The sequence below is a fragment of the Lutra lutra genome, chromosome 4 (genome assembly GCF_902655055.1).
Source record: "Lutra lutra chromosome 4, mLutLut1.2, whole genome shotgun sequence".
In the NCBI taxonomy this organism is placed as follows: domain Eukaryota; kingdom Metazoa; phylum Chordata; class Mammalia; order Carnivora; family Mustelidae; genus Lutra; species Lutra lutra.
This window is the reverse complement of record NC_062281.1, coordinates 100,538,890-101,115,605: the sequence shown is the minus strand read 5'-3', so window position 1 is coordinate 101,115,605 and position 576,716 is coordinate 100,538,890. Positions and strand designations below refer to the sequence as shown.

At 44.4% G+C, this 576,716-nt stretch overlaps 9 protein-coding genes and 1 long non-coding RNA gene across 26 annotated transcripts; 6 read left to right on the top strand and 4 right to left on the bottom strand.

The window, feature by feature from the left end:
- The first annotated feature begins 218,995 nt into the window (after positions 1-218,995).
- On the top strand, positions 218,996-270,269 carry CTTNBP2NL (CTTNBP2 N-terminal like). Its single transcript, XM_047726676.1, has 6 exons — positions 218,996-219,099; positions 231,546-231,669; positions 234,563-234,670; positions 260,589-260,819; positions 264,662-264,769; positions 266,118-270,269. The coding sequence occupies exons 3-6, from the start codon at positions 234,572-234,574 to the stop codon at positions 267,606-267,608; spliced, it is 1,929 nt and encodes a 642-aa protein (XP_047582632.1). The 5' UTR covers positions 218,996-219,099; positions 231,546-231,669; positions 234,563-234,571; the 3' UTR covers positions 267,609-270,269.
- ST7L (suppression of tumorigenicity 7 like) lies at positions 260,890-380,695 on the bottom strand. 9 transcript variants are annotated; one of them, XR_007126750.1, is made up of 16 exons: positions 380,195-380,499; positions 378,322-378,404; positions 374,881-375,043; positions 372,776-372,830; positions 369,228-369,343; positions 363,327-363,405; positions 352,421-352,575; positions 350,844-350,941; positions 350,396-350,510; positions 348,066-348,138; positions 346,648-346,750; positions 330,199-330,349; positions 325,649-325,741; positions 319,465-319,604; positions 316,019-316,157; positions 311,190-314,158 (listed from the first exon to the last, which is right to left on the bottom strand). XR_007126750.1 is itself a non-coding variant. In XM_047726682.1 (15 exons), exons 1-15 carry the CDS (start codon positions 380,400-380,402, stop codon positions 260,905-260,907), a joined length of 1,644 nt encoding a protein of 547 aa, XP_047582638.1. In that variant the 5' UTR covers positions 380,403-380,496; the 3' UTR covers positions 260,890-260,904. The 9 variants fall into 9 exon arrangements, 8 of the variants coding, with proteins under 8 accessions (XP_047582638.1, XP_047582640.1, XP_047582636.1 ...); XM_047726682.1 differs by lacking the exons at positions 311,190-314,158; positions 316,019-316,157 and adding an exon at positions 260,890-260,916 and having other exon boundaries at positions 380,195-380,496; XM_047726684.1 differs by lacking the exons at positions 311,190-314,158; positions 316,019-316,157 and adding an exon at positions 268,377-268,436 and having other exon boundaries at positions 380,195-380,496.
- WNT2B (Wnt family member 2B) lies at positions 272,980-300,055 on the top strand. 3 transcript variants are annotated; one of them, XM_047726687.1, is made up of 7 exons: positions 272,980-273,506; positions 278,171-278,175; positions 280,248-280,672; positions 293,718-293,938; positions 294,987-295,264; positions 295,717-295,981; positions 299,194-300,055. In XM_047726687.1, exons 3-7 carry the CDS (start codon positions 280,593-280,595, stop codon positions 299,421-299,423), a joined length of 1,074 nt encoding a protein of 357 aa, XP_047582643.1. In that variant the 5' UTR covers positions 272,980-273,506; positions 278,171-278,175; positions 280,248-280,592; the 3' UTR covers positions 299,424-300,055. The 3 variants fall into 3 exon arrangements, with proteins under 3 accessions (XP_047582643.1, XP_047582642.1, XP_047582644.1); XM_047726686.1 differs by lacking the exons at positions 272,980-273,506; positions 278,171-278,175; positions 280,248-280,672 and adding an exon at positions 286,804-287,441; XM_047726688.1 differs by lacking the exons at positions 272,980-273,506; positions 278,171-278,175; positions 280,248-280,672 and adding an exon at positions 287,530-287,616.
- Positions 380,696-380,974: 279 nt separating the features above from the next.
- On the top strand, positions 380,975-429,075 carry CAPZA1 (capping actin protein of muscle Z-line subunit alpha 1). Its single transcript, XM_047726689.1, has 10 exons — positions 380,975-381,166; positions 405,708-405,771; positions 408,489-408,540; positions 411,754-411,817; positions 416,049-416,255; positions 419,123-419,202; positions 419,817-419,895; positions 425,426-425,497; positions 427,070-427,132; positions 427,517-429,075. The coding sequence occupies exons 1-10, from the start codon at positions 381,128-381,130 to the stop codon at positions 427,655-427,657; spliced, it is 861 nt and encodes a 286-aa protein (XP_047582645.1). The 5' UTR covers positions 380,975-381,127; the 3' UTR covers positions 427,658-429,075.
- A 4,044-nt stretch (positions 429,076-433,119) lies between these two features.
- MOV10 (Mov10 RISC complex RNA helicase) lies at positions 433,120-457,044 on the top strand. Of its 2 annotated transcripts, none has more exons than XM_047724493.1 (21): positions 433,120-433,240; positions 433,467-433,649; positions 446,467-446,670; positions 446,897-447,132; positions 447,318-447,576; positions 448,420-448,554; positions 449,208-449,376; positions 450,300-450,454; positions 450,725-450,901; positions 451,015-451,162; positions 451,586-451,744; positions 452,010-452,113; positions 452,291-452,388; positions 452,486-452,702; positions 453,462-453,579; positions 453,788-453,979; positions 454,240-454,314; positions 455,144-455,269; positions 455,351-455,439; positions 455,707-455,828; positions 455,904-457,044. In XM_047724493.1, the coding sequence occupies exons 2-21, from the start codon at positions 433,513-433,515 to the stop codon at positions 455,993-455,995; spliced, it is 3,012 nt and encodes a 1,003-aa protein (XP_047580449.1). In that variant the 5' UTR covers positions 433,120-433,240; positions 433,467-433,512; the 3' UTR covers positions 455,996-457,044. The 2 variants fall into 2 exon arrangements, with proteins under 2 accessions (XP_047580449.1, XP_047580450.1); XM_047724494.1 differs by lacking the exon at positions 433,120-433,240 and adding an exon at positions 444,502-444,650 and having other exon boundaries at positions 445,851-446,670.
- RHOC (ras homolog family member C) lies at positions 456,635-462,816 on the bottom strand. Its single transcript, XM_047724500.1, has 5 exons — positions 462,591-462,816; positions 459,170-459,333; positions 458,513-458,633; positions 458,035-458,165; positions 456,635-457,246 (listed from the first exon to the last, which is right to left on the bottom strand). The coding sequence occupies exons 2-5, from the start codon at positions 459,323-459,325 to the stop codon at positions 457,073-457,075; spliced, it is 582 nt and encodes a 193-aa protein (XP_047580456.1). The 5' UTR covers positions 459,326-459,333; positions 462,591-462,816; the 3' UTR covers positions 456,635-457,072.
- A 2,124-nt stretch (positions 462,817-464,940) lies between these two features.
- On the bottom strand, positions 464,941-470,290 carry PPM1J (protein phosphatase, Mg2+/Mn2+ dependent 1J). Of its 5 annotated transcripts, XM_047724496.1 has the most exons (11): positions 469,921-470,289; positions 468,456-468,570; positions 467,894-468,004; positions 467,717-467,794; positions 467,318-467,430; positions 466,943-467,027; positions 466,217-466,335; positions 465,950-466,013; positions 465,693-465,800; positions 465,413-465,564; positions 464,942-465,268 (listed from the first exon to the last, which is right to left on the bottom strand). In XM_047724496.1, the coding sequence occupies exons 1-11, from the start codon at positions 470,244-470,246 to the stop codon at positions 465,121-465,123; spliced, it is 1,419 nt and encodes a 472-aa protein (XP_047580452.1). In that variant the 5' UTR covers positions 470,247-470,289; the 3' UTR covers positions 464,942-465,120. The 5 variants fall into 5 exon arrangements, with proteins under 5 accessions (XP_047580453.1, XP_047580454.1, XP_047580452.1 ...); XM_047724497.1 differs by having other exon boundaries at positions 464,941-465,268; positions 465,469-465,564; positions 467,717-468,004; positions 469,921-470,290; XM_047724499.1 differs by lacking the exon at positions 467,894-468,004.
- Positions 470,291-471,349: 1,059 nt separating this feature from the next.
- TAFA3 (TAFA chemokine like family member 3) lies at positions 471,350-481,115 on the top strand. Its single transcript, XM_047728622.1, has 7 exons — positions 471,350-471,772; positions 473,495-473,968; positions 475,162-475,219; positions 476,506-476,723; positions 477,290-477,439; positions 478,203-478,327; positions 479,403-481,115. The coding sequence occupies exons 4-7, from the start codon at positions 476,507-476,509 to the stop codon at positions 479,412-479,414; spliced, it is 504 nt and encodes a 167-aa protein (XP_047584578.1). The 5' UTR covers positions 471,350-471,772; positions 473,495-473,968; positions 475,162-475,219; position 476,506; the 3' UTR covers positions 479,415-481,115.
- An 8,063-nt stretch (positions 481,116-489,178) lies between these two features.
- On the top strand, positions 489,179-509,151 carry LOC125096727 (uncharacterized). Its single transcript, XR_007126363.1, has 4 exons — positions 489,179-489,436; positions 493,404-493,410; positions 494,959-494,971; positions 509,140-509,151. It is a non-coding gene; the product is annotated as an uncharacterized LOC125096727 (long non-coding RNA).
- Positions 509,152-551,476: 42,325 nt separating this feature from the next.
- LOC125099112 (monocarboxylate transporter 1-like) lies at positions 551,477-567,296 on the bottom strand. 2 transcript variants are annotated; one of them, XM_047728487.1, is made up of 5 exons: positions 567,058-567,150; positions 566,580-566,592; positions 565,834-565,977; positions 553,608-554,474; positions 551,478-552,122 (listed from the first exon to the last, which is right to left on the bottom strand). In XM_047728487.1, exons 1-5 carry the CDS (start codon positions 567,118-567,120, stop codon positions 551,911-551,913), a joined length of 1,299 nt encoding a protein of 432 aa, XP_047584443.1. In that variant the 5' UTR covers positions 567,121-567,150; the 3' UTR covers positions 551,478-551,910. The 2 variants fall into 2 exon arrangements, with proteins under 2 accessions (XP_047584442.1, XP_047584443.1); XM_047728486.1 differs by lacking the exon at positions 566,580-566,592 and having other exon boundaries at positions 551,477-552,122; positions 567,058-567,296.
- Between the last annotated feature and the right edge of the window lie 9,420 nt (positions 567,297-576,716).

Sequence of the window (576,716 nt, the reverse complement as noted above, 5' to 3'; positions counted from 1 at the left end):
ACTCATTATCCAGAGCCTAGAAGAGTGAGAACCACAGTCTTTCCTAGCTAAGCAGAAATGACGAAGTACTCTCAGCAACTTGACCTCAAAGCAGGCAGGGGTAGGAAGAAGGAGGAAGGAGGGACACAGGCTGGTCTTTAATGGCACAGTGACTGGTATTCCCATACCTCTTTCCTTGTCTGGGTTTCATTCTCTCTCCGCAGTCTTCTAGCAATGTCACCAAGCAAACAAATGAACCATGCCAGAGAGGGCAGTGGCTGGTTGAGTTGTAGGATGAGGAGCTATGAAAAATATTCTGGTCAACCTGTCACCAAATCATACAAGAGAAAACAACCCTCTCCACCTCTCTCACTCACCTCCATCTGCCCCAAAAAGAATGATCTGGGTTATATGAGCAGCAACCTCCTGGAGAAACTCCAACGCTATCCTTGGGGATAGTATTGGGATACAAAGAAATCTTTACAGGTTCAAATGATGGTCTCACTGTAACAAAATGAACCTTAAGGGAAATAAATGTGCAGTCCTTCATGGAGGTCCAAAACAAAACAACATAAAATAAAACATCTATCAGGAAGTATTCAAGGAAACCTTCCACTTTAAAATTGTGCCTGACTAACATTTCCCAGTGAAGTCTTTATCAACATGCCCACTAAAATACCCACAGAGGGGTGCCCGGGTGGGAGGCACAGTCAGTTGAGTGTCTGACTCTCAGTTTTGGCTCAGGTTGTGATCTCAGGGTCTTGAGGTTGAGCCCCAAGTTGGGCTCTGAGCTCAGGGCAGTGTCTGCTTAAGACTCTCTCCCTCTCCCTCTGCCCCTCCCACCTGCTTTCTCTAAAATAAATACATAAATCTGTAAAATAGAATAAAATACATAGATGAGAATCAAAATTCACAACATTGAAAACAAAACTTGTTGGATAACTGAATGCCGGGGTCTGAAGAGAGTTTCTGCTTTCTAAGAGACAAGCAGAATGGGAATGAAAAACCCTTCCTGGGTTTAATCTCACAACACATAGGGGCTTTTCCTCATGTGGCAGAGCCTGCTGGTGCTCCTTACTTCTTCCTGCACCCACAGATAGACTGTGTTTTACAGTCATCCTTACCATTGGGTGCACCCACATGCCTGAGTTCTGGTGAGTGGAGTATAAGCAGAGTGACAGGGCCACCTCCAGGACTGGCTCGTAGAAACCTCCCAAGCACAATCCTCCATGCTCTTCCTCCATCCTCTGATTGAATAGAGGGGTCCCAAAGGCATAGAGGACGGAGACATGAGAAGGGAGGAGCCCAGGTCCCTCTGTGAGCAGGAGAGCCGTCTTTGCCCCACTTCTCTAACATCAATACACATTGTACTGGGATAGCAGTTGAAAATTATTTTTACGATGTTGAACTGATACTTGAAAGTTGTTCATTATAGAATATAGTCTACCCTGATTCAACTACAAAGTGGAGATGATCGAAACAGTTTGGAAGACCTTGCTTTGCTCGAGGTGAACAAGAGCACATGCCTAATAGGAAGCCCAAGGTACAAGAGAAGAGAAGAATCATCCAGAAGACAGCGAGAGGCAGGCTGAACACATGCAGAGCTATGAGGCCCAGGTGCAGGGCGGGAAGGACAAGGGGAAAGCAGATCAATTATTTTTTTTGCTAGAAATGTGATAAAATGGGCACCTGGGTGGCTCAGTGGGTTAAGCTTCTGCCTTTGGCTCAGGTCATGATCTCAGGGTCCTAGGATCGAGCCCCACATCGGGCTCTCTGCTCAGCGGGGAGCCTGCTTCCCCTCTCTCTCTGCCTGCCTCTCTGCCTACTTGTGATCTCTGTCTGTCAAATAAATAAATAAAATATTAAAAAAAGAAATGCGATAAGACTATCAAAGGTACATTCAAACATTTGTCAAAGAAAACTCATGATTTATGATTCTATTTAATTTGTAATCATATAAGACTTAATGATCTTTTCAATGGGACAGAAAATTAAAAGCTACCATGGCCATATCCAAGTATTTGTGCCACAACCAAACATTTAGTCACTCTGCTTCTACACCACTGAAAGTGATATTCTACAGGACTCAGAAGGAAATTTCCAGAAATGATCTGACTTTTTGCACAGGGGGCAAGAATACAATGCCTCTAGGGAACACTGACAGGACTCAGTACACAGTGAAATAAATGTGAAATAATAGATTTAAAGAAGAGTTGAGTGATATGTGGAAGAATTTGAAGGAAAGTAAAACTGTAATAGAAGAATTAGAGTCGGGACGCCTCCATGGCTCAGTTGGTTAAACATCTGTTTTCCCCTCAGATTATGATCCCAGGGTCCTGGGATGGAGTCCCACATCAGGCTTCTTGCTCAACAGAGAGCCTGCTTCTCCCTCTGCCTGCTGCTCTCTCTGCTTGTGGTCTTCCTCTCTTTCTCTGACAAATAAAATAAAATAAAATGAATCTTTAAAAAAAAGAAGAAGAAGAATTAGAGTCTACCTTGGAAGTAGTAAAAAAATGAGAATTTTTTTTTCCTAGTAGAAAGTGGAATCAGTGATTAGAAGGATAAATTTGAGAAACTCCCAGAATTTAGAGGCAAGGGCAAAGAGATGATAGCAAGAGGAAGAGAGAACGTCACGGCCGGCAAGGTGAAATGAATGGGGGAAAGAGTAAGATCGTCAGAACTTTAGTCTTTTTTTTTTTTTTTAAGATTTTACTTATTTATTTGACAGAGAGAGATATCACAAGTAGGCAGAGAGAGAGATAGAGGAGGAGGAAGCAGGCTTCCTGCCGAGCAGAGAGCCCGATGCGGGACTTGATCCTAGGACTCTGGGATCATGACCTGAGCCGAAGGCAGAGGCTTAACCCACTGAGCCACCCAGGCGCCCCTAGAACTTTAGTCTTAAACGGGGCACCTAACAATAAAGTTTCGCTGTTGACTTAAAACATTCAGTGAAGGGGCACCTGGATGGCTCAGAGGGTTAAAGCCTCTGCCTTCGGCTCAGGTCATGATCCCAGGGTTCTGGGATCGAGCCCCACATCGGGCTCTCTCCTTGGTAGGGAACCTGCTTCCTCCTCTCTCTCTCTCTCCACCTGCCTCTCTGCCTACTTGTGATCTCTCTCTGTTGAATAAATAAATAAAATCTTTAAAAAAAAACATTCAGTGAAATACAAAAATAAAAGTTTCAAAAAGTAAAAGAAATAAAAGATAGCTTTCAGATATTTAAACGTATTCAATGCAGTACCTATGCTCTCAAACACTGGTGATGATTTCTTTTTTTAAAAAGCAAAGGGAAAAATAAAGAATAAAAATGAAAAGAGAGGAAAAGAAGTCATAAACAACCAATGTATATGTGGTGGGTGTCTATTTTTCCTGTCTGCTCAGTATCTGGCCAGGCTCTGGCTCCTGGGTTAGAAGCTAAGGGTAGGATCCTTCTGCCCCTGATGCCCGGCCAGGCTTGAATCTTGGGCTCAGCCAGTCTGATCCTCCCACCTGTGGTTCTGAAAGCAGAGGAGTGGCATAAAGTGCAGGTGCATTCAGAGATTCTAGGGGGATGGCGGCTCTGGAGTCAAGAGTCCAGCAGGGCAAAGTGACCAGATACTGTGCAGCTCAGGGGTGGCACTTAGAAAAGTCAGCTGCAGTGTCCTTGGCACGTCCCCGGGACATGACCTCATGATCGCAGCTCTGTCTTGCCTTCCATAGTTCCTGCTTATTTTCCAAGCCTGTTCTTCTATCTTCCCAGCCAGGACAATATGTACCTTTTCTGCTGTGTTCATTAGATTCTATTTCTGTTGTGTACAAACAGGAACCCAAGTGGTGTGGCATAAAACAAAATGATAGATATCATGAGACTAAAAATATACAGATTCAAAAACCCTTTTAAAGGACAAGAAAATCTCATGTGGAATTTAAAATATTGAAACTCGGGGTGCCCAAGTGGCTTAGTCGTTAAAGTGCTGATGCTTGGTTTGGTTTCGGCTGTGGTCATGATCAAGGTCAGCCTCTGTACTCAGCAGGCACTCTGCTTGAGGATTCTCTCTCTCCCCTCTGCCCCTCCCCCTGCCTACTCACCTCTCTCGCTCTCTCTCAAATAAACAAATAAATAAATCTTTAAACTATTTAAACTCCAGAAAGATACCTCAAACCAAAATAGCTCAGAAAGGCTAAAAGTAAAAGGGTAGGTGAAGCTACGTCAGGTAAGTACACATTTGAAAAAGCAAAGATGGGATGTTAATTCAAGTCGAAGCTGAATTTAAGAAAAAGGATTTAAGGGGCCTCTGTTTATATTTATTTTATTTAAGTTTATATTTATTTATTTAAATATTTATATTTAAATATTATACTTATATTAAATTTATATTATATATTATATATTATATACACATATATTATATAAATATTAAATTTATAAGTTTATATTTATTTATTTTATTATATATATTATTTTATTTAAGTTTATATTTATTTTTAGTCACACAAATTATTATTATGGGGTTAAATTATTATAAAAATTAAATCAAGACAGAAATATATGGAATAAAATGCGACAGTGTTTCCTTCAAATCTCCCACTATTACTCTATTCCTGAGAGTTAACTTCTCTTGTGTACCTCGTGCCATATTTGTAGATTTTTTTTTTAGTTTTTATTTATTTATCTTATTTTAGAGAGGGAGCACGTGAGAGCAGGGAAAGGGCAGAGTGAGAGGGAGAGAGAATCTCAAGCTGACTCCCTGCTGAGCACTGAGCCCAGTCAGGGATAGGGTGCCAGGGTTGATCTCACGACCCTAGGATCATGACCTGAGCCAAAACCCAAATGGATGTCTTAACTGACTGAGCCACCCGGGCACTCCCTATTTATAGATCTTAATGCACATTTATGCTCAGATATTCCCAGACACAGGACTTGGGGATTTTGTTAAGTTATAGTTGTGGCAGCAGAGGGGCCTCTCTGAGAGCAGGTGATGGCCTCCAGCCACAGTACCCTCAGGTGGCTGCCGTGTCTGACCAAGGTCATGATCTCCCCAGGCAGCAAGCAGCCAGTCACTCAGCACAGAGGGAATCGCCAGGCCTGGCCATTTCTGCCCAGCATGGGACTCCTTTAAGAGCAATGAGCACTAGACCTCCCGCTGTCCTGGCTAAGAGTCTGTCAGAGCTGGCCCGAGGTCTCAGGCTCCTCTCAGCCAGTCTTCGTCCCTCCACCCTGTTTTATGGTGTCAGCTCTACATCTGGGTATGAAGGATTTTTGTGCTGAGTTTAGGTCTCTCATCCCTGTCTTTCACGAACATACCTCCAACAAATCTCTTGCACTTATTTAAGCCCATTTTGGCACCCAAATGATGAGGCTGATTCCAGAAGTGGCCCAAGGAAACTGGGGCAGAGATGGGGCTGGGGGACTGGCTCACTCTCTACTCATCAGGAAGGGGGGACCCTGTTGGCTGGTATGGGGGGCCATGGGTAGTCCCTGGCACATGTCATTGGTTTTATTGCTAAAAATTTCATGGTGGTGACTTGGGAAAACGTTCTGGGGGAGGGAATATCCTGGCATTTAAAGAGTACGGGGAACAAAACCTACAAGGACTATGGGTTTGGCCAGTTATTACAAAGTTGCATTGATGTCCTACAGTGTCCTACAGAGCATCTGGGCAATTTACAACGAAATCTGAGAACCAGGAACTTCTTTGTAGTGGCCCTTATCTCTTGCAATGGGATAATGGATACAACTCGGAATCTATAGTTAGAGTCATGGAGCTTTCCCCAAGAATGATCTAATGGTTCAGCCAATGGGATTCTGTTCTGCTGAAGTTAAGGCCCTTTTTGGGAAAAGCTGGGACCCTGAAAAATAAGATGGGGCATCTGGGTAGAGACCTAAGAAGACTGTGTCCTTCAACCTTCCCTGGACCCTCAAAGCCAACAGATGGCCAACCTCCCCTATTAAGAGCTGGGACTTCCTCCATGTGGAAAGATACTGCAGAGGCCTCCCACGCAAGGAAACAGAACTACTATCCCTGCGTCCCTCTCACTGCCATTCTGATAACTAGGGGCAAATCTCTCATGACCAACTATAGAAAAGTTGGATCTGATAAAGGAGGAAGGGGATTGCAATCTTTTTAAGATTTAATTTTTTATTTACTTGACAGAGAGAGCGCGAGCACGCATGCGCACAAGCAGGGGGAGCAGCAGGCAGAGGGAGATCAGTCTCCCCACTAAGCAGGGAATCTGAGGTGGAACTCAATCCCAGGATCCTGGGATCATGACCTGAGCCAAAGGCAGACGCTCAACCAACTGAGCCACCCAGGCATCCCAAGAGATGACATTCTAAAGAAGCTGTGAGAATTAGATGAAGTGTTCAGTCAGGAGCCAAGGAGGTACCCACAGGACTGAATTTGTAGGTTGCATGTTCAAGGGAACATCAGGCTTGATAAACCAGGGTCCATTGACTTTGGGACACTCACACAATAAAATTTAACACCCTAGTAAGGACTCCAGAAATAGAGGTACTATATACTAGGGTGGCTCTTAGGAGCTTAGAAAAAACTGAAGGCCCATACTGAGCAAAGCTGAAATGCATAAATTGCTGTGGCAGATGGGGGCAAGGATAAAAGGCTTAGGGAAGTGAGGCCAGAAGACCTAGTTAAGGATTATGTGACTTGGGAGGCTCAGGCCATGGGGAGGGGACTGGTGAGTGGGTGCCTGAATCCCTGTAAAGTTCAGCTGTGGCTTCCCTCTGCAGCCCACGGCTAAGGCTAGGAGAGATGGTCACAGAGCTTGGCTGATCAGCAATGAGCATGTTGCCTTCCAAGTCTCATTCCAAGCAACAGAAGTCAGGTGACAGTATCTGACCCAGAAGCCAGAAAGCTGCAATTACTGTAATGACTGGCAAAGTCAGGGTGACAACCAAGGGATCCTGACCTGTAGAGAGTTATGGAGATGGTTAACAGAACATGGTGTTCCTAGGAGCAAAATAGATGGGCAACGAGCAAGGGCTCTGCTTAAAATATGCAGTCAGAAGAAGGTAAGAAGGTAGGAGGTCAGTTGCTTCAATAAAAAGTCATGATCCCTTGCAGAGCCCATTTGCAGATCTGGAAATCATCTGATGATGGCTGGGTCCCCAGGACGAAGGGACCTGCATCAGTATGGCAAGTATATGCTGTCAAGTCTCTCCAAAGGGATCCACAGTCATGTATGTACTTGAGTATCTGCACACTGGAAAAAGAAATACCCATTTTGAGGACTATGGGACACTAAGTCCAAGTTAATATCGACACCAAGACCTACACCTTTATCATGCCCCTCGTCAGAGTGGGTGCACTGAGGAGCTAGTTAATAAATGCAATCCAATCAAAGTCAGTTTCTTGCTAGACCCACTGGGTAGACGGATCCAACTAGTGGTCATTTCCCTGCTCTGTCATGTATCATCAGGATTCATGCAACCGGCAGTTGGAGTAAATGCCACAGTGGGTCCTTGGCCTGTGGGGCAAAAGCTAACGTCAAGGAGAGACCACGTGGAAGTCTCGGATTGTCCCCTTTTTGGCGGACCTAGCAAATAAAAAACAGGAGATCATTCCTGGAGGGATGGCAAAGATTTAATTCTAGCTTTAAAGGGGGCGTGGGAGGAAGTCCCTTTCCTATCTCTATTTAATTCTCCAGCCTGACTCCAGTAGAAACTGGATGGACTCTGGAGAGTGACTATGGAGTCCCACAGGCTCAACCAAGTGGGAGTCCTAGCCCCAGTGGCTCTGTCAAATGCAGCGCCTCAGGCACACAGTGTTCCCCCCAACCCCCGATTTGACAAACGCCTTATTTTCGGCCCCAACCAAGAGAGAGGATCAGGAAGGGTTCATGTTCACATGGAACTGATTATATTCATTTCCAGTTTTGCCCCTGGGCTATTCTACTCTAGTACCTTCTGTCACCATCTAGCGTAGAGAGATCTGGAACATCCCGTCATCCCACGGAACATCACATCGACCCATTACGTGGACGTTGTCATGCTGACTAGTCCATATGAGCAGGAGATGGTGAGGACACAGGAGGACTTGGTTTGTCACATGTGCTCCAGAGAATGGAAGATGCAGCCGAGGGAGGGTCAGTAATAGATTCACTCATGCTAAGAGTCAACATCCTACTTGATGGACGAGATAGAGCCCCGCTGAGTTTCCGAAATGACGTAGAAATTCCTGTTACCCTTACCACTATCAGATGCCGCTGTCTTGAAAGCCCTAGCTGATTAAATAAGACAGGATGTACAGATAATAATAAAAAAAAATCATAACTGTACTGTATGCTCATTCCACTCCGGGAACTGCTTCCAGTACTTTTCGGTTTTTCACTCAATTCACACAACAACCCTGTGGTGGCTGGCACTACCCAGGGTGGTAGCATGATTTTTCCCATTCTACAGATAAGGGAACAGTCCTTGAAAGGTTAAAAACTTTACCAAGGTAGGTAAAAGGAGTAAATATTGAAAAGCAAGAAGGTGATCATCACCCTTTGTAGATGCCCTGATTTGCTTCCTTAAAAAAGCCCAGCGAATTCACTGGAAACCGTTAGAAAAGTACTATTAATAACAAAGCATCCCCTCGCCAGCCCGCTGGGCTCCATCCTCTCTGGGACACCACAAGAGTCATCGGGCAAGGCAGATGTTTAATTTAGTCCTGGCAAGAGGGGACAGTGTCTGTCTTCCCCATTTACTCATCTTAATCTTTAATTGCCACCCGTCCTCCCCAAGCACTTGGGCTCGTTTTTTACTTTGCTCCCACTTATAATCAAGGGCTGAGCCCCAAGGACATCTGGAGTCTTAAAACCCAGTAATGATAAGCAGAAACAAACACGAAGTAATAAAAATCCTTTAGAAATCTCTGACCAGAGAGGATGTGCATCTCTCAGGCCCCGGAACCTTCAGTCTCAAGGCTTAATGGCAGTGGAGGGGGAGGCAGGGAGGGCAGAATCGCAACCCTCTTTGAGACCCACACTCAGATTTCAGGAGGGACTGCTGCTGTCCCGGGGGTCCAGCCCTGGATCACAGTGCCAGCGTCCCTGAGTTCTCAGGAGCCTGCCTGGGAGGGACTCCTGCTGGGTGGGGCAACCTAGAAGGGGCTCGAGGCAAAGTGGAGCATCACCGAGGACCCTGGGTGCCTGTGGGGGCAGCTGCAATGGGTGAGGGGACAAAGGAATACAGAAACAAGCACAGCACCTAAACTGGCCTTATAAAGGTAAAGGTCACTATCCAAAAGATATTAGGCCTTGTCCAGTAAAATGGCCCCTGACCGTTCAGGGAGCAGGGTGGCACCAAGTTCCGAAAGACTGTCACTACTCAGGTCCTCGCGCAGCCACTGCTGGACGGGCTAGCTCCGGTGACATGCTTTATCGTTCGAGTCTCCGCGCGACCTCAGGTAGTGATAGGAGGCACTGCGAAAGGCTAGTGTCGAGGCTGCTGAAACAAATGTGAGGGGCCCATTTCCACGCCTTCTTTTCAGTATACTACCTGCTTTAAGTTCCCGGGCTTTCTTGTGGACGTGAGGCCCCAGCAGCGATCTGAGGTTTCAGACACTGTGCTCTCTGAATCTTTGCTGTTGGATTTACCCCGGAAAATGCCATCTAAACCACGGACTCCCAGAGGAGCAAATACTCCTCTGTGTTCAAACATTCTCTCCACATTCAAGAAAGGCACGTGAAGTCTGGGAAATGGGCATGGCCACTCCTTTCTTGTTTGCCATGAAGGTCATGAGTATGAAAAAAAAAAAAACAGAAATGAAAGTGCTCTGTGAACTGCAAAGCGTGCACCCAGGTGAGAGTCTTGTTTTCATTAGGATATTTCTTTCCTTTTTCTTTTTCTTTTTTTAAAGATTTTCATTTATTTGACAGAGAGAGACACAGTGAGAGAGGGAACACAAGCAGGGGGAGTGGGTGAGGGAGAAGTAGGCTCCCAACCAAGCAGGGAGTCCGATGCAGGGGTCCATCTCAGGACCCTGGGATCAAGACCAGGGCTGAAGGCAGATGCTTAACCGACTGAGCCACCAGTCTGGAGCAGAAGGCAGCCACGAGGGGCTGAGCTGAAACAGGAGGGAACAGGTACAGGGAGGGCACTGTCTCTGACAGTCAGCCCAGAGGATGGGGAACAAGGCTGAAGGCTGACTGTGGGGGAGCTCCCACCACAGCCATCTCCCTGTATATGGCCGGCATAAGGTTTAAGTCACCAGGAATGCCTCCTTCTGGGACAAACTCAGCACACATTATGTACAGAGTAACACCGGAATTATGACTTGAATGTGATTCACCTCTCAGGAGACCGGGGAGCCGGGCAACCACTGAGTTTCACGGAGGTGGGGGGCGGAGATGGGGGCAGGGAAGTTATTCTCGACCAGTCTGTCTTTACCTTACAGCCAGTCTCTGAGGAACCTGTGCCAGCCTGAAAGTACAAGGGTAATGTTCCATATCATTCCCTTCGTTTTGGATGACCGACACATGGCTTTGTCTTGTGTTCTCCTCACTCCCTTGCAGATTCCGTTTCTGCCTGGCACCCTCCAAACAGAGCTGAGCATTTGAACTTTCTTGCCTGGGGGTCCCTGGGCCCTGAACTCTGCTTCCTCCAGGAAGGCCCTCAGCGCAGCCTCCTGTTCCTTGTTGACAGGGAACCAGGGGACAAACAGGACTACAGCTGCCTCCGGTGACTAAGAGGGAAGCAGCCCCAGGCCGTAATCAAAAGCTCAGAAGCCTGCCTTGAAGATCCAAGGAGCCACTTCATAAATATTCTGTCAGTGTGAGAGATTTCTGGCATCGTGGTTCCATAGGGGGGCAGTTTATTTATGCTCGGTGCCCTTGAGAGATCTGAGGTACAGCCTAGATTAAATAAGTGTGGGATTTCATCTGCAGCCCAGCTTCTCCATAAGCCTGTCGGAGGACAGATGTAACCTTTGACTTCTGCTCTCCTTTACTCCATTCATCCTTCTTGCCCCCACCCTTGTCAGTCTTCCAATGTGTTCCTAACCTTGAGACCTAGCATGTGGCCAGTGCCTCGGGACTACCCAGAATTTTTCTCAGGTTGGACTGACGCTACACAGAGTTGGAGAAGACAGTTGCCTATACTGTGTGGTTTCACAGTTGCTAATGACCCCCAGTCATTTCTTGGTGGTATTTCCTGTGCCAGTTGCTAGCGTGTCTGAAATCTTACCAACAAAGATGGGTTCCAGTAGGATAAGGCAGAGCATCTCCAGGAAAACTCCATTAGGGTGGGGACAAGATTGCCAGAGATAAGCTCAGTGATTTGTCATTTACATCCTGGTATAAATTCACCTCCTTTATCCAAAATGATGCCTGAGCATTCCCAGAAAACCCAAAGCCACAAATACATTCGGTCTAGACGTTACAGACATAGGAAGGCAGTGCTGCTATTGGTGGAAATGATGGACTAGAAAGTCAAGTTAGAATTGAATCCCAGCTGAGAAAGCTAGCCTCAGTTTCCTTCTCAAAATTCTCTCTCCTAACTCTCAGGGAAATCGTTAGGACTTAGTAGAAATGCTCTGAGAACACACACACACACACACACACACACATGCTTCAAATATCATTTATTGTACGTTGACCATATGCCAGGTCCTAGGATAGCAGCCATCAATTCTCTGATAACTAATACTTGATCTTTCCACTCAAGATACGTTGAGTCTAGTCGGACAAGTGATTAGCATCAGTGTACTAAGTGATTTGCTAATAGATTATGCTCAGGAGTCTAGGAGAGCTCAGAAGGGGCCTCTAACTAGTCCTAGATGCAAGCTGTGGAACAAAGGAGCAGACCCCTGTTCTGGAACACTGAAAAGCATAGACAAGGCAAAGGGGGCAGGAAGAGGGGAAGGCATCCCTTCCACAAAGAACAGCATGAGTAAAAGTATGGCAGCAGAATATTGAGATACACACTGGTAAGTATGACTAATTAAGGATTTCCAGAGCTTAAATTATGAAGAATGGGGTGTCAGGAAAAAAGGCCAAGAAATACACAAGAGTTAAACCATGGAGAGCCTCTGTACTGTGTTCAGGAGCTTGAAGTTCATGTTTCAGGCAACCCGCCCCAGAAGGATTTGAAACAGGTAAGTGATGTAGCCTATTAAATTACTGACCCCTCCAGCAGCAGGGTGGCAAGGGGATCAGAAGAAGAAGAGTTGAGAGAGCTTTGCAAGTTAATGGGGACGAAGTGTCACATGTCTGGCCCTTTTGACTCGTGGCATAACCAGGGTGTTGATTACTTAGAAGGAGTTACGGCTTCTTGGCCCCACACCAGGCTGGGGGCCCCCGAAGTGAGTTCTGGCAGCATTCCTAGAGTTTTATTCCAGGAGCTTTACCAATGTCCAGATAACCTAGGCACAGAGGAACCCCCTGGAGGGAAGTCACTAGTGGACTGTCACAGGTGTCTCCCTTACGCCATCCCGGGCAATGTGTTTATCAATGTATTTGAGGAGGCGCCAGACATTTAGGTGGTGCAAAGCTGAATACAATAGATAATGTATTGTATGCTAGAATAAAGCCTGGAACGATGCTTAAAACCAATTCGATCAATTTAACCAGATAAATGTGAAAGCCCCACTTTTGGATTTCTTCCAAATTAATTGTGTAAAGATAAGATTTGGTATATTCAGCTTGATGGAAGAAATACTTATGTGTTCATCAGATGCTTACTGAGAAATTACTATATGTCAAACCCACAATTCCCTTCTTCTTCTATTGCTGTATGGAGTACCTTTTTAAAAAAAAAAAAAAAATCAGGCCTGGGCACCTGGGTGGCTCAGTGGGTTAAGCCTCTGCCTTCAGCTCAGGTCATGATTTCAGGGTCCTGGGATCCAGCCCCACATCTGGCTCTCTGCTCAGCAGGTAGCTTGCTTCCCCCTCTCTCTCTGCCTGCCTCTCTGCCTACTTGTGATCTCTCTTTCTCTCGCTCTGTCAAATAAATACAATCTTTAAAAAAAAAAATCAGGCCTGCTTCACTCATCTTTGTATCCCAGAGCCCAGGGCAAAGTACAGAGAAAGACAAAGACTTCCTGAATGCCTACATGTGCCAGACATTTTCCATCCATAACCTGTTTCATTCTTACAACAATCCTCCTGTATTTATTTCACAGATGGCAAAGCTAAGGTGCAAAGACATTACCTGAATTGCCTATGGTTTTGTTGCCAGCAGATTTCAAAGCCAACATTAGGACCCAGATCCAGCTTGTTCCAAGGCTGATTCCTTTTCTACTCTGCCACACTGAGACTCCACACTTAAATCCCAACCAATACTATGTGACCCAGAACTAAACAAGACTGAGCCTCCTCTCCTCAAGACCTGGCAGTTTGGTGGGTTCAATGAGCAAGACGTGGGGGCGAGGGTTGGAAGGTTGAGGAGACCATGAGACTCGACCACAAAGTCCGCGTGTTCCTCCAGTTAGACGTGGCCGCTCAGAAGGTGGTAGTAGCTGAGGCTGCTTGGATGGGATTATGGGACCCGGAACACAGGCCGTAACAGCCCCGCTGGGCTCTGTGCCGCTCAGATTACTTCCAGCCCTTGGTTATAGTTCTGGAATGACGATTCCGTCTGGTCAATTACCATCTAGAAATTATTCAGAAGACACTCAGTGTAGCAAGGGTCTAGAAAGCCTGTCCTGTAAAGAAGGATTGTCTTCAAATATTTGAAGATATGATTGTACAGTTTTCCTGTTGTGTATATAGACAATTATTGGTATTTACATCATGTGATTTCTGAATGGTGGAGGGTTATGGAGCAGAAAACGAACACCAACTGGGCTTCTTGCCACAGGTCAGGCACTTATATACATCTAATCTAGCTCTCCTAATAGTTCTGCCCGGCCTCCTATTTTACAGATAAGGAAGAGCTTAAGAAATTGGCCCAATAGTACAGTCTGGAAATAGAAGACCAAGACTTGCCCAATGTGTGCATGTTGTTCTCATCCAGAAGGGCCTTGTCTTTCCCTACACCTTCCCTATGAGTGCGTTTGCTCATCCAGCCCCGACCACAGGTGGGCATCCTGAAGACCATTTCCCTACATGAAGAAGAAGGCCCACAAATTCTGGAAGAATTCCTCTACTCATTGTGCTGACTTCAAGATCCTGCCAACCAACTACAACGGTTAGTCCAGAATCCAGAACTGAGCTACGGGCCTGCAGGCCCTTTGGTGAAGGTGCACAAACATGTGTGTGTCCCACCCTTGACCAAGACTTTCAAGGCCCGTTTATAACCAATTCTCTGCTTACCTCTGAACTCTCTCCTCTCAATATGCGACCCTCCCTTCCTCCACTTCCCTCCCTGCTCTCAACCAGACCACATGCTGGTTTTCCCATGCAGGCTATGTTACAAGCTGGTTCTTATACCTAAAACCCACTTACCGTGCCCTCTTTGCCTGCATGATGCCTTCTCATTCTTTGTATCTGCCCTTGTGCGTCATCGCCTCTGGGTGACCCTATGTTGACTGGATTTACTATCCTTTCCATGTGCCCATATGGACCAACAGCCTTTCTCTACCCTGGCCCTCTCCTCATCACTGAGCTGTTCATTAAACCTTTGAAGGTGGGGACAGGCCATGCTCTTCTGCATCTCCAGAGTCTGGCCCCTTGTTATTTCACAGGATCCCTCAGAAGGTCCCACGGAGAGGGGGCTATGCCCACAGCAGAAACCTGCTCGTTATGGCATTTTCATAGGCTCCATGCCTTCTCTGTGTCACCCTCCTACCCTCACGCTGCTCCTTGGGACCACCCTCAATACATTCTGTCATGCTCTTCCCCTCTAAAATAATCCCCTAAGAGGAAAACAGGGGAAAAAGGACACGGGGAAGAGGCCCCCAGTCAAACATTAATTGACTTCCCCAATCTCCATTTCCAAATTTCCATGCAGACCGCCACTCTCATTGCTGCCTGGCTGGTGACTTTAAGAACTTCTAAGTATGTAAATATATTTTTGTTAAGTCATTAAGCTTGTAAGAAATAAGAAATTAATTAACATTAGCATGTTGGATAACTGGGGTGTCAGTAGTTAATATGGCTAATTGACATTTAATAAGTCTTGCTATCTAATTTGCTGTGAATTGCATTAAATGTTAATTAATTGCTTAGTTATTCTATGCACAATTATTGTGTGTTAATGTGCATTTAATAGCTTATTATTTGGGTGATTGTCCCAATAATAAACAAGTTACCTGTTAATTCTGGTTTCAATAGATTCCACACATTCCTAAAATCATCCTCTTAAAATAATCAATTAATGAATTAATTAATATTATTTAAAATCACTGAAAATAATAATCCTCAGTTTACTGTGCCACAATCCCCTCGTTAAATTGGCAGAGCTTTCTGGGGTTTGTTGATCTGCCATCAGTATCTGTGACGTCCAATACCATCCTTACCAATGTCATTAAACTATCTCCTGGCTCTGATAAACTGGCACATTTTACAGTGTATTATTATTATTGGCCCACATATAAATCTCGGAAGGCTCATTAGCCAAGTAGTGCAGCTGACATAAAGCCGATGTGATTATTAGAAGCATGATGTCTAAAGCGAGGGAGGTGATAGTCCTGCCCCACTTTGGGCTTGCAGTATTTTGTCAATTCTGGGAGTGACAGATTTAAGGAGACATAACTCACATCATCTGAAGAATTGGTGAAGGAGTTGAGGATGTTTAGGCAGACTTAGGAGAAAATTCCAGGGTGGGGCTCCTGGGTGGCTCAGTGGGTTAAGCCGCTGCCTTCGGCTCAGGTCATGATCTCAGGGTCCTGGGATCGAGCCCCGCATCGGGCTCTCTGCTCGGCAGGGAGCCTGCTTCCTCCTCTCTCTCTGCCTGCCTGCCTCTCTGCCTGCTTGTGATCTCTCTCTGTCAAATAAATAAATAAAATCTTTAAAAAAAAAAAAAGGAGAAAATTCCAGGGAAAAACAGAATCTCTCTCTTCAAATATACAATGAGGTTTGTGGAAGATAAGTCAGTTTTTGTCTTTTTAACTTATTGACTCAGTCGAGAGTACGAGGACTGTAAGTTTGAAGTTAGAGGGAAGAGATTTTGGACTCAGTCAGAGCCTTCTGAGGATGGAATGAGCTGCCTCTGGGGTAATGAGTTCCCTGTCACTGAAGGAGTTCAAGCGTAGTCTTGGCAATTTCTTGTGCAGAAGGGACTCGAGCTGGATGGGTGGCTGGAGGAAGTGAACTTTCTGCTCCTTTCCAAAACTAAGCATGATCGTTATGATAAATTGCTTGCTCAGCCATCTCCCTGGCCTAGAGACAGTCCCGAGCCCACATTATCTGGTTCCTTTCGGATTTAAGGAAAAACCTCACGGGCGTGTGTAAGCACCTTAAATTCAATTCTGACTGGCAGCCTGGTTTTTGAATGCCCTCTCCCTGTGTTGGTGGGAAAAGGCAGATGGGAAGGACCCTTTGGCTTGGTCTTTCCTGTTGGTTCCACTGGGGCCAGACCACAGCTACCATTCAGGTGTCCTCCACCAGCCCTCTGTTTGAGCCAGTGGTTAGGAGGGAGGGACCAGCTGAGCCACTGGAGTCATTTATCTTTGACAGGACGGGACAGGAGAAAGGGCAGGCACCTGGCAGGCAAATAAACTTAATGAAGTTTGTAATAGACTGCGGAAACATCAACCTCGTGATCACATCAGGAATAAGCCACAAGAAACTATTAATTACGATTCCCTCACTAGCTCCCTCCTTCCACCTCCTTCTTTATGGTGGCTGTGGCGGTAACCACTCTAATTGTACCAGCCTTTCAAGGATCCAGAGGCTGCTTTTCTTTCTCGGATTTCATAAGGCCCTTGAGGGTCAAGTGTCTGGCCCGGTCACTGTCACAGGCAGGCCCCAAGGGTCCCAATGTTCTGAGCTTTGTCCTATGAGAGTGGGGGGAGGGGTGTCCTGTGCCAAGTGCCTGCTGCCTCGTGCCCCATGCACACAGTGTTCTGCCCCAGAATGTTCCTGCTGACCTTCCAAGGCCTCTGCCTGCCTCCCCACCCCTTTGCCTGTGGCTGTGCTTTCTGCCTGCTGTTTGTCCTGCTCAGGGTACTGGGTCTGTGTTGGCTGCTTTGACCTTGGAACTATTCTTGGACTTGGCATGTATGTATCTGGGCAAGGATAACCTTCAGAACATTTAATAATGAGTATAGTCATAGAAATCAACGCAGAAGTCAGTATATAAATTCAGAAATTTATATTGTTCTAACTAAAACTGCCTACCATGTGATGTCAGTTGTACTGAAAATCACCCATCAAGCCATTTTGATGAGACCCTATTCATTTCTTTATCTTTAAAAACTGTGGTGTGATCTTCTGTTTGAGGCATCCTCCCCAGCTAAATGGTGGCCCTCTCTGACCATGATCAAATGTAGGAGCTGGATCAAACTCTTCCAAGGATTTTCCTATTTGATTGCTCATCAGGAGGTCCCCGGTAGGGAACTCTCTGCAGAAGTCACACCCTGGCTGGGTGTGCCGCTGATGCCAATGCTTCCGCATGGCCCAGGTTCAGACACCTGTCCCCGGTCCCCCTCACAGGGCTGCCACCAACCTACCCACCCTGCATCTGTTCCAGGGGCCCATTAATGCTGGGCCACTCGGAGGAGGGACCAAGTTCATCCCCACAATCTCAGCCTGCTCAGCAGCTGCGGAGAGTCCCCTATATTTGCTCCCCAGGGTTCCCAGACCTCATGACCCACCACACTGGCCACACCTTCAGGCAACATCAGACAGACGCTTCTGGGCTCAAGCTCTTGTACTAGTTACCAACCAACTAGTATGGAAGTGATTTGCTATTTCAATAACTGGTTTGCTGTGCCAATGAACTCGCATGTCCTGCCTCTCCACGTACCCTGTCACATCCCTAACGGCTGGTGCTCTAGAAGACATCCACCCCTTTCCATAGGGACAGCAAACCTGCGAAAGGCCCCACCGTAGCAATAAGTGATGTGGCTGTTTTGCCAGCCCGATGGACCTCACAAATGATCCTCACGTCCCCCCTTTCACAACACACCTCCAAATCAGTGGACCGTCAGCTCTCCTTTGTCTGCCTCCCTGATGACAGTGTACCATGAAGCAGCAACCTGACTATCCATACCTTCTGATTTAGGAATATGATATGGCGATATGATATGATATGATATATGATATAATAATTCCAGTGATTCTCTTCCTGAAGGTGTCAGAGGTAGTCAGGGACCACCCAGACAGGGGTAGCCACAGCTCCTGTGTAAACCTCTACCTGCTCAGGAGATTTATGGGGACAGACGGGTACATAGGAGTGGGAGGGGCAGGGAGTGGGAGCAGGAGGAGTGACTTATGATTGCTGTCTCCACAGGCAGGCCCTTGTTGTTGGAAATGGCTTCCTTGTTGCCTCTGTTGGTTGAAGGTACGACAAATGTAGAAAGATGAACTGGGTCTCCACAGGGGGCTGAGGTTTTCTGAGGTGGAGATCATTAACAAGAATAATATCTCTCCACCCACAGCATTTGTCATCTGTACCCTCGTCAGGGGCCGAGGGATCTCACGGTTCCAGAGAAGAGCAGTGGGCAGTGTTAGGTCGGGAGGTGAATGACAACAGGCCAATCCAAAATGATAACATCCTGCTGCCCTTGGCCCCCACTTCCATCTTCAGGCAAGTTGACCTGTTCAATTAGCTTAATGACATGGTGGGCAATGGTATGTCCAAACAGCGGAACAGCTGGGCTGCGATCACTCTGACGGGAAGCATGCCAGGCGGCCTCAGCAGTGGCACAGGGACCCTATCAGCGTGACACGCATTTGAGAGAAGTGCTATAACTCAGTCCTGACACCTGGATCAATAGCACCCATTTCAGACAGCCGTCTTCCAGGGAAACAGATAAGTATTGGCCTCCAGGTGCTCAGCGGACCGCAGTGGTGATGTGTGTCTCACCCCGGGCCCTCTGTCCTGTGTCTGTCCACACCCCTTCCACCCACTGAATGCACAGACTGGGTTGGGCTCTAAAGTCAGGCACAGGCTTGGATCCTGGCCACACTGCTCATTCCGGGTCATCCGGGCAAGTTGTTTAACCTTTCAGTCCCCCTCTGAGACATGGTCATGACATTCCCTGTATTGTGGGCGTAAACATTTAGAGAGAGAATGCACGTAATGGCTTCAAATCAGCACCCAACAATCAATAAGTCAGAGCTGTTGGGGCTGTGTCATCTGCCTTCGTCTGTCTCTTTTTCTGTTACCATCTTTCGGCCTATGTCTCTGGCCCCACATAGCCACCACTAACCCTCCTCTACTTTGATCTGTGTCCATTTGTCTCTGCTTTTAGCTCTCTCTCTCTCCTCCGGGTTCTCTGAGTCTCTTTCTGTCAGGGTCTCTATTTCCTCCTCTGTCGCTCTTCTTGGCTCTTCAGTATTTCCTGCCAGCCTTGCCTCCTTTTTCATTCTTCAGACTTGGAGCCTAATGTCATCAGAGGGTTTCAAACTCCGGGGCAGGGAAAACGAACTCTCCTGAATGGCGATCACCACCACCTTGGCTGAAGCTTGAGCTGCAAAATCCAGAATTTACTACTGTAATCATCCCACCTGAAGCTGAGCCAACTTGGCTGGGCCGGCAAAGCAGCATGCCGGTCAGGAGCCAACTGCCAGCCCTCCCACTGAGCATAGCCAAGCTGCCCAGCCCTTGGCTGGGTGCTAAAAATAGGCATGGGGGCTAGGGCAGCTAAAAATACACTTCTCACAATGCAGCCTTGCTATGCCACATAGTTTGCAAGCCAGCGGGGCACGGGCTTCGAGAACCCTGGGGTCTGCAGCTGCGTGGCCCCAGCCAGGCAGGAGGTGGGGGACGAAGAAGCACAGGCAGACACCAGGGGCCTATAGGCCCATCAGCAACTTGGGAGCATGCAGCAGGCCACAGAGTCGGTCACAGAAGCCATGGGGCTGGAGAGCGCACACAGGCAGTGAGCTGGCTCGTGGCTCCCACCCCCAGAGCCAGTGGGCCGGGAGGTCAGCAGTGGGTGCCCGGCGACACTCAAGGCTTCTTTAGCTTGTAGCTCCCCACTCTGATCTCTGCTGCTCCCCCAGGACTACGGCTACCCTCAGTCTTCTTATTAACTCTTCTGTTCCTCCACCTGTTATCTCCTTGTCCCCAGAAAGGAGAGATTTCCGGCCCCCGAGCCCGGCCCCCAAACTTGCAGCCATGGAGAGCTGCTGTCCCCTCCGGGAGGGAAAATAAAAAGTATCTTTGCTGAGCACTCACCTGGGCAATCCCAGCAGTCCTCTAAGGCCAGAATTGTTATTTCCTCGCCTTACAGAGAAGGAACCGGAAGCTCAGAGAAGCAACGTAATTGGCCCTAAGTGTCTCAGCTGGCCCGTGGCAGAGCCCAGTGCGAATCTCCAGCTGCAGCACCTCTGCTCCATCCTCTCGATCCTCTCAATCGGTGGCTCTCAACTGGGGATGACGTTGCCCCACGGGGGATACTCAGCAATATCTAGGAAAATCTCTAGTGGCCGCAATGATGCGAGGGGCTGCTGCTGGCCTCTCATAGGTAGAGGCCAGGGGTGCTGCTAAGTGTCCTACACTGCATGGGACTGCCTCCGTATCAAAAATTAACCAGAACGAAATGTCAAGAGCGCCAAGGTTGGGAGCCCCACTCTACACGCTGCAGCACTATCTTGATCCAAGTGACTGTCCAACGTCGTTTGCATCAGAACGACCTGGGCGTTTTTTACACTCAAGAGACTTGGGCCCCACTCCAGGCACTCGCATGGTCTGAGTTGGTGGAGGCCAGGGAATCTGTATTTTGGCAAGCACAGCCCCACCATCACCGTCCCTCTCCCCAGTCCCCACAGCTCCCAGGACATTCCAATTTCAGTATTCCAGGAACCCGCTGAAAAACACTTTTCAAGAGAAAAGTTGCAAAGAGCGGGTGTGAGATTCTTGTCCTCTCTGAATAGCCCCCTGGCACAAGGTAAGCACCTGGAAAACATTCCCAAATAAGAAAATGCACACACACACACACACACACACCCCTTAGGGTAACCAAGGAGCCATGTAGCCACAAAAGGTAAAAGTCTCATGACCCATAGCACCAATTTGGTGGCCTCCCTCACCTGCATATCAATTACCTAACAAATCGCTCACTGTGACCAGTGGTCAATGGAAGTGTGAATCAGTGTGCCTTACTCCAGACCCTTCTTTTGATATAAACAAGACAAAACATCGCACAGATGGCACCATTTGGATTAGCAGCTGAAGTAAGAATGAGTGAAACCACAGGTGCATTGTCAAGATTAATATGGAGGCAGGTTCAGAATTGGAATCGGACCAGGTAACATCACGCCTGGATAGGGAGGCAGAGTAATATGAATTGACTAAAGACAAAGGGAAAACAAATGGAAAGTGACAGGCACAAAGGGGAGCGGCCACAGCTAATGGGCTGAGTAACTAAGAATTCCACCCAGCCCATCACCCAGCCTATCCACCTGGCTCTTACCTCCCCATCATCCAGGAAATAGCCCTGGATAAAGGTCCCACACGTCTGGATGGTTGATGCACCCCTGCACCATGTCCGTAACAGCTCCTTATTATCAATTTGGATCAACAGATACTCACTTCAGACAGCGAAGACAAGTGAAACACCATCATAGAAACGAAAATTAAGTGCTCTGAGCACCTTCACGCCATGGAAAATATTATAGGAATCACAATTAAGAGAGTGAAGAGAGATCTAGGGACAGCCCAGCCTGGGTCAGGAATGAAAATGTCTGTCCTTCCTTCCTTCCCTTCTCCCTCCCTTCCTTTCCGCCCTCTCTCCCTCCTTCCTTCACGCCTTCGCCTTCGGAGAGGATGCAAATCTGGTGATTCTGGTGGAAAGCACTCATCACCCAGCCTACTAGACAACCCCTGAACAAGGGCTTAAAGGGGATGGGTTTTCAGTCTGGAGGTTTTAGTTGGTGGCAGCTTTGCTCTTCTCTCTGCTGCTCAGAAAGCAGGCCTTGGAGGTGGAGTAAGGGTCCATTTATGGGATTGGGTGTGTCACTGGGCAGAGAAAAGTACCCTCTGAATTGAGAAGAAATGAGTTTATACCCACAGGAAGAAGATATTCTTAACCGTCAGGCTGACAAATTAGGGAATGCTGACAGATCCAGAATTATCACGTGAATGGGATTTTATAATAGCTCTTATACGCATCCTGCTCTCTGCCAGGATGCAGTAGGGGCTCAGTTAATATCTGGTCGATGAATGAATGAACCTCTGTCGTAACCATGGACATGAAGGATGAAGAGTCCTCTTCTTATAGTCCAACCCCTATCGTGTTCTCTTTATTTTCATACTATTTTATACATCTTGAAAATCTGGAGGAATATCCCGACACCAGGGGTGAGCAAGCCAAGGGCCGGAGGCAGGAAGCCCACTGGCCAGAGCGGGGGTAGCACAGACAAACAACCAGTGGACTGACAGGAAGACAGGTCCTGGGGCATCACATGCTTGGTACTTTCACATACATTCTCTCAACCCTCAACAACAAGAGTTATGACCCTCCAATTTAGGTGAAAACACCCAGACTTCCCAAGGTCACAGAGCTAGCACACAGGAGAGGAGGGTAACAGCTAGTCCTCTGATAGTCAGTACAGGAGAGTGGTTAGATGGGACAGAGGGAAGAGTGACTGTTTAGTAATCCGTGGAGGGACATCTGTAGGACCCAGTATGGATTTTTTTAGTTGGTAATTAATGGACCAAAAATAGCACCCAGGAAGCAGATTAGAATTGATAGAAGAAGCATGGATTAAAGCAGGAAGCTGGAGGCAGGGAAACTGATTCCCCAGGTGGCAATGTCTCCTGTCCTTAACAGGGGGTGGAGAAGACAGAGAGCGGGTATCCAGGCCCTTCATAGTCTCAGGCTGAAATAAAGCATTAGAAATGAGCTGGAGAGCTCTCCATGAGGAATGAGCTGATTTGCTTGGACTTATTTTAATTTTCGCTGACCATATAGCTCCTTGCAAACTACTCTATGGTTCTCACTCACCCAGGAGGAAATGAGGCAAGGGGTCCAGGAGACTGGCTTGGGAGAGGAGGTCGTGGTTACCAGGAAATTCATCAAAGTCCCTATAAACAAGGACTCCTCTCCAGATGGACAAAGAACAGGGATAGTGGCTTGGGAATTCTGTGCTTTGCTCGTTGAGTTGGTTTCTAGATTCTAAGGATGAACGGCTGTCCTGAAAATGGGAGCCTGAGTTAAGAATGGGAGAAATGGGTCAGGGATATGGGATGATCCAGAAATGGAAGGTGATCCAAGGAATGGGCTGTGGTTGATTATTGAATGTTCTAGAATGCCGGGACTTGCTGGGAATGAGGACTCCTCTGGGAATGTGGAGACTAGGTAGGATATAGGAACCAGAAAGAGGAGATGTTCTGGGAACAGGGTCATGCTGGAATAGGACCTTAGTGCTAGGAGATGGGAAGCCTAGTGCATCTAGGAGGCCTAGCCATGACATGCTGTGCTTTTCTGAGCTGACTTGGCAGGGGCATCCCTTTTCCAAAAGATTTTCTCTCTGGTGAACATGAAGAAAGGACCTGCAGAGAGGGTCTACACCCGCTGAGGCAGGTGATGAATGGGTAGCAATCAGACCAATGGCTTTCAAACGTTTTTGGTCAGATAGAAAAACCCTGTCATTTCATTCCCAATTTTATTTCGTTCTGTCTCACCTCATATTTCACTAAATGGGAGCTGTCAAGGAGATTCTTTGATTTTTCCCCCTCCTTCTCTGGCAGCTTATGCAGTCTGACAGCCTTAGAGACATGGGTTTTGGAAGACCCATGATGAAATACATTGTTACAGCCTCCCATTTAGGGTCTCTGTTTCTGTGTGCCCTTCTGTGAGCCCAAGCTTGTGTGTGCTCCTCTGGGCACCTGCGAAGTGCATATGTGTCAGGAGTGTGTGTGTTAAAGCTGAAACATCCCGGAATGAGAAGTTTAAAGCATGAGTTTGAGTTCTGACTCTGAAATTTAGTATCCCTCTGTCAACTGAGTCTCAGAGGACTCAATGCAGACTGGGGGTAATAACACAAGTCCTTCACACTTCAGAGGATTGTCATTGGGCTCATAGCACAAGAAGTAAAAATACTCCCTTGCGATGAATAAATGCTACTGATAATTACAACTATCATTTATCTGTAAGGTGTACCTCTTGATCCATCCTGAGTTCTATGGAGTCCATTTTTTTATTGAAGCGTAATTGACATTCATTATATTAGTTTCCGGCATACAACATAATGATTGGACATTTGTATACACCACTAAGTGATCACTTAGTTGCCATCTGTCACCATACAAAGTTACAAAAAAATGTTCTTCCTGGGATGAGAAATTTTAAGATTTACTTTCTTAGCAACTTCCAAATTTGCAACGCAGTATTACTGACTATAGTCCTCATGCTGTACATTACAACCCTATGACTTATTTTATAACTGGAAGTTTGTACCTCTTATTCCCCTTCACCCATTCCTCCTACCCTCTCCCCTCTGGCAACCACCAATCTATTCTCTGTATCTATAAGTTTTGCTTTGGTTAGTTGTTTGTTTTGTCTTTTAGAATACATATATAAGTGAACTCATACTGCATTTGTTTCTCTCTCTGCCTTATTCCATTTAGCATAATACCCCCCAAGTTCCATCCATATTGTTACAAATAGCAAAATTTCATTCTTTTTTATGGCTAAGTAGTATTCCTAGTATACACTGTCCACATTTTCTTTATCATTCATCCACTGATGGACACTTAGGTTTTTTCACATGTCTTTGCTATTGTTTAATAAGGGTATGTATATGTTTTCGAATTAGTGTTTTCATTTTCTTTGGATAAATACCCAGAAGTGGAATTGCTGACTCATACAGTATTTCTATTTTTTATTTTTTTGAGGAACTTCCATCCTGTTTTCCACAGTAGCTGCACCAGTTTGCATTCCCACCAATAGTTGAGGGTTCTCAAATGAGGGTTCTCTTTTCTCCACATCCTCACCAACGCTTGTTATTTCTTGTCCTTTTGATATGAACCATCATGACAGTAGTGAGATGATACCTCGTGGAGCATATTTTGAGGCTCTCTTCCCCAACATCCCAGACATGTGAGGCCTTACTATTCTCAGAACCACAATACCAGTTCCTGATCTTAGCCTAGCTCCTCTATCTTCTTCCTCTGCTTCTCCTCACAGGCTTCCAACTATTGCCAGAGAAAGTCAGCAAACACAATTTTGCAGGACACTCCTAGACTTACTCATTAATAAAACAAGCATTTATTGAGCATTTGCTACAGGCAAGACTCTGTGCTGATCTCTGGGAACCCACAGTTGAATAAAACAGAGGCCCTGGGCACAAAGAGATTTCAGACAAATTAAATTCCTAACAACATAACATAAGAAGTGTTATGGTGGATCCAAGCCCAAGGACCATGGCAGTGCCAAAGAGGGACCCCTGACTCAGCCCAGGGAGGGGTACAATGAAGGCACCCTGGAATATGTGACCCTGGAAATGACTTCTGAAAGATGAGAAAGAGTTGGCCATATGAAGGGAGCCTGTGCCATCTGGCCTGGAGCCTTAGCATTGCTTGGCAAAACTTGAAGGCCTCTTTGGGGATCTTCCAAGTCTGTCCCCCAATTTCTCTTCCAAATCTTCACTACATTTCTCAAGCTGTGTACAGCTTCTGGATCTTCCTCCTCCAGCATCCCAGCCCAATGATTGGATTAATCCTCCCAAGGCACTGATAGGATTGGATCACTCACTGCTCAAACACTCACACTGCATATAGAACCAAGTCCCAACTCCTTAACTTGCCATCCAAGGGCCTCTGCAAGCAAACTTACCAACTCCATACCCTATAAAACCCCAAACACCAGTCAACCAAAGCTGTTTGCTGGTCTCTGAACACATTGTGCTCCTTCCCACTTCTCCATCTTTCCTCTTACTTTTCATTATGTCTGGAAAGTCTTACCTGCCCCCACATCCCATTTTCCTCCATGGAAATCGTATGGGCCCCTGAGTTAGCTAAGGTTCCACTGTCTCAGAATGCCTTCTAGAATCCTCTCCCATATATCTGAAAGAGATCCTCCTTCTATAAGGGAGCTGGTGACCAAGGAAGCTCATGGACAAAAGGGATTACTTTCATACCAGGGACAAAAAGAAACAATTATGGAACTTTAAGTATCAGAGTGAATGTAGGAATAGGCAGAGGTGACCAAGGTGCCCATACAAATCATTCCACATAGGTAACTATGGACATTGATTCTTGACAGAATAAACAAACATTTGTTTCTTTTCAAAGCTCAAAATTTCTAAAACAACTAAAAATTAATTTTTCAAGTATAAATTCCAAGCAACTCAGAACAACAGAAAAGCTAATTTCCTGTGGGGTGAACTTGTGGCCAGTAGGAGGAAGGCAGTAGTGGATAAATTATTATCTTTCCTTAGCCTCAGATAGATTGTACCAAAGCACATTCATTCATATTTGGAAGTCAGTCCTGTACAAGTAAGGAATCAGTTGCTCTTGAACCAAGTGGAGACCAGCACAGTAATATAGTTTTTCATTGGCTCCCCCTCCTTCCCTGCCTTACCCTCATTTCCCCTCATTCCTGTATCCCTGGGATTGTATTGCTTGATAAAATGCAGCACATAAAGGCTATGTTTCTGAGGAAATGAAGCTGACCATAGAAACACCCAAGAACAGGCAGCCTCCAGATAGCTCAGGAGGCAAGTATGAGAGCTGGGGTAAGCCAGGAAGACATTTAAAAGTCTATATAAGTGATCCAGAACCCCAGAACCACTGCCAGTCCAAGATGCTGTGAAACTATACCTCTACCACCCTCTGGAAGCCTTGAGCCAAGTCTCTTCACCGAAGAAGTTCAAACAAGACTTTGGATTTGGGGATACAGGCACGCCTGAAGGCAGGACTGAGTCATCTTAAAAGAGATTAACTGAGAACTTTAAATACTAGGAAGACAGAATCCAAAAAACAAATAGAAACAATGAATTTAAAGGAAACAGGGCAATGCAAAAGATATGGAAAAAAAGTTCTTAACTATAATTTCCTGAAAGAGAAGATATTTCATCTATGATACAAAAGCAGAGTACTATAAAAAAATGAAAGAGTACAAAAGAATTTTTATAAATTAAAAATATAAAAGCAGAAACAAAAATTTTAATTGACTGCTGTAAGGATAAAAAAAAATAATGAAGATATTTTCCAGATGGTAAAACAAGAAATGGAGATGGAAAATTTTTAAAAAGCATGGGATGGGGGGAGAGGGGAAAGATCAATTAGAGGTCCAATATCCAGCTAATAAAAATACCACAAAAGAATGAGAGGACATACAGCATACCTGGCATAATGAACTTTAAAAGAACCTTATGTGGACATGAAATGAATACAGTGTTATATGTAAATTCTACCTCAATTTAAAATAAAAATTAAAAATAATTTAAAAATAAAAGAACCGTATCAAGACACATGATTGTGAAATTTCAGAATAACAAAGATAAAGAGAAGAACCACAGTAGAAAAATTAGATATGAAAATAACGTTAGATTTATCATTGAAAACGTTGGAAGCTAGGAGACAACAAACCAACAAACTAAATCTTTAAAGTTCTGAGAGGAAAAAAAAATGTCTTCTAACCTACAGTTCAATACCCAGGCAAACTTTTTCTTACTCTGTCTGACATTTCCAACAAGGTCTGAAAAAATGTATCTACCACAAACTTTTCTCAAGAAGCTTCTGAAGATACACTCCACCAAGATGAAAAGAAAATATCAACCAAGAAAGAGAAAGATATCAAATCGAGATCTAGCAGAGCTGAAAGGCATGATTTCCTTGGTTGATAGTGAAGGGAAATCCCAAGATGGTGGCACAGTAGTGGGTCCCAGAGGGCAGCCAGAGCAGAGAGAACAGGATGGCGGAAGCCTCCTGTGGGTGATTTTCCCCAAACCCAGAACAGACAGACGATCTCATGGGTTCCACTTTATGGAGAAGAGTGTGATGGTTTTGTCAAGGAGTCTGAAATATTTATGTGTTACATACTAAGCAAACAACTAAAATGAGCAGAGATTGATTCTAAGGGGGAAAAAAAGTTATTCAAGAGCAGAAGTATAATCAGTACAATATACGACTTAACTGTTAACATTTACATAATGGCAACAGACACTATTCAATCAAAAAATGTTAGAGAACTCTATCAAGAAGGTGGAGGAGGGACGCCTGGGTGGCTCAGTTGGTTGGACGACTGCCTTCGGCTCAGGTCATGATCCTGGAGTCCCAGGATCGAGTCCCACGTCGGGCTCCCGGCTCCGCGGGGAGTCCGCTTCTCTCTCTGACCTTCTCCTCGCTCATGCTCTCTCTCACTGTTTCTCTCTCAAATAAATAAATAAAATCTTAAAAAAAAAAAAAAAGAAGGTGGAGGAAAGGGGCGCCTGGGTGGTTCAGTGGGTTAAAGCCTCTGCCTTCGGCTCAGGTCATGATTCCAGAGTCCTGGGATCCAGCCCCGCATTGGGCTCTCTGGGCAGCAGAGAGCCCACTTCCCCCTCTCTCTCTGCCTGCCTCTCTGCCTACTTGTCTGTCAAATAAATAAATAAAATCTTAAAAAAAAAAGAAGAAGAAGAAGAAGGTGGAGGAAAGGAACTATTTGTGGTGGGGAGGGCAGGTAGTGAAAGATTTAAATTCCCCTCCCTGGCATCTGTGGTCCGGAAAACAATAGATAATCTCTGAAATTTAGAAATCAACACATGATTATAAATGTGTGTCATTTAGAAGTAAGGACATGATTACCAAAATAAATAGTAGAGAAAGTTGGAAATGGTTGCTTTTGGGAAAAGGGACAAAGAGGATGGATAAGGAAGGCAAATGCTCTTTTCTGTTATTTCCCTTGTGATACCATTTGACTTTGAAAACTATGTGCACTGCACATAGAAGAGAGAGAGAATTGAAACAGTACACTATTGAATTTTTTTTTTTTATCATCTTGGAGTTTGGGCTGAGCTTCCAAAGCTGAGAAAAATGACAATTAGCAGTGTAGACATTCTAAAGAGGGTGATTCGACGTATCTTATCGGCAAGGCTCACTGGGAAATAAGGAAATTAAATCTGGGACCTTCACCCCACCATCCACCTCAATCTCATCCAAGAGAGAGGGCTGGAGGTTAATCAACGGGATTCACTGGAAGCAGCTGGACTAAGGGGCTCTGATCACTGCCCCTCCGTGAGAGTGGAGCAAAGAAGGGCATGAGTTTCTGGAGAATCAGAACTGTATCCTGGGGAGCTAGAGGCGCATGGAGACTGGAGATTTGCTTCTGACCATCACCTGGCAGTCAGGTCAGGGGCAGGCTGACTCCCTGTGCGGAGAGCCTGAACATCCTGTGTCTGGTGGCATTTCCCTGGGATAAGTGACTGTCACAGCAGGAGAGCTGTCCTGAGGGGGACCCGCCCTAGAGGACTGCCTGCTGGGTAAAGTGACTGCAAAAGAGAAACTGGGGGGTGACGCTGGAGAAGGAGCTTAGAGGAAGTCACTGGAGGTAATCAGAGACCCTAGTTGTTGGAGGACCACGAGGGAAACCTTTTAAAGGACCCATAGAAGCACGATAGGAGGGAAAGAGCCAGCATTTGGGCATGCAATGAGCATACAGAGGACTCTCCTACCAAATTACATCGAGGCTGGTGTGCCCTTCCCTCTACGCCTCCTTTCGTCCAGCCCCGGAGGAGCCCCAGGGAAGGCCAGTTGGTGGGATGGGACAGAACAGGTAGCTTAAAGATAAAAACAACCACCCTCACCCTACTGCTGGCTAACAAGCACAGGGAGGTCCCGAGTTGGGAAGAAAGAGAAAAGCTTAAATTGGATGTGAAATGAAAGTATTGATTTAGATCCACCTGGCCTTTTTAATATCTGAAAATAAAACTTCTAATATATGAAAGTGACTGGGAAAGCTATAGAATCTGGCCAGGGGCAGGGAACAGTGATTCAACAGGGCCAGTCTGAAGGACAAGTGCTTTGCTGATCCATTTTTAGAGTCACCTTATTTTTAAAAAGAAGAGGACTAACATGCATTGACACTATGCGACACTCCGTGACAGGCATGTACATATATTATCTCACTGAATCCTTAAAACAATCTTCTGAGGTAGTGGTAGTATTTGTGCTTTGCAAAGGAGGGAATTGTAGCTCAGAGAGCCTGAGCTTCCCAAGATCACACAGCTACAAAGTGACGGGCCAGGAATCAGACACAGAATGTGTCCCCAGAGCCCTTACGCATCCCAGGCAAAGCGATTAGAAGTCCAGATACTGATGTCAAACAGATGGGATTCAAGCCCCAAGAGAGCCAGTAACTAACACCATGTCTCTTGGACATGTTGTTTACTCCCCATTGCCCTCAGTTTCCACTAAAATAGAAAAATAATATCCTAGTTATAGGCTTGTTGTGGGGATTAAATGAGATCATTCACACACAGATCTAAGCATATTGCCTGGCACAAAGCAACTCTGGAAAAACAAAATCTACTATTATCATTAAGCTATATTGGGCTGAATAAGAGTGTCGTCAAGATCAAGTGAGACAGTAATTCAGAAGTGAATGGAATACCATTGGACAAATAGCAGATACTGAATCGTGGGTTGAATCTGAAGCTGAGTTTCTTCCCTGTGATAATAAACATATGGAATGTGTGACATTCTGCATGATATCGTAGATATTTCATAAAAACCAGAATCGCAAAATTGGAAGGGATCTTGGAAGTCTTTTATTTAAGTATTTTCTCCCTTAATAGACTGTCTACTCCTTAAAGGTTGAAGTCTTACCTTGCATTTCATTCCTTAATTAACTTAGTTACTTGTTCAAGAAATGTGTGTGTAAGACCTATGGGTAAAGTATTGCACAAGACATTTGGAGAGAGGCTGAGATGATTAGAATCTAGATCCTGCCCTCAGAAGCTTATAACTCAAGCAAAGCTGAGAACACTATCAGAAAGGGAGAAGCCAATGAGGTCCTGGAGGGATTCAGCACCATTGACCCCAGGTAGCATCCTGCCCCGTGCCTGGAGTGAGGAGGTGCGTACCAAATGGTTGTTGAACCAACGATGAAGAAATGTGCCTGTGATTCAGAGAGTATGACCTCTGAATGAGTGACCTGAGCACTCATTTGTGGGTATTAAAATTTCATGGTGTTTTGGAGAGCGGGCGAATGGCATGCTGTCTTCTCTGCCCTTGAGTCCCATCCTCCAGCCTGCTCCGTGCCCATGTTGCCCTCTATACTGTACAAGTTTACTAAACCCATCCAAGAGCCCAACTATGATCTGATTTAGGCATTACTAAATTCCAGACAGACCCAAGGGCTGGCCAGAGTCTTCCCAAATGTATCAGAAGGGAGAAGGGACAGAGGACGGGGAGGTAGAAGAAGGTGGAAGAAGCTTCAACTATATCAGTCTTCTTCTGTCTCAAGCCCTCCCTTTGCTGGCTTTTTCTCTGGGGAAAAATAGACTGTATATGTTTCATTCTCTCTTTTTCTTTTGTTCTAGGAGCTCAAGGGTATATACATGCATGCACATACACACACATCATGTTCTTTTTTTTTTTTTTTAAGATTCATTTATTTATTTATTTGACAGACGGAGATCACAAGTAGGCAGAGAGGCAGGCAGAGAGAGAGAAGGAAGCAGGCTTCCCGCTGAGCAGAGAGCTGATGAGGGTCTCGATCCCAGGATCCTGGGATCATGACCTGAGCCGAAGGCAGAGGCTTTAACCCACTGAGGCACCCAGGTGTCCCCACACATCATGTTCTGATAGATGCACTTACAGATTTAAGACCAATGGTCCAAGAGACAGACCCCTCTCCCTTTACTCAGCCACTTTGCATTGCAGTGGTACATCAGGGAATAGCAGCCTTCTTTCAACACACACCACCATCACCACCGCCGCAACAATGAAACATACCACCGGGATTTCCCATGCTGGAAATTCTACAATGGCAGTACCAGTTGATTGTTAAAATGCAGACACCGCAAGGAAGGATTCCACATCAGACTCTCAAGAACTCATATCTCAGGGTGAGTGAGAGCATAAGATCCTTTTCTGGGCGTAGGGAGTGGAAGACATGAAAAGGGGAAAGGAGAAGCACTAACTCCATGCAGGGACAAAGCACTCAGACAAAGGCATTCGGCTCAAGTTGTATTGCCCACCAACTGTATTCTAGGCACCTGGAGAGCCAGTGAATAAGAGCCGGATCCAAAGGAGCTCACAGCTTAGCAGCTGAGACCAAGTAAGCAAATAAGTGATAAGTAAACAAAAAAGGAGCAAATGCTATCATTGACATAAAGGTTAGGTGAAACCCTAGTGGAAAGTCACCTAAACCCAAGCTGAGAGCTTGAAGTCAAGAGGAAGAGCTTCTGGAAATGGTGACACCAGAGCTGGGTCTTCAAGCTTAGAACTAAGGGTGCTCCCTACCAATGTTTTACATAGAAATGGTCATGAGGGTTGAAGTTGTACAAGAGTGCTCTCTGAGTTGGAAAATTTCCATTTCTTAGAGAGCAGGATGGTTTAGCTAAAACACTCTGCCTCTGGTCTTAGGTGCTCTGAGGTCATGTAGCAACCCCAATGTTCTCCATTCAGGTAACTTCTGGAGAAGCACTTTGTTCTTCTCCGCCTGTGTCTTCACAGTGCTCTCTGCCCTGCTTGCCTCCCCAGGTTGTCCTGAAGACTTAGTAAGATAACAGGGCACAGACACTATCAACTACATTACTGTGTAAGTAAGTTACTATTTCTCTCTATGTTGGCAGATACCCCCTCTCTGCCTCCCATTAGTCTAACAAAGGGACTTCTTTCCTGCCTCACCAACTCCAAGCTACCAGACATCTCCCTTGGGGGTTCAGTGAGGTCCCCAAGCATCTGTTTCTAGTTCCAGGTTCCAGGCTTAGGAAGCGAGAGTCTCTGTGGGAAAATGAGTAAAGTGGAAACTCAGTAGGAATTAGTTCCCAAGGTTTGGAGGTGATGAGCATATCCATTATGCAGTATTAAAAATGGCACAATATGGACTGGCAGTCATTTGGCTCAGAGTCCTCTCCCTGCAAGTGCTGGCAACATGTCTAGGCAATAATTGTAATGTGTCAAGTGACACATATTTTAATAAAAAAGTAATACTCTTTAAACCTACGTAACCACTCATATTCCTTCTTTCTACTCCATTTATTCTAAAAATCCACCAACAAATAGAACATAGACAGAAGTTCAAAGATGGAAGGTCGAGAGTAGGACTAGCTGCGCTGCCTTGATTTTTGTCATTCACAGATCTGTCAATGTTCATGGCTTCAAGAGTCACAGTCTCAAAATCACGATAGCATTTAACAGAAGAACCAAAGTTTTAAATCCCTGAGGGACTGGCCTCTGGCAAGAGTGTGAAATAGGTGAGTTTTGCAGAGTGACAAAAAGAATGTTTGCTCTGGGTTTCTGGCAGAGACTTAGTGACCTTCAGGGCATGAAAGTCTGAGATGTTCAGTGTGTTTGTAGATAAAAGTAATCACCATCTCATCTCCCTCTTGAAGCCAATATGAGAGTAAAATGGAATAATGGAGGTGAAATTGATTTATGAACTGTAAGTTAGTTAACATCATCGATATATATTATCTCATGGCTGCCTCCTGTGTTGCTACCATTTTTTTGGCTATAGTCTGTTGCCCCACGTATCATATACTGGAGAATGCTCTTAAAGCTTGCCTTCCACGGACTGTGCCTCCTTTTATAAATTTAGCCCCAAATGCCTCATTTTCTTGGGTTATTACAAGGAACATGGTCATGTCCCTAGTAAACTAATTTAGTTTACACTAATTTACTCATGTACAATAGGTAACTAGTTCACACTAATTTACTAGTTTGCACTACCTAGGTTACTAATTTATAAGAGGTTATTATGTTACAATGACTAGGTTGTAAGTTTATGCTAGGTTACTAGGTTACACTAAACTAGGTTACTGGTTTATGCTGTAATACCAGGTTATATTAAACTAGGTTGCTATTTTATACTGGTTACAAGTTTACACTGGCTCACTATTTTATGCTAAACTAATTTGAGGAATCTTAATTAGTCAGATTCATAGAGAGAGACTGGAATGGTGTTTGCCAGGGGGTGAAAGGAGGGGGAAATGGGAAGTTATTTAGTAGTATTTTACACTAGTTTAGTGTAAACTAGCTTAGACTAAAGTGTAAATAAATGCTTATATTCAGGGGCTGCCCAACCCTTAGGACCTGTTACCATGAATGTGCTCATCTCTAACGGGAAACTCAAATTAAATGCTAATGGACCAAAGGGAAAGATAGTATAGGTGAGTGGGACCCCAACATTTCTTTTCAACTTTATCTTCCATTACCTACATGAATTCTTCCCTTTAGTCAATGGAGATTCTTACTGTTCCATATTACATTAAAAAAAACATTTTATTAAGGTATGATTAACATGCAGTAAGTTATACATATTTAATGTTTACAACTAGATGAGCTTGGAGATAAGCATAAACTCATGAAATTATCACACAATCTATGCCATAAACATATCCACCACCTTCAAAAGTTTCCTCCAGCCCTCTTTATTTATTTTGTGAAAAGAACATGTATTATAAGGTCTACTCTCTTACCAAATTTTTAAGAATATAGTATTGTTAACTGTAGGCACTGTACAATACATTTCTAGAACTCACTAGTCTTGGGTAACTGAACTTTGGTATCCTCTACTAAGTAACTTCCCATTTCCCCCTGCTTTCACCCCCTGGCAACCACTATTCCAGTCTCTCTTCTATGAATCTGACTATTTAAGATTCCTCCAATTAGTGGTATCATGTAGTATTTGTCCTTCTTTGTTTGGCTTATTTCACTTAGCATAATATCCCCTATTCATGTGATCATAATTGACAAGCTTTGCTTCTTTTTTAAAGCTGAATAGTAGCCCATTATATGTATCTATCTATATATAGATAGATAGATATATACACAAATATATATACATATATATCACATTTTCTTTATTGATTCATCTGTTGATTATTGTCAATAGTACTACAAGGACTATGGGAATTCAGATATCTCTTCAAGATTCTGATTTCAGTTTTTTATATAGATAAGCTACGGCTGAAAAAGACGTTTCCTTGAATGAAATACTGACTTTCCAGAAATTCCTCTTCAGACACACACATACTCCTGAGAGTGAGTAGTTCAGTATGCTTCCAACACTCTGTTATAAATTAGTTTATTATATGGTTTTTCTGGTGATAAGCTATGGAAGAAACTTGCAGGCACTACTATGTAAATGCTAGGTGTTTAAAGTGGGTGAGTGATGCTTCCTTAAATTTTTTACCCTAGGCATCATGCTTGCCTCACCTAGGCCTGGTCCTGGGATGGAGGATACAAAAAGGGACCAAAAATCATGGAATAAGGACAGTGGTAGCAAGGACAATGTCTTTTGTCACAGCGATGCCAAGAGCCAACCTTGGATATGAAGTACACTTCCCCTATCACATTCCTCCCATTGCATTTTGTCGTAGTGCAGAGAAAATTATTATACTACCAAACTAACATCTAACCTCTCCTAGAGTGATCCAAAGCCTACAGGATTAAATGATCTGAAATCTCTCCCAATCTGAATGATGCCTGAAGGAGCTCAACTTGCCTTTCTAACTCAGGCACAGCTCCCATAATGGGTTGGGTAAATACCTTCCCAAACCCAGCTCCCACCCCATGCCCTGTATTTGCCTGGCTAATGCTATTTTGGGTGTTCATCATGCCCTGTAAATAATGCAGAGGAATAACATGGAGACTCTAGAAGTGATGTTGAGAGGGAGTCTCAATGTCTCCCTAAATAGCCTTGCTCTAGAACAAAGAGATACATTTTGGCATCTGTTCAAAGTGAAATGAAGTGAATTTACTTAAAAATTTTTCTAACATCACTCCTGCCATGATGAAAATCTTAACTTCTTCAAATGACAACCAGTTTCCAAAACACTGATTAAAAGTGTCTCTGGGAGTTAAGGGAAAAACAAATGAGACAGATGAAAGGCATTTCAGCTGTATTGCCCCCCAAATGGCCCCAACCTGTCCTCATTCCTTCTAAGATACCATTTCACGGTGTCCTTAAAAACAGATGTAATCTGATAGGATCTTACAGGGCCGCAGATCTGGGTCATTTTATAAAACTCAGAGAGGAGACTAGGAGGTAAAGCCCTGGCTCACCTCACACAGTAAACCACCGACAGAGTCCACAGCTCCCCAAAACGATAATTTAGTAGAGACGCGGTTAAGATGCTTCGTTCAGTATACGGTATTTAGAATCCTCTAGAATCAGACCACACTGCACTGATGCCCACCCACACAATTATTAACTTAAGAAGAAAAACATAATCCTGTCTTGAATGTCTAGAATACTTCACAGTTGATAAGCCACAGCTGTACATGCTTCTTTTCCCTTTCAGCCTGCCCCCCTGTCTCCGGGGACCATCAGAGAGGCAGGGAGGTAATGGATTGAGAGCTCCTCATTTTCACTCCTCAAGATGGCTTAGAATAGTTTCTACACATTTTGTTTTCATGACTTCTACTCCACATGACTGTCTCCCTGTCCACCCAGAGGCAGAGGATCAAGGAGGACAGTATGGGGGAATCAGAGACTAATCAAAATGTGACGACCTCATCAAAGGACTATAATATGACAGTGTTAATCTGTACAATGCCATGAATTAGGCCTAATAATCAATGGTGGTAAAACTCCACCTTTGTATCAATTTTATGCAAATGTGCTCAGTATCCTCCTACTTCGTATCAGTGAGATGTCTTTGTGTGGCTATAATGCGCCAGTCTGTCTTCAAGGAACCCCAGCAAGGCTTTAGGGCCCTAGAAACCCAAGGCTGATAGCTAGAAATCATGGTATTGGGAGTTGCCACTCCCTGTTGACTCAGTGGCCATGTGTTCTCTAAACTTTTAAGACAATGATTCAACACTGCTGCAGATTAGAGTTACCTGCGCAAATTTTAATTTTTTATTTTGATTATTATTTTTTTTAAGTTGGTTCCGTGCCCAACGTGGGGCTTGAACTCATGACCCTGAGATTGAGAGTTGCATGCTTTACTGACTGGGCCAGACAGGTGCCCCATGTGCAAAAATTTTAAAACACAACAAAGCCTGAACGTCATTCTCATGAACTCTGATTCAATTTTTGGGTGGTGGGGGTGGGACCTGGCTTCAATATTTTATAAAGCTCCAGGTGATTCTAATGTAGCCAACTTTGAAAAGCATTGCTCTGGATGTGGAGGTTCTAAAACTTTAGCAAGCACCAAAATTACCAGGAGGGTTTAAAACACAGATCTGGGGGGCCTACTCCCAGAGTTTCTGATTCATTTGGTCTGGGGTAGGGATTGAGAATTTGCATTTGTAATTGGTTCCCAGGAGATGTTAATCCTAGGCCTAATTATTTGCTTGACTCACTGCGAAGCAACAGAGAAGCACAATGAAACTCACTTTTGGCTCTCACTCTCTCATTCCCTCCTTCTTTCCCTTTCCTTCTTTGTATCGATGGAATATGGAGAGCGGTTTCTTTTTTGAAAAGCCCAGGAAGGTCATTTCTGAGATTTTGCCTAGGAGCCCCAAATGTCTATGCAGCAGTTAGGGTTGCTGCATGCTGGGTCAGTCCTTGGCAGAGACAGATAAGATCTGGCTTCAGTACCCTGGAGAGAAGCCTCTGTGCCACACACAGTGATACAAGGACAATGTAACTGCAGGAATCATTCCCCGTGAAAAGGAGGAAGAATAAAAGATGCATGGCAGTTCTTCATCTGCAACAAATTCCTAAATCCTACTGGGCAAACACTGTGAAATCCCTGAGTAGTTCTAGTCCTTCCAAAACTTGAGGAGCTTCTGTTCTATATGCTTCTTGTCAGTTGCTTGTCAGTTACATGTGCCAATATAATCACATGAAAAAGTTTCAGCTCCGCTTTGCTTACTTACCTTCCTGCTCAGATGTCTCTCTCTCTCTCTCTCTCTCTCTCTCCCCCCTCCCTTTTTTTCTTCCCTTCAGCCTTCTGCCGCTGTCAACTTAATGACAGTTATCCTGAGTCTATCAGGCTTGAGAAACTATGTCCCTAGATTCAGAAGAGTGCCTTGTACCTGGTAAGTGCTCAATAAATATTTATTGAATAAAGTATTTAAGGGGAAGTGTACCAATATCTCCAATTTATTTTGAAATGCATCAAAAAGTTTAAGTGTTTCTTAAATTTAAGCAAGCATCAGAACCACCAGGTTTGTTAAAATGCCGATTGTTGGACCCACATTTGGAGTTTCTGATTCATGTGGTCTGGGGTCTGGGGTGGGAGCTGAGAAGGTTTGATGGACAGCTGAAAGAACAGAGAAATGGATGATGTGATAAGACAAGTATAGTACAGTGCTAAAGATAGAACATGGCAGTGCATATATAGGTGTTCACTGCAAAATTCTTTCAATTTTAATGTATGTTTAAAATTTTCCACAGTAAAATGACAAAATATTGAAAAATAATTACAATGTAGTTCCCAATGTCTGAGTACCTTATTTTAAATAGCACAAAGCAATTTATAGTTCAGATCTGTTCTCTAACTCTCTCTCTCTCTCTATCAAGAGACCACCAAGAGAGCTGGGGATTTTGAGTCTTGGACTCACCAGACTTTAACTAATCAGTCTGTCATGCTGGGAGCAGTTCTCCTCTGACAGTCTGGCTTGCAGAGGCCTGGAGAAAGTATGAGCTCCTCCATGGGTAAAGAAGCACTCTAGACACTGCCTCCTTCAGTGCCCAAACACTGGGTAGTTGCTGCTCTAAGGGCATGTGGGAGGGAAAGGTTGGAATTCAAGTAGTGGTCACTCTTTCCCAGGAGGAGCTGGGAAGAGAGAAAATACATGAGTGTCCTCAGCCATCAAGAGACAGGATGCAGTCTCTGGGTTGGCCCTGAGCCCACACTCTCCCTGCCTCCAACTGTCCCAGGACAAGAATGTAGGACCCAGTACAGAGTTCTGCATTTATATGGGGTTGTGTCATAAGCTGTCAACTACAAGAGACAGTCTAAGTCCTATCAGGAATGGAGGATATTCTCAGGCTGGAGAAGCCCCCGTGAGCTGTCTCCAAGCAAGATCAATTATCATGATGCCAAATATCTCTTCCATTCTTCCCTTCCAAGAGATCTATGGATTTGGGCAACAACAAGAAGGATTTGAACCAGATAGAAGAGAAACCTATCCCAATGCCAAGGTGTACCCCATATTCCTCAAGGAATCTGTGCCATCCTCTTTTAGAAAAGTCCTGAAGCAGCAGCTATACATGTGCGTGCTTCTCCAAAAGCATACGGGCAATTGAGACTGCCTGTCTTGTGACTTACTAGAATATGGTGTGAGTGGAAGAACGAGGAGGAGGATGAATAGGGGTGTGGCGACTGCCTTAGGGCAGGGCAGCCTGGGCTTTAGCTCAGCTGCTTAAGAAAAGTCTTCATTCTCCTTTCTGCCTCTCTACCACCCCAATCTCCACCCCATAGTCACAGGACCAGAGGAAGCTCAGACTGTGGGAAAGGAAAGCAGAGCCAGAGCTCCCTCAATGTCACCCAGGAAAGCCCAAGTGATTTTCTGTCGTGCTTTTTCCCTGGTGCCTTTTTAATTAGCTTAATGAACTAATGAAAAACAACAACAACAACAGATGAGGAGCAGGAGACAGAAGAAAATACTGTTGAGACTAAACAACCCAGGTGACTCAAGCTTCTGGCACGGTCGCTCTGTGTATCCCAGGAATGGGTAGGGAGCTGGTTTTAGAGTAGCAACCTATCCCTGTTATCCAGAAAAGATCATCCTCCCACAATCACCTCCCACATCACCAAGTCAGCTGGTGAAGGAGGGAGCTCCACACTCCTGCTCTACCAGTGCCCATGGCAGCTAGGGTCTCCCTCAGAGCCCACTCCATAGGCAAAGCAAACCCAAAAGCTTGTCCCCTAAGGACAGTTTTGGTGTCCCATCAGTCTTGAAACTCTATAGTCCACCGTGCAGCCTGGCACACCATAGGAGTTCGATATATGCTGGATCCTTTTGTGTGTGAATGTATGACAGCCTCCTACTTGTTCACTCTCCACTCATACCACTTGCCCCATCTGGAGGGCAGGGGCAAGCTCCTGCCAGGGAGATGACATGGGCATCGGTTCCTGAGTGCTCAATACTCTCATCACAGAGCTATCACTCTGGCATCAACGTGCTCTCCCTATAGAAGAGGCCCCACATAGATTTTTCTCCCCTGAATTCTCTGGGAAGATATATTGATCCAGTCCAAGTGACATCAATAGACCCAGGTAACTGAATAAAGCTTCTGGAATTTGCCTTAAAATATGTATGATTTAGGTTCAAGACACCACCTGGTAGCTTCACCACCCTCCCCTCCCTGACTCTTTTCCATTGTGACTGTTGGACACCATCCTCATCTCCCCTCTCCCCTCCCCCTCCCAACCCAGGCACTTCCTGTTCCGTTCCAGCATGACATGAGGAAGCTGTGGGTAGAAATGAAAGGTGAGGGTGACAGGAAATGGAGGAAACCTTGCAATTCCATCCCATGTCCCAAAGCAGACCTTGTCAACTCCCTGACACAAGGGTTTCCAGGGTTCTGGCCATGGCTGCTCTATTTCTCAAAATGAAATTACCCAGAAGCCCATTTCCTCCACAGGTTGAGGGTTGCCCTCTGCCCTCACCCCCTGAGAAACACCTCTGTACCTACTCAGGAAACATCTTCCCAGTTTCATCCTGGAGCTGGGACTGAGGCTGGCAAAAGCTGAAGGCGTGGTTTGGCTCTCCCTAACCCCTAACTGCCTCCACAGCTACTTCACCATTTTGCTTCCTGAGGGATCCATGGGATGTAGGTTCACATCGACTACTTTGCCATCCATGAGTCCTGTGACCCAAAGCAACATTCTGTGCTACAGATCCCTCCTTACAAATCCCAGTAGACATGACAGTACCTACCTCATAGGAAAGGTACAGTGATTAACTGAGCCAGTGTACATGACGTGTTTAGCCTACTGCCTGGAGCACAGGATCAGTACTAAAAATAACAGCTTCTCTCTATGGAATATGTATTTTGCATTAGGCAGTGCTTACATTAATCACCCAGGTCCTCGTAACTACCCTATGAGATAAGTACAATTGTCAGAGCCATTTCGCAGATGTGGAATCTGAGACACATGCCTCCAACCCACAGCTAGTAAGTGACAGAACTGGGATTTGAACCCAGGTCTGTTTGATTCCAGGGCTTGTGTGCTGAACTACTACACCCAATGTCCCACTCAACACTCATCACTTCCCTTCTCCCCCTCCTTCCCACCTCCCCTCAACTTTCATCTACTGTGAAGTTCTTTTTCAGAATATAAAACTTGAGAGCAGGAAGGACAAACATTTCTGTAAAAGGCAAAATTGTAATTATTTTCACTTCTGCAGAACATACAGTCTCTGCCACACTACTCAACTCTGCCAGGGCAAGAAAGCAGGCACAAACAATACACAAATGAATGGGCATGACTGTATTCCAATAAAACTTTATTAACAAAACAGGTTGCTGGATTTAGTCCAAGGGCCATCGTTTGCCGATCACATTCTAGAGGAACACCACAACCCTGCGGAGGAGAAACTTAGGGTGGAGAGTACTTGGCAAACAGTAGGTGCTCAATAAGTATGTGTGGGTTAATTTTGAAGTCATTGCTTTGAATCGGGGCAATAACATCAATAAATAAACAGGTCTCCGATTACAGTTTCACAGGAAAGCTGATTCTATTCTTAGACAAATTGTCTCCTTTTATGTCCAATTTATGTCAGGAAAATTCCCTCCTACCTTGGTTCATCTGTGACTTGAGATTTCCTCTACCGAGAGCTAAGAGTTCATTCATTAAACCCAAACCTGCCCCCTCCCTGCTCCCTGCACAACAACACTCACCAAGAACAAGGCCAGTGCATCTACAATAGAAGGTTCTGTTCTGCTCAAGATGGATCTGATACTTCCTCCCCAGCCAATCCAGCCACATGCTACTGGAAGGGCAAACTCTCTATAGCACTCTTGAGGTACACTTCAGTCCCTGATATGGCAGCAAAAACTGCAGCTCTCTGGCCTCCTACCAGAAGTGAGAAAGCCACTCTGGGTGGAGGAGCTGCCTTTAAAGGAAGTGCCAGTGTAATTAAAGGATGCCACTGTGTGAGAGGCTTGGGAGACAGCCAGTTGGACAGCAGCGTGAGGCCCCTCACCTCCTCTGCAGCTGTTGCCGCCAGTGCTCAGCCTGCCGGAGATGGAGAGAGCATATTTTGAGCTGATTTATTTTCATTTGTATTTATTGGTTTGGGGGCATGGGATGTTTGAAATGCCCATATGGTTCCCAACATAGGTTACAGCAAAAAATCCAGTCTCGGAGTTGAAATGAAGACGGGATTAAACAACCAGGCCCATGGGGGCGCCTGGGCGGCTCAGCGGGTTAAGCCTCTACCTTTGGCTCAGGTCATGATCTCAGGGTCCTGGGATCGAGCCCCATATTGGGCTCTCTGCTCTGTGGGGAGCCTGCTTCCCCCTCTCTCTCTGCCTATGTGTGATCTCTTTGTCAAATAAATAAAATCTTAAAAATAAAATAAAATAAAATAAACAACCAGGTCTGTGAACCATGTTATCAACAGTCTGAGAGTTTCAGGGAGGGCAGGAGGCAGCAGAGAGCTTGGGTTCTAATGACCAAGGCTCTGACCAATTGAGCCCACTCCTATTTACTTGGGGTTCCATTGGCCCCCTTGATTCTTCTCTTTCTCCCAGTCTCTGCTTTCCCATACTCCACAAGGGCTCTTGGGGAGGCCAGTGGCTCTGCGGGGAAACCAAACCATTGCAACAACATGACCTTTCCATTAGGTTTAACAACAGAGGAAGGTGGGGTTGCAGGTTACAGCTCAGCACCTGTGGTTTCCACCATTTGGGGCAACTCTAGCCCAGATCACACTCACCATTTGGTGTATCTAAACCCATGACAAACAGGAGGTACTATCCCTTCCTACACTGACCTCCCCACCACCCCCCCATCCTCCACAGCACATTCTTTCTCAGTCTCCTCACTTGGCACTTTGCTATCCACCATCTTATGTTCTCTAAAGATTCTAAATATTCCCTCCATAGTTTTTTGTTTTTTTTTTTTTAAAGATTTTATTTATTTATTTGACAGAGAGAGATCACAAGTAGACAGAGAGGCAGGCAGAGAGAGAGAGAGGGAAGCAGGCTCCCCGCTGAGCAGAGAGCCCGATGCGGGACTCGATCCCAGGACCCTGAGATCATGACCTGAGCGGAAGGCAGCGGCTTAACCCACTGAGCCACCCAGGCGCCCCCTCCCTCCATAGTTTTAAAGGAAGATCATTGAGGTAAGGATTGAAATTCAGAATAATAACCATATCTAAAAATGTTGAGGACAAAACCATAATAAATCACTCTGGTATCAGCAGTTCATAGTACTCTGCCTGTGAGTAGGATAGGATAGGGTTGTGCTCATTCCTAGCTCATGGCCTTTGTAAGCACATTCCCTTCCTCTGAAATACCTCCCCCAACTGCCAAGCTCCACAGGACCGATACTTTTGCATCAGTCAGGCATCAGCTTAAACGCCATCTCCAGCAAGGTCTTCTCTTGTCATTCTAGCTGAAGTAATTCTAGAACTGTTCGATAAATATGTATGGCACGAATGAATGATCTTCATTTTGCAGATGAAGAAACTAAAGCTCACTGTGATTAAAAATTACTTGCCTGAGGTCAAAGTGCTGCATAAGGGCACAAACCGAGGTCTGATGCCAGAATGTTGGAATACTTATGTATCTCTTATACTACAAGTGCATTTACAAGTTCTTACTTCTTATTCGATATCTATCTACCCCAGTACTCTGCAAGTCTTATGAGGACAGGATCTGTATCTGTCACTTTCATCTGTACAGCTCTGTTATTGAATACAGGGTGTGGTACATTAATAACAATTGTACTAATGATTATACAATAGACTAAACAATAAATTGCCATCTAGTTGGGTTTCAATAAATACTTGTTAATAGACTGTGTACAGTGAACCCAGGGCATAGATGCAGAAGATATGAGCCTTTAATTATTCCAGTCCTCTTTCTTTGAATAGTAAAACAACCTTTTCCTAGAATGTTCTCTGGGATCCAGGAGCCATAAGGATAGTAGTGGAATTTCTTAGAAAACGTGGACCAAGAGCAGGGAAAATGAATATCTAATATAAGCAGTTTTTGTGCCAAGTTATAAATCTCAGCTAATTACAGGGCGGCTCTTCTCCTTTGGGGTCTTTCATCCAGAATGAATTTCCTTCACTCAGGAATCAAGGTTCATACAGCTCTCCTCTGCAATACCTCCATTCCCAGGGTGGGCTTTGGTATGGGTCAGGGAAGTCAGGGGCTGATCTCAAGATAGAGTTTCATGGCTGGGAGCAGAAACAGCAATAAAGGCAGAAGTTATGAGCCTACAGCCAGCAGGGAAATAGAGTGGGAGGCTGCTAACACACTGTCTCCATCTCTAGAAATTTCATAAGATTTGATGCACTCTCATGTCATATACTAATCTACTTTTTTCCTTCAGGTTAGATTCTCCTTCGTTTTAGTCAGCTACTTTTTTGCAAGATCAAGTGCATTTGTTCTTCTCAGTTCTTACTCCCTCTCTCCATCTGCCCCTCCTCTGCCTTCCACCTAGTCTCTCTCTGTTTGAAGGCCATGTAGTTAGTCCTCACAGGCTTTGCAGTCACACTAATCTGGGTTTAAATCCTTGCTCTATCTGCTATTTGTTATTTGTCTGTAAGCAAGTTGCCTAAACTTCCTTGAGTCTTAGATTTTTAATCTGTAAAATCGCAGAGCTGATTGTGAGGGTTAAATAGTACAAATTGCCTGAGGGGCTTAGCAGGTTACACAACAAACAGTAAGACTGTAGGAAATGGTGGCCGCTGTTAGTCCCATTACCAGCCTCATTTCTCCCCACCCCGCTCCATCTCACCCTTCCTCTTTGGCTCTGGGTCTACACACAAACACTGCTTGGCTTAATGGAACATGGGTCATCTCTTCTAGCCCAGTATCTCAAACTGGTCAATACGCTTGATTGGCAGTCCTGATATTTCAGACTTTGTCTCTCTCTCCCTCCTCCTTTCCCCATACCCTTTTATCCTTGAGACACTGGAATTTCCCCAACTTTCCTGAAAATACTTGCGGAGACAGTAGCCATCAACATTAGCTTTCCGTCAAGAGCCCCACCTTGATTCTTCTCAGGACACTTGGCTAAGAGAGCAGGGATGTCTGCCACTTAGAGTTTCTCTCACTTTGCCCACCATGTTTAATTCATGTGTGTTGCAGACCATTTAAAGAGGTTCGGTGAGCTGTGAAGATCAAGATATGAGCCATGCAGATTGTACATTATTGAATTAAGATGCTAAATATGGAGTCTAAGTGATGTCAAGGAGGGAAGAATAAAAGCCTTAATGGTTTATAATGATGAAAATCAGGGTGGGTCAAGTGAGTAGCAAATTGAAAAGATGCATGACTTCAAAGAAAAGGCCATTTGTCATAGTAAAATCATCCTCAATTTCTCCCTCTCCCTCATCCTTTACATTTAGTTCATCACTGAGATCTGTCAATTCTACCTCCAAATAAATCTCAAGTGTCCACTTCTCTTCATTCCCACTGCCATCACCCAAGGTCAAGCTCCCATCTCTGCTTTAACTACGGTAATAGGCTCACTTGTCTTTTTGGCTCTATCTTACCCTTCTCTAATCCAATCTTCACTCTTTCTAAAATATAAACCAACTCATGCCACTTCTCAGTTTAAAATCTTCCAACAGCTTCCTGTTGCTCTTATAATAAAATCTAAACCTGTTATCGTGGTTTTGGATCTCTTTGTGGCCAGTCTTATGTCAGTCCATGCTCCCCCTTGCTTACTCTCTCCGGTCATCCTTCTCTCTCTTTCTGGGCCTCCAACAGGCTAAGCTTATCCCTACCTTCAGGCTCCAGCATTTGCTGTTCCCTCTGTGTGTTGCATGGCTGATGTATTCTCAATGAGGCCTTGGTATAGAGCAACCTTTTTCAGCCTCCTCTCAAAGTAGTTTCTGCGACTTATACTCCAGCTCACCATCCTGCTTATGCTCTCAACAAGATTGCTGGTTTTTCCTGACTTTTTTCTATCGGCTCCATTAAGGCAGAGACCATCTCTAGTTCATTCATGCTGTATCCCTTGTACTTTCACAGTGCAAATAATGTAATACTTGATCAATAAGCCTTTGCTGAAAGAGTAAATGAATGAATGTCATGGAAAGTCCCATTCAAAGATTTGCTCTTTCATTGGACAAGTACAGACTAAAATAATTTCTCATACTCCTTCATTTTCTTGGCTTTAGGCTGAAAATCCATAGCTACCAAGATTACTGAATGTAACATAAAGACACAGGCAGCTGGTCCTCAACAAAACAAGATAAAACAATAAAACTTCTACATTAATAGAAATAAACCACTTGCCCATTCAATAAATATTCACTGAGTGCCTATGATGTGCCAGATACTGATCAAGCGCCCGTAATATACTGGTGTTTATCACAGCCCGAGTGGAGCTTTGAGTCTGGGAAAGTCAAGCGCCAAACATATAAATATATAATTATACCCTGGGTTAAGTGCTTTGAAGGAGAGGAGAAGCTTCATGTTGAGAATAATAATGGGGGAGACAAGATGGTCAGGAAATGTCTTTCTGTGAAGATAAAAACATTTAAGCTATGACCTGAAGGATGATGAGTGAATAATAAAAGGGATATGGTCCAAGGGAAAGCATCTGGCCATCTGGATGGCGTGTATCTTAAAGTAGCAGCAAGCAGCTTTGGCTGATACATCTTTGTGGATGAAGGAAAGTGAAGGGCCTTTACTCCAGGGACCAAGAGGGACCATGCATGGAGCTCTCTGCCACCTTCTCAGACTCCCCTTTAGCCACAAGGAAAATAGATTTTTTTAAATCAATTCTTTTTCTACAAAAATGACTTTTGCATCCCAAGCCTGGGCATTCTGAGCTCAGAAGAAGCCCCAGAGAGGTTGTTCCTTTGCTTCAACAGCTTTGATCTTTGTCTTATTATGTGTCTTTGGCTCCTTGAAGGATTAGAGCTGATCTGACAAACTTCAGTACATCAATCTCTCCCTACATGGCAAGGATTAGTCTCTCCCATCTCCAGAGAGGAGACCATTTACCTCCTCTGATTGTTCTGGATGGCTGACAAATGGCAAATTAGAGCAACACTTACACCTTTAAAGCAAAAAATTTCTGGACATACTTGCTTAGGAAAAACATCTAAATTATTTGATAGTCTATAATTCCTGTCAACTCATTATATAAACTTGGGCATGCAGACCAAGTAGGGAAGGAAGAAGAGATAAAAGGCCAGTACCCTCTGGAGTTGGAAGGCACTAGTTCCTCTTGTGGACAAGATCCTCAGTAAGCAGTTACTCATACCAAGAACAACCACTCTATACTGTTAGTCATGCCTACAGTGGAGATATCCATGGCCTCCCCTCTTGAACCTGAAGGAATCTATGACAGACAGGGACAAAACGCTGGACAAGGAGTCCATGCACAGGATTCTAGTTGTGCTCACTGGATACTAGAACTTGTCTGTTATCTCGTTGCATGACTAGGAGCAAATCTCTTTATCTTTCTGAATCTCAGGATCCTCTCTTCCCCTGGTAAAATGAAGTCAGCAGACTAGGTCAAGTGTTTTCTAATATTTTTTTTTTAGCAGCATAACCTTTTCTTTAGAGGAAATCCTATCTGGAGGCCCAATATATAAAATAGGACGCGTCCACTTATATTTTGTCCCTTGAGAGGGGTCCCCAGAAGGTACTATTTGAAATACATAGTGCACCTTGAAACATTACTAGAAAATCACTGAATTAGAAGACTGCAGGGTCTTTCACTCAAAAGGATGTGAAGGCAAATTTGTTCACACTATGGACTGAATTATGTACCCCCAAACTAACATTCTGGAGCCCTAATTCCCCGTATGACTATATTTGGAAATTGAGCTTTTAGGAGGTATTTAAACTTAGATGAGATCATAAAATTGGGGTCCTAATCCAATAGGATTGGTGGCCTTATAAGAGGAAGAAGAGAGACATCTTTCTTCCTCCATGTACATATATATACCAAGGAAAGACTGAGTACACCACAAGAAGTCGCTATCTGCAAGCTGAAATGATCACCAGGAAGCAATCAGGCAGCACCTTGAACTTGAATTTCTCAGTCTCCAGAATTAGGAAAAAGTACATTTCTGTTGTTTAAGCCACCCAGTCAGTGGTATTTTGTTAAGGCAGCCTGAGCTGTGGAGTCAGTGACCCCTCGGTCTAAGGATGGAGTGACCATTTGAGTTTGATTTCTTAAATGTCCATGAATCAGTGTCCCAGGTGGAAGGCAAAGGGATGTCCCACTTACTCCACAAAGACTTCCCCATCCACTCCAACCACACAGAAAGCTTTCTTCCCTGAACTCGTCCTGCCTTCATGTTTTGTTGAATAAAGAAAATCAACCTAACTTAAGATCACACAGGCAGGGTGCACTTGGGTAGCTCAGTTGGTTAAGCATTTGCCTTCAGCTTAGGTCATGATTCCAGGGTCCTGGGATTGAGCTCTGCATTGGGCTCTCTGTTTAGTGGGGACCTTACTTCTTCTTCTCCCTCTGCCCTGCCCCCTGCCAACTCTCACTGTTTCTCTCTCTCTCTCAAATAAATAAATAAAATCTTTTTTAAAAAATCCCATGGGCAATTAGGTCTTTCCAGTGCTCCCACCAAATGCTTATTTTATTTTTCTGTCCAACAATCTTTGCTGACTGCCCAGTGGGTATCAATAAGGAACAAAATGTCACACACCCCATCTTTACCTTCCATAGCATCCCTACAAGTAACCTAGGCAATGGACCCCTTGTGGGACCCATAACATGCCTGTGTTTCTCTATTTCTGCAAGTTGTTTACTCTATGTACAGTAAGTTTACTTCATCTGGGATGCCTCTTCTACCACCTCTGGCTATCTAATCCTGCCTATCCTTCAAGATCCAACTCATACGCTACCTTCTCCATGAAAGCTTTCCTGAAGTCTCTAGTTGGAAGAATTATCTACCTTTCTTGCACCTCTGTCACCACTGACTATGCTGACCATGGCACATAGCACCTATCTTCCCACTAGGACTATTGGGCAACTTCTTAAATCCTCTTCTCGGTTGCAAATGTCTTGAGGACAAGGGCCATGTCTTACTCATCTTTCAATCTTATATACTGCCTGGCACAGTGCCTTGCAATTAGAAGGTGCTCAATAAATAATGGGTAATGGTTGAATGGATGGATGGATAGATGAATTTGAGAATAACTGCATCTGATTAGTTTGGGAATAATTTAAGTATAGATAGAGCTTTTAATATGTCTGTGCATAAAGGAAGAAGTATGAACCTGGAATATGTGATGAGTTTGGGGGCAGGTGTCAGAGATGAAGATATAGTAACTCATAACTCATTCAACGGTTACACATTTGTTAAGCACTAACAATATGCCAGGAACTATCATGCAGCTGGTGAGCAAAACACAAAATTCTTGCCTTCTTGGAACTTGCAATGTAGTGGAAGGAACAGATATCAAATAGACACTTGGATATTATATAAAATAATACAATGAGTAGCTTGTTATATAAAGGAAAAGAAGCTGCTCTAAGGGAGAATGAGAGAGGGACCTAATTTAGATTGAGGGGTTAGGAAAGGGCTCTCTAAGGAGGTGGCATTTTGGATAACGATGAACTAGGTTAAGATCCAAAGGGTGATTAGGAGCCAGCCAGGCTTAAAACCAGGCAAAGGTCCTAAGGGAAAAGACGGATGCCTGCAATGAACAACAAACCCAGGAGGGTCAAAGAGAACCAGTGGAGAATTGGTAGGAAAGGTCGGCAGTAGTCGACAGTGGATAGCCTGATCACACAGGACCCTCCAGGTGAGGAGTCTGATTTATTTTAAGCATGGTGGGAAGTCACTGAAGGGTTTCAGCAGTGGAAGGATATGACCCTCTCCTCACCCTGGCTGCTGGACAGAGAAAAGATTGGACAAGAACAGGTCTGGCACAGACTATAGTTAGAGTTATAGAAGTTATAGAGTTATAGAAGACTATAAGACTATAGACCATAAGACTATAAGAAGACTATAAGACAGGGCGCCTGGGTGGCTCAGTGGGTTAAAGCCTCTGCCTTCAGCTCAGGTCATGATCCCAGGGTCCTGGGATCAAGCCCTACATTGGGCTCTCTGCTCAGTGGGGAACCTGCTTCCTCCTCTCTCTCTCTCTCTTTCTCTCTCTCTCTCTCTCTCTCTGCCTGCCTCTCTGCCTGCTTGTGATCTCTGTCAAATAAATAAATAAAATCTTAAAAAAAAAGAGGACTATAAGAATACTCAAAGAGTCTTGGTTAGAAAACCAAACAGTCTAAAGTGGCCCCGGCTGAAGGGATAGCGGTGGATATGGAATGAAGTAGCAGGACTGAAGAAACATTTTGGAGGGACAATATCTTAGAGGCACTTATTGATACTCAACCTGTCTTTTATATATATATATATACAGAATACCCTGTATTCTCTTATTTATTGTCAATGCTTCACAACAATGTCTCATAAGTCCATGATACCAAGAACTCATCTTTTTTTTTTAAAGATTTTATTTATTTATTTGACAGAGAGAGATCACAAGTAGATGGAGAGGCAGGCAGAGAGAGAGAGGGGGGGAAGCAGGTTTCTTGCTGAGCAGAGAGCCCGATGTGGGACTCGATCCCAGGACCCTGAGGTCATGACCTGAGCCGAAGGCAGCGGCTTAACCCACTGAGCCACCCAGGCGCCCCCCAAGAACTCATCTTATACGCTGCTGGATCCCAATGCCCCTAACGCTGCTTGACATAAAGCAAGTGCTGACTAAATATTTGGTGAATCTGTTTTTATGCCAGTACCAGGCTGTCTTGGTGATCATAGCTTTGTAGTAAAGCTTGAAATCAGGTAACGTGATGCCCCCAGTTTTATTTTTGTTTTTCAACATTTCCTTAGCAATTCGGGGTCTCTTCTGGTTCCATACAAATTTTTGGATTATTTGCTCCAGCTCTCTGAAGAATACCAGTGGAATTTTGATTGGAATGGCATTAAAAGTATAGATTGCTCTAGGCAGTATAGACATTTTAACAATGTTTATTCTTCTGATCCAAGAGCATGGAATGGTCTTCCATCTTTTTGTGTCTTCTTCAATTTCTTTCATGAGTGTTCTGTAGTTCCTCGAGTACAGATCCTTTACCTCTTTGGTTAGGTTTATTCCCAGTTATCTTATGGTTCTTGGTGCTATAGTAAATGGAATCGATTCTCTAATTTCCCTTTCTGTATTTTCATTGTTAGTGTATAAGAAAGCCACTGATTTCTGTACATTGACTTTGTATCCTGCCACGTTACTGAATTGCTGTATGAGTTCTAGTAGTTTGGGGGTGGAGTCTTTTGGGTTTTCCATATAAAGAATCATGTCATCTGCGAAGAGAGAGAGTTTGACTTCTTCGTGGCCAATTTGGATACATTTTATTTCTCTTTATTGTCTGATTGCTGTTGCTAGGACTTCTAATACTATGTTGAACAAGAGTGGTAAGAGTGGGCATTCTTGTCGTGTTCCTGATCTCAATGGGAAGGCTGCAAGCCTTTTCCCATTGAGGATGATATTTGCTGTGGGTTTTTCATAGATAGATTTGAAGAAGTTCAGGAATGTTCCCTCTATCCCTATATTTTGAAGTGTTTTAATCAGGAACGGATGCTGGATTTTGTCAAATGCTTTTGCTGCATCAATTGAGAGGACCATGTGGTTCTTCTCTCTTCTCTTATTAATTTGTTCTATCACATTGATTGATTTGCAAATGTTGAACCATCCTTGTAGCCCAGGAATGAATCCCACCTGGTCATGGTGGATAATCTTTTTAATGTGCTTACTACAAAGCTGTGATCACCAAGACAGCATGGTACTGGCATAAAAACAGACACATAGACCAGTGGAACAGAGTAGAGAGCCCAGATATGGACCCTCAACTCTATGGTCAGTTAATCTTCGATAAAACAGGAAAAAATATACAGTGGAAAAAAGACAGTATCTTCAATAAATGGTGCTGGGAAAACTGGGCAGCTATATGTAGAAGACTGAAACTCGACCATTCTCTTACACCGTACACAAAGATAAACTCAAAATGGATAAAAGACCTCAACGTGAGAAAGGAATCCATCAGAATCCTAGAGGAGAACATAGACAGTAATCTCTTCGATATCAGCCACAGCAACTTCTTTCAAGATATGTCTCCAAAGGCAAAGGAAACAAAAGCCAAAATAAACTTTGGGACTTCATCAAAATCAAAAGCTTCTGCACAACAAAGGAAACAGTCAAGAAAACAAAGAGGCAACCGACGGAATGGGAGAAGATATTTGCAAATGACAGTACAGACAAAAGATTGATATCCAGGATCTATAAAGAACTCCTCAAACTCAACACACACAAAACAGATAATCATATCAAAAAATGGGCAGAAGATATGAACAGACACTTCTCCAATGAAGACATACAAATGGCTATCAGACACATGAAAAAATGTTCATCATCCCTAGCCATCAGGGAGATTCAAATTAAAACCACATTGAGATATCACCTTACACCAGTTAGAATGGCCAAAATTAGCAAGACAGGAAACAACATGTGTTGGAGGGGATGCAGAGAAAGGGGAACCCTCTTACACTGTTGGTAGAAATGCAAGTTGGTGCAGCCTTTTTGGAGAACAGTGTGGAGATTCCTCGAGAAATTAAAAATAGAACTCCCCTATGACCCTGCAATTGCACTATTGGGTATTTACCCCAAAGATACAGATGTAGTGAAAAGAAGGGCCATATGTACCCCAATGTTTATAGCAGCAATGGCCACGGTCGCCAAACTGTGGGAAGAACCAAGATGCCCTTCAACGGACGAATGGATAAGGAAGATGTGGTCCATATACACTATGGAGTATTATGCCTCCATCAGAAAGGATGAATACCTAACTTTTGTGGCAACATGGACGGGACTGGAAGAGATTATGCTGAGTGAAATAAGTCAAGCAGAGAGGGTCAATTATCATATGGTTTCACTTATCTGTGGAACATAACAAATAGCATGGAGGACATGGGGAGTTAGGAGAAGGGAGTTGGGGGAAATTGGAAGGGGAGGTGAACAATGAGAGACTATGGACGCGAAAAACAATCTGAAGGGTTTGAAGAGGTGGGGGGGATGGGAAGTTGGGGGAACCAGGTGGTGGGTATTAGAGAGGGCATGGATTGCATGGAGCACTGGGTGTGGTACAAAAACAATGAATACTGTTATGCTGAAAATAAATTTTAAAAAAATGATTAAAAAAATAAATAAATAAAAAATATTTGGTGAGTAAACTTATGATGGAATGATTTATAAATGAGAGGTAAAAGTGAAAAAGAAGGTGTAGAGAAGGAGTTCCAGGAGGACTGAGGTGATATTTATAGAGAAAAGAAAAAAATAAGGAGAAGCTGTTCTGGGGGATAAGAGCACAAATTTAATTTTTGACATGTGGCATTTTATAGGTGTCTATGAGACATCCCAAGGAATATTGTGGTCTGGGGATAGAAGTTTAGGTAATACCTACACAGATACAACATTGCAAGTTGGTGGGATCATCTAGGACAGGATTTCTTTTTTTTTTTTTATAAACATATAATATATTTTTATCCCCAGGGGTACAGGTCTGTAAATCGCTAGGTTTACACACTTCACAGCACTCACCATAGCACATACCCTCCCCAATGTCCATAACCCCCCTCCCCCCATCAACCCTCAGTTTGTTTTGTGAAATTGAGAGTCACTTATGGTTTGTCTCCCTCCCAATCCCATCTTGTTTCATTTACTCTTCTCCTACCCCCTTAGCCCCCCATGTTGCATCTCCTCTCCCTCATATCAGGGAGATCATATGATAGTTGTCTTTCTCCAATTGACTTATTTTGCTAAGCATGATACCCTCTAGTTCCATCCACGTTGTCGCAAATGGCAAGATTTCATTTCTTTTGATGGCTGCATAGTATTCCATTGTGTATATATACCACATCTTCTTTATCCATTCGTCTGTTGATGGACATCTAGGTTCTTTCCATAGTTTGGCTATTGTAGACATTGCTGCTATAAACATTCAGGTGCATGTGCCCCTTCAGATCACTACGTTTGTATCTTTAGGGTAAATACCCAGCAGTGCAATTTCTGGGTCATAGGGTAGTTCTATTTTCAACATTTTGAGGAACCTCCATGCTGTTTTCCAGAGTGGTTGCACCAGCTTGCATTCCCACCAACAGTGTAGGAGGGTTCCCCTTTCTCCGCATCCTCGCCAACATCTGTCATTCCCTGACTTGTTAATTTTAGCCATTCTGACTGGTGTGAGGTGATATCTCATTGTGGTTTTGATTTGTATTTCCCTGATGCCGAGTGATATGGAGCACTTTTTCATGTGTCTGTTGGCCATCTGGATGTCTTCTTTGCAGAAATGTCTGTTCATGTCTTCTGCCCATTTCTTGATTGGATTATTTGTTCTTTGGGTGTTGAGTTTGCTAAGTTCTTTATAGATTTTGGATACTAACCCTTTATCTGATATGTCATTTGCAAATATCTTCTCCCATTCTGTCAGTTGTCTTTTGGTTTTGTTAACTGTTTCCTTTGCTGTGCAAAAGCTTTTGATCTTGATAAAATCCCAATAGTTAATTTTTGCCCTTGCTTCCCTTGCCTTTGGCGATGTTCCTAGGAAGATGTTGCTGCAGCTGAGGTCAAAGAGGTTGCTGCCTGTGTTCTCCTCAAGGATTTTGATAGATTCCTTTCTCACATTGAGGTCCTTCATCCATTTTGAGTCTATTTTCATGTGTGGTGCAAGGAATGATCCAATTTCGTTTTTCTGCATGTGGCTGTCCAATTTTCACAACACCATTTATTGAAGAGGCTATCTTTTTTCCATTGGACATTCTTTCTTGCTTTGTCGAAGATGAGTTGACCATAGAGTTGAGGGTCTATTTCTGGGCTCTCTATTCTGTTCCATTGATCTATGTGTCTGTTTTTGTGCCAGTACCATGCTGTCTTGATGATGACAGCTTTGTAATAGAGCTTGAAGTCTGGAATTGAGATGCCACCACTTTGGCTTTCTTTTTCAATATTAGGACAGGATTTCTTGACCTGAAGTCTACAATGGCCAAGGGTTTTGTGCATCATACTACGGGGATCCATGAACTTGTATGAGTAAAACATAATGTCTTCATTTTTGCTAAATTCTAGATGAAATTTAGCATTCAATTATGAATGAGGCAACAAACTACAACAGTATATGTGACTTTGTCCATAATGAAGAGCACAGATTTCATATCACATTACAACTCTTACAGACATCTTGCAATATCATTTGTGCTTATCACTACTTCAACATTATGGAAGTCATCGGGCTCACCACTAGATCTTACAATTTAACACATGGGCCAAAAAACCACATATATTCCTATATGACAAATTTGAGTTTTTTAATGTTTGATAAATGTTTTTCAAAAATAATGGGTTTCCTTTCTTGTTCTGTGTATTTCAGTTAATATGTTTAAAAGCACTGGGGCTAGAGCTGGGGTTCCGTCCTGGGTGGGCTGATGCAATGGAACAGCACCAAGTGCCTCCAGGAGAAACTTCAGTGGGACCTGGAGGCAGTACCCGTGGAAGTGGAGGACACGACTCCCAACTGTTGCATGTTCCACTCCCAAGTTCTCATGGTGTCAGCCAAGTTCAAGGTGAAGACGCTGCTTCAGAGACACAGGCTGGTGAACATGTACCTAGCAGAAGAGCTTTTGCATATCATGCCTTTGAGCAGAAAACCCTGACCCCAGAGCAATGAGCCCATAAGCTACAGGAATGGGGGACCAGGGACCAAGACAAGCACAGCCATTAATTGGGAATAATGGCAAATATAAAAAATAAAATAAAGTAACATCATTGTGAGGAAGGATACATAGGCTTGACCAGCCAGCCAGAGGCTCTGTATCACAGAACAAGTCCAGAGTACCCAGGAGGAGCTAGAGACCATGTCTGGGGAAGAGGCAGCTACTGGGAATGCAGGGACTGACTGTCCAAGAAATGGGAGGTTGGAGGGGAAGCTGGGGTGAGGGAGGCTGGCCAGAGAAACTATATCATACCAAGGAGGACATAGTCAAGATAAGAGGACATAGTCAAGATAACAGTCAAGAGAAGCAGGAAACTATGGAAAGCTTATGAGTTGGAGAACAAAGAAGAACAAGAGCTCCAGGAGCTTACTAGGGGACTTGACACCCAGAGGAGACTAGAAAGAGAAGTCTGGAACTAAAAGACCAGAGACCACTACTATGGCCTGTGAAGAGCCTATATTTACCTGGAGACCCCAGGACGTGTCTTCCAGAGAGCTACTGGGGATTCCCAAGCTGGATGTAAGGCTGCCTGGGGCAGGCACATCAGTGAGGGGGTGGCTGGGCTGGGAGCCCAGGGATCGAGGTCCTGCCCTTGCCAGCTCTGTGACTTTGATCTAGTCATTCCTTGAGTAGTCCTGTTTCCCTATCCTGTAGCTGAAGGGGTTGAACTAGAAGATCTTTAAGAACTCCCCCAATACAGACAATGCAGAATTTGGTTAATGTTCTGTTCTGAGCCTGCCATGATACTGGCTGGCTGGTCATACTGGACAAATGCCTTTCCCCCCTTGGGCCTCTAACTCCTAAAATGCAGAGATTAGCCAGATGTCTTCTCAGACCCTTCCAGCACTAATGACCTATTATCAAGGGGTGTTTGTTAACCATAAAAAAACAAACGAACAAAAAAAAGGGCCGGAGAGCCCAGCCAAAAGGGCCTTGCTTTCTCTAATTGACTGACAAACTCAAAAGAGACTTACCTAGGCCAGAGATGAACAGGAAAGGGGGAACCAGGATGTGTACCCAGCTTCTCTGAGCCTCCCTCTTCTGTTCTCTCCTTGTACACTTGTTCAGACTTCCTCACAAACACCTCATGGCACTTACCTGTTTCTAAATCTGTTGTTTCTCACCCCCTACTCAAGCTCATAAATTGTGACCTCTTTAGACTAGGGATCTTGCCTTAAAGATTCACTTTTTACCTCTACTGCCTGGCTCAGTAAATATTTGCTGAATGAATGAAGAGTATAACAACTTTGTGAATTAATGGCATAACAATTATATGCCAAACTACTTTGAGAATAATTATTTGGGACAAGAGAAGTGAAATGCAAATAAAGGCCTAGATATATCTGTGTGCTCACTGAAAGTGGGCTAAGGTTAATAGGTAGTGAGCATCAAGTTTTGCTAAGGGATTATGTTCCTCCACATAATAATGTTACCTACCAGTATGTCTCTACATCCTAAAGAAAGATAATTTTTATAAGCAATTCACTCTGATGACTCTATGAGGAGTGAGGTCTTCCAGGGGAGAATGAATTAAATGCTGATCTCACTGTTAGATTTCAAGCCTCTGATTGATCTTCTCTTCTGTTTTCTGTTTCAGGAGTAGTAACTGAGCCACTGCTACTCAAAAGCTTGAAGACAGGCTGCAGAGAGATCCTCCTTGGGCTGGACTTAAGCTGCACATTCCAACTGATTTGACCAAAAATCCGTGTGGTAAGGTATTAAGCCTTAGACCAACCAATAACACAAGTGTTCATGGATTTCCATTTGCTGTGTATGCACAGCCACTTCAAGAACATCAATTGAGCTGTGGCCAAGACAAGGCAAGATCTGGGTTTTCCTAGGTCCCTTTGGTCTTCGCCAGAGAAATCTCCAGTGCCTTGGATGCTTGATGGAAAGACAGCCCGAATCCGACTATACTCGTCATGTAGAGGTCAGAGAGGTGAACTGAGGAAATGAGGATGTCTTGGAAATTGTTCACTTACAAGGAACTGAAAGTCACTTCAGCTAACTTAAGAAGAAAGGCATTTGTTGTAATGATGCAGGGAAATTCAGAGAACCAAACTGTATCTTGGGGAAAGCAGAAGATAGATGACACAGAGATATGGAGTTAGTGAAAGGTTAAAGAAGTAGAGACAGCAACTGGATAGTTCTTTGGGAAAGTTCAGCAATAAAACAGAGAAATGAGTCAGGAACCCAAGGGAGTATTGGAGAAGAAAAGGTTCTTGAAATGTAAATTAAGGAATTGCAGCCAGAAGAGGAGCAATAGGGAACAGAGAAACGAGATAATTGATGCGCAGTAGATACTCAGTAAATACGTGCAAATTAATGGGAACCACCTGGGCTAAAGAGAATTCAAGTTAAATCAGACTCAAGGGACGCTGAGCATATTTTGTACATGTCTACCCCCATGTTAGGTGACTACTCTCTGACTCCTCAGCCACTGCTGTGAGATTTAGGCATTACCCTTGAGGAAATCAACAGCCCTTCCAGGACTACAACCAGGAAGCAAGGAGACATTGCTGCAATTCTCAAAGCCATGGGCAATTCCTAATGCCAGCTGTCTTGGTTCCAGCATATTTCGAGACCAGAGAGACGTGAGGAGACCAGAAAGTAAGCAGCAACAGCCAAAATCACACTTCCTAATTGACGCCATGAATCATTATCAACCAAATACCAGTCCCAATAGAAGCTGGTCTTTCTCTCAACGGGGACTCTTGTTTCCTAGCCAGGACAACAGGGTTTCTGGAGAAGGGGCCAGTAGTTCAGGCTAACTACTTTAGCCATCATACTGGAGTTAGAGGTGGACTGAGTAAATGAGATGTTTTAGGGGCAGTTTGGTTGCAAGGAAGAGATGATCACTTGAGCTAACTGGAATAAAATGGAATTTATTTTTGAGGACCCGGGGGAATGTCACGGTACAGAATCATAAACAATAAAATAAATAAATAAAAATTTACAAGGGGCCTTTTAGGAAATAGGGAGTTGACATGCTCTCTTTATCCCTCTATCTTTCTTCCACCCCAAACTGCATGTCCTTCCAATCTTCCATGTTCTTTTCTTTAACTTTCTCTCTCCCCAGACCAGTTTCTGTACTCTTTCACACACTTTTGCATGGTCGGTCATGAATGCCCTGAAATGGTGGCCTCACCCCACCACTAATGAAATCTTGGAGCTCAGCAACTCTGCATTATTGGTTCCATCTCTAGTCCCATTCCACGTTCCCTACAAAAAGCCATTTATTAGCTCGCCTAGGGCCAGGTGTCTACATTAGCACAACCAGATTATCTCAGAGATAGAGATACAGGTAACTAGAACCATCCCTTCCAGGCTGTGGATGGACAGATTTTCTGACAATGAGGTGGCATGGGGAGAAAATGACTGGCGTATTTAGTTCAGAGGTTCTGGCTGAATGCCACACCCTGGGCTAAACTTGATTTGCCGAGGGCTATGGAAAAAGTTGACTTAGTCTCTCACCTCTAAGGGAAACGTTTTGCTCAATCAGGAGCAAGGGGAGGAAAATGCCTAGAGATTTGTTTATCAGATCATAGGATCTCCCTGTTGCTTCATGCCTTCACCTCAAGACACGCTGGGTCCAACACCTTTTCCCTATGGGGTTCTGCTTTTCTGAGTACAATGATGAGTTTTTTAGTGGCTCCTGCCCAGGCACCGAGGTTGCTGACTAGTTCACTCCTCGGGCAGGGTGAAGAACTGAAATGGATTAAAATCATCCAGAGAATGTTCTCTTCCCACGATGGGAATTAAAGTGACATCAACCACAGAAAGATTTATGGAAAATAGCCAAATACTTTGAAACTAAACAACTCATTTCTAAATAACCCATTAGCCAAGGGAAATCAGAAAATATTTTCACTGAGAAAAATGAAAACACAACATATCAAATTTCTTCTTTTTTCAAAGCTAAAGCAGAGAGAGCATAAAGGGTAATCCTTAGCCTTGAAAACCTGGGGATTTTTTTTAGATTTTTAAAAATTTATTTATTTGACCGAGAGACACAGCAAGAGAAGGAACACAAGCAAGGGGAGTAGGAGAGGGAGAAGCAGGCTTGCCGATGATCAGGGAGCCCCACACGGGACTCAATCCTAGGACTCTGGGATCATGACCTGAGCCGAAGGCAGACACTTAACAACTAAGCCACCCAGGTGCCCCAAAAACATTGTATTAAAAAATAGAATGGTTTAAAATCAATGACCTAAGCTTCCACCTTAAGAAACTAGAAAAATAAAAATAGAATCTAAAGAAATCACTAAGAGGTAAACAATAAAGATGAGAACAGAAATCAATGAAATGCAAAACAGAAAAATAATGGAGAAAGGGGCACACAGGTGGTGCAGTTGGTTCAGTGTCCAACTCTTGATTTTGCCCCAGGTCATGATCTTAGGGTCATGAGATTGAGCCCCATGATGTGTTCCATGCTCAGTGTGGAGTCGGCCTGAGACTTTCTCTCCTTTTCCCTCTGCCCTGCCCCTCCCTCCTCTCTCTCAAATAAATCTTTTTAAAAAATAATGGAGAAAAACAACAAAACCAAATGTTTCTTTTCAAATAGCAATTAAAGTGGGCACCTGGGTGGGTCTGTCCATTAACTATCTGCCTTTGGTTCAGGTCATGATCCCGGGGTTCTGGGATTGAGCCCCGTGTTGGGCTCCCTGTTCAGCAGGGAGTCTGCTTCTCTCTCTCTCTCTCAAATAAATAAGTAAAATTTTTTAAAGATTATTTTATAATAAAGATTATTTTATAGTAATTTTTATTTTATTTTATATAATTATTTTATAATAATTAAAGATTATTTTAATCTCTCTCTCTGCCCCTCCCACTGCTTATGCACTCTCTCTCTCTCTCAAATAAATAAAATCTTTTTAAAAATTAAAATAAAATAAAATATCAATAAAAGTGACAACATTCTAAGCAGACTGATGGTCTTCTTAGGGGAGCTAGAGAAAGAAAAGGAAAAAATTACAAATATCAGGAATGAGAGAAGGAAAATAACTACAGATCTTACAGACATTAAAAGGAGAATAAGCAAATATTATGAAAAAATTCATGCCAATAACTACAACTTAAATAAAATGGACAAATTTCTTTTAAGACACATGTTATCAAAACCCGCTGAGGAAGAAATAGCTTGACTAGTCTGGTATATATCAAAAAAATTTGTTTGTAAAACACTCTACATAAAGAAAACTCTGGGCATGAACAATTTTACTGGTGGATTCTGCCAAAGGAAAAAAAAAGTCATAAGGCCTATTTCACATAAACGCTTCCACAAAATAAATGTTGAGGGGACACTCCCAACTCAGTCTGACTCCAGCCTTACCCTGATCCCAAAACCAATTGGTTATTCTAAGAAAACAAAAGTACAAACTACTTTCCAAGATGAACATAGAAACAAAAATCCTTCAAAATTTAAGCTAATTGAATCCAGCAATACATAAAAAGGCCACACGTCATGACCAAGTGGAGTTTATCCCCAGAATGCAAGATCAATTTAACATTAAAAAATCAATCAGTAATTAAAACCACATTGAGATACTGCCTTACACCAGTTAGAATGACCAAAATTAGCAAGACAGGAAACAACATGTGTTGGAGGGGATGCGGAGAAAGGGGAACCCTTACACTGTTGGTGGGAATGCAAGTTGGTGCAGCCACTTTGGAGAACAGTGTGGAGATTCCTCAAGAAATTAAAAATAGAGCTTCCCTATGACCCTGCCATTGCACTACTGGGTATTTACCCCAAAGATACAGATGTAGTGAAAAGAAGGGCCATATGTACCCCAATGTTTATAGCAGCAATGGCCACGGTCGCCAAACTGTGGGAAGAACCAAGATGCCCTTCAACGGACGAATGGATAAGGAAGATGTGGTCCATATACACTATGGAGTATTATGCCTCCATCAGAAAGGATGAATACCCAACTTTTGTGGCAACATGGACGGGACTGGAAGAGATTATGCTGAGTGAAATAAGTCAAGCAGAGAGAGTCAATTATCATATGGTTTCACTTATTTGTGGAGCATAACAAATAGCATGGAGGACAAGGGGAGATGGAGAGGAGAAGGGAGTTGAGGGAAATTGGAAGGGGAGGTGAACCATGAGAGACTATGGACTCTGAAAAACAATCTGAGGGTTTTGAAGGGGTGGGGAGTGGGAGGTTGGGGGAACCAGGTGGTGGGTATTGGAGAGGGCATGGATTGCATGGAACACTGGGTGTGGTGCAAAAACAATGAATACTGTTAAACGCTGAAAATAAATTTTAAAAATTATAAAAAAATCAATCAGTAAAACCACATTAACAGTCTAAAAAAGAAAAATCATAGAATTATCTCAAAAGTTATAAAAAAACCATTTGCCAAAATTCAAAATACCCGTTCATGATAAAAAAAATTAATGCAAAATTAGAATAGAAGGGAACTTTCTCCGTCTCATAAAGGACCAAAGAATATATGGGAATATACAGGAAACCTATAACTAACATAATACCAAATAGTGAAAAACTGAATGTTTTTCTCCTAAGATCAGGAACAAGGCAAGAATGTCCATTCTCCCCACTCCTATTCAACATTGTAATGGAGCTACTCTCTAGGTGCAATTAGGAAAAACAAACCAAAAAAGCATCCAGACTAGAAAGAAAGAAATAAAACTTTTTACCCTAAAATTTACTTTCTCTAATTTTATAAGCTCATCATTTTGGCATGATGAAATTCGGAAAAGTCCCACCCATCTAGTGGGTACCAGGTAATGCATCCTGTCCCTATATCTACCATCTCTCTTTTTAACACCAGAGGGAGGACTACTTGGGACTGCTCAAGTCAAGGACTTCCATTCTGATGTCATAGTGCTAAGGTTCTGATCAACCTTCTCTCTCCTCTTCCCTCTCTTCTGTTCTTTTTCCTCCTCCTCCTTTTCCTCCTGCTCCCTTTCTCTCTCTCTATCTCTCCTTCTCTCCATCCCTTCCTCCATCACTACCATCTTCTCTTCTCAGGAGACCACATAGTTAAGGAGGTCAGTGCTAAGCTCCTGCATGAAAATGCTCATCCATTTCTCCCCTTTTTTCATACCTTCTCTCATTTCCAATAGTTCAGATTAATAAAATGGCCTCAGAATATCCTTGGGCCTAAGAGTTCCCACATCTTGAAAGGACAGAAGAGAGAAAAGTTGTAGGCATGAGATCAATATCACATCAAGCTACTTTTTGCTGGCTAATATGCTCTCGATGTCCTGGTGGGGATAGATGTTATTTGAGTATGATTTAGGGAGGAAAAGGCTCAGAAGTTCAACATGTCTTGATTCTTGGTACTAAGCTGCCTCCAGCCTAGACAAAAGAAGTTGTCCATGGTGGAATTGCATATGACTAGAGGACCATACAGAGGTTTAATGCCAAAGCCTTATAGTAATAAAACTGGGACATTTGCTTAATCCTGCCTTCTGCATAGCTTGCTTTCAGGAACACTGCAGAGTTTTGAGCAGCTGGCACAGACAGCCAAGCATCCAGAAACCTAGGTCCTTGTCATTTTTTTGCTCAGTCTTCCCCTTCCCGACTACTACAGAGAATAAACCACCTCTACCTAAAATTCAGTTCTGTGTGTCAAGATCAATGATTTTATATACACACAGGCAAAGAGAACATGAAAAGTTTAATTGCTTACATAGAGGGACTCTCTGGGAAGAGCAGGATAGGCTCCCAAGGGACCAAAAATGGTTTGAAAGAGAGCAATGAAGGACAAGTGTGTTGGGGTTTTATGGTGATTATGGAATGGGGCTAGGGTGAGGGCCTGAGCTTGGGTGGTTTGAACCTCCCACTGATGCCAAAATGAGAAGCACCTTGGTTTTCTTAAAAGCTTGCCCAGATAAGGGACAGAAAGAGAAAGGGAAGTGGGCTTTAAGAAGTTGTTAGCAGTCAAGTATCAGAAATGAAGTCAGACTCTTTACTGCAATAACACGGTCAGTAATTCTTCAAAGGGCTGCTTCTCAACTCTCTGCCCTCAGTGTGAGGAGCATCCATCAAGCCCCTACCCAACAACATCTGTCTTTGGGAAGAGCAGTTGTTGGGCTGGGAGTATCACTCCCACACAAGGAGCAGACGTACGCGTGGATGTGACAGGACCTAATGAGCTTGCCGAGAATATTTAAATTGCTAAACAGGATAGCATATTTACTACCATGTTTATCCCTAAGTATTTGCAGTAAAAATCAAAGTGATGCCATTATGTGATCCCCTAGTGGCATATACTTGGAAGCTCTTCTTTTTTAGCAAAATTGATTTGGGGGTTGTATATAATTCTCCCTTTCAAACAGCAATTGAAAATCTGAATGGTGGGGAATTAAGCAGAAAAATATGGACAAGCTTAAAGCAAGAGCAGGAAAGAATTTGCACAACTACCCCTGGGAGGTATGGCTATTCTTATCCCTCTCTACTGTCCTATTGCGGGAGCCATCCATGACAGGACATAGAGGAAAACACCTTGGCTTTGAAACCATCTGACTCAAAATTTAACTCTGGCCGAGTCACTTAACATGTGACTTTAGGAAGTTAATTTTCTTACAACCTCACTTTTCCAATCTGTACATTAGGGATAATAATACCTACCACAATAAGATTGTTATAAGGAAAGAAAGGAGACCATTCATTTATGTTTCCAGCACAATGTATGCCACATATACAATGGGTACTCGTTACCACGGCCCTTATCCATTATCTACCACCATTAGCCCTACCAACAGTATCAAAGAATTAAGAGTTTTAAGAATTTTTATCTCACCATTCTTCTGTCTGTGGTGCATCAATTGCTCTCCAAAATTACCTATTAAAGTATCATGTCTGGACCTTAAAACCTCCAGAGAACTCACAACCTCCTTGGCGTACTCCCATCTTCTGGACACTCTAACAATAAGTTCATCCTTAAACTGAACTAAAATCTAGCTTGCCACGGCACAGCATCTGTCAACGAGAAGTATTCTGGAGGCTATTAGTAGTTGGGTAGAAAATAAAATGAAGACTTTGGTTTCCGTTTATAACAATATTTCAGATGAGCTAGCTGGAGAAACCATTAGCTACAAAGAAACCAAAAAGACTGTATGAAATATTTCTAAATATCTTTTTAAATGTCTAGTGCATAGCAGAAATGGCATGACAATACCAAAAAAAAAAAATACTCATAAACCACAAAGGAGACAAAAACACCAACTCAGAGAGATGAGAGCTAAGGAGCCAGCTGTCCTGAGGACAACTGCTTATCCCTGGTAAACTGGAGCTTCTTTTTTAATGGAGTTTCCCTGGAGAAAGGCCTGGTCCTGCATAAGGTGTGAAGGTAAATCTGATACGTTTGCTTGAATCTGAGCCCCTGACAAGCTGATCCCCTCTATGAAATGATGAGCCAGGAAAAACGACCCCACAAAGGAAGACAAAATCAAGTTTGCCTGTCAGAGTCTTGAGATTAACCAAGAAATTTTTAAAAAGGTTTCTCTTGACACACCAACTTATAGAGAATATGCAAAATTCACTCTATCTGAAAAGTTTTTAAAAATCCAAGAGTAAGTTAAAGAGGTCTCAGGTCAATCATAATCCCAGACTCTGTATACCAAATGCAAATTATCTCCAGAGTAATACACGTTAAACCTAGGTTTAGAGAATTCTCACAATCAGGCTCCAATGGACATGATCTCGCAATCTAAGTACATAAATTAGACCCACAAAGACTTCAGATATTGGAGAGAATATAAAATAAGTGTGTTTATTAAAAAAAATGAAAACAATGTTAATAAAAATAATTTAAAAAATAAATAAATTCACATAGATTAAAAAAAGAAAAAATAAGAAAGGATAAAGTTACTAACATTGTGTCTTGACAAAGTAAGGACATATATTATAATTTTAAGGGTGATCACTCAAAGAATAGAAATAGAATGTATAATGTCCAAATTCATGGAGATTGAAAATACAAAATTTTTGAAAACCCACTCCAAAAGAAAGCAAAAATGGAGAGGGGGAAAAAAATGAAACTGGAGGAAAATAGGAAGCACAAAATAAATAGTAAGTTTGAATTAACATGTGTCAGTGATAACATTAAGTGTTAATAAACTATATTGTCCAGTAAAAAAAGAAATATAAAGACTATTAGACTAGATGAAGAAATAAAATCTAACTAATATAAGAAGAAAGATTGAAAGTGGTGAAAACATCAACCAAAACAGAGCTAGTGGATTTCCTCTCCCAATCAAGATGGAGTAACAGGGACAGGATTTCCCATCTCACCAAACACAACCGAAAATGACAAGCTATAGGGAAAACTATGTTGCCAATGTAACAAAGGACAGTGATCCTGAGAAATGGAAAACAAAGGAGAGGAAACCTATACTCACCCAAGCTCACTGACTTGCAGTTTCTAGACCACACATGGCACAGTGAGAGAGAATGCATGGCAGCCCAAAGAATTTCCCTGAGGTCAGGAGGTAAAGCTGGGTGGCCAGGCAGGTCAATGTGGGTAGAGTTCGCAGGACAGGAGACCCAAGAAAAGAGAGCTACACAAGGAGAGAACTCCAGAGATCTGCAGGCATCTCTCCAGCATTCAAAAGAGTACTGATCAGTGTACACAGTGAGGAAACTATCCAAACCAGGGAAAGAACCACCCGGAAGCTAGCTATTTCTGACACTACTGGAGAGCTTACACAAAGAAAATGATAAATTTAAAGATTTAAACTTTCAGCATAAGCCATGGTCAGAGAACTAGAGAGTATCTATGGCGGTTGTAAAATTATCTCCTAATCCTTAGAGCCACAGAGCAGATATGGCTGAAAATAAGATTCTAAATGTCATTGTGCCTGTTGCAGAATTACAGCACAAGTTTAATTTATAGCTTTACCAGCTCTTCTGTGTGAAACTTCGGACTTGACTCTACAAAGGAGTAGAACGTGAGACTTTGAACAGAAATATTTTGGTGGACTTGGAAGAATGGAAGAAATTAAACCAGTTACATCCCCTGAGCCTCCCTTGATTACTTCTCTCCTGCCCAAGGAGTTGAGTCAAACTTCACAATAATCTCACCTGACACAGTTGCCTTTCAAGGGATTCCTCTGTTCCTTAAAACTCACCCCACACGTACCTCTTGTCTCCAGATTCATAACTATGAGTAGATCTCAGTAAAAATCCCAGACAAGAGGTCATATCTTCCATACCAGAGACTTGCTTATCTCTGTTCAGCTATTAGAAACAGAGGAAATAATGTGTGGGGGTGGATTCTGAGGATGGTATATAACTCGAAATAAGGCAGCATTTATCAATACAAGCACACTTAGCTGAGAATCTGTATTTAATGCATTTGCTTTAGTAGTCAGGAGTGCCTCTAACAATTTGCTTGATTGACTGAAATCTGAACTCAACAATGGTTTATAATAAATGAAACTGATATGCCAAAATTCACTGGTATAAAATAGAGAAGAAATTGAGTTGTTGGAACTCCAGGGACAGCTTTCGGTGGCGTTATCTTTGCATGTCCCTGCGCAGCAGTGGCTCATGTAAACAGCAGTGATTCATAACCAGACAGGTCCTGTGGGGGTGAATCATTCTGTGCTTCCTGCTGGTCTTCCTGGCTTCTGGCCCTTTCTCTGAGCTTGGTCCTCCAGCCTTCCTCTAAGCACTATATTTATTTTAATATTCCACCTCCAAATTCCTTTTCTATTAAAGTTAGCCAGAGTTGTCTGTACCGAAGAACTACAAATTATATAATTTGTATCTTTATCTTTCAGTTATAAAGGCTATGTAATAACTCAACCTACCGACTGTAATTGTGATGGTAACCTGTTTCCCAGGCCATGCATGCATGTGAGAGAAGGCTGGAAGAGAGGGTGTCAGTGTGGCCAGTAGGGAAAATGCAAATAAAATTAAAATGAGGTATTTTCCCCCCCACCAGGTTGTAAACAAATAAAACTTCTGAAAATATAAATGCTGGTTAAATATGTGAATAGCAGTCAGAGGGTAAGTTGGTACAACCACTCTGGAAAACAGTTTCTAATAAAGTCTATGGCATGCATCCTTCCTTTGACCCAGTAATAACCACACTGAGAGATGTATCAGAGAGAAATTTGCTCATACCCACAGGAGAAAGTAAGATAAAGGTCACAATGGTGTTATTTCTAATAACAAAAAAGGAAAAAAAATGGAAATACCCCCCAAATGTTCAATAGGAAATAAATACTTAGCCTATGAAATACTGCATGACTTTGAGAATGAATTAATTATAGAATGCATCAACACAGATTACAGAAGATTACAAAAAGAATGATTCCAAATGGGTGCAATATTTAGAGCAGGTGAGACTAAAGGATATATTATTTGGGAATACATGCAAAAGTGATCAGATTCTGGTTGGAATTACTGCTGGTTAAAGGAGAGGAGTGTGAACTGAGAGGGGCACACAGCCAGGCTTCGGAAGGATGGGTAATATTCTGTTTTGTAATGTGTTTTACTACTATTTTAAAGCCACTTGTATGCATTATGCATACTCTTTTAGAATAAGATAATCAGAATTTTAAAAAAAAATTTATAACTTAGCTGACTGCCTCTTTAAGTACTCATGAAGATGAAAAAGGTAATTAAAGAAAAGAAAATGTCTTCTGCTTAAATTATCTTATTTATTCTCCTGCTAACCAGATTTTGGGAGGGTTTTTTTGTGTGTTTTTTCAGATTTTTGTTTTGTTTGTAATTACAGGACTCAGAGCCTTTAATATAGTAAAATGAATCATAAATCTCTAAGAGAGGGCTTTAGAATGCCATAATTCCCAAACTTTCTTAACCATGGACGATTTAGATTCAGAATACCTAGAATACAGATATGGTTTGAGAAAAAAAAAACTATCTGTCCTAGTTCCATGCCACACCTCCCACCCCCAACCCACAACTATTCATTTCTGCACTCTTGGCTGCAAACCTTTGCTGAGTGTTGAGGACACTGCTTTTCTCTCTGCCTCCCTGGACTCTGTTCTTTGCTAGCTCTTGGGATCCTAGAGATCTTGTTAGACCCACGAGCTTTGAAAAAAATATCTTCTTGCTCCCACTCTGGCCTGAGGCAGGATCTTTCTGGGCGCCTCATCCTCAACATGGACTGGCTTTTCTGCCAGCACTTATGTGGTTCTCTCTGCTTAGCTCCTGCTCCAAGCAGCAGACAGATGCTGCTCTCGATCACAGCCTTTTCTCTCCACTGCACTTTGCCAGATCGTATGGGGTATGACCTGAGAGAAGATCATGAGACTGGAAAATAATTCCCCTGAGGATGGGCAGACCTGGAGGGACAGAAACGAAACAACCGAGGCTCCAGGAAGGGATTGTGGCACTTGCACATGCACCCTGAGTGCATGGCCATTCCTGAGGCCCCAATTATAGCTCAGGACAATAGCAGAAATAGCTAAGTTTCTTCAAAGAGAAGAACTAGTCTGTATAGTTGGTTAGTGAATATGGTTTAGAGGAAGTTAAGCAGCTCACAGACAGATGGGGATGGAAGCAAAAAGACTTGCAGGAGTCACCCCCAGAAACCTCTGGGATGGACCAGGAGGAGATGCAGGGCTATGTTCCAGGCAGTTAGGAGCCCAGATACATTGTGGACCTTCTGGAAGGAATGATTGGAGTGCCCTACTATTACACCTAAGGGTAGAGCTGGGGGAACCCTAATACAATGCTCTTTTTGTTCTCTCTATCCCTCTTCCTCTCTTCCCTACTCATGTGGCCTGGGGAAGCAGAGGTAACAAATAACAGAGATTCAAATTAGTATGTTGAAGGTACTAAGTAGCATTTAAATCTTTAAGACAAAAATCCAATGGTATGTATAAGTCAGGGCTCTTTGTTATAAGCAGTCTAGCTAATGTTCGGAGAAAATGAATTTTAGAAGATATTCTTTTAGAAGAATATCATAACTCGCAGAATCAACAGAAGAGTGGAGAACCAGGCTCTGACATAGGTCCAGAACCCAGGATGGCCAGCAGAAACAACCCAGGTCACTCCTTAGACCTGGCTGGGAGAACAGCAGCTCTGCCACCACAGGCCACTGCCACCAAAGGTTATTCAAAACTGACATGGCTAAGTGCCAAATCTCCAGGGCTCTGCCCTCACTGTGAAGAATGTCTGTGCTGTTCCTGAATTCTTGCTGTGGTTCCCTCAAGAGTCAATTCGTGAGAGAGTGGAGCCTGAGCCAGCGAAGCAATGTCATAGACAAGCCCCCAGCTGGCCGTTGGGCTGGGGAAGAGAGAGACTCTCCTCTGCTTTCCATTGTGAGGAAAAAAGGGGTCTGCCTCCAAGGGGAGAGGGGTTCCCCAAACTAGGATGTGGGTCTTGCTTGCTAACCAGTCAAAGAAATTGTAAATATCCACTATAGCCTTACAATCGTGTATGCTGTTTTCAATCAATATTGGGGAATAAAATGAGTGTGAAATGACTTTACATTACTAAATGAAGAAATGTTGTATGTGTGTGAAGATTGCCAACTGTGAGCAAGAAAAAGCATTTCAAAAGAAAATCGAAGGACACAGCTCCAGAGGCCAGAAGAACAAGACCACGCACATGCCAGACCACGCACATCCCACCGAGCGAGAGACCGTGGCTTCCTCTGGGCTGGGACAGTGCTTGGACCAGAACAGTAAACCTCCCAGGTCCAGGGAGGGCCAGTGCCCCAGGGGCCTCCAGTAAAAGCCTGAATGTGCAGTGCAAGCAAGCCCTAGCAAATAGAACTTCTGAGACCACAGCTGGCAGGTGGACAATGGTCGTCTCCGGTGATGGGGGTCCCAGGAAGTAGTTTTTTCTACCTGGAATGTTCATTTCCTCAACTTTCTATAGTAAGTGCATGTGGCTTTCAGAATCAGAAAAGAAAGGGCCATAGAAATAACAAGAAACTCTGGCGGAAGCTGTCCCTTCCTTTTCTCTTCCTGCCAGATAACAATTAGGAACTAAGTGAGCAAGAGGAAATATGTGTCCGGTGTGTGTAAGAGAGTAAACTGCAGATCGGGGAGAAACTAGAACCTGGTCCCCGTGGCTTGGGCTTGGTGTGGAGTGGGTTGAGTGGGTTGTAAGCATAATTGCTCCTAACTGGGCTCTCATTTGGCAAACAAACCAAACAAAAACGAAGAAACACCATCTTACTTCATTTGGCAAGGATTTCTCCCTTTAGGTTCGACTTCCCTTCTCCAGCCTCACCACATGGCTATTTTTCTGGGAGACTCCTCCAGGCCTTGCCAGAGCAGCTCATTCAGCAACTAGAGAAGATGCACAGTTATTCCACTGCCGTCAAGAGTGTTTCCTTGGAAAAAGACACCCTGAAGCAACACCATCATGTAGAAGGCTGGGCACCGAGGAGACCAAGCCTGCAGATGGGGGGCATCATGTGGGATGTGCAGGTCACCCAGAAGGTTCTTGAGACCAGGACAGGGTGGAGAGGAAATCCAATCTAAAGAAGGGTGGTGGGTGGTGTGACCTGAGGAGTGCAGAGCAGGTCATTTCTAAGAAATCCATCTGAAATGTACCGAAGGAAAATCTCTAGGGACAGTCCCAAGTGCCAAGGATATGAGAAATCAAAACTGAGATGCACTTGGGCTCTGTTGTCAGGCACCACAAGTCCAGCCTGACTGGCCTGCAGGGAGCCATCCTCACCCTGCCCACAGGCCACCTGTTTAGGACTCGCCTTCCTAAGGCAACCACCCAGCCCATTCCACACGTCACTCCATACTCCAGTCTCTCCATTTTATTTTCCCTGTTTCCTTGGTGCCACTCCAGCCCACCACTGTCGCCCAACCCCCTTGTTAAAAGGATGACTCAGAGTCACTCTTCACTCTTCTTTACCTGACGCCAATCAGTGCTACAAGGTAGTAACAAAAGAGTTAACACCTTGGCGAGATTCTCTCCCTCTGTAGTCAGAGAAATTGAAAGAACACCGAGACAATTTTACAGCTAACCAGTGGAGTACCAAAGAGGGGTACGTGGTGGGAGTGGTCCGCCCCGGTGAGGGGGAGTATTGTATCAGTGACATTGCTTGGAATTGTCAGTGCATGGCAACCACAAAAATTAGACTGACTTCTCCTTGGTTTCATTATTGCTTTAAAATCCTCTGTAGATTGGGGCACCTGGGTGGCTCAGTCAGTTAAGGGACTGCCTGCAGCTCAGGTCATGATCCATGGTCCTGTGACAGAGCCCCCCCATTGGGCTCCATGCTCACTGGGGAGCCTGCTTCTCCCTCTCCCTTTGCCTGCTACTCCTGCCTGTGCTCTGTCTCTTTGTCAAATAAGAAGAATACCTCCATAAACAATATGCCTCCTTATTCCTTGCACCCAGGGCAGGCCACCCTAAACTCCTTGGCACCCCAGCTCTCTGAAAATCTGTATTGTGAGCAAATCTGCACTTTTGTGGCCTTTATCAATAGTCTTTGAGTTTTCTATCCATAAAATGGCATCCCCAAGTGAGAGACAATTGTGACTGGGGGAGGATGAGATGTCATTCAGCCCGACCCCCTCATTTCACAGTGAAGGAAACAGGTACAGAGAAACGAAGTGATTTCCTAAATTCGCAGCAGAGCTGGGTCCCCACCTCACGTGGTCTGGGCCTCTGCATCCAGGGCTGTACCTAAGCACAGAAGGAGGCCCGGCTAGTCAGGATTTTACAGTTATTTATAGGTCCCTTTCTCAATTCAACCAAGAACTTTCTCTTAACTACGGAAGGTTCTAATGCAGTAACGTGCTCTCTGCCGGCCCCAAGGTAGGTATCTCAGAGCAGGATCAAAACCCCTTCCTTTACAGCCACCTGAACATAGACTTGATGGCCCCCTGGATTCTACTCACAGAATACCTCCATATTATCACAATAAAAAGTGCGGGGGTGGGGAATCTCCCCCTCCAGGCATGTGGTCTCAGGGTCAATGCTTCCTGTGCCGCTCTGACTTTTATAGCTTTATCAATTGGCTGTTCCAGGCAGTTTGCAGCATTAATCACTCAGCACCCTTCCTTCCAAAGCCAGAGCTTTTCTAAAACCTCCAAGTTTCTCTCTGCTCCAGCCATCTCAGCAATCTCAGCCCCTGGGGGTACAGTGAACTCATTTCCATCCTTCCAAATCCAATGGATGTCCTTAGCGAGGGGCTGGCAATAAACACCAGCATAGGCAGGACCCTATCCTGCTACTGTTAGCCCAACAGAGGGTCTTCTCCCAGCCCCCTGTGATACTGAGGCTGGTGTGATGGCCACAGGCGCTCTCCAGAACAAGCAGATTTAATATGGGCCAGAGGCAGAGCTTTAAGGAACCAAGCAAATCAGCTGCTTCCCCCAGAGCAGCAAATCGTGACCTGGTACCCTCCTTGAGCATGCTGGGGCTCGTTCCCGTTGTCCACTATTTTTAGATCATCCCCCCCATTCTTCAGCTCATTAGCCCAAGTCACTGAGAGTTCACGGTTGGTGTGGCTGAATCATTCCCGAAGTGACTCAGCCTCCCGATTAACAAGAGAACGAAGAAGCTTGTTAGTTCATTGCTTATAGAATGAAGTCTCAGCTCCCTAGCAGGGTTTCAAGGACTTTTCATAAACTGACTCCAACCAGCCTCGCCAGCTCTATCATCCGTTGTCATAGAGTCCCGCTCTTCCCCACACCTCCATGTTCCGTGTCTACTGCCTATGCATCTTCCAGGGGTCAGGAAGTCCTTTCTCCAAAAAGTCTTCCTTGACTGCTTCTAGAACTCTCCTCTGAGCTCCCCTACTTCTATCCAAGACTTACCACCCTACTTTGTAATCATCCCTCTTTGTTTCTTCTGCTAGACTGTAAGAACCAGTAGCTCCACTGCATGATCAATGTTGACCATGGACAAGTCCTTGAAACTCTCTCAGTTTCAATTTCCTCAATTGTAAAGGAAACAAGGGTGGTGCCCACTCATAAAACTGTTAGGGAGAATACCTAAGTTCATGCATGTAAATCACTCAAAAAATATCTTCTGTTATTACGATCGGTATTCGAGGTAGAGCCAAAGTTGGCAATCTTGGTCTTGCCAATATCTAGCCCAGTGTTTGAGACACAAAACATACTCAATAATTACTTGTTGAATAAATTGATAAATGAATGTGTTCCATATTAAACCTAACTATTTGCATTTGCTAAACATACCATGCTTTTATAGGTCTTTGTCCTTAGGCATTCTGTTTAGAATGCCTGTTCCTCCCCAATCTATCTTACACCCCCATCCATTTTCTACCCAGTGAACTCCTACTTATACTTCAAGACCAAGGTCAAATGTCATTTCCTCTTTTCTACCTTCCCAGATTCCCTTGAAGCAAATTTACCTGAGCTTACATAGAACTTTGTTCATACCCTTATTATCATGCTCACGTCATTGTCTTACAATTATTGGAATGTTCGTTCTTATGTCAATTTCTCCCTCCTTACCGTGAGCGCCTGCAGGGCAATGGCTGATTTATATATCCCCAGACCTGTAGTAACATTGTGATGGCATACATTAGGCACTTAATAGGCAAAGAAGAGGTTCTCCTACAAGTGCCGAGGTTGATCCCAGTGTCACAGAAGTGGTAAAAGAAAAAAAAAAAAGCCTAAGGAACTCTCCCAGAGAGGCAGGGGATCTGGATGTGTGCTTGGAGCAACATGACCATTACTTGTTTCTGTTACAATAAAGAAATAATTCAACAACAATAACAACAACAAGCAATAATTCTGCAACAATAAAGAAATAATTCAAAAAGAAGCATCATCCACTATCTTATTAAACTAACGCATCCACTGCTTTCATTTTTCTCTGGTCCCCTATGGTGTTTTATTTATATGCATGCATAATTTTGCATAGTTCCACTCATAATGTAGACACAAGTTGGCATTCTGCCTTTTTTTTTTTTACTTAATTGTCTTTCCTAGGCCTTTTTCCGAGTAACTATACTCTCTACAAAATCATCTATTCTGGCTGTGTAATATTCCATTTGGTTGCTTCTAAATTACAACTATTAAATATAATACTATGCCAAACATCTTCTTCTAATTGGTGGTATTTCTCAAACATTGTTGCCTACGACTTTAGAATTCAGGCTGGGGGGGTGGGGGGGGGTGTTGACGAAAGAGCTGATTTTTTAAGTTCCAGCAAACAAAGAGTTAAGTCCAGGGGCTCCATTAAAGCAGGAGCATAGAATGAGAATAATAGTTCTCAACCTCCAGATGTACTTTAGAATCCTCTGAGGATCTTTTTTTTTTTTTTTTTTAATTTTTTTATTTTTTTCAGCATAACAGTATTCATTATTTTTGCACCACACCCAGTGCTCCATGCAATCCGTGCCCTCTACAATACCCACCACCTGGTGCCCCCAACCTCCCACCCCCCACCCCTTCAAAATTCTCAGATCGTTTTTCAGAGTTCATAGTCTCTCATGGTTCACCTCCCCTTCCAATTTCCCTCAACTCCCTTCTCCTCTCCATCTCCCCTTGTCCTCCATGCTATTTGTTATGCTCCACAAATAAGTGAAACCATATGATAATTGACTCTCTCTGCTTGACTTATTTCACTCAGCATAATCTCTTCCAGTCCCGTCCATGTTGCTACAAAACTTGGGTATTCATCCTTTCTTTCTTTTTTTTTTTTTTTTTTACAGCTTTATAAACATATATTTTTATCCCCTGGGGTACAGGTCTGCGAATCGCCAGGTTTACACACTTCACAACACTCACCATAGCACATACCCTCCCCGATATCCATAACGCCACCCCCTCTCCCAACCCCATCCCCCCATCAACCCTCAGTTTGTTTTGTGAGATTAAGAGTCACTTATGGTTTGTCTCCCTCCCAATCCCATCTTGTTTCATTTACTCTTCTCCTACCCCCTCAACCCCCCATGTTTCATCTCCTCTCCCTCATATCAGGGAGATCATATGATAGTTGTCTTTCTCTGATTGACTTATTTCGCTAAGCATGATACCCTCTAGTTCCATCCACGTCGTCGCAAATGGCAAGATTTCATTTCTTTTGATGGCTGCATAGTATTCCATTGTGTATATATACCACATCTTCTTTATCCATTCGTCTGTAGATGGACATCTAGGTTCTTTCCATAGTTTGGCTATTGTAGACATTGCTGCTATAAACATTCGGGTGCACGTGCCCCTTCGGATCACTATGTTTGTATCTTTAGGGTAAATACCCAGCAGTGCAATTGCTGGGTCATAGGGTAGTTCTATTTTCAACATTTTGAGGAACCTCCATGCTGTTTTCCAGAGTGGTGGCACCAGCTTGCATTCCCACCAACAGTGTAGGAGGGTTCCCCTTTCTCCGCATCCTCGCCAGCATCTGTCATTTCCTGACTTGTTAGTTTTAGCCATTCTGACTGGTGTGAGGTGATATCTCATGGTGGTTTTGATTTGTATTTCCCTGATGCCGAGTGATATGGAGCACTTTTTCATGTGTCTGTTGGCCATCTGGATGTCTTCTTTGCAGAAATGTCTGTTCATGTCCTCTGCCCATTTCTTGATTGGATTATTTGTTCTTTGGGTGTTGAGTTTGCTAAGTTCTTTATAGATTTTGGACACTAGCCCTTTATCTGATATGTCATTTGCAAATATCTTCTCCCATTCTGTCAGTTGTCTTTTGGTTTTTTTTAACTGTTTCCTTTGCTGTGCAAAAGCTTTTGATCTTGATAAAATCCCAAAAGTTCATTTTTGCCCTTGCTTCCCTTGCCTTTGGTGATGTTCCTAGGAAGATGTTGCTGCGGCTGACGTCGAAGAGGTTGCTGCCTGTGTTCTCCTCGAGGATTTTGATGGATTCCTTTCTCACATTGAGATCCTTCATCCATTTTGAGTCTATTTTCGTGTGTGGTGTAAGGAAATGATCCAATTTCATTTTTCTGCATGTGGCTGTCCAATTTTCCCAACACCATTTATTGAAGAGGCTGTCTTTGTTCCATTGGACATTCTTTCCTGCTTTGTCGAAGATGAGTTGACCATAGAGTTGAGGGTCCATTTCTGGGCTCTCTATTCTGTTCCATTGATCTATGTGTCTGTTTTTGTGCCAGTACCATGCTGTCTTGATGATGACAGCTTTGTAATAGAGCTTGAAGTCCGGAATTGTGATGCCACCAACTTTGGCTTTCTTTTTCAATATTCCTTTGGCTATTCGAGGTCTTTTCTGGTTCCATATAAATTTTAGGATTATTTGTTCCATTTCTTTGAAAAAAATGGATGGTACTTTGATAGGAATTGCATTAAATGTGTAGATTGCTTTAGGTAGCATAGACATTTTCACAATATTTATTCTTCCAATCCAGGAGCATGGAACATTTTTCCATTTCTTTGTGTCTTCCTCAATTTCTTTCATGAGTACTTTATAGTTTTCTGAGTATAGATTCTTAGTCTCTTTGGTTAGGTTTATTCCTAGGTATCTTATAGTTTTGGGTGCAATTGTAAATGGGATGGACTCCTTAATTTCTCTTTCTTCTGTCTTGTTGTTGGTGTAGAGAAGTGCAACTGATTTCTGTGCATTGATTTTATATCCTGACACTTTACTGAATTCCTGTACAAGTTCTAGCAGTTTTGGGGTGGAGTCTTTTGGGTTTTCCACATAGAGTATCATATCATCTGCGAAGAGTGATAGTTTGACTTCTTCTTTGCCGATTTGGATGCCTTTAATTTCCTTTTGTTGTCTGATTGCTGAGGCTAGGACTTCTAGTACTATGTTGAATAGCAGTGGTGATAACGGACATCCCTGCCGTGTTCCTGACCTTAGCGGAAAAGCTTTCAGTTTTTCTCCATTGAGAATGATATTTGCGGTGGGTTTTTCATAGATGGCTTTGATAATATTGAGGTATGTGCCGTCTATCCCTACACTTTGAAGAGTTTTGATCAGGAAGGGATGCTGTACTTTGTCAAATGCTTTTTCAGCATCTATGGAGAGTATCATATGGTTCTTGGTCTTTCTTTTATTAATGTGTTGTATCACATTGATTGATTTGCGGATGTTGAACCAGCCTTGCAGCCCTGGAATAAATCCCACTTGGTCGTGGTGAATAATCCTTTTAACGTACTGTTGAATCCTATTGGCTAGTATTTTGGTGAGAATTTTTGCATCTGTGTTCATCAAGGATATTGGTCTGTAGTTCTCTTTTTTGTTGGGATCCTTGTCTGGTTTTGGGATCAAGGTGATGCTGGCCTCATAAAATGAGTTTGGAAGTTTTCCTTCTATTGCTATTTTTTGGAACAGTTTCAGGAGAATAGGAATTAGTTCTTCTTTAAATGTTTGGTAGAATTCCCCCGGGAAGCCGTCTGGCCCTGGGCTTTTGTTTGTTTGGAGATTTTTGATGACTGTTTCAATCTCCTTACTGGTTATGGGTCTGTTCAGGCTTTCTATTTCTTCCTGGTTCAGTTGTGGTAGTTTATATGTCTCTAGGAATGCATCCATTTCTTCCAGATTGTCAAATTTGTTGGCGTAGAGTTGCTCATAGTATGTTCTTATAATTGTCTGTATTTCTTTGGTGTTCGTTGTGATCTCTCCTCTTTCATTCATGATTTTATTTATTTGGGTCCTCTCTCTTTTCTTTTTGATAAGTCTGGCCAGGGGTTTATCAATCTTATTAATTCTTTCAAAGAACCAGATCCTAGTTTCGTTGATTTGTTCTATTGTTTTTTTGGTTTTTATTTCATTGATTTCTGCTCTGATCTTTATGATTTCTCTTCTCCTGCTGGGTTTAGGGTTTCTTTCTTGTTCTTTCTCCAGCTCCTTTAGGTGTAGGGTTAGGTTGTGTACCTGAGACCTTTCTTGTTTCTTGAGAAAGGCTTGTACCGCTATATATTTTCCTCTCAGGACTGCCTTTGTTGTGTCCCACAGATTCTGAACTGTTGTGTTTTCATTATCATTTGTTTCCATAAATTTTTTCAATTCTTCTTTGATTTCCTGGTTGACCCATTCATTCTTTAGAAGGATGCTGTTTAGTCTCCATGTATTTGGGTTCTTTCCAAATTTCCTCTTGTGATTGAGTTCTAGCTTTAGAACATTGTGGTCTGAAAATATGCAGGGAATGATCCCAATCTTTTGATACCGGTTGAGACTTGATTTAGGACCAAGAATGTGATCTATTCTGGAGAATGTTCCATGTGCACTAGAGAAGAATGTGTATTCTGTTGCTTTGGGATGAAATGTTCTGAATATATCTGTGATGTCCATCTGGTCCAGTGTGTCATTTAAGGCCTTGATTTCCTTGTTGATCTTTTGCTTGGATGATCTGTCCATTTCAGTGAGGGGAGTATTAAAATCCCCTAGTATTATTGTATTATTGTCGATGTGTTTCTTTGATTTTGTTATTAATTGGTTTATATAGTTGGCTGCTCCCACGTTAGGGGCATAGATATTTAAAATTGTTAGATCTTCTTGTTGGACAGTTCCTTTGAGTATGATATAGTGTCCTTCCTCATCTCTTATTATAATCTTTGGCTTAAAATCTAATTGATCTGATATAAGGATTGCCACTCCTGCTTTCTTCTGATGTCCATTAGCATGGTAAATTCTTTTCCACCCCCTCACTTTAAACCTGGAGGTGTCTTCGGGTGTAAGATGAGTTTCTTGTAGGCAACATATAGATGGTTTTTGTTTTTTTATCCATTCTGATACCCTGTGTCTTTTGATTGGGGCATTTAGCCCATTAACATTCAGGGTAAGTATTGAGAGATATGAATTTAGTGCCATTGTATTGCCTGTAAGGTGACTGTTATTGTATATTGTCTCTGTTTCTTTCTGATCTACTACTTTGAGGGTCTCTCTTTGCTTAGAGGACCCCTTTCAATATTTCCTGTAGAGCTGGTTTGGTATTTGCAAATTCTTTCAGTTTTTGTTTGTCCTGGAAGCTTTTAATCTCTCCTTCTATTTTCAATGATAGCCTAGCTGGATATAGTATTCTTGGCTGCATGTTTTTCTCGTTTAGTACTCTGAATATATCATGCCAGCTCTTTCTGGCCTGCCAGGTCTCTGTGGATAAGTCTGCTGCCAATCTAATATTTTTACCATTGTACGTTACAGACTTCTTTTCCCGGGCTGCTTTCAGGATCTTTTCTTTGTCACTAAGACTTGTCAATTTTACTATTAGGTGACGGGGTGTGGACCTATTCTTATTGATTTTGAGGGGGGTTCTCTGAACCTCCTGGATTTTGATGCTTGTTCCCTTTGCCATATTGGGGAAATTCTCTCCAATAATTCTCTCCAATATACCTTCTGCTCCCCTCTCTGTTTCCTCTTCTTCTGGAATCCCAATTATTCTAATGTTGTTTCGTCTTATGGTGTCACTTATCTCTCGAATTCTCCCCTCGTGGTCCAGTAGCTCTTTGTCCCTCTTTTGCTCAGCTTCTTTATTCTCTGTCATTTGGTCTTCTATATCGCTAATTCTTTCTTCTGCCTCATTTATCCTAGCAGTGAGAGCCTCCATTTTTGATTGCACCTCATTAATAGCCTTTTTGATTTCAACTTGGTTAGATTTTAGTTCTTTTATTTCTCCAGAAAGGGCTTTTATATCTCCCGAGAGGGTTGCTTTAATATCTTCCATGCCTTTTTCAAGCCCGGCTAGAACCTTGAGAATCATCATTCTGAACTCTATATCTGACATATTACCAATGTCTGTATTGATTAGGTCCCTAGCCTTTGGTATTGCCTCTTGTTCTTTTTTTTGTTGTGAATTTTTCCGCCTTGTCATTTTGTCCAGATAAGAGTTTATGAAGGAGCAAGTAAAATACTAAAAGGGTGGCAACAACCCCAGGAAAATATGCTTTAGCCAAATCAGAAGAGATCCTGAATTGTGAGGGGGGAGAAAGGGGATAAAAAGGGGTTCAGAAAGAAAGAAAAAAAAAACTATTAAAAAAAAGAAAGCCGATAAAGAAAAAATATAAAAAGAGGAAAAAATATATATATATTAGATAAACTATTTAAAAAACGTTAAAAAAAGAAAACGGTAAAAGTTAAAAAAAATTTAGCAGAAGAAGAGAAAAAGAAAAAAAAATTGAAAAAGAAAAAAAAATTAAATTAACTGCAAGGCTAAAAAATCATGGGGAGAAAGCCATGAGTTCCGTGCTTTGCTTTCTTCTCCTCTGGAATTCCGCCGTTCTCCTTGGTAGGTGAACTTGGTCCTGGCTGGGTTTCCCGTAGATCTTCTGGGGGAGGGGCCCGTTGTAGTGATTCTCAAGCGTCTTTGCCCCAGGCGGAGTTGCACCGCCCTTACCCGGGGCCGCGCTGAGTCATCCGCTCGGGTTCGCTTTCGGGAGCTTTTGTTCCCTGAGCGCTTTCCGTAGAGTCCGGAGGACGGGAATGAAGATGGCGGCCTCCCGGTCTCCGGCCCGGAGGAGCCGAGAGCCCGGGGCCCCACTCCTCAGTGCGCCCTCAGAGAACAGCGCCAAATGACTCCCGTCACCCTGGCCTCTGGCCGCGCTCCGAGCTGACCGAGCCTGCGACCAGTTCAAGGCAACCCTGAGCTGAGAGTCACTCCTCGGCTCTGTCTCTGCAGCCGGCTTCCCCGTTCTAATACCGGTAAGCTCTTGCGACACTCAGACACCCCCGATCCTTCTGCGACCCTGCGGGACCTGAGGCCGCGCTTACCCGGTCTGGGCTTCACCCCAGTTAAGCCTCTGGAGCGATGTCCCTCAGCGGAACAGACTTTTAAAAGTCCTGATTTTGCTCCGTTGCTCTGCCGCTCGCCGGGAGCCGGCCCCTCCCCCCGCGGTCTATCTTCCCGTCGCTTTGGATTCACTTCTCCGCCAGTCCTACCTTGCAGAAAGTGGTTGATTTTCTGTTTCTGGAATTGCTGTTCTTCTTCTCTTCAATCTCCCGTTGGATTTGTAGGTGTTTGCGATCTTTAGATAAGCTCTTTAGCTGATCTCCCGCTACCCGAAGTAGTCTCAGCCTGCTACTTCTCCGCCATCTTGACTCCTCCCCTCTCCTCTGAGGATCTTTTAAAACTACCAGTGTCCCAGGCATACCCCACACCGACTGAATCCAGAATCTGGGAGTAGAGTGATAGAATGTCTTAAAAGGTCTCCAGGAGATAGCAATTTCGGTGAGAATCTCTGATTCTACTAACTCAGAGAAGTCCCAAGAGCTTCATGGCAAATGGCTTGATGGGTCCTTATTCTAGAACAGAGACTCCGAAGTCACCTGATGGGGGTGGTGTCTCTAGACCACGGAAATTAGTGAGATCGAAAAGGCTAATAGAGGCTCTTGAGAGAATGAGTGACTGACTGACTGATCATACATTGTCCATTCAACAAGCATTTATTGAACACCAAACTGAACAAAACTGCACCCATCACTGTTCTTTATTCGGGTAAAAGCCAACAGTGTCTTTCTGCGGGTGCCTACCGCTCTCACCTGAAGGCTTCTCTTGGCCGGCACAAAGGGCGGGCCAGCTGCACTAGAGTTGTTGCCTCTGGGGACAGCTCTCAGCCAAGGCCAGCAGGGAGTTGGTATATCAGGACCCTTGCTCCCTCCCCCTTTGGTGGGACAAGTCTGAGGCATGTTCAAAACCACCTCCAGCGGGCTCAGTGGACTGAGCCCACTGGCCTACGGGGTTAACCTTCCCAATAACACTTAGCATCAGCTTCTTTCCTCTGTATCTGCTGGTGCTTTCCATGCTCACCATCCCCGCCCCCCGGGGTCTCACTCCCACTGACTTCTTATCTCAGGATGCAGCCTCAGATAGAAAAGTGGTTCCTGGTGGCCCCTAATCCTTCAGATGGAGGGTCTGTGGGAGCAGGACACGGGGAAGGAGGCCTCTGCTGGGGGAAGCTATATGCCAGGCCAGCTGCAGACACAGACGGTGAGGTGCTCGGCTGCCTAGGGGTGGCTTGTGACCCAAGCATGTCCCACCCCCCCCCCCACAACTGAGTGAGATATTCAAATCAGGTTGGCCCTGGAAGGAGAGGGTTAGGCTCAGGCCTGATGGTGAATTTACAGAAACAGATTAACCCAATCTGCATACTAAACAGCATGTAAATTATGTTATTTCAACCCATAAGTTTAGACACGTCCATAGGAATAAAAATTTATGACAGTGGTAAGATATACAGTTGGCGTAAATAAGCTAGCCCAAGCAAAATATGGTAAAAGTGCCGTGGAAATGCTCCAAATTAAGTGAGTGATGTCAGCGCCAGCCTTCAGTCAGAAGGGGAAGCTGACTCCTGGCCCCAGGGGCCGCTCTTCGCTGCCTCCAGTCCCTGCAGAAGGAGACAACGGCCATTGTGCATGTACAAGCAAGGCAGCGGCAAACCTGGGGGAGGGCCTTGCCTTTGAAGGGGGTCAAGCTTAAAGATGGGTGCAAATCACTCCAGAATCCAGGAAAAATCTTTTCAAGAACAGTGAAATGCTAAATAATAATAATATGAAAGCTGGTATTTTTGAGGACTTAGTGTGTGCCTAGAACTATATGTTGTACTCACTTAATTCTTACAGCCACCCCATGACGTAGGTAGTATGATGATTCCCACTTTCAATTTATTTTTAAAGATTTTTTTTGTTTGTCTATTTATTTATTTAGAGAGAGAGTGTGTGTGTGCACACATGCAGTGTAGGGGGAAGGGTAGGGCGGAGGGAGAGGGAGAAAGAGTCTCAAGCAGACTCCAAGCAGAGCACTAGCCCGATGCAGGGTTAGATTCCATGCCCTGAGATCGTGACCTGAGCCAAATCAAGAGTCAGATGCTCAACCAACTGAGCCACCCAGGCACCCCTATTCCCATTTTATATGAGACTCAGAGGTTAGGCTTATATACATAAGTAGAACTGACCTCAGGCCATCTGAACCTAGAACCTTCACACTCAACCATAATGCTCTGCTGCCCCCACTGAAGTTCATGCTGAAAGGAACTTTAAGAGTAATTTATTTCAACCTTCTCATTTTACAGATGGAAGGTGAGGCCACAGGGGACAGGGGGACTTGCCCAAGGTAAATGGCAGAGCCAACATTCTGGCCTAGGGTTTCAGATTCCATGGTCAAAGCTATTTCAAGTGCCCAGGACACCCCTTTCCTGATGCCGCTTGCAGTGATCTGAGAAGGGCTGGAATCAGGTGGGACTACCAGTCTGAATTGTTTGTCCCATGGGGCCCTGAGCCCCAGGTGGAGGTCTGCCTTCAGTAGATCTGCAAGGGCAGGCAGGGAAAACTCAGCTCCTGCTCTCAGATTCTCTCATAGTTAAAATACTGTGCCCTGCCTACCTGGGAACCCAGCAGAACAAATACCAGCCCTCACCTCTATGGCTCGCTCCCCCTTCCCAGTGTCTCTGCTCACTTGGCCAAATTAGCACAGGCCCCAAGGAGCCAGCCAGTGTTCATTCTGTTGCAAGTGATCTCCTATCTCAAACCAGCCAAGCCAAAGAGGAGGTTCCAGGGCTCTGGAATGCCCAACCAGGAGTGGGCTGCTTCCGGTAGAGACATGGCTGGTCCAGGGACTCAAACCGTGTCTTCAGAACTTGGCGTCTTCACCTCTGGCCTTTCTGCATCTGGGCCACACTCTCATGGAGATTCTGTCCATGTGGCAGGAGAGGGCACAGCACCAATTCTGAGGGCTGACCATGCAAAGTGGGGAGAGGCCATCCTCCCAGGGCCAATCCATCAGGTCCATGGATTCATTCAACAAGGATTTAGGCTGCACCTACCACAGTCAGGCTCAAGGACATAGCCATGAACAAAACAAATGTAAATCTCACGTGCTTTGAATAGACACTCTACAGCAGGTAGGGTGGGGGGAATTTAAAAAATGATGAAATAAGTAGATGAAGGATATAGCATGTTATATGGCAATAATTGCAGAGAAAATGTGAGGGCGATGGGAGTGCCGGTGGTCTGTCATTAATCTGGAGGGAGGGGCAGAGAAGGCCTCACTGAGAAAGTGGCACTTGATCTGAAAGGCGCAGGACAGTGAGCAAGGCAGGTACCCAAAGGAAGAGCATGTCAGCTAAGGTCCTAAAGAGGGGTGTACCTGGTACAGAGGAGGAAGGGACCAGCATCACATCACCACAGCAGACGAGAAAGGGGACAGTAGAGATAACCAGGTCCGAGAAATCACAGGAAGGAGGGACATATCATGTAAGTCCTTGTAGAGAGAGAGAAATGGGTTGTCACTGAAGAGTTGGAGGGATATTTTATGTACAGCTTTATAGAGCGAGAAAAGGGTTGTCACCGACAGGCTTGGGGCAGAGAAATGACATGCTCCGACTTAAGGTTTTCAAAGCCTCATTCTGGCTGCTGTGTTGCCTCCTGACTGCCGGAGGCGTGAATTGGGACCTTGAGACCAATGAGGAAACTCTTACGGTGAGACAGGGCAGAGACCATGGTGATTTCAACTAGACTGGAAGCAGTGGTAAGATTCAAGACATAGTTTGAAATGGAGCCATGGTGACTTCCTGATGGGTCATATGTGGATTGGGAGAAAGACAAGTGTCAAGAGGGACTCCAAGATTTCTTCCCAGAGCAACAGGAGGGATGGAATTGTCACTGAGATGGAGAAAGCTAAGAAAGGCAGGGGAAGGAAGGAGGAGCAGTCAGGGAAAATCCACAGACAATCGTAGGGTTCCACGCCCACACCTAGATGAATCATCACACAGGATGGATGGGGCGCACTGATTGGCCAGCCTAGGACATGTGCCAGTGGTAGGAGGCAGGGCATCATGACTGATCGCCCCATTAGGACCCGAAGTGATGGGAAAGCTAAGGGTTGTGAGGTGTATCTTCCACCAGCATAGAAAGACCAGGGAGAGAAGCTGGGTGACTTGTCCAAAGTCACACAATTCCAGGAAATAGGCCCCTCCTCTTATCTGTCCACATACACAAAATCTGGCAAGCTGCAAGCCCAATCCCCCCACCCAGGAACAGAAGAGACTGCCTGGAACACACTGGACTGAAGCCAGGAGGGCAGACTGCGTAGCAGGTACCAGACGGTGGTACTGAGGATCAGAAACCATAGTCATCTCTGAATCCTAGCACAGTGCCAGGCACCTAGAAGGGACCCCCAAAGCCTTTACTGAATGAGCAGACAAAGCAGTTGACAGCCCACTGCACTGGCCATTGGAAAACAGGGGTCAGGAGCAACCATTGGTTCTGGACAGGCCCAGCTGTTAAGGTTCTTCCAGTGGGTTGGACGGAAAGAGTAAAGGACTGAGAAGGAGAAGAGAAGCAGCAGTGGGTGCCTACAACCAGGCAAGGACAAATGGGGCCTCTAGATGGAAAGAGAGAGAGAAAAGGAGGAGGGGGAGGCAGAGGAAAGTAGGGAGAGAAAGCAAGAACAAGAGCACAGCGGCCCACATCAGGCTGAGCCCCAGCTTGGGCTCGACCTTCTACACTAGCATCCTGCTTCTGCTGAGAAGCTAAAGGCCCCTTGCGGGTAGAGGTGGGCAGGAGGGACAGGAAGGACCATGCTCCGCTCATGTTACTCCTACCTCTTCTCCTCATTGTTCCCCTCTCCTCTGTGCCCCAGGAGGTTGGCCCCAGGGGCCTTCATCAGCCAGGCTCCCTCAAGGTTCCCAGCAGGATATGCCAACGGGAGGCACTGGCAGAGTTCAGGAGGAAGGAGGGAGCAGAGAAATGTGGGGCACTTCCTCCCCATGACTGCCTGCTTTGGGGCCACAAGCCTGGCTCTAACCCTCCCTGCTGAAGCTCCAGCAGGGTGGTCTCCTTTACACAGTTCCCCTGGGGGCACGGCTCGGCCCACCTGGTCTCTCCAGCCTTCTGTGGCTCACCGTTCCACGTTTCTGCCCTTAACCCTGCCCATACCTCTAGAAATCATCCCCTCACTAAGGCCTCTTCTTTGGAACCACCTGGGATAAATTAATTTTCTTTGGGGACTCTGGCTGACACCACAAGCCCCAAGCCTCCCTGGTGAAATCCTGAACATTCCTCCTTGTAACCAGCACCAAACAATGCCCAAGGGGCAGCTTCCCCCACCCCAAATGAAATTACTTCTCTGTATGGTGACAGATGCCAACTACACTCATCTCGGCGAGCATTTCATCATGTATAGAATTGTCAAAACACTATGTGGAACATCTGAAACTAACAAAATATTATATGTCAATTATACTCCAAATACAATGAAAAACCACCACCAACACCATCACCAAAACACAGTTACTCAAGATCCACTTTGTGCCCAATGCAATGGGGGAACAAGAAATGATTCCACTTGGGAGACCACTGTCTAGGAGCACAAGATCTAGCCACAGCTGAGGCTGAGGAGGACTAAGGGTCATTATCTGGAATCCCCTGCTTTCGATTTCCTACACCCTTCTTCGGCTGCCCTGGTGTGATGGCTTTTCCATTCAAGGATGCCCTGGATCTTCAGTCATCCTTGCATTCTGGGTAAGGATGGAGTTGGGGAGTGGGTGGAACAGAGAAAGAGTTCCCCCAGTGGGCTTTGTGTTGCTCCCACACCCCTCAGCACTTAGGCCAATGCCAGCACAGAATGTACAGCCAAGATGCATTTACCAAATAAGCCACATGCAAGGGAGCAAGGTTCTTGCAAGGCAGGGTGCTGGGCTCCATGCAGGGAGAAGGAAAAACCAAGTCCCCTGGTGCTACGGAGCTCCATTATCAAGGCAAGAGCTGTCCCAGGAGAGAAACACGAAGTACAGACATAGCATGATTCTCAGAGGCCCAGAGAACCATGCAAGAGATCATGGCTGAAGTTATCATACCCAGCAGAGTATATGCCCAAAGGAGAGCAAGAAATGTGTCTGCTGAGTGACGCAGAGCTGTGGAAGTGTCAAAGGGTATGATTAAGAGCACAATGCCCAAGTTCAAATCCCACTTCTGCCTTTTACTTGTTGTATGACCCTGAACGAGTTACTTGACCACTCTGGGCTTCACGTTCCTCATCTGTAAATTGGGGATAATAGCAGCTACCTCATATGTTTATTGTACAGACTAAACAAGCTATGAAGCCAAGGTGTTTGGAGCACTTCCCAACACACACTGCAAGTGTTAGATACGTTTGCTCCTCTGATGCTTTGCTATTATGAAAGAACAAGATCACACGGGCAGAAGGGCAGAAGGCCAACTGGGTAGACGTGCTAGTATTGAAGGTTATCAGCCAACTGACATCAAAGTGCTCTTTCTTCTTTGGATTTTCTAATGTGATGGAAGTTTTGTGACTTTTTTGTACTATTGCAAAACAATAGAACCATAACGCAATGCTTCAAAGTCACACGGCTGATTTCATCTTCTTTTGAAGATGGTTCTGTAACATTTCTGATGTGATTTCCTTCCCTTCTAGGAAGTGAAGGGACACCTGTGATGTGGGACTTCATGTGGGAGTCCAATCCAGGAAAGGAGGAATTACAATTTTGCCTGGACTAGATCTAAAGGGAGCCCTCGCCTTCCAAATGGAGACCAAATGGCAGGTGCAGACCAAACAGAATAAATGAAAGAACAAAGATTCTGGCATAGGGTCAGAGTTCCGATCCCCAAAAGACCACTTATGAGCCGTGCGACCCCAGAAAAGGAGCAACCTCCCTCCCCGCGCCTCAGTCTCCCCAAGGTAAGACAGGTGTACCCTCTTCCAGGAATTGTAACAGAGATGATTAAATAAGACCAGGTCCACAGAGCACTAACACTGGGCCTGCCTTTTTGTGTGTGCCTTTGGACCTCCCACTTTATTTTCTTTTTCTATTTTTTCATTGTTTTAATGTTGAGAAGTCTTTTTAAAATTGTAGTTGATAGACAATGTTACATTATTTCCAAGTATGCAACCTCATGACTCCATTCTGTACATTAGACTGTGTTCACAAGTGTCGCTGCAGGCGGAGGTGGGGGGAGGGGGGAGAGGGTGTACAGGGAGACCGCAGCAGGCAGCCACGCCCTCTGGGCGGGGTCTCCTGTCAGGGAGCTTGGCCCAGGGGACAAGCTGCAGGTTCCATCCCAGCTGCTCCAAGACCCCTCGGAGTTGGCCCTATTTCTAGAATTGGCTGAGGGCTTGTCAAAGGAGCAAAGGCCTCCAGCAGAGTGGAAGGAAAGCTCGAGCAAAGCTTTGATGCCCGCCCTAACACGGGGCCCGCTCCTCCTCCCTGCTCGGGACGTCCCCTGAAGGGGAAGATACAGAGAGAATCTGTGATGAGGAAATGAGGGACAGAGGAGAGCTAGGATTTGTATCAACAGCTTAATTCTCTGCTTTCTTGTCAGCCCTGATGGCTGGCAGCGAGGATAATTTGAAATGAAGAATGTTTTTCAAGGAGGAGCAAGAGTCCTTCATCTGAAACTAATTTGTTGTCCGAAATTGTACTGCAGTCGTTGCTGGGACGCTGCAGATTCAACTGCGCATAAAAATACATCCAACTCGTGATTATCCACACTCCTGGATAATCCGAGAACAACAGATACCTTGAATGATTTCTATTTGGTTTCATAATGCAGGATTCTTTTTCCCTCCACATTTTTCGTTTTCTGCATGTAATGGTCTGCAGGGGATAGCCCAAGAGCTAGGGGACCTATAACCGTCTGTTAATTGCGAAGCAACCAAGATTTCAGTGCCATGCCCTGCAATGCGGGAGCTGCCTGGTTCTTGAGAAATAAAAATGCAAAGCCGGAGAATGGAGACGGAGGTGGGAAAGAAGGAAAACTGTGTGTCCTTTCCAGACACAAACCAGGGAGAGGTCATGAAGAGCCTAGGCTCTGGACTCAGATTGTCTGAATTCAAGTCCTGGCTCTGTCTCCTCCTCAGTGTGACTTTGAGCACTTTATCAAACCCTCTCGAAGCCTCGGTTTTCTCATCTGTAAATCAGGCTTAATAAGAGTAGCAATGTTGTAAGGCCATTGGGAGGATTAAATGTTGTGTATTTAGCGCCGAGCCTGGCACCCGGGAAGCATGCAGTGATGCCACGTGAATCCCAGTAAATGTTAGCGACAACCAGCTCTCAGCAACCTGGGTAGCAGGTCTCCTGCAACCGGAGGGCAAAAAACATCCTATGGAATTCACTGAAGGACCCACCCCGGGGTTGTGGACCTTTTGCTGCTCTTCGAGCCCCCAGAGTGAGGATGACCTGGGTGTCAGGGGTAGAGGCAGCCAACGCCGTGGATGGGCACTGGGGGAGAGCCCAGGACAGCTGTCAGCGCTTCTGTACTGAGCAAACAGGCCCACCATCCAATCTTCATTATCCTGCCTAATGGGGTAAAGCGATTAAGATTCATGGAAAATTAGCCATTAGCAGCTGGGCTTGGGAAAGCAAACAGCCCTCGATGGTGTAGTCCAAACACCAGGTCAGGAGAGAGGACCGTTGTGCTGGGAGAGAAGCGCCGGGGCCCCGGACTCCTCCCCTGGAGTGGCCCCTTTGGGACAAGGGAGGTCAGAAGACAAAGCCTTCCTCCCCCTCAGATATGGGTCTGAGAAACGGAAGTGGGGAGTCCAGGACCACCAACGCAGACAGGTGAAAACGGATAACCACCGAGCTGTTCTAGAACCCAAAGCTCCATGAGTTCATGTTAGCCAACTCCCTGCCTCTGAAGAACCCCAAACGGGCCAAGGAACCAAAAGCAACTCCAGCTGGTTAAGGCAAAGTTTCAGGATGACACTTGTCCTACAGTCCAGGTGAACTAGATTCTAGGCCTGGCTCTGTCAGGAACTTTAAAAACAATAACAATCATAATGTAGTAATAGTAACTGCTTCTTTTAAAAAAAAAAAAAAAAGATTTTATTTATTTATTTGAGAGAGAAAACCCACGAGCAAGCCGGTGGAGGGGCAGAGGGAGAGGGAGAAACAGACTCACTGCTGAGCAAGGAGCCCGATGCAGGGCTCGATCCAAGGATCCTGGGATCATGATCTGAGCCGAAGGCAGATCCTTAACCTACTGAGCCACACAGGCGCCCCATAGTAACAGCTTCTTATGAACTAGGTACTGTGTAAAGATCTTCACAAGCATGACCCCTTTAATCTTCATGGGCTTTATGAGGAAGATTTACTCTTGCCCCCATCATATAGATGAGGAAATGAGTCTCCAGCTTGAAGTCACTCAGCTAATAAGGAAGTGATCTGGGATTCAAACCAAAGTCCTTATGATAACAAAGTGGCTCCTCTGGGCCAGTCACTCCAGCTGGACGTGCCCAGCCGCTTGACCTGTGAAGGGAAGAGTTTCTAGGCCAAAATTTTGTGGGAAAGAGAACTATCAGAGGTGGGGGCTGCTGTCTCTGTGTCCTGTCTGGTGGAGGCCAGGCTGGAAATGACAGCATGAAGGTAAAAATCATGATTTTCTTTCTACATTTTTATAGCAAAGGCTTGAAAATGTCTCCAGGTGCTTTCTCACCGTGCTCAGTGCCCCTGGCTTCCCTCCCAGTTCCCAGGCCCTGGAGAACAGGCCTTTCACTCACAGGCAGAGGCTGACACTGGCCCCAGGGTCACCTCCGACCCAGGCCTTCCCTGGCCTTGGGCTGCCCTGTTGCTGCCCATTCACAGGCTCTCAGGGGGCCATGGGTCTGGAGCCCACATGGAGGGAAGGACCCTGAGACAGGTCCTTCAGAAAGAGTTTCTGGCTCTTCCTACTCTCACCCCTTCAGCATGCCAGGGTCTATGGCCTCAGCTGGCCAGCTGGTTGTCTAGTTTGGGAGGGTCCCCATCCAGCTGATTGGGAGAAACCCAGTGAGGCTGAATCAGCCTCTCCCCCACGGTCCTCGAAGCCCTCCACGATTCTCAGGGGCAAGGCCAGATCACTTGGTCAGCAGACTCTTTTCTGAGTCTGTGCCCCACCCTCAACCCGCCATTCATCATCCCTTTTGCATGTAAACTACCTCCTTGAGCTCCATCTCACCCACAAACTGCCCCCCCTCCCCTTCCATGCAGCAGGGAATCAGGGAGATGTGGTCCAAGCTGGGGGGGCCTGACAGATTGCGCTGTCCAATTCTACAGGTGCCAAATGGAGGCCAGAGGGCCTGCTGCTGCAATCACGGGACTGGTGAGAGGCAGAACTCTGGCCGGGCCCCAGGGCTCCTGACTTCCAGTTCGGTGTCACCTCCTTCCATTGGGAAACCCATCAACACCCCGGGGGAGCAAGCACCAGGCCCGGTGCCCAGGACAGCGCTGAGAAGCCTGGAGCCTCTGTGCAGGGGTGGCGAACCAGCAGGTGTCCCATCTTCCCACTTGTTCCCACTGTGCTCGGCAGTAAGAAAATGGCCTAAGCAGCTACTGGTAGCCTCATGGAATCCTGGGACGCAGTCACCTTTTCTGCTCAGCTTCCCCCAGTATGAAGAGAAGCTTCTGAGACTCAAGTGCAGATCAGGAGGTGGACTTTATGCCAATGGAGAACTTCAGCCCAAGGAAACAGGTCATGTGTAATTAGCCGAAGCTCCCAGAAGCTGCCTCTCACCCCTACCGCTCTCTGGCCCCCAGCTCCCTGGCCCTGGCTCTCCGAGCCCTTGGATCTCTGAGTGAAGAAATTCCCTCATCAGAGAGTAATTGCCCCTGGCTCCCCTCACTTCTAATCAACAAGCCAAGGTATTAGTTCCTGGGAGCATGATTGATTTCCAGGGACTTGGAACTTAATTACATTTTTACAAAGTCTGTTTGGAATCCTCAGAGAAGTGAGACACTTTCTGTTCTTTGAACTCACCATGCAAGAGGGCTTCCAGCATCTCAAATATTCCATTCATACTTCCTCGGGCCAAGGGAGGGGCACCCCACAGCTGTCAGTTTTAATCTTGCCTTACCCCAGAGACCAAAGCCCTGGAGTTTCGCCAGAGGAACTCGGTTTCTCATGCAGAAGAATCCCTCACACAGTCCTCCCCAGGCCAGCACCCCCCACCCCGATGATGCCCAGGGAAGCATGAGTCCCGCCTGGGCTGCAGGGGAACTTGCTCCCTCCCTGCCGCTTCGGCCCCCGACCTGCCGTCCTCACCTGTGGAGTCCAGCTGGGCCTCTGGCTTCAAACCTCAAACCTCAGGAGATATTCTTCTTTCTCGAATCATCATCATCATTGTGACTATTAAAAATTGCCAGTATGTACCAGGTCCTGTAAAATGCGTTTCACCCGAAAGCTCTTCCATCCTCACGAGAAACCTGCTGAAAGAGACTTGAAACTCCCCACTTGCCAAGGATGCTCATCGGGGCTCAGCAGTCGACCCAAAATGACACAGCAGAAGTGGCTAAACTGGATTTTAGCCCCGTCCCTCTGGAAAATCTCCTCAGGGGCCACTCTGGCATGTTCTCTGAGGCTCTGTTGACCGGCTCTGTCCCCTGTCTCTCCAGGGCCACCCTACCTGTGGTGGCATATCCCCTTGAGCCTGGCACCCCCTCCCCAAGCTTGATGGCTACAGTGTTGCCTCTGGCTTTCCAAAGTACCTGATTGCATAATAAGGCAAATGGGGCAAAAAGATAACAACTACTCCGTAAGTGTGAAATTATATCAAAATTAAAAGCGCAGGCAAGGAGACTTCTGATTCAGTGTATCTATTTATAGGAATTTTGCAGCCTGACTCTATATTGTTCATTTCATATATTTTACATCAGTGATTGAAAGCTCAAGAAGCAGTTTAGCAACATCTATACGTCTATACCTGAGATCGCCTTTGAGATAATATTATAAATACATACATACATAAATACTATTTAAAAAAACAGCATGGAGAAAACGGTCTTAATGACAATGGCATGCTTGTCTGGCCTCCAAAAATCACATGAGCTGGATTTCTTATCTGTCTGCCAAGCCCACCTGCCAGGATGCCTCTCATCAGACCTGCCTCTTCCCTGGCCCCGCATCCTTCCCCATGCTGACTGCTCACCTGGGCCATGGCTCACTACTACTCAGGAACTTAGTCTCAGCAGCTTTGACTATCCCTTGGCTAGGTCTAGCCTAGGTCTGCCCAAGCCTGCAGGGTCACACTGTGTCCCAGAATGTGACTTAAGCGTAGCCCAGACTATTAAGAGTATTAAGAGTAGCCCAGACTGAAGAGAGTCTGGGCCTGGGGGAATCCACTCTTTGGCCCTATTGCCCTCTGCCTTCCTTCATGGGCCCAGACCTTCTAGATTACCAGACAAGATGCAAGTTGAATGAATTCCAGAACACTGAAAAGAAATTTAAAAAATAAATAAAAATTAAAAAAAAAAAAAAAGATGCACATTCATTGGAGGGTTGTGCTCACAGACTCAGATTTTGTAATCCTGGGTGGATTTTAGTGGAATTCAAATTTCAAGTTGAATTTTAGTGGAAGCTGCCTATGGGCTATGGTTCTAGTTAGAATAACACAAATTTTTAAAGCGTGATGAAGAAGGGTGTCCAATATTTTAGCAACAGATTTATAAACTTGGATCTTTCTAGGGTGGATGGGGCAACACGTTAGCTCTAGTCTCTTGCTGAACATCCGGGTCAGTGAAATAGGCTGCGTTATAAACAGACAGAGGGTGTTAGTATAACTGAGCAGCATGACGTTGGGGGACTGTGGACACTGCTGTGGAATGGGCCAGCCTATGACTTACCCATGCATCTCCATTGCCAATATACATACAGCCCCTAACCTGAAACCTCTGTCTTCAGACATTCCCGGAGGACCAGCATACCAGCTCCCTGGAACATCATCCCTCAGCTTGCAAATACGTGGCTCCACCCAGCCCTTCTTGTGGCAACCCTGCCATGTCCCCTCACCCTGGCTGGCATCTGGGTCAAAGCACCAGGTCAGATGTACCCTGGTTCATCAACATCTGCCGTAACCTGCAAGGGCACAGTCCAGAGCTCCTAAGAAGCAAGTCTCCAGCTGCAGGCATCCCGGAAGACGCTTGTTATTTTGAGAGCCACCCAGTTGTTGCCGGAAGTGGAAGAGGAAAGAGGAAATGACCGCAAGAAAGGGAAGTTGAGGATCGGAGAGGGAAAGGAGGAGAATCCGTGTCTGCAGAAATTTCCAAACTCTTCAGTGAGGGCAAGATGGCCCTCTGTCTCCTCCCCACCCTCCCCGCCAACTGTTTGCCACCCCCCATTTACATGGACCCATTCATCAAATGGCCTGGAAATGTCTGGAAGAAGCCAGATCCAATCTTCCCAGACAGTGGTGAAAGCCAGCCCTGCTCAGCAGCAAAGCTCAGCTCCAACCACCCCAGGAGCAAAAGCAAAGAGGGCGTATTGAGACAAAGGTTGTGTGACAGAGACGTGAGCCTCCAGCTCAATCCAAGAGTCCTGCCCAGGAAACTGCATGAAGGGAGAGCAACCAGAGCCAACCCTGAAGCCCCCACCATGAGCTAGCGACCATGGGCCCGTGTCTGGGATCCTTCCACAAGCCAGACACTTGGCAAGGCAAGTACTCTTGAAAATACTAGAGTGTGGTGTAGGTTCCTACCAAGACATAAGTGAGGGAATTCGTGACTCTAGGAGCAGAACCGATTGGCACAGTCCCGGGTGAAGGTGACATATGGAGGAAAGACTCTGATATCAGGCCCTCTGCTTCATGCTGGGCAGAAAGATAGTACATGACCAAGTTTTATTTAAATTCCAGTATAGTTAACATACAATATAATAGTTTCAGGAGTACAATATTGTGACGACACCCCGTGCTCATCACAGCAAGTGCCCTCCTTATTCCCCATCACCTGTTTCACCCACCCCTACCCACCTCCCTTCTGGTAACTATCAGTGTGATTTCGAGAGTTCAGAGTCTGTTTCTTGGTTTGTCTCTCTCTTTCCTTTCCCACTGCTCATTTGTTTTGTTTCTTTAATTCCACATATGGGTGAAATCACAGGCATTTGTCCTTCTATGACCAGCTGGTTTCACTTACTCTCTAGCTCCATCCACATTGTTGCAAAAGGCAAGCTTTCCTTCTTTTTGATGGTTGAGTAATATCTCATTGTGTTATTGTATACATCCATGTACCACATCATCTTTACCCATTCACCGGTCGTTGGACACTTAGGCTGTTTCTATAATTGGCTATTGTTTTTTTTAAGAGTTTATTCATTTATTTTGACAAAGAGAGAGAGAGAGAGAGATCATAAGTAGGCAGGGAGGCAGGAGGTAGGGTGGGGGGTGGGGGGGTGGGAAGCAGTCTCCCTGACAAGCAGAGAGCCCGAAGTGGGGCTTGATCCCAGGACCCTGAGATCGTGACCTGAGCCGAAGGCAGAGGCTTAACCCACTGAGGCACCCAGGTGCCCCCATGATCGGCTATTGTTGATAATGCTGCTAGAAACATCGGGGTGCATGCATCCCTTTGAATTAGCATTTTTTGTGCTCTTTGTCTATATGTCTAGTAGTGCAACTGCTGGATCCAAGTTAACTGGGAAATACCATGTAGCATCTTCACCACCGCCCGCCTCACTCCCTACCCCATACACACAGTGATTTCCAAAGAGCGATCCTCCCTCCAGCCCTTGTCCCTCACTTGCCATTGTTCACAGCGCCCATCTGTTTCCCCCTCACCTCCGAGACCTCCTCCTTCTGACCTCTTTTCAGGGGATCTCCTTGCACGTGGCAACACATGAGAGAGAAAACACAGGAAGAAACGTGTGGGTTTGGGCTCAGAGGCTGCAGGCTTTCTATAGCTGGAGCCTATCCTTCCTCTGAGAGGCCCAGGATGACCAAGAGGACTGCCCAGCCCTAAAGCTGAGGGCCTGTAAGAAGGAGTGAGTCCATGTAATAAAAATCTCTGTAGTCATAAATACTCTCAGTTGCGTATCTGCTATGTGCCAGGCACATGGCTAAACTCTCCATCTCATTTAATCCTCAAGACAGCCTTTAGGCAGAAATTTTTTCCGTTTACAGGTGAGAAATCCAACTTGTAGATAGATTCAGTAATTGGCTTGAGGCCACAAAAACAAATGAGACCAAGATTCAGAGAAATCCTGCTGTTGGTCCCAAGGCAAATGTTCACTTCGCTGCTCATCTCCATCTCTCACAGGCAGGCAAGAGGAAGTGCCGGGGGCAGGGGTAACGGGAGTGTCTGAGCAGAAACTCCAAAGGGACCCTAGTCCCCACTGTCACCAGCTGACATAACCTCACCAGTCTCGTGTCTAGGCCCCAGCTTCTCATCTGATAGTGCCTGAGACCACCCTGTCTACGTTTTTATCTCCTCCGCACACTTCAAGTGGCATCCAGGGCTGGGACCCAAGACCCCCAGCTCAACTTCTGGTTTTTCTCACTGCCTCCAACTATGATTTGTGTCTCTCCTGGCCTCATTTTACCCACCATAAAGGAGTTGATGGTTACCTTCTAGTCTGCAGAACTACCTGGGAAAATATCAAAGATGAAAAAGAAAACAAAAAGATTGGCACATCTAAGAGGAAGGATATTAGCTCTTGCTGATATTATCATTTTTACCTGAACAACAGGAAGTTCCTATCCAGACCCACTGCCCTCTTAGTCATGGAAGCCATGGAGTAGCCTGAGAGTCGATCCATCAGCTCAAAAAAAATGGGAAGTAAGCGAAGAAAGAGGGTCAGGGGCCCTGAAAGAGACAACCTGATAGTGTTTTGTTTTGTTTTTTCCCCTAGACCAGGCAAAGACCTCAAAGGTCTAGACATGGGTAGGGGCAGGGGAGAGGTCTTTCACTTGGCAGAAGAAAGGGAAGGATAAAATATGAAGGAGAAAGGGAAAAAAGATCCTGTTTTCTACATCTAGAAATTCACTCAAATGATCAAGCTGTAAAAGCTGTCTGAGTTGTTCAAAACAGACAAGATCACTGCCTAGTCATGTTGGGCTGGGCTAGGCTGAGAAGACACATTTATAAAACATCAAAAAATAAAAGTACCAGTAGCTTCTCACAGTCCTCAGACTCAACTCGTCTAGGGATTTCTTTCCAAAGGGATATCTATGGTCTCATGCATGGGAAAGCCAGGGCTGGAGATTCAGTTGGCCCACTACCCCAGCCACTTCAATAACTGATAACTATCACCCCTGGGGGAGGTGCAGGAGGTTGAGGATTTCAGAGAACAGATGTTTATTTATCTACTTATATGCTTTTGGACATATGCAATAACACATTCAATCTCTCAACTAGTGTTTATTGATGACCTTGTGCCAGAGGCTGTGCTGTACTTGTATGTGGACAGGAGTAATTAAGGTGTGGCCCCTGTACCCCATGAACTGTTGACTAATGGAAGACACAGACATATGAATAACTAACCACCAATACACATTACGCTGGGTGCAATAATGGAGATATGAAGGAACTGCTGGGTGGGGGGGCAGTGCGGAGAGGCAGGATACAGGGTGTCTTCACAGAAGATGTGACATTTGAGCTGGTTATTAAAGGAGGAATAAGAATTCTCCAAGCAGAAAAGAGGGACAAGAACTCTTCAGGCAGAGGGAACAGCTCTAGCCAAGGCAAAATGGTGTGAAAGAGCATGACTAATTTGGTTTGATTGGAATGGGGAATGCATGGAGCCTGGTGATCAAGCATCATAAACAGCTATTCACCGGTCAAAGAGGCACCATGATGTTGTACTTAACATTCAACCCAAAAGTCCCTAATCACAGTTAGCCTTTCTAGAGAGAAGTCATGTTGGGAAAACTATCAGTCTTTTCTTAGATTCCTGAAACGATCCTCAGGATATTTTACCAAAGTTCCAGTTTCCTTCCCAAAGCCATTCTAAAATCAGAGATTTTACTAGGGTCTCAGTGAATTAGATCCTGGACTCCCCTTCCCTACCCCCAGTTCTGGGGCTGTGTTGGTACTACACCTGTTTACCCTCAGATTCATATTTTACCCTTCCTTTGCTCTAATCTGGATTGTGGTGAGGACAGGAAAATTGGCCCCTGCCGGGTGCATCTCCCAGGCTTCTAGCTGAGTTCAGCCAATGGAGGGTAGAGGACAGGAGAAAGGGAGAAGCCAGGGGATTTCTCCCTCTTCCTCTTCATCTCAGGTTGTATCTCTGCCACAACTGTTACTCGCCCATGACTCTAGCTCCCACTAGATACATCCACCCTGGTTCAAGCTCCCACTGAACATATCAACCATGGTTCCAGCATCCTACTGGTGTCCCAACTCCTAGGCTCTGGTAACATCTCACACACCTTTGTTTTCCCAGTCTATGGGCAGTAGTATCTTCTAAGCATTGCTAACTTCTGGGTTGTCATACCATCTCCTGTATGGCTTTCCAATTTTACTATCATCAGTTTCTTATACTAAATTCTCTCTATTGTAGATATTTAAGGTGGCCTTTCTCTTTTTTTGGCTTGGACTTTAACTAATACAGAGACTGTATTTTATTTGTCTTTGGGTATCCCACAGTACTTGATACAGTGATATTCTGAGTGCTGAGTGTTTGTTGACTAGAAAGATGAATAGACACTTACTTAGATAGATGAATGGTTGTATGATTGTGTAGATGAAAGGATGGATGTATGTTCATGATTTAATGAGCATATTTTAATTTTGTGAAATTCAAGGAGTGCATTTCAAGAGAACTACTAAAAAGATGATTCCAAGAGACTCATAAGAATGACCAGTGGTTTAGAATAGCTGTACGGCCACAAGGCAAGCCAAAAGAGAACCAGCAGCTGGAAAAGCACACACAAACAGAGGGAGACTTTGTCAAGTCTTTATCTGAATTAAGTCACCCACTCCTTCACTTTATTTTTGGATCTCTTCTTATATTGGCAGAGGTTAAGGGAAGACAGTGTATTAGCGGCAAACAGTCCTAATTTTCATCTGGCAGACATTTCCACCACATTTATTATGCCTGAGGCTCTGCAAAGTGAGGGAGATATAATGGTAGGAACCTCATCACCATTGATTCTCAGTGATGTACATTTGAAGAAGTTGCCAAATGGCTACAGTTCTGAACTGGAAAGAACCTAAGTGGCCAAACAACTATAATCTGTGGGGTTCTTGGGGATTTTCAACAATTACATTCTCTGAATCCTGCATCCTCCTGAGTATATTGCCTTGAATAATCAACACAGAGACTGAGCCCTTCCAAAACCAAAGCCACTTTGTTCATCCCCCTGATAAGCAAGATTATACTGAAAGATGCTCACTAAGAGAGATTTCCATCCCAACTATTAAACTGTGATATAGAAGAGCACTGAGTATCCAAGTTCCTGGCTCTGCCACTGATGCGCTGAATGTCCACAGGACATTTGGCACCCTTCCATGAGTCTAAGATTCCTGGTCCTCTCCTGTCTTCTTCACAGATTTTTGTGAAAACCATAAAGCTCAATACCACAATGTCATTTTATGGTCTGTAACCTAAAACCCTCTAACTGTCTAACCCCAACCCCATTACTATATCATACAGGATGAGCCTACCTACTGACAAATCAGAATGCAGTAGGTCATAAGATGAGTAAAAGAGCAACCAGAGTTCACTTAAGGAAAAGGGTCTACCACTGACCAGATCTAGAATTATGAAGTTTCCTCACCTCCTGGCACTCTTCTCCTTACCCTCAAGGGAAAACAAAACAAAACCTCCTCTTCTAAGATTTCCTCCAAAGACAGGACTCCAGGGCTAACAAATTTTGTCCATCCTTCCCACATCCCCATATCAGCTTCTTCCTCTTCCAATGCTGCTGATCTCACCTCATTGTCAGAATTTTAGAACACTGATTGGATCAACTTACACCAAGGTATAGAATCACCTGGTAATCATCTAACCATGAAGAGCTAACTTCCTAAAGCTGCACATTGGCCCTAATGTCTTCAGATGTTATTTCAGGTGGAATAAAGGAAGAGACATTTCCAGAATGGAAGCAGAAGCCTTCCTAAGGTATACTTTTAGGAACACATTATTCAGACTCAAACTAAGGCCAAAATGCTCATGACAAGAGTCTTTCCTTCATTGTATTCTTCTTTCTTCCAGCCCAATTCCAAGTTGGAGGCCAGAGGCAAATCCGCCTGGAGGATTTTTATCCCTTCATATCTCTGGAGGGATACAGAAATAAGTTCTTTGTGTGGCTAGCTCTTGGAATGAGAGATTCTCTCTCTATCCAGAACAAGTTTGCAGCCAACTCTCAGGCATGCTCAAGGACTAACCATTTTATAAAACTGTTCTGGCAATGTTTCATACCAGGCTGGCCTCCTCTGCCACACTGACTATTCCCTTGATTCCTCTCTGCACCATCGGTAGGTGAATGCTCAGGGCACGAAATCTCCTTTCCAGATAAGCCTCAACAAAGCATAAGGAAGTGAGGAAGTCTGCTGGCACTGACTCATTGCAAAACCAATTTAAATGCTCAAGTTGATCAAAAGTTATTTATTGACCATCCATCAGCTTTGGTTATGCTCTGCTCAAAATACCCACCCCTCACTTCCTCTTCACAGCCTCCTTTGTGACCCCACTTACTGACCCCACCACCACCACCATCACTTTCACCAATAATCAAGTTGACAGCCGCCCCCCACAACCCGCCCCGGGGGAGCTGTCCAGAATTTCAGCACTGCACGTCAAACCAGGGAGGCGGTTAACTGGCTTCCTTTTCCTCTCTTTGCCAGAAGCAGATGGGAAAGGTGGGAGGAAGGGGATTATTTATTTTCTAGTCTTGCCCAAAGCGATCTCTATTTTGAGGGTCAGTTCCCTCCACCCCCATCCCAAGCCCAACATTAGCTTGACTGACAGTGGCCCCCACCTCAGCCCAGCTCCAAGAGGCCCTAACTGACCCTGTTTACACTGCATGGGAATGCCTCTGCACTGCAGAACTTTCAGTTTCAGGATTTTGCAAATTTTATGAGAATTTTCAGTCAAGCTGATTTTTAGCTCCCCCTTTCCCCTCCAGCTAAAATCAGGATCTTTCATCCAGCTCTGATCTCAGAGGGACTTTTTTTCTCAGCACTTGGGACATGATTAAATAACAGGCACACGTGCACACACCAGCCCCAAACCCTTTTATTTCCCAGATCTTTCTCCAGTAATGAAGCCTGAAGTGGAAAACTACTGTGCAAAGAAACTACAGCAGCCAGAGGAAGACGAATAGACAATGTGCCAGCCTGACTCCTTCTGGAGAGAGAGGTGAGGAAGTTTGCTCACGAAACAAGGACAAACTAAATATGTATATCAAATGGACGCCTTTCCAAGGAGAACTTAGGAGGTTCAGTGATCACCAGTCAGGGGTCCATTAGCTGTGGATAGAGGGGAGTCAGGAAACATCTATCTTTCTATACACTCTAGAGAGCCTGAGAGGATAAGAAGGGGATTGGCTGAAAGGAACATTCTTTTCCTCGTCCAGTTGACGTGATCATTAACTCTACCAATTATGGCAATATAAAGAAATCATTAAAATGCAATTATTACAGCTGTATAAGTTTATAGCTGCATAACTACATCAAAAGGCTGCCTTTGTAGGTCTTTATGTGCTCCATAAACCTGAATAAATTGCAGCAAAAAAAAAAAAGATTACTTCAATATGAATCAAGAACAAATTCGAAACTTCCATCCTACTCTGTGGCGACAGCAGCACTGAAAGGCCTGGGTCCTTCCATGACCCCTGGCCCACTGGGTGTACCTGCCAGAGCCTTCTCTTTGCTCGGAGCATGTATCCCTCATGGCCTATCTTTGGTCAGATTGATCCATACAAATGAAAGAAAAGCCAGCGGGGTGCCTGGGTGGCTCAGTGGGTTAAAGCCTCTGCCTTCGGTTCAGGTCATGATCCCAGGGTCCTGGGATCGAGCCCCGCATCGGGCTCTCTGCTCAGTGGGGAGCCTGCTTCCTCCTCTCTCTCTGCCTAGTTGTGATCTCTGTCTGTCAAATAAATAAATAAAATCTTTTAAAAAAAAAAAAAGAAAAGAAAAGAAAAGCCAGCTAAGCAAGTTCAAAAAAATTATTACAACCCCATTCATTTGTATAATGTCTCATAGTTCTTACATTCAAGAACCCTAAGGCTAGGTAAGATAATTATCCTTATTTGCAAATTAGAAACTGAGAGTCAAAGAAATTTAAGGAATTTGTCTAAGGTTGCATGGTAGACTAGATCGTGTCCCTTTGTTTTCCCACTCGCCCCAGATCCACTCTTCACCTGGGGACTGCATCAGAAGGCTCCCTGACCCTTTGGCTTTCTATTAGTTTGGGCCAATGAGAAGAAACAGCAAGAAAACAAGAGATGAGAGAAGAAAGAAACTGGGATTTTTATTTTCCTGTCTGGCCATGGGTTGGCTGTGGCTATGTGTCTCTGTCTTACAGCCACTGGCCCTGCCAGGTGGCCCTCCCCTCAGTAGTGGGAGCCACCCCAGGTGCTGAGGGGGGTAGCAACTTCCCTTCTGCTGCTAGGTTCACGGTGCTTCACCCTTCTTGGTTGGTTTCCCTTAAACCTGAATATACCCGTCTTTAAAACCCTATTCATCGACTTTTGAATGTGCCCACTGTTTCTTGCCAGGACCCTGACGACACACACAACTAATGAGTCTGGGATCTGAACAAGAACCCAGATCATCAGAAGCCTTAGGATTCCAGGCCTGAATAATTTAGAAAATTTAATTTGCTCCAGACACAGACATGCTAATTGGCATCACCATCAAAACTTTAAGTTCCATACTTCACTTGGCACTGTGCTGGGCCACTTATGGAAAGAATTACAGGAATACGGGCTCTGCATTCCAGGAACTTCCATGTTGCATCAAGCACACTGACATAAGCCACTCTGTGGGGTACAGGCACCTGGCAGGGACATCCCAGATCAACACCTGGTGGGGGAAGGGCATTCTTGAAGGCAAAAGTAAATGCATTTGGGAGTTGAGGGCTGAATGCCTAGAAAAGCATTTCCAGATTAGGTGGGGGGAAAGAATGGGTCACATCATCCAAAATTGCTAATGATTCCATAACATTTCTATTTGGCTTTGACATGCATGATTAGGCGATCCATCATTGTTCTGTTTGGGGATTTCCACAGTAGATATGCTTCCTAATTAATTTTCATTGGACTCCTAGAGAAGACTGTGAGTGTTCCCGGAGTTTATGCCTTCTTTTGCCACCTGGGAGGAAGGAACAGGAAATCTGGCCTCTGGTGTTCCTGGCAGTGAGCTGAAAAGTGGATTGGCCACACATACCTCACCATGGTTCCCTACCCACATTCGTCTGGGCTGAACGTTTTTACTCTGTAAGATATGAGATCATGGGTCTGTTTATGTAATGTGGTGAGGGTTCTCCGCACATAGCAGGCCCTTGCTGACCTTGGCCGCAGCTCTATAATCCTTCTCTGGGGATCCAAATGTCTCAGACTTAGTGACGTAGGTCTTCTTAATAAATCAGAGATTGAGGGCAGCAGTAAAGACGAGATGTGGTTGGAAGTCAGAAGGCTCTGGTTCCAGTCCATTTAAGCTGAGCTTCCCTGAGGATGGCCTTGAACCTCTCTGAATTTCAGTATTTCATGCTTGAAGATGGAGGACATAACAGTCATGTCAAGAGGTAAAATGAGACACTGTGCCTGGTATAAAAGTGAATTTTGGTGGGAATGTTAACTTCTATAAGTCTCCATTGTTACTATAGACTTTTAGAGTCAGAAACAGTCTTGCCTCATTCGTAGGTAATTTTTACAGAATTCCAAGTCATTGTAAAATAATATTTTTTTTTGCAAATAATGACAGCTAATATTTCTGTGGTACTTACTATCTACCAGACCATATTTTAGGCACTTTATCTAAATTAAGTCATTTAATCTTTGCAGTTATCCACAAAAGAAATATTAAAATTCTCCCCACTTTAGATATGAAGAAATTGAGACTCAGAGAGTTCGCATAGGTGGTAAGGAGCAAAGCTGGGATTTGAATTCTGGGTCTGTTCTCCTCACCTCCCTACTGCCTCATGAATTGCTGGATGATAAGGTAAAAATGGAGGTGCCAGAAAAGAGGTAAAGTAAAGAACTGTCAGAGTGTGGGGGTGGGGGAGACTCTTTGTAGCTGAGGTAACCATTCAGCTGGACTGGGAAGAATGAGAAGAAACTGGACACACAGACATGAGGTGGAAAAGGGGCAGAGGAAGCAAAGGTACAGAGATGAGAACAGCGAGTAGTTCCATTTGGGGTCACGACGAGGCTTATGGGAGACAAATTAAAGCTCTGACAATGGATGAAAGTGCAGGTACCGCGGAATGGGAGGCTAAGCTTCATGGATTTATTGTTATCCCTGGAAGAAACGGGAGCCACCAAGAGTGTTTGAACAAGAGTTCAACAGGATCAGGACTGTGTCTGAGAAAGAGTTAATGAGACAGTTGTGTGTAGGATGGTGTGAGGGGGAGAAACTGCAGGCAGGGAGACCACGTGTCCCAGCCACCTAATAGGCAGCTCTGTACCCACTGAGATAAATAAAGACTTGTTGACTGACTGACTGACAGACTGGCTGATTGACACAGTGCCTCCAAACCACAGACCCATCTCTACCCAAGGGCCCCTCCTTCAGAATGAACCACAATGGCAGCTCTGCCTGAAAGTGGGGACAGGCTCTGAGACACACACCATGGGGGAGAGCCATAACCCTACATTTGTAAGTGGGGAAAGGCTGGAAACCAGAAAGCCCCCCTGCCAACAGAGAACAAACCCCCAAGGGGGGATGCCAATGGAGAGAGAAACACCCCCTGTGAGCTGAATATACCCCTGATTCTTTTCTCCTTTTTTCTTGTAACCCTCGATCATGAAGGGAAAATGCATGGCAGCTGCATTAAAATGATGGTTTTATTTCCACATGTGAGGTTGTCAAGGAATTTGGCTATAACCTTTTATTAGACGTTAATAATTTAGAAAAGGGAGAAGCATTCCCCAGTCAAATCTAATCTCGTACAAATAAATACTTTGCAGAGGAACGAGAGCCTCGCATTTATCCTGGGATGTACAGACGATTATCAAGCCTTCACACGTTGCTGGCATCCATCAGCCGGGCCATTCGCTCTGGTTAATGGCAATTATATTACTTTCCTTGGGTCTGTTTTCAGCAGTTAGATTCGTAGTTCTGGGTGCCTCTCTCCTATACTGACTCTCCAGGGCTTCCCTCTATGCGTCTGTGAGGATCTATGTTCTCTCCCTGTGCTTGAGTATGCACTATAACAGCTATACACAGAAAAGAGTCAGCAGTGCTAGATCGCAATACCCAGTGTTAACTCAAGAGACCCCCTACGACTTAATGTTCAATTAAAGCCAAGACACTCACTTGATGGTGCAGAAGTCACTTTCACTACATGCTCGAGGAGGGGCCTCAGCCTGTAAAAGGCCCGAGCTAACCAGATGCATTTGAGTATTTGCTTCATGCATTAGAGATTTTCTTATCCTGGTTCACGCTGATAACTGGACATGAGTCAGCCCTCTGCAGCACTGTGCTCATTGGTAGGACCTATACAGCTGTCAACCTGCTATTAAAAGGTAGTCAAAATATGTTTAGATATCTATATATTCAGTTTTGTGATTACAAAGCCACTCTTTGCCTTTGCAAAGAAAATGAGCATTAAAGAAGCAAAGATGTTAGTAGATAAGATAACCAAGGGAGAAATATGCTTACTGCAAAGCATAACTGAGCTAATTTTTTCCACTGTAAGGAAACAGAGTCACTGTGATGCATCTGTCTGCTGTCCTGGGTTCTGGACCGGGTAAGAAACTCAGTCACAGTTCTACCTCCCTTGGCACAGTGAAGTTTATTTTAATTGACTTTCTACTCCTCTTCCATTACCAGCCTCCCACCCCCCAGGGGAGCAATTCTCCCCAACCAGATCAGAAATCCCTCCGATCTGCCCAGAACCCTGGAAAAACCTCAAGAATCTTACACAGCTGCCACCCTCCCCACAAGGTGTCCCAAGTGAGGGTGAGCCAGTGGAGTGCTGGTAAACCGGTTCTCCCCCAGGGGAGGACCTACAACCCTGATTCACAGTGTTTGCCCATTTTCATGGTGTAAATACTCCCTTCGTGGCCAGTTTGAAGCTAGCAACAGCATAACAAGTAGCTTGTAATATTCCTGGACATTAAATCAATGTGAGCGAACTTTAGCACAGCACTGTAAGGACCCCAACCCCAGCTGCCCCTGACTGCCTCTAGGCTTAGGCAGGTCATAGGTATCCCAACCCATGCAGGGTTTTCACACTCACTGCTTAGCCTCTGGAGCTCGTGGAACAGTAAGAACCCAACATGCTCCTTAATCAACATCTTGTTCAGAAAGTGTCACTTGCCATAAATACAGGTTTTTAACCTGTCTCCTTGGCAGCTACCTCTGGGAGTAGGGACAAGGAATTCATCATAAATTTCAGAGCCGGTAGATTTCAAGGGAGCAGGACAGCCTGTTAGTCCACAGGAGCTGTGGCGGGAGCATGTCTCCCAAGCCCCATCGCAGAGGAGGGGGGCAACTATCCAGCTTTTTCCATGACTGCCAACATCTTGGGTGCCCAGGCCAGGGAAAAACCAGCCTGGACTCTGCTTTCATAAAGCAGAGGAGGTAGGCTAAGGGCACACCAACTTCAGAGATATGGAGATTGGAGACTGTTTGGGTTCAGAGTAGGAAACCCATCAGTGATTATTAAGGGGATCATGGGAAATATTTTGTATGCATTAAAGCTGCTGCCAGAGGCTAGAGAGGAAATAAACTAGACATAGAAACACGGAGAAGGAAACTGAGACAGGGGCAGAGGCAGAAATGAAGGGGAGAGAAGCAGAGACAGATGAATAGAGATGGCACTGAACCAGGTTCTGCTAACCCTAAAAATCCTGAAATGGCCATATTTCTTCAGTGATCCCAAGCTCTAGGCTACAGTTCAAAGTCCATCCAGCCAATGCTTGGCTATCTTCTACCTCAAGTCACCATTTAATTTTTCATGGTAGCTGACACCATGCCTTTAAACTCACAGGCTCAGGGTGTCTGGGGCTGCTCAGTCAGTTAAGGGTCTGCCTTCACCTCATGTCATGATCCCAGGATCCTGGGGTCAAGTCCCACACTGGGGTCCTTGCTCAGCGGGGAGCCTGCTTCTCCCTCAGTCACTCTCCCTGCTTGTGCTCATGCTCTCTCTCTCTCTCTCAAATAAATAAATAAAATCTTTATGTTAAAAAAACTCACAGGCTCTAACAAAATGCTCTAACTCAACTTTTTGGTTTTATCTATAGGCCATTTCCTCTTGGTAACGTTCTCTTCTCTTCTAGATGATTTTCTCTTTCTCCAAACTCATTCCAGTCCTCATCTCACCCGGAAGACATCCTTGGTTAAGTGAGTTGGCCCTGAACACCTTTATTTCTGTCCCACTCCCTCAGCACTTAGGTGCTCAGTTAGAACAAATGTTGATCCTGGCAATCTGATAACGATTCTGCAACTATTCAGCCATGTGACTGACCTTAGACAAGTCATATTCCTTCCCGCACCTTCCTTTCTTCAACTGTATGAGGAGATCTTCAACTGTATGAGAAAACTTTTAGTTTTCTCACAGCTCAGACTTCATTGATTCTGAGTGATGGTTACCACGTAGAAGAAGATGAATGGATGGAGAAAAGTGTCAATGACAGAAAGACAGACGAAGTGGCCAAATGTGGACCTGAGAGCAATGCATGGTGACAGTGTAGTCATGATCTCTAGTTGTCCCAATATCGCCTCTTCCATAGTAACAACTGGCGACTTAGAATAAATGTTATAGATACCAGTGTACTTTGCACTTGACTAAGTTTTAGCCTATTAGACAGAAACAAAAGTGACATATAGCAGCTTCTGGAAACCTCCTTTACAAGATGGCTTGTGATCCTCCTTTGCTCCTCTTTCTTTTTATTCTATTCTCCACACCACTGCCTAGAATGTGGATGTGATGGCTGGAGCACTAACTTCCCTATTGGTCCCCTGGGAAAAGAACCACAATGATCTGGAAAGAACCTGCATTGTTGAGGACTTCATAGAGCAGAATCTCCTGGCCAGTCTCAATCTATACTCCTATGGACTCTGCTGAGAGAGAAGTAACTCTTATGTTTCAACCAAAGTTATTTTGAATCTCTGCTACTTATGGCTGAGCCTAATCCCAAAGGAGACAAAGTTTTAAGGTTGAGGAGGAATGACTATGAGGCCCGCACAGTCCAATGGCAGAGGTGACTGGTGGAAGTGAAAAGTGGTAGAGGAAGAGTTGAAAAGAGCAGGGCTTTCCTCAAACCAACTCCCACAGAACTGGCCTTGGACATCTATGGGCTGTTTTCCAGGCCCCTCCTTAAAACCTGACTCCAGGAAGCCTTTTCCTTTTTGACCAGTCCCACACATCCAGGATCTCCTTTACTCGAAGTTACTGGGGGATTTCCTATCACTTATTTGACCATGACCAAAATGCTTGGTATTGTCTTTGGAAGTGTTTCCATTTTCCCAACCCAGCTGGACCAAAGATCCCTGGATAAAAAAGGTTTTCCTCACTTTTTCCCCCCAGATACAATGTTGACATCCGAGATTGTCTGGGGCAAATCAGATTTCAATTATTCTCTCCTACGGCTCCCTGAATGTTGAAAATTCTTGTGTTTAAATTACATCAGCCAAACAATCTTTGGGATGTGGGACCATAATAAAAATTCCAATTTGGGACTCAGAAAATCTGATTCCCATACCCATAGAGCCTACCTAGTGCTCAGTTTAAAAAAAAAAAAAAAAAAGAAATCCATTGATTTTTTTTTTTCCTCTCTTTTCTTGATGGATGGAAAGTATCTTGACAAGGGCCCAAGGGCATCTAAATGGAAAGAGTGATGCAGAGGAATCGGGAAGATGATGAAATACGACAAGTGGAAGTAGAGTGATTGGCAGGGGTAGGATCAGGACAGGGAGAAGATGCTGGGCCTAGAACAGTGACCAATGGACCCTCAAGACAGGGACTAGAGCAGCTTTTCTCTGCTAGCGCACGCAGCCCACCCCAGGTATCTGAAGCCTTGCCACCACAGGAGACAGAAAAGGTCTTTCTTTAAATAATAAAAGTAAATAGTCAGATTTCCTGGTAAAAGTGGTAAAGTGAGCATCTACTTTCCCTCTCTCCCCACACCACACTAAAAGTACAGCAACGGGATTGTTTACAAAGGCATAAACCCACAAGGACAAGGCAGGATGGGAAAGGAGAAAACAGCCATAAAATTTTGGAAGCTGCAAAGTGGATGGGCAAAGGATAATGAACTTGACAGACTCAAGACATCCACATCACTGCAAGGAGTGAGGGAAGCTGAAAATCAACCTGATTTATATCACAGAATCCTCAAAATGCCCTAGAATTGGCAGCACCGGGGATTTCTGGAGGTGGAGGTAGTGGAGATTTAGGGGTGGCTAAAATAAGAAGAGGAAGAAAATGGTGGGAGCAGCAGCAGCTCCCGGAGCCCTCCCTCTCAGGGCATCTGCGTGGCACCCGTGCCCACCAAGGCGGCAGCTCGCTGGAGGCGTGAGGTCTGCAGCAGATGACCCGGAGCTTCCAGGAGCCAGGGAGGGCAGTTAACCTTCCCCAAACAGGGAGGCCCGAGGCGGGCTCCCCCAACACTGCCAGATATCTGACAAGAGCCTTCGGAGTGCAAAACAGAAATTAAAAGAAACAAAGTCAACTACAAAGAGTACCAGAAGAACGCGCTATGACCAGATCCTGTTGGAAGGTGCCAGAAATGCATCTCCTCAGCTCCCCGGGCCCTCGGCTTGCCTGCCTGTCCCTAAGGCGACCAGCTGCACGGCTCCTAAGAGGGCTTACACAGCATGAGCCCAGAGGTTCTCAAACCCTGCACTGAGGAACCCCGGCGGCCACCAGCCCTCCAGGGGTCAACGACAGGGGAGGAGAGGGGCTGAGCAGGCAAGTCTCCAGCCCCTGCCCGGCTTCAACCAAAATAGCTCAGCTTCTTAAAGCTGTTTTTAAGACTGAGGTTCCTTGTAAAATTTTGTTTAAAAAGTAGCTTGTTCTCTCAGTGGGTTAAAACCTCTGCCTTCTGCTCAGGTCATGATCCCAGGGTCCTGGGATCAAGCCCCGCCCCCGGCTCTCTGCTCAGCAGGGAGTCAGCTTCCTCCTCTCTCTCTCTCTCTCTCTCTCTCTCTCTCTCTCTCTAGCTGCCTCTCTGCCTACTTGTGATCTCTGCCTGTCAGATAAATAAATAAAATCTTTAAAAAAAAAAAAAAAGTAGCTTGTTCTCCTCTTTAAGAAAGGGGGCGGGGAAGGGCTGCAGATCACAGATCACATCCAGGCCCTATTTTTGGAGAGGAGGAGCCCTAGGAGGTTGTGGGGACGCTCCTGCCCAGAGCTGAGAAGCCGCAGCTGTCAGACTGCCAGGCGGAGGTCCCTGGGGCGCAGGCCAGGAGTGCTCTCTCCCTGGGGACCCCCGACCTGCAGCCTTCTCCCTCTGCTGGTCACTCTGGGGCCCTCCCTCGGGCCCTGCGGCCTGGCGAATCGCCGCTTTGCTCACTCCGTCTGGGAAGTGTTCGGAACCCCTGCAGCCACCGCCAACCTCCTGACCTCCTTTCTTCTCCCCACCGTTTCCTGGTGGCTCTCTCGACCGCCCCCTAGAGGCTGGCTGGATACTGATCCTTGGCTCTCTCTAAGGGAGAACGCAAACGCGGCCACTCGTGTCTAGAAACTGTCTCAGAACTCACTCGGCGGGGGATACCACTTCTCTCAGCCAACCAAAATCTTCCACGTCTACTGGGAGGCTCAGACCAGAGAAAACACGTGCTAAAATAAAAAGCTTCACATTGCTTTGAATGGTCTGTCCCTGTTACAAAGATAAAGCACACACACACACACACTCTCTCTCTCTCTCTCTCTCTCTCTCTCACACACACACACACACACACACTCTCTCTCTCTCTCTCTCACACTCACATTTCCCTCCAGCCCTGGGTCCCCTTCCAGGATATATGGTTCCCCTATGAGCCGCCTTCAGAGGCGGGTGTAATTCGTCAAGCTGCCATCCAGCCTCATCCTCACGCAGCTGACTCTAAGCAGAGGAAATAGTAACCTGTTCGGTAAAGTGATGGGTGTTTAACAACATCTCCCAAGCCCCCCGGGGGCCACCCCTCTGAGAAATAGGGGTGTCTGGTAGTAAGGACTCTTGTGTATGGATACCTGGCTTGCATCCATCCCTCTGTCTCGCTTTCTGCCTCTGTTCAGCAGCGAGAAACAGCACTGTTGGAGTCTGACTGGAACTGGATCCTAAGCACCCTGAGGGCAGATTTTTGTGTGTTTTGCTCATGGCTATATTCCCAGATAGACAGAGCCGGGCACAAGGTAAGTCCTCAATAGGGAATGAATAAACGAATGAATGAGGGAGTGATCCATTTAGTCTCTCAGTCTCTCTCCCCTCCCAAAAGCCTTCTCCACACAAGGCTTGGTCCCCTGTCAGAGTGAAATCCAAATCGTGGGAAGAGGACACGTCAAGGACAAGACAAGCTCCAGGAAAGTGGAGCAGGGAAGGCGAGGAGAGCACCCCACGAGACCCTGCCAGGCTTCTGTGATTAATGGCTCCAGGAGAGCGGCTCCCTTTAAGTCCCAGGACCATTGGCTCAGGGTGAAGAACAATCTGGTGATTTAGAAACGAAATAAAATGACCAGAACCTTCCAGAGAGTCCAGAGGGAGTTGAAGTCAGGGAATCCAAGACTCCCTCATAAATCATCCTCAGCCTCAGACTATGTGGCCTCTGAAGTGGAATCCGCCATGGTCCCCGCAGATCACCACAACACTCAGCCTCCTCCCCATGCGTCTGACGGTGGCAAGGGTCCTCTCAGGTGTGCTGGTGGAGAGCAGCCCACAGCCTGTGGGGGACTCTGCAAGGACACACGGCCTCCATCCCTGGAGAGACACATTGGCTCCCTAACTGCCTTCTCCCAGGACCCATCACGCGCCAGCCACGCTGGCCAAACTCACCATGGGCCCACCTGAGGCCTTGGGTCCACACAGCAAGGAAGGCCTACAGCATCCCAGGGGTCAGTTCGGCTCACGCAGGTGCTGCTGCTCTCCCCACCTCTGTTGTGTGCCCGTGCCCAGGATATTGTCTGAACATAACCTCTCTCCTTCCCTTTCTTTCTTTTGTTTAAAAATGTAAAGAACGTAAAATAGTTTAATTCCATCAGATGTCTGGGGTTTTGTCTTGTAGTAACAACAACAATAAAATACAAACTAGCCTAATGAGGACAAAGAGTTTTCCTTATACCCAGTGATCCAGATCATTTGGTGGTTGGTAGGAATGGAGTTGAGGTGGGGGGAGCAGGGGAAGGGAGGGCACAACACAGAGGGACATCCAGCCAGCACAGACCGTTTCCCCCAGGGGTGGCCTGTGTGCTCCTTCCTATCTTCCACCCCTCTGTCCTTGGTTGACCCTGTAGGTCACTCTCTCATTCCTCCCCACACACACCAGTCCTTCAGCGTGAGGCTTATCTACCTTTGAGTCTGGATGGGCCCACGTAGAGCCTTGCCTTAAACTGGGAGAAGCCCACAGCAAGATTAGCCATTAACACATAGATCCAAATGTGTTCATAGTAGGCAGCTAAGTACAGAGGATAGAGATGACATCAGAAGGGCAGAAGAGCATTCAGGAGAGGGAGAGAATGATCCTGCTCCTCTCCAGAAGGCTAGCAACACTGAGAGGAAGACCTTTGGAGGATGCTCTTGTTCTGTTCCCTCCATTCTCCATGTGCATTTACTACTGTCTAGGATGTGCCAGGCACTTTACCAGGTGCTGGAAAGATAGAGATAAGGAGATCCGCCCCTGCCCTCGGGAAGCCAGCCGTCAAGGAGGGAGGAACATGCTGGGACAACTACTAAACCCAGAGAGAAGAGTCAGGGCTGAGGCTGTGGAAGCACAGCAGGAAATGGTTAATTTTTAATGAAGATTCAGGGAAGTTCATTGAGGATGTGACGTTGGAGCTGAAATGGAGGGAGGAGAAAATTTTGCAGGACATTATGGGCCGAGAGCAAGATGGCAAGGGATGTTCAATAGGTTGTATAGTAGTTTCCTAAGGCTGCCAGAACAAATCAGCTCCAACTTAGTGGCTTAAAACAACAGAAACTTCTTCACTCACAGTTGGGGAAGGCTGAGGTCCAAAATCAAGATGCCAGCAGGGCTGGTTCCTTCTGGAGGCTCTGAGGGAGCCTCTCATCCAGATACTGAGGGCTGCTGGCAACACTTGATATACTGATGGCTGCTGGCAACCCTTGACATCCCCTGGCTTACAGACTCATCACTCCAATCACTACTTCCATCTTCACATGGACTTTTTCTGTCTCTCTGTGTCTCCCCCACCCCGCTTCTTATAAGGACAGCAGTCATTGGATTTCGTGCCCACCCTAACTCCAGCATGATTTAATCTGAAATGATTAGATCCTTAATCTTTAATTACATCTGCAAAGATTCTATTTCCAAATAAGATTAGATTATGAGGTTCTGGGTGAATATTAATTTTGGTTGGGGGGGACACAATTTAACTTACTATAGGTGATAAACAGATGTAAGGGAAAATGGTTTGGTTTCTGATTTCAGTTATGAAAATCTTTGCCCCACCCATTTAGGGGGCCCAGATGTGCACCTGCATTCCAGCTGGATGTGAGCACAAAGGCGGGGGCAATTCAGACCCTGTGTCCCAGTGCCCAGCTTTTGGGAAGTGACTCATGGATGTGACCACCCTCGGGCGTAGGTTCAGCCAAAATCAAAGCCCTAGGCCAGCCAGAGAATTAAAATTCCTCCTCAAGTCTTCAGGTTTCTGTTCATTCAAAGCGTAAACTTCAATTTCAACACTTCTCAGAGTTTGCTAAGAAAACAAGGGATGCTCTCTCAAGTCCCCCTCCCCGTCCCGGCCCCCCTTCTCTCCTCACAACTGGGTACAGCGCGTTCTGAACAGAGAGGAGGCTTCAGTGAGGTATGAAATGAAACAAATCCGCAGGCAAACAGCAAAGAAAGCTGGTGTATTTTTAATATGCAGGCACCATTTCGGAGATTGTGGAGAAAGTTTTGCCTCTTCGTGTTGAGAAACCAGTGCGCTGGAAAGGCAGCCAGGGGGTGGGGGGAGGAATATATAGCTCCTTGCCTTCATACAGCCGCTTCTTAAAGAAGCAATTGATTAAAGAGAAAATGCGGGGAACCAACTGTTCACACTTGCCAAATATTTCTAGAGGCTTCAAAATCACTCAAGATAGTGGATTTTTTTCCCCATAACGTGTCTACAGAATCTGTCACCTCGACAGCCAGTGCTCAAAGAGGGCAGCGTCTTGAAAAATGACTTTGTTCTCCGGATCACTCACAGCACTGGCCTGACACTGCTTCTATTTTCTGCATCAGTGTAAACCTGGTGCAGACACAGCTCCACCAGGGCTCGGCCTCACAGCGGCTGCCTGCCAGAACTGGAGCCAGGGAGGGTGGCCTTCACCCCCTCAGACCAGCAGGTCTCAGGCCAACTCTCCTCTGCCCCACCCCCTCCTACCTGTGACTAGAGCAGCACAAGGACTCGTTGCTTTTCCTGGCTCAGTGTGACCTGGGATTGCCCACCCCGCAGAAGACAAAGGCGAGAGGCAAGGCCACAGAATGATAGATCCAGGAGCAAACTTTGTGATCATCGACACCAGACCCTTCTCTCTATAGTGCAGGAAACTGACAAACACAGGAAGGAGTGACTCCAATGGGAGCTAATGGATGTCTACCATTTGTTTTGATTGTTGAGCGATCCAGCATCTTCTTTCATTGCGGGGGAGCCCTGGTCCTCTGAGTCCAAGCAGGGCGTGGAGCCCATCTCCCACTACCAAAGCTAAACATGCCAGATAATTACTTCCTGTGCTTCTCTTGGAGCCAGGACAAAGGTACTTGACCTAGTCTTTTCCCAACCAGACTCTCCTGCTCCGTATCATAGTACCATGATTGAGAGACAGTGATTCAATGGAAAGGGGACAGAGGAAGATCTTACCTCTAAAGACATGGTTCTGGATGTTGTTCCTGCCTATAAAACTCCAGATTCAGTGAACTGCCCGATATCCTTTTCATCAGCCCTTTTTTTCCCTCCCCAGCTTAGCCATGGTATCTTTCTGTTGTTTGCAAATAAAAACCTTGGCTAATGCCAAAAAGGTACCAAGAGTTGGGCAGACAAACACCCTCCAGAAATTAGCAGGAATCGGGGAAGATCTGGGGCATGGTTAGGGTTGACCACAGGGAAAATTTATCTAAGATCAAGAGGTGTGACTCTCCCCAAACGTGGTAAACAACAGCAAAAACCATTAAGTTTTTATCTGTAGTCACCTAAACCTATTGAAGTCAAGGTTTAGGGTATAAAAAGAACAACGTAAAGGGCATGAGAAATTCAAGGTCTGAGGATAAAATGCTTCCTTCTAATAGTATTCGGTGGATTTCTTTGAAAAGGGAATGAAAAAATACAAATTCCTAAGTTCTTAACTCGAGACAAAAAAACAAGGATTTTCTATAACTGTACCAAAAGAATCTCTTTTGTCTACAGCTACAATATGGAAATAGACAAAAATCAAGCTCAGAGTTTTATCCTGCAGGTTGCTGAATTACAAGATTAATTGAATTTGCAGCCTTGCACTATTGCTTAGGTGTAAATTAGAGCATTGATTAGAAAACAGGGAGACTTGGGAATTGAAACCGAGATTTATGGGAAGATTCAGATAACTCAGAAAGCAATGAATTTCTAAACTTCATTGATTCCTATCTCTCTTGTCAGCCAAAGCATCCCATCCTTTTCTCTTCATCTGTCTGTTCCCACCTTACTTAAAAATCCCAATGATCTAACATGAGGGTGTTACTTTGCAAAGGAAAGCCAGTTCTACTCCTCAACCTCTATCCTCAACCCCCTCTGTCCCTTCTTCAACCTCTTCCTCTGTCCTCAACCCCCTCTTCCCCTCATTGTCTCCACAGCTACAATTAGAGTTAGATCTCAACATGTCCCTGGAACAGCGTGGGGGGAAGGCATGGGGAAGGGATGAACTGCATATCCAATATCTGAAAGGAAAACATTATAGACAACAGTGTGTGACTTTGATCATTGACATTAGCAGAGAACTGGGGAGTAGATTCTGAAAGTGCTAGACCAACAAGGGAAAACCATAATTTTAAGAGTTTACTGATACGGTGGTATCTGCCAGTGACTCTGCATTTGATGTACCAGCTTCAGCATCTAGGAGTCATTTTAATTGTTTGCTGGGTAGGTTGACAGAAACCTGGACTCATTTGTGTTCCATACTAAATGCAGTTGAGATGTCGGAAATTACAAGGCATAATTTAGAGGAAGTAAATTTGAAGACCAAGGGAGATAGGAATGTTGGAGTGGATTTATCATGACTATTTACTTATCTCCTAACTATATCTCCCAAGAGGACCAAAAACACTCTTCTTTTGTCAAGGCAATGGTGAATACATTGTTAAGGGAGTGCCAACATCTTAATGAAAAGCCAGAGTGGTTGTTATCTATCAGCTAAGGATGTTGATGGAGCAAAGCTGTAGTTGGAAATGAGATGCACAATCTCAATTGGATTGGATGTCATAAGCAACACCGGCTTGGGAACAACACTAATTGCCAGGCATAGTGAGCTTGGCTATTACATAGGCCAGCCCAGTAATCAGAACGGTCTGACCCACAGGGATCACTGATATGACAGCTCATCATATCCCAAAAGAAACAGAGATGTGGACATATCAGTAAGGTCCCTATTTTGACTTGACAGACTTAATGAATAGAGACCTGACTTATGCCATTGTGAATGAGAATTGCAGTCTATTGCAGAACTTGTTCTCATTTCCCACCTAGCAACCATTCATGAATCACCCCCTCCCCAACCCTTCCTCCTTGCTAACAAAAGTCCTTTGAGATTTCTGGGAGCAGATTCATTACTCCAATAAACAAACTCCAAGGAAGGAAGAGTCCCTCTTCTCTTGGACATTATGTGATGTACATGGTTCTGGCAGCCAAGATGGCAGCCAACTTGCAACCACAGAGGGAAACAAACCAATATGTTGAGAAGGGCAGAGCAAGAAATGTAAAGAGCTGTTGAATTAACCAACTGCCTTCAGACTTCTCATTATATGAGATATATTTTCTTATTGTTCAACCCAGTCAAGACTTTGTGTTACTGAAGCATAAAATATCCTAATGCTGTATGGTCCCCCTTTCAATCCTCAAACTTCGGCAGTTCACCGACTCCGTTCTCCACATATGAAGGGGGAGCTGAGAACCCTTGGGTAAGAAACCTTCAGTTACATGGTAACTATACCCTGAATCTTTCCCCAAGAAATCCCCAAACTGCCCTGCAAACAGTTACCAGAGGATCTGTAGACTAGGGAAAAGAAAACACCTAGAGTCCCTCTCAAGATTACTAGACACTGGCCAAGCTCTACAAAATAGCAAAATCTGAAGACACAGAACACTATTGCAGTATCAGAGCAGGTACTAATGGGTTCCAGGCAATCAATGAAGTTTTCCCTAAGTCTACCTCACGGCAGGCCCAGTGGGACCTCAAGCCCAAACCTCTGGTCATTTACCCAGTTCCTGAGCAGATAGCTGGAATAGACATATTGAGTGACCAGCAGCATCCTCGCACAGCACATCCTCTCACTACCAAGACGGTCAATAAAATGCAAGCTTCCCCCCGCAAAAGATTCACAGATATTTAGCATCACCTTTAAATATCTGAAAGATGCCGAGCTAGTGATTTCTCCTACGTTCCAATTTAACTGGCCAGTTTGGCCAATTCAGAAGATGGTTGCACCTTCACAAATGGCCATGGATAATTATAAACAGAATCAAATGGTAGTCCTACTTATAATCAGAGCTTCAGATGGTCTTTCTACGGGAACAAATTAACATACTCCCTGGTACCTGGAACGCAACTAACCAGCAAATAGTTTTTCTCTCTTCCTAAGCAGAGAACACCTGAAGATTTCATCTTGTGAGGACAAGAATACCTTAACACAATCTGGCTGTAAGTGTGTGTCTACCCTCAGATATGGACCAAATTCGTTTTCTGAGACCTTGATCATCACACATCCACCAAGAATATGCTCGTTTACAGGGATGTTGACATGACAGGATACGAACAGCAAGAAGTAATGGTTCACTAGATGTCTTCATGAGAACATATATACCAGAAATGTGAGGGGAAAAAAATCTGAAAATATAGGTGCCTTCTACAATAGGGGAGAAGGCCAGAGGTGGACTATGTCTGATTATTTCCTCTAAAATAAAAGACAAAGTTAATCAGAAAAAGACAATTATCATATGGTTTCATTCATATGTGGACTTTAAGAAACAAAACAGAGGATCATAGAGGAAGGAAGGGAAAAATAAAATAAGACAAATCAGAGAGGGATACAAACCATAAGAGACTCTGAACTCGAGGAAACAAACTGAGGGTTGTTGGAGGGGAGAATAGTGGAAGAGTGGGGTAACTGGGTGGTGGGCATTAAGGAGAGCACACGATGTGATGAGCACTGGGTGTTAAATGCAATGGATGAATGACTGAGCTTTACATCTGAAACTATTGATGCACTATATGTTAACTAATTGAATTATTTTTTTAAAATAAAAGACAATTTTCCTTACCGGGTACCTCTTAAAATGAAGAAAACTGGCATGACATTTCAAGGTTCTCTTTGCATTTTAGAAGCAACATATACCATATTTTGGTTACTGCTCCAATCCATTTTCCAGGAGACCAAGAAGGCTGCTAACTTCTAGAGGAGTTCAGAGGAAGAAAAATTTCTCGATCTAGTTCAGGCTTTAATGTAAGCATCTCTTCAGTTGGTCCTTATGATTCACAAGATTTAATGCTACTTGAGGTGTCTTTGGCAGAACAGAATGTTGTATGGAGTTTGAAGCAAGGTTGGATAGAATTGTAGAACAGGTCCTTGAGGTTTTGGATAAAGCTAAGTCCTTTTGAGCAAGTTACTATCATCCCTTTAAGAAACAGCTCTTAGCTTACTTGGCCTTGGCTGAATTCATGGCCATTAGACTCCAGATAATCATGCAACCTGAGCTACCTACCCTGAACTGCATGTTATTTAATCCACCTAACTATAAATCAGGCAGGCTCAGCAACACACCATTATATATGGAGGTGATATAAGCAGAACCAGGCTCCAGAAAGTCTTAATGGTACAAATGAGTTTCACGAAGTTATATTCCCAGTATGCTACTCCTCACGTGTTGCTACTCCTCACTCAACTCACTTGCATGGCTGAGGCGCCATGAAGTCTACAGAATGAAGTAATATACTTCTTACATACCTAAAAATCATGAGTCTAGAAACCAAGGGGTGGACACAAAGATGGCACTTTTCACTATCCCACTATCTATGCTAGCAAAGTTGGTGCCTCCAACCTTTATGACTCCACGCATGGAAGACTTAGAAATTTTAGCATCCGAGGAAAAACATGCCTACCAGGAAACAGTATAATTAGCTCACTGAATTGAAAGTTGAGGCTCTAACTTAGCCATTTGTGGTTCCCATTCCCTCTGAATGAACAGGCTAAAAAATGGGATTACCATGTTGCTTAGAGTACTTGCTGTAGATCTCAAAGGGAAATCATATTGCCGCAACACACTGAGTCTGGAAGGAGAATGAATTGAGCAAAAGGGATACCATAAAGCGACTTATGATAACTCCTATTTCCAATAGTCATATTGATTGATGGAAAATCATTGCAACTTCATGCAGATAAAAACTACTTTAGGATAAAATCTCTTGAAAATGGATGTTTGCATCCCTCACCAATATTTAAGAACATTGACTGACTGAGTACTGAGTGAAAACAAAGAGAAACATGGGCAAGTTAATGGAGGAGGAAAACTTAAATGCCATCCATACAGAAACTGCATTTCAACTATAGTACACACAAAGATAGAAGTACCTAAGTGAATCATCTTCCGTGTTGTATTATGCACATATTTATATATTTTAACAAATGTGACTCTCCTTTCTTCTCTCTTTCCCTCCCTTTCTCATATAGAGTATGTTTGTTGTGATCAGGTTCACAATTTATTCCTTAAGTTACATAATAATAATGCAAATTCATGCCAGAGCTAGAGGAGCAATTGATATCATCCACAGATCCTTGGCTTGAATCTAGATATAATATCTGATGAGACATTAGGGGGTGAAATGAGCTTTTTGGGATTAAGAGATAGCTGAACTGCTTTAGGGTCTTTTTCTTTCAGAAGTACAAATATAGAAAGAAGAGTGTACATTGATGTTGATCTGGAAAAGTGGTGAACTGTGAAGGACACTGGTCATTCTTTTTGGACCACTTCCTACATTTGGAAAAATCCACAATCTTATGAGTCTGCCTCCCATTATAATAGCTGAAATGACAAACATTTAGTTTCCCAGACCCCCCCACAATGATAGTCAGCATGTTGATGCATGGCCCAGAGATGATCTATCAGAGGCACCCACCCTGGACTTTGAATCAGGAGCTGGTAATACAAAGAAACCAGCAGGTAGTAAGGGATGTTCGCTCTGGTATCATTGAGAATTCTAGTCCAGTTGAATTCCTGGCACAGCCATGGGAGGGATCCTGGTGAAAAGTATCTAATTTGAGAGTATGTTTCTGGCTGAGTAGCTTTGATCGTGGAACTTCAGCCCTCCTGATGGCCCAGGATCTTTTGGATAAATTTTTATACATGTCAAATTAGCAAAAGCTGACTTTGCTTTACTTTAAATAAAAAACTATGATTGATACGCAGATCACAGAATGAGCTGATGACTGTAATTTCATGAATCAGATATCTATTGATGTATAACAAACCACCCTCCAAACTAGTGACTTAACACAATGACAATTTATTATTTCTCATAATTGTGTGAGTTAGTGGGGTGGTTCTTCTGCCACTCACTGTAGCTTCACTCAGCAGGCAGGCTGGCTTGAGTTCTGCTAAGAGGGCTAGGTTGGTTGGGCCTCTCTCTTCAGGTGTTCTCCCATTTTCAAGGGACTAGACCAGACTTATTCACAGCACAGTGGTCTCAAGGTTTCAGGCAGATGAGAGCCGAAGTGCAGGGCCTCTTAAGACCAGAGCTTAAAAGGCATACCTGTCAGTTCTGCCACATTCTATTGGCCCAATCAAGTCACAAAGCCAAGGAGAGGGAAAATAGACTCTATTTGTCTGTAAGAGGAGACAGCATCACATTGCAAAGAAACACACACAGAAAGATGGGAGAAGTTGCTGGGGCTGTCTTTGTAGACAAGCTGGTATTCGTAGGCTTGCATGACTGAAATGTGCAGAATCCAGCACAGCGGGATTCAGGTGCCCAAGCACTGTCAAAATTTTATGTATTTTTTTTTTATTTATTTGAGAGAGAGAGAACACAAGCAGGTTGGAGAGGCAGAGGGAGAAGCAGGCTCTCCGCGGAGCAGGGGCTCAATCCCAGGACTCCAGGATCATGACCTAGGCCAAAGGCAGACGCCCAACTGACTGAGCCACCCAGGCATCCCTGTCAGAATTCTGCCTCTCTCTTCTTCTCTACACTTGATTGGAAAGACAGTCAGCAGCCACTCCAAATTATAAGGACCCTTACAGACAATGACCATAAAACAGCTCCATAAAAACGCACAGTAAGAGTACCCACAAATCCCTGAAAGAGAGGGATTCTTTCAACCAGAAGAGAGAGGAAAAGGTGCAGGAGAGACAGTAGCAGAGGCAAGCCTCAAGTTCAGACGTCATGTCTCCTGGACCCAGAGTCTTTCCGCTACAGTAATTGCCTATAATGGCTTCACATTCCAGAAGGAAGGAAAGGAAGGCAAGTGGAATACCAATACCCTGGAAACCCTGTCCCAGTCCTTCAGTTTTGGGAGGATTTGTCCTGACTATTTAGAAGCATCTCCCATCTCAGGGTAATCCTGGAAGGGAAGACTTTCAAAAGAAATTCATACCTGCAAATAGCTCACTGTCTCCTGATAGTAGTTTCTACATAGATCGGGCAATTATAAGGAAGACATTACTTCTATCACTTGTATCAATTTATTACTTAACATCAGTTAAACTGTATTACTTGTATCCATATAAACTAAGCTTCTTTAAATATTGAGATCTGAATATTTTAAGGTTATTGATTGATTGATTTGTCAGAGGGAGAGAGAACACAAGCAGGGGGAGCAGCAGGCACAGGGGTAAGCAGGCTTCCCACTGAGCAGGGACCCTGATACAGGACTCGATCCCAAGACCCTGGGATCATGACCTGAGCTGAAGGCAGACACTTAACTGACTGAGCCACCCAGCTGTCCCTAAACATTGAGATTTCAATTTTGAGCCCTCCCCATCCATCTGTGTTTCTCCTCTCTGAACTCAAGCTTCTGGGACAGGCAAATTTAGGTGTGATCCAACTCTCCACTTACTTGGTTTGGTGACTTCAGGAAAGTCACTGAATCTCTCTGAGCCTCAGTGTCCTCATGAATAAAGTAGGGTTGACACTCTCTACCTTTTAGGAGAATTGTGAGGATTAAATGAGACAATGTATACATTATCAGTTCCCCTTCCTGTTACCAGAAGAAAGCTCTGAACCTTCCATCTTGCCTACTTTGAACACATATTCAAGTCCTCTCTATCTACACATGTCTCTTCCTGTCTTGATCGTATTTCCACAATGCTTCCCCATCAGAATGCTGCTTCTTACCAGAGTCTTCCTAGTCCGTGACTCCTATACCCCAGGCCTCTATCACACTCATGTTCTCAGTTGAGGTTTCTTCGTCTCCTAATCAGTGTCCATCCCTCCACATGGGTTCTCTCCCCCGGAACCTCTATATGCTCACACTGAAATTAAGGTGGGAGGGAAGGGGGGGGATGGGTTCCTCAGGTCTCCATGGAGGCAGAATCCTGGATGCAGTGAGAACCACAGACCCTCAGGCACAGCTGCTACCTAACGGCAAGCCCTCTCCGTGCCTCTCAGAGTTCACTTGTCTCAAATGCCTCACAAAATTCTCCAGCCAGTGAAACAAGCTCTTTTGCCCGATTCTTCTCAATAAGGCCTTATTCCGTGTCCCCAGATGCTTCCTTTGATCTGAGCTGACCCTTTCCCCAGTCTGTGGATAATCTTAGCCTCCATTAAATTCTGCTCCAGATCCCTCTAGAGCCACGTTAATTAAACACAAAGTTGTCACCATGTTCTCAACCCAGCCTCCTTCACAGGAGCGTGGTGACCCAAGAGCCCTTCCCATGTGCCAGCAAGCTTTGTTCTGTCCTACTTAGATAATTTTAACTGCGTGTTAGCCAGGAACCAGACTCATCGAACTCCATCCCTCCCTGTCAGAGGCAGAGAGAGTCTCTCAATACCCTTCAATCATCACTTTATCAGGGACAACTGATGAAGGGATAAGCAAACGCTCAGAAACGTGCAGAGGATTCATTCATTGATCAACGAATGTTTCCTGAGCAAGATCTCCTATGTGCCAGGCGCCTGAGCTGTTGCTGGGAATACAGCAGGAAACCAGAGAGACCAAGGCCCTGCTCTCACAAAAATTACATTCCAGCTTGGTCTTAGTAAGACCAGGTTTTCAGTCTTGACCATACACTAGAAATACCCAGAGAATTGTTAAAATCCTAATACCTAAGCAGCATATCAGACCAATTAAGTAGGAGTTTCTGGTATTTTTAAAAGATCTTCAAATGATTCCTATGTGAAGAAGCTGAAAACACTTCCTCTGATGTCTGAGATTATCAACCATAAGCCCTTTAAGAAGCCTGGGATGAGGTTTGTCTCGAGTGAGGCTCGCCTGAAGCTTCATTAATAGAATCACTGCACGGAGGGAAGGGACTGCCCTGCTATGCTTTGTTCTCACCAGGCCACATCTCAGTGACTCATTAACAGGAATGTGGACAAGCGTTTGAGAGGCCAGGTTGGTCCTGAAGCTCTGTTGTAGGAGAAACAGAGAAAGTGTCACCAGGGAAAGAGAAGATTCTGGGTATTGGTAAAGGTTTTCTCCAAATTTTTAAAAGGTTGCTTGTGGTTGAGGACCCAGATCTGTTCCACCAGTGGACAAGAGGTTAAGGAAGGCAGACTTCAGGGGCGCCTGGGTGGCTCAGAGGGTTAAAGCCTCTGCCTTCGGCTCAGGTCATGATCCCGGGGTCCTGGGATCGAGCCCCGCGTCGGGCTCTTTCCTTGGTGGGAAGCCTGCTTCCTTCTCTCTCTCTGCCTGCCTCTCTGCCTACTTGTGATCTCTCTCTGTCCAATGAACAAATAAAATCTTTAAAAAAAAAAAAAAAAAGAAAGGCAGACTTCATCCCCAACTCTCAATGATCACTATTGTCCAAAGATACGAAGAGCTGCTATGTGGGACAGTAAGGTCCCCATCACTGGAGGCTGTTCAGCATTGCCCGGACAACTGCGCAGTGGTTGGGGCAGGGCGGGTGGGTGGGTAGAGGGAAATTAGTACTGAATTAGCCATGACCGATCTGCCAATAAGAATGGCCTGTATTTTACAGACTTTAGGGTGGCCAGCAATAGTGGTCAAATCTCCTAGAAACTGCATAGTTGGATGGTGGTTTGAGGATGTATCTAGGGCACTCTTCTCCCTGACACAGCCATCCCCGGGGGATACTGAGTGAACCCCACAGCTTTCAGATTCTATACAGTAGGTGTCAGAGCAATCATTCAGACATGGATCTTAAAAAGAAGTATTAAAAAAGAAGAAGAACGAGAACGAGAAAGGAAAGAAGAAAGAAACAGTAGTAGTAGTAGTAGTAGTAGTAGTAGTAGTAGTAAGTGGTGGTAAGTGGTAGTAGGTACCACATGGCAGCTAAGAGCCAGGAAGGACCTGGAACCAAACAGCAGAGGTGTTTTTTTTTCTTAGTTTTGTTTTTAATTTTATTTTATTGTGTGTGTGTGTGTGTGTGTGTTCCAAGATTCATTGTTTATGAACCACACCCAGTGCTCCATGCTGTACTTGCCCTCCTTAATACCCACCACCAGCCTCACCCAACCCCCTACCCCTCTCCCCTCCAAAACCGTCAGTTAGTTCCTCAGAGTCCACAGTCTCTCCTGGTTTGTCCCCCCTCCAGTTTCCCCCAACTGCTCTCTCCTCTCCATCTCCCCATGTCCTCGTGTTATTCCTTATGCTCCACAAGTAAGCGAAACCCTATGATAATTGATTCTCTCTGCTTGACTTATTTCAGTCAGCATAATCTCCTCCAGTCCTATCCATGTTGATACAAAAGTTGGGTATTCATCCTTTCTGATGGAGGCATAATACTCCATAGTATATATGGACCACATCTTCTTTATCCATTCGTCCCAAACAGCAGAGTTTAATTCCTGCCTCCACCTCTTGCCACCAGTGTGATTTGGGCAAGTTACTTAACCCCTCAGGGCTTCGGTTTCTTCACGTTTCATCCTAATGAGTAAAACAGAATTACCTACACAGAGTTAAAAGAAGGATTAAATGAGTCAATCCTCAGTGTGCAAAGACCTTTTAAGAGTGCCCACCATTGAGTACTTGTCCAGTAACTGTGAGCTATCATCATTTTCAGGAAGGATTGGAATTTGTCATTTTTCCCTCTAGTAAATCATTGTCATGTTTGTTACTACAGTAAAGAGACACCCGGGGCACATCGGTGGCTCAATGGGTTGAAGTCTCTGCCTTCGGCTCAGGTCAAGATCTCAGGGTCCTGGGATCCAGTCCTGCATTGGGCTCTCTGCTCAGCGGGGAGCCCGCTTCCCCCTCTCTCTCTCTCTGCCTGCCTCTTTGCCTACTTGTGATCTCTGTCTGTCAAGTAAATAAATAAAATCTTTTTTTTTAATGTTAAAAAAAAAAAAGAGAGAGAGAGAGACACCCAGGTTGGCCCTGAAGTGGAGCTTATCACCATGCCTGAGAGGTGTTCTATCTACCAAATACTCAGAGTCTACCAGTGAAGATTATACAAGGTATAGCTCTGGATATTTAAAGTTGCTGTTCATCATGAGTTGTCTTAGAGTAAGCACACACACACACACACACACACACACACACACACACGCACAGACATGCAAAATCCACCACCTAAAAAAGTTTTCAAAACTCTTCTCTCTCCCCTTTTGATCATTCCCCATTTCCTCCTACCAAAAACAAAAACAAAAACAAAAAAAAAAAAAGAAAAGAAAAGAAAAATAGCGTACTACTCTCTAAAGAAATGGTAAAAACCATTGTCCCCAGAGTTGTGACACCAATGTCACCAATTTCAAGTCCTGAAGAAGCTCTCCCTGAAAGGAAAGGGAAAAGCTGATAGGCTCACATCTTCTCTCATCTGAAGAAGCTGTTGGCTCTGAAAGGCAGGCAAAGCTGCTGGCCTTGAACAGACTGCAGCAACCCTTGATGACTGGGATATCTCTAGGAGGCATGGGTTACTGTTGTCACCTCCCTGTCCACACAAAATAGCCTAGAGCACAAAGTCCACAAGCTGACAGGTGGTCAAACAGCTCCCGCCCACCCAGTTCAGTTCCTCTTGCTCTCTTTTGTAGTTCAGACATGGTGAGGGCCTTTCTGCTAACAGGATACTTGTCCTCAGGGCCAATCAGAGCGGGGACTAGTGATAAATTGGTGATAAAGGTCTAAGAAGCATGTCCTTGAATCAAGTGACTCCTTCTTAGCAAAGCCTGGGTCTGACTCTTGGACCCAGGATCTCCTTATCCAAGGAAAAATGCTTAATAGAAGAGAGGGAAGTTCAGGAGTTATTCCTTACCCCTGGAGCTGGGTTGAGAACAACACTGATCCTTAGGGAAGGTGGCAGCAAGAGGAAAAGTTGGCTGTAGGGTCTCAGCACATTCAGTCCTCCCACAGAAAGGTGAGGAGTGAGAAGCAATGTTAAGTGATGGCTCACCTGGTTGAGAGGTCTTAGTTCTGGAGTCAGTTCTGTTACAGATTAGCTGATTGACCTCAGACAAATCTCATCCCCTCTCTGGGCACAACTTCCTTTTCTATAAAATAAAAGGATGCACTAACAGGTATCTGAGAAGACTTCTAGATTGTGTTGTCTAAGATCTTAAGAGGCTAAGAACAATTGTCTACCCAACTGACCAAGTGCTCTTGGGAAGTATGGCAGTTAGCCAGGAGAAGAGGTGGTGGAGAGGGGTAGGTGAGACTGGTCCATAGCCCAGGACACAAGGGAAAAGGGCCCAAGGGTGTCTTCTCCTAGCAAAGGTATCGGTTCAGAGCCTGATTCCTTCTCACTCTCTAGGCCAGGAGCTATCAAGCCATTTGCCTGGTAAGCAAGTGAAGACGGTTGAGTGGCCAAATACTCATCTGGCCCTTCCTTACATGAATCCACAAAGACACAGCACAGCAGTGTTCTCACCCTCTGGGAATTGTGCCCTGGGCCTGGAGGACACAGTGAAGCAAGTGAAGGACCTCACAGGCCCCAGTGCTAAGCCGGATTCCAATTTGAAGCTGTCAGAACTGCAGCTTGAATTCTGAGCAGCCCCAATCTCGTGGGGCTTACAGCTCCTCCTGGTTGCCTGAGAAATTATTCACTTGGATAAACCCAAATTAGACTCGGGAAAGTAGCACACTTCTCTATAACCCCTCTCCTAGATGTCTACAGAGGTTCTCCACTGCCCCCCATTTCCAAAATCCTTTCTGTCTCCCCACAAGCCTCTAAGTCATAGCCCTGAAAAATTCTCAAGACTCCAGATTCCCCGAATTTGTCAGAGACAGTGAAGGACATACTGAAGTCTAGCTGTTCTAGACCTGGGTGTGTGAGAGCCATTGATGGGCAGAAATGGCTGGCATGGGAAAAGAGAAATCCATGGTCCTTGCAAATAAGTACCAAACCTTTCCAGCTCAATAAAGTGAAGATATTAGGAAACCTTCCTAACTTCCTACCTCCCTACTGCACTTTCTCTTAGTGAAATGCCCTCCTTCCCTATTTGCACTCTAAAAACAAAGGAAAACAAAAAATATAGAACTGAATGTAGGCTTCACAGGGTCAAGGTAGGACTGACCAGAGGCCCCTTCCCTGCCTATGCCTGATTGGTCCAAAGGTAGAGACACCTGACCCAATAGGGCCAATCAGGGTTTTCCTCCCAGGGAGTTGAAGGCTTGAGCACACAGAGATGGGGCAGCTGGAGCTCATGTCATTCATTGTCAGGCCAGGTCAAGGAGACTCTACTGGTGACTCCCTAGAACGACCCTGGTTGTTCAGGTTTGCCTTTAACTGTGTGCGAAACCATAATGGCCATCATCTTGAGTTGCCTGGAGTCAGTTCAGTTGTTTGTCTCCAGAAACACTTAATTGGTAAAAGTTCCCTTAAATACTGTCTTTCCCCCAATCCCATGACTTCTGCACTATTCCAGTTACCTTTCCTCTTTGGCCAACTCTTCCTCTAGACCAGGACCTGCTCCATAGTGCCCTGGGCCATGGACTGGTTTCACTTGTACCTCTCCACCAACTGTCACGTGGCTAACTCCCACACTTCCCTCAGCTCCCAGGTGAGATATCAACACCCCTGATAAGCCTTCCTGGACCACCACCCCCTGCACCCTTTGTCTGGGTCAAGTGCCCAGAATGTGTTCTCAGTACAAGGCACTTCCCCTAAGGTGATGTGTTGAGTATCTATCTATCTCCCATGAAACCATAGCTCCTTGCAGCAGGAGCTGCAGCTTGTCTGCTGCTCTATCTCCTGCACAAAGTACAGTGCCTAGACATGGTAAGCACTCGATAAATATCTGTGGGTTGGATGAGTAAATAAATGAAGACATATACTAGCCTTCCCTCCTCCTTCCCATAATAAAATAATAGAAATTAAATTACCTGGTCCAAATTATTATTCATCTCAGAACGCAATCAGTCAACAAATTAATACTAATTGACATGCCAAAAACTGTATTAGGCACTGTGCAACTGGGATGAAGATACGAATATAGGCAAATGAGAGGGAAAAAAAAAATGAGAGGGGGCGGATCTCTCATGAGAAATATAATCTATAATAAGGGACGCTGAGTTCCATTTTCCCTGATCTGAAGCAATCTCTGCCTCTGTCTTCTGTATCTTGCAAATGGATGTGTGAGAAGGACCATTAATGATTTATTGGGTCTGCAACCATCTTCTGAATCAATGGGCAGAGATTTCAGAGCAGGGCTAGGTCCAAATGAGGTAGAAACCTTTGGGCAAAATGCCACATCCGGGCTGGCTAATGCTTTGAGGCCCTAATGCCTTCATCTCTGGCGCCTGCCTGGCATGGAAGGGCCAAGACACAAGACTGTGGCTTGAGGCCCCAGGCAGATGGCTAGGAGAGGACACTCTGAGTCTCTTTGTCCAAAAGGGCCTATTGATGCCTATGCCTTTTACTTTGGCAGGTGTTGAGAGGAGAAAGGGACCTCTCTCCCTGCCTCCGGGCTAACAATTACAGGGCCCAAACTGTCTTCCGCAAGAGGTGGTGTTGTCCCGATGTCATTTCAGCTTAAAATAAATTGCACTGCCCATCAGCCTGCTGGAGGCCAGTACTTGCTGGCAGCTCCCACCAGCTCCCAGAAAGCGCCTACTCAGATGTGAAGACAAGTCAGCCAGCTGCAGCCAGTGCTGGGAGTGACCCTTCAGGCCCAGGAAGCAGGATTCTCTCATGCAAGGTGCCGTGCATGCCTGAAAGGGCCTAGCTTCAGGCTGGCACCGGCGACAGCTCTGCCAGTCCGGTCTCCTATTTGTTGAGCCCCTGCAGAGAGCAGGATAAATAATACAGAGAGATTCGGGCTAACCATGCCATCAGCATGGAACCTGTTATTCTCGAAGTGCGTTCATGTGCCAATGAGGCTGTGTGCCTGTACGTGGGAACCTCCGACCCTGCCTGGTTCTGTCCTCCACCTCCTGCCAACCAGTCTCACACCCCCCGCATCCTCCCCACCCAGTCGTCCTCTCCCATGGCCCAGAGCTTGGGCTTCAGAATCCTAGATCTGATCATGTCAGATCATGGGAAATAAAGCTTAGATGGCCCTTCTCAGCCCCAAACTACCTTGTTAAACTCATAGCAAACTTTCTGGCCAAACTAGACATGTCTCCACGGTCATGTGCCTCCCCATTTCAAATATTCTGGTCCTAGCACTTTTTTTTTTAAACATTTTTTATTTATTTGACAGAGAGATAGAGAGAGTAGAAGTAAGCAGAGCAGCAGGCAGAGGGAAAGAGGGAAGAAGGCTTTCTGTTGAGCAGGGAGCCTGATGTAGGGCTCGATCCCAGGATCCTGTAATCATGACCTGAGCCAAAGGTGGAGGCTTAACTACTGAGCCACCCAGGCGCCCCTGGTCCTAGAACTTTAAGGGCTAGGTCAAATGTCCCTCCTTTAGGGGACTCTCCCCACCACCCTCACTCTGTCCACCCCAGGAGCAGGAAGGTATGTCTCCTCCCTCTGAAAAATAAAAAACAGATGGCAGTGATCAATTGCTATTACTACCTTTCCTGCATTGTCACCTTTATCCAGAATGTCAATTCTATTAGGAACCCCTTTTTACAGATGAGAAAGCTGAGGTGTAGGCAGTTTGTCTGGGATCACAGAACTCCTAAACTGCAGAGCCAATACTTGAACCCAAAACCACCAACTCCAGAATGTATACCCTTCATTACTGTGCAACACTCTCTCTCTTCAGCCCTAAGGGGTAAGTGGGAAAAGGTCATCTCTCTAACAGTTTCCATCACCTTCCCAAATAAGTTTATAATCAAAGCAGTAGTAACTTTATGATAAAACCGTACAGCCTGAGGTGCATGGGTGGCTCAGTCTTTACATGTCTGCCTTCAGCTCAGGTCATGATCCCAGGGTCCTGGGATTGAGCCCCGCATCAGGCTCCCTGCTTCTCTCTCCCTCTCCCCCTGCTTGTGTTTCCTCTCTCACTGTCTCTCTCTGTCAAATAAATAAATAAAATCTTTAAAAACAAAAACAAAAAAACAAAAAAACCACACAGCCTTACGCATTGGAGGTTCCAGGAGAGGTCCTGGCGATATATTTACAAAATCTTATGTTTTTGTAAAACTTTCTAAAGTAATCTGTTTTAACACCAATTAGTGAAAGCTACTATCTCTTCCATCCCAGCCTCCCTCCATCACGCTTCCCTTCGACAGCATGGTGCCAGAGTGACCGTGGGACCCAGCACAGGCTGAGTTGAACTGGGAAAGCTTTTAGTTGGGTTAGTTACATATAACTAGTTCTCAGTTTTACATTTAGTTAAGTTACTGCTTAGAAATGACTCAGGGAGTAGGCCTTCCACCCACTGTGACAAATCACAGCACCATGACCTTGGTGCTGGAGGGCGGGGGGGCAGGCGGAGCACATGGTGAATGTGTCCGTGGCTCCTCCCACAGAACTGATCACAATTCCTAAGTTGCAGGACACAAACCTGTGGCGTTAACCCAGAAAAGGGGCCGTGTGTGTATGTGTCTGTGTGTCTGTGTAGTCTCATGTTTTATGAATCCCAACTATGATTTCCAAAAAAACAAATTTTGATCAGCTCTGTCAGAAGAAAGACAGAATTCTCTTTTTATTCTCTCTTTGGACCATGACACGCCAAAACTGTTGTCATATGAAGAAGCATCAAAGAATATGCAACTGAAGAAACCGAGGGAGAAAATGCTGTAAGACGGGTGCTCGTCAGCTGATTCTTTTTTTTTAAGTCCATTCTTTTTCTGGGTCATGTGGTGTTTGTGGTGTTGTCAGCTTTTAAAATATATAATTTATTATGGTTTATTTTCTATTTGAAATAAATATTTGATTTTATGCCTAATTCCTTATTCACAATTTGGGCGGGGGGGGTTCTTAAATAACCTCTCTATCAATTAAAAAGCTTCACACCCCCCCCAAAACCTGGATGCACCCCCGGAATCTCAGGAAAAACAGCACTCTTGCCATCCAAACCCCTCTTCAAGTGCCCTAGCTTCTGCTTCTGTCCAGCTCTGTACCACAAGCCACCACACTGTGCCATGTAGCCCTTCTGGGGGACCACTGCCCTCTCTCGTACCTCTCTCATCATACCCCCTCTGTTTACTGATACTTATTCATTCTCCCGTCTTATCTCTTTCCAGCGACCACCTCGGGGCCTTGCATGTACACACTCCATACATGTTCCAAGATGTGGGTCAGGAGGTGAAGAGCAGACCGGGGTGGGGGCAGGCAGGACCCTTAGGGCCGAGTGCAAGTGATGGCCGAATATGTCTCTGATGTTTATCTTTCATACATTCAAGTTGTGTGGGCAAGATGTCCCTCTCTCTTCTCCTGTATTTCAGCCCCTGATTCTCTTTTTGTCTCTTTGATTCTCTCTCTCTCTCTCTCTGGCCCCGATGCTACCAGGGCTAATGCGGCAGTCTTTGGTTGGAGCAGGAATGAGAACAACAGAGACAATCACAGCCCTAATTCTTCCTATCCCAGGCAGAAATTCTGGGAGAGGCACCTGCGAGGAGGGAGCTTTCCAGGGAGAGGGTAACTCTGACCCAATGTGTTTCTCCATCGGGACCGCTCAAACCAGAAGTAATCCACTGGGCCCAAGTTTCCAGAAAGCAAGGACCAGTCTCATCGGGTGAGGGGTGGTGACAGGTGACAGGTGAGGGGCGAGGTCCTCTGTAGAGGGAAGCAGAGCAATAAAATCCATTTCAAAGATCACGAGGTTTGGACCCCACCCAGGAAATGAGTCTTCCCACCAACTAGATGGGAATGAAAAGGACAAGTATTCAAATCATGCAATTATGGTCTGGCTAAGTTAATTGTTGCATTCATTTAAATGGATTAGACATTTTAATTAGCAGGGTCTGGTTGTTTGCCGAAATTGAATTTTTGGCATGTGGGTGTTAATATGCACATGTGTGTTTGTTCTAGCGGAGCCCAGGCTGGAGTGAGTCTACAATGATTGCTTTCTCCCTAGACGAAAGGATCTGGCAGCTTGGAAGGAACCAGCCTGCTCTCCACAGGCTCCGACCCTGAGTTGGAAGGAAAGCCATGACACTCTCACCTGGCTTCTGCAGGGGGCTCGTGCAGCTGGAGAAAACATCTGTGGGCTTAGAAGCAGCAGCAGGCGAAAGAGGGGCATACGGAGGGAGAAAAGGGAAGCGTATAAAGAAGAATGCCAACTTCAGAGCTTTCCTTTGGTTTATACTAGATGTGCAAAACTACATGTCCAAACTGGCCTGTAGAATATGCGCCCCCAGGGGGCAGCAGAGCACCAACCCTCCGTCATGGCCAGAGATAGTCTCTGGATAAACAGGGTACTTAGTGGCAAGGAGAAAGGCAATCTGGATAAGAGAACAAAGTTTGAACCACCCAGGGACCTTGGGAGGCCAGTGCCAAGAGAGCAGGAAAAAGATGGCTTTTCTTGGGTGCAGGGGTCTAGGAAGAGGAGAGCAGGAACAAACTAGAGCTAGAAACAGGTTGGCATCAATCCCAGGAGAGAAAACGGAAGTCAGGGTCCATAATGCACAGATCAGAATTCCTAAGCAGAGCCAGCAAGGTGAAAAATTTGTAGTCTGAACAGAATCAAGGGCAGACCAGCGAGGCCACTCCCCCAGATGCCGACCAGTGAGAATCAAAATATCTCTGGAGATGTAAGCTAGAGAGAATGTGTTTGCCAGAAGTCCCCCAGGGAGAGGACTGTAAGGGTTGTTGAAGGACTTTGCTTAGCCTCATTGGGATGGGGTTTGGGGGTGGGAGGGAGATGGGTACTCAGAGATAAAGGAGGCAGAGGTAGGGCTTGTCCCAGTTATAGAGAGTCACTAGACTCCCCTCCTTAAATATAGGGTTTTTTATTTCATACTTGGGGTAGGCAAGTGTGGAGCCAGTCCTGAGTTACCGGGGACAACAGGGGAGAGGCAAAACCTGCCACCAACAGTCCCTGTTGTACCCCCCCCCCACCCAAAGCTCTCAGTTTTGCCTATATAAGTGAGGCAACCAGAAAGGAGTCCTACAGCAATCTCTGCTCACACAGCCCCAGCGCAGTGGGACCCTCCTTGTGTGCTCGCCCAAGTGACCCACTTGCCGTCTGGGGTAGTAGGGGCCACAACAGGACCCGAGCCTTTTTTCAAAAAGATGAAGAAAACTTCTTCTGCCTTCCCCATACCAGCTAGGGAAACAGCCTCTAACCTGCAGGCAGTGAGAGAGAAGGCTTTGATTCTGGGATGTGTTTCACTGTCAAGTTTGCAACTGAGATGAACAGCAAACTCTTCACTCCTCCAGTACGGTTGGTCTCCCATCTGTTTTGGAGAGATGGCATTAACACCGCTCGCAGCTAGATGGTCGATGGAGCGGAGGCGATGAGATTGTCTCTGGGCAAGGAGGAGATCATCTCATTTGCTTTGTCTTTTTGATCACGGAAGCAGGTAGGAGAATGGATTGTCATGCAGCTTACTCCTTTATGCTACAACTGACGATAATGATTCTTTCACATTTCCTGAGTGCCAAAAAGCTGCTAGGAACCTCTCTCCCGGCTTAGAAACTGGATTCAGCAGAGAAGCACAAAACAGTTTCAGGGAAAGGCAAACTCCCAAGATCATTTTATCCCGGCCTCGTGCCTCCGGATAGTCTTGAACATAGAATATTCTAGAAAGAGAGGTGTATGGCTAAGTCTTCCATGTCTCCCGCTGGTCCTTTCGGATGGTGGCTTGCAGTCAGTGAACCTGACCGTGTCAAACGAGACGGATCTGAACACCCTCGGCTACCACCACATCACACCAAGATCCTCCTGAGGAGGAAGGGGGCTAACACTCCAAGAGCCCTTGAGTAAGAATACTGTCTGCTCTGCTTTCCGTTTCTCCTCCATGGAACGAGAAGGTTGGACGAGATCATGTTTATAGGCTTCTACAGCTGTGCTGCCAGAAGGAGCCCCAATGGGAAACAGTCCAATTAGAATGCTTAGGTGAGCTCCCAGCTACTGGTGGGAACGGGGGTGTGCAAAGGGGGGAGGTCTGTTTCTCAGGTTAAGGAGGGCAAGGGAGGCAAGAAGAGAAAGCAAAAAGGCTACAGGAACCGAGTTTAAAAGGAGTCGTTAACACACATGGGAGGTAGTTTCTTCTGAGCCCTCAATAGAAAGCAAATGGAAATGGAAAGTCTGAGTGCCTTGGGCTGGGGAAGTTACTTGACTAGAGTCATCCAGCCAGGGGCAGGGGTCTTTGGGGATCTCAGAGGTGCTACATGAGGTCCCTGCAGATCCCCGGCCTGGGAAGGGGTTTGCAGGCCCGAGAGAGAGGGCAGAGGTCCCCCAGACACAGCCCCCATCAGCTGGGGAGACCTGGGGGTCTCATTCCACCATGCTCTGTGTCTGGTTCAAGCCTCTGCCATCCAGCACGCTCTGAGAGTCTGTAGGGAGGCACTGGGAATGCAGAGGCAGGAGACACAGGAAGCCGGTCTGGGCAGACTCTCAAAGCGCTAGAGCTGGGTGTCAGCATCAGGAGGGAGACGGAAGATGTGCTGCGCGTGGGAGGTTTTATGGAGTGAAGGTAGTAACCCCTCCAAGTTCACAGAACTTTCCAGTTTATAAAGCCCTCTCACATCCATTACCCCGTCTGAGCCTCCTGGCAGCTCCCAGAAGCAGACAGGGCGGCTGTCATCATCTGGTTTATAGGTTAAGAAGCTGCAGTATAAATGAGTTAAGTGACCTGCCCAAGATTGCATAGGCACTTCCCAGCAGAGCAGGGCAATGCCAGCCACTCAGGAGGGAGCACCAGGCTGGCAGGCAGACAGACCCAACCCCGTGCCTGCTCTGCCATCGGCCAGAGCTGAGCTTCTCATCTTATCTGCAAACTTGGGAACTAACAACTCAGGCAGTGGAGGCAGATGATATGGGTGTAGGGCCCAAGCCCGAACAGACAAATCAATATAGCTACTTTTCTGGTTTCTTCTGCTGGCATGTAAGCAGCTCAGCGCTTCCACTCACTGCTTCCTGGCCCCATGTGATCCTGGCGCAAGCTACCAGTGTCTGTGGCAGTTTCCTTCTCTGAGATGGGGGGACTGAAATGCCTAATGTCTAATGGTGTTTACAAGTTAAATGAGAAAGCTTAGAATGCACCTGACCCTGTGTCTGTCTTAATAAGTGCAGCTTTCCCTCCCTCTCTCCCTCCCTTCCTTCCCTTCCTCCTTCCTTACTTTCTTCCCTTCCCCCACCCTCCTTCTCTTTCTTTCCCTCCCTTTCTTCCTCCCTCCTTCCCTTCCTTCCTTCTTTCCTTCCTTCTTCCTTCCTTCCTTCCTTCCTTCCTCCTTCCTTCCCTCCACTGAAGCATAAGGCGCCTACCTTCATGGAACCCGTCAACAAACTGCAAGACACTAGATGGAATTCGCAGGCCCCAACTGCCTCATCCCCCTTGAAAACAATAATTGTTGTTGCTGTTTCTATTTACTGAGTGCTTACTCTCTCTGGCTCAAACACTGTTTTTCACGGCTTTCCCTGCATTACCTCCTTTCATTCTTGCAACAGTTTAGAACTATTAGCCCCATTTTATGGATGAGACAAGTGAGACAGCAAGAATTCAGGGAACTTGCCCCAGACTTTACACTTGGTAAGGGCAGAGCTGGGACTGAGCTGCAAAACGAGAGCTCTCCACCCACTAACCTGCCAACCTCGAACCACCCCATGCCCACTGCCTGAAGGCTTGGGGGGCAAAGGCTCTGCTCTCCCCTGTGCCACAGAGCCATGCCCCATGAGGAGGGGGCACGGAGCACGCTGGGAAGCACCCTGACCCAATTTAAAAGGCCAGATTTAATCATTTATGCAAATTCCAGGATTCTATTTGCCCAGGACGGCCCAGGTCGAGTTTCATTTGAGAAGCTAGAGAATGTGGATGATCCCGGAAAGCCGATTAGCACACAAAGGGATATTATCGTCTGTCTGAAAAGCCAGGCAGGCATTGAAATATGAAGAAAATTTACTCTGTGTGCAAACCATTCAATTAGAGAATCAGCCAGTGGGTTTAGGAGCAACAATGAGTATGAGGTATGGGAACCCCTGCCTTGCTATCCAGGGAGGAAAGATTTCAGCATTAGACCTCCTTCCCTGGCAGCCTGATGGGTCAGGGGCAAATTCAATGTCTCACAAAAGCCCAGATGCCCATTACTCCACACAGAGCCCAGTCCTTGGTAAATGTTCAAGAATACCTGGATGGATGGATGGATGGATGGATGGATGGATGGATGGATAGATGAATGAATGAATCAATCAAACAATTCTCTTACCAAGAGGTAGCAAAGACTCTGGAATGTTTTCCAATACCCCATAATCTCAGGAGACTCAGAGAGAACCGCAGTCCTTAGGTGAGATTTGAGAAATAACCTCTTTGACAGTGTAAAATAAGAACCAAATGATGATGAATGAGGGAGAAAATTCCAACTCCAAGAAAGAGATTCCTAAATCTCAGGCCAGTGCTCGAGGCCCACAGGGGAATGGATAGAATGACTTGTACCATCTGAATCCTAAAACAAGGAGAGAAATTGAATAGGAAAGGTTCAATCAAATGGGGATATAAGATGTTAGCGTTTGATTGTTTGCCTACTTTTTTAGATGCTGAAGTATTGAGGAACTACTCCAGCAGGATGTATAATAAATAAAAAGAAACAAAAGAAAAAGCAGGATGCCCCCTCCTCCTCCTGCTTCTGCTGCCCTAGCCTGGCTCCACCCCAAATCTCAGGTAGTGCCCCCTGAAGGAATCATTCTCATCAGGATATGACTGTTTGCCAGCTTGAGGCCCACATTTTTAAAAGTACTTTTCTCATCAGAGTCAATGGTCACTTTATGAAGCAATGACAGTAACGACAAGTGTTTTATTTTTATTTGTTTTTTAGTTTTTATTCTAATTCCAGTTAGTTCACATACAGTGTAAGATTAGTTTCAGGAGTACAATGCAGTGAGTCCACATTTCCATACATTACTCAGTGCTCATCACAAGGGCCCGCCTTAATCCCCATCCCTGTTTCACCCATCCCCCACCAACCTCCCCCCTGATCAGGTTGTTCTTTATGGTTGAGAGTCACTGTCTTGGCTTGCCTTGCTCTCTCTTTTTTTTTTCCATTGCTTGTTTCTTTTGTTTCTTAAATTCCACATATGAGTGAAATCATATGGTATTTGTCTTTCTCTGGCTTACTGCACTTAGCATAATACTTTCTAGCTCCATCCATGTTGTTGCAAACGGCAAGATTTCCCCCTTTCATGGCTGAGTAATATGCCATTGTGGTATATTCCAATATACCACATCATAGCTACAATTTACACGGTGCTTATTATATGCCAAGAGCTCGGCTAGGGGCTCCCATGGATTATTCCATTCTATCCTCAGAATAACCACATGGGATTGGCATACAATTAGTCTATTTACTTATTTGACCCAGGTAACATGTAATAAATGAAAGACCCAGAATTTAAAGGCCCAAGGCACTGAAAAGATTATGACATTCCCTCAAAATATAATGCAAAAGAAAAACAAAACCAGACTGTAAAATAAATGTAAAGAATCCACATGGTTCTTAAGTTTCCCATGATTTATTTTGTTTTATTTTGGTTTTTTGTTTGTTTGTTTTTAAAGATTTTATTTATTTATTTGAGAGCGAAAGAGAGAAGTGGGGAGAGAAGCAGAGGCAGAGAGAGAAGCAGACTCCCCACTGAGCAGAGAGCCCAATGCAGGGCACGATCCCAGGACGCTGGGATCATGACATGAGCCAAAGGCAGACGCTTAACCGACTGAGCCACCCCGGCAACCCACCCATTATTTTTTTAAATATAAATTTTTTAAAAATCATAAAAATACTTTAACAACTACTGGGCAACCAGCCAGGATGCAAACCTGGCTCTGTCTAGGCCAGGCCTGAATTCTTTTTTTTTTTTTTTAAGATTATTTATTTATTTATTAGAGATCACAGTAGGCAGAGAGGCAGGCAGAGAGAGAGGAAGGGAATCAGGCTCCCCTCTGAGCAGAGAGCCTGATGCGGGGCTTGATCCCAGGACCCCAAGATCATGACCTGAACCGAAGGCAGAGGCTTTAACCTACTGAGCCAGCCAGGCGCCCCCAGGCCTGAATTCTCAACCACAGAACTCCATTGCTAGGTGGACTTTGCTTTTTCCTGGCATCTGCATGCTTCCAGAACACCCAGACCTACCAAGGGCCCCAAACATTTGTTTCTTCTCAGAGGATATCATAAAGAAGATACTGCAAGAGGTGGGGGGCGGAGGTGGGGGTGAAGGGGAGAGTGACTGAAGTTGTTTAAGCTCAAATCTTAGGAAAGAGATTATAGGAATCTGCTGGTTTGCCAGCCACTTGGGCTCCTTATCTGAACCAAAGTAATCGTTTGCAGAAGGGCAAACTCATCCATCGCTGCAGCCAGTGTGGGAAGATGCTTCTCTTTATCTTCTCCAGGAGCTGAAGAGCTTTTGCCTGTGTAATCAGCTTCTGTGAAGGGGCTGCCACTCAGGCTTGGTTTGGTTTATAAATCTCCCTTCCTGGGAGCAGACAGGAAATGAGTAGAGGGCAGACCTGGACCTAAAGGACCTTCCTGCCGGGGGAAGCATCTAGATGTGTTCTTCCTTGCCCTGGACAAGCTGAGTCCCACCCTGATTAGGGGGCCTGGCTTCACGGAGTGGCCCCCAAATGAGATGCACAAGTCCCAGGTAGCTGGCTGTGAGAGTTCAAGCCGACCGACAGGGCTCTATCAGCTCTGGTGGACTTCATTCTTTCTGCTCTATTTCATGCAAGAGGCACTCACCGCTGTATCTGCCCCATCCTGACCACCGTCACCACCCTCCACCAACACACACCATCCCTTTGAGAATTGCTTCTGTCACTCTGGAGGGGAGTGCTTCCATGCCTGTTTGGGGAACGTGATCCTTTTCCCATCCACAGCCAAGCGGCCAAAGGGGCTTAACCTCAGTGGGGTCAATCACATATCTCTTTAACAAATATGGACATGAAGAACTGGAACACAGGTTGGTGGCCCCAGAGTTTAGAGAGATGACTAAGGTCAGGACAGGGTGTCCCTATCCTTCCAGGTGCACAGAGGAGTGGAAGAAACTTGTCTCAGAGAAAGAGAAGAACAGGGCAGTGTTGACAACTTGACTTGACAACTTCCTACTTCTTGCGTCCAGACCCCAGTACCACCCGATGTATGGCCCACCCTTGGGTCCAGGCTCATCTACACCCCATAGAGTCTCCTTCTACCTTAAGCTCCTCTGAGTCTGTTTCCATTATTTGCATTCACAAAAGGAGTTTGAAAAGCAATTAACGATATCATTCAGATTAAGAGTCTACTAATGGTTATTGAATACCTATTATGTGCCAGGCATGGTTCCAGAAACATTGCCAGGACTCATCTTACTTATCATCACCTTCATCAGCGACATCATGAACATTAGTATCAAAAAGTGTTTATGAAGAGCCCACTTTTGTATAACACCGGGCGAGACTGAAATATAGTGACACCAGCCGGGGCTGTGTCCCCTGACAGTTTTCTAGACAGGCATTCTGATGTGAAGACAAATGTACAGGACATTAAATTAAGGCACAAAGAGACAGTGAGATATTTGCCTCATGATCAGGTTAAGGAGGAAGGAGGGAAGCCAGACCCCAGCAGAGCAGATAAGGGGACACGCGCATTCTTGGTTGGGGGTTGGGGGGAGCTGAGTCTCAAGGGTAAGAAATCCTCAGGTTTGCTTCTTTTGGACAAGGGAGAACATAGAAAGGGATATAAAAGAGGCCAAAAGTTTGTTGGTCCCGAGACCTGCTTCACCAATCAGCGGGTGTCCACTTGGTCTCGGAATTCAGGCAGGAAGAACTGAGAGGAGACCAAATCAGGCAGTGGGTGGAAGGGCTGAGAGAAAAACCATGAGAAATCCACAGTGCTGCTGTTGACCCACCTGGCAGGTCCCCAGAAGTTTCCAGGGTGCAACGGAAGACGGCTGGCAGAAAGGCAGGCTGGAAGAGAGAAACATCCAAAGGGGAAAGCACCAAGTAGAGAGTGGGAGTGAAGACAGGGTGGCCAAAGGGATCTAAAGGCAAAGGAAAGAAGCAGAGGAAGAAAAATTCGATGAGAGTAGAAGGTGCAGGCTGGGGGCGCCTGGGTGGCTGAGTCGGTTGAGCATCCAGCTCTTGGTTTCCGTTCAGGTCATGATCTCACGGTCTTGAGATCAAGTCCCGCATCAGGCTCCATGCTCAGTGGGGAGTCTGCCTGAGATTCTCTCTCCCTCTGCCTCTCCCCCGCCTCTCTAAAATAAATCCATAAATCTTCAAAAAGAAGAAGAAGAGGAAGAGGAGGAAAAAGAGAAAGAAGGTGCAGGCTGGGGGTCTGAGGCAGTGAGGGGCCAAAGACTAAAAATGGAGACAAATGGAGACAAAGAAACAAAGAAACACCCAAGGAGAGAATTACAAAGAACCAGAGATAGTGCAGGAAGGAAAGACAGACAAAACTCTGGAGGGGGTGGTGTGGGAGACCAACAAGGGCGTGGGGGCTCTCCTGGCCCACCTCGCAATTGTCCCAGAGGACATTTTCCAGTCCCTGAATCTCTCTGGCTGGGAACTTTGAGACTTCTTTTCTCTTCTTCATTCTATAGATGGATTGCTGGGCGCTGTGCTTCGTCATTCTTCCTCCCATATGTCCCTGCCATTCTCAACCCCTCTCCCCCTGACCTCACCCTGGATGACTGACACTGGAGTCTGTCCCTGCCCTGACTCTCAGCGCAGTCTTCATCCAGGTCCCAGTGACAATAATCTCCCCCTTATCTACTTATCTACTGCTTTACAAAGAATTTGTAAATGAGACGACCTCTGACCCCCCTAATTGCTCTGTGAGGTAATATTACTACCCCCTTTTGACAAATCCATTCATTCATTAAGCCAGCATTTCTTAAGAACTGTTCCCAGTTCCACGCTCAGAGCTAGGGATCCAACACTGAACATGACAGGTAGAGTCCCTGTCCTGGACCCACAGATATTGGACAACTAATTATAACTGTGACAAGTGCCACAAGGGACAAATAGAGGTTGCCGTGAAGATCTGATGGAGGGCCTGACTTTGTCAGAGTATCAGGGAAGTAACGTTTCAGCTGAGCTCGGAGAGAGGAGAGCAGCTGAAGTTCGGAGAGGTTATCAAAACTGTTCCGGGCCCAGAAGCTGCAGATCTGAGCCCAGAGCTGTCATCTTGTAATTCCGCGTGGGACTCTGCCCTCCAGCTGCCGCACCCTTGGGTAGGCCATGCTTCGAGGCATGGAATATGCGGAGGTGGGCAAAACCCTCTTGCCTTCAGGGGAGATGCCCTTGTTCCAGAAAGCAGTGGCTTTCTCTGGGCCTCTCACGAAAAGCCAAACTCCTCTGCCTGCATCCCCAGCCCTCCATCCATAACCTAGCCCCCTCCCCAACCCGGCTCACCTACCCTTCTCGCTCATGGCTCTGTGGCTAGTGTTACACACTCGTGAAGACTTCCTCCAGCCCTGCCATCGTAGCACTAGATTTCCATTGAACCATGACTGATGACTCTGCTGCTCCCCTCTCCATCTCCTCACTGTCCCAGGTCGAGGGGCATTCTTGAATTCATTTGTGTATTTATTCATTCCTGTAACGCTCCAAAGCCTCTTTCATGCGCCAAGTGTACAACCCTCTCACCCTAGTTCTCCTCCTTGAACTCTCCTTTCCTTTGCTCTGCACTAAAACTAAGTCTTACTCGCCTTGACCCTCATCTCCCCCTTCTTTAAGGAGGAGAGAACCCAAAACCAGAACACTGGAGTCCAAATCAAGCCATAGCTTGAATTTCCTCAGGCCTTGTGACCCTACCTTTCAAATGGTGAAAGACTGACTGCCCACTGCAGAAATGTTGGCGGAAGAGTTAACATGCCAAAAGAAGATGAGATTTTGTACACTTATAAATTATTGTACCTGATTAAGGTAAACAGTTGACTGCTTGACCCCTAGCTCACCCGGAGCTCTCTCTCTCCTCAACACCCCTCTCTGTTCGTACATACTCAATACGAACCCCTAATCATTGTGCTGGTCTTATCTCTTCCACGAGTTGACAAGCAGTTTACGGCGCGGGAACGCACCATTCTATTTCGCATCGTCCTCAGTATTGAAGGAAGAGCTAGGTGCTCAGGATACCAGGTTTGTGAGCTGAGCTCAGTGTAAGTACGGTGTCTGGGGAGTGTCGGCCCCAGCCTCACGGAAAAGGAAGAAGACAGGCAGAAGAACTTCCATTTGCACCCCTGGCCAGCAACTGGCCAAAGCAGACACCTGCGGGGCTGTCAAAGGGGGCGGGCAGCCTTGTTCTCCATACCATCTGACCTCAGGATACCTGGGCCCCAAAGCCACCATACCTTGAAAATAAGAACCAACAGCCAATAGATTGGTTGGAGGATGTAGCTTGTTTTTCTAGCAATTGTTAAAGTTCCTATTCCCTTTGCCAGCCTTACTGATGCTTTTTCTCTAGCCCTGGGATTATAGCAATAAATTTCCATTTAGCCATGACAAATGACTCTGCTGTTCCCCTCTCCCTCTGCCCGTCCCCACCTCCTGGTTCTGACTGCTCCCTCCCAGAGGCTGTGCAAGGGCGTTTTCCTCAAGTGACACCCGCAGGTCCTGGCATTTCCAGTCCTCAGAAGCTGGGATGGGCCCAGAAGAGGCTGATTGTGCCCCAGAGTGGGGAGAGACTAGGATGGGGGACGAAGGAAGAACAGAGGGAAAGAAGGGCTGGCTTACAATGTGAACCAGCCCTCCCTAGTTAGAGTTGTTGAGGACGTAGACAAAAGCAAGAAGAGGAAATAAATGTGAATAATAAGAGGCTGATGGCGGAGGGGAAAGGAGGAAGAGGCAAAGATGTTCATTAGTTGCATTGATTCAAGGGGAAAGACGAGTGATTAAATAATTCACCCCCAAGGAAGAGCTCCTGCTCCTGCCTTCCTTCCTTGGCAGGAAGCAGAGATAATTTCTTAGCCCAGTAGCTCTGCCTTGCTCCATCTAAGCTGGGGTTTGTAAGAGGAGGGGGTGCTGAAGAACGGGACGCCACAGCCAACTCTCAGCAATGCATATTAATGGGGGGTAATGGCTGCACAGGCAACATCCCAGGGGTGGATGATCTCCTTCTCTCTCTCCACTTTAGAATTTATACATGGAGTGCAGGTGTGCTCAGCTCAGGTAGCCCCTACCATAATAGTCCCCTATTCCTGAACACAGTCCAGGAGACTGAGGGGGCCAGGAGGGGTAGGTGGAAGCTGGCACATACTGGAAAGATTCCCATTATCAAAGTGAGCAATCTGGGATGCCTGGGTGGGCCAATCTCTTAAGCAGCTGGCTGCCTTCTGCCCAGGTCATGATCCCAAGGTCCTGGGATTGAGCCCCACCTCAGCCCCCTGCTCAGCACAAAGTCTGCTTCTCCCTCTCCCTGCCATTTTTCCTCCTTGCGCGATTGCGCTCTCTCTCTTTCTCTCTCTCTCCCTCTCAAACAAATAAATAAATAAAATCTTTTAAAAAAAAAAAAAGCAAAATTTAAAAAAACACCAAGTGCCTGGGTGGCTCAATTGGTTAAGTGTCTGCCTTTAGCTCAGATCATGATCCCAGAGTCCTGGGATCGAGTCCTGCATTGGGCTCCCTGCTCGTCAGGGAGTCTGGTTCTCCCTCTGATCCTCTCCCCTCTCATGCTCTCTCTCTCACTCTCTCTCTCTTAAATAAATAAATAAATAAAATCTTCTAAAAAATACAAACCGAAGTGAGCCATCTTCATGCTCAGGTCAAAAGCTGACATGTGCAGGAAGGAAGGAAGCTAGCGTTTGTGTTGTGCCGCCTCTGCAGGTACTTTTAGTTTGATTAACTAAGCAACATTTACTGTCCCCCCGAGACCTGCTAGGCACAGAAGTACAGAAGGGAGAAGGGAGGGAGACAGGAATGGAGACAGGATGCCTCAAGGGTGCCTCAAGGATGCCTCAGTCTAGACACGGAGGCAGGTTGTCAACAAATCATTTCCGCATAACATGGTAAGGGCTGAGATTGGGTTGGGGGTGGTGTGGATGTCGGGAGGTGGGGGTGGGGGGGGGTGAGGAGGAGCCAGGACTGAGGGCTTTTGGAGGGTTTACCAGAGAAGGTGGAGGCTGTGGTCGAGCCTAGGAGCTGACCGTTCATCTGGTTGGCTCAGAAGGCGGCCCTAGGTCTGGGGCTCTAGATGCCTCGGCCCAGGCTCCCTTTGCCCGCTCACAAATTTCTCAGATTTTGCTGTCGTCCCCTAACTTCTGCAGCTCTGGGGTCCCTGCAAAGGGAAGGAAGGCTCACAGCCCAGACCCGATCTACTGGGACAAGATGGACTCCAGGCATTTGACAGAACATCAGGATCCCAAGTAGAGTCCTCCCCCATGCAGACTGCTACTATGGGAATTCGCCCCGCCAACTTGTTACCATGTTTCTAGCAAGCACAAGGCAACTCGGAAAAGCATTCCCTTTCAGTCACTCTCTAGGATATACACTCTTAGAAGGAAGTGCAAATCTCTTCCCACATTCTTCTCTGATTCTTGGCCAGGTACATCCATTTCCTTTTCAACCTACGAGTTAGTAGCAGCTAGTTCAAAGAGTAAGAGCAGATCTTTTCTCTGTAAGAAGGGTCCCCAAGAGAACTGAAAATCAATACCTCCCAAGGGAGCTGAAGGAGAAATCCGGTCACGCAGTGTATCCCAAGTTTCCAGGAAAGACTTGGGATGCCCTCCCTTTTCCTGTCATAGCATTCCAATGCCTGCTTTCTGGGTAAGGATGCCCCCTGTAGGGTCTCATGACTAATTCCTGCAGAGCTTTGCTCTAGCTCTGCTTCCTCTCTCCACCACAACACAGCTGAGGGGAAAGCCTCAACTGCCTAGGACGAAGAGACCCCCCCCTTCCCTCTCACCGCACCAGTGACCCTTTCTGCCCTGATTTTTCCAGCCAACTTCCAGCACTGAGCCAGGCTGCATTTCTCCATTTCCTTAGACAAAGCATAGGGTTTGAGGGCTCCCTCCACCACAACACACACACATACACATAGCAGGGTCCAAGGAAAGCAGCCCAACAAACTGATCAATTCAGCCAACTTCCGCAAAGTTCAAATAAGAGGCCCTGAACAAATTGGAAGTCTCTTCCCTTCCAGTAGTTGTAGCCAGAGGTCTGCGGTCAGCTCAGAAACAAGACCTGCCCAGAAGCAGCGACCTCACACATGTGTACACATGTATTCACAGAATCCTGCCTTGACTTCAGCTGGGGTTACAACAGTAAAGGGGGCATGCTGAGTGCTGCTTGCGCAGGGGCAGCCGTGGTTAAGAGTGGAGACGTGACCCATATGATGAGCAGTTTCTTATATCCACCACTTCTACCTCTTCGCTGAAAATAATTTGAAATAGAAGGGGCGCCTGAGTGGCTCAGTCGTTAAGCGTCTGCCTTCGGCTCAGGTCATGATCCCAGGGTCCTGGGATCGAGCCCCACATTGGGCTCCCTGCTCAGCAGGGAGCCTGCTTCTCCCTCTCCCACATCCCCTGCTTGTGTTCTCTCTCTCTCTGTCAAATAAATAAATAAAATCTTAAAGAAAGAAAGAAAGAAAGAAAGAAAGAAAGAAAGAAAGAAAGAAAGAAAGAAAGAGAGAGAAAGAAAAGAAGCTGAGTTCTAAAGTTGAGATCCAAGTGCTAGGAGTTCAGGAGGATTGCCAAGTCTCCCCTAAGTTCTGCCACTCACCTCCCCTAAGAATCCAAGCAGGCAAGAGACCTGAGATAGGTTCTAAGCCAACTTTCTGGGGCCCAATAGTAGAAGTAACCTCATCAGGTCAAGGTTAATGTAGAACCTAAAGCAGACCCTAAGATCACCTGGTTCTCAGAAGCAAGTTTTTGACCCATCATGTAGCCACTGGTTCTTCCAAAATCAGGTGCAGCAGAGAGGAAAAGAAAGACTGACAGAAGGAGACATTCACATTGGAGAGCTCTTAGGGACCCGCTCCCAACCTATATTGCAGAAATCAATCAGAAAGCGTTACTGATCAGCTCCTTTATGCTTAACACCTTTCAAGGCACTGTGGAGAGTGCAGAAGAGGAATAAAGGAGGGAAGCAGCTAACACAGCATCTGGTCCGGAGTCACATCATCGGGGCTCATTACACATTTGCTGCACTGCCCTGCGTTGAGCCATGATGATAATACTCAGCACTTTCTGGGGGCCTACTGGGTGCCAGGAGCCCTGTTCCAAGCTCCTCTCATGCATCATCTCATTCGATGAGATCCTCCCCGGCACTTTAGAAGTCGGTGCTTCTACCTACCCTTTCTCAGATAATAAGACTAAAGGGCAGGAAGGTTAGGACCCAAGTCTCCTACCTTCTAAGCAGTGGCCGGACTGTTTATCCAAACACCAGGTTACAGAAGCCATAGAAACACCCATATTCTCATAAGCTGCATGACTTGAGCTCAGCCCACGAATCACTTACCCTCTCTGAACTCATAGAAGGAATGGTGAAGCCCTGACCAGCTCGTGTTGCTGGTTGCTGGAGGATTAGTCAGCTCTTGCCTCACAGAGCCCTGAACACTTGCTGTCCACACCCCATTCCCTCAGGAGCTCGGTGTAGGAAAGACAGACACATACATGAAACCAAAATGAACAGTGCCCCCCACTTCCTCACCGGTGAACACGGGACATGGCTGGGACCTGCCTCACGAGGCCGTGTGTTGTGAGGATAGACGGAGTTCATACAAGTGAGCACGCAGGAGAGAACCTGGCCCAGAGCAGGCGCTTAGTGAATGGTCGCTCGGACCACGGTTACTGGACTTTATCCTCGCCGTTATTATTACCGGTTACCAAGAGGGACTATGACTGGACTTCAGGAAACTGGGCCAGAGGGCTGAAGAAAGCTTTACGCAGAGTCTGGGCTGGGCTTGGAGGCTGGCTAACATCGTAGGGGCAGTGGGACAAGCCAGGGAAATGGGATTCCAGCCTCCTTGTGGACAGTGGGAGCATTTGTCCAGGTCTAGAAGAACTCACGCTGCTTCCAAAGGTCCTCAGTGGCCTGGCCTTGGACCACCAGTCCTGGGGAAGTATCTGGCCTTCCTGAGAAGTGATCAAATCAGCTGGTCCTGGGTTCTCAGAGAATTAAGAAAGCTGCTTCCCAGAAGCCATGCAAGTCCACACACCGCCCAACACTTCATGCAAAAAGCATGCCACCGTTCCCCCAAGAAGTCCCCACACGGGTCTGGAGCCCCACTTTCTCTTCTCCCCTCTACCTCCCCAGAGCCCTGGCCAAGCTGGCAACTATCTCTGGCTGAATGTGGGATTTGTGTGCTGTTTATGGTGCTGGCTTATTATTCTTGAAACTGAAAGCTTTACTGGGTATTAAATTCCAGCGTCAGGCCGCCGTTTTGGCTCCCTAGTGAAGGAAGGAGAGAGAGAGGCTTTAATGCTCTGCAAAAAGTGGGACCTGAATCATTTATGAACGGGCATCACAGGAAGCCCAGAGCCAATGTTAGGACAAGGGCTGTTTCCAGAAGGAAAATGTTTGTTGTGGAAGGTCTGGCCCTGCCCTCACCCCATCAATCCATAAGCCCTTGCTAGCAGGATCACGTGACTTGTCCCCTTTATCGTTTAAGGGCATGCTGGAGATGGGGGAAGGTTCTGAGGGGCGGCTGCCCACTGTATCAGGACAAAGCCAGAGCAGGCAAGGATTGTTCTGCGAAAAGAGAGAAGCTGCATCCCAGCTGCTATGGCTTATTTAGCTTTAGCTTTTTTCTTGTTGCAGTGTTTTAAATCGGCATGTGACACTCTGGGGGCTGCCCCACCAGGCCCGAGGGGAAGCCTGCTGGCAGGTGGGCTGTTTCAGTTGAACAGACCCAAGTGGATCGTGGATTCCGGCCACTCTCCTCCAGCTTCGGTGTCAGATGCAGAGTCAAACAGCTTCTCTGATTTATTTTTTGCTTGTGGCCACTAGGTCAACCCCTTCATTAGAAAGTTTATTGGAAAAGAGAATGTTTCATTTTAGAATCATGGAATTACAATGCCAAAAGGAACAGAGGAGAAACAGAACCAGATGAGTATCAGGAACATCTGGGGGCAGGCACTCCTCCCTTCCACACCGCCCCTTTCCCTCCCTCATGCCCAAGCAACTTTATAGGCATGTAAAAGAAAAGGCAACTTTCCTTTTCAAAAGTGAAAGATCTTTGTAATTTCCAGCCACCACAAACTAACTGTCTACTTCTGACTCATGCCCTTGTGGTAGCAGAGCTCCAGAAATAAAGAAAGGGACAGAGAGCTACCCCAGAAAGGTCATGGCAGGGCTGGTCTAGAGCCCAGGTCGATGTCTGCCGGCTCCTTCAGCACCACTCCAAACAATACAGCAACCCAAGTAGGACTGAGAAGTCTGCTGGCAGAGCACTAGACAGGACTCTCAGCACCCAGGAAAATGAGGCCATCTCCCTGTTCCGCTGACCTCACAGAGATGCTGGGGGAAAAAACATGGAGGGAGTGCTGGCAATGACCTCTTATATATCCTAGAAAGCAGGGGCCCTCACTTGTGCTCTGACCCTATCACCAACCATCTGCAGAACTTGGGGTGACTTCCCCTTCCTGCCCTTCAGTTTTCTTATCCTAGCCATGAAGCAGCTGATGAATGCCTAAGCCTCCGTAACTCTGCGACTCTGGGCTGGTCCCAATCCCGGGCTAGGTGGACTTCGGAAGGACCTGACGTTGAAGGGGTAGGGAAAGGGTGGGCATCAGGGTGTCTGTCTAGCCTGCCCCAAGGGAGACATTCCCACCCTCAGTATGAGTCTCGTGCCAGCATCTGAGGGCTAAGGACAGTTACCCACAGACTCCTCCCAGTTTGGGCCCAAGCAATCTCTCCAACAGCAAATGGAACATCCCAGCAGCAAGAATTGCCATAGTTTTCCCTCGGGCTCAGGGCTTAGGCTCAGGGGACAGTTAGGTGGACCTCCCCCCCCACTGCCAGAGATGAGTAGCATCACCTCCTTTCTACTCTTTAAAACTTGAAGCTCCCACCCCCAAAACTCCCAAGGAATAGTCACCAAATGCCAAATCCAAGTCAGTCTGGAGCTCTGGTAGAGCTTGAGTGGTGGCTCAGGCAGGTCAAGGGAGTAGGGAGAGAGGAGGGGGTCCCAGGGGCGGGGAGGGGCACGTACACAGAGCCCTCAGCCTAAGGGAGAGAGCAGGATTCTAGAGTAGGTCCTAGACAGTGTGTCTCAGAGATGGCCCGAGAGCTGAAGCCAAGAGAACTCTTGAAGCACAGAGAGCTGAGAGTCAGGGCAGGAAAATGAGGCTTGGGCAGGCAGCTGCCTTCAGGAGAGAGCACAGTGACACACGGGAAACGCTGTCACAGGAACCAGAACGGATGACCCTCCACCACCTGGCCCCCACCCCGGGGCCTCAGTTCATCATCTGAGAATGAGCCGGTCAGGAGAATCCCCAGGAAGCCAGGCCATGGGCAGCACGGTCACCAGTGCCTCCCAGCCCATAAGCCCAGAAGGCAGTTCTTTGCCACTTTGGGGAAAACATCTACTCACATCCCCTTTCTGGGCCTGGATTTTCTGCTCTGCCACAAAAGGGACTGGACAAGGTAGTTCCCAAAGCCTCTTCCTGCTCTGACATTTTGGGCTTCTATGATCAAGTAAATACATACATACATACACATACAATAAGAAAAGACAAAGAGTAGAAGAGGAAGGGGGGAGAGATAAGCTTGAAAAAGAAGAAAGAAGACCAGCCAGGCCAGCACAGGACGGGAAGGGCTGTCTACCTCTTGGAGCAGCTGAGCTTTGGAGAGTGGGCTAGAACCATTGGAGCTGGTGCCCTTGGTTGCATTAAGAGGAAGGAACTTGTCGAGGACCAGGACTCCTCTATAAATTTTCAGCCCAGTCACAGGAGGCCAGGGATCCACTGGAGCACTTTGCCTTTAAACCTAGAGATTGCTCTGAAGGCCCCCGGCAGACCCAAGCCCCTCCTCTGGAGAGCTCAGACTCAAAAGTACAGAGGACACTCACTCCTCTAATTACGTTTTCCACACAAGAGAAACCTAAGAGGTTCCTAGGCCTGTGGCCACAGCCAAAGTCAGCCGAAGCTGCATTGAAGTGGGGCTGGACCAGCCCAGCCGGGAGGATTAATGACAGTGACTGAATATTTTATAAGTGGAATATTGTGTATTTTCCAAAACCAAATGGAATGTCATTTTTTTTTTCCCAAGAGAGATGGGGAATGTCACTGTCTTCGTTTCCCATTCAAACCACATACACCATGGCAAGCAAGATGAATGGGACTGGGAGCTTCCTGGGGAGAAGGGGAGAGACAGAAAGGGAAAGAGAAGATCCTTCTTCGCTTCATCCTGTCCCTGCTGGACTGGCCCCACATTGCTGCCTCCCTCATCTCCTGGCTCTTGAATCCACTATCGCCTGGACCACTCCAGCAGCCAAATGGGGATACGACCCCTTCCCTGACCCCCGTGGGGTCTCTGTGCCACATGAAGATTAAACCACAAGGCCACCTAATCCATCCCTCTGTTTCCAAGAAACACAGCATCAAGCATGAAAACTTTGCTCCCAGATCTCCCTTTATGTTCTTAGTCCAAGGTCTTGTTTCCTTTCCGAATGTCTCCTTTGGTCTAACTGAAGTCCGTCTTGCTGCGGATGAAGGGCATGTCCTCTAAATGTTGACTTTTGTGCAGAATGAACTCTCACTGGCCTCTCTCCTTGGGCAAAAGCTCCACATGTTCTTGCTGTGAAAGTCTTTGGGACCAAAGTGCTTTAAAAACCCCAGATCTAGCATTGCCTCCTAACTCATCCCTTTAAATGCATTATTGGCCTGTGCGAATGGAACTATTTAGTTAGCACTGGAACGGTGAGAGGCCCCTTCCTTTCTCAATACCCTATTACATGCTCCAAGGCCACCCACATGCTCTGCTACTTTGCATTTGCCCTGCAATCTTTCATGCCAGTTGACTTTTCATCTCCAAATCCCTTTTCACATTAAACACAAACCCACACACTCTGTCCCATTTTCCTTTGAAATAAATCATAAGCCCATGCCAGAAACGACTCAGGGTGTTCTCTGGAATTTGTAAACAGCATTAAAGTCTTGTGGGAAATGTCACAGAGTGTTGGTCTGAATTTATTAAGTAATTTCTCAGCTTTAAATATATCTTTCCAGCCTGCTGTCTGACAACATTTACTTCTAATGGAATTTTATCCACTCTTGATCACTAAGCACACTCCCATCCCAGAGTGCAGATTCCCAAGCTCCCCCTGTTTGGTTCTCCAGCCAGGTAGATTCCAGACCTGCTAGCCATGGCCCGGCTCCTCAGAAGGCAAGCACCAGGACTCCGGCCGTGCCGTGCTTCTGAGAACACGAGGACGCCATCACTCCGCTCACACAGGCATGTGGCTGTACTTACATATTCAGAACAGCCACTTGCAGCTCGCACCAGCATCCCACCAGGGAATGGCTTGAGGGAAGAAATTTAGTGTCCCCAAATCTCCATCAACCCTCAAGCGACCCCACACAGAGTATCTGAAGTAAAGCCAGGACTTTCTGCACAAAACAGCTTTGAGATGAATCCCCTAGTCTCCCTCCTCCTCTTCTACCAATTGTCACCCATCAGTCCCTGCCTTATACGCATTTTGGCATTCTCCCTGGGATTTCGATCTTTGGTTTCAATCAATCAAATTACACAGCTGTAAGAAGCAGCTGTTAGGTACAAAGTGAAAGCGAAGTGAGGGAACGAAGAGGCCGCCAGCTTGTGTCGATCCTCGATCGGCCGCAGGCACTGTTCTCCAGCGGTGGCCTCAGCCCTCCTTGGTTCCGGGACCCAACTTGCCCAGACTGGGAGTGTGTGAGGAACAGGACAAAGGGAGCTGAAGGTCTTCAGAGATACTGAAGCTCTGTTTCTGAGCGCACCAGCCTTATTGAGGTGCAATTAACAAATAAAATTGTAACGTATTTGAAGTGTACAAAATGATGATTTGATATGTATATGTAGTGAAAGGATTCCCACAATCAAGTTAATTAACACATCCACCACCTCACATCGTTCCTTTTTTTTTTTTTTTCTCCCTTTTTCTGGTGAGAATGTAGAAAGATCTACCCACACAGCAAATTTCAAGTACCCAGCACGGTATTAACTGTAGTCACCATGCTGTATCTTAGGTCCTCTGGACTTACTGATCTTCCAATGGGTAGTGGATACCCTTTGACCAACCTCTCCCTGTTTCCCCCACCTCCCTGCCCCTGGCAAGCACCACTGTACTCCCTGTTTCTATGAACTCAACTTTTTAAGTTGAAACTAGTTTCAAAGGCCAATCTCAGAACAGAAATCTCAGACCAGATATTAACCTACTAAACCCCACTGGGCCAGGTTAAGAAACCAAGCATAGAATGTGAAATTTGAAATTTTCGATTAGAAATGTTGTCCTGTTCTAGAACATACACTCTATTTGAATATATCCCTTCTCTATTCTAAGAACATGCCGACAAAGGAGATGAAATAGCAGGTGTGTGTGCTGAAAAATGTTTTATTTGGGGTTCCTTTTTATCTGGACTCAAGACAGTACCCAACCTCCTGTTTGACAACATCGTCTTAAACATGTTACAATTGATTATACTACTTTTCTTCACATCACGTTTTAATTCGGGAAGACGTGGGAGATTTTCAAATTGGTCTAAAATCACTGGAAATACATTGACACACTCAGAGCGGGTTAGTTATGTGTATTCTAAACTCATCCTCTTTTTTTCCATTTCAGAGGATGGCTTTCTAATCTTGTCTCCAACATCGAAAGGCTATTTTAAACCAATTGGAAGGCGGAATAAGCCATACAGTATTGGTTTACTTTATATTTTGGATTTTTAAATAAGTGTAAGGAATTATGAGACTATTTACAATGTTTAATTCTGCCTCTTATGACCTCAAAAAAACAGAGGGAACAGTCCCACATGTCAAGACAAGCGCTTGGACAGCAGGTGGGAAGCAGGACAGGGTCCTGGGAGCCCAGAATGAGGAAGTCTGACCCAGGCAGTCCGAGTTTCTTCCTCAGGACCATAAAATCCAAGGGGATGAGCCAAGCCACAGAAACAAAAGAGAGCTAGAAGACAGGTAGGAAGGTCAAATGCAAACAGGCCAGAGCTGAAGATAAACCCAGGATTAATTATAAATCGATTAAACCTACTAGCTCAAATGAAACAGCCAATTTTGCATTCGACACTTAACGAGTATTTTTATTAGTTACAATTGTTATTGGTATGTGTGAGTCTGTCTATGTTCTCAGAATATATTTCATTTGTATTTTCTCATTTGGAAACTTTATCTTAAAAAAAAAAAAAACGAAAAAAAGAAAAGAAACTTTAAAAAAAAAATTCATGTGGTATTTCCTGTCTGTGGAGTTGGTTTTGCAAGTCATGGCCCTGGGGAAAGTTGTTCTTCATCTGTGGTCTGCATCAGAATCCCTGGGAGAGGGGCACCTGGGTGGCTCAGTGGGTTAAGCCTCTGCCTTTGGCTCAGGTCAGGATCTCAAGGTCCTGAGATTGAGCCCCGCATCGGGCTCTCTGCTCGGCGGGGAGCCTGCTTCCTCCTCTCTCTCTCTGCCTACCTCTCTGCTTACTTGTGATCTGTCTCTCTCTCTCTCTGTCAAGTAAATAAATAAAATATTAAAAAAAAAAAAAGAAGAATCCCTTGGAGATCCTGAAGTAATATGGCTGGGCACCTGTGCTTCCTACAAGCTGCTGGGTGAGTCTGAGGATCGCTAAAGCTTGAGAACCATCACCCCCGAGACCAGCTCCCTCCGTACCACGTAAGTGATGTGAGTAACCGCTACTTCGCACTCTACTTCTTGCGTCTCTCCTTCGTTCATACCTGGGAAGCAAGTCACAGGGTAAGGGAAGCCTGAATGTGGGGGTACCAGACAATTATCAGGGTTCCTGTCCTGGCGGTAGTACGATGCTAATTAAAAGTTGCCTTTGGCTCCCACAGGCACTATCTAGTTAAACTCAAAGAGGAGGAATTTTTTTTTTAAAGAGTCCATAAAATTTAGTACCAACTTAATTTTTATTCACTGTGAATCAATGCAGAAACCAGAATAGACCTAACACATTGTTGCTGAGTGTGTTTTGGAAACAAGACACATTCTTGGCTGGAATCAGAAAGGTGATAAAACTAAAGGAAAGGTTGCAGGCCTCCAATCCCACTTTGGTTATGGTTCTGCCCCTGCCCCCTCACAATAGGAACGTCTCCAAGGAGGAGACAGCAAACCCCAGAGTGATAGATGTAGGGTCAATCAAATTTGGGGGCTCAGTAGGAGGTATATACAGACCCAGCCCTAAACCAGGGTAACTGGGCCTCTGCCGTTGGCTAGTTTAGAGAACCCTGATGCCCACTCCTCCTCCTGGTGATGCCCCCCCCACAGGGTGACGAGTCCACAGGACTAAGACACATGCCCACCAGGAGTCCACGCCCTCCCTTCCAGAAAACACTCTGAGTATCTATTCTCCACTGCGGCTCAAAGCCATCCTAGCCACACAGTGACATAGGCCAATCCAGAATGCCAATTCTGAGATGAACCCCAGGGGGCTTGATGGATAGGACAATAGGAAGTTAAAAAAGGAGGAGGAGAAAGGACATTTCTTGGAAAAGAAATCTAGGACAATGAATGAGGAAGCATAGAGAACAAATTGCAATGGGCAACCAGGAAGATAACAACTGAACAGAACAGCTCTGTCTGAGAGAATCTAAGAAAGAAAGGAATGACAAGGCTGATGGGGGTAGGGAGCAGGGCCCTGGGGGAATTTAATAGAGACCACGGACATAGGAGAAAATGTTCAAGAGAACACAAAAGGATTCCAGAAGGGCAGATAACCTGTTTACAAGGAAGGACTTGAAATCCAGAAGGACCCAGTGATTCCAAGGACCAAGGTTGACCACGGGGTATAAAAGTATATCTTGTATAGACTTTTCTATACAAGCTGCATTTGATGACTCAGCTGAGTGCTTGTGGATTACCTCTTTCTTCCTGCATATACCTTGAAACCTGGAACTCCTCTCTCTGGAAGGAGAGTTTGTACAAAGAAGAGCTGGTTCAACACAACTTGTGCATTTGAACCATGAAGGAACCACAGGAGGGAGCGGGCCACAATCCTAAAGTTAAAGTCTAAAAAACTGAAAACAAGTGTCCCAGCTCCAGGAGGTAGAGGCGATGGGCGTGGCCAGAGGAAAATGCCCTTCGCTGACAGACCCCCGTGCTTTTAGGCATACTTTTATTAGTCTAAGTTAAATGATGGTTGGGGGAAAGCAATAGGTTCATTTTGTTCTAGAATCCCCTGCCTTCGCCTTGGATTAAGTGCAGACACCTTGGATATCATAAAACTAACCCTGGAATTCATAAAACTGTACATCTGGGATGCTATGTACCCAAAGCTAGAGAGCGGAATTAATGTACAAATCATAGACGATGTGAACAAATGAGGAACAAGGAGAAATAGTTAAGAGTGTCCTTGTGGAGAAGAAAATTTAGATGAAAAAAAGACACAGACACAAAAGCAGTTAGATGTTTTTTAATGGAAGGAAAAAGCGAAGAAGGAGGGAGAGAGGAAGGAAGGGAGAGAGGACGGGAGGGAGGGAAAAAGGAAGGGAGGAAAGGGGCAAAGAAGGCAAGAACAGAGCAGGGAGGAAGAAAGGAGGCAGGACGGTAAGGAAGAAAGAAAAGGTAGGAGGGAGGGAAATGCGCAGGTAGGTACACAGAAGAGAGGAAGGCAGAGGGAAAATAAATGTTTTCTAAGTAAAAATATCCTCATCCACATGAAAAGAAGGGTATTTTCTGCATTTCATTCAACCTCTTTGTTGGTTGTTTGGTTTGAAAAAGCAGCAGGGAATGTCAAACAGCTGTTTTCACAGCTTCTGTCACTCGGTCCAAGCCAGCCTGTGCAGTGTGACTGCCGGGCACACCCAGACAGCAGCAGACGCCGCGCGGGTGGCGGAAGGCGCACGGGGAGCTGATGTGTCTCGTCTGCAGGCATCGTGGCAAGAGCGGGCACCTGGCTGCCACCGCGCTCCTCCGAGCGCCCGGGACCCCTGGGAGCACTGTTGGAGAGAGATAAGCAAACACTGGAGGCAGCATTTCTCTTTCTTGATTGAGAGGGGGGTGAATAAAACCAACATAGTTTCAGACTGGGAGGAAAAAAAACACCTAGGAATAATCTTCCTTCCGTGGAAACAGCACAAAAACATAAAAGGCAAAAATCGGATGCGTGGACTTAGAGCCCAGCCCTACCATGTGTGAGCTACATGACCTTAGGCTGGTTGTTTCACATGGGAAAGCCTCAGTTTTCCCCACTGATAAAATGGGGATAATGCTTCGCAGTGTGCTCTGGAGGAAGAAAGAAGGTACCCACGTGGCCTACAGCCTAAAATACAGTAGGCAGTCGATGGGTATATTAAAATCCCATGTTTGGCTCAAAAGAGAGGGAAATGATATAGACACAGAGACAGATCAGGAGTGAGATAGAGGGTAGAGATACAGAGACTGCCATCCAGGAAAGTTCTCCAAAGGAATGTTTGGTTTCTGATAAAAGCAGGAAGGGCCTTCTCATGCTCCCTCCTCTCTACTCACTTTCTGCCAATAGCAACTTCATTTAGAAATCGCAGATGTGGACTCTCCTGTCTACCCCCACACTGTGCCAAATAAATCCTCCAGCAGCACCATCTAAACCCTGCCAAGTCCCATAGAGGTCTCCAGCATGGCAGGGGACCTCCAGGATGGCGGCATCTTCCCTCCTAAGAGTCACCATACAATGTGAGTGCTGGGGTGGGGGGGGCATACAGGGGAGAACCACCAGAAAGGGGAAGAGACAAAAGCACCAGATTATAAGGGAGGAGAGCAGTGGGTCAAAGGTGAGGTCAATGTCACAGTCAAAGTTCAAGGGGTAGGGGTTATCTGAGCAGCCCTTCACAGGGCTCCAGCCAGCTAGTCAGCAGCCTTATCTTCATCATTCTTACCCCAGAGGACAATGAACACTCCCCCGGGAGCTTGGAGCAGTACCCGGGTCTCCCCTCCTCGCTGACGCCGTGCCTGGTGGGCTGAAAGCACGAGCGTGGCATGCTTTTGGGAGGTCTTTGAAGCCTACTCCCATCACCACCTTCCCTTGGGCCCACCCTTAACACTCCCAGGGCCAAGAGCAAGAGAGTTAAACGTCATAAATCGAGCCAGCAAACTGTGAGATAAAATACACTCTATCCTTGATAAATGCACCATCATAAGCCTGGAAAGTTTCCATTGAGATTCCCAGTCTCCTTGGAGCTCTGCTCTGGCACACGGAGCTACAGGGTGAGATGACTTCCAGCCCCCAGCCTGATCCCCACCTCTTCCCACACCTGCTTCTATCACCTCTTAGGGACCGCACGCACATACATGTGGACTTCCAGGCCACATGTCCAAGCTCTGACCACACTCCCCAGTGATACAGGCCATCTATAAAGGGTGTGCTGGGGTGGAAACCCACACAGACCACTAGACCAACTGGACGCCATTCGAGTAGGGAATTCCCGGTTACCCTGTTACTCCAGTCTAGAGAGACCATCACAGGCCTTGGATGGGCATATCCTCTCAGCATCAGGGATTCCTTGCCCCTTGGTGAGGGTTATGGCAAGAAGAGGGCCACAGTGGGACCCTCTGAAGTGCAAGGTCTAAAGCAGAGGCCTGTTGCTCAGAGCACCCCACATCTTCATCAAGATCAATGAGATACCACCTCACCCCGGTCAGAATGGCTAAAATGAACAAGTCAGGAAACAACAGGTGTTGGTGAGAATGCAGAGAAAGAGAAACCCTCTTACACTGTTGGTGGGAATGCAAGCTGGTGCAGCCACTCTGGAAAACAGTATGAAGGTTCCTCAGAAAGTTGAAAACAGAACTACCCTATAATCCAGCAATTGCACCACTGGGTATTTACCCTAAAGATACAAATGTAGTCATCTGAAGTGGCACATACACCCCAATGCTTACAGCAACAATGTCCACAATAGCCAAACTATGGGAAGAGCCTAGATGTCCAGTGACAGATGAATGGATAAAGAAGATGTGGTACATACATGCAATGGAATAATCTGCAGCCATCCGAAAGGATGAATACTTACCATTTACATCAACGTGAATAGAATTGGAGGGAATTATGCTAAGCGAAATCAGTCAATCAGAGAAAGACAATCATCATAAGATCTCACTCACACGTGGAATTTAAGGAACAAAACAGAGGATCATAGGGGAAGAAAGGAAAAAATAGAACAAGACGAAATTAGAGAAGGAGACAAACCGTAAGAGACTCTTAGTCATGGGAAACAAACAGTACTGCTGGAGGGGAGGTGGGTGGGGCTTCGGTAACTGGGTGATGGATAGTAAGGAGGGCACGTGATGTAATGAGCACTGGGTGTTATGTGCAACTGATGAATCACTGACCTCTACCTCTGAAACCAATAATACATTATATGTTAATTAATTGAATTTAAATTTAAAAAAGAATTTTTTAAAGATGATGAGCCACACCAAACAGCAAGGCTGATCCCACCCTAGATGGTGCAGAGAACATCTCCACAGGGGTTTGCTCCCCACCTGGGCTCTCCCCACAGCCTCCCAGCCACACTCCTGCCAGCTCCAGCCGGAACCTCGGAGTCACTCAGGCCCACCTAAAGCCCCTTGGGAGAGGGCACTGCAGGGGCGAAGAGGGAGAGAGCTGGGCTGGAGACAGAGGCAGCACAGAGCAGAGCTAGGACTCCTGGGGCAGGTCACATTGTTAAGCAGGCCTCCCACCAGATTTAATGGAGCGTTTCTGCTGTGCTTTTCACAGTGTTGTGGCTCTTAATAGGCTCCCCCAGTCAGCGGCTCTGGGCCCTGCTGTGCTGAGCAAGGGAGTGGGAGGCTCTCGCTCAAAGACCACGTGCCTGTCGCCTTCTCAGGAAGCCATCACAGCCCATCCTGGAACCGGCTTCCAAGGAGGCCTCACAGTTTAGTGTAATTCGTCAACTTCACAGCTGCTGCTCGGGAAGGTGGGGGCCTGGGGAAGCGAGTGCCAAGCTGCTCAGGACTCAGGAGTCTCAGGAGCTGGGAGCATTCTCAGGCCCCAAGGAGAGTGGGCGTGGCTCCAGCAAACCTCAGGTTTCACCTCCAGCCCTGTCAAAGGTCACGGGCTCCCACCTCCGGGGGAGGCTGTCCATCTCTTGCCCAGCCCTCTGCTGGCCCCAAGGACACTGGGAGCCTGGAAACCTGGGGAAAGAGCCCGCTCTCTGAAGTCAGGTGCACTGGTTTTTGGGCTGCCTGCGTCATCCACAGTGTTACATCACACTTCTGTGCCTCTGTTTACCTATCTGTAAAATGGAGGTGAAAGTAATTCTTACTCCCAGGCCTGAGAGTCAACTATGGCTGTGCCAGTTATTAAAATACTGAAATATTTGGTAAAGAGCAGTGGTTCTCAAAGTGTGGTTTCTAGACCAGCAGCATTAGTGTGGCCTGGGCCTGGTAATCTATAGTTTAACAAGACTTCTGGGTGATTCTACAGAAGGCTAAAGTTTAAGGACCTCTTGTCAAGCCTCCCCCACCCCTGCCCCAGTGTTCTCCCCACCCTGACCTCTGCCCCTTTCCAAGAGTACCCAGACTTCCTCCCAATCCAGCAACCAAAGAGTCAGCACCTCGGACACAGGGGCCTCCTGTCCGCATTCCAGCTGCTTCCAATCTGTTTGGGCAATGCCCGTGTCATACCAGCGGTTGAATATTTTTCATATCAGCCCTGACTACCATAAAGTTGTTGTAAGGACTAGATACGTGATGTATGTACAGCACTGAGCAGAGCACCTGTCATGAAGAAAGCCCTGGGCTGACAGAAGGACCCCCTGATGTTATTCTGGGGTCCCCTTGCTAGTGATTGCAACCTTGGTACACAGTTCGGTCCCGGGCCTACCCCCCTTCCACATCTTTCTTCTCTCCCTCTGCAATGAAGAACCAGCCCACTGCTGACTTCCAGTGGTCACCAGAGCAGCCCCGGGACCCCAACCCACCTGAGAACAACACGGAACCTCTGATTCCCACCCCACACACCCCATTTCTAAGGAAAATATGCAGCCTTGAAAAGCCGCTCCCCTAACTCCTGGCAACCACTGATCATTTTACCGTCTCTATAGCTTTGCCTTTTCCAGAATGTCATATAGTTGGAATCCTACAGTATGCATGCAGCCTTCTCAGACTGGCTTCTTTCACTTAGTAATGTGCATTTCAGTTTCCTCCATGTCTTCTCGTGGCTTGATAGCTCATTTCTTTTCAGCGCCGAATAACATTCCATTGTCTGAATGTGCCCCAGCTTATGTCTCCATTCACCTCCTGAAGGACGTCTTGATTCCTTCCAAGGCTTTGGCAACTGTCAACAGAGCTGCTATATACATCTGGTTTTCGTGAGGACACGAGTTTTCAGCTCTCCTGGGCAAAGACCGAAGAGCATGGCGGCTGGATCGAATGGTAAGAGTACATACAATTTTCTAAGAAACTGTCAAATTGTCTTCCAAAGTGGCTGCAGCACTTTGCCTTCCCACCAGCAACAAGCGAGGTTGTTGCTGCTCCTCATCCTCACCAGCGTTTGGCGTTGTCAGTGTTCTGGATTTTGAACATTCGAATAGGTGCGAAGTTGTATCTTATTCTCATTTTCCTTTGCATTTCCCTGAAGACATCTGATGAGGGGCATCTTTCATTTGCTTGTTTTCCATCTGTACATAGTCTCTGGTAATTTGTCTGTTCAGGTCTTTTACCTGTTTTTTTAATCAGTTTGCTCATTTTCTGATTGTTGAATTTTCAGAGTTCTGTATCTACGCTGAATAACAATCCTTATCAAATGTATCCGGCAAATATTCCCTCCCCCCAAGTCTGTGGCTTGTTTTCTCATTCTCTTGTTGTGGGTTGATGTTTTTTTGTTTTGTTTTGTTTTAGTAACAAAGAGATGAAGGATAAAACTAATAAACATTTAGGGAAATGTGAGTATTACAAGAACTCTCATATACCCCACAGGGAAATTTCTCCTGAGGCCCAGGGGTGTAGGCCAGATGGCTCTAACAAGTCCCGTGGCTCCTGTCCCTTATGTCCACTCATGTCCAATGACAAAGCTCTGTCCTTAGATAAGGAACTCCCCGGCCAGATTTCCCCAGAATAGTTTTCTGCTTCAACAGACAAATCATCAGTGCTTCTTAACCCCTTTAGTACCACTGACCTCTCTGAGAATCGGACCATAGTTCAGGCCTCTCCCCAAGAAAAGGCACAAACACATAAGCACACACTCCGTGCCAACCCAAGTGTTCACTGACTTCTAAAGCCTGTACAATGTTCCGCGACCTCGTACTGAGAGGCTCTGCTGGCAGAGGGGGACAGAAGCACCTCAGCAGCTAGTCGTCAAGCTCTCAGGGCACCAAGGAGCAAAACAAAGTCTTTTTTTTTCCCAAGCAAACCCCAAACTCATAGTCCCTATCTTCAAAGCTCCCCCCTAGGTTCTTGCCTTGCCAGTGCCTTGCTCTTTTGAGATGTGGGGAAGAACTGAAGAAGTAATAGCGGCCAGAGCTTGGAGAGGTCATCTGGCTCTGGTCACACTGATCTCACGCAGCCACGCATCAAAGTGGTCAGCCCCATGCCCACCTCTGCTGGCCACCCTGCCCCAGCAGCAGCCACGTTGCCCCCATGGCCTTCCAGCTGCTCAGCTGGTGATCCTGCTGCCTGGGGCCTTCGTGGTTTACACTGGAGAAGGGCTGGGCCCATGGTGAGGCAAGTGAGGCACTGAGGAAACAAAGTTTAAGGGCCTACTCACTCTCAGAAGCCTGAAAAGAAGTTCACGCTGGAGACATTGGGCCAGTAGCCCTTCCCGGATGGAGAAACCATTGGCTGCCAGGAGAATGGAAAAATTATAGCCCAGCTCAATGGGTTGATTTGCTTTCTGGCCCACTTTTGGTGACCTTTGCAAGTGAGGGAAGGTCAGCTCCCCCTCCCCCAAGAGAGAGAGAGCAGGGACCTTGTCAACCCCTGACACAGATGCTGGCGGAGCCTGGAACTGCAAGGAGGGGGTCCTTCTCTGAGCCCCTACCCAGGCGAGTATGCAGTCACATCTGTAGTGGAGAGATGCAGGGACCATGCTTCGTGGGAGCTGAGTAGGCGCTAGGGCCTGCCCCTCACCTAGGGGAGTCCTCCCTGGGAGAGTTTCTCCCAGCACCGTTCTTGTGCAGCTGCCATGAGCTCACCCAAACCCTTCCCTTGGTTGCTGAGCATTCACACATTTTTGCCTCTAGAAATAGATCCCACTGCCCTGTAGTCTTCCCTTGCCTCACCCTTCCCCAGTCTGTCAGCCAGCTGCCTGAGGCTTTCCCAGTCTGCTCAGGCCTAGGAAATGCCAGCACATGAGGAGGGGAGACCCCCCCCCCAACACACACACCTCACCTTCCTCTCTCTGGCTGTGGTGGCTGAGGAGAGGGTGGGGTGTTGAACAGACAGTAACTGAGAATGGCAGGAGGTGGGGAGACCATCAACAGCTACTCTCAAGTGTGAAGCTGGTGAGCCCCTGAAAGCTAAATAGGGTGTGAAATTCATCCTTAATCTCTTTTCAGAAGTGGAAGTCCTCACCACTGGTGGGTCCCCCCCGCCGCCGCCCCCGTCCAGGCAATCTGGGGGCAGAACAGGTGAGGCAGCAAGCCCTCAACATAGTGTGAGGCTCCCCCTTCCTGTACCACCGTCACCCCCATTACTCAGACTTCATCCCACTTTCCTGTCACTGCAACTGTGTCAGACCTTAGAAAAGCAAAGACACACACACACACACACACACACACAGAGAACATCCTAGAATTTGAAGGTTTTTTCCTAGCCCTCGTCACTCAGAGAAGACGGTTGCCAGGGTTAAGAGAGTGAAGGCAATGAGCCTATTAAAAAAAATTGTCCTAGAGAGAATGGTGAGACTATAAATAATTTGAAGTCTTCGTAACTAGAACGTGTTGTGCCACTGAAGATTTCCGGAAAACAGGACAGAGTCTGGAAGTCAGCCATGTGTCTCCATGACACAGTGCCACTCCCACGTCACTCTGAGACATCACATGAGACGTATTTTTTTTTCCTTCCTGGGCCTCAGGTTCATGATATAAATACTTATTGAGCATCTTCATTGTGCCAGGCCCGGGGATAACAGGTATAAGTATCGGAGATCCAACTAATAACAGCTAACATTCATTATGTGTTTTTCATGGACAGGCACTATGCTAAGCACTTTGCATATATTATCTCATTTAATTCTCACAATAACCCAGTGAGACAGACACTATTATTAGCTTCCTTCTACAGATGAGGACACTAAGGTACCAACAAATTAGGCAACTTGCTCATGGTCACTCAGCTAGGAGGTAATAGAACAGAATTTGAACTCAGACTGCCCGATCCCAGACCATCCTCTTAGCCGCTACTGTCTACTCCCTCTCAAGACAAAACATTCACTCCCTGATTCATAGACCCTGCTGTCTAATGTGAAGTATGGCTCATGGGCATTTCTGGCCCTCTGCCTGTTTTTATAAATAAAGTTTTATTAGAATACAACCACACCCATTTGTTTACTTATTATGTCCGCTTTCACCCTACAATGGCACTGCAATGGCAGAACTGAGTGGTTGTAACAGAAACCATGGCCCACAAAACTTAAAATGTTTGCTAAACGGTCCTTTACAGAAAAAGGTTGCCAACTCTTGGTCTCATGAAACAATTTCCTTGCCTTTCTCTGGGATATCAGGAAGACATGTGGAGGTGATGACAGGGATAATACTCTAAGACCCTCAGTCTAAGAAATGACCAATACAGCACAGCCAGTGGATAAGCAGCCTGTCATCCAGCTGCTACTCCAGCTTCAGAATGAACAGCCAGGATGATGTGGGAGCAGCCTGCTCCTAATGGTCCCACTGTCACTCAGTGTCCTGGGTTCAGAGCACACAGGTGGGGCACCAACTGGCAACAGTCATAGGTAGTTACTATTAGACAATCCGCATGAAAGGGGCAAGAGATATATTCTCTGGGGCCCAGACAATGCAGGCAGTGTGGGAGATGGAAGTTCTGCCTCCACCCAGAGGGGTTACCTACTGACCCATGCAATCATTTGATATTTATTAAGCACCTACTATGTACTGGGCTCTAATGGGAGTGCTGTGCTCATAGGGAGTCCCACGATGGATATGGTTCAGACAAAATCACACATTGGACAAGGATCAGACAAAAACCACCATTCTGTCCCTTCTAATTCTAGGACACTACACTTCCATGGTCTCCAGGCCTCTATATTCATAAGATCTCAGGTGGTACACAGGAGAGAATCAACTCTGAAGACAGCTATCCCACTACTTTTCTTCTTTCCAGTTTTTTTTTTCCAACTGCGCCCCATTCAAAGGCAGTGTAGCTTTCTCAACAAATAGCAGTAAATATGGGAAATATATATACATGTATATATGTATATATATACATATATATATATAAAATAAGCCAAAATTCCTTTATTTAGCCTTGATTAAATGGCACCTAATGAAAAAAAAAAAAACATTAAGCAAAGAAGCTATTGAATGTAAGTGCTTTGTGGACACAAGTGCTTTGTGGACGCAAAACCAGGGTTAGTTAGTATGGGCCTGGGCTTACATGAAAAAGGTTAGAAGATGTTTATATATCAGATACAAAATTTAGGTTAAATCCATACTTCTTCTGTACCTTGTCATTACAAAGTTGAGTCTCCATCTCAGTCTCTGTATGAAAAAAGGCAAAGCACTTTCCTATAATATTGAATGGTTTAAGAGTTTCAAGGACGGTTGCCTTAAAATCAGGAGCCCATTAAGGTTTGCTAAAGGAGACAACATGTGTTGAAATGTTTGCTGTAGAAAATTGTTCACTTAAAGTCGCTAAGCTGTGTTTATCAAAGGAGAGGGTATTTTCTCACCAGCCTCACTATAATTAATCCATGGACTATGACCTCACTGGTCTTGTTATAATTCAACCAGTGAAAAAGACTCGGCAGAGCCTCTCAAAATTAGGGATACAACTAAAGGCATTACTTTCTGCATACAAAAAAGGGGGGGAGAGATGGTATTTTGAAAGTAAAATAAACAAGTGGTTCTAACAGATTAACTTCAAAACACCATGAAGAATCTTAATTTTCCACAACAGGGGAATTCTCGTGTAAAGAGGCTTAATGAGACTTTCTGCCTGAAGATTTTTTTCCGTCTCTGACGCCAGCACGTGAGTTCATCTTCAGGTCACCACCTGAGTCTGGGGAAAATACAGAAAGTGCATCTTCTCCACCAGCCACTAGTCAGAGCCCTCACGACCTTCCCTGGAGCTCAGGCCCGCGGAGAGGGCTCTGGGAAAGCTGGCAGGGAGGCTGCTGCTTGGGGAGCCGGGGATGACTCCAGCTGCTCCCCCCACCCCACCCAGTCCAAAGCCGCCCTGAGCCAGAGGCCTGCCACTGGAGAAGTAACTTGCTTTTAATGGATCTTTCCCCTATAGTCGGAATCAGAGAAATGGTGCTGGCTGTTGATGAGAGTTTTGGGGGTTAGACATGAACATTAATGGAATGACAGGTGGAAAAAGACAAACACAGCCTTATGCAGGGTGTCTCTCCAGGCAGTTGGCTAGATGGCCCCGGCAGAGCAGCCAGAAAACCACATGGTGGTATCCATCCGGGTCTCCCAGGCCAGGTCCATCCAGCCTGAAAGAGATCCTGTTCTCCATACATCCTAAGAAGCAAGTTAGAACCAAAGGTATGGTTTGTGCAGCTCCTGAAGGAGAGTCACAGTAGGGCTAGGTTTTCAGTGATCAATTGCTCAATGGAAAATAGCTGAAAATGTTCTAAGTGTCTGGGCTAGGCTAAACTGAGAGCCAGGTAAGTATCAAAGCAGGATAAAATCCTCACAGACTCCAGAGCACTGAAGGACACCCAGATACCCCTTGGGGTACTCTGCCACCCTTCCTTCCCACAGTGAGAACATCCCACTCAAGTTGAAAACCTCCAGGGAGGCAACTTCTACCTCCTTCCCCTTGCCCTTCCCTTCCTTTCCATGTTTGGCTCTCTCAGCTTCTTCTTCCCCCTCCCCCTCCTTTTTCTCCCCTCCCCTCACCCCTCCTCCCCTTCCTTCTCCCCAGGACCTGCCTTTCCCATCCCCATTCCTTTGGCCTGGCAACCTCTTCCTCTTGACATGGGGCCTCACATGCTCACAGAAAGGAATTTCTCCCAAACTCTTGTCCCAGCCTGACCTGGAAGACAGGACTATACTCTACCTTGTGGGGAAGGCTCCAAGGGGCAGTGTCAAGGACACAGTTTCTCAGCCAGAGAATGCTGGCTCTAACAGTTACTAGCTATGTGATCCTGGGCAGGTTACTCTACCTCCCCTTGCCTCAGTTTCTTCATCTATAAGAGTGGGAACAACAGTACCTATCTGAGAGCTGTGGTAAGGATCCAAAGAGATCATGCAGATAAACTATCTGTCCCATGACTGGTTAGCAATAAAGTGAGTCTCCTCCCTTTTCCTTGACTCTCCTTTCTGTAAGTCAGGAGTGTGGCTCCTTGATTATTCATGGCTTTCTTGGAGAAACAGCCCCGGAGATGGTCTGGCCCCATCCATATTCTATCTCACTACACCTGCCCAGAATATAGGACAAGTCAACACCCACAGAGTATTCTGAATCTTCTATCAGCCCTCTGCTGGCGCAGGTAAGAAGATCATGGTTAAGAGTCAAGTGGAGTCAACCCCTGGGAGAGGACACGTATGCAGGGAACAGAGTTCTGGGTGACTCACATGGTCAACAAGGTCTTCAGGAGCCTGTTGACAACAGATTCAATTTCACCTCCCTTTTTTAGCCCTGGAGTGAGTGCTCAGCCCTCAGGCAGCTGATGCTAAGACAGCTGGCCCCAGGCTCACATGATGGTCCCCTGTGCTGGCTACTGCTGCCCAGAGTCTATTCTGAGATGAACTGCTCCTCCAAGTATGATAGTTCTTGGGCCCCAGGCATGCACACCCCTGCATAGTTAGACCACAGAGTATTTTCCAAGGGTCTCCCCCAGTCCCCTGTCTATCCTGAAGAAGAGACAGTGCCCATATAAAGCCTGGGGTGAAATCCAAGCTGTGCATTCAAAAGGTTTTCTAGACTAAAAGCCATGATAATAGCCAGAGACATTAGTATAACCCTTGGAAGTTTCCGCAGAACTTTTCTGTTTCCACCCTGTCAAAGTATATGCTACCTGCTCTAACGGAGGATGCTAAAATTTCAGTGGCTTTGAAATCATGGAAGTATTTCTTGTTCTCATTACCATTCCATACAGATGACAGAAAGAAGGGAAAACTCTATCCTGCCTAGGCATTGGGAACCCAGGCCTCTTTCATCCTGTCAGAGGCATTGCTGGCCCCTAGAACCTCCAAGTCTTTCACTTCTAGAGCTCAGAGAGGGAGAGAGTATGCGAGATCCTGCAGGAGGTTTCTGTGGGCCCGACCTGCACGTGGGAACATCAGGTCCACTCACACCCAGGTTCAGAACTCAGTCAACTCGGTGCATATACTTCCAAAGGAAAAGGAAAGGGAAAGGAGAAAGAAAGAATTTGGTAAACAGCACACCGTCTTTGGTATGAAGCCATGAGACAAAAAGATTTTTTTTCCCCAGAGCAGGACACTCAGAATGACTGACACGGTCAATACCAGTGTCAGTAAATGGACAGAAGCAGGATCTGACTCCAAGTCTTCTAGCTCCAGTACATTCTTCATCTCATGAAGAGCCTATCCCTCCTGCTAAGCAAGTTACAGAGCCTTAAGTATGACCCAGGGGGCTCTCATGCCACCTCCTCTTCTCTTCACCTCCAGGTATTTGAAAAGCCAAAGAGACATTACTGCATACCTCCTTCCTACTCTCTCCCACCCAACCCTTCCTCCTTCTGCACCATGGGAGTGGGATTAAGCTCTCCGCCTTGAGCCCTTTCAAATTCCGCCATGAAAATGAGGATATGGAAGCACACCTACAGTTTTTACTAAGTCAGAAAACACAGCCCTTGACTTGGAAGAGCTCATGGTCTAATGAGAAAGATAGAGGGGGGTCTGGGTGGCTCAGTTGGTTAAGCATCTGCCTTCAGTTCAGGTCACCATCCCAGGGTCTTGGGGATCAAGTTCCACATCAGGCTCCCTGCTCAGTGGGAAGCCTGCTTCTCCCTCTCCCTCTGTCTGCCACTCCCCCTGCTTGTGCTTTATCTCTCTTGCTATCTCTCTCTGTCAAATAAATAAATAAAATCTAAAAAGAAAGAAAGAAAGACAGGAATGCAGAAACAGCTGTAATCAGACAACAGCAGAGGCCTGTACAAAGTGCTACAGGAACACAGAGGAACAAGAGATTGTTTTTCTCAGACACTCAGAGCAAGTCACAGAGTACGAGCCCATACTTGGCCATGAGTCAGGAATATCCTAGCAGACCAGGCAGACAAGGCACTGAAGCCAGAGAGGAGCACCTCCACAGACATAAACAGGGAAAGGAGGTGTCTGGGCAAGTCCCCCACAGAAGAGAGGAAGAATCCCATCATGGTCCAGAAGGTCTCCCCACACCTCTTCTAGGGCCCCAGGGAAGATGGGACACCCTGAACAATGTTACCATCTAGACTGGGTCCCAAGGTTTTTATGCTACCAGAGCAAAAGGCAGGGTTCCCGACCCTGCTACTAACCATCAGTTGCAGGACACTTGGCTGTTCAGAGGCACTGTTTACAAGTTACTCTTATGCAGATGAGGAAAAGTTGGACCCTCAGCTGTTAAGCAGGAGGCCTAAAACGCAAGCCCAGATCCCGGGCTCTAAACCCAGGTATTTCCACCAGGGCTTATGAAAGTAGATGGGGCAGGGGTGCCGCAGGAGAGGCAATGCAGGGCCTTTTCAGTGTCCAGGATAAGTTATTGCCAATTCTTTTCCTTCCCATCCTCACACATGGAGTTAAGAAGGGAATCTTTAGAATCCATTCCTAGGGAACCCTTGTTCAGCACCCCAATCTAAGGAATAAAGGCGATTTGCCCAGACTATGGGGAGCACCTACCTTCCCTACCCCTCAAGTCAGCTATAGTTCCTCCGGGAAGCCATCAGAAGACAGAATAAGGGGGCACCTGGGTGGCTCAGTCAGTTGAACATCTGCTTTTGGCTCAAGTCATGATCCCAGGGTCTTGGGATCGAGCCTTGTGTCGGGCTCCCTGCTCAGCAGGGAGTCTGCTTCTCCCTCTGCTTCTGCCCCTCCTCCAACTCAAGCTCGAGTGCTCTCTATCTCTCTCTCAAATAAATAAATAATATCCTTTAAAAATGAAAAAGAAGACAGAGGAGACAGAAGTAGCAGAATCAGAGACGGATAATGCCAGAATCCAACACAGAAGAGAACACAACATTGCTTTGTGCTCTATGACCCTCACAAACCCACCTGGGACTTACACAGGAAAGCACTGGGGCAGCAGCCACGTTCTCTGCACATCATCCCACCTTTGCCGCCCCTCCACCCCCTTGCACAGTGCCCTTTGTTTCTCTTTCTCCCTGTTCCTTCCTTTAGCCCAGAATCGGGTTGAGAGAGCAAAGACTGATGTTTTCAGTGAGGTTCTCTGAAGGGAGGTGTGCCTTCTGGAGCCCGCGGGGACTCCTTCCTTCTCCTGTAGGAGGAATGCTTTTGAATGAGAGAAGCCAGGACTCCTCCCAGGGGACCTGCAGGCTGGCATCTCAGGGACTGCGAGTTATAGCTTAGGGCACTGACTCTTCAGAATCGAGCCAAAACCCAGGGTAGGGGCTACTTTCCAACTGTTGTTCACTTAAAGAAGCAGCCATATTTTCCAAATCGGAAAGTGGGCTCTAGTCTACTCAAGTCATTTTTTTTTCTGAGTTATTATATCACATGAAGTTGTGCATTTACCGAATCATATTTATTTAAAAGGATAATACATAAATGTAGGACTGTCCCTAAAATCCAGTGTGTAAGGCTGCCTTCGGTTCCTTGTGCAATCTTTTCTCCCTTGCAATGGGTGGGAAAGGAGGAACCAAGAAAATGTGGCGCCCCAAAACCGAAAAGAGAGATCTGGGGGCAGTTGTCCTCAGACAGCCCCTAGTAGAGGAAGGAATCTGGCACCTCCTTAACTATGTTGAAAAATTCCACCTGCTATGTGCCTCCATTATTGCATTTATCACACCGCACTGTAAAACATTTGTCTTTTGCATATACTGGGAGCTCTTTGAGGCCAAAGGCTGCACGCTCTTCACCTTGATGAGTGCTTCATGCCCAGTGCAGTGCTTCACAGGAGCTCAATATATACATGTCAGGTGATTCGTCTATCAACTGACAGATGGTAAGCGGTGCCCACCAGGAAACCAATACTCTCTAAACTTGATGGTGTACGTTCTTAAGTTTACTTGTTTCCTTAATGTCAAAGTAAAATTTCTACAAAACAAAAAACAAGAAAACACAAAAAAACCAATATAATCACTCTGGATTGAACTACAGAGGCAAGGATTTGTCCATGCCTACGTGTAGTAGTAGTACTAGTAGTAGTAGTAGTAGTAGTAGTAGTAGTGAAGGCAAGGTTAAGCCCCATTGTAAGGGAGACTCTGCACAAAGCAACTTGTCAAACCTCATGCCAAAACTCTTCAAGGAAACTGAGTTTAAGAGTGTGCAACGAGCCTCAGGCTATGGACATCCCAAAGGTCTTTCAACACAGAAAGATCAGGGAACCAGACCGAAAACAGAGGCCCCTGTCAAAAACACAGCCAGTTCATCCAGGAAAATCTAGCAGCAATGTGCTGAGAGTTTTCCTCGCAAGTCCCTGGAATTTCAACACGGGCATCTTCCACGGTGCAGCCAACTATGCTGCAGCAAGTCCCTCTGGGGTGTCTTCAGGGCAAGGCAGATGGAGTGGGAGACCATGAGAGCTGCCTTCACATGACTTTAGGGACCCTAGCAAATCCTTTTTCACCTGTGCTTCAAAGGACAGCACTTCACATGTCTGCCCCCTGCTCAGCCCAGACAGAGGGAGTTTGATGACCCCTCGGACATGAGCCCCATCTGCCCAAATAAGGGAAACCAGCTGGATCTGTTCTGTTAGTTAGCACAATTCTGTTCCACCTGCAGGAATAAAGATCTCCCTCACCAGGGAACTCAACAACAAGAGATGTATCTGGCGCTTTCTATACAGTAGACACAGTGGATGCATCCATGTGTCAATTAGCAAGGCAACACTTCGGTTACAACCCCCAAAATTCAGGGTTTGAAAACATGAGAAGCTATGGCTTCTTTCTCACATGACAGCCCAGGGAGGATGATCGGGTCCTCCACCACAATTCGGGGACTTGGACCACCAGCTTCCACAGCAGCCCCCAAAGTCACCAGGATATCACTGTCCCTTTGAGCCTTGTCACCCTCTGCAGCAAGTGGCAAAGGGAGAAAGGGAGCAGCATGGAGGAGACACTCTCTTCTCTGGGCCTGAAGGAGACATTCCAGTGAGAAGGAGATGGTCTGTCCTAATTGCCACTGAGGCCAAGAGAAGCAGGGAGCTAAGAAGCCATTTCTAGACTTCCTCACCCCCATCAGTTGGGCTAATCAAACACAAGCGGTCATGGGGGCGGGCGGTATACTCCAGCTTCCTGGTGGAGACCCGCTCCATGCTGATCCCTAGGCTCATCATTCCCCTCTCTGCAGTTCCCAGTGTTCCTGCAAGATGGGGTATATTGTCCTCTCCGACGTCACTGCTTCACTCACTCAGTCAACGTCTATTTATTGTTCATATTTTAGGCCAGGCACGGGGCTAGGTGTTGGGGACGCAGTGGTAGAGTAGTCACACATGGCTGATGTCTCCGCAAAGCTGACATTCTTATGTTCAGGAGACACAAGACAAAAGCCAACCAAACATTCAACACATGATTTCCTAGAGCAGTAAGAGACTTAAAGGAAACAAAACACAGTCGTGGGAATGAAAGTATAGGATAGAGGGCTCCTTAGGATGGAGAGGTCAGGGAAGTCTTCTATGAGTCCTAAGTGGACAGGAGCACCAGCCCTCCAGACAACAAAGAAGGCTTGGGCCCGGCAGCAAGTCCCGAGGCCTGAGGCAAGAATGGGCTTGGCAAGTCTGAGGACCAAGGGGAAAGCCAGCATGGCCAGCGACCCATGGGGATGGGAGTGGCCTAAAATGAGATCGGAGAGGTCAACAGGGCCATATTGCAAAGGGTGAGCTGTGGTAAGAGGGCACTAGATCACTCAGCAAGTGTTTATGGAGCCCCAGTGAGCCAAGAGACCAAAGATACTCTGGTGAAGACATAAATCCCTGCTTTTGTGGAGCCTGCTTGTGCCTGGGAGATGCAAAGTCAACAAACGAATGAATAAATAAACTATCACATCACAATAAATAACTAAGAGTGGTCAGAGCTCTGAGGGAGATGAAGCAGGACACGAGAGTAGATTGATGGGGTTGCTATGGCCCATGGGACAGAGAGGCAAGGCCTCTGATGAATCCAGCAGGCTTGAAGGAAGCTTCTGAGGGCACGGCATTGCTGAGAGCTCCTAGGATTGCCCGATAAAGCACAGGATTTCCAGTTACGTTTGAAATTCAGACAAACACATTTTGCACCAGACATACTTATACTAAAAATGATTCATTGTTTAACTGAAAGTCAACGTTAACTGGGTATCCTGCATTCTTAGTGGCTAAATCTGGTAACTGTAAGACAGAGGGAACACAAAGTGTGAAGACCCTGGGGTAGGAGCCCTGTTGGCATGTTCACAGCATGGCACCGAGGCTGCTGTGAGCAGTGAGGCTGGAGAGGGGTTGAGGCCAGAGCATGCAGGACCCTGGGGTCCATGGTGAGGACTTTGGGTTTTCTTCTAAGTGGAACGAAAGACCTGGAGTATTTTGAGCAACTACGTTAACGACAGAAAATAGAAGACACAGGGCTGGTACCCTATTTGTCCCAACTCCAGAAGGTTCAAATGGAGGAGGTGGAAGATCAAGGTCATTTCAGGTCCAAACATTCCGCTGTACTATGCCTGCCTCTGTGTAGCCACAGAGATGGGAATGGGGGAGTTTGGGGATAACTCCAGATAGGATCCTCATTCCCTCGTGAAGAATCAGGAGTACCCTCTCCCAACTCCCCTTCTCTCATTCTTCTGGAGGTCTCTCCAATCCATGTGGACCAGAGTGTTCATCAGGGTGTCCAGGGCTTAGGCCATACTATTTCCTCATTCCTATTGCCTAGAGAAAAGCGCCATTCCTGCCACAGCCTCCAGACCCCCGGAATAGAGGTCCGGAGCCCATGGGCTCAGCCTCCATGCCACCACCTACTCCGCAGCTTCTTTCTACCCAAAATGGAGCAGACACCATCCTGGGAGAACTTTGCATTAGACAAATCCCCCTCCTCTTCTCTTGACCTGACTGTTCTCCTGTCAAGTCTACATTTGAATGGGGGAAGAAGGGGTCAGTTTCTTTGGGTCTGGCCACTGTTATCGATTCTCTTCCCTCTTATCAGCCATCCTGTAACTATAGTTGGGCTCCTGGTGCTTCAGCTTCCAGCTTTAATCAATAGCAAGAGTATAGATAGATAAAGACAGACACTTGTTTCCAAAATGCTCTGGAAAGCTTCTCACACTGAGCTTGAAAAGGAACGTGTTCTGGGATTGATTTGGGACCCATGACTCTGTAAGTATCCAAACTCTGGCTGAAAGGGGACAAGGAAATTGCCAGAGAATGAGGGTCCTTCCCTTAAAGATGCAATGGAAGGAGATTTCCTTATGACTTCTTTAGAAGCTCTAGACCTCAGTTTTCAATAGCAGCAACTGATTTCAATTTCAGTGATCGAATGATCCTATACAAAGAGTATTGATTCCAGAACTGATGTGAGAGTTATCGATCTACCCAGAAAAGATTCTCCAGTGATTTGTGTCTGCCCTTGCCTTTGTCCTATAAACATCTACTTCAACAGCTTGAATAGAAACATGTTGTTTCAGTTTATAGAGGACCCCAAACACTGATGATCTAGGGGAAAAACCTGAACCAGCTGGGTAAACTTGGACAATCTCCTTAACCATTCTGAGCTGCATTTTCTCTATCTGTTAAAATGAGTAATAAATCCTGCCTCTGTAGATTGTTCTGGGAATTAACTGAGATCCTCTCAGCAAAGTGCTTATCCCAATGTCTGGCACAAAGGACACACTCAGTAAGTCGTAATTCCCTTCCCTCAGTTTTGTCATCTATAAAATGGAGATGCCAAAATTATAAATGTCATTAGAACCAGAAACCCAATTCACTTTGGAAAGGATGACGTAGTTGTTGGATAACACCACAGCATAAAACAATGGACCAGAATCAAGAAAATGAACATTAATAATCCATGCAATTAAAAACTAATAACAGCACAGAGAATATAAGCTTGATAACAATTCCAAAGGAAAAGACCCAAGAGTTTTAATTAGCCACAAGCTCAATTTGAAACCAGAGTGGGACACATTTACCATGAGAAGCTTATGCAATCAGAGATGACACAATAATAATAATTAACATGTATTGAACACTTACTCTGTCCCAAGTGATATTCAAAGTATCGAGCTTTACCCATTTAATGCCCTCGACAACCCTATGAGCTTCTACTTTTATCACAAGTTCATGGCTGATAAAACTGAAGCAGAGAGAGGTTAAGGAGATTGTCTATGGTCACATTAATTTGCTAATAGCAGAGCTGGGGTAGAAATAAAAGAGCTGTGCACAGTTCAGACCACATCTGAAATTGCTGGGTCAATTCTGAGGACCATGTTACATACAGCCACATTGTCCCTACCCTGATGCACCTCAGCCTTCGACTATTCTATGCCATCAGGTCAGGAGGGGTCGCGTAGATTGGAACTAAGACACCCACTGGGACTAGGCTCTAGAGTTCAAGCCATGACACGAACTTACCCACATTGCTAAGATCATCTCACTTCCTATCAGGCAAGGGGTTTTGTGCTCAGGGAAGGGCCTTGGGTGCCCTCCTGCCCCTGAACTATCACATTGCTTCACCCCGCCTCTTCCTCAGCCCATTCAACTGATCCCCACAATTTAATCCTGTCTGCCACAAAAAAAATGTTGGCACAGAAGAATGAGGTGAGCAGGATAATTCTTTGAAGTCTCACAGCTTCTAAAAATTCATGCAAATTTTGTACTCTCCTCCATACTATATCTGGGTTTGTTTTAATGTAAAAATAATATTTTAAGTGACTTACCACTGAGTGAAATTGATGCTAGAGTGATGAACCACGGTTTTCCTTCAGCTTTGCAGAACCCCTGATGAATGACTACATGTTCCCAGTTTGAAAAGCTCAGAACTGCAGATGCATGTTTCCTAACATGGAAAGCAGTCCAGGGCACATCATTAGACGATAAAAGCAGGTTACCAAACAGAAAGCACAGTACGGCTCTACTTCTATATGCGTCCAGAAGGCTATGTGCACACCAAGACGCTCCCCGAGGTTATCTCTGGGCTATAGGAATGGGGGCAATTTTTGTTTTGCTCTTCTTGCTTCTTATATCATAGAATTTTTCTACAACTAGCATCTGTATTCTTTGCAGAGATGCAGTATGGGGCTCGGTGATGGTGGGCTTTTCGTGGGTGGGTGGAGGAGGTTAGTTTTGCTTCTAAAGATTTAAGAGTTTGTGGCTGCCTGAATCTTTAGATACTTGTTCCAGCAGGCTGTACCTTTCTTGAATATCTGGAATGCTCCCATAAACCATAAACCCCTGTTGCCTCGGAGGTTTGTTGTGGTCAAACAGCTCTGCTCAGTCGCTCGGGGAAAAAAAACCAGCTCCAGGTGGCACCAAGGTCTTGGCTCTCACATCTGGTCTTAATGCTGCTGTTTCACACACACCATGCATGCCCAGGAGGAAAGCCTCCCACATTGGGCGGTGCGGGGGGAGGGGGGCTAGGGTGTCCTTCACCCTACACACTGCCTGCATCTTGTCACAACTCACTGCTCACTTGGAACCTATGGCTTGACTCCTTCCCTTCTTCCCCAGAGGTTGCCCCAGTACAAACTCGGTTCCCCAATCTTCTCTCTCTACCTGGTTCTAAGGTTTCAGTCAGGTCCTCTCCCAACCTCACTAATTCTTTGAAGTCGTTAATCATAAGTCGTCATTAATCATAAGTCATTACCTGTTGCACAATTATTATGCAGCAAGCATGTGCTAAATATTTTATATCCATTGTCTTTCAATTCTCATAATAATCCTCTAAGGTAGATTTCATAGTCTCCATCTCACAGATGAAGAAACTAAGGCTGAGAGAGATTGAGCGAAACTTAAGATCACAGTTCTGCTTGTGGCTACATAATGAGTCACCCCTAAACTTAGTGTCTTCAAACAGTAATTTTATTCTGGGGTTTGACTGGGCTCCATTGGGTAATGTTTGCTTGAGGTCACTCGTGAAGCTGCGGTCAGATGGTGGTTAGGGATAGACTCCTCTCAAAGACTCCTCCTGACATGTACATGTCCAGTGGTCGATGTTGGCTGTGGTCTTGGACTTCAACTGGGCTAGCAGCCAAAACACCTGCAAGTGGCCTCTTCCACCTGGTCTCTCCAGTTGGGTCAGTTGGAGCTTCTTCAGAGAAGGACCCTGAATTCCAAAAAGAACAAGATGAAAGCACATGGCATTTTTATTTCCTAGCCTCCGAAGCCTCATAGCACCACTTCTGCCGTCTTGTATTGGTCATGGCGGTCCCAAAGTTCTGCCCAGGTTCACGGGGAAAGAATACAGACCCACCACTCAGTGGGCAAAGTGTCATCTCTCTGCAAGAAGATGTGGATGGCACAACACCTTTGGAAACTGTAATCTGCCCCAATCACGAAGCTAGGGAAATGGGGTGGAACCAGTATTTGAACCAGGGGCAACCCCACTGCAAATCATGTGCTCTTAAACCACGGCAGTACACTGCCAAGAGAGATTATGAGTCTGGGACACAGAATACAACACACCATGAAGACATTAACCAACAAGCATCTCCAGAAGTGGAAGGCCAAGGTGTTGAGATGCCCAGAAATAGTGTCGTATGATTTAACAAATGGTCGAGGCTATTTAGCCAGAAGAGGACAAAAGTTAAAAGTGAAATGACAGTTTTCTCAACTACATTAAAGACAAACATGTGCAAGAGGGAAGACAGATTGTGTATTGCCTCCTCCAGCGGTGGAGGAGACAGGCAGGGGCAGCTCATGGCAACGGTGTGGTGCAGGCCGCACAGCACTGACTTTGGATGGGAGCAAAGCAGGTTTACCTCCCTGCTGCACTTCTAGGCAATCACTTCTCTGCTCTAGGCCTCATTTTCCACATCTGTAAAATGGAGATAATAAAGCCTATACTTCCAGGTTTCTGTAAAAATCAAAGATGAGGGACGCCTGGGTGGCTCAGTGGGTTAAGCCGCTGCCTTCGGCTCAGGTCATGATCCCAGCGTCCTGGGATCGAGTCCCACATCGGGCTCCTTGTTCTGTAGGGAGCCTGCTTCTCCCTCTGCCTCTGCCTGCCACTATGTCTGCCTGTGCTCGCTCTCTCTCTCTCTGACAAGTAAATAAATAAAATCTTTATAAAAAAAAATCAAAGATGATATATGTATAGCAACCTGACATTTAGTAAGCACTCAATAAATGATAGCTGCTATTATTATTATTCTTACTAAGTGCTTTGTTGTTGTTCAATAGAGCTAGTCAGCAATGAGGTAGGCTGCCTTACAAAAACCTGAGGTCCCCAGAAAGGATTCCTATACCTAGGAGGGAGAAGTGTCTGGATGAAATGACAGACTGAAAACCAGGAAGCTCTTGGTCCTTGTCTACCCCTGGGCCATAAGAGATGCAAGCCAACCCAGGGAGACACTGCTGTGCCTTGGATGGACTTTGCCTTGGGGCCTGCTGGAAGCCTGGCAGCTCTGGCTAGGAAAGAAGGAAAGGAAACCAGGAAAGCACGGAGCAGAGGGCAGCACTGGAGCTCTGAGGGAGGCATGGGTAGGCAGCAAAGGTCTTTGGGAAAAGACAGTGATTAGAATCATAAAGATGTCAGCAGGGTCCTGGAAGCATCCATCAGGGCCGGGCTTTTGGTGGCAGCCTGTAATCCCAGGTAGAAGGACACGGTGAGGCTGAGTTAAGAGCTGGGGCCCCAGACAAGAAGGGTGACTCCAAGAAGCACCAATTACAAATCAGGAAATCAAGACCCAAACCAGATCTTATAGCCTAGCAAACAACACATAGGGGCAGGAGGGAAGGGAGGCGGGGGAAGAAGGGGGAGGGGCCTTGACCAAAACAAACAATTTGTATAGTACTCATAATGTGCCAGGGGTAACTTAACATTTTATAACTGTTAACTCATTTAATTATGACAATGATCCTATAAAATGTGTGTTACTGTTATCCTCCTCCTACAGGGGAAGGAACCAAGATAGAGAGAGCCTTAGGTATTTGTTCAAGGCTCTCAATAGGCACTCCTCTGGAGGACCAGAGAGGCTCCTAGGGAGACACACTTCACCAGTATCAAACAGCTCATACAGAAGAACTGAGGCAGGACTTCGACCCAGGTCTGTTGGCTCTTGTATTTATATCAAGTCTGCTTTAACGGGCACCAAGAACTTAGGACCCACAGAGGATGCTAGCTACCAGCTTGGAGCCGTAGGACACAGTGATTCCATTTGCTACAGCCAGAGGCCAGGAGCCTAAGGTGTCCTCGCCTGCCTTGGGTTGAGTGGGCCCTGGGGATGGAATTGGTCAAATCTCAGGGTCATGGCGGGTCTCCAAGCTTGAACAGGGACATAAGTCCCCAGGGCAGGACAACAGTTCCCTACCCACAGCCTGCTACTTCTCCCCCTACCTCACCCCAAATGCAGCCTGGCCTGGGCTTGGTGTCACAGTGATAAATTCCAGTTTCTGATGGTAAAACTCCTGGGTCTCATCTCTGTCTGCCTGGTAAGCTGCAAGACCTTTCCCTCTCTCACCAGGGAAAACCTCCGAGAAAAGGAAAAAGACAGGGTTTCCAGAACATTAAACTCCTATTGCCACTAGGCCTGCCAATCTTCCCGCTAATCCCTTGGAGCCAATGCATCTGGGAGGGAGCAGGCCTCCACACGGCCTGCACAAGACAATCCTTGTCTTTCCAGTAGGAAGGGACTTGGAAGGTCAATTCGTCCCTTCTCCTGCCCTGGCTCAGACTCACTTCATGCAGAGAAAGAAAGATGGCTGAGCCAGAAGGACAGGTCTCCCTCCACATTTTATGACAAAAATATCAACTAGCATTTATTCAAGAGCCAACAAATATTTAGTGAGCATTTTTCATGTGGCAGACACTGGGTTGGTTAAATAGGCCTCCAGCCCTCTGTCTCCAAAGTTTAGAATTTGGGGCTTAAGGAACAAGGACCAAGGAAGGCAGTGGGTCTCAGATTTGAGGATAGAAATGCTGACAGTTTCTCTCCCTCAGCCCTACTCCACTGTGTCCATGAGCAAGCACCCCACAAAGCGCATGCTCTCCCTGCCTTCTTTTCTGGCTTGACTGAACCAGACTGCTCCAACACAAAGGTTCCATGGAGTTTGACCACCAGTGGGATGTAGTAAAAAGACCACTGAACTAAGCGTGCAGTCAGGAGCCTGGGTCATGGGATGAGGCTGGGCCAGTCACACAATCTCAGCGATTCTCAGTTGGATTGGCTATAAAATGGGGTTTAAAGTTACCACCTCCACCATAAACTGTTCATAACATCCCTACCTCATCACATACACTCAGCTCACCATGCTGACAGAGATAAGAGTACATTTTAGAGAAAAGGTACAGAACGCAGTGACCCTACAGCATGGGGAAATGGGCCCTTTTATGCACTGCTGGTAGAAGTAGAAGTGGGGGCACCCTTTTGCAGGGGGGGACAGGAGGAGAAATTGGCAGTAATTTTCAAAGAAAACTTGCTGTCCTCAACTTTTTTCTCAACACCTTCTTTCCAGGAATTTACCTGAAGGTGTATGAAAAGAGACATGTTAGAACAATGGTCATCACAACATCATTTATATTTATTCCAAAAACTATGTATAATAGAGATTTACATTTTAAGGATCATAAAAAATACACAGCCAAATATCCAGCCCTATCAGATTCATGCTGTATGCCTGAAACTGTTACAACACTGTGTGTCAACAATACTAAAAAAAAAAAAATGTTTGTTGAAATAAATATACATAATATTCTTAACTGCCCCACAAGAAAAGAAAAAAAAATAGAATATTCACAACATCTTCAGAGCCTCCCACGTGCCCGCTTGCTGGAACCAATCCTACTCCAGTAAACCACCACCCCAAATTTTGTACTAATCATTCCTTTCCTCTCCTCTATCATTTTATCACACATCTATGCATCTCTTTTTTTTAATTAACATATAATGTATTATTTGCCCCAGGGGTACACGTCCATGAATCATCAGGCTTACACATTCCCCAGCCCTCACCATAGCCCATCATCTATGTATCTCTTAAAAAAAGGAAAGGCGCCTGGGTGGGTCAGCCAGTTAAACACCTGCCTTCGGCTCAGGTCATAATCCCAGGGTCCTGGGATTGAGCTCTGCATCAGGTTCCCTGCTTAGTGGGGAGCCCGCTTCTCCCTCTCTTTCTGTCCCTCCCCCTACTCATGCTCTCTATCTCCCTCTCTCTCAAATAAATAAAATCTTTTTAAAAAAATTGAGGTTTCATTTTTCCTATTTTCAATCTCTATCCACATATGGTTAATTTTTGTTCATCTTTCCAAGATTTTAGTTCTTACTTGATTTTTCGCCTCACAAGTTAGATAACTATTATTATTACGTATAATCAATATTTATTTATATATTCACCGTTTTTTGTTTCCACCATTCCTTCTTGTATTTCAAACCTGCAGCAATCGTCTTCTTCTTCCTGGCATATATTTGTATAAGTTCCTTCAGTAAGTATGTCTTGACAGTTAATTGTATCACTTCTGTTTTTAAAACATTTTTAAACTGCCTTTATTTTGCCTTCATGTTTAAGAGGTCATTTTAGTGGTGGTAGAATTCTAGCACATTTCTACTTAGCACTTCAAAGTTATCATTCCATAGTCTTCTGGCTTCTGTAGATACTGTTGAAAAATAAACTGTGGGCCAAGTGCTCATTACTTTGTAGGTAATCTAGCTTTCTATTTGTAGGATCCTCTATTTGTCTTCACTGTTCTGTTTTTCTACAAAACGAGGGCTTCTTTTCCTTCATCCTGTTTTGGATTCACTGGGCTTGTTGAAACTGAGGACTGGTATTTCTCATCAGGACTGGAAATTTGTCAGTCATTATCTTTTTTAATACTTCCATTTTCTCTGCCATCTTTTGGGAGTTCAATTATAAGTATGTTGTATTTCCTCTGTCCTTTATATCTCCTATCTCTTTCATCTCTTTGTCTTTTTCTTGTATTCTAGGCCATGCTTCAGAGAAACTTCCAGATCACTAATTTTTTCTTTTGCTGTGTCTAATTTGTTATCACATCCATTAGTTGGTCATTTTAATGATTACTATTTTTATTTTCTAAAAGTTGTATTTCGTTCTCTTTTACATCTGATTAGGGCATTCTAATAGCTTTCTGTTCCCTCATACTTCCAAGACTCTTTTATTTCATAAAGAAATTAAACATATGTATTTCATATTGTATATTGAATAAGTGCAGGTCATTATAATCTTCAAGGAATTTGTAGATTTATACTGAATCTCATTCAGGATAGTTTATTTCCTCATGTGTCTGTTGAATGTTGATTGTGAAGTCCATGTCCCTTGGAACTTTTTCTATAGAATTCTCTGAGGCCAAGCTTTAACATATGTTCTTTCCAAGTCCTGGATATCTCACCAATCCAGGACACTTCAAGTTTTCAGGATGGGATTTTGGATGAATTCAGGTTTCTCCCAGAAAACACTTATCTTTATGTTTTTTTCTTCTTTCCCATTAGAGTCAAGGATGACAAACAATTTCTTCATCAACTATCTTTTTCTGTAGACTGTGTTTTTTCTAATTCACCAACTGGGAGTTTCACCTATCTGGATTCCCAACTTTGTGTAAGAATCCAGCCTGCTTAGGCTCTGTGCTCTAACCGCCATCTGTCATGTATATGGCCCACATTACCTATTAAACCCCAAATAAGCTCCAAGACAAAGACTAATTCTAGATTCACAGATTTTGGGGTTTTGGTTTTTTTGGGTTTTGGTGTTTTTTTGGTTTGGGTTTTTTGGTTTTTATCTCTAAGAAATTCCCTTTATTTTGTGCCAACTCAGTTATGCCCTCATACGTTTTTAAAGGGGGAGGAAATATATATATATTCCATCACTTGGGGCATATTGTCCCTGGAGGAGTTTCATGGAACATCTAGTCCATTATATTTGATGAAAAGATAAGTATATTTATTGGCAAGGGAAAATGTCAACATAAGGAGTGAGTGTGAAAAATTAAGTTATAGGGGCGCCTGGGTGGCTCAGTGGGTTGAGCCACTGCCTTCGGCTCAGGTCATGATCTCAGAGTCCTGGGATCGAGCCCCGCATCGGGCTCTCTGCTCAGCAGGGAGCCTGCTTCCTCCTCTCTCTCTGCCTGCCTCTCTGCCTGCTTGTGATCTCTCTGTCAAATAAATAAATAAAATCTTTTAAAAAAATTAAGTTATATAACAGTGTTCTCTCTGGATCATGGATTGTTGGGTGATGTTTGCTTTGTCCTTTGTGCATTTTCCACATTGTTTTAAAATTTTTGCAATAGGAATTTATTATTTTAACAAAAACAGTTGTCTCCATTCTATTCATGCTATCATGCAGATATGGAAAACATTTGTGGCTTCTTTATTTTTCTGTAACATGCTTAATTGTGCTTCTGGAGACTCTGAGTGGGAAGTGTAGAACAAGGAATAGGAACCCAGTGCATCAGACCCCGTATATGGTCTCCCTAGATTTGCTTGGCTCTACTTGCCTCTCCCAACCAGCCATATGCTCAGTGGATCGTCCCAGCCACTGCTCCCTCTACCTCATCTCCTAACACTGCTAGCTACCTCAGCCTTCTCCAAAGTAAGGGCTTCAGCGGATGCTCCAGTTGACTACCATGGCAGGAGTTACAGCAGCTCTGGTGTTCAGATCTGATTCCATAAGAGTGATGAAGATTCTGGTTCCTCTTCCCACTTCCAGACTCTGATAAAAGGTCTATTTTTACTATTGCTTTGTAACAAATTACTTCAAAACTAGGGGCTCAAAGTAACAAATATATATTATCTCACAGTTTCTGTGGGTCAACAATCTAAAGTGGCTTAATTGGGAGGTCTGGCCAATGGTCTCTCAGAAATGAGAGTCAAGATGTTGACAGGAACTGCAGTCACTGAACGCTTGACTACACTTCAGTTTCAAGTTGTAAACTGGAGATCCACTTCCAAGATGGCTCACTTTCATGACTATTGGCAGGAGGCTTTAGATCCTCACTGTGTAGGCCTCTCCATAGGCTACTTGAGTATCCTCACAACATGGAAGCTGGCTTCTCTCAGAGCAAGTAATTTAAGAACAAGGAGGAAGATACAATGTCTTTTATGACCTACTCTCTGAAAAATCATGCATTGCTATTTTCACTTTTTTTCATTTGTTAGAAATAAGACACCAAGACCAGCCCTCACTTACATGGAAAGGAATTGGGCTCTACTTCCTGAGTAGAGTATGAAAGCAACTGTAGACATATTTTTAAACTACCACAAAGAGCCACATCATAGGCATGGAATCTCCTCCTTCTTCAAAATCTTCTCAGAGGGACCAGAGAGCACAATCTCATAGTGCAGTAGAGGCAAATGTTGACCATTAAAAGATAGGAAAGAGTTAAAAACAGTAAATAAATCCAAACCATCCACTGACTACTCTGAGGTGTAGTGAGGTGTGATGGTTGCCACACAAAGGGCCCATCTGGAAGAGGGCCCTTTTGTCTAAACAGTCTAAACAGTCAACAGGGTTTTCTTGTGAAGCTGTGGCTAGCTCAGTAATGCCTTCTCTCCTTCCCCACCTCATTTCCTTTTTCCCCTTATTCTTGCTACACTAGGGCTGCACTATTCAATAAAGCTTTAGCATATAAACTTTGCTCAAGTTCTGTATTCTAAAAACTTAGGTTAAAACAAGGAGCTAATCTTGGAAATTATTGGTACTGACATAAACATCTCTTTGGATGGCTCCGTCTCTTCAGATCAAGTGGTTCAGGCTTCCAGATTTTCTCCTCCAACACACCACCACCACCCTGACTCTTCCTTAATGGTAGCTAGGTAGATGGTGGAGTTGACTTGGTCTTGTAAAGGGAGAGGAGATCTAACCTCTGGTCAAAGCTGACCTCTGCATTGGGTTGGTCATCTGGTCCAGTTCCTCCGTTTGCTCACAACTAACCCTGACTGACTTGTCATCCAAGATGACACACTAACACACACAACTAAAGGATGTCGAAACTGGAATGTTCGGACAGTGTCCAATATCTTGGCCCGTGAGAGTAGAAAATGAAAATACTGGATTCTGACTCTGCTATCCAACCTCCATTTTTCTCTTCTTCCTTCACATCCCCTCAGCTTCTCAAGAGACTTCCTCACACCATGGTCTAAATTACCTCTACCCTATTGTTCATAAGGAAATTCTATGATCATATTATTGGAAGCATAATGAACTTAAAAATTTATTTTCTTTGTATATGAAACCTTACTTTCAAGACTGTTGGGTCCTAATGGACTCAAAGACAGGAAATTGCCTCTAAGATTTAAAGCTAAGAAATGACCTCTTTGTTCTAGGTGGTTCCTTCCCTTCCTGGAGCACTAAATCTCATTGCTTTCATGGGTGGAGAGCTTCAGAAAAACAAAACTTTCAGGATATGGATATACATTCGAAATACATTGTAAACATGTTATCTATCCCCTTGAAGCAATTATTTCCTTAAAAAGTGCCATCACTGTCCTTGACTCATTACTGAGCCCACCTCCCAGCTTGCCTATGAAGGATCCTCCTATTTTTTCCTCCAGATCCCAGTCCCCAGTACTCAATCTCTCCTTTGTACAGACAGCTCAGTTTGGCCCCATTTTCCTGGATTTTAACTTAGCAGTCCTACCAGGGTGGGAGCTCCTTTACTTACCCTCCTGACCCAAAGTAAGAAAGAGCTCTCTTCAGCCCCATTCCCTAACCTCCCAGTTAGGAAAGAGAGGTAAAAACACAGGGATGTGTTAACATGTGAAAACAAAAGATGCACATGAGGTCGCTTTGCAAACTGCAAAGCTCTGTACAATTATCAAGTATTATCTCACGAAAGAACCCTTCCCAAACAGCTTAGAAATGTACTTCTCTTAATGTTGCCTTTATAGAAGACTGCCTTTTGAATGATAACCCTTGTCCCCAGGGGTCAGGAAGGAGAAAGTCAGTATCAGGAGGGAGGTTTCTTTAAGTCTCTGAAGAAAAAAGGATGGAAAAAGAGAGCGCCTGTGGGAAGTCATCTGCAAATCCATCTTGTCTGCTTGGAAAGTCACAGGCTTCAGGCGTCTGCTGGCAGGGTGGTATAGAGAACACAGGTCAGGGAAGGTATTCAGGGACATCGAATCATGATATTGAGATGGTGGTAAATGAGAAGCCCAAATCTTCAGGCAAGCCACTTCTGTGGCCATGGACAGAGATCCACACAGACCGCTGTCCAAATTCACTCTGCTGGGTAGAAGGAGCTGATTTATGTCTCCAGCAGGTATGCCAGAGAAAATTCAAATTGATCAAAAATTAAATATTCATAGGACATTATTCATTAAGATTCATCTCACCGAGTGGATGAAATGAGGCAAGGGAAGAAATTAGCTTGCTTGAGAGTGTCAAAGTGATTATGTGATTAAATTGCAATTTATAATTTCTCCTTCAAAAAAGCATTACTTCTTGATTTGTGTTTTCTCCTCCTAACTGTGCCCCCTTGTTGTCTAGGCCTGAGCCAAGGGCATTCAGGGTTAATCAGAGATGGGAAAGCTCCAAACACAGTGCCTGATCTCTCTGCCTCCATCCTTCTCCCCCACCAACCACTGACTCCAAGAGAGGCCCGTCCACCTGGCCTCCGGGTTTTTCCCATCTTAATGCTGAGAATAGGGCCTCCAGAAGCCAAGTGGCAACCTCCCAGAGAATACCAAACAACCCCCCCACCCCAGAGAAACACAACTGAATGGTTCCAGCCTCAGGCCACTGCCTCACCTTCCTGGATGAGGGGAAAAAACACAGGTAGGCCGACTTCCCTGTAGATGAGCAGTCATCTATAGGGCATACCTGGATGGTCTCTTGGAAAGTCCCCTTCTGGCCACCTTCCACATTCTTCCAGAGAAAGGAGGTGTCCTCCTCATACTCCCAGTTCCCCCTCCTAAACTTCATGTAGTGCTATACAGAGCCTCTCTGAAGCCAAGTCAGAGTCAGATAATGACTCATGAAGTTTGCCCACTGAGACTCCATCACTGAAGTTCAACAAGCCAGTTGCCCAGCTCCTGCCAACGAAGGTCCTCTGGGAAAGTAAACATCGGAATTCAAGAACCCAACGGGTTCAAGGGCGAGAGAGTAGAGGTACCCTTGGGGAACCCACCTCCTTCAGCAGGTGGCTCCTTCCTACCCTACTATCCCTTCAGGTGCCTCCCAAATTAGGCTCAGCCTGAATCCTGTGAAGAGCCAGGGGCATTCCAGAGCCCGGCCACACAGAGGCCAAGGCGGCTTCAGTCCCACAGCGGAACTCTCCGGAGCCCCGAGAGTCCTCAGGATGCCGCCTGCCCTGCAGAGAGGAGGGGCGGGAACAGCTAGAAGCCACATGCTCCGATGGCGTGCTCCGATGACGTGTTATGATGACGTGCCCTGATGACGTGCTCTGATGACGTGCCCCGATGAAGTGTCCCGACGGCGTGCTCCAAAAGCATGCTCTGCGTGGAGCCACTGTACAGATGGCACTTCTGTGGGCGCCTTTATTTCCAAAAAAGTTTTTGCTGCTAAAAATAACTTTAAAACCACTGACTTTTCATCAGCCCCTTCTAGCCCAGAAGCTTCTGATTTCTGACTTCAGTGGTCTAGAAACAAGATGTTCTCTGAGCTAGACAAAGGCTCTGTTTTCTCCCCTTGCTTCTCACTGTAAGGAGAAACGCAGTCTGTCTGACTTCCTCGCATCCCAGGTCTAGCTAAGATGATGTATCTGGGCATGAAGGCAGATGGATAACTGTATTTATCTTGCTCCGTTTCTCTGTCTACACTTCCATCTTGGCCTCTCTCTGTCTCTCTGACTCTCTGGGTCTCTCTCTCTCTTGCTGCTGCCCAATAAAGATTTAGAGGCTGGCTCCAGCAGCTGAGAAGGGCAGTATTAATTCCAAGCTTGTTTCCAAACACCACGGAGTCCTGCCCGGGTTAATTAGTTGTGCAGGCTTTTCTTCAAGTGAGCGAGCCCGCAGGGTTTTTTACGGCTCTGTCACTGCGGTTATTTGTTCATTTTCTGTTTTATTTGGAAATACATTTATCTGACAATAAATAACATCCGCTGTGACTAGAGCTGATAGAGGCAGCAAGCAGCCCCTCTAGGGGTGTGGGGGTGTCAGTCAGAGGCTTCAAGACCCTGTCCCCCTACCCGGAGAGGCACTGCCAGGCCCTGGGAGAGGCAGGGAGGCTGTGGGGGAGGCCAGTGAGAGGAGGCCAGATGAGACAGGAGCAAGGGGCATGGACATGACTAACAGGGAGGGAAGGCAACACCCATGGCGATCAGAGAACCCACAGCAAGGGATCAGGAGCTTGAGGATCTCTGGTGAAGGGCACTGAGGATCAGCCAGCCCTCAGCAAGACAGAATGGACACAGGAGATTCAGGTCCAGGTCCCCATTCCAGCACATATAAGCCGCAAAACCTCAGGCAAGCCTCCCACCTCTGTGCCTGTTTCCTTACCCATTAGATGAGAGTGACAGTAATACCTTTCTACTCAGAGTGGTTCCAAGCCTCCAGGAGACAGCAGAAGTAAATGTACTACACAGGTAATAGAGTCTCATTTTCTAGGAGGAGAGAAGTGCTCAGGTTGACTATTCTGGATATGTGGCCAAGACCCCGGGCCTCCCCAGGAAGAAATTAATCTAAAGGTATGAGAAGAGGGCTTCAATGAAGAGCTTCATCTTCTGACCAAAGGCTCCGCGCTGATGCCTTCAACAGGACCACTTGCCTACAAGTAAGTCACGACCTTCCCATGGCTGGTTCAGCTCTTGCCCGGCCCCAGCTGGACGGATGCTGTTAGTCCAAACAAACTTATTCTGGGAAGTACTTCGCACTGATCTGCAAGTACTCACTTAGGACTTTGGGGGTGAGGAAGGCGGAGGGGGCCACAGCACCACGTTATCAAACCAAGCAGGCAAAACAGAATATTGATAGAGGGTGGTGCTTGGGATTTAGATTGCTTGTTGGCATCACTTTCGGGCTATAAATCTTAGCAAAGCTATAAACATGTTTCTTCCTGCTGAGTTTTCTCATCTGTAAAGTGGGCATAAAAATAGCACTGAGCTCCTTGGCTTGGAGCGCAAGGACCGAATGAGATGAAGTCTGTGATGAACCTGGGACAGGAGATGGTCCCTGGCAAGAGTGCAGCGAATACCAGCTACCCCTGGAACACACAAAAACTGGTCAAGACATGAATTCAACGGGCTACCCACTGAGAACCTGAGAGCTGAGGCAGGACACAGTAGAGGACAATTTCAGTCTGATGGGATTTTAAAAAGGAATCCTTCCTGGAAGAAGAACAGCTTCAACACAGTTTAGAGGAGAAGAGACAAGATATTCTGGTATACTGCTGGGCAAATTCTCACATGTTTTCTCACCATGGGCTTGAAGCCCAGGCCTGAAGACCAGGCACCCCCGGAGAGCTACCAGCAAGCTACCAGCAGATGGCGCCAACCACCTCCACACAGGGTTGATGGAGGCACAAATCCCTCAAATCAACCCCTGGCTAAGCCTTCCTCCCCTTTTGGAGAAGAGGTGGGGTGCCTTCCTGCCCTGATGTAAAGGGAAAAAGGATGCATAAATCCCCCAATGCCTCCCAGGCATAGAGCACAAAGATCCTAGAAGCCTAGGGCTGCAGCTGAATGCCCTTTGGTTTCCACACCCCCATGGTAGAAAAGAAAAGCAGAGCTTTGACATCTGTACCTGAGGTCTAGGATCATACTTGTAAAGACTAGGACCCTCTGCAGGCCTGGAGATTATAAAAGCAGGAGGTCCAGAGCCATAGCCCACCCAGCAGGGCTTAAGGAGAGTTGGTACAACCTAACTGGGAAGATGGATAGGGGCAGCTCTCCCATCCCAGGTCTGTCTGACCCTTGAAGGCCACGGTTACTCCAGCAGACCCTGTGTCTCCACGTGGAGATGCACAGAAGTCAATTCAAGGGCAAGGGCCAAAGCTTTGCCCAGGTTACTGCCGAATTCAGAGTCGGATGCCTAAGCCAGAGAATGGAGTCCCTGGAGGCCTGTACCAGTGGTGAGGCCAAAGGGAGGTACAGCTGGGGGGTGTAGAGTCAAGGGGAAGGTTGGTCCTCAGTAATGGAGGGAGTTAGGTGAACTCTCCAGCATCTAACAGAACCAGAAAGAATCAGGAAGAGGTAAAGGATATGAGACACGTCCCTAGCCCTGTAAGTCCTATAAAGAGGCCTCTTACTCCCCATCCCTCCTCTCAGCCTCCACCTGAGATGCTAAGCCTACCAAGAAGAGGTAGATGAAGTGCCTTCAAGCCAGCCCCCACGTCCCCATGTCACCACGGCCCCACGGCCCCCGTCCCCTGCACTGTCCCACACGGCCTGGGCCCTGCAGTAGCTAATGCTGGAGGGGAAGAAGGAAGACAATCTCTGAAGCAAGTCTGCAGTGGAAGTTTTAAAACTGTAAAAGCTTGAGTCTTAATTACCGGAACGAGACTGTTGTAGTAACAGAAAGTGGCTGGAAAGTTATGGAAGCAGACCAAGACGTCGTTAAGGGAGCTGCTCCCCAGCAGGAAAGAGCGATCTGGCACAGCGTAGCCAGGGCCAGTTACTGGAAGAAATAAAACTGCTGTGTGTTTATACTCCAAAGGGGGGAGACTCCCCAGTAAACTGAGCCGGGTGACAGGCACACAGAAAGTGACCAGACCGTGGAGACCTGTGTCCCTCTGGTTAGAGCTCCCAGATGAAGGCTAGTGCCCCGCCCAGAACTAGTCTGTCTCTTCCTCTCACCACCCAGGCAGAGGCCTTAAGGGAAGGAGGGGGAGTCTGTCCTTGGGCTTTTAACGAGGCACTTAGAAAGAGGAACATGATGGTTTCCTCTTACAGGAATCCTCAGTGAAACACACCACTCGAGGGCAGGGCGAGGGCGGGCGAGGGCTGGCGAGGGCGGCTGGAAGAGATGGTGCAATGCGCTCACTTCTGGTGCATTCCAGGAAGCATTACCCCACCTCATGCTATCATCATCCAGCGATCCCCGCAGCCATGGAGGTCTTTGAGTTTCCAGGCTGAAAAGGGGAGGAGAGGAATGAGGGAGGCCCTGGACACGGAGGCAAATCCAGAGAGTCTGGAAACTGCCACCGGGGCTTGATTCCCTAGCAAAAAGTGAGAAAAAATAAGTTTATCAAGAGTGGGGTGCAGGGGAGAAGGGGGCCCCTGGGTGGCTCAGTTGGTCAAGCATCTGCCTTTGGCTCAGGTCATGATCCCAGGGTCCTAGGATGGAGCCCCACATTGGGCTCCTTGTTCAGCGGGATCCTGCTTCTCCCCTGCCTACTCCTCCCCCTGTTGTGCTCTCTCCCTCTTTCTCTCTCTCTCTCTGTCAAATAAGTAAAATCTTTAAAAAGAAAAAAAAAAAAGTATAGGGTGGGAACGGGCCCATGGAACAGGATTTTCCCTTGGCTAGTTACCATCTGGGGGAAAGGGAGAAACCTTACTGAGTTCCCATACTGTATCAGGCACTGTGTTCACCCTCGTCTTATGTAAACTTCCCACAACCCCGCAAGGAAGTCCTTTTCCCCATCTTTCAGATGAGGCAACTGAGTCAGAGTGCTTGCCTATGAGCACACGTTGCTGGGATTTGAACCTCAGATCTGTGTATATGGCGTGCATGGATATTTACTGCTGCCCAGAGCGTCGGTTCTGGTGGCCTCCGGCAATTAGTGCCTTCCAGACCCATGAGATTTTGAGTCATGGTTATGCTCTTCTCAAGAGTGGCCCCAACCTGCCTGCCTCTCTGCCTACTTATGATCTCTCTCTGTCCAATAAATAAATTAATTAATTAAAAAAAAAAAAAAACAAAAAACAAAAAAGAGTGGCCCCAGCCAATGGTTGAGCAAGATGGTGGTACAAAGGCCCTATCCTTTCCTACTAACACGAAACTCCTCCAATGGGAGCTTTTGCTCCAGAGCCCCCCCTGGGACTGGTAGAGGCCTCATCAGTCTATATCATGGGCTGAGACCTCCTCCTGGTTAGCCCTGCTTCCTGCCTTTTCCTCTCACAGATGTTAGTCCCCTTTCATACTCCCAATTTCATTCAGCATCCGGTTCCCCAAAAACCCACTTAGGATGCTCAATAATCTGACTCCAAAGGTCCTGCTCATCCTGATCCTTTATCCTCACTCTCACCCACCCCTGAGGCAACGCTGCTGCCCAGAGAGTAACATCCTATTGGCAGCTGAGGTAGCTGTGTCTTTACCCCTTCTGGATGAGAGCTACTAAAAGCTCAAGGGTTAGAGGAATTCCCGAACAGTTAGTTATCCTTGACTAGTAGGCGCTCGATGTTCAACCATACTCTGAAATCTAATGTCCAAGTAAAAGGTCGCCCTCACTGTCTCAGGTCAATTCCATGTCAATTCCATGTCAATTCCACCCCTTAAACAGCCACAAAGGGAAATTGAGATGCAGAGTTTTAATATATGTTGTCCTTAATGAGAATACTTGATGATTCATGTGTTTTGTTTTAAAAGTAGATGAATATAAGCAAAGAAAGAAAAAATATATAAATTGTAATTCATCAAAATTTAAAACTTTGAACCATATCCTCAGCAAAATATTAGCAAATCAAATCCAACAATGTATAAAAAATTTATATACCATGACCAAGTGGGATTTATCCCAAGTATACAAGCTTGGTTCAACATTTAAAAATCAATTAATGTAATCCATTACATCAACAGGCTAAAAAAGAAAATTCCCATGATCATATCAATAGATACAGAAAAAGCATTTGACAACATCCAACACCAATTCATAATGAAAATTCTTAGTAAGCTAGGAATAGAGGGGAACTTCCTGAACTTGATAAAGAATATCCTACAAAAACCTACAGCTATTATCATATACATACTTAATGGTGAAAAACTCAACCTCCCCCACTAAGTTAAAAGACAGTCCACAAAAGGGGATATTCACAAATCAAATATCTGATAAGAGACTAGTATCGAGAAAAATAAAGAACTCTTACAATTCAACAATAAAAAACAATAACCCAATTAAAAATGGGCAAGGAACCTTGATAGACATTTCTCCAAAGAAAATATGTAGTTAATATATACATGAAAACATGTTCAACATCATTAGTCATTAAGAAATTACAAATTGGGGGGCGCCTGGGTGGCTCAGTGGGTTAAGCCGCTGCCTTCGGCTCAGGTCATGATCTCAGAGTCCTGGGATCGAGCCCCGCATCGGGCTCTCTGCTCGGCAGGGAGCCTGCTTCCTCCTCTCTCTCTGCCTGCCTCTCTGCCTACCTGTGATCTCTCTGTCAAATAAATAAATAAAATCTTTAAAAAAAAAAAAGAAAGAAATTACAAGTTGGGTGCCTGGGTGGCTTATTCAGTTAAGCATCTGCCTTCAGCTCAGGTCATGATCTCAGAGTCCTAGGATCGAGCCCTGCATCGGGCTCCCTGCAGAGAGGAGTGGCTTCTCTGTCTCCCTCTGCCTGCTGCTCCCCCTGCTTGTAATTTCAAATCAAAACCAAAATGACATACTACTTCACACCCACTAGGATAATCATACTAAAAAAAGAACAGATGAATGGATAAAGAAGATGTGGTATATATACACAATGGAATACTATGCAGCCATCAAAAGAAATGAAATCTTGCCATTTACGACGACGTGGATGGAACTAGAGGGTATCATGCTTAGCAAAATAAGTCAATCGGAGAAAGACAACTATCATATGATCTCCCTGATATGAGGAAGTGGAGATGCAACATGGGGGGTTAAGGGGGTAAGAGAAGAATAAATGAAACAAGATGGGATTGGGAGGGAGACAAACCATAAGTGACTCTTAATCTCACAAAACAAACTGAGGGTTGCTGGGGGGAGGGGGTTTGGGAGAGGGAGCTGCGGTTATGGACATTGGGGAGGGTATGTGCTATGGTGAGTGCTGTGAAGTGTGTAAACCTGGCGATTCACAGACCTGTACTCTTGGGGATAAAAATATATTATATGTTTATAAAAAATAAAAAAATTAAAAAAAAAAAAAACAAGAACAGGGGCACCTGGGTGGCTCAGTTGGTTAAGTGACTGCCTTCAGCTTGGGTCATGATCATGGAGTCCCAGGATCCAGTCCCACATCAGTCTCCCTGCTGGGCAGGAAGTCTGCTTCTCCCTCTGACCTTCCCCCTTCTCATGCTCTCTCATTCTCTCTATCTCTCTCAAATAAATAAGTAAAAATCTTTAAAAAAAAAAAAAAGAACAATAACAAGTATTGGAGAGGATGCGGAGAAATTGGAGCTCTCATGCGTTGTTGCTAAGAGTGTACAATACTGCAGCTGCCTTGGAAAACCCCCTGGCAGTTCTTCAGAAAGCTTAAACGTAGAGTTACCATACGATTCAGCAATTCCACCCCTAGGTTGTATATCCAAGAGACCTGAAAACATATGTCCATATAAAACCTCATACGCAAATGTTCATACCAGCATTATTCATAAGAGCCAAAAAATGGAAAGAGTCCAAACGTCCATCAGTTGATGAATAGACAAACCAAAGATAACATATCCCTACCATGGAGTATTATGCAGCCATAAAATAGATTGGATTAGTAATGTATGCTACCACCTGGATGAACCTTGAAGACATTATGCTAAGTGAACAAGTCATACACAGAAGGCCACGTATTATATGACTGGATTTATGTGAAATGTCCAGAATAGCCAAATCCACACAGACAGAGGTCTGGGAGACAGGGTCTGGGAGGAGGGAGAAATGGGGAATGACTGCTTCATGGGTACAGGGTTTTTCCAGGAGGTGATGAAAATGTTCCAGAATTAGATACTGGTGATGGTTGCATAAATTTGTGAGGATAATGGAACCACTGAAATGTGCACTTTTAAAGAGTAGTCAAGCTATATCCCAATTTAAAAAAAAAAAAAAACCTAAAACTTCTAAAAGAAAACATAGAAGACTTTTGTGAACTTGAGTTAAGCAAATGTTTCTGAGACTTGGCACTGAATCACAATCCAGACAAGAAAACAAGTTGATACACTGAACTTTGTCAAAAGTAGCATTTTCACTCTGAGAGAAGTTGCTAAGAGAATAAAATAACACGCCGTACCCTTGGAGAGACTCTTTGTAAAACGTGTATCTGATAAAAAGACTTGTGTCCAGAATACATAACAGACTCTAGAACTCAACATTGCAGACAACTGATTCTTTAAATGGACTAATGATTTGAGCAGACACTTCAACAAAGAAAGCAGACAGAAAATAAAGAGTACGGGAGAAGATCTCAACATCATTAGTCATTAGAGAAATGCAAATTTAAAACCACAGTGAGGTACCACTACATGTCTCTCGGAATTTCTAAAATTCAAAAGATGGCCACACAATTGTTGGTAAGGGTGTAGAACAACTAAAACTTGCATGGGTCAACCATTTAGGAAAACTGGCAGGTTTGTTTTGTTTTTTGTGTTTTTTTTTTAAATAAACATATTCCTACCCTATAGCACTATATTTACCCAAAAGAAAAGACAGAACAAGCCCATAAAAGACCCACATAAGAATGCTTATAGCCGGGGCGCCTGGGTGGCTCAGTGGGTTAAGCCTCTGCCTTCAGCTCAGGTCATGATCTCAGGGTCCTGAGATCGAGTCCTGCATTGGGCTCTCTGCTCAGCAGGGAGCCTGCTTCCCCCTCTCTCTCTCTGCCTGCCTCTCTGCCTACTTGTGATCTGTCTCTCTGTCAAATAAAATAAAATTAAATTAAAATCTTTAAAAGAATGCTTATAGCCATTTAACTTGTAATAGTCCAAAACTGGAAGCAACCCACACTCCCATTATTAACAGAATGGAGAAATAAATGGTGGGACATCCATACAATGGAGTATTTTTTTTAAGAATTTATTTATGTATTTGAGAGACAGAAAGAGAAAGCACGAGTGAGGAGAGGGGCAGAGGGAAAGAGAGAAGCAGCCTCCTCGCTGAGCAGGGAGCCTGACACAGGTCTCGATCCCAGGACCCTGGGATCATGACCTGAGCCAAAGGCAGACGCTTAACCCACTGAGCCACCCAGGTGCCCCCCACAATGGAGTCTTTTTCTGCAACAAAAAGAAATGAACTCCTGTTACACACAATATGGATGAATCTCAAAGTAATCATGCTAAGTGAAAGAATTATGTGTAAAAAAAAAAAAGTACATTTTGTACAATTTCATTCATATAAAATTTTAGAAAATGAAAACTGATCTATAGTGACTGCGGTTGCTAGAGGCAGGGAGTAGAAAAAGCAAGAAAGAGTGGGAAGGACGGATATAAAGGATCACAAGGAAACTTCTGGGGGTGATAGATAGGTTCACTATCTTGATTGTGGCAACAGTTTCATGAATACGTTTAAAACTTTAAAAAATTGTAGACTTTAATTATGTGCAGTTTACTGTATGCCAAGTATACCTCCATAAAGCTTCAGAGAGAAAGAGAGAACACTCATGAGAGAAGATATAACTTCTTATTACAATTTTCTACAAAGTAGGAAAAGTCCCATTTTGATTCCACCCACAAGACTTTAAGTGTTTTAGGATGGACCGATCCAAGAAAGCCCAGACAGCAGACCCTCCCCCGAGATCGTTGAAACTAACTCTCCCTTTACCAGAACACCCTTCCTTCACCTTACTGCACCTTACTGCCTGACGAACGCAGTGCATCTTTCAAGCCCCGCTCCTCTCTAACCTACCCCCTTGAAGCTTCCCTTGTCTTTTCCAAGCAGGGTTAGGCGAACTAACTCTCCTAGCCCCCAGGACTCCAGTAATATATTTGCTGAGCATTCTGGAATGTAAGATCTGCGGTTTCAGAAGTTCTCAAAGGATCCCAAGGATCCACAACTTGCAATGATTTGTCATTTCCCCTAAGCACAAACTTGACTCCAGCCAACTGGGAGGTCCCCACAGAAGAGGAGTAGCTGAGACAGGAAGTGAGCCGAGCCTCCGGGTAACTCCAGGCCTTCCTAGCACAACCCAGCTTGATTGGCCTCTACTTGTCATAAAAACTTTTTTTTTTCCTTTATCAAGGATGGAGTGCCCCAAGAAAAGCTATCAGCTTGTGATAGAAATGATGACTGAGTGAAGCCATCCAAGAGAGGCATGGTTCTTAGCCAGAAAATAGCTTTATAAATTACTTTAATCTTTTATTAAGAATCTGGAAGCATCACTTAAAAATCTTAGTTGTACTTTACAGCATTTAATGGGGAGAAGTTACATACCACAGTGGCATTAGCAGGATTGGAAATTTGAAAAGGCTCTGGGCTTGTCCCTCTGTGGTGTCAAATGCTCCCAGTACTTCTAGTGAGTACTCGTCACACTGCATCATAAGTATGTGTTTGGCTATCTCTCCTCTAGTCTGAGAAGTACAGTGGTGTAGACCTTAAAGCTAGGTTGTCTGGGCTCAGCTCTCACTTCACTTCATAGCTGGGTGACCTTGAACAGGTTACTTAACCTCTGGGTGCCTCAATTTCCTCATCTTTGAAGTGACAAGTAAAATAGGACCTGCCTAACAGAGTTAATTCAAATGATTAAATATGGTAATACATAAAAAGCACTTAAATCAGTGTCTGACCCATCAGAAGTGCTTGATAAATGCTAGTAATTAGTTTGAGAGTTTCCGCTAAGGCAGTGTTTATGTATTTAGGGACCTTTGCAAAAACTTCTAGTTCTCCAGTGGCTCCCCCGGTGCTTGGCATATGGAATGTGCACTAGAGAGGTTCAGAGAAGAAGTGAGCGAGTCAGTGAGTAAAGGAGTTACGGCTCTGCAGTTGAAGGAGCTTTACGTCTGGTAGAATGGGGGCATTTGGGCTTGGCTTCTCGAGACACCACTGATGTGCTCGGTATCCCCACCACCACCATGGACGCCGCCATTATCAGTATGAAACTATTGGAAATAGGGCGTACAAGTAGGAGGGACAGGAGGAGCCGAGAGGATGATGGTAGAGGATCAGTCGGTCTGTGTTCCTGCTCTGGCCAACATGGTACAGACAGATGACGACTGGAATCAGATAAAACACTCAAGAGAGAAGCAGAACGGCCTTGGGATACAGTTAGTGCCCTTGCCCCCGTAGAGTTAATTCCCAACCCAACACCCAGAGTGATCCTGTTACAACAAGCTGAATCTGGTCACTCTGCCCTGCACAAAACCCTCCAATGCCTTCTCATCTTGCACAGAACAAAACCCACAATTCTCACAACAGCCTGCAAGGTCCCACATGTTCCAAGCTGTGCTACCTCTCCCACCTCCTCTTCTACCTCGCTCCTCTTTACACACTCCACTCCAGCCTTCTTGCTGGATACTGGCCTTCTTGCAGCTCCTCCAACACACCCAAGGGACCCCTGCTGATAGTCTTTGCACACACTGTTCCCTCTGCCTGGTGTGCTTTCCCCCAGCAATTCGTGGTGCATTCTGTCACTCTGTCAGGTCTCAGCTCAAATGCCCTCATCAGACAGGCCTTCTGCGCCCACCTCGGTAAACCCCCATGAGAGCAGAGACTTTGTCTGTCTTCTGCATTGCTCCAGCCCCAACATCTCACCCACTACCTGCCACGTAGTACCCAGTAAGTACTTACCAAATGATTAGGTGAATAAAACCCCAGGAGTCCACTGATTTCTGATTCTGTTTCCCTCCCAGGGCCAAGTCCTCCCCAGATGGAGACCTCTCCCGGCAATGAACTGTGTCCAAAAGAGGGCTCCTGCACCCCCAACAGAATATGGTGGATAAGAATGTGTTCCTAGTGGGGCACCTGGGTGGCTCAGTGGGTTAAGCCACTGCCTTCAGCTCTGGTCATGATCTCAGGGTCCTGGGATCAAGTCCCGCATCGGGCTCTCTGCTCGGCAGGGAGCCTGCTTCCTCCTCTCTCTGCCTGCCTCTCTGCCTACTTGTGATCTGTCTCTGCCAAAGAAATAAATAAAATCTTTAGGGAAAAAAAAAAAAAAAAAAAAGAATGTGTTCCTGGAACAAGAGGGAGCTCTTGAGTACAGAACAGTCTGTTGGGGAATCTTAGGAGTCTCTGGCTTAACAAAAGGAATATACATTTGCCAGCATTTTCAAGAAAATTATAATAAGATATAAGATATTCAAAAGACAAAAATATTGGCCACTGTAGCCTCTGAAACAGCTGAAATAATGGATGACGATGTGGAATGAAAAGCAAGAAAGAGAAAGGAAGAAACTAAATCTTTGATGACATTCTTCCTGGGGCTGGGCTTAAGAATATGCATTTTGGGGCACCTGGGTAGCACAGGCAGTTAAGTGGCCGGCTCTTGGTTTTGGCTCGTGATCCCAGGGTGGTGAGATCAAGACCCTTGTCAGGTTCCATGCTCAGCGCAGAGTCTGTTTAAGACTCTTTCTCCCTCTCGGGGCACCTGGGTGGCTCAGTCGGTTAGTGTCTGCCTTTGGCTCAGGTTATGTTCCTAGAGTCCCAGGATGGAGTCCCACATGGGGGGGGGGTCCCTGCTCAGCTGGGGGTCTGCTTCTCCTTCTGACCCTCCTCGCTTCATGCTCGCTCATTCTCTCTCTCTCTCTCTCTTTCTCTCTCTCTCTCATTCTCTCTCTCAAATAAAATCTTTTTTAAAAAATTGACTTTCTCCCTCTCCTCCTGCCCCCCCACTTCTCTAAAATAAAAAAAATCTTTCATTTTTAAAGAAAAGGGAATATGCATTTTAACACGTTCCCTGAGCGATTCCTAAGTGAGCAGCTTGAGAAAGGTCCTTAGAAAGGTTTTTGGAGATGTAGCCAAGTATAAATGCCACACACTACAGCAGGAAAGTCCTGGGCTGTTCGAGCCAAACAGGCCTAAATTCAAATCCTACCATCACTACTTTTTATCAGGGTAACCCACCGCTAGTATTTAACCTCTCAGATTCTAAGATTCCATTCCTAATTAGAGAGATAATTACACCTATCTTATTGAACTGTTGTGAAGATTGAATTAAACAACACAGGTAGGACACCCAGCGGCTCAGTCGGTTAATCATCTGCCTTCAGCTCAGGTAACGATCTTCAAGTCCTGGGATCCAGCTTCACGTTGAGCTCCCTGCTCAGCAGGGGACTCTGCTTCTCTCTCTCTCTCCCTCTGTCCCTCCCCCTGCTCATACTTTCTCTCTCTCTCTCTCTTTCTCATTCTCTCTCTCTCAAATAAAGAAATCTTCAAAAAAATAAAAAATAAATAAACAACACATATAATGTGCCTGGAATATAGTAGATGTGAGTTTATTTTCATGGTCTTCTGTTTTCCGAGTGTTTGCACCTCCCTCCATGGTTCTACCGCAAATTGGCATTCTTACCCCTCCAGCACTCACATAAATGAACACATAGAGTCAAAGGGTCAACTCTTCTGCAAATAGGAAAGTCTTCTGCTCATACCTTCCCTAGAGTTCCTCTTTCCCCCTCCAGAATAGATCAAGGAACATATTTTTGCTCTTAACTACCCATTAATCATTAATAATAAATTTGTATCTTTTTTACAGTGTTCAGTCTGCCAAGGCTTTCGCCTGTATTTCAGGACAAAAGCTTGAGAAGAAGGTGGGGCAGACAGGTTTATCACTCACTCAAAGAGGTCTGGAAGTAGCTCATGTGCACAAGCTAAAATGTGGGGGCACTGGGACTTAGAAACCACCAACCCATGTGTTCTCCATTGGGCTATACTCCCCACCATCAAGACCTCAAGACTCAGAGCTTGAGGACAAAGAGGAAAAAGAGGCAGGGTGTATCTATCTCCCGTTGTTTCCTGCCCCTCTCCCAAGGCAACATGGTTCTGGAAGGATCGCTGGAGAATGAAGGGGTTGCAGAAGTCTGTCTCCCAAGCTTGTCTGTGCATACCCCAAACACCTCATTCCTCAGAAGAGCTACTCTGGTCCAAAGTCCAAATCAGAAGGTTGCAGCCGAAAGGCATAGGCAGCTCTGCCTTCCCGGTCCAGGGGAGGCTACCAGCCTTCTGCAACTCCACACCCCCACCTGCTGGACGCTGCCTTGCACAGATCCTGACTGTCCACAGCCTGCCTTGGACAGCTGCTCTCGAGGAGTCCCCCACGCACACTTCTGGGGCTGCTTTGGGGCCAGAAACAGGCTGGAATGGGTTGGGGTGGGGGGAGCTCCGCTATTTCATTCCCTATCTTACTATAAATCTTAATTCTTGATAGTGGGTGAATGCTTTGCTCTCTCTGAACTTGTTTCTCCCAAGTAGTAACCAGAGGAAAATTCAGCCCTGACTTGCCCTGCCCTCCTAAGGGTGAAATGGAATAGAATAAGACACCCACTCTGCCAGATGGAAAGAACTGGGGCTTTGGAGAGGAAACTGCTATAAATTTCAGAGCTAGAGAGATAAAAGCAGCAGCGTTCCCAATAAACGACTGCAAAAAAGAGACTTTATTCACTGACTTATCCAATTACTCAGATATATTAATTGAGCACCTACTGTGTGCCTACCATGGACTGTGCTACATGGATGAAAACTCAGTTGCTGTATTTTGAGACCCTCTCCTGGACCACTCACCACCTCTGTCCTCTCCACCTCCCTGTCTCTGTTGTCTTTTTGACTCCTTCCCCCTGTGCTCTCGATAACCCTCATTCTGCTATAAACAAATTCAATATTCACAACACCCTCCACGAACTTTCACTACATCTCCTCCTCACCGTAACTAAAACCTGGCCTTACCCCAAGGATGCTGGTTCCCTTGCAGCCTTCTGGCATGGAGGCGGCTCTTCCTCCCACAAGTTCCATTTTCCAGCCAAGAAGGGTGCACTTGGAGTCAGCGGTCTCCCAGCATCCCCTGCCATTTCCATGCTGTTGCTTTTCTACTCTCATTTAAAGCCCTGCTCAAGCTGCATGGCTCATTGCCCTCACCTTTTGTTGCTGTCATTGACCCTGGCCCCCACCCGCTGAGGGCTCTCCCCACTCACCACTTCATTAACTCCCACCACCATCCTGAGACAAATTACTGAGGCCAACCCTCTGGCACCCTCGCCTCCCCCAACCTGGTCCTGAGCACTTCAAATAACCTACTCTATTTGTCAAGTCCACAGTTGGACCCTTACTGCGTGGCTCCACCTCCCCAAAATTAAACTGCAGCATCCCACTTAGACCAAGATCTTGCCAGCTCTCTTCTAGTTCTCCTACTTCTCCGCTCCTCAACCTCACGGAGTTCTAGCACGTTCCCCCCTTTTATGGCCTATTAGTTTATCTTCCCTTCCTCCTCAGCCCTGGGGCTCAATCCTTCTAAACCCAAGCTAGACCTCTGGTCAGTATCTTGGATGATTTCTCATCAGCCTCCTCAATACTCTTGCTCTCTTTCCCTTCCACTCACAAGTCCTGGAAAACCCTGACTCTGAGTCAGTTCTACAGCTGTCTGCCCTGCTGAAGGCTGTATTTCTGAGTCCTGGTGGAGAAAACTGTATACTCCAGCACAAACTTGTCTTTTGCAAATGTTCATCAAGGGCTATTACAAATCCACCTCATGTTCCCCAACCCCTCAGCAGATAGCCCTCCTCCTACTTCACTGAGAAAATCAAAGCCAGGAAATCCCTCCGCCTCTCATTCCCCCCTTCTCTCATAAATATAGCCACAGGTTACCCACCATGAATCCCTCCTGTGGTCTCCAGGCTCAAAGAATATTTCTCTCCCTGTTCAGAATCAGCCTTTCCCCCAGGTTTGAATTCTTATCTTCCATGTCTTCTCCATCTCTGACATTTCTATTCCCTTCTTTTATTGGTGTATCAGTCAGGGTCTACTCAGGAGATCAGGAGACAGAAACCACACCCTAATGGAACAGGGAAATTTTAATACAATTATTAACTCTGCCGGGGATTACCTTCCAAAGGGAAAGAGAGAACTCTCTAAAAGACACACTCCCCTATATGGGGAGCAACTTCTACCTCTGGGATTGAGACCAAGTATCCGGAGAAGACATAAATCCAGACAAGGCCCCAACCCCCAGGGGCCTAACCTATGTTGCAAAGGGATGATGACAGGCTGACTGAGACAGTGTGCCAATAGATTTCAGCAAGAAGCCACCCTCTGGCTTCTTAAAGTAGCCATGTGCATGGAGGATCTGGGCTTCAGAACTTGCTGAGACTACTACACACAGCCCAGAAAGCTATCCAGGGTGCCCAAAGGACACACTTGTTGAGGTGCTTGCTGGGAAAGCACCTGTAAGGATCCCACACTCTGGTGTGCTGACAGCAGCTGTCCACAGGGAGGGGGCACCACACTTGCACCTAACTACCATATGCTCTGACATTCAGCCACAGGAACCTGCCAAGAGAAGCACGTGGAAACCAAGAAGGAAAGCTCTTTTCTCCCAGGGTCCCTTCAGCACCTTTTATTAACAAAGCTTAACATTGTGCCAGTTGGTGAAAGAGTAACGTGTACAGGGTTCAGCTCTCAGATCCTGGAGCAGGCAATACAGAGTATATTGGAGTGGAGAAGCAATACAGTGGAAACTAACATATTGGTATCTTCCACTTTCTTTACCAGCCTCTTTCACTCAGCCTATAAACATGTGCAAGTATTATCAAGTAAACACACACACACACACCCAATCTCTCCAGGTTCTCTACTCCCCACTGGTTAGGACAATATCATTGTCCTTTCCTTCGAAGCCAAGCTTCTAGAAAATGGAGTCCTCACGAATTGTTTCCTTTCTTCTATTTTCTTGTCACCTCCATCTCTCTTTTAACCTGGCTCTAACTACCACTATTCAAAAAAATTTCTATAACCAAACTCGTCAATGAAATTCAAAGAATAATTTGCATCCTTATCTTCTTTTATTTGACACTCGAGCACTTTACAGTGATAACGGCTCTCTCTTCCCTTGGATTCTGTGACGTTCCCTTGACAGGTTATGTTATTGGCTTAAAATTTTCTTCTTTTCCACACTTGCCATGGGTCACTGTAGGCAGAGTATACTTTCCTTCCCCAGTTTACTTGGGGCATGACTAATGAGACTTGACCTGGCCAATGACAGGACAATGTGGACATTCCAAAAAGAGACTTTTTCACTGCCCTCTTATACTCCAGTCCTCAGCCATATAAAGTGGATGCCCACAGTCACTGCTTCTCTACCACCCTGAGCCCCAAAATAAAAAACACATAAAGCAGACTGGAATACAATCCACAACCTGGATCTGAGCTGTCAGAGCCTGGTCACAATACCATAAACATGCTATAAATATGTGTGTTGTAAGTCATTAAGATTGTAGGATTTGGCAGTGCAACAAAAGCTAATTAATCTTTACATACATAAAAGGAAAAAGAGAGAGAGAGAGAGAGAGAAACACAATTGTCAATATCAAGAATAATAGAAGAAACCACTACAAACTTTATAAATATTAAAAGGACAGGATTTAACTATCTTACAATTTTATTTGTCAATTACACTTCAATAAAGCAGGAGGAGGGAGAAAAATACATGAAGTGTACAAATTCCTTGAAAGACAAATTACCAAATCTGTCACAAGAGAAATAGAAAATTGGAATAGCCCTTTATCTATTGAATAAATTGAATTTTTAATGTAAAAACTTTCCACAAGGAAAACTCCAGGCCCAACAGCTTTGCTGATGAATTCTACTTATCACTGAGGGGAGAGATGATACCAATCACACTTGAATTCTTCAGAAAGCAAAATAGGAAAGAATTATTACCAACTCATTTTATGAAACCAGTATTACCCCCATATCAAAACCTGACAAACACACTACCAGGAAATAAAATTGGGCCAATATCTCTAATGAATGTTGATGCAAAATCCTCCATAAAATATTATTAAATAGAACACATAAATATAAAGAAAGGATTTTTAAAGGGATAATGCATCACAATCAAGTGGAATTTAGCTCAGGACTGCAAGATTGATTTAGTGATAATTGACCATTATAATTTACCACATTAAGAGCAAATAAAGGAGAAAAAATCATAATCTGAGCCAAAATCAAGAGTTGGACACTTAACTCACTGAGCCACCCAGGCACCCCTCAAATTTACATTTCCTGCACACTTTTCCCCAGAGCTCCAGACAAATTTATCCAAAGACCTAATGAAAAACCTTTATCCTCAAATCAGCATGTCCGAAACCGAGATCAAGTATTGCATATAAATTCAAGCCTGCGTTTTCTACTGTACTCTTCGTATAAGCTGAGACACTGTGCCTAACATTTAGTAAGCACTGTATGTATATTTGTTGAATAAACAAAAGATGGAATCACTAGCAGCCAAAAACTCCTTCACATCTCTTTCCCTCTCTTATATTAATTAAACACAAAACCTGCCTATTTTGTCTAGCCCTCCCTCTCCCCACCCCCATCCCTTTGCTCGCAGACTGGCTATGTGACCCTGAGCGAATGTCACCCCTCTCAGGGCCTCAGAGACATAAGATAAAAGACACGGGGTTGGGAATCAGATAGAAGCAGATTCAAATTCCTTCCTACGACCAATATATCTTTAGAATGCTATGTTGATTCTTTGAACCCCGCCTTCCTTTTCTATGAACCAGAAAGACCAATATCTCTATTCTTGGGTTATTCTGAGGATTAAATGAAATAGAAGGACACCATGGCCTGGCACCTAGGAAGTACCCCTAAATGTTGGTTCATTCTCTTATCCTTTCCTTCTCCCCCCATCACCTCTGCTCCCACCCCAGAAGGGTGGGGTGTGAGAATGCAGTTGGTACATGTCTCTGAATGGCACCTTCACAGACTGACAAGCTTCCGTACTTCAAGGTAAGGAACGCTGCTCTCCCCCATCCACTCCCCCACCCCAGGAGCACTGTGGTCACCCCCAGAACCTCCCGCCATTGGTATCCTCGTCAGATGCAGCCAACTCCAGAGACACTATGATCTGATGGTGCATCTGTCTGGGAAACCAGAAAAAGGAAAACTATGTTTAGAAAGTATATTTTCCCCTCCCCAGGTAAGCCAGAGAAATAATGGAATTCAAATTGGTATGACCATGAGCTAAAACTCCTGCTCACCAGGTATTTATCCCAGCTCATAAAAACAACTACTCTAAGGTAATAAAAAAACACTCCCTGTTGGGGAAGCAAATGGAACCACATGTGTCTGAAACAGTTTGAGAGCTAACAGCAAATTCCACGAGCCGACAGCAGCTGCATGTCAAGGAGGAGATGGGCACAGGCAGTGCTCACAGATACTTTCCACTGACCAGGCTCCAGGAAGGCTGGACCCTTGAAATCCCACTACCTATAAGGAAACCACATGCACCTTCCATCTGTCAAGCCCCCCGCTTCAGGGGGATGTGGAAAGTCTTCCCTTTTTTCCTACATCCACAGCTGGAGAATTCAACCTCATTTCTGTCTCTTTGCTGCTGCCCTACCAACTCTGTCCCTTAGGACACTGCCTCCCCTGTGCTTCCTTTTTCTCTGTTGTCCCCAAACATAAGTGCATAATCTTTTATGGTTGGAAGCATTTATTATTAATGACTAGAAAAAATGAACAAGAAGGAGGCACCTGGGTGGCTCAGCCGGTTAAGCAACTGACCTGATTTTGGCTCAGGTCATTATCTCGGGATCAAGCCCTGCATCCGGCTCCACACTGGGCGTGGAGCTCACTTAAGATTCTCTCTCTCCCTCCGTCTCCCTTTGCCCCTCCACTCCCGAAAAAATGAACAGGAGTAACAAAATCAACAAAAATGAAAACATTATTTATTTACTTAATGAGCTCTTACACGTAGGGTAATCAAATGTCTCTGTTTGCCCAGGACAGGCCGAGTTTACAACTGTTGTCTTGACATAATTTTTTTAAGAGAGAGAGAGAGCAAGGGAAGGGCAGAGGCAAAGAGAGAATCTTGAGCAGACTCCATGCTGTACGCACGTGGAGCGAGACACAGGGCTCGATCTTATGACCCAGAGATCACAACCTGAGCTGAAATCAAGAGTCAGACGCTTAACCAACTGAACCACCCAGGCGTCCCTTATTATTCATGTTTGGTAATAGAGTAAAACAAGTTATTGTGTTTATATGGCACTTACTCACCTGCTTTATGCCAGGCATGTGAACATTAACTTATTTAACCTTCAAAGCAATCCTGTGAGGCAAGAAACAGTTTTAAAATACTGTAATGAAATCAGGGCATAGAGCAGTTAAGTAGCTTGTCCAAGGTCACACAGATAGCCATTATCTGAGTCAGGATTTGAACTGAGGCAGTCTCTAATGTCACTGTCCTTAATCACTAGTGTAGCTATGACAAAGATTTAGGAAATCACTTGTTCTTTCATTTAGCAAATATTTATGCCTACTGTGTGCAGACACTATGCTATAGACTAGACAACTATGAATCAGGCAAAGCCCCTACCTTCAAGGAGCTTTTGTCTGGGGGAGACACAGATACAAGTAAAAAGACCAGAATGAGAAAGAGAGGCAGGAGACCAAGCAAAAGATCAGGGCACCATCACAGACACCAAGAGAAGGAGGAGGAAAAGGAGAAGAGCGTCCAAAGCCTCAGGGAGCACAAGTTAGGGCCCAGATATCCTCATGGTTTATCAACAAGATGGTCACAGGAAACCTTAGGAGAACAGTTGCAGGCAGGGAGGGATAAAGCTAAAAGGAGACACATAGAGGGAGGATGGGGATGGGGAGAAGAAAGTGATCTCCAAAATCTTGGAACTAAGGGAAGGAAGAAATGGAAGGAGGTGGAATTGGCATCAGGTTCTGGAACAGACTTCTAGCTCCCTGCTTTCTTGCATGTCCTTTCCCTCCCTGCTACCCCTGCCCCGAGTTCTACTAATAAACACTACAGGAAAACAGATGGCAGTAAGAGAAATAGGAAGTCTTACTGAGTTCGTATCGTCATTTCCCTGTTTTATAGCACTAAGCACCTAGAAAAGGCCCTCATGAATTTTATTCTCCACAGGACATCTTTTGCTAGGCTAGCTGCCATCAGAGCAGAAGAGGACTAGCATCATCTCCATGAACTCCCATCCAAGAGACCATTCATCTTAAGAGGATTACTGGTACTCCTGGGAACCACCCGAACAGATCAGGACATGGGTCAATTCCAAGATCATTTGTCTGAGTTCACCAGGTCTCAGGCACTGTTCTAGACATTGAGGAGTAAATCATTAGAAAGGGAGCTTTCAAAAGGGTCATCTAAACTCTCTGAACTTCTCTGGTACCTCCAAGGGTATAACCCAGGGTTTCTTGCTAGGAAGGTTTACAGTAGGCTGAAGTAGGCCACAGAAGGTTTTATCTCCCCCAACAATCGTGTTCACGATTATCACCATAGCTGGAGACAAAGGAAAATGATTCATAGGGCACATTTTTTATAGTGCACTTTCTTGTATGCATTCCTTCCTTCCTTCCTTCCTTCAATAACAAACACGATAGAATACCTACTATGTGCTAGGTACTGCGTTAAAGTGCTAGAGATAAGAATCATGAGCAAAACAGACACGGTCTCCCTGTCCTCAAGGAGCATACAAAAGGGTTACGGAAAGCCACATTAATCATCATAATTGCACAAATACATACTTACAAATTGTGACCCTTGCTATGAAGGCAATATACTAGAACCTACACGATCTGGGTTGAAGAAAGTCTCCTGAGAAAGTGTCATTGAGGTGAGATCTGAAGGATGTATGGGTTTTAGAGAGAGAGGAGAAAGAGCAGCCCAAGGAAACAGAATATGAGTGAAGACCCCGAGGAACAGAGTCTTAAAGCCCGCCGGCATTAAAGAAAAAAATTATCCCAGCACTTGTTGAAACAGTAAGGCAGACTTTATTTAGAACTATTGCCAACAGGTGTCACAGCTGTGGCAAAGGGGCGAAAGATCAGGTTCAACTCCAAATCCAAAAGGACAAATGGGGAACCAACAAGAAGAGTGAGGGGTCCGCACAAGGAAAATGTCTAAGAGGTCCCATCAAGGGTAGGGGGATTCTTGCTAAACCGGCTTAACAGGATTCTTGCTGAAGGTTAAGGACCTTTACGTCAAAGAAGGGGGATGGAGAACTTGATCAGATATCATGCGTGATACCCTCCTCAGCGGGGTTATCTCTAAAGCCGGCCACACAGGCCCAGAAAGGCGGGGGAGGGCTCGAGATGGCGCAGGGGAGCCTGACTAAAGTTTGTCTTTGTCACTAGATGTCTGGGGCAGAGTGGCACCAGATGATTCTGGAGAGATACACAGGAACCAAATAAGGAGGGCTTTGTGAATCTGGTTGTCCTAAGAGCTCTGAAAAGTTTTGATTGGAAAGGAGGGTTGTGACACAATCAGGCTGTGTCTTCTTCGAGTTGGCTCAGCCCATTACAGAGAAGGGACTGGAGGGGCCAGACGCCTCAGAAGACAAAGCTATGGTCACGGAGAGAGAAGACAAAGGACAGACCAAGATGGAGGTGAAGGTAGAAACAGACATAGAAGGATCTGAGACATTCAGAAGGTAAAATGGACAAGACTCGGTGACAGATTGGTGGCAGAGAGAAAAAGGTATAAGTGAATCTCCTGGGGTCTCGTTTCATCTTCACTACAATCCTATAGTAAACACAGTATTATTTTCTCAACTTTATGGATGGGGGATTTGGAAACTCACGGTAGATAAGTGACTTGCTTGGGTCCCACAGCGAGTAGGTGGGGCCATAAAGTCACTCTCTTTCCACTGCGCTCACCCTGGGGTCAGGCAGCTCTTCCTGACAGAGTCCATTCCCCTTGTTGTGCCTCTGAAGCTATGGCTCTTCAGTACCCCTGGCCCTGTCATTCACCAACATTCCCGTCTCGTCAATGCCGAGGGAAAATAAATAAAAATACAATCACGGAGGCTGGCTGCAGTTTGAGTCAGTTGACCTCCACTAGAGAGTACAAATTGATTTCTTTGCTGAGGAGAGTGACTTCCTGGGTTTCTCTGGCAATGAAACTGAGGGTCCCCTGGGTAGAACTGAGATGAGAAAAGTTTGGGCCACAAGGAATTAAATTGCTCTGCCTAGCAAAGCTAAAGACACTTTGGACCAAACCACTCCTGCGGCCTTAGTGCCCAGCACACAGGCACTCAACATATTTTTGTTGAAACTCTGGAAGCGGGGTCCAGCGATCCCTGATTTAACAATCTGGTTTCCAGATGATTCTGATATACCCTCAAATCTGAGAACCTCCAATCTTTTTTTTTTTAACTTTTTTTTTTTAAGATTTTATTTATTTATTTGACAGAGATCACAAGTAGGCAGAGAGGCAGGCAGAGAGAAGGGGGGAAGCAGGCTCCCTGCTGAGCAGAGAGCCCGATGCAGGGCTGGAGCCCAGGACTCTGAGATCATGACCTGAGCCAAAGGCAGAGGCTTTAACCCACTAAGCCACCCAGGCGCCCCTTTTTTTTTAACTTTTTTAAAAGAAGATTTTATTTATTTATTCGTCAGAGAGCAGGAGCGCACACAAGCAGGGGGAGTAGCAGGCAGAGGGAGAAGCAGGCTCCTTGCTGAGCAGGGACCCCGATGCAGGGCTCGATCCCAGGACCCTGAGATCATGACCCGAGCTGAAGGTAGTCACTTAATGGATCAAAACAGTCACTTAATGCCTGGAGCCACCCAGGCATTCCTAAGAACCTTCAATCTTTAAAAGCTTTTTCTTTTCTTTTAAGATTTTATTTATTTATTTGACAGAGGGATAGAGAGAGAGCACAAGCGGGTGGGGAGGGAGGCACAGGCAGAGGGAGAGGGAGAAGCAGGCTCTCCAACAAGCAGGGAGCCCAATATGGGGCTCACTCCCAGGGCCCGGGGACCACGGCCTGAGCCAAAGGCAGATGCCCAACCAACTGAGCCACACAGGTGCCCCCAATCTTTGAAAGCTTTTTATAACACTGTCCATATAATCCTCAGACCCCAAATCCTCAACGAAAAGCTGTTGCACGCAAGAATCTTCCTTCAGTAGTGCTTCAGACAACAAAGGACAAAGACCAACCATCCCAGAGTTTCTGACAATGACCAGTAGGCAAGGAAAGACGAGGTCAAGAGTTGGGCAAGGTTATAGAAGCAGGCTGCAGCTCAAATTGACCTGAGAGCAAACATGAGAACCACCCCCAAATGTGGTGTAAACACTCATTGTTTGCTTCCCAAACATCCATCCCGATTTTTCTCTGCTAATGGAATGAATGAATGAACGAATTTTCATTTGAGGTTATAGCTTTTCCCCACACTTAATCCATAGCTCCAGACAGAGCACATGACCCAGATCTAGCCAATCAAAGCAACTCTTCCCCCTGATCACAATGAATGATTGAAGGATGAACATAAAGTCCAAAAGGAGCCCAGAGAACAGAGTGGGATTTTTCTCAGACTACTGGGAAAGAAAGAGGAGAATATGACCAGATACGAAGCCTGAGTGACTCTGCTTACTGCCAACTGAGGAAGAAAGCATGTCTGAAAACAGAACCAACACAAAAGTAGAGTTAAGAGTTACAGAGAGAGAAACCTGGTCCTACTAACATTTTTTTGAGAAGCTGGATCAAGCCTTATCTGAAGACAGCCTTATCCTGGACTTCTTCAGTGCATGAGCTAATGAAGACCAGTTTTGCTTTGGCCAGTTTAGTTGGAGTCTTCTGTCCCTTACATAGGGAGGAATCCTGACTATATGTAAAACAGTGGATCGAATGATGTTATTTGGAAAGTGTGGTTACAGAAAGAAAGACAACTGGGTTCAACCACAAGTCCACCTCCCCTCAGGACTATGAGCACCTGAGGTCAGACCTATGTGTTATTTCTCGTGGTAAGGATAATCGCCATGCAATGGTCCCTTTAGGAAGAAAAGGAGCACAAAAAGAAAGCAAGGTGGCAGAAAGAAAAGGTGAGGAGAAATGTACAGATCCCTTCCAACTTGCATCCCCTGGTCACTCTGTTAAAGGCTGACCACACCTTGCAGGGGCCCAGCAAGGGCCGTGAAATAGGAAATGAGGGCATAGAAGCTTTTAGCATCAGCCTACTCCAAAGGGCCACTTACCAGGAAATTGCCTAGAAATGATGATACAGTCATAACTGGGTCATTACTTTCCCTAGAAATATTTCTCCCTTTTGTGAGCAACAAGGACCCATTCAACCAACTATGTGGTACCTCAGTTGAAAAAACGGACCAGGGGAAGTGTGTAATTGGCTCTTCTCAGATCGAAACTGTAGGGCAGCTCGGCTGAGCCGAAGTTCTGTCTCTGACTATAGCACAGAAATTACTTTTTGCTTAATGTCAGCCCATGTATAGGCTGACATGGGAGGAAGTGGGGATAGAGGAAAAGAGAAAGAGAACAAGCCTTCCGGTCAGTTTCAGCCCTTCTGGCAAGACTACTCAGCCCAGGAGGGGGCTCTGGCTCCAGACTTTGGGGAGAGAAGTCACCCGGGACAGAGGAGGAACAGGAAGAGAGACTGAAAGGGGAGAGTCTGGAAGAGAGGGAAAGAGTTAACCTTTAATGAACTAAGTCAATTTATCAATTTAAAAAAAAAAATGGCTAACTGAAATCTTTTCCCATCTGTTTGCCTCTGTGAAATTTATATTTGGAAATAACAAACATAACATCAACTAGTTTATCAAGTCGTCATCTGGTATCTGTCCATAATAATTTAATAATTTCAGAGATTAGAATGAAAAGGGAAATTTGGGACTCATTCAAAGGGGCATGGAGTTTTCTTCCAGAGACCTATGACTAATCTGTTGTTTGGTTATGAGGGCGTGAGTTAAAAATGACCCCAATCCTCGGGAACTTGCCTGGGTGATTTGGGAACTTCGTGGCTTGTCTCATCTAATTCCAGGAATTTTGTGTCTGGGCTAGGGCCACCAGGCAGCCCCAGTAATGAAAAGAACAGTGAGTCACAGAGGCCTGGGCTCCATCCCACTCTGTCCACCTGCGGGCTCCACGGGACAGTGATGCAGGGGAAACTGTGGGATTGAGGTCAAGAGGACCTCGCTCTTTGACCTCAGTCAAGCTTCTCAGCTATCTACTTCTTACACTCCCTAAATCTCAGTGACTTCCTGAGTAAAAAGGAGATTACAGTAACCGTCTTAAAGGTTTGTGGTGAGAATTAAAAGAAATAATGTGCCCGCTGTGAAGTAGGCACTGAACAAGTTGGCTGATGATGTTAGAGGTTCTAACCTCTCTGCACTAGCTTTGTTATCTGAAAAACCAGAATAGTAATCACCTCTTAGGCTGATCACAAGGATTATATATGTAAAGGATCGCATGTGTGAAGATCACAAGGATTATACATGTAGAGATTACATAGGATTGTACAGGTAATATAGGTAAAGCACCTCGGCACAATGCCTGATACAGGGAAATTTCATGTCTTTCCCATTCCTCCCCAACCTTCCCCTAGCCGGTCCAGGATAAGAGTATTGCCGCTGCCTCATGGCCAAGCTGGCCCCAATATTTAGCGAGAAGCCAGAAGAATCTGTCCCTGAAGGTGGTCCTTGGAGCCCCTTACCGGCTGAGCGCTGGCCTACATCCATAAAAAGGAAAAACGGCCAGATGAGAAGCCTTCCTTGAGCGCCTGGGGATGGCCAGGAGGGAAGGGAACGGCTGCAGGACTCATCGCTGGGCACTAGGGGGAGCAATAAGCTCGGGAACACAGTGAGGACGACGCCCAAAATCTCTCCACTCCCTCTGTGCCCTAGTCGCCCAGTTGGGCCTATCCAAGCCGGAAGAGAACGCTTAGGGATTACTGGGAAAGGCCTTTGTGGGGATAAATGACGGGAGAAAATGCAGGGATCTGTAGAGAGGGCGCACCTTACCTCCTGCGTCAGCTTGATACCAGCCTAGAAAGCTCTCCTTGGCTTCTAGACTTCTACCTTTGGGTCTTCTGGGGAAGGAATTCCATGTCGGTCAAGGAAAACCTGAAGTAGGGAAGACTGGCCACTTTTCCCAGTCATTCCAACTTCTACATTTAGCCCCCTAGCATCTCAGCAGTCCCAGTGGCTCACAGCTAGAAGAAGTCTTATAGAGAGCCCCAGAAATTGAACCCCCAGATGTTAGCTGAAGGACTGGAGCCCAGAAAAGAGAATGAGCTTGAGCAAGATCTCCCAGACAGTTTATAATAATCCCTCAGAGGTCACCAAATACTTTCATGTCTATCATCTGTCTTGGAATATCACCACCACCAGATTTTGGGGTCAGGAACTATTCCATTTTACAAACAGGGAAACTGAGGTTCAGGTAAGTACCCATAACTCTCCTCTTCCCTACTAAATTTCCATGGCCACCCACCATCCCCTCCTTTCTTGCTTTCCCTTGTTTTAAATAGGTCTGAACTATACTCATAACCTCAGGAAGATTGCTACACAGCTCCAAGTAGTCCATAAATCTTGTGGCATTCCCCAAACTCTCAACCTATCCAGCATGATAGAGAGATGATAGAGCAAAGTAATTAGGAAGGTACTCTTTGGGATCAGATCTGAGTAAATATTCATTTACTTCTCTTACGAATTCCATGACCATGAACTTCTCTGTGCCTCAGCTTCTTCATCTGTAAAATGGGAATATTCATCCCTATCTCTTGGAATTCTTTTATAGGTTAAATAAGATGAACCGTAAGGCAATTTCACAATGCCTGGCATATACATAAAGACTTGAGAAATGTTTCTGGTATATACAATTTATCATATAGTCATAGAACTGAAATGACCTTTAAGAATCAGTTCCTTAGTTTCATGCCATTTACCAATGAACTTAAATGGAGTTAAGTGAGGAATGTTACTTTGTGAAGTAGGTTAGCATACTGGTTTGAATGGTTTTCTGTCCTTCCCAAAATTCACGTCTACCTGGAACCTCAGAACGTGAACTTGTTTGGAAACAAACACCTTTACAGATGTAATGAGTTAAGACAAGGTGGTACTAGATTAGGGTGAGCTCTAATCCAATGGGACTGTTATCCTTATACATCCTTATAAGGAGAAAAGAGGAGGTACGGAGACAAAAGACACCCAGGAAAGGCCACATGAACACAGGCAGAGCCTAGAATGATTTAGCTACCAGCCAAGGAAAGCCAAGGATGGTCTAAGCCACCAGAAGCGAGAAGAGAAGCAAGGAATGGATCCTTGCTCAGGGCTCCCTCCCTCAAGGAGCCAACCTGCCAACACCTGGATTTCAGACTTCTAGGCTTCAGACTGAAAGTGAGTAAGTTTCTGTTGTTTTAAACCATCCAGTTTGTGCTGATTTCCAGCAGCCCTAGGAAACTCATATGGTTTGGGGAGAGGGAGAACTCCAACAGAACTCTTTATTTTTCCCCCACTTCTAGTCTACTCCATCATTAACTCCCCAGACCAGCAAATAAACATTTGTGGAACACCTACCTAGGAAGTTTACCTATTTGGAGAAAAATCGACACAAGCTATAATTGTGACCAGTTCTTATGAAGTTGTTGCCTGAAACACAGTAGTTGTCTGAAACACAACATTTACTGGCAAGTTGATAAAGCTAGAGATATACAAATGTAATACAAACTTAAGATATTATTATGAACCCACTCTCTACCTCTGCATACACCTTTGTACCAGACTTTAAATTTATTTACATGCTTTTCATATCGAAGAATCATAAAACTTCAGAACCGTCTCACACTGCAGCCTAAAGGTCACCATGGGCTTTACAAAGCCTGCCTGTTCACTACCTCCAGAGGTGATGAATTAAAAGGAAAGCAATCTGAACACCCTTAGGACTCTGATTCCTCTCAGACAGGGATGATGTCATTCTTGGAGATCCTCCCACACTCACTCAGGAATGGACAGAGGGAGCCAGGAAGTCAGGAGAGCTGCTGATTACCATCAAGGAAGTAAACCAGGCTGGGAGGCGAATGGGTGGTGGTGGGTCAGCAGCTACAAAGGAAAGGAGGGGAAGAAGGGAGGAGCTGATTCACTAGGACAACTCTTAGGGTGACTCAGAAGCTAGCAGAAAATAGCCTGTTCTCCCACATCTGCCTCATTGTCGGGCAATGAGGCACTTCCCTCATTGCAAATGCAGAGGCAGGGCGAAAGGGAGGAGGAAATGGGATTTTTCACATTTGTGGACCTATTCCAGCACCCCCCACTCTATGTTTTTAACCATTTCAGACATTCTGTTTCAAGTCAGGTCAGTGTTCACTGAACACCTACTATGTGCCTGGCCTTCATCGTGCCTTTCGAATTGTCTGCTCTCCTGAACACAGGGCATGATCCCTTTCGGTTCTGAATTTCCTATGTCATTACTTCAAAAGCACTTGGCCAGCTGCTGAGCTTCTCAGTACAGTCTTGCTGTCCTTAAATAGGGATGACTCTCTCAAGCCTCGCAGGCAGGCATGGAGCCTTTTTCTGGCTCTGATTCTGGTTTTGTATATACTCTCCCAGGCCCATTCTGTGGACCCGTCCTCCTCGTGAGAGTCCGTGTGCGGTAAGCAGAATATGGCACAGGTTTAGAGTCATATAACCTCGTTGGAAGTTCTTTCTTTACTATTTACTAGTTCTATGCCCTTAGTTATTTGAGTTCTTTTCATTGCTATCTTCTCATCTGTAAAATGGGCAGGATGATGTCTATCTTACAAGTTAGGACAGATTTATCATATAATAGCGGAGATTAAGTAAGATAGCATATGAAAGTGCCTGTCACAGTGATGAATATCTTCCTAGATCAATACTATGCCCCTAGTACTATCTTGCTCAATAATAATTGTTATGATTAAGAATAATATATTAAAAACAATACATTACTTAGCCATTATAAATTTTAATTGTAACATAAGTATTTATTATATTGTATTTTAAAATAATGTGGTTATTATTTATTATTTTTTATTTATTTATTTACAGACAGAGATCACAAGTTGGCAGAGAGGCAGGCAGAGAGAGAGAGGGAGAAGCAGGCTCCCCACTGAGCAGAGAGCCCGATATGGGGCTGGATCCCAGGACCCTGAGATCATTACCCGAGCCAAAGGCAGAGGCTTTAACCCACTGAGGCACCCAGGCGCCCCGGTTATTATTATTTTAACCAGCTAAATAGATCTGGTGACCTGGAGAGCAGTCTATGGGAAAGGAACCCAGAAATCTTAACCTCTGATAGGGATGCATCCCTATCCCAGGATAGGGATGGTCCTGGAAGGCTTGCTGCTAACAGCAAAATCTGCATTCCTGTGTTCACAAGAAGGGACAGACATTTCTTGCATCTTCTACATTGCCCTTTGTTCCAGCTTCACTGCAAACGCCATTGCCCCACAATATAATAGGGCCAAGAACACAAAAATATCCCCTCATCGGACACGCATATTGACAGACTAATTTGCAATCACTCGACTTTTGCCTGGAAGGCAGGTGGGACTGGGTTTTGCCCTCCCTGGTGCTACCCAGTGGCCCCGCGCCAGGAGCTCCAGTGCTAGTACATCCCTTCCAAATGTAATGGGAAAAGAGAAGGCCAGGTTGGGGCGGGGAGGTGGGGGTGTCTCCGGGTTTATCATCTTTACGTTCTTGCTTCTAGCACCACACCCACAAGCTGGTCCAAGAGAAAGAGACAGCAGGAAAGACACGTTACCAGGTTTGCGACAACTAATTCTAAAGCATACGCCAAAGGGCATTTCATTTATTAACATTTTGGGTAGAATGAAACGTTAATGTGCCCAATCAACCTGAGCTCCCAAAGCCCGCCATTCCTAAGCCTCCCAGACTAGGAGGGTAAAGCACGAAACACTCGGCACCGTGCTGCCCAGAAACCGCATACAAGGTGGAAAGTTGCAGAAGCCGAGCCGGGAGGGGAGCAAGCCCACCCCGGAGCCCCGGCCGGAGGAGCTCGCTTCCTCCAGGAAGTGACGCGGGCTCAATCCCAGCCCGGCTCTCCCCAAACAAAAGGGATCTTGGGGCCCCGGGAGGAGCCTAAATGACTTTGGAGAAGCCCCTCCTCCAGCCAGCGCGGATTGGTGCCCGTGCTGAGGAAGCGAGGTGGCGATTGGCCCTGGTGAATGCCATTGCGCCCGTCTCGCGGTTGAGGGGCGGGGCCTCAGGAGGCTTGGATGGGAGCGGGTGGCGGAGGCGGCGGGGAGCAGAGTCCGGAGCGCCGGGAAAAGGTAGGAGCCGGCAGGGCTGGGGCTTGGCGGTGGCTGGGGGGCCGGGTTCTCGAGAGAAAAGCAAGAGTAGGACCACCGGTGTTCTCCCACCGCCGTCCCAACTGCCACTTGCGCCCATCCCCTGAGGGGGCGGGGCCGTCTCCTCCGCCTCCCGGTATTCCCCGAGGAGGCGGCTCCTCATCCTCCGAAGGTCCTCGCAACTACTTATTGTCCCCCGTCAATCCCAGCTCCGTATAAGAGGCTTCCCTCCTGACACCCCTCGTTTAAGGGTCCCGCTCGCCTGGCGCCTCAACCTTGGGGAGGGCGCACAGGTTCCCATTCTCTAGGCTGCCGCCCCCACCCCCATACGGTACCCCCGGGAACCCAGACATCCGTCCCTACACTTGTCCCTGCTCGCCAGAGTGGGACCAGAGCGAGTTTCACCCGTAAGATAAAAATCAGTATTTTCCCAAAAAGATGGGTGAGGCAGAAATCAAGACCCTATCTAGACAGCCAGCTCCACAGAAGAAGCGGCCTTCCCCCACTTCAGTTCTTCCCATCCCCCACGCTCTGATACTCAGGCTTCCTCTTGAAGCCCCTCGGATCCTCTCTTCCCTTGGGCGGGGGAGGGGTAAGGTGGCGCGGGCCCAGAGCTCACCTGCTTCGGGACTGTTTTAGACTCTGGAGGAACGGGAAATACTAACTCCCCGCTCCCCCTTCACCCTTTGTGCTGTCCCTCCAATCTCTGCTCCTTGAGGGAGAACCCAACTTCTAAGGCTTTTTCAGGTTTGAGTTGCGTTTCATTTTGCCTTTCTACCCTATTTCTGCCTTGGGAACTTGATGAAAAACCATCCCTTTCTGTTTCACAGATAGGTGGGTGTGTTGGTTATCTGCAGAGTTGGCCTTACGTGGGTAGAATGCAGTGTATATTGTTGGACTGCTAGTGAATAATAGCACGTTTTCAAATAAAACAGTGTAGATAAGTATACAAAGAGCATTAGATTAGGACTGAGTATCTCCCAGTCTAGGGTGGGCTGGTCCGTTGCTCAGGGAGACTGCAGTTAACCTTGAAGGTATAGTTCTGTTGAAACAAAAGGCAGGAAGTGTTTGAAGAAAATTCAGGTTCAGCCATCTAGGTTTATCATTAATCCCCTCTGTGGCCTTTAGTTACTCTGTAGCCCCTTTTTTTAATGGCGGGTTTTTCCTTCCAGAGGAAACTGAAACACACATGATGTTATTGACTGGTTTTGAAACAGTGGTATCACCTGCCAAAATTTAAGGGATGAGAAGTAAGAGCCAGGTTTAAATCTCAGAGATAAGGATAAATAAAAAGCAAGGTCAGCTCCAGCTATTCATGGACCTGTAACCACCAAGAAGTGTCTCTGTATTGTGCTCATAAAGGCTTTGTCAAGTTGACCTTCATTTCAGCAGGTGCAAAATACTGATGATTTTGGCCTCTTGTTAATGATATTGAATCCCCAGTAATCATCTATCGGTACCACTTCCATGTATTAAAATTTGCCATATTTTTTTAACATCGTTTCTTTTGCTTTCAAGTTTATCTTACTACTGTTATCTGTAGCCAGGCTTATAGCCGTGAAATGCAAAGAGTTGAAATCATGGTGGGCAGTTATAATGGCTGTCTCTTACCTTCCTGATTAGACTTTCTGAAGGTAGACTTCCTGAAATTTATTATTTTTGAATAGCTAGCTTTGAAGTTTTCAGAGCCACTCTTAGTGCTCACAGATCTGTTCAGTGATTGTTTCCAGACCGCCAATAAAAAAGCACAAAGAAAGAACCGTGTGGTAGGTCTCCCCAGCAAACAAAACTTACTGTGATAGGAGAGGGTAAGACATGGGCCTCCGGCAAAAGCAGCAGAAAAAAACTAAAAGCAGAACAGGAAATCCCAAAAAGATATATCTTATTACATGAGCAGAGAACAGAAAATAAACTGAGCTAAGAGACTAAGAACCAAAGCAGTGATGATTGCCAGAGCCTTAATGAGCAGAGACGAAAAAGCAAATAATGCTCTTTGGTTATTTGGCCCAGCAAGCAGGACCTGTCTGGTACACGTTTGGGTCTTGGAAATCTTTGCTCTGACTTTTTCTTTTCTTTTCTTTTTTTTTTTTTAAGATTTTATTTATTTATTTGACAGAGAGAGATCACAAGTAGATGGAGAGGCAGGCAGAGAGAGAGGAAGGGAAGCAGGCTTCCTGCTGAGCAGAGAGCCCGATGCGGGACTCGATCCCAGGACCCCGAGATCAGGACCTGAGCCGAAGGCAGCGGCTTAACCCACTGAGCCACCCAGGCGCCCCTGCTCTGACTTTTTCAACAACTGTTTGGTCATACTAGATGAGGAAAAGCATTGTATGCCAGAGGATTTTATGTATATATCTACTCTATGTGACTTAATTATAAATTCGTTGAGAGCAGGTAGTAGTAATTCTTTTTTAATCATTGTGTGTTTCCCAGTCCCTGGGACAGGTGTTTGTTGACCTTTGTTTGAAGCTGTCACCTTAGGGTAGACTAGAAAGATAAATTGCTGATAGGATATGACACAACTTAGTATAATCCGTTTCTTTTTGCTGTGATTTTACATTATTTTCCCTACCTGATGTCTTAGGAAACTCCAGTATCTTAAGTGACTCTAAAATATTGAATTTCCTATAAGAAAATATCTGTTGTGTATATATATATATATATAATTTTGCTCTAATGAAATCTGAAACAGACTTACTAATGTAATCACTGCTAGTCGTTTTGGAATTTTATTTCTCTGAGACTCTGACCTGAGTGGAATGAGGTGAATTTAGGAGAGCACACTAGGAACTGATTGCTGGTTTTTAAGAATGGTTTCCGAGTGTTTGATTTGGACAAGTTACTCATCTACTTTGGGATTTTTTTCAAGTGGATTTTTAGTCAATTTTGTGCTTTTCTGAACTAGCACTAAATACATGAACAGGGACACAAATAGAATTGGGTCCCTGAATGGAATCATGTGGACTGATAGGGTGGGCCCAGTGCACTCGGGTCTATAATGGATGTGTCTTGGCAGAATCAGGTTTGCAATGCTACCAGTTTATTTGCAGAACAGGATTGGAATTCTTGGCTTTTTTGAGTGTAGGAGACCCATGTTTCAAGGGGCTGCCATTGAACTGGCATCTGGTGGCATGATATGAGAAGCAGAGATTTATTTCTAGAGGAAATATGTCCAGTCTCTCTGGTGGTTGACCCCAGGAATGACTTGTCAGCCTGTTTCTGAAGGCCCATTTTTTCTTATTTCCTACATGTTTGCTGCTAATAACTAAAAATCACATCTTGTAAGTTGCAGTTCAAAGCATTTCAAAGACAAAATGGCTTATTTGTTTTGAAGCTATAGAGTGTGGGAGTTGACAGCAGAAACTCTAAAGGCAAACCTGGGTTCAAATCCCAGCTCTGCTGCTCTTTTACAAAGTGTGCCCCAGGCAAGGGCAGTTTTCTATCTTACCACATCCCGTTTTCCTCAGCTGTGACGTAGAAGTAATTTTTAGAGTTGTTTTTTTTTTTTAAGGTTTACATGAACTAATGTATAAATAAATCACAGAGCGAGGTCCCTGGCATATAGGAAGCATACAGTATTGGTAGGTATTATTGCTGTCCTTACTAGCACTTTGCATGTGAATTACAGAATTTAGTGTTAAATATTCTTTTACTCCTTTGGCATTTTAACGAAAGTAAATAATCAGTATATGACTTTAGTTATCATTTGGTTGCTTTTAACTATTTTAGTATATAGCTAAGATTCCTAAGTTGAGGAAACAAAGCTTCTATACGTCATGATCTCAGACATCTGATACAAGGATACAAGGATTTTTAGGGGAGTATGTATGTCCGCCTCATAGAGTGTATATTTCATAATTTTGTCATGCAAATTATCTTCCTTGAATTTTTTGGCCTGAGAAAAAGAAAGGCAAGGGATTCAACCATCTTGTGTCTTCTCTGACTTGTCAGTTGCTACAATCCAAACTCTACCATCTTAAGTACCTCCATCCTCAGTGTCCTATAATTGGTTTTGTGGACATGGGGATGACAGTACAGGGTTGCACCTTCTGTTAGATTTAAGGATTTTCAGTGGTAATTTTGATCAAAAGTGGTTTTTGCCTTTTGAAGACAGCTCCCCCAACTGCCCCCAAAGTAAGGAGCGATGATGATGGGAACAGATGAGAAGAAACAATAGACAGGAGTTAAGAGTGGAGGTGAGAGGAGTTGAGGACAGGGGTGTGTGGGTTGAGGAAAACAGGACTACAAGCAGGCATTGAAGTAAAGAATGCAGTAATATGGTTCCTCTTTGCCAAGTATTTCCAAACTCTGTATTTCGGGTCCAAAGCCAGAGTTTCCCATCTAAATGTATCCTTTGCTGCTAAATGAAGCCTTTCTGACTTGTGGAGCCACAAAGAATGTTATCCTTAATTGTTACTGAGTTCAATAAAAACTAGAAAAGAAAATAGGAGAGCACAGGATGATGGGGTTTACAGACCAAAAAAACTTCTGACCTTGAGCCTTAAGAGCATCTGCTTGGGTCCTTTCTACACAGCTGCTAGGCAGGGCAAGGCTGAAGAGTGCTGTAGGTTTGCCATCCTAGACTGGTGAGAGCCAGGGAAGAAGTATGGCAGGGAGAAGCAAGCAAGGAGGAATTGTTTTAACAAGAAGTAAGAACTGTAAGTTACAAAAGAGAAAGGAACAAAGGGTAAGTGACTGGTAGGTTATAGGAAAAAGAGAGAAGCACTAACTTTGCTTTGGGGAGGTGTGGGGGAAGGGGTGCCCCATCTCTCAGTTTCTGCCAGCCAGACCATTCTGTTGCAGCAGGTGGTTCAGGAATAAGGACAGAACAAATCTGGTTCTTAAGTGATTTAATAGTTGAGGATACAAAAATGATCAGGTCTCATCCCATGCATGAGCTCCTTCCTATTGCCTCTTGTTCTTAAACTGAAGGCACAGAAGGAATTTTCTTAAAAGGCTCTACCCATGAAGACTTCTCCACTTCGAAACCTTTAGTCTTCCCCTACACTGACTCTTAACACATTTCGTTCTTCTTGGGAGTCTGATGACTTCTCATTCAGCATGTCTCACATCAGTGACCATTTTCCTCTAAAACCAGTTCCTTTTCTAACATCCCTGTTTCTGTTAATGGCGTCATCATTCTAGTCAATCAGTCTAAAAGTTCAGCCAAGCTGGGATAATTTCGCCTCCTGTGTCATAGAATGGAACCAGTACCAAGTTACTGTAAATTCTGCACGACGTCTCCTGCATCCATCATTTCTCTTCCATCCTGACTGCTGCCATCCTACTTCACACATTTTTGCCTCATCCCTGCACTGTTGAAGTTTTCTCTTAACTACTTTTTCTGCTTCCAATTTTTCAGTCAAATCAGCTCTTTCCCTTCCTAAAAGTATGCTTCTCTTATGAAATTTACCTGATGAAAAATGTTTAGTGGCTTCTCATTTCCTAGAAGATAAAGCCCAGTCTTGCTGGCTGTAATTCAGGGCTGTACATTTCTTTCCAACCAGCATACTTTATTTTTTTTTTAAAGATTTTATTTATTTATTTGACAGAGAGATCATAAGCAGGCAGAGAGGCAAGCAGAGAGAGAGGAGGAAGCAGGCTCCCTGCTGAGCAGAGAGCCTGATGCGGGGCTCGATCCCAGGACCCTGAGATCATGACCTGAGCCGAAGGCAGCGGCTTAACCCACTGAGCCACCCAGGCGCCCCCCAACCAGCATACTTTAAAAAACCCCTTTGAAGCACACTGCTAGGTGCTAAGTTTAATCAGCTTGAGTTTGTCAAGGAGAGAGGTCTTAGAAGACAGGTATGAAAACAGAAGAACTGATACAACAGAAGGTCGTAATTGCTCCTGGGTTATAAATATAGATACATAACCACTATGCATTTAACATAATATAAAAAATAGCCATGTTATGTTTAGAAAATCAATTTCTCAGGCATTAAGTTAAAATTGTGACTTGAAAAAAAATTGTGACTTGATTAAAAGCTTTAAAAAATTCTGTGGAAATGAAGTCATGCTTTTCACCTGTGTCCTAAAGTCACAAAAAGCTAGTGTTGGCAGAAGGATGTCCTTTTCTTTTCCCAAGTATGGAGATAACCATTGGCCTGAACAAAATGCTGTGCATATTTCTGAGCTGTGACCTTTAACCTGCCAAGTCAGAAGGAGTAAACTTGTTTTGATTTCTAAATTAGACACATGAATAATAGAAAATGGCAACTCACAGGAAAAGTAAAACTTCATTATCTTTGCTAATGAAGCCACATATGTGCTCCAGGGATGAGAACTGACCAGCTACTCATTTTAACTGGTGGATATCCTGTTAAAGTAGTTAGTATTAGCCCATTTTATAAATGAAGAACTGAAAACTCAGAGGTTAAGTGGATAGAGGAATGCTGAAGTAGCAGAGGCAGGATGCAAACCTAGGTCTGTCCTATTCCAAAGCCCACACAGCTTTTTGCTGCAACATACCACCTCTCAGGAGCATTACTGTCCCTGAGGAACCTTGGAGCAAAAACAATTGCTAGGTCCATTGTCGGTAATTTTCAGCTGATAGCAAATTGTTAAACTTTTATTTTTTAAATCCATGATCTGATTTAGAATACAAAAATTAAAGGGTGGCTGGGTGGCTCCGTCGGTTAAGCTTCCCACTCTTGATTTCAGCTCAGGTCATGATCTCAAGGTCCTGAGATCTAACCTCAAGTTGGGTCACACATTGATTCTCTCTCTCCCTCTCCCTGCCCCGTCCTGCCTCCCCCTACTTCTGTGTAGTCATGCTCGCTCTCTCGCTCTCTCTCTCTTAAAAAAAAAAAAAAAAAAAAAAAATTTTCATTTAAAAAGGAAGACAAAATTTAAAAGGTAAAACACACACAGTTATAATATTTATTGTGGAATTTTTTACAGTTCTAGGAGAATCAGGTTATGAGTATAGCTACAATACAGATACCTTGATTGTTTTATGGCTTGTATGTATGTTCTGTTTCTTCGGTTTGGAATCCTGATGGAGTCAACAACTTCCTTCTACGTTGACATTTGAAGGGTTTTTGTATTTCAGGCTGTTCCTAGAATTGTGGCCCATCAATCATTTTACTGGAAAGAAAATCAATCTATATGTTATTTTTTTTCTTTGTTGTAGTATTTTACAACTCATGGTGGCATTATTTCAGAAATACAGAAGTTTAGGGGAATGATAGGCAGATAGATGATACAGACAGATGTATATGTCAATGAATCTTGTTATAATTTCATTTAAGCTAAATAAAGACAACCGGCATATACTTAATGGTTCATACTTCTGGTATTTTTCCAATGCTAAAAGACATTTTTAATGAAAAATATTAATGTAAAATCTATTATTCATTTTCGTTAACACACATTCCAGTAGCTTAACTAATGTAGTTCTTCTGGTTTGGTCTTGTCTCAGATGAGAATACTTGAAAGGGTGTAAACAGATATCCAGGTAGACAGACCTGTTTTTAATAGCGTTGTGCTAAATGTTCTCATTTTGGGGGAGAGATGTTTGAATATTTGTTTATGGGCATGAGGCCACTTCTTTGTTTTCCTCAATACTCCTATAAATCTTATTGGCAACAAATAAGAGAAACAATGAGAGAAACAGACATATACACATACACACACAGTGAGAGGAGATGGATATTCACACACAGAAAGAGACCAGAGATGCAGGAGTCTTCAAACAGAGCGAAACAAAACAAAAATCTCATATCCATCATGGTGTCCCAAGAGGTGGATTAGACTGGATCTATAGAAAACATGGTGTCCCAGAAGGTGGATTAGACCGGATCTATAGAAAACATAGTTTTACTATTTAATTGTAATCTTCAGGAATTCACTGAACAACTCTGGCCTCAGTTTTCATCTGTAAAATGAAGAGTGCCAAATGAGATTATTGCTGAGGTCCCTTCCAGATTTGTGGATCACGTTTTAGAGAGGTTTTTCTACCATACAGTTCATAAAACTGGTAAAATGAGAAGATCAGATGTGAACAATGGTTACCAAGTCGCAGTGGTTGTTAAGGAAGCCACTGGAATCAAATTACTTAGGCTCAAATCCCATTTCTTCCGCATACTATATCGGAGACTTCGAGCAAGTTATTTAGCCTCTGTACCTCACTTTTCTAGTCTGTAAGATGGGGATGTGATGGTGGTTGTAGCATCTGTCATCTAAGGTTGTTGTGGGGATTGAATTAACTCATGGCAGGTACTTGGAACACTGCCTGGAACACATTAATGTTTATCTTTTTTGTTTTGTTTTTATTTAGCTCGATTAATATCTTTTTTGTTATAACTATTCCTGCTTGAATTCTTCTTGGAAAACTCTGCTATAAAACTCTGAGGTGGTGGTGATTAACATTGATAGGCTCAATTATATCATTATTCGTTTCTGCACTAAACATAAATCCAGAAAATTTGGCGTTCTAGAATCTGCTGTGGATAGAGTATGTTTGAATAGAGTACTGGAAGTATTTTAAATGTCGACGTTAATTAGCTTCATTACAGAACTGGTTTCTTGAGGCCTACTTCAAAGTCTGTATTGACTATCGATACACAATCATCTCGATCCCTTAGCACTGTTGCAATTTCTTTCTAAGTGTATTATTCATATTACATTTCAGGGTCGTGAAATTTATAATCTTCAAAACTGTTTTGAGACCATTTTGTTTTATATAATACTATCTATAGTGTGGCTTGAAAAAAACAAATTGATAGCAATAAGACAAAGCAAGGCATTCTGAGAAGTGTATAGCACTCTCCTGGTAATGGGAAGGCTCAGATCTAGTTGCTCTAAGAGTCTGTAAAGTAGTAAATGGTTAACATGTTGTATTCATTTGCTTAGACTGCCATAACAAGGCAGACCGGATGGCTTGAACAACAGAAATTTATTTTCTCGAAATCCTGTAGCTAGAAATTGGAAATGTGTCAGCAGGATTGGTTTCTTCTGAGGCCTCTCTCTTATACTTGTAGATGACCCTCTTTCACACGGTCTTTCCCTGTCCCTTGTTTGTATCCAGGTTTCCCCTCTTATAAGGCTACCAGCCATAGTAGATTAGGGCCTACCCTAATAACCGCATTTTAACTTAATTCCCTCTTTAAAGACCCTGTCTCCAAATGCATTATATTCTGAGGTGTTGGGGATCAAGACTTGAATATATGAATGGGGGCAGGCATCCAATTTAGCCCAAACAGTTTTGTGGTTTGTTTGTTTGTTTGTTTTTTTCCTGAGAGAGAGCGAGCAGGGGGTGGGAGCCGAGGGAAAGGGAGAATCTTAAGCAGGCTCACACTCTGCGTGGAGCCCAATGCAGGGCTTGATCTCACAACCCTGAGATCATGACTTGTGCGGAAATCAAGAGTTGGAACTTAACTGACTGAGGCACCCAAACACCCCTAGTCCAAACACTTATTAAAACACATAGACACATAAGGATCCAAATAGTCCAGTAATATCTTTTATCTTCAACTGAAAGATTGATTTGACATTTGTAGTAAAGCTTATATTGCTTAGTATTGTAGAATTCAATAAAATGATATTTGTTTTTATACCTTTGTTTTAGAACCTCTGTAAATAATAATAGCAAAAACAACTCTCTTTAGTAAACATACAAAAGATCTGCTTTCTTGGTCAGAAAATTATTTTCTGATAGTATTTTGACATGTTTTTCTTCCCTAGACTAATCCTAAAATGCCAAAAGCAGAATGAGAAATACAGTTTGGAATGTTGTCACTCTCTTACCCCCAAATGCATAAATAACCCTTCGGAAAAACTAGAAGTGCCAGAGGGTGGGGAAACAGATCTTTTTGAGATAGTCGAGGTAATGTGTCAACGCCTTCCACCCCCAGATAGTAGGTTGCTTTGGATACATTTTTAAAAATAGCAGTGCATTTTTGTCCATATTTAGATTTAGTATTTATAAATATGACATGTTTATTTTATTTTTTAAGTTTCATATATTCTGGATTTTTAAGAAAGTACATTATCTAGTGGAAAGCTCTCAAAAACACCCATTTTGTATGTCAGTGTTGACTCTGAATTTTAAGAATTAATTGGCCTCCTATATGTTGCCTTAGCTGATATGTATGTGAAAATCCTCACATAGTGGGAGCAAATTTGCCTTCTGTTTTATTGCTAATACTAAAAACTTACTAAATGGCCTGAATCCCAGTCAGTTGCAGCCCAAGTATAAGTTTTTTTAAATTTGATGTCTCAGTATATATTAAAGAAGTGATTTTTATGCAGTTTGCAAGTGTGATTTTCTGGGCAAAACAACTGATTTGTTTTTTATACGAGCCAAGTTGACTTAGAAAAGAAAAGAAAAAAGAAAAAAAAAAAACAAACCCAGATCTGTGTAGATTTTTTTAAGGTGTTTCTATGTCCAGAAGTACCTAAGACTTACCAAAAATGTGCTTTCCCTCTTTCATGCCCCATACTACCCACTATTTAGAAGTCAAGCCTACTGTTCCACATAAAGACATACACACACCCAGATACTAGATATACAAACATGTACTTGCACTCCACCCTGCCCTGCCCTCCTGCTTACATAGCTATAGAAACCTAGGGTGTTTCTTTTTCTGCCAACCAGTGTCTCTGTGATTAAAAAAAGGCAGCAACTCCTGCCCTCCTGTAGAATTAATTCAGATTTCTAGAGCAAAACCTGGGGCTTCGTCAAGAACGAAAAGGAGCAACCAGAACCAAAACGAATGGAGCTTGGGTATTATCCAGAGAAGGGAAAATGTCAGAATAAAATGAACAGAACCCAAGCCACAGCAACATACCTCCATGGCAAAATCAGCACTGCCACTGAGGAGGGCCAGGGAGGGGTGAGGGCATCCTTCTTGGTAGCCTCCACTCTTGTGACTGTTGGCACATAAAAGTTTGTGTCAAAGACTCACACACTCCTGACTGTTGGTCCTGGCTTGGTGGAAAGTAGCCTGTGAATAGACCAAATGGTGTGCTGGGCAAACTGGTGTTTAAAATTATTTATTGATAGCCTAAAAATAAGTTTCATACCTATCCCATAAATAGGTTTATTTTACCCCAGGTAGCAAAATATGTATAATTTATCTTTTTTTTTTTTTTTAAGATTTTATTTATTTGACACAGAGAAAGATCACAATTAGGCAGAGAGGCAGGCAGAGAGAGAGGAAGGGAAGCAGGCTCCCTCCCTGCTGAGCAGAGAGCCCAGTGCGGGACTCAACCCCAGGATTCTGAGATCATGACCTGAGCTGAAGGCAGAGGCTTAACCCACTGAGCCACCCAGGCACCCTGTCTCTTTTCTTATATACATTTATTTTTTAATTGAGAAAACTATAAAGCTTACTATAGCTACAGTTAGCTGTGCCACAGTATATAATAATGTATTCAGACAACTTGTCTACGAGTGGTTTTTATTTCAGATTTATAGACTGTGGCATGCCTTGAACAGACATATCTGCCTCTAAACTCTAAGGAAAGTTGTGTCTTGGAGACTTTCAAATGGAAGGAATGAACTGAGCATCTGGTTGAAATGATCTTGTCTTTCAGTGTTACTTAATGGATCATGACAGTGACAAGTAACAGCTCATTCAGAAAGCAAGTGGAGAACGAGTCTGTAGACGACGACGTGCCAGAAATCTGGCACTCTTACTTCTGACAATTAATATGGAATTAGCAACAGCCTTTTTCCAAATATCTTGGGCCACATCACTTATATATTAGGCAAGAATGGGAGTCAAGTTTAAGAGTTGGTGTCTTAAAGTACAGGACAAAAGTTGTGTTTCCTCATAAAATTTAAAGTCTTATCATTTTTTTAAAAGTTTGCAGGGTCTGATATACTGTTAGGAAAATATAAACACAGAATTTGCATGTGATTCAACACTTAATGTTTGGGAAAAAATGGGGAAAAGTAGGAGCTTAGGATGAGGAATTAGCCTTACAGACAAAGTCCAGATGGTGACAGGTTGATTTGTCTGTTCATTGCCTGGCAGAAGGTGAGGGTATAAAGGCGTACCTTACAAAATTTAGCAGTTTGAAAAGTTCAGTTGTAATTATGTAATTTTTCCATCCGAGTGTATTGTGCATTAGTCATGGTGATTTAAGCAAATAGGCTTTTGTCAATTCAGGGAGACAAAGTCATTTCTCTTCTAGGGCATTCATAAGTTAGTCCTTAAAATGGCAGTGCACATCTTAAAGTAAAAAAGGTTTTGAAAGCCCTCACCTTCCCTAACTGTAATTGCAAAAAGGAAGTCAGATGCATGGTATTTTTGTTTTATTACTCAGCTTCGACTTGAAGAAGTGGCTGTTTTCTTTCTTGTCTCTGTCAACCCACACCTCTCAGGCCTTATCAGTTGTAATGATAGTTGACATTCATGGGGTTTATCCAATCATTTATGGTATAGTAACATAGAAATAAATTTCTTATTATTTTGCAGCATCGGACACTCTTCCACCATGCTGATGGTATTTTAAATATATTTGCCGATTTTCCCAAATTTTAACTGAAGAAGACCTTAAGAATTTATCCTCCAGGCGGAAAGTGTGACTGCCACTTATCAGGTCAGTATCATCCCCACCCCTCACCTTTACCCCCACTCCCAGGAATATCGCTATTCCCCTAAAACATGATGTGGTTTTACGGTCTTTCATTTATATTAAATTTATTGCAAATTTAAGATTGGATTCAAATATGAAGAACAGCAAAGAACTGCTGATTTTTAGTATTTCCAAAGAAAGGTTATAAGAGTATGTGAAAACAGACCTGTTGGTTTTTCAGTTACAGAGCTGTGACCCCTTTTTTCCTCCTGTGTCATATTTGTATTGTATTTACCTTACGTAGACACTCAGCTGGACGAGTGGGTACATATTAGCAGATTGTTCCAGATACTAAGATTTGTGTGGCGAGAAGTGATTTACAAATGCAGATAACAAGATTATAGTGCTTTATGCCATTGACAAAGATTGGAATTTTTTCTTGCCTAGGCTGAATAGTTAAGTGACTCTGAAGATTGTTTCAATTTTCCTCTTTTATGAGGACGTATATTTATCACAACGGATCCAAGACTTTGATTTAGGTACTGTCTGTTTTAGTTTATTGTATATTCACTTTATTCTTATTTCACTGCATTCTCTAACAATTAGTTCTGGATTTTTACCCATGAAAGTTTGGAATGGAAACCAGAAGGACTTTAGAGATGATCTAGTCTGTCTGATTTTACCTGTGAGGAAACTCTGAGCCAGAGCAACTAGGTAACTTTTGTCCCCGTGGCCATAGAGCTGCTCAGCGGCAGAGCCCAGACTGAAATCCCACACACCTCGCTCCCGGTCTGTTAAGCTTTCCTCACCGGGCACTGCTTCCTTCAGCCCCAGTTTTAGATCTCTAAGAGTTTTGAAGGGCTACAAAGATTCTGAAGGAAAAAAAGGAGGATACCTGTGAACACTACCATTATTATTTTGGTGTTTCTGCAACCTGTTCATTTCCTCAGGGTAGCTGGTGTTTACATAGTACTTTTCCAAGTGCCTATTATTCTGCTTAACATCATGGGAGGGAAGGGAATGGGCATAAAATGATGGGATTTTTCCTCTGCTTTTTAATCTCTGCGAGATTGAACCATGAAACCGTCAGGAAGAGGGGGAAGGGTTTCATCCACGAAACCAGTGTGACTCAACTGGTGGCTTAAATTCCTCACTGTTCTTCACTCCAGGATGCTATCACCCCTCTCCACTTGTGTTTCCAAACCACAAAAGGGCAGCTTAAAGGTATTTCTGAGGTCATTGATCTTGGCTGCCCCCAATTTTGATAATGCCTTTCTTAGAATTCTTGTGGAAAATGAGAGAGGATACTAGTTATTAATAATTAGACCATTGTTCAGCTTGTATCGGGAATTTGGCGAGATGTTTTACATTTATTAACCCAGTCTTCCCAGCAACCCTGTGAGTTTGATATCGTCATCCCCCTTTCACAGATAAGAAAACCGAGAATCAGAACACTTGCCCCAAATCACACAGCTAAGGTTATACAGACCTGGCATCTATCTGACTGCAAAGCCAGACGCTCTTTCCAGCATCCCATCTTAAATTAAGTGTGTGGCTTTATTAGGTTTATGTGGTTGTGTGTTTGTTTTTTTAGTTATGTTTAAAATACCTGATGTGAAAGGTCTTCTCTAATCTCAAAGTGAGGACCACTTCACCAGCTGCTAAAACTCGGGTAGTTAGAAAGTTAACAGTTAAAACTGAAGTTAGATGGGACATATTTTGCCATGTGGCAAAAGATTTGTACGGCATGTCTTGGAACACAATCTAACAACAGTGAAGTAGGCCTTCCCTACATGCTCTCCCTCACTGAGAGGCGGTAGCTCTGGAAGAAATCAATGACTCTTTTGTCTGCCTCCTAAAATTTCATGTGCTCATAAGAGTTGGGAATTACTGGAGGGTGTGTGAACTAGTCATGTTGTAATTCACTTTAAAGGAAACTATATGAGAGTGACAATTTGGAAGTAAAAAGAGGGAAAAGGAAAGTAGTATTTGCTCAGCCTCGGAAGTTACAAAATGTATCTCACCATACCCACTGGTCAGAAGACCCTTGGAAAATTGTGTAGCAGTCTAACTTCTGTCTCTTTGTGATTTTTGAGAAATTAATCTTATAGAAAGGATTGAGTCTGTGGTATGCAGTTTGCCATTTAACATATTTCAGAAGATACAAGACTTCTTGGAAACGTGAACTTGCTGAGTCAGATAAGTTCAGTTTGTAGTAGTCTGTCCAGTTAAGATGTTTAATAAGGAGGGTATATTTTAAGAAATTATTTGAAAGTATATTTGTATGATGGTTGCATTGAAGTCTTATTTTACTATATGAAATATAAATACCATGGTAGGTGTTTTTCCTTTTAAACTCTATTTCAGAGAGAACACCTATCACGTGAAAGCAGATGGTTTAAAAAGAATTGTCTCCCATACTGCCACCAGCCATTGTCTTTGCCCAAGTTTTGTTTCATCCAACTTCAGAGGGATGCCAGAATGTTTTATAAACAGTTTAGGAATTTGTTTCTCTAAAACTGGGAAGTCTTTTCATGATCTCATGATTTTCTGGTGAAATAGTGTTCATGGTAACAGAATTTTACCTGTGCTTCTAGTAACAAAACTCATGACTAACTCTTTCTGAGACCTCCCAGGATGTTCGTAAATATGCTTGGAGGAAAAATGATGAAAAATCGATCTTTTGAATAGTGATGAAATCCGTAATTAAGGTGAATTTTATTTTCCCTTACTGCTCAGTTTATGATTAACATCAGAGGCTCTTATTTCTTCTACTTAATTGTACTGTTTGCCATCTTAAACCATTTTTTACTGTAATTATTGTTCTTTTCTTGTCTGACTCACTTTATTTTTTTCTTTAGGAATATCAAACTCACTCTGTCTTCTGGAGCTTGTCTGATCGTTGTCTTTGTTTTAGGCTTTCAGGATGAATCTGGAAAAACTCAGCAAGCCTGAACTCCTAACGCTATTCAGTATTCTTGAAGGAGAGCTTGAAGCAAGGGACCTCGTGATAGAGGCTTTAAAGGTGTGTTAAACCAAAAAAAAAAAAAAAAAAAAAAAGAGGTCATCGTATGTTTTGAAAGTCATTTCATGGGTTGAAATTTCTTTAACCTGTTTTAACCTATTTCTGTAGCCCCTGTTGAAGTTCAAGGTCTGGTTGTACATATTGATACTTGCTCTGGCAGCTACCTGTGTGGTGTGCTTTTAAGGATGCTGGTAAAGCCTTTCTGACCCCAAAATAGTTCTTTAGTCTCTCTACCTCATGTCCGGACCTTGAACTTCATTCTTTGGCTTAGAGGCCTTAACCATTTTTGAATGCCAGCTGCTTCAGAACGCAATGAGACTTGCTTCCTAAAAAATGTATATATGTCCATATACCAAAATTCAGGTTATAATATCTGGGTGATCAAGGACTCCATGAAGACCATCTCTGGATTCCCTAGACCCCAGATAAAGAATTCTTACTGTTGTTTTAGTATTTGATATCTGTTAAGACATAAGGGGGAGGGGGGAGGCAGGTATGACGTATGTGGAAACTCTGCTTTCCACTCAGTTTTTCTGTGAGCCTAAAACTGCTCTAATAGGGGTGCCTGGGTGGCTCAGTCAGTCAAGCATCCGACTCTGGATCTCAGCTCAGATCTTGATCTCAGGGTCATGAGTTCAAGCCCCGCATTGGGCTCCATACTGGGCTTGGAACCTACTTAAAAATAATAAGTAAGGGGAGCTTGGGTGGCTCATTGGGTTGAGCCTCTGCCTTCGGCTCTGGTTGTGGTCTCAGGGTCCTGGGATCGAGTCCCACCCACATCGGGCTCTCTGCTCAGCGGGGAGCCTGCTTCCTCCTCTCTCTCTGCCTGCCTCTCTGCCTACTTGTGATCTCTGTCAAATAAATAAACAAAATCTTTAAAAAAAATAATAAGCAAAAAGATGAAAAATAAAACTGCTCTAAAAAAATAAAGTCTAATTTAATAAATATAAGGGGGTATACCTCCTTTCAAGTTTCATGAACCCTTTACACCGTTGTGAGGATGTTTCCCAATCTGTTCTGAGATCAGATTTGCAGATGCAAAGAAAAGACAGTAAAGGTATCTGTGTGAGCAGCAGGAGGAAGAGAGGGAGGAGAAATGGCCAGAGAGACTCGAGCATGCTGGAGAGAGTAGCCCCTGCAGAGCGCTCACCCCAGACTAAGGATCTAAGAAGAGGTTTATAGTCTCAAATTTTAATTAGAGGTTGTATCCGTATACATCTTAAAACTCACTGGTAAAAAGTTTATGAACTATTTTGGGTTTTTTTGTTTTGTTTTGTTTTCAAAATTATCTGCTTTTTAAAATATTGCATTAATATTTATTTCATGTGTGTTCATATGAGGCTCCATTGTTGAGGATTTTTTTTTTAAAGATTTTATTTATTTATTTGACAGACAGAGATCACAAGTAGACAGAAAGGCAGGCAGGGCGGTGGGCAGGGGTTGGGGGGAAGCAGGCTCCCCAGTGAGCAGAGAGCCCGATGCATCCCAGGACCCTGAGACCAAGACCTGAGCCGAAGGCAGAGGCTTAACCCACTGAGCCCCCCAGGCGCCCCACGAAGAATTTTTTTACAGCAACAAAGATAATTTTCTAGATAATTTCAAGGAGGCTTAGAGAATCAGTGATTTCCTAAGTAGCCAATAATAACCACTCAAAAGAGTTCATACAAAAAGCCTTTTTCCCTTCATGCACTGATACAGAGTAAATGTGTTGTTTGTTTGGTCATATCTGGGTAGTCTTTTCTTTGATTACTCTAAAATTATAATTGCGATAAAATTAAATCTAAACCTATTATTTCTATGTGCTCTTAAAGTGACATGCTAATGTGTTTTTCAAGAATAACTGAAAAAGACTGACATTTCTGTCTAATGAGTATGCCTCAGGGTAGTTTATCACTGAAAACTATTGGTTGTTTTGTTTTGTTTTGTTTTCCCTGGTAGCTTTGTCGTATGTGATAAGCAATTTCCAGTGGTTTCGTTCTCCAGAGTGCATGAGGCAGTTCCCTTCTGCTATGTGGGGGGTGGAGGTGGGGATGGAGTCTGTTTTCTGTTCTTCCTTTCCCTGCCTGCTTCAGTCTTGGGTTTGCGCGGCTCCCTGGGGATCACATGTTTATGGCTTTGACACATGCCGAGTCACATATGTTAAAGCTCATTGCCTGCGTCTTCGCCTCCCATACTGCTAATTAGAACTGTATGACTTTGGTCACATCATTCAATCTGTCTGGAGCACAGCTTCCTTTTCTGTAATAAGAATAAATGATTAATAACTAGTATTTGTGTGTAATATTGTAATTTGCCAGGCATTGCAGATCCTGCAACAGCATGGGAGCCATTTTTTACCCTTTATGTAGATTCTTTCAGTGCATACCATGTTCCCCATATCCAAGGAACAGTCAGTGGTCGCTAATATTATGAACGGATGACTCTAGTGTGCCCTCAGCGGTGCCTAGTTTTTTAATGACTCCCCTGCCAACGTACATTGCATATAAATGTTCACTCTGGCTGGTGACTCATTTCTGCCACTTCCACGGGCCTCCCCCTTTTGTCACTATTAGTGAATTTTCTTCCTTTCCCTGTACATCCCTGGAAACTATTCTGTTTCTCTTAACCCCATCCCATTGTTACCAGTAGTCGTAAACTGATTAAACCCAGGACACGCTCCCATTTCTTATCCCGTGTTTTTCTGCTCAAAGAAGAGAAGAGAGAAAAGGATTGGGGGAAGTTTGAGCTCGTTCCTAATTCTCATTTGTATTGCCTGTTGTTTTCTCATTTCTTCTCTTGGTTCTCATCTGAGAACCTGGCTCTCCTGCCCATAGGTGTTACCAGCTTAGAACCCGACGAGTTCTCTGCCTAAGCTGCACTGGGAAGTGCTTGGCTCATACCAATGACTCCTTGTAAAACCCAGAAAGCATTTTCTAGGAGCATTATTATTATAAATAGCAATCAGATTTTAGAAAACTCCAGTAGTTTGGCAACATGTGTTAAAGACACTCCGCTAAAGATCTAGCCCTGTCGGCACTGGGGCTCCGGAAGGCAGTTCCCCATATCAATATTACGGTTGACTTTTACAAAAACTTGTGGGCCTCAACCCCTTCACAATTGAGGTGGGATGGTGGGGAGATGGCTGCCTCGAATGGAAAAACCAGGCCAACCTTATTTTCTCTTTGCTTTTCAGCCCTAGAAACCAAATGTGTCTATTTTGCTAATCACTGTATCCTCTGCACCCAGCGTAGGGCTTACAGACAGACAGTAAAGACTTGTCAAACAGATGAAATGATCGTGCCATTGTGATGTGCTGCTTTAAAAGACTGCCAGAGGGGCCCTGGGTGGCTGGGCTCTCTGCTCAGCAGGGAGCCTGCTTCCCCCTCCCTCTCTGCCTGCCTCTCTGCCTACTTGTGATCTCTCTCTCTCTCTCTCTCTCTGTCAAATAAATAAATAAAATATTCAAAAATAAATAAAGAGCGGACTGCCATAAGATTTCAGAGTGGATGTTGTGAATTATTAAATTTTACAGCTTGTTCTTATGTGGCTGAACATTCTGATTCTGGTTTTAATGTTAACAGATGCGTAGGTGCTTGTTGCACATGTTTTCCTAAAATACATTTTTTCTGCGCGAATCCAATTTTAGTTACTTTAGGCAGCTTCTGACAAGTTGAAAGAGCAGCTTGAGAAGCAGGAGCTATAATTAAGGGAGCATTTGGATATAAGATACCATTCAGAATGGGGCACAAGTGTTGTGTTTAGTCTGCATAGGGCTTGGAGGTGATAAAGTTGTCTTCTGAAGCTTAAGCTAGATGCAGTCTAGGTTGAAATGAATAGCTTCACCAGAAGTGAGACGTCTTTAAACAGTCTGTTGTTAGATAAAATCAGTAGCAGCTGGGGCCAAAACTGTTTCAGTCCTTTTGAGAAAAGCAACTGCCATACCAGATTCTTAAAGTTAAAATGAAATCTCTGTTTGTAGTTGTTTGTTTGTTTGGGCTTCTATAATATATAAAGATTTTACTGTTACTATTTCTATAATTCTTGCTTAGCAACAAGCACCTGTTGGGTTTCTTGGACTAATATGGCAGCTTACTAATTTTCTTACATTTAGTATTCTTTCTTAATTCATGTTTCGTGTGTTGAAAAGTTTTTGAAATAGATTGGTTTTTTTCCTTCTGTTTAAGTAAAAAAGCTTATCTTGTTTCCCTCTTTACCTTCAAAATAGATTTTTTTCCTGGGCATAAAATCTATTCTTCAACCTTGCAACTTTGAACAAAACCATATGGTTCACAGTTGCTGCTAAATAAATAGTAGGTCACATTGGCAGGGCTTGGGTTTTTATAGGAATATATTTATTATAAAGGTCCCAGATCCTACATATAGAGCTATATTTATAAAAGAACTTCATTCATTTTCCAGAATTTCTGCAAAGTGCCAGATTGCAACTACACCCTTCTAGAAAAGCCCCCGCCATAGTTACTTTTCTCCCCCAAATCTAAAAGCCTCCTCATTCTTCTGTTGCAGCCAAGGCGTGTTTGGCATGGAACCAGGATAGTCGGTAGAAAATAGTGTAATATTCAGCTTCTCTGTATTTAAAAATCTAGTTGCTACAGAGGCCATTTATACTGTATTTGGTCCTAATTGAACTTTTATATAAAGTGATTTTCTGTTTTACAAGAGATTATCTCAGAGGGAAACATTCTTTTTGAAAGTCTTTCTCTTTCACCAGTTTATTTTCATGAATGAGTACACTATAGGAATCCCTTCCACAGTGAAAGCAAATTACATTGCTCATGAACTAACTGTCCCGGGTTGCCTGGGCTGGCATCCCACAGTTCAGTAAGAGAGCTCATTAATTCTAAGCAGATCTAGGAGATGGCTTCCCAGCGAGGTTTGACTACTCCAGAGGAAGATGGAGGACCCTTAATGGCCATTTAAAACATTTGGAAAAATAGATTTGATTGCTAATAAAAGTTAGATTAAATCATTTATTTTTGAGTCTTCCACATTGGGTGTACTATATCTGCATGTCTTAGATCTGATGCAGTGTCAGGTTTTATTAAGGTTTTTAGATTTACGTTCATAACCTTTACTGTAAAACATGTTTTAGAAGGGATTTAATCAGCGGGTGTTTTAGGCCGTATTTTAATTTTTTTATAGTTAGAATGGCTGATATTTTTTATTCCTACTCTCTCTGAGTGAAGTCCAGATGTGAAATCCTAGCTTTTCAAACAAGAGAGACATAAAGATAATTACTAGGCAGTCTACAAAGCCATTGATTAGAATATTCAAATTAAGTATAGCTGTTAAGAGTATGGAGCTTTCAAATCAAAAGTTTAGAGTACTGCCATTTAATTGTGTGATTTTTTGGCCAGTTATTTACACTATAAGCTTTATCAGCAGAATGATATATTGTGAGGATTAAATGAGATAGCAAGTGCTATTTGAGGTACTCAGTAGTCATTTACTCTTAGTTATGTTTATTAGAACAAAAGTTTTATAGTCCATCCATTTTGAACAGTATATTCAATAATATGCTGTTCTTCATACAAAAGATGAATCTTTAGATTAAATATTTGTTGTCAATAGGGCTTACACTTTAGCTTGTTTTTCTTATGGGAATTGATGGTTGTGAGTGGATCCATCCCCACCCCCACCACCAAAAGCATGTACTTTGAGACAGCTGGCAAGGGTTAAGGGTGTGCTCTGGGGCATGAAACAGATGTTATGTTATATCCCCCTTCCACCCATAATGAAAACAGGAAATACAGGGACATTGCGGAAGCCTTTTTAGAAGTAAGTTTTTTTCCCATTGATTTCCTTGTGTATTTCTCTGTTGTTTGATTTGGCATGCTGTTACATTTTGTTTTTCTAAACAGCTTTATTGAGGTATAATTGACATACTCTAGCTGCACTATGTATATTTAATGTGTATAAATTGATGTTTTGTTACATGTATACATACTGTCATGAAACCATTACTACAACCAAGATAATGAACATATCTATCTACCCCCTCCCCCAAATTTTTCCCATGCCTCTCTGTGACCCTTTTACCTAACCTTCCCCTCTTTTACCTTTCCTTCTCCCTCTACCGGCACCCACCCCACTAATCCACTAGAGATCAGTTTACATTTTCTAGAATTTTACAGAATGCACATTTTTTTTCTTGACCCAGTATTTCACTCAGTGTGATTATCTTGAGATTTATCCATGTTGTTACTATAGTGATAGTCCATTCCTTTTATTCCTGAGTAGTGTTCCAGTGTATGTCTCCTCCATATCTGTTGGTGAACATTTTCATTGTTTCCAGTTTTGAACTGCTGCAAATAAAACTGCATATGCAAGGCTTTACATAGACATATGCTTTCTTTCTTCTTCTTCTTCTTTTTTTTTTTTTTTTTTTTTTTTTGGATGAATACCTAGGAATGAAATGGCTCTGTTACCTGGTGGGTGTATGTTTGTTTTTGTTGTTGTTAGGAAACTGCCAGACTTTTCCAAAGTGTACTTTACATTCCTACCAGCCATGTGTAAGTGTTCAAGTTGCTCCACATCTTCACCAACACTTGGTATGGCCAGTCTTTTTAATCTTAGCCTTTCTAATAGGTGTGTAATAGCTCACTGCAGTTTTAATTTGCATTTCCTTGTTGATTTAATGTTTTGTTCCATTAATCTGTCTTGATGCCAGTACCACGTTTTCTTGATTACTGTGGCCTTATAATAAGTCTTAAAATCAGGTGGTGTTAATCTTTCAACTGTGAGTTGGTTTGTGTTTTTTTCGAAGTTGTTTTAGTGATTCATGCTCCTTGGCATTGCCATATGAATCTTAAAATCAGCTCATCCGTTTCTCCAAAAATGCTATTGGGGTTTTGATTGGGATTCCATTGAATCTATAGATCAATCTGGGGAGAATTGACATCTAAAAATTGTCTTTTCTAATCCATGAACATGGTATTTGTCTCCATTGATTTAGGTCTCTTAGCAGTGCTTTATAGTTTTCAGTGTATAGGTCTTTCCCATTTTTTGTCATATGTATCACTAGTAGGGTAGCTCTTTTTTCAATTTCTTGAGGAACCTCCATACTGTTTTCCAGAGTGGCTGCATGGCTGCACCAGTTTGCATTCCCACCAGCTTGTAAGAGGGTTTGCCTTTCTTTGCATCCTCGCCAAAATCTGTTTCCTGACTTGTTAATTTTAGCCATTCTGACCAATGTGAGGTGATACCTCATTGTGGTTCTGATTTGCATTTCCTTGACGCTGAGTGATGTTGAGCATCTTCTTGTGTGTCTGTTGGCCATCTGGATGTCTTCTTTGGAAAAATGTCTGTTCTTGTCTTCTGCCCATTTCTTAACTGGATTATTTGTTTTATGTGTGTTGAGTTTAATAAATTTTTTATAGATTTTTGGATACTAACCCTTTATCACGTACATCATTTGCAAATATCTTTTCCCATTCTATAGGTTGCCTTTTAGTTTTGTTGATTGTTTCCTTCACTATGTAGAAGCTTTTATCTTTGTGAAGTCCCAATAGTTCATATTTGCTTTTGTTGCCCTTGCCTCTGGCAATGCTTATTAACCTTCTCTTAGATCAAGTAAAGTGATGCAGAGTAGCTTTTTCAGCTTTGCTCTACCGCTTTTTAGAAATTAAAATTCTGTGGGGCGCCTGGGCGGCTTAGTGGGTAAAGCCTCTGCCTGCAGCTCAGGTCATGATCCTGGGGTCCTGGGATCCAGCCCTGCATCAGGCTGTCTGCTTAGGAGCCTGCTTCCTCCTCTCTCTCTGCCTGCCTCTCCGCCTACTTGTGATCTCTGTCAAATAAATAAATAAAATCTTTTTTTTTTTAATTCTTTTTAAAGAAATTAAAATTCTGTAATTTAATTTTTAAAATTTTGCTGAAGAGAGTTCACTAATTATTTTTCCAATGGCAAAACTTAATAGTAATTTAAAAATCATAGCCATCTCAAAAAAAGAAACAGTACTTCTGCTGCTTTAATGAACTGCTCCCTTTAAAGCAGCTTTTTATCCCTTGTCTTTATTAGTTTTAATAGTTTACTATCTTTTTTTTTTTTTAAGATTTTTTTTATTTGAGGGAGCAAGAGCAACACCGAAAGAGAGAACAGGAGGGGGGACAGAGGAAGAAGGAGAAACAGACTCACTGTTAAGCAGGGAGCCAGAGGCAGGGCTTGATCCAAGGACCTGAGCCGAAGGAAGGCAGATGCTTACCTGACTGAGCCACCCAGGCACCCCTGTATCTTATTTTTTGATAAATAATTTTATTTTTTATTTTGAGTAATTTTTCTAAAGAGGAAAAAAAACAGTATGTACATTTTTCACCTTCTGATAGAATATTATTACCTCTTTCCTAAAAGTAACAGAACTGATCTAATTGAAGTTTAAAGATCATCTTAAAAATTAACGTTTTAGGGGCACCTGGGTGGCTCATTGGGTTAAAGCATCTGCCTTCGGCTCAGGTCATGATCCCAAGGTCCTAGGATCGAGCCCCGCATTGGGCTCTCTGCTCAGCAAGGAGCCTGGTTCCTCCTCCCTCTCTCGCTGCCTGCCTCTCTACCTACTTGTGATCTCTGTCTGTCCAATAAATAAATAAAATCTTTAAAAAAGTTTTATATTAAATGATTTTCACTAGCCCATAAATAGACATTAAAATATACTGTTTCCTTATTATTTCCTAGAAAGCATTCTTTTTCTCATTGGTAATTTGGACCATAGGAAGAAAATTTATTTTAAAGGGGATTTATTTATAGGCAACATCCCTGTATCTGAGTGCTATTCCAGAGGGTTACTGCAGAATAGGTAGACATAGTTTACCTCTCTGTTATGCTTTTGAATTAAAAATTCAATGTTGGTTTCTTTCATTAAATATACTAATCTCAAGACATCTATTTATTGAAGAGACTTGTTGTAGTCTAAATGGTTTTATGTAAAAATTTATTTACAGAAAAAATTTTCTATAAGTTACTTCCAGGTACCCCCCAAACAGCTCATGATAACATAGTTATATTGTTCTATTTCCAATTAATTCTTTATAAAGAGTAGCCTTTGGTTAATGGCTACATGAATTAGGTAATACATCCACATGGCGACTGTTAGGTAGCTATTTTACATAGCTATTTTAAAACATTGGCGTGCCTGAGTGGCTCAGTGGGTTAAGTATCTGCCTTCGGCTCAGGTCCTCCTGCTAGCAGGGACCCCACTTTTCCTTCTCCCTCTTCTCCTCCCCTCTATTTGTGCTGTCTCTCTCTCTCTCTGTCAAATAAAAAGTAAATAAAACCTTAAAAAAACATAATGCATATGAAAAAGTTTTAATGACATGGTAATGTTCTTATGGTGTAATGTTAAATTTGCAAAGCAGTGCATAACATTAAATATATCCTTTAATCTTGATTATAAGAATAACGTGTGCATGTGTGTATACACAGAAAAAGGACTCAAACAAATAGATTGAAATTTGTAGTTTTATTGTACTTATTTATTTTTTCTTGAGAGAGAAAGAGTGCACATACATGCACGAGTAGGGAAGAGTAGGGGCTGAGGGAGAGAGAGAAATCTTAAGCAGGCTCCATGCCCAGCACAGAGCCCAAGGCAGGGCTTGATTTCACAACCCTGAGATCATGACCTGAGCTGAAATCAGGAGTCCGACAATTAACTGACTGAGCCACCCAGGCACCCTTGAAATTTGTAGTTTTAATATTAATAGTGGTTGTCCCTGGGTAGTGGAATCATAGGTACATTTTAATTTTTTTCTCCAAAACCTATGTATTATATGTAAATTACTTTGAAATCAGAAACATGTGCTTTTAAATATAGTAATCGTATACAACAGCTTCTTGTTCAAATTTCTGTTTGTTAACAGTCATGCCCTAAGACGATAATTTAGTTACATAATATTCACTTTGTAGGGAAAGATATCAGAGCTAATTAGAACTACAGTTAAATTATCCCGTTTGTTGTTCCTGATATTGTTAATATTATTCTTTTTCTAGCCCACCCTAAATAACTATCTCTGCCTGAAAAACCAACCTCAATTCCCAAGCTATACAATAAAAAGATCATAGAGTTTAGGGAAAGAAGAAAGAAGGCCATAATAAAAATACCTCTTTATCATACCAGAGTCTAAAGAGGTGTCTTTCAAACAGTTTTGCAATATATTCCATCATTCTGCCACAATCCAGGCCACATATAGACAGCAACAAGCATGTATTAAGTAAAGCAGAAATTTCACCAAAATGTATACTAACTTTATGCTTTACTATAATATTTATACTATACTGTACTATATTATATTATTTTCTGATCTTTTGCACTTTATTTTTCATTAAATGCTCTTTGTGATCCTACTAACCTAATTTCATGACCCACTTTTAGAAATTTTCCTCACAGATGTACTTAGGCCCATCCAATCAAGTGTATGTGTAAGGATATTTATTGCAATATTGGTCATAGCAGCAAAATGCCAGATACAACCTAAGTGTCTATTAGTAGGGTTCCAGCCAAGTAAATTATGGTAATATTATGCAGTAGAATACTGTGCAATCATTAAAGAGAATGAGAGATAGAGCTTTATGTATAACATTCTCCAGGATATGGTTAAGTGAGAAAATAAGTCACAGAACAGTGGGCATGGGGGGCGGGGGAGAAACAGTATTAAGTTGCAACGGGTGAAGCCAGAAATACATCTCACAGTGCCTCTTTCTTGCTTCCCGTTGGCTTGGTTTCTTTGAGAATAGTAGGAGCTCCCAAAAAATGTTCTGCCCTGGGAAGAGAGTGAGATTCCTGAAAGGGATGTACCAGGTTTAATGGTGGGTACTCTGACAGAAAAGAGCCAAAAGAAGCCGGAAAGGCTGGTCCTATATGGACTGTTTCTAAACTGGGTATTTATATTAAAGAGAGGACTGCATTCTTAAATGATGAAGCATCTTTGTTGCATTCAGAAAAATGTGGAGCCCCAGAAGGAACAGCTAACTGACTCTTGAGAGTAGTTGTCTGATATCAGCTGCTTGCCCTGCAGATTTTACCACATCATCATTCGTATTACAAATTATGGCATTTAGGGGTTCAAGGGGGAAAGTTCCAAAAAATAAGCAGATTTCTCATTTCACCACATCTTCCTGTGGCCTGTTCTCTATATGCCTTTGAGGCAAGAAAGGGGGAACTCAGCTTGTACAATGCTACCTATTTAGAGAACGCACAGTTCTCTAGCAGTTGGGGAGCAGTTCCACAAAAGATTATAGCAGTGGGGAATTTCACCGCATTTATTCAGCCTGAAACTAAAGCAAATAAAAAAGGGAAACAGCTTATTCCTGTTATTTTGACTTCCTCTTATTGTGTCTTCCTTGCATGTGTGAGCCTTGTGATTCGGGATTAATCAGAAGTTATTTCTAGTTGCTCCCCTTAAAGAGAGAGAAAGGAGGATAGCGAGGTTGCTTGCAAAATTAAAGCCTGTGATCCATCATTTAGTATTTCAGTTTAGCCAGTTATAGGAATATTTGGAAAGACAGGAGGAAGCCATCATCTTGTATGTTTGCTGAAAATCTTAAGTGCTGGGGAACATATATTGAGTGGTTTGGTTTTTTGGTTTTGGTTTTTGGTTTTGGGGAATTTTATCATGTTGGGATTTATTTCCTTAGAAAAGCAGAGGAATGGATCTATTCCACCAAACTAGTCACATCCATGAACAAGAATGCTCATTGCAGTATTGCTTGATACAGTATTAGAGAACTATAAACAATCTAAATGTCCATTAATAAAATATAGCAACATCAAGTGGTCCATCCTTACTATGGCATATTATCTAATTGCTTTTTTTTTTATGAGAAAAAAAAAACAAGCAATGTACTGACTTAATTAGAAAGATCTGAGACACAATAAATGAAAAAGTGCACATATACACATTTATGGATATACTTGGAGAAAGTCTGAGAGGATACCCATGACACCAAAAACTCTTGAAGAGAAAAGAGAGATTGGGTTGTGTTCAGGAAGGACTTTGGCTTTATCTGTATAGTTAAGTTTTTTATTAGAAAATATTCATTTATGAAATTAAAAATTATATTTTAAAGAAATATAGTATGAACTGGAACATTAAGGAGTTAAGAACCACATTTATTTGTTAAGTGTCTTTACTTCTAAGTGATTTATACTCTCACATAAATCTAAATAATTCTAAGATACAGTTAAGAGGGTAGAGACAAGCCTGGCATACTTGGGAGAGCATGGGCTTATTAACACCATATCCCTGATTTTCTCCCCAAAAGAGCAAAGAGTAAATTTCCCATTAATTTTCAAATTCTCCTTTTGAACAGGATGCCTAAAAGTTCTTTCAAAGCAGATTCTTTCACAGGTCATGGACTCAAATTTAATAGAGCTGACAACGTATATATGAGGAACTACGTGACTAAAATTTCAAGAAATACCATTATCATAGCAGGAGACCTATAACCCTTCAAAGTACTTTTCCTGGCTTCAGTTTCATATCTGTAGTTCATAATATTCCATTGTTTAACAACAACAAAAAGAATTTCTGTGTCGGAAAAGCCAACTCCACCTAGTGAGTTCTAAGATAGGCATAACTTCCAAAAATTATTTTAATCTTATTCACTGGCTGGCTGTTCGACAAAAGTCTAAATTCATTGGTAGAACTGAGTATGGGACTGTGTTACTGAAGTCAGAAGTCTCTATTCTTATTGACTGGAAACTCCATACATAAAACCTCTCCCATTACTGTATCCAGTAAAGTTTTGTAGGATTGAATCATACTTAATGTGATTTCTTTTTCTCTGTCTGCACCAGATTAGTGATAATATGGGAATTTATCAATTCCTGCTGCTAAGTATCACAGAAAATAGAGATTTTCATCTCTTTTATGTCTGATATTTCTCTTTTGCAATAAATGTAAGCAAGCCCCACGAGGGATGGATGCTTCATCTTGTTCAGCCCTGCATCCTGAATGTCTAGAACCTCCAAAGTTCTTGCAGAAGTATTTGTCATATGAGGGAATAAGTTCAGGACCTTGGGGTCTAAGTTGAATGTATTCAAGGCCCAAAATAGATTGCCTCTTATTAATTCATATTTTTGAGAAGAGAGGCTTCACTATCGTAATACAATTTCATAACTTTTACTGTTGATAATTCCCACTCGGTGACATTATTTACATTTCACCCTGCACTAAGAAGGAACAGTTTGTTCTTCAGATGGGAAATCATTGCTTGTGTTTGTTTCCATATTTGTCATAAAGGATACCAAATAATTGGGATATGTACCTTTGTTCACTATGCCTATGTCTTCATCTAAAAAAAAAATGAAAGACCGGGGCGCCTGGGTGGCTCAGTGGGTTAAGGCCTCTGCCTTCAGCTCAGGTCATGATCCCAGGACCCTGGGATCAAGCCCCCGCATAGGGCTCTCTGCTCGGCAGGGGGAGCCTGCTTCCTCCCTCCTCTCTGCCCGCCTCTCTGTCTACTTGTGAACTCTGTCAAATAAATAAATAATTTTTTTTTTAACGAAAGGCCATATTTTAGTGGTTTTTAAAATTTTATTTATTTATTTATTTATTTGAGAGAGAGCAGGAGTAGACACAGGATAGCAGCAGAGGGAGAGGGAGAAGCAGGCTCCTCACTGAGCAAGGTGTAGGGAGCCTGATGATACCAGGGTCCTGAGACCATGACCTGACCCAAAGGCAGACACTTAGCTGACTGAACCACCCAGGCACCCCCATATTTTAGTTTTCAGCTGGCATTTTACCTCGGGGTCCCTATCAGTCAGAGTGGAATGTAGTCATCTGCACTCCCTGACTGACCAGCAATGGGAGCTTTGTGAGCCTCATTGAAAATCGTATATTATCTTTTTTTAAAGAGTATAGTATTGGGGCGCCTGGGTGGCTCAGTGGGTTAAGCCGCTGCCTTCGGCTCAGGTCATGATCTCAGGGTCCTGGGATCGAGTCCCGCATCAGGCTCTCTGCTCAGCAGGGAGCCTGCTTCTCTCTCTCTCTCTCTCTCTCTCTCTCTCTCTCTGCCTGCCTCTCCATCTACTTGTGATCTCTCTGTCAAATAAATAAATAAAATCTTTAAAAAAAAAAAAAAAAAAAAAAGAGTATAGTATCGCTTGTCTTTCCTTATGTATCTAAGTATATCCAAAAATACTGTTGCCCAGACACTGCAGCTAAGGGCCTCCATGGGCATCTGTCTAAATTATACATATCCTCTCTCTTAATCTTTCAGAACTTGTTTACTTATGTCCCATTTCATGAGTGGGTTTTTGCTTTTGGCTCCCACCAAATCTTCCTCATTCCCCCCTTTCTCTGGTTGCTTTCCAAATTGTTCTCTTTTCCCTTTGAAATCCTTTCTTTTCCCTTTAAAACCTTTTTTTCCTGGGACAAGTGACGACCTCCAGAGGAGGCCAAGAAGCCATTAGGGAAGAGGCTGAGACAGACAGAGAGGCTTAGAATAGAGCCACTGGTGCTGTTTCTTTGGGGATTGAAATGGTCAAGGTTATCCCATTCTTGTCCTTGGTGACATTAAAGTTTCCTAAAGGTATTGCTACCCTTTAAAGTAAAAAGGAAGCGCTCTTATATCTCCAAGCAAAGATAACTTCCCATCCATTCATCCTCTAATCTCCTCAGTACACTTTTTTATGGAGATAAAAGCAGTAGGGGGTTGGGATTACTTGGGATTAGTAGTAGCAGGGGTCAATTTGAGCACGCTGGGTTTCACCATACCTGTATTTATCCAGTACCTTCTTGTAGTGATAAACATTGCCATTTCACATTTAATAAATTTTCATTAAATACCCACAATGCACTTGTAGCCCACCTTTCTCTTCTCGGTCTTGGCTTCTTTACTCCTCTTCCTCTTCTGTTCTCTAAAGAAAAATCATCCTGCCCTACTTTGAGTCCCCAGTTTCCCTGTATGACGGCTGGTTCAAACTGAATAGCTAGCTGCCTCCTCCTCCGTGAGTCCTCAGTGACCACAGAGGTTGCCACCTTTCCAGCCTGGGACTTGTGACAGAGGGCTTGTGCTCTCTCTCAGTATTTCATCATAAATACTGTTTTACCTTCTCTCATCAGTGGGTAGAATTAGCACAGTCCCTGCTTCTGTTTGCCTGCCCTCACATCTTGCTCTCCCTGTGGCTTGAGAGCCACACAAGTCCCCTTTCAACCCCCACAAAACTTCTTAGCCCTGTTTCCTCACTAAACTTCTCAGTGTGAACACTTTCTACTCCTGAGTCTTGCTAATAAGCACCCTCTCTCCATGACCTTACCACTGAGCGGCTGGTTTCTTGCCACGCTTCCTTGTAGTATGACTGCGTGTGTCATTTAAGAATCTCGCCTTGAAAAAAACGTTTAGAGTTAAGACTCATCCCACAATCATACAGCTCCCTCCATAGGATCCCCTAACTAGAGGAAGAGGAAGATACCCTTTCAGTCTTATTAATGAGCTCTTTTTAACTATTTTAGCCTTGAAGTTAGTTTCTGCACTGCTAATACATTGTGAGTTAAAGAGGCTGAGCACACTTTTAAGAAAGAAGTTTTTCAAGTTCACATTTGCTTAAAGGATCAGACACAGGTTATAGTCTGTGGTCTGAGTCTCCCTGTGCCATACTTCAGAGACGGTTTTTGGATTATATGCCCGGCTCAACCTCCTTGTGTTTCCTGTGATTCATTCTATCGCTGATAGTCCCATTTATCTGCCAGAACCCACCCACTTCCAGGGTTGGCCTTTTCCTTCCTATTCTGAGTGTAAGATCTGAGTCTTAGAAAGTCCTGATCAAATAAATTGTACTTGGTGTTCCTCTAAACATTAATGATACTGTTTAGAAAACATTTAAACAGCAGAGGCAGCTTGTTTATTTCTGCTCTTAGGTCTTGAACTTGTCTGGCATATTTTAAGCCCCTTAAGAGCAGAAGACTACATCTTACTTAGTCAAGTCTATATCCCCATTATCATTGCCCACATCACTCAGTATTTGTAGTACCCCGCAAACATTAAGTGGTCAGTAAAGGCATTCAAAACATGTGTCCTTGTGAATCAGCCATGTGTCCAGGAAATTTTCCCAAACCTCTCCAGTGCTGTGTTTGGTTGTCTAACCCTGATAACACGGAGATTTTTTTTGTTAACGTTCTTGTATATTTGTTGTTAGGCCAAACATCTCGTGGCTTGTAGACATTTATAACATTCATTAGTTTAAAATAAAACAACAATACTGATTACTTTATCACTTCTTTTAGAATTTATATATGATAGCTTAAGCTGTTAAAATCATAGATTCAGGAGTCAGACTAATTGGGTTCGTCATTCTATTCTAGTGTTTTTCATACTTTTTTGACAGAGACACAGAGTAAAAATAGACTGTATTGTGACCCAAGGGACATACATGCAGACACATGACACACATACACACACCTATATTCTTAGGTCAGAAGAAAAGTCTCGAAACACGACTCACAATATTCAGTGTTCTGTAATGTTTTCTGTTCTCTTCCATTTTTAAGCCACTGAGAGAGACCTACTAAATTGAAATTAATTCCTACAAAGTCCTGAGGAATATCTGTTTAAGTAGTACTCATTCAGCTAACGTATTCAGTACTTCTGTACCATTTACAGTACTTCTGCTACTTAACTGGCTTTGTGGGAAAATCCCATGTTAATGTTCAGTTTCTTCTATAAAATGGAGATATAAGTGATGTCTACGTCCAGAGCTATGTCGTTTGGGATTAGATTAGATGTGGCCACTGCCTGGCATACCTGGCAGGCACTACAATATTGGCACCTGCTTCATTGTTTAATTGTTATTAAAATCACATTGATTCCAGTGTCCCATGTTTCTGAAACACTGTATATAAGGAATACATTTCATATAACTTTGTTTTCCCTTTAACTCTCATTATGTATTTTTATATTTTTGAACTAGAGATATAATTTAGTTATAGTGGAGTACACACATCTTAAGTGTTGATAACACAGATCAGTAAGTTTTGACAAATGCACCCATCCATTTGACCTCCATCCCCATCAAGATGTAAACAGTCCCATCACACCAAAAAGTCATCTTGGGTCCCTTCCTGGTACCTTGTTCCCCTACACCCAGAGACAACCGCTGCTGTAATTTTTCCACCATAAAACTGTGGTGATCATTTCCAGTGTGGGACTGTTATGAAAAGAGCATGCTTTAGACAATTGTTGTTTATGTCTTTTTGTGGATTTATGTTTTTGTTTCTTTTGGATAAGTACTTAGCTGGAGGTAGGCGTTTTCTAACTCTATGATTAATTTCCAATTTATTTCTAAAGTGTATATACCGTTCTCCCCGCAGCAATGTGGTGAGTGTTCTAGTTGCTCCAAATCCTTTCCAACATTTGATGTTGTCAGTCTTTAAGTTTAGCCTTTCTAGTGGCTTTCTAGTGTTATCTTATCATTGTTTTAATTTACATCTCTTTGATCAGTAATGAGTTGAGCATTTTTTTATGTGCTTTTTGGCCATTCCTATATTGTCTTCATGTCTGTGATCCATCCCTGTTTTTTGTGTGTGGTATGAGGTTGATGTCAACTCTCATTATAGTCTCCTGGATAAAAGAGATTAGGATCTAATGTACCATTAAAATTATACTTTACAATTCTTAATTAATGTTCATTAATTTGTTCAGTATTTATTGAATCTCTTTGCACATTTCCTTTCCCAACTCAAAAAATTATTTATGGAGACCCCAGTCCAGATTGTATATGTAATTTGTTTCAACCACACACATAAACCCACCTCCAAAATAAAACAGAGCAAAGACAACAACACTGAATACATTTATTTCAATTTCATTAGGAGTTTTCACAAGGCTTTCTGGAATTTGAATATTGAAGCAGCTACATTAAGCTGTTTACCGTGTTTGGTTTTTTTTTTTAAGTTTTTGTTTAAATTTTAGTTAAGATACAGTGGAGTATTGGTTTCAGGAGTAGAATTTAGTGATTCATCACTTACATACAACACCCAGTGCTCATCATAACAAGTGCCCTCCTTAATGCCCATCACCCGCTAGCCCATCCCCCACCCACCTCCCTCCATCCACCCTCAGTTTGTTTTCTGTAGTTAAGAGTCTCTGATGGCGGGGCGCCTGGGTGGCTCAGTGGGTGGGCCTCTGCCTTCGGCTCAGGTCATGATCTCAGGGTCCTGGGATCAAGCCCTGCATCGGGCTCTCTGCTCAGCAGGGAGCCTGCTTCCCCCTCTCTCTGTGCCTGCCTCTCTGCCTACTTGTGATTTCTCTCTGTCAAATAAATAAATAAAATCTTTAAAAAAAAAAAAGAGTCTCTGATGGCTTGTTTCCCTCTCTCCTTCTTTTACTCCCTTCCCATGTGTTCATCTGCTCTGTTTCTTAAATTCCAGATATGAGTGAAATCATATGGTATTTGTCTTTCTCTGAATGACTGATTTTGTTTAGCATGATACATTCTAGCTTCATCCACACTGTTGTGAATGGCGAGACATCTTTCTTTTTGATGGCTGAGTAATATTCCACTGTGTGTGTGTGTGTGTTTTGTGTTTTGTGTACATACACACACCACATCTTTATCCATTCCATCAGCGTCACAGGAGTCCCTAAAATTTGGAGTTTTGAAACCCAGTCCTAAACCTGAGATAAAACAGCTCAAACACAGGCAAGGAGAAGGCAGAGTTCTGACAAAAGCCAGGGACACAAGAGTGGTGATTGATTGCTCTTCTGTGGGGGCTTCCTAAAGAGTGACGGATGTGAACTTTCAGCTCCAGGGCTAGACTGGGGCGGGGAGGGTGCAAGGTAGATGGGGTCAGGGTGCCGCCATATTCCTCCCCCATCTATGCTGAAAGCCCCACCCCCCTGCACCCTGGAGGCCCATCTCCACTAGGGCAAGTCCACCTGGGACTTAGCACAACAGGCCCCTTCCCTAGGAGACCAGCACAAACACCTCGTCCACACCAAGTCTACCAATTATAGAGTGCTGCAAAGCTTCAGCTCTAGAGGAAATAGGATCTAGCTTCCTTTTATACCCATATTCTTAGTCTATCAACAAGCAGCATACTAGCTGGAAATATCACACTTATAGCTATTTGTACTAAACTTACCATTTTTAGTCTTCAAAAGAATTGAGTGCACTTTAGTCAAATAATATCAAATGGTCATTTATCCTTATGTAAATAATTGGTTTTATAAACAGCAGCAGCTGCAAACTGACTCCAAAGGGAATCTTCAAAACTCTTTCTACTTCAAAGTCAGTTTGCTAAATGGATAAATTAATATTGCCTTAAATGATTATATTACATAAATCCTAGATTTTGTTAATGGCGAAATGAAATATTGGCCTCACTAAAAATGATGAGAGTTAGGAGAGGCTGAAACATCAAGAAAGAGCTGGAAAGTGAACATCTGTTAAATGCCTTAGGCTTAAGTGGAAATATAGGATATAGGAAGAAGAAAGATGTATGAGAAGTGCTTTCTCCTTTGCCTCATTACAATCTGGGCGGGAGGAAAAACAAGACAGAAAACTGGGGAATGTTTAATCATAATGCAGGAGATAAATACCAAATGATGGTATTACATAAAATATCACATAAATTATTTATGTGATATTTATTACATAAATATTTATGTAAATATGTTACATAAATATTTATTATATTTATTACATAAAATATCACAGTTCAGGATTAATTGCTAAAGAAATACTATTATCAGTTATACAGGTTCCCAGTATATTTTTAGTAATGTATTACTTTGGAGTTATCTGTGGATTGGTTAATTTCATTTGCTTTTAATGAAGATTTCCTGGCTCAGTCCAATTTTAGAGACTCTTAAATATCCAGGAGTAGGTTTAGTCTTGGGTCTAAAATAAAAGGAAAACCTATCCTCTACACTTGGTTACTGAAAAATTAATTCCTGTTTATAGTACTTAACAATGCACCAGGTACTTTTAAGAAACATTTTATATTACTTATTTAATTTGTAAAACAAACCTGTAGGTAGGTCATTAACCTTCATTTTACATATGAGGGATCTGAGGTACAGAGAAATTAAGGGAATTGCTGAGAGTATACAGATAGAAAGTCATAGAGCCCAGATACGAACCAGTTCTGGTAAGGCTCCAGAGCCAAAAATTATTAAAGAAAATAAATGTTTAGAAAGTATATTAAAGAAAATAAATGTATAGATTTGAAAAAAATAGCATTTATGGTTAAGGGGAAAGAGCACTGGATTTTCAATAATATATTAGAAGTTTTTTTTTTTAAGATTTTATTTATCTGACAGAGAGAGATCACAAGTAGGCAGAGAGGCAGGCAGGGGGAGCGGGGAGCAGACTCCCCGCTGAGCAGAGAGCCCAATGCAGGGCTCGATCCCAGGACCCTGAGATCATGACCTGAGCCGAAAGCAGAGGCCCACCCACTGAGCCACTCAGGTGCCCCCAGAAGTATTTTTTAAATCATAAAAATTTTCATGTCGAATTTTGTACCCTTTTCCAAAAATTAAGATTTAATTCAAACACGGCTAAATCCTCTCTTATCAATATTGTCAAACACTGAAATCCAGTTTTCTTTGAGCAAGTCAAAGGCACTTTCAGAACAGAGGGAGTACTTGTAATGTTCTTGCATCTTTATCCACGGTCACTTTATTTCCAGTTAGGGTTCATCAGGGACTCCAGAGTATAAATTAGTTGAGGATTAGTAGATTCAACTTGTGTGTGAAAAGGATAGTTTTTAACATGCTTTTGGTGCTTCATTAGTTAAAACCATCCTGGAATCATGTTCTCTGGTCTTTCTGGTCTCTGTCATAGAGATAGTCAGCTATTTTTAAAGGCACAAAGTTTGTATTGCTGATTATTGTTAAAAGTATCACTTCAGGATTGGCAACCAATTGCAAAGATGTATCCTCATCCAGTTAGGGTACCAGCCTGAGTCTTAAAAATAAAACTTGTACTTGAACGTAAACCCCCAGTTAAGTGGGCCTTAAATCTTCACTTTTAGATTTGGAACCATTTTTCATGTTGGTGAAATCCAAAGAATGAAGAAGTTGATTTCCTGTTTCAAGATTGGAAAAAAACATAAGGATAGGTACACACACATACATTACTATAATAGGATACTATCATACTATACTATATATAGAAATATATTGCACTGCTTTTATTTATTATACTATTTAGGTATATTGTCATATGTGACATATCTAATAGTATAAATTATATTGGAGAGGGGAGAGGAGGTGACTGTTTCATATTTCTTTTTGAAGTTTGTCATAGCAAAGCTGAAAATTTTGGAGAGCAAGCATGACAGACTCCCAAGAATTATACAGTTTTATTTTAAGCTTTCAGTAGTGGTGGTGTTTCATTCAGCCTGTGACAGGAAAAGTGAGTAATAGATGACTCGTGTGTTTTGTCTGCTGTAGCAATACCCTTTATCAGTGAATCTGTCTAACCAGCCAGTTATATTCCTATTGTCTGAAATTAAAGACCTTGATGTTTTCTGACATTGTAGAAATTTCTGTTCAGTTAAAATATATGTTGTCAGTGAAGTGAAAATAATGATATTGCAAGAAGTTGATTGATTTTTAGCTGTATTACTGAATTCCTCCCTTCAGAAGTCAAATCTGGATCACTTAAAATTTCTTACAAAATAGCTGATACACCACTAAAGTATTAAAATTCAGTCTTAACAGTTTTTAGTGTTTAATAGGGATTTGGTCTCTAAGTTTGACTTGAGATGTGAACAGTAGTGGTAGCATATCTAGTCACTCATCTTGTGGTAGCCAGCCTTCAAGATGGCCCCCAATGACCCCACCTGCTGATATTCACACCTTTATGTAGGCCACTCCCACATTTGCCAGGGTTGGTCTGTGTCACCAATAGAATACATCAGAAGTGATGGTATGTCACTTCTGAAATTAAGTTATAATATAAAAGACACTGGGATGCCCATCTTGGTGTCAGTCTCTCTCTCTGCCTCTCCCTCCCTCTCACTCACTCCCTCATCCCTCTCTCTTCCTGTCTCCCACCCTCTCCTCTCTCTCTTTCTCTCTCCTTCTGTCATGTCACCTGCTCTGTGGGAAGCCAGCACAAGCAAGGAACCAAAGCCTATGCCAGCATCCCAGTAAGCTGGGAGATGGATGCACCAGCCCCAGTTGTGTCTTCAGATAACCGCAGCGCTGGCCAAGGGCTCCGCTTCAGCCTCATAAAACAGAGTCAGAACCACCCAGTTCAACGCTGCCCAGATTCCTGACCCTCAGAAACTGTATGAGATAAGGAAGGGTTTACTATATGAGCTGCTGTATTTGGGAGTGACTTGTTATATAGGACTAGATAACCAATACACACCTCCATGAATGTTCTTTTCATTCTTCAGTTCTTAACGTCTATTTTTGTTGTCCGTATTTATTCTGTGAAACCTGTTATCCATACAGTCCACCCGATTGAGGCATTAAGTTGGTTGAAAAATACCATATTCCTTCTCCCATTTTCCAATTCAGTGTTTGGTTATAGTAAATGCAGACTTTGAATTCACTTTCCCCATGTCTGGGCCCCATGTTTGAATGTACTTTAAAGAATTGTTTTGTGACAAGGAGCCTTTTTTAGATTATTCCACAGATTCTTTTCATTTATGTGCAAAACCACCAATTTTGTATAACTTGCAATTACTATGCAAGTGATTATGGAATTACTATGAAGTACTTCAAGAGAAAACAGACAGCTTAACAACTGTTCTCAGAGAAGTCTGAGACCTCACCAAAGAAGCTCATCTATTACTCGTAACTCAGTGATGGTTATTAATTATACAGGATAATAACAGTGTGGGTTTTAAAAAGTCATGTTTTAAAGTATTAGTTAACTATATACTCCAGCCTGAGAGACAGCTTCTCAGCAGATCTGTCAAGGTCATGAATTACACTCCCAGCTCCTGCTGTCCCATCCCACTTCCCCCTTGCTGTTCTGAAAAGAAAGCTGTAGAAATATTCAGGTTTCTGTGTTCCTTTCTGCCCTACCAAACCAATTTCAGTACTGAGAATCATTCCTTTACCATTGCTAATCAGACCAGAATGGTAATCATGAATAAAACAATGTGACAGTAAGAAAAATAGAATTTCAACTTTTCAAAGAGTCTTTTTTCCTCTTGCTTCCTTTGTCTAAGCATTTTTCTGAACTTGGATTTGCCTTTAGGACGTAAATAGCTACAGACAGTTTCTTTCATCACATCCTGGGTTGTCAATCTCGAGTTTTTATACCTGAACTTAAAGAAACAGATGTTCTTGGTGAAAGGAAAATATTGATGAGTCCCTGTTGTCTGACACTATTCCTTTTAAAAGTCTAACTCAAAACTAGCTTTTTCTGTTTTACTCCAGCCATGATTTTAAAAAACAATAAAAATAGCCAATTCAGGAATTGGTCTGTGTTTCTCTATCCTAAAATGGAATAGAGACTATTTTGAAATTTTACTGAGGATTTTCTTTTTAATTGGGAGCTGAGAAAATAGGAGTCTGTCTTGGATTCTGTCTTTCACATCCTTGCCTCTTTAATTCTCATGCTTAAACAGACATACACAGACACACACGTACACACACACTTGTAGTAAGGTCAGGAAGATGGTTATCTTAAGATGGTAACTTTTTTTTTTTTAAAGATTTTATTTATTTATTTGACGGATGTGGGGCTCGATCCCAGGACCCTGAGATCATGACCTGAGCCGAAGGCAGCGGCTTAACCCACTGAGCCACCCAGGCGCCCTTAAGATGGTAACTTAAAGGAACAAATCGATTTGGTTCTTCATAATTCCAGTATACCAACACCCCAATAATGTCATCATTTAAAATGGTTATAGAGGGGCGCATGGGTGGCTCAGTGGGTTAAAGCCTCTGCCTTTGGCTCAGGTCATGATCTCAGGGTCCTGGGATGGAGCCCTGCATCTGCTCAGCAGGGAGCCTGCTTCCTCCCTCTCTCTGCCTGCCTCTCTGCCTACTGTGATCTCTGTCTGCCAAATAAATAAGTAAAATCTTTTTTTAAAAAAATGGTTGTAGTTAGGGGCACCTTGCTGGCTCAGTCGAAGGAACTGCGACTCTTGATCTCAGAGTCATGAGTTCGAGCCCCATGTTGGGTGTAGTTAAAAAAAATAAAATCTTAAAAAATTTTTTAATCATTGTAGTTAAGCCAGAAGTAAAACCCCAGGGCTTCTAACTCTGCTTTGAACATTTGCCAATTGACACCAACGTATATTTATAGCATAAAACTAAGTGATTCCTAGGTCTTGAACTTGGACAGTCTAATGAAGGAAGCATCGTGTTTTCAGGACTGAAACATACTTCTGTGTTAAAGCCCATGTTTGCTTTATTGTCTTGAGAGGTTTTTCTGTTTTTGTTTTTGCTTTGTTTTTTAAGCATAGCCATTGAATTGTAAATTTCCCTTTCTTTTCAAATGGGTTCCTCTTTGTGGATGATGAATACTTAGCACCCCCAACCAAAAAAAAAAAAGAAGAAGAAGAAAAAGAAAACCTAGCTTTTGATGAAATACTTTTTAAAAAATTGATAAATGACAGTAGTTTTCATGACTAGATTTCATATCAAAGTGTAAATCATACAGTACTTTGCTGTGGTTTTTGAGAAAGTTTCTTCAATGCTGTATTAACACTTCATTTTTTTTTTTCATCGTAAAATGTCTCAGGAACCTTTGTAATGTCTGTGTAGTAAAGTACTCATTACTGTCACCCTGTTCGCCTGCATGTAATATATGATGTTCTTACAAAGTAGTACTTCAGGTCCTTCCTAGCAGACCTGAAAGAATAGGGAAGTCAAAGAATATCTTTCCACTCCCTTCCTGATCCTTGCATCCAGTGTGGCCCCAAGCCCTAAAGCAGACTCTAATACCAGCCTGCATTCCCTGTTCACCTTCTGTCTCATCCCTGAAGCCCACCAAGCCCTGAAAGGGACAGAAAGATGGCAGGTAGCAGCAGACTAAAAGAAGGGGTGGAATTTAGCAGCCGGTAGAAGGGATTTTGTCTGCACCTCTGGCTGTGAGTGTCCTGGTCTTCTTGACCCACCAATAACTGAGTGACGTTCTGCATGTTCAGATCACAAATAGTCGTAGAATATAATGTGAAAACACATTTAGCATTCTTTACTTATATACAACTGCCTTGTTACATCCCTAAATATGTAAACTGTAAAATTCTCATGTTTACCATATTTTAGAAATGCAAATGCCATAACAGAAGGAAAGGATAAGGTATTCCTGCTGGCAGTCACAAGCATTCATAAGCAGAGGCAGTAAGCATGGTGCTTAAGGACAAAGACATAGAGCCTGACTGCCTGGTTTTAAATCCTGGTTCTGACCACCTGTTACTTGACCACTTTGTCATAGTTTTCTCATCTGCAAGTTGAGCATGATAGCACTACCTTAGAGGCTTATAAAATTTAAGTAAGTTAGGGGCACCTGGGTGGCTCAGTAGGTTAAGTCTCTGCCTTCAGTTCAGGTCATGATCCTGGTGTCTTGGTATCGTGCCCCACATCGGGCTCTCTGCTTCGCAGGGAGCCTGTTTCCCCACCGCGCCCCCTCCGCCTGCCTCTCTGCCTACTTGTGATCTCTGTCAAATAAATAAATAAAATCTTTAAAGTAAGAAAAAAAAAAAGGTTATATCCTAAAGATATAACCACATAAAGAACCTAAAAAAAATTTTAAGTAAGTCAGTGTGACTATAAATGCTTGTAACAGTGTTGACTACATAGTTGGCTCTACATAAGACTTTGTCCTCATTGATGTTACTTTACTGGGCCCCCTTTCTGGCGTTGCTTCTACATTAAGACGGCCTGATCACCAGTCAGATTTGTAGTCGGCACATTCCATTCACACTCACACTGCCGTCTTTACCATATAACTCCTAGCAAAGCCCAGGCCACAGTAGTTTTAAAAAGCAAAATGCTCATTTTTTCCCTCTTTCCCAGGCCCAACACAGAGATACTTTCATTGAAGAACGCTACGGGAAATATAACATCAGTGATCCTTTAATGGCTCTGCAGAGAGACTTCGAGACCCTGAAGGAGAAGAACGATGGCGACAAGCAGCCGGTCTGCACAAACCCACTCTCCGTCCTGAAGGTGGTGATGAAGCAGTGTAAGAACATGCAGGAGCGCATGCTGTCGCAGCTGGCAGCCGCCGAGAGCAGGCACCGCAAAGTACGTTCTCCCACCGGACTCTGCCGCGTGGACCCGCACGGACACCTGCTGGGCAACGCCCGATCCCATTCCCACAGTACTTCAGTCAGGGGGTCTCCTAGAGCCAAGAGTCCAGGAAGAAAACGCGAGTTATGCAGAATGTTAAATTTAGGGACTATGCTAGGCATGTTATTTAAGACGGCATTCCTTCCTGATAGGATACTCCAAAACACTTGCTCTGTCCTTTCAGCTCTTGAGCATCCAAACTTTGTCAACAGACTGGGGTTTGACCAAGCTCGCAGCTGAACAGAGCGTTCCCTGTGTGCTTCCCTAAGTGACAAATAGCAAGATTAACAGGTATTTGGGGAATGCTGTACAAGAGAGAGAGAATTATCCTGATTATAAACATGCAAGCCAATGGGTTGTTTTTTATGTCTCTAGTTTTGAGATTCATTGCATTTTACTTCTCCTAAAACCATAAACAGTCCCAAGCATTGTTTATCTTAAAGCTCTTCTATCGTATTAGGAAAGTGTAAGGGGTGTGTGTGTGTGTGTGTGTGTGTGTGTGTGTGTGTGTCTGCGCGGGCACACGCGCACATGCACCTGTTTGGCTCCTCTTACAGACCCTAGTTAGGAAGGCAAACCTGTGCTTTCTTCTATCTCATCTCATTGGAATTCTAGTGCTTGTGATTTTATTCCCCGACCTGATTTACCACTCAGATTTGGCCTGTAAAAGATGCCTTGCAGGAATCTACATTTTCTAAAACTATTGGTTTAGATTTATACCAGCAAGGGAGACATCAACACATTTAGTAGGAAGCATTTTATTCTGAAAAATTGGGTCAGCAATTGCAAACTGATGAACTTTAGCTTGCTTTTATGATGTCTTGCATTAGAGAATCTGCTTAAAATGCACCTTCAGATTGCTCAGGCATAGGTCTTGCCCATCATTTTTCTCACTCTTCCCAGGGTCCAAGTGAAAGGCCAGGGTGGAGATTCTTAACCATGGATGGGCCTCAGGTGTTCCATGATCCCCCAGAAAATACACAGAATGCCAAAAGTCCATACGTTTTTATAGAATGTGAATTTTTTCCCTTTTCTGTAATTGAATTCTCAGAGTTGTCCAAGACCCAGCAAAGTTTAACCGCTGGTCTAGAATGAAGGAATCTAAAAGACATTTTTGCCCAATTTAAAATGTGTCAAGTCTGTGTTAGTTGCCTAAATTTGGGGGCCTTTTACATAATCCTCTAAGAAAGTCTTCATAGCATGGTTTGCTCGGCCTTTTAACCCCTTCCTCCATGAAGCAGCTGAGCCACCCTGAAGGGTTGGCCGGCTTTCATACCCATGAAAATTGTAGTACTGGGATAATTTGTGGCTCTCAGTGATTAGGAGAGGAATAAATTAAAAATAATTCAAAATTCTTTAATACTGTATTTCACTGTAAGATTCTTTGAGCGTTAAATGGGCGCCTGGGTGGCTCAGTGGGTTAAGCCGCTGCCTTCGGCTCAGGTCATGATCTCAGGGTCCTGGGATCGAGTCCCACATCGGGCTCTCTGCTCAGCAAGAAGCCTGCTTCCCTCTCTCTCTCTCTCTGCCTGCCTCTCTGTCTACTTATGATCTCTCTCTCTCTCTCTGTTAAATAAATAAATAAATAAATCTTTAAAAAAAAAAAAAGATTCTTTGAGCGTTAAATATTTTTAAACCAACTCCCTATCTGTAAGTGTTTTTATCAAAGTAAAACCCTGACCTTGTTACGAATCAAACAGTACCTAGAGGCTTATAATTAGGGTGCTTATTGTCCTAGTTTGCCCAAGAGAGTCCCAGTTGACGTCTGTCGCCTTGGCATAGTCATTAAGAATACCTCCTTTGACTCTCAGAAGTGCTGTGGTTTGAGCGGTAAATTACATGCTTACCCTGCTTGTTATGAAACAGAGTTCCCTCGTCCACCTCTCCCCATTCCTTCTTCTCCGTATTCAAAGACCATTTATTTTTGTAGCTAAATTCCATATTTCTAAATGGTATATTATTCCCACACATATCAATTTTTGACACCTACCTTGCTTCCTGTCATTAGAGATACGGATTTACCTTACAGCCTGCCTCCCATTCCACCCTACCACCTTCCTGAAACAAACACAGCCCCCTTCCCTCACCCTCATTCTCTCCTATTCCCAGATCCTCAGCCTGCCGCATTCTGTTTCTTTCTTTTTTTTTTTTTTTTTTAATTTATTTGAGAGAGAGACAGTGAGAGAGAGCATGAGCGAGGAGAAGGTCAGAGAGAGAAGCAGACTCCCCATGGAGCTGGGAGCCTGATGCGGGACTCGATCCCAGAACTCCAGGATCATGACCTGAGCCGAAGGCAGTCGTCCAACCAACTGAGCCACCCAGGCGTCCCTACCGCATTCTGTTTCTTCTGAGGATAAACATTTGCCTTGTTCCTGGGCAGTGGATGCCTAACATTTTATGTACGGGAATCAGGCTGAGGAGACAGATAACCTTCTAGAAAATAGAGATTTTGATTCAGTGCCCTTGTTTCCTACCCCATATCTCACCTCTCCTCTGTAGCCCCTGCCATTTCCAGGCTCCATATCTCTTTGGGGCCCTGCAGGGCAAAACAGCTTCTTCCCCCATACCAAAGTAGCCACTGCACCTCCTGCCCTCTTTAGATGTTATTAACATTTCTTGTGTGCTACAGTTTCTGTCTTTGAGGGTTTTTATCTTTTCATTCCATTTCTGTGATTTTAGAGGGCTGTCCAAAAGGAGAGAAGATGATTGACCACCATTAGCCAAAATTGTTTTTCTGTTAAATTGAAAAGTTAAGGTTTGGGGTTTTTTAGTTTAGTTTTGTTTTTTTAGAATTTTATTAAGTAATCTCTACACCCAACGTGGAGCTCAAACTCACAACCCCGAGATCAAGAGTCCCATGCTCTAATGACTCAGCCCGCCAGGCGCCCCAAGTTAGGCTTTTTTTTTTTTTAAACCAGAAGCAAGAACACCAAGATGCTTTCATTTTTCATGAATGAAAACATTTTGGGTTTCATGTCCCAAAAACTTTTCCTCTCTCCATACAAGAAGATTGTTAGTGTAGAGAAACGCTGAGAAATGGTCATTGGGAGGACAGTGCTCTGCCCTAGAGGTCTGGGCCAAGGTATCTGGGAAGCAGGGGCAGAAGCTGCTAAAAAAAGCCCTGGTCTTTCAGCATCTTGTGCAGTATTTATAGATGGGATTATATGGGAAATGTTCCTTTAAATGTGGACAGTATTAGCCTTCAAATTGGGCTTAATCCTTTGGTGCCAGGATAAGTGGATTGTGGTGACAGAGGAGTTAAAAGGCCTTCTGAAAACATCTCCACGTAGGATCCCAAGTGTTGAGGCTTTTTACGTGCAGGCTGAGCTCAAGAGTCTCTACCTGTCAGCTAACTCTACACAAAATGCGTATTACTGACTGAGCGGGGCACAGAGATTTGAGCTTGGGAGGAGGATCTCGGCGTTCAGCTCTCGGTGGTCCTGTCTTGCTGCATCCCTCCCCCGAACCCCTAGTCTGAGCAAACGGCCTGCGGTTGCTGGACCTATTAATTCTCAGAAACCTTCTCAATCCCTAGAGCTCATTAGTTGCCCTCCTCTGCTTACTTGCCATTTTGTATCTCCTCCAATAAAGCATTGATCTTACTGTTTTCTGGCACGTAGCTTGCATATCTTTCACCCTGCTAGATAATGTGATCCTGGATGGCCCTGACTAGGGTGGGTGGATTGAACTCTGGAACTATCTTAGGTGCTTAGATAGGCGCTTAGTATTTAATTGTGTTGTATTATAAGTGTGTTTTCTTGATATTTGGAATTTTTGTTTCTTTAATTCTTTTAAAGGTGATCCTGGACCTTGAGGAAGAAAGGCAGAGGCATGCGCAAGACACAGCTGAAGGAGATGACGTCACCTACATGCTGGAGAAAGAGAGAGAGCGGCTGACTCAGCAGGTAGTGATGGTGCTCACAGCACCACGTGGGAGAAGTAGCATTTCTCAAACATTGTTCTGCAGGGTGTAAATTATTGTTACTCAGAAACAAAGGGCTTTGTGGTCAAATAAATCTGGGAATTACTGGATTAAACAAAGTTAAATAGGTTTCTAATTTCTTAGACCTTTTAGTACAGAAAAGTGCATTGTGAGTCTTCAGAACAAGATCGTATTCTGAGTTTAGCAAATCTATTTTCATAGACTCTTTTTTTTTTCCATAACTCACTCACTGTGGGACTGTCATCAGGTAGAACATACTTTGGGAACACTAACTTCGAACTCACTTAGGAATCCAGAAACAGATACATCACAACCCAGCGTACAGACATACACAAACACGTGCCTGAAACAAAAATCCCGTGAAATTATATATAACCCTTACTGCCATTCATTTTCTTAAAACTTTGATCGTGACTCATGAGACTGGTTTCCTCAACCACTGAGTCTCGTTAATGAGTTTGAAAAACATTGACTAATAGGGTTCCATCAACGCTCTCTCTTGCTCAGAGTTTCTGTGCCTTAAATAGGGTGGAAATAATAATTAAAATAGACTGCATTTGTGTAAAAAGTACAGTTTATTTAAATAAATTAACATATAATTATTAGTTTCAGAGGTAGAGGTCCATGATTCATCAGTCTTACAACACCCAGTGCTCCTCACATCACATGTCCCCCCGCCCCCCGACCCCCTCCAGCAACCCTCAGTTTGTTTCGTTTGGTTAAGAGTCTCTTATGGTTTGTCTCCCTCTCTGGTTTCATCTTGTTTTACGTTTTACCTCAAAAATACAGTTTAAATGCAACTATGTGTTTGTTTTTAAGACCAGAAAGAATGATGACCAAAACTTGAAAAGTTTTATTTTCATCACTTAGGCTGGTGAGAGCCCTATATTATATACCTGAAACTCCGCATCAACTATGCTGGAGTTAAAATAAATAAGATGCATAGTTTTGTCTTCCTCAGTATTCATCCCAAAACCCTATGTGTGTGGTTTTGTGTTATCAGTCCTGACCGGTTCCGATCTTCTGACCCCACCCCCCCACCCCCGCCCCGCAGACCTAAAACACAAACGATGGTCCAGATTCCCGCCGCTATCAACATCCTAAATCACCAGAATAAGAGTAGACCCTAGTGTGTACCCCCAGGTGGCAGGCGCTCTGGTGCCTCAGAAGCACTTGAGCTGAGCACATGGCCACGAGGCCTCTGTGCGTCAGATGAGAGCCAACCGGGACGCCCCAGCTGACAATAGTTTTGTGACCGAGTTCTTTGTTGTCTTGTCCTAATCAAGCTGTCCGGCGGCCTTCTTTTCTAGTTGGAATTTGAGAAGTCCCAAGTGAAAAAGTTTGAGAAGGAGCAGAAGAAGCTGTCCAGTCAGCTGGAGGAGGAGCGCTCCCGCCATAAGCAGCTCTCATCCATGCTGGTGCTTGAGTGCAAGAAAGCCACCAGCAAGGCGGCCGAGGAGGGCCAGAAGGCGGGCGAGCTGAGCCTGAAACTGGAGAAGGAGAAGAGCCGGGTGAGTAAACTGGAGGAAGAGCTGGCGGCTGAGAGGAAGCGAGGCTTGCAGACGGAGGCCCAGGTGGAGAAGCAGCTGTCCGAGTTCGACATCGAGCGAGAGCAACTGCGAGCAAAACTGAACCGAGAAGAGAACCGCACCAGAACCCTGAAGGAAGAGATGGAGAGTTTGAAGAAGATAGTGCAGGATCTGGAGGCTTCTCACCAGCACAGCAGCCCTCCTGAGCAAGCGAAGAAGCCGGTGACCATGTCTAAAGGCACGGTGACCGAGCCTCCTGTGCTGGTGTCTGTGTTCTGCCAAACCGAAAGTCCACAGGCAGAAAGAACCCAGGGGAGCAGCGCAGCCAAGGGGACAGCCACTGGGCTACCTGGTCCCACCACTCCTACTTACGCGTATGCAAAAGCCAATGGCCATTTTGAGCCCGAGATGCAGACTGCCCGGGAGCCAGGGGCAGGCAGCAGCATAGAAAACCAAGTGCCTCCACGAGACAGATCTGTGGGGTCTCTGGGGTCGGCCCAAGAGAAAGCAGTGGAGAATGGCGGGTGTCCTGTGGGAATCGAGACTCCTGGCCCAGCACCTGGTCACCTCCCGTCCAGTGGAGGCTCACTGTCTCCCAGCAGCACGGCCTCCTCCTCCCTCACGTCCTCTCCTTGCTCCTCTCCAGTGCTAACTAAGCGCCTGCTGGGGTCGTCAGCCAGCAGCCCCGGCTACCAGTCATCCTACCAAGTAGGGATCAACCAGCGGTTCCATGCAGCCCGGCACAAATTTCAGTCTCAAGCAGATCAGGACCAACAGGCCAGTGGTGTGCAGAGCCCCCCATCCAGAGACCTGTCTCCCACCCTCATAGATAACTCTGCAGCCAAGCAGCTGGCCCGCAACACCGTCACTCAGGTGCTCTCCAGATTCACCAGCCAGCAAGGGCCCATCAAGCCTGTCTCCCCCAATAGCTCTCCCTTCGGCACAGACTATCGGAATCTGGCCAACACCGCCAGCCCAAGAGGCGACGCCAGCCATTCCCCGACTCCAGGGAAAGTGTCCAGTCCACTGAGCCCTCTGTCTCCAGGGATCAAGTCCCCCACCATCCCCAGAGCTGAGAGAGGAAACCCTCCACCCATCCCGCCCAAAAAACCTGGCCTCACCCCTTCTCCATCCACTACCACTCCACTGACCAAAACTCATTCCCAGGCCTCCTCTTTGGCCACCACAGAAGACCTAGCCGTCAGCTGCTCTTCCCCGGCTGTCGTAGCTAATGGCAAGGACGTGGAGATACTCCTGCCCACCAGCAGCTAGTCCCTCTCAGGAGTCTCCACGGCTGACATTCCACCGGATTTCGTCCAAGAGCTCAGAGTCCAACCGTTGAGTCAGATCATGTTATTTATTTTGATAGTAGCTGGAACCATCTGTAGAGTCCATTTAGTGTTTTTCGCCTTTTTGTATTATTTTTAAGTAGAAACTGAGTCCTTCAGATTTTTATGCCTCCCACCTTTGTACTAAAGTTAGAAGGGCACCTCAAAGACGTCTCAAGCTGAGCAGTCACCATCTCATTGTGATGGAGAAGGCTGAGGACCAGCTGGTGATTTACTATTTGGGGACTGAAATCACTCAACACTCACGGTGAATTATGCAGAAGTGGTTTGCGCAGATTTTTATTCCAGATGAACATGTTTCAAAAGTGCCTGAAATAAGACTGCCACATGAATGTGATTCTGCAGCGAAAACACAGAGTGGATCATTTAATTACAGAAAATGAGATCCTCCGTGAATCCTGAATGTTAAAAACCAACACTGCTTTTAATCCTCTTTTACTGTTTTTCATATAAGCTTTGTGTTCAGAAACCAGGCTGCATCAGTAGAACGGGAATTGGAAAAAGGTGGATGTGACCTCGCCACCAAGCCGAGCTTTCTAGAGCCCTTGAGAATCCCTCCTGAGCAGGAAGCAGCTGGGGTGCTGATTTTTCTCATACTTCTGAAAAATTAAGTCACTTGCAGTGTCCTGCAACAGTTCTTGAATAGAATGAAATCACCTCTCCATTCAAAAAATGTCTTCAGGCATCTACTGTTGTGTAAGGAACTTCTGATTCCGATTTCTATTACTTGAATAGGAAATGGTTACTTGTTCTGTATAAAAAAAAAAAAAAAAGGTTTGCAACAGAATGAGATCTTTATTATGTAATCAAAGAGCAATAACTTAAAATTCATTGTCTTTGTAATATTATGTCAGAATTATACAGGTTTTACCAAATTGTTACACTTACTCTTGGAGCTGCCAGCACTTGGTGTCTGTATCTGTGGAACCAAATTAACTTTTCCCTAAATGGAAGTATACATAGATCTGTATAGCTACACAGCCTTTTACGTGTCTGACATACACACACTTAAACACATAAATATTAGTGTGATTATATCTTTGGAGTTTGCAATATAGCATAAAGGCCGAGTAGAAATGCACATTAAGATTACCTAACAGAGCAACTCGATGTGCCTGGGACCCAATCAGTCAAAGGAGGAATCTTGTCCACAGGGATGGGGGGGGGACAGCGTGGGAGGGAGTTCCAGATGAAGTCAGGTCTTCAGCACCCTAAAACACCAGAGCCAAACTGACCCATAGCACAGAACTCACCTGGCCATATGAAAAGAGTGAAACAGGTCACTCGATCAAGTGCTGTAAGTCAGCTGGGGCGGGGGAAGCTGTAGCTAACGGAACTGCCCGAGCCCCCTCTGAAAGGCAAGAGCCAGCTGCTTGTTGCCATGCAACAGTGCTAGACCAGGGTTACCAGCTCCTCAAATTTTCAGAGAAACAGTCTCACTTTTAAATATCAAAACAGACTCAAACACAATTTGAAACTGCTGGTTAAACACTTCTGCAGCTGGGTTTAGCTCACAGGCTGCCAAGTTGCAACCTCTTTCATTCTAGAAACTTCTGTCATTGCCATCATTGTGAGTTTGTGAGGACAGACACCTCCCCTCTTTCCAGTGTGTAATCTAGTACAGCTGACAGTGGCCATAGAATATAATGACTATCTCCGCCCCCCAAACAGGACTGCAGCCCAGCTCGGACAAAGCGGTTATAGGACTTTGTGGCCACAGTGATGGAGAGGCCTTGGTGTCCTCGCATACTTTCTCCCTAGCCAACATCTACCCAGCAGCCCTGCTCTCCTGCTGTAATTTAAGTCTATTTCCTCTTAATCCAATATGAATTGATGGGGGACCGGCCAGTGATGGAAATCAATGTATAAATCACAATTGGTGTCTCCAGGGCTTACGGTTTGATTAAGGCCAATACATCAAAAATTAAAATGCTCCTTGTGCCCCAGAGTGTCTACCAAGTGATGAACGGGGTATCTTTTAAGCTGCCCAAAGCAATCGTGCATTAAACTTCATTCCCACGCACGGCCAAATAAAGTGATAAAACAGCTGAACTTCCTGAACAGGAGAGGGGCTACAGTCCCAGAGTGTTATTACCTCTCTTGCTTTAAATGGTAATCTTAAAAGTTGCATTGTGCTCTTCCTTTGTTTCGGCATAGATATATATAGAGAGAGAGATACTATAAGGAGGTTTATTTCTTAGGAAGTGCACTGAATAATGTATTTCTTTTACAGTGTAATATGGGGTGGGGAAATGTAAAAGAAATGTGTATTTTTGCTAGTTGCCTATCTTCTAAGATAAATAAGCACAATACTGCAATGGATACAGTAATCCAGCTAGGTCTTAGAGATTAGTATTTAAGTTTGCTGTAGATCGTGTGTGTGTGCTAAGTAAAAGTTCCATGACTCACAATTTTGGTACTAACCCACGTTGTGGACGCTAGATGACTAGTCAGCAGATGCTAATGGATGTGCCGCGCACACCACAAGCATTAACTCGTCGTTCTTGTTTGTAAAGCCAAGTGTACCATGCAGAAGTCTTCATCCATTTTTATAGCAGACTACATTAAAACAAGTTAAATCATACTGTCTGGGGAAATCTAGTCTTGTTTGTACAAAGTGAAGGATGTTGCACAACTGGGCCTGTTTTTTCGGGGAAGGAGCAGGTGGTGTGGAGGGAGCGCGTGCCTGGGGCTTTCGAAAACCAAGCGAAGTCCGTGACCCGTTCAGGTTAGACTCCAAAAGGAGCCAGGCTCTTGGTTTTCTTGAGAACCTTGGAGCTGCAAGAAGGCTTTGCGATGATCCAGCCTATAATTTTTAAGCCCTGGAGGGGTTTAAAGGGGTTCTGGACCTTCTGAGAATCTAAGACTACATCCCCCGAAAAATGGATATACTGACAGGCAGAATGTGGTTGATGGCTTCCCAAGATCCAAAGACCTTGAAGCCATCCATGATTCATGTACTCGAGCTAAAGAATGCCTGATCTTGCCCTGCCCACGCGTTTTACAAGTGACTAATGTATCCCTTATCTCCTAGTCCAGTGCTGTGGCGCTACCCTGCTGTAGGCAGACAGAAGCACCTGAAAAATCCTTTGATGTACAAAAGACCTGGAGACAGTATGGATGTTTACATATGTTAAGTTTCCACTATTTAAGGCAATTAATGATCATTTCAACAAACACTTGGGTATATCTGTTTTCCTGTAAGAGCCTCACTGTCAGCCGTGCTGCCTTGTCTTCCCAGTGAGGGTCCCTCGTGCCTGGCGTGGAGTCTCTGCGCCCAGAGTGTCCCTCCCTCCCACGGATAGTCCCGCAGGTCTCTTTGCCTCCAGACCATGTCACCGCCCTTCCTACCCTCTTGGATGTGGCCTCTTCCGGAGAATGTTCTACCAGTCTTTGGGTCGTTTTCTGGGTCATTTCTACTGCTGTGGGGGTGATCTAGGTATGTCTGTGGGCCAAAGAGCCTAGGATCCTTCTGCTCTGCCATCTTCCCGGAAGGAGCAATACTGCCTTGTCAATTAATTTATAAAGTGCTCTTCTGATGCTTGGTCCTCCCAACAGAACTTCAAATGTCTTGAAATGCTGGCTTCAAAATAGTATCTGTTCTCAAGATCATGAGTCCGAAGTAGGTAATGAGCACAGTTCCACGGGAGTCATTTTAATTTCATTGCTGTAAAACCAGATGAGGAAACTTGAGAGCACCCAGCTGCTAGGCTACCAATGGCCAGTTCATTGGTAAAAGCAGAGGAGGAGAAAGGAGACCACAGTGGTTCTCAAACTTTCCTGTAACCTGGGAACCCTTCCAAAATACGGCCTCCTGAGGACTGGGCCTACGGTCGGCTGATGCAGGTGGGTGAAGGCTCACATTTTGAAAGACAGCGCCTCACAGCCCTTACCTTGTTCTTTCTCAAGAACCTGGTCTTCGCCTCTGACCTGCGGAGATGTCTCAGACTCTTGAAGCCGGTTTGCCGGAACGTCAATGATAGACAACTGAATGGGAAAAGCACTATGGTAGCACACAGGGCTCTTGGTGGGCAGGAAAAAGTTCCTAGAAAGGAACAAATGTCTTTTCTCCTCCTTCCAAAGCATTCTTCCCCTGGGGTTCTGCAGTATCTCCCTGTGTTTGCATTATGTCTCAGCTGGCTTGTCCTAGTCTTCAGCTGTGGTCAGAGACAGCCGCACCAGAAATCCCCAAGAATGCAGTGCTGTTTCAGGGAGACTGACAGACACCCGTGTGAAGTGCTCTCTGTGAGGGCTTGGGCTGGTGGAAGGAGCTCCCAGGGCACAGCACTCTGCTAAACATTCCCTAACAACTTGTAGGGAAGACCCAGGAAAAGGCAAATAGAGAAAGGACTGTCTTGCGAAAATACTGCATTCCCCTTAAGTGTTCCCTCCTACCCTCAAAATCTCCATAAGCAAAAGAGAAAAATGAACATCAAGCTTTGAAAAGAGGCAGACAAGTCCTGGGACACTCGTGAGTGGCTTACTGCCTTGGAGGGGAATAAAAGCAGCTTCTTGTCTTCTCATAGTGTGACTGTGCTGCCGTTAGATTGGCAAGCATAGGGTGTTGTGTGGCTCTCCTTAGCGACTGGGAAGTGGAAATGGGAAATTCCTGGGAAGTGTTGCAACAAGACTGGCCTTATCCCTAGGGAGTCAGTCACCTACTTAATTTGGCAGGAGTCCAACGGACTAACTCCACATGGTAGATACTCCGGTCCCTTCAGAAATGAAGGATTTAGGGGCATGTCAGGGGCTGAGTCAATTAGGCATCTGCCTTTGGCTCAGATCATGATCTCAGGATCCTGAGATCAAGAGCCATGTTGGCAGGGGAGGGGGTGTTCCCTGCTCAGTAGGGAGTCTGCTTCTCCCTCTCTCTCTGCCCCTCCCTCTACTCATGCTCTCTCTCTCTCTCTCTCAAACAAACAAAATCTTAAGAAAACAAAAAGGTTTTATTTTGCTAGCTGCTGGAAGTGCTGACAGTAACAGCCCAAAGCTACCCACCACTTCTAGGAATTGCCTGAACTGAAAGTAATTAACTTGACCAAGATCACCTCTCCTTCAAGGGGCAGTTCATGTCCAAAGACTGATTGGTGTGCAGTATAAAGACCTGGCCCTGGGGTTCCTGGGTGGCTCAGTTGGTTAGGCATCTGCCTTCAGCTCAGGTCATGATGTCAGGGTCCTGGGATGGAGCCCCACATCCTGCTGTCAGCTCAGCGGGGAGCCTGTTTCTCCCTCTCCCTCTGCTCCTCACCCTCCACACCCCCATCCCTGCTCCTGCTCCTGCTCGCTCGCTCTCGCTCTCTCTCTCTCTCTTTCAAATAAATTTTTTTAAAACCTGGCCTCCTGTCCCAAATCAAGAGAACTCTGAAGGGTCATGCCCTGCTTCAAAACCCCTGTAGGGTTGGCTGAGCCGTCTGTAGGGACAGCTTCCTCCGTTTTTCCTCCCCTCTGTCCCTTCCTATGGACGCCAAGGGTACACCCCTGGTTAGTCTCTTGATTCCCAGTCTCCATCTCACACTCTGTTCCTTTGGGTCATCATTAAGTCCTCTCAAGGAGAGCAGGCACATTTTCTGAGTATTTATTTGGTGCCAGGGTATCCTCCATGTTATTTAATTCAATCAACACAACTACTAAATGAAGCAGTGAATCTTTCTTGCCCCACAAGGTAATGAAGGCCGCCTGAAGCCCGGTAAGTTGCCTGCAGTCCTGCAGCAGAGCAGGGCTGCAAGCTGGTGGCACAGCTGGGATTCAAACCTTCACCCGTTTGGACTTCAAATCCACTCTCCTTCCACAGGCCATACGACAGCCAGAACAGCAATGATACGTTTGAGGAGTTAAGAGCATTAGCGTGTTGTCCATCAAACATCTAAGTAGAATCCATTAGTTAGCTATCCTGCTTCTGGGACTCCCAGCAGGAACAGGATACCGAAGGCCTAAGGGTTTTGGTGAAAAAAAAGGAGAAAGATGATTTGCCTACACACACGGAGTCCTCAACTGCTGCAGCTAGCAGAAAGCTCAGATACCCTGGATTCTGGCTCTGACCTATTACTGATCAGGAGAATGAGGTCCAGCAAGGTCAGGTGACTTGCCCAAGTTGACGTGTCTCATTGATGGCAGAGCCCAGACTGCCTTCTCAGCCTTGCACTGACTGCTCCTCCCTGAGCTGACCTGGATCCAAGAAATCCTAGCCCAGCCCCAACGGCTCCTTCTGGCGCTCCTTCCTCCTCTCACCTGCTTCTCTACAATGTCTGGGCTTTGATCTTGTTCACCTGGGCTGCCCCATACCCCCAGCTTTGTCCTCTGCCCATTGTCCTCCGGCTGCCTGCCACAATTGTTGCCACAAAAATCCTGTCCTCGTGTCCCTGGACCGGTTTGACAGCTGAAGTAAGGCGACGAGTGGGGAAGCTGGGAGAGTTTCTGTTCCCAGGCATTGCCTCCCTCTGTCTAGCATCAGCTCTGGGAAACTCTTACGCATTGGGCATGCCTTCCTTGCTCCTCAGGTGTGGAAAAGAGGCCGCGGAAGCCGTGAGCATATCTCTCCCCTGTACTTGTGAGTGTGACCTGCCCATGGAGGGAGGACAGCTGAATGCTGAGAGAGAGGAAGACCCTCTTCCTCGGGTCCTCCTTCCCCACCTGAACTCCAGACACAAAGCTCTCCCAGGAAGGACCTCTGGCATTCCCAAAAGACTTGCCCATCTCGCTTCTGTGCAGTACCCACTCTCCCGCTCCCCCGGGGCACCTAACCCCAAGCAAAGCCTTCCAGGACCCGTGGGGCCTTAGAGCAGACACGCTGTCCTCAGGGTAGCAGGGTGGTTTAGAGCAGTGACCACAGCATACAGGCCCCTTCTTCAGCCCTAGCATGTTTTCCTTCCCCTGCGTCTTGGTGAGTCAGCACCATGGGGACACACACAAGGCTCCTATTCAGGGCTCATTTTCCTTCTGCTCTCACTCAGATCTTGGCATCTGCCTCTCTCTCTTTCTCTCTATGTGGGCCTTATTCTCGCCATGGGAAAGCTCTGCTCCCTGCCCTGTACCACTGCGCAGTGCCTGGGCTGCTCCCCGAGCTGCACACGCCCACATTCCTTGTCCTCACCTTCCACGAGTTCGAGTTGGGCAGTCCCAGCTGGATACAAACGTAAAGGCCTTAAAGGCGGCAGAACAAAACAAATGTCAAACTGTTAAATCCTCCATCGCGTATTTTCCATGGGTGTTTGTTGCTGCTGGCTCTGTGCAGGCCCTGAGCTATGTTACCTACCTACCTACCTACACACACACACACACACACTCTGTCGGGAGAACAAGTCTCGCACATGTGACGGGCGCTGGGAAGGACCCAGCAGGTGCCCCCAAGTGGGTAAGAAGTTCAGCAGAGCAGGGAAATCGGTGGGCTAGAGGCACCGTACTTCACCACGCAGAAGGGAGAAGGATGCGGGTTTGTGATGATAGCGGGGTGTGCACACTGTACGCAGCACGTTGCACACGGCGATGTAAAAGCTAGTTCAGACAAGGGCATTGTCATTCCCTGTGTGGTTTTTGGCAAGTCCCTGAACCTCTGCTAGCCTCCTGGTCCGCATCAAAAAAATGAACCGCAGCCACGCGCTGAGGACTTCCGAGAATTCGCCGTAATGACGCGGGCCAGCGCTCGGCCCCCGGTGAGTACCCTGCGGAGGCCTCGCGGCGGGTGCGGGTAAAGTCGGCGAGTCTCGGTGGGGGGGGGGGGGGGGGGGGGGGGGCTCCCCCGCTGGGCGGCTCAGGGCCGCCAGCAGCCCCGCCCTCGGTCGGAAAGCTGAGTCTCTGGCGCCCCCTGGCGTTTGAGTCGCTGTGCTGCTCCGGGCCGGGGCCTGCGGTCAGGAAGGGACCCGCTGCAGAGCAGCGGGCACCAGCAGGGGTGCGTCCCTCTGAGGGCCCGCGTTCAGCCGCCTCCCGGCTGCGGAAGGTCTCAGCACGCGGCCGCAGACCCCGCGTGCCGCACGGGTGGCGGCCCGAACTAGTGACAGGGGAGAGAAGAACGGAAGCCGCCTCCGCAGGCCGGTTGAGAGCCTTAAAAGCCAGTCCAAGACGGCACCCTCCGTAGGGCACGCGTAAGCCCTCAGCACCCCATAGCTGGTAGCATTCTGTAACTTCGCGAACACTGACCCGTAATACTATTTTAAAAGGGGGGCACCTGGGTGGCTCAGTGGGTTAAGACTCTGCCTTCCACTCAGGTCATGATCCCAGGGTCCTGGGATAGAGGCCCGCATCGGGCTCTCTGCTCAGCGGGGAGCCTGCTCCCGCCCCCCCCCCCCGCTCCCCGCTCCCCCTCTCTGCCTGCCTCTGCCTACTTGTGATCTGTCTGTCAAATAAATAAGTAAAATCTTTAAAACAAAAACAAAAAACAGGAAGACGCGGCTGTGACAGAACAGTGAATTCCCCAGGGAGTCTGCAGTGGTCACACAGAGGCAGTGACACATGCGCGGGTCTTCAAGGAGGGGGAGATGCTCTCAAGAGAAGAAGGGGATGATGGACATCCCAAGGAAAAATAACAATGTTTGGGATGGACTAAGTTACCCGTGGGCGTGGTGAGAAGCCTGGGGTGGAAGTGGATCTGCCGAAGAATAGAAGAGGAAAGGGCAGGGTCTGCCCAAGGAAGGAATTTGGACTCTGGTCTGCTGAGCCACAGGGAGCCTGAACTGAGGCACCAGGAGCAGAAACAGTTATACCATGAAGCTAATGAAGTTTCAGTTTCCCAACCCTGAGGAGCCCAGGGAATGTGCTCACATGGTCATATGTCATCACAAAATTTGCACGAGGAAGATAACTGCAATCAGTTAAGACTGCTGTCTCTCTGGGCATCCGGGTGGCTAAGTTGCTTAAGTGCCCCCTTGGGCTCTAGTCATAATCCTTGGGTCCTGGGATAGAGCCCCCTATCAGCCTCCCTGCTCTGCTGTGAGTCTTTCTTCCTCTCCTTCTGCCCTGCCCCCTGCTTGTGCACTCTCTTGTTCTCTCTCCCTGTCTCTGTCAAATAAATAAATAAAATCTTAAAAAAAAAAAAAAAAGATTGCTGTCTCTCTCCATTCTGACTTTTCCTACATTGTATTTCCCCCATGTGGGGTGACCTTGGAATAGTGGCCACAAACATTTTTGGAATTCAGTGAAAGGGGACTATTTTTGAGTGAAATATATTTATGTGGTTTGCAGTCACTTCCATGTATAGTTTCTGCTAGCTATCCCGGTGTAAGAATGGCTTCCAGGAATGCTCCCATTCCTCATCACACTACCTCACTTTGCATGATGTGAAGAAGTAGCACCGAAGGTTGTACGGCTGATCTACGAAAAACCCACAGCGAATATCATTCTCAATGGGGAAAAACTGAGAGGTTTTCCCCTAACGTCAGGAACACGGCAGGGATGTCCACTATCACCACTGCTATTCAACATAGTACTAGAAGTCCTAGCCTCAGCAATCAGGCAACAGAAAGAAATAAAAGGCATCTGAATTGGCAAAGAAGTCAAACTGTCACTCTTTGCAGATGATATGACACTTAATGTGGAAAACCCAAAAGACTCCACTCCAAATCCGCTAGAGCTCATACAGGAATTCAGTAGAGTGTCAGGATAGAAAATCAATGCACAGAAATCAGTTGCATTTCTACACCAACAGCAAGACAGAAGAAAAAGAAATTAAGGAGTCAATCCCACTTACAATTGCACCCAAAACCATAAGATACCTAGGAATAAACCTAACCAAAGAGGCAAAGAATCTGTATTCAGAAAACTATCATAAAGAACTCATGAAAGAAATTGAGGAAGACACAAGGGGTGGATTTTTCAGCAGAAACCTTGCAGACTAAAGAAGAGTGGGATGATATGATATAGTCAAAATACTAAAAGAACAAAACAGCCAACCAAGAGTACTTTAGCCAGCAAAGCTGTCATTCAGAGACAAAAGAAATAAGACTTTCCTAAACAGACAAAAGCTGAGGGAATTTATTATGACTAGATTGGCCTTACAAGAAACAATAAAGGGAGCTTTTTAAGCTGAAATGAAAGAATGTTAATTAGTAACACAAAAAAACATGAAAGTATAAAACTGACTGGTAAAACTAAGTATGTAGTCAAGTTCAAAATAGTCTGTTGTAATGGTGGCATATAAATCAATTAACTCTAGTATAAAGGTTAAAAGACATAGTATTAAAAATAACTATAGGGGCGCCTGGGTGACTCAGTGGGTTGGGGCCTCTTCCTTCGGCTCAGGTCATGATCCCGGGGTCCTGGGATCAAGCCCCGCATCAGGCTCTCTGCTCAGCGGGGATCCTGCTTCCCCCTCTCTCTCTGCCTGCTTCTCTGCCTACTTGTGATCTCTGTCTGTCAAATAAATAAATAAAATCTTTTATTATTATTTATAATATTATTATACTATATTATTATATTATACTATAATAATACTATTATTATTATTATTTAATTTTTCTAGGGCACCTGTGTGGCTCAGTTGGTCAAGCATCCAAGATCAGGTCATGATCAGGTTATGATTTCAGAGTCGTGAGACTGAGCCCTGTGTCGGGCTCTACGTCAGTGTGACGTAGTTTCTTTATAATCCAAATAAATAAAAAAAAAAAAGAAAAGAAATAAAAGAGGAGACATTACAGGGGATACCACAGAAACACAAGGGATCAGAAGAGATAATTGTGAACAATTACATACCAGGAAATTGGATAGCCTATAAACAATGGATATATGCTTAGAAACACACATCCCACCAAGACTGAATCATGAAGAAACAGAAAGTCTGAATAGATCTGTAACTAATAAGGAGGTTGAATCAGCAATCAAAAATTTCCCAACAGGGGTGCCTGGGTAGTTCAGTGGGTTAAAGCCTCTGCCTTCTGCTCAGGTCATGATCCCAGGGTTCTGGGATCAAGCCCCATGCGGGGCTCTCTGCTTAGCAGGGATCCTGCTTCCTTTCTCTCTCTGCCTGCCTCTCTGCCTACTTGTGATCTCTATCTGTCAAATAAATAAATAAAATCTTTAAAAACCAAAAAAAATCTCCCAACAAAAAAAAGCCGAGGACAAGACAGCTTCACTACTGAATTCAACCACTTAAGGAATTAATGCCAGTCCTTCTCAACTCTTCAAAAAAAAAACTGATGAGGAAGAAACACCTTCCAAATTCATTTTACAAGGTTACTATTATCCTGATACCAAAGCCAGGCAAGGACACTACCAAAAAAAAAAAAAAAAATTAAAAAAAGGAAATTATAGGCCAATATTCCTGATGAATATAGATGCAAAAATCCTCAACAAAATATTAGCAATCTGAATTCAACAGCACAATAAAACGATCATATAGGGGGCACCTGGGCGGTTCAGTCCATTAAGTGTCTGCCTTCCAATGAGGTGATGATCCCAGAGTCCTGGGTTTGAGCTGGGTAGCAGTTTCCCTGCTCAGCAGGGAGTCTGCTGTGCTCAGTGTCTCTCTCTCTCTCAAATAAATAAATAAAACCTTTAAAAAAAAAAAAGGATAATATACCATGGCCAAGTAGAATTTATCCCTGGGTTGCAAGGATGATTCAACACAGGTGTCTGTCAATCTCATGATGACAGGGGGGTTATGGGGAGGAAAACCACAGAGGTAAAGTGTCTTGTTCATCACATCATATCCAGGGTACCTATCATCAACATGACTTATGATTGTTGATGTTGACTTTGATAAGCTGACTGACTTTGATAAGCTGACTCCACTTAAGTAACTCCCCACCTTGTCCACTCTCCCCTTTTCTGTTCTGTACCCTAGTAAGGAAGTCACAACCTGGAGCCCACACTTAAGAAGTAGCTACATAAATTATTTGGGCTTCAGCATGGGAGATTCGCCCCCCACACACACACTTTGTATTTATTTACTCATTTATTCATGTCAGTACAGATACATGCATATTTATTATACTTTGGGTTATAATCCAAAACTATTCTGTGGCTCCCGTTGTCCAGCTTTGGCCACTGGAATCACCCTTGGCTGATTCCTGTGTTCCTCGTAATGTTTTCTTAAGATTTTATTTGTTTATTGGAGGGGAGGGAAGAGCACACAAGCAGGGGAGGGGCAGAGGGAGAGGAACAAGCAGACACCCTGCTGAGCAGGGAGCCCCAGGAGCAGGAAGCGAGTGGTGGGACCTTGGGATGATGGCAGCTGAAGGCAGACGCTTAACCGACTGAGCCACCCAGGCGCCCCTCCTTGTAATTTTTCATATGGATGGCTATAACGCTCATAAATAAAAGGACTTTGGGATCCTTGATAAGTTTCAGTGTAAAGGCGATCTGAAACCAAAAAGTTTGAGAACTGGAGCTCTAAGGGACCCCCTACTTGAACCCAAACACCACGTGTGGGCGTGGTTCTGCAGGAAGGGGCTGCAGACAGCGGAGGAGCAAAGGAAGCCGCACACCCGCACGCAGGGGACACGCACTTCTCCCTGCCACGCGCTAGGTCCTGGAGTTTTCTCCTGGTCCCCACGCAGACGCATCTCATCCTGCCGTGCCTTTCCAGGAGAGGCCACTGGGGGGCGCGCGGCCCACAGAGTGAGTTACTCACCAGCGAGTGCGGAAGGGACAGAAGTCTTGGCTCGCTCCGCGCTTTCCTCCGCGGAGCCCGGCCCAGGCATGGCCTTGACGATCTCACTGTCTGCAGGCTCAGCGGGCTCGCCCTCCCGGGCCACAGCCGGCGTGCGGGTGTGGCGGCCGGGGACAGGAGCGCTCCCGCGGCAGTGGCGGGGCGCGCGAGAGGCCGCCGGGTTCTGCAGTTCTCTGAAGGGCGCCCCGGGACCTTCCACCCGCCCGTCTCTGCTGAAAGCCGCCGGACAGCTCCCGGGGCCGGCCCTCCTCCCGCCCTTTCGTCTCCGGCCGGCTAGCTGGGCCCGCCGACCCTTCCTTCTGCGGGCGTATGGCAGACAGAGATAACCGGCTGCAGCTGGAGACCCGGCTAATTGAAACAATAAGTTCTATAATTGCCTCGAAAATAAGGTAATGTTTTGGCTGAGGGAATGCTTTGATCTTATCATCCAAGAAAGACCTCTCCAAATGAAAGTTCAGGGGGGCTGGAGGCCTCCAACTCGGAGTGTGAAGCTGGGACAGCCTACTCTCCCACCCTACCACCACCCCTGCACCCCATGTCCCCTGGGCCTTGAGTCACACTCCAGGCTTTCCAGGCTTTTCAAGAAGGGATGGAAGCACCCTTTTCCTAGACTACAGAATAACATTCGCACATATGCCATTGGTTATGTATGGAGAAGCGGTGAGTTCTGGGAATGATTTCTCCAGCCCTAGAGATGCCGTAGAAACGGAGATGGGGCGGGGTGGGGGGCAGACTGGGATTCTGAAAACCCTGATTTGGCTCAAGCCTGATGAGGTTTCTTATACAGTGAGGGCTGCTGATTTGGGCCTTTCAGTCAGGAAGGGGTACCAGAGGGAGGAGAACCTTGGTCTTGCCTTCTCCGAGAATCTGCACACACACACACACACACACACACACACACACACACACACACACAGTGCGCTGTGGGTGTCCCTGCCTGGCAGAGGCCCCAGCACAAAGAGGATTAGAGAGATGAGCTAATCTGGTTTGTATGCCAGACATGGCCCCAGAAAGGGACCTTGTCTACCCTGATGTTTAAGGAGGTAAAGGAGTGAGGAGTCCTCCTTTTGGGGCCTGCTGGCTGACAGTATCAAAGCCTCCTTCCCACTGGGGTTCCGGAGGATGTGGAGTCCTGGCTCTAGAAGCAAATCTTAGGGAAGAGAAAGCAGAGGCCTTGGAGAATTGGGTGGGCTGTGCTACAAGAAACCAGAGAGATAAAGACAGAAATTGGCCCCCACAGAGGGAACTAGGTGTCCGCCCTCCTTGTTTTGCCAGTGAGGAAACTGAGGCCAGGAGTGCAAAAGTGACCTCTAGAGGATGGAAATTGTGCATGGCTAAGTGGAGGGGGAAACTCCAGTTTTCTAATTTCTTTCAGTCCAGTGCACACACTCCTCACTGTCTCAGGGCCTGCCGAGGCAAGTGTGGGACAGAGAGCAGGAGAAAGGAGCAGAGACAAAGAAAAACAAAGAGACACGGGGTTGGGGGAACAAGAATAGAGAGGGAACACAGTCCGGTACACAGAGAGAGTCAAAAAAGACATGGAGAGTGAAAGAAAGATGAGAGAGAGAGACAGTCAATATAGATTCATAAAGACGGGGAAAGATGGGGCGCCTGGGTGGCTCAGTTGGTTGGGCGACTGCCTTCGGCTCAGGTCATGATCCCGGACTTCCAGGATCGAGTCCCGCATCGGGCTCCCAGCTCCTTGGGGAGTCTGCTTCTCCCTCTGACCTTCTCCTCTCTCATGCTCTCTCTCACTCATTCTCTCTCAAATAAATAAAATCTTTAAAAAAAAAAAAAGACAGGGAAAGATGAAGAGAGGTTCAGACAGAGGACGAAAGGCCAGCAGACACAGACACACAGAGAGACAAAGGAAGACAGAGAAACGAACACAAAAGATAGGAATGGACACAGCATGATAGTAATATGAGCCAGTCAGAGACAGACCTAGAGAGGCAGAGAGAGGACATGGAGAGAGCAAGAGCCAGAGCGAACTGAGGGAGGCAGAGTGGGAGGGAGGCAGATCGAATGGGCTCTGCAGATTTGTGACCACTGGAAGCAAATCTCACTTCCAGAACATTCTAGGGCCCAGAACAGGTGGTGGGGAGAGAAAGAGAGTTCAATGTTTAGACTATTTGATACAGGCAGATTGGGAGAGGGTGGCTGGGGGCAAAGTGGGAAACTCTCTCCCTTGGGGTTAGGCTGGTCAGTGACCACCCAGAATCCCAGCAGCACACCCACTGGCCTCACACAGAACCTGGGCCACCCGCCCAGGATGGCTGTGAGCCCGCCTACCGCCTGGCTCCAGTCTGATTACAGCCCAAGTGCTAAAAGGCTCCAGACCCCTTGCCCCGCCCCCATGGTTCCGCCTCCCGAAGCCTCCCCTCTTCGTTCCCTTCTCCCTTAGCTATTTTCCTTTCTCCCAAGGCCCTTGGGGGAAGAATCTACTCTCCTGTTTGCTTGGCCACTGGCTGGGAGGAAGAGAGTCCGTCTCTGCCTCTGCCCCACTGAGCCCCCTTCCCTGATTTGGGTTGGATCCTCCTTCCCTCCAAAGCCCTCTTGGCCTGGCCTCTTGGAGACACGTTCCCGTGCCTCGCCTGGGAGCTCATAAATACCAAGGAGGGGCCAGTCAGGCTGTGTACAAAGTGTAGATTCCCTGCTCTACTCCCCTTAAAAGCCCCCGAGTTCTTCCCAAGCTCTTTCCTCTTCCCTAGACACCTACATGGGGTGGCCAGGGAGGGAGAAATGGGGTGGGGGCCTGAGGGGCTTGTGTGAACCTGGCCCCATTTCAAATAAGACTTGCCTCCGTCTGCAAAGAAACCTCAGGAAAGGCGTCTCAGGGCCCCTTGTGCAAGCAGCAGGCTCAGGAATTCCTTGACTCCCGTCCAAACCTCCCCCCAGCCCCTTCTCAGACTTTCTCTCTGCTCATTACCATCCACACCACCTCCCACCCACCAGGAAAGAGAGAAGGTCATCACCAAAGGGGCCCAGGGAATGGGGGAGTGGCCTCCTGGGGGGGGTCAACCTGGGTAAAGTAAGAGCTGTTTATCCACACCACCTGAGCTCCCCTTAGCTCATCTCCACTCCCATCTAAGGGCCAGTAAAAACTCGAAATCATTCAGCCCCACACAGCTGAGAAGAGAGCGAAAGTAGTCCCCATGGGGGAGCAGAGTATGAGGTTAGACATCCCCGGTGAGGGGAGACCCGTCACGGATGGGCAGCCACTTGTGAGAAGGCAGGGGGCTATGGTGCCACCTTGAGGAAGAAGGAGAACTTGGCTCTGCGGGCTGGGTGGAAGGTGCCCACCTGGAGGCCCCAGGGAATCCAGAGGCCTCGAGGGGGCAGGGGCGTGGGGGTGGGGCTATGTGTCTGGAATTCTTCCTCCCATCTCTGCTGACGTTGCCCACTAAATTTACAATATACAGCCCTGAACAGCAGGGTCCAGTGTGCTGCCCCTCAGGGGGCTTTACGGTATTTGCCTGAAAACATCTGGGGAGTAAGACCCTGTCTCTCCTTCTGTGTCATTTAGGATGCTCTGGCCAGTGCGAGGCATATAGCAGGTGCTCAGTAAGTGCCAACCTGACTCCATGCAGCGCCCTCCAGACCAGAACTTGACTCCCAAATCAGTGATTCCCCGCCTCCCCCAATTAGGGTGGGGTGGGGGTAGGGGGTGGGAGGGCGGGAGGGGCAGGTCAGGCCCTAGCCTGAGTCTCTGGCCTTGGCCCTCTGGCTTGAAGTCCGGCAGCGGGCCCTCGCGTGAGCTGCTGAGCTCTCCAGTGGTGTCTAGGACCTTGAGACTGGAAGTTTGTTCTGAGATCTGAAGTCCAAAGTGGCAGATCCCAGAAAACCTCTTCTCTGGCTCTGTATTTGTTCTCTAGTTAAGTGGTTGAGTGCAGCTCTTGCACTCAGCTGGCTCCTGCAGCCTGGGGTTCCTCCTGGGGAACTGGCGGCTCAGATGGGAGGGGAAGAAGAAGAGGCAGGAACAGCGCCGCATTTGGCTTGTCCACTCTAGAGCAGAGGTAGCCTGTAAGCCCGGGGGAGAAAGTCTTGTCCCTTCACCCACTGTCCTTGCTCTTGGAGCTGCTGCTGTTTCTGGGGGCCCCCTTCACTCAGCAACACGCTTCAATAGCTGATCATCTATGTTGTGCCAAGACACGGTCCCACTTGACTGTGAAGACAGCTGAAGCCAAAGAAGGGGCCTCAGAAGTGAGTCTGGGGCCCACGTGGGTGAGTCCATGCACGGTTAGGGCCGATGTGATCATCTCCAGCCCACCCCACAACCTCGGGCCCATATGTAGAAATAAACACAGGGCCAGAGTCACACCCAGGCCCAAACACACAGGGGAGTCTGGGAGAGGCTGCCAGAGCCTGCAGACCTTGTAGACCGCTGCCCAGCCTCAGGGTGGGGCTGGGCTGGGAGAGGTGAATCAGTGGTTCAAGGAAAGGGTCCCAGCCAGGAATGAGCCTGGGCCCACTCCTCTCTCACCTGCCCCTCTCAAGGATCCTCAGCAGAGAGTCTAATAGGAGGGCCAAATGGAGCCTCCCAGACTGAGAGGAAGGAGGGGAGGGGAGGGAAGGGTCAGCTGGTTGGCAGGAGGGAGGTGTATGGCTGCATGCTGGCCCTGCTTTGTATTCAATCCTCTCCCATTCTTATGCAACTCCAGTCCACCCCCTACGTTCAAGCCCTATCCCCCACGCTACAGGACATAGACCACCCTGGCTACCTAGCTGAACTCCTCTCCAACCCCGGTCCTTGACTCCAGCTGGCTGGCCCCCTGGCTAGTTTTTGCATATCAGCCCACACCCACCGTGGGGTCTCTAGGTTGGCTGTTTGTTACCTGTGATGGGAATACTCTTCACCAAGAATCTGCCTGGCTTATTCCCGGCCTCAAGTCTTTGCTTGAAGGTCACCCTCATGAGCCTACCTTGATCATCCTAGTCACAACTCTGTTTTCCCCACTGTACTTACCCATTCTGACATACTAGATGTTACTTATGATGTCTACTCTGTGTTGTCCATCTTCCCTCGATAGAACGTAAGCTCCATGAGGGCAAAAATTACTTTGTTTTGCTCTGTTCACTGATGAGTCCTTGGTGCCTAGCACAGTCTGGAACGTGGTAAGGAGTAAATAAATGTTTAGTTAATGAATACACTGCCTCCTGCCACAGAAGGTGAGGTTAAAGGAGTGAGAGGTGGGAGAGGGGATAAAGGTCCTTCTGAGCCCTTCTCCCCTATATCTGCCTCTGGATGTCTGCAGCATCTCTGAAGCCAGCTGCACCCTGTCCACTCACACTCTGGCGTCTCTAACATCCCCCTTTGGACCACCCCCCCCCCCAACCAAGAACTGGCAGTGAGTTTGGTGTGGAGGAGGGTGGGCAGTTTCCAGAGCATTGTTTACACCAAGGCTTTAGAGTTTAGATAAATCACGGGGAGAGGCACAAAAGACACCTGGGAATGAGGAACTAGGCAGGAGAAACTGAGGCTGGAGAAGTGGTCAGGGCCATTCGCAGGGAAACTCTCCAAGTTGTAAGGCCAGGGTTTAAAAAAAAATTTTTTTTTTTTTTTTTTTTTTACATCTTGGTGAGGGCCACTCTGACCCCAAATGTCCTACCAGCCTGCCTGATGAGTGCGGGGAGAGAAGAGCAGTGTCACTTTCAGCAGTCGGGGCTTTAATACGCCCCGGGGCGGTGTGCAGAGGATAGGTGGCGGAGGGGGTGTGGGGGAGGTGGGGAGGAGGAAGGATGGTAAGGCGAAGAGGAGAAATGGCTCCGGGGCTTCCACTATCTCAGCCGGACCCCCACCCCGGCCTCTGGTTCGGGAAAGCCGCCCAGCTGTTTCTGATTCTTCCATATATGCAGCCCCGCCCGAGGGGGTGCGGGGGAGGGGGTGTTGGGGGGGGGAGGGGACCGAGGCGCCGGGGGAGCCGGGAGAGACTAAGCCCTGCCGAGGCCGGACGGTAAAGGGCGGGGAGTCGCCGCCTGGTCCGCAGGTGTGCCCCCTCTTCCGTCTTCAATTCGTCCACAGGACAGAGGGAAGCATCGGGGCCGGAGAGGCGGGTGAGAGCCATGTCTAAACATTGTTTAGGGGAAGGGGTTGCCATGGGCAGTGGGTCGGAGGAACGAGGATCAGCAAGCCCTAGATGAGAGAAGCCCCTACCTGAAGCCGGCTGCCTAAGGCGCCCCATTTGGCAGCGCTCAAAGGGAGTTAAGATCCTCTCACAACTCCCCGTGGCAGAGGTTCTACCCATTTCACAGAAGCGCAAGAACCGAGAGAGGCCCGAGGAAATGAGTGCATCCTCCGTGGCTCAGCTCCAGTGTCACCGGAGGTTAGAGGACAGGGGAAAGTGTCTGCAGCCCCCCTTATTCTGCGCTCCCGGCCATCACCCACGGAACTCGGGGTTTCCGAATGAAGGGCGCTAGGACCCGGTGGCGCGGCGTCGGCCGGGACTGGGCTCCGCGGGCTCCGCAGGGCGCCCCCGCGCCCCTTCGCGTCCCTCCGGAGCAGGTGGGGGCGCAGCGCGGTGCTGCGCGGAGGGGCGGAGGCGGTCGCCACACCTAGGGCGCTGCGGAGCCCGGGGCTGGCGCGGGCGGAGCCGCCCAGAGGGCCGCGCGTGTCCCCGGCTTCGGCCCCGCCCCGCGCCGTCCAATGAGAGCCCGCGGCCGAGGGGCTGTCCGCACACTCTACCCGCAGTCCCACTTCGCGCCGCCGACCCCCTGACACCGCGCCCTGTGCCGGGGAAGCGCGTCCCAGACCTCGAGCTTGGCGCGCCCCCGTCGGCTTCCGGACCCCGTTCCTTGCGCCCCTCTCCGGGACGCTGCGCCCCGGCTCCTGGTCTCCAGGTGCCCCTGGGTCCCGGGCCAGCGGCGAGCCCTATGGCCCCCCAGGGGGATGAGGTAGGAGCAGCCTGAGTACCCCGAGCCGGTGCCCCGTCCACGCCCCTCCGGGCCGCGCGGCGGGAGTCATCGGGGAGCTATGCTGAAGCCGGGTAGTGCGGAGGAAGCCGCGCAGCTCCCCCCTCGGCGCACCCGCGCCCCTGTCCCCGCGCTCGCGCCAGGACCCGCGGCCCCCGACGGCTCTCGGGCTTCTGCCCGCCTCGGTCTTGCCTGCCTGCTGCTGCTGTTGCTGCTGACGCTCCCGGCCCGCGTAGACACATCCTGGTGGTGAGCGTGGCTCTTGGGGTGGGGTGGGTGAGGGGCTCGGTCAGAGGCCGGAGGCGCCCAGAGGGACTACGCAACTCCTGGCACCCGCTGCTCTGGAGACCAGGCTCTCTCTTCGACGGAATTAGAGACGATCCGAGCAGGACTGTCACTTAAGTCGCGGAGCGCGTGTGAGGAGGTGGGTGGATAGGTGTGACGCTCGCCCAGGGAGGTGGGCCCTGGGCATTTGGAGCAAGGACGCCCAGTGGTCGAGGCTTCCCAGACTCTCCTGGGCAGTGTCCGCTCCATTTCAGCTCAGTCTTCTTAGAGGGAAAAGCTACTTTCCACGTTTCCCTCAGGGTGGATTTAAGGAACCAGTTGCCCATCTAGGGCCTTCGGTGGCCGTCCAAAGGACCCTCTGATCGCCTAGGTCGCCCCCCTGAGAAGTGGAGAAAAGGGCAGCTGGCAAGGGCGGACAAGCCTCTCGCTAGTCTACCCCACCCGGTAACGGTAACGCAGTAAGATTTTAGTGAGGCTTCAGCACGCAGCGCAAGGTTTAGAAATGGAATCAAGGCAAAAATACTCCATTAACTCCCACAATTAAGACAAACAAAACACTTGGGTTTGCATAATTTTGGCGTTTGTCTTCAGCCTCAGCTTTGAGGATGTTACTTCGAACCTTGATAACTCTCTCTTCTTCCTTTTTCTTCCCCAGATGACCAGCCCATCTCTTCCATCTCTCTCCCCTCCAAGAACTAGAGGCTTCTGGAGCCCCAAAGTATTAAGAGATTTCTTGCAGGCCTGAGACTCCAGACACTTCACAAGAGGGCAGATGAGGCAAAAGGCATTAAACACCCACTGGATGTCTGTTCTTTTCCCAATCCTCCTGCCCCCCACCCCATGGCATTCATCTTTTTCTCTCAGGATAAAGAGCTGCTCTCCCCGCTCCCCTACCTTCTGTGGGGAGGGGGGAGGGGGGGGTTGGACTGAGAAAAGACAGTCTTCTCATCTTTCCCCTTCACTGACCACCCCGCCATCAAACTGGCCTCAGACTGGGCTCTTGCCCCTCCCTACCCATGCCCCCTTCCTTTCCTTACTCTGCGTCCCCCACCCTCCCCACCACAAAGAGGGGTCTCTCCCCCCTCCTTGCACCCTGTGGCTTTTCTCCTGTAGACTTGGAATCTTGGCTAGAAGGGTGAGGGGTGGCTGGCTGAGGGGCCAGCAAGCTTGGGCTGCAGATTCCTATCATTTCAAGATGCGTTGCTCTCCATCCCCACCCCCCACCCCCATTTTCCTGTTTCAGAAAAATCTCTCTTTTGGATCTTTTTAATCTCTGCAGTGTTGGGGAAGGCAAGGGAGGGGGTTCTGGATGGGGGAGAAGGGAGGCCGTCCGTATCTTACATCTGGCTTGAAACATTCTTTTAGGAAGGGAAAGAGAAGAGGGGACGAAGAGGAGAAAAGCCTTTCAAAGTTCAGAGTGAGATCAAAGCCACCCTTTACGTCAGGGGCTGTTTGGCTGGGGGTTTGTGTGTTCAGTGGCCCGATGGCGAGAGGATAAAGTGACCACTGCCCATCTTTATCCACCCCACATGGCAGTTTGCTCTTAGGGACTCCTGATTGCTTCTTACCAGTTTGGGAGGTAGTTTGGGGACCACTTGGTGTTTAGGTGAGGAATTGTCACTCTGCTGATTTCAGCATCCTGGTAGAGCTTCCTAAAGACCCAAATGGGGTGCTTCCTCATCCCCAAATGCTACTTGGCTACTCCCTCTCCCTTCGTTTCTCCCTCCTACTACTCTCACCCCACGTGGTTCACATTAAATATTTTGGAAAAACTCTGGGTAGAAGAGCTGGGTGGTGGGGGCAAGCCAGTGATACAGAGGAATTCAGCAGTCCCAGTGAAATGGAGGAAGGCAGCAACGGAGCCAGGATGGGGAGTGAGTGCAGAGGTCATTTCAGTCTCCTTGCGTCACACCTGTCATAGCTGTCAGCCCCAGATGCCTGCCTTAGTGGTCATCATTTCTGAGATAAAGTGGAAAGCTGCTTTCTAAAGGCAGGTCAGGCCCCCAAGGTGATTATCTCTCTTTCCTTTAGGAAAAAAAAACCCAGCAAGATTGATATTCTGTCCAAACCCTGGAAGAGATGCCTGTTGACTCTGTGTGTGTCCATGTTCCAATCCGGAGCAGGTCATCACTATCGCCAGCTAACAGTCTGATCTTCCCCACAGCCTTTCCCATACTCCCTGGTCACGCCTTCCCTCTCCCCACCTCTCGCTGGAGGAGGAGACAGATGGTCCCTTCTTATTTTGTGATAAACAGAACAAGAAATAGGGGGTTCCTCGCATGTGCTTTCCTGTTCCAGTTTGCATTCTGCAGGGAGCTGGATGTAGGGAATCCCAAGAGCAGGGCAGGGTTCATGGATTCACAAAGGGAGAGGAACAGAGTGGTATAATATTAGCATTATTGTTACCAACAACAGCAGCCGTTTCATGAGCCTTTACTAAGCTCTGGACACTATAGCTAAGTACCTTACAAGCAATCATCTTTTTCAATCCCCGAGTAACCCAGGGAGGTAGATACCATTATTATCCCCATTTCACGCATGAAGACAGGGAGGGCTAGGAGGGGAGTGGTAAGACTTGCTCCAGTGCACACCAGTTTTAGAGCTATCGCTCTATTTGTGGTTAAGCATTGAATGTCTTTCTTGCTCTTGGGATGAAAATGAGCTTGGACTTTGGAGTCCCATATCTTTGGTTCAGCCTGGTTCTCCTCCGGCCAGCTCTGATGGACAGAGCTGGGTGTTATCACTTACACTCCCTGAACCTCAGTTTCTTCCTCTGTAAAATAGAGCTCTCTCTCTGTCTTGAGGGATTTTGTTAAGGAAAACATTTCATGAACTGCAAAGCACCATATAAATGTTGTGGTATGGAGACACTGAGGGAGGGTAATAGTTTTATCCCTGCATTCATTTTTTTTTTAAAGATTTTTTATTTATTTGACAGATCACAAGAAGGCAGAGAGGCAGGCAGAGAGAGAGAGAGGAGGAGGCAGGCTCCCTGCTGAGCAGAGAGCCCGATGTGAGGCTCGATCCCAGGACCCTGGGACCATGACATGAGCCGAAGGCAGAGGCTTTAACCACTGAGCCACCCAGGCGCCCCTATCCCTGCATTCAAAGCCCTGTGTGGGCTGGGCTGAATTGTGTACACTGGGGACCGTACAAGGGGAAATGAAAAGAGGATCCCTGGCCTCATTAAAAAGACACAAATATAAAACATCTGCAAATAGGCTGGCAATGTCAACAGGAGTGAGGCTGTAATTGAAATGAAGTTTATGGCCGGCTGGGGAGAAAAGAGAGTTGGCGGCAAATCAGAGGGGTTAGGTGTTGATTCAGCAAACAGTTATTAAGTATGTACTATGTGCCAGACACTGTTCTAGGTCCTGGGGATACCCAAGTGAACAAAACAGACAAAAATACCTGCTTTCATGAAGCAGGGTGTCTGCATCACCTGGGGATGTTGGTAAAAACGCCAACGATTCTGATTCAGTAGGCCTGACAAAAATACCTGCTTTCATGAAGCAGGGTGTCTGCATCACCTGGGGATGTTGGTAAAAACGCCAACGATTCTGATTCAGTAGGCCTGGGGTGGGGCCCAAGGCTCTGCATTTCTTTTCTTTTTTTTTTTTAAGATTTTATTTATTTATTTGACAGACAGAGATCAAAGGTAGGCAGAGAGAGAGGAGGAAGCAGCCTCCCTGCTGAGCAGAAAGCCTGATGCGGGCTCGATCCCCAGACCCTGGGATCATGACCTGAGCTGAAGGCAGAGGCTTTAACCCACTGAGCCATCCAGGCACCCCAAGGCTCTGCATTTCTAACAGATCCCTAGATGATGCTGATACTGCTGCTCTGCATCGGGGCCACACTTTGAGGAACAAGGGGGTGAAAGGAGGGTATGAGTCACTCTGTCAAAGGTAGGGGTGTGAATTGGTCAAAAGCAGGTAAAGAGAGCATTCTGGGGCAGGAAGCTGAGAAGGAAGTGAAAACTTCTGAAAGGGAAAACAGAGCTGGGGGTCAGAGGCATTTCACCCCCTCTTACCAGCCAATGAGCTGGGGGATGCCTTAACCGTCTCTGTGCCCTAACAGCTGGGCTCTGTGCTTGGCATGTGGTAGGCATTTTGTAGGCATGTGCTGAATTGATAGGGGGCTCAGGCTCAGTTTCATTGGAGGCCCCCACCCCAACTCCAAGGGCCTGACCCCAGGCCAGCAGGCGAGAGCCCTGCTCTGCAGAATCTTAGTGGGGTACTTACTGCAGCGACATTAGTAGGGTAGGGGTGGTAGTAGAGAAACGTAATTATCTTCCCGTCTGAGATACTCAACAGATGTTCCCACGCTCAGTGAGGATGTAACAAGAAGGACCGACGTGGGCTGCAGCAGAATGGATTTAAGTCAGACCACAGGAAGGACTTTTTGCCAGAGTTTGGCCTGCCCCACTCCAGACTGTCTCATGAGGGCTGGATTACTGGTCTCCCATTCCCATCCAACCCCCCTCTTTCCAAGCCCCAGTAAAAAAAACAAACACCCATTGCTTAGAGCAGTACTTGGGCTGAACTGGGGAAGCAGAACGGTGGTGGGACAGGGACGAGTTCCAATTCCAACGGTCTTGATTCTCCAAACAAAGCACCGCGGCAGTGGGTGTAACTCCAGGCTGTGCGTCAGGCGGCCTTTTCCGGCCTGGCCCAGCCGGGGGTGTTTATTTTGTTTGTTCCTGGAAGCTATTGCCCTGATGGACAGTGCTGCTGGGGACGCTGATTGCATGGGATTTGTCAGTGGTGGGCCAGCCCTCTCCCCCCTCCCAGGGGACAGATGGGCCCCATCAGCCCTGCTGAGCTCCAGAAGAGGCAAGCATCAGCCCTCCTTGTGTTTGTTTGAGTTGGTGTCACCAGTGGTGACCTAGTTTGTGGGTGAGGGCCGGGTGCGTGAATGTGGGTGGGGGGTGGGCATAGAGCCCAGGGCAGTCCAGCTTTTCCCCTCTCCCCACTGGCTGTCTTCTGTTCTCCTCACCCACTTCTAGGCCCATTTTTGGGATCTTTCCCAAACCACAGGCTCATTCACAGACCAAAACAAATCTTTTCAGCCTGTAGCAGCAACTGCCCTCCTTGACCCCCACCTGTTCAGAGAAGGGGATAAAGGTATCCTTTTGATGTGTTAGGATAGGAGAGAAGAGAATCCGCAGCAAGCCAAGGAAGGTGCTAGGTGTTGGGAGAGACAGCGAGGGAGTGAGAAGTGGATGAATGGGTCAGGTCTCATTTGGTGGCCTTGTGGGGAAAAAAAGGTCACGATGCAGTCCTGTCTTCTCTGAAACATTCTTCCCGAGGCTTGTGGTGGAGTCCAGGGCTAAGAGTGTTTGAGTGAAGAGAAAATAATGCCTTGAGAAATCTGAGAATGACTAACAACCCACCTAACTTCTAGTAACCCACTCCAATTGACCTTCTTACAATTGCTTGAATTAGTTGCACTGGGGACTGGAATATGGGGAGAGTCACCCCCGTTGCTTTATCTTTGCTTTGGCTTCCCACTTCTAACAGCCCTCTGCCCCTGCAGGTTCATCCAGGACATCATGCCTTATAGGTTGGGGAGGATGATGTTCGAAGACTCATTAGTTAAGAAAGGCTGTGGGACCTGGAAATAAAGGTTATAGGGAGGAGATCTGTGGGTGGGGTCTTCCTTCCCAGACCTTAGGATTGGGGATGAGGAATTGTAGCTACATGGATCTGACTAGAGCTGGAGGCATTCCTCACCACTGCCCACGATGTCTCTTCCCACTGGCCCCACCCTGTCCCCATCCTTCCTCCCCCAAACCCTGTCTTTGTGGACCAGCCATGAAGGACGTGCCTCTCACATGTGGGTGTAAGAGTGTTGTCTTAGACTCTTGTTTTGTTAGTTTATTTTTCTCTGAGGCTCTTAATGTTTATTAAATAAACAGGCAATGGGTTTGTGTGACATGCTTATGGCTTCTATGTATGTGACACATGCCTGGCCTGTGTTCTGCGAGTGTGTGTCACTTTGGTCTTTGGCTGGGGAGTGGGTGACGGTGAGAGAGCACTCAGTGAGTGTCCGTGACTGCGTAACCATTTCTCCAGAGCTCAAGGGGAAAGCTGCACCCGCTGGCCTCAGGGGATGGACGTGGTTGGAGGAGGGGAAGGAACCTCTTCAAGTTCTGAAGGCCAAACGTCTCCCCTCCTTATCCCCCCTCCTGAGGCAGGAAAAGGACCAGGATGCTCTGACAAGGCCATCTCCACCTTGCAGGTACATCGGGGCCCTGGGGGCCCGAGTGATCTGTGACAATATTCCTGGTCTGGTGAGCCGGCAGCGGCAGCTGTGCCAGCGTTACCCAGACATCATGCGCTCGGTGGGCGAGGGTGCCCGAGAATGGATCCGAGAGTGCCAGCACCAATTCCGCCACCACCGCTGGAACTGCACCACGCTGGACCGGGACCACACTGTCTTTGGCCGTGTCATGCTCAGAAGTAAGGGCCTCTTGCACCCTTTCTGCCCCGCCCCCCCGCCACACCGCTTACCTTTCTGTGCCTGGTGTGGTAAGTGGGTAGGACAGGCACGATCTCCCTCCCTTCTCCTACACACTACCTCATAATCAGACAGCTGAGGGCAGAGTCCAGGATCCCCTTGGGAAAAGACCCTCAGTACCCGAGAGATGTCGGCAGGGACCCCTCTAAATTCCAGTATTCTGGAATGATGGCACAAAGGTACAGCGTTCCTTGGTAACTCCTTCTCTCTTCTTCCCTTTCCCTTCCCTCCCCCCAAGCCCCAGCCCAGCCCGGGTGTTCCCAGCACTGTAAGGCTGAGGGTTAGGAATGGCTGCTCTGTTCTTACTGCCACCATCACTACCCTCACCCCAATGCTCCCAACACTCCAGTAATGGCGGCAAGGGATAAACAGAAAGGTGATATGTAAATATTTGGAGAGTTGGCGGCTTGGCCCTAGCTCAGCAAAAAAGCTAAGTCGAGCTAGACAATGAACTAGGAGGAAGGGAATGAGATGGGAATCTGGCTGTGTCCAGGGGACAGGGGTGATGAGTCATCAATTCCCAAGAGCAGGGTGGGAAGGAAAGTAGCAGGTCTCCCCAAACAGGCTGACCCCTGGGCTGGGGTCTCTATTGTAGGGGAACTGTCCAGCAGAGTAGGCCTGAAAAGGCCTGGAATGCAGACTGAGGCTGGCTTAGCTGAGCCAGGATTGGTATTCTGTGGGAGGGGATGACTCACTGTGAAACTTTTCAATGGATGGACCCAGGGAGTTTGGAAGAAGGCAAGAGTAGAGGTCAGCCCAAGAGGTCAGATGCATAAAGAAGTGGATGGAGAGTAGTGAGGGCCGAGGCAAAAAGGTCAGATACTCTGGGGAATGCTCTTGGAAGGGAAGGATGCCTTGAATAAAGGGGGTATAGGAGTTGCTCTAAGAAAGACAAGAAGATAGGAGGTTGCAGAGTTGCGGGTTGTGTGGGCTGAACAAGGGGCAGACGTGGGCCTCTGCTGAAACCTACTCCTGCCCTTCTCTCTGCAGGCAGCCGGGAGGCAGCATTTGTATACGCCATCTCGTCAGCAGGGGTGGTCCATGCTATTACCCGCGCCTGTAGCCAGGGTGAACTGAGTGTGTGCAGCTGTGACCCCTACACTCGTGGCCGACACCATGACCAACGTGGGGATTTTGACTGGGGTGGCTGCAGTGACAACATCCACTATGGTGTTCGCTTTGCCAAGGCCTTTGTGGATGCCAAGGAAAAGAGGCTCAAGGATGCCCGGGCCCTCATGAACTTACATAACAACCGCTGTGGTCGCACGGTCAGTACTCATGTCTATGCATATACATTCGTGTCTGCTGGGGGTGACCAGGATGTGTGATCATGGACTAAATGCGAAGGTGGCAGCACTAGAGGCTTCTGGATCACTTCCAAAGACCCCAACTCCCATGGCATTGGAGCAATAAATGCAAGGGAGCCTGGGAACGCCTAGATTCAACCAAGTGCATAATGTGTCTTCACATAGGTGGAAAGAAGGGAAGGGTGGAGAAAAGAGGGGAAGAAGTTCCAGGAAGGAGTCATGGAAGAAGAGGTTCTTGAATTTGGTCAGGAAGAATGGGTGGGATCTGATGGGGGAGAGAACAGACAATGCCCCTTCTGTCCAGCCTAGGCCAGGTCTAGCAGATGTCAGAGCACTGCTGCTTTTAGCCCTGGGGAGGGCTAAAAAGTGCCCTGACTGGCTGCGTCTCCCTTACCTGCTTCCCCAACCCCCAGGCTGTGCGGCGGTTTCTGAAGCTCGAGTGTAAGTGCCACGGCGTAAGTGGCTCCTGTACTCTGCGAACCTGCTGGCGTGCACTCTCAGACTTCCGCCGCACAGGTGATTACCTGCGGCGGCGCTATGACGGCGCGGTGCAGGTGACAGCAACCCAGGATGGCGCCAACTTCACAGCAGCCCGCCAAGGCTATCGCCGTGCCACCCGGACTGACCTTGTCTACTTCGACAACTCCCCAGACTACTGTGTCTTGGACAAGGCTGCCGGTGAGTAAGGACAGTGGGTAGGGACATGGAGCCCCAGCTCCTGGTGCAAGCAGCCCCAGTTAGTCACGGCGTGGTCAGCCTCAGGATTTAGGGAAGCGGTACGTGGGAGGAGTCGGTCTCCACCCTACATGAACACCTTACAATGAGGCTGGTGGTGAATGCCTGAGTCCACCAGTCCAGGGCTTCCCAAGCAGGGGAGAGGACATCTGCCCCTCCTTTATATCCCCAGCCTCTGGGGTACAGTAAGTACTGTGCAGGGAACATTTAAGTGAGTCACTCATTTCTCCATAGCAAGCAATGGGTGGGCTAAACAGAAGAAACATATGATGGAGCCCTAAGTCGCTGGCTCTTTACAATCCAGCTAAAGAGAAGAGATGTAAAGGGAGACACATGCAACTGCAAAAGACAGATGACTGGAGAAATCCAGAAAAGCTTCTTTGAAAATGTGGAACTTAAGCTCTTTCTTGAAGTGTAGGCATTACCTGGACAGCCTAGAGAGAAGAGCAGACAGAGAAGCAGAGCGGTAGGGGGGAAAGTACATGTTCTTCTAGGAACCAAGAACTCAGATTAATCTGACTAAGTGAAGGTTTGGGATGGGGGGACTAGAGGTAGATAGAAGGGTTCAGATCAGACCATGAATGGCCTTGGAAGACTGTATCCATGAGGTGCCTGGGTGGCTCAGTCAGGTAAAGTGTCTGCCATTGGCTCAGGTCATGATCCCAGGGTCCTGGGGTTGAGTGCCGCACCTGGTTCCCTGCTCAGAGGAGAGCCTGCTTCTCCCTCTCCCTCTGCTCTTCCCTCCCCGCTCATGCTCTCTCTTGCTCGCTCACTCTCAAATAAATAGATAAAATCTTTTTTAAAAAAGCCTGTATCCAGTGTGCTGCCATTGAAGATTCAAAATGGAGTTGGGGAAGCAAGGAAAGAGGAAATCCCAGGAGGGCTAACCACTAGCAGAAAGCAGCAAATTGTTTTCAATCTGTTCCAGGTATTTGTGGTGGAATTCTTGGGGATGGTGGAAGTTGATATGCTATTAACCCCAAAGAGTAGAAGTTACCATCTTGGCTCAGATTTTAGGCTGAGACAGGTTAGACAAGGAATAACCTTATGTGCTGAAGAACTGTTCTTCCTCTGGTCTGTCATGGTCTCCCAGGCTCTTCTCCATGGACTTGGCACTCAGGCCTTAGGAGAGATAGAGCCAGAGCCCTCAGCTGTTTTCCATTCTGTTTGTTTTCACCCATCACTGTCATTCCTGGAGAGTCGAGTGGCTCAGAGCAAAACTAGGCACAGAAACAGGGTGGGGCTCTGCCCAAGTAACACAGAAAGTAATCTGTGTCCTTTGGATGGTGCTAGGAGAAAAAGGGTGGAAAGAGCCCTTCCGGTTGTTCCAGTGATTTCCTGCCACTAGGTATGCTTCCTTCCCACGTGATGGAATTCAAAGGACTACTCTCTGAATGTCTTGCAAAACTCCATGACACCTGAGGCGTAAGCCTATACTGCTGTACCTAAAACGAAACTTTGGGGTAGGATCTTTGGAGTTAGAAGGGAGGATGGATCATCTATATGTTGGTTTTCCTTGGAGGCATAAAATGAAGTCTCATAAAACCCAAAGTGGGGCCTGGAATTCAAAGGGTTCGAAGTCAGCCCAAAAGGGAGTAGCGAGCCAGAAATTCCCTTCAAAGCAGTCCTGTCCGGTTGAACTTTCTGTGATGATAGAAATGTTCTACATCTGTGCTTTCCAGCATGGTAGCCACTTAGCCTATTGACTATCTGAAATATAGCTAGTGTGACTGGGCAACTAAGTTTTAAATTGTATTTAATTTTAGTTAATTTAAATCTAGATGACCACATGTGGCTAGTGGCTATTACAATGGACAGCTCAGCTCCAGAATGAAGAAGAGGCTCCGGGTGCACAAGAGAAGGACTTAAGACCCAGCCCTTAGAGTCCGGAGAATAACAGAGAGTACAACTAGTTAGCTCACACATCAGAGGAGTGACCTCCTAACATTTTGGGTTGTATACTCCTATCGTTAAAAATTTCTTGGAGCATGCGCTTCCACAATGTGGATATTTACTTATAACAGATAGATATGTCCTACTGTATTAATATGTATGTTATAAAACATACAAAGTAGAGATTTTAAGTTTATGAGATAAAAGCAAATATAGAAGTTCTAAGTTCTAGCATTTTCTTTGTGTATCACAGTAGAATGAGCAGCCTGCTGTGACAGAATCAATCTGTCAATCAGTCAACAATCAATCAATCAATCCAGTCAATCTCAGCCCCCAGGTCAGTTCCTGTCCCATTTCTGGGGAAACACTAGGCTAGATACTTTCTAGGGTCCATCCCACCCAAAATTCTATGATTTTTATGATCTGTTGGCAGGATCTCTTTTGCTAAAATCGATCAGAATGAAGCCCTAAGCATTTTCTGTGCAGAGGGATAACATCATCCCTACCCTTCAAGGGTTCCTACTATAAGGGGTAAGGGATATTCTGTAGGAATTCCATAGGGATATGCTTCTGGGCAGTCACGTGAATCAGTCTGCATCCTCAGCTGAATGGAGATTATAGACATAGTATAACAGTCCACTGAGTTAGATGCTATTATTATGCCTATTTTCATAGGAGAAGGCTGAAGTCCAGAGAGATGAACTACTTTGCGAAATCACACAGCTAGGATGTGGAGGAGTTGGAATTTAAACTTGGACAAGCTGATAATAAGGCCTGTGCTTTTAGTGGCCATACTGTACTACTTCCCTGTATGGTACAACTTCATAAAATATCAACTAAGGACCAAAATACTAACAAAGGGTAGCTGGATTCGAGCTGTGGCAAGACTTCTTAGAAGAGATAAATTATAGGCTTAGTTGTTTTGTTTTTTTAACTTTTAGTATGGACAACTTCAAACACAGAGAGCCCTTACACAGCTTTAACAGTTGGGAGCATTTTAAGGCCAGGTCTTGAAAGAGATGCAGAGCTGTGTATTGGCTGGGGGGTGTTGCAGGTGAAGTCAATGGTCTTTGGGGAGCCTTGATGGTGGGAAGAAGCCAGGCTGGTGCAGAGGGAAGCAAGGAGATGGTCATTTTGGTTAATTGGGCATATTTTCAGGAAAAGAGATTCTTTATGGTTTCCTCTTGAGGATGTGGGTAAGGGAATCCAGGGCAGCTGAAGGAAGAGGTAACTTGGTTCTCACTCTCTCTTCCCCAACCCAGGTTCCCTAGGCACCGCGGGCCGTGTCTGCAGCAAGACATCTAAAGGGACGGATGGTTGCGAAATCATGTGCTGTGGCCGAGGGTATGACACAACTCGAGTCACCCGCGTCACCCAGTGTGAGTGCAAGTTCCACTGGTGCTGTGCAGTGCGGTGTAAGGAGTGCAGAAACACTGTGGACGTCCACACGTGCAAGGCCCCCAAGAAGGCAGAGTGGCTGGACCAGACCTGAACATATAAATACCTCACTCGTCCCTCTACTTCAAACCTCCTGACTCAGAAGCACAAGATCTTTGCATGCACACCTTCCTCTACCCTCAACTCTGGGCTGCTACAGTTTCTATTTAAGGACTTGGAGAGTAATCCAGAAGGACTCTGGTGTCCTGACTGGTTCCTTAGCCCTGGGAAGGAGTTGACAGGGGATGTAGGAAATTGAATGGTTCCCTGACTGCCCCCCTGGAGGTGAGATGGGAGAGGAGTAGAGGTAGGGTCTTCAGAGTGATAGAAGTTGCACTAAAGCCCACAGTCAAGGCTCATCTTTCCTTTCCTTTGCACCAGCTCCCTGACACTTCTGGTGTGTGCAAGAGGAAGGGTACCTGGAGAGAGCTTCTTTGTGTTCCTACCTGACTGAGGGGAGATGGGACAGAGATGAAACCACATCTGTTCCCTGGGTCAGTTTGAGCAGACTGCCTAGTACCCCAAAAGAAACTCTTAGGCTACAACCGTCTTCCATTATCAAGAGCCTGGGATAGCTAGATAAGAGTTAGCCATAGTGGAAAGGTTCCATTCACATGCTCATAAGGTTCATAAACTGCTGTACTTTGTAGGGGAAAGAATTATATAATTATACAAACATACATTTTCTTCCAATCTCCCTCCTCTTTTCAACCTATGTCAGACAGCATGTTGCTCAATCGCCTGTTGCTCACTTGCTGCCTGTTCAAACCGAGTGGCATGTGGAGGTTCTTATACCTAACAGATCACTAGAACACCCCGGAACACTCCTGAGAAAGAGTAATTTAGTAAGCCTGCCTAGGCCTTGGGATTTGATTTTTTTTTTTTTTTAAAGTTCCTATGCATTATTCTGGAGGCCAGCCAGATTTGGGAAACACTCAGTAAAAGTATGGGACTCATGGAGGGTGGGAGAGGGTAGTAGGCCTGATCTCAAGGGCCCCACATGGGACATGAGTGTATAGTAGGCAGGAATCTCTGGCTTGGGCAATTTTTAGGAGAAGATCCTGGTCTTTGAAGCTGGGAATGGAAGCCAGTGGCCACAGAGGGCAGGAGAGCTAGGGCTTGGGGCCAAATGGTAAACAGCTTAGAAAGCAGCCTTTCTCAATTTACTCAACAAAATTTTTTTAGTGACTCTCCAAGTCCCAGTGATTATTATTTTTCACTCCATCTTTGGCTCAAATAGGGGAGTTCCTTCTATGCTACTATCCGCTGCTTAACTAAGCTTGCAGTAGTGGAGTCTCCAGAAATGGTAGTAAGTTAGAAGCTAGGACATGAAGTCCCAAAACCCGTGATGTCCTATTTTTATGTGACTTGGACAATGGCTATCTCTTGCCTGGTGACACTCTAAAAGACGAGAATGGCATAGAAATTTATAGTTATGACAGACCTGGGTTGAAATCACAGCTGTGCCATTTACTGTTTTTGATATTTTGAACAAGATATTCAAATTCTCCAAGGCTTTATCATCTCATCTGTAGAGTGAGGTTACAAACCTATCTCAGATATTGAGTTTAAAGTATACCCCCAATTTCAGCCATCGGACACTCTCACCAAAGTCCCTAACTGGTCTAGCCCATCATGACATCTCTTGGAACCCTCCATTTAGAACTGTAAAGTATTGGCAGCAGGCTGAAGATTAAGGGGCCTACACAAGGAATTCTGAATATAGGCGCCCCCCCCCACCTTTCCAAGTTCCTCTCCAACATCTCTTGGGGTCCTCACGTGTCTGTGGAGCAGCTTCACTCTGCACAGGCAGCAGAAGGATGGGGGAGCAAGAGCTCTGGGCCATTGGGGCAGATTTATTTGGATGATAGGACTAATATTTGTGTAACCTGCTGAGACCTGTGTGGGAGAGTTTAGGGTGGTTTTTCTTTTGGTGAGGGGTTTGCTCCGGTTTCACATCCATTAACACAAAACATGAGCTAGTCAGGGCCCTTGTGGTCTGCGGTGAGGGGATTCCTGTGGAGAAATGGGACTGAGTGAGTCAGGCCAGGGGAATGTCTTCCTTGCAGACTGGAGTCAACTGGATAACTGATGAGCCAATGGTGGGATTAGGGAGGGGGAACGGGAGGGGAAGAGAAGAGCTTCTGACATCTTGAGCTGGGATTAGGAGGAGGAAAGCCTTGGGGTAGTGGGAAGGTAAGGGGGTCGTAGTCAGTCTGGATCAAGAATAGAGCTGCAGGAATTTACACAAGGGTACTGTTTTTGGGTAGAGCCTCAGGTCCCAGTCCACTCATGCTCTCACAAGAATGCCCACGTGACTGCATAAATGTCCTAGTTCTTCCTGGGACTTCAACCCAAGTTCACTCTGCCGGTGCTCTGTTACCTATTCCTTTTCTGTTCTTACCGTGGAAGGAACGTAGCCTCTTCAGGCATCTCATAGTGCTCTGCGCTTCCCCCCCTGGACTCCAAATTGAAATTCGTAAAGATCCAAGTTTTACAGTTTCCTATAAATGGTTAAGAGAAGAGCAAGCTGGCCAGAGAGTGACATGTATGAACAGTGGGGTGGATAGCGAGGGAAAAGAGGTCCATGTGAGCCCCACTAGAGAGGCTATTCCAAGAAGGAATGATGGCTAAACAATTTTTCCTCTTATTTCTTAGCTTGCCTCTGCATTCCGATTGGCTTTGGACAACTAGCATCTATTCTGCAATAAACAAACTAATTTATCTGGAATGAACAGCAAAAGGAGAACTGCCTTTGGTGCAGTCAGGGCTCCAATTAGGTCTGCTGCCACCCACTCACTGCCTCTAACCCCCCACCCCACCCCTCTGGTCAGTAGAGGTCTGTCTCTCTGACCCTCTCCTCTCTGACACTCCGTGTCGGTCCTCATTTCTTCTAACTTACAATATTTAGTAGAATGCATTGCAGAAGATGCCATCTGGATACAAAGTTAACTTCAAACACATGACCTCTATCCTTTAAAGGTCTTAGACTCTCTTAGAGAAGGCACGTGGCTGCGGTACCTTGGCTGCATGGCCTGTGGCCAGCTTCCCTCGTGTGCAAGTCAGAATGCCAGCCTGAACCTAGTCCTGCACTAAGAGCCAACTTCTGTGATTGCTAGCCTCAAATAATAGCGCTAACCCATATGCTTTCTTAGAATGATGCTGGAAAAATGAAACCAGGGACTTCGGATTATTTTTAAAAAATTAAACACTGCCTGGCCCTGAATGTCTGTTTGCAAAAAGTCTTGTAGGTCTGACTCATGACCATTTACGGCCTAGTTTCTCTTCTTCCCTATTGCAGAGAGTAATTTCTTCTCCTTTTTCTCACCTCCCTTAGCAAGAACACCAGCCACTAAGTCTTTTGCCAAATTCTCGGACTCACTCAGGACATTGGTTTCTACATGGCTTAATATAAGAGAGATAATCAGGATTTTTTTTTTCCCTTAGCCTTTCTGAGGTTTTTAAACGCCCTCAGTGGTCACAGGGTAGAAACCCAAGGGAGGATGCCAGGGAGAGTATGTTTCTCATCCCTGGGAGGCCGTCAGCCTAGCTCCTGCAGCCAAATTACAGCACCAGAGAATAATGTGATGCATTCCTGGGCAGGTCCGTGGGACCCTGGGCGCCTGGGCCTTGTGGAGAGAGGTGCCAGACACAGAGCTCTCCGTAAGCAATCCTGCAGAGCTGCCCCCTGGGTGCAGAAATGAAATACGGGAGAGCTTCACATTACACGGAGACCTGTAGCTCACACCTGGTTATTGATGGCCTTGGTGGAGGCCTCTGCCCCCACCCTCCACTTGGGAACTGCCTGCTACTACGGGGGTTGGGCACCTTTGAAGTAATGTTGGAAAACAAGAAAGAGATGCTTCCTTTCTACTCTTTGCTCCTCCTGTGAGCCTCCGCACAACAGTGAGGAAATGCATACATGTTAGATGCGTGTCTGTGGACACACACTTACTTCTCCCAGATCACAGCAGAGTTCTAGTCCACTTCCCTCTCCCCCAAAACAGAACTAGCAACTGGATTTCAATCAAATCCTTCAAAAGTCATACCAACATCAGGGATTCAGCCATCACCAAAGGAACATTGAAGAGTTCCATTATTAATATGCAAGCAGCTGTGTGGTTTGGGGACTGGTATTCCCCTGAGGGGTAGCAGGGAGAGGATTCAGAAAGAGCAGGGAGAGGAGAGATCAATGGGAGACTACTGCCACCCAAGCAGAATGGTTAAGACTGGGGGACTTCTCGTGGCTGGTTCACACTGGAGATAGAGCAATTCGTGCCCTGTGTGCTAAGGATGATGGGGCAGCCTCCTAGGACAGCACAAGGTAGAACTGCCAAGCCTGCTGCCCAAGACCTGTTCTGTTTTGTTTTAAAGATTTTATTTTTTTTTTTTGACAAAGAGAGACAGAGTGAGAGAGGGAACACAAGCAGGACAAGTGGAAGAGAGAGAAGCAGGCTTCCTGCCAAGCAGGGAGCCCAAAGCAGGGCTCGATTCCAGGACCCTGGGATCGTGACCTGAGCTGAAGGCAGACACTTAACAACTGAGCCACCCAGGCACCCCCAAGACCTTATTTTTTTAACTTTTATTCGGTTAGAAAATAGGATAGCTTTGGGTTTCAGAGATAATGTCCACAAGAGAGAAGTCCTGGAGGGGAGCAAGCAGTGACTTTACCAGGGTAAATATGTTACAGCTGCTGCACCGAACTGAGCTTTCCTAGAAGCTGTTAGTCTCTTCGGGTGACCGCAGATTTCAGGCAATAGCCAGTGGAGTGTCAATAATATGCCTGTCCCTGACCCCAAAGGTCAAAGGGATAGAAGACAGGGAGAGTTTTTAAGTACATTCTTCCACTTCCCATTCATGGCTTAAATTATCCCTGAGCATCTTTGTGGCCCTACCTCATTTAAGACATTTTAGTCATCCTGGAGTTGAGAAAGCAAGGGAAGCATTGTCCCCCTGACCCCCTAACTCTGAACTACTGTTTGCTCACTTCCATCCTGCCTATGAGGCTTTAGACGGAGCAGCTAGACACAGTTCTCTTTCTCTGACCAAAAAGAGCTGAAATCTGGTGACTTTACTTCACCACCACCAGCCCCTGCAAGCAGGCCTGACCAAACAGAAAGGCTAAACTGAGTGAAGAAAAAGGGAAGACCAGGCAATCCTCAGCTGTCCTACTGACAACTTTCAGGGTAGGGATACCTGGATTATTCTTTAGGATGTGATGTTCATGAGAAGCATTTTCAGGTACAAAATGGTTCAACATATAATTTTCGCACTGATCCTGTGAGGCAGGAGACATTCTCACTGCACGAGAAAGGCTCAGTGATTTGTCTGAGGTCATTTGATACTGAGTGGCACAGACAGAACTCAAATAAATCTGGGGCTTCTCACTTCAAACTGTGTGCTCTCCTCAAGGACTAAGAATACCTCAGGCTGGAAGGGCCAGAATCCCAGCCCCTTCAGAACAGAAACTGATACAAAATATTCTAGGAGCGTATAGGTGAGCAGAATTTACAAAAGGAACAGCCTAGGCCTTCTTTCACCACATCAACAAATCCCCTGTCATTTCCACCGCCACAAAATGATCATTACACTAAGTAGTCTGCATTTAATCAACTCTGGCTCCTAGCACTTTCTATTTCTTTTTTTCTTTTTCAGATTAACATTTGTTTTCATTTTATCCAGTTTTTTTAAAGTGAGGCTAAGCATGCAGAGTATAAGTAGTCCTGAGAAGCCATGAGAGGAAACGGTTAAGGCTTTGGGTCTCTAAAATATGTATTAGAATTTCCTTTGAGATTTCACTCTTTTTTTAAAATGTTGTCAACTCCTGAGCTAGGGAAGTATGAACAGGGAATGAGAGTGCTAAAAACCCACCCTATCCCAGGCCAGATGCCTACTGAAGGCCTGGTAAAAGGCCTTGGGACCTCTAGCTGAGACAAGTAATTTATCTACACCAAGGCAAGGAGAATATACCTTGCAGAGAATCCCCTATGAGATGAGGCAGACAACAGATTTTTACTTGATTAAAAACTTTTACTGCTCTCAACCCCATGTCCCACCCTCATTCAAAATCTGGACTTCTGTTTAGGTCCAAGACAGTGAGACAAAGCAGCTCCAAGAGAGGATGTGTGCAAGAGGAACCCTTCCCTGTTCAACACTGGAATGCATTCCTTCAGAAACAGCATAAGCCTGCACATACCCTACCTATCCCACTCCTGCACCCCAACTGTGAAGGCAGAAGGGAAAACTGCAGGAACACAATGTTCATCCATCACAGACTCGGGCCCCCACTTGAGCTAGGGGAAAGACACCTCATGAAAACAGTCTACCTTTAGTCAGGATCTGTCCCAGAGCAAACCTTACTTTTTGGTCCATCCATCTTGGCTCTCACTGCTCTCCCTGCTCCCCACCCCCACTGCCTCCGCATGTGGGCTCAGAAGTCATCATCTAAAGAATTCCACTGCTCACCTCCTGCATAGCAGCACAGCCCCATGAGGCCGCACACCAGATGGAGGGGATAAAAGTACGAGGTCATGGCTTCTAGCAAGAGGCTTTTTCTGAAACTAACCCCAACTCCTGGAAAAGAGGCAGAGCAGGAGAGTGTCGGGTGAGCAGCTTCATGGGTCTTGTGTGAAAAGGAAGGAAAAAGCCTTCATTAAAAATTTCCCTGCTCCCGTCTCCAGACCTATTTCGCATCCCCCATCTACTCCTTGAAGGCATCTGAGTAGAATGCAGAGCTTGCCAAGCCAAAGGGTTAAATCCTTCCCATTTGTCGGGGCCTATTCAGCCGGCTGCCACACACAGGCTGAGGTGGAGGCCAAGCCCTGAACACGTGCCCTGTTCCTCCAGGCAGTCAGCTATGATGTAAAGGGAAAAGGTGTGGAAGGCTGACTAGAACACTGGGGAAATGGAGAAGGCCGTCGGTAGGCCTCCAAAATGTTTGTGTATAGTGGACAAAGACAAGAGATGCAGGAAAATCATCACTCCTCGGGTCATTATGGTTGTTGGGTGACAAGGTACACAGGCAATAATCACAAAGGAAAAACAGTGGGAGGAATGGGTTGAGAAGCAGACGTCTCCCAACATGGCAATGGGGGCGGGCAGGGTGGGCGGTGCAGAGGTGTATGAATCAGCCTTTCTACAGGGGTGACTTCTGAGTTGGGAGTTTTAAAAGATAAGGGATGGACTGGTGGAGGGGAATCAGAGAAGGCGTTCTACAGTGAAAGAACTGGTATGTGCTGAAACGTAGAAGCAAGAATGTGCAAGCAATATATAAGGAATTTCAACTGGTACATATTATATACACTGGGGATGCCCGAGAAATGAGAACGCTGAGATAAGGGCTGAACTAATGTGAGCTAGCTGCGTGCGCCTCAACTGTCACATGGTGTGGAGCCCCCGCAGGGCCGGGCAGCATCTTGATCTATGTCCGTCAACGCCAGGGCACCGATGGGAAAGCACAGGGCTGAGTCCGTTTGTTACACATACAGGGACGAAAAGAGAGCTACACTGTAAATAACAAATGCTAAGTGTTAACTACAACTCACTAGCATTTGAGGTTCTAGACTAGTAAGAGATGTGAAATATTTTATCCAGAATTGTGATGCATTAATGAAGGCTTACAGGCCCAGAGCCTGGCATAAATCAAGCCAAACTCTTGAGAAATTACAAGGTAAAAAAGGAACAATTTAAAATTAAAACTATGTGGTTCTTTCCCTCACTCCCTACCTTAGAATTTGACAGGCTGCGATGTCCTGTTTGACATATGGGACTTCTGTGGCAAGCAGATTCGTCATGTCTGAGGCCACAGTGAATGGCAGGAGAGTGATGAAAGAGCTTTAGGGACCACAAAACCAGTTCACTGATAAGGGTGAAGATAGGTCTCGTGCACTACAAGCTGCTAGACAGAGCAGCTGCCAAAAACAAGAGACAAATTCCCAACTCCTAACTTCCGGTTAGGTCTCTGGCTTCTTGCATCCGTGAAGGTAAAAACAGAGCTATTTACCAGGCTCCTGTTCTACTTCCTTACTGAGCTTTCCTAATTTTTGAGGACAAAAATCACAAGGATAACCAGGCCTTCCACAGCACTCTCCTTGTGCTTCTTTCAGAAACAGAATAAGTTGACGCCTGTACAACACAGGTTTGAAGTGCATGGGTCCACTTCTATGCAGATTTGTTTTATGAACACATTGCAGGGCTGTAAATGTATTTGTTTCTCTTCCTGATGACTTTCTTAATAACATTTTCTTAATTATAAGAACATAGTATATAATCCATATAACATATAATACATAGTATATGTGTTAACTGTTTATGTTGAGGAGGGTTCTAGTCAACATTAAGTTTTTGGGGAGCCAAAAGTCCTAAGTGGAGGGACGCCTGGGTGGTTCAGTGGGTTACAGCCTCTGCCTTCAGCTCAGGTCATGATCCCACGGTCTTGGGATCGAGCCCCACATCGGGCTCTCTGCTCCATGGTGAGCCTGCTCCCCGCCCCCCCACCTCCCTCTCTTCCTACTTGTGATCTCTGTCTGTCAAATAAATAAATAAATAATCTTAAAAAAGAAAAAGTCTTAAGTAGATTGACCGTACAGGAGGTCAGTGCCCATAACACCTATGTTGTTCAAGGCTCAACTATATTACAACACACACACACACACACACACATACACACACACACATACCACTGAATAAGCCAAAAGGTGAACAGTATCCCAAGTGTTTGCTTTACTTAACTGGCACAGTCTGGTGCTGGGAAGCAGCCACTTACACAGTGACAGAATTTGTTGGTATCATCTTAGTTTTTTCCTCCTTCCCTAGGCAATTTATAAAAGGTGATTTCTGAAACCTTTCACAATAGAAAAGCTCAAGGGTTTATATTCAACTGTGACACCACTATGAATTCATTAAGAAGCATGTTTCAGGTTGCACTATAATTTCCCTATGTAACATAAACCTATGGAATCTGACATAAGCTGATTGCTCATGCTGGTTATTTTATTTACATTTCTGAATGGAAGGGATTTTGATACTCTTAAAATATCTAACTGACTTATTATTTTTCATCTGTTCTTCCAGAGCAGCTAGTATAAAATAGACATCAAGACAAAAGCCTCAACTTGTATGACTGGTTAAGCAACCAAAGAAAAGTTATTGCTCAAAAGCAATTAAAAAAACAATTTAATATGGAACTTGAGGCCAAACAAGAGATATGATTAGTCTCAATGCCACCTGAAAGCTAAGAGTTAAAAAAAAAAAAAAAAGTTAAGTAACTGTGTCCATTATCTTTGTCCAAGTCCCATAGGAGTAGGTAGTAGCCAGGGGTTCAGAGGGCCTAGAGTTGACTTTTGACTTAACTCTTTCTCTAGAGACCTAATATTGGCAGACATGGTCTAGTCTACATGGGAACATAGGTGAATGGATGAGAGTGGGCTCCTTACAACCCAGAAATATGAATGTGCCTCCTTACCAACATGTTAGAAATCAGACTTCTGAGTTGGAAGATGCTATCATGCATCTAATTCACTATTTGGAGATACATATTCTGTTAACCCGCCCAAAGAATAATAATTTCTATTTATACCAGCAGATATAGCAAGCTTGGATGGATTGCTAGAGAACTAACAATCAGCAATAAATTCCAAAGCCTCATCTGTAGTCTTCTGTCTCCCAGTCATTGTTCAAATTGTCCCACTCCTTTCTTCTGCTGCCACACCGAGTTAAATCAGTATACTCTTTGGGCCCACTCTTCTACTCCATACACTCCCATTACATTACCATATTTATTGATGACATGCCTAATTAGTATAAGCTCCCTAAGGACAGACATGTCATGTGCCTATTTTGAAATATATATTCCAAGGTCATATCCCCAATGATCAGTTGGCACATATACTTAAGTGAGCCAATAAAGATTGGAAATATTTTGTAGTTACTCAGAAAATCTTGGTGGTTCCCCCTATAAAAAGGTAGAACTGTGCAGGATGTAGAATTGATCATCAAAATTCAGCTTGAGAGAGAAGGAAAAGGTCCCTATTTCAGTGCCTACCCCAATATCCTTTTATTATTTTTTAAAAATTAACATATGTTCCGATTTTCAGAATCAGTGACTGACTGGAGGATGCAGCTTTGACATTAACAGTAGGCTCTGGGAAATTCTGTAGTGGCTCTTTCCCATCTTGCTCACATGACCTAACTCTCACTATCCCATTCTGCTTCACCATGATACTGCGCTGTTTCATTTTCCAAACCAGAATGGCCCTTACCTCTTATCAATCTGTCATTAATAGGGATGAGAGGACACGAAAGAGGGTGATGGAAATGTAAAACCACGAGAGGCTTTTGTCTCATGGCAGCTGATACATGAATCTGAGGTGAGACATCTCTTACTTAAGTTCTGATTTGTGGAACACTTCACTTTTTGACAAAGTTTAAACTATTCAGGAAAACATAATGAATACCACTGTTTATAAAAATATGCACTTGGTCAGTTAGGTGTTAAGATGAAGCCCTACATGCCTCATGTTTGGAAGAGAATAGAGGCTCCTCTTTCTATCTTCCTTGTGTGACCGAAAGGGCTCCTAACTAAACAGAGTCTTCTGAAAGGGAAAGTCCTCTCTGAGTCTAGAATGATTTTTTCGGTCCCTACATCTTAGGTGAGGCACGTGAAAATAATTCCCCAGTCAATTCCAGTCAAATGAATAAACATGCAAGGGTAAGCCAATCTACTGCTGTAGCAGTAGCTTCTGTCTTGTACTAATAGATCCCTTGCCTGTCTCAAACCCCCTGCTGCTAGACTACGAGTTACCTGTGAACACACACTGTACCTCCTTCTCCATGAAGGAGCCCAACATGTATCTGCTCACCGCATGGAGAAAGGAACAGATCCATCCGTAGTAACATCTTAACATAATGAAGGCGAATGCTGAAAATGTGGAGTACATTACAGAATAATCATTACCACACTGTGGCATGCTATAGAACGAGAGTTCACGTAGTTTTAAATGCGGAGGCTCTTTAAAAACTACACTTTGAAAACAAACTAAGATAAGCCCTATTGGAATCCTTCCAGTCAATCAGCCAATACCGAAAGAAGAAATCTTTTCAGGGTCTCCTGGCCTCTAAGCTACATGTTCTTTAGTGCAGCTGTTGTTGCGGTTGTTGTTTACGGTGGTCTGAACAAGAGCTAAAATACATCCAGAGCAAATTAATAAGAAAAGTCTACACAGCTAGGGCTTAGCTGAATTAGAATCCCCAGGCTCCCAGTAAGGGCTAAATCCAAAGGGATCAGAGTCAAGTAAATAAGAAATCCAGCTGAATTTTATCAGAGGGCAAAGTTTCAACTCTGAGTACCCCAGCAACCAAGGATGAATTATGCATAAGATTAGTAAAGTGCCTTCATCCACACCCCAGCCAGAGAACATTCTTCTATCTCACTGTGACTGCAGGAAACACAGCAATGTGTTTGCCTGCCAAGAATGGTTGCAGCTATACTCTAGATAGGAGTCTAACAAACACTAAAGGATTAAAATTTAATTGTAAAGCTGCCACTACCTGGGAGTCAAAGCTTGAACTCTGGCTTCACAAAGAAAGTGGGACCCCGTATCTTGAATAGATGAAAACAAGAGCTGGCACGTTCCTAGCAAAGGGTGTGAGAATATGCTCCTTTCTGAATTCTTCCCCAAACTACTTCTCTCGCTGTATTTCCTACTGGTAATTTACAAGTGCTCAGTAAGAATAGAGCCCTTTCCTACACTTGGAAGAATATATACGTTTCATTTTCAGAACACTTGAAATTATAGGATGAGATGAGAGGGTGATTATGTGGTCTGAATATCAGTTAACTGAATATGAGTTCTCTTAATTTTGTCGAGCAGCATCTGAAACCCAAGTAATTTATTTTCTCGAAGCTGGCTGTTAGAGATGGACATAAGGCAATCTTAATGTCATCAGAGAGATAAGACAGATAATTTTATTTTTTTCTCAAATTCATAAAGAATACTAAAAATAGCTAATCTTGTATTGAGGCCTCATCAACATTAAGAAACATACCTAAGTTTCCTACTTACTAATACAACTATTAGAAGTACACCTGCTACCTAAAATTCCCATGTTAACCAGAAAATACACACAAGTTATATTTTAGACCAAAAGTTTATTCTGTTCAGTTAAACTTCCCCAGATAATCCTTCACAAACTTACCCTCTGATTTTGAAAGAAGAATGATATTGAAACATGGGGTATACATTTGTAATTTAAGTTTCTTTTTTTACCATTTCAGAGAGTTGATTAAATTCCCTCTGAATCTTTACAAACCAGTGCCTACTATTTCTTTAGTATTACTGTACATTCAGAGAATTAGATAGGCTGAAGTTTTTTATACTGTTGTCTAAGTATGTGATGGAATGACCAGTGTTCATCATTCTTAGAGGCTTACTAGCAAGAAAAGGAATGAAATTAAAGCGAACCAATTTGAAAGACAAAAAAACAAATGGGCATTCTTTATTTTAAAGCATCAGAGTTCATCAAATAGGCTTATGCTGTAAAGAGAGAAGAGTTCTCCAGGTAGTTGGTCTACTGATGTTTTTGTTTTGCTGAAGCATTTCTGCAACCTAAATGTCTTTTCTATTTTCTGAAAATCTGTATCGGCCTTTTCATTTAAAACTCTTCTCCAAATTCATCTCCTGTAGGAAGACTTCCCTAGCAAAACCACTGCACTATCATCACTCCATCATTCTATATCCCTTCAGCGTTACTATTTTGTTTAAAATGTATTCTTTTGTACTTGTTCTGCTCTAAGTTGTGAACTGACATATTATTGAAACCAAAAATACATATCATGACTAAAGGGCTATCTATTGTGTGATTTCAAGCAAGTCACTTAACTTGAATGACTCAAACTTCCCCATTTAAAACATTGGAAAACCACAATCTGTCCTCCAATGGCTCAGGTAAGAAAAAATGAGAGTCTAAGTATATACTCTTAAGAACAAAGATAATAACTAACTGAAATCTAAATTACTCCTGGTTTAGAATCATAATATATTAAGTAGTCATACAAATTTAGTTCTCTTGAGCATTAGAAATTTGATTGGTGGGAGAAGGAGCAAAGCTTGACTCAAGAAAGAAGCCAGTAGGGGCGCCTGGGTGGTTCAGTGGGTTGGGCCTCTGCCTTCGGCTCTGGTTGTGACCTCAGGATCCTGGGACTGGGCCCTGCCTCGGGCTCTCTGCTTGGCTGGGAGCCTGCTTCCCCCTCTCTCTCTGCCTGCCTCTCTGCCTACTTGTGATCTCTCTCTCTGTCAAATAAATAAATTTTAAAAAATAAATAAATAAATAAAAACTAAAGAAAGAAGCCAATAAAAACTATTCCTCAAGATTATAATTTTATTCTGTATCCCATTATTCTCTCCATTTAGGGGACTGTGCTGGGTCTACAAAAACAAAGATGTTTTCTAAAAGAAAAATCTGTAGGTTTCCTGGTATGAATTCTAGTATCACTTGTATAATGGGTTTGGAATAAGCAACCGACATCAATATCTAAGCACCAGTCTTCTGAAAACCGCAAGGCAGTCCGTTTGCCCCAAGTGCTAATGATTAAGCAATCAGTATATCAGTAGCAATTAGTGACAGGATGTCCTCAACTTTGACACTGGGACGTTGCTTTGAGGGGGAAAGGATGGTTAAATATACTGCCAAATAAATTCAGGGAAAGCTTTTGTGAACTTCACAGTTGACAGGCACATGTTAATGTTTCCTTCACAACTGAAGGAAATCCTGGGGAAGGGATATAAACATGCATTAAAAAGTACATTGTCTTGACTTTTATTCTTTTTTCCTCCTCTTTGAAAAGAAGAGTTTAGTACTCAGAAAAAATGGATAAAGAAGTGTAACAGCAATATCACAAAATTCAGTCTGGTTCTTTTTGAAGAACAATCAGAATGAAGCATGAGAAATTCCCCTAATAGAAGTAGTGAACATCTTTTCTCTTGCTAGAAATATCCCAATTAAGAAAATCAAAATAGGAATATGCTAGACTGCCCAAATAAAGACTGAATTCAGTGGCACTAGCAAGAGAACAAAAATGTAAACATACAAAATGTTTTGACCTGTCACTCAATGGGCTCCTTTTGTTATCAGTAAGATCGCTGGGAAATGCCTCAGATATATTGCTGTGGAAATAGTATGGTTACAGAAAAATATTTTGTGGGACTACAAGCTTGGTTGCAATTCAAAATGTTTTAAGAACTATGTCAGTTCTTAGGAACTAAAGAAGTCTCACAGGTTTGAAAAGTAATCCATTTTCAAACAAAGTGAAGAAACTTGTTTTACTTGTTGGTTGAATTTCTGAATGTGGCCCTAAGTATTTAATAAAGAGGGATACAGGGGTGCCTGGGTGGCTCAGTGGTTAAAGCCTCTGCCTTCGGCTCAGGTCATGATCTCAGGGTCCTGGGATCGAGTCCCGCATCAGGCTCTCTGCTCAGCAGGGAGCCTGCCTCCTCTTCCTGTTGCTCTCTGCCTGCCTCTCTGCCTACTTGTGATCTGTCTGTCAAATAAATTAAAAAAAAAAAATCTTTAAAAAAAAAATAAAGAGGGATACAACTTTCAAAGGTTTTTAGTATGAATGATATCAGATGGAGAATATAAAAAATCACTTCCTCCTATGAACAGGTTTCATGTCATGGTTATAACAATGGAAAATTAGGAACCTTTAGAAATAATATATTTTTCCACTGGTATATATCAATATAAAGTTATACTTATCTATCAACTCCCCTAGGTATGAAGACGGTCTTTGCCCTGAAAAAAAAAATGATGAGAATAGTGTACAAACCTCAAAAGTTTTGATCACTATTCAGTAAAACATACTTGGCATTTATTTCTGCTTATTATTTTTTTAAATGTAATTTGGGGAGAAAAATGTTAATTATTTTTGGGAAGGGGCTGAAGAAATCCCAGTGGAACATTCCGTAGAAAGGTCTTTTGTTAGCATAACATCTGACCTTCTATATCTTTGGAAATCATACAACTTGGCTAATGTAGTCCTTAAAGAATTAATCAAGCAGATTGTTAGGCCCTAGTTACACTGGAGCCAGCCAATTATGAGTTGCTCAGAAATTCATCACTGGCATGTCCAACCACATTTTCCCACATAAAGATTAGTAAAAATATGTGGAAACAGGGCCCATTCCCACCTCAGCACAGCTACAGTATGTGTTCAGTGAAACAGATTTCAACAAAGTTTTCCTTTAGTGAAACAAACTATTTATTTGGGAATTTTTCTGATCCCTATCTTTGCCCACTAACACCTTTTTTTGCCAGGTTGCAAAGGCTAGCTATTCTATTTCATTAAAACCCAACTAGGGGTTTTTATATGCAAACACACTTCTGAATTCAAAGTACTAAAATCATATGCTACAAGCCTGAATTCATCAGTAAGTCAGTGAAACCTCCAAAGACCATCTACAGTCTTCACTGCTGTGATAACGCCCTCCCAAGACTTAGTAAGAAGAAAGCTTTTCTTGCAGGAGAGAAATGAAAGGGGCCAGGCTAGATGAAGATTGGTTCTCTAAGGAGAGGGCAGTGCTGCTCTTAAATAAAGAAGCTCCTTTCAGATAAGCAGAATCAGATTCCAGTTCATTTGGTTTGCTGGCTACCCTTACTTTGAACTCTCATATTTAACCCAGCAGGCTTCAAAGCAGGTGAGAAAATGACCTACCACTTAAAAGCACTTTTTCCTTTTTCAGGAATTCTGGCCTTGGAGAGTATTAGCTCTGATATCAGCACATTCCACATCTCCAGGGATTTATGCAATTTTTTTTTTTTTTTATTGCTCTATGTCGAATATCAGACTTGGTTTTCATCTCAGCCAGGAGAAAAATCAAGAAAGAAAGCCCCAACTTGCTGAAACTGAAGTCTTATTCCACACAGCTTCGTACATGCAAAAGATAGGGCACTAAAACCACTAACCATTCTAATTACTCTTCCATTTATCTCAATCTGAGGCACGGTGAGGATTATAAAAAACCATTAATCCCTAGTGCCTTGTTTCACAAAAAAGCAATTTTTGTAACAAACGTATTTTCACAAATTCAAATTAAATTTAGTCTATCATATGAGCTAATATAAAAATATATCAGATGAGGAAGAGACCATGATAACAATGGAAAATATTTAGGCAATTTTCTTAAATTGCTTTGCCTGACTAAATAGATTAATCTCCATTATATTTGGCTATCAAATATCTGACCTAATTGAAAATCCTAACATAGGCAGTTTGCAATTTGTCAATATTTGATGTTCTACAAGGCAGTCTGCCAGGACCTACAACCTGAAACATTTCTCCACTTCTGGTGGTACAAATACACATAATGTACCAGCAGTACTGTTTAAATGACACCACCATTTATACTGCAATTTCTATGGGAAAATACATTTTGAGTTTACTAGCAGAACATAGCTCCTCCCAACCATGAGGGGGTTAGGATTTCTCATCACAGCTGCACTTTGGTGATAATGATGACAATGATGGGTGGCGACAAGAGTAACACTTCCCTAGTTTCTACTGTGGACAGACATGGTTCTAAACACCTGTCATATTTTAAACTCATCTAACCCTCACAAGTGCCTATGAGGGGGAGAAATGGTTAAGTAACTTACCCGAAGTTGCACAGACAGTGTCAGGGCTGGAACTCAAAGGAAAGCAGTCTGGCTCCAGAGCCTATGCTCATTGCTATCCCGTAACGCTGCGCCTCTCTACCTGGAAGAGGTGGCACTCTCCAGGCTGTATAAATTCCTCCTGTTGCAGGGAGAGGACAGCAGGGCTTCTCAAGTTTTAAAAGTGCATATACGATCACCCGCTTGTCTTGCTAAAATGCAGATTCAGGAAGTTGCTAGTGGCACCGGAGGTTCTGCTTTCTAACAAGTTTCTGGGTGATGGTGAAGCTCCTACTGCATAGGCCATTAAGTAAATAGGGAAAGAAGTAGAATTTGAGCCCCTAGCACCCTCCTGGCTAGCCGGCTGGTAGGCATTTTTACCCTGTGTTTATAAGCTGAGGATTGCCTGCATGTAATCACTTTTCTAAATTCTTCAATGGAACCTGCCCTTGGTACTGCTGCATGGCAAATATTGGTGTGCAGGTACCTTGAGTAAATATTTAGCTTTTAGGAACTAAAACATGTAAAGGCCACTGGATAAAATGTGGCTATAAAAGTTTGCTGTGAGGGGCGCCTGGGTGGCTCAGTGGGTTGGGCCGCTGCCTTCGGCTCAGGTCATGATCCCAGGTCCTGGGTTCAGGCCCCACATCAGGCTTTCTGCTCAGCAGGGAGCCTGCTTCCTCCTCTCTCTCTGCCTGCCTCTCTGCCTACTTGTGATTTCTCTCTGTCAAATAAATAAATAAAATCTTTAAAAAAAAAAAAAAGTTTGCTGTGAGGCACATTTTTAACTATATGCGACCAACTATACAAATATCTAAGGATGGTAAATAAATGCCTGTTTATTGCTCGCTACCTAGAATCACAGTAAATTAATAACTTTTGGTTTAAAAAAGAAGCTTTCAGTTTAAAATGTACAATTATTCATTCTCAGACTCTGCTAGAGGAGTGCTAAGGAGCCTGTGCTATGTAATCTTCAAGACTCTCTTGGAGCATCAGCCATGTCTCAGATAAAGACAGATACTACATACTAACATTGATGGTTACAGTGGACGGTGAATGCACCCTGCACTAATTTTAACTGGTATCTCATGGAAGTACACGACTAACATATGCTACATATTGATTCTAGATTCTAAATCTCTCCCTCACTCCATTTTACCTCCTTTCCAATGCCCTGAGAGAACTCCAAGGACCATCCCTCCCACCGCTTGCCTGTGATCTCAAATACACAGCTGCATATATTTTTCCAGTTCTTAAATGGATGGGATTCCCTTTCCAGTCAATTTTTTTCCATGCCAGAGTACACAGTAAGGTCATCTCAGTTTGAGATGCACTCACTCCCCAGCCAGCACCACTGCGAACAACAGTTGCCGTATGATCACTACACTTCGCTTTTACACCAAAAGGAAACAGTCATTTTCCAACCCAAATATCTATACTCCCTGAACAATAGTGGAAAGTCATTCTCCTTGAAGACTGACCCAGAATCAAGTGTAGTCTCAGATTGCTAGGCCTACTGCCAGTGGCAACTTAACACATTATGCAGCTGACCTTCAGGGAAAAAGGGAAACCAGTGCTTTTACTCCTGGTGCCAGAAGAAAACCAACTAATCTTTAAGGCACCAAATAAACTGTTCTTAAGGCAGCAAAAAAGACTGTGAGGAAACAGGGAGTTAGAACAGATGCATATAGAGAAAAATACAGAAATTACATTGCTGAGTAAGGGCTAGTGTTTCTACAGTTCTCAGTGCTTTTTGATTTGGGACTAAAATGAATTAGCATTTTTCTTCTGTGTTTGAAAATGTGAAGTTGTATAAGAAAGACCCATTTTTATCCAAATGGCCAAAAGACATATGAAAGTGTTCAACATCACTCGGCATCAGGGAAATACAAATCAAAACCACAGTGAGATACCACTTCACACCACTCAGAATGGCTAAAATTAACCAGTCAGGAAACAACAGGTGTTGGTGAGGATGTGAGAAAGGGGAACCCTCCTACACTGTTGGTGGGAATGCAAGCTGGTACAGCCACTCTGGAAAACAGTATGGAAGTTCCTGAAAAAGTTGAAAATAGAGCTACCCTACCTACGACCCAGCAATTGCAATACTGGGTATTTACCCTAAAGATACAAACATAGTGATCCGAAGGGGCACATGCACCCCAGTGTTTATAGCATCAGTATCCACAAGAGCCAAACTATGGAAAGAACCCAGATGTCCATTAACAAATGAATGGATAAAGAGGATGTGGTATATATATATATACCACATCCTCTTTATATATATATATAATGGAATATTATGCAGCCATCAAAAATGAAATCTTGCCATTTGCAACAACATGGATAGAACTAGAGAGTATTATGCTAAGCAAAATAAGTCAATCAGAGAAAGACAATTATCATATGATCCCACTGATATGAGGAATTTGAGAAACAAGACAGAGGATCATAGGGGAAGGGAGTCACAAATGAAACAAGATGAAACCAGAGAAGGAGACAAACCATAAGAGACTCTTAATCTCAGGAAACAAACTGAGGGTTCCTGGAGGAGAGGGGGATGGGAGGGATGGGGTGGCTGCGTGATGGACACTGGGGAAGGTATGTACTATGGTGAGTGCTGTGAACTGTGTAAGACTGATGATTCACAGACGTGTACCCCTGAAACAAATAATACATTATATGTTAATTTTAAAAAAAGACCTGTTTTTAAAGGCTTATCAACTTAAAGGGACTTCTCTTTGGTAATTTTACTTTGAGCCAGTGACATTAATTACTAAGTTTGTGTAGAAGAGTAAATAATTGTGGGATAGTCTCTCTAATATCGGTCTTCACATACCATCTGGACTCGGCTCAGGAAATGGGGAAGTAGTTCAAATTAAAGGAAAAAATGAGAATAAAGGTCTATCCATGGTTCTACACCCAAGGTTGGGGAAGGCCAATTAAGAACACACAGATACAACAGTGAGAAGCTTTGAGTAAAGAAGCACATTCTGTACCCAGGCGAATGCTCCATCTGTCCATCTTACCTACTTACTCTCCATCAGCAGACTTTATCATTAATAATTTCATTTAAACAGAAAAATTGAAATAGGAAATTGTTTCCCAAATAGGGATTTTTTTTTAAATGCCAAAAAGAAAGCATTGAAAAGAATTGGGTTATTCCTTAGCTAGGAACAGCGCTATATTTACCACCAAAAGTGATCTACAAAGACCAACTTTATCATGTTGTACCATTGTATTCTTTAAACTTTTAAGCAACAAAAATATAGCTCAAGTCACCAAAAACTTATGTTTGACATATTTATGGAGCTACTTGACAAATCAATTCCTGTAATTTACGGTAACAAACATCTTCCCCTGATCAGCTGGTTTAGCACAAACAGATCAGAGATGGTTTCTTATGTGTTTTACAAATACTCTACACAAGTCCTTGAGATTATACTTACAGCTTTAGCAAAAACACCCATGATTTCAGGAAACTGGTGTGTGAGAAGAGCTATCATTGCTGTAGAAGAACACAGTCCTGCTGTGAAATGGATGAAAAAAGGAAGCTCCTTCTTTGGATAAACAGAAACATGATGAAAGGCTGCAAGGGAGAAAAGGTAGAAATGGATTTTATTGGAGAATAAATATAGTGTAAGCCAGTTTTGGTATTTTCAAACAACGTTTGAAACTAAAAAGGAAAATAATTGTTTTAAAAAAGAACAAGGCATCTCTGGCTAAGTAAGGTAGAAGAAAGTTATCCATTATTTATTCCAGCAGCAACGGTGTATCTACAGAGCCGGATGACTGTGCCAGCGATGGGAATAGGATGGCATCGTGGGAAAGAACACTAATTGTAAAGTCATGCTGAGGTGGTTTGAAAAAGAGCTTTGTCACTTATTAGCTGTGTGATCATGAATAAGCTGCTAAACCCTCTCCTCGTTGCTATGGAGTTGTTATGATGAACACTGTAAGTCCCTAAATGTGAGTTGTCATAATTCTTTCTCTTCGGGAGTTTGAGAGACAGAAGTGCGGTTGCAGATTTCCCAGAGCCATAATTTTACCCAGTTATTAATAAATGTCCTATGTGTGGCATTTCATAGAGCACCATAAAAATTGAACCAGAACACCAAAGCCCTAGGATTCTGAGCATAAATGAAGTCCCTTGTCTTATCTTATCACATTCCCACATTAACTCAGGTATTATTTTTCTAAGGACTGGATATTTCATTACTAATAGTATTCAAGTACTTATATCTTACTTGAAATTTGATTGAAAATACCTGAATACCAATGCTGACATGAGCCTATTATCATGCTTGGCACACAGTAGGTGCTCAATAAATATCTGTTAAACTGAGAACTATTCTGGGACTTCATTAGTCCAGGAAGTTGACTGCTTAGGGCTGGACACAAACCCAGGAATTCCTGATGTAATATCCTGCATAAGTAAGGGATGACTAATTCAGTGCTGAATCAAGGTCAGCTATAAATTTCACTTTTTTTCAACATAATGATTCACAGAGAAGATTACACCTAAGTTTCCTTTGGTAGCCATATTTTTTATGTCTTATACTATGCTTAAAAGTATAAGCCAAAAAACTGAACTCATTAAAAATCCAGAAAATTTCCACAGGCTTGAGTCACATTTAAAGTAAAAGCACACCAAATCTGAATTTTTTTTTAAAAAGTTATAAACATTAGAAGCTGTGGACAACACTGTATTTTCAGGACCCAAAAAACCAGCAGTCCCTTTTGCCCTGTCCCTCAAACATAAGAGGTCAACTTTTTCCAGCAAACCAAGGAAATAAGCTATGGTACTTGCAAAACAGGGAATACCAATGTATATGTATACATTATGTATACCAATGCTTACTAAAATTCCTATCATGTGAGAGACAGCAACACTGATAATTAATTAAACTGTATAGCATTTTATGATTTACAAAGTGCTTTAATTTATATTAGTTTTATTTTTTCAACAGCCTTAAGAGATAGACAGTATTATTTCCACTTTACAAGGTAGAAAACGATATAGCTTTAAGATAACTTATATGATAAGTTAAACGATATAGCTTTAAGATAACTTCCTAAAATACAAGCCTTTTATATTATAGGAGACACCTAATTTTTTCTTTTTGGATTGCTTGCTTGCTTGCTTGCTTTCTTTCTTTCTTTCTTTCTTTTTTTTTTAAGATTCCATTTATTTATCTGATACAGAGAGAGATCACAAGTAGGCAGAGAGTGGGGGAAGCAGGCTCCCCGCGGAGCAGAGAGCCTGATGCGGGGCTCGATCCCAGGACCCTGAGATCACAACCCAAGCCGAAGGCAGAGGCTTAACCCACTGAGCCACCCAGGCGCCCCTTGGACTGCTTTCTGTAGATTCGTTTGTCAGTCAATGTTTGGCCAGTACATCAGTATAATGGATGACTAGCACAGAAACACTCCCTTGGACATAAAGTTCAAATTTCATCACTGGCTTGTAGAGAAAAATTTATCAGGAGGCATAAAAGACAACTAAATAGCTATGTGAACTAAGGGAATAGTTCAAGTCTGAACTTATGAGGTTCATAAGCAAATTCCAGAATGCTGTAAGTCATATCAAGGTTGAAGGAGAATTGAAAACAAAAAAACATTAAGTACTCCTGGGTATTAGAACTCCACATTATTAAAAATGTGTGCATTCTACCACAGTCCGAGACAGACAAATGCTCTCAGAACAAATAATATAATCAAACAAAACCCCCAGCATATCCCTCCTCTTCTATCTCCTGGATTTGCAAATGTGCAAGTACTCTAGAAATAATAAAGGCCTGCCTGCTAAAAAAAGCAAACTCTCCATTCTTGTAGCCTGTGACTCTGGCAGTACATAATGATTACCCTGATTTTATTCATATTACTATGTAAAATTGGCCTTATATCAGGGAACTTTTGTAATGATTTGGGGGAGGCATTATACTAGGCTAAACGTATTAACCTAATATAATACACTCGTGCATACTGATGTTCCATAATTCCGAAGACTGATTTCTTTGCTTAAATATCCTTGTTTCTATAAATGGAAAAACAACAAGAACAACTACTACCAGCACCACTGTAGGAAAGAAAACAAAATTTCTTTCACTAATGACCTTCTAATTGCCAGAGTCAATGGATTCTTCATAGTAATCACCTTCCTTGATATCAGATACTCCTCCTCACTTGGAAATTTTTCCCTCCTTTTAGTTCCTAGCCTATCTAGTTCTGGTTCTTGTCCTGTCTCTCTGACCACTCCTTCACTGAACCTTCCCAACACCTTATCAGCCACCCATTCCTTCAACATTTTTGTGCCCTCATGGTTCCACTCTGAGTTTACTTCTCACCTACACAGTCTCCTTTAGTGATTTCATCCATGCCCAGAAAATGAGGATTCCCAAGTTGGTTTGGTGATGTAGAGCAATGCAGAGAGAAAGAGAGTGGAGCCCCAAGGAGTCCTGTTTACACAACCTGACTCTGTCCCTAGGCCACAGCTAACTGCACCAGGAATAAACACCTGGATAAATCCATGCTCTCTCTCTTCCAGAAGTTTTAGAAGCTGGACTGAGATCTTATTCATGGTGTATTATTTGCTTGAACTGATGATGTGTAAAGTAGAGCCATGTAAGGGCATCAAGTTTGGTACATGAGTGTCCAAGAAGGGAAAGCCGAATGACAAAGATAGAAAAATGAAGCAGACACACTGAGAGTAGCAGAAATGAGAGCTCATACAGAGAGGAGATGGAGTTGGGAAAGGAGAAAAAGAGAAGTGTGAACAGGAGAGACAGAAAAAGGCAGCCAGAGATAGAGATGTACAGATAACTGACTCCTAGAAATCCTGATAGCCTTCTAGTTTCTGGTTCTAGTGCCTTCTGAGGTCTGACTAGAATTGCTGTCTTTGGATTCTTTGAGATAATCCAGTCTTCTCCTATCAAATTCCTTTGAAGTTTAAAACAGCTATTACCCAAAGAATACCTACAACATTTACTATTTATATAATGTACATGTATTTATATACATATATATCTTATAAATATATCTTAGGCCCACATATTATTTAGAGATATAAAAAATTAAAATGTGTGTATATATAGGTACTAAATAGATTATATAATAAAATATTTAAGAATGCGTTCATACACATGTGCACACACACACACACATATCTGGTATACATGCAACATACTCAAAGCCTGAATTTATTTACTTCCCCGCACTCCTGTTCCCAAACCCGCTCCTCCTGCTGTATAATGGATTTCCCATTCTTCAAGTCAATCAAGTCAGATTTGGGAATCATCCCTGGCCTTAGAGAGATAGGCACTCCCCATTCCAGCTTCCTTATAATCTATTTCATATATGCAGCACTTAACACATGGTTTATCAGTTTTTCTATTAACTCATGAGCAGTTCAGGAGTTTGGAGTAGGATAAGGAGGAAAAGGTACTAAAATTTAATATTTTTGCTGGGTACTAGCAATGTATTTGGCCCATTTATGACATTAAGGAGGGCACTTGATGTAATGAGCAGTGGTATTATATGCAACTGATGAATCACTAAACTCTACCTCTGAAACAACAACAAAAAAAAGAAATTAATAAATTTGACTAATTAAAATATTTACTGAATATCAATTTTCACTGTGAACATTATAGAGATGCATAGAGGGATGATAAAGAGAATCCTGGCCTCCAAGTTTACAATCTAGAAGGGGGAGGTTAAGAAGTACACGAAGTACTTTGAGAGTTCAAAGAAAAACAGATAACTTATCTCAGAGGATGGAAGAAAATAAAAGACCCTGGGAGAAAAATATCAGCATACTCGATTTCCATAATCTCTCCTATATTTTCATCTGTTTGTTTGGACTTTTCAGCTCACTATGTTTGTTGGCTGTAAAACTGCAGCTTTCCTTCTTTGACTTGAGTTCTAATGGCCCCAGAACTGTAAAAACTGTGGCGTGGGTTTATATCACCTAAGGAAATATGGTGCTAGTGTTTATAACCTTCAGCATGCTTACTTATTGGTTAAATCATAAAAAGAAGTTACACATAAATTTACCAGTTCACAGAGAAGAAGCGTGAGTGGATAAGGCAGCTGAGGCAAATAAGTATAGATCATTCTTTTGAGGTCTGGCTTCCTGAAAGCAAGGACTCAATGAGACTCTCAGCGATCATAACCCTATACACATCTGGTTCTGCCCCTAAGTCTGTGACTGCTCTTTTTAGAACTGGAAAGTGTAGTCCCTTCAATTTCATTCTTTGTAAAGATTGTTTTGGCTATTCTGAGTGTTGTACCTTTCCATATAAATTTTGAGGTCAGCTTCTCAGTTTTTGCAAAATCCCTCCTGGGATTTTAGTAGGGATTGTATTGAATCTGTAGATCAATTTGGAGAGAATTGCCATATAAATAATATTGGGTTTTCCAATTAGTAAACATGGAATGTCTCTCCATTTACTTAGATTTTCTTTAATCTCTCCCAGAAAATTACATTGTTTTTAGCATACAAGACACATACTTCTTTTGTTAAGTCATTCCTAAATTGTTTGTTCTTTTTGATGCTACTGTGATTAGAAATGTTTTCTAAAGTTCATTTTTGGACTGATTATTCACTGCCAGTATATAAATATGCAACTAAGTTTTATATGCAGATATTATATCTTACAAACTTGCTGAACTTGTTTATTAGATCTAAAGTATTTTTATGAATTTCTTAGGATTTCCTACAGAGAACATGATGTCATCTGTGAATAAAGACAGGTCTTCTTCCTTTCCAACATGAATTCCTTTTATTTATTTATTTATTTATTTATTTATTTTTTCTGCCTTGATTGCACTGATTAGGATCTCCAGTACAATGCTGAAGAGGAGTGGGGAGAGCAGACATCCCTGCCTTATTCCTAATCTTAGGGAGAAAGCATTCAGTGTTTAAATCATAAAATCACCATTAAGGATGCTGTCAGCAGTGGGGTTTTCGTAGATGCTGTTTGTCAGGTTAAGGAAATTCTCTTTTATTCCTAGTTTGCTCAAAATTTTTACCATGAATGGTTGTTGGATTTTTTTGTCAGCCGCTTTTCCTGCATCTGTTGTCATTTATTCTCTTAACATGATGCACTGCCTTTTGAAATGTTAAAACACTTGCATTTGTGAGGTAAATCCCACTTGCTCTGGAGTATAATCTTCTTTATATGTGGCTGGATTCAGTTTGCTAATATTTCGTTGACCATGTTTGTGTCTATATTCATGAGGGATATCCTTCTATAGTTTTCTTGTAATGTCTTTGGTTTCGGTACCAGGGTAATACTGGTCTCACAAATAAGCTGGGAAGTGTTCTTTCTTCCTGTCTTTTCTGAAAAGAGTTTGTGAAGGATTGGTATTATTACTTCTTCAAATGTTTGTAAGATGACTGCTCTTTTTAATATCTTCAATTTTTGTGTTCTTCATTGCATCTCACATAGCATTTTACCCCAAAAATACATGGGAATGAACTTATGCAACTATATCCAAGAAGTGGCTAAAGTAATATTTTAAACAGTATCCTGAACTTCAACCAAAGGCAGTTTTACTATGAGAAAAATACTACGGAAAAACAATCTCACAAGTACTTTTAAGTTTAGGAAAATTAGAATATTTACTTACTAGGTAAGAGCTCTCTATCAGCAGTCTCTGTGCAGCTGGGATAAGGATAAAATAGATGGCCTTTTTCTAATGGATATGGAATCATTCTAAAAGCTGAGGAAAAAAAAATACACAGGTTGACATTCCATTCAGATTCACTTTCATCCCATACTACAGATTGAAGCTATTTTGGAGACATATCTTTATAAAACTTTCACATAGAATTTATTAATTTTTTAGAGATACTTTTAGATGAAAGAAACAAAGTAAACAAAAGAAGGACTAAGAGGAAAAATAAGATTTATTTAGAGAATAGAATGGTCTGGCTGGAATAAAACTAAAGGGAGTAATGGGTGATAAGGCTGGCTGGATCCTTCTTGCCTCTGTCTCCTGGCTATAAACACAACAGACTTAACTCTGTGGGTATGAATTCCTTTTCTTCCAAGAATCTTCATAAAATTGCCACATGTATAAATGTTGTGACCTTAACTGTTAGCAACCTATAAGAGTTCTCAACGGCTCCTAACTTCATGTGTTAGATGTCACTAAAATTTTCTACAAGCAGAATTTAACTTAGATCAGAGGTCACCAAAGCATCACCCATTGGCCAGACCTGGACCAATATATATATTTATAAATAAAATTTTATTAGAATACAGATGTTAAAACTGCTTGTTCAGGGGTGCCTGGGTGGCTCAGAGGGTTAAGCCTCTGCCTTCAGCTCAGGTCATGATCTTGGAGTCCTGTGATAGAGCCCTGCATTGGGCTCTCTGCTCAGCGGGGAGCCTGCTTCCCCCTCTCTCTCTGCCTACTTGTGATCTCTCTCCCTCTGTCATATAAATAAATAAATAAGACTTTAAAAAAAAAATCCTGCTTGTTCATTTATATATTATGTAATGTTGCTTTCATGCTACAAGAGTTGGGTAGTTATGACCGCAGCTATAGCCACAGAGACTAAATACTTACCATCTGGCTCTTTACAGAATGAGTTTACCCAACCCTGATCTAGATTATCATCAGCTCTTTCAGACTTCTTAAAGAAGGAATCTTTGTTACCTACTCAACTAGCTGAGTATTCATAAAAATTGTGATAAGGTTTCTGTTTTTCCTTTACTGCTTAGCTCTATAAGCTTCTGTCAAAACATGAATTTTGTTCTGCCACAATAAAAAGTAGGAAGTTGTCCAAAGTCACAGAACAAATCAGTGGTAACACTAGGAAATCATTCATAAAGAAGATTATTTATGAAATACAATGTAAGTTCCATATTTACTGAAAACCTCCTATGTGCAAGGCAGAACATCAGGCACTGAAGATATATACAGGATCAATGAGATAGAGGACCTAGCTTTGAAGAGCTTATAGACTACTAGAGAAAAAGCAAAAGGAAGTCTAATTACCCAAAGACATTCCACTCCTCAGTTTTAGCAGTCCCAGGTTCATTAATGTGCATATTGTCTGTGGCAAGCACTGTGCCTGACCCTTAGCAAGCAGTTAATGCAGAAGTTCCCAAATTCTCTTGCTTCAAGGATACACAGTACCCTTCATGTCTCAGTTTATGATGTCCCTAGGCTGAAAGAAATACCTAACAGTTCCCTTTACATAGTGGGTCCAATATACATATATATATTAAAGGAAAAAATATATATATGTGTGTGTATATATATATATATACATATACATATAAATTAAAGAGAAATATATATTTTTACATATATATAAAATAAATCTATAAATATAAATATATAAAATATAAATATATTTATAAAATATAAATTTAAATATATAATATATTTATATGAAATATAAATATATATATATATATAAAATGAAGGGAAAACAATTATTTCATTTTTTTAAAGGATTTTATTTTTTTAAAGTAATCTCTACACTCAGTATGGGGCTTGAACCTACAACCCCAAGATCAAGAGCGGTATGCTCTACCGACTGAACTAGCCAGGTGCCTCTAATGATTTAATTTTTAAACAATTACATTTTCTTACTAATGGCATGTATGGACCTCTTGGGCACCACATAACTTTTAAAACCTTGGAATCAGATTAGGCACTGCCATCCTCATTTCCTGTTCCACATTAATTTTTTTGTGTGGTACTTCTTTTAACCATAGCAATTAAGAAAAACCCAGCTTTGGGGGCACGTGGGTGGCTCAGTGGGTTAAGCCTCTGCCTTCAGCTCAGGTCATGACCTCAGGGTCCTGGGATCGAGTCCCACATCGGGCTCTCTACTCCACAGGGAGCCTGCTTCCTCCTCTCTCTTTCTCTCTGCCTCTCTGCCCACTTGTGATCTCTCTCTGTCAAATAAATAAAAATCTAAAAAAAAAAAGAAAAGAAAAGAAAAACCCAGCTTTGCAAAGCTATGACATCAAAAGAAATAGAGAATGGAGAGCCACCTAATGGTGAAACCTTCAACTATGCAGAGCTAAGAGTTTGAATGATGCTTGACAGATGTTGAGTACTGCTGTTCCCACTGAAAATTTTAAATATCCCATGGCACGCTTGTGAATTTGCTACAATGCCCCAAGGTGCCTCAGTACAAAGTTTGGGAACTGAGGGGGTTAACCAATTCTAGTTAATGAGTATTGAATTTATTTTTGAATTTTTATTGATAGCAGGAGTGTACTTTTTTTTTTAATTTTATTTATTTATTTGACAGACAGAGATCACAAGTAGGCAGAGAAGCAGGCAGAGAGAGAGGGGGAAGCAGGCTCCCTGCTGAGCAGAGAGCCTGATGTGGGGCTCGTTCCCAGGACCCTGAGATCATGACCTGAGCCGAAGGCAGAGGCTTAAACCACTGAGCCACCCAGGTGCCCCAGGAGTGTACTTTTCAAGACAATCATTATAAGAATTCAACTGACAAAATATTTTGATTAAGCCTTTTCATTTTCTAAGTGATTTTAGGAAGTTACAAATAAGGGATCTGGTAGTTAGTTGAAAAACAATCTAGTTTTCCAAAGAAGATATACAAATGGCCAGTTAGGACATAAAAAAATTTCAACAACACTAATTATTAGGAAAATGCACATCAAGCCCACAATGAAATACCACTTCACACCCATTAGTACGGCCATTATTTAAAAAAAACAAACAAAAAAAACCCAAAAAAACAAATGTTGCCAAGGAAACAGAGAAAGAGAAACCTTTGTGCATTGCTGGTGGAATATAAAATGGTATAGCTGCCACAGAAAATAGTAAGACAGTTCCTCAGAAAATTAAACACAGAATTATAATTATATAAGCTACTGGTTCCATTTCTAGGTATATACCCCAAAGAACTGAAAGCAGGAACTTGAACAAATACTTGTAATACCCATATTCATATCAGCATTATTCATAATAACCAAAAGTTGGTAACAACCCAAATGTCCACTGACAGATGGATGGATAAACAAAGTATGTATATACATACAGTGGAATATCATTCAGCCCTAAACAGGAATGATTTTCTGACACGTGCTGCAACATTATGCTAGTGAAGTAAGCCTGATTTAATATGACAAACACTCATTATAGGATTCCACTATAAAATATACCCAGACTAGTCAAAGTCAGAAACAGAAAGCAGAATGGTTACTAGGAGCTGGAAAGGAGGGAAAAAATGGGGAGTTACTATCTAACAGGTACAGAATTTTCAGACTGGGATGATGAAAAAGATCTAGGGATAGATGATGGTGATGGTTGCACAACAAGGTGAATATACACAATGCCACTGAACTGTACATTTTCAAACTGTTAAAATGGGGGTGCCTGGCCGACCCAGTCGGCAGAGTATGCAATTTGATCTCAGGGTTGTGAGTTTGAGCCCCATGTTGGGTGTGGAGATTACTTAAAAATAAAATCTTTAGGGCGCCTGGGTGGCTCAGTGGGTTAAGCCGCTGCCTTCGGCTCAGGTCATGATCTCAGGGTCCTGGGATCGAGTCCCGCATCGGGCTCTCTGCTCAGCGGGGAGCCTGCTTCCCCCCCCCTCTCTCTCTGCCTGCCTCTCCGTCTACTTGTGATCTCTCTCTGTCAAATAAATAAATAAAATCTTTAAAAAAAAATTTTATAAAAAAAAATCTTTAAAAAATAATAAAAATAATAAAATGGTTAAAATAGTAACTTTTATGTTATGTGTATTTTACCACAATAAAAAAACAGATTTTTAAAAAAGAACAAGAGTTGATACTAGTTGTGAAGAAAATAGTTTCAAGATGTAAAATCAGAAAATAAAACAAAAGTCCAATTTAAAAAATATTACAATAACTCAACCATATTAAAAAGCCTATAAATCAAGGAATGTAAGTTTTCATTTTTTCCCTTACAAATATGTAATTTAAATGAACATACGGCAGATACTGTAACAGTTTCTCATTTTGCTCTTCCTAAATGTGGCATCAACGTAAGTACATTAAGTATTTCTCCTACCAATAAATCAAACAAACACCTCTGGGTTCACTTAGAAAGCAATCTGAAAAACAATACGTAGGGAAACTCAGACAATCTCATTTAAAAAGGCTGCTTGGGAATGCAATGAATAGTCTGAGAGATTAGTAGTACATTTGGAAAAGAATACTTACTGCCTTCCCACGTACACTGTAGGAGATTAAGAGCACCTTCTATTCTCTTCCAGTGCTGAAGATGGAAGAAAGCATAGGCGATTGCTTCACTATCACCCCGTTTCAGAATGTGTTCTGGAGGTAAAATTAGACTTTTCATCTCTAGTAAATACTAGAAAGATAACACACACAAAGACATACCACAGAAAAATGAAAAATTAAATAATGTTCAGTTCAAATACCCACAAAAATGTAGATTCAAATTTTATAATGTCAATTTGCTTTAAAAAAAAAACATTAAGCTTGTTGAGATGACAAGAGGGTCACATGATAACATGTATATAAAATGCTTCTATATGCCAATTCCAAAGATTAGAATATTCCTAAAGTCAAAAATAAGGGATAAATGGCTTATTTATGATCTTGGTAAATATGTAATGGAAACTCATGCTGAGGAAATAATGTGAGAATAAATATCCATTTTTCCAAAAGAGAATTAAGTATAAAAATCATAAAATACAATTTTGGAACAATATTTTGTGGTGACATTCAATTCTTTTTTCTCTTGTTCTCATTTTATAAATGGAGGAACTTAATTGTGAATACATTCAATTAAATTAATATCTACTGAGAGCAAAGCACTATGTTTGTTAGGAAACACTAGATTCTCTGGAGCGTCCTAATATAATGAGAAAGACAGATTTCTTAAGTTAATAATTATAACAAGACTCTGCTGAGTGTTTTACTAGAGGTATAAACAGTGTATGTAAGAATTTGGATAGAAGATACTATTTTTTTAGTTTTTTAATAATAGCTTTATTGAGATATAATTCATATTTTACAATTCACCCAATTAAGTGTACAACTCAAAAAAAGTGTACAACTTAATGGTTTTTAAATATATTCACAGATATGTACAACCATTATCACAGTCAATTTTAGAACATTTTCATCACCACAAAAAGAATCCCACCCTCCTTCTTTATTACCCTCTAATCCCCATTCCCCCTAAGGAACCACTAATCCACTTTGCATCTCTATAAATTTGCCTGTTCTGGCTATTTCATACAAAGAGAATCACATAATATATAGTCTATTTTAACCAGTTTCCTCCGCTCTGCATAATGTTTTCAAGGTACATCCATGTTATATACCAGTACACCTCATTCCTTTTTGTGGCTGAATAATATTCCATTATATGAATATACCACATTTATTTATCCATTCATTATTTGATGAACATTTGGTTGTTTTCATCTTTTGTTGAAAGAAACATCTTTCATGTTTTTATGTGAACATCTGTTTTCATTTCTCTTGGTATATACCTTGTAATGGAAGTGCTGGGTCATATGGTAACTACACATTTAGAAGGTATTAATTATGATTTAGGAGTTAAGAATAAACCACTTGATGGAATTTGGGATTCGAATTGATATAAAATGATGTGTAAAACGTAGGTGAACAGATCAGGCGGCAGGTTGGGGAGACACAGCAGGCTGGAGTACAGGCCAACTTAAACAAGTTAAGAAAGCTTAGAGCAAGATACATTTAAGAAATTAGTGAGTGTTGGGGCACCTGGGTGGCTCAGTGGGTTAAGCCTCTGCCTTCGGCTCAGGTCATGATCTCAGGGTCCTGAGATCAAGTCCCGCATTGGGCTCTCTGCTCAGCAGGGAGCCTGCTTCCCCCTCTCTCTGTGCCTGCTTCTCTGCCTACTTGTGATCTCTCTCTCTCTCTCTCTCTCTCTCTGTGTCAAATAAATAAATAATCTTAAAAAAAAAAAAAGGAAATTAGTGAGTGTGCCTGTTAAAGAAGTTATAGCCTATCAGTTCTTATTCACATATGAAATTAAATTATATCTTAAATTCTTAAAGAAAATACTTATCTTAATATTATAATCCACAACAAAAGCAGTCTAATTAAATGTCCTAATTACATGAAGAAAGATGCAAAATTAACCACTTGTACATCATCTTTACTATTAAAGTGGTCAACTTAAAACTTTTCAAAAAACGTTTAGTTAGCTAAATACTTCCTCCAAAGACTAAGACAGACTGGTCTTTCCCTACTAGACTGGTCTGAAACAACCTCTTGGATTCTTCATAATTTGATACCAAATTATGTGTCATAAGGTCCAAGCCACATTAACTTCTGTTATAAAAGGTAGAAAGAGAAACACTCCTAAGAAGTGTTGTAAATTATATATTCTCAAACTTTAAATTCTAAGTTCCTCAGGTTACACAAACTAAGGGATAAACGACATAAATTTGAGCTGAAATTTGTGGCACTTTGTAAAACTGCTATAAGCAGGAAGAAACAAAAAGGTGTAGTGGTTTCAAAATTGAACTTTAGTTTATTAGTCAATATGTAGGTACGCATTGTATTAATATAGCTAAAATAATTTTTTCTTTTTTATGAAATGTGCCTTTCCAGCACTCACTGAGTTTAACGCTCATCTTTAATTACGCTTACTCCTATACCTCAATAAAGCTGGTGGGGGGGAAGCATAGTTAATCTTGATGTCTCTGGCTCTCTCCTCAAAGTGTAAGAATGCAGTCTACTCATCAATTTATTTTAGCAGATGTCACAAGCTATGAGATTATTTACTAATCCAGTTTGGGGACTTAACATTTCCCATTCAGTTTCTTAAAGGAATGCAGCAGAGGTTGTGTCCTGGTCAAGCAAAGCCCATTTGCTGCCTGGCTGGGTTCTCTCCCCTTAGTGCCTTGGGCCTACGTTTGGGAGGGTAATATTCTTTCTAATCCTCTCTAATCCTTGCCCATTTTTTTAAAACACAGTAAAAGATCACTCGCACCAGGCAACTGTGGGAAAATGGACTCAAACAGCTGACCTCTGACATGACTCCTTATGTTCTTAGCAAGTGCACTAAGAGCTTCTTCAGTAGGAAGCAAAAAAAAAAAAAAAGAAAGAAAGAAAGAAAAAAGCAGCAATCGCAATGGATTCTCCATCATAAAAAAAGTATCTCATTTTCAGAAGAAAACTGTTTAAATACATAAACCAAGTCCTTTCTATTAAAATTCTGCTTCATTCTACAGGTAGAGGAGACAAAATATCCCAAACGATTTTCAGTGAGTTTTAGAATCCTGAAACTTTAAACCAAACCTACCTTGGTAGCAAATGGTAAGCCAAAGATATTCAGTTAACAATTATTCAGTCAAACTTAGAGAAAATATCAACTAAGTATGTCAAGAAAATCCTCTTTGTACAGCAACTATAAATCTGTATTTTCACTGTTTAATGATCTGAGTGACAATTCAGATCATAGTCAAACACATATGGCATCTTTATTAGGAACTGACTTCATGGGTTTATATTTTAAAATGTTTGCCCTTTAATCACTAAAAAAAAAATCTTTCTTATGCTATCTTATTTTTTCATCATGTCTCACCTATAAGCAAATGTCCTTTCCAATCTGACTTTACAACAAAATAAATCTTATGTTTCAGTTCCTAATAAAACACTGAAATAAAGTTTCATCCTCAAAGTTAAGGGAAATTTTTCAATTTAGAAAAAATATCTTTAAAATAGGTAATTATAGACTATAACTTATTTTATCTCCTTCACAAACTGCTACTCAGGAATTTCTTCTACTCAGCATAAGCTGTAAGTTACTACACAAGAGAAACTACATCCTTCATATTCTACTACAGCACCTGGCACACTACACTCACACAGTAGGCACTTAAACACTTCCTAACTGACCAGATCTCATATGTATAGAGCTAAAACATCTTCAGACTCATGATTATATTTCAGTTTTTACTTAAGGATATTTTTTAACTCTCTGGGCAAACTAAAAACAAAACAAAACAAACTTCTGCTATCTAGACTTTATTTTTTTGTGAATAAGAATACGAAAGGTTGAAAACTAAAGAGTGGTTGGTTTGATTTTTTTTTTTCTGCTTCTGAAAGTATATGCTTAGTGTACAAAAATTTAAACAGTGCAGAATTATACAGTAGAAATACTATATTAAAAGATTGGAGAATAAGGGCACCTACGTGGGTCAGTCAGTTGAGCATCTGACTCTTGGTTTCAGCTCTGGTCATGATCTCAGGGTTGCAAGACTGAGCCCCACATTGGGCTCGACACTCAGCTTGGAGCCTGCTTTAGGGTCTATCGCTCCCTCTGCCCCTACCCCTGCTCTCATGCTCTCGTGCTCTCGCTCTCTCTCTAAAATAAAATAAATAAATGTTTTAATAAAAAGTTTGGAGAATAAAAAAATAAAGAAAAAAGGATAATCTAACTTATATTTGTCTTGATTTCTTTACACCTAACATCCTTAAAAACGGGATCAAACTTTTATGTAACTCACTTTTTATTTCACAACATATCTTGTACATCTCTTCTTATTTATATGGAGACCTAGCTCATTATTTTTAATTGTTACATAGTATTCCATTAAAAGCTGAGTTATTTTATAAGAAATAAGGCCATGCCGAAATTGTACTATCATTCTTAAAAGGCCAAAAATAATAACATTAAGAAAAACTCATAAAAATCTTAAGCAAAATGGCTTCAAAATTCCAAAAAGTGATGGGATCTAAAATTTTACTTTGTTTACTTAGACAGGTCTTTATAGCAAAATAAGTCTAAAATACAGACATGTCTGTTTACCAACATTTACTAAATGCCTGTTCTGTGCAAGCAGAGTTGCAGACACAAAATGATATGTAAAACAAGAGTTCTGCTTTTTTAGGGAACTAGGGAAGAGACATATAAACAGACCAAAAACCAAACCAAACCCAAGATATGATTAAGGCATTGGAGGAATGGAGAAGAGAGCCATTATCTCTGCTTTGGGAAAAATGGTAAAGACATAAAGACACCTCAGCAGAACAGGCAACAGATGAGCAGGATCCTGAAGAATGAGTAGAAACCTGCCATGTAGAGAAAAGAGTAGGCATATGTGCAAAGGTAGGGAGACATGATGAGGCATGACCAATCCAGGGAATAATGAGGTAAGGAACAAAGCAGAAGTGGCAAGGAGTAAGGTTGGAGACAGATGCCAGGCCCAGACTCTGAAGAGTTTCTATATATGCAATACTAAGGGGTTGGTCCGGATTGGATAGGTGATAGGGAACAAGAAGAGCTCTTTAAGCCGAGCAACTTTGCTATTTAGGTAGACAACTCTGTTAATGGCCAGTGTGGAGATGGGATTAGGCAGGGAGACTACTGAGAAAGATGTTTTAATCCTCACTGGCCATTAACAAGCAAAAGATGGAAAGTATTTGAGATTATTTCCACATCTTTACCTATATGTTTAGAAATGCATAGAAAGTGTCTGGCAATAATACAAACCAAACAGACACAGTAGTTGCGTGAGAGAAGTAGAATTGGAAGAGAAAGAATTGGATTTTTTATTTTATAAACTTCTGAAGGTTTTGATTTCTTTTTTAAGAAGCATTCATTACTTTTACAATGATAATGAGAATTTTTTTTTTTAAGACTTTATTTATTTGTCAGAGAGAGAGGGAGAGAGAGCGAGCACAGGCAGACAGAATGGCAGGCAGAGGCAGAGGGAGAAGCAGGCTCCCCGCCAAGCAAGGAGCCCGATGTGGGACTCAATCCCAGGACGCTGGGATCATGACCTGAGCCAAAGGCAGCTGCTCAACCAACTGAGCCACCCAGGCGTCCCAGATAATGAGAATTTTTTAAAGAGCAGGTGGTGAGGGCATACACTGGGTCAGTGACAGAGGGGAGGCAGTAGATGGCTAGATCCGAAAGACAATTCAAAGGTTATGAGCTGGCAGTCTGGGAAGGGCAGAAGTAAAGATTAATGATGAGAAGATGTTAACAAAGTCATAAATCAAAATACAGAAATAAGGAAGGACAGGTAAATTGGGGAAGAAACTTAAAATTTTTTTTAAATTTAAAAAATTCAGTTTGAGGGGCACCTGGGTGGCTCAGTTGATTAAGCATCTGACTTTTTTTTTTTTGACGGAGAGAGAGATCACAAGTAGGCAGAGAGAGAGGAAGGGAAGCAGGCTCCCTGCTGAGCAGACAGCCCGATGTGGGGCTCGATCCCAGGACTCCGGGATCATGACCTGAGTTGAAGGCAGAGGCTTTAACCCACTGAGCCACCCAGGGGCCCAGCATCTGACTCTTGATCCTGGCTCAGGTCATGATCTCAGGGTCATGAGACTGAGCCCCCTAATGGGCTCTGTGCTCAATAGGGGATCTGCTTGTCCCTCTCCCTCTGCTCCTTTGCCTGCTTGTCTCTCTAAATAAATAAATAAATAAAATATTTTAAAAATAATCAGTTTGAGGGGCACTTGGGTGGCTCAGTTGTTGGGCATCTGCTTTCAGCTCAGGTCATGATCTCAGGGTCCAGGGATCGAGCCCTGCTTCAGGCTCCCTGCCCAGCGGGAAGCCTGCTTCTCCCTCTCCCACTCTCCCTGTTGGTGTTCCCTCTCTTGCTGTATCTCTCTCTGTCAAATAAATAAAAATTACTTACTTGCTTAATTAATTAAAAATTTCAGTTTGAGACACATTGAAGTGGCTGAGGTACCTAACAGATATCCAGGTAAAATTCCCACAAATAGATAAAAATACAAGTCTATAGACAAGGGAGGAAGCCAGAGTTAAAACATACAGGTTTGGAAATTATCAGCAAATAAAATATAGTTGAAGCTATAAACCAAGGCTGGTACCTAGTATATGCTTGTAGGACCTTCCTTCCGTATTACCTCCAAATCACTCTACTGTTATATCTGGAACAGAACTGAAATTGTTGGAACAATTTGTATCCAACTATGGACAACATACTTAAATGACTACTCAAGTCTTTTCCCTAAAAATTTAAAAAAAAAAATTGAAGCTATTTTAGAAGTTATAGTTTAAAAAAGACAAATAATGTATGGTCTGAGGTCTTTTTTACTCTAAAGCCATACCTACGCTTACACTCAGATTCACTTTAATTTTGAATTGCTTTGATCTTCATAATTTATCTTTAGATTGCTTGTTTCTATTACTTTGTAAATCTTACAACAGCTTTTGACCAAAAGCAATATAATTCTGACCTGAAGTAATGATAATACTTTATAATCTTCCTCTTAAAAGGAGAAGTTAAAGAAAAAGCTCTCTGAAGGCATCTGAAATTAAGGTACTTTGCTCTTGATCAGTCATGCACATCAACAACCAATTTATCTCTGCAATTAGTTTTCTCAGTGCACATTCTATGAGATTGGACAGGCAGGCTGAATGCAAAGAGTCCACATGGATGTGTATTAAGGGGGGAGACTAAAGACTGTTCCCAGAAAGTAAACAGAATTGCCATATGAAAAAATTGAAAGAGAACATAATACTCATGGCAGCCTCAGGAGCAAAGTGAAAGTGATCTTATATTGAAAAGAAAAGGAAGGGAGACTAGAGAGGGCATCTGCCACAGGAAAACTCCTTTCCACACCATCCTACAGAGCAGTACCTCAAGAGATAAGCATTTTATATATCCATTCTTCCACCTAGGCCACAGGGTAATACAACAGAAAGGCAAAGTGCCTCTCTACCCTAAGTTTGGGTCAGAGACTTCAACACCACTTCCCATTTCTCCTTTGATTCCTGCCATGCCACTAAGTCTCAATCAAGTGCGTGTTTCCCTCTTTTATCCTTCATATATGCTACTATAATATAGGTAGTTTGGCCAATTAAATGTAAGCTTGATGCTAACGAGCTGGTATCTTCTGTTAGTGGATGGGACTCAGAACATCCTACATGCTTCAATTCCTTGATCAATCAGAATGGATTTTTCCCTTTCTGTATCAATTTATTTTTAAAATCCCCCTTATACTTTAAAGAAACCTCCAGGCATGGTCTGGTTTCTTGGCAACACAAAACAGCTTTTTTTTGGGGGGGGGGGCGTGTAAAATAAATAATAATTTTTAAAAGCTACAGATACCATATTCTCAAATTGTTATTTTGTTTTTAAATGTTCTACTTTATTCCCTCAAGAGCTTCTCTTGCCAGACTCAAATAAGTTGTCTTCAGGATATTAACTAATTCAAATTAATTTGAATTTAGTTGAATTCAGTTGAAATTAGTTATGTAAAGAATAATCCTGACTCTTCAGCATTCACATCTAAGCAAGGTTCATGATCTATCCTCATGTTTACATTTCAGGGGTGAAGTTATATTATAGTGGTATTTTCAACTACAGAGATTCACAATGGTTTTGGACCATATTAATCAAGAGTATAAATAGCTTAGAATAAATAGCTTAGAATAATGTTAAAGAATACCTTCTATGATAAAAAGACAAATTTAAAAGTGTTCAAAGAATTTGAATAAGCATTTATCAAAATAAATTATACAAATGGCCAAAAGCACATTAAAAGATAGATGTTTGACATCATTAGTCATTAAGGAAATGCAAACCAAAATCACAAGACACTGTTCACAACTACTAGAATAACTATAATGAAAAGACAAACAGTAACAAGTGTTGTCATGGGTGTACAGAAGGTGAAACCCTCACACATAACAGCACAGCCATTTTGGAAAACAGTTTGGAAGTCTCTCAAAAAGTTAAACATTGGCGGGGGATAGGGGCGCCTGGGTGACTGAGTGGGTTAAGCCTCTGCCTTCGGCTTAGGTCATGGTCTCAGAGTCCTGGGATCAAGCCCTGAATCAGGCTCTCTGCTCAGCAGGGAGCGTGCTTCCCCCCCTCTCTCTGCCTGCCTCTGTCTACTTGTGATCTCTGTCAAATAAATAAAATCTTTTTTAAAAAGTTAAACATGGAATTACCATATGATCCAACAATTCTGCTCCTAGGTTTATAGCCAAGAAGTGAAACTGCGTGTTCACACAAAAATGTGCACATGAATATTCATTGCAACATTATTCAAAATAGCCAAAGAGTGAGTGGGACCAACCTGAATGGCCATCAACTGATGAATAAACAAAAGGTAGTATATCCATACAATGGAATATTACTCAGCCATAAAAAGGAATGAAGTATTGATAACGCCACATTATCCTAACTGAAACAAGTCAGACAGAAAAGGCCACATATTCTATGATTCCAAATCCACAGAGACAGAAAGTAGATTAGTGGATGCCAGAGATTAGGGAAGAAAAGAATGGGGAGTGACTATTAATAGGTACAGGGTTTCAGTCTGGGACAATGAAAATGTTCTAGTATTAGGTAGTGATGACTGTGGAGACTTATGAATATACTAAAAACCATGGAATTGTGTACTTTATTTTTTTTAAACATTTTATTTATTTATTTGACAGACAGAGATCACAAGTAGGCAGAGAGGCAGGCAGAGAGAGAGGAGGAAGCAGGCTCCCTGCTGAGCAGAGAGCCCAATATGGGACTCGATCCCAGGACCCTGGGATCATGACCTGAGCCGAAGGCAGAGGCTTTAACCCACTGAGCCACCCAGGCACCCCGGAATTGTGTACTTTTTAAAAGGGTGAATTTTATGGCATGTGAATTATCTCAAATAATAAAAAAAGAAAACTTCAGGCACCCGGGTGATCCAGTTGGTTGGGCAACTGCCTTCGGCTCAGGTCATGATCCTGGAGTCCTGGGATCGAGTCCCGCCTCAGGCTCCCTGGTCCATGGGGAGTGTGCTTCTCCCTCTGACTTTCTCCCCTCTCATGCTCTCTCTCTCACTCTCTTTCTCTCAAATACATAAATAAAATCTTAAAAAAAAAAGATAAGTTCTATAAAACTTTTGATGGTTGGATAATAAAGGATATGAAACACTAGAATGACTGAAACAGGGTGCTATGAATACTTAGAAGGTATGAAACATATTCTACTCTTATAAAAGAACCTGTTTCTATAGTGGCTGAAAGATGCACAATCTTTTTCTTGTCTGGTGACTAAAAAAATTTTGAACCAAAGCCATAGCTAGGTAATGAAGAACAAGTCAAAACTCATGAAAACATGCTGTTCTAATTTTTTGCTATTACTATCGTAGTTACTGTACACTGAAACTCATTCAGTAGATTAAAAAAATCTGTACAATCAATATTAATGAAATATCTAAAGCAAATTCATAGCCTGAAGAGATTTATGTGATCTTTCTCTATTGTGCTTCTAATAGTTTCCAGCTTTAACAAATTGCACTGCTTTAGACCTGCAGTCATTTCTGTTGTAGTTATGTGGAAAGTTGCCAAAAAATATTTCCTGCTAAAACAGCTTTATCCTTTGTCATTTTACTGGTAAGAATCATACAACATTTGACAAATTTGCATAATAAATTTGTAAGAATAAATGGTTAAATTTATGTATGTATGTATGTATGTATGTATGTATGTATGTATGCAGGTATGTATGCAAAGGCCACTGTCCGTTAGGTTAAATAAGTTATCACAACCCACAGTTGAAGTTTGAGGAAGAAAACTCCTAAAGCCCTTCATGTTTGCTTGGCTCCAGCTGAAAGGCAGGGACAGAGAACATCACTGGTGGAGAGGGATCTGAATCAGTACATATTTTATCACTTGTAAAACCCTAGCAAAAATAGTCTTACAAACCAGAGTTCTCCCAGTTCATGTAACACCAATGTTACTTAGGTGGGATATTATCCAAGTTATTGGAGCTTAAAATTTCTCCAAAATACCTTACTAGTTATCCTGTTTGAAAATGCCCAGCCTAAAGTGTGTATCCACAAACTATACTGCAAGGCTTATAGCACCATTCTACTTAGCTGGATATTTTGATAGAGTTGAACTGTCAACTGGCTTTGATGTTCAGTTGGAGGGAAAATACTTAAATTTCTACCTACAAATAGAAATGATGTAAAAATGTTAAAGTATATGCATATTATATGCTAGTTAAGTATGTACTTATATTAAATTATATATTATAGTTTTACTGAGATACGTATTTCATATCACAAAATTCACCATTGTTTAAGTATTTGGTTCAATGATTTTTAGTGAATCTATACAGTTATGTAACCATCACCACAAAAAGTTCCCACTTGTCAGTCTGCAGTCAGTCCATACTCCCACCCCCAGCTCCAGGGAACCACTGATCTGCTTTTTACATCTATTAGTTATCCCTGCTCAAGAAATTTCATATTAATGAAATCATATAATATGTTATCTTTTGTGTTTGGTTTCTTTCACTGGGCATAAAGTATCTGAGGTCCATCTATGTTGTTACAAGTACTTATAGTTTGTTCCTTTTTAGTTCACTCACCTGTTTCCAAGTTTTTGGCTATTGTGAATAATACTATTATAAACACTTGCATACAAATCTTCGTATGGACATATGTTTTTATTGCTCTTGGGTAGGTATCTAGGACTGAAATTGATGGGTCATATGGCAAGCATATGTTTAACTGCAAAATTGTTTCCAAAGTAGCTATACTATTTTATATGCCCAGCAGCAATATATGCAGTTTCTCCACATTCTTGCCAACACTTGATTTTGTCAGTCTTTGTGAGTATAGACATTTGAGTGGCATAAAGCAGTATCATATTGTGCTTTTAATTTGTATTTCCCCAATGACCAATGATGTTATCTTCTCATGCGTTTATTACCTATTCATATATACTCTTTGGTGAAGTGACTATTCAATCCTTTACTAATTACTTTTTAATTAATTTATTTGTCCTCTTATTATTGAGTTGAAAGAGTTCTTTGTAAGTTCTGGATATGAAATTTAACAGTATATGACTTCCAAATATTTTTCCCTAGACTTTGGTTTTCCATTTTCTTAATGATGTCTTTTAAGGAGCAAATGCTTTAAGGAGTCCAATTCATCCATTTTTTTAATGGATCATGCTTTTGAAGAAATCTTTGCCTAACCTGAGGACACAAAGATTTTCTTCTGTTTCCTTCTCTCAGTTGTACAATTTTACCTCTTACATTTACATCTATGTTCCATAGTGAGTTCATTTTTGTAAATGGTGTGAAGGAAGGGTCTCAATTCTTTTTTCTTTTTTTTTTTTCCTTCTTCTCCAAATAGATACCTGATTGTTCCAGCACCATTTTTTCCCAGCCCCATAAAAAAGACTATACTTTCCCATTGAATTGCCTTGGAACTCTTGTTGAAAATCAACTGATTATCACTAGGTGAGTTTATATCAGGATTCTTTATTGTCTTCTATTGATCTATATTTTTAATATATATTATTGATATTATTTTAAATTCTATAGTTTAAAAAGGCATTGAAATTGGGAAAGCTAGGTAACTTCTAATTTTGTTCTTCTTTCTCAAAATTGTTTTGGCTATTCTATGTCCTCTGCATTTTCGTTTCAATTTTAGGATGAGCTTATAATTTCTAAAAACAAGCCTAATAGGATTTTAATAGGAATTAGATTGAATCTCAGATCAGTTTGGGGACAACTGTGGTCTTAACAATACTGAGTCTTCTAATCCACATACATGATACATATGTCTCCATTTATTTGGGTCTTCTTTAACTTCTCGTGTGTTTTAAATTTTTAAAAAATCCCTAAAAGCATTATAGATTATCTAGAGTAGATTCAATCTGGAGATTTATATATTTTATCTATCCAACAATTTATTTTAAATTAAATTAAATGTCTGGAATTTCTACCACCCTCCCTTCACCCAAGTGCCTCCAGCAGTAGTTTTGAAGACCAATGCACAATGCACCTTATCAGAATTGTTACTGCTGGGGTGCCTGGGTGGCTCAATGGTTAAGTGACTGTCTTTGGCTCAGGTCATGATCCCGGGGTCCTGGGATCGAGCCCCATATTGGGCTTCCTGCTCAACAGGGACCCTGCTTCTCCCTCTCCCACTGCTGCTCCCCCGCTTGTTCTCTTTCTCTCTGTCAAATAAATAAACAAAATCTTAAAAAAAAAAAAGAATTGTTACCGCTTAGAATATATTTTGCATGAAAGCATTTTTGAAGCAGAAAACAAGTCCACAACTATAGGGTGCAGATTTTGTTATTTTCAGTGGAAATTAAATAAAAATTTTAGACACCGTAGTAATGTATTTAATTTGAATAGTTCCAATTAATAACTGCCACTTATCCTCTCACAGGGAATAGATTTCTATTCCATCCTGAATAATAATAATAAAAATCACTTCTGAAATGTTTACTGTGTGTCAGGCATTCTTCTAAGCACTTTAAAGATACAAACGCATTTAATCTTAATAATAACTCTAAGGGATAAGGGATATTAGCCCCATTTTACACATGAGGTCACTCAAGTCCAGAGAACTTGTCTAAGGTCATACAGCTGGGAAGTAGTGGAGCCAGAATTCAAACCTAGGCAGTGTGGCCACAGAATCCTTTCTCTTAACCACTCTGCAGCAAGAGAGAGCAGAGCATTTCATATAGAAGTATTTCCAAACCTCTGCTTCCAGTAACTGAAGACTGGACAATTCAGATCAACCCTCTCAGACAACAAAATATTTTTAAAAACATAATAAAATACATCAGAGAATCAACAAACACTCCAAAGAAGGCAGCAATAAGAGAAGTAAGCCACATTTGGGGCTTCTTATACCATAGAGACATTTGCCAATTCTGGACAAGATGGCTAAGAAGCTGTTCAACCTTTTTGCCAGTTTTATAAGACTAAAGGAACAAAAGTCAGGAGTTCACAGTGTGTTAAGCGCGAGAGCCTTGGTAAAATCCTCAGGATTGAGTTGAGACCCAAAATGGCTGCATCCTAGGCATAAGCGTAAGCCAGAAATAAAAACCAAACTTTCACAGATTTTAGCCCAATTTCTAGTCATCTGGGGAGATCAGAAAAGATCAATCCCTCAAATTGAATTAAGGTGATTCTGTGTTGCTGGTTGCTTCTTCTAGGCATCTAAGAGCAAAGAAAATCCTCTCCAAAAGAAGATACTATTATCTGAGGTTCCAAGTTATTTCTACAATTTTTTCCAAGAAAATAGCGGGTACGTAGTCAAAGAAAATCAGGCATAAGAGAAAGAAGAGAAGACAAGAAGAAAAAATGTAGCAGAAAAAAACACATTAAGAAAACAGACACAGAAGTTCCAGATATGTGGATTATCAGAGAAAGACTTTAAGATAATTACTTTAAACTAGTTTCAAAGACATAAAAGAGTGTACTTTAAATTTTGGCAGAGAATTATAAACTATAAATAACTCAGGAGATGTGAAAAATAAACAAAAATTCAAGAATTGAAAAATGGTTCAAAGGAGTGAAATCACACAGAGTATGTTCTCTGGCCATAATGCAATTATGCAGAAATCACTGATAAAAAGATAATCTCTGCATGCTTGGAAATTAAGAAATAGCTAAATGGAATAAATGTATCTCTAAATCAAAGAGGAAATCAAGATGGAAACTAGAAAATATGTTGAATTAGAAAATATGTTGAATTAAATTAAACAAGAAATATTGCTATCCAATGCAATTAACACTGTAGAGGTTTACAGAAGAAAGGCAGAAAAATAATGTGTTAATTTAAGTACCTATACAAAAAGATACAGGAAATAAAAAAATAATAAAATAGAGCCAAAGAAAGTTGAAGAAAGGCCATAAAGAGCAGAAATGAATGAACCAGGAAACAAATAGTAGAGTGGATTGACAAAGCCAGAGCTGGGTTCTTTGCAAAGACTAATAAAACTGCTAGATTTTTGGGGAATCTGGTAAGGAAAATTAAAAAGATAACTAGTGTTAGGATCTAAACAGTGGATATCACAACTGATCCTGCAAACATTAATAAGATAAGGATTTTATGAATTCTTTGTGCCAATAAATTTCAAAATTTTGATGAAATAAATTCCTAGAAAATGTAACTTTACAAAAACCAACACAAGAAATTTGAAGAGTTATAGAATGGCTAAAGAAACTAAACTTGTAATTAACCTATTAAACTAATGAAATAAAATTTGTAGTGAAAATACTTTTCACAAAGAAAACAGAATCAGGGGTGCCTGGCTAGCTCAGTGGGTAGAGCATGTGACTCTTGATCTTAGGGTTCTAAGTTTGAGCCCACACTGGGTATAGAGATTACTTAAAAAAACAAAAATTCGATAAAGAAAGAAGAGAAAACTGCAGAATCAGATAACTTTATCAGCAAATTCTACTGGTCATTCAAGGCAGAAATAATTCTAATTTTACACAAATTATTCCAGAGAATTTAAAAAGGGAAAGCCACTCCTTATCTTATAAAGCCAACAATGAAAAGTATAGACCAAAAATATAGGAAAAAAAGAAAATGAACATAGTTAATGTCAGAATAGTGATTACCGTTAGGCAGGAGGAAAAAGGTGTAACTGGGAAATGGCAGGCAGATGGGCTTCTGGGGACTGACAGTGTTGCTTCTTGACCTCAGTGGTAGTTTCCACTCATTTGCTTTATAATAAATCACTAAGATGCTTTTTATACTTTGCTATACATGTAACACAATTCATAATAAAATTATTTAAATTTATGGGACTGGTGTCACTTAGTAAGAGAATGGTATGAATATTTGTTGACTGTCATCCGTAGACTGCAGTAATTTTCTTGATTCTATCTATACTGTTAGAGTACTAACAGACTTACAACTTCTACTTCTTCAAGATTATCTTTTAGAGATTAATCTCTTTCATGTTTACTTGCTTCCAAATTCCATTAACACACATTACACTGGAATCAATAGTTATATTACATTTAGTAATAAAGGCACTATTTCTGAAGATTCTATACTTTCTAACACAGAGCATTACTTTTAAAAACCCAAAACTTAATCTTGGGTGACAAGACACAAAGATTAACCAATAATCTGTGGTCTGCAATGTGTACAATATAAAGACAAATGAGATGGGTATAGTTTCATCTGGGACTAAATAAACATCAACTTGGCAGTGTTTCTGCGAACTTCCACATCTGTTTTCTATCATTGATTATTTTAATCTATTTGTCTTCAGTCTTTGTCTATCTAGCCCTAGTTTCAAACCCAAGCATCTGTCTAGATGTAAAAAGCCTTTATAGTAACAGGAAATTTGATGTAATGATCTGAAAAATGAATGATCTTCTATTAAGACCATGCCATTTTATTTCTTCTCTGTAACTAAAGTAAAAAGAACTGCTAAATGAACACATTTCAAATTTTATTTTGACAGCAATTACAACGCCTACAGTGAACGACTGCTCCTATTCACCTCACTGAATGCCTTTAAGATCCACTTTACAGTCAGTAAGTATCAAAATATAATAGACTTGGGGTGCCTGGGTGGTACTGTTGGTTGAACATCCAACTCTTGGTTTCAGCTCAGGTCGTGATCTCAGGGTCATGAGAACAAGCCCTGCCTCACATTCCGCGTTCAGTGCGGAGTCGGCTTGGGATTCTCTCTCCCTCTCCCTCTGCCACTCCCCACAATGTGTACGCTCATGCACGTTCTCTCTCTCTCAAATAAATAAATGAATCTTTAAAAAAATATGTAACAGACTAAAATAATTCTGATTCAAATTATGGAGACCCAAACTTTGGTCTACATGCTTTCATGAATTTGATAAACTCAAATAAAGGTAGCATTTTCATCATAAAATTTCTCACTTTTGGAACATGAGGATTAAATTCCACAGCTCTATGAATTGCTTCCACAGCATTAATTTCTGCTGTGCTTAGCCCTCTTCTGGAAGCTGTTTCGGGAGAGAATCTGTAAGAAAACCACAAAATGAAGAGATGAATACAAAAATCCATGGATTTTGATCATAATCTAACTTCCTGAAGCAGGGGTTTCTGGTTGATAGCCAAAGCCAAAGCCAAATAGTAAACATGAAAGTAACGCCCTTGGTTGAACATATAAAGAAGGGCAATGTAAAAAATGGAAATCTTCAAATTTAGGTAATGAAAGCCTTCAGGAGAAGTCCACTGGCATATGATGGGAAAGATGATAAAATAAGAAATGCTACATAGGGACATCCAGAGACTGTAATGAAATAGAAGTACATTCTCATCAAATTTTCACTGAGAGGAAACAGACTGTGAATATTCCCTTCTAATTCGTATTGAGGCATAGTAATCTAAGGCGAAAGAAAATGGTTGCCATTTGCTTTCTGAAAATCTTATCTGTGGAATAAAGAGAAATTCATTAAGGACAGCCAAAAAGACAAGGGAAACAGAATAACTCAGAATTATAATCTCAGGACAGCATGAAACTATTTCCCTACCATACACCTTATCATTATCATCATAGCTACTATGTATTCCATGTAATTTCTAGCATTGTTTTAAGCATTTTAACACACACAATCCTCACACAACCATGCTACGGTATTACTATTCTCATTTTACAGAGAGGAAGAGACTCAAACTGATTAACATGCCCAAAGTTTCACAGCTGGTATGCAGGAGATTTTGAATTGGAATCCAGGTTTATTTAGCTCTAAAAACTGTGCTCTTGGGGCACCTGGGTGGCTCAGTGGGTTAAAGCCTCTGCCTTCAGCTCAGGTCATGATCTCGGGTCCTGGGATTGAGCCCTGCATCGGGCTCTCTGCTTAGCGGGGAGCCTGCTTCCTCCTCTCTCTCTGCCTGCCTCTCTGCCTACTTGTGATCTCTGTCAAATAAATGAATAAAATCTTAAAAAAAAAAAAAACAACCACAACTGTGCTCTTTCCACTACACTGTTAAGAAGCCTCAAAGTCCCATCAGATCAAGGGTTATTCCAAAGGAAATAGGGAGAAAAAAGCATTATTTAAAGTCAATGGTGAAAAACATAATATACGTTTCCCCTGTGATCTGCAAGAAGAGCGTTCCTAAGAAACCTATCCTATGCTAGAATGGCATAAAGGGAAGAAGCAATTACCATTTCATAAATGTGAGCATCCTGTTCAGATTTCTTTCGGTTAGCAAACGCAGGTATTAGTGTAGGGGTCTTGTAAAAGTGAAATGGCATAAAGTGAACTTTCAGATAGCAGGGGAAACCTGTATTGAGTTTAGTAGTCTAAATTACTGTAGTTTTCAATACTTACTTATCTGAAACAGTCCTTGTCTTCAATAGTGCTGCTGTGTAACAGATTGCTGCTGACTTTGGAAGGCTTATATCTGTAATTGTAATTTTCAACTTAGGTAAGAATCACAAAAAGTTTCTTAAGAATTAAGAATTCTTAGTTATTATTCTTCAGAATAATTCCTGGTACAAATTCAACAGATACATTATAGTAGTAGAAACAGGTAGACATGTAATCGGAAGAGCTGAGTTTTAATTCTGATTCTAGTATTTACTAGCTATGCATCCCTGAACTAGCAGCAACTTCTTTAACCTTTAATGTCAGTTTTTTTTCTTCTCAAAATAAAGAAATAATACTTTTCTAGCAGAGAAAATTATAATTATATATATAATTATATCTGTATAATTATATATATTAAATTATAATTAAATTTTGTCTATGAAAGTCCTCGGAACAACAGTGAAAAGTACTCAACAAATGTTTGTAATAATCTGTTAACAATAAAAGTATTCAGGGAAAAAGACATATAGACCTAGAACTACTGAAAACTCCACCTATTCACAGAGAAAAACTAAGATTCAAAAAAAAAAAAATTTAAATAGGAGTTAAGTCCAGGTAATACAACAGGTGATTCTAATTTTTTCTTCTTCCAGTGTTTTTGATTTTCTACATTGTTTTAAAGGATTTTTTTTGGAAAATAAAATAATCAGGAAATATAATTAATTATACCAATCCTTTCTTAAAGAATGCCCAAAATAATGTTATCAGGAGAATAGTATTAGTGGACTCTCTTGAACTTTTAGATCCTGGAGTTATACCAGCAAATTGAGAACTAAAGAAATAAATTTGCTTTTAACTTCTACAGGATTCTAGAATGGTAAAACCTGGGGAATCATAAAAACAACTGAAAACACAGAAGCATAGCTAAGTTGTTAGTTTTATTTTATTTTAAATAAATCAGATCCTATCTGATTTTTTGTATTTGGTTCCTAAGCTTGTTCACTGTATCATAAGCAGGCCACGCACCCGATAAGTTACATATGGAAAGAATTTCTCACAAATTTCTCCATGAGCCTACACTATCGTGAAGCACTTGTAAGAATTCCAGATGTTTAAAAAAATAAACTTCTCTTTCCAAGTGTGACACATTTCAAACTTTCCAAATCATGGGGATTCCCAAACTAATGGCTAGACACTGACAACAGAACAAGCGTGAATATGTGACCTGTAGATATTATGTTACAGTGAAAGATGTGACCAGAAACATTATGCTAGTTAGGATGTTTCCATCTTGAGGTTAAAAGGGGATGCCTCACTCAAAATGAGGAGAACTGGCATGCTTCTTAAAAATTCTCCCAACTCCATTTGTGCTGAACTGGCACTGTTTAGTATAATAATAAAAATAACCAATATATGTCAACTTCTTACTATTAGAAGACTACACACAAAGAAATGGAATAGCTGGATTTAAGTGTTGGCTTGCCACACTGACTGGCTGGGAGACCTTACCTTCTTTAACTCCAGTTTCCTTGTTTACTAACAAGAGTAAAACAACTTGTCCTACCACCTCACAAGATTATTATACTCCTCATATGAAATAATAAATTATACTTTGTAACCAAAAAGCATTGTAAAAATGTTACTCTGAATTTTTTATACATACCATAAAGCAACTTCTGTTAACTATCTCTGATACTCCAAAACAAATGAGGTACCATCCCATGTCCATAGCACCCCACACTTTTCCAATTATCTCACCTTACACACTATGCTTCAATATAACTATTGTTCATTTGTCTTTGTCTGTATGTTCCTTTACTAAACTGTAATTTCTACAAGGACTAAGTCCATGTCTTCTTGTTCACCACTGTATTCTAAGCCCTTCACTCAACAGATAAATGAATAAATTTTTAAAGAAAATTTCTTCCCTGTTGGGGCGCCTGGGTGGCTCAGTGGGTTAAGCCACTGCCTTCGGCTCAGGTCATGATCCCAGGTCCTGGGTTCGAGCCCCACATCGGGCTTTCTGCTCAGCAGGGAGCCTGCTTCCTCCTCTCTCTCTGCCTGCCTCTCTGCTTACTTGTGATTTCTCTCTGTCAAATAAATAAATAAAATCTTTAAAAAAAAAAAAAAAAAAAAAAAAAAAAGAAAATTTCTTCCCTGTAGACTTTTGCTCCCAAAAGTCCTGATAAAGAAGATACTTAACTATAACTTGCATCTATGGATTCTAAATACTGACTTGAAAGAATGCAAAAAGAAAAATCAAAGAAATACCAAAATAGGATCACATTTATGATTACATAATTGAAAAAAATATTTTAACCATGCTATCAACTAAGTCAATTATCACTCACCATCATATTTTGCTAGGACTGCCTGAACATCTGCATAGGCCTGTAATTCTAGAAGTGATTCTAGGAGATTCTCATGGATGTTCAACATGGTAAGAGGAGGAAATTCTTTCATCAACTGTACATTAAAAGGAAAAAATGGTTAAAATTATAGCAAAGGAACTCAACAGAGCTGAATCTGATTCATTAAAGTAGAAATTCTTTAGTTTCTTATCAAAACTGTGGAGACTCAACCCTTAGAAATATATGTATATATTTTTATATACATATTATATATATATATATACATATATACATATACTTTATATACATATACATATATGTATATACCTTATTACAAAAGCTACCAATTAAAAAACAATGGTTTTACATTAAAATAACTGGCAGCTTAAATCACATTTTCAGTTTTTGAAGGAAGAAATACAAACATCCAATCATTAAACTTACTTACATCTCTCATTATTTTTACTGCTTCTCTTATTCTTCCTAATTTTCTTGCACACATTGCTAATCTTCTTTTAATATATACCAGTACATTGGTATCTCTTCCTATTTAAAAAAACGACATAATTATCACTTTGTATTATGACCTACTATTTCGTTAACATATCATCCATTAACTATAAGTAATTATTTGCTTATCCTGGAAGTTTCAATTAAAATTAAACTGTCTCAGAATGGAAGACTATTAAAGATTATTAAATTTGGGTGATGAACATTGAATGGGGGTTTATTATACTGTTCTATTCTTGTATATATTTGAAGTTTTTTATAGTAAAAGCTTAAAATCCACATATACAGAATCATTTTTGCCTCTAACAGTAACCTGAGTACATTATATATGAATTAGTGTATACTTGACAAGTATATTTTAATATTAACATAAAAAATACATACAATAGGAAAAAATAATTCTGACCTGTTATTTTGAGTTTCTGCATAAAATTTTTTTAATATTCTCTATTGTTTTAACTGACAAAAGATGTTCAAAACAAAATTTCCATGGTTACTGTGAACTTTTGCTCAACAGCTAGTAATTAGTAAACTATAAAACTATTTCTAGAAAGAGCTAACAAATATTTTTGTAACTATCTCAGAATCATATTTGAGATTATACAAAGACAAATGGCATGGCTTTTTCACAGATGTAGTTTCATTAGTTCCAGACTGCAAAATTATATATTCCCACAGTTGTGTGCTATAACAACATACATTAATGAAACATACTGTATACATCAATATTTAGTTTGGAGAGAAAATATTATCCAAATTTTAATTTCCACAAACAAAAGATTTAGAACTTAACTGCTAACAGATAATGCATTATGTAAACATATTTCAATTTATTGCCCAATATCTGCCAAAATCATTAAACGAAAACCCTCTGGCCACGAAAAATAGCAGGAAGCAGGAGCACTACAGATTCTAACATCTTTGGTGGAAGTATCTCAATCCTAACTGAGAGCGTATCCTTAAGAGTGGAAAGAATCTCGGTTGGTTTGGCCCATATGTTCTCAAACATATCACAGAGAAGAGGCAAAGAAAGAATCAAGGCTACATGTGGAGCTGGGTGTTGTACTGAAGCAGTCACTTCCTGGCACTATGTGGAGATACATACGGTCTGAAGGGCACAACCAAATGATGTACTTCTGCTACTGCTTGGGGGAAGGGTAAGAATAAAGCTGCTGATCATTACCAGAAGGCTCTCCTGAATCTTGGGGATGTATGAGTTGTGTTTCTCCGATGACCAGTCCAATTCTCACATGAAATAAATTACCTTAAATCTCAGAGCAGCACATCTCTCAATAACCAGAGCACATCTGTTCCCTTCCACAAGCATTCTCTAGCTAAAGCCTGTTTGGCTTGTTGGCTTATAGATATTACGAATAGATTATTTCTTATGAAAAGAAGCGAACTTCTAAGTATGAAGGGTTGTTTTTACTATTGTTATTTTGTGTCTTACATATAAAAGAGCCAACTGCAGGAGCTAAATAAAAGACAGGTAAAAATCAGTACAAATTTGCTTACGCAGTTGAGCTTCATGCTGAGGACTTTGGTGCTGGCACTGCTGTGACCGCCTGTAAATTGTTTCTCCTGCCTTGAGTGCCTGTTTAAATAACCTTTCAGCATCTACAATAGTTGTTGCTTCTTCCTCGGCCAGTAAAACGTATGCAGTGGCACAGCTATGAAGAAAGCAAGCAAGGCAATTTTAAGTAAAATGGTAAAGAAGTATTTTCTCCTGGATATGTCTTTTGTTCTGCATCACACTTTCCGAACTTTACCTATATTTTCCATCTCTTGAAGAAGGAAAAAAACCTTCACTCGACATTCTAATTTGTTAGGGGCATGTTGGTATATTTTTGGTGTTTCCAGTATTTTTCTCCTTTCTTACATTTCTTCACTGTATTTTCTATCTGGTTTACTTCTATGTCTATTCTCTAACTGCTTGTCTCATATTTTCCTTTTGTAAAAGGGGGAAGAAAATAAGATCTATAAAGCCTTACCTAAAAAGTAGTTCAAGGAACTATACATTCTAGTGGTCATGCCTGCTCTTAGCCAGTACACACTTTGTAATATCCATCTAACAGGGGCAAGTATGGGAGAGGGTCAAGATTGAGAATAAAGTCCCATGGCCACCTAAGGACCTTTAGGTCCTTAACATTTGAAATATATCATTCCAGGACTAACCCTTTTTTCCAATCCTGAGCCTTCTTTCTGTGTGCTGCCCCCATCCTCTCTTGGGCTTAGCCACAATTGTATTGCAGCAAAACTTCCTTGGTGTGAATTCTAGTCTTTCCTTCTACACTGCTGCTTTTACTCATCACACCCAGGCTCAATCCAAGTTCCCTTTCTTCACCCCACTAAAACAGAAAGATTTCTCTTTGTTATCAATTACGTCAAAGGCTGGCTAATAAATCAACTTGTTTGGGGGACAAAAAAGAGAAACAAAAAATTTCCTTTCCATTCCCAGAAATAGCAAGTACATATTGTAGTTCCTCTGGAGACTATATTCTAGTTCTGATTATCTAAGCCTGCATTGTCCAGTACTGAAGTCCTTCACTACATATAGTTATTGAACACCTGAAATGTGCCTAGTCCAAATTGAGATGTGATGTCAGTGTAAAGTGCACACTGGATTTTGAAGACTTAGAAAAACGTAAAAAAAACTTTAATAGTTAAATATATCAATTGTATATTAAAGTATTTTAATATTTTCAATATAGCTAAATAAAATATATTCATTAAATTAATTTCACCTTTTTCTTTTTTACTTTTTAAATCTGGCTACCAGAAAATTTAGTTACAAATATGGTTCATGTTATATTTCTATGGAACAGTGTTTAAGTAAGAGAAGAGAAATTGTTGGCAAAAGTACAAGACCAGGCATGAAACAAAAATAATGGCAAGGGGGGTGCCTGAGTGGCTCAGTTAGTTAAGCATCTGATTCTTGTTTCCAGCTGAGGTCATGATCTCAGGGTTGTGAGACTGAGCCTTGCACTGGGCTCTACAGTGAGCATGGAGTCTGCTTGGGATTCTCTCCCCCTTTCTGCCTGCCTGTCCCCTCATTCACACTCTCTCTCTAAAGTAAATAAATAAAACCTTTATGAAAAATGATGGCAAGGTAGCTATCAAACAACTGGGGACAAGGAGGACCTTTTAAATTCAGAAAATGCAAATCATACTGTTTCAGCATCCTTCCAACAGTACACTAAATTGAACTATCTGATAATTTCACTAATCAACAGAGATTTCTCCATTACATATATTAGATTTCTCTGAAACATTAGATATATTGCTGCTTTAAACACTGGGCTCCAAACTGCCATTCTAAACCTAATTCAAATGTTTTTAAATAACAAAAAACAAAACATTTTTAAAAGATCTAGATGGGTATAAATTGATGCAATGGAATCAAAATATAAATATTTTAAATTACAGTTTAGCTATATGATAAAAAGAGGTTCTTTCCTCTGAGAGCTTTCCTATATTTGTTCAAAAATATTTTTAATATTTTTGAAATATTAAAATTAATATTATGAATACTGAATGACACTGCTATGAAGGTTTTTTTTTAATTAAGGTAAAATTCACATAATAAAATTAATCATTTTAAAGGATGTCATTCAGAGACTTTTTTTTTTAGGGACTTTTAATATATACACAAAGTTCACTCATGTTGCGTAGAGCAGTATTTCATTCCTTTTTAAGACTGACATTCCACTGTGTAAATATACCAATTCTGTGTATCCCTTCATCATCAGCTGATGGACATCTGAGTTGGTTCTAGTTTGGGGCTATTATAATACTGCCGTGAACACGTGCTTTCAGTACTCTTCAGTATATGCGTAGGGGTGAACTGCTGGGTCATATGATAGTTCTAATTTTATCTTTTTGAGAACTGCCACACTGTTTTCCACAGTGGCGATACCATTTTACATGCCCACCTGCAATGTATGCGGGTTCTAATCTCTCCATATTTTTGCAAACACTTGGTATTTTCTGAAGGTTTTTGTTATACCCATCTTATGAGGGGGCATGTCACTGTGATTGTCATTTTCATTTCCCTAATTATGAGTAATGTTGAGAACCTTTTCATGTGCTTACTGGTCATTTACATAAATGTCTGTTTGAATTCTTCTTTGAAGAAATGTCTGTTGAAATCCTTCGTCCTTTTCTAATTGGATTATTTTGTAAATGAGTTATTAGAATCCTTGATACATTCTGGATATAAGACTCCTATCAAATATGGTTTACAAATATGTTCTCATTCTGTGGGTTGCCTTTTCACTTTGATAGTATCCTTCAATGCACAAAAGCTTTTAATTTTGATGAAGTCTAATTTATCTAATTTTCTCTTTGTTGTTGCTTCTGCTTTTGGTGTCATATCTAAGAGACCATTGCCTAATCCAGACATAAAAATCTGCCCCTATGTTTTCTTCCTCTGTTTTAGCACTTAACTTTAGGTCTTTGATTAATTTTGAATTAATTGTGCATCATGTGAGGTAAAGGTTGCTTTTATATGTGACTATCCATTTGCCCAGCATCACTTGATGGAAAGACTATTCTTTCCCCATTGAATGGTCTTGGCACCCTTGTCAAAAATCAGTTGACCATAGGGGCTCCTGGATGGCTGAGTAGGTTGGGCATGCAACTCTTGGTTTCAGCTCAGATCATCATCTCAGGGTTGTGAGATCGAGCCCCACCTGGGGATCCCCACTCAGTGGGAGTCTGATTCTCTCCCTCTGACCCTTCTCACTCTCTCTCTCTCTCTAAAATAAATAAATCTTTAAAAAAAATCAATTTACCATAAATGCATGGGTTTATTTCTGAACTTCAACTTGATTCCATCACTCTAGATGTCTGTCTTTATGACTTAATTACTGTAGCTTCAGAATAAGCTTTGAAATCAGGAAGTGAGTTCTCCAATTTTGTTCTTTTTCAAGGCTGTTTTGGATGTTTGAGAGCTCTTGTAATTCAACATGAATTTTAGGATCAGCTTGTCCATTTCATAACAATGGCAAATGAAGTTTTGATCAGGATTGCACTGAATTTGTAGACCAACTTGAGGACTGCTGCCATCTTACCAATATTAAGTATTCCAATTCATAAACATGGGATGTCTTTCCATTTATTTAGGTATTCTTTTAACTTTTTCAATAATGTCATTTTTAGTGTACAAGTCTTACACTCCTTGGTTACATCTATCTTTAAGTGTTTTAACATTTTTGATGCTACTATAAATGGAGTTGTTTTTTAAATTTCTTTTTCAGGGGCGCCTGGGTGGCTCAGTCGGTTAAGCATCTGCCTTTGCCTCAGGTCATGATCTCAGGGTCCTGGGATCTTGCCCTGCATTGGGCTCCCTGCTCTGTGGGAAGCCTGCTTCTCCCTCTCCCCACCCTCCACTCATGCTTTCTCTTGCTCTCTCAGCCAAATAAAATCTTTAAAACAATTTCTTTTTCAGACTGTCCACTAGTGTATAGATATACAACAGACATAAGGAAAGACTTGTTTTTGCCATTTTCCTATTTGTTTTATATATGTCCTATAGACAATAAATTTGTTGAACTCTTTTGCTAGCTCTAATGGTTTGTGTGTGGATTCTTTGAGATTTTCTATGTACAAGATCATATCATCTGTGAATAAAGACAGTTTTTACTTTTTCCTTTCTGATTTGGAAGCCATTTTCCCTTCCTTCTTCTTGCCTAATTTCACCGGCTAGCAATTCTAGTACAATGTTAAATAGAAGCGACAAGAAAAGATGTCCTTGTCTTATTCTTGATCTTAGAAAGAAACCTTTCAGTCTTTCATCTGTAAAGATGTAAATAAAAACTGCATATCTACAGATGAAAGACTGTGGGTTTTCCTTTATCAGTTTGAGGAAGTTTCCTTCTATTCCTTTTTTATTTGTTAGTGTTTTTTATCAGAAAATACTGTAGGATTTTGTCAAATACCTTTTCTCTATCAATAGAAATGACCATGTGGTTCTTGCTCTTTTTTCTATTAATGTAGTATCTTACATTGACTGATTTTCATTTGCCTTCTTGGGATAAATCCGACTTGTTCCTGGTGTGTAATTCTCTTAATATGCTGCTGGATTTGCTGTGCTACTATTTTGTTGAGGATTTTTGCATCTACATCATAATGGATATTAGTCTATAATTTTTGTTTCTGGTGATGTCTTTGGTTTTGGTATCGGATAATACTGGCTTCGCAGGATGAGTTAGGAAGAGTTACTTCCTATTTCCTTTTTTTTTTTTTTTTAAGATTTTATTTACTTATTTGAGAGACAGTGAGAGAGAGCATGAGAGGGAAGAAGGTCAGAGGGATAAGCAGACTCCCCATGGAGCCGGAAGCCTGGTGCGGGACCTGAGCTGAAGGCAGTCGCTCAACCCACTGAGCCATCCAGGTGCACTTCCTTTCTATTTCTCTGAAGAATTTAAGAAGGACTGGTGTTTATTCTTTTTCTATTTCTTGGTAGCACCTGCCAGTGAAGGGGTCTAGTCTTTGGTTTTCTTTGGAAGTTTTTAAATTACTGATCCATCTCTTCACTTGTTATAAGTCTACTTAGATTTTCTATTTCTTCTTGAATCAGTTTTGGTTCCTAGAAATTTGTCCCTTTTATTTATCTAATTTATAGATTATATAATTGTACACTGTATTCTGCTTTAAATTTCTGTAAGGTTTAAGTAATAATGTTCCCAGTTTCATTCCTAATTTTAGTAATTTGAGTCTTTCTTTTTTAATTGATCAGTCTAGCTAGAAGTTCATCAATTTTGTTGATTTTTTAAAAGACTTTATTTATTTGACAGAGAGAGAATGAGCACACAAGCAGGGGGAGCAGCAGGGGGAAAGGAAGAAATAGGCTCTACACTGAGCAGGGATCCCAGTGTGGAGCTTGACCCCAAGACCCTAGGATCATGACTTGAGCCAAAGGTAGAGGCTTTAACCCACTGAGCCACCCAGGCGCCCCAGTTTTACATTGTCTTTTAAATCATATTGAAAAAAATAATTGCAAACCCAAAATACATTAACTTTTACATTTGCTTATGTAATTATCTTTACTGGTGTTCTTTATTGCTTTGTGTGGAGTCAAGACTGTCTAGTATCCTTTTATTTAAAACCTATCCTTTTATTTATAACATATCCATTTATACATAACATAGATCTGCTAGCAATGAACTGTTTCTGTTTATCTGGAAATGTCTTAATTTCTCCTTCATTTTTGAAGGATAGGTTTGTTGGATATAGAATCTTTAGCTGTGAAGGCGCCAGGGTGGCTCAACTGGTTAAGCATCCGCCTTTGGCTCAGGTCATTATCCCAGAGTCCTGGGACTGAGCCCTGCACTGGGCTCCCTGTGGGAGCCTGCTTCTGCCCCTCCACCCTGCTCATGCTCAAGCACACTCTCTCTTAAACAAATAAAATCTTAAAAAAAAAAAAAAGAATCCTTCGTTGACAGTTTTCTTTCTTTAAGAATTTTGACTTTGTAACAAGAACCATATGACACTCTCCATAGATGCTGAAAAAGCATTTGACAAAGTACAGCATCCTTTCCTGATCAAAACTCTTCAAAGTGTAGGGATAGAGGGCACATACCTCAATATTATCAAAGCCATCTATGAAAAACCCACCGCAAATATCATTCTCAAGTTTTCAGAAAAACTGAAAGCTTTTCCGCTAAGGTCAGGAACACGGCAGGGATGTCCGTTATCACCACTGCTATTCAACATAGTACTAGAAGTCCTAGCCTCAGCAATCAGACAACAAAAGGAAATTAAAGGCATCCAAATCGGCAAAGAAGAAGTCAAACCATCACTCTTCGCAGATGATATGATACTATATGTGGAAAACCCAAAAGACTCCACTCCAAAACTGCTAGAACTTGTACAGGAATTCAGTAAATTGTCAGGATATAAAATCAATGCACAGAAATCAGTTGCATTTCTCTACACCAACAACAAGACAGAAGAAAGAGAAATTAAGGAGTCCATCCCATTTACAATTGCACCCAAAACTATAAGATACCTAGGAATAAACCTAACAAAAGAGACTAAGAATCTATACACAGAAAACTACAAAGTACTCATGAAAGAAATTGAGGAAGACACAAAGAAATGGAAAAATGTTCCATGCTCCTGGATTGGAAGAATAAATATTGTGAAAATGTCTATGCTACCTAAAGCAATCTACACATTTAATGCAATTCCTATCAAAGTACCATCCATTTTTTTCAAAGAAATGGAACAAATAATCCTAAAATTTATATGGAACCAGAAAAGACCTCAAATAGCCAAAGCAATATTGAAAAAGAAAGCCAAAGTTGGTGGCATCAGAATTCCGGACTTCAAGCTCTATTACAAAGCTGTCATCATCAAGACAGCATGGTACTGGCACAAAAACAGACACATAGATATGGAACAGAATAGAGAGCCTAGAAATAGACCCTCAACTCTATGGTCAACTCATCTTTGACAAAGCAGGAAAGAATGTCCAATGGAAAAAAGACAGCCTCTTCAACAAATGGTGTTGGGAAAATTGGACAACCACATGCAGAAAAATGAAATTGGATCATTTCCTTACACCACACACAAAAATAGACTCAAAATGGATGAAGGATCTCAATGTGAGAAAGGAATCCATCAAAATCCTCGAGGAGAACACAGGCAGCAACCTCTTCGACCTCAGCCGCAGCAACATCTTCCTAGGAACATCGCCAAAGGCAAGGGAAGCAAGGGCAAAAATGAACTATTGGGATTTCATCAAGATCAAAAGCTTTTGCACAGCAAAGGAAACAGTTCACAAAACCAAAAGACAACTGATAGAATGGGAGAAGATATTTGCAAATGACATATCAGATAAAGGGCTAGTGTCCAAAATCTATAAAGAACTTAGCAAACTCAACACCCAAAGAACAAATAATCCAATCAAGAAATGGGCAGAGGACATGAACAGACATTTCTGCAAAGACATCCAGATGGCCAACAGACACATGAAAAAGTGCTCCACATCACTCGGCATCAGGGAAATACAAATCAAAACCACAATGAGATATCACCTCACACCAGTCAGAATGGCTAAAATTAACAAGTCAGGAAATGACAGATGCTGGCGAGGATGCGGAGAAAGGGGAACCCTCCTACACTGTTGGTGGGAATGCAAGCTGGTGCAACCACTCTGGAAAACAGCATGGAGGTTCCTCAAAATGTTGAAAATAGAACTACCCTATGACCCAGCAATTGCACTGCTGGGTATTTACCCTAAAGATACAAACGTAGTGATCCGAAGGGGCACGTGCACCCGAATGTTTATAGCAGCAATGTCTACAATAGCCAAACTATGGAAAGAACCCAGATGTCCATCAACAGATGAATGGATAAAGAAGAGGTGGTATATATACACAATGGAATACTATGCAGCCATCAAAAGAAATGAAATCTTGCCATTTGCGACGACGTGGATGGAACTAGAGGGTATCATGCTTAGCGAAATAAGTCAATCGGAGAAAGACAACTATCATATGATCTCCCTGATATGAGGGAGAGGAGATGCAACATGGGGGGTTAAAGGGGTAGGAGAAGAGTAAATGAAACAAGATGGGATTGGAAGGGAGACAAACCATAAGTGACTCTTAATCTCACAAAACAAACTGAGGGTTGATGGGGGGAGGGGGGTTGGGGGGGTGGGATTATGGACATTGGGGAGGGTATGTGCTATGATGAGTGCTGTGAAGTGTGTAAACCTGGCGATTCACAGACCTGTACTCTTGGGGATAAAAATATATGTTTATAAAAAATAAAATTTAAAAAAAAAAAAAGAATTTTGACTTTGTTATCCCACTGCCTTCTGGCTCCTATGGTTTCAGATGAGAACTTAGCTGTTTATCTTACTGAAGATTCCTCATTCATGATGCTCTTGCTGCTTTCAGGAATTTCTCCTTGTCCTTGGTTTTGGAAAGCTTGATTATAATGTGTCTCATTGTAGATTTCTTTGATTATATTTTACTTGAGGTTCACTGAGTTCTTGATCTTTATTTCTGGATCTCTTTCTAAACTTTTTTCCTAGATTTCTTTTTAAATTTCTAAATCTTTATTGATATCCTCTAGTGGTAAGATATCCTTCTCATGACTTCCATTCGTTCCTTGCACATGGCTTCCTTTACCTCTTTGAGCATATTTAAAATATTTGCTTTAAAGTTTTTGTCTGGAAAGTCCAAAGTCTTGACAACTTCCATCAGGACAGTCTCCATTCATTTCCTTTCTTTTCTGTGAATGGGGCATATTTTGTTTCTTTGTGTGTCTTTTTTAATTTGTTTAAAACTGTAAATTTTGAAGATCATAATCTAGCAACTCTAGCACTCAGATTTCCCCCTCCTCTCCATGGCTTGTTGCTGTTGCTTGTTGTAGCTGTTTAATGACTTTTCTGAACTAATTTTCTAAAGTTTGCAGTCATTATCATATACCAGTGAATCCTCTCTCCTTTAGCCTGTTCATCAGCCAGTGATTTGATAGAACTTGCCTTAACTACTTGGAACCAAAAACAAAACAAAAAAAGCCAAGTCTTTGCAGATTGGTTCTGAGTGTGTTGGGGCACACCTTCAACATTCAGCCAGGCAGTTTACAACCCTGCCTTAGCCTTTTCTTTCTGTTTGTGCAGAACCTGAAATTCAGACAGACATGAGAGCTTAGGGTCTTCTTAAGTCACTTCTGAGCATGTGCCCAAACTTGGGCATGTATGGAACATCTGAGATTTCCAGGAATATGTGGGAGTTTTTCAAAAGCCTTTATTTTCCAAAGTATCTCATTCCCCAGCCTTTCCTCTCAAGCTTTCTGGTGTGTCTATTATTTGCCCCAGCTGTTATCCCTTGCTCCAGGGCAGCAGGGACTAATGCATTTGTCTTTATGTGTTTTCAACAAATGCCCCCCAGTGTAGCTGTGTAAGTGCTGGGAGAGTTCCAAATTAACCCAAATAAAGGCAATACCTTTGAGCTGGCCCTTCAGAGAGCCAACCAGACAGGTCAAAATAAACAAGCACAATTCTTCAAGAATAAGAGTCATTCCACTTCCTCTGATAGGAGGAACCTATACCCAGAACGCAGACTTTTGTCTTCAAGACTGCCACTGAGCAAGGGAGTGGGAAATGGGGGGGCCGGTGTAAGTTAAAACACCATAAAACTCACTTACAGTGATCCAGCTATTTTATTTTTTTTTAATTGATTAAGCATGCTCTAGGATGCTACAAACTTTTGATTAGTTTCCAGAGTTTCAATAAAGTTGATTCACTGCTTTTGGAATTCCCTACACTGATTTTTGTTCTACCTTAGGAAGATCTTCTTAATAATGATAACATATCTTGGGGGATGGGGTTGTTGAGGGGTACCAGGGACAATGCTAAATTCATACCATTCAGGACGCATTCCCTGATTAACCCCAACTAGGGCCATACTTTTACTCCTGGCATTTATTTAGTATCAAATTAATACTTATTGATCTATTCCATTTAAATATTAGGCTAACTCATGATTTTACATTTTGTCTTTTCAAAATGAAGAACTGATATAAAGAGCTATAAAAAATAAATACCTCTGGGATGCCTGAGTGGCTCAGTTGGTTAACTGGGTGCCTTTGGCTCAGGGCACAATCCCAGCCAGGGTCCTGGGACTGAGTCCCACATCAGGCTCCCTGCTCAGCAGGAAGCCTGCTTCTCTCTCTGCCTCTCTCTGCCACTCTGCCTGCTTGTGCTCTCTCTCTCTCTCTCTGACAAATTATAAATAAGTAAGATCTTTAAATAAATAAATAAATAAATAAAGGGCACCTGGGTGGCTCAGTGGGTTAAAGCCTCTGCTTTCGGCTCAGGTCATGATCCCAGGGTCCTAGGATCGAGCCCCACATAGGGCTCTCTGCTCAGCAGGGAGCCTGCTTCCCTGCCCCTCCTCTCTGCCTGCCTCTCTGCCTACTTGTGATCTCTGTGAAATAAATAAAATCTTTAAAAATAAATAAATACATACATACATACTACATTTTGCTTATTTTGAATCCTCTTCACATGCCTCCAATCCCATTAGCAACTAAAGTTCTCAGGACTAAATGAATGCTTTGAATGAATGATTTAAATGAAAACAAAATAAAAAAAGGTGGCATAAGTATTTTTGTACTCTTTAACTATCAAGAATTATCACCAATGAGATCAGCATTCCCCATTTCAAAAAGTATCTCTAGGATAATTTCAATTCAAAAGCACAGGTAAGTTTATAATTTCAGAACCAAAGTATAGATGCCCATGAACACTAAAATTTGTCTCTAGTATACGAAAAAAAAAGCAGAGGGATGGGGACTGCTAATGACTCTAAGTGTCTTAGGAAAAGAAAAAAGATAACATGAAATCATTTGCCTGAGTTTCCTACAAAACAAAGTTACTTTCCATATATTTCGCACTTACTCATTGTTTAATTCTAAAGCTTGATAGGCTGCTTTGATTCGAGCTGGAGGATTTCTTTCCCTCCATGCCTTCTGCATAACTGTAGGAAAAATATTGTAAAAAGCAGATGAGATGGTAAACATAAATAATCTTATGCAAAACGTATGAAGAATGAGCTAGGAGAGTAAACAAAGATTTAAATAACATGTTCTTAAACATAAACAAGAAATTGGGGTGTCAGCTCACAATAATCTAATTTACATTAAATGGAAGCATCACACAGAAGAAAAATATATTCTTTCTCTGATTTGAATAACAACATATAAGGTATTTAATCCAGTTAACTATACCATTATTATACATAAACATTTATATTTCTAAATGCATATTAAAATTGGGTAACATCGAATTATAATCATATGAAATATTCTAGTCCTTTTATCACTTTGAAAAGGGTTGATGCTAAAATATACAAAACACTTAAAAACAAAGTATTCGTCTAATCAATGATTCAATCCAGGAAGAATGTTTGAATTTGTATTTCGTACAAAAAGATGGAAAAAGCAATTAATTTAGAATATAGTATATTTATGGAAAATGTCAGTCTCTACCAAGATTCAAGAAAAGCCTGAATTAAAACCTCTCTAGAATAACTATATTAGTTTTGCTACCAATTACTGTACAAAATGAAAATTAAGTTTCTTAAAAATTAAAAAAAGTAGATTCATGAAACTATCTGGTCTATTTCAAATTTGATAAGAAAAATAGAGAATCTATGAATGTTGCTTTTGGAACAAAACCTACAACTGTCTAGAAAGAATAATGTGGAAAATGTTTGCATTTTCCTTTGGAAACAAAATATTAGTCTTGGCTTGGAAAAGAAAACAATATATTTCACTTGTGTAACAAAAATACATATCTCATATCGAACATGTCACCAGCTGACAACTAATGCTTCCTGAACTTGACAAATTGATGCACGTCAGCACCCATCTGATAATAACCAGGTAAAGAATAGGGTTTTGGGGACGCCTGGGTGGCTCAGTTGGTTAAGCAGCTGCCTTCGGCTCAGGTCATGATCCCAGCGTCCTGGGATCGAGTCCCGCATCGGGCTCCTTGCTCGTCGGGGAACCTGCTTCTCCCTCTGCCTCTGCCTGCCATTCTGTCTGCCTGTGCTCGCTCTCTCTCCCTCATTCTCTCTGACAAATAAATAAATAAAATCTTTAAAAAAAAAAAAAAGAATAGGGTTTTGCTAAAACATTAAAATATTACATAAAAATAAAGAATATTAGACTTGCCAGTTTTAATGATGGGGATTTCTCCTTTAGCTTACATGATTTAATTTACAAGTCAAATTTGGATACTGAAATCTTTATCAACATTTTAAATGACTATTTGGGATTCTAGCCTATTACGTATATATCAAAATTAATCGAAGTAATTCTTTTAAATTATTAAGTTACATGCAATTTTTGCTAATTATAGAAATGTTATAACCACCATCTTTTAACATCTACTTTTGCATACCTGACCAAATATTTCCTTTCTAGAAGTGGAACGGTTGATTAAAATGTATGCATCTTCTAAAAGATTCTGGATATAATAAACTCCCAAACTCTTTTCAATAAGATTGTATTAATTTACATTCTTTCAGACAGTGGAGAAGAGTGAACGTTTCCCTACTTAGCAACACTGAGTTAGTATCAATTTTTGCTAATTTAATACATGGAAACTATCTCATCTTCATTTGCATTTCTCTCTTTTTTACTGAGGTCATCTGATCCACCTTTAAGCATTTTTTTCTTATTCGTATTCTTAGAAAACGTTTTCAACTGCTCTATCCAGACTTTTAAGATTAATCCTAACAACTAATTCAGTTCTAAGCCAAAGGGAAAAGGGGAAGTAAAGTACAAGAAGAAATTTGTATTTCTTTCTAAAACAAGGCTTAAGAATAATTAAAAGGAAAATGCTGATTTAGTATTTAGCTGTCTTTTTTTTTTTTTTTTCCATGTAAAAAGGTGGTTTTATTAAAGCACAGGGACAGGACCCATAGGCAGAAAAAGCTGCTCATCTGTCCTCTTTAAGAGCTCTTGATATGCTTAAAAAAAAACCAAGCAATTAGCAATTCAATCAAATTTATCCATTTTTTAAAGTTAAATAGTATTGCAATATGCTACAATCAGAAAATAGTCAATCCCAAGATCAGGGGCTATGAAATGTAGATGCCTACAAAGACTAAGCAGAAAACAGAAATGTGTAAATTAAAAGGCATTTGCACAATCTAAAGGAGAGAGTCACAGCTCGGGTCTAACTGATTATTGCAAGGTGTACATACAGGTCCAGTTTTGCCATATTTTCCAACTTCTAAAAAGTGTAAATCTGGGTTTAAATGTCAAATCTCAAGGCACCTGGGTGGCTCAGTGAGTTGAACCTCTGCCTTCTGCTTGGTTTGTGATCTCAGGGTCCTGGGATTGAGCCCCACATGGGGCTCTCTGCTCGGCGGGGAGCCTGCTTCTCCCTCTCTCTCTGCCTGCCTCTCTGCCTACTTGTGATCTCTCTCTCTCTGTCAAATAAATAAAATAAAATCTTAAAAAAAAAAAAGTCAAATCTCCTGATTCTTAAGTGTTGAATTGAGAATACCATGAAAACAAGTTATTCAAAAAACACTGCTGGCCGGGGGGCCTGTCTGGCTCAGTTGGTAGAGGATGAAACTCTTGATCTCAGGGTTGTGAGTTCGAGCCCCACATTGGGTGTAGAGATTACTTAAAAATAAAATCTTAAAAAAAAAAAAAAAATCAAAAACAGAACACTGCTGGCTGGCCCTGAAGATATGTTTGTTTTATGCCTTAAATAAATAAATCAATAGGATGAGAACAGAATCTACTAACTTAGTAACTGATGGCAATTCATCAAGAGAAATTTGTCACATCACACATATGTACACATTTTTAATAAAACTACAGATATAAAATCATTACCTTTATGTGAGTATCTGAAAAGATCAATATGGATCAATTCACAGATAAGAGACTGTCCTTGAGCTCAGTACTTACCTGGGATTACGCATACCTCTAGAAGTACATGAAACTTTGCAAGGACCAAAACAGCATGCGTGGTTTTAAGAGAACCAATTTCTATAAAGTCTCAGCTTTATATGACTCTTCCTAGAACTGATCTACTTGAAGAATGTGCCTCTGACTGGTCTATGCACCATGCTGGTTGCCCTTTCCTACCCAATATCTGCTTCCCCACTCTCCAAAAGATATATTCCTGAAGAAACTCTTACTTCTCACCCATCCTGAATCTTTCTAAGGTACATTCCGAAAAGTGTAAAGATCTCCAAGTGCCCACAGGAAAATTCAAAGTTTAGGTTTCGGGGCAGCCATTTTTTGTGAAGGCACCTACAACAGGAATTCCTTTTACTTAAGAGTAAATCTTGGCATTAGAAATAAGAGTATTCTGGCCCCTGGATGCTCTCCCTAGAGAGGAAGTGATAACCATTTTTATCAGTTCCACTTATCAGCCTCCCCTGCCCCTTACTATCAAAGAATGTGTTGCTCCTAAGGAAAGGTCCCCTCACAGCAAGGCAAAGGGGGCATTAGTAAAGGAAAATAAAGGTGGTGGAATCTTATTTTGGCCAAGTGATAGGTCCTAGGCAAAGCTCCAAGAATTCTGTTTCTATCTTAGAATTTAAATTCAGAAAGAGAAATGGTTGTCATAGGGATGCATGTTAACATGGTTATTTGACTTAAAAAATGAAGTCAGACTTTTCTGTCAGAAAGTCAGTCTGATTTGGTCAATGAGAACTCACCCAGCCAAGTGCTGTTCTATGGAGGATATTTTCTAAAGCTGAAAAAGCCAAATATGTAGCTCCAAGGATTTGACAAAAATATAACTAAAGTACATGATACCATTTAGAACCTTATGATCAAAGCAAATTAAAATTTTTAAAAACTTAGGCAAAACAATTTTATTGTGGAAAAGCATATGTGATAAATAAGACTCTGAAGTATACAATAATTATAATATGGAGGTGTGAAATGGATGAGTTCAAGAAGCAAAAGAACTTACATAAAATTTACTACTGCTGAAGAGTATTTTCGATGTCTTTTTCAATAGTAACGGTGGATATCAAGTCATTAGATTTCTTGAGATACATTCAAATATAGGGTATTCTAGTTTTATTTTTAATTATCTGTAATATGCTAAAAATCATATTCTTTGCAATTATTTAATCTTATGATGTCAAGTTAAAAATGTTTGAAAGGATACGTAGTTTTTCAAAATTACTTTAGGAGATAAGTGAACAATAATGTTTTAAGAGCACGGCTTTAGTGGATAGCCATGGATGCTACCGGAAAAGCCTGCCAATGTCTGCAATTCTGCTTGCAAAAATGAGGTGAAGCCTTAATTTCTAGAGTTATTTTTAGAGTCAACTTTAGTCCTTAAAGTTAACATACTAATTTCCATTTCAGTTATTTCCCCAACCCAACACTTTTGCCATTAATATAAACAAAAGGCAATTCCTTTTTTTCCTATTCACAATTAAATCCCTTCATGTAACCATTCCAAAGATCCCTGCATTTACTGCTATCACCCACCCTTAATATATTTAATCCAACAGATACAGATCACAAAGAATTCACTTCAATGCTGGAAAACTGGCTACTTTTCAGACCCCCTAGTAGTGATCGTCTTTTGCCTGTCACTATGGTGAGTAGAAGCAACAGTAGTATAGTGGTGAAGAGTCAGACCTGAATTTGAAATCCAACTTTATCATTTATTAGTTAGGTTACTTAGGGCATATTACTTGATTTTCCTTTGCCTGCCTGCCTACCTGTCTTCCTTCCTTCCTTCCTTCTTTTCACATGTTTATTTCTGAGGTTGGTAAAAGTACCTATCTCAAAATGATCGGGAATACTAAATCAGTACATTTATGTAAATTGCTTGGAACAGTGCTTGGTGCATAGTAAGTGCTATACAAGTGTTAGCTATTATTAGTGAAATTGCTTAAGACATCTGTGACACTAAGGTCATTCATTGATATTTTCATCAAATAATAAATATTAATATATTTATAGTATGCCAGGCAATGTGCTAGATGAAAAGGATTCAAAGATGATGAGAATACAGTCCCTGCTTTCCAAAGTTTCCCACCCTATTAGGGAAGATAAACGTTAAAACAACATGATAAAATTAACATGTAAATGTTTGTGGTTGAATAAATTAACTAGAATTGTTTCAATGAGGCTTGGACTAAGTACTGCAAAATTGCAGAAAATAAAGTGTTTAACTCTCAAGTTCCTAGAGAATGTAACTTTTAATTTGGATCTTGAAGGATAAAAGCAGGAAGCACAGAAGTAGGAGGATAGATAGGAAAGGAGAGGGCATTCAAAGTGAAAGAACAGTGATAAAGATCTGTTTTTAACCGTGTATTTAAGAGTCTTAATACTCTCTTCCATAGAGAAGACTTAGACCTAAACACAGACATTTCTATGATCTTCCACCACTTTCCACGCACCTCTAACTTATGACTGGGATAAAATATATTCCATCTTAATCTACATGCCATGCCCCAGAGTTTACACTTTGCCTTACTCTTATGTATAATTGCATATGTTAATTCCCCAGACCAAACTGGGTACACTGTTCTCTGCTATATTTGATCTGAAAGGTTTTTCAAGTAATAAAAGAAGTAATTTCATATTTTTATAAAGTACTTTAAATTCTTTATAAGGAGGATACGTAGTGTAACAACCTAGTTTACATTCATATTTAGTTTCAATTTAATCTGCTTCTGTTATCCATGATGCAAACAACCTCAAGCCAAGTAACTTTGTGTATTATAATAAGTAATGCTAAAGAATTTTAAAAATAATTTTCATCACCACTGTTTACCCCATAAGCAGATATGACACATACCTGTGTCTGAAGGACGTAAAAAGTCCGTGTCACAGGTGAAAAAGGTCTGATGGTCCTGAGCTGACAAATTCATGTCATAGTATGTAAGTGGCTCTTTACCAGTCACCCAAGTGTATCTTTACCAAAACACAAGAAAATATGTAATTGAACATGAGAGAGCCTCTACCTACTACAATAGACACTATTTAAAATGCAAAAATATATGGTTACAAATTCTGTATCAGGATATTTTAAAAACTTATTATCAGAAAAACAAGAGATAACAATACAAACTACTTACAGTATGACAACAAAACATCAAAACCAAAGGGAAAAGGCCAGATTATTAGTGCTTCTATATTAGATTTGAGAGGATAAAACAATTTGACTTAGATACATACCTTATTAAATATACTTAACTTCCCAGTGAATTAGAATCTTAAAGGTAAAACTACAAAGAAACTAGAAGAACACATGGGTGGACTTTTACTAGATGTCAAAATGGTAAAGGGCTTTCAAAGCATAAAGCAAATAGAAACTTTTTCTAGATTTTACTAAATTAGAAATTTAAACTTTCATATCCCCCTGAAACCCACAAAAACTAATAGCAAGTTGACAAACCACTAATAAATACATTTTTAAAGGTCCAATCTCATTAATAATTAAAAAATAGTGAATTAAATTAACAAATTTTTACTTTTCATCTGTCAAACGGCAACTACATGTTGCTGAGGATGAGGAGGAATATGGACTCACACATACTGCTGGAATAAATTAAACTGCCATCTACCTTTCTCTTTCCAAAAATCGATTAGGTAATATCTATTAGGAGTCTTAAAAATATTCACTTCTAGGTAGGGGATGGGCATGTGGAATTCTATTATGCCATTCTCTCTACTTTGTAATTTTTGAAAATCTCCATGAAGAAAATAATAAAGTGGAGGGGGGGGAAAAATGTTCACATCCTTTAATTCGGGAATCTCAGTGCCACAAATCAGCCCTAAGGAAATAATCATAGATGTTTAATATCATATGCTAAATATTTATATATAAAGGTACCACTTTAGTGTAAATGTTGACAGTGAAACATAATCTGTGACCCAGATAGGGGAGGTAAGGTACCTCCATATAACAGAATAGAGTACAATCATTAAAAACCATATTTTTGAAGAAATTCATGTATGAAGGGGAACTTGGGTAGCTCAGTCAACTTTAAGCATCCGACTTGATTTTGGCTCAGGTCATGATCTCAGGGTCCTGGGATTAAGCCCCGTGTCAGGGTCCTCACCCAGTGGAGCATCTGCATCTGCTTAAGATTCTCTCTCCCTCTCCCTTGGCCTCTCTGCTCCCCACTCTTCAAAAAAAAAAAAAAAAAGCAATTCATGTATTAAGAAATTTTGAGGAAAATTCATACATTGTGTTAGAAAAAAGGATGTGAAATTATATACACATAATGATGCCCAAGTTTTGTTCCTATACATGGATACAGAAGAGAGACCAGATGGAAATACTAATAGCAGTTATCACTTAGTGGTAGGAAACGGTGATTTTTACTTTCTTTTTTTTCCTTTCTTTTTGATACATCTCTTCATTTTCCAATTTTCTACAGTGAATATGCATACATTTTAAAATTAAAAAAGGCATTTTAAAAGCACATTGTATTATTTATATGTATATGATAAAAGATTTTAAGTAATTTAATAAATCTCTTCATTTTCCAATTTTCTACATGAATATGCATGCATTTTTAAATCCAAAAAAAGCATTTTAAAAGCACATTGTAAGTATTATTTATATGTATATGATAAAAGATTTTAAGTAATTTAATAGTCCAAGTTGCATTGCTATTTAAAGTTTTTAAGCTATTTTGTGAGAAATTACCATAAAGAAAAAAGTAGATCCTTTTTCAATAAGCAAAGTTTTGCTACATATTCTAAACATGTAAAAAGATTATTTATTAATGATCTACATTATTCCCAAAATGACTTAAAGGAATTAAAACATATAATGTACAATATTAATGACCTTAATTTAAAAACAAATAAAAAAGACTCAGTGAAAGCAAAAATTGGGCCATACAGTGGAGCCAGGAATGAATCTAACATATGAAATACATACCAAAGTTCTGTACACTTATTAAAGGCTGATTACAGTAGGACTTTAAGCTTTCTAAAACCACACAATGATTATCAGTGCAATTGAGACTTTTACATTAAGACAAACTAATCATTCAAAAAGAATTGTAAGTGTTCCTGATATCAAGATAAGAAATTTCTTTTTTAGATCTTTGTGAAGTGAACCCTGTAATACAACAAGAAATAGCCTAAAACCTTTTTATTTTAACAAATGGACTCAGAAATTCAAGGACTTGTTTCTTACAGAATCCCTTAATACAGACTAAAGGCATCTCTCATAAAAACCTAGCTTTTCCTTCCCAGGATACTACTATCCTACACTATCAAGTCCTTAAGCACAGGGATTATCACTTTGTCACTCTGTATTGCCATCATTTTCACAGTGGTCATAGGTAGTAGATACCTAATGTTTCTTGTTCAATGAAATGTACATAACATGCCCCAGTCTACCTAAAGGTAAAACACAGTCCTTATTAAAATAAAGTATCAGGGCACCTGGGTGGCTCAGTGGGTTAAAGCCTCTGCCTTCTGCTCAGGTCATTATCCCAGGGTCCTGGGATTGAACCCCACACCGGGTCTCTGCTCAGTGGGGAGCCTGCTTCCCCCTCTCTCTCTGCCTGCCTCTCTGCCTATTTGTGACCTCTCTCTGTCAAATAAATAAATAAAATCTTTAAAAAAATAAAATAAAGCATCTTTGGGTATCTTTAAGTGTCACAAGCTGTTTTCTCATCTAGAGTTAAAACCAGAAGAGAAATGGACACAGCAGTATGGATAGCAGAAGGCAATATAAAATACAAGTGGTGCCTGGGTGGCTCAGTTGGTTGAGTGATCAACTCTTGATTTAGGCTCAGGCCATGATCTCAGGATCGTGAAATCAAGCCCCACATTGGGCTCCACTGTCTGCAAGGAGTCTGCTTGAGATTCTCTCTTCCCTCTGCCTCTGCTTCTCCCTATACATGTGTATGTTCTCTCTCTCAAGATAAATAAAAATCTTTAAAAAATTTTAAAAATACAATATAAAAATACTATACCCTTACTGTTGCACAAATTTTCATATTCACATTCAGATTGATATTTTCTAGTGAGTGTTCAAATAAATTTTGAAATTGAGCATATATGCCTAAGAACATGCTGACATTTGTACTTCTTTTCTTAATCTCATGAATTCTCTGAAAAGGTTTTTTGCCAAAACCAGGAGCCAACTGTATACTTACTATTATCATAAACATATGGCTTGAAGCAATGTTTCTCATGATTATAGAAGTAAATACAGTGAAGATGCTGCCAACTAAAGGTTGGGCTAATCATTTTACCTTATTATATATCAGTGTCTCCAACTAAAAGAGCTGTAATGTGTTTATGAAAACAAATGTTTCCATAATACTTCTACTCTAAACCTAATGCTATGGTTATACTGAAAGCAAAATGTAATACCTCCTATATTCTGCTCCTCTGAAAAGATTTAGAGGGTTTCTCCATACCTTGCATTCTAAAAAACAAAGAGGGGAACAGGGAAATGAATTAGCTTAACCAACTGCAGTTCAATCTTAATTTCATCAACATTTATAGTACAGTCAGTATATGCTATGCACAGTATTAGCCAAATAGCACAAAGATGAGTAAGGCCTGGATCACCCCTGCTGTCATGCAGCATACAATTAAATCTAGTCATTCTCCTATTTCTATTATTTCTATGGCATTTAGTTCATGACTCAATGACAGCACTTCACTTAACATATTATAATGTGATTATCCATTTGATTTTCAGTTTCTCTCTTTAGAACATGAGCTGTTACAATTTATTCATTTTTGTATTCTTGGAGCCTAGCACAGCATTTGGAACTAACTTGTTTAAATGAATGAAATGTCACATGAGAGTCAGTCATGTAAACTACCATCTGAACTGTATGGTAAGTCTACAGGAGAGATATATTTTGTTCCAAGAGAAGAAAAACAGAAAGTTAATTAATATTTTTCTGGGGAAATTAGAAAAGGCTTTAGAAAGGAGGTAACTCATGAACTGACACTGAATCATGGTAAAAGACATTGAATCATGATAAAAAAAAAAAATCATGGTAAAAGAATGTTGCCAGATGACGAACATTCTAAGGAGAAAACATATCATAAAAACCACAAAGTAGGGTGTCTGGGTGGATCAGTCCTTAAGTGTATGCCTTTGGCTCAGGTCATGATCCCAGGGTCCTGGGATTGACCCCCGCATCAGGCTCCCTGCTCAGCGGGAAGCCTGCTTCTCCCTCTCCCACTCCTTCTGCTTGTGTTCCCACTCCCTCTCTGTCAAATAAATACATAAAATCTTAAAACAAAACAAAACACCAGTATAGTTAGGCTAGAGTGCAGGGTAGGGAGTGTCTTCACTCTCCATATGCAATGATATACTCAATCTCACAATAGGGAATAAGATTATATAATGCATTTTTATCATAATTATTTACATACTGGACTCAACTTCTTGAGGACAGATCTATGTCATATTCATCTTAATATGTCTCATTCTTAGGAGTTCTGTAATTTTTTTATGAAAGAGGAGAAAGAAAAGTATCATTATTCCATCCTGTACTCTTGAATGGTTGCCAATCCCATCCCTACTGTTCCTGGTCAATACCCAATCATGCTTCAGAGCTCAGCTTCAATGGCACTTTCTCAAAGACTTTCCCTGACCATATCTAAAAAGTGGCAGTATTTTTCTACTAAACTAATACAACTCTAAGTTCCTAGGGTTACCGAACAAATGAGACATCTATGAAATTAAGTCATTTGTGTTATTACTGTATGAATTTTACTGATATCAAATTAAAGGAACGATAATCCAAAAATATCATTTTTATCTGGCCTTCAAATTTTTAATTTCTAATTGCATATCACTAATAATATTTACTTTATATTACTGGATATATAGAGAGGAAAAGCCTACAATTAGAGTATGATTAATAGAGTATCTATACATGAATAACTAAGATTTCGATACCTTTGTAAATATACTGAGAAGAAATATATTTATTTGCTATGTTGGCAGAAATGGCTAATTTCTCTGTTCTCTCCTTTATGTAATAAGATCTCCTAATTATTAGCTGAGCATATGTATGCTGAGAAAATGGTTATAATCTCTAGCTTCCCTTATAGCTACTTGTGGCCATTTGGCAGAGGTCTGACGCAGGAAGTAAGCTGAAATGGTAATGTAACATTCTGAGAAGTATCCTTGGTTGCTGGGGGTTGAGTAGGAAGAAAGGGTGGCCTCCTACTGGCCTAGTCTCCTTCCCGCTGACTGCAATGTGGATATGATGGCATAAATGATAGGAACTGTCTTGGACCACAAGGGAAAACTTCACTTGAAGACTGACAGGCTAACAAATTAGGAGACTGATGATCACTGGGTCTCTGATGATCACTGTTCTCTGTATCAGTGCAGATTACCTATATTTACATGGAAGACAAACTTCTCTCTGTTTTGAGTTTTTTATCTCCCACAGACAAATAATCTTAACTATACAGCTCTGAAAACATATTACACGAATAGTCACCTGACAAATTCTGTCTGCTGGTTTCACTTTCTCTGTTGCTAGAAGAAGAACCTGGCTCTGAAATGCTGCTTTCTGTTCCTCCCATCAGTGGTCGCAAATGGCTCACAGATACTTGTTCAATAAAAGACGTGCCATGTTTATGGAAGTACCACCATTCAAATATCTACGACAAACCAAAAAAAAATCCTTTATTTAAAACAGAACTGAGGGCGCCTGGGTGGCTCAGTGGGTTAAAGCCTCTGCCTTCGGCTCAGGTCATGATCTCAGGGTCCTGGGATCGAGCCCCGCATCGGGCTCTCTGCTCAGCGGGGAGCCTGCTTCCTCCTCTCTCTCTGCCTGCCTCTCTGCCTACTTGTGATCTCTGTCTGTCAAATAAATAAATAAAATATTTAAAAGAAAAAAAAAAACAGAACTGATCAGCAGATATATGAGCTCAAATTAAAACATTCCTAAAAGATGTTCCCATTTAATCTGGCATTTTATTTATTTTTTTTTAAAGATTTTATTTATTTATTTGACAGAGAGATCACAAGTAGGCAGAGAGGCAGGCAGAGAGAGAGAGAGAGGAAGAAGCAGGCTCCCTGCAGAGCAGAGAGCCCGATGCGGGGCTCGATCCCAGGACCCTGGGATCATGACCTGAGCCGAAGGCAGAGGCTTTAACCCACTGAGCCACCCAGGTGCCCCTAATCTGGCATTTTAAATGTATTCTCCTTCCAAAAAATAAACCAAACTTAAGATTCCCCAATAACACATGCTAGGCAGAAATAAAATACCTTTTTTATAGCTTTGTTATGAAATTTAGAGAAGCTGAGGCAATACTAGAAGAAATGTATCTGTAAATGAAATATTAAAAGAACAAGAAACGGGGGTGCCCGGCTGGCTCAGTCAGTAGAGCATGTGACTCTTGGTCTCTGGGTTGTGAGTTTGAGTTCCATGTTGGGTGAAGAGATTACTTAAAACAAATAAACAAACCAGCAAAAAGCATTTAATCTATAAATAATCTAACTCTGTTACATTACATTGTCATTTTATTCTATCTAAAGCATAATTAAAATAGAAATAATTTTGAAACTAGCATGGTGGATTAAAACTAGGGTTAGAAAGCTCACATTTGACTCCCAGTCCCCCTTCGTGCTTTGGGTAAGTCACTTAACCTTTAGTCTCTCAGAGCCTCAATGTCAATATAAGTATAGTTAACAAGAATTGTAAGTGCCTTCTGAACATGAAGTACTACTCCAGTATTTGGCAGTATAATTCATGTAGGTTAAGAGGTTGATTCTCATATTGAACCATTTAAAAATCAGGATATTCACTCCTTTACGTTTTCATGGTTTATCAACGTTATGAAAAGAGGAATCAAAAGAATCCCTGCGGGAGTGCTTGGCTGGCTCAGTTGGTACACAATGAGACTCTTGATAGCCAGTTCTAAGTTCAAGCCCCATGTCGGTCTAGCGATTACTTTAATAAATTAAAAAAAAAAAAAAAAGCTCTGTGTTGAATTAGTAGAATGTTTCATATTTGGATACTAGCATTCCCAACTACCTTTGCCTGGCTTTTTGGGGGGTTTCAGCTTAAATGACAGGTCCCCAGGGAGATTTCCCTGATTCCATAGAACAGAAAACAGTATTATATGCACTCCCACTGGATCCTCCATTTTCCTTTCAGAGTAATCTTTTCATTTGTAATAATTAGCTAAACAACTGGCTTCATTGCTATTCTTCAAGCTCCCAAACACACTATCCCCCACCCCTTCTGGTGGAAGTAACCCAATCAGCATAGATAGAGCTCCATATTTCAGGAGGTAGAAGAAATTATAAAAATAATAACCTTTGCCAATAAAAACTCATCAATATTATAAGGGTCATGACACAGTTTAACCTTTAAAATGTTACTTGAATTTCCTAATTTTCTTTGCAGTATATTGTTATGACCACTCTATTTTTATTATTAGCTACTGCTGTTAACTATATTAACACACAGTTTGCATCCTAAATTCCTCAGTAATTTTTTTTTAATCAAGAGAAAATCCCTTTTTTGGCTAGCATTTCACTTTCAAAAAATGGCCAAGTATTAGTCCTTATTAAAAAAAAAAAACACTCCAATACAAATGCCATTATTTCTACTATAATAGAAGAGCACCATCTAGAGATGAGAAAAAAGCACAGAAAAATTCCTTGGTCATGTATGCCATACTTCCTCAGATTTTTATCTGCAGCAGTATTTTTCCGAGGTTTATACTAGGATGCACTAGTTCCCAGGGATGTTAATAGAGATTTTATATATATATATATATATTTTTTTTAATTTCTTAATTTAAAATTCCCTTGTCAATTAAGACAAGGGAAAGCCAAATTAAAGTTACAACTTCTCAGAATAATAATGGTCAAATTTCATTAAGTGCTCACTGTAAGCTAGCTACCACGTTACTGAAAGATCTTAAGACACATTATCTCATTTAGTTTTCATAATCCTATGAAGTTGATTTTATTATCCCCAGTTTATAGATGAGGAAATTAAAGCCTAGAAAAGTTAACTAGGGGCACCTGGGTGGCTCAGTGGGTTAAAGCCTCTGCCTTCGGCTCGGGTCATGATCCTAGGGTCCTGGGATCGAGCCCCGCGTCGGGCTCTCTGCTTGGCAGGGAGCCTGCTTCCTCCCCCTCTCTCTCTCTGCCTGCCTCTCTGCCTACCTGTGATCTCTGTCAAATAAATAAATAAAATCTTTAAAAAAAAAAAAAAGAAAAAAAAAAGAAAAGTTAACTAACTTGCTCACACAACTAAAGTGATGGTTTTGAAAACTAATATAATATTGTATGTGAACTATACTTCAATTTAAAAAAATTTTCTTCTCACAATTAAAAAATAAATAAATAAAGTGATAGTTAGCTTGGCTCCAATACTCTGCTCTTAAACACTCCAGAGAAGATAACTGGCAACCTATAGGCTGAATTCAAGACACGAATTTTCAGTCTGCCCAATGTTGCCAAGATTAAAGTACTGGGAGACTTTTATATAAACACTTGATGCATCCAGAGTCTTCCAAAATCATATGAAAAATTGATCCACAATCTATATGGCAACAACTAGCTTTATCCCCTTCCAAAAGGAGCATGCATTGTCCAGATTACCCAGTGCTAAAAGTAAATAAGAAACTTAATTTTTACACATTTTTACACTCTATATCATTTGTTGCTAACTTGGGCCCTGCAAGCGTTTAGTTGGGAATGCACCCCCAATCCCTGCCCCTTCCAGTAAACAACAGTCTCATATACAAAGGAATACTGCCAGTCTCTAAATGTGGAGAGGAAGATGCAGTATTTTTTTTCAAATTCTGAACACATATTGAGAATGATGATTTATAAGTATTTATAATTACTGTAACCATATAAAGATATTTGATCTTTAGATAAATACCAAAACATGAAGGAAATGGAAACTACTTACAAATATTAGTCCTGATATCAAAGAAGATGTTCCTGTAAGTGCCACATAGAATTTTGGTGTCAATGAATTTAAAAATACTGTCACTGCAAAAGGAAAAAAAAATCAAAGTTTAAAAAAATGCAAATTCAAAATACTTCAAGTTACAAATATGCAGCTGTCTTTATGAGTGGAGGAATATAAATAGTGTTAATATCTAGTACGAGATTCCTTTGAGAAAGCTATAATTTTTTAAAAAGGTACTTTAAATTTCCATTCTATCACATCTTAAAAATTAGCTTTGCACATGTAAGGGTAGCATTTTAAACTGATAGTTTGTTAAATAAGCAAATCAAAGTGGGATAATTCAGTTTACTTTTGAGAATAAATTAAGAACTTATAAACCATAAATTCAACAAGAAGTTTTGCAAATCCCTAAGAATAAACTAAACAGACATCCTGTTACAAAGGAGATTTAAAACAACTCCCTAATTATTTTGGTGAGATACAAACCAGTGTTTCAAATTAGAGGCAAGGAATCAGTATGTGTATGTATTCAGTATGTCAGCTAGAGAGGCAAAAATAAACCAAAGAGAACAGTAACAGACTGAGAGAACTCCTTGAACCTGACTCACTGGAAGCCTAGACCAGATTTTTCACTTCAAATAACTGTCTCATAAATACCACAGGTTTCAGAAATTAACTACTAATTAATAGTTAACTACTAATTAATAGTTAACTACTCTCATCTGAATGGTGTTATCTAGGTAACACATGGAAAAATAAATGATAAAATCAATGAATAATATTTCACTGAGCATGCAAACCACTAGTAAGCACTTCATTAACCAGTTACAGACAGCAAATTAGCTCTTCCAAATAGTCTAGGAAGGCCAATTTACTTAGTTTTACTTAGTTTTAGTATGTTAGTTATATCTGAACTTACATATCTTCTAAAAAGTCCAGAACATTATCTCACAGTATTTCATGTCATCTTATGAAAAAGAAAAGGAAACATTTGCCTTTTCTTGCTGGAGAAAAATAAACCACAGGTACTGATAGTCACAGTTCATCACACAGCAGAAATACTTTCATCTGTTCAGAGCTTGAGTGGAAATACTTTAATGTAATGGTAAAAGGCCCTGGCTCCCATCCACTTTGTCCTGGTTACAGGTAAAGGATAGTATTTGCAGAATCCACGGGGATCATCACTTCTGACACGTCTTTGTATCTTCAGCTCAGACTACATAGCAAGCTTTCTACGAATGTTGAAAGAACCCATTACTGTTTGTGGCTCTCTTCCCCTTTACTTCCTGTACTGTTTTATTACTGAAGATAAAGCCTAAAGCAAAGAAGAGACCAAGATACCACAAAAACTTTCTTGACAGAACTATCTTAGAATATGATAATGGTTGGCTAAGGTCATGGCATTTTTTTTTTTTTTTTCCTTTTAGGTCTTTGAATGCAGAAACTCTCATCTTTGTTGTCTGGGTGTGGGAACTCTTGGCTAACCGGCGAGACTCAAAAGAATGATTTTCAATGGATCCTACCAATGCTGGGAGTATATATAAATTCTGCAACCGATATGAAAATGCTCTCATCTGCCCTACTACCTGAAGCCTACAGCGTGTCAGGTGGCGGGCTCTTCCTTGGGTAAACGAGGACAGTTGAGAGAGGGCGGATCTTAAGAGCTCAAGGGAGGAGCCCATAGCTGCTGCTCAGGTTTGACAATCAGCTGCGGAGTTGCAGACCAGGAGAAGAACACACTAGGTAGCGCACAACCGACTCTTTCTCTGAAGCCCTCCAGTGACTGCGGAGAATCTCTGCCCTTTGCCTCTTGCCCCCGGCCCCTCTTCTAGCTCCCCCGCCCGTCCCCAGGGAGGTCTGGGCCTCTCACCCGCAGCCAAATTCTCACACAGCCTCAGCGGGACCCTCAGAGCGTAAAGCAGTCCCAGCCCCGCCACGAACCACAGCGAGGCCCCAGTCCCCGCCAGTCCGGCCCGCAGCCGCTCCCTCCAGCCGTGCGACGGGCTCAGGCCGGGAGCAGGTGCAGGAGGAGATGCCGTAGCAGTAGCTGCTTCACCCAATCCGTCTCCGTCCGCCATCTTGCCGCTCCCGCAGGCTCCGGGAGCTGGGAGGGGAGAAGGGCAGGAAACCGGGAGTCGGGAATCCTGGGATAGTGGCGGACCTGAAATTGGCCTCTGTGGAGGCTGAGTCCCAGGGAACGCGGACCAAGAAAATTTGGAACGTGAAGGAGCGTCCCAAGACTGAGGTTACCTTTCCTTCGAAGGGCAGGAAAGGGTGACTGGCGGCACATATTGGAGGAACTGGACTGGGATGTGATCTCTGCGTGAAATGTTTTCGCTTCCATACGAGTGACGGTCACCTCTCACCCTATTCCCAGGGTTGGAAAAGCCACCGACAGTTCCAGGGCCCGAGCAGCATTTAGCCCTTTGGACTCGGCCGCCACAGAGATCACTGGTACTGGGAAAACCTACAGTAGCAATTGCGATTCGGTCGGATAGAACTCGGGTGTCAGGAATAGTGGAAATATGCTCCCAGCGTCTCATAGATGAATGGGGGAAATGAACGTAACTCAGTGAGAAAGCTATTAGTTTTAAAATCATTTAAGGAAAAATCTTAAGGCAGAGTTAGAGACTTCGCGGAGGGACGGCGCTCAGAACCACCACCCCGCCCGAAACTGACATGGCACCCTCTGGGTCGGCGTTTCCGGGCGGGTCCTTCCGACAGCCCCCGCGGTGATTCCATCACTCAGCTTCCTTCCCGGCCTGCCTCGCGCCGGGGCCGGGCTGGGCCAGAGCAGCCCAAGATGGCCGACTTCGAGGACCGGGTGTCGGATGAGGAGAAGGTAAGGGGTCCGCCTCTCTCTCTTGCCTCCTCTCGCGACAGGGAACGGGGGCCTGACCTGGCTGCGGTGGGAACCCTCGCGGTGTCCCCAGAAAAAAGAAGCTTCTTGGCCTGTACTGGGATACGCTCTGCAGTTGGGACGCTTCTCTCTTTAGGGGCTTTGGTCTGCCTCACGGTGGCCCCAGTTCCCCATTCCTCAACTCTCTTTTTCTCTTCCTGGGCCTGAAGCACAGCCTTGTGACCCTTAAGCAAGAGAAGAGACTTTCGTTTACTGAATCGTGACTGTGGACTTTTTTTCTGTAATTAAGAGTGGGGGCGATGGTGATGTCTCGACGTATCAAGAAGCAGTTATTTTACCGCCTTTAACTGTTGGGGCTCTCCCCATCCCCCCATTTTTAGATACGATTGAGGCTAGTTTAGGGCGAGTCACTTCCTGGTCAGGATGGCCTCTTAACTTCCCTTTCGCTCCTCCTTCCTCAGGAAGTGATTTTGCTGTCACGACTCCTCGACAGGGAGAGGTCCCCATGTGTTGTCCGCCTATCCACTCTTTTCTTACTTACTATCGGCTGAACTGATTCTTACTAACAAATGTGTAAGCCTCAGGACGTTAGCTTCAGAATTTGACCACTTTTCCCTGTAGACACTCCTTTGATTAATTGCATGTATGCACATAAGCCCGCGATGACTCCATCCTTTGCGTCTTACATCCTATTAACGGTAATTTTTGAAAAATAGTTTTCTGTTTCTTGTTAACAAATCAAGAATAGCCAGCGGATTTTTTTTTTTTTTAGCTCTATAAAGGTTTTTTTATATAGCACATAAACTTCATATTAACACATTCAAGTCTGGACAAAGCATCATGCCTTCTTTGATGCTCCACTGTTAATGTCTTTATAGTTAAATTTGTCTGTGTAATTTGCATATTTACTTCTTAAAATGTGTTTTAAATACAAGAGCATATTCTACATTAGGTAGAATAACCTTTGCTGACAACTGTACACCTTTTTTTAACACTTCGTCAGGCATTTCAGTAACTATCTGATTTTAAAGTCAATAGAAATTAGAATGATTTCACTAGATGACTCGTTACAGGACAAGAATTATGTCTTTTGTTTCCTACAGTGGCTGTTACAAAAATGTGCATTCTCTGTAAATGTATCTGGGCTCTTTTTTTAATAAAAGAGAATGGGATGGCACAAGGGACTGTTTATGGTCCAGGAGTACTCAGTATAGAATAATTTGATTTGTTGTACCTACATATACCATGTCATTTTGAAATGTTGAAGTATGTGCTAACCATTCACAAATCATTGAATAATACTTTAGCATTGAATTTTCTCATTCTTGAAAATTCTTGCAATTTCTCATTCTTGTAAACTCTCACAGAGAGGAGAAAAGGACATCTTATATGTGAATTTATGCTGAAGAGAAGGCTGTAATAAAATGTCTAAGTCAAGAGTTATGATTCAGATGAAATTAAATTATAGTAAAAATCGGAATAACCAAACATTTGTTAGCTCAACTGATGGTCCACTTGTTTTAAGGAAAAATATGTTACAACAAGATTTCACTAAACACTTAAATAACAATAAACTTCAAAATTTATGGTGTCCAAACAATACTTCATTTACCAGTATTGTTGAGTTTTTGTCTTTAACAATAGGGTAGAATGCCTTCTTAATTAAACTTGGGAAAACGTAATACATGTATTTCAAAAGAAAAGTGCAAATTGAGGTGTCTTTGATTATTGACAATATTTAATAACATTGTCTTCATTTTATAACAGCAGGTTTTTTTTATTAAAGTATTTTGCACTTTATTTTTTTTTTTTAAGACTTTATTTGACAGAGAAGGACAGAGTGAGAGAGGGGACACAAGCAAGGGGAGTGGGAGAGGAAGAAGCAGGCCTCCTGCCAAGCAGGGAGCCTGATGAGGGGCTCTATCCCAGGACCCTGGGATCATGACCTCAGCCAAAGGCAGCAGCTTAATGACTGAGCCTCCAGGTGCCCCTATAACAGCAAATTTGTGACCAGTTTCCTCTTATCTCCCAGGATACTTCTTTTGTTGCTTAATTTTAATAATGACAGCAAGCATGTCAAAATTAGTACAGTAAATCTGTCCCAAAATGTTTGATGAATTTCATATTCAGTAAACAGTTTTAGATTAGCCACATTTCTTCATTATTGTGGATAACTATGAGTAGCTGGTATTAAGTGTCATATAACCCAATGATTTGAGATTGCTGAAATTTTGTTAGATCCTTATTTCCAGACAGTAAGTAAATTGTGTTTCTCTGTTGCAAATCTGTAAGTAAAAAGAAAGTGCATTGACTTGTAAGATTACTTCAGTTCTCCTTTAGCTTCGTAGCTACATTGCCCCCTTTCCTCCAAGCTTCTAATTCCTTTTAACTGAATTCAGGAATTGAAGTATTTTTCCAACAAAACTAGTTGATTTGAATATCTTAGCATTCATAAACAACCCATAAGAGAGATTCTTGTCCTATAAAATTTTCACAACCAAGGCACAATTACAAATTTTTAAGTTATTTTCAGATGTAATTTGTATTGATTCTTCTTTGAAGGAACTCTAAAGTTTCCATTTTACGTTCTTTTTTTTTTTTAAGATTTTATTTATTTATTTTACAGAGAGAGATCACAAGTAGACAGAGAGGCAGGCAGAGAGAGAGAGAGGGAAGCAGGCTCCCTGCTGAGCAGAGAGCCCGATGCGGGACTCGATCCCAGGACCCTGAGATCATGACCTGAGCAGAAGGCAGCGGCTTAACCCACTGAGCCACCCAGGCACCCCATTTTATGTTCTTTTTAACCAAATTCTCAACTGCATTGGATTTGGATTTTTTTTAAGGCATTTATGTCATTATGTGGGGTATATTTTAATATATATATATGTATATATATATATATACACACATATATATTTTATCTGTGAATTTGACGTTGGTAATCTCTGATTTCCTTGCAAGTATTTCTATAAAAGCTAGTAAGATCAACCATTCTCATAAGTAACTGCTTAGGGTTTTTATCACTTTACAAAGAGGAAGTTGGGTTTTTTAACTTCTACATTGTTACCTGAAATGGTCATGATGAGCTGCCTAAATAAAACAGGAAGTTGAAAGTGTAAAATTACTTGCAGAAATAAATGCTTTTAGTTTTCTCCTCGAGTTCAGTTTCCGAGAATGAGTTATAGTCTTCCAGTCACTTAGACACTTCAGTTACTAGGTTCCAAATGCTTAACAAGACCAGTATGACAATTAGGAAACTTGAAGTATGAGACAAATTACTCATTTGGGCTCCTTGCATTGTCTGTTTCCTTTATTTCATGATTCAGCATTTTAAAAACATAATTGCAAAAAGAATTTTAAGGCTGAAAAAGAGTGCAGTTAGCGTATTTTTCCCTTCAGCTTATTAACTAGTAGAATATTTGTGAATAACCTCAAAAATGCCATAACTAAGAAAGAAATCTATATGCCTTAAGCTTAGACAATTGTATCATCTTTAGGGCACTTTTTGAGAAGCACATTTATCAAAATTATTTAGGAGTGATGTGGGAGATGTAAATAGATAAGGAATTTGAGGGCTCTGGGGCGCCTGGGTGGCTCAGTGGGTTAAAGCCTCTGCCTTCCACTCAGCTCAGGTCATGATCCCGGAGTCCTGGGATGGAGCCCTGCATCGGGCTCTCTGCTCAGCAGGGAGCCTGCTTCCTCCTCTCTCTCTGCCTGCCTCTCTGCCTACTTGTGATCTCTGTCAAATAAATAAATAAAATCTTTAAAAAAATTTTTTTGAGGGCTCTGTTAAAGCTCATAAAAAATACCCTTTTTAAAACTGGACTTTTAAAATTATATATTACTTCTTTACTTTACCAGATGATTTATTACCCTCATAGGATAAACCCTAGAGCTTATTCCCAATAGGTATTTTCTACGAAGTCATCAATTAGGATTAGTACTGCCATTCTTTTATCTTCCCTTTTTTCAGTTGGCTTAGCTGAGTAGTATTCATAGAATCTGTTTCAAAATCCTTGGATAGGCTCATAAAGGATAAGCAGGTGCACATTCAGATGCCGAATCTTTGGTTAAGAGTGTAGGTTTATTATAATTTCTTCCAGAACATATTTCTATTTAGGATCAGCCTTAATGCTAAGCAAAGTGGTATAATTTGTTGAAAAATTCAGACCCAAGGTTTGTCTGAATCAGAAGCTGTGCATTTTTCACTTTACTGTTTTTCCCATGTAACCATGAATGAAAAACCAGAGTAGAGGTGTCCATTTAATGAATTATCAATGAAATATTGTGATGTAGTAGGAAAGAATGATTCTGAGTGTCAGGAAATTTGGCCTCTCTCTGCCAAGCTTTTAGCTACCACAGTGATTTTGGAAACATCACTTAACCTCTGTGGGTCTCAGTTTTCCTGTAAAATAGGTAAAAAGAATTGAATCAAAGTAACCCAACAAAGTTTAATGAACCTTTGCAAACTCTACTAAGAACAGTCTTTTAAAAATTGAAACATTAAAATGTTTCAGGAGTTTCTGTCATTGTCTGCTTTTGCACATTTGCCTGATAAAGAAACTTAGTTCTTTGGTAACTGAAACTGTATCTTCTTATTTAGTGCCTAGCATAGCACCAGGTACAAGGTTGAAGCACAGTTTATTTTTAAGAAGACCAATCAGTCACACTTTCCTTCATTCTCATATTTCCTCAGCACATGCTCCTTTCCCCTATCCCCGTCCCCAGTTATTTCTGGGGTATTTCTCTAGGTATTCTTGGGTTCTGGAATGTGTCTCACACTCTGGGTTCTTCTTTGGACATTCATTGTGCCTGAGCATCTGCTACTAATACTGGTGATCTGCCATGCCACTGCTGGGAACCTTAGATCCCTCCAGGAGCATTTCTCCTAGTAAATACCATAAAACTGCAAAGCCTTATACATTCCCATATGACAATGAATATATACATCTAGCCTTGCAGAACCCCTAATAAAAGTATTTCCTTCATCCACTTTAAGTTCTCTCCTTTAGAGCTCAGAAAAGCACACACTATAAAATAGGTATCATTTGTGTTTTTCTACTCACGAATTTCTCTCATTTTCTCATATGCCAAAAAAAAAAAAAAAAAAAAAAAAAAAAGTTCAAGTTCTTCTATGGATTGGCTCCTGAAAATAAAAACCCTGGATAGGAGAAATTAGTCATGATACTGAAGACCTTTTAACTACTTGAGGATTTCTGAACTAGGTGATAATTTTAACATGCACTTAACTGTTGTTTTCCCTTTTCCTTCCCTCAGAACCTCCTGACACCCTTTGCCTTTCAGTTAGTTCATCCCACCATTGTTCGCTTTTAGTCACAGAGGCCCAGTACCTTGGCATCATCTTTTTCCTTCTTCTCTCACATTCAGTTAGTATTCCAGTTCTGTAAGTTCTTCCTTCCTGTCATTAGATTCTATTCCTCCATTTCCATTAGTATTTTTAAGAAAATTATTTTTTATGTATATGAGTTATAATCATATGCTCAAAATTAAAATGTAGGACAAAGCATGAGTAAAAGTCTCCCCACCCTGTTTTCCAGCCATCTAGTTCCTGAGAGGCAGCCAATCTTAAGTAGTTTCTTCTATATCTTTTCTATTCTTTGCATATACAAGCTGACAAATGTACTTTTTACGTAACATCCCGCCCATCCACATTCCTTCTCCATTTAGTCTTCAGGACCTTTTCTGATGCTTAAGTTATTTTTATTTTTATTTTTTTTAAAGATTTTATTTATTTATTTGACAGAGATCACAAGTAGGCAGAGAGGCAGGCAGAGAGAGAGGAGGAAACAGTCTCCCTGCTGAGCAGAGAGCCCGCTGCAGGGCTCGATCCCAGGACCCTGGGATCATGACCTGAGCCGAAGGCAGAGGCTTTAACCCACTGAGCCACCCAGGCGCCCCAGCTTAAGTTATTTTTAACAACATTCTTAATTGTTCTCTTTGCCTCCAGCCTCTTTTTTCTCTCTACATTTTCAAGTATTAAAATTCTATGTATCACAGCTTCTGCAGTCCTTCTCCTCTTAAAGACATCTTCATTCTTGAGTTGCTCAGGCCAAAAAGTTTAGTGTCATCTTTGACTCCTGTTTCTTTCATAATCCACATATAGTCTATTAGCAAATCCTGTAGGCTCTGCCTTCAAAATATGCCCAGAATTTGACTGTTTCTCGCCACACCTTATTCCAAATACTATGGAAGAAGCCACTGTGATTGCTTACCGAGGTTATTGCAGTTGTCTTCTCTCTGATGTCCCTGCTGCTGCTCTTGCCTCCTCACCAGCCGCAGGCTATCTTCAGTGCAGCACTCAGAATAATCTGGTTAGAAAAATATAAGTCAGAACATGTCACTTTTTTGCTCATAATCAATGGCTTCCCATCTTCTTCAGAATAAAAGTTCCTACTCTGACTACAAGTCCCTGTGTCTTTACCACTACCTCTCTGACCTCATCTCCTACCTATTTTCCACTGGTCCTCCCTGTTCTAGCCACACATTCTTGCCTAAAAGGGTCTTTGAGTTTCCTCTGTGCGCTGGAGTTCTCGTCCTTCTATGTCCTTACTTCCTTCAGTTCTTTCATCAGAAGTCACCTTCTCAATGAAATCTTCTCTGGTCACTCTGTATATTTCCAAATCCTAACATTTCATTATCCCCTTATCTTCCTTTATTTTTTTTTTTAAGATTTTTATTTATTTATTTGACAGAGAGAAATCACAAGTAGGCAGAGAGGCAGGCAGAGAGAGAGGAGGAAGCAGGCTCCCTGCTGAGCAGAAAGCCCGATGCGGGGCTCGAACCCAGGACCTGGGATCATGACCTGAGCCGAAGGCAGCGGCTTAACCCACTGAGCCACCCAGGCGCCCCACCTTCCTTTATTTTTTATTCCTTAGCATTTATCAACGGCTTTCATACCATGTAGTTTATTTAATGTTATCTGTTGTTTCTCCATTTGAGTGTAAGGTCCACAAGTACCATACACTGTTGAGTCTCCACTGCCTAAAACAGTGCTTGACAAATAGTATGCTGTCAGATAATTTGTTGAATGAATGAATGAATCTGACCAATAATAGCATCTGTCTTGATTTCATAACTCTTAGAGGACAGACTGATTTCCAGGTTTTATGAAGACATATTAAGGATTCCAATACTTCCCATATTACTAACAGTTTAATTTTATTAATGGAACTTCCCACTCGGAAAGTTTCAGCACCTCTCCATTACCTACAGGATAAAACCAGACTTGATCTTAGCAAAACTACTTACTGCCTTCTGACTCATCTTATTCTACTCTTCTCTTTCATTATCTCCAAATAAACCCTCTGTTCCTGCGAGACTGGTCTGCTTACAAGAGGCTGTTCTCCCCCGCACCTTTTGTCAATCGTAAGCTTTCCTCATTTGTAATGCCCTCCTTCTCTCCCCCCCCCCCAATCTAAAGCACTTTGGAGAGCTCAATTTAGACCCACCTTCCATTTCCTTACAGTAGTCTTTCACCAACCCAGCCCGTATTCATCTCCCCTTTCCTCTTAAGTTCTGTGCTCTGTATTTGTACTAGTAATTTGGCTTTGAATTAGTTATTTTTAAATGATTGATAGATCTTTACTGAGGGCTATTATTTGTATAAATTCTTTTGCTAACAGTGGTAAAGTATAAAAAATTTAAAAGGGCAAGGTGCTGACTATATACAGTCTTTAAAAAAAAAAAAATCTTGATGCCCAAACTCTACCCTATATCTGTTACCTCAGAATGTCTGTGGTTGAAACCTAAGCATCAGTATTTTTAAAGTTCTTTATATGTCATATGTCATAACATATAACAAAAGTCAGAACCATCAGCTTAAGGCAAAAGGGGATTCGTTGGCCTCTTGCACTATTCTTTTTTTTCTTTTTTAAGATTTTATTTATTTATTTATTTGAGAATGAGAGAGAGCACATGACTGGGGGTTTGGGGGCAAAGAGAGAAAGAGAAGACTCCCTGCTCAGCAGGGAGTCTGATGGGGTGCTTGACCCCAGGACCCTGGGATCATGACTTGAGTGGAAGGCAGACGCTTAACTGACTGAGCCACCCAGGCACCCCCGCCCCCTGTTCACTATTCTTTCACAGAAATCTGAACTTCAAAGAAAACATCTTATTCAAAATTCAGTAATATCTAGGTATTTACTTAGGTAAAGAAAGTTAAGTATTTGCTATGTGTTAGTCTCTCATGTTACCTCATTGGATTCTTAAAACAATCCTGGATATGAGCAGGTATTATATCTACAAATGAAGAAACAAAGACCTAAGCAATTAAATGTTAAAGCCAGCACGTGAAACCACATCTGACTCCCAAAGGTTTTGAAGAAAAATTAAAATTGGTAAAAAGATGTAACTTTGAGTTAGAATGCCATAATTGCCAGTTGTGCAGTAGATCTTAATTTCAGAAGCTTTTGTTTCCATGCAGCAGAGGTTTTCACCACTGAACGCTACCCTTTTGGACTTTGGTCATTGCTCTCAGCATCTGCATCTCAAGGTGTTTAGTGTGGATTTTTCCCTGGTTTCGTACTTGATCTTCCTGTTTCCAAAACAGTGCCCATTGTATATCTGGCACTTGGAATCTTTGACCTGTCTGCCCAGTCACCTAGAATAGATGGTGAGAGTGTGTACATTTTAACCCACCTCCTAAGCAGCAGGTTGTTTACATGATCTTTTCACTCATTTTAATCTTTTTTTCTGACTCATTAGTACATATCTGACTTTCCTACTTCCTCGGGTTTTTTTTTTTTTTTTTAAGATTTTGTATTTATTTGACAGAGAGAGAGAGACAGATCACAAGTAGGCAGAGAGGCAGGCAGAGAGAGAGAGGGAAGCAGGCTCCATGCCGAGCAGAGAGCCTGATGCAGGGCTCCATCCCAGAACCCCAGGATCATGACCTGAGCCGAAGGCAGGGGCTTAACCCACTGAGCCACCCAGGCACCCCTACTTCCTCAGTTCTTGATCTAGACACAGATCCTCTAATTAAAACAAATAGGGTCTTGGGGCACCAGGGTGGCTCAGTTAAGCATCTGCCTTCCGCTCAGGTCGTGATCCCAGGGTCCTGGGATCCAGCCCCAAGTTGGGCTTCCTGCTGAGCAGGGAGACTGCTTCTCCCTCTCCCTCTGCCTGCTGCTCTGCTTGCTCATCTGCTTGTGCTCACGCTCGCACTCTCTCTGTGTCAAATAAATAAATAAAATCTTCAAAAAAATAAATAGGGTATTTTACCTCCTTCCATATGAATATCAGTGCTATTTTGCATTTAAGGTAAGACATTTTTAAGGGTTCACTGAAATTGAGCCAGTACTTAATTTTTTTTTTTCTGTTCAATAGTTGGTGTCTTATGGCTTACCACTGACTTTGAACTTCTAAATGAACACTTAAGACGTATACTTGGAAATCTTTTTACCAACATTCTGAGTCCAGAATGAGAATGAAGGGACAATTTCCTTCTAACTTGGTGTGTAGAGAAGTTAAAAGGGAATGGTTGGGAAAATAAAATAGACAAGAGCTTTTTTGTTGTGTCTCTTGTTTTATGCTTAAATATGTCATGTTTGTATACTGTTATACTAGGCGACATAAAATACAACGATGACCCTGTTAAAGAAAAATTATTCTGACACTTGTTAAAATAAGAAGACTTTATTCAGTATTTTTGTATTAGGGGAGAGAGCTAGAGCTCAGCTCCAAATAAGGTAAAAACAGCTGGGGAGTTATAGCCATCAAGCAGAGCGAGGGGGTCAGTGATAGAAAATTACTGAGAGGACACATCAAGGGTAGAGGGATTCTTGCTAAACAGCTCTAACAGGATTCTTGTTAAAGGCAGATTGAGGGCTTATACTTCAAAGGTGGGGGATAAGGAGCTTGATCAGATATCAGAAGTGGGGGAATTCTCACTAGACAACAGGATTCTTGGTATGACTGGGTTAGGCAGGTGCTAGATAGGATGGAGCCAAGATCAAGGCCTAGCTGAGAAGAGAGCTCAGAGGAGCCTAACATTTGGTCAAGGAGAGACTTTGATACTTCCATATATGTTATGTAGTTACTTCAATAAATTTTCAAGCAATTATTCTTTAGAGTTGATAGAGTTTTAAAAATGAAATTGTTGGGAGGTCCTTTCTGTTTGCTAGATGGAATGCTGCCCAATTCATGAATCATTTAATAAAGCCAATTAAATCTTCCATGAGTGAATGAGTGAATGAAATTGTTCTACTTAAGACAGACTTGCCTGCTTTCCCTACCTATTGTCTATATCTGACAAACTTAAAATTGGTTGCTATAGAGAAAACGGTTTCTAAGAACTACTTTAAAATGGCTTTTAAATGATGGACGTACCATCATTTGTTTTTTATAGTATCTATCCTAATTTGAAACCTTTTGTGCTTTTGGGGCGCTTGGGTGGCTCAGTGGGTTAAGCCTCTGCCTTCACCTCAGGTTATGATCTCAGGGTCCTGGGATCGAGCCCTGCATCGGGCTCTCTGCTCAGCAGGGAGCCTGCTTCCCCCTCTCTTTCTCTGCCTACTTGTGATCTCTCTCTCTGTCAAATAAATAAAATCTTTTTTTTTAAAGATTTTATTTATTTATTTGACAGAGATCACAAGTAGGCAGGGAGGCAGGTAGAGAGAGAGAGTGGGGGAAGCAGGCTCCCTGCTGAGCAGAGAGCCCGATGTGGGGCTCGATCCCAGGATCCTGGGATCATGACCTGAGCTGAAGGCAGAGGCTTAACCCACTGAGCCACCCAGGGGCCCCTAAATAAAATCTTAAAAAAAAAAAAAGATATTTTGTGCTTTTAAGCCGTGCCCTTACTGATAATGATAAACTGTATATAGCTAAATTTTTATTTCTAAGTACATTCTGAGTCTTTATAGTGTCTCTAGTTCTAAACTAGAAAAATAATATTTATTTGAAATTTTAAAAAACAGCTAACAGTAAGTTTTTATTTAGTGAAACCAATATTCCATTTGGTCTAGAGATCACTGAGAATATATTTTTTTTCTAGAATTACAGCCCCAAATTAAATTCTCACTAGCCTCTGAGAACCCTCAGCCAGGAGGGATTTTGTTTATTTGATAAAGGCACTGAAACTGGAATTCTGCAGCTTTGATACTATCATATATACATGTTATCAGCTTGGAACCTGACTATTAAATTATTGCCCCAGACAGTGTATTGTTGATATTCTGAAAGCTTTAGAATCAGATGAAGAATTGAACCACATTGAGACAATGTATTTTTTTTAAGATCTTATTTATTTATTTGACAGACAGAGATCACAAGCAGGCAGAGAGAGAGGAGGAAGCAGGCTCCTCGCTGAGCAGAGAGCCCGATGAGGGGCTCGATCCTAGGACCCTGGGATCATGACCTGAGCTGAGGGCAGAGGCTTTAACCCACTGAGCCACCCCGGCACCCCGAGGCAATGTTTAAAAAAATTCTTTTTCTTGTCAAAATAATATTGAGGGGTGGCCAGTGGGCACCTGGATGATGGCTCAGTCAGTTAAACATCTGCCTTTGGCTCAGGTCATGATCCCAGGGTCCTGGGATGGATCTTCCCATTGGGCTCCTTGCTCAGTGGGGAGTCTGTTTCTCCCTCTGCATCACACTCCCCTCTCCCAGCTCCTGCTCTCACACTCTCTCACTGTTTCAAATAAATCTTAAAAAAAAAAAAAAAAAGGGTACCATGCTAGGGGGAGGGAGGGAAGAGTAGGCAGAGCACAGTGAATTTTTAAGATGATGAAAATACTCTCTATGATACTATAATGGTAGATACATGTCATACATTTGTCCAGATCGATAGAATGTAAAACACAAAGAATGAACCCTAATGTAAACCCTGGGCCTTGGATGATAATGATGTATCAGTGTAAGTTCATGAAATGAACTAACAAACTACTCTGGTGGGTATGTTAATAACGGAGGACGCTCCTGCTCTCTCGTTCACTCACTCTCTTTCTCAAACAAATAAAGAAAATCTTAAAAAAAAAAAAAAGTAAAGCCTGAAAACACAGCATCTAAATATCTTCAAACAGGGGAAAAAAAAAAAAAAGTCTTAGGAAATAACATTGAATTCCATAGAAACAGAACTTACTCTCCTAAATGGATAAGAATAAGGTAAATCTCTTTCAGGAGGAGAAATGTAGTTATTAATCCTTGAATATTTCTGGAATGATGTAGAATAAAAGTAAGGAAAATAAACATTAATAAAAGTACAACTGGTTACTATTTTTTTTTGTCTAGCCTAGTTGAAAGCATAAGTAAACTTTGGAAGATGTGTTACTACTTTAAATTTTTTTTTTTTAAAGATTTTATTTATTCATTTTACAGACAGAGATCACAAGTAGGCAGAGAGGCAGGCAGAGAGAGAGAGGAGGAAGCAGGCTCCCTGGTGAGCAGAGAGCCCGACGTGGGGCTCGATCCCGGGACCCTGGGACCATGACCCGAGCCGAAGGCAGCGGCTTTAACCCACTGAGCCACCCAGGCGCCCCTGTGTTACTACTTTAAAGGGAAGTGAAGCAGAGACATTTTGGAGAATTTTTGGTCAGTAAAAAGTTTGCTGATGTTTATAGTTTTTGAAAAAGACTAATGATGGGGAATATAAGGTGACTAGGATCCAAAGAATTTCTAGAAAAGAGAAAGTGTTTTCTTAATAATTTGAAGAGTTTGTTCACTTTAGTAATTTGAAGCAGCAATTGTCTGGCTAGGACCAGTTAACAATAGCTGACATTTATTGTGCCTATTTTATTTTTTTTAAGATTTTTAAGTAATCTCTACACCTGGCATAGGGCTTAAACCCACAACCCCAAAATCAAGAGTTGCATGCTCCACCAACTGAGCCAGCCAGGTGCCCCTATGTATTAAATATTCTGCTGACAACAAATATTATTATCTTTTTAAATTTCATAACAATTGAAACTAGATACTATCCTGCTTTAGGGTAAGGATATGATTTAAAGACATTAAGTGACTGACTTTCAAATCCAGGTCTGTCTCCAACTCCAGAGCCTGTATCTTTCCAGTTTACCTAGTATCCCATAGTAATCTGAAAAGCTAAGAAGACTTCCAGAGTATCGTGTTATTCAGAAGAATTTTTGTAAACATTTAGTAATTGCCTTCTATGTGCTTTTTACTTTGTTGGACTTTGTATAGTACAGAAAAGGAAAGCAAGGCAGTTTTCAAAGAAAACTTTAGTTTTGGGGGACAGAATAGTATCTATAGAACTAATTATCATAGCAGTTATATTTTGGGTGCTATAATAAATGTTCAAACAAAGTATGGTATAGTATGGTAGAGGATTCTTGAAATTGTAAGTACTTGGAGTACTTCTTGGAAAGAAACAGAAGAACCAACCTTTAAAGATAGGAAGGGTTTAGACGGGCAAAGATAAGTGGAGAAGCAAAACTTTCAAAGATAGTGTAAGTCAATCCCAGAAGCAAAGTCTTTAATACACACAGTAGTCTAATGAGGGAGGTCAAGGTTTTGGTAGACACCAGAGAAACAAGCTGGCAGAAATTTGGCTCCTGAAGTATTCAAAGTTTGGGCAGTATAAATGGGCCCGGGCCTTCCTGGTAATAGAATGGGGCTATTATCTAGAGGAAAATTTCTTACTTGCCTGTACAGAATTATCCACTAACATTCAAACAGAGCTGCAGTTGTTAAATACTCTAGTCCTCTGTTTTTTTTTTTTTTTTTAAAGATTTTATTCACTCATTTGACAGACAGAGATCACAAGTAGGCAGAGAGGCAGGCAGAGAGAGAGGAGGTAGCAGGCTCCCTGCCGAGCAGAAAGCCCGATGCGGGGCTTGAACCCAGGACCTGGGATCATGACCTGAGCCGAAGGCAGCAGCTTAACCCACTGAGCCACCCAGGCGCCCCTAGTCCTCTGTTTTATGTGATCGTCAAGAAAATCATTTTTAAATCAGTTATGAAGATGTACTGTTGAAATATGTGGATCTGTTATTAAAAGATTATTTAATAAGCTAAAAACCCAAGTTTTATAAATTTTCTAAGTGTCTTTTAATATATTTTCTAAAGCTTCTTACTATAGTATTTGAAAATTAACAAAATTAGCAGTTTCTGGGGGAACAATAAGATATATTAATCGGTTTGATGTTTAAACTTTCAGTACAGGTATTAGTAATATAATAATGAAATTTTGAATCTTGCAAGGATTAGGTATTTTCTTTACTTGCCCCTTTTGGAGAGGTGAAAAGATAAGAAGAATGGGAGGAAAACTTATCTCTAGGAAAATCTAGGAAAACTTATCTCTGATACTTACAGAGTCTAAATTCTCCCTTTTTAGGTTAGAAACATAGTACACTGGATTCCGTGAAATTAACGTTATTGCAGTATTTAAGTATATGAAGGGATGGAATTGTGTATGAGACTTGAGTTATTCTCCCTTCAAAATATATGTGCAGGCACCTGGCTGGCTCAGTCTGTGGAGCGTGTGACTCTTGACTTCAGGTCATCATCTTGGGGTTGTGAGACTGAGCCTGCTTAAGAATCTCTTTCCCTTTCCCTCTGCCCCTGCCCCACTCTAAAAACATAAATAAAAATAAATATTTTTTAAAAACTTTTAAAAAAAGTGTACATGGAGGGACTCCTGGTTGGCTCAGTTGGTGGATTGTGTGACTACTGATCTTCAGGTTGTAGGTTTGAGCCCCCCACTGGGTGTAGAAATTAGTTAAAATATTGTACAAAATAAAATATATGCGGAGTTATATCCTTCATTGCAGATGACTGCTACGTGCAGTGAAACTATTACTTTATGGAACAGGAATTTATTTTAAAAGCCTTGTTTTTGGTTTGTTTTTTAAAGCAGCAGTTAAGTTTTTGTTCCACCAGAACCTCCATAACAGTGATTCTCTGCTAGGCTGGGGATGACATGCCTCCCCTCTATAGGATATATGCTTTTAAAAAAAAAATCAATTTTATTTATTTGAGAGAGAGTGAGTGAGTGGGAGAGCACAAGCAGAGGGAGAAGGAGAAGCAGGTTCCCTATTAAGCAGAGAGCCTGATGCAGGGCTCGATCCTGGGATCCTGGAATCATGACCTGAGCAGAAGGCAGATGCTTAACTAGCTGAGCTACCCAGGTGCCCTGATATACCTGCTTTCAACTTCTCTTTCCCTACCCCAGTCTTACAAATGATTGATTAAATCACTGTTTTTAAAAGTGTCATCCCTCGGGACACCTGGGTGGCTCAGTGGGTTAAAGCCTCTGCCTTCAGCTCAGGTCATGATCCCGGGATCCTGGGATCAAGCCCTATATCGGGCTCTCTGCCCCTCGGGAAGCCTGCTTCCTCCTCTCTCTCTGCCTGCCTCTCTGCCTACTTGTGACTCTGTCAAATAAATAATAAAATAAAAATATAAAAAAAATAAAAATAAAAGTGTCATCCCTCATTTGCATTGCCCCCCAAAATATTTTTGCAATCTCTAACTACTTAGCCATTTCACTTTCCCTTTTTACTTCTGCTACTGATTTGGTTTACCTCTACCAAATTTCATCTTGTTTTTATTTATTTATTTATTTGAAAGAGAATGAGTGATCACAAGCAGTGGGGAGGGGTAGAGGGAGAAGCAGACTCCCTGTTGAGCAGGGAGCCCAAAGTGGGACTCTGTCCTAGGACCCTGGGATAGCATGACCTAACCTGAAGGCAGGTGCTTAACGGACTGAGTCAGCCAGGTGCCCTTCATCTCATTAGTTTTGACCAAGTTTTAAAGCTAGATAATGCTGATTTTTTTTTTAAGATTTTATTTATTTATTTATTTATTTGAGAGAGAATGAGGAAGAGAGAGAGCATGAGAAGAGGGAGGGTCAGAGGGAGAAGCAAGACTCCCTGCCAAGCAGGGAGCCTGATGCGGGACTCAGTCCCGGGGCTCCAGGATCATGACCTGAGCCAAAGGCAGTCACTTAGCCAACTGAGCTACCCAGGTGCCCTAGATAATACTGACTTTTAGAGTTATTTTTTATCATTGTATTTATCCCTCCTAACTTTATTTCAACTACAGCTTTCATAAGCAAGGCTCTGACTCATTTCCTGACTTAAAAAAAAAAAAAATTCTAAAAGGACTAGGCTAAATCCATGTGATACCATGCTAAAGACAATCCTTCTGAATTTTAATACCTGTTACTACTGTGTAGTACAGTTGATTGTCCATTTGTATGTCCACCTCTGTATAGGTATGTGACCTCGGAAAAGGCACTTAAACTCTGAACCTGTTCCTTTTATAGTGGGGATAAGTGTCTCTTGCCTGCCTTCTTAAACAAGCTGTTTTAAGATCAGAAGAGAAGCTGGTTATGAAACAGTTTTGTAAACAATAAAATAGTAGTCATTCATTTACATTCCTAGCATGTGCCAGGTCTCAGTTCTGGATATACAGCAAGGAACAAACATAATGAGTTTTTACGTTCTGTGCGAGGGCTTGGCCAGTCTGATCCACTACATGTTTTTATATAGACTACACATTAATGTTTTCTGAATGGTTAGGGGGAAAAATCAGAAGAAGAATATTTCATGACATGGGAAAATTACATGAAATATAAATTAGAGTATCCAAAATAATGTTCTAATTAGCTCAGTGGAGGTAGCTGGGTGGCTCAGTCTGTTAAGCATCTGATCATGATCCTGGGGTCCTGATACAGAGCCCAGGGTCCACCTTCCTGCTTGGCAGGGAGTCTGCTTCTCCCTCTCCCTCTACCACTCCCCCTGTGTGCTCTCTTACTCATTCTCTCTCTCTCTCTCTGTCAAATAAATACATAAAATCTTTAAATAATTAGCAGGCCACCTGGGTGTCTTGGTTGGTTGGGCGTCTGCCTTCAGCTTGGGTTCTGATCTCCGAGTCCTAGGATCAGCAGGCCTGCTCTTTTGGCGTGGGGGTGGAGGGAGGTGCACTTCTCTCTAACCCTCTGCCTGCTGCTCCCCTTGCTTATACTCGCTCTCTCTCTCAAATGAATAAATAAATTTTCTTAAAAATTAGCTCAGTGGCAATAATCCTTTACAATGTATACATTTATTAAATCACATCTTACACTTTAAATATCTTATAACTTTATTTCCCAGTAGTACCTCAGTTAAAAATGAATAAAACTTATTTGAACATACTGTGCTCATTTGTTTACAGTTGGGACCAAGACCATGTGCCCCACGTAGCCCTAAAATGTTTACTGTCTGGCCTTTTACATTAGTAGTTTCCTGGCAGTTTACATTAGCAGTTTGCTCTGTGTTCTTGGAATGCTTTTGGGGGTATTGAGAAAGAAACATTAGGATAGTTCTTTTTTTTTCTTTTTCTAGAGTGAGGGAGGGGGAGGGGAGCAGAGAGAAAAGAGAATCTTAAGCAGGCTCCACACCCAGCACAGAGCCCTATACGGGGCTTGATCTCACAGCCCTAAGATCATGACCTGAGCTGAGATCCAGAGTTGGACGCTTAACTGACTGAGCCCACGAGATGTCCTTGTAGTGGTAACAAGTTTCTTGAAGAACAAGCAGGTAAATGGGCTACAGTTGTGAAGGGTGCAGAAAGTATCGTGGCTAATTTGTATATAGGAGTCAGGAAATCAGAAGGTGACTTTTTTTTTTTTTTTTAAGATTCTATTTATTTATTTGAGAGACCGACACAGCGAGAGAGGAAACACAAGCATGGGGAGTCGGAGAGGGAGAAGCAGGGTTCGGCTAAGCAGGGAGCCCAGTTTGGGGCTCGATCCCAGGACTCTGGGATTATGACCTGAGCCAAAAGCAGACACTTAACCCCTGAGCCATCCAGGCACCCCAGAAGGTGACATTTGAACAGAGATTTGAATGAAGAGTGATGCTCTGACAGAAGAGTCTTTCTGGCAAAAGGAACAAGAAATGTAATCATCCTGAGGCAGTAGTGTAGCTAGCTGTAAGGTCTCAGAGCTGGACAGTAGGAGATGGGGTGAGGGAACCAAATATTGAAGGGCCTTGGAGACCATGGAGCAGATTTTATATTTTTATAGAGAATATATAAATGTAGCATTAAGATTTCAACTACTGTTAAAAAAAAAAAGATTTCAACTACTGTTTCAAGGTATTTTTATGGTATTGTTACAGTGAGAAATCACCTTGCCACTTCAGAGTCTGTTGTCAAAGACTGGCAAATTCTAAGACTTACCTGATACTAAGTAGCCCACCTTTTTTTTTTTTTTAGTCTTTTTTTTTTTTTTTAAAGATTTTATTTATTTGTCAGAGAGAGAGGGAGAGAGAGCGAGTGCAGGCAGACAGAATGGCAGGCAGAGGCAGAGGGAGAAGCAGGCTCCCTCCTGAGCAAGGAGCCCGATGCGGGACTCGATCCCAGGACTTGGGATCATGACCTGAGCCGAAGGCAGCTGCTTAACCACTGAGCCACCCAGGCGTCCCAGTAGCCCACCTTTTTTTAATAACTCTCAGAAAATAACATGGGTATTATTGACCATGACAGTGTTTTGGGGATCCACCTTTGGCATTTAATGATGACTACATTCTTTTTAGCCGTTCATTTAGAATTTCACCCTTGCTGTTGCATATATGTCTACACCTCTCACCAGCTTTCATTTAAAAATGGGGGATGTTTTCATTTCTATAATTGGACATTTTTCCTATTTTTTTTTTTTTTAAGATTTTACCTATTCATTAGAGAGAGAGAGAGAGAGAGAGAGACAGAGCACAGGGCAGAGGGGGGGAGTGTGCGGGGAGAGGCAGAGGAGGAAGGAGAAGCAGACTCTCTGCTGAGCTGGGAGCCTGGCATGGGGCTGGATCCCAGGATTTGGAGATCATGACCTGAGCCAAAGGCAGACGTTTAACCATTTAAGCCACCCAGGTGCCCCCATTTTTCCTATTCTTGATATTCTCAGATTTATGGGGATCACTTACTTTTTTTTCCAGCACTTTAATTATAATTCTTAAGCACTTAAGCCTGAATTCAGATACTACTACTCGATATTCCTCCTTCTCTGACTTTTGTGCACTTTGTGTTTTTTTTTTTTCTTTAGAAAATGGAAGCAAGCTTTTAGTTTACTTTTCTCTTTCCACATCATCCCTTCATTTTACCAGTTAACTATCCTGTACTTTCGAGCATTACGCCCTGTGCAGCTAGGAACTGAGTAAGGCTAAGCTCCTGGTCAAAAAGCCTTTGCAAAATATGACTTTGAAAAGCCTTCCTTGTTGCTTTCAGCATTTTACCAGCTTCATGTTATCCTGTCCTTCAGCTTCCTTGACCTATAGCTTCCTTGACCCATTGCTTTCAGTTTTGATGTCACTCCAAAGCCTTTATCTTGTTTATGTCCTCTTTCATCTTTTTTTTTTTTAAAGACTTTATCTCATACCCAGCGTGGGGTTCGAATTCACAACCCCAAGATAAAGAGTCTCATGCTCTACTGACTGAGCCAGTTAGGTGCTCCTCTTTCATCTTTAAAAAAAATTAATTTATTGGATGGGAGATGTTGGCATGCTCCTCTTTGGATTTTTAAAAATTTAAAAATTATCTTTAATGTACAAGTAATGAAGTAATGGGTGAAATAGATAAAGGGGAGTAAGAAGTACTAACTTCCAGGAAAAAAGTTCTCTTAATCATACAAGTAATTTATATTCCTTGTACCGCTTTTTGAATATGGAGATAAGCCCAAAAAGAAAAGAAAAATATCTTGTAATACCAGAGGAAGACCTAATTAAAATTAGTAGCTACAGTTGTAGGTGAATATATTTACACTTAATAAAATAGGAATACACCATTGTGTGAACTTTTTTCACTCAACAGCAGATGATAAACATCAACCTGTGTTAACAGAACACTTCTCAGACTTTTTTTGCTCCCAGGACCCCTTTGCACTCTTAGGAATCAAGTTTTTATTTATATAGCTTATATCTATTTACTAAATATCAAAACTTAAGAGATTTTTAAAGCATTAGTTCATTTAAAAACATAATTATTACATGTTAATACAAATGATCGGTATTTTGTTCTGGGGGAAAAAAAAAAACTATTTTCCAAAACAAAACAAAAAGTAGTGGGAAAAGTAGAACTATTTTACATTTTGCAAATCTTTTAAATATCTACATTCAGTTTTTTGTACGGTGTTGTCTTAGTTTATACATATTGTTTCCTCTGACTGGAATGCCCTCCTTGATATTACTCATCCTTCAGTCCAGCTTATACGTCACTGTATTTAAAGGCTACCCCACCCCTCCTTACATGCATTAGAGCTGATTACATCTTCTTGGTGCCTCACTGTGGCCTTTAATACTTGCTGTGTATGTGTCAGGTTCTTGAACTACACACACTTCAATTTTCTTGACTGAAGGGAGTTTCACAACTATGTGAGGGTTATGGGGAAAGCACCGGGACAGAAGTGGGATAGACCACAGCCACGCAGCAGATTTGCCACAAATAGACTAAAAAATAGTTTGCTGTCAAAGTAGGTTTACTAATTTCTTAAATGAGTGATTGACAGCAACAGTTGATGAGGACAGAAATATGATTAACTGCACAGGAGGCCAGTGCAAATATACACAGTTGGCAATCCATATGGGAACTGTTAGTCCTGTGTAGTGTAATTTTCATGAGTCGAGCAGCATTTCTTATTTCCTAATTAGAGCTGCTCTTTTTATTGTTAGTTAATGTAAGAGCTTTATGGAGTATTTCTTCTTAATCTCCATCAGTTTTCATCCCAGAAAAATAATACATTATCTGTAATTACCCTGTCATGACAGGGTTCTCAAATTTTATGTACATAGAATATTTTAAGGTGTGTGGTGTGGATTCCTTGCCTCTGCTTCCATACACATACAGGTTTTGTTTTTTCTAAGTCTTAAAAAATCAGGTAGAGTTTTATAGCTCAAAGAAATTTTGCAGATATTCTCATCTCTTAGGAGTTGGATTATAATGAGGAAATTCAGGACCAAAAAAAAGGTTAGTTAGATTCTAGTGTTTCTAGAATCACAAATCCAGTTAGTTAATGGACTGACACAGCTAGTAATTAGAATCCAGGTTTCTGGTCTGCTTTGTTCCACAATCAGTAGATCTTTCTTGATGAAGAAATAAGTTTGTCCATGGGACAGCTTTTCTTTTATTCTTAGAATAAGAGTGTAGTCATATAAGATCTCTTCTGTATAAACTTAAAGTTGTAAAGTGTTTTTTGTCTTTTTCGTATTTTCTTCTCAGTTCCCAGCCTTATTTTCAAGACTCCTGAAATTCTTTTTCCTGCTTAAGAATGGTTTGACTTTGATGGTAGCCTTAATTTGATTGGGTCAGCAAAAAATTTAAATTGTGTGAAGGAGGGGCATCTGGGTGGCTCAGTCATTAAGCAGCTGCCTTTGGCTCAGGTCATGATTCCAGGGTCCTGGAATCAAGCCCCACATTGAGCTCCCTGCTCCACAGGGAGCCTGCTTCTCCCTCTCCCCCTGCTTGTGTTCCCTCTCTGGCTGTGTCTCTCTCTCTGTCAAATAAATAAATAAAATCTTAAAAAAATAATAAATTGTTTGAAGGAAATTAAGAGGTCAACAGAGGATGCCTATTTGGAAAGTAGGGCTTAGTTTTTTGGTAGATACATCATGTTCCTCTTTGCCTCTCATCAGTGGATTGAATCATCTTCATACTCATTATCACATCAAAAATTAGGGAATTTTCATCATTTTTCCTGTTATAGTGTGTTAGAATTATACTGTGAGACTCATTTCAGGTCAGTCCTATTATTGCTAACATCATAATTATATATTTATAATGCCAAATGATACTCCACATTATTTTTTCTTTTAAATGGGTTTGTATATTCTTTGTATTTCACATTTGACTTGATGAGAGTTAAGAGATTAAATTATATGGCAGACTGAGCACATGGTTTCACCTCACGGTTTATGCCAAATCTTATTAGAATGGAAAGAGTGGGGGAAAATTGAGAGGAGAAATGAACTAGTAACTTTTAAAAAGTGGGAGTGCCATCATTGGACCAAAACTTTTTAGCAGGTCTTCATAGAAAGAAAGCAGAATGGTAAATTCATAGTGGTGAGAAGTAAGATGAGAAGAAATTATAACCCAAATCACATTTAAAAAAACTGTTATGGAAGTAGGAATCATTTGGAGGAACTTTATTTTAAAAAATCTTTTTTGGGGCACCTGGGTGGCTCAGTGGGTTAAAGCCTCTGCCTTCGGCTGGGGTCATGATCCCAGGGTCCTGGGATCAAGCCCCGCATCGGGCTCTCTGCTCAGTGGGGAACCTGCTTCCTACTCTCTCTTTCTGCCTGCCTCTCTGCCTACTTGTGATCTCTGTCTGTGAAATAAATAAAATCTTTAAAAAAATCTTTTTTTTTTTTTTAAGTTTATTTATTTATTTATTTATTTGACACAGAGAGAGAGAGAGAGAGAGAGACAGCAGGAGAGGAACAGAAGTAGGGGGAGTAGAGAGGGAGAAGCAGGCTTCCCCGCAGAACAGGAAGCCTGATGCAGGGCTCAGTCCCAGGACACTGTGATCATGACCTGAGCCAAAGGCAGATGCTTAATGTCTGAGCCACACAGGCGCCCCATGGAGGAACTTTATTTAAGGAGCAAGAAAGAAAAGATTCAAAAGAGTCTTAGTGTAGATTGATTGGGGAACTTTTCTGTAAGCTAACTGTACCACTTGGCACCTCTTTTCTCTCCCATTTGGCCTGAACTGCAGACAGAAATCCATTTGTCCTCAGAATATAGCATGAGAATGAGCATTGAGAGCAGAGAGGCAGGGTAGTACCTCAGGTAGCCTCTGGCCCTTATGAGGCACCCTCAGAAATTAATCTGCTCATACCCACTGCTCATACCCAGCAGCAAGTCTGCTTTTTCCCTCCCCTATAATCACTGGAGACAAACTGCAGGTAAACAGAACAGGTAAGCTAAATTAAATTCAAGGAGGAACACCAAACATTTCTGGAAAACCAGTACTATGAAAGAAAATCACCAAACTCAAACAAAAAGCAGATCTAAATTCTTAGGAGACAGTCCATAGAACAAGACTTTAAAGTCAGTATAGTTTAAAAAAAAAAAGTAATACCCTCAAGGAGACTCAAGAGATTATTACAAACAAAAAAGCAAAAGTTGTGGAAATTTAAAATAGGACAGTTAAAATAATTATCTGAATAGCAAAGTAGACCTAACTGAAGAGCATTTTAGTGAATTGAAAAATGGAGCTCTGAGGCCTTCTCCCCAAATAAAGTATATAACATAACAATAGAAGATAAAAATCTAGGAGAAAAAAAATGAGATATACAGATCAGATTCTATGATTTCAACATCCATCTCTAATAGGAGATCCAGAAAAGTAGAATGGCAGTAGGGAGCAGGAGAGGGAGTTAGAAGGAAGAACGGAAGAAATTTTGTCTATAGTATTCTTTAGGACTTTTAATGGTGTTTAATAGTTTAGGTGATGTCATTTTGTAGGGGACACTGCTTGCATTGTTGCATCATTATTAGGTATGCTATAGAATTTTGGTAGATAATCCTTTTTGAAGTTAAAGAAGTTTATTCCTACACCAAATTAATAGTTCTGTGGTTTTATGATATTTGAGTATTGAATTTTGTCTTTTTTTCCCAGCATGAGTTAAGAGAATCACAAGGGTTTGCTCCTTAGTACTGGATTTATTAGTATTGAACCATTCTGCATGGCTGTAAACACCATAAACACAATAATAATAATAATACACTACCAGTTTACTAACTTATTTAGTTTTGTTTAAATGTTTATAAGAGATTAGGATCATAGATTTCTCTTTTTGTGACTGTGGTATATTTGGAGGAAAGTTTTTTTGTTGTTTTTTTTTTAAGATTTTATTTATTTATTTGACAGAGATCACAAGTAGACAAAGAGGCAGGTGGAGAGGGAGAGAGGGAAGCAGGCTCCCTGCTGAGCAAAGAGCCCGATGCGGGACTCGATCCCAGGATCCCGAGATCATGACCTGAGCCGAAGGCAGCGGCTTAACCCACTGAGCCACCCAGGCACCCTATTTGGAGGAAAGTTTTAAATTAGCAATAATTGTGCTCGGATAAACCTCGTTGGCTTTGATACTGCCAACTGCACAAAGCTATAACTGTAGTATATATATATTTTTTAAGACTTTATTTATTTATTTGACAGAGAGAGATCACAAGTAGACAGAGAGGCAGGCAGAGAGAGAGACAGAGAGGGAAGCAGGCTCCCCGCTGAGCAGAGAGCTTAATGAGGGACTCGATCCCAGGACCCTGAGATCATGACCTGAGCCGATGGCAGCGGCTTAACCCACTGAGCCACCCAGGCGCCCCTATAACTGTAGTATATTTTGACCAAAAACTGATTATTCAGCTTTTTAATGAAAAATAAAACTTAAAGCAGCATGGATATCCCTAAATCAGGACTAAGTTATATTGATGCTAAAAGTTTTGGGATATTTTGCGAAAAAAAATTTTTTTTGCTCCTAAACAGTAAAGGTTTAAATAGGAAGTGTTATTTCAAGGAATGTGATGAAATTTTTGTAATCTGTTATATTCTTTTATATATTAGTCTCATTTTATTTCTCTTTAGGTGCGCATAGCTGCTAAATTCATCACTCATGCACCCCCAGGGGAATTTAATGAAGTGTTCAATGGTGAGTAAATATTAGTATATTTTAAGCTCTCCTTAATTACATATAAGCTATCTCTTTTAATCCTTACAGCACATAATAGCTATAGCTAAGGAAGTCAACATTCAAATAGGTGAAAGTAACTTATCCATTGTCACCTAGCTAGTCAAGTGTCAGAGCAAGGATTCTCACCCAGCTCTGAGTCAAAAGCAAATTCTTAACCCATAATTGAGGTTACCTATCTTATGTGAGAAAAGATCTAAAGTAGTTTAATACTGATTAAGTAGTGAAGCAATATTAAATTGTTTTCATAGTCTTATATCATTATAAATCATAGCTTAAGCTTCTTCAGTGCTTTCACTCAAGACATGCCCGTAATACATACGGGACACTTTCTAAAACCATTGGGGCTGAACTGATTGCGTCTGGGTGGCTTGTCACATATACAGCTTCCAGCGTTACTTTCCTCTTACGATTTATCTTTCATTAAATCTGAGGTAGAATTGGGTAATCTGTTTTATCAGGTTCTCCTAGGTGATTCTGAGTCATAGCCAGTTTGGGAACCACTTTTCCAATACATTTATAACCTTCTGTGCTACTCACTGGCTTAACATAATATAGAATGAAAAATGTAGATGAGGCATCTTGAACTTCATGATAAAATCGATCATTACAATCCCATTTTAAGTTGTTAAATTCATCGTAAAGTTCTTTGTGCACCTTGGCTCATTTATGCAAGCATTTATTTTGAAATTGCAGTTTTACATTAGACAGCTACTTACTTAAAAGGAACTATGTGATGATACTCATCTGTACTTGGCCCAGAGCCCTATACATCATAGAACAATCAGTAATCTCCACCGATAAAAATCTTGATGTAGATAACGAGTAACCAGGAGAACATGTAAACATTTACTATAAGGAGTAAATAATACAGTAGAAATAAATCCAGACATTCTTCCTTATGGACTTGTTTGTGGATTTTGAGAACTAATAGCAAAAGAAACAAATGCAGCCTTGTTTTCTCTGGTCTTTTTTCCATATTGATCAGATATAAATTTTCAACAACTGAGCTTTTAGGAAGTTTTCCTACGACTTGAGCTTTATTCGGCTGATTAGCTCTGATAAATTCTTGTTTTAACAAGTTAATAGCCTTTGTAGTTAGAAGTCCCTTGTTTTATTTCTGACAACTGAATGTACTTTACAGGACTATCATGAGAATAATTGATATGGAAGCATTAGATTAAGAATTGGCAAGCTATTAAAAAAAAAAGTTGGCAAGCTACTTGTGGCATGCGGGCTGGTTTTTATTGGCATGCTACATGTTGGCCTCTGCCAGCCTCTTTCGGAAGCCCTAAGAGTCAGTGGCCTTTGGCTTATAGTCTTCTCTATTAGAGTTAATGCTTGATAGTTTCTTATGTAACAAGGACTCTCCTCTCCCAAAAGAATAGTGACTAGACTCTCCACACACAGCCTTTTTTTTTTTTTTGACACACAGTTTTTTAAAAGGATATAGTCCCCTACATTAGATCCTTCATAGAAAAAATATATTCAGTGATTTCACTGCCACTGATTGAATTTTGCCCAGCTATCTTGGTCTGATGTTACAGAAAAACCTCTAGTTCTTAATCTCATTTTATTTATTTATTTATTTAATTATTATTTTTAGAGATTTTATTTATTTGACAGAGAGAGATCACAAGTAGGCAGAATGGAAGGCAGAGGTGGGGGCGGGAAGCAGGCTCCCTGCTGAAAAGAGAGCCTGATGTGGGGCTCGATCCCAGGACTCTGGGATCATGACCTGAGCCGAAGGCAGAGGCTTTAACCCACTGAGCCACCCAGGCGCTCCTCTTAATCTCATTTTAAAGGATTCTTTAGATACAAAATTAATAGTCCTAACTATAACTTTCTTTAAACCATGTTTTTCATTTGCTACGAAATACTTTAAGAAGTTACTGTTGTGGCGCCTGGGTGGCTCAGTGAGTGGGTTAAGCCTCTGCCTTTGGCTCAGGTCATGATCTCAGGGTTCTGGGATCGAGCCCCACATCGGGCTCTCTGCTCAGTGGGGAGCCTGCTTCCCTCTCTCTCTCTGCCTGCCTCTCTGCCTACTTGTGATCTCTGTCTGTCAAATAAATAAATAAAATCTTTAAAACAAAAAGTTACTGTTAGATTATTGTATCACAAATAATTACATGCAAATTTATGAACATTAGCGTCTGTCACTTGCGTTTTTAGAATTTTTGTGTAGGGGTGCTTGGGTGGCTCAATTAGTTAAGCATCTGCCTTCCACTTAGTTCGTGATCCCAGGGTCCTGGGATTGAGACCCACCAGGGAGCCTGCCTCTCCCTCTCCCTCTGCCTGCTGCTGCCCCTGCTTGTGCTTGCTCTGTCAAAAAAAAAAAAAAATTTTTTTTTAAAGATTTTATTTATTCATTTGACAGACAGAGATCACAAGTAGACAGAGAAGCAGGCTCCCTGCCGAGCAGAGAGCCCGATGTGGGGCTCGATCCCAGGACCCTGGGATCATGACCCGAGCCGAAGGCAGAGGCTTTAACCCACTGAGCCATCCAGGCGCCCCTCAAAAATATTAAAAAAAAAAAACAGAGAATTTCTATGTGTACATATATCTGAAAACTAACTTTGCAAAGCCTGATTTTTAAAAAATTTTCTGAAGTTCGTCCTTTTAATTTTAACATCTTTTAATGATTTCAATTTTAACATCTTTCAATGTTTTTTCCTCAGATGTCCGGCTACTACTTAATAATGACAATCTCCTCAGGGAAGGGGCAGCACAGTAAGTATCCTACGAGATCCACTTATATGTTTATTTTAATTTTAGATAAAGTATGTTGATAATAAATTTGTACCCTGAAAACTAAGTTTAAAATAAAATACTTCAATATAAAGCAGTTGGTTTTAGCAATTTTAGTTGTATTTTTTTCTTAGAGAAAACATGCCATGTTGTATACTTCCTTTAAGCTTATTATATATGATCTTATTTTTTTTCTTTTTAATTTTTCTTTTTGCCCAGATTTTCCCTGTTAAAGCAGAGCTTAATATGAGCTCTTAGGGTTACTTCTGTACTCCTTTTAGCTCATGTTGGATTTTTTTTAAACACTAGCTGTAGAAAAATTAGGCTGCTGTAGAGGAATATTGTTCTCAAATTGCCGCAAAATAGTAGATATTCATAAAGTGCAATAATAGAGTTAACCGTAGAATAGTAGCATGGTTATTCAACCCAGACACTGATTTCCTAGCACTGTCAGGCTAATTAATCTTTCTAAAGTACCGTTTTCATTTTATTATTGTCCTCAAAAACATTATAGTGATGTGTGTTTTTGTTTTCTTAAAATCTAAACACTGTCTAGCTTTCAAGGCCCCCTGTTAATCAGGCTTTATCACTACTCTCTTTTACATACAAAATTCTCTTTCAATTACTGTCTTATCTAATTGGCTGAGAGTTCCTTTGTAAAGAGGAAACCAGAAAAGGATAATGACTGGGAAGGGGTGGGGTAAAGAGGATTGGATGAGGATTTTGATGTAGAGCAACAAATAATTATCATAAAAGCATTTGGTATGATATACGGTTGGATTTTAGCTATAAAAAAGAGCTGCTGCCTGGGAAACAGTCATCTTCTGCCCTGTGTCCATGCTGCTTTTTTGGAACTCATTTTGGGACCAGATTCTCCAAACCCTAACATTTGTTTAGCATCACTATAATTGTCATCATGAATGATATTCTAATTATACATTATTTAGGCACACACCAAAGATACATTCCAGTGCTGGTGCTGGTTTCTCTTAGATGCATAGAGTGCCATAGAAAGGCTTTCATGATTTGCTAGTTCAACCCCTATCTCTGCCCTGTCATTGAAAGAACCTCATCTACATTTTGTCAACAGATGGCTATCCAATCTGAATGCTTCTAATAATAAGAAATTCACTATCTCACAAGGCAAGTTCCTTGCCTGCAATATATTGGTCTTAGTTTTATCCTTGAGAGCTACCCAAAATAAATCTACTTTGTCTTTCACATGGTAAGGTACTACTGAAGAGGATGTGGGAAGTGGAATGCCAAGATCCAAGATTGATTGCATCCTAAGCCTATTGTCCCATTTCCAATTAGGAGTAACAGTGGAATTTAGTTCAGATGCTTTAATTGCCCTGACAATAAAACTTTGTTTTTATAAATACTCTGGTTCTTATAGATTCTAGATTTTCAGAGAACATTCTTACTAAAGGAGAACTGCCTTATGCCCAAATATTTGATTTTCCACAGGGATGAAAAATTCAGGGTTTTTTTTCTGTAATGAGGTGCTTCAGTCCCTTGGCCATAGTCCTTCATAGTAAGTGTTCAGTAAATCTTTGAGTAATCATCATCCTCATCATTATTGCCTTCTATATAAAATGAAGGAGGCCTGAACAACTTTGGATTTACTCTTTCCTGGATTTCTACCTTTGCTTCTGATCTCTAGAACCATTCTCTAATAATTCCCAGCCCTTCTGGACAAAGTAGGGTGTTGTAGGCCATGTTAAAGAGAGGATTTTAAAAAGAGAGGGCAGATTATTAGTGTTTTGAGCAGAGAATGACTCAATGAGATTATATTTTAGAATAATCACTGGTGGTTATGCAGGGGGCAAAGATTGAAGCAAGATGAGTAGTTAGAACACTTAACTGCAGTAGTTCAGAGATAAACGGCAGTTTGGACTAGAGTGGTAGTATTAAGGGTGATGGGAAGGAATCAAGATTCTGAATATGTATCAAGGTAGTAGAACCTAGGAAATTGGCTGATGGGATTGCATATGAAATTTGGGAGAAAGAAGAATCAAAGATGATTTCAAGTTTTTGGCCCACATGAATGGTAGAATGGAGATACCATTTTCTTGAGATGGGGTTAAATGTTAACAAATTTTGATGTTGGTATTTGTAATCTATAATCTTAGGATCTGTTTTAGAATTGAGTACTTATTTACTCCTCACTCCTTAAGCTTTTCTTAAAAAAAAAAAAAATTCACTGTCCATGAACATTTGATTTATATTCCTTTCTGAAGAACCACTGTGTTAAAGACTCGTTTTGTAAATGGGGTTGTGTTATGAGGAAATGATTAATTAAAAAAATGCAACAATAACTTGAAATGATTGAAGATTAGCTTTAAATATCTGTTTCTTTGGTCTCTCTCAAAAAGTCTAGGAAGAATTTAATAGTCTGCTTAAAAACAGTGGTCTAGTAGGTGTTGTAGTAAAGTTAAAATTGGGCTAGAGAGGTGTTTAACTCTTGCCTTGCCAGGTGAATTCTGTGAGAAGACTGACACTTTGTAAGAGTATTGTGCTTTTTTACACTGTAGCTTATTTCCATTTTCTTTCACTTTACCTTTTTACTGACGTTGTAAGATGTACCAGGGAGCCACTGAAAATGCAGTTTTATGAGTGTAGCATTGGACAAGTAAACAATAACATTAGGCATGCACTTGGATTATTCATATCCCCCTTTTCAGATAACCTTTAAACTCTCATCTTAGACTTTACTCATGTTCAGCTCTTACTTTACCCTCTCCCCATGTCAGATGTCTTCCAGTACATGTAATTGTGGCCTCTCCTACCTGCCCTACCTCAGAGAGCCCAGAATAAAGAAGACAGCATTACTAAAATAGTGCATCAATTGAAGATTTTTTTGAATTACTAAAAGCTTCTGTCTAAATGATTAAAACTGTTGGTAATTCATGAAACTGATTTCTTAAAACTTACGAATAGTCTAAGGGGGACTTCTGTTGGAGCATAGGACTGAAGAGGAAAGGATAATTTCAGAGTTTGGGGCACATCTGAGATCTCTGTGGAGAAGAGTTCCTTCAGAAAGCTGGAAGGCATTAGGAGAACACGAGTTGCCTAGAGGGAAGGGGAAAGAGCACCAGAGAGTGTTTTCACATTCTCTCTCACTATTATGTGAATTATCCTTTGTATTTATATGTTATTCTCCCCGCCTCCTTTTTTTACTTTTTAAAAAAACAGTGCATTTGCCCAGTATAACATGGATCAGTTCACACCTGTGAAGATAGAAGGATATGAAGATCAGGTAATGATTGTTCGTTTGGTAGGCTGTGCCTGGGTGGTAGTAGAAATCTTAGAAACCAAAGCAAATGTCTGAGGATAAGATGTTGAATAAATTCATGTCTTAGTTTTCATAACTTTTGTAAATGTTCTACATATTAGGAAATTCTTCCTCTCTCATAATATTGGGAGTTTCTTTGACAGGAAAAATGAGGTGCCCCTAGCAATAATAGTGAAAATAAGAGTTGAGTTTTACACAGATTTATAGGTTTTATGTAATTCTCCTTGGTAAGAATAGCAGGAGACATCAAATTTGACATTGTATGGGAAATTAGGCATCCCTATTCAAATAGAGGAACAAAGCAAAAATATCCATCATTATTATTAACATTGTATGACAGGACTTAGCAAATTTATTAATGTACACTTCAAAGGCAGTATGTCGCTAAATACTAAGTGCTTTTTAAAAGTCGGAATCTTCCTTGAACCCACAAATCTGCTGAATTTCTCCTGGGAAAATAAGCATGTAAATGTATTTAAAAAGATTATTTGAAGCAAAGTTTATAATAGTGAAAAACTGGGAACAATCTGAATTCCCAACATTAAATTAAGTATCTGTAGACCAAAATACCATGTAGTCATTGAAAACCAATATAAATACTGATCTGGGAATATTAATCTGGGAAGATGTTTGTGATAATAAGCTAGAACATAAAGGCGCCTATGTAGAATTGTGCTAGTTTATTTTTCTTAATAGGTATTTAAGTGAATATAATATATCAGTGCATTTTTTATTTTATTTATTTATTTATTTATTTATTTAGAGCATGTGTGGGGAGGAGGAGCAGAGGGGGAGGGAGAAGCAGGCTCCTGCTGAACAGGGAGACCAACACAGGGCTCAATCCCAGGACCCTGAGATCATGACCTGAGCCGAGGGCAGATGCCTAACTGACTGAGCCACCCAGGCACCCCTTATTATCATGCTCTTTAAGAGAGCTGCCCCATTTCAGGCCACTGAATCCATGTTCCAGGAAGGGAAAAAGAGGAAATTGCAGAAGGTGCTATTGGCCTTTCTAGAAGCAACTTCCACTGATAAGTTATTGACAGAACTCCTATCACTTTGTCATTCATTACTAGCTGGAAAGTGTCTTTTTATTAGTTGTACACACGGTCTTTTTGAAAATCTTTGCAGTCCTGTTAGTAAGGGAAAGCAGAGAATAAATATTAGATTGGAACTAGCAAAACTCTGCAGTACAGTTTACACACACACGCGCGCACACACTTTAATCAGGAAAATAAATGGAAAATCAAATAGATTTGAATGCCGTGTTTCTGAATAAAAAGTATAAATAATATGGAAGCTTACCTGAATAAGAACCATAAATGATATGGAAACTTGGTTTTTCAAATAGATTTCATACAATTCCTATGAAGAATAGACCATACAGGATCATTCTAATCAAGAAAAACAAATGAAAGAAGACTAATAATGAAAGACACAAGGCAATAATCAAAAAGCACCTAAGTAACATAAAACAGAAGGGAAAAGGAAACAATTCATAAAATTTATGAGATTTAACTTTGATTTCCAATGCCAACTGTACAATTAGATTAATTCCAGGTGGAATTTAAAGGTTAAATATTTTTTTAAACATAAAAATTTAGTAGGAAATGGAAAGGGAATCATAACTTAAGTAATGATGAACATTTAAAAAGTTCATAAAAGGAGCAGGCGCCTGGCTGCCTCAGTCAGTAGAACATGCAACTCCTGATCTCAGGGTTGTGATTTTCAGCCCCACATTGGATATAGAGAGCACTGAAATAAATAAAAACTTTAAAAAGTTTATAAAAGAAAGTTACCTTTGCTTAATAAAAAGTTTTAAAAATACAGTTTAAAAAAGGAGTAAATGTTTCTCAAGCATAAAGAGGTTATTCAGATACTTAAGGATGATGCCAAGAGTACAGTGAATAAATAAGCAACAGACACGAACCACTTGCACACAAGTGGGAAATAACAAAGCAAACTTAGAAAAGTGTTAGATTGCCCAGAAGTAGTAATTAAGGAAATCCAGGTTAAAATTTAACGTGAATATACCTTTTAGTTTTAAAAGTTGCAGAATTGTAATGAGAAAGATTTATGAAGGGAAGACTAAGGAAATAGTTACATTCATGGTTCCTACTATCATTATAAACAAGTTTTTTAAGGGTTAGTCTGGTAATAAGGGTGGGAATCTCAAAACTAGGAACTCTTTCCCAAGAATTTTTTTAAGCAGATTTTATTTATGGTAGAACTTACAATAGCTTTCAATAATGGAAACCCTAAGTAGCTTAAACCTTCTTCAATTCAGAAATGATTAAGTAAGTATGTTATAGTCTGTCAGTTATTGTGAAATTGTATGTAATTATTAAAAATGGTAAATGTGTCAAAAGACAAATGGGAAATTAAGGAAAAATAAATGAAACTCAACACACGCAAAGCGTTATCTGCCTAATTAATAGAGAGTTCAACTAGAAAATTATTCTTTTTAAAAAATGAAATGCCAGTTATAATTTCTACTGCTTGTAACTTGGTACGACACCCTATATTATGTATATCAATTTTAGGAATACATTTTCCCTTTGACCTAGTTGTCCCCCTTCAAAGGATTTAATCTCACCTGTGTGCTTGGCACACATACATAATTTGTACATAATGAACATACGAGGACATTTGTGGCAGTAATCATAATAGCAAAAGATTGGAAACAACCCAACTACCCATTAATAGAAGACTGGTTGAATAAATTTTTGTATATCCATACAGTGGTGTAGTGTGCAACTGTAACATAAAAAAAGGAGTTCTCTGAGTACATATCAGGAAAGTTTTCCCAGATATATTAAGTTTAAAAAAAAAACTAAGTACAGTATAGTGTATTAGTTTTTGTGTAAAAGAAAGGATTGGGGAGTTAGAATACGTATTCATACTTCTATTTGTAAAAAAGAAACTCTGAAAGAATATGTCGGATTGGCAAAATTTTTTTTCTTGAAGATTTTATTCATTTATTTGACAGAGAGAGAGATCATAAGTAGGCAGAGCAGAAGCAGAGAGATGGGGGGAAGCAGGCTCCCTGCTGAGCAGAGGGAGTCCCAGAACTCTGAGATCATGCCCTAAGCCAAAGGCAAAGGCTTAACCCACTGAGCCACCCAGGCGCCCACGGCACACCCTTTTTTTGAAAGGGCCAGAGAGTAAATATTTTCAGCTTTGCTGGACATAGAGTGAATTGTGACTTCTCAACCCTGCTGTTTCAGGAAAGCAGCCATAGACGATACAAAAAACAAACAAGCAGGGCTGTGTTCAATAAAACTTTATTTACAAAAACAAGTGGCAAATGCCATGCTGAACCATGCTCGAAATAGTCAGTTGCCTTGTGGAGAGGGGAAAATTTATTAGGAATTTGATGGATAGGAGTGAAAGGTGAGAAAAAGATCTCAACTTTGGATAAATTTTTTCATTATTGAACCAAGTAAATAATTACCTATTTTAAATGCTAAATATAATGACTGGGAAAGTTTTATGAAATATGTAAAAAGAGAATATTAAAGTGTATCGATAAGTTATTGTGATAGCTCTGTATAAGGTATATACACTGGCAGTACAGTAGGCAGAAACCAAGAAATAAAGGGTAGATGGGGAGATGTTGTGATTTAGAGGTAGGTGACTTAACCATAAACGTAACACTTTTATAATAAAAATGTGAGAATTTAAGAAAATAAATAAAAATTTAAAAAAAAAAAAAGAATAAAAATGTGAGGAGTGCCTGGGTGGTGCAATCGGTTGAGCATCCAACTCTTGGTTTTAGTTCAGGTCGTGATCTCAGGGTTGTGAGATCAAGCCCCTAGTTAGGCTCTGCATGGAATCTGCTTGAGTCCCCCCCCAACTCTTTCTCTCTCTCTCTCTCTCTCTCTCTCAAATAAATAAATCTTAAGGAAAAAGAATAAAAATGTGACTTGAGGAGCACCCGGCTGGCTCAGTCAGTAGAGCATGCTACTCTTGATCTTGGGGTCATGGGTTCAAGCCCCATGTTGGGGGTAGAATTTACTTAAAAAATGAAATTAAATTTAAAAATATATATGTGACTTGATTGAAAAATCATTATGGAAGAGAAATCTAAGTTTAAATGAAAAGTTAACTGTCTTCAGAATTTTTATTTGTTTTGTAAAATTTGACAAGAACTGTCTTTTTACAGTTACTCATATTTGTAATTATTCTTTGGAAGGTCTTAATTACAGAACATGGTGACCTGGGTAATAGCAGATTTTTAGATCCAAGAAACAAAATTTCCTTTAAGTTTGATCACTTACGGAAAGAAGCAAGTGACCCCCAGCCAGAGGACGTAGATGGAGGTCTGAAGTCTTGGAGAGAATCCTGTGACAGTGCTTTAAGGGCCTATGTGAAAGATCATTATTCCAACGGCTTCTGTACTGTTAAGTATCTGCCTGCTTAATATTAAAGAATGTTTTATTTCTTACATTTATCTTATCCTTTGGGGACTTTGGCCAGCCAAACATCACTTCTTTCTTCTTAGAGTCTCATCTGTATTTTATTCCCTAATTCATTTTTGAAAGAGTTTGTATAAATGGAAAATTTTATATGGAAAATTGTTTTTAAAAATCCCAGTGCATTAAAATTTTAAATTTCATTGTATCCTATTTCACCTTTGTCTTACTTATTCATCAGAAATTGCCTTATACCCATCAAAAAAAAGTTTTTAACATCTTTAGACATGGGAGAAAAGTAAATTAAGATTGTCAAAGTAGCTATTGCCATATTTATGACTTTTTGGTATAGGCATTTTTATAGAAAGCTACTTCTTTCATACTTTAGATGCTTTCATTAGATTGTCAGAACTATTTGCACTATTTTTTTATTCAAATAATTTGATTTTTTAACTACCTCTTGATATTAAAAAAACGATAAATTTGACTCTATCATAATTTTTCCTTTGTAAATTGCAGATATGATTAGGAAAAACGTCTGTTAGAATATTTTCAGAATGTAATGATGATGAGTTAAATGTCAATAATAGAATATTGGTTAAGAGCCCTTAACTTGAAACCATACTAACTGGTTTGATTTCTTGTCTTGCCACTTAGTTAGCTATGTGACCTTGGGCAAATCAGTTAACATATCTGTGCCTTTTCACTAAAAAAATGGAAATAATAGTTCTTACCTCAGAGGATTGTTGTGAGAATTGAATGAGCTAATAAGGCATATAAAATGCTTGGAAAATGGCACAAAGAAAGCTCTCCCTAAATGTTGGATATTGTTACTATTACATGTTTTATGTTTTGTTTTGTTTTTTTAAATAATGGAGAAAACCCATTATGGCGGATAAATGCAGTTCTGTTTTGCAACCCATTATTGCAAAAGAAGACACAACACAGCCTCTTTTAGAAATTGACTTTGCAATCCTAAATGTATTTTCTACTTAACATTTGTTACCTATTTAAAATTTGGCATTACCTGTTCTTACTTTGGAGCTTTTACACCAAGTAACCCTACTGTGTCCTTTTCTTACCTTTTCTCACTTGTCTTAGCTCACAAATGAGCTACAGAAAGCCATGGAATTGTTCTAAGAGTGTCTACTGTACCCAAGTGTTTTATGTCCTTGGGGCTGTCCTGCTTAGTAATTCTTAATGTCATGTCCGTATTTCCTATGATGTTTTCTATATAGTGTTTTCCAAACCATTCCCATTGTCCTTAGGCATCTGTCTGATCCCCCACATTTTAGTAAGACTGACTTGAAATCTTTTTCTCCTCTTTCCACACTCTGCAGTTTTCCCCCTTTCACTGTACTTAATCTTAGGAAGAAGGATCCTTATTCTTGATTTTATATTCTCCTATCTGATATATTTCTCTTTACCTAGAAATATTTTTATTTCTCTACCCTTAAGGAGAGCAGACTTTTCCTCAGTCATAATAATTTTTCTTTTCTTTTCTTTTCTTTTTTTTTTTTTTAGTTGTAATAATTTCTGTAAGTTACTTCTTTTTTCTCCCTCCTGCTCCTCCTCCCTCTCCTTCACTTCTGTCCTCTCTGCTACATAACCGCACCTGGGAGCATTCTGCTCCTACTAGTGCCACTTCTTCATTACCTATCTACTTCTCGACCCTGTGAATCTTGGCTTCAGTCTTTACAGACACCTCTGAGTTATTGACGGTTCCTGAATTGTGTGACTCAGTATCCTTTTCTTCATCCTTGACTTCCGTATGGTATTTCACACCGAGACCAACCAGCTACTTCCAGAAATTCTCTTTTGCTTAGACTGCTCTGTCAGCACCCTCTACTTATTCTAAGTCTGTCTCTACTTCTTTTCTTTTCCCCTATCTCTGTAAATGTAGGCATTCCCCATTGCTGTATTTCTCTCTCTTGAAAACTCGTTATTCAATATAAGGAAGGTAAACGTGAAAACATTTTGTGGACTGTAAGCACTATTTGTTTTTTTTGCTTTTCCTTCCTATTGCATTTCTGTTCACCTCTTCCACATTAAGGAAGAGTTGGGGTTTTTAACTACTAGCTGAATTTCCCAGTTTGTTAATGACACTACCATCTTTCTGGTCATCTCAGCATGAGATGGCTTTGGCTCTTTCCCCTTTTTTGCTCTTCACTTGCAGACTATTACTAGACTTGATTATGCTTCTATATCCTGATACCCACTGATACTACCCTGCCTTATTGCCTAGCTTAATGCTCTGGCCTCCTAACCAACTTGAGCTTTTTGTCCATTTTACCACATATACCAATATTAATTATTCTTCCAAAACAATAGTTCTGGTTTTGTTGTTTTGGTGTCTGTCCATTGCCTGTAGAATAATGTCCAGACTTTTTACATCTACGACTATGGAACTTAAGTCTTCTATTCTGGATTATCACCATTCATCGACTTCACACACAACTGTCTAACCTGAAAGAACTAATTGTCATTTCACTGAATAAGCCCCCAGTTTCCTGTCTGAACAGTTTATTCATCTTTCTTCTCAGTCTCTGCTTATGAGTATCTCATCTGTCTTGTAAGTCCCAGCCTAACTGGCACCTCCCCTGTAGCCCTAGTCAGGAGTGGTTTTTCCCCTCAATTTGAGGGGACATTAATTCTTCATTCATGGTACCACTGTCTCTTGTGGAACTAAACATGTTCTTTTCTGTGTTCACACCCCATGAAGTCTTGTGAGTTGTAAGTTTATCCTGTCTGATCTTTTTGTCTCCCCCAAGGATTTAGTATGCTGCTTTTTGTACAGTATTTGTCACTTAGATTAAGTATGTTTTTGGAGTCTAACTTTTTTTTTTAACAATAGGTTTATGCTAAAACTATAGATGGCCAACAGACCATTATTGCATGTATTGAAAGCCACCAGTTTCAGCCTAAAAACTTCTGGTAAGAAAGTAGATGTTCTCTTTTATTTTTATTCAACTTCTATTGGGAAGGAACCAAACCAGCTGTTGATTGAAAGTTGTTTCTTAATCTAAATAGTTTGGGATAGATAAGTTATTTGACCGAGAGACTTCGGTTACCCATCTGTAAAATGAGGGATTTAGATGTGAACATTTAGCTTCCTTTAAACTCTGAGATTTTATAATCTTTTTAAAAAGGGCTCTTAATATCAAGTGAGAATAAGTGGTTGATTAATAAAGTGCCTAGTTGAAAATTTGAGTTTTACTTGGGTTTGGTTAATAATACTTGAGCTAATTATAAAATTCAGCAACCCATCTATCTGTGTATGGAAGAGACTTCCATGAACAGTATAGGCATGGTTTTCTATTCCAAGATTGAAAAATTAAAAATGAAAGTCAAAATAATTTAGAAAAGGTTTATGTTTAGGGACTTGGATACAGACTTATATTTGAGTAGATAGAGCCTTAGATATGTCAAACTGGAAATGACCACCCCCCCCCCCCCCGCCCCACTTTCCCAAATTCTGTGCCTCAGTGGCAAATCACCTCTTTCTCGGGCTTACTACTAACTCTGCAGTCTTGTGTGTGTTTTAATAGGAATGGTCGTTGGAGATCAGAGTGGAAGTTCACCATCACACCACCTACAGCTCAGGTGGTTGGAGTCCTTAAGATTCAGGTGAGACCCCCACATGTTAATAGGCCATGTTAAAGTGTCACATTTTGAAAACAAACATGGAAATTGGTATTTGAAATAAGAAATGACTATATGTAGATAGATGCAAAGGAATATGGATGGTAGTAAATAGAAATAGGAGCCTCCTTTATGGGGAAGTAGTTAAAAAGCTCTTTTTGATTGACAAAGGATAGTCATGTGGTATGTACTGCTTGCTTATTATTTTTCTCTTCCAAAGATAACCTAAGGTTTTTCCAGGAATTAATCAAATAGCAGTTCTAGGGGCACCTGTGTGGTTCAGTCAGTTAAGCATCCAACTCCTGATTTCAGCTCAGTTCTTGATCTCAGGATTGTGAGTTTAAGCCCTGCATTGGGCTCCACACTGGGCATGGAGCCTACTTAAATAATAATAATAATTTTTAAAAATAGCAGCTCTAAAAAAAGAAGAAAACAATTATTAAGTGACCAAGTAGCAGCTACTCTAACGTACTTAGGGTCTCTTTGTATATTACCTCATTTAGGCATGTACATAGACATAAAACTTAACTCTTAGCTCTGAAAAAAGCTACCTGAATGGGATTTTTATTTTGTTTTTTACAGTAATAAGAAGGTTTTTAAATCAAGTAAGTGACACAGGAACTAGAGAAAATTGCCAAGTGTCATTATGTATGGAATATAAGTAACCAAGCTGAGTAGATTTCTAATGCTTGTATCAGAACAGATAGGCAGGTGAATAAGGAACTTGTTAATTCATTGGATGCCTATCTGGGTCAAAGTCTTCTGGTATCCTAGCAGAGATTTGACTTTCAAATTGAGGGTGATTTAATTCTTAAGCCCAACTAACTCTCAGGTCAGATTAAAAGTTACTGATAACAGAAAATCAGTACCTAATCGTACCTCTATTATATTGTGTTAAGTCTTGCTTTTATAATAATTAGCAAGAGCTACCTTTTTAAAGGATATAATTTAATCAGAGCATATGTGGTAGATATCTGTACCCACTATTTTCAGGATAGCTCCCTGCTACAAGTAACAGCAACTTTCTTCCTGGGAACTTTTCCTAGCCACAGGAGCATGCCCAACTCCGATTAGGCAAGCTGGAAATGTTAATTTCACAGCTCTGGAGCAGCCTGTAATGCCATACAAGAGTTGGTAGATAAATAAATATGCCGGCTTCCTCACCTATCAGGTGGGACAACTCTGAAGCATGTTCTACTTAGTTTTCCAGAGACCAGGGCCCATAGCTAAACATACTGTTCATTAATGCACCTATAACACTTCCTTCCCTTCTGTGTCTCAATACCTCAGTCCTTACTAGTCCTTCCTGAGGTTACCTCCCAAAATAAATTAACTTCCTCTCAAATCTTTGTCTTGGGGTTTGCTTCTGGGGGAGCCCAACCTAAGGGCAACACACATACTATTATTCTATTTCTGTTTAACTGTTCATATGAGTAGCCTAATGCTTTAGGTCTCCTGTAACTATGATATTAGCACTAACCTAGTAGCTTACTATAAATTTATGTAACTTTATTTTCTTCTAGAACGAAATGGTTGCTTGTGTTTCAGCATTGCCAGTGAAAACTTATAAATTAAGAGTACATTATCATAAAGAGTGATAGTTTCTGATAAGACTTAAAACAGGGGCCAGTACCTCATTTATACTTTTTAACCAGATTGGCCCATCACACCTTGGGGAAAAGCTTGCTTCATATACATATCTTAAAAATCAGAGTGAGAATTACTTGGAAAAGTCACTAAGATATTTAGCTCTTTGGTTATTCTGTAGGCCAAGGGGTAGTTCTGGGAAGTCAGTGGTTTCTGAGGATTTATGTTGATGATAGTCATGTTGAAATTTTTATTAGCAAATGAGACCTAGAAAGGTTTTACTGCTTTTGGCAACTTTGAAGCTGGGGAGATCCTGGCCAAGGATCTTAGTAAGGATATCTGATGTCATTGTCCTCCCAACCCTTGGACTCCTCCCCCTAAGCATCTCAATAAAATAGTTTGTTCCCTTCCCTACCCAAAAAAGAAAGTTTGTTTTACAATAGAGTTTGGGGTGCCCAGCTGGTTCTTGATCTCGGAGTTGTAAGTTCAAGCACCATGCTGGGTATAGAGATTATTTAAAAATAAAATCTTTTTTAAAAAAATTTAAAAATTAAAAAAATAAACAACCCTCAGAGTTTAAGCTTAATTTATCATTGGTGTATTAGATAATGACATCAATATTTTTAGAATTTTCAACTGAGTTTATAAACAGCAAGACTTAGTGGCCTTAGTCTATATTCCTAGGCATATCCTAGTTTTTAAGACATATGATAGAAGTTCAAACCTGTTGCATAGTCCTTCTTCTTGGACAAAAAAAGATTGCCCTGCATAGTTCCTTCTTTCAGATGGTTCTTAGACACCTGTCTCAAATATTTAAGTCCTTGTTTCTTCTCTGGACAGAGCTCCATTTTTTAAATATCCCTTGTCCTATTTGTACTCTCTCCTCTTCTTAGTGTTCTTTTCAGTCTCTGGACTCTTAGTTAAAAAATGATCAAACAAAACTAGTGTTTGGGTGTGAGCAACCTGTATCTTGAACATCCATGTCCTTGTAACATAGGCGGGCCAGATCTGAGGACCCAGAGGGGGCCCCACAGGACCAGCCAGGAGGGTCGTTGGCTTTGCATAGGATAGAAAATGAAACTCAAGCCAGGAGGAAGTGAGAGCAGAGTTTATTGAAGAGTGTAAGGGATAGAGTATGGCAGATAAAATGTCTGGCAGACTCAGAAAAGGAAAAGCAAGGCTCCCCATCACTTGGGATTAGGGATTTATACTGGTAAGGGATCCAGGGTGCATGTTCCTTCAGGAATTCAGGTTCCAATCAAAGGTGAGTGCCAGGTGAACAATAGGTATATTCCATAAATCACCGAGGGTAGGGTATATTAATGCCAGTGTCAGCCAAGTTTTGTTTGAAGCTAATGTCCCAGAACATGCTTGGGATCCAGTTCTTCTTAGATGTTATCAGGTGTTTGAGGACCTGGGATGAAACTTAGAAAATGATTAACTTCCTTGTGTCCGCATGGAGTGGGAACATAACTTCTTTGGTTTACTCAGATGCAAGTATGAAGAACATGAGTAAATAGGACTTAGCAGAGAAACAGCAGAAATAGGGCCTTTCTAGAATGGAGTCCATTCAGCTATATATCACTTGTGTGTTGGAATTTTAACCTTTATATGTCATCCTTCCTTAGCGCAGTCTTTTTTGCCTGGATCTTTTCTGTTCTGATTCTTGCATTGTAGGTATTACAGGCATTTATCAACTCCCTGCTTTTCCAGTGTATTCTTAAGTCGTCTTTTTCTCTTTAAACCCCTTTAGAAAGCCAAAAGATAAAATTTAAATGTCTGGAGAGGGTATGGAAAGTCTGGTTTGGCTTGCCCATCTGGACAGAGTGAGCTGTTTTTTTTTTCTCCCCTTAAACAAGGCCCTGTAGTGGATTCATATTGCCTAGGGAAGTCCTTTTGTTGCTAATAGGATCTTGAGTTCTGTTTAGATTAAGGCTTGGGTATTTTAATTCCCTTCTGATAATATCTTAGAAGAGTTAAGGCCCTAATGAGACCTGTTACTTCTGTCTAAATCAGGGAATTCCCAATTTTTTGACAAAACTCAACAGTGGGAGGTGTTACGCATGTTGGACATGGTTTTAGTTCTGGAATTTGACCTAATTCATTGTCTAGCTCCTCTTCTTATTCAGTATGTGAACATGGATAAGTTATTAAGCTGCCTCAAGCCTCAGTTTCCTTAACTGTAAAATAGGAATAATAGGGTTGCCTGGGTGGCTCAGTCAGTTAAGTGTCTGTCGTCTGCTCAGGTCATGATCCCACAGTCCTGGGATCAAGCCCTGTGTCAGGCTCCTTGCTCAGCAGGAAGCCTGCCTGTCCCTTCCCCTCTGCCTTCCATGCCCCCGCCCCCCTTGTGTTCTCTCTCTGTCAAATAAATAAAACCTTTAAAAAAAAAAAAATAGGTATAATAATGGTCCCCATTTCAGAGTTTTTGCAAACATTGAATGAGATAAGTAATAACTAAAATGTTTGGCATAGTGTTTTGGTTTTTTAAAAGATTTTATTTATTTATTTATCAGAGAGAGCACAGAAGCAGGGGGAGCAGCAGGCAGAGGGAGAAGTAGACTTCCTGCCAAGCAAGGAGCCCAATGCAGGACTCGATCCCAGGACCCTTGGGATCATGACCTGAGCTGAAGGCAGATGCTTAATCAACAGAGCCACCCAGGAGTCCCTGGCATAGTGTTTAACATATAGTAAGGACTCAAATAATAGATATAGTATTACAGGTATAGTTCTTCTTTTTTTCTGCTTTATCTCTGCAAACATTCCTTTTTGTCCAGATGTCTCCTGGTAGCCTGAACTAGAGGAAGGAAACAAACAGTACCTAGACTACTATTCTAGCATTATGCCCCAGTTTCAGCTCCCTCCACTTGATTTTCTTCATAGCACAAGTGTAATCTTTCAAAAACATTCCCTTTCCCTGAGTCCTGTCACCTTTAATAGGATAAAGTCTGAATTCTTAACATGGTTTATAAGGCAGTTTGCTTTTCACAGTCTGTCTCCTGCTTGCCTCAGAGCACTATCTCCTGCCACACTCCCCTCCACACATACTTATCTGCAGTGAGTTCTTTATTCTTCCCTAAACTAAACCATTCTCTTGTCCTTTTTTTATCCCCTTGCTAGATGTTGTTCTCTACTTGTCCATTTAGGTGACAGCTCCTATTTGCAAGACCCTGTTCAAATGCACATAACAAAAGGATAACTCTCATCCTATTTTATATGACCAGATTGTAGCCATGTTAAGGTGACTGAACCTATCTTGTAAGTTGCCAAAACTTCTGGCACGTTGTTGGTTAGTCTGTCTCTTGTGTACTCCTCCTTCTTGCTACTTGGTCTAATACTTATAGCACCCCATTTTATCATACATCCTTAGAACTGCTTTTGCCTTGCTTTTGTAGTCTAATTTACCAGTAGCCTGTTTGTTTTTTCAGTTTGTCTTTAACTGTCAGTTAAGTTTTTCCTGCACTTGGTCAGATCTACTTACCAATATTAAATGATTGTGTTTGTGGAGAGATGTGTAAGGGATTAGGATCCATTAAAATTCTTGGGTTTTCACAGAGAAAAACTAATGTTAGATTTTATTTTAATTATTTTAATACTCTTAAGAGTGGAATCTTATTTAAGGTCTTTGTATTCACAATACTAGCACAGTGCCTGGAATGCAATAAGCACATAATAAATATTTGTTGAACTTAATAATCAGTTTCCCCTGCTAAGAGAAAGAGAGAATTCTTAAAAATTGAAAGTGTTCTGTGAATTTTAACCACATTTTAAGTTACAGTTGGTCATATTAATATTTTGTTCAGAGTTGGTGAAGATTGGGGATGGCTTTAAAAAAAAGATTTGGCATGGCTTAAGGCGTGGATTTGTACCTTAGCAGTGGGTTTCCATATGAACTACACATAAACTTGCTCAACCATTGTCTCAACAGGTTCACTATTATGAAGATGGCAATGTTCAGTTGGTTAGTCATAAAGATGTACAGGATTCAGTAACGGTCTCGGTGAGTGTGGAATATTTAATATCTGTCTCACTTGTGCCTTATTTTTCTGTAAAAAATTGATTTTTTTACAGAAAAATAGTACTGATTTTGAGTACTGATTCTGCCACTAGAAATTCAGTTTGTTTTCAGTGCTTTGATTTTGGCAGCTTATGCAAGTTATGTATGCAGTCAACCCGCTATATTAGTTCACAGTCTTTGACTAAATATATAAATAATTATGTAAATACCAAAATGTAACATAACATGATATAACAACAGATAAGATAATGGCTTTAGAGAATCCAAACTTCTTTCTCTCTTTCTCAATAGTGAGATTTGCTCAAGGACAGCAGTATCTTCCAATCAACAAATCCTATAGGGCTACATTTGTATCACTAGAGAAGCTGAACATTTTTAGGAATATTCAATTAAAAAGTATTACGTTCTGGGACGCCTGGGTGGCTCAGTGGGTTAAAGCCTCTGCCTTCAGCTCAGGTCATGATCCCAGTATCCTGGGATCAAGCCTTGCATTGGGCTCTGTGCTCGGCGGAAAGCCTGCTTCCCTTCCTATTTCTCTGCCTACCTCTCTGCCTGCTTGTGATCTATCTCTCTGTCAAATAAATAAAATCTTTAAAAAATAAAATAAGTAAATCTTTAAAATATTACAATTAGAAACCCATTACTTGTTAACCTAAATAACATTTTCATGAAAAACAACTATGTTTTCAAAAAACAATATAGTACAAAGAATGGCATTGATTTACATTTTTACGAATTGTATAGTGTCTGACTTAATAAAAGACAACTGGATTCTCATATGTGCCCACACATTCCAGTAGCCATCAGAGTGATGAAGCCATCACACATTATGCAGCTTCTGGGACCTGCATTATGCACACTTGAGAGGGGTAGTGGAAAAGCAAATGACTTAGAGTTGTGAAAACAAAACATGGTTTTGACTATTTGAAAGAATCTGGAGAATGCTGCTCTCGGCAGAAAATCTTACCTTTTACCTTTAATTCTGTTCTACTTAATGATGAAAGGAAGAGAGAGAATGAAACCAAAGTGAAAACACCATGTTAATATGTTCCTGAATCATGTAGAGCAAAATGTGGTTGGTTGGTTTAGTACCATAAGTAGCCAATAGAGGAGTGTGAGTTTAACATATATGGCTGACATTGGTGAGGGCATTGTTTATATCATCTTAAACCAGAGATATTTTCAAGGCATAAAAATTTCAAGACATCGTGATGATGTCTTTTGGGCATACTGTGGTAGATTGGAAAAAGCATGGGATCTTATGGTGAAGACATGGATTCAGACCCTGTCTTTATCTTTCAAGAACTGTGTAATTTTGGTCTAGTCACTTACAAGGATTCTGTTTTCTCATCTGCAAAATAGAGGTGATGCTAATAACAGATCTACTTCTCAGGGTTGTTGTGAGAATCAAAGAAGGTAGCATGCATGGGAGCACTTGACAAACTACAAATTGTTCTACAAATCTTAAGATTTCTTTAAATGGTCTTTTCAATATGTTTTTATAGACTGCTTATACTTTAAGAAAAATTCCTATTTCCCCTCTTCCTCCATTAGAATGAAGTCCAAACTGCCAAGGAGTTTATTAAAATCATAGAGCATGCAGAAAATGAGTATCAGGTAAGATTTGGAACTGATTTTTCTAGATTTTGAGTACCTTATTATTTTGCTGCTAACACATTTTGTTAGACTTCTCTTTGTCCTTTAAACATAAATATCGGTGGTGTTCAGTGTTAGTAAATGTGGAGACTGCAGACCTTGCATCCTGACATTGTACTTATAGTCAAGGTTTCAACATTGGAACGGATTATAGCCCTAGTTTTAGAAATAATTTAAGTGGGCTTCTTAACTCACTTCGGAGATGGGAGAGGAGCTTATTAGGACTGTTACATGCTGTCTGTCCTTCTTAGAAGACTCAAGCATGTCCTTTGACTACAGAATTACTTTCCTAGTCACAACCATCCGTTTTTATTCAAGCAACTTATCTTCAATTATCTATTGCAGACAGCAATTAGTGAAAACTATCAAACAATGTCAGACACCACATTCAAAGCCTTGCGCCGGCAGCTTCCTGTTACCCGCACCAAAATCGACTGGAACAAGATACTCAGCTACAAGATTGGCAAAGAAATGCAGAATGCTTAAAGGCTGAATGTAGGATTCTTCAGTATGTGGAAAGAAAGGATTCAACATGCGGTCATATGATAAATAAGTGATTTATAAACAAGAGTGATATTTTGCTAGGGCTTTCAGAGTTAACAGGTTTTCTAGCCTCATGAAATACTGTTGAACCTATAGCATCGTCTTGATTCTTTTGTGTTCTCTGCCTTGTAATTTTCTGTTTTCACTATATTTACTTGTAAAAAAAATTTTTTTTTAATTCTGCCACATTTAATGATGGAGAGAGAGAGAGAGAGATCTATCCTGGAGTCATTTTACTGTTTAGAAAATTTTCCTAGCCATGAAGTCCTGTTACTGATACAGACAGGTAATATGCTCAGTACTTTTCTACCCCTGTCCTTCAAAGCACTTCTGGTACTTCAGTGGTTTTTACTGATCCACCAACAGCTGAAGAGACTACGCTACAAACTAGCTGAATGGAAGACACATTCATCCTTCTCCCTCTGACTGCTTTGATCATCATTTATAGCATCTCATAACCGTAGTTTTCAAAAGTTTGGATTGGGCTTTTCAGGTCCTTTTGTGGGGGCAAAGGAAGTTTTCTGGAAATTCCATTATAGTCAGCTTCTCTGGGGAAGTTGTTTTTAAATCCAAAGACTTGAACCACATTCCCTGCACATGAACGTGTTTGCTTTTTTCTCTTCCCTCATTGTCTCCTTCCCATCTAGTACCATTTTAGTTACAGACATCTGCATTTTTAGAAGGGTTTTACCCATTTATTATTTTTTATTATTATTCAAGAACTGCTGACATACTAGGGATGTAGTTGAGTATAAAACTTGAAAAATGCAGATGTTGAAGGAATAGTAGGTATCTTGTGCTTTAATACTTTGTGGCAGGATTGTACTATGAACAGATGAATCAAACAACTATGTACATCACAAACAAAACTAAAAATGAACCAAAGTGAAAAGGATACGTTCCAGGCAGTATCTTTCTATTGTAACCTGTTATTTAAGAGAATACTAGTGATTTGTTCTAAATGGGATGTAAAACTTGTTCCAAATTACTCTTCCTCAGTCCTGCCTGCCAAGAACTGAAATGTAACTGTGATCTAGCAACCCTTCCCAGGTAGATTGGCAGGTATATGTGTGATCTCGGAACACACAGGTGACATAGATATGATATGACAACTGGTAATGGTGGATTCATTTACATTGTTTACACTTCTATGACCAGGCCTTAAGGGAAGGTCAGTTTTTAAAAAACCAAGTAGTGTCTTCCTACCTATCTCCAAATAAATGTCAAAAAAGAAGGGTGTTTGTGCTTCAGCTTTGTTTTTGCTCAGTAATACAGTCAAGCAAGTTTGTTTCCGAGTGACCTGTTGAGCTGTGTAAGCATTTTTGTTTATTTCAAATAAAATATATTTGTATTATGTGTCATTCATACTATCCATTCATATCACACTATCCTCTGTATCAGGTAGTCCAATAGAAATATACCTGTTTTGTTCTTAAATTGTCTGAGTCTCTCCTTTGCAATCCATCTCTTCAGTTTTTGTTCTCGAGGTAACTGTGTTTGGTCTTATTTGATGAGAATGTTCAGGGTTCTGAAATTGGTTCCTATTGCATAGTCAGTGATATCCAAAGACTTGGAAAGAACAGCTCTTTTTTTTTTTTTCCTCCCCCCTCCCCCAGTCTGATCATTGTCTCTATGGATAATACTGATGTCTTCGCCCAGAGGCTATGGATGGTTCCAGGTTTGGTTTCTTGGGGAGTTTCTTGTTTTTTGTTTGCTTGTTTTTTAAGAGTAATCTCTACTCCCAACATGGGCTCAGACTCACAACTCTGAGATTAAGAGTTGCATGCTCTACTGACTGAGCCAGCCAGGCGCCCCAAAGTTTTTGTTTTGTTTTCCATTCCTGGTTATCTTCTCTGTCATTGAGAGAGCAAGGCCCAAGTATGGTTGTAGTCACTAGGCAGGAAGTAGAAATGAAAGAATCCCTGTACCTTGAGCTTGGGTGATATTTCACCTTGGCTTAACTCTAAATGCAGCTTTCTTTCCATGCAAATCTGACTTAGCTACAGACATGAGAAAAAGGCTTTTATCCTGGTTCCTAAGAGAGAACCAGAGGAGTTTCAGTGATTCACATTCCATCTAAGGCCAGTTTAAAATTCCCACCTTTGGGGGGAACATTTGTTGTACAACATTCTGTACTTGTAGTGCAAGCAGACTCTTGTAATGATTTTCACACCTGGCTGTCTAGAGGTCTAGAATGGTCTTCCTTCCCACCTTTCACTTTTCACATGTTCTTGCCTTTAACTTATTAACTCCCATCAGCCTGTCCCCAGCCTATCCCATCCATTTCCCTAGCCCATACAGACCTGTATAAAAACTCTTAATCTCTTGGCCATCTGAAGTCCTTGGTTACTTGTATAATTGGGAGGAAGTCAGCCCTTCTTGCCAAATCCTGCAGAGACCTGACTTCCTTAACCTCCTCCAGCAGAATATCTGCTTGAATTGTGTCCATTTTATCACGCACTGCTGCAATCAGCCTGTGGGATCCTAGGGCAAAGGTTTCTCAGCCAGATGGAAAGCGGTTTTCTGTGAGGCCTCACTCCTCTATTTGGATTTGAAATTACACTGCTGAAAACCATTTGTTTCATTTGAGCCTGGGTGGTTGTGCTGCTGTTAGTTGCCTAGTTCCAGGGCCTGTTCTCTTTGATAATCTGGAACTTTGATACTGGACTCATCTGGGTTCACGACATGCTTGGCAAACCTTGGCACATTTTTCTCCAAACTCACAAAAGACTGATACATATCTGAATGTCAATTTATAATTTTATGATTTTATACAGAACTGCAAAGCTGCCTACTGCTTGGAAGAGCAAAGAAAAGGGAGGATTGGTAAATACAGAACAAAACTGGATGGTCCCATAAGATAAGTTGAGCTAGCTAAAATTCTCCCTTGAACAGAGTATGTATAAAAAGACGGTAGATCTTAGCTGAGGGTAGAAACCAATCTCCTACCTCTTCAAATCCAATGTACCAAAGAGCACTGTTACACATAAGAACGTACTACTGATCCTCATTCACAGTAAGTGTAGGGTTGTTCGAAAACACTGAGTTTGCAAATACTTAACACTGCTACTAGGGGAATATAGAGTGAAGTTACTGGGAACTTCCGGCCACAACATTTTGGTCAACAGATCAATACATGATCTTGTTTTATATGTGTTTCTATTTAAATCATTTAATATACATTGTTTATTCATTAACATTGAACTCCCAGTCAACAACAGCACTATACCTTGTGCCTGACAAAGCTTACCTAAAGGGAATTTTCTCTGTAAGACCTATTGCAGCATTGTGCTCAGGAACATGAGACAGCACTGCCCCACTACACAGGCGTGGGGACTATTTTAAGCAGGGAAACCAACGAAAGGGACGAATACAAAGGCAAGAAATGACACCACAAAATAGACCATGAAAAGGACATTTGTTTATAAAAGGAGCTGAAACAAGGCAGAACATTACCTTGTTCCATTTCAGCTAGGACCACCTACACTGGGCAACTCAAATTTGTTTTGCCGCTCTGCATATGTCCACAAATGACTACAAAGGCACCACAAGTACCAATTTGGTGGTTTCGAATACACTTAAGGGAGTGGTGAACTTGGGAAAGACGCAATCTGCAAATAACAAGGATCTACTGTACGTGCCACAGCCTCACCAATGTTAGCATTCAGTTGAAGGGTGACTTAGAGTTGCCTTAAGAACTACAGTCTGGTTAGAATACCTGAACTGAGAGGACACTGAAATGCTGAATCGTAAAACCCAAGTAACTATGAAGTGATGAGAAGTAATGAAGAAAATACAGCGCTTTTAATAGTCTCCAAAGTAGCTCTCTTGGGAGACTATTATGGGTTTATTCTAGTAGTGTCACCGGCCATGGTTAACTTTCAGATTCCCTTCAGTGTTATTTGGACCTATACAAAAATCAACCACTTTTGACTCTTACAAGTGCAGATGGATTTGGGGAAGGTTTCGAGAAGTGAGGCCTAAGCTGGATGTGAAAGGTGGGAAGGAAGACCATTCTAGACCTCTAGACAGCCAGGTGTGAAAATCATTACAACACGTGAAGTGTACTTTTCTAAATGAAACTGGTTTAGAGAGGTTTTATTGTAACCACAGCCACATCACATCACATCACATTTTTACTCAAGTTGGTACTGTCCTATAGCTGTTTGCATGTTTTGACAACAACTAGGAGATAGGCCTAACCAGGGAGGAAGTGCGCATTAGGTATCCGAAAGTAATGGGGACTTAGATCTGCTCATCAGAATGGAGCCATTCAGTGTGGGTGTGGTGGACAGTACCTTTTTGAAATGGTAAGTAATAAGGCAATTTTAAGGGGTTCCTCTATCCTACTCTCACACCTCAGCAGGTAATTGTGGAGAAAAAAGGGTAAAACTGGCTCTCTTCCTGGTGTTTTCCTCTACTTTGCATGATCAATTTCTAAGATGCAAATTCTAATACAGAACTTCCCCTGCCCGGTTTTCCCCTTCCCGTTAGCTTTGGTTCACACTGACTTTGCATTTCCTGTTGCTAAAATCTGTTATTCCTGGCTTTAGTTGGTTGGTGGCCTGGGAGAAGGCGCAAGAGTAGCCCAGCTGGAGCGTGACCTGGGTTCTGGACGTTCCTCACACTAGGTTAGACTGAACGTGTGGCCTCCTACAGGGAATTACTCCGAGAATAACACTACTTTTGATATATTTGGAACCCTGGTATATTTGTTTAAAGAAAATTTTTATTTAACTTTTATTATCTTTGCCCCATTCTGTGTGTGTGTGTGTTATTAGGGAGCATAAATAGATGCAGAGGTTCATCTTCCGTTTATTGTGGGAGCCCCACCCCCCTTAGTTTGTCTTAATAGTCTTGTCTTCTGAAGAGCGCTGCTCTTTTACTTCTCTTCCTGGTACTGATGCTGTAACAATTAACCAGTTACTGCCTGGCAGAAGAGCTTCTCGCTCTCAGGCTGAGATTTTGATGACTGGGGCAACCCTTGCTTATATCCTCGTAACAATTAAAGAGCAATACAGACTGGAATGCAATTAAGTGCCCAAATACGTAGCTCAAGGGCAGGGATAACCAGCCTTTACACTAAAACGAAACCTGTGTGGCTGAGAAAAGTAATGACTGTTCGTGCAGGCGGAGCCCCTTGTCCCTCCCACACGTACACACCTTTATCTCAAAGACACTTGGTTCTTTCCCTCGAACTTCTCTGGCTCTTATGCCTTCCTCCCAGCGTCTGAAAAGCCCGAGAAGGGAGAATGGGGGAGGGGGCGTGCCGCTCGCTTCCGTGCTGGTTTCTGTCCCTAGCAGTCTGGGGGAGGTGCTGGATGAGCTGCCCCAGTCCAGTCGCAGCCAACCTAGGTCCCAGTCCCTGCCCTTTGCTCTCCTGCTTTTCAGTAAGTCCCCAGGCCCTGGGGGGTGGGCGTGGGAGTAGCCCTAGCTGAGGCTCGGAAGTCCTCCAGGGTAGCTCAGGGGGCCCCAGGCGGTAGCCACGTTCGGATTCTGGCCAGAAGCCAGGGGAGGGAGCTTGGGGTAAGGGGAGGGCCCTGAGGGAGGGGTCAGACTCCTTAGGAAAGAGTTAATGGGAGGAGGGGGAGGGGATAGACCGAAGGGAAGGCTCAGGTAGGATAAGAACAGAGGAGGGAAGCCTGGTGGGGCGAAGGGAGCTTGCAGGACCAGGGGTCAGAGTTAGGGGGCTTCCCCCTGCTGCACCCACATCCCAGGGCCGCCAACTTACATCCGCGGCGGCGACTTTCAGTTTCATTTCCACGGACCCTCCTGCCTGGGCCGCAGCCGCCGCCGCGATGCCCAGTAAGTTCAGCTGCCGGCAGCTCCGGGAGACGGGCCAGTGCTTCGAGAGTTTCCTAGTCGATCGGGGACTGGACATGGAGACAGATCGCGAGCGGCTGCGGACCATTTATAACTGGGATTTCAAGATCAGGTACGGGCCGGCCCACTCCCCGTCGCAGATTCGCGGGCCCAGCTCGCCGCCAGGACCCCCGCCGCGGGGCCACCCTTCCCGCCCCGGGGCGCGGAGGGACGCAGCTCCCCCAGTGGCGCAAGCCGGTCCCGGGGCGGCGCAGACCTCCCCTCCCGCGCCGTGCCCACGCCCCGCCAGCGCCGCCCGAAGCCCGCCCGCTCTGCCCGGCCGGGCCCCTGCACCCGGTCCCCGCGCAGAGCCTCCCGCGCAGAGCCTCCCGCGCAGCGCAGCCCGTGCCCCCCGGCGGCCCGGGCCCCGGGCGGGGAGCGGGACCCCGCGCTCACGCGCCGCTCGCGGGGGTGGGGGGGGCGCTAGGCGTGGGGGGAGGGGAGCTCGGCAGGGAGTGGGGGACCCAGGCATCGCGGGACCTCGGGAGGGAGCTGCCTGCGGCTGGCGGCCGGCCCTGGCGCGGGCTCTGCGGGGACCCCCGCCCCGCTGCCGAGGAGCTGCTGCGGAGGGGGTCAGCTTTCCCGGGGAGCGGAGGAGACCCGGGTTCGGAGGGAGAATCTTGGGCAGCTCGGCAAAGAAGAAAAGGGCGCAAACTACGTGCGTACCAAATCTCCATTAGCACCTGTGGCTTCTCCATGGAGACCCAGGGCCAGCCTCCTGGAGGCCCTTCTCACCCTGTGGCTGCAGGCTGTTTGGTCCCCTTTTCCTGTTAGCATCTAAGTGAAAATCAGACACTTCTCTCTGGCAAACCACCGAATTGTGCTTCCCAAACACCTATCAACAGGCTGCAGCCTTGGGCCGAAAAACCACGACACGATTTAACAGGGATAAATGTGAAGACTTACACAAATAACTACAGGGCGGCGGGGATGTCGGCTTCATAACCGACTTCCTGAAAAAGGCTCTGGGTTTTAACAGACCAGAAGGTCGGTGTGGCTGCTGAGTCAAAGAAGTGTTACACTGTGTTAATAGAAGTGTGGTTTGGGGTTGGGCGAGGACGTAGTGACTCTCCATATTGACCAGATCATATCAGGGTTTGGTTTGTTTTTAGTAATGAGTGTCACATTTTAAGAGGGACATTAACAGGCTCGAGCAACCTCTGAGGAAGGGGCAGCGATTATGATCTGTTTATGCCCTCAGCCTGTGCTGGGCACTGTGGGGGACAGAGAGAGGAATAATGCACCAGGCTGTAATAGGCATGGAGTATGCGTGCCTAGCGTATACCATCATAAATGGTCAAATAAGGAGAGAAATATAATAGAGAAAAGAAACCTGCTGAAGAGAAGGAAGGAAAGAGCAGCGACTATCGAGACATCAGCACTTAACATCTCTGAATTCACCTGTGTTCATGAAAGACAAGTACCATGTGGCTCTGAACACAAGTCAACTATTTCTTCTGGCTTTGTTAATGTATTATTTTGGATGCTTGGTAGACCAGTGGAGAAGGCTTTATTTAGGCTTTATTTTAGGGTTATTGTATGGGAGAGCGAGCTCTACTCCCAACCCAGCAAAGACAGCTGGGAATTGATAGCCAGCAGCGGGGGGGTGGGGGGGGGTCAGTGGATGGGAGATTACTAAGAGGACACATTAAGGGGTGGCGGACAGGGTTGAGGCCTAATGGAGAAGGGGTTCAGAGTAACCTGACTAAAGTAGAGTCTAGGAGAGAGTCTTTTATCAGCTCTGAACCAAAGGTAGGCGGTGTGTTCCAGTCTTGGGGAAACGCAGGCTCTGTCTGATGGCATATATGGAAAACCAAAAGTAATGTGCGCTGTGGGTGAATATAAGGGGTTTCAGAAGTAATTTTACTATATGCATTTGTTTTGTATGCCAATAAGGTACCACTCCCCTGTCATTATTAGGGAATTTTCTGTCTTCTTATGCAAATAGGTTCCAATCCTCTGTAATTAGGGAATTTGCTGGAGATGGTGACATTGACCTTGGCTTTGGCCTTGGATTTGAAGGCCAGAGGTAGTGTTAGTTCTCGGAGGGGCAGGCGAGAATTCTACCACTGAACCACCCGTGCAGTTCTGGGAGGGGGAGGAGAAAAAGATTCTGTGTTTATTCATATTCTGTCCTGAGACCTAGTTTAAAAGAAGAAAAAAAGCGGGGGGGGGGGGGGGCACCTGGCTAGCAACTTGGTAGAGCGTGCCACTCTTGATTTCAGGGGCATGAGTTCAAGCTTCCTGTTGGGTGTAAAGATACTTAAAAACTGGAGAAATGTTTTTGAAAAGAGACACTGGAGAGAACAAGGTAGTAATCCTTGAATTTTGAAGACAGTCTTGGTGGAGAGGATTATACTTCCCTGCCCCTCCAGAAGGCAGAACTAGGTTCATTCAACATGCCCCCCTACCTCCCCATGACTGCTGGCTGGAGATTTGTTAAGATTAGAGAGATCTTTATTAGCGCATCCTTTAAACCCAGGCTGGAATGCTGTGACATCAGCCCTCTTCCTCCCAGTGGGAATTCACTGCTGCTCTCTGAGCTCATTCTTCACAGCCAGGTTATATAGCCCGGTACACTCCCTTGTGTTGTGTTGGAACTGGTCTGTGGCCGGCTCCCCAGCTAACCTGTCACAGGCTTTTTGTCACATTGGCACCTTCCCTCTGACCCCAGCCAAGAACCAGGTTCTACTCCCTGGTAGACCTGGGAGTAGACCCTCTGTAAGTCCTGGCAGGATGTCATTGAATTAGTAAGTCAAGTGGATCTAGAGTTGATCTTCGAGAGGGTGGGCTGCCGGAGAACCATAGCCAGTCACCCCCTATCAGGAGGTCTAGGGGAGATTTCCTATGCTGGGAGGGGTGCATCCCATCCAGCTGGGTTATTTCAGGATGTTGTGATGCTCTGCGGCCAACTTTCTGCCTTTTCCCATCGTTCATTATTCAGCAGATAGGTTTAATGAGACTCTCTGCCTTGGTTCTTGCCTCTGATCCTAGTCTGGTGGGCGGGGGGGGGGGGGGGGGGTGCGTGGCAGATGTGGAGACAAACGTCATAGAATACTGCAGAGGCTGGGATAGTTGAGATGGATAGCTGGAGTTCAAATCTTTCCTGGGCCACTTATGAGTTTTGCACTGGATTTTGAACAGCTATCTAAATTTTCCTGTGAACGTGCATAAAAGTATGTCCTTCTCTCGGGCTTGGGCGAGGCCAGAATGAGCTATCCTAGGTAAAGCCTTTACCTTGCATAGCCTGTTACGTGGGCTCTGGAAGTGGTAGCTGTCATTACTCCAGTGATAGCTGGAATGAGGAATGGGGGGGTGTCACGAGAAGTTTCCAGAGAAGAGTGCTCTTCCCTTGGGCAGGAGACTCATCCTTTTTTTCAACAAATCTTGGCTGGATACCTCCTGTGAGCAAAGCAAAACTGTGCGAGTGGCTGTAGATGCACAGAAGGAACCTAAGGAAGGCGGCGGCCGTGAAACGTCCTTATTTAATTATGGTCATGATAAGTATTTGGAACAAAAGGTCCAGGACGCGATGGGAGTTATGGAACTCAGAGACCTGACCTGGTCTAGGAATGAGAGGTTTCTGGGAGAAAGTGATGTTGGAACCTAATCTTGGAAGATAAACGGGAGTTCATGGACACCAAGGGGGAAGGGGACAGCATTCCAGACCCCGAGGGAGTAGCACCCTCAAGACCTTAGAGTGAACTCAGTGACCGCGACTGGAGGCCAGAGGGAGGCAGGGGTTCCATGGGGCAGGACCTTGCCAGCTGCCAGAGAGGCCTTGTTTGTTTGCTTACTTTTAATCCTAACAGAAATAGGAAAGCACAGAAAGTTTCAAAGTAGGAGTTGACGGATTCACGGTTTTAGAAAGATCCCTCTGACTTCCTGCATAGAGAATAACTGAGTAGTTAGACCTGTATCGGCAGGAAAGAATACATTTTTACTTCGGAGCCTGGGGGACTCCTCTTTCACAGGACAGTGTGTGTCCTTGAAACAATAGAGAGCCTCACTCCCTGTTCCTTCTGATTTTTATTTTTTTGTCCTTTTCTACTTCAGTTTTATAAAAATCCTGGTCTTGACCCACTAATGAGAGTTGCAACTCACAGTTGGTAAAAACACAGAACTAGATGTCCCTTTAAGATCACTGCCAGTTTTGATATTTTGTTCTGAAATGCCATTCCTCTAGCTACTTTTTCCTGCACCGCATCTAAAAAGATTTGTTATTGTTCACCAAACAAATGACAGGGGCCAAGGGCAGGGCATTACAGACTGAGGATGCCCATGGGGACAGGGAAGTCTGGAGAATGATCCAAATAGTTGGGAATGGCCGAGGTACGGTGGAGGGGGGTTGACAGGAGGACCTGTGCCTCGGTATTGTCTTCTCTAAAATGGGGTGATAATAGCCGGTACTTGGTTGTAAGGATTAAATGAAATAATGTGTGCAGGGACTTCAGACGGCAAACAGGAGTGTTCAGTAAATGTTTCCTGTTTTTGATGTTGTTTTGTGTGTTCAGTGTCCTTGTTCTGAAGAGGATCCAAGTACGCTGCCTTTAAAGGTTTGACGCCATCTTGTAGATGGCGAGTCATGGGGGAGGGGCATGATCCTATTTGTGTTTGGTGGTAACTCCTGTTGGTTTAGGGGAAGAAACACAAATGAGTAATCAACGGAAGGAAAGGTCCTCGACTGTGTCAGTGATCTGGGGAAATGCAGATTGAAGCAAGATTTTTTTTTTTGTTTGTTAAAAGTTGAGAAGATTGAAGATTTCTGATGTTAGGGCGTGGGAAAAGGGTATTCTCAAATACTTGTCCGTGATAATATTAAGTTTATACAACCCGTTTAGAGGACAATGTGACAGAACTGTCTGAAGGTGTGAAGAGTTCTTCTGTTTGACCCCGAAGACCTACTTCGAAGGCATTTGTCCCATAAACTTGCTACAAGAGTTTTTGTGCATGGATGGTTGTTAAAACATTTGAAATAGCCAGGAATTGTAGGTGCCTAGCTGTCTATTACTGGACAAATAGTGAAACACACCACCCGCATTCATACCGTGCTGTCCTTTGCAGCCATCCGAATGAGCGAGGCAGCTTGGTAGACTGTCCAAGAAGGATGTCCGTCCGTGGTGGTGAAAGAAGTCTGTTGTAGGAGAAGGTGTGCGGCACACAGGAAAAACTTGTGTGCTTAAAAAGTCTTCGGGAGGGGCGCCTGGGTGGCTCAGTGGGTTAAGCCGCTGCCTTCGGCTCAGGTCATGATCTCAGGGTCCTGGGATCGAGTCCCACATCGGGCTCTCTGCTCAGCAGGGAGCCTGCTTCCCTCTCTCTCTCTCTCTCTGCCTGCCTCTCCGTCTACTTGTGATCTCTCTCTGTCAAATAAATAAATAAAAAATCTTTAAAAAAAAAAAAAAAGTCTTCGGGATACCTGAGTGGCTCAGTTGGTGGAGTGTCCAAATCTTAATCTCAGATCTTTTTTTTTTTTTTTGAAAGATTTTTACTTATTTGAGAGAGAAGGCCAGAGAGCATTAGCAGATGGAGGCATAGAGGGAGAAGCAGGCTCTCCGCTGAGTGGGGAGCCTGATTTGGGGGCTCCATTCCAGGGCCTGGGATCATAACCTGAGTTGAAGGCAGATGCTTAACCCAGTGGGCCATCCAGGTGCCCCTGACCTCAGATGTTGATCTCAGGGTGGTGAGTTCAAACTCAGCTTTGGGTGTGGAGCCTACTAGGGGTGCCTGGTCCCACATCCGGCTCCCTGCTCAGCGGGGAGCCTGCCTCTCCCTCTGCCTGCTGCTCTCAGTGCTTGTGCACGAGCTCTCTCTGTCAAAGGAATAAATAAAATCTTTTTTTTTTAAAGTCTATATAAAAAAGTACATATAGAAAAATTACACATCAAGCAGTTTAATTGGTATTTGGGAGAGAGGGCCCTTAATGCTCTGTGTTACACGTTTGTGTTGTTCAGAAGTTTTTTGATCCTTTGGGTGTCCACCCCATCATTTATCTCTTTCTGAACCCATACTTACATCACACCTCTGTCGGTTTGCACCCTCCCCGCAGGATCATTATAATATGTCCTTGTTTATTGTGGGTCCCGCCCCACATTAGCATCCCACCTCCATTTCCACTTTCTGTCCCATGCTCAGAAAACTCATGTTATCAACCAGGGTGTTCTTTGGGTTGTTTTATTTAAAAAGGGTGATGCTGGGGCACCTGGGAGGCTCAGTCATTAAGCGGCTACCTTCCACTCAGGTCATGATCCCAGGGTGCTGGGATCAAGCCCCGCATCTGGCTCCCTCCTCAGCCGGGAGCCTGCTTCTCCCTCTCCCCTCTGCTCTAACATTCTCTCTTGTATTGTGCCTCTCACTGCATCTGTCTCTGTCAAGTCAATAAAATCTTCAAAAAGTAAACAGACAAATAAATAAAAAGGATCATGGTGTATGCATTTTCCATATTCTGCTTTTCTCACTCAACAATACATCACAGAAATCCTTCCTGATCATCTAGTGTAGACCTCTAATAGATCATTGGAATTTTTTCCCCAACATTTAATTTAATTTAATTTTTATTTTAATTAAATCAGGGGAGCCTGATGTGGGACCCAATCCCAGGACCCTGGGATCATGACTTGAGCCGAAGGCAGGTCCTTAACAACTGAGCCACCCAGGCGCCCCTCCCCAACATTTTATTAATGACAAACTTCAAACATAAAGAAAAGTTGAAATGACTGTACAACGAACACACAGATACCCTCACCTAGATTTCTTAATTAGTATTTTGCACACTTGCCCATCAGTCCATCTTAGTGTCTTCAGTGCATTTCTACGAAAGTTACAGACTTCAGTGCTCCTCACCCCAAAGACTTAAGCATGATGATTATTAACTGTAAGAGTTCAAAATTTAAGTGAAACTTACAGACTGTGAAATGGACGCATTTTAATTGCACCATTCTATGAGTTTTAACAAATCCATACATCGTGTGTGGTTTCTGTCAGGACACAGAATATGACATCACCCCCAAAGTTTCCCCCGTCTTTCCTGGTGGGTCCTCCCCCTTACCCACCCAAAGGAAACCACTCTTGATTTTTTTTTTTTTTGAGGTTGTGCTTGTCTGGAACTTCATTTAGTGGAATCCAGAGGTATACACTTTTGGGGGGGGTTGTTTTTTTTAAAGATTTATTTATCTGAGAAGGGGGGCAGAGGGAGAGAGAGAATCCCCAGTGGACTGCCCGCTGAGCCCGCTGAGCATGCCCCCATCTCAGAAACCTGAAATCCTGACCTGAGCAGAAACCAAGAGGCACCCCAGGTATGCACACCTGTGAAAGCCACCTTTCACTCAGCATAATGTTTTGTTTTAAGTAAACTCTACCCCATCCATGGGGTGCGAACTCATGACCTCAAGCTAAAGAGTGGCGAGCTCTATCAGCTGAGCCAGCCTGGCTCCCCTCGGTGCCATGTTTTTGAGATTCATCCGTGCTGTGTGCTTTTTATCACTGAGTACCATACTGCGTCTGAATACAAATCACAGTTTGTTCCTCTGTTCTCCTGTTCGTGGACCCTGCTTTGGGTTTGGGGCCATGTTGAATAAAATCTCTATGAACATTGTTGTACATTTCACTTGGGGATATACCTGGGAGACTTGCTGGATCACAGGGTAGATATGTGTTTATTGTTGTTTTTAAATCTTAGGCAAGCTGCTTGACCTCTTTTTTGGTGGTTGGCAGCAAAGTTTCCCGGACTCATCCTCCGTTGTGACCTTGTCTAGGGTCTGGCTGCTCATCCTTCCCTACTTCCTGCCAGTTTCCTGAGCCCATTTCTCAACTTTCTGCAAGTTACTGATAAATAGGTCTTATCGCTTAAGTCAGACATAATTTACTCTTTTGGCTTATAACAATAATTTCAAATGTACGTAGTCCTCTAAAAGTAGAGTGGCTGGGGCTTGGTCTTCATGCATTTTATTTCACTTCCTTTCTACTCCCTGCCTCCATTTATATATGTTATATTTATTTATATGTGAACTTATTAGTGTTTTTTTTAAGATTTTATTTATTCGTTTGACAGAGATCACAAGTAGGCAGAGAGGCAGGCAGAGAGAGAGGAGGAAGCAGGCTCCCTGCCAAGCAGAGAGCCCGATGCGAGGCTCAATCCCAGGATCCTGAGATCATGACCTGAGCTGAAGGCAGAGGCTTTAACCCACTGAGCCACCCAGGCGCCCTAGTATATTTATATATTATATGTGTGTTCACGTTTGGACAGTATATGTAAAGGTGTATGTAAATTACATACTTACCACATTTATAATGGTATGTGATATTATATAATTATATATATGTCCAAGTCTGGACCATGTGTCCCACCTGACATCTAACACTCCAGGCTCCTGCCCAGCAGCGCTCTGTGCCAGCCTATGGTTCAGTGTTCGCAGTGTGATCTGTTTTGTTCATAAAAGCATAGTCTGGGGGCACCTGGCTGGCTCTGAGGTTAAGTGTCTACCTTCAACTCGGGTCACCATCCCAGGATTCTGGGATCGAGCCCCACATCGGCCTCTCTGCTCAGCAGGAAGCCTGCTTCTCCCTTTCCCACTCCCCCTGCTTGTGTTGCCTCTCTCACTGTCTGTCAAATAAATAAATAAAATCTTCAAAAAACAAAACAAAACAAAAGTAGTCTGAATTTACTTGCTAATCCTTGCACCCACTTCTCCCACCCACTTACTGGATAAATACTAGTGCGAGGTCTATACTGGGTTTTATTAATGGAATTTTTATTGCACATGTGATATTCTCTTTGTTAAAAATAAGAACATGGCATCCTATGTTTAGTTTGACACGAAACGGCGCCTTTTTCCAAAGTGATTACACCAGTTTCTACTCCAGTTGACAATGCAGGAGTGTGCTGGTGTGTCTGTATCCTCACCCACATTTGGTGTTGTCGGCCTTTTAAATTTTAGGCATCTGGGTGGGTGTGGTTCTTTTTCACCGAGGCCTAGCTTCCCGTGTGTGGGCGTTGGCAGTTTATTCAGCCGTCTGCTAAGTATTGTCAGATCAGATCCTTTTTTTTTTTTTTTTTTTAGGACTCTTAAAAATTATTTATTTGACAGAGAGACACACCAAGAGAGGGAACACAAGAAGAGGGAGTGGGAGAGGGAGAAGCGGGCTTCCCGCTGAGCAGGGAGCCGGATGCTGGACTCGATCCCAGGATCCTGGGATCGTGACCTGAACTGAAGGCAGACGCTCAAGGACTGAGCCACCCCGGTGCCCCAAATCAGATCCTTACACACAGGCACTTTTCTTTCTATGGGGTACCATCCCAGGAAAGTGGTTCCTTGGTTAAAGGAGACCTGTATTTCCCATGTTCGGAGACGTTCCAGATTGTTCCCCAAAAGGTGGTCAGACTTCCCCTTTCTGTCAGTAGTATGTGAGAGAGCCCACTTCACATGCTCTGATGATTTTCCACTTTTGTCGGTCTAACAGGAGTCAAATGGTGTCTCGGTTTGACTGTAATTTGCATTGCTCTGCCTTTGGAACATCTTTTCATCTGGTCATGTCGGATGGATGTGTTCATCTTTCTTCCTAGAAATCTGGGCGACTAGATGAAGAGTACAAGAGTAGGGACTTTTTTCCCCACAAGCATGTACTAAGTTTCTGATGGAAAAAAAAATGTTTTTGTTCTGACTGTTGCCTTAGACCCTGGGGTAAGGGAATTTGGGGAGTGGTGATAGGGCTGGGGAGTAATTTGAGAAATACTGAGATGGTGGGTAGTACCCAGGGCAGAAGTTGCAAAACTTGCAAAGTTGAGTTCCTCCTGCCCTGTGCTCATGCGGAAGTTTCCAAAACTAGGAGACTTCACATTCATATTTTGATTTGGGCTTCTCCCTCTCTTTTTTCAAGATTGATTTATTTGAGAGAGGGGGCACAGAGGGGAAGCAGACTGCCTGCTGAGCAGGCAGCCTGACATGGGGGGACTCCATCTCCAGAGCAGGAGATGATAACCAGAGCCGAAACCGGGAGTCGGATGCCCAACCGACTGAGCCACCCAGGCGCCGCGACTTGGGTTTCTCTTGAAAGCCAGAAGATCTGGCTGCATTTCCTGCCGGCCACAGCGAACATGAACAGCAAGCAGCTGCCCCCACTTTGAGACAGGACTGCGCTCTCGGGATTGCGCAGCCCCCTTGGAGCCCGGCTTGCTCCCCGGCACTATGCTGAGAGCCCGCTGCATCCCTAGGTACCTGCACTGTTGTTTCCTCAAATGGAGTTAGGGGGCGTGTGAGTCTTTCTTCCACCCATGGCTCAGAAAGGGGAGTGTACAGGTGCCTGAGAGGGTCAGGTATGGAAGATGCCCATAGCTGGCGTCCACTGGCATTTGAGTCTGTGCTCGATCTGGGGTACTTATCGAGGGGCCCTGGGGAATGACAGTGACTCCTGATTTTGGACCCTTTGTGACTGGACCTCTGGGCAGCCTTTGAGCCTGTAGACTTCCAGCTGATTCTCCTCCCTTTCTCAGGGAGTTTTCTCCTCCTCCTTGGGTCCCCGAGGATCTCCTGAGTGTTAGTCTGGACTCAGGCTTGGTTTTGGCCTGAGTTCTCGGTTTCCGACTCCTGCAGCCAGCTGCCTCTGGACCCCAGGAATCTCGAACTGAGCGTGTCCAAATCCAAAGGTCATGGTCGCCCCTCCAGTGTCCTCCTCTTGTCTTTCCCTCCTATCCCAGGAATGCGCCCGGAAACCAAGGCATGGATTTGAGTACTGTCCTGGACGCCTCCCTCTTCCCCACTTCCATTCCCCCCTCCTGTCAGTCACCAACTTCTGCTCATTTCCCATTCTAAATACATTATCCGACCTGCAGAGCTCCTCTTCTGTCCTCACCACTACCTCGTGCAGGCCCTTGTCATCTTTTAATTGGACTGTTGCAATGGCCTTTTTCTAACTGGTGTCCCTGCCTTCAGTCTTGCCTCCAGCAAATCCTCCAGCAAATCCACCAGTCCTGGTGCCAGAGTGATCTGAAATGCACATAAGACCTTGCCACTCCCCTGCTTAAAACCCACCACCCGCGGGGGTTCTGTAACCACAGTGTAGCCTCTGCTGTGGGCTGCAAGTAAGTTGTTACTACTCCTACTACCACTGCTACTCTTAGTACTACTGTTACTACTAATACGAATACTAATAATAGTAGGTACCACTTACTGAGCATTTTCTGTTATGTTTTGGAAATGATTGACTATCTTTTTAAAACAAATCAGAGCTGATTGAAAGTTTCCCGAATAGTATCACTCTCATTTGCTTGGGGTGAGTAGGGAGAGGGGCAGAGTGACAGGCAGGGGGCACCAGGGAATGGTCCAGACCATGAATGATCTCATTACACGCTAGTAATGACCATGCTGCGTTAGCCTTGCCAGTTAAGTAGGGCTTACCGTGGTTCCTAGGAACGAGCATTTGCTTTCGTTCCCTAGAACACACTGAGGGAGGGTGGTCAGCGGTCTAGATCTTGGGCATGTCACATGTGGGGATGCCCCGTCCCCACCAGCTCCTGGTTGCCAGGAAAGGAAAGGAAAGGAAAGGAAAGGAGCTGCTGGGTCTTCAGGGTCAAGTCCAGGCTCCCCGGCCTGGCATGCCAACCTGTGTGACCTGGTCCTGCCCACCTCTGCTGCCTCCCACCACGCCCGCCCCACCCTTCTCACGGTAGTGCCCCCGGCTGTGTGTGATGCTAATGCTGACCGGCGCACACCTTACAGAGATCTCCTTATGTGCCAGGCGCTGGCTAGACGGACACCGCAGCTCCCGTCTCTCATAGCAGCCCCACTGGGGAACTTGGCATTATCCCTGTTTCACAGGGGAGGAAAGCAAGACTCTGAGAAGTGAAATAGGCCGAGGTGACCCAGCCTGGGGCCAAGTGGGAGGTTCACCCCGCCCGCGGCCCCCAGCACCTCTCCTTACATAACCCTCCGCCTGGGCTCACACTTTGCACTCCGAGCTCTTGTGCCTGGTTGACACCCATTCGTTCTTCAGGACTCGGTTCAGACCGCTGTCCCCAGGGAAGCCTTTGCAGACAGCCTAGCTCCGTGTCCCTCCTTGGCTGCGCCCCCCCGCCCCCGGCAGCACGCCGGAATCCATGTGTTCAGTCTGTGCTGGGCTCCTCGAGGCGGGCCTGGGTCTTTCGCTTCCTTGAACCCCCAGGGCCTAGCGCAGGGTCTGGCACATAAAGGTCTCTGTAAGTGTTGACTAAACTGAATTCCAGGCACTAAACCTTGAAGTTGTTGTCCTTCTGACCAGTTTTCCCTGTCTTCACCTTCTCTAGGCACAAAACCAAGCTCTTTGATCTCTGGAGAAGGATCCTTTCCCTTCCTGCTTGGGTTCCACCTGCACCCTTTGACTTCGGGTGGAAACTGCTGTCTGATCAGCCACCTTGCCCACACACCCTGGACATCTGTGCTCTCTGACCCCTCTCTCCCCTCCTCCACCATCAGGCAGGACCCCAGGTCCACCCCTCTGAATCCTCTCAGTTGGCTTCCCCTTAGCCCCAGCTCTTTCCGCTGGGTCACTGCTATCTTTTTTTCTGTCCCAAATAATCCCCCTCCCCTCTCCCCCACAAAAATCTTCACTCCTTTCTTTCTCTTCCTTTAGTCCTCCAAATCACTAGCCCAGCACTGAGCTTTCCTCCTCAGAAATGCACTGTCTACAACCTGCTGTTTTAAACAATCATATTTTGTCTTGGGAAGCCTACTGAATTCCCTAAGAACATTAAAAATTCCTATGAACCCCCCGGCCTGAGTCTCTGTCCCTGGGTCCTGTCCTGTTCCGCAGCCATGCTGGTATGTCCCACATAGAGCAACCCGCAGACACGGTCCCCTTCTGCCCTCCCCACCAAGCTCCCCTGCCTTCCCTCACTTCCCAGTCTCCTCTGCTTCCGGCAGCTTTGGGACCCCTGCCCCTGGCTTCTCCTCCATGCTGTATGGAATGAAGATTGCAAATCTGGCCTACGTCACCAAGACTCGGGTCAGGTTCTTCAGACTCGACCGCTGGGCTAACGTGTGGTTCCCAGAAAAGAGGAGAGTGAAGCTAGGGTCAGACATCAGCAAACACCACAAGTCACTGCTAGCCAAGATTTTCTATGACAGGTGTGTTGGTATGGGTTGGGGGGGTATCCACCTGGCTGAGGGAAGAGTTGGTAGCCTCAGGTTGGGGTAAGGTGCCCTCCTTCAAGGAGTGGGGGAAGGGTGAGGAAGGAGCAAGCTCGTCTGGGGGAGAGGCGGTGGGGTTCCTGAGCTGAGCTGGTACTTTGCCAGCCTCCCCTGTTCTAGGCCCTTCCTGTCCCAGCCCCACCTTAACTCCCACTCTCCCCAGGGCTGAGTATCTTCACGGGAAACATGGGGTGGACGTGGAAGTCCAGGGGCCCCATGAAGCCCGAGATGGGCAGCTCCTTATCCGCCTGGATTTGAACTGCAAGGAGGTGCTGACCCTGAGGCTTCGGAACGGAGGAACTCAGCCTGTCACCCTCACTCACCTCTTCCCACTCTGCCGGACCCCCCAGTTTGCCTTCTACAATGGAGAACAAGAGCTGCCCTGCCCACTGGGCCCTGGTGAGTGGGTTTCCACAGGAAAAAGCCTTTGGTGAATAGGGACTTGCCCTGGGAAGAGTTAGTGCCTCGGGAAACACGCCCTTGTTGTCCCTTGGGTGAGGGGAGGGGGTGGTTCCTGCCCTGGGCTGTAGCTGCTGGGGGAGTGTCCCTTCCCTGTCCCCTCTCACTCTGCTGTCCTCCTTCAGGCGAGTGCTACGAGCTCCATGTCCATTGCAAGACCAGCTTTGTGGGCTACTTCCCGGCCACAGTGCTCTGGGAGCTGCTGGGCCCTGGGGAGTCGGGTTCAGAAGGAGCTGGTACCTTCTACATCGCCCGATTCTTGGCCGCTGTTGCCCACAGTCCCCTGGCTGCGCAGTTGAAGCCCACGACTCCCTTCAAGCGCACCCGGATCACTGGAAACCCTGTAGTGACCAGCCGGATAGAGGAAGGAGAGAGACCTGATCGGTAACACCTTTCCCCTCCAACCCAGTCCGGGCTGCGGTACCCAGCACGACAGTGGGGGCCCGTGGGAAGAGTCCAGAGCCTGAGCCAGGGCCCCTTTCCCAAGTGAGTTTGTAACTCCTCTGGGCCTCAGAGACCTTTTTTGTCAGGGAAGAAAGTTGCAGGTGACCCTGGAAAAACGCTAAGCATTTTCGGTCGCATGCTGGATTGTCAGGCAGCCTGTGGTAGACCTCTCTCTCTCCCTTTTATAGCTTTGTGGAGATAATTCACATACTGTACAATTCACCCATTTAAAGTACACAATTTAGGTTCTCAGTATATTCACAGATACGGGCCACTAACACCATGATCCGTTTTAGAACACTTCACCCGCAAAGGAACCTGTGCCTGTTCTTTCTTTCTTCCTTTCTTTATTTTTAAAGATCTTATTTATTCATTTGATAGAGAAAGAGATCACTAGTAGGCAGAGAGGCAGGCAGAGAGAGACAGGGAAGCAGGCTCCCTGCTGAGCAAAGAGCCCGATGTGGGGCTCAATCCCAGGACCCTGAGATCAAGACCTCAGCCAAAGGCAGAGGCTTAACCCACTGAGCCACCTAGGCACGCCCCCCCCCACATGTGTTTTTTGAATGTTTCCAAGTATGGTTCTTTCCCAAAAAAGAATGGTCCAGCCTTGGGATGCTCAGCCTCATGGGGTAGTAAGTTCTGCCTCCTGGGGCAAAAGCTGCTGACCCCTTCAGCAGCAGTTTTCTAGAAGGGTTTCTTGCATTTTCCAGGGAGGGGCTGTCTCCACCACTCCGAAGGGTGAGATCTCGGACTTGTGGTCACTCTGCTTCCCCCCATTTGCAGCGCTAAGGGCTATGACCTGGAGCTGAGTATGGCGCTGGGCACGTACTACCCACCCCCTCGCCTCCGGCAGCTACTCCCCATCCTTCTTCAGGGGACAAGTGTCTTCACTGCCCCAAAGGAGATCGCTGAGATAAAGTAAGAGCCACCCTTCTGCCCCCTCGTGCTGCCTTCCAGTCTCTCCCCTCTGCCTCACAGCTCTGTCCCCAGCCTCCTGTGCTCCATTCCTTCGTTTCTGTACTGAGCACGCAGCACGAGCCAGGCACTGTTCAAGGTGATGAGGGCCTTGCCCATGGCAGTGGGGGGAAATGAGCATCTATCGTACAGTTTCAGGTAGTGCCAGGTACTCCGAAGAACGCAAGTGAAACTACAATTTCAGATAAAGGGATGGTGTGTACGGTCTTGTGAAGGGCAGTTAGTGCTGGCCTCTTTTGAGAAGGTGGTATGGAGCAGAAAACGACATTTGAATGAGGCGAGGGTGTACGTCACAGGAGCATCTTGGCGGGAGAATGTTCCAGCCCATAGCATCCATGGTGTGGATGCCAAGGCAGGTCTGAAGTAGGGGGCAGGGGCATTAGAAGGAAGGAGTAGAGCCAGGGCTCTGTGTGCCAAGGCTTCTGAGCTTCCAGCTGCTTCTCTGCCCTTCTAGTCTTCTGATTCCTGGTGCTTTCAGAGCCCCAGAGCCCCAGAGCCTTGGATGGGAGAGGGCGGCGGCTCCTGGGCATGGGGGTGGCTTGACCCATCCTGTTCTCACCTCCGTGCCGCCCCCCCGCTCCCCCGGCCACTGCTAGGGCCCAGCTGGAGACAGGCCTGCAGTGGAGGAACTACGAGGTGAAGCTCCGGCTTCTGCTGCACCTAGAGGAGCTACAGATGGAACATGACATCCGGCACTATGACCTGGAGTCGGTGCCCATGACGTGGGACCCCGCGGACCAGAACCCGAGGCTGCTCACCCTGGAGGTCGGGGCTCGGGGCTGGTGTGGGGCGGGTGGACTTGCGTCAGCCAGCCCATAGGCTCAGGAGAGAGCACTGTTCTGTGTCCCTGATGGTGTCTTGTTAGAGCAGGGCGGTGGGGAGGGCGGGACTGGGTTTTCATCCACATGTGGCTACCACTAGCTATGTGGCCTTGGGCAAGTCTCTTGCTCTCTCTGGGCCTTAGTTCCCTTAGCTAAAAAGTACAGAGCTGGGCTGGATAATTCTTATATCCCTGTCCGGCTCTCAGATGTCAAGCGTTGTACACATAAGCCCAGAGTAACGCAGGAGCATTGGGTGCTGCACACAGGTGCCAAGGAGGACACCTGCTAAGAGAGGCAGGGGGGCTGGTATGATCAGGGAAGATTCCTGCAGGAGCTGAGTTGTTGCAGGTTTTGTTTGTTTTAGATTTTATTTATTTATTTAACAGACAGAGATCACAAGTAGGCAGAGAGGCAGGCAGAGAGAAGAGGAAGCAGGCTCCCTGCCAAGCAGAGAGCCCGATGCGGGGCTCGATCCCAGGACCCCGAGATCATGACCTGAGCCGAAGGCAGAGACTTTAACCCACTGAGCCACCCAGGCGCCTCATGGAGCTGAGTTTTGAGCAAGATTTCAAGGGCAGAGCAGGATTTGAGCTGGCTGAGAGGGCAAACAGATGGGCTGGGAATCTGGCTCTCAAGTCCTGAAATGGTAAATGGACTGCTGGGCTCAGTCTCTCTGTGCATTTTGGGAAGACTTGTCTTCTTGCCCATCCCCAAACTTCTGCCATGGCAGGTGGAAGGGTCTTGGGGTAGAAGGACAACACCACCTCAGATCCTTGGCTCTCAGAGGAGGTCTGGAGAGCTGGGCGGTTGGGCCCTCTAGTAGCCATCCCTGGGATAGAAGCTTGCCTGTGTCCACCCCCACCACAGGTTCCCGGGGTGACCGAGAGCCGCCCCTCAGTGCTGCGGGGTGACCACCTGTTTGCACTTCTGTCTTCTGAGACCCATCAGGAAAACCCTGTCACCTATAAGGGCTTTGTCCATAAGGTGGAATTGGACCGTGTCAAGCTGAGCTTTTCCACGAGGTGGGTATTGGGGGACCCTTGAGATGCTAGAAGGGTCTACAGATAATTCTTAGGCCAGAGCAGCAGCTGTGTTTTTCGCTGAAATGAGTGGGACCCCGGGGACAGAGCTTTTCTTCAGGGGTAACCCTGAGATGCCTCAATAGCAGCTTTTCCTTGTGGGGTGGGGGGCGGTTTCCATATGGCTGTTTTGAAAAGTGGGAATGGAATCAGGATAGATGCAGAGCGTCCTGGCCCCTAACCAGAGCTCTTTCCCCCCCTCCTTTCCCAAAGCCTCCTCAGCCGCTTTGTGGATGGGCTGACCTTCAAGGTGAACTTCACCTTCAACCGCCAGCCTCTGCGTGTGCAGCACCGTGCCCTGGAGCTCACGGGGCGCTGGCCGCTGTGGCCCATGCTCTTTCCCACGGCCTCCCGTGGGGTCCCACTGCTGCCCTCAGATGTGAAGCTCAAGTGAGACTGGGCAGGGGTGCTCTGGGGCCACTTGGGAGTGTGGGGCATTGGGGATGGAATCGGGGAGGCCTCTGGGACACCAGCTGACATCCTGTTTCCGGCCCTTCTGCCAGGCTGTATGACCGCAGTCTGGAGTCGAACCCTGAGCAGCTGCAGGCCATGAAGTACATTGTCATGGGCACTACCCGTCCAGCCCCCTACATCATCTTTGGGCCTCCAGGCACTGGCAAGACTGTCACCCTAGTGGAAGCCATCAAGCAGGTGGGGCGTGACCAGAGACCCAGGGCCTACACTGAAGGCCCCCAGGGACCGAGCAGCTCTCAGATTCTGGGTGCTTCCAGCTCCCTGATCACCCCCTGGCTGGCATCAAGACTCAGTGTGGCCGCTAAGCATTGTTGGACAGGGGGGTTCCACATGACTCGGAGTCACCAGTCACTTTTTGGCCGTTATACACTCGAATATTCACTATACTAGGTTTCCAGCAGTAAAGTGCGGACTTGGACTTGTTGGGGGTGGGGGGTTGGGAGGAAGGGGTCAAAACTTGGCTTTTGGGTCACTGCTTCCCTCAGGTCTGGGACATAAATGCCACCCCATGCCAACATGAGTCACAACCAGGTCCCTCCACCACCCCTCCCTCTGGAGCCAAAGAGGCTGCTTCCCACACTGTGCTTCTCCCCACCCCAGGTGGTGAAACACTTGCCCAAAGCCCACATCCTGGCCTGCGCTCCGTCCAACTCAGGGGCTGACCTCCTCTGTCAGCGGCTCCGGGTCCACCTGCCCAGCTCCATCTACCGCCTCCTGGCCCCCAGCAGGGACATCCGCATGGTGCCCGAGGACATCAAGGTACCTGGAGATGTGTGCTGGGCTGAGGGACGGCAAGTGCTAGCTAGGTATGGCTCAGGGTGGATGCTGGGGCCAGGAAATGAGGTTACCTGGACTCTGATACTTGTTGTGGGAGCTTGGGTGGGTCGGGACCACTCTCGGGCCTTCCATTTCCCTGTGTGGGAAGTGAGGGGCTGAATAAAATGGCCTAGGAGACCCAGAGCCAGCATGAGGGTGAGGACGGGCAGAGTTGGCTGATTTCCCCCTGTACCTTTGCACCCCACAGCCCTGCTGTAACTGGGATCCAAAGAAGGGGGATTATGTGTTTCCTGCCAAGAAGAAGCTACAGGAATATCGAGTCTTGATTACCACGCTCATCACGGCCAGCAGGTGGGAAGTGTGCGTGTGCGTGTGTGTGTGTGTGTGTGTGTGTGTATCGTGTGTGTTAAGGAAGGAGGCTGGGGAAGAACGGTGCCTGGAAGTGGGGCGAGAGGCCGGCCTGGGTGGGCATTCGGTTTGGTGGTCAGGTGCCTGGATGTGACCCCTGGTCCGCTTGATGCTTCCCAGGCTGGTCTCAGCTCAGTTTCCCATTGATCACTTCACACACATCTTCATCGACGAGGCCGGCCACTCCATGGAGCCCGAGAGTCTGGTGGCCATAGCAGGTGAGGGGTTCGGGGCAGGCTGCATGTGAACCATGCTGCATGGGGTTGGGGGTGGTCCCACTGCTTAACTTTGTCCCCATGACACCCCGCCTCTCAGGGCTGATGGAAGTCCAGGAAACAGACAATCCGGGAGGGCAGCTGGTGCTGGCAGGAGACCCTAGGCAGCTGGGGCCTGTGCTGCGCTCCCCGCTGACCCAGAAGCATGGGCTGGGCTACTCCCTGCTGGAGCGGCTGCTGACCTACAACACCCTGTACAAGAAGGGCTCCAGTGGCTATGACCCCCAGTTCATAACCAAGCTGCTGCGCAACTACAGGTACCCTGCCTCTCACTGTGCCTGCCAGTCTGCGCCTTCACCCGCTCCGCACAGTCCCTGCCCGGGGCTCCCTCCTACCGGCACGCTGCTCAGAGCTTGGGGGTGGGCCATGGGCATCCCGTGACCTCCGTTCTAGCCCCATCACTGCTGCTCACGGGCTGACCTCGAAAGTGGCTTCACTCTAGAGCAGTTTGCTTATCCGTGTATTGGGGGGTTTGTCTGGTCTCCCGGCAGTCTGAGGGGAAATCAGGAAAATCTGGACAGTGTGGCTTTTCAAATAAACCTAATCGTTATTCAGATTAAAGAGCTGTACCTGATTTAGTTGAGGAGTTCATGTACCTAAAATGCTCAGATGAATTTCTGAGCTCTCAGTTCCTCACTAAGTCCCACTGAGCATTCACCCAGCGGTAGCTGTTGTGTTATTCTTTCTTTTAGGCTTAACATGTTATTTCATCAAATCATGGCAGTAGTAGATGAAAATTGGTTTTGTACTGTCCTTCCTTGACAAAATGGAAACCTGAGGATGGGTTCCCCCTTTCTTGTGGTTTCCTTTTAAATTTGACTGGCCCGTGAAATCCATGGACCAGATGCTCTCTGACTAGCACCCCTGCTGGGTTCTGCCTCTCATGCAATTAAGAGTGTCCAGCCGCACACTGTAGTCCCGCAAGTCTGCCGTCCACAGAGGGTGGGCGGCAAGGGGATGCTGTGGGGGGACCCCAAAGGTGGGGTGGAAGTAATCTTCCTCCTCCTGCCCCCCAGGTCCCACCCCACCATACTGGACATTCCTAACCGACTCTATTATGAAGGAGAGCTGCAGGCCTGTGCTGATGTTGTGGACCGAGAGCGCTTCTGCCGCTGGGAGGGTTTGCCTCAACAGGTGAGGCTGAACAGGGCAGGGGCTCAGGCTGCCGCCCCTGTATCCTAGCTTCCCTTCTACTGAAGGTACAAGGTAGGAGGTGGGTCTGAGCAAAAGTCACAGGCTTTGTCCCCTTGGCCCGGTATCCCACATTCCCTAGGTGGGTGTGGGGCTGGGAGAGAAGGGACACAGGTGGTCTGGCTGAAGGTTTCCCCTGACCCTTATCCAGGGCTTTCCCATCATCTTTCACGGCGTAATGGGCAAGGACGAGCGTGAGGGCAACAGTCCATCCTTCTTCAACCCAGAAGAGGCTGCCACAGTGACCTCCTACCTGAAGCTGCTCCTGGCCCCCTCCTCCAAGAAGGGCAAAGCCCGCCTGAGCCCCCGAAGCGTGGGTGTCATCTCTCCCTATCGGAAGCAGGTCAGGCCCTCAGTTCCTATTGAGGGTGTGACACCTCCCCCCACCCACCCCTGCCCTGGCAACTAGACCCTACCTCCTCCATAGCCAGACCACTAGATGGAGATTCCAGGAGCTCAGGCCTCTGCTGAGCTCAGAAGAGCTCAGCTGTCAGCTGTCCCTCCCTCTTTGCCCCCCCCCCCCCAGCTCCCTGGCCTCCTGCCTGGCTCCCTCTTGCACTGGGGTAATGGCATGAAAGAAAGGCACCTGTCCCCATCTTCCAGGTGGAAAAAATCCGTCATTGCATCACCAGACTTGACAAGGAGCTTCGGGGACTGGATGACATCAAAGACTTGAAGGTGACACTCACCACTGTTTCACCCTCCCCACACTTCCCTCCGCTTCCAGAGACCTCCCCAGGCGGCCCACCCTAACTGCCTGAGACCCAAGGGGGCTCACCCCGGCCCTCACTCCTGCAGATCCCAGCTTGTTGGCTTGTCCTCCTGGGCTGGGACCAAGAAGCACCCCAGCAGATTCTTGATTCTTAGCTGTAGGCTGGCTGTCTGAGGCCTCTGCCCTGAGGTTAAAATCCCAACTCCCAGCCTGCCTGCCCTGTCACGTGGTGGTGTGCCCCGAGCACCATTCCCACCCTGTGAGTGAGTCTGCACCTTGACTCTTCAGGTGGCGGTCCTTGCCCCTGGCTGCGGATAAGAATCACCTGGAAAGCTTTTAGCAACTGGTGCCAGAGCCACACCTGGCCTGCTGGCATGGCTCTCTGGGGACAGAGCCAGGGCAGGGCCATTTTTTTATGGCTCCTCAGGTGATCTAGCACGTGGCTAGGGTGGAAAACCGGTGCTTGAAGGTTTAAAGGCCTCCAGTTTGTCTATAAGTACTTAGCAATTGTTTTTCAGGAAGTTTGAAAACCACTGCTCTGGGTTACCAAGTCCTTGCAGCTCTGTTTCTTGGCTGAGAATCCTTTCTAGCCTGCACGCCTTTACCTGGACTCCCCTTTCAGGTTTCAGCTTCCAGGGCAATCCTCATGCTCTCTTTCCTGCTCAGTCCCTCCACTGTGACAAATGCCCAGGATCTCTCTGCACTCACCTTGGTGCTCAGGCTCCCCGAGGAGGGGGCGGGCCCTCGATTTCCCCTGCGAGCCCCAGGTTGCAGGCCCTGTCTCTCACCCTCCAGGTGGGCTCCGTGGAAGAGTTCCAAGGCCAAGAACGCAGCGTCATCCTCATCTCCACCGTGCGGAGCAGCCAGAGCTTTGTGCAGCTGGATCTGGACTTCAACCTCGGTTTCCTTAAGAACCCCAAGGTTTGAGGGCTGGTGGCCGGTGTGAGCGATTCCTTCCTTCAGGTCCTTCCCTCCTCTGACCCTAGCACTCCTTCCTTCCAGAGGTTCAACGTGGCTGTGACCCGGGCCAAGGCTTTGCTCATCGTGGTGGGCAACCCGCTCCTCCTGGGCCATGACCCTGACTGGAAAGTGTGAGCATTGGCACCCCCATAATCCCTCTTGGGAGCCACCACCCCCAGCCTGGGGCAGGTGCAGCTATATTAAGCACCTCCTTGTGGCTCAGTTAATCCTCAGGTCTATTAAGTGGGTTCATCTAGTGGTCCTCAGTAGCCCCCTTTAAGTTGCCTCACTGAGGATAAGCTGCTCGCCCAGAGGCACATGCCAGTGTAGTAGGACCAAGCCGTGCCTCGGCCAGGCCTGCACAGCTCTATGTGTGTGAATGTCCCTGTACCCCACAGATTCCTGGAGTTCTGTAAAGAAAACGGGGGGTACACCGGGTGCCCATTCCCTGCCAAACTGGACCTGCAGCAGGGACAGAACTTGCTCCAAGGCCTGAGTAAGCTCAGGTCCTCTATCTCAGGTATGGCGGGGCCAGGTAGGGGACAGCACAAGGGGAGGAGCTAAGGAAGACAGGCTCACCTCTTTTTCTTTCTAGGGCCCCAAAGTCACGACTACCTCCCCCAGGAGCGGGAGGGAGAAGATGGCCTGTCCCTGCAAGTAGAGCCAGAATGGAGGAATGAGCTCTGAAGACACAGGAGACAGCCTTCTCACACCAGCCAAGCCTTAACCGCCCACCCGACCCTGAACCAGAACCCAGCCTGAACCAGAGCCCAGCCAAGCTGCCCCACTGCAGGACAGGAAGGCTGGGGGAGGGGGTGTGGGGGAGGGAGTTTACAGTCAGCGCCATTCCACCCCTCCCCCGCTGGGGAGAATGACACATCAAGCTGCTAACGACTGGGGGAAGGGGGAGGAAGAAAAACTGAAAACAAAAATCTTGTTCTATGCAAAAGCCTCCTTGTGGCCTTCCTGAGCTCCCAAGCGGACCCCAGAAGGGAGGATGGGACTGTCACCCTGCCCTGGGCCTTACCCCTCCATGCCAGAGAGGAACCCAGCCCCCAGGTCCAGGGGGAGGAAACCCAGTGGGAGGTGGCAAGGAAGCCACCCACAGGCTTCTAAGTTTAGCCCCTGCTCCAGACCACTCCCCTCACCCGCCTCCGAGGCCCAGAGCCAGGCATGACCTCATCCTTTGCTCCCAGACTCCACCCTGCCTGCTGGGGAGTCCTGCCTTTGCAGACTGTGGGGGCCAGCCTGGCAAGCAACTTAGAGATGGGACTCGGCTCACAGCCAAGATAGGGACCAGGAAGAGACAGGAAGCTATCACACATGTAGGAGCCTGTGGCCTTTATTCATGCCCCCCCCCAAGTAGAGCCAGAGACCCGGAGCTCAGGGTTGCACCCTCCAAGTCCCCTACCCCAGACACTCCTGTGAGCCAGAAGTGTATAAAGTGCTGGTGTGTGATGATCCTCTGGGGAAGGTCAAAGGGATCCAGAGCCCCACCCCTGGACCAAGGCAGCCGGAGCAGGGACTCTGCTCCGAAGGGCAGGGAATTGCCCTAGGTACCCAGTGTGTGTGGAGGGAGAGCCACCTACCACCATCACCTTGGGGGCCAGTGGGGCTGGGGAACTCAGATGCAGTCCTGGGCGGGAGGGAACTGAAAAGGGAGCCTTTGCCAAGGAGCCCTAAGGGGGTGGGGCCAGGAAATGGCAGCTTCTGCCCTCTGTGGAAGGAAGAGGGGGGGGGGGAAGAGGGGAGGCCTCGGTGGTCTCAGAGAATGGGACAACCCCTCCGGCGCTTATTCTTGCGAACCTGGAGGCCAGCCCGAGTGGCCATCTCGAATACCTCCCTCACCCCCTCCTTGGTCTTGGCCGAGCACTCGAGGTAGCCAAAGGCACTGATCCGGTTCGCCATGTCCCGGCCCTCCTCAGATCGCACAGGTTCCTGAGAAGACAGAAGGCTATATGTCAAAGGAAGCTGGTGGCGGTGTACCTCTCCCTGTTTGACCTGTAAGGTGTAGTGACTAGAACAAATACCTCCACCAGCCCTCAACCAACAAAGCACCCAAGTCCCAGCCTCCCTGAATAGTTACTGGGTGAGGACCCAAGGCATTTACATTAAAAATGACCTCCCTTGGCCCAGTTACCCCATGGTACATCCTCCTCTGGCCCAAATAGTATCTGCTGCCTCCTAACCAACCTTCCCCACCACAGTTCTCACACCCCATGCTCTACCAAAAGAATTTCTCTAACACAGGTGGGACCAGGTTTAGGACTTGGCCATAATTATCCTTCTGGGAAAGTCCATATTCCTCGTCCTGGCAACTTCTGTAATAAGCCCTAGTCCTCTGGCCAGAGAGCCACTTCCCAGATAAGCCAGCACCCTCACTCTCCAGGCCTTCTGGCCATTTCCAATGCCCGCCTTCCCCTGTCCATGTCTGCTCACACCTCCCAGGTATACACTGATGGCCCGACCTGCATACCCCAAGCAAAACACCTATTGTAAGAAGCTGCTTTTGAGGGTGGGTACTCCTTTTAATAGTCCTGACTCAACAGGAAGGGACAATAGATGACATTAAAATGACAAGTGACCTTGGACGAGTCACGATTTTGACCACATTTCATCAGACACTGGACAGGAGACAAAGGGCCCTTCCGGTTCTTCCTCACGAGGGAGGTCACCTGGAGTGTAGGCCTCACTCCAGGGGCTCCCGGCCTGGCTGCCCCACCCACCTGCTTCATCTTGGCCAGCTCTCTCCTGGTATGTTCGTCTTGCCTTAGGTCCTTCTTATTCCCCACTAGGATGATGGGCACGTTGGGGCAGAAGTGCTTCACCTCCGGGGTCCACTTCTCAGGAATGTTTTCTGCACAGACACGTCCCAGCAGGTGTCGGTGCCTCCACTTAGGCTAGAAACCCTCCCCCCACCGCCCCCTGGGGCTCCCTTCTCTCCCCAGAGCAGTTGTCAGAGGCTCTAGGGCACAACAGTCCCTTGCACAGCTCAGAGCGCCCCCCCCGCCCCCACAGGACCCCCTCTGAGCCCTCCCAAGGACCAGAGCCCCCACCTCCCCCCAACCCCCGGCCCCAGCACAGGTGGCTAACAGCACCCTGTCTTGGAAGGTGGCTGAAATGAGCCAAGATGAGCTACCTCGGGGTGGCTGATTCCAAGGGCTCCCCCGTGCCCTTCCTCCATCACCCTCACCCCCACCTCACCCAGGCTGTCGGGGCTGTCGATGGAGAAGCACATGAGGATGACATCAGTGTCCGGGTAGGAGAGAGGCCGCAGCCGATCGTAGTCCTCCTGCCCGGCTGTGTCCCACAGCGCCAGCTCCACCTGCCGCAGGGGGCCAGTGAGTAGCTGCCTGCAGGTCCCAGTTCCACCCCCTCCCTGGCCACCCAGAGGTCCTCTGAAACCATGGGTCCTTTAGGTTCACTCAACAGCTATCTCTTGAGCACTTGGTGTGTGCCAGGGACAATGCGAGTCACCGTCCCGCAGTATAGATTTGGTGAGTTTCTAGAAATCCTGAGACATGGGTGCTTGATCTGTATGTAGCTTATGAGCCGTTGTGAGCACCACAATTTGATTTTAAGTCACAAAGCCTTTTGAAGGAAGCCTTACCACTCCCCATTTTGCAGTCAGAGGGGCTTAAACTCAGAGGCAAAAGGAACGGGCCCAGATTACAGAGTCAGGGCGTAGAAACCCAGGAAGTGTGGCTAGGTTTCCTAAAACTAAACTTCGCTTCCTAACTTGCACTGGTTCCAGCAGGGAGAGTGGAGGAAGGGGTGGGTGGGCGGTGAGGAAGGCTATCCAAGGTCTACAGCAACAGGGTGGGGCTCCCAGGGGGAGACAAGAGGGTTCTTGGCCTTCACCTGCTTGCCGTCCACCTCTATGTCTGCGATGTAGTTCTCGAAGACCGTGGGGACGTAGACTTCGGGGAACTGATCCTTGCTGAAGACGATGAGGAGGCAGGTCTTCCCACAGGCCCCATCCCCCACAATCACCAGCTTCTTTCGGATTGCAGCCATGGCTGGGGCTGACAGGAAAAAGGCGGGGTGGGTTTGGGGAAAAGCCAGGAGAACCAAGAACGTTTCTTTGGGGGCTCCCCAAGACCTGGAAACCGAGGCCTCCAGCAAAGGGAGGGAAAGGGGCCTGCTCAGGTGTGTTCTTGCCAAGAACCAATCGTTCAGACAACTGATCTTGAAATCGTAATCTCTGGGGCAGGAGCAGGGGCAGGTCTCCCCAGACAGGTCAGAATATGAAGGTGGGAGAACCACTCACCTGGGAGCCAACTGTGGGGTTCTGGACACTTAGAGGGGTGCTCGGGGATTAGGGACATGCCCGGAAGAGGCAGCTTGAATCTGGTATATATACCAGGCCTTCAAGTCAGACTTCACGCGTTAGCAGGATTTGGTACTTTTTTAAAGTTTCATAATCACTAGGGTCCAATCAAGAACACATCGTCCCTCACTCAGGACAAGTCATGCCTGCCTCGCCACAAGCGAGGAGTCCCTCTCCCACAGGCTGGCAGAAGCAACGACCAGGTGACAGGTGGGTAAGGGAAAGCGTCCTGAGCATTCGGACAAAGATCATCTCCCTCAGTCCTGGAAGCCTGCAAAGGTGGATGGCATGCTTCCTTCCCATTCTGACACGCTAGGAAAGTGAGGCTCAGGAAGGTTACAATGTGTGTTCCGAGTCATGACAGGGATGGCATTCAGGGCACACAGGGCTGTGTGACTCTGGAGTCTGTTGCCTTTTCTACCTATCACCCCAGCTATGGGAAAAAGAGGAGGCAGGGAAACCCAGACAGAGGGCCGCAGCAGCCAACCAGCTTCCCTGGCCCACCCCAGCCCAGGCCCCAAAGCCAGCCCCGAGTCACACAAAGGAGGCTCAGTCCCGGCAGTGCCCACAGCCCACATTCGGGCAGTCTGCCCTCCTCCCCCCTTCCTCCTGGGCCTGGCAGCAACACTGGGTCACTCAGCCCCAGGCAGGGGACAATGACCACACTGTAGGGAGCCACACATCCACCACAGCAGAGTGACAGAGAATAATCCACTAGGGAATCACCTCCACCCATCCTCTGGAACAGCCCCTTCCCCCACTCTCCATCCAGCTCACCCCCAGGCCCTGCCCACCACCCCTCCCTGTGACTCAGGGCAAAGAGTCAGCTTCCTGAGGTTTCCGTATGTCCCCGGCCCCCAACACACCCAAGCGAGCATCTGCACAGTTCATCACACCTACCCGGCCTCCCTGCCCCTGAACTGAGCTTCACTTCCTCCCTCCCTGGGGAGAGCAGCTGCCCTCCAAGCCATCTGAGGTTCCCAGGCCTCCAGCCTGGAAGGAAGAGAGGGCGGGCTGCGGAGCCTAGATGGCCATCGAGGCTGTTGGGAAGGGGGAGGGGGCTAGAACCGGAGCCGGAGCTGGGAGGAGCTCCCAAAAAAGAGCTGAACAAGGGCCAGTCGCCTCACCAACCAGGCAGCGAGCAGTTAAGAGAGAAGGGGATGGTAACCTAATCTCAGCCCCAAACCTGGCTTTTTCTCTCAGTCCCACATCCTGTCAAACTGGGCTGAACTCCTGTACTCCCCACAGACCACCACCACCCCACAGCCCTGGCTTGGGTTGCCTTTTAGGAAAGAGAATACTCCAAGCCCAAAACCGGTTCTCTCCAAACGGTGGGATCCTGGGTGGCCTCCTTCCTCTCAAACACACACACACACACACACACACACACACACGGGCACAAAACTGGGATGAGAGGAAGTGGATATGAGTCAGAGAGAATTTATAGGAGTTGAGAGGATACGGCCACACTCTCCCCACCACAAAAGGGGCTCCCTTCCCGGTACCCCGAGAGACAGGCAAGAAGGCATTCACCATGCCAGTAGATCCTTTCAAAAATGGAAACCACCTTCAGAAAGGGGGTTCTCCCTGGAAATACTACCCAGGGGATCAACTCCCCCCACCACTCCTGCTAGTTCCACTAGTCCAGCAGTGCAAAAACAGGCTGGAGCAGCCCCATCTGGGACATGACCACTATGGTGACAGTCACCACCATGGCGAGTACAGCTGCTTAGGTGTGAGCATGCCACTGGCCTTCTACAGCAGGTTAGTCTCAGTGGCACCAGATGGTGGGAGGCACAGGACAGAATTCAGAGGCAAGGGCATGCATTAAGTGACCTGGAGCCCCCAGCTCAATGAGAAAACTTTCCCTTCCGGCTCTCATTGGACAAGAAGAGCAGCTGGCCTAGGCCCAGGCCAGGCCACTAGGCCCAAGGCCAACATGGCAAGGAAAACAGCTCCCTGTGAGAGGCAGCGCCAGAAGAACTGCCCCACTGACCCTAAGACCGTCAGCAGCGGCCCTTTCCCAACCCCACCCCGACCTGACACAGAGGCTGGAATGGAGCCTGAAGCTCCTGGGTGCTGCCTGCAGACAAGACATCCCACCGTTTCCTCAATCATTCTCTAGATTTCCAGATGACCCAGAGCTGGGCTGTCCCCTGCAGGCCAGCCCTGAGGGCCAGAGAACGAATCCGATACCACCTCAACTTTAAAACCAGAAGAGAGCGCAGGACTCCGCCTCGGACCCTCCCAGCACAAAGCCCCAGGATAATCTCTGGCCAGGTTTGTGGGGGTGCAGGGAGGGAGGGGTCTGGAAGGGAGGAGTTGCTGCTACATAAAAACGAGCGAGATCCTTCCCAACCTCCCCTACATCCCGCCCCAGGCACACTCCATGGAACCGTCTAGGGAGGCGTCCATACCTCTGGGAGCTGTGGCAGGCCCCACTCGGTCACACCACGCCCCTATTCCCGCCATTCCGCCGGCCCGGCCTGGGGGAATTCCCACCTCCAGCCGGATTCGAGCCCAGACCCACACCCGGGCCCAGGTCCACATCGGGCAGACCCGCCTGCGAGTCTGAGCGCCTGCACTGGGGCTCCCTCGCGGAGACCCAAGTTGCCTCCTGGCTTCTCGCCCGGCGGGACAGATTCCGGGAAGCCGGGCGGGGAAGGGCAGGGACACAGGCTCGGACACAGGAGGCCAGAGGCCCCGCTGGGCAGTTCCCGTGGTGGGGTGGGGGAGAGCCCTCGCCGCGGCCCAGGGAGGGGCCAGCCCGGCCGACTCCCGCACAGTCTCGACGCCGCGCGTCCCAGGGGAAGGAGGGCGGCCCGCGCTCTGGCAGAAGCCCCCTCCCCTCCCGGCGGCCCGAGCTCCGGCCAAGCGGAGGAGGGCGAAAAGTGCTCTCCAGGGAACGAGTTCCTGGGACACCCCGCCACCCCAGCCCCCGGCCCCGGGTACCTTCCGCTCCGCCGCCTCCAGCTGCTCGGCCAGTGCCGGAGGCTGAGACTGACCTGGGGGGCCCTGCCCCGCCCTCCTTCAGCGCCGCGGCGGGGAGAGGCGGGCCCGCCAGGGGGAGGGACCGGCCGGGGGCGGGGGGTCGGCCCTTGGCTCCGCCTGCCCACCGCCCAGCCTGGGGCCTCCGCGGCTTGCCCAGGCTACTAGCGGGGGTCGAGGGTGGGATCGCCGGGCGGTCGGGGAGTGGGCGGCGGGCGGGACCCCTCGAAGACCCATCCTCTACCCAGCCTTCCAGCCCCCAGGGGCGGACCGGCGTCGGGAAAGTTGTGAGGCGCTCGGGGTGGGGTCGGGAAAGGGCCGCTGCTGCCCTCCCGTGGCCAACCCGCCACGCGCGCCTACACCTCCTGGGACCTCGCTGGAGGGGTCTGCGGAAGACTCCCCCCCCCCGCCCCCGCTCGTAAAATCCTGTCGTGTAAGTACTGCCCAACATCACGCCCCAGCCCTGAGGACTTTTCAGACCCTTTGAGACCCAGGCCACCTTTCCACTTGACAATTCCCTTCCCCCTGCCTGGAATTTCCTTGAGTCCAATTACTGCGTACCCCTCAAAAGGCATTCCTGGAGGCCTTTCCTGATCCCCAGCTGGGAAGTCAGCTTCTACCCGCCCCCCCCAGTGCGTTATTTCGGTGCCGCTAGGGACACTTGGCCAGTCTGATGTGTCGCATTGGGTTATTTACCTACGCGTGTGTCTCTTTTCCTCCTGAGGTGGATGACAACGGAGGATGAGAAGTCTGCCGCTACTTCATTAGTTTGTGACCTGTTTGCTACACAGCTCAGCCCTTTGAGAGCTCATCGGGGATCTTTGGGTTAAGTGTACCCATCTCCTTTTGCTGCAAGGAAACTAAGGCTGAGAAGTTAAGTGGCTTGCGGAAACTTTTGCGGTGTGTATGGAACAGAGTGAGAGTTCAGATAGTTAGGCCTGCCTGGCTTCAGGGTTGGTGCTCTCTCCCTGCTGTCCTTTAAGCTCCTCCTGTCCCTCCCCACTAACTGGCACGCTGTGTGGCACCTAAGTTTTACAAAAATATTGTCTGAATGAATGAATGTCAGAAGTCATGTAGATTTTAAAGCTCTGAAGTGCAGCCCACACATTTGATAAATGAGTAATCTGAGGTCCAGGGAACTCTGGCCCCCAGGCCTCTTCACCCACGCCATAAATACACACTGAGTGTGAACTGAGAGCTACATGCTCAGTTCCGATTGATTTGGGTCATCTAAGAACTTACAGTCTAAATTCGAAACACACAACTTAAAGATATCAAGTTACTGAACCCTTATTGCATGTACCTGATTCCACATTCAGATTTAAGTCCTTAAGACAACTCTGTGAGGAAGCATTTTTACTCCCATTTTGCTGAGAAGCAAACTGAGGCTCAGAGAGGTTGCAGAGGACCCGGGGAACAGGACTCTAGAGCCTCCGCCCTTCACTGCTTCTCCATGTAGACAGCTGTATTTACAGGAGGCAGTGGCTGTCCTGGGGGCACGCATGGACTATGGGATACCCATCTCTGAAGGACAAGTGAAGTCTTCCAGATAAGGTGATGAGTAGATATTAAATGAGCTGGAGCCCCAACAGGCCCCAAGAGTTATGGAACCCCCAGGAGGGTGGCGACGGGGCGGAAAGACAGGGCTAGAGGAGGACACAATGGACAAATGGTGAATGTCCTTGGATGCCACACTCAGCAGTTGGGTGTTGATTTTGGCTTAGGGGCAGTAGGGAGCCACTGAAATGTTCTCTCAAGAACCAACTTAGATTCACACTGCAGCAAGATCACATTCGGGAATATAGGGACATGACCTGGAGACATGGTTAGGAGCCTAATGTGGTAATAACAGTAGGAGTGGGGCTAGGTGGACGAATAGGAAATATATTGTGTGGTATGTAATCAATGGCACGTACTGATTGATTCACTTGCTGGGTAAAAGCCAGAAGCCAAAGGTGACCAGTGCCAAGATTTTTAACTTGGGCTGAAGAGCTGGTGCCCACGGACATGATGAACCAGGAGAGGGCACACGTTTGTAGGGCCATGGTGGATTCTGTTTGAAGTACGTGGAGTTGGAATGTCTGTGGGATGTCTAGATGTTCAGGAGACGGCTAGGACACGCAGGCCTAAAGCTCAGGAACAATCTGGGGGGAAATACTGACTTGGAAAACACCACCAGGTGGGTGAAGCCATGGAAGTGGATGAGGGCACGTGGAGTGGGACAAGCAGAAGTTGAAGACGGAAACTGGGAGCGCTATATTTTTAGGACAGCTTTGCACCACCTGAAAGAGCCTATTCGTTTCTCATCAAAGTAAATAAAGACACACATTTTTATCCATTGGGTTTATTTGCCACTAGTTATTAATTCTGGATCTAATTGACACTCCTTACATTAGCACTAAAGAAGGTGAGGGAGACAAGTTCAGAGTCTGGGTTGGCAGAGGGTAAGCACGGAGGGGCTAGGATGGTGGTGGAAGGGGTGGGGCTGAGCCCCTCAGGAGTAACTGCCTGGCCCCCCCAGGGGGATGACGAAGACTGAGATGTCATCCCCGGAACCCAGCTTGTTGTTGGGGAGACGCCAGCCACGGTCCCGGGGGGTGCCCCGGGCCCCCAGGACCAGAGCTTGGGCCAGAGCTGTGTACCTGCCAGGAGCACACGTGCACACTCATGTTTCAACATGTATATGGGAAGATCGATATACAGGCCCTCAGGTGGGTCCCCAAGCATTGCTTCCCTTTGCCCCTACCTTCCCCACTGTCATCCCTGCACCTCCACACAAGCCCTACCTGCTGGGGTCATTGGGCTCATAGGCTGACAGCACCCTGTCCACAGTGGCAGCTACCTCACAGTCACTGGTGACATCCCACAGTCCATCTGTTCCCAGGACTAGCACGTCATCTGGGCAGTGCTCATACTGTGTCAGGTCGTACACTCGCACCTGGCAGGGAGAAGAGAGTGGAGAAGAGAGTGGAGAAGAAGCTGCGGGACAAAGGGACCCTGGAAGAAAACCAGCTTGGGCCCCTGGAGGGGGAAAGGTCTAGTTGAGGAAGCCCCCATACGGCTCACCTCGGGGAAGCAGGAGAGGAAGGGCTTGATGGGCAGAGTGGAGCTGCAGACCTTGAGGTTGTGGTCTCCCAAGCCCCGGGTCACCCCGATGGTGGCCATCACACGAGCCTAAAGGGAATGAGCATGGGTGCTGCCCTGGCCCTCTCCCAGCCTCTGAAGCTGTGGGCCCTCCCACTCCTGCCCTGGGGTAGAACCTCCACCTCCCTAGACAAGTTGTGGTGGGTCCTCCTGCCCTCTCCCACCTCTACCATGTTTACCTTTTTGCCCTCCCCACAGACCAGAGGAAACCTGAGATCCTCCAGCTCGATCTTTTTGTAGGCCCTGGGGAGGGGGGGAGTAGAGGAGGCATCACCCAGGCATCAAAGCCCCTCTCCCAGAGGAGTCACGCCCCTCACACAAACCCCTAAGAAGGACATCCCCCCAATCCCCCCCCCACCGACCCGCCTCCGGCTTCCACCTTGCTGCTGGTGAGGGACTGGTTGTGTTGCCATGGGAATGGGCCCCAGCTCAAAGGGAAGTGTTACCAGCCGGTCATGTTCTGGTCCCGGTACAGCATCCTCTGGCCCAGCTCCTTCGGCTGAATTCTGCGGGGGAACTCAAGGTGGGTGAATTCACCACCTAGCAGCTCTGGTTTCAGGAAGCCCTGGGGTCGGGAGCAGCCGGACAGAGCAGAGGCCCGGGGAGGCATTAGGCTTAGCGCACAGGCCCGGGGAGGCATTAGGCTTAGCGCACAGGCCCGGGGAGGCATTAGGCTTAGCGCACACCCTGGCGCGTAGATGATGTTAATTACTGCAGGGTCTTAAGTGGGCTTTCTTTGCCAGGTGCCATGCATTGTTCTAATACAAATAAGGTGTATGAACTCGCCTAACCTCATGACAACCCTGAAGGCAGGAGCTACTGACTCAAGTTAAGGGAACCATCTGCAGGTCTGACAATTAGCAAAGGACTCGAACTGGGGTTCAATCCCAGGCGGTCCAGCTCCAGAGTCAGTCCTTTAAAGCACTAAACCATCCTGCCTTTCAGGGGCCTTTGCTACTTCCTTTCCCCACCTCTGACTCCACTTCCTTCCTCAGCGGGGGCCACAGTGGAGTAGCCCACGTTCCTTCCTGCCACATACGCCACCAGCTCAGCCCTTTTCTGCAGAGTAGAGGGGCTTTCCCAGCGGTGGCGGGGGGCGGGGGGTAGCATAGGCTATAGAGAGCCACGAGAGTCAACAAAGAATGGGAGCAGGGAGCTTAGTTCCTACTTACAAGCAGCTGAAGACGCTGGCGCTCAGTCTCCGGGGTGAACTCCCGGGACATTGGAATGATTTCACCATTCCGGACAATGATGGCTCTGCCCAGAGAAAGAAAAGGTTTGGGCCAGGCTCTCCTCAGCCCCCTTGTGGAGAATTCCAGAAAGACCAGGCCTTCCCCACAATGACCCTAGGGGTTCCTCAGCCAGACCCCCATCTTTCCTCCCCTCGTGGCTATTTCAGGCCATCCCTTATGGCTGTGACTGCTCCTGATACCATCCTTCTCTCTGGTTTTTGATTTTTTTAACACCCACCGCCTCATTCTCTTCTATTCCCCCCATCCCAGAGTGTGTGACCCCCTGTAAGCATTCTCAAACCCTGCTCCCCATACCTGCTGTCACCTGCATTGGCCACATACACCTTGCCTAGCAAGTAGACCACAACCAGTGCACAGCAGCCCCCCTCCACTTGGTGGCCACGCCGCTCCCGGGCCATCTGCTCATCCTGCCATGTAAGGAATGGTCAGAGGGGGTGAATGAAGGAGAGTTTCCAGGTACACAACAACCACCCCCAACTGCAGAAATAAACTGGCCCAGCCAAGCCACCCTAGAGGAGAGGAGGGCAGACATGGATGTAACCCCCTCTTTCCTCCCCTCTGAACCAAGCTCTGCTCAGGCCCTCCAAGGTGTTGTGGGTACTCAGGACCCCTCACACCACTTGATTTCTGTACACAGTGGACCAGAGTATCTGCCTAGCAGGCTCCTGCTTGTGGGGGGGGGCACCCACTCACCATGAACTGGAAGGCATTCTCAATGGCCCCCACTACCAGGCTCTCATGGGTCACTTCCTTCTGTGAAGACCAGCAGGACTGAGGACCAACCAAGTAAGAAGAATCAGATGAACCTGGGGCTCCTGGGGTAGACGGGAGGCAGAGAGGAGGTGGCGAGGGGTCCTGGAGTATCTCTACCAGGTCCTTTAGCTGCTCCCGGATGTGGCGATGCAGGAGCCTGGAGGCCATTTCAGCAGCCCCCCCCCCTGCATGCCCATCAAACAGGCCCCAGTAGTAGAAGCAGAGTCCCTGGCGGAGGAAAAGTTGGAGGTGAATAAGGGATTGTGTGTGTGTGATACAAGGAGAAGGAGAGCAAGACTCTGGGCAACCATGTAAACATCAGAGAAGAGGTCAGAGTTTGGTATGAAAAGTAAATTAGATTTATTTGCTCATTTACCAAGGACCTATTATGTGTCAGAAAGTAAAGCATCAAAAAAGCCAAACTCAGAGGATAAAAGACACAAAAATAAACACTGGCAATGAATTAAACCATCCATAAAGACGGGAGCACTTATATTCTAAGTGGCAAACTGAATATTTACACTGACATTCTAATTGGTCAATGCCAGTTCTGTGCCAGAGGTAGAAAGCTAGTGAGTTAGGAGTTAGTTAGGTCTGAGATTTAAAACAGGATGCCTAGAATCCCCGGGGAGAGGTGTTACCATATCTCTGGAGTCAAGGGAAGGCGGTGGGGGCTTACCTGGCCTTGGCTAGGCTCCCTAGGTGCCCCTGAAACACTCCTCCGTCCTTCCACGTACACCACCTCACAGCAAGCCTGGTCCTCATTGTGCCGGCTTTTGCCCGCGTTGATGACCCTGCCAGGCCAGAGTGACCACATCAGGTTGGACACCAGACCAGGTCCTGGAATAACCCCCACCTTACACACACACACACACACACACACACACCCTCTCTAGCCTGCTGGCCAAACTGAGAAAGGTCACAGCCTCCTGGGATCCAGGCCAGAAAGAGGAGGAGAAGGGAGGCAGGGCAAAGCACAAGGAGTACTGTCTGGGTGTCAGGCCCCACCACCTCATAGGAAGGCCAGCAGCAGCACATTCCTGCCTCGGTTCCCCCATCCCTGGCAAAAGGGGCACTCCCACGGGCTGCTGGGGAAGGGGTTGGACAGGGGCAGCAGGGGTCTTACTGCTTGCCAACCTCCTACATCCCACCCTGAAGCCTAACCAACTTTTCTAGTGCTTTGTCCACAGCACCCCACCCTCATGGGCACACCCACCTTTATCTTAAAATCATCCAGTGAAAGTTTCTGCGGCTTTGGCAGTGAGGAAGTGGTCCAGCCCAGATAGGGAAAGAGGAATTGAAATAGGGTAGGGATAGAAGCCCACCTGGACTGCGCAGAAGTCACAGAACCACCAACTCTTCCCAAACAGAAAGCTAAAGGAGCTAATGGTGGGGCCACGGGTCTACCAGCCACCAGCCTCGGTGGCCTCAGCGCCCCCATCTCCCTCAGTGTTCTGCTTTTCCAGTACAGACATTAAAAATACACCCGGCCGGGACTCAGCCGCCTGCTCCCCACTAAGACCGGGTTCCACTTCCTTGCCAGCCCCGAGCCATTGCCCCCCCTCCGAGAGGCATTCAAAGGGGACCCTCCTGCTTTCTCGGGCGGCCCCCTCCCCCGCCCCAGAGGAAGCCTGAGGCCGCCTGGTGTCGCGGGCTATTTCTGGGTGTGGAGGGGGAGGGGAACGGTAAGAGGGACAGAGAACTGGGGCGCTGGGGTCGGGAAGCCCAGGAGCGAGTCTTTCCAAACGCCATCTCCTCTATTAAAAGCGCACCCCCCCCCCCGCGAAACCCCGCCTCCCTTAGCCATTAAACTGCCGGGCCCCGACTGAGAACTGGCCAACTCATCCTCCACGGGGCCCTCCACCCTCCGGGCTCTGGAAGGGAAGAAGGTCCTGAGGCGGCGCCGGTGAGGGTAGTCAACGAGCTGGAAGGTCCTGAGGAAGACTGCACCGACTTGAGAAAGGGCTGGGGGGAGAGGGGTGCGGCCCGAAGCCCAAAGGAAAGCAAAGGTCCTGGGAGAAGGGAGCTCCCCGCGCCGAGCACGGCGAGGGGCACGCATCCCAGCGCCGGGGATGCCCAGCTGGGGAAGGGGCTGGGGGCTGGGGGGGTCCCATCCCGCCTAGGGTGTTCCCGGGGGCGCTCACTCGGCGTAGCCCGTGCTCCAGGGCAGGCGACGGCCCGTGTCCGGGGGGCTTTGCACAGCCCGGCCAGCGTGGTCATCGGCGCGTCGCAGCCCCCCCGGGCTTAGCTGCAGGAAGGTCGGTCGGGAGAAACTCGCTCGAGCCTCTACTGTCTTCGCCGGCGCGGCGCTCCCGCTCCCAGCCGTCGCCGGAGGACTCCTGGGCGCTTCTGGAGGAGCGGCGGTCTGCGGGGACGGCGCGTTGGGCAGGTCTGGGGACTTGGGGCGCGGAGGCGGGGCGCCCCCGGAGCTCACCAGGTGCGCCACCGCCGAGCGCACCCGGTTTAGCATGCTGCCTCCCTGCCCCGCCCTCGGCCGTGGCCCCGCCCCCAGGCGGGCCCCTCCCCCTAGGACGCGCGGTGGGCGGTGCTCGCTCCTGCGGGCTCTCCCCCGCCATTGGCTCTGGGCGGGCAGGGTGGGTCCCGGCAAAACTTCCTCCAGCTCTGGGCCGCCCCTGGCACCGCCCCATCAGCTCGCCGCTCGCTAAGCCGCGATGTTCGGCTTCCCTCCGCCTCGGCTCCTTTGCGGCAGTAGGGTCTGCAGTCATGGGAAGGGGACGGAGGGAAGCACACCCTATTTCAGCCGTGCTCTAGATGAGACATCAGCTAGAACTTCCCCATTGTGACGGGGGGAAGGTCTCCTCGCCCTCGGTTCGTAGCAGCCAGCCTGCCCGGAGGGTGATGGAGCTGGTGACCTCAGAGCGAAACCAGCAGCTTCCGCCACCGCTGGGTGTGAAGCACCTGGTGTGACAACACCTCTGGCTGGGGCTGCTGGAGTGAGAGCGAGGGCGAGGAGCTGGTGCTGGAGGTGCTAACGACGCGGACTGGAGCCGACCACCCTGAATTAGGGAGCCGGGGCTAGGTTCTTGGGCTCCAGACGGCGCTGTTCCCCATTGACGACCACCTCTAGATCTGAGAGAGCGGTTGCCGCTTTGACTCCGCTTTGCTTCTCAGGACCCAATTTCCTCCCACATTTAGGCTTCCCCTGACCACAGCACGGCTAGTTAATAAGGATAACAATAACTGCTCCGACTTACTGTATAGTAGTCCCGCTACAAAGCACTTTCCACATATTAGACCATTTATACCAAACAGCACCCACCTTCGAGGTGGGTGTTAAGTTCTTTTTACCGATGACGCACCCGTCGTTTACAGGACTTGTCTCAAGAGGTCACACAGCCAATGACTCACACCCGTGCCTGTCCCCAAACGCCCAAACTCCGTTCTGTCTGATGAACCAAGCTGATTTGTCTGGATCGTGGAGGAAGGACTAAGGAGCAGGTGAGTGGCAGAGAGAAGAGTGAGGGTTCCCCCTCTTCCACCTTCCCCCGCCCCCGCCCCCCGCAGAGGCTGAGCCTGCAGGCTGAACAAGATCTGTAGGCACCGCCAGGGGGAGACAGAGGCCAGGCTAAGCGCTTGCTTGCAAGGCACCGGTAATACCAACTTTGATGCCCAAGGAGCCCTGTTCCTAAGCCTGCTATCAGGTAATTGATCAGTACATTTCTAGAGACACCTCTTGCCCCATGCACTGTCCAAATGGGGACAAGGCCCTGTGGCCCTAATGTAAGTCAGGGTAGCTCTCAGGAATCACTAGCACCGAGTTCATGGTTGGGACCCCATCACTGGGCTCTGTGGGCAGAATGCTCCCTGAACATAGCCCTCTTTTTTCCTGAGCTTGTCTGGCTGGACAAGCAGGGCAAGTTCAACGCCAGGACCGCTCAGACTATTGGTGCCTCCGAGTGACTGCAGGTTGACCTGGGGTGCCAGAAGTGGCTTTCCTCCCAGCTTCCAAATAAAAATCTCATAATGGTCATTCAGGTATTTATTTATTTATTTACTTATTTGAGACAGATCATGAGCTGGGGTGGGGGTGGGGGGCGGGAGATGCAGAGGGAGAGGGAGAAATAGACTCCCCACTGAGCAGAAAGCTCAATATGGGGCTTGATACCAGGACCCTGAGATCATGACCTGAGTCAAAAGGCAGACACTTAACCAACTGAGCCACTCAGGGGACCCTTCATTGAGTCTTTAGACTTGTTGTAATTATACCTACACTCTGGGCAGAGACAGCCAGAAAAATAGAAGTCACAAGAAAAGAAAAACAAATCAGATGCAAAGGCCCATAGACTGGCAAAGGCAAACAGAGGCAAAAACCATGCTGTTGCTATGGGTATTTCCCTCCTGTTCGAGAAAAACTAGAATCAGCTCTCAGATAAATGGCATAAACAACAACAGCAAGCCAAGACTGATGAAAAAATATAACATCCTGGCTATTTTTATTATTCAGTGTTTCTGGGGCAGTTGGCTTCCCACTTCTCTGTGTCACCCTGCTCCCTGGTACCTGCTCTTCACAGCACCCACCATGGTGTAGCTACTAATAGGCCACAGAGCCAGGACAGAAAGATCCCTAGTTCCAGCAGCAGATGGGTAGTGGGGATGTCAACAGCACTCTTGGGCTCCAGAACCACATCCCCCTACCTAAATCCTAAGACTCTCCTCTCTCTGAACATCTTACCTCTGATTCCTGACATCATCACACTTTCTCCATCCTCAGACTGCCCCAGAACCTGGTAAGAAAGTCATCATTTCTACTAGTCCCGGAGGCAGCAGAAAGGGGAAGAGGAAAGGGGACGGGTAGAGAGTCAGACTTGGGAGATACTCTTCTCTGAGAACTGAGACTGTTCAGTGCCTGGCCCTGCCAGGGGTGTGTGTGGCCTTGGCCAGTAAGGGGGACAGGGCATCCTCAAGACAGGCCCCTTTATCCTAAGCCACGTGCATTGGCTCAGAGCTCAGAAGTAGGCTTTCCCCCCTTACCTCTACCCACCTCATTACTCCAATCACAAAGCCGTCTTAAACTATGAGGAGTGTCCCTCCTGCTAAGAGACAAATTCACAGACGACCTCTCTCTCCCATTTGTCTAATGCTTCCACATCCAGATTCTTACCCTGTAAAGATTTACAAAATTGCAATTATATTGCAACTCATATAATGAGGATTTTGGGTCTCAAGTTTGGTTCTCAAGTTGGGGTTCATGGCCATCATCCATAAGGACCCAACATCAGTCTATTGCAGCCCTCCTGCCTGCTTAGCCTCCTCTAGTCCTCATGCCTCCTCTAGTCCTTCCTGTCCCTGAAGACACCACTCCTAGGGTAGAGAGCATTTGCTCTTCCCTCCTGGATTTTAACATTTTCACAGTGAAAGGCTAACATATCAATCTAGAAATGTATTATCTAATAGAATTTTGTGCAATGATGGGAATGTTCTGTATCTTTTCAATACAGTAATCCCCAGCTACATGTGACTATTGAGCCCAGTGCAAATGAGAAACAAGTTTTGGATTTTATCTAATTTATGTTTAAACTTACATAATCACATAGAATCAGTGGCTATCCTACTGGACAGTGCAATTTTAGAATCTTCAGGAGTCAAAACCCTTGGGGATCCTGGCAGTCCCTCCTCACACACAGCCCCCTCCCTCCCCGAAAGCCGCAAGACGGAGGGTTTTGAGGGACCTCTTTGGGTTATCCCGGCCTGCCCCAGGGAGGTGTTCACCGGGACTGCAGACAGCGCCGCGGGACCGGAGGGCCTCCCTTCGCTCTTCTCGCCTCGGCCGCCAGGGGCCACTGCGCCCGTCTGGGCCAGCCCCCACGGCCGAGCGCTCTGCGCGGCGCGGGGAGCTGTCCTGGAGGAGGCTGTGGTGCCCGCGCCGGGCTGGCGGAGCGGGGACGGTCCCCAGCGACAGAGAGGAGGCGGCGGCTGCACGCTCTCTGGCCTGCCGGCGGGAGCCTCCAAAACACCGCGGCTGGCCTCGCAGAGCTGGCGGGGTGGGCCAGGAGGTCCTTGTGCGCGGAGCAGGGCCGGGCATGACCGTGATGCCAGTTTGGCCAAAGCTCCGCCGCCTCGGGGACGCGGCAGCAACCTGGTGAGGGACACGAGGCTCCAGACTCGACAGCACTCGCGCCGGCCGCTCCCGCCTGAAGTCCGCCTTTCGGAGTCTTGGTGCCGGACTCAGAGGCAAGTGGGCACCGCCGTGGGGCGGGTGGATCCTGGGGCTCAGAATTTGGAGCAGTGAGTGGGCGCTGGAGGGGGCCGGGAGAAGACAGGGAAACTTAAAGCTTCTCCTGGTCCACATCCTCAACGCTATGCTGGTATGCTGGCTGCTAATTCAGCCTCCCCATACCTTGCATCCGGGTTTGGGGAAAACAGTCTGGGAAACTGAGGCAGGAGTGTGGAAGCCCAGAACAAACCCTAGAAGCTTCTTTTCCCCCTTCTCCCGAGGGAGGGAATAGAATGCCCGAGAGCTCAGCCCAAAAGCACACCCCCCATCTTTTGGGTCTTTGGGTTCAGAGGAGAGCTGGGTTGGATGGTGTGGCAGCTCAGAGGAAAAAGGGATGAGGACTGCCTGAAAGAGAAGACAAAGCTGTCTTTGAAATGATCAAAATGAAGGTTCCTGAAGAGGGCAGGGAGAGGAGATACCCACTCAGAAAAGAGATACATTGAGAAGGCTGGGAAGCATTTACCCGTGGAACACACCTATCTCTGGGGTACTGGCAGCACTTCTTCCATCTGTCCCCATAGTCCTCTCAGCCCCACCATCCTACCTGCTTCAGCTCCACCTCCCCTTGGGGGCTGAAGGAGGAGAGGTCTTCCAGAAGAATGCAGAGGCTGTCGGGCTGGGGTCCCTGAGACTCGGAGGCACCCCATTCTAGCCCTCCAGAATGGAAATGGGAGTGACGGGGGCAGAATGGAGCCAGCTCCGCTCAAGTCCAGGACGCAGGTGCAGTGGAGCTAGGAGGTGGAGGCAAAAGGATTCAAGACGTAGGGGTCTTTTCCCGGAGCCTCTTGGAGCAACATTTTGTCAGATCCTGCTCAGAAATCTGTCCCTGGCCTTCCGCTCCCTCCCAAGGCCAGAGCCGTGATAGCCTTGATTCCTAGACACCTCCCCACTGTCTGCCCTGCTTCACTCCTGGGCCAGAGAAATCCTCAGGCTACTCTTCTCAGGCTAGCTGCCCTGTGTGTTCCCAGAGTCTGCAAGGCAGAGGAGAGCCTCTGCCCCCTGCCCTGCTCCTTGAGGAACAGCTTCAGAAATGGGCTCTACTCCAGGGCGCCTTTTGTCCTCACCCAGGTGCTCTTTCACCTCCTGTAGGGCCACAGGCTCCCTCTGTTCCTGTCCACACCACCCCCAAGGATCTTTTCTACTTGCCTAGGTGGAGTAAGTCTGAGGCCTGTGGATGAACAGACAGAAGCTGAAAGATCCCCAAAAAAGTGAGTGAGGAGACACCGAAGAGGGGACAGTTGAGGGGATGGTGTTGCGGACAGAGATCAAGAACCTAATCCACAGTCCCAGCATTTGGTTTGGCCTCTGGTGATCCCAGGGCAGTGCTGACACCTGAGGGACTCCAGCGATGTTCCAGGGGGGCAGGACATCAGTGCAGTGGAGGAGGGGGCAGACTCCTGTTATGCCTGGGCAGCCTCCTGCTGCTCTCTGCCTCTGTGTCCTTGGGATCCCCTCTGTCTCTAGCTCGTCCTCTGGGATAGATGGGAGGCCTGACCCATCAAGGTTAGAGGAAAAGAAGCTCAAGTGGTGCGGTAGGAATAGGCCAGGCTTCTGGGCTCTGGGCTCGGGCACCCCCATGTGCTGCCTGGCCTGGGGCAATCATTTGACTTCCATTAGCCCTGGTGTCATTTCTTCTCTTCTAAATTTAAAATTGTTGAAAAAGAATTGCTTACGTTCTTACAGTTTAACACCCCACCCCCATCCCCCAGTAAAAAAGCAACAGGGAAAAAGATTAAGTCTCCCTTCTACCTCCATCTCTCAGTGAACCAGTTCCCCCTCTTGGTGACACTCAATATTACTAGGTTTTCTTTGGTACCTTTTCCAGAGCTAGCTTATACATATTTAAGCAACATATATAAAATCCCTCCCTTTTAATGCATTTTGTACACCCCATCCTGCACTTTGTGGTTCACTTATTGTGGTGCACAATAAGCCTTCATGGTGGCTTATTGTTAGAGATCATTACATGCCTCAGTACATAAAGCATTTCCTCCTTCTGTGTTACAGCGGCCTGGATGTAGCTGCATTTGTACAGATGCCCCACAAACATATTTAGCCATTCCTTTATTGATGGTTGTTTTGGTTCTGTCCAGGCTTTGTGAGGATCAGTTTGCTCATCTGTCAAATAGGTACAAATAATCCCACTTTGTAGGACAGTTGTGAAGGCTGCAGGAGCATGTATGTGACATGCCCGGGTCAAGGGCTCAAAAAAATGGGAGTCAGCAGTATAGTTCCTCCTGTGGCCCTCCAAGACCCTTCAAGGCCCTCTTAAAAGGCCTCTCCCCCACAAAGTTCTCCGTGGTGGTTTTCCCAACTGGACAGTCTCTCTCGGACAGTCACCGCCTTGTACAGTGATCTTGCGCCAGGCTGAGGGCCGCTGGGGATAAGGTGTGCATCCTGCCCACCCCTGTGCCTCCCAAAGTGCATGGTGCTGGGGCTGGGCCCTGCTGAGCTCCTGCTCGGTGTTGAGCCGGCTGAGTGCTTCTCTCCCCAGGATGTGTGAGAGGACCTCTCAGAACCGGAGCACAGGCCACTGGCTGCTGGCACTTTCCCTGGCCTTGCTGTGGACCCTCCTTGCCTCAGCTTCCTTGCAGCCGCCAACTCCCACAGGTTTGGGGAAGGTGACAGAGCCTGGGGGAGGGTTTTCCTGGAGGCCTGGAGAGCTGGGCACTGCTCCACCCCATTCCAGAGCTGGCAGATCGCCAAGGCCAGGTAAAATGTGGATTCTAGGGTTTCTGGCTCCTTTTCTGTTTTTCACCCAGGAAAATCTGCCCCCCTCTGCCATCCCAGCCCAGAGAAGTTGTGGGCAGACCTGTGGCTCCCTTTCCTTCCAGGCCAGACCATGTTCTGCAGGGAGAGAGGCGGTGGGGAGGAGGCTTAAGTCTAACCTCCTGGCCTAATTCTGTGGTATTCCTTTTGGGATGGCTAAAGCCTGTATAAATTGATGATCCTCCCCACGCATTTTAAGCCCCTGGGCCCTCACCCGGAAGAAGCCGGAGGAAGTAGGGCTGGTGGGGAATTCCACCTTTCTTCTTCTGCCCAAGGGCCTGAGTCTGTGGAAGAGGGATGAGCGCGGCCTCACTGGGGCGGAAGGAAAGACGAGCAAGACCGTGGAAGGAGCAGGAGGATTTCGTGTTTCCTCCTCCTGCCCTGCAGCAGGCCACCCTTTGAGCACCCCTCCCCTTGGCTGGGAAGAGGGCCCGAGAAAAAGCAGGGCAGGTGGGAGGAGAGCTGGGCTTCCTGAGTGGGCTGGGCCCTGATCTCCTCCACCACTTCAGTCCTGGTGAAGCAGGGCGCCTGCGAGGTGATTGCCACTCATCGCTGCTGCAACCGGAACCGCATCGAGGAGCGCTCCCAGACGGTCAAGTGCTCCTGCTTTTCCGGCCAGGTGGCCGGCACCACCCGCGCAAAGCCCTCCTGCGTGGACGGTGAGTGAGAGACCGGCCCACTTGGGAGGGCCCAATCACAGAGATAAGAAGGTCTGTCTGGGGCGCGTGGGTGTCTCAGTGGGTTAAAGCCTCTGCCTTCGGCTCAGGTCATGATCTCACAGTCCTGGGATCGAGTCTCGCAATGGGCTCTCTGCTCCGCAGGAAGCCTGCTCCCCCCCCCCCCCCCGCACCTCCCCGCCTGCCTCTCTGCCTGCTTGTGACCACTCTGTCAAATAAATAAATAAAATCTTAAAAAAAAAAAAAAAAAAAAAAAGGTCTGTCTAGGCCGCACCATCTGCTCGGATACAATTTCATACCAGCCCAGGGCTTTTGTGATCGGTCTGAAATAATGGGTAACCTTTGCAGGGAGGAGGGCAGATGGGACTGCCCGCTCCATAGAGAAGGAGGGGTTCTGTTCGTGAGGGCCCTTTCTCTTATCCGCACTCCCTGCCTGATGGGCGGGAGTGAGATGAGACATTCTCACAAATCTTTGCTCCCAAACTGGGCAGCAGACCTTGACCTCTTCCCCTCCTGCTCCTCCATCGGCCTCTTACACACGCCCTCCTCTTGTTCCCCTGTGACCTTGACGAGGACACGCAGGGGTCACTCACACCCACCCCTCTCCGACGATCCCACCCATGCTCATGAGCTCCCTCATGTGGCAGGGCTGTAAAGGTGCCCGCTTGGGCTCACACCCACATCTGCCCACCAGAGGGCTCCGTGGAGAGCTTGCCCTGCCTCTCCTTGTACCCTGCTCCCACAGCCTCCATCGTCTTGCGGAAGTGGTGGTGTCAGATGGAGCCCTGCCTGCCGGGGGAGGAGTGCAGAGTGCTCCCGGATCTGTCAGGATGGAGCTGCAGCGGCCGACACAAAGTGAAAACCACCAAGGTATCCAGGGACGGCCCCTCTATCCCTCCCTACTCTTCCCTCTTCGAATTGGGTGTGGAGGGACAGGGCTGGGGGGGGGGGGGGCTTCGAGGAGATCTGTGTCCTCAGGTGAGATCCGTGAACTATGTGGGCACATGCCCGGACAGTCCCTCTGGACTGTCTCCACTCTGGGGACCGGAGTTAGGGCCTCGGGATTTGAAGTCTGATGTGTCCTGGGCCAATCCTTGATGCTCCATATGCCTTGGTTTCCTCTTCTCCCTAAGGTGAATTTGTCTCCGAGAAAATGGCAGGTCCATAAGAACAAGATAGAGAATTAGGAAATGGTCCAGATAATTCAGAGGGGAGTCTGCGCAGGGAGCCCCTCTGCCCACCCACCCCTGCCGCAGACCCCACCCCCCACCCCCAGGATTAACTCCCTACAGCTCACACCTGTCTTCCTCTCATTTTACCTTGAGGGCACCCAAGAGGATTATTACTTTCGTGGTTTACTGCCTGCCGCCACAGAACAAGGAGTAATTAAAATTGTATCAAACTCATTAGCAATTCCATGTGTGTCATAACTAATCAGTGGCATGGCTGTGCCATCACCATTTGTAAAGATGAGTGACACTTGAGGCAAGGCAGATCCCTTCCCACCACCGGGAGAGCAAACAAGCAGACACATAAACAGAAGAGAAGGCAGACTTTGGGGCTCTGAAGAGAGCCACATATCTGGGGAGCACAGAAGAGAAGGATCACAGCTAGGAAAAGTGTAGCGCTTCCTAGCTACAAGCAGGCAAGGGAGACAGCCATTCTGAGCCTGGTTAAGACCAGGAGAGAGTGAGACCCACCACTGGGCTTGTGACATTTGTCACTGTTTTATAGTTTTGCGTTTGTCGCCCATAGATGCTGTGCCTACAGTTTGGGTCACCAGTCTGAAGCAAGTGCTCTGAGGTGTGTTTGATTTACTGTGCTCTCCCAGTCTGCTTTAGGGATAAGGGAACAGCATTGATGACCTTCATATGACCTTCACCTCCTGAGGAGTCTTGGGCATTCCTTTCTCCATTCCTTTCTCCCTCTATCGCCTGCTCTCTAGGTCACACGATAGCTCTTGGGTCACGTGCTGGACAGGACAGCTTGACTGAGCCATGGACTGAAGAATGGTATTATTATCAGCCAGCAAAAGTGGAGATTCACTTACCTGGACACATGCCCTGTGCCAAGTGAAGAATCACTCTTCCCAGGGGGCATCTCAGTTAAGTGACTCAGCAGATAAGGACAGATCTCTGGCCACATACCTGGTGTTGTGCTGGGTTCTCCTGGGGGACCCAGAAGAAGGTCAAGATACAATTCCTGCCCTTGAGGAATGTCCAGTCAAGTTGGAGAGTTGTTGAAAGACAGCTGAGCTAATTGAGGTTAAAGCGTGTGGTATGGGACCATACCATGTAGACCATATATGGGTCATGTTCTGTGGACATGTTGGGGGTGTGAGGGTGAGACCCCCATGGCCCTTTGGCCAACCCCTCAGCACAAGGCAAGAAGACAAGAAGTCACATTCACCACCTGCCACGTCCCTCCCTCACGTCAGTCTGGACACCCAGCAAGCTGCCAACATGCCTAAGGAAAACCTTTCCCCCCATGAGAGACCAGCTGTACCTCATTTGCACGGGACTGGGTTGACTTGGGGAGTGAAAGCTGACATAAAGCCAGACAACTTTCCAGCAAAGCTCTGCAGAGGTGTGGCCTGGTTTTGGCTATTCATTGGGAATGGTTCATACAGGCCCTTAAAATCACTCCCATGCAAAGACTTCAAGTTTTTGTTGTTTGCTTATTTTAACAGATGAGGAAGCTGAGTCCCAAAGAGGAAAGAGGACCTGCCCCAGATCTCCCAGTTTGGGCTTCCAAATCTCTAAGGCTTTTTGCTTAACCCAGATATGGGATTCAACCTGGGCCTTCCATGTTGTTTGTATCTCAAGAAGAGAAGCCTTCAGGGGACTGGCAGGATAGCAGCAACATTTTTCTTGGGAGACTCTAGAACAGGTCCCTGTTACCTGAAGTAGTCCAGAATACTTACATGCCAGCATGTGGGACCACTGGATATCCACTGGGCCCTCAGCCCCCAAAATTACTACCAGGCCCCGTGATAGCCAGAGATCGCTCAGCCCAGTTACATCCGGGCACTCTGAGCCAGCAGCCCCATTGTGTCTAGTCTGACACATCTCTTCCCGAGGACTTAGCCTGTATGGAATTCTCAGAGGCTCTGGCTCCAGGAGAGGCTCTGGGTGGAGTCCAGGACTGGTCACAGTCCCCTTCCTTCAAAGGCCCTGCTGGGCCATAGGGGAGCTCTTGCTGGGCTGGATGGAGCCTCTGTCCAGGATTGAGGGTTGGCAGAGTCAGACTGACATAGGCTTTAGGGACTCAGAGACAGGGGCTAGTTGGGTATCTCATCAGTACATGTTACCTCTAGGATCAGCTGGGATCCGCTGGGATCACCAGGATCTCAGGGTGTGTGTCGAGGGCATGGAGCTTGAAGGGAAGGGTGTCAGCAGAGACCAACCAGGATGATGCTGAACCTCAGCCCATCATTGCTGCTTCCTCTTCTTCCCCAAGCAGTAGAACCAAGACCGTTCACTCCACTCAACGGTGTTTCTTCTTGTTTTTGTTTCGTTCTGGTTTGGGCAATGGGGTGGAAAATGATGCCAGCTTCTCACTCATCTGTAAATATCAGAACTCTCTGACTTTGAATCTCTGCACATGGTGGGGTCAGGGAGTGGGGTAGTCAAGGAGTAGGTCCGAGGGTGTCAGCTCTTCCTTTAAGACTGTGGAATGGGGGGCACCTGGGTGGCTCAGTGCGTTGCCTCTGCCTTCGGCTCAGGTCATGATCTCAGGGTCCTGGGATCGAGCCCCGCATCGGGCTCTCTGCTCAGCAGGGAGCCTGCTTCCGCCTCTCTCTGTGCCTGCCTCTCTGTCTACCTGTGATCTCTCTCTCTCTCTGTCAAATAAATCTTAAAAAAAAAAAAAAAAAAAAAAAAAAAGACTGGGGAATGGGCTAGGGGGTTAGCAAACTTTCTGGGAAGGGCCAGATAGCAATTATTTTAAGCTTTACAAGCCATATACAGTTTCTGACATGTTTTTCTTTGTTGTTGTGTGTTTTGTCTTTTAAAAAAACCTTTTATGTAACAATGTAACAACCATTCTTAACTCAAGGGCTGTACAAAACCAGACCCCGGGCCATTTTTGGAAGGTTGCCAGTCCTTGTGAACCTTTGAAGGGAGGCTTTCTATGCAGCTTGGGGCTGCCTCCCAGCCTCCTGGCCTGCCTTCCGTGAAGTGGAGGGGCTGAGTTGGGTTTTGTTTTCCTTCTAATGCTCCTTGAGAGATTGGTGACTAAATTATTTAGACTACAAATGAGGCAGCTTTAGCAGAGTCACACAATAAAGGCCTGCTCTTCTGAAAGCCAGGATGTGGGCTTCTCTACTCCCTCCCCATCCCTTGAGACTGTGTACAGGAAAATTGGGGGCTGGGGGACAGCCCCTTGCCCATTTGCTTCATCCACAGGCTGCTGGGGTAGGAGCTGGGGGAGCCCGAGAGAGTGAGGATGATGCTGTATAAATTTCACCCACAGCCCCTACCTCAGCTAACCACCACCACCAACCCCTGCCTCAGCCAGAGTCCTGGTTCCCTGATCCTCCCTGAGGTCCCTCCTCTGTGCTTGCAGAGAAAGCCTCTTTCCTCTGGCACTGAAATTTGTCTCCATTTCCTCAGGACCTACTCATCCATTTATTTGGTGGGATTTGAGGGCTGTCCTTTATCTGGCTGGAAGAGCTCCACACAACACAGGAGGGTCTAGTGGAGAAGAGAAAGCCTCCCATCTCCAACAGTAGCTCTCTAGAGTCCTGTTTCCAACTGAGTCAATATTTTTTGCCATTTTGTAGCTACTTTAATGGAAGTTTAGGAATGCAAATTAATTTTCCTGGAGCATAGGGGTCCTGGAGTCATTTGTCTCTGGGCTGGGCTCTCAGATTCTCTCAGGTTAGCTAGTATGCCCACCCCCTCAGTTGCACAAGCCTTAGGAAGGTTGTCAAGTACCAGAGATCATGTGGTTAATTTCTGTGACCTCCATGGGTTTCATTAAGGTCTATGAGTGACATTGTCATTAATTGCCTCAGACAGTTGCCTCAGGTTGAGGCTGTAGCTAGGTCAGTTAGCCAACTCTCATTTGACAGATGAGGAAAGGGAGTCTCTGAGAGGTTAGGTGATTGGCTCAAAGTCACACAGCAAGGTGGTGGTACATCCAACCCAGTGATCCAGAAGAGTGTTCTTGGCTGTACATTGCCTCTGTACTCCCATACAGATGAGGAACCTGAAAAGATTTTTAGCAAGGATGGATGTGAAAGAGTCTCATTCTACAATCTCCAAACCCTGTGGGTGCAAGAGGACAAATGAAGAATGGGAAGCATTTAGAGATATTCACAGAAAGAGAGAAATAAAGACAAAAAGGAGGGATCAATGAGAAAACTCATTCAGAGGAACATCAAAATACCAAAGCACAGCAAAACAAAACAAATCAAAATAATCAGAAGAAAGCTGATGCCACACCCAAAACAGTGGATTTTTGTCATTTCTGAAGGAGATAGAATGGAGCCCCTATCAAAGTTCAGAAGACTCGTGAAGCCAGTTTTGATGGCTTCTGGCTTCTTTAGATTCTAGTGTGGGGTTCTGCAAACTAAGGCCCCTGGGTTGAATCTGGCCTACCGACTACCTTTGCAAATAAAATTTTATTGGAACATAACTGTACTCATTTGTTTGTTATTGTCTGGGACAGCAGCTGAGTCACTACAAAGAAACCATAAGGCCCACAGGGCCTAAAATATTTACTATCAGACCCTTTCTAGTAAACTTTTGCCAATCCCTGGCCTCCTGGTTTTTTTGGTTTGTTTGTTTTTTTGTTTTTTTTCCCCCCTCCTGTTTTAATTGAACCTTTCTCAGTATGTGCCTGCAATCTGGAAAATGATGATTCAATGTTGTATTTCTGGGTTTGGTATTTCTTGGAGGCTGTGCCTGTGTTCCCTTTAATCCTTTCCAGTGCCATTTGTGAGACCTAACAACCAAAGGAATGAAGACATAAAGACTAGGAGGCCAAGAGAAAGACTTGAAGCAGATAAATGCTTCCTCAATATTGTTGGGTCCCCCAATAATGGGTCCATGGTCAAAGGAGCGAGACTGATACAAAGCGAAGGTCAAGCAAAGCTTTATTTCATGCCAAGCATCAAGAACCAAACCGACCGTCAAACAGACAGGTCGGGGCCACCCTTTACAGAGAGGGTGACCCCTCCCTGCCTCACAGACTAACTTTCATAGAGCAAAGGCCATCTGGTTGAGCCTGGCCACACACAGGTGGCCAATGAGATTGCAACACACAGAGAAAGCTGCACAGTCATGCTAGGTCACACAGGGGTGGCCAATTGAATTACAATTCACCTATAGTAGCTATTTTTTTTTTTTTTAAGATTTTATTTATTTATTTGACAGAGAGAAATCACAAGTAAGCAGAGAGGCAGGCAGAGAGAGAGGAGGAAGCAGGCTCCCTGCTGAGCAGAAAGCCCGATATGGGGCTCGAACCCAGGACCTGGGATCATGACCTGAGCCGAAGGCAGCAGCTTAACCCACTGAGCCACCCAGGCGCCCCCTATAGTAGCTATTTGAACTAGCCTATCACCTTGGTCAGAATTGGCACCCAAAAGGCGGGGCCCACACTCCTTGGTAGCTAGGGAGACAGTATGCCCGCTCTACTGATTGGATGTCTCCACCTGACCCAACTCATCCCTGCATTTGGGCTGTTATCTCCACCTGACCTGACCCACCCTTGTATTTGGGCGTAGTTATCTGGGACTGGTTTCCTGGATTGCTTTTAAGTAAATTCCCCTGGGAGGGGCAGGGTCAATTTAAGTTTTACTGCATAAACAACAAAATGGCTGTTCAACCGAAGTGGGGCCCCTCTGGCTAAATAGGCCCTTACATTCCCCACCTTTTCTTTGGAGATTAATCAAATCCTTGACCCTTCTAGTCTCTTTTCATGGCTGCCAGCCTGTTTTTAATGACTCCAGTGTGATTTACCCAGAAACAGCATTTCTCTCCTAGGGCTACACAGAGCCCCCCCTTTCTAGAAATACTATGTCAAGCCCTAATTGTCTATATTTCCCACCTATACTTTAACATCAGGAGCAACAATGAACTTAATGAACTCATTGGTTTTTTTTGTTGTTGTTGTTGTTTTTTGTTTTTGAGTCTTAGCTTTAGTCCACGATCAGCGGGGTCCATCGGCAGCGGCATCCATCTCTGGGGGGCGTCCTCATCCTTGGCTCGTTTGATGTGACCTGTGCAAATCCAGGCCCCAATGCCCTCAACTTTATTGCCGTGGGGGTGGTCAGGATGACAGTAAACAGTCCCTTCCAACAAGGCTCCAAGTTTCCCACTTGGTGGCAGCGTATCCAAACCAAGTCCCCAGGTTGGTAGGGATGTGGTTCCACCTCCGTCTCCATCCCAGTGTGGGCAGTTCGGATCCCTGCGAAGGCTCCTTCCAAGACAGACTGCAATGCCTGCAATGACTTGTTTAAGCAGGATGTACATTGTGCCCTGAGGAGGGCAAAAGGAAAGAGAGCCACCCATCCACTGCCAGTCTCCAGAATTAGCTTTGTCAAGGTCCCTTTAAGGGTCTGGTTCATTCTCTCTCCTTGCCCGGAACTCTGGGGCCGGTAGGCATAATGTAGTTTCCAATTAGTGCCCACGGCCTTTGCCAATGCCTGTGAGACTGAACTCACAAATGCAGGGCCATTGTATGACCCATCGTGAGAGGTAACCCAAACCTCTAGTAGCCTTTTTGGCTACCACTCCTGCCATCTCATGTTTAGCAGAAAAAGCCTCTACCCAGCCTACCATCCGTATAGATGTTGGAGGTCTTACCCTTGGCCATCTGCAGTGCCTTGGTGAGTGCAATCAGCTCTGCTTTTTGTGCCGAGGTTGCATGTGGCAGGGCTGTCATCCAGAGTTCCTGCTCAGGAGAAACCACCGCAGCCCCCGCATACCTTGTTCCATCGACCATGTAGTTACTACTCCCGTCTGTGAACTGAGTCATCTCCACATCCAGGAGGGGAGTGTCTCTGACATCCGGCTTTACTCTTGTGACCTGGGTTAGGACCTCCTGCAGTCATGTGGGTGGTCAGCCAGCTCCTCCAGCAGCAATGTGGCTGGATTTAGGACCGCCAGGGGCCGGAAATTCACTTTTGGTTTATTGAGGAGGAGGGCCTGATATCCCATCACTCGGGCATTTGTCATCCACTGGTCTGGTGGAGTCCAGAGAAGGCCCTCGATAGCGTGAGGGGTGGTCAAGATGAGATTTTGACCCAAAGTCAATTTACTTGCATCCTTGACCAGGAGGGCTGTGGCAGTAATTATTCAGAGGCAAGGGTTGGGAACCCAGCTGCTACTGGATCTAGTTTCTTGCTAAGATAGCTACTGGCCTTTGCCAAGGCCCCAGAGTCTGAGTCAAAACTCTTTTGGCCACCCCTGCCTTTTCATCCACATACAAATGGAAGGGCTTGGTAACATCTGGGATGGCCAATGCTGGGGCACTCAGTAAGGCTGTTTGTAATTCCCGAAATGCTCCTTTGCCTCAGCTATACACTCTATCATAGTGAGTCCTCCCTTAGCCAGTTCATAGAGAGGTTAGGCCATCTCTACGAACCGCGGTATCCACAGCCTACAGTAGCCCACCATCCCAAGAAACTCCCTTGTGGAGATCAAAGCCTAAATAAGTGGCGTGGCTCTGACAAAGCTGTGCTTTCATTGCTGACACCTGATACCATTTCTCCTGCAGAATAAAGACAACCAAATCTAGCCATAAAGGTGTGTTATTAAAACATAATTTTTCTTTCTAAAATAACCCTCATTCCCAGAGATAGCCAAATCAGGACTAATTCATTTGAAGAACAAGTCCAGTTTTAACAAACTTGGCCTAATTATTCACATAAGCTCAGAAAGAACAGTGAGTGTGATCATATAAATCTTTTAGAATCTGCTTTGCTGGAACTTCTTATAAGGAATCTCTAGGTTGAACTTTTAGTAGCCTCTCTGGGCCAGAAGCCAAGCCACGTAGTTGCCATTGGACATGCCTGCAATACCTGTCGATTTGGGCAAATTCCTCTTCCTGAGGTTCCCAAAGTATCCTGCCAGGAAGTGACATGCTTTACTCACCTGGTGAGGCTGCTGGGAACTCCGTAAGCAAGGTATCAGGCCAACAGTTCCAAGGGGCTTTACAGCTCCAGGTTTTATAAAGTCAACCTTAGTTCCTTTAAGCTGTCTGGTCATATCTGAGTCTTTTCAAATATGACATTCCAGTCAAAGCCTTGGTAAAATAACCAGTTTCCAATACTGTCCTGTTACAAGGAGAACAGATTCTTATTGAACTTATGCAAATGACTGATTGCCATGGAAGAAAGAATACTTACTGAGACCTTTTGGTTTCAGAGGGTTCGGATAGAGAGAAAAGTTGAATGCCTTGATTTGTTTACAAATGAGTACTTTTACATCTCTGTAAGTTACAGAAAACTTAAGAAAAAGTTTGCCTAGTCTGGAAGAGCAAACATTACAGAACCAGTAATGCTTAAAATAAGACAAAACATCAAGAGACACAACATTACAATCTTCCAGTTCATCTAGTCCTATGTTGCTTCCCATGTCGCTAATTCTGGTTTAGTCCAAATGCAGCTTTTACTTCTGGAAATTCTTATTCATTTCAGTTCCAGGATTTTTTTTTTTAAGATTTTATTTATTTATTTGACAGAGAGATCACAAGCAGGCAGAGAGGCAGGCAGAGAGAGGAGGAAGCAGGCTCCCTGCTGAGGACTCTGAGATCCTGACCCGAGCCGAAGGCAGTGGCTCAACCCACTGAGCCACCCAGGTGCCCCCAGTTCCAGGATTTTAACATATCAAAGACCTGTATTTGTCCTGAAAGTCTCCCATATGAATTTCCTTTAGGGCGGAATTCATCTTACAAGAGAATTAAAACAATTACAAATGACAAAAATTCAGAACAGATATGGTTAAATATCAAACGATGACCCTTATCAAAACATTAAAACTTTAGGAAATGTATAGAACCTCTAGAGTAGTTACAGCATTTACCCAAATGTAACCCAAGGTTTATCATTGGTTTAGCAGTACTCCCTGAGTAACTTAGCATATCAAGGGAAAGCCTTATGAGTCAATCAAAGAGACCTCATTTACAACTCTGGGCAGGCAAAGAGAAAACCATTTACATTTTTTTTTTAACAGATCAATTAACCTAAGAAAACTTTGCCCTTTTAAACAGAGAGAAAACCAGCTTTTTTATACCAATGTCTTCCCTTTTTATTCTTAAGCATGCAGCCTTAAGATAGTGGGTTTACTGGGTTTCCCTCCCATTGTGAATGATGTCGCAGACAAAAGGGAGGGGGATCTTTCAGATGCTGTCCTGCTTGCATCCCTCATGGGAACTTAGGAGCGTCTTAGCTAAGGTCTGTCCGTATAAGCCCTGGACCAGGCTACTCCATGGAGTAGGTGACCATTATGCCATATGACACCCTGCGAGACTCGGGGTGCAGCCCAATCAGACTCCTAGCCGAAGTGGTGGAGTCATACAAACACATTCACACAGTCAGGCACTGTTCAGATTTAAACAGGTTGGACACCCACCCCCACCCCCGGGTATCCCTGGCTAATGGGAGGCGATCAGTCTCCCCTTCCATTCTTTACGAATGGGTCTGGCTCAGACAGTGGCCCCAGGGCTTTCCTGGTTCAACAGGCAGATCCAGTCAGTTGTCCCTGGCCTCCTATTGTTGGTCCAGCAGGGCGGAGGTGAGCCTCGGCTGTCCAGAAGAGCCCAGCCTTGGGTCCGCTGAAATCAGCAGGGCGAGCCTAAACCCTAGGGCAGGTGCTCTGTTTGCCCTCCGAGGCCCGTCTCCTGTCCCACAACGGTGGTACAATGGGGGATGGTAACGGGGTGTCTTCGCAGTCTCTCAAGGCCAAATGGCCCTTTCATGTGGAAGTATAATATATATATAGAGAGAGAGAGGCACCTCAGGAGAGTGCTAAATCACCTTGGGGCTATTTTTCTTTCTTTCTTATTCAAACAGGATCAGGCATCTCGTCTTTTTCTCTCTTTTTTTCTTAGTCCGTCCTGACCATACCTAAATATTTTCTCCTGAAGATTTTCCTTCACAAACCTTCTATAATTTTCCTTTACATTCAGGTTTTGTCCCAAGTCATTTTCTTCCAAACAACCATTTCATTTAGGACAAAATTACCTTTTCTTACTTTCCTACATACAGAGTTGCTTCCCTTATTTCCATCAGTCTTAGTTACACTTAGCAGAATTTTGTACTCTTAGAAATACCTTAACCTCTAGTGAAGACTAAATATTAACCAATTGTGAACTGTTGCAATAGCAGTCAAGCACAAAACATGTTTACCAACAGATTTCAAAAGCACAAACCTAGTTCTAGCAACCAATGCTCTAGCATTTTATCCCATTTGGTTTAATGTTTCAGGTGACCAAAGACTTTGAAAGCTACTTTAACAATTACCCATTAAAACTTTGAGACAGGGACGCCTGGGTGGCTCAGTTGGTTAAGCAGCTGCCTTCGGCTCAGGTCATAATCCCAGCGTCCTGGGATCGAGTCCCACATCGGGCTCCTTGCTCATCAGGGAGCCTGCTTCTCCCTCTGCCTCTGCCTGCCATTCTGTCTGCCTGTGCTTGCTCTCTCTCCCTCTCTCTCTGACAAATAAATAAATAAAATCTTTAAAAAAAAAAAAAAACTTTGAGACAGACATTAACCATCAGTTTAGTCATCTCATTGTTAACAGATTTTAACAAATAACACAAGTTTATTTGACCTTAAGTAAAAACTCTGAAGTTTCACGTTTACTACTGTTAACTCAAAAGATATGTTCATCCTAATTAACCCAACAAACCTAACTTAGTTCAAATACTGATTTACGTTCCACCTGGGCCCACTCCGCTTCGAATGTTTATCTGAAACCCGGGTGGGAAGATCTGGAGTTGGGGGTGTTAGGTCCAGGGGGTGCTCTTCTTGTTTCCCAACAGTGAAGAACAGAACAAAGTGCCACCAGAAGGCAGAGAAAGGGTTCCCAGTTCTAGGGCTCATCAGCTCCAAGAGAGGAGTAGACGCCATGCTTTCCTGCCAGCAAGGGGGAGGGGCTAGGCAGTCCACGTCGGGACAGAGAGGGCAAGGAATGTCCCCGAAACAAAGGGAGTTTTGGCAGCTGCTTGGGAATATTCCTTAAAGTCTCTGTCTTGAGTTAGACTAACCCCAGTTGGCTCCAGTTACAGCCATTAATACACGAAATGAGTAAGAGAGAAGCCCCACATCTATTAGTAGGAACGGAGAGATGAAAGTAAGAGTCCCTTTACTCTCTGCTTGGTCCATTTCTTCAAACACAACAAACAACGCAACAGACAACAAAAAGACAGGACAAAAACAACTGCAGACCCAGCGGCCCTCACCCAGAGCCTGCTGCTGGTGGGGGTTTTCTCGGCGCCCGAGAGACGCTCGCAAGTGGGGATTTTCTTGGTCCCCTAGGGATGAGCAACACAACATGCAACAAAAGACAGGACAAAAACAACCTCGGACCCAGCAGCCCTCACCCAGAGTCTGCTGCTGGTGGGGGTTTTCTTGGCCCCCTAGAGACGCTCACCAGTGGGGATTTTCTTGGTCCCCTAGGGATGAGCCATACAACAGGCAACAAAAAGACAAGACAAAGACAAACAGATCCAGCAGCTGGTGGAGATTTTCTCCGTCTCCCGCAACCACCCGCTGGTGGGGGTTTTCTCAGCCCCCTGACTGCCTAGGGGGACTCGAACCCCCTAGATGATCTACCAGAAGAGTGATGGGGCACCCCTGCATCCATTCCAGCCCTGGGGAGCATGGCTGCGTCCAGCTTCTCCCCGGTGGGCCATACCCTGGAGCTCTGCAACCAAACAGACCGGATCTCACAGAATAAAATCTGGAGAGCTTACCTCCCGAGGCTTTTCCTAGAAATTCTGATGCTCAGTTCTCGGTGTTTGATCCCAGACGAGCCCCCAATGTTGGGTCCCCCCCCCAATAATGGGTCTTAAGATAGTGCCCCTTACAGAGAGGGTGACCCCGACCAGTCTGTTGGACGGCCGGTTTGATTCTTGATGCTTGGCATGAAATAAAGCTTTGCTTGACCTTCGCTTTGTATCAGTCTTGCTCCTTTGACCACGGACCTCAACACTACCAGTAAGGAAGCGGTACAATGCATAGTGGGCCTCTTCGGCTTTCAGAAATAACATGTTCTTCATTTGGGCATGCTGTTCTCACTAATTTGTCAGAAAAGTCAAAAGACTCTTCATTTTGAGTAGGATCCAGAACAAAAGAAGGCTCTGCAAAAAAAGTGTAGGAAGTTGTGTCAACTTCTCTGTCCCTTGGGCCATGCTAACTGTCACATCCGATGGTGCCTGAAGTGTCTGGCACTTTGTAGAATCTTTGACAGCCTCTGAAGATGAATCAGAAAAAACCCTTAGAGTTACAGATCAAACTCAGCCATTCTCTTCAGATGACTGCTTTCCTTCTGGAAGCTCCAGCATTTACTGGACAGTACTATAGATTCAATGTTTGATTGTGACTATATTACTGATGGCCTGAACTGCCCATCATAAACAGGGTGTTCTTTGGTCACAAAGCCAAAGAGACGGGCATTCATAGCAGTATCTCGGTGGGAGGGGTATGCACACATCACTGGACTTGAGCAAGTCTTAAAGGCAAAAGGAAGTTGTGTGAACAAGTGCCTCAGGTTCCCATGGCTCCTATTCCTACTAAACTGCCTCCTTTTTCTCACCCCATACATACGATCTCACAAGAAGGTCTCTAGGACCAGTTGACTGAGGAACAAAAAAAGGTTGACCTGCTTTACTGATGGTTCTGCATGGTATGAGTTGGTTCTGCATGATTTGTATTATTTTGGGTACTACCTGAAGGTAGAGAGTTGTTGCACTCCTGCCCTGCTCAGAGGGGACCCTTAAGTCTTCCCAGTATACAGAAATTTGAGGGATACACACAGTTGCTCATTTTGCCTGGAAGGAGAGATGGCCAGAGGTATAGACAGACACTAAAGAAAGGGTGTGTGTTGGGACGCCTGGGTGGCTCAGTGGGTTAAAGCCTCTGCCTTTGGCTCAGGTCATGATCCCAGGGTCCTGGGATCGAGCCCCAAATCGGGCTCTCTCTCTGCTCAGGAGGGAGCCTGCTTCCCTTCCTCTCTCTGCTTGCCCCTCTGTCTACTTGTAATCTCTGTCTGTCAAATAAATAAATAAGATCTTAAAAAAAAAAGAAAGAAAGAAAGGGTGTGTGTGTGTGCTAGGGCTCAAGATTTGACTTTTAGTTCAGAGTTTTGGAAGGACTGTATTTGGGAACTTGGCGGTAAGGATGATGGGGAAGAGGTAGGTGGTTGAACCATTCTAAGCTGACACAAAGTGTGAAAATATTCATATCTTACAGGAGTGTTCACCAAAGTGTAATGTCATTGGAGGAGATTTTTTTTAAGATTTTTTCTTTTTTAATTTACTTGATAGAGATAGAAACAGAGAGAGGGAGAGAGAGCCTAAGCAGGGGAACAGCAGAGGGAGAGGGAGAAGGAGACTTCCTTCAGGGAACCTGATGCTGGGCTCAATCCCAGGACCCTGGGATCATGACCTGGGCTGAAGACAGATGCTTAACTGACTGAGCCACCCAGGCACCCTGGAGGAGGATCTTAATAGTCAAGACAACGAGATACCATATTCTTTTTCCACTCATTTTCTCCAGTTGTCCCTGGCTTTGCCCAGTGGCTCATGACCAAAGTGCATGTGGTAGCCAAGACAGAAGCTCTGCATGTCTCAGCAACTCAGGCTCCTGTTCATCAAGTCTGATATGGCCACTGCCACTGCCGAGCACTCAACCTGCCACCAGCAGAGACTAGCACTGAAGCCTCAATGTTGGCACCATTTTCCAGGTGAGCAGCCAGCTGCCTGGTGACAGGTCAGTTACATTGGGCCACTTCCAAAATCGAAGGGGCAGTGCTTTTTCTCACAAGCAGATACTTACTCTGGACATGCATTTTCCTTCCCTGTTCACATGCTTCGGCCAAAAGCACCATTCAGAGACTTACGGAATATCTTTTTTATTGTCATGGTATTCCACTATGTATAGCTTCTGACCAAGGAACTCATTTAGCAGCAAATGAAATATGGTAATAGGCTCATGATCATAGAATTCACAGGTCTTACGATGTGCCTGATCACCTTGAACTAAATGGCCTGAAGGAATGGTAGAATAATCTTTTGGATACTCAGTAACAACATGAGTTGAGTGCCAACACTGGGCAGGGCAAAGTCCTCCAGAATGCTGTACATGCCTGCACTGATTGACCAATATATAGGGCTGGTTTCTTCCATAGCCAGGGGATCTGAAAATCAAGGGGTTAAAATGGGAATGTCTTCTCTCATTGTTACTCTTAGTTACCCATTAGGGAAATTTTTGCTTTCCAGACTCTCAACTTTGGACTCTTCTGGCTTTGAAAATAACTTATCTGTGTAGGTTAAAATATATTAATATTGCTATCTTTAAGTGTATTAGATGAGGTATTTGCTGAAAGCAAAGAGAATATGGAAAGAATAGTAGAGAATCAATTAAAAACACTAGCTTTGACCACATGACCGTTATAGCAATGCAGACTATAGTATTTACAAGTATTTCTTCCTTACATTAATATGAATGTATTAATGCAAATTAACCAGTTATTGTCTTCTCTTTTCTCACTCATGAAAGTGATCAGGACTATTTACTACCTGAAAGCAATCAGGAAAATATACAGAAGTTGCCCAAGATTTCATCCAGAACCACAAAAATGAGTCCACATTCATCTAGTACCACACAAAGGTGAAGGCGTGATAAAGAATAAAAGTGTCGGGGCGCCTGGGTGGCTCACCAGATTGAGGGTCTGCATTAGGCTTGGGTCAGTCCTGGGATCAAGCCCTGCATCAGGCTCCCTGTTCAGTGGGGAGCCTGCTTCTCCCTCTCCCTCTGCTATTCACTCTGCTTGTGCTCTCTGGCTCTCTCTCTGTGTCAAATAAATAAAATCTTAAAAGAAAAAAAGAGAATAAAAGTGTCTCTGGGGTGCCTGGGTGGCTCAGTCCGTTAAGCTTCTGCCTTCAGCTCAGGTCATGATCCCAGGGTCTTGGGATCAAACCCCACATCAGGCTCCCTGTCCAGCAGGGAGTCTGCTTCTCCCTTTCTTTCTGCCCCTCCCCCATGTTTGTGTTCTCTCTTGCTTTCTCTCAAATAAATAAAATCTTTAAAAAAGAAAAAGAAAGAAAATATTAGAAGTGTTTTGTATTTGGGGTGCCTGGGTGGCTTAGTCGGTTAAGCCTCCAACTCTTCATTTCAGCCCAGGTCATGATCTGAGGGTTGTGAAATCAAGCTTCCTCCCTCAAACCACCCCCCCACCCAGTCAGGGTCATCACATATGAGGCATGGAAGCTGCTTGGGGTTCTCTCTCTCCTTCTCCTTCTACCCCTCCCCACTCTGTAAAACAAAACAAAACAAAACAAAACAAAACAAAAAACACAGTGTTTCCTACTTGAGTCTTACCATGGCATTTCAATTCAGTAAACTAGTTTCACACACCTTGAATCAATTAATTTCCACAAGAGCCTGTGAGGTAAGTGTTATTGTCAACAATGTACAGATGCAAAAGCTCAGAGAGGAAAGAAAGTCTGATGTCCTTCATTAACTGTCTCACTGGCTGGGAATTCAGGACCAGGAAAAAGCACATGCTAAGTGAGCAGTGAGGGGCGGACATTTTTTATGTGAATTGTCTCATTTAATCCTCACAACAATTCTATAAGGTGGATATTACTATTCTGATTTTATAGACAAGGAGTCTAAACTCAGAGAGGTTAAGTAATTTGTCAAAGATTACAGAAGACAAAAAAGCCAAATACGGTTTGAACCCACATCTGCTCAGCTCTAAAGCTCATATTCTTCTTCTTCTTCTTTTTTTAAGATTTATTTTAGAGAGAGAGCAGGAGGAGGTGCAGAGGGAGAGAATCTCCAAGCAGACTCCACGACTTCCCCTTGAGCAAGAGCCCTACCCCAGGCTGGATCCCACAACCCATGAGATCACCACCTGAGCTGAAACAGGAAGTCTGTGTCTCAACCAACTGAGCCACCCAGACGCTCCCTACAGCTCATATTCTTCCAGCACACATGGACTGTGTTCTGGCTATCTCCTCCAGGACTGGGCTGCCCAGAGTCCAAATGCTTTACAGTTAATGCTTAGAAAAGATGGGAGGGGTTGAGGGATAAACTGGGTAATAAGTGTCATGATCAACCTGTGTTCTCTGTGTTATAGTAGACCCTATTAAGAAAAGAAACCAAATCCAGCATAGGACAGGTATCCTGAGGACCAAGTCTTTAAAGGTGAATGGGAATCAGCCAGGTAAAAAGTGTGCGCCAGCGTCTCTGGGGGCGGGGGGCGGGGGAAAGAGAGGGAGAGAGAGCCATTAAGGCATTCTGACCCAGGCAGAGGAGAGGGGAGGACAGGAGAGAGAGTGAGGCCCAGTAGGAACATGTAAAAACCATCAAAACTGAAGCAGGTAAACAGGCAGGCTCACCTCCAAAATGTCACTGTGTCACTATAAATAAGAGAGGACGTGCAGTGCTCCAGGGGCCCCTGCTCACTCCGGGGCTGCAGCCAGCCCTGGGCTCAGTGGAGGGCACTGGAAAGACATGACGTCTCAAGCTCATGAGGATCCCCACCCTGGTCTGTCTGCTCCCCACTGACAGGGCTTCACAAATGACAGGGTAGGGACCAGAGGTGGAGGTGGGGGGTGGGGTCGAGGGTTGGTTTGGACTCCACCGCTGGTGACATCCACCAAGGACTTGAACTCAATGAACATTGTACTTTGCTGATTAAAAATTTAATCCTTGTCTCAAGGGCAGAAGACATCAGAGAATGTCAAACATTGGATGCAGAAAGTTGACAGAAATTGGGGGTGGTGGGGCGCCTGGGTGGCTCAGTGGGTTAAGCCGCTGCCTTCGGCTCAGGTCATGATCCCAGGTCCTGGGTTCAAGCCCCACATCGGGCTCTCTGCTCAGCAGGGAGCCTGCTTCCTCCTCTCTCTCTGCCTGCCTCTCTGCCTACTTGTGATTTCTCTCTGTCAAATAAATAAATAAAATCTTTAAAAAAAAAAAAAAAGAAATTGGGGGTGGGGTTGGGGGCAGGGAGTGGAGCAAGCCAATTGCTTTAGTTGAGAGGGGAAGGTCCCCAAGGCTGCTGAGTGTGGAGGCAGCAGAGGGTAGGGGTGGGGGTGGGCACTCCTGTCTGTTCCCAGGGAAGAGGAGGGGAGCTAGAAAGGGGCTATACCTCGGAGGGAAGCTCACCAGGCTGGCTAGCCTCTGCTGGTGTGACCTTGGGGGCAAGAGGCCTGCGGAATACAGAATGATTACAACACAGTTAGCCGTTCTTTCCACCAACGTGCGGGGCTGGAATGGATCTAGGCCCCTTTCTAGAAGTTGGACCGGTAGAAAAGAAAAGAAAGGAGAATAAGAAAAAGAAGTCTCCGTACCTCCTCTCTTCTTTCCCCTTCGTTCCCTACCTCCTCCTCCCCTTCTGTCCCCGTGTCCCAGGCTTGATGCCTAACTCAGAAGGAGGGGAAAGACGAGTCAAAGCGGAGGGGGCGGGACGCTGAGACAGAGAGGAAAAGAGGAGAGATTTGGGGGATGGGACGGGAGTGAGCAGGTTGGTGATCGCTGTGACCACAGCCCTCTCTCTCTCCTGCCTCTTATTTTCATCCCTCCCAGTGGATTCTTTGGCTCTCAGAGGCAAACAGTGGTATCCACCATGGCCCGTCCGGGAGAATAGAATAAACCAAATAATAATACTGGCAACAGAGTGACTGTCATGCTCTGCCTTAAGCACTTTGCTATTTAACCCACAGCCCCACCCTCACCCTGAGACTGTTACCCCCATTGCCCAGGAGAGGGCGCTGTGGCGCAGAGAGGTTGAGGGACTTGCCCCAGAACAAGGTTTGGGATCGGCTAACTCCACTTCTTGTCAAAGCAGCTCTCAAAACTTCAGGGAGAGAAGGCTGTGGTTTGATGGGGAAGGGATAGGGGAAGGAAAGTCCACGTGGAGAAGATTCTAGGAGATCACCTCGCTGGACAGTTGCATGTTCTGGCCAGAAGCAGCGAGGTTTACTTCCTCCTTGGTCCTTGTGTGCACAGGTGTGTGCATGCATGTGCGTGCACATGTTGTGTGTGTGTGTGTGTGATGTGAACACTGTGAATCCATCCCACTTGCTTTTCCCTTCCCTCACCGCAATCTGTTAGGCGAAGTGTGTAGACTCCTTCCCCTGCTTATGACTGCCCCGTGTTGTTCTCAAGTTATTGGTGAAATCCATGACTTCTCAACCCAAAGGCCGGCTGTAGTCGTGCCCGCATACACTTGGCCTGCCAGAGCTGTGAGAAAACCGACATATCTTCTCAAACTGAGATATCTTCTCATTTACCCCTGTTCCGAGGCCCAGAGAGCACAGCTAGTAGGAGATACAAGCCCCAGTCCCAGAATGGGCCATGGCTTGTCGCTCTCCAAGACCACTCATCTTCCACCCCCGAGGCACGCTTTCTGCCAAGACCACAGTGTCTTGATTGCCTTGACATTATAATAAGTATTGAATCAGAGTTACTTTCTCAACTTAGTGCTTCTTATTAAAGTTGTTTGGATTATTATTGTAGGCACTTTACATTTCCGCATGAATTTTGTAATTCAGCTTGTCAATTTCTACCCCAAAAAGCCAGATGGGATTTGGATCGGGACTGTTTTTGATCTGTAGGTTAATCTGAGGACAGATGGGAGGCAGATAGGAGTGAGAACCCAAACAGAGTTGGTACTGTAGCCCTTATCTCAGGGTTTTGAAGTTGTCCCTTGACTTGGGTCTCTCTCCCAACAGGCTGTAAATCTGTGAAGTCCGGGGGGCTTTGCTTCATTTACCACTGACCGTTCACCGTTCCAGCCCCAACACCACTGTCTGGAGTACGATAGTTGATTGAGACATATTTGTTACAGGAACCAATATTTACTGGATCATCTCTTTCTTCAACAATAAAAAAGGATTTTTTTTTTTTTAAGATTTTTTTTATTTATTTACTTGACAGACAGAGATCACAAGCAGGCAGAGAGGCAGGCAGAGAGAGAGAGGAGGAAGCAGGCTCCCTGCTGAGCAGAGAGCCCGATGCGGGGCTCGATCCCAGGACCCTGAGATCATGACCTGAGCCGAAGGCAGCGGCTTAACCCACTGAGCCACCCAGGTGCCCAAGGATTTTTTTTTTTTTTTTTGCTTTCATTCACTTTATCTTCTTTATAAACAGTCTACTCCTATAAATGTTTGTTGAATCACGTGCCTCTGGTTTGTGGGCTGAGCATACGCACAACGTCCATGTGAGCAGGTGGAGGGGACAGGAGACCTGCGTGAGGGCCTGTGAGGACACATGCGAGAGGATGAGAGTGGAGGTGTCAGGGGAGCCCTGGGGTCCCTGTAGCTGCGATCTCTCTGTAGCTGAAGTCCAGGCTCCTCGTCCTTCCTGTAGAGAGCTGCAGGTCAGCATGGGAGGAAACCGCCGGGGACCCTTTACGGGTGGACTGGGGATTGCTGGGGTGCGTGCTGCTTTCCTTGCAGAAGAAAGTCCTGGCTCAGTATTCTGGGCATCACTTCCACGCCTTCTTAAGTCCCGGGTGTCTTGTTAAGAGAACTCAAAAGGAGAAACTGCACACCGGAAACCTCGCTTGCCATTCACATTTTTTAACATTGAAGATATAACCGTAAAGAACACATCTATGAAAGTTAATTAGCCTCGAGAGAGAGAGAGAGAGAGAGAGAGAGAGAAAGAAGAGAGACGAGAGACACAGACAGACACAGAGCTGCAGAGGGCCAGGGGAAAAAATGCTGCAGGGACAGCAGGGGGGGAAGGGAGTTTCTCTTTTGTTCTAGAAGACAGTCTGAAGGGCTCACCAAGAGGAAAGAGACTCGGTATCAACCAAAGGATCTGATCCCAAGGAGGAGTAACTAGGATGAGACACAGAGCTGGCAGGGGAATGTCCCTTCTCAAAGAGGCAGATGAAGAAGGCTGCATTGCCCCAGGCACAAGGGGGGCAGAAACCACCCAGAAAGGGGTGCGGTTGGATCTGGGAGTATAGGTTGTGATCTGCAGATAGTTGTCCAGGCTCCCACACCCAGTCGTTCCTCCCTGTTCCCACGAACCCCCAGCCCCTCACCTCTAACTCCTACTTAAACAGGAAGCACAAGGAAATGAAGAGCTAGTACCAGGTACACTTACAAACCTGATCTTATTTCATTCTAACAATATCCATATGATGTAGATACTTAGGAAACGTTATCTCCACTTCATAGTTAAGGAAATTGAACATCATAAGGTCACACCTGGGTCTGTCTCCTGACAGTCCATCAGGCTGCTTCTATCCTTTGAGTTTGTTGCTATCAAATTGTTTCAATCTTCATTTCCCCCTCCCATTTCCACTAAAATAGGTGCTTACTAAAAGGCATTTTTAAAAAATACTGGAAGTTGGGACACCTGGGTGGTTCAGTTGGTTAAGCCTTTGACTCTTGGTTTCAGCTCAGGTTATGATCAGGGGGTCATGGGATCAAGCCCTGCACTGAGTCCTGTGTGGGGCTCTGCACTCAGTGCAGAGTCTGCTAGAGATTCTCTCCCTCTCCCTCCCCCCTCTGCCCCTCCCCCCCGCTTGTGCACTCTCTCTCTCACTCTCTCTCTCTCTCTCAAATAAATAAATAAAATCTTTAAAAAACAAAGTAAAAATACTAGAAATTACAAAGAAGAAAGAGATATATAAAAGTGATTTATAATTTGTAGTGAACTTGATTTTCTTTATGGCTTTGATTAATTATCGTAGCTACTGACATGCTCTGTTAGGAATGCTTTCAACTGTAAGAAACAACTTGACTACCAACACAAAGATAAGATGTGTTTAAAAAATAAAGATTAATTTTTGTTGTGTATCAGGAAGACTGGAGGTAGGCAGTTGCCACTGTTGATTTAGTGGTTTGGCAATGTGTCAACATCCTCAAAATGCTCCTAGCCTTTGCCTCGTGGTTACAAAATGGCTGCTGCGGCTCCGAAACTCACCGCCAGGTTCAAGGCAGTAAGAAGAGAAGGGTGGAGCGTTACTGCTCCTTTATGCATCAACTGTTCCTTTATGAGAAAAGAAAAAGCTTTCCCAGAGGCTCCAAGGTGGACTTTGGTTAACAACCTGGGGGCTAGGCTTGGTTCACATGCCCATCTCTGGAGCTGTGACAGTCTGTGCTTTCCCACAGTCAAATCAACTGAAACCAGTGGGAAAAATATGCGTAGGGAGGTAAGAATGAGAGAGTCCATTATTACATTTTGTATCCGTTAACTTTTCTTGTGTAACAAATCACCCCAAACTTATTGGCTGAAACGAGCATCTGTGATTCCTCACAGTTTCTATGGATCAGTTCAGCCGTGTGTTCTGGGCTTATTTAGACAACCTCTCAGGTTCCTTTCAACTCTGAAAAGTGAAATAATAATACTTCTATTGACCAGGTAGCTACTATTTCCTAGTGATGTTAGTCTCCTTATATACTTCCTCACACTTTCTTCCTCCCCCTGGATATCCGTTAGCAGACTTTAAAGGATGTGTAGCCAATCGAGGAATATTCTATTCAGATGTAAGTAAAAATTTAGAGGTTCAGTCCAGGTGCTCCACATATATGGGTTTGTAAAGTCCTGACCACAATGCTGTAAGTTATTGTATACGCTTACAGGTAAGGAAACTGAGGCTCTACAAGGTCAAGGGATTTGTTCAAGTTCTCTCAGCTAGTAATTCTGAGCAAAGGGATTCCTTATTCTGAGTATAGACTTCTTTTTGTCACACCACGTCTATCTACTAACTTCCTCAGAACAGACTGTCCCCAACCCTGTGAAGTTCAGTGAAGTTCAGTTCTCTCCAGAAGTTACTGGAAACCTTCCTTTCCTCCTTGGAGAAGTTAACAAAGTGCCAGCAATTTTTAGACTAAAAGCCCCCAAGTCCCTTCAAGGAACAACCCTCTGTCTCAAGTGTAGTTATTCAGGAAGCCTTCCATGGTTCTGGGATTTGCTTTTTTTCCAGCTGGATTCTCTAAAAGACCTTAACCAATCTAATTCTTTGAAGCAAATAAGTCTGTCAGGTGGCAGGGACACAGGCTGCCCAGGTTTCTGACAACCCTTGGGGCAGCAGTGCTCCCCTTATCTGGGCTTCTAGAATAGCAGGGGTCTCTTATCCTGGTGGGGCTACTTGGACTTCCTGCCATCCATAGCCACAGCAACTGAGCAGGATGTCAATGTCAGCTGCTAGGAAGGGATTAGAAAGACCCATGGGGTCGGGGGGGTGGGGGGGTGCAGAGGGCTCCCCTCTGGTCAGTGTAGAGTTCCAGGATGGCCCAGTGGGAAGGGGATAACTGCCTCATCCTCCCTCTGGTGCTGGCTTTAGGATGCCCAGGAATGGCAGCAAGGGACAACATTTTCCCAACTCCCCTTTGGCAGAAAGATCTCCAAATAAATTTTTTTTTGCCATTGCTCTGCAGGTTCAGTTCGAACTTTTTTTTCTTTTTTAAGATTTTATTTGTTTATTTGACACAGAATGAAAGAGAGAGAGAGAGAGCGCACAAGCAGGGGGAGTAGCAGGCAGAGGGAGAGAGAGAAGCAGGCTCCCCACAGAGTAGGGGGAGCCCCGATGTGGGACTTGATCGCAGAACCCTGGAATCATGCCTGAGCTGAAGGCAGTCGCTTAACCGACTGCGCCACCCAGGCACCCCAGTTAGAACTTCTCTTAATTACGATTGACTAGGAAGGTTGTAGCTCTGTCATTAAAAAAAAAATCTAGACCCGCCTGTGTCTACTCACGATTGTGCTGGCGAAGACACAAAAACAGCAGACTCGGGGCACCTGGGTGGCTCAGTTGGTTAAGTGTCTGCCTTTGACTCCATTCACTATCTGGGAGTTCTGGGATGGAGTCCCGCAGGGAGCCTGCTTCTCCCTCTCCCTCTGCCACGTCCCCTGCTTGTTCTCTGTCTCTCTCTCTCTCACACACACAAATAAATAAATAAAATCTTTAAAAATAAAAAAAAAACAACAGGCTCAGAAAACACCCGGTAAAATGCAAGATAAGGCACATATATTTAGAACAGGTTTTCCCCATGGCATAATTGTTGCTATACAATAAGTCAACACATGATACATTGTGATGATGTTGTCTTTCTAGACATTTATTGTCAGAGTGGGTTACCTTATGTTTAACTTCAATATTAAAATAAAAAATTTGAGCTGCTGTTGGAAACTCATTGATTCTGTTTGAAGGGAAATCCCTACTATTCTTCTTTGGAGCTTCTGGAATTAAGAGAGTTCAAGAGGATCCTGAGATTATAAGGTTTAAAACACTGCCAAAATTTACAACTACTTATTTGTGTGATGAAGATTCTTGTTCTGTGCAGCCCAAATAAAGGTGAGAAATGAGCAGCGTACACGTCATTGCAACCACATCCAATATCTCGATTTCAAATTTTCTATTCATCAAAACAACCCCTTAATTATTACAACATTGCCTTTAGTGAGTTGATATTATAAATCTTAACCTACAAACTACATTTCTTCATATAAAATGTCATTTTGGGGGCACCTGGCTGGCTCAGTTAGAAAAGCATGGGACTCTTGATCTTGGGGTCGTGAGTCCGAGCCCCATGTTGGGTGAAGACATTACTTGAATAAAAACTGAAAAATAATAAATCAATATAAAATGCCATTTAATCTGTTTTATGTCTTGGGGCTCTGTTTGAAACTGAATTTTGAAAAGGGTTCCTTGACTCTCCCATTATCTCACTTGATCTCACAACAGCCGTGGGTAGTCAAGGTTTTATTATTTTTTTTTAAAGATTTTATTTATTTATTTGACAGAGATCACAAGTAGGCAGAGAGGCAGGAAGAGAGAGAGGAGGAAGCAGGCTCCCTGCCGGGCAGAGAGCCCGATTCCCCATTCGGGCCTCAATCCCAGGACCCCGGGATCATGTTCTGAGCCGAAGGCAGAGGCTTTAACCCACTGAGCCACCCAGGCGTCCCTCAAGGTTTTATTAGTATTTTTATTTTACCAATAAGGAAGCACAGGCTTGGAGAGGTCAACTGACTTTCCCAAGGGAAACAAATAAAACAAAGAAATGAACAAATTAGCAAGTCGGAGACAGAGCTAGGACTTGAAACCAGTTCTCCAAACTGCAAATTCAAACTTCTTTCCATTGTACCCCCCACTGTATCATACTGCTCTCCTCCCAAGCTCCTGGCAATGTGTCTTTCGGGTCTAGTGCTCACCAGAGGGCACTCAAGTCCAGGACAGACTGAAAATGACCCGTTTGGGTGGAGGGTGGGAGGAAGCAGCAGCCCTGTGAATTCTCCCCAAGGGCCCAGCAAGGCTGTTTGGGGAATGATAGATAGTTTTGTCCCTGAACCTAGCAAACCCTGCGCACCATCCAGAAGTCAATGGGGTGACTGAGTAGGGATTTCCACCTGCCGAGCTCACAGGAAAGGGGAGGAACGCAGTCACTCTAGAGCCATTCTGCCAAGGCTCATTCTCACTCTGGCTAGGTGTATTTAGGCTGCTGGAGAGATGCTGAAACACAGACCTCTTTTCCAGACTGAGCCGTTAGAGTTTCCTAGGGTTTCAGAGGCTTGAACTGAGGCAGGAAAATGTAACTTCTGGCCCTATAAGCGCTTTGAAATTTACATACCGTGTATCTTCTGGAATGAGAGAGTTGATAGAAGAAACCTGGTGAGGCTCCCTTATTCACTCGGTCGGTCTGTCTGTCAAGGTCAGGGCCTCATTAATGGGTACACGCTACACCTGATGCTTCCTGTTCCAGACCCAGAGGTCCCCCCTGGCAGTTGGAATGAAAGAAATATCTGCAACTGCGCCCCCACTGCTGGCCTTGGTGTTCCGCCAGGGACACTGGGAGATCTCGGGGCTTGGCCTCGCTTCACTCCAATACAGCATTTGAGTGAGTTGATTGCTGCCTGGCTGTGAAATCGAAGTCCGAGACGCCACACCGCCTCTCCCAGTGTTTTACCTGTGCAGTACTGTACTTTCCTCCTTTCAGGATTCCCGGTGCCTGAGTACGGCTTCGCCTCTGCTCCCCAGCCCCGTGTTTTCAGGAAGAGCTGCTCTGTTCTTAGCTGGATCTGACCGGTGCAGAGGTTGGCATTCGCCCATCACACATGGGAACTCACTCTCGGGGGGGTAAGAATAGCTAATATTTACTGGGCACTGGCATTAACTCACTGAATCTTCACCATGGTCTTATGAATCAGACACTGTGATTAGCCTAATCTGCAGATGAAGAAACAGGCAGAATTTAAGCAACTTGCGCCAAGTTCAATCAGCCAGAAAAAACATCCATCAGGATTCCAACTCAGGTAGTCTGGCATCCTCTCCTCCCATCACCCCTTCTCGCCCTCCTCTTTCCCCTTCTCCTCTCCTATCAAGTTTGCAACTGGCAGAAAAGTAGGCAGAATAGTATAAGGAATTTCCAGACACCTATTACCTGGATTTTATAGCTGTTAACACTTTGCCATATTTGCTTTGTCTATTTTTTAAAAAATCTCCGATAAGGACTTGAAAAAAATAACATTGCCATAATGACACTCAACTAAATAAACAGTAATTTATACTCTCTAATACTCAATCCACATTCAGTTTTCTTTTTACTATATCGCAAGTGTCTTTTTACAGTTCTTTTACATAAAGAATCCAAATTTACACATTGCATGTGGTCGATACTTTACCTAAGTCTCTATTAATCTATAATACTCACCCCCTTTTAAGAAAAGATTTATTTAGGGGCACCTAGGTGGCTCAGTGGGTTAAAGCCTCTGCCTTTGGCTTGGGTCATGTTCTCAGGGTCCTAGGATCGAGCCCCACATCGGGCTCTCTGCTCAGCGGGGAGCCTGCTTCCTCCTCTCTCTCCACCTACCTCTCTGCCTACTTGTGATCTTTGTCTGTCAAAAAGTAAATAAATAAAATCTAAAAAAAAAAAAAAAAGATTTATTTATATATTTATTTTGAGAGAGAGAGAGAGTATGAGCAGGAGGGGCAGAGGGAGAGGGAGAGATTACCAAGCAGACTCCCCACTGAGAGCAGAGCCCTACTCTGGGCTCGATCTCACAACCTTGAGATCACAACCTGAGCCAAAACCAACAGTCAGAAGGTCAACTGACTGTACCACGCAGGCACCCCACCCCACACCCACTCCCACCCCCTTTTTTCTAAAGCCGTTAATTTGTGAAAGAAATACATGTCATTTCTCATGTAGTATTTTTCACATTCTGGATTTGGCTGGATCTTGGTGCTATTGAACGTGTTACTCTACTGTAAACTAGAAGTTAGATCTACAGTATTGATCACTGTAGCAAACATTGTTGATGCTTCTCCATTCCCCTGAGCATTCATTTCTCCTGCCAAAGGTTGTCATCTCACTGCCTAAGGACTTGTTGTCTCAATCTGAGGCCCACTTACCTATGCTCTGGGCAAGTCAGGGATGCAGGAGAATCGAAGTCCATAAGAGCAAACCTCAACCAATGGACCAAGAGCTCATCCTGTATTTCATGACCCTGAAATTTGTCCTCCACTGTCAGAGTTCTGCAGAGCGGTTGAGTTGTGGTCTTTCTCAGTGTCTGTCTCACTTTCCCATTTCCCTATTGGGGTTTTCTGGGGCCATCTCCCAAATAAACTACTTAAAGTGAATCCTAGTTTCCAGGTCTGCTTCTAGAGGTACGCAAACCATGCCTTTTAGATTCTGGCTCATACTTTGTTGAATGCATATGCCAAAGGCTGTGTCGTGCCCACCCTATTGTATCTCATCAGAGGGAACGTGATGTTTGGTTGTCCCACTTTTATGGAAGTGAAGATTGATCAGCGGGTTCAAGTAATGTCAGCCTGAACCATTTATTCTAAATTTCCCAAGAAGCCTAATGGTTGCCTAGACTCATTATTTTATCATGAGTTATAGTGATGGTGGTTTTCTATTTCAATAATTCCTCCTGACATTATTAGCTGTGATTCTTCTATTTAAACTAAGGTCATCTGCTTGGTTAACCTGAATATAGCGTTTTGTTTTTTACAAGAAAGGCAGGATAAATACTTCATCGATTTTTTTTTCTTTTCATCAACTTTCAGAAAAATGAGTTCATGTCCCAGAAACCTCTAGAGGTGACAAACGATGGGTTTTTATTTTAAAGTATCATTATAAACTCTTAGAATTTATATTTTTGACACGTTATCGTCCTTTGCAGTTATTATTCTTCTTGATGCTCACATTTTCCCCAGCTTGGGCTGGGGGAACCCAATCAAGCTGACTGTGAGTCCTTCCGCATAACCCCGGAAGTCTTCCAGAGCCCCGCTCATTTTGGGGCCAGGCAAGAAGACCCAGGCTCATCTTGTACATTTCCAGCTCCAGCTGGAATTAACCATTTCTCCAGATAGCCCTGGTTCTTTTTAGTGGGAAACGATCTTTGTGAACTCAAGCATGAAGAGGAGAAGCACTCATTGCTACCAGCTTGATACAGTTTCTAGGTCTTTCAGGTGAACAGAGCTAAGAAACAGATATTTCTTGGGTAAAGAAAGATATATAAATTTAAAAATACTTAGATATATTTTTTTATTAGGAAAAAAAACCCCGAGTTCATACTGTTACTTCCAACTCAAAATCTGTATGACAGAATTTGCACTTAACTTCTTAGTTTTTTGTTTTTACATCTCATTTGCTTTGTATGTCTTGTCTCTTGTTCTGGAAATTGTCTTAAAAATGTGAATATAATGACTCGTTTGCTTTATCCCACCACACACACACACACACACACACACACACAATTGTGTGGTAGATTGACTGCATTAATGGCTCAGATCTCCACTCTGTGTATATCTGCATGTATCTTTTTTTTTAAACATTTTTTTCTTTATTTTATTTTATTTATTTATTTGACAGAGAAAGATCACAAGTAGGCAGAGAGGCAGGCAGAGAGAGAGAGGAGGAAGCAGGCTCCCCGCTGAGCAGAGAGCCCGATGTGGGGCTCGATCCCAGGACCCTGAGATCATGACCTGAGCCGAAGGCAGAGGCTTAACCCACTGAGCCACCCAGGCGCCCCTGCATACATATCTTTTGCTGTGTTTTTTTTTCAGTCTCTCTCTAAAGAAGTCTGTTTTGCACTCCCTCCCACCCTTGAATCTGGGTGGGCCTCGTGCCTCTCTTTGGCCAATGAAATGGAGCAGAAGCGATGGTGTGTCTGTTCCAAGCCCTGGCATTAAGGGTGCTTGGCTATTCCACTCACTCACTGCACCCTGACAAAGGCCCCCCAGGACAGGCCCGGACAAGCCTGCTAGCAACCCGGGGTACAGAGCTGTGTCCCCCACCATGGCCCCCACCCCCGTCCAGTCATTTCAGCCAGGTTGCCAGTTGAGACTACATTATTTAGTTTTGAAAACAAAAGCAATTATATAAAATACATACATATTCCTCTCCCCCTCTCTATTGTTTTCCTAGGATCCTAACAAACTAGATCACTAACTGGGGGCTTGAAACAACAGAAATTTATTCTTTCCCAGTTCCGAAGACCAGAAATCGGAAATCTAGAGCCACACTCCCTCTGACTGCTCCGGGCAAGAACCCTTCCTCCATTCTTTTCCGCTACTGTGCTTGTCCACAATGCTGGCATTCCTTGGCTTGTAGCTGATCACTCCAATCTCGCCTTTGTCATCACGTGGCTTCTTCTGTGTCTCTACGCCTGTGTTGCCCTCTCCTTATCAGGAGAGCGGTCGTTGGATTCTTTGGATTAGGGCCCATTTTACCCAGTAGGACCTTATTTTAAGTTGATTAGATCTCCGAACACCTATTTTCAAATAAGGTCATATTCACAGGTACCAAGGGTTAGGACTTGATACTATCTTTTCGGGAGACACAATTTAACTCGGAATACGCTCCCCACTTTTTTGAACACAAAATCATAGTATGCCATTCACACTCCTCAGTGCCTTACAAATCCACGTGAACTGGCCTGCCCTGCTTCCTGCTTCCTGGGATCACTTGGGAAGCAATTTAGAGGCAGTGAGGCAAGGAGGCCCACGAGGAGTAAATTGCATGGTCTGTGGGTGAGAAACAGACTGACTTAAGAGACTCTCTGACTTAAGAGTCCAGCATTTACGTAGACAACTTCTCTAGCACTTGAAGATTTTTTTTAAATTTATTTATTAGAGAGAGAGAATGCAAGAGTTGGGGGGGGCAGGTAGAGGGAGAAGTAGACTCCCCGCTGAGCAAGAAGCCTAATGTGGGGCTTGATCCCAGGACCATGAGATCATGACCTGAGCCGAAGGCAGACGCTTGACTGACTGAACCACCCAGGCGCCCCTTCTCTAACACTCTAAAACCTCAGTCCTCCTCCCCTACCCACTCACTTCTGGGACCATTCCCAGAGTTCTCCTATCTGTGAATGCTATCCCTCTGTTTGAAACAAAGCTCATGATCTCCCCTTCTCAGATGTACCATGTTCCTTCCACGTCCTCTGTCTTGGTGGACAGCACCCCATCTATCAGTCTGCCAAGGCAGAAGCCTCATATGGCCCTTGATGTTCACACATCCAGTAACTGCTGCAGATGTTAATGTTACTAATGTCACTAATGTCAGAACACCTTTCCTCCCTCTTGGCCTCACACACCTTACTCATCTTTCACGGTTCACTCCCACAGTAAAATCTTTTGAGACTCCCCCAGGAGTTCTCCCCCAGGAGAACTGGCCATGGCCTCTGTGTGTCCCCACTGTGCAGAGATTTACAACATTCCATCCTCTCCTTAGTTAAACTGTCTGGCTCCCCTCCTAAACTCTAAGTCCCTTGATTACAAAGACAGTGTCTCATGGACCCTGTTTCTGGGCACTGAGTACAAGGTCTGGTTCCTGGTCGGTGCTCAGCAGCCATCTGGGCTGTGGATAAATGAACAGAGAGCTTCTTGGGCTTCTCTAGCCAAGGACTCTGGCTGTCTGGACAGAGGATACCCAGAGTCACTCTCCTGATGCTGGCCTGGATCTTCCCCCTGCACCTGGGCACTGGTGGCTCTCATTCCTGGAAGAGAGGTTGCTAATCTCCTGTCACCTCTGCTCCCCTGCACAACCCCTCCACCACCCCAACATCTGGCTCCGCCCGGCAAAACTCAGATTATCAATGACTCCATTCAGCCATGTTCAGTGTAAATCCACACAGCTGTTGTATTTTTTTTTTAAGATTTTATTTATTTATTTGACAGAGAGAGATCACAAGTAGACGGAGAGGAAGGCAGAGAGAGAGAGGAGGAAGCAGGCTCCCCGCTGAGCAGAGAGCCCGATGTGGGGCTCGATCCCAGGACCCTGAGATCATGACCTGAGCCGAAGGCAGCGGCTTAACCCACTGAGCCACCCAGGCGCCCCACAGCTGTTGTATTTTATCAGACGCTTCGGCAACCTTTTTCCACGGCCCCAGAGCCATGTTTGGAGGAGAGATTTCAATACGGGGGGGGGGGGGGGGGGGGCGTGTTTGGATCAGCAGCAATCTATCTGCAGGCTTGTGTTTCTCCCCTTTGGTCACTGTATTTCCAGCACCGAGGAAGCAGATGGGAGCCACGGAGGGAGCCAGGATGGCAAAGGGAGTCCAAGGATGCATTGTTTCCTCTCAGAACAAATGAATTCACGTGTGAGGAAGCACGAGTTGAGCTTTACTGGAGAGGCAGCTGGCTGTGGAAGGGATTTAATGCGAAAAACAAAATCCCTCCAGGATTTAGGACTGGAGACTTCTAAGCCCAGTTGTCTTTTCTCACCACCTCTGCTGCTGGGCACCCTTTCTCTCAGGTGCCTCACGCCGTCTGAGACCCACTGGCTCTCCTGAGTTCCCTGGTTCAGGTCAGCTCAGGGATTGGCATAACATCTGTCTGTGGAAAGGTGACGACTTGGAGAGGGGGTGGGACCTCGGGGTGGCTGTTGGCAGCCCCGTGATCTGGTTGTGACTCTGGGCAAGTCATCGCTGGCTTCCGGGCCTGTTTCCTCATTTAGAAACCAGGAAGCAGAATCTCAGCTGTTGTGGGGGTGAGGTGTGATTGTGGAAATTCCCTGTTTGCTTGTCCGGCTGACCCGCCCATGCAGGGCTCCACAGGGTACAAGTACGTCTCCCTCATTCTTCTTTGTGTTCCCAGCACCTGGAAGAGTCCCTGGCCTAGGAGCTCAAAAAAGAAAAAAATGCAGACTAAATCTTTGTACAAGTGTCCCCTCGGCTAAATGCCGTCACACAGGATTATGCTCCCTGCTTCTCAGTCTGATGTACGGCCCCTCCCCCCGCCACACTGGCTACTTAGACAAGAGGGGGAAAGGGGACATATGACCCTGTGTGTCACCTCTCCGACCACCACCTTCCTTCCCAGCAGAAGGGGTGGGGTAAGTGCGTCCAGGCTCACTCTTTCACCTTCCAGATTGCTAAAGAACTTTATACCTTCACATTCATTATTGTGTTTAATCTTATACCAAGTATTGAAGAAAGCGGGTCAAGTGGGCGAGCCAAGGCCCAGCCTGGTGAAGTGACCTGTTCGGGAATATACCATGGAGGAGCAGCTTTGGGTCCCCTGTCTCCTTCCGGCTCCTCTGCCCTCCATCTCTGCCAGGTACTGTTCCCCCTGCTGTGGATGCTGTTCCCTTTAGTACTCAACTCAGGGGACACCTCCTCCAGAGACCCTTCTCCCACTTTCCAAGCCTGGGCAGGAAGCCTCTCCATGTGCTCCTCCTCATGCATCTGGAGTTGACCCCTCTCAGAGCACAGATCCAGTGAGGGTCTGTCCCTCGACACTGGGGGCTCCAGAGGGTAGTCACCTCTCTCCATCCGTGCCCTGAGCACTGTACCTGGCACAGAGCTTTCAGAATGTCTGATGAATGAAGAGATGGATGACCAATGCACAAGAACGTGTAGGTGTTTGCCTGACGTCACTTAGCTAGGATTATAACCTGAAAATGGAAATATTTTTAAAAAGTTGAATAAGTGCAGGGCGCTGGGGTGGCTCAGTCACTAAGAGTCTGCCTTCGGTTCAGGTCATAATCCCAGAGTCCTGGAATCAAGCCCCACATTGGGCTCTCTGCTTGGTGGGAAGCCTGCTTCCTCCTCTCCTACTCCCCCTGCTTGTGTTCCCTCTCTCGCCGTCAAATAAATTTAAAAAAAATTTTTTTTTAAGTTGAATAAATGCACAATAAACTCAGGTTCCTGATAAGTATTTTTCAGTGTCTCATGCCAAGTTGTCCTGACTTCCAGTGACATACTCTCTCTTTGCCCTCTCATGAGCGCCTATCACCCATCTCATGGTATCCAGTACTGGAATTTGCACCTCCTGGTGAGAGCCGGTCATTCTACCTGGAACCCACCTTGTAGACCCCAGCTGTGCCCCACTGGGGCCTCCAGAGAAGCCCATCAACCATTGCTGTTACTGCGCCACTGCAGGGCCAGAAGTTAGGGCACGATCCATTGAAATGTCTTGGTTTGGGTTCTCTCGAAGCAAGAACCAGAGACATGGATGTGTGTGCAAAAAAGTACTTTGGGAGACGATCCCAGGAAATACCTTTGGGGTGGAAAAGGAAGATTGGGAAAGGAAGGACGCTAATAAAGAGATGTTATCAAGCCAGTTAGCACGTGGACAGATGGAGCCCCATCCTGCTGGGGAAGTTTAGGTGGTGGTGGCCTAGGGACATGCTACAGAATCATCCCAGCAGAGGCCAGGGAAGCTAGGTGCTTCTGCCCTACCCTGTTGTCATTTGCAGCTCCTGGGGCCTTCAAGTGTTCTGGTTCGGCAGGCACACAGAGGTTCTAAGTGGTGACCTTGGTTGTGTGGAGGTGAATGCCAAGGGCATGTGGGTGGGGCACAGGCAGACTCCACGGAGGCCTCTTCAGGATGGGGTCCCAGCCTGGCTCAGTGGTGCTTGAGTTTCATGCTCATCTTCTATCAAAGAGAGGTAATGGGGCGGCTCGGTCTGTTAAGCGTCTGCCTGCAGCTCAGGTCACAATCTCAGGGTCCTGGGATCGAGCCCTCCATCATCATTGGTCAGGGCTCTTGCTCAGCGGGGGCTCTTGCTCCCTCTGCCCCTCCCCCACCCGCTCATGCTTCCCTGACTGCTCTCTCTGTCAAATAAATAAATAAAATCTTGAAAGAAAGAAAGAAAGAGAGGTAACAACCCACTTGGGCCACTGGGCTGTGGTGAGGTTAGAGGAGATGAGATTAGGTGAGCCATTTGATAAAGTGGAAGGAATGGTGATTGACAGTCATAACTAATGACAAGTCCCGCTCTCCTGGCACATTAAAGAGAGATTTAGACCTGGAATGCCTATGAAAAACCTGGGAATAGCTTTAGATTTAGGTCCTGATTACATTTCTGAGTTGTGTAAGAATGGAGCAGGACCTCCCCAGCCTACACCCAATTACTGGTCCATTCACACCCACCCCAAGCCCAGCCCTCTGGGACAAAAATAACTTTCATCTCAGCTCCAACCTTTGGTTCAGTTACCACTCCCCAGCGGGCAGGAACCACCAGGGAAGAGAGACAAGGCAGCTGATAATGAAGGGCTGTTTACCCTCTTGCAGGAGGGAAGGACAGGGCAGGATGGGATCAGGGACAGATGGAATTCTGCCCCAGTGGATGCAGATCACTGAAGAAATGGCGTGTGTGATTCACAAGCTCTCACCCTTGAAGATCTACAAGTTCCGGTGATGGGGTGAGAAGAGAATGAAGGAACGGACTAGGGAAGGGACAGAGGTCCCTGTTTTTTCTGCTCTTTCCCCAGCACTGGCCAAGGCTGCTGGCAGTAAATTCAGCAAATTTACTTGATGCTAATCTTGTTGGAGGAATTTACTGTAATTTGGTTCACTGGGGGGGATAATCAGATTTGTGTAAACTTTCACAAGAGTCTGCAAAGGCTTCATATATCTTGACAGATACGGTCTTTAAAGTGCCTGTGCTCTGATCTTAGGAGAGGAGAGGCAAGGCGGTGACTAATGGAGACCATGGTTTCAGGGCCCACTGAGGTGCACAGACATGCTTTCCTCCCTGGACCCCAGGTGCATGGCTTCCTTCCACCAACTCCTCCTCGTGGCCCGGCTCCAACTCTGATGGGGCACTGTCAGTGGATGGGACTGATAGGGGCCTGGGTTGGGAGACTGGGATATCTTTTTTTTTTTTTTAAAGATTTTATTTATTTATTTGACAGAGAGAGATCACAAGTAGACGGAGAGGAAGGCAGAGAGAGAGAGAGAGAGGGAAGCAGGCTTCTCGCCGAGCAGAGAGCCCGATGCGGGACTCGATCCCAGGACCCTGAGATCATGACCTGAGCCGAAGGCAGCGGCTTAACCCACTGAGCCACCCAGGCGCCCCGAGACTGGGATATCTTAAGGATGACAGGGTAGTTCTCCACCCCACTTCTCAGCCTAACTGTCCAATAATTCCCAATCCAACCAGCCAAAGTATTGCCCTTTAAAATCTTTGTTTTGCAATCCTGAGAGCAGCAAACTTGGTTCTTACCGGTATTTTTCATAATTTTCAATTACTAATAGGATTATTCCTGTTTGTGGTTTATAGTCATGGAAACCCTTATCCTGTGCAATTTTCTGTGCCTGGAAAACTAGTCATGTATTGCAACTATAATGAGTCTAAGAAACCTGATAGACATCTGCTATCCTTAGAAAAAGTAGGTGTTTTTGTTTGTTCGTTTATAAAAATGGGAGCCAGATTCTCAGAGCAAATGGAGAGAGGCTGGCAACTACCATCTGGGAGCAGACCACATTCCCTGGAGCCTGAGCAGTCCTGGAGGGTATAAGTTCACAACGATTTTTGACAACAGGAAACTACTGATCTCCTTTCCTCAACAAAACACAGACCACCCCCCCCAACTCCACTCTAGCCCCAGCCTAAACAACCCTATTATTTTATCATAAAATGTAATTCTATGTGGCCCATTCTCAGGCCCTACGACTTTAGGAATGTGTGAGGTCAAGCATCTGAGAAGCTGAGGGGAGAAGTGTCCTCAAGGGCATGAATGAACGCTGAGCTGGACGCCGTATTGGTCATTTGCGCAGGCGAGGAGAGCGGAGGCCAGGGTGTTTTCAGAGAGGTCGGAAGGTGGACATCTAAGATCGCTTCAAAGAGGAATGCAATCAAACTTGGTATCAGATTAGGTATGGAGCTGTGGAGGGCAGGATGGAGGGGCTGGGTAGAGATAAGTACAACAGGACTGTCAGACTGTGAGCTTGGGTGCTGGAAAATGGTGGTGGAGGAGAAATGGAACCATTGGGAAGGTGGGACGTTTAGATGGAGGAGACGGTTCACTCCGTGTTGGGCATGTTGAGCAGAAGTGGCCTTGAGGCAATTCACTGAGGTGTCCTGCGTTAACGCTGAGAGGCATAGGAATGAGCAATTAGGGAGTAAGATGGACACTCGAGAATTATTCACCAAGAGGCATTTACTGAGCCCTCTGCTGAATGCCAGGAATTCAGGCAAGTGCCAAGTATAGAGGTGCCAGGGAGGAGAATCAGAAAGTGCTTAGATCTTAGATCACACAGACCTACGTTCCCATTCCCACTCCGCCACTTACGAGCTGGGTGCTATTGGGCAAGTCAGTTAATGTCTTTAAACCACAATTTTCCTGTCTAAAGAAAGGGAGTAAGAGTGTGTTTGGCACACAATTATCAATCATAAAGGCAATTATCATGAGAATTAGCCAAGCTAATGCATACAAAGGGCATAGCATTGTATCTGGCATTCAGAAAAAAGTTACCTGCTATTATTAGGAAAGAGTACTTTTGACCTTAAGGACTTCCTAGTCTAATGGATAGAACCACAGCAAGGGCAGGAGTTAGAAGTTCAGCTGAGCTGGAGGGAAGAGAGATGAGCTGTCAGGTGTTGAGTAGCTGATTAAAAGCCACTAGCCAGGGCACCTGGGTGGCTCAGTGGGTTAAGCCTCTACCTTCGGCCCAGGCCATGATCCCAGGGTTCTGGGATCGAGCCCCACATCGGGCTCTGTTCAGCAGGGAGCCTGCTTCTCCCTCTCTCTCTGCCTCCTTCTCTGCCTACTTGTGATCTATCTGTCAAATAAATAAATACATAAATAAATAAATCTTTGAAAGCCACCAGCCATAAGTGAGTTAAGCCTTTTAACCACCTAGTGCAATGGTATAAGCCAGAAGCTTGAACCAAAGAAGCACTCACTCTTTGCTCTGTTTTCCCTACCAGTCGAGGGTCAAGCAGATCAACACAAACGTGAGGTTGTCTCACTCAGTAATCAATTCAAAAGGCTTTGGCAGGTTTGTGTACCTAGGATGGGGGGGGAGGTGAAGAGGAAGCATTGGAGTGGAAAATTCTTAGGTGCTGAGTCTGAGTGGGAAAAGCGTCTTCCAGATCCTTCTCTCCTACCTCGTAAAGAGTTCTGGATGGAAGCACCTGCCCAGGGCCTCAGGTCGAGAGACACTGGAATGAGTGTCACTAGGGGAGGAACGCGAATATGTGAGAGAAGTGAGAGCCGAGGCCCCTCCACTGGCAAATGGAGCCCTGGACTGAAATGCCCCTTCGGGACGGGAATGTACTCACTGTGGCAGGTCTGGTGTGGGGAGGGCAGCTTCCCCCGGGGTCTGTCAGGAAAGCCGTTGTGATTGCCTCAGATCAAGCCTGAAAAAGCACACAGGTTTTGGTTTTGGTTTTTAAAGGATTTTATTTATTTATTTTGAGAGAGAGAGAGCTAGCAAGAGAGCAGGCGCCCATGAGCTGGGGGAGGAGCAGAGGGAGGGACAGAGAATCTCAAGCAGACTCTGCGCTGAGCACAGAGCCCGAGGCTGGGGCTCCATCTCACAGCCTTGAGATCACAACCTGAGCCAGAAGTGAGTTGGATGCTTAAACCAAGAGTTGGGTGCTTAAATGACTGAGCCACCCGGGCACCCCAAAACACACAGGTTTATTTGTTTTTTGATATTTTATTTATTTATTTGATAGAGAGACAGCGAGAGAGGGAACACAAGCAGGGGGAGTGGGAGAGGGAGAAGCAGGCTCCCTGCAGAGCAGGGAGCCCGATATAGGGCTCCATCCCAGGATCCTGGGATCATGACCTGAGCCGAAGGCAGACAGAAACCTAGCAACTGAGCCACCCAGGCACCCCCCAAAACACACAGGTTTTTAACCATGAGTCAGACTCCTCAGAAGGTACACGATAAAGGAATGGCAGACCGGCAATGTTTCTGTGACCTACACGGCTGGGCGGGTGAATGTAAGGTCAGAAACAGAAGTGCTGATTTCTGAACCAGTTGGCCTGGACTCTGAACTTGGGAGTGCCAGTCTGCTTTGCGGAGGACAGTTTATTAGTTGGCCTCCATCCTTCACTGACTCCCCCTGGTCCCTCTTCTTTTAGCAGCTTGGTTGGGGTTACAGAGAGGAAACTAAAACTAAAACAAGGTGCTTGCTTTCCTTCTGCCTCTTAGACCTGTCGCCCAGGCTGGTAACCCCTCTGAAGGCCACAGGCCGCGAAAGTCACATATTGACTTTAGTATGAGCAGGACTCTGGGACTTCACTGTTGAGTGGGGGCACAGAAGACAAGCCTGGGGGATGGCAGAGGTTTCTCTGCTTCAGAAGAGAGTTGGCAGATGAGTTTTCAAGTCTTTGTCTCTTTGCCCTTTAACCCCAGGAGATTAGGTAGATGGGAACTGACAGTTCTTGTAATTTGCATTGCAAAGTAATGTATGCAAAAATAACACATTTCAGCTCACATTTCATTAGCATGCTAAAACAAATTGGCTTTGGGTCCTTGCCATTTGTATCTTTCGCTTTCTTTCTTTTGTTTCTTTTTCTCTGTTATTTATTTTGAATTAGTTTTGATTCCTTGATTGAGAACTCAAACTCTGTGATCTGCCTTGGGGGACATTGGCCAAGCTTTACCAAACCGTATCCCTCTAACTCCAGCATGCCTTATGCATTTGGGAAGAAAGGAGGAGGAGCACTTGGAGGGTGGTAGGGAAGTGAGAACAGTGGAGCAGGGACCTTCTGAGACAGGTGTGTGTGTGTGTGTGTGAGAGAGAGAGAGAGAGAGAGAGATTGTGTGTTGAGTACTAAAGGATTCTCATGGCAGGGTAGGGCAGGGGGTGCAAAAGGAAAACTGCCCCTTGCAGATGGAAGCTGGGTGGGTCAACTTGTCACCAGCGGGACCCCAAGACCTGACCTTTGCTGCCCACCTGCTTGTACCCACCAGACTTTGTCCCACATTTTCCTTTAAGCGCCTGTTTCCAGTTTATCTCTTAATTCAGGCAGAAGACCAGAGGTATCTAGCATCCCATAAAAGAAACCGAAAGTGCTCTTCAAGCATTAACAGCTACCTAGAGGGGTGGCCCAGACCACCCTGATCAGTGTTGGGTCAGCGGCTAGGGGAATGCAGGAGGAACAATAGAAATGACTGCTGGGCCACCATCTTCCAGCCCCCTCCCCACCCTTCCTTAACCCTTGACTCTCCCGCCAAAAGGATGTAGGCTCAGGTCAAGTCTCCATAGGTAACCCGATACCTATGCAGGAAATAGAAGTATCAGGACCGCCCCCCCATACCCTCCGATCACCAAATACCTTACCATGTATGGATGTGAACCCATGCCCTGCCTTGGCCCGATAAAAGACCCCCACGGACCCCTCCCAGTGTGACTTCCCCGACTCCCCTTTCCAGAGTCTCGGAACCTCGCCCGAGGGTGCCCACCTCCTCCTGGTGCGACTTTCCTGGCTCCCCTTCTCCTGAGCCCTGAAACTTCGCCGGAGAGTGCCTTTAATAAATCTTGCCTTGTGCCTACCTTGCCTGGTGTTGTGTTTACCTCGCCCGCAAAACTTCACAACCAGTTTCTATTGAACCTCCAAATCATGGACCACAGAGTGACCTGTGGAGTGACTGACAGTAGCATTACCTCATTATAATACTAAAATCTCTGCCTAGGGAGCAGCACAAGCCTCATTTACAGAACATGCAATGTATGCTTAGATAGGTTTCCTTAAGGCACAAACATGACCTTATGCTCTCCTCAGTGTAGATGCCAACGCCCCCTTTCTAAACAGTCATCCTAACCCTAAATAAAAGGAACCCATTCATCCTTACTTGGGGAGTCATGGCTTGGACCAGTGATTCCTATTTGCTGCAAATAAAGCTCCCTTTGTGGGGCAACTACCCTAGAATAGGTTGGGTGACCCCCCCAAGGAGTGACCTTGTGTTAGTGCCCTCATGGGCCAATCCAGTGATCCATGGGAAGACCGTTTTTCCCCCTCACCTCTCCCTCCCTCAACGGAGCAGGCAAAAAGGAGAGCTAGAAGAGGCTGCTCACAATTCTCCCAGTCCCCTGAGGCTGAAGGGGCTCAGGCCCGGGCACCCCAGCAGCTTACTCATGGCGGCGTGCCTAGACTCAGGTGTGTGGGACTCAGACTCCAGAGTGACATGAGGCTGTGAGATGAATTAGGGAAGACAGTCCATCTTTCAAACACATACACTCTATCACTTCACTCAAACTGTATCACCATCACCAAACTCAAAGCTTCACTCCCTGGTTATGTTTGGATGACATGGTTGTCTAGCGGGGAGTTGGAAAGAGCATAGAAACCACAGGTCAGGGCAAGTTCCCCTTGTCAAAGTATCATTTTCAAAAAGTGAAAACATGACTCTCATGGCAATATGTGGTGAGCATTTCTTAAGTCAGTAGTGAGGGAATGAGCAGAATGGTAAAGCCATTTCAGAGGACACCTGAGACAGGAGAGCAGCCAGAGATTGCTAACTACAAAGTATGCTTGATGTCCTACAGGGCAATAAACCTATAGGCTTCAGACCTATCTTTGTTACCATATGAATGAAAACACTTGCCCCTCTACTGGACAATGTTGTACCTGAGTTTTCGCATCCGAGAGACCACCAAGGAGCCAACACCGATGCAATCACATGAGGGTTTATTTAACAAGCTTAAGCTTGCGCCCAAGTATACCTGACACAGCGGAGTAGGGACTTGGACCCCGAACCAGATTACAGTCAGAGTTTTTAAAGGCAGAGTAGGGGTGGATTCAGCAGTGGGTGAGGACAAAGGGGATTATGGATGATGTAAGTCTCTAAGGAATTTTGGAAGCAAGGTTTCTAGGAGCCTGAGGGGCTAGCTATTGTCTAGGGAAAAGGTTATTCATTATCAGTAATAAAACCTTCTCGTGAGACCCTTTGGATGTATATCAGTGGGCCATATGCTTGGGAATGATTGTCGACACTATCTTGGCGGTTTAGAAATAAAGTTTCCTAAAGGAATTATTAAAGTAGACTTACAGGATCCTGGTTGGACCTGTTGGAGTAGGGGATCAGTCAGGCTAGGATTGTCCTTAGCAAAACCTTAAGGTGAGGGCAGTTGAGTCCACAGGGGAGAGCCACTGTGTTTCAAGGTCTTGTCAGTAGGTAAGGAATTTTAATGATTTTCTTCTGCTTCTGTTTCCCACATCAGACAAAAAAATCATTTGCAACTGATGGATCCTCAGGTACTGTTCTCACAGTCCTAGGATGGAGTCCCGCATCGGGCTCCCTGCTCAGCCCTCTCTCGCTGTCTCTCTGTCAAATAAATAAAATCTTATAAATAAATAAATAAATAAATAAATGTTTGTGCCGGATAACAAAAATTTTAAAAGATTTAATTGGCTTTAGGGGTACCTGGGTGGTTCAGTCCATTAAGCACCCAGACTAGGTTTCAGCTCAGGTCATGATCTCAGGGTGTTGGGATTAAACCTCCTCCCCCATCCTGTGGGCTCTCTGCTCAGCAAGGAGTCTGCTGGGGCTACTCTCCTTCTGTTTCTGTGCCTGTGCGTGCACACACACACACACACACACACTCTCTCTCTCTCTCTCTCTCCCCCCCCATCAGATAAATACTTTCAAAAAAAGATGTAATTGGTTTTATTAATCATTGCATAAATCCAGCAGCACCTCAATTTACAAGCAGAGTGGAGCTCCAAAGGGCTACAGAAAGGAAGAGGTTTTTAGAGGCTGGAGGAGGGAGTCAGGAACATCACAGAGGATTATTTCAAGCGAGGTCACCTCCCTTCGAAGACAAAAGGGTCTTGTTTGGTGGATTAGCTCATCTTCCTTTGGGGGATAGAAAGAACCCTTGCAGCAGATTGGCAGATTACCCTGTGGGACCACAGAGAAAATTCCCGACAGAGTGGTTAAGACTACATTTCTGGGGGAGGTTGAAACTGCAGTCAGGTGAGGTATTAAGTTCCCACTTGGTGACATGGCCTAGCAAAAATGGTTCCATTTGGGGGCCTGTGGTTGTGGGGGGGGGGTGTTGATTTTTGGTTTTGCTTCTGTTTTTTTCCCGACAGCATCTGATTCTGCAGACTGTGGGTCCCAAATGAGAAGCTCACTGGAAATGCTCTGGTAAAAACATGAAAGTGTATACCGGGACATTGTTGCCCCATTTACAAGTTTTGGATAACTTTTCCTAACACCCGGAAGTATACACCCACTCCAACATAGTTTTATAGTTCGATTACTCAGCAGCAGATACCTCTGAGCAGGTGGGGGGTTGGAAGTATCCCAAAAGGCTCCACAGGCATGAGGTTGGGGGGGGCTCTCTCCATCCTCACTCTCTGGGCTCCCCGCCCCCCCATCCCCCCTATCCCCCTCCACCCCAGCCTTACTTAAGGAGATTGCAAGCCATTGATAAAATGAAGCCAAGCGGGCGTCTGGGTGACTCACTGGGTCAGGTCATGATCCCAGGGACCTGGGATCGAATCCACATCCAGCTCCCTGCTCACTGGAGAGTCCACCTCTCCCTCTCCCTCTGCTGCTCCCCCTGCTTGTGCTCTCTCTCTGTGTCGAGTAAATAAATAAAATCTTTAAAAAAAGAAAAAAAGAAAATGAAGCCCGGATAGGAATTCTAGAGCTTTTGCTGGCTTCCCTTTGGAGCTTCAGTAGAGTGCGGGTTTTCATCCACTTGTCCCAAAGCGGGAGACACTCCTACAGTGGGAGGTCAAGGGACTGGAGGCAGGTCCCCGCCTGGAGGCTTGTGTATCCCTTTGTGCACCACCCTCCTCCTGCCACCCACACACATCCCTCTCCACACCCTGGTTGTGCAGGGCTCTCTGCAGAGGGCCGAGAACCAGCAAACAATCTCCTTGACCAGACTGTAGTCAGGCCTCTCCAAGCGCTCCTCTCGACTAGGCCTCAACCCTGGGCCCCTGACCTGCGCCCTGTCCTCTGCGCCTACCCAGCCCCGTCTTCGCAAAGAACGCTGCTAAGTCAGTTTAGCAGGAATCCCTCTGCCTTCTAGGTGACCTCTTTGTGATTTTCTGTGCACGGAGCCCCCCCTGCTGCTCACTGGCCATATATCCTGGCTGCCTTTGCTGTACTGGAGGTGGCGCCCCATCTCTCTCCCTACTCTCTGAGTAGTCGCAGATAAAGTCCTCCTTACCATTCTAACAAGAGTCAGAATCATTTTTCTGTAGCAGAACAAGGTGTACTCATTTCAAGTCCGGGCCTTCGTGCTGCTCCCTGGTCCCCACTGTCGGAAAGAGCATCCCTCCTCCCAGTTCTCCCACTGGATTGTGCTGTGCCCTCTATTAGGGCCTACCTTGCTGTTGACCTCAAATTAAAGATCTTTAGGTAGGTGACGTCCTCTGGGGCCAGACCTAGATCTTCTTAGTCTTTGTCTTTTCCAAAAAACCCACCATGCCTGGACCATCAGTGGAAGTCAACACGTACAGTGACCACGTTTCTGGACCCAGACTCAGACCTTTTATTGTTCATCACACGGTCCGATACTATCTACTTAAAGTAGGAGACTGTGGCAGAGACTGGCTCGATGCTCACCGGACCATGTCCTCTTGTTCCTGCTTCAGGTCCTTATTGTCCCTCCCCTGCATGACTGAAGGCACTTCTGAGCTGGGCTCGCTGCTTCCTGGCTCTCCCACAGCCAATCCACAAAATCCACCCAGCTGCCAGGTTGAAGGCGTCTTCCCGTCTTCCTAGCTTTAGGAGTTTATATCGTTTTGTTGGTTTCGAGGTACAAAAATGAACTCTTGCTAATTAAAGCAAAAAGAGAATTTCCTGGAAGAATGTAGGCCATCCTACAGCATAGCAGGAACAGCTGAACAACTAAGTCAAGAAAAAGACCGGAACTAAGGCAGCTCTGGGGAGCCAGGTAGCAAAAACTTGTAGTCTTGCCATCTCGATAATAACTAACAGGGCAGGTAGAGTGAATGAGCCCCAGACACCTTCTGTAGTATTGCTCTAGTTGGAATTCTGATTGCAAGGGGAAACAGCATGAATGGCCCCGCTAGGGTCTTGCTCTTTCCCCTTGGCCCAGGGATAGTTTGATTCCCTCCTCCGTCCCCATCCACTGCCATCCCCTCTCCACCCTGCTCTCTGCTCTGGGAGGCTGGCTGATATAGATGGGTACACTCACCGTTTGGCTTCCCATTGGCTTTACAGTGGGGGAGCCCCAGCAGGAGGTAGGGAGGAAAGTGATGTCGGGCTATTTATTTCACCAGTTCCTTCCCTGTGGGGTTGTCTGGGTTTTGCTGTGCCCCTCAACAGAAGGTCTCCTATCTCCTTTAATGTCACCCTCTCCTTCTGGGGTGCTGGCCCCATCGTGCCAAGGGGCTAGCGGTTCTGCTACTAGCCCCCCAAAATGTGTCCTTCCTTCTGGTTTCCATACACTCCAGCCACATGTTTGTTTCATGTCATCTGCTTGAAATTCCTAGGGATTTTGTCTTCGAACTGGTGTTTGTTGAGTCCAGTAGGGCAATGGAGCACGGAGTTGAAGAGAAGAGACATGCAGGTTGTGTGTTTGTTGCTCCCTGGTGCCCCATTCTCAGGTCGCTTACATGATGCCTGATGAGTGCTGGCCCTCCCGTGTGGGAGGAATACAAGGTAAGCGTGTTCCATTGGAGTTTGAATAAATGGTGGCAGGGTGCTGAGCGCCCATGGAGACCACTCCGTCTTCACACCAGAACTTGCTTCAAAGCAGAAGGAAGGCAAGAGGGTTCTAAGAAACCTGAACAACCAAGGAACCTGATCATATCCCTTCTTCTTAGTACTCCTTTGGATTAACAACCACTTACACTGAACACCATACTGTAGAAGGAAAGCCAGGACAACCCACAGTCCTTTCCGTTTGGTCCTTTGGTAATGCACAAGCTTAAAGTGGAACAGGGTGCACACATAACAAGTAAAATCAGGGCGCCTGGGGGCTCAGTCGTTAAGTGTCTGCCTTCGGCTCAGGTCATGATTCCAGGGTCCTAGGATGGAGCCCCGTGTTGGGCTCCCTGCTCAGTAGGGAGTCTGCTTCTCCCTCTTCCTCTGCCACTCCCCCTGCTTGTGCTCTCTCACTCTCTCACTCACTCTCACTTTATCTCAAAAAAACAAATACGATCTTTTTAAATAGAGAAGTAAGAACAGCTGAGTTAAATTTGTGCCTGTCACCTAAGACCAAAATGTGTAGAGATGTACAAACTATGAATTAGGACTCATGGAACTTTGGTGAATCTTTACATGGACGAAATGACCTTACACTTGCATGCAAAACTGAAATTGTGCAATAGAAAGATGAACTATAAGATTCTGTTACTACTAATTCAGATTTTTTATTATTATTATTTTACTCAGAATGAGATGATACAGCCAGTAAAAGCTCTAACAAGTTAAAAGAGAAGCTTTGGAAGAAAGGACAAGCTTTATGTTTTGGTAACCTTAATGGCCCTCTTTCCTGCCCCCCCCCCTTTTAAATATTATGTATTTATTTTTGAGAAAGAGAAAGGGAGTGGGGAAGGGGCAGAGGGAGATATGCAAGCAGTCTCCCACTTAGCCGAAGCCTGACCTGGAGGGCTCCATCCCACGACCCCTATGAGATCCCAGGCCCTGAGCCAAAACTAAGAGTTGGACGCTTAACCGACTGAGCCCCCCAGGCACTCCTCTTTCCTACCTTTTGAACAAGGGACCCCACCCTTGTTGATGTGGACAGGCTGGACCAGATGAAGGAGCTGGATGGTGAGGACAGAAGCCCAGGGAAGCATCAGAGCAAGGTTGGGTAGACAAGCAGGACACAACACACAAGGAAAATTCTCCTAAGCATAAACAAGCCCAAAAAGCGCTCCCAGGGGATTTTTTTCTCATTGACTCCTCACCCAGCAATAGGCTGAATGACATGAAGAGCCATATCTTATGACCCCCCCACAAAAAAGAAAGTGTTCTTAAGTACAGTTAACATGATTTATATGGCTTCAGTATCTCACTCTATCTTCTTTATAGTTTCTTAATTTCTTTAACAGTAAATTAACATCAGCTTGACCAGCCAATGAGGTCAACTGCTGGGTGAACTGGGTGAAATTCCATGACATATCCCCCGGAGGGTCAGCTGAGAGTCCCCTCCTCCAACCCTTCCCACAATTTTATAAGCACCTAAATCTCTGTATTACATTTTTTGTGCTTAAAATAGCTAGAATGGTTTGCTTCTTGGGCAGGCCCCGACTGATGAATAGGGTTGAGAGCACAGGCCAAGGGTGACAGTGTCAGAGACTCAGCACGAGGGAAACAGCGGGCCAGCGTGAGAAAAACAGAGCTGCTCTTTGCTGTGAGTTTTTCTCTCATACCAACCAAATCGCTCTCTAATCAATGAAGCCCTTTTACTTCTTTATTATCCTCTGTAGAAAACCAGAAGGGCTGGACACTGGGCTCCACTTCAGACATGGGGGGGTGGTGGTTAATATCTGCTGGAGAGAGCTGTGGCTCAGCCCGACTGGTTTTGTCGGGGATGTGATGACAGGACTCTTACTCACATGGTGGTTGAAAGGCTCTCCTGACGAGCCTTCCAGAAGTTTTGTCAGAAGCCAGAATGAGGTTGGGTAACACCATGAGGCCACACCTTCTATCCACGTGAAATATATCTCCTTAGGCAAAAGCATCTAGGAGACCAAGAGCCTCCTACCTTGTTTCTTAAAGTGAATTTCCCTTTGGCTGACACTGAAGCAAAATGTATTCATACCCATGGTGGGGGATCAGCCTTCAATAAATAATGCTGTTTCTTCTAATGTACCTGGCATGAAAAATTCAGAGCTATTAATGCGTTTCAGTTTAAATAGTCACTGGGGCTTTTGTCCAAATCAGCGGTGAGCCTAGGTTCGATTATCATCTTTGTTTTGGCACAGATCGGATGTAGAATGCCGGCCGAGAGTTCCAAGAAAGGCACTAAGTGGCAGGCCCTATGCAGAAGGTGGGGAGCTGTGCGGCACCAGACGTGATGGCGTAGTGGCCAGAGTCCCTGCTTGGGGTTGAGGACTGACCCTGACTACGGTGAAGTACTTGAGACTCACGTGGTCGTGAGAACCAGATGGGAGCATGTTAGGATGTCTTCCCCTGTCCTTGATTATAAGTGTTCACAATGCCTTCAGTCTTGGGGCACCTGGCTGGCTCAGCACGGGACTCTTGATCTCTGGGTTCTGAGTTCAAGCCCCATATTGGATGTAGTGCTTACTAAAAATAAAATAAAAATTTTAAAAATGCTTTCAGTCTCTTGAGGCCGTGTAGGGAACACGGGAGACTGGAAGAATCCAGATGACCATAGAGATTGGGAGTGGGATTCAAATTACCAAGCACCAGGACCTCCACAGGAACCTTGGGTGGTGAGAGAGCAAAGAAGACCAAGCTCAGAGAGCCCGTCCCTATGGAGATGGTTGATGGTCTTTAAACCCCAGGAGCAGGGGGCGCCTGGGTGGCTCAGTGGGTTAAGCCTCTGCCTTCAGCTCAGGTCATGATCTCAGGGTCCTGGGATTGAGCCCCGCATCAGGCTCTCTGCTCAGCGGGGAGCCTGCTTCCCTCTCTCTCTATGCCTGCCTCTCTGCCTACTTGTGATCTCTCTCTGTCAAATAAATAAAATCTTTGAAAAAAAAAAAAAAAATCCCAGGAGCTGTGGTCCTAACTGGCGGATGGTGAGTGAGCATAGGAAGAATCTGAAGGGTGAGTTGAGAAGAGAGTCAGTCTGGACCCAGTGGGGCAGCAGTACTTCCTACCTCTTTTGTTCATTTTTAGGACATTGAATTACATTAAAGAATTCTTGGCATGGGGGAAGCCCTCCAGACGGACAACTGAATTGCCTAGGCTCCCGATTCCCAGGGGGATCACCCTTTCTCCCATCTTGGAAGTCTCCCCACCCTGACCTGTCCACAGGTGAAGTCCATTTTGAAATGGACTTTGAAAATCACTTAATCCAAAGGGATTTGAGGGGTGCCCAGGTGGCTCAGTCGGTTAAGCGTCTGCCTTGGGAGTCGGGCTCCTTGTTCAGTGGGGAGCCTGCTTCTCCCTCTCTGTCTCTAGCTCCCTCTTCCTCTGCCTCTCCCCTCTGTTCATGTTCGTGCTCTCTCTCTCAAATAAATAAATAAAATCTTAAAAAAACAAAAACCAAAGGGATTTGAAAGGAAAGACTAAGGCTTCTCTGACCTTCTCTGCCTTGACCAGAGATAGATGTGGGGGGGAGGCGGCTTCAGAGATGAAATTAGCTTCTGAGCTTTACTCTCTGAATCACAGCTGAAAGCCCAAATATTTCCTCATCCTTATTCTTAGGGAAGGCTGACCTCCCTCCCTCTTGCCTCTCCTCCCATTCTTCCATCAGTTTAGCTCCCTTGAGTTTTTTTTTTTTTTAATCTTTTATTTATTTATTCAAGGGAGAGAGCACAAGCAGGCAAGGGGAGCAGCAGACAGTGGGTGAGGGAGCTCCCTGCTGAGCAGGACACCCAGTGCAGGACTCAGTCCCAGGACCCCAGGATCATGACCTGAGCCCAAGGCAGACACTTAACTGACTGAGCCACCCAGGTACCCCTTCTCTGCAGGTTTCTTACACTGCCAGTTCGCAGCTGCTTAATTCCGATCTCAGCACTAATGGACTGATTCTACTTCCCCCGGTACGGCAGCTCTCAGCTGATGCCTGCTTCCCTAGTCTTTGCTCTACTCTGCTGCCTCTTAGTTCTCAGAGACCAGGAGGAAAGCTTGGGAGAAAGCCCTGTCCAGATTGACCTTAGGCAGAATGTGTACACCCATCGGCTCGGGTCCCTCAGCCTCAAATCTATCCTTCTGTCTATCCTCTACTTTGCGATGCTAGGACAAGAGCTTTGAAAACCACATTTCTGACTGGCTATTTATTTAGCATCTGCTCTGTCCTGTGACTAGAGATCACTAGGAGGAGCCTGGAAGCTGAAGGGGGAAGAGGGATATACTTGCCCTCTCAGCTTCCTGTTCCTGTCCTCACAGGGGCAGGGGCCTTGCCTTCCGGCTGCAGCAGCTGGTTCCAATTCACAAGTGCTACCTTCTGCTCAGCTTCTCTGTGTCGGTGCCCCGGGTCCAGGGGCCAGTCCTGCATGCCCATTACTTCTCTATGTACACATTCGCCCTAAGTGATTTCGGCCAGTTTATGGATTATGTGTATTCCATGACTCTTGGGGCTCTGTCTCTAGAACTGACCCTTCCTTAGATCCTGGATTCGAGATGTCTCTAACAGGGATCTTCAATTTACCATGACCAAACACCGCTTTCTATTTCCTTTCTTCCAAACAAGCTTCTCCTTGGGTCTTCTTCATCTCGGTAAGTGCTACCCCCGTCCAGCCAGCTGCTCAGGCCAAACGCCCCCCATCATCTGAGATTCTTCTTCCCCCCACACCTCCCTCTTCCCTTCGACCCACCAGCAAACCTAACCTGGCCACTTTCCACCATCCTTGTGGCTTCGCCTCTGTCTCGGCAACCACCAGCCTAGAGGGAGCTGGGGGAGGGTGGATTGGAAAGCTGCTGAAGTAAGTTTTCTGGAGAACCGGGCAATAGAATCCCAGAGCACGGTGACTTGTCTCCCTGAACGGAAGGAGACTTGGAATAACAAATCTGTCGGGGGTGAAACCAGAATTATGAATGGAAGGAGCAGGGTAGGCATGCTCCTAAGAAGGGGATGGAAGGGAACTAACTAAAAATGGAAAGTTGCCCCTTTGATGAGTTCACAGGGGCCACACGCCCACCACCACCTGTATGCAAGTAGGACTGTGCGCTATGCGAGACCACAGCCCATGATTTCCCATAATGACTTCATGGGTCTCGGCCCAGTTGGGAGCCCAGACATATCAAGATAATGGCTTTTCTTCCCTTTTTATTCGGAGTGTGTTAGTTCCCCGCATGAACTGAAAGGCGCTTGTTAACAAACTGCCTTTGATAATTGGTCCTGGCTTCATGAAGCACTGATCAGCCTCCTGCTTCTGGGTCCAGACAAGAGAATGAGCCCCAAACTGGATTCTCCTTTAAATGAGTCTCTGGGATGCAGACAGGGCAGGGGGAGCTACCCTCTTGGGCCCCTGGGTTGAATAAGGGAGGAGGGAGGCAGGAGGGAGGTCCCTGTGGGGCAACAGGAAGAGGCCTTTCTCCCAATGGTGCTGCCCACAAACTCAGCCTCGATTTCCTTATCTGTTCTTGAGGCTTAGAAAAGAGATTGTTGGAGCTAGAAGTGACCTGAGGTGTATCAATGCCTACACCTTTATCCTACAGAGAAGATAACGCCGTAGAGGCCCAGAGAGGGGATGGAACTTGCCTGAGATCACACAGCTTGGCTGTGCCAAAGCCATGCCCAGAACCCAGATCTTCTGGGGTTGGTCCAGGCTCAGTGATCCCTGATACCCCTCGCAGGATGATCGCAAGGACCAGGAAGTAGGAAGAGAAGAGAGAATGATGTGAAAAGTGAGACCCACCATGCATCCTGTCTGGGAGTGGGATTGAGGATAGGAAGAGCAGGCTGCTGAGGTCCTGGGTCTCAGCTGCATGCACCAGGCCTGCGAGCCTTTCCAAGTACCTTGAGAAACAAAGCCCAGTCAAGCTGCACTTTCACGGCTGTCCACTGCCTTCCTCCTCCGTGTCCCCCAACATCACTGCCCAGGAGGCAAAGGGGCTCCCTGAGACCAGCCTCAGTTTGCCTCTGCAAGTTACGAGTAAGCAAGCAACGAGGTCTCCCTCCTCCTCCAACTCGCCGTTGACAGCAGTTACCTTTAGATAGGCTTGGTCTCGGCTGGGGAACATTTTCTTACCGTTCCTGCCACCCTTTCCACTGCTCAGAGCCCAGAATGCCATGGAGAAGGTTCATCTGCTGGTAGATTTTCTCCTGGACTGTGGCTCCTGGTGATCACCGTTCCCCCACCCCCCGGGGTCCTAATTTGGGAATAGGCCCAGCACTCAGCCCAGCCCTGGACTCTGACCCGTGCTGAGGGCTTGTCCCTCTCTACCTGCTGAGCATTTGATGAATAGTTACCATCCAATAACTGATGGCAGTCCTGGGGCTGGACGGCCCTCCGGGAGGTCATTTTGTCCCTTCCCGTGCACTCTGGCTAGTGCACAGCCCCCTTCCCACCCCCCCACCACCGCTCTGCCATGTAGACAGGTACAGCTCAGCCTCACCCCATCCAAACCCCTCACTCCTGCCCCGGGAATTAAGGCCTGGAGGTGAATGCGCGGGTCGTCTTCATCAGACCTGTAGACTTTGTGTGGACTACCCGGAAGTGCTGGCTATCATAGATGCCCCAGAGGAACAGCCCAGGGGGAGAGCCAGAGAACAGTGTGGCGTGAGGGGGCGGCCAGCAGGAGAGGGAAGGTCCTTAGGTGCTGGGCGCCAGAGGATGAAGCGTCTGCTGTGTGGGGCTCGGGAGAGTCCTGCTGAGGCGAGGGCAATCCCACCTCCTTCTCCATCTCATTTGTTTGTGGGCTCTGCAGCCCAGAAGGGCCAGCATTCTCTTCCCTCCCTGCCTTGCCCCTGGGCCCAGGCTGCGGAAAGCTTTAGTCCAGCTCTCCTACCTACACCCTGCCTGCCTTCTGCACTGCTGGGTGTCTCCCAACCCTCCTGGTCCCTCGGGGGTCCAGTTCCTGCCTCTCGCCCCACCCATGCTCTCTCCCTAGTGGCACAGCCAATCCCGAGGGGGGTGGGGAGGGGGCTCAGCGGGTATCCTGAATCCCTACCAGCAGCTGGCTCCCTCCCTCATTTCCTGTGCCGAGAGCCAGAAGAAGCTGGGAAGCTGTTGGATGCTTCCATCCGGGTCCCTCCGTGCTCTCTGCCTTCTCAGCCTGGATCTTCTTCCACGGGTCTGGATTGATTTCCTCCTGATGCTGTTTATTCATTTTTAAAGATTTTGTTATTTATTTATTTGAGAGGGAGAGAGTGAATGAGAGAGAGAGAGAGAGCACAAGCTGGGGGGTCAGGGGGGAGAGGGAGAGGAAGAAACAGACTCCCTGTTGAGCAGGGAGCCCAACACGGGGCTTGCTTGATCCCAGGAACCATGAGATAGTGTGACCTGAGCTGAAGGCTGATGCTTAACCGACTGAGCCATCCAGGCGCCGTGCTCCTGATGCAGTTTCAATCTGCACCCTTCTCCTTGCCTCCAGGGGAATTGGAGGCCCTTTCTCACATGGAAACACCTTCCCTCCTTTGCTCTGAGATTCCTAGAGGAAAAGACTTGCCCTGGTCGCAGGGCTTTGTCACAGCCGGGGGTCTGGGCCCCAGATCCTCTCCTGGCCGGCACAGCCCCGAAGAAAACCAGGTGCTCACAGCTGTGCCTCACGTCCTGCTTTCCCCATGACTACACATCCATACCTCAACTCCCAGCTCAACTCCCCAGCCCCCAGGAAGCTGGGGAGACCTCTGGGGATCCCTGTGCCAGGCGGGACTGAGACCGGAGCAGAGTGCTGAGCTGTGTTCTCCACTCTGCCCTCTGGCACCCTAGGAGGGGCTCCCTGGCTTCTGGGTGCTCCCTTGCAAGCTGAGGGGTGGGGTTGGAAGCACCAGGGACTCCAGGAGAAAGCCCAGCTCCGCAGGTTATGGCACAGCCCGCCGGATTGGATTTCTCACTCAGAACTCAGTCCTATAGACGGCTGGGCTGTCCGTCACTCCCTGTGCCAGGAGTGGAGGGAAGTGGATCCTTTAGCCCCAGGACCTCAAGGGAGGCCTCCTTCCTGCTTCCCAGCCCACCAGGAGCCCTTCCCACCACTGCCTCTGCCCAATGAACTCTGACCCTTCCTTCCACTCTTAGCTTAAGGGGTCCCCAGCTTGGAGACCTATGCTGCTACAATGGGGTCCCAGGGTTAGGCTGGGATGCTCTTAGAGGAGCAGGTAGGGACTAGCCTTATCAAAAACACCTGGAAATGTTCGACATAAGCCAGGTGGGGACGAAGCTGCTCATAGAGGTGGACTGTCCAGACCGTCGGGTGACTGTCCTACACTCCAGACATGCATGTTCACAGGACTGCTGAGGAGGATGGGAACCAGGCCCCTGCCCACATCCAGACCTGGTCTGTTCTGAGGGCTCACGTAGGATAAGCACTATCCTGTATTCTTTACAGCCTGGCAAGGGACTGGGGCCCACCTAGGCCCTTGCTTGCTCTGGGGCTGGTCCTGGCAGGAGCTGACCCATATAAGAGCCTTCCAGCAGTTGGAGCTGTCCAGAAACCGAAGGGTCACTGTATGAGATGACAAGCCTGTCACGGTTGTGCACTTCACACAGCCGATGCCAGGTCAGATGCTAAACGTATGGCTGTACTGGGAGGGCAGCCAGGGGAGATCAGATGCCTTCTAAAGTTTCCTTGATTTGATGATTCAATAACATGTAAATTTTAAGAAAGATTTACTTATTTATTTTAGAGAGAGAGGAGAGGGGCAGAGGGAGAGAGAGAATTTCAAGCAGACTCCATGCCAAGCACAGAGGCTGGTGGGAGGCTCGATCCTATAACCCTGAGATCTTGATCTGAGCCAAATCAAGAGTCAGGCGCTTAACTGACCGAGCCCCCCGAGGCACCGCAAAAATGTAAAATTTTAACACTGCTTAATTTTAGTCTCTGTCCCAAGTGGGTGAGCCCAAGAAGCATGCATGGAGATGGAAATGAGCCTGCAGGACATCTGTAAGGGATTAGCCCCTGTGGCAGAGAGGAGGCGGGACTGAAGGCAGGGGCCAGGTGCAAGGAGTGTGAGTAAGGGTGCTGGACATCCCTCCCTCCCCCCACCGCCCTGGGGAGCCCTGGAGCCCAGATGACCTTCAGAGTCGACCCAAATTGAGGTGAGCGCTGGGCCTTTACTTTATGTCAATCGTCAGGTGCAGGCTGGCCTGAGAAGGCAGTGTGGCCCAGTGAAGGTGTCTGGGAGGGCTGGCAGCCATCCTGGGGGCTGGGGAGAGGGTCCTGCATAGAGGGGGTCTGGGCCACAGCTCACAGCATCTCCCACTATTCCTCCGTTGACAGTGTAGGCAGCAGAGAGCCAGGCCCTTGGACCCCACTGCCTTTGAGCAGCTGGCCCCCTGAGGAGTGAAGGCCAGTGTCCTGGAGGGAGTGATCAGCCCCTCCCACCCCCCACCCCCCTAACCCCCCACCCTGGCATCCTCCAAGAGGTCTGGCTGGAGTTCTGGGTGAGAGGTGTAGGAGCAGGAGGCCGTTCAGGGACCAGAGGCCCTCCCTTCATTTGACAACAGTTAGATCCCAGAGAAACCAGCTCATTCCCACTCCCACGAAGCGGGAGCCCTAATTAAAATTGAAACTCGTGTTTCCCTTTCTCCTTTTAAAATTTCCATGGCACGTAATTAACTTCTCCTTTCTGTGGGTAAGCAATTAATTAATGCTCTGTTAATGATGATGGAGTTCAGAGCGCTGTGATTTGCCTGGGAGTTTGTTTCTTTTATTTACTTCCACTTGCCAAAGGAGTGATGCATGGGGGACGGGGCAAGGGGAAGAAAGGAAAGATGTTTAGTGAGTGTCTGCTGTGCAATGGATTCTACGTTAGGATTCCCATGAAATTCTTACAACAAGGAGGGTATAAAATGGTTTTCCTGGGATCAACAGAAGCAGCTGGGTGAGCCTTCCTCAGGAGGGGCCAGAGAAATAATTGGTTTCTGGACCCAATTCTAGGTAGTGCTCACGTGTGTGCACAAGCATGTCACGTTTCCCCATGCTAACGAGCAATTTTCCAATACCAGCTCTCTGCAGTTGACTCACTTGTGTCCCTATCTGCCCAGAGACAGCATCAGATTCCACAGGTTAAGGGACCAGTCTGTTAAAAAGAAACAACAGGTCCAAAATGGAGTCACTTTTGCTAAGCCCCACAAGCCTTAATATCTAACTTAATTATAGTTTCGGTTTCTCCCCAGGAGTGGACTTTTAAACCAACTGGTCTGGAGGTCATCTGTTGATAAGACCCCCTGCCTTCCCCAGCAGCAAGATAATCTTGCCCAAAATAATCCACTCTTCACTTCTTGCCTTCCCCTCCTTCTGCCTAGAAAAGCCTCAGAGCTGCTGGGAGGTCCCTTCTACTCCCGGATGGGAGGCTACCCATTTCATGATGTGTTGATAAAGCCAATTGGATCTTTGAATTTATTCAGTTGATTTTGTTGCTTAACAAATCCTCCCAGACTGCAGACTACCAGACCCTTCAGACTGCAAATCTAGGTACTTCTGCAGTCAAATGCTCTTCCACTGAGCTATACCCCCCAAATCTAGGTACTTCTGGCTGACGGGCTGTGAGTCAGATGTTCCCCCAACCTCCTCCTCAGGCTCCATTAATTTGCTAGAGGGGCTCACAGAACGCAGAGAGACATCTTCCTTACCAGCTCCGCTCATTCTCAGGAAGGTATGCAGATAGGGAGCAGAGCTTCTGGGCCTTCCCCAGGCACCGCACCTGCGGCAATCTTCACGTGTAAGCTCTCAGAAACCAGTTCCTTTAGGTTTTTAAGGAGGCTTCATTGCCAAACCATGACTGATTAAACCATTACCCATTGGAGATTAATTCAACCAACAGCCCTTGTCCCCCTCCCGGGTGGGACTGAAAGTTCTAGGCCTCATTCAGGTGCTGGCTCCTCCCGCAACCACCCCCCATCCTTAGGGGGAGGCCAAAAGCCACCTCATTAACATAAGAAAAGGCCCCTTAGTCTGGAGTCCCCGCTTTGGACATTTCAAGGCTTTTAGGCCGGAAACAGGAAGGAGGCGAACGTACCTTTGTTATGATGAAACACAGTATTACAGACCCGAAAGCCCCTCTGGCTGAGTTGGGTTGGGGTCCGTGGGCATGCGGGTTCCCCCACTGCCAGCCTCTGTGCCCCTCGGCCTCCCTCCTCAGCCAGGCCCCTGAGTCCACCTTTCTGCCACACATGCCCAAGCACCAAGAGAATAGTGTATAAGTTACAGGTGACGTGGTAAATTGGGGCAGCCACGTAGGGAAACAATTTGGTGTTATGTTGTGAAATGGGAGGTTTGCGTTGGGGAACCAGCACCCTCTGCTTACGTAGGCGGGTGCAAAACTTGAACATGCATACCAGGGGACAGGTCCCAAAGGGACTTAGCATGCTATTTGGATGGCAAAGGAGTGGCAACGACCCAGATGTCCCTCATGGGAGAGTGGGTAAATAAAGAACATAGAGGTAAGCCAGAAATTAGAAGACAGGGAGGATCTGCCCACTGCTGAGCTGGGAACAAAAGGGAAAGGAAGAGTTTTATAGAAGCTTGGAGCTTGGAAGGACTTGACTACCTATAGCCAGTCTTTTGTGTAAAGATCAAAAACACAAAACGATTGTTTGGACGTATGTAACTTTGTGACAAAACTTTCTAAAAAAACAAAGAATGATACACACAATATTCAAGACAATTATCCCTTACACAGGGAGGCAGAGGGCAGATGAACAGGGAGCATGTGATGCGCTAGTTCTGGTGTGAGTGGTGGGTTCATGGGGTTGACCATATTTTGTTCTATAACTAACATTTAGAAGATATGTCTGTGTGGGGTGCCTGGATGGCTCAGTCAATTGGGCCTCTGAATCTTGATTTCAGCTGGGATCATGACCTCAGGGTCCTGAGGTTGAGCCCACATTGGGCTCTGTGCTTAACAGAGACTCCTTGGGATTCTCTCTCCTGTTGGCCCCTTTCCCCGCTCTGCTCTTTCTCTCTCAAATAAATAAATAAAATCTTTTAAAAAAAAATGTGTTTGCAGTTGCTGGCCTCTGAGAAGGACCCCAGGGATCATTGCCTTCTGGAATTCTCATTTCCTTCTGCATTGTCCCAGGACTGGCCTGCGTGATCGATAGGGCAGAGTTGATGGTATGTCACTGCCAAGATTAGATTCTAGTGGACATTATGTCTTCTATTTTGGTTCCTCTTGCCCTCTTTCTCTGGGAGCATTTGCTCTTTGGGAAGCCACAGAACACGTTCCTAGCAGCTTTATTGGGAGGCCCTAGTGGCAGGAAATGAAGGGCTCCTGAGGATGACAGACAGCTGACAGTGAGCTTGGTAGTAGGCCCACCCCAGCTTTCTTCACAGGACGGCAGTCTTAGCCAACGACTCCATGGTAACCTCAGGAGAGACTCGAGCCAGAGCCAGAGCCAGCCAGCTAAGCTCCTCCGGAATTCCTAACCTGCGAAAACTCTGGGAGATGGTAAGGGTTTGCTATTCTATACAGCTACATTTTAGGGGTAATCTGTTACACGGGGTTAGATGACTAATACACATTCTTTGACATGCAGGAATATTGACTTGGAAGATACAGGGAGAAAATCTTCCGAGGTGAAAGGAGGAGGGCCTGTAGCTTGGGCGCCAGCCCGGGGTAGCAGTGACCACGGGCGGGGGCGCAGCGGGGACCGAGGGGCGGGGGGGCAGCTCCTCAGCCAGCAGCTCCGGAGCGCGGGAGGAGGACGACGGCCGGGAGTGCAGCGCCGCCTCCGGCCACACGAGAGCGCCCCGCGCCGCCGCGTCCAGCCTGCGGCTCCCGACACGAGGGGAGCCGGGGCTTTCTGCGGGATGAGGGGCAGCTGGGAGTCGGGGAGGGAGGGAGTCCTGTCTGACCCCAGACCGGTCCCCTCTCCCGGTTCCTCGTGGGGTCACCCTTGAAGAAGGTCAGTGTGAGGTCCCCTTGGCAACCCCGCGGGCTTCCGGGCCTTCCAAAGGCACGTGTGCGGGCTGCCCGCGAGGGGGAGGTTTGTGTTGGGAGGGAGGGAGGCGGCCAGGGCCGCAGTGCAGAACCAGGCACGTGGGGAGACTCAGAGCCACACGCTGCGGAGAAGAGAAGGACAGGGTTCCTAGAAATTGTCAATGGCTTTTCCTTTCTGTTCCTGTCCCCTCAACTTCTACCCCAGCTGTAGATTTTGAGGTCATCAGGAAAACAGTTCTCCCGCAGCTGGTTTCCGCTACACTGTAAATGCTTATAAACATTGGAGACTTGAAATACATGCACGCCTTAAAGTTGATGGGAGGGTAGGGGGCTTCCTATGAGCTCTGATTCTGTTCTGTGAACACCACCCCAGGCTGGGTGGCCAGACTTACAAATTGTCCCCTCTCCAGCAGGTGCCCTGCCCCACCCCCACACTGGCCCAGGTGCGCCCCCTCTGCTCTCAGCTCCCTGTGCTGCCCAGGCTTTTAGGACAGACACCCTGTTACACCAGCCACATCCTTGATGATTCCAGTCTCTGCGGGCCCCGGAGGGTGAGCCCTTCTTTAGGGTCGGGCTCTGTCTTGGCCCCGGCTGAATCTCCTGGGGCCTGGCCCTGGCTGGAGGTCAACCCGCCCCCGCCCCCAACCGCCTTCTTTCCGCACAAGCTGTGTGCGGGAGGAGGGGTGCTTCGGGGGTTGGGGAGGTGGGGAGGTGAGCGCTCTCCAGGCACAAAAGGGGGTGCAGTTAACTCTCTTGTGGCTGAAGAGCACCCAGGACCCCCTGCCCCGTATTTTCTGTGCTTTGCAGGCAGAAAGCTACAGCGACATTTCCCAGACCGCTCCCTCCAGAGAGTGGGTGCCCACTGTGAGCCAGCGCTCGGCACCCCCACCTGGGACTCCGCAGGTGGAAGGGAGCCAGAGGCCGCCTTCCTGGGCTTGGCTGCTCCCTTCTGACAGACCGGCAGAGTCATGCAGACCTGCGTCTTTTCCTGCACTGATGTCCTGGGCACAGTTCCACACCACTGGAGGCAGCCACCGAGGCCCTGCCCACTCCCTGGCTCCCACCCCTGCCCTCCAGATGCCCCAGCTCCCGAGGCCACAGGGGAGCAGATCCTCTCTAGCCTCAGCCTCCCCTCCCCCACCCAGCCGCCCCGACAGTCTCCCAAGCACCTAAGCCCTTGTGTGAATCACCTTCTGCTGCAAATACCCAGAGTGCTGGGATTTCTGCACGGACCTCCTTGAGCTGATACAACCCTTGTCATCCTTCTTTGATGGCTAAAGGGACAGAGGCACAGAGGAGTGAACTGACTTTCCCAGAGCCACATGGCCAGTGAGCCCAGAGCCACCAGACCACCTAGCCTCAGCGGAAATGGGTTGAGATGCAGGTGGGGGATGTGGCTGCTTGGGCTTGCAGGCTGGGGCCCAGCGGACCGCCATGGTGGGTCCCGACAGGTGTTCCTGTTGTCTGCCCCCTGAGAAGGCCACTCAGGGGAGGCAGGGTCCTGGGGGCTGTCCAGAGGCCGGGGCAGACCCTATGGGATGTGTGGTGCAGGGAGGCTGCTAAGAGAGCCAGGATCTATGAGAGACCCCATGGGTCCTCTCCCATGGTTGGAGCAGACCAGTAGTGTTGGAGAAACACTTCAGTGATGGGTGCAAAGTCAAAAGAGGAAGACGGTGTGGTGGGGGTGTCGCCAGGCCCATGGGGCAGGAGGCTTGCTTGGGTGGCAGCGCCTTGCTGAACCTAGAGTGGTTTGGCCTTGTTGGTGGCCCAGGGTTGAAGGGAGCCTGGGAGCTTGATGGGCAGCTCACCTAGAGATGAGTTCTTGCAGGAAAGTATCAGCCTTGTGGACTGGAATGTCCTTGCACACTGAGCAGTCTCTCTCTTTTTCGTCTGAGAGAACTGTGGGTAGGAGGAGGAAAGTCTAGTGCTGTGGGACGGGGAGAAGAAGGAATCAAAGCAGTTGATTGGTGCTTCCAATGTTTTGTTTTGTTTTTAAGATTTTTATTTATTTATTTGTATATTATTTGGGAGAGAGAGAGAGCAACAGAGGTAGTGAGAGAGAGCACAAGTGGGGAGGAGAGGGAGAAGCAGGCTCCCTGCTGAGCCAGGAGCCTCATGTGGGGCTCAATCCCAGGACCCCCAGGCCCTCGGGATCATGACCTGAGCCAAAGGCAGATATTTAGCAAACAGGGGCACCCAGGTGCCTCCCATTTTCTTCTCAATACCTCTAGATGTGCTGCTCTGGTCTCTGGTGGCCTCTTCTATAATCAGCGTCTTAATTCTGGGGGAGTTGGGCTCAGGGCATTCACTTCCTGCTCATTACTAACCCACATTCCCCTGAAAGGGTGGGAGGGAGGGAACTGGGAGGAGGCAGGGGCAGGGCGGAGGTGGGGGGCTGTGTGTGGGGGGGCTGTGTCTCCAGTGGTGTAGAACACAAATGCTTCTCCAGCCACTTCTCCAAGGCAGTCCGTAAGCCCGCAGAGATGTCCTGTTTTCTGGCCTCATCAGACCTGAACTTAGAAACACTCTGCCCTTGATTCATTCTTGGTCCCTGAAGTTCAGCCCCTGCACTTCTACGCTCCTCATACACTGTGTAGTAAGCACTGATTTCCTTTTATTGCTCCCAATATACAGAAAACCGATTTAGCATTCTGTCCTCCTTGCCTAGCCCAGAGCCTGATGCATAGTCTGCTTACACATGCTAGCTGCATTAAGACCGTACAATTTCAAAGGCAGCTAGTTCTCCTGATGGTCTCTACACAGCATCTGTTTTTTATTTTCCAGAAGCAATGCTGTTCTTCTCTTGGTCTACCTAATTCCACTCCAGCAAGTCAGGACCCAGCTAAAATGTCACCTCTTCCAGGAAGCCTCCCTAGCTCCTCTAAGCAGGAGGGATATCTCTTTGCTCATTGTCTCAAGAAGTTCAGTCTGGTGTGTGTGATGATGGTGTTTCAAAAAAGCAAGACAATGTGACAAATGCCATTTCTGATAGAGGTAATGCTAACAGTGAATATTTACTGAGTGTTTATAAAGGTCAGAGATGCTGCTAAGGATTTTACTGCCATTAACCTGATTTAATCCCCATAGCAAACTTCTAAGGGAGTCCTATGATTGTTCTCATTTTACAGAGGTGGAAACTTCGAGAAATTCGATAATTTGCCTGGAGACCCAAAGTTGGGCAGAGCCTGAGCTGGATTTTAATATCGAGGCTCATTCTCTCTCTCTCTCTCTTTTTTTTAAGAATTTATTTATTTATTTGTCAGAGAGAGAGAGCACGAGCTCAGGCAGACAGAGTGGCAAGCAGAGTCGGAGGGAAAAGCGGGCTCCCTGCCGAGCAAGGAGCCCGATGTGGGACTCGATCCCAGGACGCTGGGATCATGACCCGAGCCGAAGGCAGCTGCCTAACCAACTGAGCCACCCAGGTGTCCCTCTCTCTCTTTTTTCAAAGATTTTATTTATTTATTTGACAGAGATCACAAGTAGGCAGACAGAGAGGCAGGCAGAGAGAGAGGGAAGTAGGCTCCCCACTGAGCAGAGAACCCCATGCGGGGATCCATCCCAGGACCCTGGCATCATGACCTGGAGGCTCATTCTCTTAACAATGGTTGCACTCTAGCCACAAGGAGATGAAAGAACCCAAAAGGGCTGCTGAAAAATGTTGGGGAATTCATCAGCCAGGGTTTTGCAGAGAACAGATTCTCTAAGAATGATGTGACATAAACGATTTATTCTAGAAGTTAGACCTTATGTAATTGTGGGCATAATGAAGAATTTTGTGGAAGGTGATTGTCTCTGCATGTGGCGTGGGCCTGGGATTACCGCAGACCTGCAGGGCAGGAGTTGGGAAGAAAAACTGGAGATGTGCGGCAGAACAATCACTGACCCCATAGGACAAAGAAGAACCCACATCCACCCGTTAAGACCACCATTCTTGCTGGGTCAGATGACCAGTCAGGGAAGCTGGTTCCTTTGGCTGGGAGCTGCAGATGCAGCTGGCCCAGGACTTGTAGGAGATACGTGGAAGCGGGCGCCTAAGTTCCGACGCCACACCTGCCACGCCCATGAGATTGACCACCATTACGTGACAGTGTTGTGGTACGACCTTATTTTGGCAGTGTCACACAAAATCAGCTACAACTTAGGAATAGGGCAAGAGATAATTATGTGTCCTTTCAAAGTCCTACTGGATGGAGCCTTGTCTAATGGACCTACCCACAGATTTTCATTCTCTAGGTTCTAGAATCTAGGAGAATCAACCTTTGCTGTCTATTTACTATTTTTTAGGGCCCCGGCTCTGGAGTGTTATGTGTGCACATGTGTATTTTTGCTTTGCAGAGGTGCAAACGATCTCTTACCCAGTAAAAAATATAACTCTATTGGGAGTTCAGCTGAGCCGGAGGACAGAGAGCCGAGCTGTCAGGTGTTGGACTAGCTGATTAAAGCAACTAGCCATAAATGGAAGAGTTAATCCTGTAACCACTTACTGCAGCACTAAAATCCAGAGGCTACCCGGAGGAAGCACCCACTCCCCCTGTTCCATTCTCTGGAGGGTCAGGTGGGTCGGTGCAGACTTGGGGGGTCCTCTTACGGTGGAGGGAGTCCCAAACAAAAGGCTCCAGCAGCTTAGTTGGGAAGGATGAGAGGGAAGGGCTGGTTGGGGAAAGACCTGGGAACTGAGGAGTGGGGGAAAGTGTCTTCATGATTTCCCCTCCTCCCCTAGACAGATGATTGGGCAGAAGTGTCCAGTAGGACCTTAGCCCAAGGGCTCAGATAAAGACCCAAGAATGAAGGCCCTGGGGAGGACTCTGAACGTGTGGGAAAGCAACAATTGGTTTTATTGTACCTGGAAGCTTGCAACCTTATTTCAGCACCCTGGTTTTCACTGAATGGAGCTTCTTGAATTTTCCTTTGAACTGGATTTACCATTATGCTAGTTTCTTCATGGATGAGTTCATCTTTACCCCATGCTCATTCTGTGTTTCTATGAGTCCTGTTTTAACCCTTTAATAGTTAGACTTTGACAGTGGCAGTTTTGAGGATGGGTTGGACGTGACAAAGTGAGATCCAAGGCTGGGAGTCCTTAGAAAGCCAGTTCAAGAATCCTGATGAGACAGCATGAGCACCAGACCCAGGGCTGTGACTGGGAAACAGGTGAGGAGGTGCTGAGGCGGGCTGGGGGTGGGGGGTGGGGACACAACGACATGAGGCAGAATGACCTATGAGTATTGGGGAAGAGAAATAAGAGGACCGCCTACCCCCAGAAGGAGTTTAGGAGCATTCCAGAGCTTCTGGCTTAGAAAACTACCCCCACCCCCTGCAGGCCCACATATTCCTTGCTTGTGCTTATCCTTAGCATCCGAGAAAGTAGATAATGCTTGGAATTTACCCAGTTCTAGGACTGGGGCAACAGGTATTACCAAATGTTTCTGCAGCCTCAAATGTGAAAAGCATTCAGAGTTACATTCAGATAAGTAGTCAGGCCCTTTTCTTTCTTAAAAAAAAAAAAGAAAAGAAAAAGTAGGGGAAGGAGGGCGGAGAAAAGATAACACAGCAACAAAAGACAACAGGAGAGAAATACCCAGGGTGAATTTCTCTGCATTACACACATATAGATTATTAGTACCCCAAGTGAGATGACTTAATCCCAGCCCACGTCCACCCCTGGCTTCTAATGGCTGCTGGCCACTTGCTCCTGGGACACAGCCAAAGTAAGCCCAGCAGATGCAAGCTCTCTTAATTCTTTTTTTTTTTAAGTTTTTATTTATTTATTTGACAGAGAGATCGAGAGCACAAGTAGGCAGAGCGGCAGGCAGAGGGAGAGGGAGAAGCAGGCCCTCTGAGGAGCTGGGAGCCCGATGCAAGACTCGATCCCAGGACCCTGGGATCATGACCTAAGCTGAAGGCAGCTGCTCAACCGACTAAGCCACCCACACACCCAAGCTCTCTTAATTCTTAAAACAGCAAAGAATACTAGGAAAAGAAATCCACAAGTGAAGAAATCATGTTATGAATTCCAATGCCAAGAAAAAGGATTATAAATCAGATTGTGAATTCTTTGGGGACTAGGAACTTTTTTACTCTTTATGGTGTAGGACCCAAATGATCGGTTTGGCCATTATTCACCCTTCAGAGCTTCCATCCAGCACCATCTTCCACCCTCGACTCTGAGCTCTAATGTTCTTGTTTTGAGCATCCAGATAGTAGAGGACCTGCTAGGATGAAGGCCCAGGTAGGGGATCCATGTTGTGATCTTTTTTTTTTTTTTTTTTTAACTTTTCATTTTGGAATTTTAGATTTACAGAAAAATTAGTGCAGAGTTCCTATGAACCCTTCACCCAGCTTCCTCTGATGTTAACCTCTTTCATTATCTTGGTTTATTTGTCAAAACTAAGAAGTAAACATTGGACAGTCCTAGTAACTAACCTACAGATCAGTTTTGCCATTAATGTCCTGTTTTAGTTCCAGGACTCAATCCAGGATACCACAGTGCGCTTAGAGGAGTCATTGTTTCTAATTATACCTATCTTCCTGGGTTTTGGTGTGGACTGGATGATAAACTGTATGTAAAAGGGCTTTGTAGGAATAGAATAGAGAGCCCAGAAATAAACCCATGATTATATGGTCCATTAAGCTTTGACAAAGAAAGCAAAAATATCCAATGGGAAAAAGACAGTCTCTTCAACAAATGGTGTTAGGAACCACACAGAAAAGAATGAAACTGTATCACTTTCTTACACCATGCACAAAAATAAACTCAAAATGGATTAAAGACCTAAATGCATGACCTGAAACCATAAAAATCCTAGAAGAGAGCACAGGCAGTAATTTCTCTGACATTGGCCATAGCAACATTTTTCTAGGTATGTCTCCTGAGCAAGGGAAACAAAAGCAAAAGCAAATTGTTGGGACTTATATCAAAATAAGAAGCTACTGTGCAGCAAAGGAAACAGTCAATGAAACAGAAAGACAACTTACTGAATGGGAGAAGATATTTGCAAACGATATTTCTGATAAAGGGTTAGTATCCAAAATATGTAAAGAACTTAAACAACTCAACACCAAAAAAACCCCAAAGACTCCAGTTAAAAAAAAGAAGACATGAACAGACATTTCTCCAAAGAAGACATGCAGATGGCCAACAGACACATTAAAAGATATTCAACGTACTATGCAGCCATTGAAAGAAATGAAATCTTGCCATTTGCGACGATGTGATGGAACAAGATGGTATTATGCTGTGCGAAATAAGTCAATCAGAGAAAGACAGTTATCATATGATCTCCCTGATATGAGGAAGTTGAGAGGCAACATTGGGGGGTTGTGGGTAAGGAAAGAATAAATGAAACAAGATGGGATCAGGAGGGAGACAAACCATAAGAGGCTCAATCTCATAAAACAAACTGAGGGTTGCTGGGGGTAGGTGGGTCGGGAGAGGGTGGTTGGGTTATGGACACTGGGGAAGGTATGTGCTATGGTGAGTGCTGTGAAGTGTGCAAACCTGGCGATTCACAGACCTGTACCCCTGGGGCTAATAATACATTATATGTTAATAAAAAAATTTAAAAAAAGATATTCAACAGCACTAATCATCAGGCAAATGCAAATCAAAACCACAATGAGATATCACCTCACACCCATCAGAATGGCTAGAATCAGAAACCCAAGAAAGAAGTATTGGCAAGGATTTGGAGAAAAAGAAACCCTCCTGCATTTTTGTTGGGAATGCAAACTGGTACAGCCATTTTGGAAAATAATATGAATGTTCTTCAAAAAATTACAAATGGAATTACCATATGATCCAGTAATTCTACTATGGGGTATTTACCCAAAGAATATGAAAACACCAATTCAGAAAGATATATACACCCCCATATTTATTGAAACATTATTTACAATAGCCAAATTATGGAAGAAACCCAAGTGTCCACTGATAGATGAATATACAAAGAAGATGTGGTTACACACACACACACACACACACACACACACACACACACACACACCATGGAATATTACTAAGCCATAAAAAAGAATAAAATCTTGCCATTTGCAACAGCATGGATGGATCTAGAGGGTATAATGCTAAGTGAAATAAATCAGTCAGAGAAAGACAAATACCATATGATTTCACTCCCATGTGGGATTTAAGAAGCAAAGTAAATGAACAAAGAAAAAAATGAGACCAAAAAAACCCCAGGCTCTTAACTATAGAAAACAAACTGGGGGTTACCAGAGTAGAAGTGGGTGGGAGCATGGGTAATATAAGTGAATGGGATTAAGGAATGTACTTGTGATGAGCACTGAGTAATGTATAGAAATGGGTTTTTTTTCACATATCAAAAGTTTAATTTTTATTTTTTAAATTTTTTTCAAATTTTTATTTAAATTATAGTTAGTTAACATTTAGGGGTATATTGGTTTCAGGATTAGAATTCAGTGATACATCACTTACTTATAACACCCAGGGCTCAGCATAACAAGTGCCCTCCTTAATGCCCATCACCCTTTTAGCCCATCTCCTTACCAATCTTCCTCTATGAAACTTCGGTTTATACTCTAGTTTATACTCTATAATTAAGAGTCTCTTATGGTTTGCTTCTCTCTCTTTTTTTCCTTCCCATGTGTTCATCTGTTTTGTTTCTTAAATCCCACATACAAGTGAAATCATGTGGTGTTTGTCTTTGACTGACTTATTTTGTTGAGCATCATACCCTTAGCTCCATCCATGTCATTGAAAATGGCAAGATTTCATTCTTTTTGATGGCTGAATAATATTCTCTTGTATATATACACCACATCTTCTTTAATCATTCTTCAGTCAATGAGCATTTGGGCTCTTCCCATAGTTTGACTATTGTTGGTAATGCTGCTATAAATATTGGGGTGCACATACCCCTTCGAATCTGTATTTTTTGTATCCTTTGGGTAAATACCTAGTAGTGCAATTGCTGGGTCATAAGGTAGTTCTACTTTTAACTGTTTGTGGAACCTCCATACTGTTTTCCAGAGTGGCTGCATCAGATTGAATTCCCACCAACAGAATAAGAGGATTTTTTTCTCCATGTCCTTGCCAAACTCTGTGGTTTCCTGTGTTGTTAATTTTAGCCATTCTGACAGGTGTGAAGTGGTATCTCTTCGTGGTTTTGATTTGCATTTCCCTGATGATGACTGATGTTGAGCATCTTTTCATGTGTCTGTTGGCCAACTGGATATCTTGGGAAAATGTCTATTTATGTCTTCTGCAAATTTCTTAATGGGATTATTTGTTTTTTGGGGTGTTGAGTTTGATAAGTTTATATTTTGGATACTCACCCTTTATCATTTGTTGAAGAGATCGTCTTTTTTCATTGGGTATTCTTTCCTGTGTTGTTGAAGATTAGTTGGCCATATATAGTTGTGTGTCAATTTCTGGGTTTTCTATTCTGTTCCATTGATCTGTGTGTCTATTTTTTTTTTTAAGATTTTATTTATTTATTTGGCAGAGAGAAATCACAAGTAGGCAGAGAGGCAGGCAGAGAGAGAGGAGGAAGCAGGCTCCCTGTTGAGCAGAAAGCCCGATGTGGGGCTTGAACCCAGGACCTGGGATCATGACCTGAGCTGAAAGCAGCGGCTTAACCCACTGAGCCACCCAGGCGCCCCTGTGTGTCTATTTTTGTGCCAATACCATACTGTCTTGATGACTACAGCTTTGTAATAGAGCTTGAAGTCTGGAATTGTAATGCCTCTGGCTTTGCATTTCCTTTTCAGGATTGCCTTTGGCTATTTGGGGGTCTTTTGTTGTTCCCTGCAAATTTTAGGATTGTTCTGCAAAAAAAGCTGATGGTATTTTTTTGTTTGTTTGTTTTTAAAAATTTTATTTTTAAGTAATCTCTGAACCCAATGTGAGGCTTGAATTCAAAACTCTTGAGATCAGGAGTCTCACATTCTACCAACTAAACCACCAGGGTTCCTGTTGGTGGTGTTTTGATGGGGATTACATTGAATGTATAGATTGCTTTGGGTAGTACAGATATTTTAAAAGTATTTGTTCTTCTAATCTATGAGCATGGAATGTTTTTCCATTTTTTTGTGTCCTCTTCAGTTTCTTTTATTCATAAGTGTTCTATGGTTTTCAGAGTACAGATCTTTTACTTCTTTGCTTAGGTTAGGCTTATTTCTAGGTATCTTATTATTTTTGGTGCAATTGTAAATGGGAATGATTCGTTGATTTCTTTTTCTGCTGCTTTATTATTGGTGTATAGAAATGCAACAGATTTCTGTCGTTGATTTTATAATCTGTGACTTTGCTGAATTCATGTATTAGTTCTAGCAACTTTTCATTGGAGTCTTTTGGCTTTTCTACATAGAGTATCATGTCGTCTACAAATGGTGGAAGTTTGACTCCTTCTTTGATGTTTTTAATGCCTCTTATTTCTTTTTGTGATCTGAGTACTGAGGCTGAGACTTCTAATACTGTGTTAAATAGTAATGGTGAGAGTGGACATCCCTGTCTTGCTCCTGACCATAGAGGAAAAGCTCTCCATTTTTAGCTGTGGGTCCTTCCTACGTGGCCTCTGTGGTGTTGAGGTTTTCTCCATCTATAACTATGATGTTGAGGGGTTTTATCAAGAATGGATGCTGGTTTGTTGTTGTTGTTGTTGTTGTTGTTGTTTTAAGATTTGCTTTATTTATTTAACAAAGAGAGGGACAGGGAGAGAGAGGGAACACAAGCAGGGGGAGCATGAGAGGGAGAAGCAGGCTTCCCATTGAGCAGGGAGCCCGATGTGGGACTCAGTCCCAGGACCCCAGGATCATGACATGAGCCAAAAGCAGATGCTTTATGACTGAGCCACCCAGGCACCCCTGGATACTATATTTTGTCAAATGTTTTTTCTGCATCTATTGAGAGGATCATATGGTTCTTATCCTTTCTTTTATTAATGTGGTATATCGCATCGATTGATGTGACGTATGGAGTCACCCCTGCAGCCCAGGAATAATTCCACTTGATCATGGTCAATAATTCTTTTAAAATACTGTTGGTTTTGATTTGTATCTTGTTGAGAATTATTGCATCCATGTTCATCAGGGATACTGACCTGTAATTCTCCTTTGTATTGGGATCTTTGGTTTTCGAATCAAGTTAATGCTGGCATCATAGAATGAGTTTGGAAGTTTTCCTTCTGTTCTATTTGTTTTTAACAGTTTGAGAAGAATAGGTATTAACTCTTCTTTAAATATCTTGTAGAATTCTCCTGGGAAGCCATCTGGCTCTGAACTTTTGTTTGTTGGGAGACTTTTGGTGACTAATCCAAGTTCTTTGCTGGTTATGGGTCTGTTCAAATTCTCTATTTCTTCCTATTTCGGTTTTGGTAGTTTGTATGTTTTAGGAATGTATCCATTTTTTTTCCAGATTGCTCAGTTTGTTGGCATTATTTTTCATAATATTCTCTTATGATTTGTTGTATTTCTGTGGTGTTGGTTGTGATCTCTCATAGTTCCTTCCTGATTTTATTTATTTAGGTCCTTTCACTTTTCTTTTTAATAAGTCTGACTAGGGTTTATCACTTTTTTTTTTTTTAAGATTTTATTTATTTGTCAGAGAGAGAGGGAGAGAGAGCGAGTGCAGGCAGACAGAATGGCAGGCAGAGGCAGAGGGAGAAGCAGGCTCCCTGCTGAGCAAGGAGCCCGATGCGGGACTCTATCCCAGGACTTGGGATCATGACCTGAGCCGAAGGCAGCTGCTCAACCAACTGAGCCACCCAGGCGTCCCAGGGTTTATCACTTTTACTGATTCTATCAAAGAACCAGTTCTTAGTTTCATTGATCTGTTCTACTGTTTTTGTTTGTTTCTTTGCCATTTATTTCTGCTCTAATCTTTATTATTTCCCATCTTCTGGTGGCTTTAGGCTTCTTTAGGTGTAAGGTTAGGTTGTATATTTGATACTTTTCTTGCTTCTTAAAGTCGGTCTGTATTGCAACATGCTTGCCTCTTAAAACCACCTTTGCAGCATGCCAAAGGTTTTTGGACTGTCATGTTTTCATTTTCATTTGCTTTCATGTATTTTTAAAATTTCTTCTTTAATTTCCTCATTAACCCATTCATTCTTTAGTAGGACAGTCTTTAACCTCCATGTGTAAGTGGTCTTTCCAAATTTTTTCTTGTGATTGATTTCAAGTTTCATAGCAATGTGATCTGAAAACATGCATGGTACGCATATCTTTCTGTGCTTGTTGAGGGCTGATTTGGGCCCTAGTATGTGATCTGTCCTGGAAGATGTTCCATGTGCACTCCAGAATAATGTGTATTCTGCTGCTTTAGGATGAAATGTTCTGAATATACCTGTTAAGTCTATCTGGTCCAGTGTATCATTCATAGCCATTGTTCCCATGTATAGAATTGTTGAATCACTATGTTGCATGCCTGAAACTAACACTGCATGTTAATTATCCTGGAATTTCATGTACTGTGAGAACTATGTAGATATTACCAGCAGTTCCTTTTCATTGTTATTCTGGTTTACGTTGGAACACTACTGATGCTTCCCTCATGATACTGCTGGGTGAGAGTAGATTCCAATGTTACTACTAAAATGACTTTAAAACAATATGTTTTGTACTTTCGCCTTTAATACTCACAATTATATTATCATTATTTTATGAGACTAAGAGAAGTTGCTCTATTACTTGCTCAAGAATGTATTTTTAGGGGCACCTGGCTGGCTCAGTCAGAAGAACATGTGGTTTTTGATCTTAGGGTTGTGAGTTCAAGTCCCACATTGGGTGTAGATGTTACTAAAAAAAAACATATATATATAAATATTATAAATATATATTATAAATATATATATAAATATTATAAATATATATTACAAATATATATATACATATATATATACATATGTATATATATATATATATATATGTATTAGACTTTCTAGGCCCTCCCAAGATTCAGATAGCTGCCTTTCTATGTGCTGCCCCATCACAGCACTTACTACATAATCTTCCCCACTAGATGAGAAGCTGCGGGTGGTGCCAGGAACCAAATTTTGTTCACTATTATATCTTTTCTATTCAGTAGATAGACACATAGAATACACTCCCCCAAAATGCTGGGTTTTTTTTTTTTAAGTTTTATTATTTTTTTTTAAGTAGGCTCCATGCCCAGTGTGGGGCTTGAACTCACAACCCTGAGATCAAGAGTTGCATGCTCTGCTGAGTCAGCTGGGTGCCCCTCCAAAATGTGTTGTTTAGATGAATAAATGAATGAAGGCTGGTCTTATATCCATTGCTCTATTCTTTAAACTGCCATTTTCTGTATAACTTAACTCTTCACCGGCAGTGTCCCCCTACTAGAAGGGAAGAACTGTGGAAGACAGTTCTGTTTTGTTTCTTCAGGAATCTTCAGTGCCTACAATAGTGCTTAGAACTGGCCCCGGGGAAATGTCAGTAATATCTGCTGGATGCATGTGTGGAAAGGTCAGTGGCTGGCTTCCTCCTCAGAACAACATTTCCCTTTTTTTTTTTTTTTAAAGATTTTATTTATTTATTTGATAGAGAGAGATCACAAGTAGGCGAAGAGGCAGGGAGAGAGAGTGAGAGGGAAGCAGGCTCCCTGCTGAGCAGAGAGCCCGATGTGGGGCTCGATCCCAGGACCCTGGGATCATGACCTGAGCCGAAGGCAGCGGCTCAACCCACTGAGCCACCCAGGCACCCCATCATTTCCCTTTTTCTAACACTGCATTTTTTCCTGATGTTGATCTCAGTAAAATGACTTTCTAGTATGACTGCAACCCTAGGATGTGGTTAAGTGCTGAATGTTCAGGCTTCCTGAGTTCAACATTCACTTGAAGATGAAAAATGATTAGAAGGAGAACTACAGGAATGCTGTCCCCAAGAGCACTGTCTCCAAGAAGATGGCACTGGTGCTGGCACCCTATGGACCCTCTGCATGCCACAGCTTCTGTCCTGTCCCAGCAAAATCGTGACTTGAGTCCATTTGTGTTTTGTGCTCTTGAGTTCAGTGTCACACTCACCTCCCTTTCACCAGAATCCAACTCCTTTTTTTTTTTTTTAGATCTTATATGTTAATTTGACAGAGAGAGAGAGAGAGAAAGAGAGCACAAGCAGGGGGAGCAGCAGAGGAAGAGGGAGAAGCAGACTCCCGGCTGAACAGGAAGCCTGACGTGGGGCTCGATCCCAGGACCCTGGGATCATGACCTGAGCCAAAGGCAGAGGCTTTAACCCACTGAGCCACCCAGGCACCCCCCGTATTTTTAATTTTTTGAGGAACATTTATACTATTTTCCGTAGTGGCTGAACCAATTTATATTCCCACCAACAGTGCATAAGGGTTTCCTTCTCTCAACCTACTGAGCCATCCAGGCGCCCCAGAATCCAAATCTTAAAGAAGCAAAAAGCATGTTCTTTCTCACTGTCTCTCTCAAATAAATAAAATCTTTAAAAAAAAGAAGAAGAAGAAGAAGCCAGATACAGAGTTTACTCTGTTACAACTCTTCTGACATTGAATTTTTTCCATGACAACAAACCCCTTCTCCAACTCTCGACTCTAAACCAGGTGTCCTGCACTCCGATTCAGGGCTAGCCCTAAGTCCCTAGAGTTAGCGTCCGATTCCACAGCTTTAAAGGTCCGGTCCCATGGTGCTTTCAGATTCCAGATTCCAGCCACAAGTCCTGGGGCGCCACCTGTACCTGTGACTGACTAGCTAGAAGCTGGGAGTTCCCATCACGCTTTTCTCAGGTTTGGTAACTTGCCAGGAATTTCACAGAACTCAGAGAAATGCTTTGCTTACATTTGTTGATTTATTTCTAAAGGATATGACTCGGGAACAGCCAAATGGAAGGGGTGCATAGGACGCAATGGGCGAGATATGTGGGGAGGCATGGCGGGAGCTTGCATGCCCTGAGCACACCACCCTCCCAACACCAGCCCGTCAATATATTCACCAACCAGGAAGCTCTCTAAGCCTTGAAGTTTAGAAGGGTTCATTACCAAGATGCAATTGATTAAATCATTGGCTGTTAGTAATTGAACTCAACTTCCAGCACCCTCACCCCCCAAAAGGTCACGGCGAAGGGCTGGAAGTTCCAACCCTCTAATCACGCATTGGCCTTTGTGGAGGCCAGCCTCATTCTTGAAGCTATCTAGGGGGTTCCAGCCACCAGTCATCTGATTAGCATGCAGAAGACACTCATCGCTCTGGAAATCCAAGGGTTTTAGGAACTGGGTACCAGGAACTAGGGACAAAGACCAAATATATATTTCCTATTATGCCAGCTACATGCCTTGTGATTTCACTTATTCCATTCTGGAAAAGGCAAAACCATACGGGACATAAATCAGAGCAGTGGTTTCCAGGGGCTGTAGGGAAAGGAAAGGAACTGACTGCAGAGGGGCAGGAGGGAATTCTTTTGGCTGTTCGAAATGCTCTATATTGGTGTGGTAGTTACTGATCTAAATACCATGCATCAAACTTTAGTCTTATAAAAAAGATTTATCCTGGGACGCCTGGGTGACTCAGTTCATTAAGCGGTTGCCTTCGGCTCAGGTCGTGATCCCAGGGTCCTGGGATCAAGTCCCACATCTGGCTCCTGGCTCAGCAGGGAGCTTGCTTCTCCCCTCCCACTCTGCCTGCTGCTCTCCCTGCTTATACTCCCCTCTCTGTTAAATGAATAAATAAAACCTTAAAAAAATTCTTTAAAAAAAATAAATAAAAGAGACTTATCCTATATGTAAAGTATACCTTAATAAACATGACTTTGGATAGAAGCGATTTCCATCTGTTATCTTTTGTAAATCCTCTGACCCCAAAGGATGTGACATATGCATTATGACTGCTGGAAAGGCATGAAATAAAAATGCCGTCAGTGGACTTTGGTATTGATGTAGTCTTTGAATATAGGTGAGGTTTGGTGGGATGAGGTCCGGAGTCGATGACCAAGAAAGAAATCTTGAGACTCTCCTGTGCAAACTGGTGGTTTATTAAAGCACAGGGACAGGACCCTGCCCTGGGGTTGTGCAGGGTGGTTGATTATATACTTGGGAGCTGGGGGAGGTAAGGGAAAGGGAGGTTTTCAAAAGAACTTTCCTATGCTAGGGAGGACTTACAAGATACTGGAGGCCTTGACATAGTCGATTTCAGGTTGTTTTTCCCTCTAGTTAGCCATTAACATCGAGACAGTTGGGAGCTTCCTGGAGGAATGTCACATGTGTAGCACCCACCAGTGGGGGTCGGGGAGGTTGCAGGGTGTCACCTGTGTTTGTCCTCAGCTAGCTTTGTGCTCCATCATCTGGAGGACAGCACACAAATATCCCCGGGCCATGGTGAGCAGCCCTAATAGGACATGATTCAGTAGTATTTTTCAAGTATTTTTGGTCCAAAGTTCCTCTCGTTATCCATGATTCAAATGGGATGTTTCTCCTCTTTGGGGCCTCATGGACTTCAATATTCTGTGGATTCTTTTGCTTGAATAACTTCTTTTGGCTTCTCCTCTTTGCTCTCCTTTTTCTGCTGCTCCTCTGCTTTCTGCTCTTTCGCCACAAGTCGGTAATTGATGCCCATGCCAATGAAGAGATAGACGCCTGCTACAATAAGGATCACACCACATGCCCAGTAGGTGTATTTGTAGTCTCCATAGATGTCATTCAGATGACCTGAAGATATCCAAAACAAAGCTATGTGGAACTTTCTCTTAAAGTGGAAATGAAGCGGAGACCTAGAGGGGGATGGGAGTTATCCAAGAGGAGGAGATGGGAGAAGGCTGGGGCCGGGGAACAGCAAGTGCAAAGGCAGGTGGAAGGAAGCTGCGATGTGAGAAGGGAAAGAGGAAGGGCGGGGTTGCTGAAACAGAGAGAACAAAATGTGAGTGACAGGAAATGAGGCTGGAGAGATTGGTGGCCAGGCTAGGGACGCCTTGTAGGCCACAGGAGGGAATCTGATCTCCAGGCTGAGAACATTGGGAAGCAACTGGAAAGATCTTATCAACTGGGCTATCAGGTTTGCATTTGTATAAATAAATTTTACCTGCAGAGTAGAAAACAGATTGAAGGTGGGATAGAGTGGATATAGGTACACCAGCCAGGAGGCTATGGGAAGCAGCAGCCCAGATGGGAGACAGGAGCTGTGAATAGGGTGGTGTGATGGAAAAGTGGGCTGATTAGAAAGAGACTTAGGAATTTACTTAGAGGACTGGGGCGCCTGGGTGGCTCAGTGGTTAAAGCCTCTGCCTTCGGCTCAGGTCATGATCTCAGGGTCCTGGGATCGAGTCCCGCATTCGGGCTCTCTGCTCAGCAGGGAGCCTGCCTCCTCCTCCTCTCTCTCTGCCTGCCTCTCTGCCTACTTGTGATCTGTCTGTCAAATAAAAAAAAAAAAATCTTTAGGAATTTACTTAGAGGACTTGGGCTCTCATTGGATATAGGGAGGAATGAGGGTTGGGGAGTTCAGAAAAGTTAGTAGTGGATCTTCTTTTATGAATCCTTCCTTATTGAGAATGGATAATCTCAAAAGCATGAGTCATATCCAGAGGAAGTCTAAATGATTCTTGCATTTTGCATTAATAATAATTTTAAATTGTAAACACTTTGGTGTTCTTAGAGAATCGTCCGTCAAGTTCCATGGTCATTTACAGTTGTGCGACCGTGGGCAAGTTATTTCACTTTTAGAAGCCTCTGTTTCTTCAATAATAAAGTAGGGACATGGAGTGTATGAAATGATTAAGACAGTCCTGGGTACACTGTGAACCCTCACCTGGTCAATATTGTTATTTTTTAAAATATTACTACTAAGGTAAATTCCACAATTAAAATGGAATTACCAAGGTATTATAAGGTGAAGTATATGTTACATATTTTTCTATAATAAACATGTTAGTTTTATGAGCAGAAAAGGCTTTTTTAATAAATATTTAAATTTGCAATTGTTTTTGACTCCCCTTTCAGGTGGATGGTTGAGTGTAATTCACTTCTGTAAGAATCAGAGCAGTTCTGCTGTGCCAAGCACTGTGCCAGCACTGAGGCTAGAGGAATCGGAAATACCTTCTGCCACCAGGCAGCTTACTAATCTGGGCTTTCTAGCACCCTTCCACCTCCTATGCCTGCTTCATGTTAATAGAACCAAAGAGGGAGTAGGGCATACTATACCTAAAAGTGGTGGCCCCAGGAGGACAGGACAGCATTCCACAATGGTCACCAATCCCACGGCGCTGGAGAACCTCTGGGGTCCAACGAGGTCCATCAGGGTTTCAAACAACACGGAGCTAAACCACCCAAATGCAAATCCGAGGAAGCCCACATAGACACAGAACCCAGTGTAGCTGGAGGATAAAGGCGCTAGCAAATGACATACTCCGTTTGCAATAATAGAAGCTGCAAAAAAATACTGAACTCGAGGTCTTATCCACTTGGTGTTGGCTACAAGTCCCATAGAAGGTCTAGCTACCATGTCAACAAAAGCCAGAATGGAAAGAAGGAAGGCAGACTTCTCACTAGAGTAATGTTGACTCTTGGCATAACTACTAAGAAAAACTAAAGGAGTAGCCATCCCAAAAGCCATGATCACATTCCCAGAAAGGTACAGTAGAAAGCCTCTGTGGGTAAACAGGGATAAGTCCATAACTTTGTTCACCATTTGAAAAACTGATTGTTTCTCCTCTTTGGGGTTTCCACCATTAAAGTCTGTATTTGCATCACCTGCCCCCTTTTCTACATCAGATTTTCCAGGTTCCTGATGGGGTTCTTTGGACCTGTCTTTTCCTGCACTTGTTGCTGGGGGCCCTATTGGTCGCATCAGAGCTCCAGCCACACAGCAGTTTAGGAGGAGGCCCCCGAGAATTAGGAAGCTCCCTCTCCAGCCAAAGATACCAAAGAAAGCCTGATTGAGGGGGGCCAGGGTGGAGAGGAACACAGGGCTGCCGGCCATGGCCAGGCCATTTGCCAACGGTCGCCTCTTGTAGAAATACTTGCCAATCATGGTCAGAGCGGGATTCAAGTTGAAGGCAAGCCCAAGACCTGGGAGAATGGGGGAAGAATTACATACCATAGTAAATGTCAGAAACATATTTGTTATTAATCAACTAGACAAACTGGCAAGAAGTCAAAATCATAATTATAACTGGTAGATCATTAAGTGGGCTGTTATCTAATACAGACATAAAGTCTCTTTATGCAGTAATTACTAGATTTAAACTATAACATTAAAATACTTCCTTTTGCTTTAGCAATAATAAGAATAATAAATGTAGGCTCCTTTGTTTAATTTCATAATTTTAGGTTTCCTGAAGATTAGGGAATTGAAAACATAAAGGAGAGAAGATAAATCTTGTAAACTCAGAGAGCAAGACAGAGAGGAGGGGCAGAGGCAGGAAAAGAAGAAAGGGGGTCAGGAGAGAGAAAATATTTCAGGACAGGACAGTAAACATAACGTTGTGAAGATGCTCACACTACCTTAGTAAATCCATAAATTTAGTGTAATTTCTTTTTTTTTTTTTAGAAAAAAAATTTTTTTAAAGATTTTATTTATTTATTTGAGAGAGAATGAGTGAGAGGGAGCATGAGAGAGGAGAAGGTCAGAGGGAGAAGCAGACTCCGCAAGGAGCTGGGAGCCTGATGTGGGACTCGATCCTAGAAGTCCGGGATCATGACCTGAGCCGAAGGCAGTCACTCAACCAACTGAGCCACACAGGCGCCCCTAATTTAGTGTAATTTCTACGAAAATGTCAATGCATTCAATTTTTCAGATGAGGTACAATGACTGCAAAACACACCCAGAGATGCGACGCCTCGGTGGCTCCATCAGTTAAGCTTCCAACTCTTGATTTTGGCTCAAGTCATGATCTCAGGGTCATTAGATCGAGGCCCATGTCCAGCTCTGCACTCAGTGGGGCGTCTGCTTGGGATTCTCTCCCTCTTCCTTTGCCCCTCCCCCTGCTCTCTCACACTCTCTTTAAAATAAATAAGTAAATCTTAAAAAAAAATACCACTTATGGAACAAATACATTAGAAATATTCAAAAAGTATAAATAATTGGTGAGACCAACAGTAACAGATATAGAACTATTTTCTATAGCTACAGCTACAGTGATGAGAACACTGTACCCTTCATCAAAAATGTGAAAACTAATCAATAAAATTGGGAAAAAGTACAGAAATAGGACCAAAAGATACATTTAACTTAATAGGGAAAGAGTTGATTTTGCGATCAATGGAGCTGAGACAAGTATCCCATAACCTCCTAAGTGGTCTCCCATTCTTACTCCCTTTGTAGGCAGAAGGGAGCGTTTGCAGGTAGAATGCAACCCATTCAGTCTCTCTAATGACCACCATCCACAGCTTTTAACTCTGGGTTAGGAAGCACCAAGATTTGGCCTTTACCTACCTTCTTACCCACATCTCAGCATATTCTCATACGTGCTCAGCACAGTTGTTCCTCTAGATTTTCACAAACTTGACTCCTACTTATCATTCAGATCTCAACTCAAGGTCACCAACCCTGAGAGGACTTCCCTTTAGGGACCATTCAATCCTTCTCCATCAAAATTCTGTTTCAAGTTTTTGCAAAGTACTTATCACAAGCTTATATTTTTCTTACTTACTCATTTACTTGTTGGTCTGTTTATTGTCTGCTTCCCTCCACTACAGAGCAGGAATCTTATCTATCATGTTGACTCAATCCCCATGGAGCTTGGAACAGTCCCTGACATATGGTAGGGACAAGTATTTATTGAGTGAGTTAGTAACCAATAGGCTGAATAACCAAGAGGGAACAAAGCAAGTTTTGTTCCTTCCTTATGTTATTCAAATACTCTAGATGAATTATAATATTTAAATGTTTAAAATTTTAATTAATGTAGTAAAAAGTACAGATCCAAAAAGAAAATACCTATTACTAATATCATCTCAGATCCTGCATCTCATAATCCTACACTATTAAAAACTTTCAAAAAGGATATTTGGCCAATCATACCAAAAACTTTTTCCCCTAGTAATTCCATTTCTAAAATTTGTCCTAAGGAAATTATCATGTTTGCAAAGATATACAGAGAAGCACTATCATACAAATAGGGTTTATTAATAGTGAAAAATACAAACAACCTAAAAATCTTTCAATTACAGAATGGTGAAATAAACTATGGCACACCCATCCAATGGAAAAGTAGTAGCTGCTATACTATGTTCATTGAGACAGGAGACTATATACAGAACATATTAGTAAGTAAAACAAAAACAAAAACAAAAAAAACTGGTTACAAACATTACACTAAAAAAGCATATGTGTATGCATAAAAAATGTATGAGCATCAAAATAGTAATGGTTTTCTCTGAACTGCAAGGCAATAGATGATCTATATTCTCTATCCTCAACTGTTTCATTTCCCAGTGTTATTAAAGGGGGAGAAGAGATTTTCTCATGTGCGTCCTTAATCCCTTGAAAATGTATATGGCTTCTCTACCAAAAGATTCTTGCTTTGTATCTGACATTCTCTCTTACTCTAATTTGAAACAATTTTTTTCTTTTTTCTTTTTAAAGATTTAGTTTTTGTTTTTATTTTTTAAAATTTATTTATTTTTATTTTTTTATAAACATATAATGTATTTTTATCCCCAGGGGTACAGGTCTGTGAATCGCCAGGTTTACACACTTTACAGCACTCACCATAGCACATACCCTCCCCAATGTCCATAGCCCCACCCCCTCTCCTGATCCCCCTCCCCCCAGCAACCCTCAGTTTGTTTTGTGAGATTAAGAGTCACTTATGGTTTGTCTCCCTCCTGATCCCATCTTGTTTCATTTATTCTTCTCCTACCCCCCTAATCCCCCATGTTGCATCTCCACTTCCTCATATCAGGGAAATCATATGGTAGTTGTCTTTCTCCAATTAACTTATTTCACTAAGCATGATACCCTCTAGTTTCATCCATGTCGTCGCAAATGGCAAGATTTCATTTCTTTTGATGGCTGCATAGTATTCCATTGTGTATATATACCACATCTTCTTTATCCATTCATCTGTTGATGGACATCTAGGTTCTTTCCATAGTTTGGCTATTGTGGACATTGCTGCTATAAACATTCGGGTGTACGTGCCCCTTCGGATCACTACGTTTGTATCTTTAGGGTAAATACCCAGTAGTGCAATTGCTGGGTCATAGGGTAGTTCTATTTTCAACTTTTTGAGGAACCTCCATGCTGTTTTCCAGAGTGGTTGCACCAGCTTGCATTCCCACCAACAGTGTAGGAGGGTTCCCCTTTCTCCGCATCCTCGCCAGCATCTGTCATTTCCTGACTTGTTAATTTTAGCCATTCTGACTGGTGTGAGGTGATATCTCATTGTGGTTTTGATTTGTATTTCCCTGATGCCGAGTGATGTGGAGCACTTTTTCATGTGTCTGTTGGCCATCTGGATGTCTTCTTTGCAGAAATGTCTGTTCATGTCTTCTGCCCATTTCTTTTTTTTTTTTTTTTAAAGATTTTATTTATTTATTTGAGAGAGAATGAGTGAGAGAGAGCATGAAAGAGGAGAAGGTCAGAGGGAGAAGCAGACTCCCCAAAGAACTGGGAGCCTGATGCGGGACTCGATCCTGGAAGTCCGGGATCATGACCTGAGCCGAAGGCAGTCGCCCAACCAACTGAGCCACCCAGGTGCCCCTTCTGCCCATTTCTTGACCGGATTATTTGTTCTTTGGGTGTTGAGTTTGCTAAGTTCTTTTTTTTTTTTTTTTTTTTTTTTTTTTTTTTTTTTTTTTTTTTGACAGAGAGATCACAAGCAGGCAGAGAGGCAGGCAGAGAGAGAGGAGGAAGCAGGCTCGATCCCAGGACTCCGAGATCATGACCTGAGCCGAAGGCAGTGGCTTAACCCACTGAGCCACCCAGGCGCCCCGAGTTTGCTAAGTTCTTTACAGATTTTGGACACTAGCCCTTTATCTGATATGTCACTTGCAAATATCTTCTCCCATTCTGTCCGTTGTCTTTTGGTTTTGTTAACTGTTTCCTTTGCTGTGAAAAAGCTTTTGATCTTGATGAAATCCCAATAGTTCATTTTTGCCCTTGCTTCCCTGGCCTTTGGCGATGTTCCTAGGAAGATGTTGCTGCGGCTGAGGTCGAAGAGGTTGCTGCCTGTGTTCTCCTCAAGGATTTTGATGGATTCCTTTCTCACATTGAGGTCCTTCACCCATTTTGAGTCTATTTTTGGTGTGAGGTGTAAGGAAATGGTTGAATTTCATTTTTCTGCATGTGGCTGTCCAATTTTCCCAACACCATTTATTGAAGAGGCTGTCTTTTTTCCATTGGACATTCTTTCCTGCTTTGTCAAAGATGAGTTGACCATAGAGTTGAGGGTCTATTTCTGGGCTCTCCATTCTGTTCCACTGATCTATGTGTCTGTTTTTGTGCCAGTACCATACTGTCTTGATGATGACAGCTTTGTAATAGAGCTTGAAGGCGGGAATTTTGATGCCACCAACTTTGGCTTTCTTTTTCAATATTCCTTTGGCTTTTCGAGGTCTTTTCTAGTTCCATATAAATTTTAGGATTATTTGTTCTATTTCTTTGAAAAAATGGGTGGGATTTTGATAGGGATTGCATTAAATGTGTAGATTGCTTTAGGTAGCATAGACATTTTCACAATATTTGTTCTTCCAGTCCAGGAGCATGCAACATTTTTCCATTTCTTTGTGTCTTCCTCAATTTCCTTCATGAGTACTTTGTAGTTTTCTGAGTATAGATTCTTAGGCTCTTTGGTTAGGTTTATTCCTAGGTATCTTATAATTTTGGTTGCAATTGTAAATGGGATTGATTCCTTAATGTTTCTTTCTTCTGTCTTGTTGTTGGTGTAGAGAAATGCAACTCATTTCTGTGCATTGATTTTATATCCTGACACTTTATTAAATTCCTGTACAAGTTCTAGCAGTTTTAGAGTGGAGTCTTTTGGGTTTTCCAAATATAGTATCATATCATCTGCAAAGAGTGATAGTTTGACTTCTTCTTTGCCGATTTGGATGCCTTTAATTTCCTTTTGTTGTCTGATTGCTGAGGCTAGGACTTCTAGTCCTATGGTTTTTTTTTTTTTGTTTTGTTTTGTTTTTTATATATATATTTTTAAGATTTTTTATTTATTTATTTGACAGAGAGAGAGCACAAGCAGGCAGAGAGGCAGGCAGAGAGGCAGGCAGAGAGAGAGGAGGAAGCAGGCTCCCTGCTGAGCAGAGAGCCCGATGCGGGGCTCGATCCCAGGACCCTGAGATCATGACCTGAGCCGAAGGCAGTGGCTTAACCCACTGAGCCACCCAGGCGCCCCTAGTCCTATGTTGAATAGCAGTGGTGATAATGGACATCCCTGCCGTGTTCCTGACCTTAGTGGAAAAGCTTTCCGTTTTTCTCCATTGAGAATGATATTTGCGGTGGGTTTTTCATAGATGGCTTTGATAATATTGAGGTATGTGCCCTCTATCCCTACACTTTGAAAAGTTTTGATCAGGAAGGGATGCTGCGCTTTGTCAAATGCTTTTTCAGCATCTATTGAGAGTATCATATGGTTCTTGTTCTTTCTTTTATTAATGTGTTGTATCACATTGATTGATTTGCGGATGTTGAACCAACCTTGCAGCCCTGGAATAAATCCCACTTGGTCACGGTGAATAATCCTTTTAATGTACCGTTGAATCCTATTGGCTAGTATTTTGGTGAGAATTTCTGCATCTGTGTTCATCAAGGATATTGGTCTGTAGTTCTCTTTTTTGATGGGATCCTTGTCTGGTTTTGGGATCAAGGTGATGCTGGCCTCATAAAATGAGTTTGGAAGTTTTCCTTCCATTTCTATTTTTTGGAACAGTTTCAGGAGAATAGGAATTAGTTCTTCTTTAAATGTTTGGTAGAATTCCCCCGGGAAGCCGTCTGGCCCTGGGCTTTTGTTTGTTTGGAGATTTTTGATGACTGTTTCAATCTCCTTACTGGTTATGGGTCTGTTCAGGCTTTCTATTTCTTCCTGGTTCAGTTGTGGTAGTTTATATGTCTCTAGGAATGCATCCATTTCTTCCAGATTGTCAAATTTGTTAGCGTAGAGTTGCTCATAGTATGTTCTTGTAATTGTCTGTATTTCTTTGGTGTTCGTTGTGATCTCTCCTCTTTGATTCATGATTTTATTTATTTGGGTCCTTTCTCTTTTCTTTTTGATAAGTCTGGCCAGGGGTTTATCAATCTTATTAATTCTTTCAAAGAACCAGCTCCTAGTTTCATTGATTTGTTCTATTGTTTTGTTTGTTTGTTTGTTTTTGTTTTTTTTGTTTGTTCATTTGTTTTCTATTTCATTGATTTCTGCTCTGATCTTTATGATTTCTCTTCTCCTGCTGGGTTTAGGCTTTCTTTCTTCTTCTTTCTCCAGCTCCTTTAGGTGTAGGGTTAGGTTGTGTATTTGAGACCTTTCTTGTTTCTTGAGAAAGGCTTGTATCACTATATATTTTCCTCTTAGGACTGCCTTTGCTGTGTCCCACAGATTTTGAACCGTTGTGTTTTCATTATCATGTTTCCATGAATTTTTTCAGTTCTTCTTTAATTTCCTGGTTGAGCCATTCATTCTTTAGAAGGATGCTGTTTAGTCTCCATGTATTTGGGTTCTTTCCAAATTTCCTCTTGTGATTGAGTCCTATCTTCAGAGCATTGTGGTCTGAAAATATGCAGGTAATGATCCCAATCTTTTTTTTTTTTTTTTAAGATTTTATTTATTTATTTGACAGAGAGATCACAAGTAGGCAGAGAGGCAGGCAGAGGTGGGGGGGAAGCAGGCTCCCTGCTGAGCAGAGAGCCCTATGCGGGGCTCAATCCCAGGACTCCGGGATCATAACCTGAGCCAAAGGCAGAGGCTTCAACCCACTGAGCCACCCAGGCGCCCTGATCCCAATCTTTTGATACCAGTTGAGACCTGATTTATGACCCAGGATGTGATCTATTCTGGAGAATGTTCCATGTGCACTAGAGAGGAATGTGTATTCTGTTGCTTTGGGATGGAATGTTCTGAATATATCTGTGATATCCATCTGGTCCAGTGTGTCATTTAAGGCCTTGATTTCCTTGTTGATCTTTTGCTTGGATGATCTGTCCATTTCAGTGAGGGGAGTGTTAAAGTGCCCTACTATTATTGTATTATTGTTGATGTGTTTCTTTGATTTTGTTATTAATTGGTTTATATAGTTGGCTGCTCCCACGTTAGGGGCATAGATATTTAAAATTGTTAGATCTTCTTGTTGGACAGACCCTTTGAGTATGATATAGTGTCCTTCCTCATCTCTTACTATAGTCTGGCTTAAAATCTAATTGATTGATATAAGGATTGCTGCCCCAGCTTTCTTCTGATGTCCATTAGCATGGTAAATTGTTTTCCACCCCCTCAGTTTAAATCTGGAGGTGTCTTCGGGTCTAATATGAGTTTCTTGTAGGCAACATATTGATTGGTTTTGTTTTTTTATCCATTCTGATACCCTGTGTCTTTTGACTGGGGCATTTAGCCCATTAACATTCAGGGTAACTATTGAGAGATAGGAATTTAGTGCCATTGTATTGCCTGTAAGGTGACTGTTACTGTATATTGTCTCTGTTCCTTTCTGATCTACTACTTCTAGACTCTCTCTTTGCTTAGAGGTCCCCTTTCAATATTTCCTGCAGAGCTGGTTTGGTGTTTGCAAATTCTTTCAGTTTTTGTTTGTCCTGGAAGCTTTTTATCTCTCCTTCTATTTTCAATGATAGCCTAGCTGGATATAGTATTCTTGGCTGCATGTTTTTCTCGTTTAGTGCTATGAATATATCATGCCAATTCTTTCTGGCCTGCCAGGTCTCTGTGGATAAGTCTGCTACCAACCTAATATTTTTACCATTGTATGTTACAGACTTCTTTTCCTGGGCTGCTTTCAGGATTTTCTCTTTGTCGCTAAGACTTGTAAATTTTACTATTACTATTAATTTACTATTACTATGTGGACCTATTCTTATTGATTTTGAGGGGGGTTCTCTGCACCTCCTGGATTTTGATGCTTGTTCCCTTTGCCATATTAGGGAAATTCTCTACAATAATTCTCTCCAATATACCTTCAGCTCCCCTCTCTCTTTCTTCTTCTTCTGGAATCCCAATTATTCTAATGTTGTTTCATCTTATGGTGTCACTTATATCTCGAATTCTCCCCTCGTGGTCCAGTAGCTGTTTGTCCCTCTTTTTTTTTTTTTTTTAAAGATTTTATTTATTTATTTGACAGAGAGATCACAAGCAGGCAGAGAGGCAGGCAGAGAGAGAGGAGGAAGCAGGCTCCCTGCTGAGCAGAGAGCCCCATGTGGGGCCCGATCCCAGGACTCCGCGATCATGACCTGAGCCGAAGGCAGCGGCTTAACCCACTGAGCCACCCAGGCGCCCCTGTTTGTCCCTCTTTTGCTCAACTTCTTTATTCTCTGTCATTTGGTCTTCTATATCACTAATTCTTTCTTCTGCCTCATTTATCCTAGCAGTAAGAGCCTCCATTTTTTATTGTACCTCATTAATAGCTTTTTTAATTTCAACTTGGTTAGATTTTAGTTCTTTTATTTCTCCAGAAAGGGCTTTTATCTCTCCAGAGAGGGTTTCTCTAATATCCTCCATGCCTTTTTCAAGCCCGGGTAGAACCTTGAGAATCATCATTCTGAACTCTAGATCTGACATATTACCAATTACCAATGTCTGTATTGATTAGGTCCCTAGCCTTCAGCACTGCCTCTTGTTCTTTATTTTGTGGTGAGTTTTTCCGCCTTGTCATTTTGTCCAGATAAGAGTACATGAAGGAGCAAATAAAATACTAAAAGGGTGGAAAAGACCCCAGGAAAATGCAATTTAACCAAATCAGAAGAGACCCCAAATTGTGGGGGGGAGAAAGGGGATAAAAAGAAATTCAGAAAGAAAAAAAAATTAAAAAAAGAAAACAAATAAAGAAAAAATATAAAAAAGAAATATATATATATAAATAAATATATATATATATATATATATATATATAATATTAGATAAACTAGTTAAAAACTAGTTAAAAAACGTTAAAAAAGAAAAGGGTAAAAGTTAAAAAAAATTAGCAGAAGAAAAAAAAATAAAATTTAAAAAAATTAAATTGACCTCAAGACTAAAAAATCATGGGGAGAAAGCCATGAGTTCTGTGCTTTGCTTTCTCCTCCTCTGGAATTCCGCTGCTCTCCTTGGTAAGTGAACTTGGTCTTGGGTGGATTTCTTGTTGATCTTCTGGGGGAGGGGCCTGTGGTAGTGATTCTCAAGTATCTTTGCCCGAGGCAGAATTGCACCGCCCTTACCAGGGGCCCGGCTAAGTAATCCGCTCGGGTTCGCTTTCAGGAGCTTTTGTCCCCTGAGCACTTTCCGTAGAGTTCTGGAGGACGGGAATGAAAATGGCGGCCTCCCAGTCTCTGGCCCAGAGGAGCCGAGAGCTCAGGGCCCCACTCCTCAGTGCACCCTCAGAGAAAAGTGCCCAATCACTCCCGTCTCCCTGGCCTCCGGCCGCGCTCCAAACTCACCGAGCCTGGGACTGATTCAAGGTAACCCCGAGCTGAGAGCTCACTCCTCATCTCTGTCTCTATAGCCGGCTTCCCCGTTCTAATACCTGTGAGCTCTGCAACACTCAGACACCCCCGATCCTTCTGTGACCCTGCGGGACCTGGGGCCATGCTGACCCCACGTGGGCTTCACCCCAGTTTAGCCTCTGGAGCAATGCTCCTCAGCGGAACAGACTTTTAAAAGTCCTGATTTAGTGCTCCGTTGCTCCGCCGCTTGCCAGGAGCCGGCCCCTCCCCCCACAGTCTGTCTTCCTGTCGCTTTGGATTCACTTCTCCGCCGGTCCTACCTTTCAGAAAGTGGTCAATTTTCTGTTTCTAGAATTGCTGTTCTTCTTCTCTTTGATCTCCTGTTGGATTTGTAGGTGTTTGCAATCTAGCTGATCTAGATAAGCTATCTAGCTGATCTCCTGCTACCTGATATAGTCTCAGCCTGCTACTTCTCTTCCATCTTGACTCCTCCTCTAGTTTTTATTTTTTTGACAGAGAGAGACACAGTGAGAGAGGGAACATAAGCAGGGGGAGTGGTAGAGGGAGAACAGGCTTCCCACGGAGCAGGGAGCCCAATTGGGGGCTCGATCCCAGGACCCTGGGATCATGACCTGAGCTGAAGGCAGACACTTAATGACTGAGCTACCCAGGCGCCCCACAATTTCTTTTTGGATAGAAGGATAATGAGTGGGAATAGCTGATGACTACCATTTCAACAACTTGCCATACACCCTTCACTTATGGTCACTATGTTGTTTTTTTTTTAATTTTACTTTATTTTATTTTATTTTAGTTCTTTTCAGTGTTCCAGAATTGGTCACTATGTTTCTTAAGACAAAATACATAAGTAAATAGGGGTGCCTGGGTGACTCAGTCCTTAAGCGTCTGCCTTTGGCTCAGGTCATGGTCCCAGGGTCCTGGAATCGAGTCCCGCATCAAGCCCTCATCAGGCTCCCTGCTCGGGGTGAGCCTGCTTCTTGCTCTCCCTCTGCCTGCTGCTCCCCTTCTGTGCTCTCTCTCGCTGTGTCAAATAAATAATAAAATAAGAAATAAAATAAAATAAATAATAAAATCTTTTTTAACAATAAAATAAATAAATAATAGAAAATTTTTAAAAGGAACAAAGAAAAAAAAATTTTCTCTTTCAATGAAAAATAACCACCCCATAAGGAAGGAAAAAATGAAACCAGATGGGATTGGGAGGGAGACAAACCGTAAGAGACTCTTAATCTCACAAAACCAACTGAGGGTTGCTTGGGGCGGTGGGGAAGGGGGCTAGGGTGGTTGGGTTATGGACACTGGGGAAGGTATGTGCTATGGTGAGTGCTGTGAAGTGTGTAAGCCTGATGACTCACAGACCTGTTCCTCTGAAACAAATAATATGTTAATAAAAATAATTTAATAAAAGATAATCACCCCAAAGTGCCAGAACGTTCTTTAAAGACATGTTTCTCTGAGGGCACCTGGGTGGCTCAGTTGGTTAAACCTCTGCCTTTGGCTCAGGTCATGATCCGGGGGTCCTGAGATTGAACCCTCTGTCGGGGATCCCTGCTCAGCAGGAAGTCTGCTTCTCCCTCAGCCCCCTTCCCCCATTCTCTCTCTCTCTCTCAAATAAATAAATAAAATCTTTTTTAAAAAATAAAGACATGTTTCTCTGGTACTATGAAATTAACATACGTATAGCTCTTTAAAAATAGTGACCCAATAATTTTTCTGGCAAAGAATTTTCATTTTTCAAAAGAATTAGCAGGCGAATGCTACAAAGAGTCCACATAAAAATTAATGCTTGAAAATACATCAGTAGTAACTCACCTCCAATGAATCCAACACACAAGTAAAGTTCCTGTACAGTGCTGGAGAACGAAGCCGCAATCAAGCCACAGCCCGACAAGCAGCCACCAACAATCATGACTGGACGACTGCCATACCTATTCACCAGGATACTGCTGATCGGACCTAGGAGAGAACCAGAAATTTAGTAGCATAGAGGAGAAGCCACCCCTCACATCCACACCTGCACAAGGCATTACTGACAAGAAAGGATGCCAAGGCATAAACATCCCACCCTCAAAACAAACGTAAAACAGAAGACAGCGGTAAGAAATACTGCTTTCTATTTTATTTCAGAGCCACAGGTTTGTGTAATGGGAAAAATATAGCATCGATTGTACAAAGTACAACATATGTCTTCTCTGTACCTAGAACCTACTGGATGGATTTTAACTGAAGGATGGAAGACCTGAACCGATTTCCTTCAAGGCAGATGAGGCTGCAGATACCCTGATTGCAAGTGTTGACAGGATTCTTCATGTAGATGTATCCTAGATCCATGTAGCCTACATATCTAGGATATTATCAACATATATGTAGCAAGTTTGCTCTGTTTTTAATTTTTTAGGTGGTCACCTGGAGCAAATGCACATGAACATGAAGCAACGTATGAGCAAATCCGATCAAACTTCGGGTTTTAGCGCACATTTTCAAATTAGCTGAAATGGGCTTTGTTTCTCATAGAAAATGACAAAACCAAAACAGAACTACAAAACAAGAATGCCTACCATCACTACTTTTCTTCAGCATTATACGGGAGGTCCGAGGCAGTGCAGTAAGACAGGGGGCAAGAAGGGTGTGAGGAAAGGAAGAAACCAAACTATCAGTATTTGCTAAGGATAAGTTTGTCTATCTTAAATTTTTGAAAAAAAAAAAAATCTACCAATAAACTATTAGAAGTAATAGAGGTTAGCAGGGATATATAATTAAAGCACAAGTATCAATTGACTTTCCATATACCAGCAACCAACACAAAACCATTTTTAAAGAAAGTTCTCCTTTATAATGATATTTGTTTTGCAATATAACTGACTTAAACAGCACCTTTATCATTAAGGGGAATGAAAAATATGACTCCAGCCACATAGCTTCAAAAACTAACATGTTAAATTCTTACACGTAAAGGCATCAAGAACAAAAACCATTCACTATGGAGCTTTTGTTGGTCTATTGAAAATTAAAAGAGCAGGCCTTCTGGGTACTTACCACCAGCATACATGACAGCAAACATAATAGAAGAGATCCATGACACTTCGCTGGTGCTGGCATTAAATATTTCTTCAATTTCTTTGTAAAAGACAGAAATAGATTTGCCAAATGCACAAGAGAAGCCGATGGATACAAATGCTCCAACAACCACTGCCCACCCCCAGCCTCCATCTGGGGGGGTGGGTCTAACTGGACCTTCATTTGATGGTGACATTGGAAGTAACAAAGAATTCCGAAATGCAGTTCAAATCCAAATATCTAAAGGATATGAAATTAAAATAGTACATAATAAGTAGGTCAACATAAGTCACTTCCATAAAATCTCTTGCACTTACGTTATAAATAACTGGAATTATTTTCAATATTACCTGCACTCTGTGAACACAGTAAAAAAAAAAATCCAAGAGTCATTTCTTTGCATAAGCTTAAAGTTGCATAGGCTTAAAGTTGAAAACTCACCACTACTTGAATCATACACCAAAATCCTTTTCAATCCTTTGCAATAAATATACTGCTTCTTCAAACTTATATTATAATTATAATATATTAATAATTATTAATATCAATTATTATTATATATACTAATAATATATATTATTATTATATTATATCTGTTCTAATAATAGATGTCAGTAATTTAAGTAATTCACTTGACTTATCTGTGTGCAAAACTCAATGCACACACTAAAAAAGCTTCACATCTAGGTACTTCCTTTATAATTTCTCTCGTTTCCCAAAATTAAATTCTGCCATACTCATCCGATTTTTCTGTTCTCTAGAATTCATAGGCTAAGTTAAAAATTTCAGGAAGGACCTACTAATATCCCATAACTCACTAGACATATAGCAATTTTCAAAAGAAAAGTTCTTTCCGGGGCGCCTGTGGGTTAAGTCTCTGTCTTTGGCTTGGGTCATGGTCTCATGGTCTCTCTTTCTGTCAAATAAATAAATAAAATCTTAAAAAAAAAAAAAAAGAAAAGTTATTTCAGCTTTGGGGCTATTATGAATAATGCTACTGTGAAATTTTGTGTGCAGGTTTTTGTGTGGACAACTTTTTTATTCTTTTGGGTGAATACTTAGTAGAAATGCTAGGTCACTTGGTAATTCTGTCTAACATTTTGAGAAACTGCCAAACTTTTGCAAAGTAGCTGCACCATTTTACAGTTCCACCAGCAATGTAAGAAGGTTCCAATTTTTCGACATCATCACCAATATTTGTGATGTCTCCTTATGACTTTTAACCATCCTAATGTGTGTGAAGTAGTAACTCATCATTATTTTGATTTTTATAGGTCTTTGGAGAAATGTCTTCTTTGGAGAAATGCCTATTCAAATTCTCTACCTATTTTTTCTATTAGGTTTTTTTTTACCATTCAATGGTAAGAGTTCTGTATATACAGGCATACCTCAGAGATATTGCAGGTTCAGTTCCAGACCACTGAAATAAAGCAAATATTGCAATAAAGCAAGTTAAATAAATTTTGGTTTCAAGAATTTTCAAAAAATTTGGTTTCAAAAATTGTGCATATAAAAGTTGTGTTTACACTATAGTGTCTATTGAGTGTGCAATACCATTATGCTAAAAAGACAATGTATACACCTTAACTTAAAAATACTACATTGTTAAAAAAAAAAAAAAACTTAATTGTTGGGACACCTGGGTGGCTCAGTCGGTTAAACATCTGTCTTCGGCTCAGGTCATGATTCCAGGGCCCTGGGATCAAGTCTCACAACAGGCTCCCAGCTTAGTGGGGAGCCTGCTTTTCTCCCTCTGCCTACTACTCTCCCTGCCTGTGCTCACTTGCTCTTTCTCTGTCTCTGACAAATAAATAAATACAAAATCTTAAAAAAGCAAAAACAAAAAAAACTTCAGGGGCTCCTGTGTGGCTCAGTGGGTTAAAGCCTCTGCCTTCAGCTCAGGTCATGATCTCAGGGTCCTGGGATCGAGCCCCGCATCAAACTCTCTGCTCAGCAGGGAGCCTGCTTCCCCCTCTCTCTTTGCCTGCCTCTCTGCCTACTTGTGATCTCTGTCTGTCAAATAAATAAAATCTTTTTTTAAAAAAAACCTTCATTGTTAGAAAATTGCTAACCATCATCTGAGTTTTCAGTGAGTGCCATCTTTTTGGTGGTGGAGGGTCTCGCCTGGAGGCTGATGGCTGCTGACGAGCAGGGTGGTGGTTGCTGAAGGCTGCGGTGGCTGCAGAAACATCTTCATGTAAGACGAGAGTGAAGTTTGCCACATTGGTTGACTCTTCCTTTCATGAACAATTTGCAGCATGTGATGCTGTTTCATAGCATTTGACCTGCAATGGGAATTCTTTCAAAACTAGAGGAACCTTCCCAAACCCTGCTGGGCTGGGTCAACGAAGTTCATGTCGTATTCTAAATCCTCCGTTGTCATTGCAACAGTCTTCACAGCGTCTTCAGCATCTTCCAACTCAAGAAATCACTTTCTTTACTCATGCATCTGAAGCAGTTCCTCAGCCATTAAAGTTTTACTGTGAGACGGAAGCAATTCAGTCCCATCTTCAGGCTCCACTTCTAATTCTGGTTCACTTGCTGTTCCCACCACATCTGTAGCTACTTCCTCCACTGAAGTCTTGAACCCCTCAAAGTCATTCATGAGGGCTGGATTTAACTTTCTCCAAACTACTTTTAATGTTGATACTGTGACCTCTTCTCATGAATCACAAATGTTCTTAGTGGCATCTAGAATAGTGAATCCTGGGGTGCCTGGGTGGCTCAATCAGTTAAGTGTCTGCCTTCGGCTCAGGTCATGATCCCAGGATCCTGGGATCCAGCCTGTGTTGGACTCTGCGCTCAGCTAGGAGTCTGCTTGAGATCCTCTCCCTCTCCCTCTTCGTCTGCCCTTCCCCCCACTCATGCATGTGTTCTCACTCCCCCCCTAAAAAATAAAAAAAAAAATCTTTTAAAAAAAATAGAATGGTGAATCCTTTGCAGAGTTTTTAAATTTACTTTGCCTAGATCCATCAGAGGAATCACTATTTATGGCAGCAATCACTTTATGAAATGTATGTCTTAAATGATGACCGTCGAAAGTCGAAATGACTCCTTGATCTGTAGGCTGGAGAATGGATGCTTGTTAGCAGGCATGAAAATGATATTAATCTCATAGTACATTTCCATCAGAACTCTATGGTGACAAGGTGTATGGTGAATGAGAATAATATTTTAAAAGGAATCTCTCTCTCTTTTTTTTTTTTAATAAGCAATAGGTCTCAACAGTGGACTTAAAATATTCAGTAAACCATGGTGTAAGCAGATGTGCTGTCATCCAGGCTTTGTTGTTCCATTTACAGAGCACAGGTGGAAGAGATTTAGCAGAGTTCTTCAGGGCCCCAGGGTTTTCAGAAGGGCAAATGAGCACTGGCATCCTCAAAGTCACCAGCTGCATTAGTCCCTCTCCAGAGAGTCAGCCTTTCCCTTGAGGCTTGGAAGCCAGGCACTGACTTCTTCCTTCTAGTGATGAAAGACCTAGATAGCATCTTCCAAGAGGATGCTCTTTTGCCTGCACTGACAACCTGTTTTTTGCACGATCACCTTCATTCATGATCTGAGCTGGATCTTCTGGAGAACTTGCTGTAGCTTCTACATTAGCACCTGCTGCTTCTCCTTGTGCTTTTCTGTTATGGAGATGGCTTCTTTCCTTCAACCTCATGAAACCAAACTCTGCTAGCTTCCAGCTTTCCTTCCGCAGCTTCCTCACCTCTCGCAGCCTTCACGGAATTGACAAGAGTAGGGCCTTGCTCTGGGTTAGGCTTAGAGAATGTTGTGGCTGGTTTGGTCTCCTATCCAGATCATTGAAACTTTCTCCATATCAGTAATAAGACTGTTTCGCTTTCTTATCATTTGTCCATTCACTGGAGTAGTGCTTTTAATTTCCTTCAAGAACTTTCCCTTTACTCACAACTCAGCTGTTTGGAACAAGAGCCCTAACTTTTGGCCTATTTTGGCTTTCAACATAACTTCCTCACTAAACTTTAGCATTTCTACCTTTTGATTTGAAGTGAGAGATGTTCGACTCTTCCTTTTGCTTGGACACTTAGAGACCCTTGTTGGGTCTCTAATTGTAATATTGTAATAAGGCCTAATTGTAATATTGCTGTGTCTCAGGGAATAGGGAGGCTTGAGGAGGGAGAGAGTGGAGGGAACTGCCAGTTGATGGAGCAGTCATAAAAGACATAACATTTATCGATTAAGTTCACTGTTTTCTGTAGGTTTGGTTTGTGGCACCCCAAAACAATTACTATAGTAACAACAATGATTACTGATCATAGATCATCATAACAAATATAATAATAAAGTTTGAAATATTGTGAGAATTATCAAAATGTGACACAGAAACATGAAGTGAGCTAATGCCGTTGGAAAAAACGGCACTGATAGACTTTCTTGACTCAAGGTTGCCATAAACCTTCAATTTGTAAAAATACACAATACATGCAAAGATCAATAAAGCAAAGCATAATAAAACAAAGTACACCTGTATTCGAGATACAAGTTGCCTATCAGATAAATGAATTGTAAATATTTTTCCCATTCATTGCGTTGTCTTTTCACTCTTTTTTGTGGTGCCTTTTATTTTTTATTATTTTTTAAAGATTTTATTTATTTATTTATTTATTTGACAGACAGAGATCACAAATAGGCAGAGAGGCAGGCAGGGAGAGAGAGGAAGGGAAGCAGGTTCCCCGCTGAGCAGATGTGGGGCTCCATCCCAGGACCCTGGGATCATGATCTGAGCCGAAGGCAGAGGCTTCAACCCACTAAGCCACCCAGGCACCCCTTTGTGGTGCCTTTTAAAACACAAACATTTTGTTGAAGTCCTATGTATTTTCTCTTTTGTTGCTTGTGCTTTTGGTGTCATATCTAAGAGACTATTGCCTAATCCAAGGTCACAGAGATTTACTACTAAATCTCTAAGTTTTCTTCTAAAAGGTTATAGTTGTAGCTCTTACATTTAGGTCTGATCCATTTTGAGTTAATATCTGTAGGGTAGGGATAGGAGCTTTATTGAGATAGGGGTCTGAATTCATTCTCTAGCATAAGGATATTCAGTTATTCCAGCACAATTTATTGGAAAGACTATTATTTCCCCATTGGATGGTCTTGGCTCCCTTGCTGAAAATCAGTGGACCATTGATGTATGGGTTTATTTCTGGACTCTCCATTCTATGCTAGTAATCTATACATCTTGCCTTCTGGCAATACATCTTGCCTTCTGGCAAGATGTATACCACAAAGTCTTAATTACTGTAGCTTTATACTAAGTTTTGAAATGAAGAATCATGAGTCCTCCACTTTTCTTCTTTTCCAAGGTAGTTTTAATGATTCTGAGTCCTTACATTTCTATTTAAATTTTAGGATTTGTTGTCAATTCCTGCAAAAAAAAGTAGCTGAGATTTTGAGGATATGTTGAATCTGTAGATAGACATAGGGAATAATGCCATCTTAACAATATTAAGTCTTCTGGTCCAGAACACAGGAAACTTATCAGGTTATTTAAGACTTCTTTTAACGATATTTTGTAGGTTTCGTTGTACATGTCTTGAACCTCCTTGTTTAAATTTGTTCCTGAATATTTTATTATTTTTGATGATATTATAAATTGAATTATTTTCTTAGTTTTACCTTTGGCTTTTTAATAGGTAGTGTATTGTAATATAATTGGTTTTTGTATATTAATCTTGCATCTTACAAACTTATTTAACTCATTTATTACTTCTAATACTCATGTTTATAAGATCATACCATCTGTGGGATGCCTAGATGGCTCATTTGGTTAAGTGTCTGCCTTAGGCTCAGGTCATGATCCTAGGGTCCTGGGATCCAGCCCCAAGTTGGGATCCAGCCCTGAGTTGGGCTCTCTGCTCAGTGGGGAGTCTGCTTCTCCCTCTGCCTCTCCCCACTGCCATCCTCCCCACCGCCCCCCAGCTTGTGTACTCTCTTGCTCACGCTAACAAATAAAATCTTTTTTTTTTTTAAAGATTTTATTTATTCATTTGACAGAGAGAGATCACAAGCAGGCAGAGAGGCAGGCAGAGAGGCAGGCAGAGAGACAGGAGGAAGCAGGCTCCCTGCTGAGCAGAGAGCCCGATGCGGGACTCGATCCCAGGACTCCGCGATCATGACCTGAGCTGAAGGCAGCGGCTTAACCCACTGAGCCACCCAGGCGCCCCTTTTTTTTTTTTTAAAGATCGTGCCATCTGTGATAGTTTTACATCTTCCTTTACAATCTGAATGCTTTTTTTTTTCATTGCCTAGTTGGCCTGGATAAAACCTCCAGTTCGGCGTTAAATAGAAGTAGCAAGAGTGGGCATCCTTGTCTTATTTCTGACCTTAGAGAGAAAGATTTTGGTAGTTCGCCATTAAGTATGATGTTAGTTATAGTTTTTTGTTGATGCCCTTTATTGAGTTTGGGGAGTTTCATTCTATTTCTAATTGTTGAGTTTTGTTTTTTTTTTTTTAAGATTTTATTTATTTGAGAGAGAGAGAGTGAGAGAAAGCATGAGAGTGGAGAAGGTCAGAGGGAGAAGCAGATTCCCCATGAAGCTGGGAGCTTAACTCAGGACTCAATCCCAGGACTCTGGGGTCATGACCTCAGCTGAAGGCAGTCGCTTAACCAACTGAGCCACCGAGGCACCCTTGTTGAGTGTTTTTATCATGAAAGTGTATTGGATTATATCAGATGCATTGTTATATGTCTATTAAGATGATCATGTGGTTTTTGGTCTTTATTCCATTAATGTGGTTTGATATATTGGCTGATTTTCATATGTGGAACAACATATGAATTTCTCAAGTTCTTGAGATAAAATCTCAGCTTGTCATGGTACATAACCCATTGTATGTGTTGCTGTATTCAGTTTATTCATATTTTGTTGAGAATTTTTATATCTTTATTAATAAAGGATAGTTGTTTGTAGTTTTCTTGTGACATCTTTGGTTTTGGTATCAGCATAATGCTTCAAAGAACTTCAAAGAACAAGTTAGGAAGTGTTCCCTCCTCTACTACTTTCTGGAAGTGTTTGTAAAGGATTAGTGTTAATTCTTCTTTAATTGTTTCATAAAATTTACTAGTGAGGCCATCTGGGCTTTGAGTTTTCTTTGTTGGATTTTTCTTTTTTTCTATGACTACTTCGATCTTTTCAATTATAAAAGATACATTCAGATTTACTTGAGTCATTTGATAGTTTTTCTTTCTATAAATTTATTAATTTTGTTTAGGTTTTCTAATTTGTTAGCATGTTCATAGTATTTCCTTCCAATCCTTTTTATTTCTGTAAGGTCAGTAAAGATATACAGAGAATTTAGTCAACTGGGAACAGTCCCCACAAGACTGTCCTCACTTTTAACACCAATAGTAAATTTAGTGGGGAAGAAGTGGAAGTGTTTCTAAAAACACTCTCAGGCTTGATAATTTAATGGAAGGACTCAAGATAACTCACTAAAAGCTATTATGTTCATGACTTATTATAAGGAAAGGACACAGGATAAAGTTAACCATAGAAGAGATGTACAGGGCAGAGTCTGGGAAGGATCCAAATGCAGAGCTTTTGTTCATCTTTCCCCATGGTCATGGATAGCATTAGCTTTTCCTAGACACAATGTGTGACAATGGAGTATTACCAACCAAAGCAGCTCACCCAAATCTTTAGTGTCCAGACTTTTCAATGGGCCTTGGTCATATATTACTCACATGGCTGAACATTAGTCTCCAGCTCTTCTCATAGAGTAGGCTAATTCTTTTAGCCTTTAGCTCCTTTGAAGGCTGGAAATGATCCAATACAGCCAAAGGCCCCAGGCAAACAATGAAACCCCTAGTAGGCAGGACTTTCCAGAGGCCTAGAGATGGAATCGCAGTTGCCAATGGCAAAGACCAGATCTCTCTACAGGTGAGGTTAATTCTTCATTACACATAATGTACCCTCCTTCATTTCTGGTTTTAATAATTTGAGTCTTCTCTTTCTTTTTTTCCTATGTACTTTAGCTAAGTGTGTCAATTTTTTTGAGCTTTCCAAAGAACCATCTTATGGTTTCATTGATCTCTGTCGTTTTTGTACTTTCTAGTTTCTAATCTTTATTATTTCCTTTATTCTGTATTCTTTGCGTTTAGTTTTTTTTTTTTTTTTTTCAAGTTTCTTAAGGTAAAAGGTTAAGTTATTGAGTTTGGTTTTTTTTTTTTTTTTTTTTTGAGAGGACAGTTTGGGGAGGGGGAGAAGGAAAGGGAGAGAGAGAATCTTTTTTTGTTTTTTAAGATTCTATTTATTTATTTGAGAGAGAGAGAGAGAGAGAGTGCACATGCAGGGGAGAGGAGCAGATGGAGAGAGAGAAGCAGACTCGCCACTGAGCAGGGAGCCTGATGTGGGGCTCGATCCCTGGATCCTGAGATCATAAGCTGAGCCAAAGGCAGATGCTTAACTGCCTGAGCCACCCAGGCACTCCAAGAGAGAGAATCCTAAGCAGACTCCACAACCAGAGCAGAGCCTGACTTGGGGCTCGATCCCACAGTCCTGAAATCTTGACCTGATCCACATCACAGGACCCTGAAATCATGACCTAAGCCAAAGACAGACACTTAACTGACTGAGCCACTCAAGCACACCTCATTTGTTTACTTTAAACCAGTCTATGTCTTTGAATCTAAAGTGCATATCTTGTAACATATAGTCAGATCATTTAAAAAAAGAAAAAATTCTGCCCATTTACAATTTGCACCAAAACCAATAAAATATCTAGGAATAACCTTAACCAAGGAGGTGAAAGACCTGTACACTGAAAACTATAAGACATTGATGAAGGAAAGTAAAGATGACAGAAACAAATGGAAATATAGTCCATAGTCATGGACTGGAATAATATTGTTAAAATGTCTATACTACACAAAACAATCTACAGATCTAATGCAATCCCTATCAAAATGTCAACAACATTTTTCACAGAACTAGAACAAGTAATCCTAAAATTTGTATGGAACCACAAAAGACCCCAAAATAGCCATAGCAACCTTGAAAAAGAAGAACAAACCTGGAGGTATCACAATCCCAGATTTTAAGTTATATTACTAGTCTGTAGTAATCAAAACAGTATGAAACAGACAAAGATCAATGGAACAGAATAGAAAGCCCAGAAAAAACTCATGATTATATGGCCAATTAATGTACAACAAAGGAGGCAAGAATATACAATGAGAAAAAGACAGTCTCTTCAACAAATGGTGCTGGGAAAGCTGGAGATCTATATGTCAAAGAATGAAACTGGGCCATTTTCTTACACCATACATAAAAATAAACTCAAAATGGAGTAAGGACCTAATGTGAGACTTGAAACCATAAAAATTTTAAAAGAGAGCACAGGCAGTAATTCCTCTGACATCTGCCTGGCAACATTTTTCTAGATATCTCCTAAGGCAAGAGAAACAAAGGCAAAAATAAACTATAAAGACTACATCAGAATAAAAAGCTTCTGCACAGCAAAGGAAACAACCAACAAAACAAAAAGACAACCCACTGAATAGGAGAAGATATTTGTAAGTGACATGTCTAATAAAGGGTTAGTATCTCAAATGTATAAAGAACTTACACAACTCACACCAAAAAAACAAACAATCCAATTGGAAAATGGGCAGAAGACAT

Bases quoted from the DNA above. Each gene is read 5' to 3' on its own strand.
- TAFA3 (XM_047728622.1), top strand. From the start codon at position 476,507: ATGTGTGAGAGGACCTCTCAGAACCGGAGCACAGGCCACTGGCTGCTG. The intron at 476,724-477,289 runs GTAAAATGTGGA...CCACCACTTCAG, and splicing joins TGGCAGATCGCCAAGGCCAG to TCCTGGTGAAGCAGGGCGCC. The intron at 477,440-478,202 runs GTGAGTGAGAGA...CTGCTCCCACAG, and splicing joins AAAGCCCTCCTGCGTGGACG to CCTCCATCGTCTTGCGGAAG.
- MOV10 (XM_047724493.1), top strand. From the start codon at position 433,513: ATGCCCAGTAAGTTCAGCTGCCGGCAGCTCCGGGAGACGGGCCAGTGC. The intron at 433,650-446,466 runs GTACGGGCCGGC...TGCTTCCGGCAG, and splicing joins AACTGGGATTTCAAGATCAG to CTTTGGGACCCCTGCCCCTG. The intron at 455,270-455,350 runs GTTTGAGGGCTG...CCTTCCTTCCAG, and splicing joins GTTTCCTTAAGAACCCCAAG to AGGTTCAACGTGGCTGTGAC.
- PPM1J (XM_047724495.1), bottom strand. From the start codon at position 470,246: ATGCTAAACCGGGTGCGCTCGGCGGTGGCGCACCTGGTGAGCTCCGGG. The intron at 466,336-466,942 runs GTAAGTAGGAAC...TCCCGACCCCAG, and splicing joins GCCAGCGTCTTCAGCTGCTT to GGCTTCCTGAAACCAGAGCT. The intron at 465,565-465,692 runs GTGAGCCGTATG...TCTCCCTGCCAG, and splicing joins TCCTCTCCTGCTTCCCCGAG to GTGCGAGTGTACGACCTGAC.
- LOC125099112 (XM_047728486.1), bottom strand. From the start codon at position 567,274: ATGTCACCATCAAATGAAGGTCCAGTTAGACCCACCCCCCCAGATGGA. The intron at 565,978-567,057 runs GTAAGTACCCAG...GTTCTCTCCTAG, and splicing joins TGCTGTCATGTATGCTGGTG to GTCCGATCAGCAGTATCCTG. The intron at 552,123-553,607 runs GTATAGTATGCC...GGATATCTTCAG, and splicing joins CCTGGGGCCACCACTTTTAG to GTCATCTGAATGACATCTAT.
- ST7L (XM_047726677.1), bottom strand. From the start codon at position 380,402: ATGGCGGACGGAGACGGATTGGGTGAAGCAGCTACTGCTACGGCATCT. The intron at 375,044-378,321 runs GTAAGTAGTTTC...GGTTTGTCGTAG, and splicing joins TGATATCAGGACTAATATTT to ATATTTGAATGGTGGTACTT. The intron at 325,742-330,198 runs GTAAGTATTCTT...TTTTTTCCTCAG, and splicing joins ACAGTGTACGTGGGAAGGCA to CTTTTAGAATGATTCCATAT.
- CTTNBP2NL (XM_047726676.1), top strand. From the start codon at position 234,572: ATGAATCTGGAAAAACTCAGCAAGCCTGAACTCCTAACGCTATTCAGT. The intron at 260,820-264,661 runs GTACGTTCTCCC...ATTCTTTTAAAG, and splicing joins CCGAGAGCAGGCACCGCAAA to GTGATCCTGGACCTTGAGGA. The intron at 264,770-266,117 runs GTAGTGATGGTG...CTTCTTTTCTAG, and splicing joins GAGAGCGGCTGACTCAGCAG to TTGGAATTTGAGAAGTCCCA.
- WNT2B (XM_047726686.1), top strand. From the start codon at position 287,254: ATGCTGAAGCCGGGTAGTGCGGAGGAAGCCGCGCAGCTCCCCCCTCGG. The intron at 293,939-294,986 runs GTAAGGGCCTCT...TTCTCTCTGCAG, and splicing joins TGGCCGTGTCATGCTCAGAA to GCAGCCGGGAGGCAGCATTT. The intron at 295,982-299,193 runs GTGAGTAAGGAC...TCCCCAACCCAG, and splicing joins TGTCTTGGACAAGGCTGCCG to GTTCCCTAGGCACCGCGGGC.
- RHOC (XM_047724500.1), bottom strand. From the start codon at position 459,325: ATGGCTGCAATCCGAAAGAAGCTGGTGATTGTGGGGGATGGGGCCTGT. The intron at 458,634-459,169 runs GTGAAGGCCAAG...CCCCTGCGGCAG, and splicing joins TAGAGGTGGACGGCAAGCAG to GTGGAGCTGGCGCTGTGGGA. The intron at 457,247-458,034 runs GTGGGTGGGGCA...CTGTCTTCTCAG, and splicing joins AGCTGGCCAAGATGAAGCAG to GAACCTGTGCGATCTGAGGA.
- CAPZA1 (XM_047726689.1), top strand. From the start codon at position 381,128: ATGGCCGACTTCGAGGACCGGGTGTCGGATGAGGAGAAG. The intron at 405,772-408,488 runs GTGAGTAAATAT...TTTTTTCCTCAG, and splicing joins ATTTAATGAAGTGTTCAATG to ATGTCCGGCTACTACTTAAT. The intron at 411,818-416,048 runs GTAATGATTGTT...ATTCTTTGGAAG, and splicing joins TAGAAGGATATGAAGATCAG to GTCTTAATTACAGAACATGG.